The sequence below is a fragment of the Schistocerca cancellata genome, chromosome 3 (assembly GCF_023864275.1).
Source record: "Schistocerca cancellata isolate TAMUIC-IGC-003103 chromosome 3, iqSchCanc2.1, whole genome shotgun sequence".
In the NCBI taxonomy this organism is placed as follows: Eukaryota; Metazoa; Arthropoda; class Insecta; order Orthoptera; family Acrididae; genus Schistocerca; species Schistocerca cancellata.
The window spans coordinates 697,617,491-698,194,206 of NC_064628.1; the positions used below are offsets into that span (position 1 = coordinate 697,617,491).

The following is a 576,716-nucleotide window of genomic DNA, read 5'->3' on the forward strand; positions in this document are numbered from 1 at the left end:
CTGTTCGAGCTAACCACGTATCGTATGATGATATATTTTTTAAGTTGTCAATGGGATAAACTTTCGAACTCCTCTGGTAAACCTACCTCTTGCATATACTATTTGCAAGACAGCTTGTGCAAAAAGACGAGCTGTGCTTCACGCGAGTGAGTTTTTCCTGAACCCATGCTGATTCTCTAAGAGAAACTGTTCTCCTGGGGAACGTCATAATGTTCGAGCTTAGAACATACTCTATGAATTCCCCGCCTAAGAGACAGATTATTTTCCTCTTTTATAAAACAGGAGTGACTTACGTTCTTTTCCAATTACGCGGGACTATTCACTGCGTAAGATGTTCTCGTTAGAAACGAGCTGTGGAAGGAGTCGATTCAGCGGAATATTCAACAAAAAATCGATACAACCTGACAAAAATAAAGCACAAAGAAGATTGGGCGGATGCCAATGTAATTTCGTACACGTGCGCGCCATCGGTGGGTATGTAAATGACAAGGAGTTGAAATTCTCTGTGGTTGGTTGGTTGGTTTGTAGGGTAAAGGGACTAAACTGCATCGTCATCAGTCCCTCATGTGACAGGTAGAACGGTCACCAAAGAGCATTAGTGTTGTTCATGTTCAGTGTCATTACCAGGCATGGTAGGGTGCATAAGGAACGTGTAGAGCGTCGGACGTTGAGTGATGACACGAAACTCCGTGCGCCCGCGAGGGGAATGCATTATCAGCACCAGAGAGATTCCGAAAGGGTCCGCATTATGGCTTTCCATTTGGCCAGCTGGACAAATTATGCCACACCCAGTTTTGTAGGGCATTCGGATGAGAGAGTGACCCGTTGTTGGAGTGCGGGAGATTGTGAGGACTGGGACATTCGTCGCCAAGAGTCCGACCGACCACATCTGGTCACCGCAAGGGAAGATCGCCGTATTGTGCACCAAGCACATCGTAAGCCTTTAACATCTGCGCTGCCTTTAACACCACAACACAAACGGCTGACTTTGTTTTGGTACTGAGACGTGGAAGGTGTCGCATTGTGTACAGCAATGCTGTGAATGACTATCGTTGACGAATATGGCGGCAACCTGGTGACAGGTCCGGTCCTCCCAGTGTTTTGGAGAGGTGTGTTGCTATTAATTCTGGCGTCTGGTGCGGGGAACCATCTAGTATAACGTAAGGTCGCGGCTGGTAGTGATTGAGGGAACATCAAAGTGTTACCTCTGATGCGGAAGTACGGTTGTGCCATTTTTCAACAGGACAATGCTCCTTCACACATGGTGCGTGTCTCTATCAACCGTCTGCTTCTGAAGAGGTATTCCCGTGGTCAGAAAGGCACCTAGATCTGTCCCCGATAAAACATGTGTGGGACCATCTCGGGAAACTCCGCCCCAGTGTCTGTATCCAGGATGTTGTTGACCAGCGTTTTTTTTTTTAAATCTTTATTAACACAATACATAAACAACTATATGAAAATACATAACTAACCCACCACCTCAATAATTAGTGGGTCTATGTACTATACTACTACAAAATAAAGCAAGTTCTACAATTCATTATTTTAACTGGCTTAATTGTTGACCAGCTTGCCTCAGGAGAGAATACAACGGCTTTATGACATCCTTGCCGGCCAGAGTGGCCGAGCGGTTCTAGACGCTACAGTCTGGAGCCGCGCGACCGTTACGGTCGCACATGGATGTGTGTGATGTCCTTAGGTTAGTTAGGTTTAAGTAGTTCTAAGTTCTAGGGGACTGGTGACCTCAGCAGTTAAGTCCCATAGTGCTCAGAGCCATTTGAACCATTTTTGACATCCTTCCCAATAAAATCATTGCTTGCAACTAGGGCAGAGGGGCTTCCCGTCGTACTGATTGTTGTGGCATCAATTTTAACCCCTAGAGCAGGTACTGCTCATGAGTGAAGAACGTCTGATGCTCTTGTTAATACTCGTACTTCTGTCGGTATTAGAAGAATTGTTCGGTTATCCACATCCTATCAACTTATTTATATATTTGACTCGATTTTGTAATCACCGCAATAGCATCAGACACCCTCTAAACCTGCAAAGTGTTTTTCCTTCTTCTCTGATGGATGCTCACTTTCTTTTGTCAGCCGGTATAATACGAATTCCATAGGTGTGTCTTCGATTCCACTAGTGTTCTTTATTTCTTAATACTGGTGGCACTTACTTCAAAAAAGGTTCAAATGGCTCTGAGCACTATGGGACTTAACATCTATGGTCATCAGTGCCCTAGAACTTAGAACTACTTAAACCTAACTAACGTAAGGACATCACACAACAACCAGTCATCACGAGGCAGAGAAAATCCCTGACCCCGCCGGGAATCGAACCCGGGAACCCGGGCGTGGGAAGCGAGAACGCGCACTTACTTCAGTATGCCTCATTCGTGTAGGCGGTATTCAGACATTGCTTCGTCGTATCTTTATGCTTGCATACCCTTTTTAATAAGAAATCTGACAATCCGGGTGCTGCCCTCAGTTTCAATACCAGAGTGATCTACGAGAACTTGGATAGAACGTTTGCATCCCTTCATAGACTTTGCATATGACAACAAATTCCCGAGAATTTCTACTAGTTATCGAAGGTAACCTTCGGATGAGGCAGTGTTCACGTGGAAGGTGGCATTTGTTTAGCTAGACGCAGTGGTTCAAAATGGTTCAAATGGCTCTGAGCACTATGGGACTTAACTTCTAAGGTCATCAGTCCCCTAGAACTTAGAACTACTTAAACCTAACTAACCTAAGGACATCAAACACATCCATGCCAGAGGCAGGATTCGAACCTGCGACCGTAGCGGTCGCGCGGTTCCAGACTGTAATGCCTAGAACCGCTCGGCCACTGTGGCCGGCAGACGCAGTGGTCACAATTTGTTTACACGTGGATCTCTGACTGCTCAGGTCAGTGGGGTTGACATCGTTGACTTACTTACAGCCTTATACCACCACAACAGATGAATATTTCATCCTGCAAGATGACAATATAGCATATCTGATAGAATAACATCTTAAACAACAAACAATTCATTGCATTGTTGTGAGAGCTGAGTATCCTAAGTTGAATCATACTCGGAGTACTGGGCATGCTCTCTTGATCGATTTTACTGCTCGCAATTCTCACTGCCGCAAACGAAGTCTGTTCCAAAACTTTCGGAACATTCGTCATTTCGCACCAATGGTGTGTTGGCGCGAAGTGCGGCTGGCATTCCTGCGCGCGCCTGTGTTTAATGTGTAACTGCCGGAAGTTTCATTGTTGTAACCCTGCTAGTTACTGTTCAGTGCCGTATGTAGTAGAACGATGTGTCGTAGAGTTTGCCAATTTTCTTGATGGCAGAGTTAGAGGAGTAATGCGTTTGCATTAAATTTTGCTTGAAACTCAAGAACACCTTTGCAGAGAAACACCAAATGATGCAGGACGCTTACGGTGATGAGTGCTTCAGCCGTACTCGGTGTTACGAACGGTTCACACGGTTTAAAAAGTGGCCGGACGGAAGTTAAAAGATGACCCCCGTTCTGGACGCCCTTCGACGTCTACCGACGACGCTCGTGTCAGCAACGTCAACGAAATTGTGCCACAGGGACAAACTGATAGTCGACGGAGCTGTCGTGACGTGTTGCGACGCCTGCGATTAAAAAAAGAAGAGGAAAGTACCTGAAACGTGGCGAGACAATTCACGGTACTTGCATCACCATAACGCACCCGCAGTCATCCCTGTTGGTTTCCTGCACAGAAAAACACTGTGCTACCCCAACCTCCGTAGTCTGCAGACCCGGCCCCTGCGGTTCTTTCTAATGCCCACAGTTGAAAACCCCGTTGAAAGACGAAGATTTGCAACGATAGGCGGTATAAAAGAAAATTCGCAGATGGTGCTCCACGTGATCGAGCAAGAGGCGTACCAAGACTGCTTCCGGGAGTGGAATCGGCGTTGACGGCGGTGTATCAATTGTGCAGGAAAGTATTTCGTAGGAGACCAAGCACAATAACTGAAAGGTAAGAGCAGAAAAATTTTGTGGACAAAGTTCCGGAATTTTTTGAACAGACCTTGTACTTATCACATGTTTTTAAGAGGACGAGCAATCACTTGCTGTAGGACTGAAAGACATCGTCACTGTACATCCTGAAATCTGCTTTCGCAGGACAGAGCAGATCAGTTTGTGGGAAGGAGCCAAGATCAGTCACTGTTATCAACACAAGAACACACAACCTTATTCCTCGAAAACCAATGCACAGTTTACTCTTTAAAACAATGAGGATCAATTCAGGGCTGAGGGTCCAAGTAACTTCTCAATAATAAAGTGTAAATAATTCCTTTTAAAACACAATGATTTAGAGAAACGGCTGGAGGCATTACTTAAGTAAAATTAAAATATCCTTAAATAATTCCTTTTAAGGCACAATAATTTAGACAAACGGCTGAAGGCCTTGCTTAAAAAATTAATATATCTCCTCGGCTAAATGCCCAAATCATATTTCAGATCAGCAAAGGAAATTCTTAAAAGGCAAGCATTTACAAATTTCGGCTAAAAGCCATATTAAGAAAAATTTACATTAATTCCTCGGCTGAAAACCCAATAATATTTCAACATAATAAAAGGGAACCTTTAAAGACAAGCATTTACACAGTACAACAGACAACCATCTTAAGAAAACTTGAAATATCTTGACGGCTGAAGGCCCAAACAATTATTCAAAATAATTAAAGACAGACCTCAAGATAAGCTTTTACACAGTAGGGCTGAAGGCCATTTTAAGATTTCAAGATAACTAAAGAGAAACCTTACAGCCAGAAATTTATACATTACGGGCTGAAAGCCACAGATTTTAAAACAAACGCGGCTGAAGACCTAAATACAGAGCAAACAAGAATTTTAAATAAAACACGGCTGAGGGCCTAATCTTAAAATACTTCACGTAAGGCTCGGCTGAAGGCCATATACTGAACATAGAACAGGCAAAATTAATACACGGCTGAAGGCCTGGCACATTACTTGCGACAAAAGAAGATCACAATCACAAACAGCACAACAGTAGTGCTCAGAAGTGTTCCAAGGGTCGACCTGGGGAGGAAACTTTAACAACAGTTAGGTGAGACAGGCAGCCAAGCGTAGCACTAAATAATCGGGTGGTAGCACGACCTAAGGACGGCTGAAGAACCAACCAACAACCCAATCAATTCCCTTCCACCCGACCAACGGGACGGCAACCAAAAATATCAGCGACACACAGTTCCACGTAAACACTTGCATCAAGAACTCCGACAATCCTAAAACCATGGAGATAAGAATAGAGGGAGACGCCGTGACGTCACAGCTGTGAAGCTATGTGAAGCCGAGGGTAGCCATCTCAATCCGACCAAAACATTGCTGCTGTAAGCTTGTGTGCATAGGTTTGTCGCTCGCTTTTGGAAGGATTTTGCGCTATTATGGTGACTTGTGTGGTGTTCGGATGTACGAATCGTTCTGACTATGATGCGAAATCGAAGGGAATAACATTTCATGTGTTTTCGTTGTCTCGTTAAGTATGATTCTACAACTTCATTATGAATGAACGTGTGCTACATCGACACTTGTACTATATCGTGTTTTTCTCCTGTATGATTTTAGATTTCCTAAAAATGAAAGTCGGAAAGCTCTGTGGGAGAATGCCGTGAGGAGGAAGAATTGGCGTGCGTCTAAATGGAGCACTATATGTTCTCAGCATTTCCGAGATGAGGACATAGACCGAACTTCCCTTTCAACAGTAAGTCTCCGAGAAAATGCTGTACCATCAGTTTTCCCTACACACCCAAAACATTTGCAAAAGGTATGTTAATTCAAAGAATTAAATTCTTAGTTTTCAAGTTCACGGTTTCAGTATAATACGTACGTATCGTCGATAATCGAAGTGTTGAGTAACTCGCTTTGTCTTCATCATGTACCAAATTAAAAGGTAACACTACATTAACTGGCGTAAAGTATAGGCCTAAACAGGACACTGTGTAGATTTGCCATTCTGTGTACCGTATTTCAGTAAATATTGGTGGTAATGAACAGTGTTTCCCAGTAGTGTAACGTAACTGAAATGTCCCAGTACGTATTACAAACAAGATGTATTTATGGGGCTTTGGAGGGAGGGTATAGCTAACTTAGTTTTCAGTTTCTATTATTCAGTTTGTGATACACGTTTATTACTGAATTAACAAAATTGTATCGTTTACATTGAAGGCTAGCTATTCGTAATATTACATTAAAAACTATTTTTAATCAGAAGAAACGCGGAATTTCGCCTTTACGAGATTTTATTTTAAACAAAAAATTTGAAACAACCAATCTGATGACGTTACATGCGTATATGGTGCAATTAGCGACTGTAATACACGCGGCGCTATAGCACACTGGCAATGTTTTGGTCAGAGTGTCATGGCAGCGAGCCACGCCCCCATGGCTTCAAAACGTAGTACGGCTGGGATACGTAGCGCCATCTCCGCTTATTCTTACCTCCATGCCTAAAACCGATCACCGTGGAACAACAACGAGAAATGACAAGACACATACACACAGAGTTTCCGTAAGAGGACAGCAGCCAAATACCCATCGTCCGATGAGACGACCGACCGAACGACCAACCGAGGTCGTCCCCACTCAAGTTACTGTGTCGGCAACGGTTGGGCGAGTCTCGGCTGTCCGGAGCTCACTGAAGCTCCAACCCGACTCAACCCGATGTCCGTTCGGAACTCGGAGACACGGCGACCCGGGCACACTGGCTCGGACCCACCCATACAGAGGTAACTCTTGCCCATTGGCGACGACATCTCTGCACGAGGAAAGAACCGAGCCACGTCCGTGCAGATGACCAACTGACGAGGCCCAGAAACGGTCAATAGACCAAATACACGTCGCCCGATGAAACGACCAACCGAACGACCAACCGGTGGTCGTTCCCGCTCCAATCTCCTTCCGTCGGACAGTTCATGTGTGTTGCCAGCGGTCGGCAAGTACTGGCTGTCCGTGCCTCACTGGCGCATGGAGGTAAGAATAAGGGGAGATGGCGCTACGTATCCCAGCCGTACTACGTTTTGAAGCCATGGGGGCGTGGCTCGCTGCCATGACACTCTGACCAAAACATTGCCAGTGTGCTATAGCGCTGCGTGTATTACAGTCGCTAATTGCACCATATACGCATGTAACGTCATCAGATTGGTTGTTTCAAAGTTTTTGTTTAAAATAAAATCTCGTGAAGGCGACATTCCGCGTTTCTTCTGATTAAAAATAGTTTTTAATGTAATATTACGAATAGCTAGCCTTCAATGTAAACGATACAATTTTGATAATTCAGTAATAAACGTGTATCACAATTTAAATAATAGAAACTGAAAACTAAGTTAGCTATACCCTCCCTCCAAAGCCCCATAAATACATCTTGTTTGCAATACGTACTGGGACATTTCAGTTACGTTACACTACTGGGAAACACTGTTCATTACCACCAATATTTACTGAAATACGGTACATAGAATGACAAATCTACACAGTGTCCTGTTTAGGCCTATACTTTACGCCAGTTCTACCTCTACATCTACATCCATACTCCGCAAGCCACCTGACGGTGTGTGGCGGAGGGTACCTTGAGTACCTCTATCGGTTCTCCCTTCTATTCCAGTCTCGTATTGTTCGTGGAAAGAAGGATTGTCGGTACGCCTCTGTGTGGGCTCTAATCTCTCTGATTTTATCCTCATGGTCTCTTCGCGAGATATACGTAGGAGGGAGCAATATACTGCTTGACTCTTCGGTGAAGGTATGTTCTCGAAACTTTGACAAAAGCCCGTACCGAACTACTGAGCGTCTCTCCTGCAGAGTCTTCCACTGGAGTTTATCTATCATCTCCGTAACGCTTTCGCGATTACTAAATGATCCTGTAACGAAGCGCGCTGCTCTCCGTTGGATCTTCTCTATCTCTTCTTACACCCTATCTGGTAACGGATCCCACACTGGTGAGCAATATTCAAGCAGTGGGCGAACAAGTGTACTATAACCTACTTCCTTTGTTTTCGGATTGCATTTCCTTAGGATTCTTCCAATGAATCTCAGTCTGGCATCTGCTTTACCGACTATCAACTTTATATGATCATTCCATTTTAAATCATTCCTAATGCCTAATTTATGGAATTAACTGCTTCCAGTTGCTGACCTGCTATATCGTAGCTAAAGGATAAAGGATCTTTCTTTCTATGTATTCGCAGCACATTAAACTTGTCTACATTGACATTCAATTGCCATTCCCTGCACCATGCGTCAATTCGTTGCAGATCCTCCTGTATTTCAGGACAATTTTCCATTGTTACAACATTACATTCTTGTCAGTTTCTACGAAGATGATGGACGCCATACCAAAGACGTAGTGTCAGACCGGTTTCCAAAGAGATGTCGGTGAATATCGATAGGTGATGCCCAGCAAACGACTTTCCATAGATGTTCAAACATGGGGCTGGAAGACGCCGATCTCGGCTGCTTTCCATTGAAGAAGCCATAAACATCGATAAATGAAATAGCTAACGTTCCATAGCTGTAGTCCCAGGACATAAATAAGCAGTATCCGTTGAAGTACGTATCGATATGTAGCAATAGCTGTAGCGCGTAATATACTAGCAAATAGTAACAATGTGGTGCGAGAGTCTAGGAATATTAAAGGAAAAAACGTGCCTGCATTTCTAAAATAAACTGGTGAAACTGAGTAATGTCGAACAGAAATAAATTAAAATGATTTCATGAAAAACAGATATAAATTAAAAATGCGGTGCTATGAGAGATCTAACATGCCAGTTATTTGTAAATGTAATAACGTTGTACAGAGATGTAAGAAAATAATTTGAAATGAAAGGAAAAAAAGTCGTGAGCCGTTATATGTAAGTAAAATAACAAAGAACCACAATAATATGGGTCATAAAAAAAACTGTGAAGAAGGATGTAACATAGACTTGCACAGCTCTAAAATCAGGAAACCAAAGTAAGCATTCTAAAACAGATCGTCAAAAAGTACAAAGAAATGGTTGTCTTTGAAGTCTACCTGCTAGTTTATAACAGATGAGCGTTTGTTTTTGAATAAATATTCCTTGCGATCTAGATTGTTATAGTCATTTTCAAAGGATGTGATTGAAATACAGCTAGACACCACATGTTTCCATTTATAAGGACGGATCAAACCAAAAAATATTTTTTATTTAATTGTATTGGTACCTAATGCACATATCATACAACATATACTATTTACATCAGAAATACATCTGATGGTTTACAGTGAATTTACAGAGGACATTGTAGTAGATAACCATATGAGAAGTTCACAATGAAGATATTATTTTGCAAATTTTTGCAGCTGCTCCTGCAAGTATAGTGGTATCACTAGCGGATTTGACGTAGCTGAATAATTTGCAGCAATTACTTTATGATAGCCGTGGAAGTTAAATTGCCTTCTGATGGTGAGTCGTACTCGTAACTTGCGAATTCTCTTACACTTATCTTGTACAACTGACGGTAAGAAGTTAATAGTGGTGTTACATATGTCCGTCCTATCTCCAATCCGTAAACTATGATATTTTGTGGAAGCAGGCAGCCAGTATGTTCTTCGCATTCTTCTTTCCATGGGTTGCACGCCTTCGTTTTAAATTCGTGGAGGTGGAACGATGTGTGTTTTTGAGTAGGACGTTCACGTACACGTTTTTTTATAGGCGTTAGTGCGATGGAATCAAGAGCAAGCTTAACCAAGGTCCATGCGGCTGCAGCCCACACACCTTCCGTGGTATGTTCCTAAGACGAATGTTCGTGTCGTTCCGTATTGTTGGGTTTTTGAGATTCGCAGTACACTTAAAATCAGATACGCTCAGGGACTTGTTCAGTCCTTGACGTTACTTTTTAATAGCTTACGGAAAAATCTGTATTGTACATTTCAAGCATGTCTGCATTGAAACACAAATTTTCTGTTGGAAACTGCAATTTCGTGTTTTATTTGCACCGTGTTGTGTTTGGTTAGTTTTCATCAGATAAAATATTTTTCGTAATTATAATTATTGTGTATTTTCCTTGTTTTATGGGAATCTGTTTCCGTACAACTTTGTTTTCCTTTCGATATCTCGGTTTACTGTACTTTCCTGCACTGACTGACATTTCTACAGTCCCTTGTAGAGTCTAAGCTGTTGAAAGTTCTGTGCGTGTTTGTATAACTTCTTACTAAGCAGCCAAGTCTGGCTGTCGGCTCATGTTTATAGTTGTTTCCTTAGATGTCTAGTAAAGGTGACTTGAGAGACTGAAAACAGTCCGTACATTTGAAACAATGCGACTAACTTTTTCTTAACTGTGAGCTAATAGAGATGTTCTTTATTTAGCTTATTACATGATGCGATGGTTTTTGGAGAGCATAATAAGGTGTTAAACATTCAGCCAGAAATATTTGGTGTGCAGTAAAACATCTCTGCCGATACCATAACACCTGAAATCCAGTACTCCTCTGAGAGGACAGTAAATTCTAGGCGAGGCTCCTCAGGCACACAACCGAGAAACGGTTGTGTAACAAATGTTCACCGGCACTCCTTCCTTGTATTCGACGTCCGTCTCTGAACCCTGAAATTATAAGAGCTGATTTACGGCCCCGTCAAACCAACGTCGGTGAAACATGCCCATGCACTGATGACGAAGTTGAACCAAAACGCACGGTAATGTGCGTTACGAGGGTTTCATTCATCCCAAATGTAGCTTACCGTTCGGTAAAATTGCGTAAGACAGGTAAGAACGTGAGTTGATTTTGCTTTCATTGTAATGTGGAAATGAACACTTTCACGATGGATCTTCCTGTATGAAACTTCATTCACTTAGTCCCTCTCTTCAAACACTGGATGGGGTAATTGGGATTGTGGAAGACTTTTTATATCGTACTTCAGTCGTTATGACGCTGAGATTCGTGTAGTTTGTATAACAGGTTGATTATTAAGTTCTATACCGTTGTCAGTTTTTAATCTGCGTTTGAAAATATCTCTTTTGCTGGTTTTACAAATCACTCACTGCATTCTGTACCTATGAAAACTGCGAGTAGGAGTTTCCTTTTTGTTCGCAACACCATTAATTCACTCTTTTGTGTTCTTGTAGTGTACCCGTATAAACTGCGTCTGACAGTTTCCCTTTTGCAGGCTTTACCATTCACCCGCTCTTTTCTTTTAATCTGAAACTGTAAGCCTCATTAAGTGGTCGGTAGCCCTTGTTTTCACTTAGCTGGATCTTCCAATCTAAGCTGTCGACTTCATATCTCGGCTCTGAGTTGTCGTAGATGAGGAAGAATTCGATTATACCATACAAACCTACTTTTATCTTGAGAGCTGGGAGTGTATTTTGTAACAGGCAGAATGAGCTCGAAATTGAACGTGGATTGATCATGGATTAATGGCTGAGAATAAAGTGACCATTTTCTCCTACGGAGAAATTAAGAGACGAAACAGCTGTGACTTTACGTGTAATATGTTACGGATTCCTCAATTTTCAGTCATGAAATGCAAGATTTTTTTAAAAAAATGTGACTCTGTGACTCCGTGGTATAACTGAACTATTAGAACTGTCAAACTGTCTTAGTGTTGCAATCCGCTCTGCATGGTTTCCTGTTTGGTTTTTTCTTTTTCTTTTTGTGTGTGTGTGTGTGAAAATTGATGACTCTACCTGTGTTAAGATCTACTTTGCAGTTCATATAGTTAGCCATGTTTGCGTATAACTTACCTGTAACAATTGCTAGTATGTACGACGATATTGCGTCATGCCTTCAGTTTCCAAGGTTAGATGTGATTCAGTATGAAAACTGCTCGAACAAATTGGCAACCTTACTCTGTAATGGTGGTTCAAAAATGAAGTCGTATAATACTATCAATACATGTTACTTATCAATTGTAGACGGATATTAGAGCTTTAAAGTTGTATTGCTCCTTCTTATTCAGTTCGTACTCCTTGTGTCAGAATAGAAATATATTTGATTTTTTCCCATTACTCATCCAGCAATCAATGTTTTCCTTGATAGGTACTACACGCCAGATCGGCCCTCAAACGATGTTGAATACTTATCCCCAGGAGTAAAATTTGTGTGTTTAGCTTGCTCTTTATATTGATTGTTGTCCAATCTGGGGAGAATTAAAGTTGTAGAACGGTGGGTTTTAGACACACAATCCATTTTGACCACAATCTTCGTCAAATCAAGTTTACTACTATTGTCAGCAAATAAACTTATCTCTTGCAATTTTGTCATATGACAACATCGTTGGAGACGGTGGCTGTTATTTGAAGACAAATGTTGGTGTTGGGACAGCAACAGTTTGTGGCTGGTTGCTGTCCCAACACCAAAATTTGTCATAAACTTATCTGTTTTTGTTTGCTATTTATACTGTTTTCTGACCAGCTTGGAAAACAATACAGGTGTAGAGCTGTATATTTTAGTCCACCTTGTCGCTCAAATGATGTTTAAAAATGTCACCAGCAAAGACATTGATCTATTTTGTTTGGTGTTTTTCACTGATAGATGATCACGTTGAAAACATTGTAGATATGGAGCTGTTGTGATAAAATGTCTCACTGTTGTTACTTGAGCAGAGTTACAAGATGTGAGAGAAACATTTCTGTGCTCTTGACTGGAATCATTTAGGAGATTTAGTGTGCCTGGCTGGTTAGTGATTGTGGATAAAGTCTTGTTATTTATATACCAGTATATTCTCCAAACCAGACACCTGTTCCAACAGGCAGATGGTTTCATACACATGTAAAATACTTTTTTAAAAATTTAGTTCTGTTGATATGGGTGTGATATACTGGAAAGGTAGAGGACTGTGAGGGAAGGTATTCAGTTGAAAAAGAGAAATGCGAGTTTTTATATTTCACCAGACAAAGTTTATTCTGACGACCTCAACAAACTCCCAAGCTTACAAAAGTACATACAAGCACACCACGTGAAGCAGTGCGGCGCACGTGCTGGGCTACGCCGGGGCGAAGCCCAGTCCGCGGTCCGCCTAAATGCAGGGCACCGAGTCGAAACGGCTAGCGGGTCGCCTCTGTACTTGAAACAAATCTGCTAACTACTTTAATGCAATAAATGGACCAGATCACACAACTACGCGACAGAATTTTTTTCCTTATTCGAAACGTCAGAAACATCTCTTCCCTGCTTTATATGTGGAGGATGCTCAGAACAACCAAGTCTTTTTCTTACTTACAGCAAGCAAAGGACACAGAAAAAAGATATGTAGGGAGCCACGGTCACCTGACTTTTCTCTCGAATACAAGTGCTTTTTCTCGAAAAATGTTAGTACAACGGACACAAGTTTACTATAAGACATCTCGTAAAAAGGTACGGGTACTTTGAAAAAACGGGTGGGCATCACATACTGGCCAACCTCCGACGACGCGTCCCCCAGAAAACGGGGGTATATAATAGTTTACGACGTACAGTACAAAAAACTCGGGGTGCAAACAGGCCCCTTTTACATACTACACTTACACGATATTAGTAACATTTATTTTTTTATAATTTTTTTTTGTCTCAGGTGCCGTGGGCTCCCCTCAGTCTCATATGCCTCAACTGGTGAGGTAATTGCTAAAAAACCTTAGTCCTCGCATGCAATAATGATAATAATACAGTGAAAATGACAGTCAAATGACGAAAAAAGTATAACTATACAAATGGATTGGGAAAAAATGTACACTTTACACAACTTTAGTTTTTTTAAAAAAAATGCACTGTCCTACGGAGGAATATATCACATACAATACAATAGGATAGGTGCACAAAAAATTCACTGACACATGAACGGTTGCGGGTCGCAAGGCGAGGCAGGCTCCCCCGCGGAGGAGTGTCTCTACTGCGGGAGCGTTCTCCGCGGAGGCGCCTGCGCTGCGCCCGCGGCCGCACCGACCACTCGGGTGGGCGTCTCGAGAGACTGGAGTGGCGGTTTGGAGGGGGAAATGTGACAGCTACGTACGACGCCGGCGCTACATTGTCCTCGGTAGCGCCGGCCCGCTTTAACATATTCTGTTCCTAGCGTAACAATATAGAGACTCGACACAAATAATAAAATTTCACAAAAAACAACACATAGAATTAATAAGTATTGTTTAAATAATAAATTATTTGGTTTGTAATACGGCAGGCTGCGCGCCCGGTTTGTACTGAGAGTCGGCGGAGCGCGCCCGGCGGTCAGGCCTCCAGCGTGACCACCATCTTGGTGGGCTGCGGGGGCGGCGGCGTCGGCGACTTCTTGGACAGGTTGAGCGGCTGCTGCGAGTCGGCGGCCACGTCCACCTGCAGCGCCAGCAGGTGCTGCGGGGGCGGCTGCGGCTGCTGCGGGGGCGGCGCGTGGTGGTGGTGGGGGTGGTGGTGGGGGTGGTGGGGGAGGTGGTGCGGCTGCTGCAGGGCGTGGTGCAGCGGCGACGGCGCCGGCGACGTCGAGGAGGAGGGCGCGGGCGACGCGGGGGAGGGCGCCAGCTGGTAGGCGGCCGCCGACGTGATGACGCCGGGCGTGTTGTGCTGCTGGTGCGGGGGCGGGTGCGGCCAGGCGTCGGCGCGCATGATGTAGCTGTGGATGATGTCGGTGCGCTGGCGCTGCTCGGCCGTCATGCGCGGGCCCTCCATCAGCGAGCGCGCCAGCGTCGAGTGCGTGCTCGACAGCAGCGACGCCGACGGCGCGGGGGCGGGCGAGGGCGACGGCGCCGACGCGGGCGCGGCGGCGGGCGCCGGCTCGGGCGACGACACGAGCGCCAGGTGCAGCTGCGGGTGCATCTGCTGCGTCGCCGTCAGCGGCTGCGCCTGCGTCTGGCTCGCCGCCTGCGGGGGCGGCTGCGCCGGCGGCTGCGTACGCAGCGCGCGGAACTTCTTGTGCGGCTTGTACGCCTCGTCCATCAGCGAGTTTGTGTCGTACAGCGGCGGCGCCTGCAGCACGCGCTTCAGCACCGGCATGTCCTCCACGATGCTGCTGCCCGACGTATGCTGCACACACAACAAAACACACTCGTCAGTCCGCTGTTACATAGTCACACGTGCCAACACTAAAAAAAAAAAAAAGGGTATTAACATCGATAGGGTTGCCAAGTGGTCGGAATCACGCGAGGCGAACCTTACAAGGTCTTCCGATTATTATGGAGTGTTTCTCCCGCATCGTTCGCGAATGGGGCGACGGAGAAATGAATATGCCTCGGTATGCCCCTTAATCTTTTTCCCGTATCCCCTTACATTACATAACAAAATATAATTGTTGCACTCATATATGTAACGTAACCATGCATCTGGACGATTTCCGACACTGCCTCTCCGAAATGTAAATCGCAAACATTCATAGGCGGTGTCTTACGTCCCTGTTTGTACAGTGAATCGCGGGTTATACATCCTTACTTGTGCAGTAAATGGGCCAAAATCCAATCTCTACATTTTCGGCTTTAAGACCACACCTACATGCTATTTCATTTGTGGAAGAATGTCGTAAATCCTGCTGCAGCTTACTATCGCTTTAGGCAGTATTAATAGGACTCGTGTCCATTTAAAACTGCCGAAATAGGCAGTAGACTGTAAGAGGACTGTCACTCGTCCACAAACCAAGCAAAGTGTCTGGCTATTGTGAACAGCCGGCCGGGGTGGCCGAGCGGTTCTAGGCGCTACAGAGTGGAACCGCGCGACCGCTATGGTCGTAGGTTCGAATCCTGTCTCGGGCACGGATGTGTGTCATGTCGTTAGGTTAGGTTTAAGAGGTTCTAAGTTCTAGGGGACTGATGACCTCAGAAGTTAAGTCGCATACTGCTCAGAGCCATTTGAACCATATTATGAACATGGTCTTGACGGGAAAATACGAAAACTTGTGTATGTAGATGAACAAAGCGGGACTAGAGAATGCAGAGAAAGGTCTTCCACTAATCTTTAACTAAAAGTTTGACCAGACGAACAGTCTATATGTAAGTGAAAACTGGACAGTGGGCTCTAGAAGATACTATAGACCTGAAGCAGCCCAGGCGAGATTTTGTACAACAATGCAGGGAGTTACAAGAAGAGATAGATAAGACTCCTGAAGGAAGGAGCATTGACACACTCAAGACAAGACGGATGGATCAAGAAGCCGCAACGGACCATCTGGTCTAATGCTTGTGGAAGAATAGAGAGGGACGCTGTGGCCGAGCGGTTCTAGGCGGTTCAGTCCGGAACCGCCCTGCTGCTACGGTCGCAGGTTCGAAACTTACTTCGGCCACGGATGTGTGTGACGTCCTTAGCTTAGTTAGGTTTAAGTAGTTCCAAGTCTAGGGGACTGGTGACCTGAGATGTGAAGTGCCATAGTGCTTAGAGCCAAAAGCATGGAGAAAAGGTGAAGTGTAGCGAAGATGTATTCGGAATAAATATATAAAGTGACCCAGGCGGTGTTTTCATTTCCCTAGTGCATTGAAACTGACCACGTATCTTAAGACGTCCCGTTTTCAACAGTGAAAGAGTGGCGTGCACTCTCGGGAACGTGGGACACGCCGGTAGCGTTCTCGCATAGGTGGCAGTTTTCTGAAGCGCGACGGTTCGCTCGCGTGCCGGCACCTGACAGCCCTTCGGGGAGGTGGCGAGGTGTTGTGTACTTACGTGGTCGTCGTCGAGCGTGGACCGGGGGCTGGAGCAGACGGAGGTGGGCGTGTTGTCGGCCTTCTCGGTGCCGGACTCGATGCCCGAGTCACTGGGGGAGTCGAGCTTGCGCACGAAGCGGCGGTGCGGGCAGGCGTCGGCCGCCTCGGCGCCGCACACCGACTCGCTGCTCGAGACGGAGCCCAGCGGCGACTTGACGGCCTCGTCGGCCCACTGCGGGGGCGTCGCCAGGGAGACGGGCGCGGGGGCGGGCGCGGGCGCCGCCACCTCCAGGTGCTGCTGCTCTTGCTGCTGCTGCTGCTGCTGCTGCTGCCACTGCTGCTGCTGCTCGGTCATCTTGAAGGCGAGCAGCTTCTCGGAGTGCAGCGTGTTGAGCGTGCGCAGGTCGGGCACCTTGCGCAGCAGCTCCTGCGCGAGGTGCGAGCCGGCCGCGACGCCGCCGTGGTTCTGCGCCAGCACGGCCTGCAGCGCGCCGCGCAGCTTGCACTGCATGCGCTCCACCAGCTCGCCGTTGCGCAGCCCGGGCCGGTCGGGCGCGATCACCACCACCGAGCAGAAGAGCCCCACCTCGGCGTCCGTCAGCTGCAGCGCGTTCAGGCGCTCCGCGAAGTCGAACATGGAGTCCATGAGGAAGCGCGCGTTCGACGAGCTGTGGATGGCCTCGCGCTTCAGCATCTGCCCGTCCAGGCAGATCATGCTGTTGGTGTGCGCGTCGAAGAGGCACGCGAGCCGCACCAGCAGCACCTCGAACACGCCCGCCTTGAGCAGCGTCACCTGGTCGTCCTGCGGCAGCAGCGCGAAGCCCGGGATGCGCTTCGCGAACTCCACCACGCCGCGGATGGCCGGCGAGAAGCGCTTCGAGAAGTCCTGCAGCAGCTCCTGCTGGCCCGTCAGCGGCTGCGGGCTCGGGTTCAGTGGGCACGCCTGCAACCACAGACAACACGCACCTGTCAGCCACTCGCCTTCTCGTCGTCACAGCGCACCCACAGCTGGGGAAGCGTGGCGGATACATCCTAACACACAGTGGTATGACATCCGAAAGGAAAAGGGCTAGTCAACATGGGCTTCAGACCTAGGAGTACTTGTTGATCTTCGCTACTGTGAAACATCTCTCCTACTGAACAATTCCTCATAGCTCTTAAGATATTTCTGAGCTCATGTTTCATTCTTCTTGCTACGACCTGTATCTGCAGGAGCATATGCAATACTTCTAATGGAATATTAACCGTAAGGGGCTATCAATGGGATAATGTAGTCCCGAAACATGTAAACAAACCACAAAATTTTCGACAAGTGCTGTGTAACAGTTTCTGTACTGGTTTCTGATACTGTCGGACAATGACGTCACAGCAGATAGTACGACATTTGACGTACGAAACAAATAGGCGCCCTGTTTCTATGAAGGCACACGTGATACGCGGCGATAATGTTTGTTTAACCGATTTTATTTATGAAATCTGCTACTGTGAACAGTATTGATATCTGCCTAATGCTGAAGCTGATAATTTAACACCGGCCGATTTCTGCCGATTCTACCGCTCCCCGCATAGCCTACACTGGGAGCCACGTTATATTGCGCGCATCGATATCCTTCAAGGTTACGACAAAAATGTTTGCGTTAAGTCGATAATATCGACATTCGTATCAACGGGAGTTGGCGCAGTCGATAGCACCCTGGTCTCGCATTCGTGAGGACGACGCGTCAAATCCCCGTACAACGATCATTATTTATGTTATGGTTTGAATACCTCAACAGTGTTTTTATTAGTTATGGTCCTGTGAGAAATGGTATGCAGCTGCCTTTATCCTCAGAGTTGACTTAAACACTCTGTTACATTGCGAGCTACAGTTAAACGTGAATCCCTAATCACGGTGCTTCTTTGCACTTCTCACGTTAATAAACGCTGGAAGAAGTGATAAGTGACAAAAATCTTACGACAGAGGGGATCGAACCCGGGACATTCAGATGGCACTTTACAGCTGGTCCACATGCTGCTTATTAATATTGAAATCGGCAAGAAATAAACGAGGGGAGCGGCGCGCCTATTCGAGGATTTGGAAGTTGGAATAGTGAGTGGCGCGAACGCAGACCGCTTCCTCGTATTTGCGTGCGGCGCGGCGCGGCTGAGTTGGCGTGACGTCAGCGGCGACCTCAGCACGGCCGCCAAGGTCGCGATCGATGGCAGCGGCGGGCCGGCTGCAGCGGCAACGCCGCAGGTCCCTGACCGCCGGGGGGCCGCGCTTCGACGCCCGCCGACCTCCCTCCTGCTGCACCCGTGTCTTCAATGGCGTCGACCTCAATACGGTATACCGACCAAAGGTCTCCTACACTTTGCTCCGCAACTGTCTGCTTGTCAGACGTTCACCAGAAGACGGTGAATGATGCAACAGATCGAAATGACCGCTACAGCTATACCTGATCCTTCCGATTAAGGCTATTTCTGTTCCAGCTACTTCTAGACGAGCTATTAATAAACGGGTTTCTGACCTACTAACTGGGACTTCAAAAACATCAAGGAATTAAAATTATAAACGGACCATAAACAGGGATCGGACAAGGATAAGGAATGATTTCGGCTGTATCCTGTTCAAAGGAACCGCCTCGACCCTTGCTGTGCGCGAGGTAAGGAAACTCCAGCAAAGTTCGATGGCCTGTGGTCTGCTGGACATTCGAACCTTGTTCCTTACGAATGCCATCTCACCGCATCGCTCGTCGGAAATAAAAACATTCCGACAATATCTTGACACTTCTCAGCGCCGATGTCGACATAACAAGTACCTGTGGAGACTTATTTTAGTTGTCTCCACAAAGCCACTGCGGCCGAATTGCGTTCGGCAACTCTGCGGAAGTTCGTTTCGAGAGCAGTGCGCCTGGAGCTGACCTCAGACATTGGGTTAATATTATCAGAATGTAAACTGTTATGCCTGCTAGCCATTATTCAGTAGGACATAGGTTCGGAGTTCCTTTACTGCAAATAATAAACGCCCCGATTTCGTTAATACTGAAGCCACCTTCACAGCTGCATACCATTTTTTATTCTTGCCTCTTTCGTAATTTGACGTCAAACCTTATCTCTTACGCCTGTTGGCCGTCTTTCTGTCATTACCAGATCCTGGCTTCATATCTCGACACTGGGAGAGGAATATTTAAGCGGTCTATGGCGCTGCAGTCATGGACTGTGCAACTGGTCCCGGCGGAGGTTCAAGTCCTCCCTCGGGCATGGGTGTGTGTGTGTTTGTTCTTAGGATAATTTAGGTTAAGTAGTGTGTAACCTAGGGACTGATGGCCTTAGCAGTCCCAATTGAACATTTTTTGAATATTTAAGGCGCCGTAAATAGCTGCGCACCATCTGCAGTTGCATGTTTAATACGTGAACTTTGAATGCTCCTATCACTATCACTCATTCCGCCGTTTTGTTAGGAAGGATGGCCTCGTAGAAATATGAAAGTTTTTCGTGTTGCTACTTGAACTTAGTTTTTTATTCGTGAGGAGAATTTTTGTTCGGCTATTTATGCTCTTATAGCTACTGCTCGTTCTTCTACTGTGTTTACGCAATCCCGCCTTTTACAGGGCGGATGCTGACTTTTGTACCACACTGAACGACACCATTACAGAATAATATAGAAGATTTTATTTTTCGCTCTAGTAGGCAGGAATCGAAAAAAATTACGTGTTTCGCTGGCAAATTACTGTCCTCAAATATGAGGATACGCCAGGAATAATCGCATAAATATGTAATTGTGTTGGGGCAAATGCATACCAGCGCGGTCGCGGTATTGCTCTTCTTGACCAGGCTACAAACGAGGAAAAAACTGCGCCTGCTGGCGCTTCTTTTTGCACTCGTCGTTGCGAAGCCACATTGGGCAAGAGCGTCAGAGGTGAAGACGTCACGAGTCCGGTAAGCAAACGCGCTGCCCGGCCGTGGATTACGGGGCGGGGCGGCCGACCTTGGCTCGTCTTCCCGGTAACGAGCCGAGCCAGAGACTTCCCGGCGCGATGCCCGCGCCACACCGCGGCCGCCCGCGGAACTAACGTGGCTCGCGCCGCAGACTAGAGTGTGTGCGCTCTCGCTGTCGGTCTCGGAAGGGGGGTGCGCGGGTGATTTTGAAGCGCGCCAAGCCGAGCTGTAGAGAAGAGGTGTGCGCGAGTACTCACCAGAGTGGCGGGGCAGCTGGTGTAGGTGGGGCGCGCGCGCGCGCTGGCCAGCAGCGGCGCCACCTTGTCGCGCGTGAAGTCGCACGTGTCGAGGTGTGCGCGCACGACGCGCGCCAGCAGCGCCGACTGGTCCTCCAGCTCGTGCGCCAGCGCCTTGTCGTGCGACCGCGAGCTCGAGCTCTGCTGCATCGCGGCCAGGATGCGCGCCTTCTCGCGCTTCGGCACGCGCCCGAACCGCACCGCTGCAAGCAGAAAGCGCGCGCGTTCCAGGCAGGCCGTTCCCACACACCATTCTTACAATCTACACAATACACTTCACAAAATGTCGCCTCGCACACCGCACCAAACGGGCTGCAAAAACAATGACACCATTAGACACTATCCCTCTGTCTGAATCACCAACTTGGATCCCCTAAATACATCATATATCACAAGACATCACCAATACCTACAGCTCTATACACGAGAATTATCCAACCTGGTCCCACCCTCCCACTAGTGAGCGTTCCAGCTCTCACGGTGGGAATTAAGCTGTAAGGCTCTTAAAAACATTTTACACTTTTATAAAATTTTGACGAAAAGTGTATGATAAGTAATTTTTGTTGCATACTTTAATTTGTTTTAACTATGTTTTATAAATTTTGTGAAGTACAGTTCCTTGCCTGCTTTATATATCAACGTTACTGAGGAACTGGTGGGCGGTTAGAAAATTTTACTACTAACGAAGATAAAAAATTGGACGTAGGGAGAGAAGGTTGACTAACCCTGCTATACACGGATTCATACGCAAAACCCGCCTAAACCGTGATATTAGACACATCTTCCCCCTCCCCCATCCCCGCCCTGAAAACTTGGTTGTGATGACTGACGTGTAGCCCGAGGTCTAAATCAGTTTGAAAGGTGATAATTTGATTCTGAACTGGCGAAGCCAACGAATGTGAACACAAAACTAGGGCTTTTGTAGCAGTCTGACTACAGTGTAGCCTGATGTTTACGTTCGCCCCAACACTTTGCCACATTTAAAGCATTTTTCATCATAAACTCTAGAACGGAAAGCAAATTCAGACCACGAACGTTACAGAAATGACAAGTCTGCGACGAGTATTTTGATGTATATTATGTACATATATCGTACATAAACTATGATGCAAAAGAGTGGTGGGGGGTGGGGGGATCTACCACGTAACTCGTACCCAAAATCGTCTAGCGTAACTGTAGAGAACCTATGTCGAAGAAAACTGCGATCATTACGCTGTCACTTTCGCATATCTCGCGCAGGTGTCATCGATTACGGCATTTACAGGGCCACATACACATTCATTTTTGCCTCACTCAATAAACAAGTCCAAAGGCGAAGAAAATCGATAATATTGGTACGATATACTCTCCGCTTCTGTACTGTGGCTTGCCGAGTACGTAAATAGATAGCTGACTGCGACATGATTTTAGTGTACTCGTGTCGTCCGTCCAGAATTCTTGCTTGTGCTGACAAATCTGAATTGTAGCAGCCAACTTTTCCTAGGATAAGTTGGACGCTCACAACTTGCTTGTGAGCTGGCGAAACCAAGGACATTGAATGTACGATAGAAGAGATGATAAGAGATGGATCGAAGTCTACACTCTCTCTATGCGTAGCTCTTACTAAATACAACATAGAATCCACAGCACTGCGTACCCAAAACTGTTCACTTACGCAAAGCATTTTTGAGGCAGGAATCACGTCAGATCTCACATAGTAAAAAGACAGTACCAGCCAAGAGTTGAAACAGGAATTTGTAATGTGATCTCTTCAAGCACGATGTACTTCAATAATATCAAGGAACGACCAGCTGTGTGCTATACCGAGTTCTAATCAGTGCAATACTTCCACGCAACGGTGGCTCATGAAATAAGCAACGAAAGATGCCGCATGAATTTGCTTTTATAAATTGTGACTGAGTACGATGTACAATATGCTGCTTTCGCTCAGTTATCTAACCGCCTCTCCAATGCATTCACCGCGTAACACTGAGGCTGTTGGTGTGTAACGAGAAGGCGACGGGCGGTTTTGAGCCGGACGCCGGCTGCATCCTCTTACGCAAGAGGGCGGCGCGTGCGGGATTTAAGGCGACGTGTGCTGCGTGGGTGCGGACGCAACCCTCTTGCGTCACGGCAGCCCAGAGTCACAAGCAAAGCAAACAGCTGCACCACCCACCGAGAAAACTCTCCACTGGATTCTACGCAGTGACACTTGGCTACGAAGCTACATGTCCATGTTAGCGAGGGGGAACAGAAATTAAAATTCTGGAGCAGCCACAAGTCGCACGTAAATTTTAACACGTCCAAGTAGTGTACAGAGAAGGCGATAAAGTAAAGCAAACAAGAACTGAGATTAAAATATTCCCTGCCTCCAGTATCAGTTCCAATGTGTCAAAGAAGTGGTGTATGCCCGACATTTCACAGACTGGAGAGAGGTTATTGTTATTCACACATAATGAAAATTTCTTATTGATGGCACTGGGCCTCGGCACACACAACGTACATGAGCTGTCTACATAGCTGCAATAATTAATGACGAAACAGCGATCATAATAAGGGACAGAATTTTCCACACAATAATCGTCCACTTCTGCCTCTACAGCCTCATATGAGGAGCAGTAACGATACAGGTGTATTACTCTTGCAGTACCTTCGGATTAACTGGCAATCTCTGCTCAGACGCCATAACGTCCTAGAATACGCCATTGATTAGCACAGAAAAAATATATGCACTGAAACTTTAAACACCAACCGAAGTAGAACTATAGATCGTTGCTCTTTAAGCAGTCAGTGTTACCATGGTCTTATGTACTGCTAAGAAGCTACAACGTAGTAGAATACGCCACGGATCAACTGAGCCAAAAAACCTTAAACACGGATCCAACAGTACTGTAGATCGCTCCTCTTTAAGCAGGCAACGGGACCACTGTGCCATCTACTGCTAACAAGTTAGAATGTTCTAGAGTACGGTATGGATGAACAGACGCAAAAATGCATGCAATGAAACTGTAAATATGAACGAAAATAGGTTTAGATCTTTGTACTAAAGACATGCAATGTGACCATTTTCCTATCTGCTGCTAACAGGTTAGAACATCCTGCCATGAATGAACAGAGCCACTACTTCGCGTCCACTTTGCAAAATTCAGAGATTTTAATTTTATTCTGGATAGTTTTTGAGGGCACTCTGATTGCGCCAAAGAAACATGAACTGTTAGTCATTCGAGAATTAGTAATGAAGTGCACGTTTCTAGAAATCACCTCACTACACATCCACGGCACCACTACGGTTTCGGAATGGAAATGTCGGCGGCAGCATGGCTAAATTGAAATAGAATTAAAAAATCGGGCACAGCGACACATATAGTCTTGGTAAGAATTTACGGGTTTCGGGCACGACTCGCCACCTTAAGAAGAAGCAGTAGTTCGCTCGCAGACAGTATTAAAACCAAACGGTGAAGCCGAATCAGCGTATCATTCCAAGTATCTGACAGCATAAACTAGCGCGTTACGAAGTCGCTACACAAACACTGACAATGAATGAAGAGCGGGCGGAGTTTGCACGGTTCCCGCCCAGGGACCGTTTCAGTCACGCCGAACACGCACGGAAAGCGGAGGATTGTGCTTGCATCAGGAGAAACAGGCACGAGCACGTATATTTCTGATAAGTGTCGAGGCAAGGCGCGATCGCCAGGTCAACAGGCAGCGGCCGACGGTGAGAAAGCCGAGCGCCCCCGGCCGGGTGCACTGCCCCCACGGGATGCTGCAGCGATCTGCCGCGCCGCTTCCGGGGTCGCTCAACCCCGCGCGGCTCGAGTCCCGGTCGAAATCTCGGCGCACTCGATAATACCGGATCGCGACACCGAAACACTACCATTATGGGTTTTGTGGCGTCTGGCAGAGTGAATACGAGCTGAGCCTTTAATGGTGCACGAGGTGCGAGGACTATGAGAGGTCCACAGCTACAGGCGCCGGGGGCAACAACCGTCGCGCCGGCAGAGGGCGCCGACCGCACGGGCGCCGCGGCGATCTCTCTCTAGCGCGCGCGCGCCCGGGGAAAGCGAAAACAAGACTCACTTTCACGCACGCAGCGTCGTAAGTAGGTCTGTAGAAAGCAACGCGTCCCGTTGGGGAGGGAAGCGAGCGCAGCGGCGTGTTCCACAAATTCGTCCACTACTACGCCACTCTGCAGAACTTCGGAAAAAAAAAAAAAAAAAAAAAAATGTCGCTAGCATCACTGGTCGGAACAAAATACAGAGAAAACTGACGCAGAATGGCTGGTGAGAATGCGTAAAAATTTTTAAAAATGGAACACGAGACACGAAAAAAAACACACACACACACACAGACACACGCAAGTAAAACACAGTAGCCGACAGGATACGTACGTGCATTATGATAGTTCACAACGCCGTTTAATATTCCCTTCAAAATGGGCAACTCGTCACCCATCTTGGAGACCACTTTGGGAGCAATGTTGGCGGCCACTGTAGCACTGGGCGGCGTGAGAAAAGCGTCCTCTTCGCCTACTGTGGAGCGCACTGGAGTCGAAGCGACCGTACGGCGGTCGCCGCCTGCGGTGAGACGCGCGGGCTGTGGCGGCGTGCGGAGCGGTCAGTGTCCCGTGTAGCGGTGGAGCTGCCGTCGCTCGGGCTGTTCAACTGTGTGCTCGCAGCGCACAAGTCCGCGCAGTTGCATTCCCAGCGACCGACTGGCGGAGCGGCGGCCCGCGCGCGGCCCCCTCCCCCGCGGCCTCGAGCCTTGCCTCCCCCCTCCCCCACACCCCCTCCCCCGGCCTGTGCCGCGACAGGACGGCCGCCCCCCACTCCGCCGCCCGGCCCAGCCCTTGAACTTGCTTTCAGCGGCGGCCGCAGCGGCGCGACCTACATACGGCGCTCAGCCCCCCCTCCCCTCTCCTCCCTTCCACCGCCAGGCAAACTGTGGAACATCGCGAGCGTAACCGCCCGATTCGCGCTGCGCAGTGCTGAAGTCTTACTACATTTGCAACGGGGCACTTCTGCACTCGTTTTCACCTACGTCTGTACTCTGCAGACCACAGTGAAATGCACGGCAGAGGATACTTCTAGCGTTCTAATTATCTCGCCTAGCTCCGCCCCCGTAGGCGAATGCTTGCTGTACGGTAGTTCAGCGCGTTCGCTTAGGGTGCTGACCACCCGCTGCAATAACAATAATAAAGAAACAGAGTACAGCTTTCGTCTTTGGACTTTGAGAGACATTATGAATACAGAAAAGCTCTCCCTGAAGAAGTAAGAGGACAAAGAAACGAAAAAGCCTAGCGCTGCTGCTTTCGGTGCCGAAGGACCCGCCTTCGATTACCGGTATCTTCTCTTAATTTTTTAAAAGCTAGGGAGGTCTGGGACGGGGTTCACCGACCCCTTGGTGAGATCAAACAAGCAGCTGCTTGAATAAAGAATCAGCAGCATCATCAGCATTCGTCTACTGGCAATAAAGGCTGGTGAGATGAGCGAAATGATGCTCACACGGCCCACGATTATATATCGCTCCTTGTACTGGTTTGTAAGCACCAGGCCTAATACGTAATTCGTGACTAGCGGTTACCTTTAGACTTCTGTATTTTTCATTGAAAATACTATATTTCAAATTTGTATGTCACACATACGGACTGCTATACCCTCTAGATGGGTCAATACATCGACATAAATAAACGAATGTATCACGTATTAGAATTTTTCCCCGTATCATTCGGCATATGGCGCACTGGAAGAATGAGTGCTTGAAAACCTCTCTACGCGCTTTAATCATTCTAATCTTGTCTTGTATGTAGCGGGGTTGCGGTGTACTATTAGATGCCTCATATAATACCAGTCACTAATATTTTTTAGGTACGATATTCTCGAAATTGTTGGCATCTATTTTCAATCGTCTGCCTCATAACGTTTTCAGGGAGCTCCCTGACACTCTTCCATAGGTCAAACAAACCTGTGTGTGTTATATTATAAAATACGGTCTGTTCCAAAACGTTACCGACAAACACACAGAGTGTAAACGGGAGCAGTGCGAGTTAAGACCTTACCCAAACTATCACAGTAGAGCCATTACCCTGATATTTTTACCCTGCACTCTATATGCTTTAACCAAACAGAACCTAAAGGCATCCCGACGTCAGTGCACGTTCGAATGTTCCATACATGTTTGTTCACAGCTATGAACTTCCACTTTATAAGCAGAAATGGCGCCTTGTCCTTCAGTTTCTTTTAGCTATCTGCAGTAAGAATTTACCTGCATTTCCTTAAAATCTCAGTTCTCGTCTGAAATGGAGAGTAGAACAAATTGCGATTGGAACTTGCGGCGTCGAACGAATATCTGGAGACCTCGTTCGAACACCCACGACGTCGAGAAAGCAAGTCATACATTACAAGTGTTTCCGCATGCTGCTTTTCTGGACGTTCACTAAAGATATGATCACCACAGACGGAAATAATTAAAATGATTCTCTCACACGGAATATGGTGATCCATTTAAACAACTTTCTCGAACCAGAACACGTAACCGTAAACCGCACAGCGTGAAAGTATTTTATTTGTGAGGCAAACCTCTGCAGCCAGTCTTTTGTACGCACGCATGCTTTGCCGAACATCGATTCCTTTTAGAACATCGCTCTCTTTTGCCCAACGTTTATGCCTATAAATTTTGAGTAAGCTTTTGAAACGCCCATTATTTCAGTTGTCACCAATACAACTGCAACTCGTTCGTTCCTATCGTGCTCATTAATTACGTTAGAGTGACATTAGCTAATGAAATTTCTAGTTAGACATAGTCTTTGAAGAGCTCTGGAAATTTATGGCCTACATGTATAGTTACGGAGGAACTGTCAGTGTTTTGATTTACGACGCTTTTGTCTTCCGCACTAGAACCTACCTTAAGGATATTCAGTATTAGAACCTACGGTATTCATAGGAAAAGCACTCTCGGCTGATGTAACACTGTTTCCAGTTGTTCCTTCAGATATTAGCTCGTTTGCTTCTCGTGTCACAAGAGGCGGTCGGAAATTTTATTTTTTCTCTTTCGGTATAAGCACACAATAACGCTTTTTGTTACGAACAATAGTATTACCTTAACAATACGAGAATATCAGAGGATTTAAAGAGCAATATTTTTATGATATTGTTTAGAAATAAATTTTTACAATGAAATGAAAGAGGGACGTTTACATTTCATAGAAAATTACTGAAATCGAGTGGTGTACAGGTAAAAACACGTTGATCTACAAAACGTAACGTTCGATTTCAAATTTATGTCCTTATTATAACAGCCTCACAGCTACAAGCAGACAATGGATGAAAACACGCGGTTATAAAACCCGTCGAGTGACATTGGCCAAGGAGAACGCGATCCGCGAAAATAAAATGGCCGGCAAGGTCAGCGGCGGCGCTGCTCCGTCGCGCAGCCGCTCGGGGGTCACCTTTCGAAAATAACACGATGACACACGAGCACGACGCGCAAGCGCCGCACACACCAAATTTTCCGTGACGCAACGCGCTGTGTATATCAGTTTACCGTGCACGACAGCTGCGCGTTATTGTTTCGCGAGCCATTTCCGCGAAATGCAACTGTCGGATGTCTACCGAATTCGCTGCGTCAAGGATGATAAAAAAAAAGAAAAAACAATTTTGACGTCAGCGCAGTCTGGTGTCGATTAGAGGAAATTACCTACTATGTTCAAGTCAAGAATCTATTTGCATTCGGGAAGGGGGGAGGCAAGATTTAGATTCAATGGTGAATGACAGTGGCAGGCTTGTGAAAAATATTTCGCCATATACTGTGCAGGAATACTGCGCCGTCACCTCGCGCCGTCGCGAAAACACCTGAGCCATGCTGCAGAGGCAAGGACACCGGTGGCGGTCGCGCCGAGTACGTAGTTCCGCCGACCTCCGCCAGGCGGCGGTAGCGCGCTTGCTCCCGCCGCAGCAGCAGCGCCGCGTCGCGGCCGCGCGCTGAACCACCAGAGTTCAAGTAGCGGTACCTACGTCACAGGGGGGCTGGCCTCTGGAGCGGGAGTTCAACCGGCGCCGTCTCACAGCTGCGGTCGGAAGTGGCCGCCTACGAGGAAGTCGGTGGAAATTGGGTCTGCGGAGGACAGAGAACTCGTCGCGGCTGTAGGCGTGCGCAGATGCGTGTTGTACATAAAATGTACTGCGGCGCTACACAGAATGGACTCGTCATCAGTATTACCAAGAAAGAAGTGATTTAAGTACAACGTCATGAGAACTATACGAGAGGCGTTTTGCTAAAATTACAGATCAAAGTCATTTTGACGGGCCACGATTTAGCTCTTCTTGGAAAAAGGGAGTATTTATGACGAAGTTAGTGTGAAGAGAAAGAGGAACCACTACTCGGGGCCCGCAGATACGGGATGGCAAAATGCTTGTTGACAGTCGTAACGGAGCGGCAAGCTGTGGTGTGAATCACCGCACGCTTTGTTAGCTTAGGCAGCGCCCAGATGTTTAAGCGCCCCAGTTTACGAGTCGGAGGGGGCAACGACCGATAGCAGCGTGAGCAAAGGGGGTCTCCCTTGACGTCATTCCGTCCAAAAAGAAACCGGGTTAGAGAGGTGAATGCACTTTGGGTACACGCACGCCGTGCTTCTCATTCCTCAAAGTAACTATCGAATAAGCTTCAGTCAAAGTGTTGAGCATCGTCGAAATTGAGACAAATGAGGCAGTGATGTTACATAGGCGCCATACAAGATACAGACGTCATATAACGGAAACTAATTAAAAATCCTTGAGGGTAATAATTGCTCTGGTGAAAGGTGAAGAACGGACGCTTAATTCGAGTCCCATAGGAGATATAAACAAGACATCCATAGAAATGACAGTGTGCAAGACTGGGATTCGAACGCAGTATGTAGCCTTTTGCAGGAATGCTATTACCAGCTATTTTATCCGACTCACGACCTAGCCTCGCAGATTTACTTGTGCCAATACACCCATTACAAGCATTGTCTACAAGGTAGCTGGTCCAATTCCTAGCACGGCGATCAGTTTCAGTTTGCCAGGAAGCTTCATAACAGCCCATACCCTGCTGCAGAGCCAAAAATTCCTTCTGGAATACATTCATTGATATTTGTTCTAATAATGATTTCAGTGACTGAAAGACCTGCTGCACGTCTTTCAGTCGGACGCCACTATGTTGACTTGCATTTCCCAAACTTACCCCAGTAATTCTGCCGGGGAAAGAGGACGTACAGCTTAACGTGGAATCCGAACCACGTGCAGCACCTGGCAAATCTTTACATCAGTAACAGGTGAAACCTAGGTTAAAGAGAAGCTGAAATATTTCGTGTCCGACAGGGATTCGATCTCTGTACTTTTTCGTTTCCAGGCATTCGCTTCACCGCTGGATTACCAGACTTGACAGATTTGTATCACCTGCCATTGCCACGTTCTATATCTTCCCTGGTTCTAAAGCCACAGGCAACGAGCTTCGCGAGAAAGTAATTCCTAACATGGAATGGGCAGGAACCGTTTCTGCGGGGAAAAAAAAAAAAACTTGCCGGAGAAAGAGTTGATTTTAAGAAGAATATAGTATATTGAAATTTTGCGAAGCTGAGTGGAAGACCCATGTGGATTTCAACCTTAACAAGCTGTGCACTTTTTAATCTGCTTTGCTGGGAATTTTAGCACTCCCGCAGGCTCAGGCAACAATGGTGTGCTGGATCGAAGCCGAAAAGAGACCGGCACGGTTTGCGGACGAGTTTCACAGTCAACAGCAGCGTGCGTTCCGTTTCCATTAAGAGGGAATAAGCTGCAACAGATCGCTGTTGGAGGCGGCTGGCTGTCCCGGGGGCGTGAACCCGCCTGGTTCTGTCGCAAGGCGCCGTGTCGTGTCGCAACGCAACGCTGCCGCGCTCCGCCGCACTCTTGCTCAAGTCGCACACTTTCCAATCCGATGTGACCCGCGGGGGCAACGAACTCGGGACTTTCGCGACGTAGTCCGCGCCGACGTCACTGCTGCAGCGTGACTCGGCCGCCGACTCACGCACGTTGCCCCTCCCCCCCCTTCCCCCTCCACCTGCCCACTCACCCATGTGCCCCATCCCCTCCACTAACCCCCACCCCCGCCCCATCCCCACAATACACAGAATCCACGTTACGCAGCAATCGGCACAATAGTGTGTCTCATATGATCAATGCTACTTCTTCAATACACCCGCGCATTTTCTCGACGAAAAAACTGTACTCACTTTTTACAATATTTATCAATGGGACGTGTCCTGAAGAATTTTTTTCCCTGTGCCGTTTTACACGCGACTTGGGCACAAATCAGCTAATAAGTAAGAGTCGTCTATATTGTAGCCCTTCGCAGGTTTTGCGTTAGAGTTGTGATCACTGTGGAGCAGTGGTACGCTGTCAGGTACGACGCGCACTAAATCCATTGTTGTGTCTTCTGCCACTCCCGTAGCTGCAGTGTATTCACTTTTTGCATACAGCGGAGGAGAACACCCCTCTCCCTTAGCCTGGTTTACTTCTAAAGAGAGAATCTCACGCCTTATATGCTACAGCGGACGGCGAAGCATGCCGTTTTTTTATTTTTGCCCTTTTAGCAATTGCTAATAAGAGCCACACCATTCGACGTTCGTTATATACTACAATTAGTATTTCTGTCACTGTATGGGATTTTTTCGCCTGGTGCTATACTTCGTATGCATGTAAACATAATGGTTGTGACTCCACGTTAAACAATAGGTTCTTCTATGACCGGGTGAAATAGTTCTCAGCTCGCAGAAACCCCTTGACAGAATACCTGCAGTAGCATTATGGTTACTGAGGCACTGTCGCGTTCTATTCTGCTGGTAACTGTCGTGCAATTTTCTTCTTAAAGTGAAACCTGACGCATTTATCATATGATTATATACATGAACAATGGAAGCAACAGATGACACTCTAACGGACAGTCAAAATAACCAAAAACTACAGGATATACGGAAGAGAATGCAATATTTTTGTGACGACAGTAACAAAGGGAATAACAACAGAGTATTTTATACAAGAAAATAAGGAGAGTACAAGATTCACTTATCGCCGTGAGTGTAAAAAAACTGTAAGTTTCAAGAAGGCACTAAAAAAAAGTAAAATTAGGAGGAATGTGATGTCTCGTGTGTAGTCAGAACAGAACAGTTATTAGTAGTTTTGAGAACCAATGTGCATCCTCATAAGCTAAAACAAAGTTCCCTGCAATAGCTGTGGAAGAATGCAAAAATGAAATTCTAGTCGTAGTATTAGAAAATATTGTTTCTATGTGCTGCATCATTACACTTGAAGTAACTGACAGATTAAAATTATATTCGTAATTACGAAACGTTTAGTAAGCTCTAGGCAACATCAGGTGACGAATTACGTTCTAACTTCAACAGCACTGCTCTCGAGAATTTGACAACTGTTCGTTGATTCTGCAACTGCAGAAACAAAGATTCTGAGTATGGGGGAAAGTGATTGACGTTTTATACACGTATTTTTACTTTGGAGACAATCACAGGACGCGTTATCAAAGCATTGCCAATTTCGGTGACAGATTGCCCGTACACAGAATCCGTACATCATAAGGGGCGTACGGCGAAAAAACTGTCCACGATGTATGTTGTCATTCTACAAATACATCTTCACTCCGGAAGTCACCTTATGGTGTGTAGCGGAGCGTAGGTTTGATAGTAGTATCAGTTCCTCCCTGGCGTGTTGCATTCACGAATGACTGCTGAGCGGGAAGAGCGACACGTGATAAACCTCCGTAAGAACTCATTTCACAGTTTCGCTGCCAAGTGTGTAAAGCAGTCATCAATCCAGAGATTGTTTTCCCCGCCACGATGCTTTACAAGCCGTTGTCCTGTTGGAGGCGGTATGCCGAAACTGGTCCTGATGATAATTATATTCTGTGGCTGTGTCCGAAACAAAAAGGTGGGATGTAGTGACTGCAGCACTGTTATGTTGATATGATTTTTTCCTGTCCCGATACGTCAGTATTTTTATTGCTTATGATATTGCAGTTCACACTGAGGAGCTATTCGTAACCAAGCATTTTATACCTGTTGATGTGTTGAAACCGGTGATAAGTCAATAAATACACTTTGCGATCGAAAAAGAATTTTTTTTTCATTAATTGCGTGGTTAGCTTGTACCAGTATTGTTGTGTTCTCGAGAGCTCGGCATCCCGGTAGTGTTTACAAAGAGTGTGTTTGAAGTGGAGGCACTCACCATCTCTGCTCATGCCCACGGCGATGCACTTCTTGAGCCGGCAGTACTGGCAGCGGTTGCGGTTGACCCTGAGGATGGAGCACTGCTGGTTCTTGGTGCAGGGCCGGTACTGAATCTTCTGCTGGATGGACCTCCGGAAGAAGCCCTGCAAGGGAGCGCGCGGTGAGACACATCGCGAGCTGCAGCCCATGGCGTCCGGCGGCAGACTGGCTGGCTGGCTGGCCGTGCGGCTGCGGCCGCGCCGCTGGCTGACCCGCTTCGCGGCCGTTCACCCCGCTCGCCGTTGACACACTCTCGCGCCGGCGCCCAGCCCGGGCAGCGCCGCGCGGGGCGAAAGCGATAGTGTTTCGTCACGAGGCGAGCAGCGCCGCGGCACGGCGAAAGTCCCGCTTTCCCAATATCGGCCCACATCGCCGCGGGTTACCACACAGCCGCAGCCGGAGCTGGAGCCCAGCACCGTTACCAAAATGTTGCCGCAGCCAGCCAGTCGGCCGCCGTGTGTTTACCATCTTGCAAAAGCGCACAAGTTAACCAGCGCAGAGGGGGTCGAAAGGGAACGAGCAGGAGAGACGGTAAGGGCTAAATAGTATGCGGTACGAGTCAGAGTTGCAAGGGAAAATTTGGGAACGAAGAGTAATTGAATGGGAAAATTTGGGAACGAAGAGTAATTGAAAGAGAAAATTTGGGAACGAAGAGTAATTGGAAGGGAAAATTTGGGAAGAAAGAGAAATTGAAAGGGAAAATTTGAGAATGAAGAGTAACTGAAAGGGAAAATTTGGGAACAAAGAGTACTTGAAAGGGAAAATTTGGGAATCAAGAGTAATAGAAAGGGAAAATTTGGGAACTAAGAGTAATTGGAAGGGAAATTTGGGAACGAAGAGCAACTGAAACAGAACATTTGGGAACGAAGAGTAATTTGAAGGCGAATCGTTGATGAGTACAGCTTGATAATTGCTTCAGCTGTAGTGGCAAGCTACCTGTAGGTAGCTACGAACGAATTCGTAAGTGGTTGATTTGTAGAGAATGTAAGGACTGATTTGAATCCAGCACGAAATGAAACAGCCAGAAGCGGAGCTAGGGAAAATAAAGGAGTTACAGAGTTGTAAACGAAAATGACTGGAAGACAAGTCGTTGATGACGGGTACAGGTTAACAATTGCATTAATTGTAGTGGAAAACTAGGTAGCTAAGAACGAACTCTTAAGTGGTTCGTTGCTATATAATATGGGCTAAGGATAGATTTGAATCTGGCGCCAAAAAGTAGCAGTAAAAATGGACGGAAGGGAAAATAAAAGAGAGTTGTAAACGAAAATTTGACGCTGAAGAATGAACGAAAGGTAAGTCTTTGACGAAGAGTACTGCATTAATTGTAGGGGAAAACCAGGTAGAGAAGAACGTACTTGTGAATGGAAATAAAGTCACTGATCAAGAGTATACGATAGCAGTTGCATCAACTGCTGTCGGAAACTAGGTAGCTAAGAACATAATAGTCAGTGGTTCTTTCGTAAAGAGTAACGTAAGAGGCTAAGGACAGAGTTGAATGAGGTAGAAAAAAATAGCGAAAAGGGGGACGCGGGGTGGTATAGGAAAGTCAGAATGTTGTAAGAAAAAAATTGGCTCAGCGGCACAATTTCAATCTAATCAACTGAAGACTAAATGGAGGGCAAGTCGTTGATGAAGAGTATAGGTTAACAATTACATTAACTGTACTGGAACAACAGGTAGCTAAGAACGTAATCGTTTGGTTCGTTGGTAAACAACGTGACCTAAGGATATATTTGAATCCGGCAGAAAAAGTAGCGAAGAGTGGCGAGGGATTGGAGGAGTAAAGACTAATATTTTAGCATAACGACTCAAAAAGTTGTTCATGAAATTTTGGGACTGAAGAATGTATGGAAGACTCATCGTTGATGCATAGTATCGGATAACAATTGTACTGTGGTGGAAAATTGGACAACTAAGAATGTACAAGTTGGTGGTACCTTGGTATCAATTTGATTGCAGCAGGAAAAAGGGAAGCGAAAATTGTAATGATTCTGAGCTGACTGATTTGGCTTCTCACTCCAATTACGGTAGAAAACCAGAAAATGTTGGTTGTGAAGATGAGTGATTTATGGCTGAGTCATATTGGCTCAGACTGAGTTTAATTGGGACGGGACAAAATGGAGCGAAAAATGAAATGAGATGAGTTTATCGATGGTGAATATCAGTAATCTGACTCTGGTAGAAAACTTGGTGGCGAAGAATATAGCAGTAATAAGACTGTTATTAAGAAATGTCGACGAAGAAGTAGTTTTATTGTTCAGCACAGACTGTAAAGATGAATGAATCATTGGTGCAGAATATGAGCCCAGAATCGATTTGGTTGTGGTAGAGAAAATGTTGTGATGGGGAACATGGACGAAGAGCTCCTTTTGTTGTGACAGAATTTTACGTATTGAAGAATGCAGTAATGGCAATTTCTGTTTTATTTGTCAGGCAGTACGGTCTACTAAGAACATATCTGACTATACGTGACGATTGGGAAGTGAAGAAAGCAGAGGCGACAGGTGTTCTGGTAAGTAATAAGACGGAGAAATAAGAAGCAAAGTCCACAGGGATGAAGTGCTGCTGGTGAAAATTATAACTAAGAATCTGTTTGAGTGCGATGTAAAACAACGTAACACAAAAACAAAAGCAGCCCGCCAGAATGGATGTGATATTTCAGCATTCACCATTGTAGTACACATTCTTACCGGCGTACATAATTTCTGGAAACGCATAACAAGCACACCGCTGCCGCATAGAAAGTGAGGGTAGACCAGAGGCTAGAACTAGTTGTGGGAGGAAAGTGGATTCTGAGGAAAACTTTAGTAGCGAAAGAGTAGATAAGTTACGTATATGGTTTAAATGGTAGACAGAGTGCGAATAAAAATTATTGCCTCTTCCGTCGACTCATTTACCGAAAGAAATGATAAAATGCATCCATTTAAAAATCTAAAAAGGGTTCTGTGACAAATGTTTTGATATCCAGAACAGCTACAGTTTTCGTTTGTTTCGGCGCCTTACTTCATCTGTAGTCCTCTAATTTTGTTTCAAAATACTCGATTAGCTACAACACGGTCAAAAATTTTTATTATCTCTTTTAAGATTTGCCTACATCACTCAAATACCTCTTCGCACAAGGGCTAATCATTAAACTAGTAATGCAAACGGCCTAAATGGTACGACATATTGTCGTGACCACCGAAAACGCAAAAGTAAAGTAAGATTAGAAGAAGAGAAATGTATTTAAAACTAAGAAAGTATGTCTTCTATGATCCCCCACAGTGTGTCGAAGAATTCACCCCATCGTGTAATGACAGCGCAGACAATATCATAATGTAAACGCTTCAAATGCAAGATAAGTTATCCTTGTGTACATCTCGTAGAATTGGTAGAGCAACTAAGCACTCTCAGAAATTAGTATCATATCAACAAAATGCTGCCACAAAAATATAAATACGCAACCACATCGTTTCTACGTCAGTACCGTAGAAGAAAAGCCACCGACTCAAACACAATGACGCTACGGTAAAAATGTTCAGATTTCCGTACAAAGCCTCACGAAGTCAACAAATTACAAATCACATTTAGTGTGTGGTCATCATCTCAGACGATACGATGAAGGGTCACGGAGGCAGATATAAGAAATGGGGAAAAGGGAAGGACGAAGTTAGTATGCTCGCCCCTCGGCGTCCCGGCGTGCAGTACCGTTATGCGCGAGATGCAGAAGTCCAAATACTGCACGCAGGGTTCATCGACCCGTGCCGGAAGCAGGGCTAGTCCCGAGTTATCTAATCGGGCGTCGACCCCGCGCTGGCCTACCACAACACGGCACGCGCATGCGCGCTAGCCACCCGGGCCGCTCACTGGGTCACGCATGCGCCGTGCGTCTAGCGGAAAAAAAAACGACAGGCGTGCAGTGCCGGGCACTGCACCCAGCTAGGCCACTGGCAGCTCACGTGGGTCGTGCACGGTGCATTGTATTAAACAAGGCGGAGAGAAACTGCTTCCTGCAACGCATTTTCAGGGGAAATGTTAACTGTAACAGTACCACAACTTCCGTTTCAATAAATTACTAACATTCTTACTTAACACCCTCCATTTTCGTTGATTAATTTCATTTTTCTTTGTATCTCATCATTTTTACTTTGATTTTTTAACACTGTAAAATATTCGACTTGTTTTTTTAAAATATTACGCAATGTCTCTAAATGCGAAATAAACGATATGAAATCCGAACTGAGAGTTCACTTAAGCGTGCCATCCTCGTGACACGTTATGAAATGTAACAACTTTCCAGCTAAAACGTGGTTAGTGCTTGGGAAGAGCAGCTACACAGCACACGCTGTTAATATGACGTCATCTGAAGGTAAATCTGAAAGATCAGTTAGTTTAAACAAATAATGATTTGAAATTACACTACACAGCTAAAAATGATCCAAACAAAAATAAAAAAAACATTTGCCGTAAGGAAAATTCATGAAGCTTCCGTTGCGTGGGCTCAGAGACCTCTTCGTGACTTGGTAAAAAGGAAAACAAGAATGAGGAATTAAGTACTGCTTTCTGAGTACAGGCAACTTGTTCTGTATAGAAAGAAAACCAGGACGAATTTTGTCGGGGAGAAAAAGCATTAGCCTCATTCACAATTCCTTATATAACTACATGCCGCCTCCACTATTGGATTTTAGTTCTTTATGCATTTTTGCACAACTTCGGCATTAGGCCAGTTTCAGGTACCATTAGATTTGGGTGTAAAACAGCTCAAAAATGGTTCAAATGGCTGTGAGCACTATGGGACTTAACTTCTGAGGTCATCAGTCCCCTAGAACTTAGAACCACTTAAACCTAACTAACCTAAGAACATCACACACATCCATGCCCGAGGCAGGATTCGAACCTGCGACCGTAGCGGTCGCGCGGCTCCAGACTGTAGCGCCTAGAACCGCTCGGCCGGCTGTACAATAGGGCATAAGTAAATCCAATAGTAGCAGGCTGCGTGGCATCCTTTAAGGAATTCGTGGCAGTTGTGAACGCGACTTCAAAGAAAATTATACCTCAGAATTACTGTCAATGGTACTTCATAACTTTCTGTTAGGGTAGGCGACTAACACGCAAACATCTTGTACTCAGTAGAATATCCTCTCTCAACAAGGGGTCTACGGTATGCACACAAATGTCTCCTTAAAGGCTTATTTTGTAGATAAACGTCATATTGTGAGTTTGGATAATTTTACTACGGGCAGTACCAACCAAGGAAGCAGATCGGTATGTCGTGCGATTTTAGTGTTTATATTGGTAATGTCAAAGTATCACTTGCAGTTCTCAGTTCACCTGCTCTCTTTTAAATGAGTTCATCTCCTGCCATCTACTCCCTTTTAAAGAGTTCGCCAATGATTTGTTCACCAATCATTTATCGACTCGTACGAGTGTACAGTTTGTGTTTGTGTGTGTGATAGATAACTATTCTCCCTGTTGATGAAACATTTAATAGGGGTGAAATCATCACTGCGGAAACGGCTTCGATTTCGACCACACGAGGCTGGCGGTTTCTCCCAAGCACGGCCGCGCCGCCGCGGAAGGAGATATCCTTTCTCTGGCGAAAAATTCGGCGAGCGAGAGCAGCGAACAGCGAGTAGCGCTCGCGGCGGGCAGGTGAACGACCGCGGCGCCGCGAGAAGGTCACTCGCGGACGTCGACCCCGGCGCCGCGCTCGGCGGCGCTCGGCCCGCTCCGGCCGCGTTCGGCTCCGCTCGGCGCACTTTTGTTTTCGCCCCGCCCCTCCCGCTGGCCTCATTCGCTAACAAGGACACAGTTACGTCAGCACGGCACGGCACTCGTTCCCATTCGGCAGCCAGGAGTCACTGACACTTTGGGGAGAGCCCTCCACCCCGATACACCCACTCCGGCTGCGATTTCCAAACGGGGCGCCGTCTAACGGGCACCAGAATACTCTCCGCAAACACAGACAGACAGAGGCTGCCTCTTCTGTTTCGCTCGTTCCGCGGAGACCTCATCTGCGCTCTCCTGTGTTCTGCAATGTCGCTCGAGAAAAAGTACAATGAACTCGGGCAACCGCAGGAATCGTATCGCCCTTCCCTTTCATTAGCTAATGGCAGAAACACTTACTTTGCTGCGAACTTTTTTTTCGATTTGCAGACTCGTGTATGGGACAGATATTCTTTTCGCGTGACTACACAAAGTGTATCATAAATAACAGTGTAAACGCATACAGTTGCAAGTACACCGCACTAGGAGCAAAAATGCCTCAACAAACAGGGACTCTAAAACGCATACCTTAAAAGCTGGGCGCTTCCTCATCTTCGGTACTGTCAAACAAAACTCTTCTACTACAAGCTCTCTGCTTTACATATTTTGAGAGGTGGTAGTATCTACCAAAACGAGAAAGTAATGTCCAGTAGACATAGGATCTAAAGTGTATACTTTAGGAGCTTTGAGCAATTCTTTATCTCCGCTACTGTGAAACACATCTCTTCTACTGAACAAGTACTCGCAACTCTTAAGATATGTACCTTAGAGTCCTTGTTTGCTCGACGCTTTTTTCTTGTTTTGGTCCAGTTTACCTGCTTCGGATGGTTAGAATGGCTGTGAGCACTATGGGACTTAACATCTGAGGTCATCAGTCCCCTAGAACTTACAACTAGTTAAACCTAACTAACCTAAGGACATCACACACATCCATGCCCGAGGCGGGATTCGAACCTGCGACCGTAGTGGTCGCGCGGTTCCAGACTGAAGCGCCTAGAACCGCTCGGCCACACCGGCCAAAATATAGAAAGCAAAGAGCCTGCAGTAGAAGAGATTTGTTTAGCAGTATCGAAGCTGAAGAAGTGCCTTTAGCTCGTAAGGTAAGCGTTTCAGAGGGCGTGTTTACTGAGACTTTTTTTGCTTCTAGTGCCGTATACTTTAAACTGTAAGCGTTTACACCACTAATTATGATAGATACAGTATACAACATCCAACTGTTGAAGTAAGCAACGTAAGTGACTTTTAATCGATCTCACACATTCCGCGGATATTCTACCCTTGTTAATGGTGGTTGAGCTCTATGGCTGTGTATTAAATTACTTCGGAATATAGCAACCAGTCGCTTTATATAACTTTATTTATGCCAAGACGACTTTTGGGGCTTCATCTTGTATTGCCGTTTTTCACTTAAACACAATGCCGAGAATATGTTGTTTTGGCGAAGACACAAAAATAATACGCCTACCGAAGATGAGTGAAGTTCCGAAACGAGGCATGACGTGCATAGAGCTGTATGAGTAAAGCCTGGTTGCTGCATTTTTCAGGTAAGATACGTTTATATTCTTAACTTCGATGAACACAGAAAAGAAAAAAAATCTATCAATTTCGACATGTTATAAGCAGATACGTTCACCAGTCGAAGTTACCTTTTGTGATACTGCATTTGACTCGCTGGATGTGAATAATAATAGAGTAGAAAGATAGCGACGTTGTGGTTGAAACACGGTTTCGTCCCGCGCCTGAAATTACGGCCCCCTGCCGCCATTGCAGCAGCAGAAACGGGAGAGCGGGGGCCAGCAGGATGAGGGAATTGCGATTTAAAGAGGCGGCTGCGAGAGTAGCGGGTGCATTGCCCCGTGGCCCGGCCTTACAACACCGGGGCTGTTACGACACAGCACGGCCGCGGGCCGGGGGAAACTGAACTGACACACATTTCGCCGCTTTCTTTTTGCTGCACTTTCGCGCCAGCCGCCGTGTAATTTTTATGGCGCCAGCGTAACAGTCCGCTGCTCATTGACCGCCTGCTCTGCGCAGCCACAGCCGAGCCTAATCGGCTATTCGCTCCCCTTGTTCTTTCAGGTGCGCCCTCGTTTGTCTCGACTTGCTATGTTACACGAAAACAGCCATGGATAGCACTACTTCTGAGCAAGACTTACGACACGATTTTTTTTTTGCTACATCAGTACTCGGTTCATGTTTATCAGAGACTTATTTAGCCGAAACACGAACTGTACAAGATTTTTTGCCTTGCTGCATTCTCTGTAGGGGCCACAAAGAACGTAAGTAGGTAGCACTAAAATTCTGATCATGTACATGAAACAGCAAAAACAGGTAAGCATTCAAAAACGAAGATACGTTTAAGCTCAAATCGTTCAGACAGTGGTCACTACAGTATTAATAATAAGAGTTTCGTGGTAACATTCTTCTGTTGCTATAATGTGATTCGTTCCCTTTTTTTAAAAAAAACCTTTCTAAGTATTACCATATTCACTTGATACTTTTTGGTAATGTTTAATGTAGCAAGAAAAGATGGTAAAATAGAGGAAGGGGGAAATAATGAAAAAATGGCTGCTTTCAGTATAGTCTTGTCGATAACTCTGTAAAGTTGTTAAATAACTGTAAACAGAAAGGGATGCCGAAATTCACAGTCAGGGTGGATGTGAAGTCTCTAGGAACACACAAATAATATATCAGATCGAAAATATCTGCAGTCAGCAGTGAAGCTTTCGAAGACAAAACTGCCTTACACTCCCCCCCCCCCCTCCCCCCGAGAGGGATGGGGCTTTCGGTCCAAAAGCTAAAAGCTGCATACTGCATCCTTGATAATCATTTCGTGTGTTCGCCCGCTCATCGTCTTCTGTAAGGATCAATATACAGATTTTACCGGAAATATTGAGAAAATTAATATCTATTGCTGTGTTAGAGAAAACATAAAGAGCGAAATGTGTTGTACCTGGATAAGGCACTAATAACTATGGGTACAAGTGGATCGAACGAGTGGATGATGTCAAAATACTAAAGACCCTGCTGAAATAAACAGAAAACATAGGTAAGGAAGCATGGACAATAACAACTGTGGATAGAACCAACCTCATGATTGTGACAAAAAGAAAAGCCGAAATTCTACCTAATAATGTAAAATCGCTTCATTTGCAACGTAAACAACGACAATTTTTCTTACCCAGGCTCATTACCCTCCCTATCTTTCGTGTGTGAGTGTGAAGTGGGTTCAAGAGACGTGCGAAATTCGTGCCGTGGGCTGTAACAAAGTAAGTACGCCTATCTCGGAACAGTTTGTAGTGAGTACTCGTTATTACGTTCCTACACTCCTCGTATCGGTGATAGTCAAGATAAACTTGGCGACTGACATGCCTTTAATTGTGTAATTCGCTGGCCACGATTGCGTGTTTTGACGAGTGCTTCGGCTCTAACTCAAGTAAGTTATGTGAATTTTGATTCAGGGCAAGCACTTAAACTGAATGGCTTAACGATGATGGCATCATCTAAGGTAAAACAGTTCCCCATTCGGGTCTCCGGACGGAGGCTACTCAGAGCGAAGTCATCACTGTGGAGATCTGCATTCACGCAGAGTCTGCACGGAAGACCACAACAACAATATCGTACAACCACAGAGGAGAACTGTGCTTAAACGAAAGGAAACTGAAGATATGATTTAATCCAGCCAGGCCGGCCGGGGTGGCCGAGCGGTTATAGGCGCTACAGTCTGGAACCACGCGACAGCTACGGTCGCAGGTTCGAATCCTGCCTCGGGCATGGATGTGTGTGATGTCCTTAGGTTAGGTAGGGTTTAAGTAGTTCTAAGTTCTAGGGGACTGATGACCTCAGAAGTTAAGTCACATAGTGCTCAGAGCCATTTGAACCAATCCAGCCAGTTTGTCAGTGTACGGTCATGCAGAAATTGAGTAAGCATGGGGAGTAGTGTGTGGGATGATGGGGAAGCCAGGGCGGTGAGGGAGAGTCGCCGTGTTGTGGGCCCGCGGCCGGCAGGCAGTCGTCCCGCAAGACGACGCGAGGCCACGGAATGCTAAGCTGCCAGCGCCGCCGCCGGGGCAATGACCCGCCCGCAAGTAGGCCAGCGGCGCGGCGCGGCGAGCTCGCGCGAATGATTGCCGGCGTTGGCGCGCGCTATATATACCGTGATAACGGGCGCGCGCGCGTGCGCGGGTCCACCTCATCTCACCTCAACCTCAACCTCAACCTCAACCTCATCCTCATCCTCTGCCCTCCCCGCCGACACTTCCTTTCGGCGGCCGTTCACACCAACGAGAGCGTGCTCCAAATCGATACGCCCGTCGCGGACAAAAGCGAAATGGGGCCGAAGATTAACCGCGAACTGACTGCTGACTCACGACCGGGCTTAGCGGCAATGGCTCACACGCGCGATAAGTGGTGCGGCGCGAACTTCCGCCTCCTAAACACTCCACAGGTACGCAACAGCCACTACGAGGCATATCAGTAAACGGTTTTTTTTTCCGTGATGAGGAAAGAAACAAAAGAGGGCGATATACAACGGCAAATTAATCTATCTGAGATACGAAACCCTCAACCCAAAACGACTGCTTCCAAAGCTACGATGCCAAACATGTGTTACGGAACAATACAGCTTTACTTATTTCCTTCTATTTGGCCAAATAGACGCCGCGTGCCTCCTTTATCCTCCTATATTTTTTCATCTTTTCATTATATCTGTTTTGTCCATTGTCATATCACTCCACACTTGTTACTCTAAACTTGTTATTCTAAATTTAACACCCTCTTTCTCAAAAGACCTTTTTCTGCTGCCACTTGTGCTTTTATGTTGTGTATTTTTAAATATTTTTAACATCTCGGGTCCAGCTTTTCGTTAATTTCTTTTCCCAAATACACTTGTGTATCTGTTTTGTTAGCTTTTTGTCATTCATCTCGTATAAATATCAAGAAAATATTACTCATATTTTAGTCATTATTTTTGTTCTTTTTGACTGTATTTCGCCATTGTCTCTCCACTTCCATGCTTCTGATATTGTTAATGGATCCAAATTTTTTTCATCGTTTTTCTCTGTAATATTTCTAGTTTGTCTACGTTATAATTCAGTGCCAAACATTCATTTGCGTTGAGAAGTTCTGATTTCAGTTTTATTTATTTATACACTTTTTTGGACAGCATGCATCATTTAATGTCGTGAAAACTAATCCACTCCGCATATCGCGTATTTTAGATATGAATATGGTCTACTTCTGGTGAACCCGGCTATATAAATAAAATAGGAGATCTAGACTGTTTTGGATAGAAAATGATGATAATACACACTGTTTTCCTAGAGCGCGGTAGTGTTTTCTTTAAAATCATTTATTATTGTGTAAATTGATTTTTAGCTGGACTCTGGGATATACACATCCGGTGAACTTTTAGGCAAACATCACAAGAGGTGAAGGCAGGAAACTCGAAACATACTCTGCAGATAGCGTGACGTATATACTGACGTCGTCAATCCTGGTGTAGAGGACTACGGCCCCTTTCCACAAATTGAAATGCGATTTCGATTATCCTTAGTGAAGTGGCATTTTTCTTGGGACACTCTACTCCATGCACGGATATGCAAGAGGATATTTTTGAAAAGCTGAATACCCATATAATAGGCACACGATGCACAATATGTGTCCGAGAATGTACCGACATTTAAGTGAAATAAGAACAGTGGTATTACAACATAATGAACGAGGAGGTCAACGAACAATGCGGACTCCCGAAATGCTCGGGTAATGAAGATCCCATATCAACACTGGAGCAATGTCGCGTGATGTGGCGTACAGCGCTGTATGGGATGCAACACAAAAGCAGCAGCTACGCTACTACCATTCATAGAAAACACAAGCTTCTGCTCTTGTCGGCTTCTCACCTAGGCATCACGTTTAGCCAACGCTGAGGGTCGATTCTCAATTTTTTCGGCCGATACGGAATGGCTCGTAGTTACAGTGGTCGTTAGGGGCCTCCATTGTAATTGAAAAGTCGATCTGCATGCTGGACTCAAATTTATTTCCTTACTTTTCGAAGAGTGTGTGGCATAGAAGATGTTGAGAGGCAGAGCGAGCGAAGAAAGTACGAAGCGGCATTCGGTAATCTCGCCTGAGTAGCGCGCAACCCGCGTAACGCTACTGCTTCGCCAGGTTGCATCACTCCGAGGAGGTGACGCGGTAATTGGCTGAGGATCAAAATTCCCTAAACTTAGAGCTATGAATGAGAAGCGAGGAATGTGTGTGCTGTAATTACAGCGATGTGTTGATATATTTACGTTTCTAAATTATTCATTCGTCACTGTCTAAAAACACCGTTATAATAACTGTCTAACTATTCTTCTGATTTTTTCAGTTTTGAAATTTCTTGCTTACACCCCTGTGTACGTTGACGACACTGTTAGCATGACAGTGAAGGCCAGATTTTCTTTTGATTGAGACCTTCTGTTGTTAAATTCTGTAGATTATAACACACTGAATTTTTACTAATTCGTTACGTAATCGAAATTTATGGTTTAAGCAAACATGCATTCAGTACGTTGTTGCCTCGACCATCCTTACAGTAGCAATGACAAATTACATCTAAGAATTCTGTTTTCTTGCCAGACACGTAGAGCGTTCTTTGACTTAAGTAAACTACATAGTTTTGAGCTCTACTTTCCCGAAAACCGACTTGCTTCACCAAGTGTGTCCTGTATTCTGAATCCTTCCCTATGCTGTTGGCTGAAAATCTCTAGCTAATATTTAAACTCTAACTACTGTCGTTAACCAAAGCAAGAACATTGTTTTGGTTATGTTTTCTTCCAATTCTGAATCAAGCAAGTGTTCACAGCGAGGTTACTGAAATTTTTATTACTTGTACTTGTTTTCATGTAAGGCATACTGAAAATCTAGCAGTAAATTAGTAGCAATGTAGACATTTTAGCAAGTAACTGGCACTGACAGCAAATCATTCACTAGCCTTAGTTCTCAGTTAATTTAACTGCAAATATTTCTCTAAATTAAAGAGTGATGTGATCGTGTACACTACCTATACACCGCGTTTAAAGTGAGCAATTATTTTCATATCTTTACATGCAATGATTTCATTCGATTTATGGCATCTTTCTTTCGGAAGAATTTGTCTTCAAAATAACACTGCAAGATACAGTGTGGAAATAATGTTACATTGGAAAGCACGATGACGAAAATACCCCCTAGGAAGGGCTTAGCGTCTATCTAAAAGGCTAAAAGAATCGGGAGAGTGAATGGCACGATGGAAATGTTTACCTTCAGCATTCATACGCAAGGTGGAGATAACAACGCTACTAATGTGTTGGAACCGCCTTTGCGCGTGTTGTATAAAGAATTTACCTCTGAAACCACGTCGACGCAAGCTACCCTGTTCTGCTCAGGGAAGTCACGTTCTGGACACGCAGCTGGCTTTATATTCGAGTAGAGAAACTGTCAACAGAAATTTGCTTTTTAGTGTTCGCTTCGTGTAGTTTGGCTGTAATGTTCAAAGTGGGTTCTCCCCTTCCGTACCATCTCTACAGAGTCATCACAAGGCAAGAGTGAGTATCAACATGGTGCGTCGAGATGAGTGCATCTCTCGGTCAACTATGAGGATGAGCTGAATATTTTACGACCGGACGTGAGGCTGCTGTGAGCGTCCGCGTGGGGACGTCATCTGGTATCTCGTACCGGAGCGGAGGTGGGAGGCGGTGTGAACAACCGTACGTCACCGCAGCGCATTCCGCGCTGAGCAGCAGCCGTGTGGGTGGGTCAGTGACCCCGGCAGATACCGGGCTGTGGGTCACCTTGCCTCTGGGCCGACGTCTGATAGGCGCGCGGGCAGATGGACGGGGGCAGGAGAGGGGAGGGGAGGGGGCTGAGCGCCGGGCGGAGGGGGGCGCCGAGGCGCGGGGTGCATGACCGGCGCAAGGCCGCGGGAGCATCGGCCCGGAAGCCTACCTCCCCCCACCCCCCTCCTCCTCTGGCCCTAGCGCTCTGCGCATGCTCACCACATGAGTAAACACCGCGGAGCCCGCCTACTTGCACGGGACAGCCTGAAGTGGGTTCGCGAGCACGATTCTGCGCTCTTCACAACCCAAAGACGTGCAACAAGTGCAAATGGCTTATCACCTGTTCGCTTTCTGCCTCCCAGCGCTGAAGTATGCCAAAAGATTTACTGCGGATCGTTCAGACAGTTCAAACTCGCTGAGACGGACCTCGGCCGAAAAATCCTTTCGAAGTTCACTATCCTAGCAAAAAGTTTGTTCTAGTTCGATATTTTCATAGTGTATGTGGGGACATAGGGACAAGTAGTTAGTAGAGATGGAGCTGTGCGTGGAACTAAGACAAATGATTGAACTGAGTGGCACATGATTGAAAAATTATAGTTCTCTGATCACCTAAACTCAATTGGTGCGTGGTCATCCAGATTAGGAATTTTGATTCAAGTTTCCATCCACCGCGACATTCAATGAAACTTCCCCGTTCGATTTAGCTGTTAGCTGGGGTACCATTGGGAGGCATTATAAAGAAAAAGAAACCTTCGTTGTCGTCTTAGACTTCATTATCCAGCTAAGCAGAGAAAAAATAGCCGAACACATGGCGCCACTGTACAGAAATACGAACTTATTCATACTGTTTACATACCCAGATTTCATGTGAATTATTAATGGCATCATGTGTTTGTGACGACTACAATTTAATGAACGTCATAAACTTAAATAGTGGGATATTGTCGCTGGCGTATGGAAGTTTTTCAAAAGTTACCAGAATCATCTAGCTTTTCCATGTTCACAAACGATTCGTTCGGATTTCTTTCCTTTTTTTCTGTCAGTCACCCGTAACGGAAGATACTGCTTCTGGCGTCTTTGCTGCAGCTTGAAAACTACGACGGGACTTCAAAAAGTGGCGGCAGGCACAGTTATTTTTATTGAATGCTGTACTGGTAATGGAAAATTTCAGCCACTTGCTCAACTCCTAAAAGACATTAATCTGTTCCTTGGACACGGACGCGTTCGAGAACAGCTGTGTGAACGTCCTCGTGATTGGAAATTCTCTTTCCCCTCAGATCTTCTTTCGGCTTGCCGAAAGGATGGAACTGTACGGCAGAGGCTTCGAAACCTCTCATCGAAAGTAATGAAGCAAACCTCGTGTGGAGTGTTTCATTTTTGCGCAGAAGAACACTGCCTTTGGTTAGTATTCCACGCCTCTTGTTCTTTACGGCGTCGGTGTTTCACGGTACGAACTGGCATTAATTGTGCTATTTGCCACAAACTGTGTCTACACAACTCCCTCACAGCCGAAGAAAAAGTGGTCACTACCTTCCCTGCAGATGGCGTAACTTTGCATTCCTTTTGCGGAGGTGAGAAGGTGTGTCTCCATTCCACAGACGATCTCTTTGTTGCAGGTATGAAATGAAAGAGCCGTGTGTCATCGGACGTAATGAAGCGGCTTAGGAAACAATTGTCTTCCGCGGAGAGGCTGTAAACTTTGCGCCTTTTGTGTGTAGGTGACAATGATCGCAGAATGCAGCGAGAGAATAATTTCCGATACAGCAGACGATCTGGGACGATGCAATGAGCACTATCTGCTGAGATGTGCATCTGCTTTGTAGGGAGTGGCTAAATTTAGAGAACAGAATTCCGAGTAAGACAGTCTGAGAAGTATCCTGTCACTATTGTACACGTAGCGTGTCTTGCTACAGACGAACATGGGCCTGAGAGCATTGTACACACTAATAGCTCTATAGGGCACGCATCCTTACTGAACATGCGATTGGGGCAGGGCAGAAAGCCGCTAATATTGTTACGAAATGCCTTCCGCAGGGTTTATATGTAGGATTCAGAGCCAAGACGATCGGTCAAGTGGCGCAGGCACCCACGACGCGCCATTCTGCGTGTACGTGCGCAACTGCAGCTGCGGACAGAGGGGTGAATCGCGAATGCCAGGGCGGGGGAGGCGCGCAGCCAGTGTTGCGTGGGGCTGGGGGCAGCGCCGCGGCAGGGGTCCGGCCGGTCCACGGACTGATACAAGGTCGCTGTGCCAAGGTCACTCACCCACCGGGGGCCGAGGGCCGCACAAAGACGCCTGCCCGACTCGCCGACTGGCCGCGCCACAAATAGCCGCACTGTATCCGCCGCTGCCAGCCGCCCACTCCTGCACCAACCGACCACTCGCGCCCCTCTCGCTCCGTCAGTTTCTCTCTGGCGAGGAATACGAGCTCTCTGAAGACTCGCAAGACACCTCGCCAGTTGCAGAGCGAGTGGTCAAAATATTCGTCACTCCCAGAGTCTAGTTTCTTAGGATGAGATGTAGTTCTTATCGAACCCACGATCCCCCTGGTACGTAATACAAGGCTAAACACGTTAGGGAGCAGGCTTCTCCAGAATATTACAGCCTTTGGCGACACCTTCACTATGGTCCTCAGTGGACACAAATGCGAGTTCACTTTCGACAGTAGAACTCCGTAACTACCTTGCGCGATTGCTCGCCGGTGATGTATACCAGTTTACTTAACATTGGAGATACGTATTTGTTTTTGACATACATACAGTGTTATTGTAATTAGTGAAGAATTTACGCTTGAAATTTGAGTAACGGTAACGTGCACGGTCTTAGGAAGACTCGAATATTGCCTGTGCAGGTAACAGCCGGAGGCTGCTGAGAAGATTTGATGCGGTGTAGTCACTCACGTAAGGACAGACGACAAGAAACAGCAATACTTGAAATTTTTCCTAGTCAGTCATGATACGTTTAATGTGTTTAGGATAGAAATAACACTGTAGTGCGCAGTTTCTTATAGTTTCCTTCGCTGTATCGCACTTCGCCTATCGTATGAATGCACTGACGCCCACGTTCGTCTGTAGCATGACACGTCATAAACTTCCTGGCAGATTAAAACTCTGTGCCGGACCGAGACTTGACCTCGGGACTTTTGCCTTTCGCGGGCAAGTGCTCTACCAAGCCCGACTCACGCCCTGTCCTCACAGCTTCCATTCCGCCGGTACCTCGTCTCCTACCTTCCAAGCTGTGATGACGGGGCGTGAGTCGTGCTTGAGTAGCTCTGTTGGTAGAGCACTTGCCCGCGAAAGGCAAAGGTGCCGAGTTCGAGTCTCAGTCCGGCACACAGTTTTAATCTGCCAGGAAGTTTCATATCAGCGCACACTCCACTGTAGAGTGAAAATTTCATTCTATGACACGTCATTTCTCTAACATATAAATGGAGAGACTGTGTCGCTACTTTTAGTGACACGGAAAGAAATCACGGTGTCGTATTCTGTGCAGGTAAAGTACTGTTCGTCCGCACCTGCTACTAATTACTTGTGTCCCTGAAATGACTGTAATTATTGATCATTTTCCTGTACTGGCGTATTTCAGCTACGATGTCGCTGTCAAGCGATAGGTAACGTTTGTGAGCAGACACCAAACCTGCTCAGCGTATGGCGGGTAGTGGTATTAAAATGGTTCAAATAGCTCTGAGCACTATGGGACTTAACATCTGAGGTCATCAGTCCCCTAGAACTTAGAACTACTTAAACCTAACTAACCTAAGGACACTTCCATGCCCGAGGCAGGATTCGAACCTGCAACCGTAGCAGTCGCTCGGTTCCAGACTGAAGCGCCTAGAACCGCTCGGCCACACCGGCCGGCTGTTGTGGCATTATAAATTTTGCACGACTGTGGTACCTGCGATGTAAAGTAATTATTTCTATTTACTGCACATACTAAAGTATTGCTACTCCGTCGGATACTAAATCTGTAAGTAGAATACGATGAGGTCAGCACAAACGTAGCACAGGCCTGCATTAGTGAAGGTTGGGGAAGCAAATCAAAGACACCATACGAGGTATTTGCCTATATAGAGTAACCACGGGAGATTTGAAACCTGGCGGATTGGGGATCTGACTTCAATCTGTTGACCACTGCAAAATCTCTCTCTGTTCGAACGTGTATTGTTTCTAAATAACGTGTAGCAGGTTTTACAAAGCTGATGCACGACAGGTTCATTCGAATTGGCGTATGTAGTATAAAAATGCAGTTTGAAAGGTGGTTTTGCTAGGAATAATTTATTATTTAGTACGTATCTGAATAGATGTGAAGTGTCCCGCAATTTTCGTGAAGGAATTTCGTAACAAAGCCGAGGCCGACGGCGGTTTTGCGCTCGCGGCGGCGGTCCGTCCTTTCTCAGGGCCGCTACAAGGCAAACGACCGCCCAAAGCCGCTCGCGTTGTCTTCCGGGTCCGCGACAGCTTGGCAGCTCATACGCTGTATTATAACCCTGAAACTATCTGCTCCAGAAGCGCAAAATGTGAAGGCGCACCCAAAACTGCTCTGCTGATACACATAAGGAAAGCTGTCCTCACCTCGAAGGTTGGTTTGAACCTGACGGACGTGGTATGACCGCTTACAAGTGGACCTATACATTAACGAGTATCAAATTTGAAATTTTTCAAGTTGTAGAAGTAACAAGTCAGAAAAAATTCTACGACCGTCCGGAGACTACGCATTTGTAATCCGCTACTTACCCACTAGAATACCGAGCTCGTACAGTTACGTTAAGGATGCCGAGAGCAAGTCCAATCTTCCTCTGTAGCTACTTTGCAAATAGCCTAAACAGATTTGGGGGAGACACGGAAATATGCCGGTGTGATAGCGAACAAGCTTCGAATAGCCAGGGATACTTTACTTGACACAGTTTCGACCGAAGCGCAGCGAGCGGGAAGGAAGGAAGAAATGTTGGTGGCTGTGGCGAGCGTGACGTAACGACTTTCTCCGGCCGGCAGGCCGTTGGCTCTGCTTTCTCCAGTGACGCAACAGGTGTGCCGCCCGCTCAACGTGAATCTCCGTGAGACCTGCGCTCGTCGCACGGCATGTGGCGTACGTAGGTGGTTAGCTCGTATTATTCGCGCAGTTCAAAAAGCAGCTTCTGAGTGAGGTCAGAGAAGCAACGAATAGTCCACGAAGAGGCGTCCTGCGATGGAACAGAAACAGTATTTTAAAAAATACTGTTGAAACTACTGCAGTAGAATCACCTTATAAGTCGAAATTATGTTATGAAGCTCGAGAAAACGTACATTGTTATAGAAAGGAACAAACTAGTTTCGCCTGCTGGTTGAAACCGAAGTAGACCAGGAGACTTACTTTACGCAATAGTTGCAAGGCTAGTAGTATCGCTTAGGAACTATATGTCCTTCGACGTTGAACCGTGTCTTTACGCTGCGGAAAGTTCCATTAGTATCAGAGCAGCGGCAATGGACAGGCAGTTTACTTTAAGCAAGTTACTATCACTCTGCCCAGCCTCACGGAAGGCACGATGCTGGTACATAATACGGCAATATAAAGTCATAAAATTTTCTCGAGCTTTCGGGTGCTTACAGTGGTTAAATATCCCCGAGATTCCTGGCGGGTGCTCCTCAATCGTTGTCAAGTGCTGTCCTTTACAACACCGAGAAAGTTTTAATCCTGCAGAAGTGTACTACACAGTGGAAGCAACTAATATAGACTTACATGGACACAAATGGGTCTACTCTGAAGGTTACCACTACCAACTGAATTTATCTGACAAGCGCGCAGATTTGCAGCAGCATTCCCGTGTCAGTGATCGTGCGCTACTTATTTCTGGCGGAGTGCAGCAATGTGTCAATGAGTATTTGCTCGTTCAGTGCCGATGATATTCTCGAATTTTACAAACCTTCTCTCGGGGTAAGGTCACAGTACACGGTCGAAAGTGGGAATTTGTTTTTCTTTTGTAGCAGGGAAGCCGGCCGGAGTGGCCGAGCGGTTCTAGGCGCTACAGTCTGGAACCGCGCGACCGCTACGGTCGCAGGTTCGAATCCTGCCTCGGGCATGGATGTGTGTGATGTCCTTAGGTTACTTAGGCTTAAGTAGTTCTAAGTTCTAGGGGACTGATGACCTCAGAAGTTACGTCCCATAGTGCCAGAGCCATTTGAACCATTTTGTAGCAGATAAGGATGTCCAGAAATGATACTTGTTTATCCCAGTACAGTGTATTAGTAGCACACTCACACCCGGACGGTAATGCATACAGTGGCTTCAGCGAATCGCCTGTCGGGTGATAAAATATGAAAGGTACCAATGATCAAGAGAGATATTTGTTCGCTACTGGCTCCGAACGTTAGTAATAGAGCAGCGCGTTGTGTTGCCAGCACTGCAAATTCGTCCCTGGACAGTGAGAGTAGTATGCTGGAGCTCAATCACACGAAAATGATTTTCCTAACGTCCACAGAGTTAAACACAGAGAGCAGTGTTTCGAGACCACAATTAGAAGTACTGAGTTGTCGCGTGTTCCGTCTGCAGTCAAACAGACGCTAGGCGGGGGTGACCGTGGCCACGGCGGGAGATGGTGCTAGGGCGGCGCGCGCTCGGGGTGGGATGACCTCTGCAAGGACGCGTCCGGGCCGACGACCGCAGCTCATCTCCCGCCGGCCAGTCGCCGCCTGCGCAGACACTCTACACGAACTCGCCCTCTGCCCGAAACCACACCGAAACGCGAAATCCAGCCATCACAGTCCGTCCCACACAGCTTTATCTGCTAGCAGTCAGCATTTGAAGCCCAAATGAGACTAATCACACGAATTATATAGTCATCTCGAGGTGGGAAACGATATCTGGGGCTTAGTGACTCTGCTGAATGAGGAGAGGACATATACGAACGGGAAGCGAGAGGCATTTATTTCCATTGTCCGTCGCACCGTATCGGGTTTCTTCGAAATTCTGCCGTTGTCAAACGATTGTCAGTACGGGCTTTGGGGACCGTCCTGATTCCAAACACTTTTTCATATCTAAGCTACTTTCAAGTGGGGGATTTCTCCGACAGCAAGGTGTTTTCATTTTTATTCTTTGTAAATTACGGAAATTCAATTCCGCCTATTATGCAAGCAAGTATTCATTTTTATGTCCAAACATGTTTTCAGCACATTTTTGCCATCATCACTAACTTCTTTCATTCAAGTCTTATAGTTTAGAATATTAGATTCTTTCCGACATTCTGAAGACGGCAAAAAACGTACTGAAGCATTTGGCATGAAAATGAATAAACACTGACATAATAGATGAACATGAATTCCCATTACTCGGTTCACACTTTACGAGTGCGCTACCAGTGAACCGATGTCTGACTCCTGCTACGGTACGGCTGAGCCTATGTGATTGCTCCACTTTATATTCCCAAAAATTGTCACAGCCAGACGCTTTGACCTCAGTTGTGACACATTGATATTGTTTCTGTAATTCAAGTGTGGTGGAATGGGACTACGGCTACTCGATGACTTTAAGAAAATAGATACCAACAGCCGTAATTTTATTTAACAATTTCGTCAAGCTACAAGTTTAGGTACATGATTGGCACCATCTTCAGGCTTCCACAGACGAAACTAGTTAAGTAGTCTAGTCTTGTGTGTTGGTATAGCTACCGCTATCTCCAAATGGTTTCCGTAGGCTTCTTCTCGACAGACGAGGATCCTTCACACCTCTCTTCGGCTGACAGTTGCTGTTAGAGGTGTGAAGCGTCCACGTCTGTTGAGAAGAAGTCTATGGAAACCATTTGGAGATAGTGGTCGCTACAATAACACAGACGACTAGATGACTTATCTAGTTTTGTCTGTGGAAGCCTGAAGATGGTGCCAGTGAGGCACCGAAACTGGTAGCTAAATAAAATTATGACTGTTTGGCGTCTATTTTCTTCAAGTCACTGATATTGTACTCAAAGGACAGTACTGTTTTTCGTTTTCTGAAGTACACAATTATACATTTGTCAACATCTAAAGCAAGTTGCTAATCTTTACATCAGTCTGAAATCTTATCATTTCTACTGGAATGTATGTGCAGCTTTCTTCAGACAGTGCTTTATTATGTAGAGATGAGTTGTAGTGATGAGTGGTCTGCTGAAAGTGTGACGTTACTGTTAATATTGTCAACTAGATTATTAATATACAAAACGGACGGCAGCAGTCTCAACACAATTGAATGTAGTTACTGGTACTCTTGCGTCTGTCAGTGAATCTCCACCCAAGATAATATGCTGGTAAATGTGGCTAATAATTTATTGCAGAAATCTAAGATAGTGAGAAATGAACGGGAAGATTGAAGAGGGAGAATTTTAGCGATTGGAAGAATAAAGGAGGAGTCAGTGAATCTCCACCCAAGATAATATGCTGCTAATAACTTACTGCAGAAATCGAAGATTGTGAGAAATGAAAGGGAAGATTGAAGAGGGAGAATTTTAGCGATTGAAAGAATAAAGGAGGAGTCAGTGAATCTCCACCCAAGATAATATGCTGCTAATAACTTACTGCAGAAATCGAAGATTGTGAGAAATGAAAGGGAAGATTGAAGAGGGAGAATTTTAGTGATTGAGAGAATAAAGGAGGAGTTGAGGAAGGAATGCTACGGGTGCCGGGGTGCGGCGCGGCGCGGCGCGGCGCGGCGGCCGTGGCGGCGCGACAGGCGAGGTGAGCAGGAACGGACAGCCCTGAAGGCCGGCGGTGAAGGCCAGCCGCGCGGACACTCACCTTGCAGCCTTCGCAGGAGTGCACACCATAGTGGAAGCCGGACGCCTTGTCGCCGCACACACGGCACAGCACCGTCGTCCCGTCGAACTCTGCAACAGCCCAGAACACGCCGGCGTCACGCACTTGCGATGCTATCACCTCTTGTCACATACACACACACACTCAAAATGTCAGTTCGAGGGCGACCGCACTCGAACAAAGGAGAGCGGCCAACTTGAACACAGCGAGGTGAGTACAATACCTATAACGTGATACAGTATGCAGAGACTTCTCCCCTCCCAGTTTTTCTGACCTTTAGAATGAGAAGTAACTTCATAAACTCTCCATCGATCACATTTGGCTACAATGGTAATGCTGCCATTACACCGAAGGTTGAAATCCATCACCACAATGCCTTAATAAGGTGGTCCTAACTGGTATGCCGTTGGCTTCTTCCGAGATGTCAACTTAATTAACTAGCTAATTATAAGGAGACTTCCAGTTTAAAGTATTTTTCACGTTAGTAAAAACTTTCAGAGGCGAAAGAAGTGATAAGTTCAAATGGTTCAAATGGCTCTGAACACTATGGGACTTAATATCTGAGGTCATCAGTCCCCTAAAACTTAGAACTACTTAAACCTAACCAACCTAAGGACATCATACACATCCATGCCTGAAGCAGGACTCGAACCTGCGACCGTGGCGGTCGCGCGGTTCCAGACTGAAGCGCCTAGAACCGCTCGGCCACACCGGCCGGCTAAGTGATAAGTGTTCAGTCTCAGGACTGACTGAGTATCGAACCCGTGGCTGTTTTACAGCCCTACAGCTTACGGCCATACACTGCTCAAAAGTCCTTCTCGTGTTATAAAGGGCTCAAGAAGCTGAAGCATTGTCACTGCAGTGAGCTAGCCTCCTCCTCCGCCCAAGCCGACACAGTCCTTCATCACAGATCAGTTTTGATCTACAATAATTAATGTTAAGGTTTCCCCAAATCACTTGAAACAAATCGAATAACATTTCTTTGGATATATGTCTGCTTCATAGAACAAAGAACCGCGTGACCGCTACGGTCGCAGGTTCGAATCCTGCCTCGGGCATGGATGTGTGTGGTGTCCTCAGGTTAGTTAGGTTTAAGTAGTTCTAACTTCTAGGGGACTGATGACCTCAGATGTTAAGTCCCATAGTGCTCGGAGCCATTTGAACCATAGAACAAAATACTCCAACGTTTCGTAAGCTACTGACGGTGGCCTTCGTCAGGTCGTCAGGTTGGAAGTACTACAGTACTAATCGTCACCTTGGCGAAGACCTCGGCAGGCTTCGAAACGCTGTACTTTGGACAACTTGACGCAACCACGTAGAAGAAGCTGACCTAACTAACAGCCTCAGATGAAGATACGATTCGATCAGTCCCTTATTTTGGACCTCCGCATGCCATAACCTCGCAGCCAAAAATGTTTCATAGACCATCATCTTAATAGGCTTCATACCATGTGGCTATTCCTCCAAGACTTTCATCATATAATTTGATAGGTCTCTCTGCAAGCAAATACCCTCCATAACGCCCACAGAATAGTGCGTCTCCAGCAAAAAATTACGATTTCTGCTAAATGTCTTTTTTTTAACAAAGACGAAACAAAATCGCAGCATGCTTATTGTAGTGATTACATAGCCCGATTAGATAAAGTGTAGGAGAAAGTAACGCGTGAGTCAGTGCGAGTCCCAGCATTCACTCTTTGCGTCACAGCGTTCTCATACCTGATAACAATGAAAGGGTTGCTTGCTCATGCGGTCGTTGAACTCTCCAGGCCTGGGACAATGGCACGGCAGCGTCGCAATTTCTCGCAGCCTCCTCTGACACAGAAAGCGAGCAAAGTGCTTATCTAATCTCTGACCCGGATAAGTTCGTTCGAACCGTCACGAGGGAACAAAGACTGAAGCGCCGTCGCAGTTTTTCAAGGACTTCTCGAATGCGGGTCTCTTCGCTGTCAACGACCACTTGCCAAGGTCACCGACTTGTCGGGCATTACGGCGCGGGCGCAGTCACCTCGTGAGGACAGGGAGGACGTTATTTCGCGCAAAACAAAGAAATGTAGTAACTTGTAGTGTATCTTCCCGTCGTGTTTGATGTTGCTGTTGGGCTAGTACGTAACAATAGTAATGTCAACCCAACTGGACACAGAGAAGTCTACAGTTTAGAGTTTCTTTCATTGTCGGATGCTGTCCTTCAAAGAGCCCTAAACATTGTTATATCATTATGGATATTTCCAGTTTTATACTGATGTCAAGAATTTAAATGTTACTTACTTTCTGGTACTTGTAAAAAGTCATATTCCAAAACCGCCGAGGGCTGTCGCTCTTCTACTACCGGCTTGATCATCTGATCATATTGAGGTATCTTAAAATTACTTACAGCAGCCTACACGGCAACGTAAAGAACTTTATCATACCTCAAGATGATCAGGTGAACGAAATAGGTAGTTAAAAATCAGAAGTTATTAGTGGATTTGAAAAAATACGATTCTTTTCTTAAATAGTAAGGACGATGAGGGACATCACCTGCACAGAATATTTCTTTTTACTGCTTCGTTAATCCTATTAGGCAATAACGGGAAAGTTCCTATTATAGCGAAGGTCTCTCTAAGTGTAGAGATAATGGAAGTCCCAACCAGTCTAGACGATGATAGCTCAAATGGCTCTGAGCACTATGGGACTTAACATCTATGGTCATTAGTCCCCTAGAACTTAGAACTACTTAAACCTAACTAACCTAAGGACAGCACACAACACCCAGTCATCACGAGGCAGAGAAAATCCCTGAGACGATGATAGCGTTGTAACATCTGGAGCCATATACTATCAGGAGGGCTTTAAACTAATTATTTGCGGTAAAAAAGGATTATCAAACCCGAAGGTTGGTTTGAACATCACAGTGCTTTACTAGACATTGTCCTGTTAGAAGTTGCTCGCCGTTGGTTTCATCCGATACTTTGAGCTGACTTACGAAGCCAGTGACATACAGTTTAACACGGACACCGAATGCGGTACAGCTAAGACAGGCTTCAGAGGTATGCCGTGTTGTCGCAGAACGCTATGTTAGCGCCCTCGAACGAAGATTACTGCACTTGCAACAGTTACAAACATCGACAGGTGTGGAGCGGTGTAAGAATCGCTTGGAGAGAGGGAGAGAGTCGCCTGGAAGAAAAGTGAGAGGCCGGTGAAAGGTTGAGGCGGCGGCGGCAGGTGGAAAGTGAGAGAGCGGGCGGGCGCGCTTTACCTATGTGCAGCTCCGGCTCTCGCCGGCCGACCGCGGCCGCGTCCATGTCGACTAGCATAGCGGAGGCGGGCGACGCAGAAGACACCGGTGCGTCGTAGGCGGCGCCCGGCGGGCAGCCGACGCTGCCGTCGGACAGAATCATCGCACCCGCTCCGCTCGGCACGGTCCCGCGCACACGACTGCTGAGGGCAAGGCGAGCCACTGGCACTTCACACACGCGGACACACTGTTCGGGAACGACCGCACCGCACGACTGCCACGCGGAGAGTGAAAGTCGCAGCAGCGCCGCGCACGCACCACACCTGAAGGGCGACGGCAGCCTTGTTGGTAAACGGCCAGTGCCGCCCGCGGTAGTGGGGGAGGGGAAGGGACCTCGCAGAAAACCTGCGCGCCCACCGCGCCCGCTTATTCCTTTTTTCGGCAGCTCGCCGGCGCGGAGGTCATTGACAAACAATAGCGCGGCGGCCAATGGCGCGCGCCGCGGCGCCGGGCGCGGCCCGCGATTGGCTGGCGGCGGCCCCCCACCACCGGCGCGCTCTGCCCCCCACCCCGCGGGCCGCGCGCGCCACCCCTCCGCGGGAGACGCAGGGGGCTTCGGCCGGCCACACACCGGGGTAGTTCAACGCCCCCGAACCTTGACTGAATTACCCAGACTGGAAGCGGCCAAGGCCACCCGCCGGAGCGGCGAACGCCCCGGCCGGCCGGACCGAGAGCGCTCTGCGCATGCGCAGCGAGGCTCACTACGCCGCTCCTTTCACTGGCGCGCTCTCCCAGAACTATTTACATCACTTATCGCCTCACCGTTATCAGCAGGCCGCTGCGCGGGTCATCGAACCCCACCTGCCACCGCGACGGAAGTCGAAATCTGCTCTCCTTCTCATTTGACTTCCATGCACCAGCCCTTCTATTAAAGACATCGACTGTACTCAATCGTTACGTAACGATCGCTGTTTAAAAAAGAAAGTGCTATTAACCTCTGACCGATTTGGCTATTCGCCCAACCTCCTCCCACCTTAAGCCTATTCAGCGAGTTCGGCGTAATGTGAAGGCATTTCCGCAGCCGCGAAATGGCTCAGAAAATGTGTTGTATAAACGTTGAATTTTTTCCCGGAGTAAACCTAAGAGAATCCATGTGTGATGAGGTCCTTCGGGCGAGTGGCGTATCTCATTACATTGAGGACGATGAACTCTTGTTGCCGTGGTTACACAAAGCCGCGCAGCCACCGGTGTGCAGCCCTTCAGGTAGCACATAAATCTACAGCAACGTAAGATTCTCACTCTGAATAAAGGCTGGGAACAAGGCAGGTGACTAACCTCTCTCGTTAGCCCGAGAGGTCACTAGGATGCTTTCGTTCTTTCAGCAGCAAACTATGAGAGTTAGATATTCTCTCAGGAAGTTACCACTGCAATAAGTGACAGCACTGAATGTACCCTTACTGTTTTCTTTGACACAATCGTAGAAAACGTTTTGTATCGTTAACCGGCTGGCCGTCGTCAGAACAACTGTAAGTGACATTAGATGGTCACAATGTAATGCTTTCTCAGACAATGGCTAATGGACTGATACCTGTTAACCACACTCGTACAAAACATTTCCTGTAGCTGAGTCTACTTCTACGTGTACATGATTACTCATCAGTTCACAATTAAGCAACTAGCAGAGGGTTCATTGAACCACCTTCTTGCTACTTCTGTACTGTTCCACTCTCGAACAGAGCGTCGGAAAAACGAAAACTTAAATCTTTTCTTCCGATCTCTGATTTCTCCATTTTTATTACGGTGATCGTTCCTCGCTGTGTAGATGAGCGTCAACAAAATATTTTCGCACTATGATGAGAAAGGTGGTGATTGAAATTGCTCGAGAAGGTTGTGCTGTAGCGAAAAAACGCCTTTGTTTTAATGAATGTCACCCCGATTCGTGTATCATATCCGTGACATTCTCTTCCCTATTTCGCGATAGTACGAAACGAGCTCCTCTTCTCTGAATTCTTCCGTCATCCCTATCCGATGCGGATATCACCCGAAACAGCAATACTCCAGAAGAGGGCGGACGAGTGTTCTGTAAGCTGTTTCCTTATTAGTCCTCTTACGTTTTCTAAGTGTTCTGCCAATAAATCGCAGTCTTCGGTTTGCTTTCCCCACATCTTTATCTATGTGATCGTTCCAGTTTAAGTTACAGGTAATTGTATTCCCTAAGTATTTAGTATGTGATTTAACGTGTACCCGAAATTTATCGGATTCCTTTTAAGCATGGAAAATGTGAAGTGCATCATCGACAAAAGACAATAACTACCTCCACAACGAAGTCTCACTTTTTTCCCAAAAGATACCGTATCATGGATACTTTAGACGAGGAAGAGAGTACATAGCAGTACTTTTTTATACCCAGTTTATACCCAGGAGGTCACTAGAAGTTTAGAAGCATGTAGAGGTTAACAACTCATGGAGAACTCTGAAAATACTGCGTCTTATAAGTCCAGAAAATGCAAAGATCTTTTGGAAGTGGGAAAAACCAAAAGCAAGAAAGAAAGTTGTCGAGAAATAGAAAGAATTAATTGGAGAAAAAGACGGATTTTTTTTAACTCTTGAAGAGTGCGATTAACTTCTGCTGTCTGTGAAGTAGACTTCATAAAGACGGTCAATGCAAAAAAGACATGATAGCAAACATTGAGCAACGAAAAGGACGTTAACATCCTGCAGTATAATTCTTGGAGCCAGAAGAAGATTCATGGAATCGAGGTTAGTAAGGTCCGCATGGTAGAGAGCTAGGCAGAATAGAAACAATTAGAAGCTTCTGAAATATGTTGTTACTCGAAACATTTGCAGACCAGGCGGATTGATCGAATAGGAAATGAAGACACGCTGCAACGTCTCAACGAGATAAAAATACCTGATGAATTAATCGCAGAGTTAGAATGGTGGGGCACGTATTACGACGTAAGTCGCTGCTTTAAACTGTATTTGAAGGGACCGTAGAAGACAGGCATAGGTATGAGCATATAAAGAGAATGATGTAGGACACAGCAGTCGTGCTGAAATGAAGCGGATAGCGACAGAAAGAGATACGTGTATCAAACCAGCTCAAGACTTGATGACAGAAATAATAAGTATTCTGGCCGATTTTCGTTCCTTGTCCATGTTTTTTCTTTCTTTTTTCCCCCTGCATGTCTAATATAGCAGACTTTCTGAAAAATTTGTACTCAAACTTTAGTCTGTCTTTTCTCCCAAGAGTGAAGTATTTGTGGATGCTATGATACACATCTTTTTGAACGGTTCCATCTCCTGGTAAATTATGTCCATATACGTATATTCTGTCCTATCGATTCTTGCACGTCTCTCCTCCGCACTTCACTAAAATCGATGGAGGTTGCACAGTGGTTACTATACTGGACTCGCATTCAGGAGGACTACAATTCTGCGACCGGCCATGCAGATTTACCTTTTCTGCTACTTCCCTAAGTCGTTTACGGCAAATACCGGGATGGTTCCTTTGAAAGGGTACGACTCTATTTTTTCCTCTTCCTTCAAACATTGCGAGTGTTTGCTTGTTCTCTAATGACCTCTACATCGACGGGACGTTAAATCCTAATCTGCCTTCGTTCACGTGCGCGAAGTATTGCGCACCATCTTGGCGTTTATCAGTCGCGGTTTACAAAGCGACAGACGGCTGGGCGCCTTTTGTCTGCTCTCCACGGCGCTTCGTGTGTCGCGAGGACGCTCACTCATTCCTTGAAACGAGTTCGTTGACCGCGGCGGCGGTGATCGCCTTGTCGCCGGTAACCAAGAGTGTGGTGGGCCCGTCACCGTAGTTGACGTCTGGCGCCGTTATCCCTTGTGCCAGAATGAGGGCAAACGCGTGATAAAGCTCTCACGTCGACTTATCTGTTCATATCGATTACAAAGAGTTGTTTTTCTCGATCTGCACTATTACGTTAGTCACCAGCTTTTGTCTTACATACCAGCAATACGCTGCGTTAGCCCACACTGTTCTCTTTCTTTCTTTTTGTTTGTGTAGGGACGATTTTCGAGATTACGTGAAGCGTAAGTAACCAAACAATAACGTCATCTTTCACTGATATGTGTAATACGATTGAATCTATATTAGTCCCGTATTTTCAATAGCGCCATCTTCCCAGCGACTAGTTACGAGAGCGCGATGGAAAGCAATGTCTCCGAATTTTTTATGCGGAAACTCCTACCTTTTTTTTGGTAAATAAAACAAACATTATTAATATATTAAAAAACTAAAAACCCACCTCGACTGCGAAAAAAAACCTAGTGTTAAGTGTTAACCCAGGTTTCGGCGTAGATAACTACACCTTCTTCAGAACAACAATAAAACCCACAAGTGCCTAAGAAGACCATTGTTAATGATTAAAAGAACACCATAGCTATACATTTATAAAGGAAAAAGAAAATGTATAGCTATGGTGTTCTTTTAATCATTGACGAAGGTCTTCTTAGGTACTTGTGGGTTTTATTGTTGTTCTGAAGAAGGTGTAGTTATCTACGCCGAAACCTGGGTAACACTTAACACTAGGTGTTTTTTTCGCTTTCGAGGCGTGTTTTTAGTTTTTTAATATATTAACCAACGATTGCTGACGCGCTTCGATGTTGAAGGTTCTTAAACATTATTAAGATTCTACATTTTTATTGTTCTTCTGCCGGTAGTGGGCTCCGAACTGTAGGGTGTAACATGGCGGTGTGTAACGTGAGAAACAGTGTGCTGTAATCGAGTTTCCAGTTCGACGAATTCGTCCACACACGGGGAAACTCTCCTGCTGCATGACAATGTCAGCGGGCCGAGGTGGCCGTGCGGTTCTAGGAGCTACAGTCTGGAACCGCGCGCCCGCTACGGTCGCAGGTTCGAATCCTGCCTCGGGCATGGATGTGTGTGATGTCCTTAGGTTACTTAGGTTTACGTAGTTCTAAGTTCTAGGGGACTGATGACCTCAGTAGTTAAGTCCCATAGTGCTCAGAGCCAGAGCATTGGCGTCGGATATTGTCTTTCAGCATCCCTAGAGTTGTCGGTCGATCACGATACACTTGTGATTTCAGGTAACCCCAAAGACAATAATCGCACGGACTGAGGTCTGGGGACCTGGGAGGCCAAGCATGACTAAAGTGGCGGCTGAGCACACGATCATCATCAAATGACGCGCGCAAGAGATCTTTAAGTGTCTAGCAATACTATTTTTTTTGTTCTAATAAAATCCCATGTCATTCCAAGCATGTGTGTCAATTTTTACCTCTCTATCTACATTATTTCGTGGTTTATTAAGTTTTCAAATTTATACTGACTTTTTGATCACCCGGTACATTGCATTCAGGAAGACATTTCGTACCAGTATTAGCTAGTTTGTCTTATTACATTCGCCTTTTGAGAGAGGTAAGAAAAACTGTTTAGTTTATTCTCAAGTTCTTTACGCAAGATATATTGTGGTGGCTGCACAAGCGTCCAATCCTAACTCAAGGGCTTTGCTAGTGCAGTAATTTCGTGTCCCACTACAGTTGGCGAAAGGCGTCTCTGTCTTTATTTGATTCTACCACTGGCGGTATGACCCCTGCAGAGAAGGGTTGTAAGGCAGATGGAGGAGCTTGACACGGGATACGAAAACGAAATCGGTGCGGCAGATGCGGCTGGGCTATTGTTCGTTTTCCGCGGGCTGTAGGTATATTCCTGCAAGGGTTCGTGACGCGTTTCCCGAGGGGTGGACACCGTAGCGACGGAAACGTCTCAACGGGGGTGTCGGCCTTGGAGCGCTCCACAAAGGCGGGGGAAATCGTGGGCCGGGGTGAACGTCCCAGAGGGCGTCCACCCCTTTCTGGCAGGGTCGCACAAAGGCGAGCGAGCAGGCAGCCCTCAGGCATCCTCCCTGTCGCTTTCACGGCAGAAATTTCCAGGGTCACGGCTCCCCTTCGTGGCGCGTGAAATTTGTGCAGTTGTCTTCCCTGGTGTCACGTAGTTGTAGGACTGAGTGTTTGCTGGCCAGCAGTTGTAGGAAGTGGATGTCATTGCCACCTTAATACAGGTGACATTTAAAAGAACAGGGAAATTGGGCCTAGGGACCACGAAAGTGAAATTCATACGAAATCAGGAGTGTAGGAGATATAGAAAGCAATACCAGTCGAATGGTAAGACGTTTCATGGAAGCGAAAATTGCGACTGAAAATTGCGGGGCAAATATCATAATGGAAGACAGCCACACGCTCATAAAAAAAGAACTACTACCTCCACACAACAAAGATCAGAGGGCTAAGTAAACATGTGCTGTGGCTCGTCATTTCTTTTCTGTCGAGTTTAACCCAGACGATGGAGACAGTCATAATGTATTCACAATAAAATTTCTCACAACATCTCAATATATAATATTAAAGCTATCTAACTCTTAGCCACACTTAGTGAAAGGATTAATCAAGCAAATTAGGTTCCGTTATACATTTTCCTCCTCTGTTTCCTTCCGTACGCCTCCACAGGAATAAAGCACTAAACAACCTAAAAGACACTCCTGCTGTTTCTTCCCAATGACAGAAACGAGGCGGCAAGATTTCACTCTCTGCGTTACTGTATTATGAGAAGACAAGACAGAATACGTTCCTTTCTAAAATATATTTTAATTCCGGTTCCCTAATTTTTAACATTTTTATGCAGCGACAGCAGCTGATATTGTTTATATAAGAACATACAGCCTACAGTTGCAGGTTAACTTTATCGTTTACCTAGGTTTCAGCGTTAGTAACAACGTCTTCTTCAGAACATCAAATATTATTTAAATGTTTGCCTAAAACAAGTCATGTCCTAAGTCAACTTTATATAACTTGATGCATAACCGTAAGGTTTTGTCACTTCTATTAAACAAGCTGTAGCAAATTCACTTTAAGCCCGTTGTATGGCTTGTTTTAGGCAAACATTTAAATAATATTTTATGTTCTGAAAAGGACGTTATTACTAACGTTGAAACGATAAAGTTAACCTGCAACTGTCGGCTGTATATTCTAATATAATTCCGATTCCGTTGTTACCATTAGACATCGCATGAGCCTATAACAAATAAACTAGTATATTCTACATCTATCTACACCTACATATATATTCTGCAAGCAAATGCATGGTGCATGGCGGAGGGCTGCGATAGAGATGCGAAGAAAAACATGTACCCTTCTCGAGAGATCCCAGCTAATACGTGTTTGACTTTAAAAAATTTAAGCAGATGACTCACGAATGCTGTTCGCCATGCAAGGTAAATTGGGTGCATTCATTTTTACATCTGAATGCCTTTAGCATGTGATCACGTAGTGCGTGGCCCTGACCAACAACGGCGCGATAACAAAAGAAAAACATGAGAGACGCAACCTTATGTAAGACCTGCCACCTGAGATTATTCTGTAGTATCAAAAATCCTTCGCTCAAACATTGTGTGAAAACGCCAAGGAGGGGAGAATGGAAAGGGTGGTGGGAGACACCATAAAGAGAAAGACTGGACGGCAAGGGATGGATAAAGAACACTCAACAAACCATGTATCTTCGCCTTCGAACCGTAATTCAGGTAAGCTGGTATACAGGAAATTTGACATTCATGTTCTTGTTTCGTTCATTCACCACGATTACAGCTCAGCTTTTTGGGTAACATATACAACAAATGCTTTGCTTATTATGGCATTCCATGTTATAAAATCTAATACAGGTCTGCGACATATTATCATGTTTAACGCTTTTCTGCGGTATGGGGAAGTACCAACGCCTTAAGGTTATTTCTGGAGGTGAAGCTCCTATACTTGTGAAATCTGGCGTACTTATGTTGAACTGATAAGGGTGACACCGCGTTAAGGCAATGTGGATGATCAACTGCGTAGCCTGTAGAATTCACAGAATGATTTCTGAGGCCTTCAGTCGACAAGTATCGGAATTTTCGGGGATATCTCAGTTTACGTCATGGATTTTCATACCTAAAATACGAACATTTTAGGTTAGTTATAATGGTGAGCGTTACAGATATCGTTAAAAATTCACAAATACGTACAAAAGCATTTTTAATTCACAATTTCGCGATGGATTTCAGAGTATTTTGGACTTTCAATTCACAATTTCGTGATGCATTTCGGAATATTTTGCCTCCATCATGAGGTAGACTTTATTAATGTGAGTAGATCACGAATTTTGCTTTGTACACGACTTTGTGAGTACAGTGTTGCACCTATTCACATAATATTACAGGCAGTCCAAAAAATACGAACAGGAAGATATATGAATACTTTCACAGTATGTATGATATAATTGAGCGATCTGAAACTGTAAAATAAGGAACGCTACAGTGCTTAGTGACTTTTCTTCAGTTTCAACTACTTTTACTGTTGCTTTCTTTTCCACAAAGTAACTGTACACACTTTGTGAAATATGGTGTGGACAGAAGCAAGATAAGCAAAATTTAACTGACGATACATGTAGTAAAGAGCTAGAGAATTTGTGAGAGGTCAGAGCGAAGCAGGCAGAGTTGGTACACTGTTTGGCAAGCGGCGAACAGTGTGTAGCCCGTCCGAAGATCTGCCGCTTGGTGCAAAGTGGATCAGAAGTGCATCTGGTGGCTGGCTTCACTTTTACGTGCGGTCCGACTTGCGGCCTGCGAGGTGAGGCGAAGCGAAGCCGAGCGTGGACGAGGTTGCTGACCGTGTCGGCTAGCGTCGGCCGCCTTCGGCCGCCTTCGGCTCGGGGTCACCGAGAGTCACTTACCCCCGTGGTACACAAACCGGACGCAAAACCTGCCGGCTGAATGCACCCGCTCCGTCGCATCTGCACACGCGGCAGCTATTGTCATTTATGGAGGATTAGGCTTTTTATTCTGACAAAAGTATCTTCCAGTCCTAGTAGAACCAATCTGAGGTGCTATACTCGACGTTATACTGATGACACACCTTCCAGATGCACAATCATAATAACGATGATTCGTCTTGTACGTGTATTGTACCTGAAACTATTACAGATTTTTTTTTTAATTTCGAATACAATACCTGAATATCCATCACAGACCCATTTACGAGAGCGAGTTGTCACACAAATTTGACTGGGTGGACAGCTGCATTTTTCTACTTTGGCACCAATTCTCCCGTAGTCCCTGGCTTAACGTTTGCATCGCAATCATGTCATGAAGTTTTCGGTTACAGCATCACCAGCGATTTAACACTTCGTTCATATACAAGAATTTAGAAAGAATAGCTTCAGATTTTTCCGAAATGAGAAGGTTTCAATTTGGTCCAGAAGGATTAGTTTATTTACAGTTCAGGATTGACTTGTGTTCCCGTCACTGCTGCACAGTCACGATTGTAAATACATGCACTGAAAAAAACTAACCCACTGTAGGGTTGAAGGAAGGATTTTCGATTTTAAAAACATGTACAAACTTATTCAGATGAGTTCCAGAAATGTAGGAAGCCTCATTTTACTACCAAACGTGGCCCTACATACCTTTTCATAGGAAATTCACATGAGGCCAATGTATAAACTATTTTCAGTGGGGCGGACATGCTGCCAAAACGTTTTCTAGATAAGTCCCTTCACGAGAGATATTTATTTTCTGTGGTTGAATGTAAACTCCTGATGTATTATCTAGTGCTGGTTGGAAAAAGCCAACAGGCTAGGTAACAAATCATTAATCTAATCCTTTCTTCTTAAATTTAATGTCATAAATTTTCCTCCTTTACATCACAATGTATAGGATGTTCGGAAGCTTCTAGGACTCGTAGAGGGGAGTGAGTACATAATATTTTTAATAGGAACCCAAGTTCCGAAACGTACCGTTTCCATTCTACGACGGTTTCAGTTCAGCGTGCACGTCTGCTGAGGGAAAGATGGGTAGCCCGAGCTGCCCAACCGCGTGGCCACCGTGGTCGCCGCATTTAACTCTTATGGACTACTTTTTGTGGTGTCGTACGCAGTTTAATTTACGAATTTACGAGACTCCTTTACAGATAAAGGAAGATCTGCTAGCACGAGTTCTGGCCGCTGTACTAGAAATTGAAGTGACACCGAGTGGGATGGAGAGTGTGTACCAGGACATGCTTTGTACATGTGTAATGCGTCAGTACTGTTCCGTACGTACTGTAGCTGGGTTCCTTTCTGTTTTGGAATAAATGTAAATACGCAATATTTAAGTGTTAATACAGAAAAATATGCTTAAGTGGTAAATGGATGTTTCGTTAAATTTCCTTTCGTACTGTTACCTAATAACTTGACTGCGTCACGCCTAATTCAATTTCTGTAGCAGAAGTAGATCAGTCATACATCTGAACTGATACCGTAGTAGAACGGAAACGGCACGTGTCCAGACGTAAGTCCCCGTACAAAATATTATGTACTCACTCCCCTCTACAAGTCCTAGAAGTTTGTAATGGGAATTTCCGAACACCTTGTATGTTGCCACAGACTTATTCTAAGGTTCTGTGGACAGCACTGCCCAAGTCAACACATTTTAAAATAAAATGTATAAAAGCCACACACGGGACTTTACACACGATATGTAGCGAAAACACAACCCGGTGATTATGTACGTCATCAAACTAAACTTTTATAAGCCCCTATCTACTTAAAACTGTTTTTACTCTCAGTCCTACATTGATAAAATTGATAATGATATTTTTTTCCCTATTTTCTTGTTGGGAATAGTTCTTTTTACGAAGATTTCCAGAGTTCCAACACAAAGAGTTTGCGTTTGTGATTTGTAGTGTAACAACCATTTACCGAGTGGCGAAAAACGTACTTGACCATTGCTTAGAACGAACAGTCTCGGTTAGGCTCTTTATTCCACGTGCAGTGTCCTCTAGTGCTGACTTGAATGGACTGCTAGCAAGTAGTCGGTATTCCTTTATAAATTAACCACTTTTTTTCATCCGATTGCTTATGCCGCTGCTGCGCGGCGCATTTGCGACCTGCATAATTCATGGGCCTTTGTATGCACCCTGTGCGAAAACCTATTTGTAATCAGCGGAAGTTACGCTTCATTCACTGCTCAGAGCAGTACAGTTTACTGCCTGCGAAACAGTCCGCGGTGCAAGTAATCGTGTAGGCATCATTCTCCAGAATACTGAGCTGCATACACAACTCGCTTCCTACTCCATCCCCGTCATGTACGAACCGTTTCCGAACGATAGGATGGCTTCGACCATCTCTAAATGGCCTTAAATGAGAGCAAACACGAAATCAGTCACAGTGGCGCTTCGGCAAGCACTTTACTTTCCTGTGTAGTAAGTAGTGATCCGCTTTCTGGGACACTTCGAATTTAATCATTACATCTCATTTAATACAAAAATAACATGAGCCTTTAGATGTCAAAGAAATGCAGAGACTTTTCCTAGTCATTTTTCCTCATTTCGAGCAGTATTCTGTTCTAATGTACGAATTTTTTTGTAGGATGCCGAGAGACACTGACAAGCCTCTAATCTGATAATACCGTACCATAAAATGAAGTGCGATGTAAACAATCTTAAGCGTTTACTTGTGTGGGTAGCGACACTTTGTAGTCTATATTCAGTGTCACCAGAGGAAAAGTCCTCGGTATTACTTAAAATATATCAAGATATTATTTAAAAAGTTTTTGAAATCTGGTGCTACAGTAGAAAGCTGAAGATCGGGTGGGTAAATCAAGTAGAGGTACAGAATCAAATATGGGAGAACTGAGCTTCGTGGCACGCATTGACCAAAAGAAGAGACTGTTTGATAGCACGCATGTTAAGGCACCAGTGGATAGTAAGTAGGAAGAGTTTAGGGTAAAAAGTGTAGAGTGTGAGCAAAGCTTAAATATGGCAACGAGGTTTAAGTGTTGCAATTGCAGTTGTTATGCTGAGAAGAGACTTGCACAGAACGGACTAGCGTGAAAGGTGGCAACAAACCAGTCTTGAGAATGATGAATACAATACCTTGCTCAGAAACGTCTGTGATGTAATTAAATCAAACAGTACTTGTAGTCTTTTTTACCTTCTAGCATCTAACATAATCTAGGAGCGATTAAAGAATTTGCTGTGGTGTAGTGTACGAGCCAAGTATTGTTAGAGATAGTGTCTTTCACTTGTCTTATAACGCTAAAGTAACACAGAAATATCGCAAGCTCAACAGCAACTATTCTTAATATTTCTGTTGTATATTTTTTCAGTTTATAAGCTTTCGGGGCATGTTCATTCAGCTGTCTCAATAGTAATGTCAATTATGACGATACGAGAGTAAGGACAACATAACATCCAGTCCTCGAACGGAGGAAATCTCCGATCCGGCCGGGAATCGAACCCGGGCCGCTTCGCTTAGCAATCCGCCGCGCTGACAACGCAGCTACCGAGGCGGACCATTTTTGTTGTACTGACGTTCGAAACCCACGATTATGTTTTCAGTGGGAAGAGTTTTAGTTACTTTTAATATAGAATCTGACTCCCAACTTGTGCTCTTGTAATACTACAACTAGTATTCGGGACACACCCACAACCGTTTCGTTGTTCCCATCTCACCCGTAGTTTGATTGCTTAAGAATGTGGCTACAAATCGTCGTGGCGATGCACCAATGGAATTCTGTCTACTTCACTACAACCTTGTATAATATTTGGCTGAAAATTCCATGAATATTCAGAGGGCTATTACTCCCAAAGTCAGCTCTACTTAAAGGGTAAGGAATGAAAAGTAATTCCAAACTGTAATAATGCAAGGTCTCGCGGTGGCAACATTGAACAAAAAGCTCTCGGGTTTGCAGCCGCGTGAAGTGATTAAAATTATACGAGCTTTCGGCCAAGAACTCTCTGGCCTTTATCAAGTAGTATGACTGCCAGCGGGCTGCTGTGATATGTCCCTTATATACACTAGCTGCCGGCTGTGACGTCACTGGTGATCGTGGCATCGCCGTTTACGGTCATACGTTGATTCGGCATTCGATGTGCCCGCTTCAACCGCGCGATCACTGGATACCCACGCCGTGCTGAGCTGCACGCCACCGTCTGCGATTCACTGAGACCAGTTAAAGTCGCATCAGGTCTCAGAACACCTGGGGGCCTACAAGAAACATTGCGACTGTGGCCGGTCTTAAACAGTGCGCACTGTGGAACAACGCAGGAAGGAGTAAGAGAGGTTTCATAGCCTGTGCTACCCCGTGAAATCTGCTTTAGCTGAGCATGCTTTAGAAAACGAAACGTCCGCCGTGGCTCGACTTACGGCTTCTGGAATTGTGTAATTAAAGAAGCGATTGAAACAAAAATCGCTGATGGCACCTTAAATAGAGACTGTGGCCTGCAGTCAGCATGCGTGGGGTCCAGGGATCGTTCGGCTGAATCGGGCACATCGAAGGCCGAGTCAACGCATGCCCATATATGGCGATGCTGCGAACACCAGTGACATCACAGGCGGCAAGCAGTGTATATAAGGGGGAATCAGTAACCCATTGCCAGGCATACCACTTGATAATGCCAAGGAGTGTTTGGCCGAAAGCTCGTGTAATTTTAATCACTTGAAGCGGTTGGAAATCTAAAAACTTTATTATTCAATAAGCCAACTTTTTTGTGCTCACTTGAACTCTATGAAACATGCTTTATTTTATATTATAATCGGATTGATTAGAGGAGAATTTATTTTTAGGCGTGTCCGCCTCCGTAGCTGCGTGGTCAACGCGGCTGACTGCCACGCGGGGGAGGCGTATTCAATTCCCGGTACTGTCAGGTACTTTTCCTTGGAGGAAGGACCGGTAAAGGGGGCATTCAGCGTCGTGGGGCAAACTGAAGAGCTACTCGACAGAGGGGTAGCGGTTACACGGTCAATGAACCTGATAACGACCGAGAGACTGGTGTGCCGGACAGATGCCTCTCCATACCGTATCAGATGACACCACTGGCCGAAGATGACACGGCGGTCGGTCGGGTGTAGAGCCAGAACCCGAAACTTTTTATTTTTAGGTGTCTCGCACGACTGAAAATTCAACTTCTCTGTTTTCATTTTTAGATGTCTCTCACGACTGGAGATTCAACTTCTCGGTATCATATTATTATGGGTCGTCTGAGATATATATATATCTGATGGGACTTCATTGATATATATACGAAGTTCCATGCTTCTTGACAGAGCTTAGGGGAACCGCCGTACTAGGCAAGGTCCTAATGGAGGATGTTTGCCGTTGCCTTCTCCGGCGGTAATGGGAATGAATGATCATGACGACGCCAGAACAACACCCTGTCATCTCGGGCCAGGTGAAAATCCCTGACCCCGCCAGGAATCGAACCCGTGACCCCGTGCTCGGGAAGCGAGAACGCTACCGCGAGACCATGAGTTGCGGATATATTTTCAACAGTAAAACGATAAGTTCAATCTGGCCTACTGCACCGTAGGATAATATGTTTTCAGACTGATTAGCCTGAATTAAAGTTGAGTGGTTTGGATTTTAAATCTTGTGTTGCAGGCATCTTGGCCGTTATACACCTACATTTGTACTCCGCAAGCCACCCAACCGTGTGTGGCGAAGGGCACTTTACGTGCCACTGTCATTACCTCCATTTCCTGTTGCAGTCGCGTATGGTTCGCGGGAAGAACACTGCCGAAAAGCCTCCGTGAGCGCTCGAATCTCTCTAATTTTACATTTGTGATCTCCTCGGGAGGTATAAGGAGGGGGAAGTAATATATTCGATACCTCATCCAGAAACGCACCCTCTCGAAACCTGGACAGCAAGCTACACCGCGATGCAGAGCGCCTCTCTTGCAGAGTCTGCCACTTGAGTTTGCTAAATATCTCCGTAACGCTATCACGCTTACCAGATAACACTGTGACGAAACGTGCCGCTCTTCTTTGGACCTTCTCTATCTCCTCTGTCAACCCGACCTGGTACGGATCCCACACTGATGAGCAATACTCAAGTATCGGTCGAACGAGTGTTTTGTAAGCCACCCCCTTCGTTGATGGACTACATTTTCTAAGGACTCTCCCAATGAATCTCAGCCTCGCACCCGCTTTACCAACAATTAATTTTATATGATCATTCCACTTCAAATCGTTCCGTACGCATACTCCCAGATATTTTACAGAAGTAACTGCTACCAGTGTTTGTTCCGCTATCATATAATCATACAATAAAGGATCCTTCTTTCTATGTATTCGCAATACATTACATTTGTCTATGTTAAGGGTCAGTTGCCACTCCCTGCACCAAGTGTCTATCCGCTGCAGATCTTCCTGCATTTCGCTGCAATTTTCTAATGCTGTATTTATAAAGAAAGTCCTGGTAGAATTATTGCATTAAGTCTTCAGAAGGTGGTGTCCAAAGCTCGTAAATAGTTGAAGAACGTCATGATTATAGGCAAGAGCCGCTAGTAAAATTTCTTTATTGAAATTATTATTACACCTTTCGAACCATGTACTCACTTTGTTTAAATACAAGTGCTGTCTGCTCTAATTAACACTGTTACTGCTTCCCAAATTCTTCTGGTTTCCAATACTTTCTTTCTCTTTGTCTCTCTCCTTCTCTCTCTCTCTCTCTCTCTCTCTCTTTATCCACTGTTCAGCCCCCGTGCGACTGAAGATATAAGAGAAAGGTTTTCGCGAATTTTGACCATATCTTCTTACTACCGCCCTGCTGGGTCACTGCAGTCGATTTTGCCGTCCGCTCGGTGTACGTGCAGAACGGCCGGAGCTGGAGCACCGCTAGCGATTTGGCAGTGACAGAGGCCCCGAAGGCGGTCGGCGCCGGGTTCATCGGCCCCTCTTGTAAACAGTGCTCGCAGTTACGCGCGCGTGACGTCAGCACGGCGGTCGCGTGGCATGAGGCGGCGCTTCCGGAACGCTATACGGCGGCCGGCTCTGCTAGGCGGTACATCACTCACTCCAGGAAAACCGCGTCAGGAGAGTCCAGGAAACCGCCGAGCGCACGAGCAGAATGTAGGTCGACAGGGGGGCCAGCTTTTATTAGTTCCGCATAAAGAGCTAAAGAAAGGACTCCCCAGAATTTATTAGGACAGCCCACGTAGTAGATACCGCTGCTTCCTTGAGCAAAAAAACATGACCGCGAAAATCCCCTACTCTATCTGAAGCTTATGAGGAAAACACTACGCGCCATGCGTCTCAAGTGGGGAGTAACAATTACAGTACCTAGGATACATAGCTCGAAATTTTTTGCAATATATAACGCACAAATACATAAGTTCCCAATATAAGACACAAAAATATATCGTCTTATCTAGCAGCAGGAGAGAAGTCTAAATGGCTAAATGGGCTGGGGGGAGGGAGGGGGGGGCGGAATAGTACAGTTCGCTATAGAGTATAGAGAAAGCCATAAGAGGAAAGCCATAATTTTATATATATATATATATATATATATATATATATATATATATATATATATATATATATATATATATATATGGCAAGAATGGTATATGGTATGTGAAGTGTAAAGTACATACGTTATCAGTTACTAATGCTTGAAGGAAACAAGAATAAAATTTAAAGTGTCGTCGACGATCAGGTCGTTAGAGACGGAGCTCAAGCTTGGAATGGGGAAAGAAAGCAGCAGAACCGTATCAAACGAATCGTTCCGGAATTTATCTGAATCGTTCAGTGAAGTCACTGACAACCTAAAGGCTTGCCAGACGGCTATATGAACCTATCTCCTCCCGAACACTTGTCTAGCGTTGTACCACGGCGCAACTTTGCTCGGTAGTATTGTGTTGAGCTAAGGTGCTTTCTTGAAGAAAATTTACGATCTAACATATTGTCGACGTCGGAGGAGGAGAATGGCAGAAGGAAGCAGAGCTGTTCATCCTCCTTGACAGGGCCACAAATTGGTCCTGGTCACACCTAATCCTCAGAAGCTGGATTTCGAACAATGGTATTAGAGATCGTTACTGCTGCTTCCTGAATCTGGAAGGCTGCGTAATAATTCGCCAAATGATGGTTCAGCAAAGAAAGCCCGGGTAGAATTATTGCATTAAGCCTTCAGAAGGTGGCGTCCAAAGCTCGTAAATACTTGAAGAACGTCATGATTATAGGCAAGAGCCGCTGATAAAATTTCTTTATTGAAAGCCAGTATCGGTCCACAGACCATTATCAGGTTCCTAAAACCATTTACAACACCATATTTGGCGATATAAAATCACTGGCGTCAGATGATAAAATCCATGAATTAGTTACTGTTGTCACATAGTAATATAAATTATACAGTCAGTCATAAACCGTGCTAGACAGTGCACCCTGGCACAGTTTATGATTGACAATGTAATTTATATTAATATATGACAAAAGCGACCAATTCACGGATTTTATGATCTGAGTCCAATGATTTTATATCGCAAAATATGATGCTGTAAATGGTTTTATGAACCTGAAGACGGTCTGTGGACCGAAACTGGTTTGTCAAGGAAGAAATTTTATTAGAACCACTTGCCGTTCTTCAGGGGATTAAAGTCCATCTCTACCGCGTCCGATCGGAGAGTTGGTTGTAGCAAGAAAGTCTACACAATGCAAAAGTGATATACGCTATGGTGAAGGGGGAAACCTTGATAGGAAGGGGAAGAAACATGTAGGTAAATACGAAGGACGTTCGGTAAATAATGCAACGCATTTCCTTTCTCGGCCAATTTTGGGTCAAAAAATGCAGAATTGTTTATGGAACATAGTGGAATATTCCCGCTTCAGCCCGTATAGTACCATGAAGTTCCGATTAGTGGCGGTGCTATACGTAACCTTCAAAATGGCATTCCAAGCAGAGAGCTGTCATTGAGTTTCGTCTGGCTATAAACCAGTACATCGTAGATATTCGTAGGTGCTTGCAGAATGTCTACGTAGATCTGGCAGTGAACATAAGCACGCCGAGTCGTTGGGCGAGCCCTCTGTCATCGTCGCAACGTCTCCTTCTCCATGACAATGCAAGGTTTCAGGCAGTTCTCTTATATCGGATAAGTATTAAGACCCCCAGTGGTTTAGGCCGGATACAGCTGTGGCATCTCACCGAAATAGGTAACTGGGCGATATTATGGAGGAAGGGTAGTCAAATTTTGCTGCTGTCACCCGGACGTACAGTTTCAATGGTTTCCCCAAAATTGCACATTTATTTAACCCATCTCTGTCCTCTCCGAAGTCTGTCAATGTTGACCAGATTTTGTCACATGTCATTGGAAGTATTTTAAGAGGTGTGGTGTGGGATTTACGTCAAGAGTTCTTATGGTGTTGTTGCGCCGAAGTTTGAGTGACCAAGCAGAGGTGTCTGGTGGCTGGTGGCTGGGTGTCGTCTACCTGCACGCAGCGAACGCCGGAGAACGGGTCACGCGGGGGCGTGTGCGCGGGCAACGACCCGCGGCCGGCCTGTGCTCGGGCTTGGGCATCGATTGGGCGTTCTGGTCTTAACCCTGCAGGCGCGCGCCGTTTGTTTACGGGCGGGGCCCGCTTCCTGGGACTATTCCCGGAGGCGGCGGTGGAGGCGCGGGCGGAGGCACGGCACAGCACTAACCCTGGCAATCGTGGCGGGCACGCGGAAGTTCTGCCGGACGCCTTACATGGCGTCCGCCGCCACATCACGGCAACAGGTGCCACTGGCGGCCTGCCCGCCACAGTGGCATACTCAAACCTCTCGCCTTCTACTCATTCTCCTCCTCTTCTTTCCGATTCTCGTTCAAGTGGTTCATATGGCTCTGAGCACTATGGGACTTAACATCTGAGGCCATCAGTCCTCTAGAACTTAGAACTACTTAAACCTAACTAACCTAAGGACATCACACACATCCATGCCCGAGTCAGGATTCGAACCTGCGACCGTAGCGGTCACACGGTTCCAGACTGAAGCGCCTAAAACCGCACGGCCACACCGGCCTGCCTACTGTCGCAGGTTCGAATCCTGCCTCGGACATGGATGTGTGTGATGTCCTTAGGTTAGTTTAAGTAGTTCTAAGTTCTTGGGGACTGATGACCTCCGATGTTAAGTCGCATAGTGCTCAGAGCCATATGAACCACTTGAACCCACTCGTGTACCCTTGGTGACTGCACGACACAAAGCTTTACTCCTCGCCCGGGCCCGTGAACACTGACATTGGACTGTTGATGACTGCAAACATGTTGCCTGGTTGGACGAGTCTCGTTTAAAATTGTATCGAGCGGATGGACGTATACTGGTATGGAGACAATCTTACGAATCCATGGACCCTGCATGTAAGCAGGCGACTGTTCACGCTGGTGCAGGCTCTGTAATGGTGTGTGGCGAGTGCAGTTGGATTGATGTGGGATCCTTGATACTTCTAGATACGACTCTGACAGGTGACACGTACGTAAGGATCCTCTCTGATCACTTACATCCATTCATATCCATTGCGAATTCTGACGAACTTGGGCAATTCCAGCAGGACAATGCGACACACCATTCGTGCACATTTGCTACAGAGTGACTCCAGGAACACTCTACTGAGTTTAAGTACTTCCGCTGGCTACCAAACTCCCCAGACATGAAATTTATGAGTATATGTGAAATGCCTTGCAAGGTGCTGTTGAGAAGAGATCTCCACCCCATCGTATTCTTACTGATTTACGGATAGCTCTGCAGCATTCATGGTGTCAGTTCCCACCACCACTTATTCAGACATTAGCAGAGTCCTTGCCAGCTCGTGTTGAGGCACTTCTGCATGCTCGCGGGGCCCTACACTACATTAGGTAGGTGCACCGGTTTCTTTGGATCTTCAGTACAGTTCATCTATCGGTTTTAATGAGTGAGTTTGCGAGGCGCAAAATATGTGATTTATCTGGCAGCATCTTTTGTCTGCGTTGCTTTGAAGGCACATTGTTTGCAGTGCCAAGGGACCGTAGGCCTTAATGATTGGCAGTAGGCACACGCCGGACAGCTGCCTCTGACGAGGAGTGCTCCTCAAATTGAGCTATCGCCGCTGGCCTGAGGGACGGAACGAAAACCCGAACGGTGAGCCGGCTGCTCCGCATTCCTCTCGCTGCCGGTGGACCAGGAGGTGTCGGCCGCCCTCTTACGCACCCGCGTAGCACGCAGGGCAGTCATCGGAGGCGGCGGCGGCGGCGGCGGCGACGGCGGTCGCGGGTCGACGACCGCGCGCGGCGCGGGCGCTGCGTGTCGGTGCCGTTAGCGCTCCACTCACACACACGGCCGGCACCCCCTCCCCGCCCAACTTTCACTGCTCTCGGCCGCAATCTGGGGGTCGTCGACTCGCCGCCCATACACAGTGTGTGTGTGTGTGTGTGTGTGCGCGCTCGCGCCGGCTGACCCCGCTGACCCTAGCCGCAGGTGAGGGCACGCGCTGGTCATTGTACTCTGCCGGCTTATCGCCACCCCGGCTCCCTTTAAAAGCCTCGGAGTAGTATAACAGGAGCGAGCGTCGCCCGCTGTACATTTGTAACACGAGTGGCTCTCTCTCTCTCTCTCTCTCGCCAGTCTTTCCCGTTCCTTGTGCGCTAGATTACGTTTCCTTTACACAAATAAACTACCGTTAAGTGTCCTAAATATTGAAGTTGTCATGATTACCGCCAAGAGCTGATGGTAAAATGTCTTCCTTTAACAGTCAGTTTCCGTCCACAGATCTTCGTCAGGTTCATAAACACATTTACAACGTCATATTCTACGTCTACATCTACATTTATACTCCGCAAGCCACCCAACGGTGTGTGGCGGAGGGCACTATGTGCCACTGTCATTCCCTCCCTTTCCTGTTCCAGTCGCGTATGGTTCGCGGGAAGAACGACTGCCGGAAAGCCTCTGTGCGCACTCTGATCTCTCTAATTTTACATTCTTGATCTCCTCGGTAGGTATAAGTAGAGGGAAGCAATATATTCGATACCTCATCCAGAAACGCACCCTCTCGAAAACTGGACAGCAAGCTACACCGCGATGCAGAGCGCCTCTCTTGCAGAGTCTGCCACTTGAGTTTGCTAAACATCTCCGTAACGTTATCACGCTTACCAAATAACCCTGTGACGAAATGCGCTGCTCTTCTTTGGATCTTCTCTATCTCCTCTGTCAACCCGACCTGGTACGGATCCCACACTGATGAGCAATACTTAAGTATAGGTCGAACGAGTGTTTTGTAAGCCACCTCTTTTGTTGATGGACTACATTTTCTAAGGACTCTCCCAATGAATCTCAACCTGGCATCCGCCTTACCGACAATTAATTTTGCTATATAAAGTCATTTTGCGTCAAAAAATAAATTCCAGGAATTCTTCGCTGTTGCCACATAGTAATACTGTATAAATTACATCGCCAATCATAAACTGTGCCCAAGTGCACTGTCTGACACAGTTTATGACCGACGATGTAATTTATACTGCTATGCGACTAGAATGATGTATTCATAAATTTTATTATCTGACGGCAATGATTATATCGCCAAATGTGACGGTGTAATTTTTCTTATGAAATAGCCTGTGAACCGAAATAGCTTGTTACGACAGGCGTTCAATAACTAATGCAATTATTTTCGTCCTGTTTCGATTTAAAAAAAGGCAGAATTTGTTGTGGGAGATCGTGGGATATTCTCGCTTCAGCCCCGAAGTTCATGAAGTTCCGCTAAATGACGGCGCTATACGTAGAGCCTTCAATTGCCGTCTGTAAGGATCTGTGTTCCAGAGAGCTTTCTTTTGGAGGAAAATCAGAGAATTCCACATAGGCACTAGCGGAATGTCTACGGATATCTGGCCGTGAAGTAAAGCGTGCTGAGGCGTTGCTTGAGGTGTCTACCATCAACCCTGCAGGGTCGCGCAAACCCGTCCGATATACCGCGTGCCGGCCGACCGCACACAGCTGTGACTCCTGCTGTGTCGGAACGTGCGGACACTCTCATTCGACTTGATGGACGAAATCAGTCAAACACTTGACTGTATTACTGGACGTCTCTGTTGGTAGTACTGACACACTCGACTAGCAGCTGGGTGCAATTCATTGCTCATTACGAGGCTCGTCGTGGCAAGAAAGATCTCAGTATAATGGATTTGAGGGTCACGAAATAAAATTTATTGCTTCCAGTCACGATTTTTATTAACTTGTGTTTTTTCCTTATCAGATGGAATTACGTTTTCAGAGTGCGTTTCGTAGAGTATTATGACAGTTTCAGGGGTGACGTTTGGGATGGCCGAGATGCTGCGTTATTCTCTTGTATGTACTAAAATACGAACAAGAGTAGAACAGATTTCTTCTTGTTTCCATTTCCACATTTCAATGGCGAGCGGTCTACATGCATTCGTGTGTAATGTTGATGATAATAACATGTACGTTACGCTTCTTAGAGGTATTTCTTCCTTTTGCATCGTGTATTATCCACATACTTTACTAATCCAGATAATGTTACGTCATTCTGGCTCTTGTTTTGTTGTCTGTTTTAAGAAGAAAGCTTTCGTGTGATTAAGTAGTGTAACGAAGGCGCAACTCTACGTTCTGATTTCACGAAGCCCTTCTTTTCTTCAGTACCCCCTTCCCCCCTACCCCTTTCCCACTACCGGGTAGCTTTCACAGCGTCAATTACGTAACACCATCCTCCTGCAATGCCTTTGTGCAAGGAGTCCTAAATCTGCTGAGTTTGACTAGTAATATCTGACAAGGAGAGCGCATTATGTAGTAAACTTCAGGAAATAAGGCCAAACGCGAAGTGCAAACATCATCAGCTACTGGCGGAACAATTTCTAACAAGTGAAAAGAAATGTAGAAAATGAAACTGAAAAAGTGCGTAAGTAAATACTCGTTGATCATCAGAACAGGTGGAAACTGACACGAGAAAGAAGGTAGGAAGAGAGTAACTTGAAAGTCTATTTTTTGACCCAGTACAAAGTGGGGGAACGACAGGAGTGGCTGTTGACTGTGAGGCAATCCGGAAATGCTGCCAGAGAAAGGCGCAGCGCGTGATTTAAGAGGATGACTCGTGAGCGCTCACTCTCCCGGACACGTGCCGCGTTGGTCTGCTTCCGTATGCCGGCGCATTAACATTTCAGGCCATCCTTTCCACCAAATGCTAAATATCAGCGGCACACACGTGTTGCACGTGTTGCAACTTTGGGAAGCTGCACCAGCCGCCGTCTCCGCTCATCACTATGCAACTGTCACATCGCTGTATTAACTTCCTGTGGCGCGGAGAAGCGGCGTAGTCTGCCAACCCGTGACAGCTGCACGACCTGGCCCTTAAGAAGCAAAGCGAGCAGCCCTAAGGGTTCGCACACTGGACTCAAATCCCTGTCAGGCCAACCAAATATAGCACTGTCGTGGTTTCCCTAAATCTGCTAAGTTGAATGATGGGAGCAATCTCGTAGAAAGTGACACGACCAATTTCTCGCATCACCCTCCCCCGATTCAAGATCGTTTTCCAATCCTTCTGTCGTCAACGAGGCATTAGACTAATACCCTTTCTTCCTTTCCTATATAAACACTCACTGTTCTGCTAGACCAATAATTCTACGTAGAACATGTATCAAAACAATCCAGTCGAAAAGCAAGGTATGATGCAGAAAGCAAAAAAGTGGCTCTGAGCACTATGGGACTTCAGAGGTCATCAGTTCCCTAGAACTTAGAACTACTTAAACCTAACTAACCTAAGGACATCACACACATCCATGCCCGAGGCAGGATTCGAACCTGAGACCGTAGCGGTCGTGCGGTTCCAGACTGTAGTGCCAAGAACCTCACGGCCACTCTGGCCCGCGCAGAAAGCAACAGATGTCAAAAGATGGTTCGAAGCTCAAGCTACTAATTAAAGCGGTTACCGGCACTATAATTATAATTTCTTACATAAACAAGGATGTCCCATTTCATTCACTCTTTTTAATGTAATGATTACGAACAGCCAGGAAAAAAATGTTCAAATGTGTGTGAAATCTTATGGGACTTAACTGCTAAGGTCATCAGTCCCTAAGCTTACACACTACTTAACCTAAAGTAGCCTTAGGACAAACACACACACGCATGCCCGAGGGAGGACTCGAACCTCCGCCGGGACCAGCTGCACAGTTTATGACTGCAGCGCCCTATACCGCACGGCAGCCAGGAAAGCTCGTAAGGTTCTTGCAGGGGACGTTGTCGGGCGATATAGGTCGCCATTCGCTCGGATTGTCCAGAACGTTCTTCAAAAGAATCGCGAATAATTGTGACCCGGCGACATGGCGCCTCATTGTTTGGGAACTTGAAGCCCATGAACGGCTGCAAAACTGGTCTGTAACAGTCAATTATCGGTTCAGTTGGACTGGAGGACCCAGTCCATTTCATGTGCACACAGCACACAGGTTATGGGGCACGGTGAGGTTGAGGTGCCTTGTTGACATCTCGTATCCATTGCTTCTTGGTGTCTGCGCCACATTCGAACCCTAACGTCAGCTCCTACTAACTGATTTCTGGACTCACCTGACCAGGCCACTGTTTACCAGTCGTCTAGGGACCGGCTGTTATGGTCAGGAGCCCAGAAGAGGCGCTGCAAGCGAAGCCATGCTGTTAGCAAAGGCACTCACGTCGATCGTCTGCTATCATAGCCCATTAACTCCAAATTTCGCCACACTGTCCTAACTAATAAGATCATCGTACGTTTCTGTGGTTATTTCATGCAGTGTTGCTTGTCTGTTAGCACTGACAATTCTATAGAAACGCCGCTGCTCTCGGTCGTTAAGTGAAGGCCGTCGGCCACTGCGTTGTCCGTGGTGAGAGGTAATGCCTGAAATTTGTTATTCTCGGCACCCTCTTGACACTGTGGATCTCGGAATACTGAATTCCGTAACGATTTTCGAAATGGAATGCCCAATGCGTCTAGCTCCAACCACCATTTTGCGTTCGACGTCTGTTAACTCCCGCCATGCTGCTTAATCACGACGGAAATCTTTTCACTTTAATCATCTGAGCACAAATGACAGCTTCGCCAACGCACTGCACTTTTACGCCTTGTGTACGCGATAATACCGGCATCTGTACACGTGCATATCGCTGTCCGATGACTCGTCACCTCCGTGTGTAATTGCCACAAGTGTTCAGTAGCGACTAATTTCACAAAATGTCTAACGATTCGATTAGATCGCGTTGTTCTTTACGTCACTCTCTCACGTTAACTCGATCCTTACATGGTCTATCAGCCTGATCAACACTGTTCTGTAACATCATATGCCTCGGGCACCTATAGTTTTTAATGTTAATAGCAGTTTCTTTTTCGGAAAGCCGCTTTGCATTATGCAGTAGTTGCGGCTACGTCTTTCTTCTACCTTCGGTATTCATTTATTCAACACTCATCCACCTCTTTAACAGTCCCATGACCGAGTTAAATTACCCAGAATGTACACCTGGCACTCCTCATCATTAGATCTGTAGAATACATTTTCGAAGTCCAAAACTGGTCATGACGTTTCAGTACATCAATATTTCAAGGTGATTTGGAATCTGTAGCTGATTTTTAATTTAACACATACATAAGAAAATCTGAAATCGTTGAAAGTTAAGTTTTAGGTAAGGAACCATGTATCTCATTTATAGAAAAGAGGGGCTCGGTGAGTTGTTTAACCACGCAACGATGTTAATTTGCTCCTCCACAGTCATTAGAAAAACCGAATTCGTGAATCCAAGATCAGAGGTGCTCGGCATAACTGTGTGTTGGGTGTCGTTTCAATTCGTTGCCTGCACTTTGTAATGGTTCTTTATTTACGTGACCATTACGGCACTCCAACCACAGTTCTCGGTACCAGTAACACCGTACTACTTTTCTGCGAAGTAACAGACATATTTTTGTGACAATATTCACATTTGGTCTTATTAATGTATAGGTTCTCCGATGTATCGATATATTACAGTGATATGGTTCGTGTGTATTCATTTCTGTAAGACTGTCATCTTTGACTTACTTGTAACCGTTTTGGCGCGAATGTGCACAGAGCAGTCTTTGTTTCACTTTGCTGAAGTTAAGTTGTTATTTCACTTTGTAAAAGAACAGTCAAGTCTTGTGTTTGGTTAAAGTGGAAATTAAATATATGAAGTTTGATACAAAACTGTTTTCTTGATGATGTGACAATTAAAAAGAAGTATATGTGAATTTACAAGAAGTTTAATAAAAATGTGGATCGTGAACACCAAGTCAAAAATTATTTCTACCATACCATTGTTCTGATCTGGGATTGTTTGGCCATTAAGAATTTCCTGAAGGAGGAGGAGATTAGTGTTTAACGTCCCGTCGACAACGAGGTCATTAGAGACGGAGCGCAAACTCGGGTGAGGGAAGGAAATCGGCCGTGCCCTTTCAAAGGAACCATCCCGGCATTTGCCTGAAGTGATTTAGGGAAATCACGGAAAACCTAAATCAGGATGGCCGGAGACGGGATTGAACCGTCGTCCTCCCGAATGCGAGTCCAGTGTGCTAACCACTGCGCCACCTCGCTCGGTAAGAATTTCCTGAAAAACGCATTAGTTAGGTCTTCAAATATTGCTAAAATACAGATCTGGACCTTCTAGCAGTCAAAGTGGAATCACCCTTGAATCAACAAGATGAGCCATAACAACTTCGACGAAATCCACGTGGGAATCCATTCAAGATAAATGCCAAAATTAATGACTTTTTTACAGTAACTTCATTATTTCCATTCAGACGATACCATACACAGTCAATAACTTTGTTATTTCCCGATAAAGCGAACATATGCTGCGTGAGCAACATTATTAATTTGATTTCAAACCTACTTTGCAAGTGGTGGTATTGTTAGAACTTGACAAGACGAATAACGACAGATTTCTTGCCTCACCCTCTCGAATCCGCGCTCCGTACTCCGTACCATTACAATAGCGATTTTTCTAAATATTTTAGGGAGTGAGAATGAGAATAGCCTCTGCTGTTTGCGAGAACGCTGTTCGTACAGTGACACGACTGCACCCGGTTGCTAATCCTCGCGTGAGGAAAACATGTTATTCGCGAGTGACGAAATACTTTTTTTTCGTGCGTTTCTTTTCTGGAAGGCTGTACGGAGGGTAAGAGTGGAGGGTGGCCACCCCCTGGGGGTTGCCGGCAGCCGCCCCCACAGCTGCAGAGGCGACTGTGGCTGTGTGAATGGAGCGTTGACCCGGTGGCGCGCGGAAGTGGCCAGGTCAAAGGACTTCCTTGAACCGCGCGCCACGGCCGCGGCAGAGCAGCAGCGCGCTCGGCCACCTTCGGCAGCACTCGGCAGCGTTCGTGGGCCGCCAGGACGATGCTCCCGGGAGTCAACGGCCCTTCACAACACAGGAGCATCGGCGCAACCCCTCGGCGCTGCCCATCTCCCTTTGAAACCCCGCAGACGCCTCACCGCGGCTCATCCCACCTTATTGTTGTGTTCCTGAGGTCAGCAAGCTTCCGTCACCTGCTCGATACTGCGTCATCCGTAACACTATACTCAACCGGCCAAACTGAAATACAACCGTCATCCTTTGGCGTACGAGACACTCTTACAACGTCCGCACTTTCAGACCAAAATATGGGCGCTAAATTCTGTATGTAAGTGCAAATGACAAAATCTACTTACGTTACTTTTCTTGCCCAAACGTGTTTCGTAACATTCGTACCATCATCGTTGGAGTCTAATTTACTGAAGTCTTAATTACTATTCGTTGAATGCTGAAATCATAGTTTCATTGAGGCGGTAAAGCTTTATGTCAAAAGTAACAATTTATTACGTTCCACTACAACACAAATTGCCTGTTGGCTTCTGTCTCGCGTTTTTCGGTCGACGTTTGTTTGATGATTTTTCTAACGTTTCTCCAGCACGAATGGCTGGCTTTGTCAAAGCTTCACCGTCCAATGTCGCAGCAGAATGTATGTATGTACCTGGCGCGAGAGCTCGACTCCAATACACCACCAGCAACGGAAGCTGAAGCTTTGGCAATACCAGACACTTGTGTTGGCGAAAAATCAGAAAAATCATGAAACGAACGTCTGCAGAAGAACCCGAGGCAGAAGCCAACAGGCAGTTTGTTAACATGTGTCCACGAAAGACTTAACAATTTTGTTCCACTACAAGTCTGGGTCATTATTTAGTGGAACTACATTTCTGCGATAAACACGTTTACATTTTCGCTTATACATGAATAAACAGATGCTTTTAACAAACGTAGATTCGTGAATATTTGTATCAATAAGTAATGTCTACACCGATAGTGTGTAATATTGTCAACCACTTATGTTACACATGGATTAATAAATGAACAACATAAGACCTAATTCATTTGCCAATTTTTCTGTAATATATTTCTTTGACAAGGCACAGAATCATTGGCCACGAGTTACTGCCATTCTGTCTATCTTCAGTATATGGCGCATACAGAAAAAATGTGTTTTCAATTATGTTTAGTTAGAGAAAGGGGCATGAAACACAGTCAAAAATCTTCTGGAAACAGGCTCTATCTAATCTTTCATTAGGTTACAGGGCTAGTCAACCTTTTTTACCTGGCGCCCATTTTGGCATCTCTGTAAGCGGTAAACTTTTGTAAGCGGCCAATGCTTTCTCAGTAATGGTGACTTATAAAGCAGGGAAGTAACTTTACCTTACGGAGTTTATGAAGCAGTTTAAGGTGTATAGCGATGATAATTAGCAAATATTTTATGTCAAAATTTTATAACAACACAGCAGAAATGTTTTTAAAACACCTAGTGCCTAGCCGCGCGGGATAAGCCGAGCGGTCTAGGGCGCTGCAGTCATGGACTGTGCGGCTGGTCCCGGCAGAGGTTCGAGTCCTCCCTCGGGCATGGGTGTGTGTGTTTGTCCTTAGGATAATTTAGGTTAAGTAGTGTGTAAGCTTAGGGACTGATGACTGATTTCACACACATACACACACCTAGTGCCTATCGTCCACCATGAAAGCTGGAAAGTCCACTAATTGGGGATAGGGACCAGATTGGGTAACACTAGTTTAGAGCATTGAACATTCTGTCTCCACCGATGCTAAGTGTCATCGCAAAACGTTTCATTCTTGGCACTGATAGGACCATGGTTAACGACATCACATATCGGGTCGTTCTTTCCTGCTGAAAAACTTTACCTTTAATATCAATTAATTAGCTACGACAGTACAGCTTAGGAATACTATAACATCCTGCAATCAAATCATTTGCAATTTTAATGGGTTTAAGTTATACAATATCAAGCAGCCTCGTGAGGAATATCAATATCTCATTCACAAAAAAAAGATTGATACAACAGATTTCGTATACCGAACATTTAAAAAATGCAGAATAACAAAGCAGGTTCATACTATAAGCAAGGCTAGTGTCTCGGTGTTTTGTGGCACGGTATACCAACTGAACTAGCATTAGCCGTTTATCTTACCGTTCTCTGCTTGCTTGGGAATTTCCATGAAATACGACATTAAGCGACGTCTCGAAAGTTCGTATGTAACACTTTACTGAGTGCGGAAACCAGTTAAGCGGCCTCGCGGCCGGAGGGAAATGTCAGTGTCAGTGCGGCGCGTGAGTGGGCGTTTGTAGGCTACGCTGAGGTAAACCGAGAGAGAAATCTCCGGGCCGCCAGCACGCGGCGCCGTCTCACAATTACACTGTGGGCCAAGCTCCACTCACTATGGCTGTTCTATTAGCCCTGTGCTCCAGAAAGATGCTTAAGGTAGTGGCTGCTACCCAAACTGTTCTCCCAGTTCCATCACAAATGCGCACCATCATGCCCTTACGCCGCTTACCTAGCTGGAGGTTCAAATGGCTCTGAGCACTATGTGACTTAACATCTGAGGTCATCAGTCCCCCAGAACTTAGGACTACTTAAACCTAACTAAGGATATCACACACATCCATGCCCGAGGCAGGATTCGAACCTGCGACCGTAGCAGCAGCGCGGTTACGGACAGAACCGCCTGGCTGGAGGAAGTCAGCCCATGGGCATAAAGATCGCTTATCTTTCTCCTGGGAGAACTAGTATCTTCAATGTTCACTGCAGCCGGTAGATTATCGCATGAAATCGCCAACCACATAGGCAAACTGAACATCTCGTGCAAGTCACAAAATTTATTGAGTTATACACATAAACAAATATACTTAGACATACATTGTATCTTAATCTCTTCGTCTGGGGTTTACTGTACCAGATCTAAATTAAAAATAGTTGCAGTACTTCGGTTCTGACAGAGAAATTGTAATTCCGTGAACATACGTGTAGAAAAGAAACGGGCAACATGTTATTTCTTCCCACATATGAATCGCAGAGCAAAGACTCGAAAAAAGACACAAAAACAAAAAAACAGAGACATTAGAGCCAATGCGAAAGTTTATGTTCCTCCCACGAGCTTTTCGCCAATATAACAGGGAAAGTGGAAAACTTCAAGCGTTCTCTGGCAGCGTGCCACTCACCTCTCTCTTTAATCACGTGTGACCGGCGTTAGCAAAGTGGTAATTTTTTTGTCACGGTCGAACATCTTTTCTACAGGCAAGTCATTACAAATGGAGCACAACATGAGGAAGACGATTTTTAGGGGAGATTTTGGGTATTGTGTTCGCCTTGTCTTAGTTTATTGACAAGTGAACCTAGTCAACGGATACTCTTTGATCTTGATCAGCTTTGAATATGTTGTAGTGTAGAGCAAAACAAGAGACAAGTATTTTATATATATGCCCATACTGCAGTGAAAGGGGTGAAACATCCCGCTGAACAAACTAATATTTCTGCAATTACAATGAAATGAATACCCTAGCTGCATATAGCAGGCGTTGATATAAGTCAACGGGGACAGTTGAAAACGTGTGCTTCGACCGGGACTCGAACCTGGGATCTCCTGCTTACATGGCTGACGCTCTATCCATCTGAGCCACCAAGGGACACAGAGGATAGTGCGACTGTTTTAAGATTGTAAGTGAAGGGAGTTACGGTCACTTATGTCGCATGTTTTGAAACACGAAGAGACGCGCGGCGTCTAGCCCAGCTAAGTTGGTTTGCGTTGACGTAGAGCCATGAGACGCGGAAAGAAACTAGGTTGTCACCGTAGAACGAAGGGACAGTAACGGAAAGTGTTTAATTTTTAACTACATAAGCCGAAAAAACAACTTTTCTATGAGTTCCTTTAATCCTTTTTTCGGTTTTTATTTCCGTCTTTGAGTGCGTTTTTCCCTGGGAAAGTAAGGGCGTATCAAATTGAAATTAATATGACGTACTAAGGTCGGTGGTCGCCTCCCGTGAGACCCACATTCGCAACTTATTGTCCCGCACTATATTCATAGTGTCCCTGCCCATTATACTCATTACTCGCGGCTTTACTGCCGATTTCCGTAAGAGTTCGAAGATTTCGGGCACCGTTTGTGCATCCGCACAGAAGAAGATGGTCAAATTCGGACATACAATAAGGAGAAAGAATTGTTCGGGTCAAAAAATGCTCAAAGCACTTTGATACAGAGATATTTCTAGCTCATTTTTGAGTAATCCTTCTCTGGAATCATATGATTGAATTTCGTATAGCGATGCTGCCTACACGTTATGCTATTAGTAGATGTCAAAATAAGAAACAAAATATTGGGGAAGATGGGATTTCGAAAAAAAAATGGATTTTTTGACAAATCTGGATGCACCTTTGTAACGTACATTAAAATCATAGAACTTTTGTTTGAAATTTTTGTTGTATCTTTTACGGTTTCGATGGTACTCATTCACTTTTTTCAAGGCGTTGTTTCACCCCCTTAACGGCAGTATGGGCACGTATAGTAAACTATGTCTCTTGTTTTCCTCTACACTGCAATATATTCAAAGCCGATCAAATTGGAAGTGCATCCCTCGGGTAGTTTTACTTGTGAGAAGCGTGCGTCAAACCTGACGTAACGAGGAGCTAAGTGGCGCGTTATCAGAGAACTCCAGCCTGGCATTACGCCGGCAGTGAGGGTCACCGCTGTTTGCCCGTTAACAGCGAGTACGGCGGCAGAGTGCGGGCGACTCGGTAAGTGGCCGGCTGGCGCGGCAGCGGCCCGTCACCGCGTGACGCAGCGTTCTTCCCCCACTGCGGAAGTTGGCGCGGTGGCCCTGATCCGCGGACAAACGTGAATCACATCAGAATAAGGGCAGCGTGCAGTTGGGCGCCGACGCCGACGCCGACCCCGGCACACAAGGTGAACGGCCGGTCGCCAGGACCCTCAATCGTACTCCAGGCTGCTGTGTGTTACCGGTGTTCCGAGGTGCTACGGTCTGTGTTGGGCAACCCTCGTACGCATAATGCCCGCTCTTATAACAAGCCATGCTTGGAAGACTCTGCTGTATCACAGGGAAACCGCTCAAGGCTCGGTAGCCAATTACCCTTTGGACTTACTCTTAAAATCTACTAGCAAAGTGTTCGATTTGAGGATAATTTACTTCGACTAATGTGTAGACTGTGTAAATATTCTCGAATACGAAGTTGATGTGTGAAGAAATTTAACTATAAGTAAAGAAATAAGGGCCAACGGCCTTGGCTATTGCTGCTCTCAGCCCTTGTGAGGCCAATTGGGTCGCTACTTGACTAAGAAGTAGCGGCTCCGGTCACAAAAACTGACAACGACCAGGAGAGTGGCACCTGTTGGCTGAGGATGACATGGCTGTCGGTCGGTACCGTTGGGCCTTCCGAGGACTGGTCGGACGGAGTTAACGGATTATCTCAAGTATATACACGTGCTTCCATTTTACTTGTGAGACTGAAAACAGTCTCACTCTTAACACCTTTCATGTACACAATACATATAAATCATTGAGTCCGGGTGGTCTACCGATGACGGCGCGGTAGCTCCGTCAGGGCGCTAGCAAACCCCTGTAATAAAAATATTAACCGATTATTTTTAACGATTAAACATCAAGTCACATCCTTAGAGATCCACTGACAAGAAACCGACGACGAAACAGTTCGAAACAAAGAAGTGCCTGGAAACCGAGAAATCGCTTGTTAGAATCCCGGTCGGACCATGGATTTTTCGCTCTGCGCTGTACCTAGTATTCAGCTCTCAACAATGTGAGGAGTGGCCAGAATCGACATGTAGTTCGGATCACTCGCAAGGCTATAGGGTCCCTTTTCCTGTTTGGATAAGGGGGGAGATTAGGGTAACGCAAGCTGGCTGGATGGTGTCCAGTGAAAAGACCTATACCAGACCGTTGAGTCACTGTAAATTATCATAATTATTGGTTCAAATGGTTCAAATGGCTCTGAGCACTATGGGACTTAACATCTATGGTCATCAGTCCCCTAGAACTTAGAACTACTTAAACCTAACTAACCTAAGGACAGCACACAACACCCAGCCATCACGAGGCAGAGAAAATCCCTGACCCCGTCATAATTATTGTAATAATGATAATGATTATTATTAACTTCGTAAGCTCCATCAAGAGCATTTTCGCCGATGATGTTGTTGTGTAGAAAGATGGCTCTGAGCACTATGGGACTCAACTGCTCCCCTAGAACTTACAACTACTTAAACTAACCTAAGGACATCACACACATCCATGCCCGAGGCAGGATTCGAACCTGCGACCGCAGCGGTCGCGCGGTTCCAGACTGTAGCGCCTAGAATCTCTGGGCCACTTCGTCCGGCGAGTTTTGTAGAAAGAAGTAGCGAAATGTAGGAAGACCCGCAAAGGATCGACGCTTCGCGCAAGGTGAAAAAAAAGTAAGCTATTACGCATAAATAAGCAGAAAGACCCACTACTGCATGATTGCACGCTTGCAGAACAATCATTGGAAGCACTCATACCCCTTACATACCATGCAGTATGCATATAGACCGATTTAAAGTGTAACGACAACATAAAACTAAACGCAGGTAAGAGAAGCGCTAGAGATTCATTGGAAGAATCTTCAGGAAGTGTTGTCCAGCCACCAAGGAGGTAGCTTACAAAACCCTACTTCGACCAGTGTTTGAATATTAATCGTCTGGATTCAGTATCAGATAGGCCTGATAGAGAAAAACAATGAAGATACAAAGAAAAGAAGCTCATTTCGTCACACTTTGATTTAGCTAACGTGAAAGCATCGCAGAGAAGCACATCCAACTCCAACGGCAGATGCTACAAGACTTATCCATCGCCGTGTGGTTTAATGTCATCTTCCTGCTACGTACATCTCGCGAAAAGACAACGAAGGTAAAACCAGACAGATTCCTGTTCACACGAACGATTACCAACAGTCGTTTTTCCCGCGCCTCATTCGCGAGTGGTGCAAGTAAAGTGCAGGTAAAGTACCCTCCACCACATACCATAAGATGGTTTGTGAAATATGTGTACATGTAGAAGACTCAAGGCAACGGCCTTGCCGCAGTGTATACACCGGTTCCCGTGAGATCACCGAAGTTAAGCGCTGTCGGGCGTGGTCGGCGCTTCGATGGGTGACCATCCAGGCCGCCATGCACTGTTGCCATTTTTCGAGGTGCACTCAGCCTCGTGATGCCAATTGAGAAGCTACTCGACCGAATAGTAGCGGCTTCGGTCAAGAATACCATCATAACGACCGGGAGAGCGGCGTGATGACCACACGCCCCTCCTATCCGCATCCTCCACTGAGGATGACACAGCCATCGGATGGTCCCGGTAGGCCACTCGTGGCCTGAAGACGGAGCGCTAGAAGACTCAGTACCCCGCTTTGTCATCCACTTCCTGTAAACATCTTATTCAGCGATCCCTCTTAACAGTTTTTCTTCTGAAGATGGAAGGCATTTTTCCAGATTTATGTTAGTGGGGTGGATACAAGTCAGAGCAGTTCCATCTGGACTGTATTCTCCAGAGTCGATGCCTGGCGTGGCCATTCCTTCTGCCTGCCAAGGCGCTGGTTCTAGGCTGCCCGGCGGACCGGAACGGGCGACTTCTGGAGAGCTGGTCGCGATACCGACTCACTGTGTGCAGAGCACTCGCTCTGCCGTGCGACCGCAAGCTGCCCGCCGTGACTCAATAATCCGCCCCGACATTGCCGAAACGCCGCAGCGAGTAACACCTGGTCGCCTGGAATGTGCCTCGCTAATGTAGTGTAATGGATGGGTGGACCGCTACATATGCATGGCTCATTTCTGGAGCAGGCCACATCCCTATGCAGAGCGCTGGGCTCCGCGCATTATTTCCGTAACACCAGGCTCCGAGGATCGGCAAGTGGCAGGCTAGCAGTACAACAGCTGCTACGAGAAACGTATTCACGCTCCGTCTTCAGGCAACGAGTGGCCTACCGGGACCATCCGACCGCCGTGTCATCCTCAGTGGAGGATGCGGATAGGAGAAGCGTGGGGTCAGCACACTGCTCTCCTGGTCGTTATGATGGTATTCTTGACCGAAGCCGCTACTAATCGGTCGAGGAGCTCCTCAATTGGCATCACGAGGCTGGGTGCACCCCGAAAAATGGCAACAGCGCATGGCGGCCTGGATGGTCACCCATCCAAGTGCCGACCACGCCCGACAGCGCTTAACTTTGGTGATCTCACGGGAACCGGTGTAACCACTGCGGCAAGGCCGTTGCCTGCGAAAACGTATTCGGAGAAAGAAATAAGTTACATAGTACACCCTCGACATATTCCTAAAATCATTTAAGTTATTATTTTTTATCAGTATGATGAAGCCAGATGCGAAAATCGATATTTCACGTCCCGTCGATGATATTCTCGTGAGGATGGGGAAGGAAATCTGCTGTGTGTTTTTCCAACGAACCAAGCCGGCATGTGCCTTTAAGTGATCTGAATGGTTGGAAGAGCATCTCAATAGGTGTCTTCCAAAATGTGTAACTCTTTCTACTGCGACAACTCGTCCGTTGTCTGTTCCCGAGGCGAACAGTCGAACATAACGTTACGAGTTCATGGATTCGTGAGGTTGTCTCCATATGCGTACACGTCCATCCACCCGATGCAATTTGAAACGAGACTCGTCCGACCAGGCAACAAATTTCCTGTCATCAAAAGTCCAATGTCGGTGTTGCTGGGCCCAGGCGAGGCGTAAATCTTTGTGTCATACAGTTCAAATGGCTCTGAGCACTATGTGACTTAACTTCTGAGGTCATCAGTCGCCTAGAGCTTAGAACTAATTAAACCTAACTAACCTAAGGACATCACACACATCCATTCCCGGGGCAGGATTCGAACCTGCGACCGTAGTGGTCGCTCGGTTGCAGACGGTAGCGCCTAGAACCGCACGGCCACTCCGGCCGGCGTGTCATGCAGTCATCACACGAGTGGGCCTTCGGCTCCGAAACTCCATATTTATGATGTTTCGTTGAATGATTCCCACGTTGACACTTGTTGATGGCGCAGCACTGAAACCTGCAGCAATTTGCGAAAGGGTTGGACTATTATCACGTTGAACGTTCTCTTCAGTCGTCTTAGGTCCCGCCCTTGCGGGATCTTTTTCCGTCCGCAGCGATGTGAGAGATTTGATGTTTTATCAGATTCCTGATAATCACGGTACACTCGTGAAATGGTCGTACGGGAAAATCCCCACTTCATCGGTACCTCGGAGATGCTGTGTTCCATCACTCGTGCGCCGACTACAACACTACGTTCAAATTCACTTAAATCCTGGTAACCTGCCATTGTAGCAGCAGTAACCGATCTAACAACTGCGCCAGACTCTTGCTGTCTTATATAGAAGGCCGACCGGGGTGGCGGAGCGGTTCTAGGCGCTGCAGTCTGGAACCGCGCGACCGCTACGGTCGCAGGTTCGAATCATGCCTCGGGCATGGATGTGTGTGGTGTCCTTAGGTTAGTTAGGTTTAAGTAGTTCTAAGTTCTAGGGGACTGATGACCTGAGAAGTTAAGTTCCATAGTGCACAGAGCCATTTGAACCATTGTTATATAGACGTTGCCGACCGCAGCGCCGTATTCTGCCTGTTTACATATCTCTGTATTTGAATGCGCATGCCTATACCAGCTTCTACGGCGTTTCAGTACATTAATGTTAATGGGATCGCGGTGTTAGCAGGCAGCGACACCAGTCAATAGACTACCGGCCCTAACGATGGGAACCCAGTATCAGTGAGCTAGGGCAAAGGTTAATTGTGTGTAGGTTCTTAAGTCTTATACAGGTGTGATGTTGCAGGTTCTGCAGTGCCTTTTGTAGCAAACTACAGTCAAGCGTCGGGTGACCGTGAGGCTAGAAGACTGACGCTGTCGTAGGAGTATTAGCGGCGGGAAACAGCGCTGCCCGGCGGCCTGGCTTCTAATATTAAATGGGAAGTGTCGGGGAGGCGCCGTAACCCAGTTCCTGGGCGCACGTCAGCGCCGGCGCCGCGGCGAGTGCGTTGACTCTGGGGGAACTCCTCGTGAGTAATGTTTACCGCCCCCCCCCCCTCTGCCGCCGCGGGGGAGGACGAACTCGGCCGGGCCGGCGGGTCGTCGACCTGCGCCAGCCGTGACTTCCACGTCCCGCGCAACGCGGCGCACGCCAGCGCGGCGGAAGTGAAGCCGTGCCGTGTAGCGTGGCACGCCGCGCGCCACACACCACACGCGGGCAGAGCCACGTGAGAGTGGATCCCACAGAACCGGAGTCGCCGCGGCTTTCGCCTTTACAGCGCCTCGCCTCACCTCGCGCTCCCATCTGATCAATTTCGCTGCTCACGAGCGTCTGCTCAACTGTGCTACGTATCTCGTGGCACGGTGACTTCCAAACCCGTGAATGGACGAACGGTACGAGCGCCAAACGCTTGCACCACAACTATCGTGCGCCATGTATTCCTGGCCCGGCGGGGTTAGGGATTTTCTCTGCCTCGTGATGTCCTTAGGTTAGTTGTTCTTAGGTTAGTTAGGTTTAAGTAGTTCTACGTTCTAGGGGACTGATGACCATAGATGTTAAGTCCCATAGTGCTCAGAGCCATTTGAACCATTTTATTCCTTGTTTGCACGACTGGCAGTTAAGGAGATACGTGATCCGTAACAATTCGCTATATGTATTTATTTGCTTTGATTGCAATATAAAGAAACATTTAGTCATCTGATTTCAAGTGAGTAATGGAAATGTCAAACGTTCTAAGTGCTGAATCTCATATCTGCCAGGAGAATAAAAAAACACATTGTATCTCTTTTTGTATGTAACTTATTTCTATACAAAAAATTGGGAACGTAGCATGAAACCGAGGAATTATGCTGCTCATCTCACCGCTGCAAACAAATAATGAGACACGTTAGAAAATAAATAATATATTACGAACGTTCTAGGTGCCATATCAGAAAAAAACTGACTGGTTCTAAGTCCCAGTAGGAAAGATTTGTTTCTGGTGCCTTTAATACTGACGAACTACTTTTCATTTGTGATAATACAAGTACATAAACGCACCAGTAATGTTTTAACTAGTATAACTATAGTCAACAAATACCATTTCCCATATCTTATCATATTTTTAAAAGAGAATAACAAAATGAAGTTCATGGAAAAAATCTCTCAGTATTGATTTCTGTTTCTTACACAGGTCCATTCTTGGGAGCGAAAGTTGTAGAGTTTACTGTAAAACTCCCACTGCTTTTGAGGAAGAAATGGTTTGTCTGCTCACCTCCTCACCTCTCGAGCGTTTTTTTTTTTTACTATTTTCGAAGCGCAATTTATCTCCACTACGAAGATGCTTTATTGATACGAGGAAATGCTAACACGCACTCTGATGATCACACAAATTGCGCATCGCACTTGGAACTCGGGAGGGAAGACCTACTTCGCACTGAGACCGAGCGCCATCTTGTAATGAATTTTGTATACATTTTGTCAATGGTTTAGCACTTGCAACAAAATACGGAGCACACACCCTAACTAAAAATGCGTTTTGTCAATAAATGGTACTGAGAAAGTTTGACATTTCTACACTTCAGTTGCTGAACAACCACCTTCTGATCTACGAAAACTGGAAGGAAACCATTATCAGCACGAGAAATCATACTGATGAAAATTCAGGATGTGACAATTTGATTTTTTAAGCAAGAAAGGATTGACGAGAAAAGAAGTCCACAAAGAAATACTTCTAACCAGAAAGAACAATTTAACGAAGCTTGTGCTAATGCATCTAGGAACACTTAAAGCGACCTTCGAGTAAGAAGAGCAGGGAAGAACGATGAGGGTTAAATGTCCCGTCGACGCCAGCGTCATTAGAGATGGAGCACAAGCTCTTACTGGGGAAGGATGGCGAAACTAATAATCTGTATCGTTTTCAAAGCGACTGTTTCCTTACTAAAGTCAAGCAGTTTCGGGAAAACACATAGTGGGAGAAACGTTGTTGGGAGAGGCAAAAATTATGAGTAAACAAAAATTTCGGCTCCAGAAGGTATGCAAAATAATTATCTGGCTGAATTTTGGGCGCTCTTATTGTTCTTTAATAGTTTTTGAAAAATAGAACTGCTATTATAATTACTAATGCAAAATGCACTTTTTTATTTGGTTTTGTTTCTCTGCATCTTTGTTCTATGTGTATCACTTAAAAAACATGATAAGCCGTTGACTGGTTCTCTACTTTATTGTTTTAGCCACGGAAATATAGAATGTACGCCCATGTTGCGGTAAGCTATTTATAGACTTGAATTTAAAACTATGCAACGTTTTGGTACATTTCACTGAATGATAGTAAAGTAGCGAGAAATAGTCGCCTTTATTGTTAAATAATAGAAGTCAACGAGGAAAAAAACTCTTTTAATGGATGTAGCCTATGCTTGGTATCTTACAAAACATGCGGGATCTTTCTGAGCACCAAAGACAGCGGTTCCAATCATACGAAAGCAGAAAGAAGGATTAGATTGGTTGGTTGGTTTCGGGGAGTGGGCATTTGCAAGAAGTAATTTAGGAAAATCATGGTAAACCTAAATCAGGATGAAACTTCCTGGCAGATTAAAACTGTGTTCCGGACCGAGACTCTAACTCGGGACCTTTGCCTTTCGCGGGCAAGTGCTCTACCGACTGAGCTACCCAAGCACGACTCACGCCCCGTCCTCACAGCTTTAATTTCGCTAGTACCACGTCCCCTACCTTCCAAACTTCACAGAAGCTCTCCTGAGAACCTTGCAGAACTGGCACTCCTGAAAGAAAGGATATTGCGGAGACATGGCTTAGCCACAGCCTGGGGGATGTTTCTAGAATGAATTTTTTTCACTCTACAGTGGAGTGTGCGTTGATATGAAACTTCGTGGGAGATTAAAACTGTGTGCCGGACCGAGACTCTAACTCGGTGTTCGAGTCTCGGTCCGAAACACAGTTTTAATCTGCCACGAAGTTTCATATCAGCGCACACTCCACTGTAGAGTGAAAATTTCATTCTAGACGTAAATCAGGATGGGCGAACGCGGATTTGAACCGTCGTCCTCCCGAATGCGAGTCCAGTGTGCTAACCATTGCGCCACCTCGTTCGATAAAGAAGGATTGGAGTTTATTTTCTTGTGCAGCATATCTACCATGGTGAAGGACGTTTCACAACTGTAGTACTGATTAGCACCAATTTCACTGTCATTTTAAATACGAAGAATGGTTACGGCACTCAAGGCGATTATTGAGTGGTTATAACGTGAAAACGTTTCTTAGGACATCTCTCAAATAGCACTGGATAACGCGGGCCTAGTATTTAAAATAAAAATAAAAGTGCAGTGCTGTCATTTTATTCCAAATTAGGATTTGGTCTACGTTGATAACGAGGTAATTGGAACCGAACTCCAATAGGGTAACGACTAGCGAGGGTTTCGGCCTTGTCTTTTTCAGACGAAGCGTTCCAACATTCGTCTAAGTCTCTTTAGCGGGACTACGAAAATTCTCAATCTGGATGACCGAGCCGGTATTCAAACCCTGCTCTTATCGTACTAGAGTCCATGGACTTGGCCACTACACCAACTCGCTCGTTACACAAACCACGCAACATAGACAGAAGAACGATCGGGACGATTTTCTCCTTATAGAGTTTACCAATTGAGATCGGCGTCCAGCTCCGAATCCGGCGTGGAGCGCCTCCCACGCGGAAAGCGAAGCGCTCGCTGCAAGGGCGGGTGAGTGACCCGCGTTGCGGCGATGGCACAGCAGGCGCCAGCCGCGCCGGGTACAGTTAGCGCGCCGGCCGCCATTAGGGTTTCCTCGCAGCTGCCGCACACGCCGAGGCCCGCCTCCAATTAGACGCGAAATCACATTAACCGCCGCCCTGCCGGGCATTAGCATACGGAATGACACTCCGTCCGCGCGTCAGCGGCGCCCCGGATACCACACGGTGAGAACTTGTTGGAAAAAGAAAAGGGCGAACGACAGCTTCGTGCGCCGGTCGGGGTGGCCAAGCGGTTCTAGGCGCTACAGTCTGGGACTGCTCGACCGCTACGGTCGCACGTTCGAATCCTGCCTCGGGCATGGATGTGTGTCACGTCCTTAGGTTAGTTAGGTTTAAGTAGTTCTAAGTTCTAGGGGACTGAGGACCTCAGATGGTAAGTCCCATAGTGCTCAGAGCCATTTGAATTTTTGCAAGGGATATTCTGCTAGTAAATGACAGTTGTAAATTATCTATCACTCTTGTAGCAAGAAGTGTGACAAAATTAATTAAATCTTTTATTATTTATATAATAAAGTGAACTAATATTTCATGTGTTCTAGTTTGATGAACCTCCTCCCGAAGCAATCAAAGAACCCACCGTTATGGCCAGACGAAGGTAATTTCGTGGCAACACTGTCTTTTTCAGAGACCCTACATTACTGATTGTGGCATGTTTTACAAGCTTTGACACCCAAATATCATCGTCATACCATCCATTTAATCATCCGTGGAACACAAGACAACTACAAATTACCGATCCAAGGAAAGAGACTTGACTTCTGTCATTGTCTTGCAACTGCTCTAAATGATTTTTCTGGGTAGTGTTCTTTCACGGTACCCATAATCTGTAACTCTTTCTCTTACGACTTGGGTGGCAGTCGAATAGATGTCGCAGGACATCACACACTGCTTTTACGAGAGTAATTCCAATCTAGCACCATCTTCGCTCTATCATGACGATTTACATTGGTCTAGTAAGCGAGTTTCCCTACAGAATTTTGGCGATCTTACATGATCACGGGAACACGGACTTTTCTTGGCAACAGTCGTTCGTTTCCTCCACAGTTCTTTGGCTACATTCCACTTTTGCAGCCGTAAAGAAATAGTGATTGATCGTTACTCTGGAACATCCTGAAAAAATGTTCAAATGTGTGTGAAATCTTATGGGACTTAACTGCTAAGGTCATCAGCCCCTAAGCTTACACACTACTTAACCTAAATTACCCTAAGTACAAACACACACACCCATGTCCGAGGGAGGACTCGAACCTCCGCCGGGACTAGCCGCCCAGTCCATGACTGCAGTCCCCTAGACCGCTCGGCTAATCCCGCGCGGCCGAACACATGCTTAATGCGTCTTGAGTACTACTGTAGGCAATCAGTAGGAAAGATTAAACAAGACTAACTAATAAGGTCGAAACGGGTTATAGTGTTGGTAACTGTATGATGCGCGTGGAATAGTAAATAAACTCTGTCACATGCTTGGCACTCTCTGCTTCCTCACAACAGACATTACGTCTAGAACCGTAAAATATTTGAGCTTTGTCTCCGTGTTACCTATGTGGCGTGCTGCCTGTAGTCACACGCAGAGCGACAGTATGTATTATATATCCTATCGCTCTCTGTGGGTCGACTAACTCGTTTTCTTTTTACCTTGGTCGCCAGTTGAGTTCCTAACTTACAGAAAGAAATAATTAAAGTTTTTTCCAACTTCGATGCTAAATAGCCTTCCAAGACTGGCGTCAACGGTTTGAAGGTGTGTAGTACATTTCTTAACGCTGCACAGTTATCAACGCAGCTACCAGTCTTTTCTCTCGGGAACTGCTACGAGATGTTGCTCAGAAGTGCGAGTAAGAATTCCTATCGTTCCAGCGGCCAAAGCGGCCTTCTGCCGACACTCGAGTCCCGGCGACCGGCAACCTGGAACGGCACGGGTACGGAAAAGCATTCGCTGTCGCGATCTGCTTCCTGGAACTGAATTTTTCCTGGAAGAGAGCGCATAGCGCGCTGCATTCCAGAAACTGGCTTGCTGGAGTGGTAGTTAGGACAGTCGCCACGGTCCACCCGCAGCGCTAGCGGCGGAAACGCTCTGATACGGAAAGGTTCCAGGGAACGCATTAGCTGAAATTCCGAAGAGAACGCTTCGAATTCTTAATCCGGCAGGATTCTCTCAGGTAGCCACGTGGACGAGATAGGGTTACTATAGCATTTCGAGTGAAGAGAAGCGTCTAAGTGACGCGTAATTCGAGAAAGAACTGTTTGCTTAACGTCTTGTCAACATCGTGATTAGTAGAGGCTGGAGCGGCGGATCAGATGGGTAAGGATGCAGAAGGAAATAGACAAACGTGCAGTTACTGATGGAATATTTCCGGCAGTCGTGTGTGGTGATTAAAAAAATGATTCAGAATGTCCGTATGTGGATTTGAATCATATACGTGAACACATAAACATAGCAACCATTGCACTGCTTCGCCGACACAGGAGATGCATCACTAGTTACGTTAGATAAAGACAATTGTAGGGATCGGCCTTTGTTTAAGTAGCGTAAAGTGAGACGTACAGTAGTTAGACACTGGGCTCGCATTCGGGAAGGACGGAACTCAACTCTCCGTCCGGTTAACCAGATTTATATTTTCCGAGGATTTGTCCCTATTAATCTAGTCGTCGACAAGACACCAAAGCCCTAGTCTTCCTTCTGTTTTCAGTAGAGATAAGGAAAGAGAAACAACGAGAAACGTCCATCCATTCTTTTACCTAATGCATTAAGCATTCGGCCACAAGATACTACTTCGTAACTTCTACCTAGAGGCTGTCGGTCTTGTACTGTTCAATAGGATGCTTTATTCGGTTCTTCTGTGCCAGGATTTTTTTATTTAACTTTACTTCTCAGCATGCTCATCCTCGTCTTAGAGACGTTTGTCGGATCTAGCATCTTACTTTACCATGCTTTGTGCTTCAAGTGGTTCAAGTCACACAAGCAGGGAAAATGAAATCCACAGTAGGCTGTTGAAGGGAACCTTTCTTGCACTATCCGGGATTGATTTGAGGAGAAAAATCTGTATTTGCACGTCCAAAAGGGAATTTCAACCCTTTTATTCCCGAAGAATACGAACTTGTGTGGTACAAAATTGTGCCTCAGGTATCCCAACCAAACATGGCCTCCCTTCTCTGTATCTCATAGTTGGACAGCCATTTTCATGAATTCTCACTCTGCTGCAAAGTACGCTCTGATCTGAAACTCCCTGGTAGATTAAAACTGTATGCCGGACCAGGACTCGAAGTTGCGATCTTTGCCTTTCGTGGACAGTGCTTTCAGCAACCCTTTTTTTTCATTTCCTTATCTCTCACCAAAAATGATGCCCTCTATGGCTAGGTTCTCACGCTATATCCCTCCTCTGTGTTTTGTAAGGCACTGACGTGTAATACTCCTTTTCGAGGTAATATAACAGCTATGATTCCTCTTCGAAACAACTTTATATTTTATCCGTCTCCGTAGCTGCGAGGTCAACACGGCAGATTGCTAACCGAAGAGACCCGGGTTCGATTCCCAGACGGGTTGGGGACTTTCTCCACTCGTGGACTGGGTGTTGTGGTTTTCTTAACTTCGTATCATCAAGACTGACACCTTAAAACACACTTTTGTATCGTCTTTCCACTACTGAGCTGGCATTATTGGTTCGAAGCAGAAGCCAACAAATAAAAAAAAAAAGCTTTATATTTTAACATCTCTCGCGGACTGAGCTATCCAAGCATGTTCATGATCCACTCTCGCCGCTTTACTTCCTCCAGTTCCTCTTCTCCTACCCGCAACTGCCCGCGAATGGCTCCGCCCAGTTCGGTCCAATACAGTTTTAATATATGCTCGACATTATCAAGTTAGTAGGTGATCTAATTAATGTAGAAACAGAAGGTGAACTTCAAACAGCCAATATCGCTATCGCACAGCATTGATTGTGATGACCTGTTTCAGCAAACTACGATGCCATCATCAGATCTTGTCCAGTACAGTTTGGTGAAACTTGATCAAATGTATATTATATCGTCTCGTATCACAGAAGGATACTTCATGAACACGAGAACAATAGTATATCAGCAAGTCAAATATAACTGTTACATAAAACAACGTTCATATTGCATTGGTTATACAATCTCATTTTCGTACGTTGGCAGAATGAGTCTTCATTCATATTGCACTGATTACACAATGTCATGTTCGTACATTAGCAGAAGGAGTCTTCATCTGTTAATGTAAAAACATGATTAGTGCAATATGTACGTTGTTTTATCTAATAGTTATTTTATGATTCACTTGCTGATATACTATTGTTCTCATGGAAAAAATGGAGGCCGGCCGGTGTGGTCGAGCGGTTCTAGGCGCTTCAGTCTGGAACCGTGGGACTGCTGCGGTGGCAGGTTCGAATCCTGCCTCGGGCATGGATGTGTGTGATGTCCTTAGGTTAGGTTTAAGTAATTCTAAGTTCTAGGGGACTGATGACATCAGATGTTTAGTCCCATAGTGCTCAGAAGCATTTGAAACAGTTTGAAAAAATGAAAATTTGTAGTAAGTTCCTATGAGACCAAACTGCTGAGGTCATCGGTCCCTAGGCTTACTCACTACTTAATCTAACTTAAACTAACGCTAAGGACAACTGACACACATCCATGGCCAAGGGAGGACTCGAATCTGCCTGCCGAAATGGCCGAGCGGCTCTAGGCGCTACAGTCTGGAACCGCGTGACCGCTACCGTCGCAGGTTCGAATCCTGCCTCGGGCATGGATGTGTGTGATGTCCTTAGGTTAGTTAGGTTTAAGTAGTTCTAAGTTCTAGGGGAGTGATGACCTCAGCTGTTTAGTCCCATAGTACTCAGAGCCATTTGAACCATTTTGTTGACTCGAATCTCCGACGGGGGAGCCGCGCGAACTGTGACAAGGCGCCCCTGACAGCGCGGCTTGATCTCATGTCCATGAAGTACCGTTCTATGGTAGGACACGCTATTATATCCACTTTGACGACGTTCAGTGAAATGTTCTGCAGATCTGATAATGGAAATGTATCTTGCTGAAACCGGGCACTACAATAAATACTGTGCAATACAGATTTTGACCGAGCGAGGTGGCGCAGTGGTTAGACACTGGACTCGCATTCGGGAGGACGACGGTTCAATCCCGCGTCCGGCCATCCTGCTTTAGGTTTCCGTGATTTCCCTAAATCACTCCAGGCAAATGCCGGGATGGTTCCTCTGAAAGGGCACGGCCGACTTCCTTCCCCGTCCTTCCCTAATCCGATGATACCGATGACCTCGCTGTCTGGTCTCCTTCCCCATACAACCCAATCCCAACCCAATACAGATGGCTGTTGGAAGTTGTACTCCAGTTTCTATTTAGTTTTGGTCTGCCAGAAAGTTCCAATCTACTTTTTCCTTAAATTTTGATGTGGAACTGATTGGAGACGACCTCATACACCGGCAGGTAAATTTATTCCTGTCTGTTTCCGTAATGAATGGAGCTGTAAAGAACCGAATTGTGTTAGGTCATACGGTTGATCGTGATATGTGTCGGGTTCATGGCATCGTTTTCGTGTCCATTTTCCTTAATAAAACCGTTTTGAAATGAGTCACGTGACCTTTCTTCCTGTTAGCGGCGTCGATTCTAGCGGGCGGTCGTGGAACACGCCGAAGAGGACGTCACTGGCCTGCACGCTGCTGGCTGACGTCATCGTGTTTCCCCCTCGCTGACACTTCCGGGGACTGGCCGTGACACTGGCGCCGCAGAATCTGGGCGCGCGATGACTCCGGGAGTCATCCGCCGGGTTCCGAGGAGCGCAGGGGGAAACGGCCGGCCGCCCTTCCCCTTCCAGGACGGGGTCAAGGGCAGCAGTGGCGGAGGGGCGGGGTGCGCCGCGGCCGCTGCCACTGCTGCATTCCGCATGCGGCGCGGGTCCGCCGCCTCGCCGCTGCAGCGCTGCAACGGGAAACCGGCGCACCTGCCGGCGGCAGCCGGCGCACGACACCCACGCCGCTGCGCCGCGGTCGTTCACTGCCGCCGCGCTCGCCGTATATAGCCCGAGCACGCGGCCGAGCTTGTGTGACGGAAAAACACTGCATCGTAGCGGACACTAGCTCAGTCCCCTTCGTCAGGATTAAAAGTTTAAAGGAGAAAAATTCACACTTTTCTTCTTCTTCTTTCGCTTACGCCATAGTCCCGCAGCGATCGCAGGGTCGACGTGGTTACAACGGATTTGGCAGTGTTAGTGTGAGGGATGGCCGGATGCCCTTCCTGCCACCACCCCGTACCCCCCAGGGCGGAATCAGTGTACCCCAACTGTCTGCGTCTAGTGTAAATCGTGAAATAATGCGGACGTGTTGCAAAAGTCTGCGACGCGTGTAACTGAGGCGGAACGTGGGGACCAGCCCAGTATTCACCTGGCGGGATGTGGAAAACCGCCTAAAACCCACATCCAGGCTGGCCACGTCGTTAATCCGCCGGGCGGCTGCTCCCGGCGGAGGTTCGAGTCCTCCCTCGGGCATGGATGTGTGTGTTTGTCCTTAGGATAATTTAGGTTAAGTAGAGTGTTAGCTTAGGGACTGATGGCTTTAGCAGTTAAGTCCCGTAAGAAAAAAAAAAAAAAAAAAGAATTCGCCGGGCGGCTTCGATCCGGGGCTGGCGCGCCTACCCGAGTTCAGGAAGCAGCGAGTTAGCGCGCTCGGCTACCCTGGCGGGTTGAGAAAAATTCAGACTGAGGTGACGAAAGTCATGGGATACCGATATGCCCATATACAGATAGAGCTAGTATCACGTTCACAAGGTATAAAAGGACAGCGCACTGTCATTTGTACTCAGCTCATACGCGTGAAATGGTCTCCGAAGTGCTTACGACAGCAAGACGGTAATTAACAGGCTTTGAACGCGGAATTGGACACTCCATTTCGGAACGCGTTGGGGAATATTCCGAGATCCAGAGTATCAAGAATGTTCCAAGAATACCAAATTTCAGGCGTTACCTCTCACCACGGACAACGCAGTCGCCGACGGCCTTTACTTAACGACCGAGAGCAGCGGCGATTGCGAAGAGTTGTCAGTCCTTACAGACAAGCAACATAGCGTGAAATAACTGCAGAAAGCAATCTTAGACGTACGGCGAACTTATCCATTAAGACAGAGCAGCCAAATTTGGCGTTAATGGGCTATGGCAGAAGACTATCAACGCGACTGTCTTGATAACAGCACGGCATCGCACGCAGTGCCTCTCCTGGGATCATAACAATATTCGTTGGAACCTGGACGACAAGAAAACCGTGGCTTGGTCAGGCGAGTACCGATTTCAGTTGGTAAGAGCTGATATTATGATTCGAGTGTGGCGCAGACCCCACGAAGCCACGAACCCAAGCTGTCAACAAGGCACAATGCGAGCTGGTGGCGGCTCCATAACGACGTGGGCCATATTTAAATGGAATGGACTAGGTCTTCTGGTGCAACTGTACAGATCATTGACTGGACTCGTCATGTTCGGCTGCTTGGGGACCATTTGGAGCCATTCACGTCCGTCATATTCCCAAACAATGCAGGGAACTTCCCACGACTTGTTGAGTCGATGCCTCGTCGAGTTGCTTCACTACGCGGGGCAAAACGATGTCCGACAGTGTTTTGAGGCATCCCACGTCTTTTGCCACCTCACAGCAGTCACCCCCTAAGAAGTGCTTACTGGTCGCTTTGGAGGGTATAACTGCTACTACCAAGCTGTCATGCCACACACACACACACACACACACACACACACACACACACACACTTGTGTATGAAGGACGAAATGATCATACAACCGTGTGTAGCCGGCCGGTGTGTCCAAGCGGTTCTAGGCGCTCTTCAGTCTGGAACCGCGCTACCGCTACGGTCGCTGGTTCGAATCCTGTCTCGGGCATGGATGTGTGATGTCATTAGGTTAGTTAGGTTTAAGTAGTTCTAAGTTCTAGGGGACTGATGACCTCAGATGCTAAGTCCCATAGTGCTCAGAGCCATTTGAACCTAACGTGTGTAAATGTCAAAAAGCCCGTCTTTGCCGTTTTTCAACTCTCGCTTCACACTGTCTTGCATGTCAGTTATGTCGTCAAAGCGTGGACCATTCATTAAAATTTCTGCATTTAATTTTTATTTATTTTTTCATTTTTGGCAGAACTAGATCTAACGCTGGTCACTTTGATGCCCCATTTACCCATTTTCCACTCTTCGTTTGGCAATGAAAAATGGGACAATAATTCAGTCTGTAATTTTCAGCCAAACAGTTAATTAAGTTTCTGGGAATTATTCTGATTAGTTTCAAGCAATTCAGTATTTTATTTTTTTATACAAAATTAGGAATTGCGCTGGTCAGTTTGGTACCCCGTTCCTCACTCTTCGTTTCGCTGTGAAGTTTAGTCAAAATATTTCCCTCAAGTCTCTAATGAAGTTTTAATTTTTTAGCTAACGTTGGTACTTTAAAGCAATTACATCCTTCTTCGCAAAGCTAGTCCTCACGCTGATCAGTTTGACGCCTCGGTTGTAAATTTCCCACTCTTCGTTTTTTTTTCTTTTTTGCGCCCCTCATTCTTTAGACCAAAAGAAAGAAGAAAGAGGATCTGTCACTGAAGACACATAACGTGTGTGCCGCTTATAGCGAGCGAGAGTGCGCGGCGGAGGCTGGATGCGCCGCAGCGGGGCATGCAGATGGGCTGACCTGGAACGACGGCGAGTGTGAGGCGCTACCCACTGGCTGGCGGGCGGCGCGAGTCCGACCCCGCAGCCCAGTTTACGCGGGCCTCGCCACACCAGACACCAGCGTCAGCCACTTTCGGTTACCGCCTCCTCAGCAGGCCGACCCCCGCTGACAGCGCAACGTTTACCCCGTCGTTTGTAAACAGTAACCCAGCTGTCTCTGTGACATTGACATGTTTGTGGGCAGACCCAGCTGACTCTTGTGTTACTACGGTTTATAGTCCCTTGTAGGTCACTGTGTTAGCAGCAAAACGAATCGTAGTGCTTGAGTACAAATACGTGATCTGAAAGTTACGTCACGTTTTTAAGAATAACAAGAAGTGGATCCACTTCCTACTCCCTTATGCCTCTAATAATACAACCTTCGTTAGACAGTTAATCATTAATCTTCCTTCCTTTCTTTTCTTCCTACTTCTTTGCAACATTTGTACATGAGTTAAGGACTCCCAGCTGTTGCAGTAAAATGAAATTTCGACTTACGTGTGAAATCGATAAAAAAGTTCTTTTTTTTTTTTTTTTTTTTTTTTTTTTTTTTTCAATGCGCTGCTTCTGATGTGAAAAAGGAATTCTAAAGAGCTACGAAGCAGAGGAAAATTAAATTAAAAACTAGACGTCAGTTAAAAATCTTATCAAACGAATATGCACAATGTGTTGTGGTTTTTACAAACAGTGCCGTTCTCAAATTAAAATTTTCGACAGAGTAATGAATCAGATTGACTCATTTCTAGAAAAGCAATGACTACTTCATGCGACCTATACGAATTCCTTTTTCTGAAAAATTAAGCCCAGTAGGATAAAATGAAAGTGTCAATCTTGCATATCGATTACAAATGTATGACCCGCTACTGTGTAACTTTTCATAACGATGGGGACATGGGAACTGAAAATAGGACTACATATCGCTTGCCCTATTTCTAAAAATGTATTGATGTAGGAACGATCAGTTTCCCTTCTGCCCCACCCACCCCCCACGTCCACCTATCAATGGAAAATGAGATTTTCACACGATCTTGGAGTTCCATTCGAAATCTCCCGGAATATCTCCATCAAGTACTCTTGCAAGTGGGTCTTCCACCGCAGAGTATGCCAGTAAACCCAATATCGCTTAAGCAGGATTTTATATAGGGCAGAACCGATTTCATGGAAGGAAGGAAGGAAGGAAGATTAGAATGTAACGTCCCGTCGCCTTCGAGGTCATTAGAGAACAACTACATGCTCGGGTTATATCAAGGAGCGGGAATGAGATCCGCCATGTCCTTTCCGAGTAAACCACTTCGGCGTTTACGTGGAATGATTTTGGGAAACATGGAGAACGTAAATCTGGATGACCGGACGCGGATCTGAACCCTCGTCCTCGCAAATGCAAGTCCGGTATGCTAACCATTGCGCCACCTGGCTCGGTAATCTCTGGCTGGAAAGACGGTTATCCTCCGATCGACGATACTCGGTGGTGGTTGGAACTGAAAATTAGAAATTAAAATAAAATAAAACCTTTGAACTCTTCCAAGCGACTGTGTTAGCGATAGATTCGTAGGTCAACCTTCCTACCTATTATGGATGACCGAGCGGAATGAAAGATGAAAAAAATAAACTTTGATGTCATTTTCCACTTGTGCCAGTCCTTTCGTCTGTGCACCTCTACAAGATCAAAATATTCAATATGTATTCCAAGGATGTTTTCCTCTGCAGTTTCCTTAATAGATCGTCCTGAGCCGTTCATAGAAACTAAAGACAGCTCGTCGTCTCGTCGTAGCGTTCTCTCTTCCCGAGCACGGGGTCCCGGGTTCGATTCCCGGCGAGGTCAGGGATTTTCCCCTGCCTCGAGATGACTGGATGTCGTTGTGTCGTCTTCATCATCATCATTCATTCCCATTACGGTCGGAGGAAGGCAACGGCAAACCACCTCCACTAGGACCTTGCCTTGTACGGCAGTGCGGGTCTCCCACATCGTCCCCTACGCTCTGTTACGGGGTATGGGACTTCATCATCATCACTATCAAAGACCTCGTGTTGGAAAGTGTCCTTTCCCAGCAGAGAATCAATCAGTAAAGCTGCACACTGCTCACCACCTCCAACTATCCTGAGAAAAATTACTCCACTATGGGGATGGCGCGCGAAAGGAGAAGAAACAAGTCAGCAGCTACAAAAACCGCCAAACAGTGCCCTAGAAGACCAACGAAAGGGCCACCTAAGCACATACAAGTAACTATAGATGCCACATCCGACATGGACAGACCTACTTACTTTTCTCGACTAAAGTTTCAGTCGATTCCAGTGGTAGCCAGGTGTCTCTCTAGGCACTTGGCGAGAATTCTTATGCAGCAGCTCTACGGCCGATCTCTGGTGCCAGTGTTCGGCCGTCACCCTAACGCAAGCGATTGGACAAACCAGACGTAGCTCCATCCAGCGGACGTCATACTACCTGCTCTGTAAATGGGTTGCGCCGACAGTTTCCCTAGCAAAACAGTGTCCAACTGCCGCCGCCATACATTCCCTACGACGACAGAGCTACAGCCTACGACGTAACCACGCTGTTGGGCATCACACCAGACGATGGTCTATGCCGGATTGTCAGTACGTGAGCTTCCGAGCCTCGCGATGGTCCGTAGGTTTCCGCAGTAGACGCGCCAACCTCGCGATTCCCAGAGCGGTGGAGCGAGCTGTTGTGGTGCTGTGCAGACCCTCACAAACAACGACGTTTGCAAAGTGGATCAAGAAAAGTGACTGCGACGGGAGCGGGAAGCGGCTGGCCGCGGCGCGCCGCCCCGGCAGGGCTGACCGCGTTCACCGGCCTCGCCGCTGCTGCTTCTCCTCCTCTCCTCTCCTCTGGTCTGGTCTGCGATAACGGGACGCTGCCGGCAGGTCGTTGACTCGGCCACGGCCGGGGCTCTCGCTGCAGACGCAGCGCCACGCCGTGGGAAGTGCCCGCCCCGGCACGACACGCCGTGACTGGCATTTCCGCACCCGCCGTCCGCGGTTCGACTCCCGTGCGGCGCACTCGCGTGCTCCTCCCCTCAGCCGCCATGTGTGTAGTACAAACATCCCTCCTCGTACTTGACCCTTCTCGTACAAACTTTACCATCGGACGCAAACACCGCTGCGACCATTTCTCAAACAATAGCTCAGTTACAATTCCCTTTTCACGTGAAAACTGTAAGTAGGCTGTATAGGTGTTTATGTTGGTAACGTCACGTAGCGCTCTGTATGAAAATCACTGACTGTGCTGTGTGCAGTCTGTGGCTAGTTTGCGTTGTTGCAATATTCTAGTGTTGGGCAGTTGGATGTGAACAGCGCGTAGCGTTGCGCAGTTGGAGGTGAGCCGCCAGCAGTGGTGGATGTGGGGCGAGAGATGGCGCAGTTTTGAGAGCGGATGATCTGGACGTGTGTCCATCAGAGACAGCAAATTTGTAAGACTGGATGTCATGAACTTATATATATATATATATATAACTTTTGAACACTATTAAGGTAAATACATTGTTTGTTCTTCATCAAAAATCTTTCATTTGCTAACTATGCCTATCAGTAGTTAGTCACTTCAGCAGTTAGAATCTTTTATTTAGCTGGCAGTATTGGCGCTCGCTGTATTGCAGTAGTTGGAGTAACGAAGATTTTTGCGAGGTAAGTGATTCATGAAAGGTATAGGTTATTGTTAGTCAGGGCCATTCTTTTGTAGGGATTATTGAAAGTCAGATTGCGTTGCGCTAAAAATATTGTGTGTCAGTTTAGCGATGATCAGAATAAGTAAAGAGAGAAATGTCTGAGTACGTTCAGTTTTGCTCAGCTGTATGAAAATCAAATAACGTAAGGGGTTTATCAGCGCAGTAATTCACTGATTTTTCTAAGGGGACGTTACAATACGTCTATCCGCTCGTCGGCCGAATTTTATTGTGTGACTGAATACCGTCAGATTTTAAACGCTAATATCTACGACACTAACAATGTGCAAACAGTGATTGAGCTCGCTAGGCACTCCACACTACAGATGCGGACTCGACAAACAAATTTCACATATGACGTTAACAACAAATCCGTAAGAGACCCAGACAAATGGGAATACCTGAACACAGCCACTGATAATACGTCATGTGCACTCTGTGCCGAATACACAGAAAGAAGACAGGCAGACGTACCAGACAGGCAGTTACCCGAGATGAACCCGACCCGTGGCAACTATTTTATAAATAATATGGGGAGACATCGGGATCGTGTGGAGGATGTGTAAGGGCTTCCCAGCGAAACTTCTGCAGCGTTGTCGAAACAGTCTTAGCAACACGTGGGCCCTGCCGCGTCCTCCATACAGTTCTGATCCCTCCCCTTGCGATACCCGTATTTTTGGAGCCCTGAAGAAGACATTCGTTGCCATTGGTCTGCTTCGGACGAAGAGGTACACGCCTGCGTTCAATGACTGTTCCGTAGACACCCGCAAACATTTTTCCATGAAGGCATTGACCGCCTTGTCTCACAGTGGGATAAATGTATTGACAGTTACGGCAATTAGTTTTGAAATAATAGACAGTCTACTTACTTTTTAGGGTTTTGTACCTCAATCGGTAAAAAGAAACCCTTATAGGGTCACTTTCTTGTTCGTCTGTCAGTCTGTCTGTCTGTCTTACGATTGTTAAGAACCCTTCCTTAAGAAGTGCTAGACGTATCAGGTTGACATTCATGTCACTTACTAAGGTCTTATTTCCGAAGGCCATGTTAAAAAAGAAAAAGAAAAGAAAAGCTTCTACGTTAATGCAGTCAAAAGATACGACCATTTATGTCACATATTTTTATACTCGCAAATTTACTGATCAAAACTGTAGGGTCTTCCCGTTGACACAGAATCACAAAATTTGGCAGGAAGCAGGTTTCCACTGTAAGAGTAAAATCCGATTATAGTCCATTTGTAATTATAACACATGAAACAATTTTTTGTCATTTTTTATCCGACTGTCTGTCTGTCCCGTATTAACACCTCTTTTACTCAGGAACGGACGGACCTATGAAGTTGAAATTTAGCTGGCCGTTGTGGCCGAACGGTTCAAGACGCTTCAGTCCGAAACCGCGCTGCTGCTACGGTCGGAGGTTCGAATCCTGCCTCGGGCAAGGGTGTGTGTGATGTCCTTAGGTTAGGTTAGGTTTAAGTAGTTCTAAGTCTAGGGGACTGATGACATCAGATGTTAAGTCCCATAGTGCTTAGAGCCATTTGAACCATTTGAAGTTGAAATTTATGTCACACACTTAGGTCTATGGTCCCCCCGCAGTATAGCAAATTTAAGCTTCCAACTCAATGCAAAATAAGGATACGTCATATATTGCTATACTCGCGATCTCACCCATCAGTACCTGTAGGGTACTTCCTGCCGACATATAACTTTGAAATTTGGTAGGGAGCAAGGTTCCACTGTACACGTAAAGTAAAATATCCGACAATTATTAATTTGTAATTATGTCAGACGAAAAAAAATATTTTATGGTTATGTTATCCAACTGTCTGTCTCTTCGTCTGTTAAGAACCCATTTTGTTAGGAACGGGTAGAGTTATCAAGCTCAAATTTACGTCACATGCTAAAGTCTACCGTTCCTTGGGCGGTGTAAAAAATTTAAGCTTCTACGTCAGTCCAAGCAAAAGATACGGACATTCGTGTCACATACTTTGGTATTTTTTCGGTATCGATATCTATAAGAGGCAAAAGTCGTCATAATTCTCGATTCCCGGGATGGATGAACCCTCTAAACAATTAAGTTCGTACGGAAACCTCGGTGCGCGAGTTCTACTCCCAGTTTTCCGGATTTTTTTTCTCCTCATCTGTCACGTTTTCGCAAAAGGCCTTGCCGCAGTGGTAACACCAGCTCCGGTCAGATCACCGAAGTGCTGTCGGGCTTGGTTAGCACATGGGTGGGTGACAGTCCGGTCTGCCGAGAGCTGTTGGCAAGCGGGGTGCAGTCAGCCCTTGAGAGACCAATTGAAGAGCTATTTGATTGGGAAGTAGTGGCACCAGTCACGAAAACTGACAACGGCCGTGAGAGCGGTGTGCTGACCACATGCCGCTCCATGTCAGCATCCGGTGACGCCTGTGGACTGAGGATGACACGGCGGTCGGTCGGTGCTGTTGGGTCTTCAAGGCCTGTTCGGACAGAGTGTTTAGTTTTTCCGTCAAGTTTTTATTTTACTGCCCCTTATACTTCAACGAACTGATTAGACCGATTGCACACCTGGGAATCGGCTAAATACGAGAAACAATTGCGCCCAAGAGAGTGCGGAAGACTCGTGTGGAGGAGGCATCTTCCGGGTGTGAGCGTCCCCGGAGATTCCATTAGGCAGGGCAACTGGAACGATGGCTGGGCTGGTGCTGACACGGCCCGTTAGCGCACCACCGCCGCTATCAGCTTTCAGCCTCGGCCCAGCTCGGCCGATCCATCACCGGCGCCCGGCCGGCTTTTGTCTCGTGTCTAGCGACCCGGCGCCGAATTAACCCCCCCCCCCCCCCACCCGCACTCACGTGTGTCTGAACACCCGGAATGCTCCTGCTGCGTACATTGACCTCTCACTAACTACTGGCACACGTCTCCAAAACAAAACCCACGTTGACTGATGGTACTGCAGTGGTGTGTCGTCGACGAGACGTTACAATCTAATGTTCTTTTTTTCGCTTGTACGATTTGGTTTGGACTGAGGTCTGTTACTTCACGATATCCGTCAGAGCACTGATGTTAAACGCTGTCCGACTTGGCCAGCATGTGGATGGGTGACCGGCTGGGTCTACCCAGCGCTGTTGGCAAGCGGGATGCATTCAGCTCTTGTGAGGCCAATTGAGGAACTATTTGATTGCGAAGTAGCGGCTCCGGCCACGAAAACTGACAACGGCTGGGAGATCGGTGTATAGGCCTCATGCCCGTCCATACTCGCGTCCAGGACGCCTGTCGGGTGAGGGTGAAATTGCAGTCGGTGGGTACCGTTGGGCCTTCCGAAGCCTGTTCGGACGTAGTTTGGTTTTAGTTAATTCACGATCAGTTTGGATTCAGGAAAGATAAAGACACAGGAGAGGTAGCACTGACGTAACGCCTGATAACAGAAGCAAGTTTTAAGAAAAATTAAGAAACTTTCGAATAATTTATCGAGTCTGAAACAGCATTCGACAATGTAAAATGATGCACGATATTCGACATTCTGTGGAAAGTAGGTCTACGCTATAGGGTAAGACGGCTTATTTTAGAATAAATACGAGGGTACCAACAACAAAGTGCTCAGATTAGAAAAAGTGTAAGACAAGGATGCAGTCTTTCGCACCTACTGTTCAATCTATACATCGAAGCAGTGACAGAAACAAAACAAAAGTTCAAGAGTGGGATTAAAATTTCAGGCGAAAGGATGTCGATGATAAGATTCAAAAATGGCTCTGAGCACTATAGAACTTAGAAACTACTTAAATCTAACTAACCTAAGGACATCACACAAATCCATGCCCGAGGCAGGATTCGATCCTGCGACCGTGGCGGTCGCGCGGTTCCGGACTGAAGCTCCTAGAACCGTTCGGCCACCAGCGGCCGGCTGATAAGATTCGCTGATGACATTACTATCCTCAGCGAATGCGGGGAAGAATTAAAGGACATACTGAATGGAATGATCAATCTAATGAGTACACACTATGAGGTGACAGTAAACCGAAGAAAGACGAAAGTAGTGAGGAGTAGCTGAAATAGGAATAGCGTGAAACTTATCAAATTTGGAGCCCACTAAGTAGACGAATTTGATAAATTCTGCTTCCTTGGACAGTCGGATAACATGACGAAGGAAGGAAGACATAAAAAGCAGACCAGCACCGGCAAAGAGTGCATTCCTGGCTAAGTGAAGTCTGCTTGTATCAAACCTAGGTCTTAATTTGAGGAGGAAATATCTGTGTGTCTGTAGCGCAGCGTTGTATGGTAGTGAATCATGGACTCTGCGAAAACCTTAAAAGAAGACGTTTGAGATGTGGTGCTATAGAAGGATGCTAAAAATAAAGCGGACTGATAAGGAAAGGGATGAGGAGGTTTTCTGCACAATTAGTGAAGAAAGTAACATGTCCGAAATGCTGACAAAAATAAGGGACAGGATGACGAAAGGTACAGTAGTTAGCTGGTATTTGCCATGAGAGGGGATGGGGGGAAGGTGGTGGCCAAGGCAGGTTACCTCTATCTACGACGCCACACCCCGACAAATTTCACCGTCGCTGACTGACACATACGGGGGCATAAATTTGGAGCAACGCGGCCGTGCTCAGAGGAGCACAAAATTTCTTCGCGGAACGGGCGGCAGAGATGGGCAGCTACGTCAGAGCACGTGAATCAGTCGGCAGCATCTCTCGTAATTGTCCCTTCCTGGCAACCGCCCTGCATGTGGGTCACCGCGATTACGTGGCGGCCTGACTCACTCACTACTCACTACTACAGCATCTCGGCGAGGTCGCTCACCCCGCTGTGGCTATATACCAGCAACAAAAATGTTAGATAGCTATACAGGTTTTTAAATGATCATTTTAAAATTCAAAACACTCTGAATACGGAATAGATGTATAGCTTCAGCAACTGTTAACACTTAGAGCGGTACTTACGTTGCCGATGAGCCGACAGTCGATGGAAATGTAAAATATTTATTACTTACCAACTGAAGCGTGGCGATGTTGGAAGACGATGTTCAATCCGCATACAGTATGCAACCCTCAATGTTGTAGCTGGCCTTCATAAAACGTGCGCGAGATTTTCATATCCTCTAGCTCGATACACGCAATCTATTAGTCCTACAGAAAAAAATGAACAGGACCTTTTCGTAGGAAGTTTAATGTAGTTGAATTTTGTACTTGGATATGTTTTCGCAGGAGGTTGTAGTTTTCGAATTATTCAAGAAAATCGTACGAAAGTGACCTTCAAACGCATCTCCCAGTCCCACACACAGCCCCCTTCGCTCAGGATTTCTAGTACGTTGTGCGTAGGCACTCCCTGCTGACACTATACAAATATTTCCGACTGCACGAATTATTTCTCACATTCGGCCGTTTTTGGTCTTCATTGGCTGCACTTACAAAACGTAAAATTGACGTTTGTGTACATTTTACCTAACAATTTTGTGAATTTTAACAGCATAAAATAAACACTTGTATCGTTGTATTCGTCAGGCCTTCTGACTACGAAACCACTGTGATTGTAGGGATTAAGTTAGGTCAGAATTGTCAACGTAATTAGTTTTGGCGTAACGTTTACAAAAGTCATTTTTCGTTCATTACCCTCATGGGCACGTTTAAATTAATAATGTTAACGAAGTAGCTGACTGTGCTGGTGCCGTAATAGCCCAATATATAGAGAGCAAAAAAATGTCTAATCTCTACCATAAACTATAAAATTAATTATGGTAACATCTGAGATATCATTATAATATCGTATCACGTATGAACGCATTTTGTTTACGAGATACTCCGTGAGCGACAGCGCTTGAGTATGTGAGGATTTTAATTCCGACGGCTCGCTTCAATAGGTAAGAGAACATTTCCTATCTCCCGAGAATTTATTCGCAGTCCTTACTGACCATTCGTCATTGCACCCAAATACGCTATTCAGTAGTAACTGTACTTACTTTCGGGGCTATATTTCCGTTGAAGTCAAGCAGAATATATTTTTTGTCTGCGGTTTTACGACACCCAATTTTTATCGAAGTGCACTACGAGAGTACCGTCCTCAGCACGCAGTAAGTACATTTTACACAAAAGTTCGTTCTTGCTGCTGCAATGTCTTCGCATTCAATTAAATATTTTTGTCCATCAGTATACTTACCGAATCAAAAACAAAGTGGGCAGCGAAGACAAAGAACGGAGGTCTCTGACCAGAGTAATTCAATTTTTCACGGAGATCTCACTGCATTCCTATAGCCGTCGCATACTCTCCTCTGTCATGGTATCGAAGTACAGTTCTACACACTAAATTTTTGACAAAAAATGGCTCTAAGCACTATGGGACTTAACAATGGAGGTCATCAGTCGCCTAGACTTAGAACTACTTAAACCTAACTAACCTAAGAACAGAACACACATACATGCCCGGGACAGGATTCGAACCTGCGACCGTAGCAGCAGCGCGGTTCCGGACCGAAGTGGCTAGAAGCGCTCGGCCATAGCGGCCGGCTTTTGACAAAATCGTCAGATTTCGTAATTTACATTCTCATTTGTATCCGTTTCTTCGAGAATCCAAGCATGTGCTCACATCTAGAGAGTCTGCCAGCAATGTGGATTGCAGTTAATTCGGAAACACTAGGTTTTGTTGTCATTTTATGAACCTGCGAGAAATTTATATTATCCCTTGCTTCTTCACTGTTGGACAGACCAGTAAACAAAAAAAGTCTTCAGTACATTCGATACGACAATTGTAGATCCCTTTACGCACACCGGCCGGCGTACCTCTACACCTCGACCCTTGCTCCTCTATGTCGCTCGCTAGTAAACACACGTCAGTGCACCGTTCCATAGAAGATTAAACCATCCGTGAACACACTCTATCGCACGGAAACACACAACATGCACCTAGCGCTGACGTAATTCACTGTTAACAATGTGCATGCAGCAACAGGAGGTATGAGGCGGGCGAATCACTGCAGGAAGCGGGTGTGACTTGAAGTGCCTGATTTCGTGACTGCCACATTTTTAAGTGACATACACATCCGATAGCAGCGCTAGCTGTGCGAGAATATTTCATAAATAGTGTCGGTTAGCGGTGTCTTTATGAGTTCGGTTTTACGTTGCTCAGTCTGTAGGAGAGTGCGGTCAGTGGTACAGCCGTTGGGTGCAGAGAGTGTACCATGTACTCGTGGTGTGCTGTGCTGTGGTGCTGCAGACGTCAAAGGGTTGTCGGGTGCTGCCGCAACGCCAGCGCCGCTAGGCTATCTGTTCCCGCGCCACCTGCCATTAGGCGGTCGCTAATGGCAGGGTAACAGCCTTCCAGAAAGCTCGCCGACCCACAACCCGCCCGAATCTGCTTCACAATGCCTCGCACCGCTAACGAAAGCCAGAGCTTTCCGCGACAAGCCCGGCGCAGCCTCTTCAATATTTATACAACGGCCGCGTTACCACGGGCGCCAAGACTCAATTCGGCACAGTTTTAAATGAGCTGGCGGGAGGAAAAGCCGACTTAGTACAGGAAGCAGAGGTACTATTTCATCACAGTATCGGGAAATGAATTTTCTTGTCTGCTGCTTCCCGTTAAATTCTTCTTAACGTGTCGCAATGAAACGTTAAACGTGCATTGCTTATTCAAAACTAACCTTACTAACATAGTACGTGATACAGGTAGGCTGTATTCTTTACTTTATCCAAGCGATTGACCAATTTCAATCTTTGATCGTTTTCAAGCACATATCTTAAGCTTGCAGCTTCATTTTACATTTTAACATACCGCGGGTAAATGTGACCACGAATACATCTTACTACTGTGCGTTTGTGGCCTAACTGGAACACGTTTTCATTCTCTGCGTTAACTGTCACTTTAATAGCCATTTTACATGTATAGCTATGTATATTGTTACTTCAATTTAGATTCTGAACAGATAAAATTCTAGAGTCCTTATTTTTTCGTTTACCTGATGACTTGCAGTGCCCTGGAAAATAGATACACGGCATATCCATCAGCTTTGTTTAATATACACGTTAAATTTCCTTTACTTTAATCTACGGTCACAAATTTTTTGTCATCGCACTACCGGTTTCGGTCTATAATGACCATCTTCAGATCTGCAGCAAAATATGGGAAAAACACAAATACACTAGCTGATTGTCTACAGCTTAAAACAATAAAATAGACCATAATGAAAAGTATTACTGACATACAAGAGCATTTGTGCGCTTTAAATATGAAGAGGTATACCCGTTTTATAAAAACATATCCTAGTATATAGGAACCGTAGTGGCATCGTCAAATGCTAGACCCAAAATAGCGCCAGCATCGTCAAATGTACATAAATAATAGTATGTGCAAGAATCATCTTGTCAGCAGCACTACTGTTCAAAACAAACTGCCGTACAGTAGCCGCAAAGTGTTTGTGTTGCAAGTACGTCAGATGTCGCTATTGTAGGCGTACACACATTCTTCAGTGATTAATTATACGACATGAAATAAAGGGGGATACAATCAGTCAAGTCTGTTACGGGCTTATAAGATGTAAGAGGCGATACAGTAATAAAAAGCAATGAAATAAAACACGGAAAAAGTTAGCTTGTATCCCTTTTTATTTTACATCGTACAATTAATCATTGAACAATATGTGTACGCTTGCAGTAGCCCCATCTATCGAATTAGTAATACTAACATTTTGTGGCTAATGAAGGGCAGTCTTTTTTTAACAATAGTGCTGCTGACAAGATGACTCTTGTACATACTACTACTTATGTATATTTGACGATGCTGGCGCTGATCTTTGGTTTACCGTTAGACCATGCCACTATGGCTCGGGTATATTATGATAAGGTTTTATAAAACAGGTATGCCTCTTCATATTTAAAGCGCATAAATGCTCATGTATATCAGTAATACTTTTCATTATGGTATGTTTTATTGTTTTAAGCTGCCAGTGTATTTGTGGTTTTCCGATACTTTGCTGCAGATCTGAAGATGGTCGTTATAGACCTAAAGCGCTAGCCTGACGTCTAAAAATTTGTGACCATAGGCGTGAAGTAAAGGAAATTTATTCGGGTCACTGTTCAATTCGCGACCATGCTGAAGCTTGCGAAACATATACGTGTATCTTTATTTACATTTGTGCCTCTACAGCAATTTTTTTCGTTAATGTTGTTAGACTTGTATCCCTGTTATGTCATTAATTTATGGTTTGTACTGAAACTTTTAGATGGCTAAATGGCAGCTGTCTGCCGGTGGCCAATTAAACAAATACGTAAATTAAATATAAAACATACAGCACTCTACGTGCTGAAGATGTCAATGCTATCGAAACGAGTGGTGAAGGAATAAAAAAAAGGGTGTTGAGCTAACGCATTATCGGCGAGATATGTATAAAATTTATGGGGAGATTTTTTTCGGGAAACGGCAGGGTAAGCGTGGAGTGCTGGGGACGGGGCTCGGAGCGAGCATCGGCGAGCGACCTATTATCGAGCAGCGAGTGCGGTGTGGCGATGTGTGCCGGTGGCGCGCTGCCCCAAATACGAGCTACGGTACAGTTGCAGCGGTGGCGTGGCGCAGCGCAGTCCGGCCTTTCTGGGACGGCGGCCAGCGGCCTTGCTGCCATCCGCCGTCTGGAGCCTCGCTCCAGGACACTACGCCCTGGAACTGCCAAGTTCGCGTTATCGTCCACCTCAAAGAGCAATTTATTTCCGAGACAGGCAGCTCCAGAGGCAGAGGTGGCAAGAGAAGCGCTGCACATTGCGGCGCGGTTTACTGCTGTTATTCCCGGGAGCATACTTTTCTAGAAGAGTCAACCGGTATATTGCGTCCTCCCTCGTAGGTTACATATCGCCAAGAGACCATGAAGGTAAAATCAGACAGAATCGAACGCGGAGGCTTCCAGCGCACAATTCGCCACTGGAACACGGAAGGGGGAAAGGGACAGTGTTACACCAAATAACCCGCCCCCCCCCCCTTCATCCTCCTAAAGAGTTCAGATATACACTTGACTCTTCCTGATGCAAAACTTATGTAGATTTCTGGTCGCCGAGTTCTCTCAAAGGTTGTTTTCCATCCTTTGTCTTAGTCTTATCTGCATCCAACATATGCACAAACGAAAAATGTCGACATGGCTTTGGCGTTCTAGTAAGTCGCCTTGTTTTGTTTTAAGGCACTGACAACCAAAGCACCAGATGTCAGACACTCAGATTCAGTTCGTGTTACGTACTGTCGTCCAGTAGAATATGCGTAAACGGCAAATAAAAATAACACCAGAACTACAGAGGAGCGGAAAAGGGTATCTGAGAGTATTTGTTTTGTAGATATGGGGGCGCGTGAGTCGGTAGAGTGTGAGGTCGTCTTGCGTAAGGTCCCGTGTTCAAAATCCAACGAAGACAATTTTTTTTAACTGCTTACGCGTGAAACAGTTAAATGGGAGAACGTTTCCCTGACATGTAAAAGAATTTTTTGGAGTTTGTCTCACATGTCCGATAGGACACTACATCTATTCATACAAATGTACTCTATAGATTTGCTACTTTGAACCAACTAAGCTTATTTGCTTCTTCTCTCCTTTCCTTGGAACCCCTGAAAGTTAATTTTGTTCTGAGTTATTCTTTGTTTTCAATATCTCCATTGGAAATAGTCATCTGTCGTAAGTCCTTACAGACTTACACGGACCAAGGATTTATCTGTTGTTCAAGTATTACGCCGAACAAATTCTGCAAATCAGTTCATAAAAAAGAAGCTTTTCCAGGCCAAGTCACCTTTGCTCATTGACCTTGGCAGGTCTATTGTCACAAATTAGTTGACGACTGACATGAGGACTGCCAAGTTGAGTAGGCGAGAGCTGGAGAAACTCCTTATTGTCTAGAGTTTCCTATCTCTCTTCTGTACTCTGCTAAAAGTTCTTTTGTTGGAAGCTTACACCCTCTACCATGCATAAAAGTTAAATGCCAGTTCTCTAAATTGACTCAGTAGGTTTTCGAGGACACGTTAGGTTTTTTTTTCCATAGGATCCCATTTAAGTTCCTGGAGCTTGTACGTTGTATGTTTATAGAGGCTGTATTGGGCCGTTCCATCTCAGCAGAGTATCTCTATATCGTTCGGTGTCTCCTGTCGCTTCAAAGTTGGTCGCGCTAGCGTCTTGTAATTTTGTTTGTCACGGTTCACATCCTTTTGCAGCATTGTCCCTACATAGATGCCAAAAGGTAACCACTTATCTTGTAATCGAACACTATCGGGTAAAGGATCGTCAAAGATTTGCGATATTTCCTCAGAATTGTTTGTAGCTAGTGTTGCCAAACATATTCCTTTCCAGAATTTCATGAGCTACATATTCTTTTCTCCATGCGTTGTATTCCTCTACGACATTTTATTTTGTTTTTTTTTTTTTCCTATATTAGGCACAATGTATTGTAATGAGGTACAAAATTAGTGCGTAATTGCTATAAGCATAATATTCTTATGAGTAGATACTCACGGTCTTTTTTATGTGCCCTAGGACAGGACTAAGCGAAGAAAACTAAAAATGTGAATTATTCATACGGATCAACCTCTATTACAGCGCCACTATACTGAATAATATCTCATTTTATTTCGAGCCCGTAAATTGCTGACATTTAGCATGTAAAGAACTAGATTATCATTGAAGTTAAAATCTTCTAAGTTGAAAGGCCGCGTTATGTTTCTTCAGAAAATCGACGTGTCAACTGCTCTGCTGGGATCTTCTTCAGGATCTTGTGGTGACAACCGTAGTTTTCCTGATCTATAGTGGACATCACAAGATCCTGAAGGAGATTCCAGAAGAGGGGTCAAAACGTCGATTGTTTGAAAAAGTATGATGCAGCCTAACAATTTCTTATTTTAACTTCAGTGAAACCGGCCACGAAAGCCTGCAGACTTACATAAAATAGCTTAATATTCTTTCCTTTTTTGTCTTACCTGGCGGAAAGGACAACGTCAACGGGGGAAACTATCGTTGTGCTGTCACTAAAGACTACGTATATATTTAGTTGAAGCGATACAAGTTGTGTATAAGAATCCTTGTCGTACTTAGGCAGAATAAGAACTAAACATTGTGCGCAGCACCGTAACTGGCCCTTGCGTGTTTACAGGTGTACACGCAGACAGAACTCTAATGAACTCTAGAAATATCCTAGAATTAGCTTATACTCTTCGATAGCAGTTTTCCAAAACTGGAGTCAGGTGCAATAAAAATGCCTGAAAGTCTACCGCACGTAGCATAAAGTTTCAGTAAGGCAGCTGTTTTTCATCTTCAGGTGCTACCGAGGTCAGTTTCCTTGACGTAAAGCCCCAGAACCTTTCACGTAGCGACTACGTCGGGAAAGCCTCAAAAAGAGCAATAAAAATCCCTGGAGCGCCATAACCGTGTAGAGTGTCTGGACGTTCACGTCATGAAGGTGAAACTGTTCACGCACGCAAATATTTCATTCGTCCAGATGATGTGGAAAAGATGAGAAAAAATCGCAGTTAATTTAGCCGGTGGGTGAGATTTGGCACGCTTCGCAACCGCGTACGGAAACGTGCGGGAAATTCCGGCCATAATTACACGCGGCTTGAAGCAAACAGTGTCGATTCCACTTTGGGGCGAACTTCTAGGAAGCCATCAGTGTAGCTGTTAACAAATTCCGACACGGAATGAATGGGGTCAGGTGTTATGTGGTCCATCTATTTCCTATACGGTTCCCGACAAATTTCTCGGCCAACTTTCAAAACGGGGCATGAAGATGGCGTCATGCTCGGCCAGCTTTCTCCGGCAGTCCGCTACTTTTCTCCGAAAACTGCGTGGGGTGAGTGACCCCTAACGGTCACCTCCCCCATCGTGGCATCAATACCTGAGATGCCGACAGCGCACCCCCTGCCGCGGTATTAATACCCGGCGACGAACGGACTGGCCGGCCTACATGGCTCTCCCTGTTCTCGGGCCACGTGCTCGAAATGTCTCTCTCTCCGCCAGAAAATTTTCCTAACGTTAACGGAGCCCGCAGAAGAACCCATTTTGTTTGCATTCATTAAATTCTTACATTTTCTGGAAAGCGCTGGACGGTGCAGCACACTATGAACTCGTAACGAAAGTGTGAGGGGCGCTTCATAAGTGCTGCAACACATTGCTTTTCTCGGCCAATTTCGGTTGAAGAAAATGAAGAATTTTCTGTGGGACATCGCCGCTTCAGCCCCTATAGTTCCGATAGGTGGTGGCTCTATATGTAGCCTTCGATATGACTTCTGTAACGGAGGTGCCTTCTAAGCAGAGAGCTGCCATTGGGTTTATTTTGGTAGAAAACCAGAGCATCACAGGTATTCATAGGAGCTTGCGGAATGCCTGCGGGGAACTGGCAGTGAACAAAAGCACGGTGAGTAGTTGGGCGAGGCGTCCAGCATTATCGCAACGAGATCGCACAAACCTATCCGATCTTCTGCTGCGACTCAAGCAACGTGGGAACATGGGGACATTCTCATTCGATGTGATAGATGGTTCATATTGAGACACCTCGCTGCACAAGAAGACGCGTCTGATGGTAGTGCTGCATACTCGTCCACTATTTGGGGCACTCAAAATTGTGTCCCCGCTGGGTTCTTCGCCGCTTAACAGGAGACCATAAGGAGCAACGAAGGACCATATGTGCCGAATGATGCACTCCACGGATGAAGGGGAGGTTACTGGTGCAGCAAGTCACTGACTACGAGGTCGAGCAGTGGAGTGGTGCCATGCGGACATACAGACCCTCCCAGTAAGGTGGCGTAAGGTTGTCGCATTGATTAACCCGTGTTGAAAAACGGGGTTTTGAAGCCAAAAGAGTGGAGGATAATACGGTGTGCTGGAATCTCGAATAAAACCACCTTGCTTTCCGAAAGAAAGTGTTCCATTACTTATTGTATGGCACTCGCACTATTTACGGAAAAGACTGTCAAAATACAGGGTGAACCAGAACGCCACTGACGAAGTTTGATAGGTGGTAGTACAGACGAAAAAAAAAGAAATGGAAATGAGTGTTTGGCGTTATTGGCCGCGAGGCCCTTTACGGGGCAGGTCCGGCCGCCTCGGCGCTGGTCTTTTTACATTCGACGCCACATTGGGCGACCTGCGCGCCGGATGAGGATGAAATGATTATGATGATGACAACACAACATCTAGTCCCTGAGCGGAGAAAATCCACGACCCAGCAGGGAATACAACCAGGGCCCCTTAGGACCGCAGTCCGCCACGCTGACCATTCAACTATCGGGGCGGACGAAAGAGAAGAAAAAATTATAGTAAACATGGGCTCTGAAATGAATACCTTAAGAGCTGTGAGCGCTTGCTCTGTAGAAGAGATGTGTTTTATAGTAACGAAGATGAACAAGTGCTCGTATCTCTTAAAGTATGCATTTTAGAGCCCATATTTACAGGACATTTTTCTTATGTTGGTCGATACCACCACCTCTGAAAGTTTGGAATTCTGACTCACCTTGTGCCGGGCCGTTACTGTCTGTCACGTAAGTTTACTATCCAGTGCAGCGATAGTCAACCTGTTTCCTAGCACACACTAGCGGCCGTTACAGACTTTATGTTGGACCGTAGGTGACTGGAGGTTAAAGGAAATTGCATTAGGTTTCCATATAATGTTGACGTAAAGCATTCGGAACGTTAATTATTATTATATGCTTTAACTTCCTGCAACTCTGCTTTGTAAGTTTCGTAACATAGTTACTTTCTTAGTTCACAATTCACCTACACTGTAGGACTGGTACGCCTTTAGGAAATTTTGCTATATATATATATATATATATATATATATATATATATATATATATATATATATATATATATATAATATTTTGCTATATATATATATATATATATATATATATATATATATATATATAAGTGGGTGGTAGTTAAAAATGATACTAGTGACTACTACTGATGGACAACTTCGGAAAGTCTACGAAGCTTGCGATGCCCTAAGGTCGTAGCGAATTGCAGGAAGGCTTGTGGAGGATAAGTGGTTGGCGCAGGGACTGTGAACGAAAATAAATGTAGCACATTGCGTATGAATAACCGTAGAGACTCATTACTGTTTGAATACACTACTGGCGAGAAATCACAAGAAACAGTAACAACCGCAAGATACCCAGGAATAACGTTCCGGAGCAAAAGGACGACGTACAACCAATGGCAGTAAAATCAGATGGCAGGTCGAGACTAATTCGAAGAATCTTAAGGAAATACACTTCGTCCATGAAAGAAGTAACTTCTAAACCACTGGTAAGATCGATTCTTGAGTATTGTTCCTGAGAGTGGAACTTTTATCAGGCTGGATTAAGAAAAGAGGTAGAGAAGATCCAACGAAGAGTGGCGTGTTTCGTCAAGGGATCGTTTAGCAAATGGTTCAAATGGTTCTGAGCACTATGGGACTTAACATCTGTGGTCATCAGTCCCCTAGAACTTAGAACTACTTAAACCTAACTAACCTAAGGACATCACACACATCCATGCCCGAGGCAGGATTCGAACCTGCGACCGTAGCAGTCGCGCGGTTCCGGACTGAGCGCCTGAACCGCTAGACCACCGCGGCCGGCTCGTTTAGCAAGCTCCAGAACGTCACGGAGAAGTTCATGGAACTCCACTGGTAAGTTAACTGCTGAAATACCGACAGTTTACGTTCGACGAAAAGTCAGGCAACTTATTAACTCCTCGCACATGTATCTCTCGAAATGACTACGGCGAAAAAAGGAGACAAATCAGAGCTCACACACAGATTTATTGGCAGTCGTTCTTCACGAGCACCATTCGCGAATGGAACAGGCTACAAGGGAAATGATGGTCCCATCAGAAGCACCCTCAAGCACACACCGAAAGGTGGTTTACAAAGTATGATTTTAGATATTGCTACGTGATCGTCTGGAATCTATTTTTTAGTAATGGGACCTGGACGACGAGGCAAAGGGAAGGTTATGCGATACCCAGCGAAGTTTAATAGGACAGTTACAGTTCTCTCTGTTTGTAAAGAATCAAGAAGTTAGTGCGGGGAAGCATTCTAAGACTGTTTGCTGATAAAACTGTTGTGCACAGGAAAAGTGTCGTCGTTAATAACTGGACAAAACATTAAAGGCTCATACACGACGTCTTCGAAGGAAAGACGAGGAAGAAGAAGAAGAAGAAGGAGAAGAATTCAACATCTGAATGACATGAAAGATGGATGGAGATACAGCAAACGTAAGTAAGCAGCTGAAGACAGGGAACACTGGCGATAGAAATTCTCCGTACGAAGACATGGAGCTGCCACTAGGCAGAATACTAAATAATAATAATAATAATAATAATATAACAAAACTGTATCATACGGAAAGTACATACTCGTATCGTACTCACGTGAGCTGTGAGAATTACATGTCGTGTTCACGTACTATTATTTTATAGACACCTCTTCAGGGATTTAGGCATACGATATGCAGATTATCTCCAGATAAAAGGAGATACAGAGTATTACGCAGAGCAGCTGCGAAGAAAGTGTGTGTGTGTGTGAGAGAGAGAGAGAGAGAGAGAGTGGAGGAAAGTAGTCGTAGCTCTCCTCCGGGGCCCGAGCCGCAGCTACAGCTGGAGAAAGCAGAGCAACCGCGGTAGGTGAGGTCCCTCACCAGGACAGTGATATTGTGCGTATTCGTTTATGAAATAGCGTACCTTAAGAAAAGAATAGGCAAAGTTGAACACGGAAAAAAATATCACGCGAAAGATACAACTTACGCCGTCTAGGAGTACCGTATCAAACGTAGGTCTAAATAAGCGTGGCATAACGGTGGAAAGCCAGTTTCTAACATAAAGAGAGGAACCGTTGAAGAACTAGTTTGGTACTGCTTTTTTTCGTAATAATGCTGTTTATATGTAGATAACTACTGAAACAGGATTTTACAGGAATTATCTATGTTATCCAGAAAAAATATAGATATGTTTGTGATAATACACTCTTCCGAAGGATGTGTTTGATTTAAAAAAGAGGAGGTCCGAAATATGGTTTCTCACTTTTTATTTAATATCACGGAAGGCTTTCAGTACCTACTGTCGATTGGAAATAGCTCCAACATGAAAAGAAAACAGGTTTATTTTCCGTGGTGTTCGAGAAACGACGGATTTTAACCGTAACTTTTGGACAATACCTAGTTGATCCGTATGATTGTCACGTCGAATACGCTATAATTACATCAACTATTTTCCAATAGCAAACTTTATTAACACTACCTTTTTCAGGACATATCATTCCATCTTGCGACATATACCGGCTATTGCGTTAGACCTTCTTCTAAAAGAATTTAAAAATCTGTAGCTTTTGGTAACCGTTTAGCGCAGAAGTGCGTGTGGAATGCAAATATACCGAAACGGACTGCGTTGATATAAAGTATTCAGCCGCACGAGAGGCTGTATGTTGACAAAATATTCAGAGTGAGAATGTGTTGCTGCATGAAGACCTAATGTATATTGTCGATAAAGCTCTAAAATTTGCAAAAAAGGTTCCCGCAACATCTAAGACATTCCGGCCGTGATTAATAGAAGACACATTTAGGAGCATCCAGAGGGGTTATTGATCACATTTGTCACAGAAACTCTCGGGATCGCATATTTTTATCCGGCAAAATATATTGATGACTTAGCTTTCCTAGGACACAGCAGAGACAGATATATCTACATCTATGCAACGGAAGCCACCTTACGTAGTGTGGCGGAGAGTAATTTTCTAGGCCACCCCCTTCAGCCTCCACCAGTCGCGAAAGGTGTGTGGAAACGGCACCTGTCGGTAAGCCTTCAGCCTCCGTGTGACTTCAAATGTTTAGCTATACTTTTCATGGTCCTTTCACGAGGTACATGTAGGAGGAAGCTCATTCGATGATGCGTCTGGAATTTGTTACCCGTTGCGACGCAAAATCATTCTGAAGTTGCTGACGTCTAGCGACAGCGGCATAACTACATAACAGTCTTGTAGGTGGCTCAAGGCTTTCAAAAGCAGAGTCTCTTCCTGAAGAATGAGTAGGTGTACCGGCGGCTTCCTGGGCGGGAGACGTCCTCTGGAGCAGCCGCAGCCAGCGGGCACCTGCGGCTACTGGCCGCTCGGAGGTCGATCACCCGCGCCACGGCGCGAACCTTCCAGAAGTCCGCCGCCAGAGCGCGGCGCGTCGCGTCGCTGCACAGCGCTCCCAGGCCGTCTTCCCGCGGACAAGTCTGGGCTGTGCAGGACAAGTGCGTTGAACCTTCACTGTCACTCCTGCTAAACCGCATCCACTTTCGTAAAATATGGTTGTGTTACAAAATTAATACTGCCATCTTTAACGTACCCGAAACTAAACGCTACAAGGAAGGAGCTTGACATCTGGACTCCAGGAAACTGGAATAGCTCAAATATGGTGCTAGATACGTAAGTAAACGATAGTGGCAAAGACGGCAGGAGTGTGCATCTAATAAACGAGAGACCCCCTTACAATGCACAAGACTGACCATCATTTAGCGTGGCCATTATAAATGAATGATCTTGGTGCCAGCCGGTTTCTCTAATAATATCTTTCTACAACAGGCCATTACTCATGTAGGTAATGTACGAGTACCCATGCATATTCGTCATAAAAAACTAATTCCTCGAACAAGTTTTCGTCTTTTGGCGCCACTTTGATCACTTAATATACACTTTTCTGGTAAGCTAAACAGCACACATTTTCGTAAGAGGGCGGCTTCATATACCAAGCTTGAGTCCAGCTGTTAAATATGATGCAGTGAACACATGGTGTGTCGTGGGCGATCGCTCTGTTTTTAAAATAATTGAAATGCCATGATCGCTTCAATATCGTTTACTAGATGACCGGTTTCAGCACTCTGAAGGTTTCAGATCCGATGATGGCACCTTCAGAGTGCTTAAACCGGTCATCTAGTAAACGATGTTGAAGCGATCGTGGCTTTGCAATTATGTTAAATATGAAACGAGAAAGTCTATATTACTAACGAAAATGTGCTATTCTGCCAACAAAGGATGCTGTTGACAATATAAAATTATAAAGAAGTGAATATTTGATATTTTGTGTTGACACATATTACAGATAGGGACCGAACACCTACTTCGTAGAACAATTTCAAGACTGACCACAATTTAGCGAGCTATGTAAGAGGGGCTTTCAATAAGCTATGCAGCACTTTTCAGTTGAAAAAAATGCAGAATTTGTTGTGGGATATCGTGGAATATTCGCGCTTCAGCATCTACAGTTTCATGAACTTCCGACAGGTAGCGGCACTATATGCAACCGTCAAAATGGCCTCTGTAGCGGAGGTGCGTTGGAAAAGAGAGCAGTCATCGAGTTTCTTTTGACAGAAAACCAAAGCATCGGAGGTATTCATAGATGCTTGCAGAATGTCTACGGAGACAGGGCAGTGATCAAAAGCACGGTGAGTCGTTGGACGAGGCATATTTCATCATTGCTACAAGGTTGCGCAGACCTATCCTACCTCCCTCGTTCCGTCCGGCTGCATACAGATGTGACTCCTGCGGTGTTGGAACGTGCAGACACTCTCATTCGAGCGACGGTTCTCACTCAAACACGTCGTTTCAAAACTGGACATTTCTCTTGGTAGTGCTGACACAGTCGTCCACCACCGGGCAATGTGGCCGAGCGGTTCTAGGCGCTTCAGTCTGGAACCGCGCGACCGCTACGATCGCAGGTTCGAATCCTGCCACGGGCATGGATGTGTGTGATGTCCTTACGTTAGTTAGGTTTAAGTAGTTCTGAGTTCTAGGGGACTAATGACCTCAGCTGTTAAGTCCCATAGTGCTCAGAGCCATTTGAACCATTTGAACACTCGTCCACCAGTTGGTGTATTCAAAGGTGTGTGCCGGCTGAGTACCTGGCCGCTCTGACAGAAGACCATAAAGAGCAAAAAAGGACCATCTGTGCAGGAAAGGGTGCACTCCGCGGGAAGCAGTACGCGGGTGATGTGTCAGACTGTCAGATCTTAGATGATACGTGTAGTGAAGAGACTGCCAGGTTTCGCGAGCTCCTAGAAACTGTTGAATCGTTTGAGCAAAGAGGCCTTCCAGTGTCCAGCACAAAGATGCACAATGATTTGGCTTTAGATTCAAACATGCTTACTGTCTTCGTTCTAGCATTTCTCTGCTAGATGCTGCCGCTCACGAGAACTTCGAGTGTCATCGTTCCCCAGTAACTTGTAGGGAAATCAGAACACTGCGCACAGATATGGAAATACATCAACTGCAATGGCGTCCAAAGCCAAAAAAAATTTTTTCTGAATTTACAATATTTGTGTTAAAATATCCTTTTATTTTGTATTCTTCACTTCACCTCAAATTAAGCTTTGTGGCCATTTTCAAGTGTCTCTGTAATACACACCATGTGTAGCGTACTTAAAACACAATTATAAAACAGCCATTGCGTTCCTCGCCAAAGGAATGGAAAATTGAAATGACAAGATGATTTACTCACCAAAAGAACGTTTCTGAGTAAGAGTCAAAGCGATTATGTAGTCAAACATTATTAAAATGAAGTGAGTTGGTCCAGTAAACAATAAAACCAAATAGTGTTAGAATTGAAAAATGAAAGGCATAAACTACAGAAAAATATGATACAGAAAGAATTACATTATTCGACTATAAAATAGTATTATAGTCGAAATTTTGCAGCAGTAGAGAATCCAAAATAGAAGCTTATTTCAATCCAAGTGTGGTAGATTCCTGTCTTTCAGAAAAGACACAAGTCTTCTACAAATAGTGCAAGACGCAGTTCTCGTATCTGTGACAGCTCTTACTCCCCACGGCGTCGTAATCTATCGGTCCGCACGCAAATGAATGTAAAATCGCTGCGCTAATTAAAATCCAAATGAGGTATCACCTTTTTCAAACATTCATTCCTACACGGTCACGGGTGCGATATACAGTAACATCAGCGTCGTGGTAACACGGTTAGTGGTTGCGTGAGGGTGCAATGTAATCGTGACCATCACGTAATGCGGATGGACCACGGTGAAGAGTAATCTAGACGCCTGCAGATCGGCAACCAGCAACGCACCGCAGTTGGGCAGGCAGCGGCGCGCCAGGCGCAGCCGCCCACGCGGGCGCAGTGGCGGCAGCGGACGGCGACGAAAGTGTCGTTAGGTGACCCAGTTGCAGGCCGTTGCTCGCCACCAGCCGATATTTTGGACGCGCGGTCGTTACACCGCGCTGTGGCCGACATTCGTCGAACCGGGCCGTACAAAGGCCGCCAGATAGTGGTTACGTTACGTCGATCGCGAGCCGCACAAAGGAGCATTGTTCGGCGAAAGCACACACCTTGACCGCGCCGCCGCGGGCATTGACACCCGAACAAGGTGGGAAGACATCTTTCTGGACTGACATATTGGCGACGATTCCCATTAAGCGAGACAAACAGTCTCAGAAAGCCTGAACATCTGATAAGATGAAACGTCTGTGTCTTCTTCATGTTACATATCTTGTACTGAATTGGAGTAATTTATCTTCAAGTGTGTCTCATTACGTCGAAGAAAATGAAATGGAGAAGGGACTGACACAGGGACTGTAGCCTTTCCCTGGTTTTATTCAGTTTGTATTGAGAAAGCTGTGAAGAAAATCAGGGAGAAATTTGGGAATGGGATTAAACTTCAGGGAGAAGAAATAACGACTCTGAGCTTTGCTGATGACATTGTATTTGTATAGGAGACGGTTAAGGATTTCGAAGAGACATTGAGCAAAATGACTAGTGCCTTGAAAAGAGGTTATGAGATGAATATTAATAAAAATAAAACAAGGGTAATGGAACGTTGTCAAATTATGATGATTACAAAATTAGATTAGGAAATGAGACACTGAAACTAGTAGCTGAGTTTTGCTAATGGGGCATCAAAATAGCTGATGATGGCCGAAGCAGAAAAGATCTAAAATCTAAACTGGCACCAGAAAGAATTCATATCTGAAAAAGAGGAAATTACTAAAATCTAATGTAAATTTAAGTGTCAGGAAGCCTTTTCTGCAGATATATTTTTGAAGTATGGCCTTGTGTGGAAGTGAAACTAGAAATGAAATTTGAAAGATAGGCACTTCAAACAAGAAGAGAACAGATGCTTTTGAAATGTGGTGCTATAGAAGAATGCTAAAGATTAGATGAGTAAATAACAGTCGAGGAATTAGCGAATCGAAAGCCGGAAAAAAGAAATTTGTGGCACTACTTGACTAAAAGAAGGGATTGGCATAAAGGATATTTTCTGAGGTAACTGTCTGATAATGGAGAAAAGTGTGTGTGTGTGTAGAGGGAGACAAAATTTGAATAAAAGGATGCAGGTTGAGGTACTTATGCAGAAATGAAGAGGCTTGCACAGAATATACTAGCGAGGTCTGCATCAAAAAAGTCTCCGGATTGGAGGCTACAGCTAAAGTGTGTCACTACATGGGATGAGAGATTCTGACAAAAGTCGTCGAAGATTCTTCGCACTTACACGTCATAAAACCTTACCTGCCTACGGCGTATGACGGTGACAAACATTTGTATCACGTGATTCTGACGATTACATTCCTTCCCTGCGTTACTAGTAACCGAATTACTTGGACTACGACCGCAGTATAGTGTTAGAGCGGTACATACATGGTGATGCGCCGGCAAACTTTCAATTTGGTTGTCTGCGAGCACTTTGAACGAATCTTCGACAAGTATATCGGTCTTTATGTTGTAGCTCGCCAATACCCTGGCATCCTAGGTTCGCCGACTTCAGCCCGTTGGATTTTTTTCTTTTTTAGCCCTGTTGATAGTGTCGATGAACTCCGGGAACGTAATGTGTTTATCCTCAAGTGCATATCTGTATTTTGGATTCTAGAGGGCTCTGTTACAACTGTTACAAAGTGTTCACGTAGCTCGCCAATACCTAGGTTCGCGGACTTGAGCTCGTTGGATTTTTTTTTTTTTTAGGCCTGTTGATAATGTCAATGAACTGAGGGAACGTAATGTGTTTATCCTCAGGCACATATCTGCAGTTTCAATCCTCAGGACTTTGTTACAAGGTGTTCACGTACTGAGTCATAATACGTCATAGGGGAGAGTTATTGGTTCCCATGCCTATAATTATTAAAATTATATGCTTATTTCTTTGTCCTTTACCTGCAAGATGTGTCTGAAAGTTCAGTGAATGGTTTCAGAAAATACGGGAAACAAGAGTTACAGAAAAAATAGCCTTTAAAGTAATCACTATTAGCTACAGTACACTTCTGACGTCGGCTGTAAAGCTGTTGGAAACTGCCAACGAACGCTTTTTGTGGAATCACTCGAAGCAGCAGGGCCTTGCGTTCCTGTATAACCGTAATGTCTTGCGTGTTCAGCTTTCGCGCTCAACTCAAGGTGACTGTTCTTCAACACGCTCCTTATTCTCGAGATTTGGCGCCGGCAGGCTTCTTCTCGTTTCCCCGCCTTAAATTAGTCCTGAAAGGCTTTCGCTTCGCGGACGTTGTCCGCGACCACAGTGCTTCGAGCGATTCCACAACAAGCTGACAGATTCCAACAGAAGTTTGTTGTAGCTAATGGAGATTACTTTGAAGTTGTAAAGGCATTTTGAAGTAACTCTTCTTTCCTTTATTTACTAACACCATTCAGCGTATTTTTCAGACGCACCTTGGATAATAGCCGAACACCCCTTATGCGAGCAGCACGCCGAGGCTGCCCCAGCTCGTATCACTGTCCGCTTACACGAGGGACGACTTGGCGATAGGCGGAAGCGAGGAGCGTGAAGAGTGCTTGGGATAGCGAGTGGGCGTCCGTGGCGTACAGGTGTGAGGTAACGGTGTGTGACGCTAGGCCTTCCCGCTAGGCGCGGCCACGTCACCGCGGTGACGACACGGCGTGCGCGGGCGGCGCGGCGCGGCGCGGGGTCGCGGCCCCGTTGGCGGTCGTCGGCCTAGTCGGCGACTTTCGCTAATTGAGCCGCCCGCCGGGGTCGACGACCCCGCGCCACGCTGCCGCTCTGTTGCAATGCCCGGCAGGTGCAGCCCGCGGACGACGACCCACGCAGCTCTTCCTGCAACACCCAGTTTGTTCGCAAATACGCGCCCTACACATTCCGTTAGTCGAGGGCATCGTCATCCGTCCACATACACCCGCGTGGACGCTTACCGCAAACCGTTCACCAACTCAGCAGCTCCACTGCAAGACCGATGCCAAACAGGTCCGTATTCAATATACAACCACAATATCTCCAATTATGGATATCAACATAGCTATATTTTACACAGCTTTTACCTTACAAAGTCGAAACTCGTTCGGCATGGGCACTGGTTCGATCACGCTTAGAAAACAACTGAATTTTGGAAGGAATTCGTAGTATCGAATCCATCACGAACTAAATAATACATAGTACCCGTGACATATATGTAGTCCAGTGACAACTGAAGCAAAAAATCCGTAAGGAAAACAACAAAAGAAGAAATTTCCTGGGAGATTAAAACTGTGTGCCAGACCGAGACTCGAACTCGGGACCTTTGCCTTTCGCGGGCAAGTGCTCTACCGACTGAGCTACCCAAGCACGACTCACGTCCCGTCCTCACAGCTTTAATTCCGCCAGTACCTCGTCTTCTACCTTCCAAGCTTCACATAAGCTCTCCTGTGAACCTTGCAGAACTAGCACTCCTGGAAGAAAGGAGGTAGGAGACGAGGTACTGGCAGAATTAAAGCTGTGAGGACGGGGCGTGAGTCGTTCTTGGGTAGCTCAGTCGGTAGAGCACTTTCCCGCGAAAGGCAGTTTTAATCTCCCAGGAAGTTTCATATCAGCGCACACTCCGCTGTAGAGTGAAAATTTCATTCTTGAAACAAAAGAAGAACGTTGTCGTTCGGGTGGTTGATCTGTACACGACACACCTCTCAGAAACTGATGACGAAGAGGAAACAAAACGATAAAAACAACAAACTCTGGAACTGGATAACATAACAAGTTGCCGACTGTCGTGTTTGGAACGTAAACCAAATACGATCCTTAAAACATGTATTTTGAGTGATATAATTCATTGAACCGATTTAATCTACCCAAGGAGAAAAAGCAACGGTGGCGTTAGCTCCCTGTTGCCTTGATCGAAACTAAATTTCTTGTGAAGGTTCTCTCTCTGTCACTCTGGCGAAGCCAAGCACTACCACTACCTTTACTACGTCTTTGTTAGCCATAATTTCTTAGGCCTTCTTTGGCCTTCAGTGCACTGGACGGTTAAATGTAATGCTGTCTACTCTCCCGTACCATATACGGGCTTCTTTCGCTACTCTCTTCGCGTACAATTGTTTGTTGAAGTTCCCGCGGCCAGTTATTCAACTTATCACGAGTTTAAACTGCCTCCTGTCCAAGCAGGCAATCACAGATCTTCTCTTCGAACATGGCTTCGGCATCATTAGGCTGCCATGTTTTTGTTTTTGGGATTTACTCCTGTGTTCTATGTGCTGCATATCGATACTGCAACTTAGTTCACATTCTACCCTTCCCTTAGTGATAGTTAGGATACCGTGCGATCCAACAAACTGAGTCGTTTCCCCCGCCCTGGTTAGCCTATCAGCTTTTCCGTTGCGACGAATACCTGAGTGACCAGAACCGACAGCAGGTTTACCTTGTTGCTTGCCCCTAGGCTCACAAAGGTTTCATGGCGTTCTGGAAACATATTTGATCTAGTTGCATGGGCTGATAGAAATATTGGCACTGCTCGGTTGTCTGAATGAATGTTAATGCTGTGATTCTCTTAACAACTATTTAGATTCTCATCCGTGCACACTCTGAGGGCGATATGAGAGAGTGGAAATTAATAGCCCTGCTTCCTGTGGAGATCTCATCAAAATAGAGCTAGTGACGTCCAGAAATGTCAGACATAAGCGGTGTCGACAGGCAAAACGCATTACCACACACAGGACGAGAAACATAAAAGACAGTATTCGAAACAGTTGCAGTGATTATGGAGTTAATGTAGATGAAGTTTTATGCTACATGCTTAAATTGCAGGAGTTTCTTGTACACGACGCGCAACAATGTTCACCCTCCTTTCTGCAAAAGCGTGGAACTGTTAGCTTACGTAATTTCCTGATTTGTTACTCTCGTATTCACTACAGTTAGTAGTGAAGCTTCGGACCAAGAAATAGCTGCTGAACAAATGTCCCTAGAAACGCTATAGAATGACTTTTGCCCATGATCTACTGTCACTCGTTACTTATAGCTCTGCTTCGTTCACTTCCCGTTCATTTAGATGTGTTCGTGATACATGTTACGAGTAACTCACGTCGTTTACAAACTGCAACGTCTTGCACAAATACGACGTAAAAATTGAGACAGAGCAGTTTATCAGCGATCTTACGTATTAGCTGCGTTACAACTAAGTGGGTCATAATTGTGATATATGTATATCCAAGCGGGAGTACTTCGGTCAGTCTATGCCTTTTACACGAGAAATTCTTAGTGTATCAAATTGAGTCGATGGAGTGTTAGAATGACCGAGTCTGGATTTGGACGTTCGAGCAATGTCACACGGTTAAAACTCTACTTGTTGGTCTACGTTAGCGTCTCTGTTGCCCGAGTGGACGGTGGCGCCGACACGCGTCCGCGCCAGGAACTACTAGCGCCGCGCTGCAGTCTCTGCTTGTGAATGGATGCAGCGGCAGCTGGCGTAGGCTGCAGGCCAGTGTTACGTCAGCGACTCAGCAACAGCGTGCGTAATACGCGCGCCGACGCCTCACCCACATTCTTTCTACCCGTTTGATTGTGTAACTTCCCTGTTCATGGGACACGCCATAAACTTCCATGTGGTGGACGTAATAGAAAATTGACTGGAATTCTGGAAATCAGTTTTCGTTCAACGTAGAATTCTTTTTATGTCAGAGTGACTATTTCGAAATTGTTACTGTTTGATTTTTCTATTTTTAGTTACCACGGTCAAGAAGAACTGTTTAAATGTTACATTTTCGCCATTTCTCTGATATATCATTTTTCTGGTGGACATTTCTGGAGTTTCGGCTCTGCAGCCATTTTCAGGTAATTCATATTTTTCTTTTCGGAATTACTTCGAGTGTATACCTTTCTTGATATGTGCTATGGAATGCGATGTAACTTATTTCAAAAGGATACTAATGAATTACTTAAAAATGGCTGCAGAATCGAAACTGCAAAAGTGTCCATCTGAAAAGTAAATAACAATCCAGTGGTGAGGGCATTATCATTTAAACTCATAATGTATGGTTCAGACCTTAAGCATACAGTATCTCATCAGAATTACACGACGAGCAGGGTACTAATACACCAGCAATCAGTTAATCAATATTTTCTCCAATCTAAGTAACCTTAGTAAGGTGCTAATGTTTACTGTGTAAATACATTAATTTTATATGGACGCATTTCGAACATGATGTACGAAAACTGTTATGGGAACAATCTCTCAGCTGTGTGTGCAACGTAATTGAAGGTGTGACAGTTATAAATCACTCAGTAGGTCCTCCTCTGTTACCGACATATTTCAAAGTTAAAACGGTAGTAGTCAAGAAGAAAGATATGACTCTGTATTTCTTGGATATATTATGGTAGAAAACGTGTTAGAGGAACTATACCTGCAATGAATCTATTATCCACGGTCATCTGTACGACCAGAGCTGGGTAATTAAGCCTTAACCTAATCTAACCTATCCTAACCTAACCACGTAAGAGTTGCTCTATATTTAGGAATTAAATTCCGAGAGAGTGTATATTTACTATTGAGCTTCAAGCAGAACTTCTACACTGTAAATTGGTGAGTTGCAAGCGGTTTTTTTCTATTGCACGCACTGTAAGTGATATCAACATATTTATTCAAAAATGTAAAATATTTCTTGTAACTTGCTTATGACCAGACACCATGTGATAGCAACCTCATAGATGTCGTAGTAAGACGCGGAATATAGAGAATTAAAAAGCTGACCCTCGCTGATTATAGAGGGCGCAAGTTTCCTGTGGTTCCCCAACTGATGCAATTCAGGCCGTTATGCAGAAAGCAATGTTGAAACTGGAGGTAGCAAACTTCCCCGAGAGCGGGCAAGACCTTGAAATCGACTGCAGCGCCATCTGTCGGCAGTGGCCTGAACTCCGGCTGCCAGCAGCTTCGCGCTTTCGACGCCAGGTGCTGCTGCGCGCAGTCGATGCTCAGTTGCGCGACACGCAAGCCGGCGCGGAAGATTCAAAGCTGTCACGTGGCACGCGGTTGCTTCCATCCACGTGTTACGCAATTTCTCCGGTTGCCTGAACTCATGAATACGAAAAGGAATGTGAAGTTCATTAATGGTAGCTGATGGACCACCTGTTTGTTATTAAAGGTAAAACTTACCTTCTAAAGCGAATAGCAGTTAATTGGAATCCACTACCGCAGTTCTAAGGAACTCTGTACAGCTGGTCCCGGCGGAGGTTCGAGTCCTTCCTCGGGCATGGGTGTGTGTGTTTGTCCTTAGGATAATTTAGGTTAAGTAGTTTGTAAGCTTAGGGACTGATGACCTTAGCAGTTAAGTCCCATAAGATTTCACACACATTTTTTTCTAAGGAACTAGAAGACGTAATACAAAGGCGCAAAGAAAGGAAAAGTAAACGAATTTGAGTAGGACAAAGTGGTCTTCGCCTTGAGTCTACGTTACACAGGCAGTGAAGGGAGTTTTCACAGTGTCCTTGTCAAAACAATAAGAAGCTACAAATTTGGGGAAAGCACATCAAACAATCTATGTAGATTCCAAAAGTGCATTTAGGTTGCAAAGGGTGGGGAGAGATGTACCGCGATGGGGCAACTGTACCAATGAATAAATTAGCGTCTAATAGTGAGTAGGTTATAAATTTTTCGAAATAACTGTACAATAGGCTTTGTCATTTTTGGAAGGCCTATGTGACCATTACTATTAAAAAACTGAGTGTTAAGGAGTAGAAGCAGCCCCTGATCGATGGTGCAGGAATGGATGGACGTTGCAAGATAGGCAACGCCGCGATACAAGCTGTCTAACGGTGTAGCAAACCTACAAGGCGCTACCATCTGGCGCCCTGTATATGATACCGAAACCTACCTCAAAATTTTAAAGCGTTTATTGTAGGAGTTTCAGTTGCGAACAGCCTTACTTGATAACTACTTTCGACTACATTTAATGATTATCTTCAAATACGTTTAATGACGAGTTGTGAAAAGTCAAAATTCTTTATTATTTTTACGCAACTTGTGATTAATCAGATCTCAAGAAGCTTATTAAATGCGACAGAAATCAGTTATCAAGCGTGACTAGTTGCAGCTAAGACTGGTACAATAAATATTTTAAAAATATTTAAACAGTTGCAGTGCCCCTCGTAACAATACATCATTGTAAGACTTGTAAATTAATAGACGCCTTGGCAATCAGTATTAGCAGGCGCGTGTCATAGACAAAATAGCCATCTCATGAATTACGTGCCAAAATTTCTAAAAGAAACGATGAAGAAAACGCTATGTTTTGTACGTTTATGTAGGATGAGTGACAAAAGGCTGCCAAAAACTTATCTTCAGGTATCTCTGGGAAAAGAAGTTTAGAATAAACAGGAAACGAAGAATTAAAAATATATATATGAAAAGAATGTTTGTGCGCAGTTCGGGTCCATGCACAAGTTTCTCGTAAAAACGTCGGGATAAAATCATAGTGTTTCGCACTAATATGTAGTCTAAATATTAATCTCTTTAATACAATGATTACAGAGAGTAGTACAATGGTTAAAAAGAGATAAAGCACAAGTTTAGAAAGTCGTTGGCCACTTTGTGGCCGAAGTACCAGCTATATAGTAGCTTTGCGCCGTTTTTTCATTCCCGTTTTGACGCTGCTCGTATTCGCTCGGCACTGGACTTCTTCAGCATTTTGGATTCCTTTCGACGCGAGCTTTCCTCTGACATGCGTTTTTTTATCATCTAGAGCATATTTAAGAGTTGTATGAGACAGTATATTTCATTATTTTGTAATTTTCAATTTAATACCAATTTTTACTAGTGAATATTTTTATTTTCTCGCTTTTGGTCCTAGCAGTGTTTCGAACGCTCTCCACAATGGAGCACGAATCAGTGTCCCAGCTAAAGGCGTTTCACGTACACCAGTTTATAACTTTACACATAGCTAATTCCTAGCACTCACGCGCATGCGCGTATGGTGGTAGGATGACGTCAGAGGCAAAACAAATACTGCGCGATAAACACGTGCAGACATTATCCTTTGTGAGTCAACCATTGTTTATGCATTGTTAGCCTCGTAGTTATTAGCAATTCAAATCTGACAGTATTTTGTCATATAAAAAATACGAGCGGTGAGCGAAGAGAAGTTTTCACTTCGATAAACAGCGCAAGAGCAGGAGAAGCTTCAAAAAAGAGTGATTTTCAGGAAGTGTTGAATTTAGAAGGCAGATGCAGTAACAGAACAGAAGTGAAGTGATCTAAGGAAAGAAAAAACAACCGAACAAGTGCGAGTTGAACTATGAAGGTCTCGTAAAGATTTAATTGTATATATAGATGTAGACAGATAGCTCTTGTACAGGTGTTGATGAGTGAGTTTGTATCAAAATATGTGACATAAATGGCCGTATCTTTTGACTGCAGTGATATAGAAATTGAATTTTTTTACGCAGCCAAAGAAACGTAGACCTTAGTATTGGACATAAATCAACTTGATGCCTCTACTCGTTCCATAAAAAGAGATCTCAACAGAGGCGCAAAGAAGTTATAGGGGTTCCGTTTTTACAGACTAAAGTGCGGGACCATAAAAGGAGGTATGGTGGATAGATGGAAGACACAAAGAAGTTAAAGATACTGACTCCCAGTGGGTGTTGATATATATCAATGGCGCAAGCTGAAAATTTGTGCCGGACCGGTATTCCAACTCAGATCTCCTGCTTACTAGGCTGATGTGCTGACCACTAATCCATCTGACACAGTGATCACCACTACCGCTCTGACTACTCTAGTACGCCTCACGTCACACCCAAATTCTCACTTTATACCACACGCTTCTGATGTAGCGCCCTTGTTCATTAGCCTCATTACTACATCTAAATCTACATCTACATACATATTGCGCAATCTACCTTATGGTGCGTGGTGTAGGGTACCTCGTACCACAACTAGCAACTCCCAAACAGAACGAGGGACAAATGACTGCCTATAAGCCTCTGTATGAGCCCTAATCTCTCTTATCTTATCTTTGTGGTCTTTCCGCGAAATAAAAGTTGGTGGCAGTAAAATTGTACTGCAGTCAGCCTCAAATGCTAGTTCTCTAAATTTCCTCAGTAGCGATTCACGAAAAGAACGCCTCCTTTCCTCCAGAGACTCCCACCCGGGTTCCTGAAGCATTTCCGTAACGCTCGCGTGATGATCAAACCTACCAGTAACAACTCTAGCAGCCCACCTCTGAATTGCTTCTATGTCCTCCCTCAATCCGACCTGATAGGGATCCCAAACGCTCGAGCAGTACTCAAGAATAGGTCGTATTAGTGTTTTATAAGCGGTCTCTACAGATGAACCACATCTTCCCAAAATTCTACCAACTAACCGAAGACGACTATCCGCCTTCCCCACAACTGCCATTACATGCTTGTCCCACTCCATATCGCTCTGCAATGTTACGCCCAGATATTTAATCGACGTGACTGTGTTTAGCGCTACAGTGCTAATGGAGTATTCAAACATGACGGGATTCTTTTTCCTATTCATCTGCATTAATTTACATTTATCTATATTTAGACTTAGCTGCCATTCTTTACACCAATCACAAATCCTGTCGAAGTCATCTTGTATCCTCCCACAGTCACTCAACGACGACACCTTCCCGTACACCACAGCATCATCAGCAAACAGCCGCACATTGCTATCCACCCTATCCAAAAGATCATTTATGTAGATATAAAACAACAGCGGACCTACCACACTTCCTTGGGGCACTCCAGATGATACCCTCACCTCCGATGAACACTCACCATCGAGGACAACGTACTGGGTTCTATTACTTAAGAAGTAATATCGCCGATTTCCGTAAGAGATCAAGAGATAATCGGCCGTCATCGCGTTAGTTCTTTCGCACATCTCCGAGAGAAAAGACACTACATATGTACTACAGGAAAAAGTATGAAGGAACTGAAATTGTCACATCGTCCATGTTTGGTTAAAACGGGAAAAGGATGTACATAAGTGAACAGTACTCGATCAGGTACCGACCTAGACATAAGAGTTCTCGCATAAAGTAAACGAGAAGATAGCAACGTTGTATGGAGTAGGTGTAATGGTTTGATAGGTACGAGGAGGATGTAAGCTGCAACTAGAGGAAGTGAGTGTGCAGTACTGGACCTGAGTAGGCTGCAGCGGCGGCCCGAGGCAGCAGTCGGCCCCTGGAGAGGTTGCAGCTGACGACGGCGGCGTGGCTCATGTCGTGGCGCGGACTGAACCCCAGCGGCGCCGGCGGCCGCGGCGAGACACGTGCGCACGTGCGGCCGGCACGAGACCCCGCTGCTGACGTCTGCCCGCGCAAATCTGGCCCCGGCTGTCAGCGCCATGCCGCCCTGCCAGCCGAAGCCGTACCCGATACCGCGCCCTCGCTCCACCCACCCGTCTCGTGCAGCTACCCCACACCACCACCAGTCACTTGCCGAGCTCGCTACATCTGCATCTACAGGGCGGTTATAATTAGACTCCCACTACTTGAGACGGCCACCATGAAAAACGAGTGGTCGCAGAACAGTGAAACTTTTGGAAACTTTTGTAAGAACGTCCGGGAGAGAAATAACAAACTATTAAAGGAAATACACTACTGGCCATTACAATTGCTACACCACGAAGATGACGTGCTACAGACGCGAAATTTAATCGACAGGAAGAAGATGCTGTGATATGCAAATGATTAGCTTTTCAGAGCATTCACGCAAGGTTAGCGCCGCGGGCGACACCTACAACGTGATGACATGAAGAAAGTTTCCAACTGATTTTTCATACACAAACAGCAGTTGACCGGCGTTGCTGGTGAAGCGTTGTTGTGATGCCTCGTGTAAGGAGGAGAAATGCGTACCATCACGTTTCCGACTTTGATAAAGGTCGGATAGTACCCTATCACGATTGCGGTTTATCGTATCGCGACATTACCGCTGGCGTTGCTCAAGATCCAATGACTGTTAGCAGAATATGGAATCGGTTGGTTCACGAGGGTAATACGGAACACCTTGCTGGACCCCAACGGTCTCGTATCACTAGCAGTCGAGATGACAGGCATCTTATCCACATGGCTGTAACGGATCGTGCAGCCACGTCTCGGTCCCTTTGTCAACAGATGGGGACGTTTTCAAGGCAACAACCATCTGCACGAACAGTTCGACGACGTTTGCATCAGTATGGACTGTCAGCTCGGAGACTGTGGCTGCGGTTACCCTTGACGCTGCATCACCGACAGGAGCGCCTGCGATGGTGTACTCAACGACGAACCTGGGTGCAGGAATGGCAAAACGTCATTTTTTCGGATGAATCCAGGTTCTGTATACAGCATCATGATGGTCGCATCCGTGTTTGGAGACATCGCGGTGAACGCACATTTTAAGCGTGTATTCGTCATCGCCATACTGGCGTATCACCCGGCGTGATGGTGTGGGGTGCCATTGGTTACACGTCTCGATCACCTCTTGTTCGCATTGACGGCACTCTGAACAGTGGACGTTACATTTCAGATGTGTTACGACCCGTGCCTCTACCCTTCATTCGATCCCTGCGAAACCCTACATTTCGGCACGATAATGGACGACCGCATGTTGCAGGTCATGTACGGGCCTTTCTGGATACAAAAAATGTTCGATTGCTGCCCTGGCCAGCACATTCTCCAGATCTCTCACCAATTGAAAATGTCTGGTCGATGGTGGCCGAGCAACTGGCTCGTCACAATACGCCAGTCACTACTCTTGATGAACTGTGGTATCGTGTTGAAGCCGCATGGACAGCTGTACCTGTACACGGCATCCAAGCTCTGTTTGACTCAAAGCCCATGTGTATCAAGGCCGTTATAACGGCCAGAGGTGGTTGTTCTGGGTACTGATTTCTCAGGATCTATACACCCAAATTGCGTGAAAATGTAATCACATGTCAGTTCTAGTATAATATATTTGTCCAATGAATACCCGTTTATCATCTACATTTCTTCTTGGTGTAGCAATTTTAATGGCCAGTAGTGTACATTTCAATTTCGCCATGAGGGAGCAACATTTGTTAATTGCGTACAGTGTTTACGTTCCAATTTACATAAGTTGCTCAGTGTGACGACCATCTGCGTCCACGACAGCCTGTAACAGCACTGTAAACACCACTTCCATGCTGTTCGCAGCACTTTTCGAACGCTGGACCAAGCAATGTTCAGCTGTCGTGATACAGGTCGTGCACTGCTTGAACATCGCACATTGCAACCAGCATTGTCAGCCACGGCAACAGTAACTTCTTCAGTGACTTGCGGCGCAATTGCTTCTCGCAGGAGCCATTCGAAAATCGATACTTAATTTGAACTCTCAAATCATGTTCTTCAACGCCTGTGCGAATTCCTTTAATGTGTCGATACTGGCGAACAGCAGCAGTACTCTTGGTGGCTGTTTTGATAAAACAGCTATGCGACTGAAGCGTTGTTCACCTTGTCCAGACCCTTCTTGATACTCTCCAGCTGCAATGCACACTCATGCTCGTGCTTCAACTTTACGTCCCCGTATCAGAACCGGCGCCAAACTGCAATTCTTGATACTGTAGCGCACAATCTGAACATCTATCCTATAAAGGTGGGTAACCATACGGTAAATACTTTTCCGCCTACACTGGCTCCAGAAGCGAAACTTTAATTATAACATCCCTGCGTATTTATAGCCGCAAAGTCTCTTTCTGATCTGTGCCAGCAAGTGCTTTGTATCGGCCCACCGCGGGCATTTCCCCCTTTTCCTGATTGAGACACCTGTGGTGCGCGGCGAGAATAATTGTTGGTAAGCTTCTGTATGGACTCGAATCTCACTAAAATGTTAACCAAATTTTTTGGATTTTAATGCTCTTCTTTATTTCTGTGCATCCTGACAAATATTTGAGAGGTATCCCGCCTCATGCAAGACACTGTTTGTAAACATGTTTCACCACATTTTCTCAGATGTTTGCTGGTTTTTTTTTTTTTTTGTTTTTTTTTTTTTTTTGCTGTCATGATGCTAACGAGTTACTTTTACGCTGATAGCATTACAACGGCCATACATTTTTATAGCCTAACTTGATTTTTGATCCTGTAGCCTTCTTTCCCGGTATTCTCAACGTGTTAACATACTCATTTTCTTTTTTATCGGAAGTTTTGATGGAGATACACTCAGTTTTATTTATTTTTGCGACAAAAACAGAATCTTTCAGTCGTCATAGAGCGTAAAGCCTGTGAAAATATATGGTATTTGTAAAGCTGCTAGCATAAAAACGTGTTACAGTCATTTAAGACTTAAAAATAAAAATAAACCACTGAACATAGCACAGAATGTGCTGAAACATGTTTAGATAGTGAAAAACAAACAAATTGCATATTACATAAAGCGGGATATCTTCCCACTACATCTCTCTAATTTCTCGAGATCTAAATACGAGCCGGCCGCTGTGGCCGAGTGATTCTAGGCGCTTGAGTTCGGAACCGCGCTGCTGCTACGGTGGCAGGTTCGAATCCTGCCTCGGGCATGGATGTGAGTGATTTCCTTAGGTTAGCTTGGTTTGAGTAGTTCTAAGTTCAAGGGATTGGTGACCTCAGAAGTTAAGTCCCATGGTGCTCAGAGCCATTTGAACCAATTTGAACAGTAAACACCATTATGCCCAACGCCTCTCTTTTTGTGTCTGCCACTACAGTTGACTGAGGGAGCAGATCAATCACTGTGACAGATGTTTGCCCCTGTGGATATGTCATAAACTCAGTCACAGTCGAAGAATTCCAGTCTGCTTTCCTATCAGTCCAAAAGGTTACGTTGGCTACTCACCCACAGCACCGTCTATGGCTCCAGTTTGTAAATGTAAACTTGCTTCTGACGCTAGAAAGCGTGGCCGGTACTTACCACTCAGCGATAACGGCTTTTAGCTAAGCTGGATGAACGAGGAAAGAGCACAGCAGTGTCTGTCATCTTACCTGAAACAACAGAAAAACTACTTAGTGTTGTGAAGACAATAATGTCATAGTGAAAGACGCAACAAAAATTACCAAAATGCAGTAAACATAGGCAGTGGATGATGTACAGAGTACAACAGCGTTTAAGCGCATGGAGCGTTGCAGATGGGTGTTTTGTTAATAACGCTAGTACGAGACTAGTCTACCGAGATTAACTCCACGAAGGAAATTATGATGTAGTACAAGATCCATCAGTGCAAAACTCTACGGGAAATTAGGTAACATTGACTAATGCTATATCAGAGTGGTAGAATAGAGTCCATCTCAGATATGATGCCAACGGTTTCATTGGAAAAAAAAATTCTGAGTGAGTATACGTAAAAAAAAAACTTTCTGATTAAGCATACGTCAAGACAAGTCCACAAATAATATTTTAATTCTGGGTCATCTGACAGGTTACAGCTAGTGTCCAGTTTTGTTGTTAACTGTAAATTTTATTTTAATGCAGTTTCATCTTTCCAAAGGGGAAATTTCTCTGTTACTTGTTTCGGTCTTCTCTAACGCCCGTGTTACTCAGATATCTTTGACAAATATTTTATGTAAGTCTCAACGACGCTCCACCTTTATAAAAGGTAACTGAAAAATGCCCAAGTACATCGTCAAAGGCTTTTTAAATCGCTTCTGTGAAGGCTACTGGACATCTTTTATAGTGGCAATACACCCTACGTCATATGTCTGGACGCGTACGAGTAGGTGTGGTTCTTACACACTTTCATTTAGATATGTAAATACTTGTCTGGATGCCTCTCAGAAGGACCTACGCAATCTAGTGTTTGTGCTGTTTCAGTAGAATATGTAAATGACAGGAGGATAGACAATAGAACTTGGAAGTGCTTTAAACCCATTTCTCTCTAAAGTGAGAAAGGGTTCCGCCGATCATAACGTCTGCAACGAGAGCGTCATCATCATCATCATCATCATCATCATCATTGTCAGCCGGCCTCGGTGGCCGAGGGGTTCTAGGCGCTACAGTCTGGAACAGCGCGACCGCTACGGTCGCAGGTTCGAATCATGCCTCGGGCATGGATGTGTGTGATGTCCTTAGGTTAGTTAGGTTTAAGTAGTTCTAAGTTCTAGGGGACTGATGACCTCAGAAGTTGTCCCATAGTGCTCAGAGCCATTTGAACCAATCATCATTGTCACATACTCTCGCTAAACTGGGCCCTAGCAGAAGTCCGAAATTTTAAAACTGGGCAGAGTCGCCACGAAACTCCATTCTAGAACTTCCCCCTTCCTTAGCTAGTGTTGATGAGTATTACATCTGCAGTCAGAATTCGATCGGACCACTCTAGTATAGAAATCCTCTATAGTGTGTTAGCAACACTTCCAGTTAGTCGGTTTCCGATGCTTTAGGGATCTATTTTTTAACTCACTTTGCAGCGATTATTAACCGTTATTTCTGGAATGACGAAATCGGATTGGTCCTCCTTCTAAACGGCTATTGAGGAAGCATCCTTTTGTTTACGATATCTGTAGATTACCGGCGGTTTTGGAGGCAATGCAAACGAACCAGAGCGACAACAAAAGCCGGTGATGGTGGTATACGGTCATCATTATCACAGCCGGGGCCCTCCCAGTGCCTGTGGATTATTATTAGGCTATGTCAGCAGGAGGCACACGGTATGGTGGCGTTGCGTGTCCGCCATGCACACCCAGAGCCAGGACCTGCGCAATACAGCCGCTCCTGTCCCCCGCTTCACGTGGCGCCGGCACGCGACTGCCGAGTGCTGACGTCACCACCCAGGCCCCACCCCACGGCCGCTGCGCGCGCAACACAGGCGCGTCCCGCAAGTTCCTAAATACGGCACGTCTCCCTGACAGCACACGCGCGGTAGCATTCAAGACCAGGCGGCCACGACCCTACTAATACTGGAAGAAGTCTGCCGTACAATACTCAACATCGTATCACATGCTCCACTACACTGAATACACCGGGTGATCAAAAAGTCAGTATAAATTTGAAAACTGAATAAATCACGGAATAATGTAGACAGAGAGGTATAAAATGACACACATGCTTGGAATGACATGGGGTTTTATTAGAACCAAAAAAATACAAACGTTCAAAACATGTCCGACAGATGGCGCTTCATCTGATCAGAATAGCAATAATTAGCAAAACAAAGTAAGACAAAGCAAAGGTTCTTTACAGGAAATGCTCAATATGTCCATCATCATTCCTCAACAATAGCTGTAGTCGAGGAATAATGTTGTGAACAGCACTGTAAAGCATGTCCGGAGTTATGGTGAGGCATTGCCGACGGATGTTTTATCTCAGCATCTCTAGAGATGTCGGTCGATCACGATACACTTGCGACTTCAGGTAACCCCAAATTCAATAATCGCACGGACTCAGGTCTGGGGCTCTGGGAGGCCAAGCATGACGAAAGTGGCGGCTGAGCACACGATCATCACCAAACGACGCGCGCAAGAGATCTTTCACGCGTCTAGCAAAATGGTTTTTTTTTTTTTTTTTTTTTTTTTGCTCTAATAAAACCCCATGTCATTCCAAGCATGTGTGTTAATTTTTACCTTTCTATCTACATTATTCCATGGTTATTACGTTTTCAAATTAATACTGACTTTTTGATCACCCAGTACACTCACATACAAAAATCGGTACGTTGTCGTGCGTCACTAATTATTATTATTTAGCGCATGGCAACTTTTTTTCTGTCTTGGAATATACACTTTCCACATGAATTTTGCCTATTTGTTAAGGGCATCTTCTGTTGTTTTTTTACTTGCTGGTGTGTCAACCCCTAATTCTGGTCTCCTCTCATTAGATAATAGCTCAGGAGGCGCACTACTACTTCCATTAACCAGATTATGCACAAATTCGCGTTGAGATCTTTAGATTTTCTCGTTTTCACTCTTTCTTTTCCATTAACTAAGCGATGTGAACATTTCATCCTGATAGGGTGACAACTTCAGATTTATAGTAGGAAAAGTGTGGCGATTTTGGTAGTAAGAACATTTTTTTTATGTGATGTGTTTTGTGGTATAGAAAAGGAAAAAGACGTTAAAATGATTCTGTTCTGCTAGTCAAAGGGGTCGTTCCCCATGATGCAAAATCCTTTATTGCTGTATTACCTCCGTAGCATCGTAGAACTCTAAAATTTTAATTTATCGTATTCTTCAAAATCGTTTGAACTATGTAACAGTGTTCGATTCTCTAATTATTTACTTACTAAACCGAATTTAAGAGCCCCCAAAATTTTAAGGTTTCTATCGAGACTATCCCTTACTACAATTTCTGTCACGACTATATTGTAGTTACTGTATTTCTATCCCGGTACTTCGTCAGTACTTCCGAGCGAACTTAATTTCTGCAGTTTCACTTGCATTGGCTGCGTTCGCTTCCTCCCTCATCACTAAGGAATTTGCACTGTAAATAGTTCCAGACCGCAACTATTACTTACAATAACGTATAGAATCATAATTCCTATTTTATTGTTATCGAACTATTTCCCTTCTTTTCCCGAGCCTCGATCTCAGCAGAATATTGCGCATGTCATGTAGGAACAGTTGCCTATGTATCTTAATTATTGACTGTTTGCGATATGGCTGGTATTACTTGCTTGGCGTTTGAGAGAAGTGGTAACGACATAGGAACTTCTGTGAACCTTCTTGAAACTGAAGAAATGCTATTTGTGAAGAGGGAAGAACGGTTTTCGATTGCGGTTGTTGTCTGCTGTTGCCAGTGGCGCCTTATAGTCAGCACGGATGCAACCCGCCGAGCGCAATCGTGTTCCCGGACACATCTCGGTTACTGTGCAGGCGCCTACCAAAAGCGGGCACATCATTCTGTTTCAAAATAAATTGCTAAAATAACCTTTCTTTTAAATTCCTGTATGTACTTTGAGTGCTAATGGACCATTATTGATGTGTGATGTCACGAAAATTTGCATCAAAATTACACGACTGTGTTTTCTTCATAGCTTATATTTCACAAGCCTTGCGCGTCGTACAATTCACGTGTTGGTGCTGTAGGAAAATGGTATGGACTAGCAATTGTGATCGTCTCTTACCTTCAATCACATAGCAAGATCTTACGGAACAGGAAAAATCTGTTTCAGCTACCTCTGTTGGAAATAACCCTAAATTAAATCGTGCAAGAAATCACACCACTTAGTCCTTAAAATGTCTTGCCTGGGCGTTCGATATCCTGTGCTAAGCAGGCATACTGCTCTTACGTGTTTGCTGAGGTCATCTATCTATTATTTATCAAGTTGTTTGCTCAGTCTTATCTTATTTCTAGAAATCAAACCAAGGACATTCTTGGTCAATGTGCCTACCATCTCCCTGATTGAACGAACTGTTAACCAACATTTCATTTTCAGCTAACTCACGATCGCGTCGTGTGTGTATGTGTATGTGTGTGTGTGTGTGTGTGTGTGTGTGTGTGTGTGTGTGTGAAAGTAATCCCTAACGTTCGTCTAGCCATTTATCGCTGAGTGATTATCAGTTTTCGAGTTTTTTTCATTGAAAGTGTATCTGCATATAGTTTGTAAAGAACTATTTAGTTTACCCAAATCTCTCTTGACCATTTTAATCTAAATGACATTGCTTGATTTCTTAGGTACTGTTAGCAATGTTACTGTATCCGTAACAAAAGCATTGGAAAAAATCTTTTTATAATTACGTATACCGACGTCTGCAAGTGGTCTCATCTGCTGTATCCACTTGTGAAACGAGACTCTTCGTTTGTTTGGTTAAAACGGAATTTGGTTTTTTATATACTATTGGAAACAGTGTCGGTGAATATTTTACAAATAACACAATTATTAATAAAGCCGTTATTTAAATAATATTAGTATTGCTTCTGCTTCTACTACTGTCGGTGTAAGGACTTTATAAGGCAGAACATACAATTAGGAAATCAAAAAATATTTACACAGTTAGTGGTACGACATCAGATATCTTCACGTAATTTCTGAGTGATTGGTGAATGTTGTAAATAGTTGTATCCTTAAAATATAAGTGACGCACAGTAAAATCAAACCATAATTGTTCCATCCCGTAAGTCAGAGTAACGAAAAGGCAATCAAAATACACTTATTTATTGTCATATTAGGGGACAGGGAACTGTATACCTGTAGGGCAACCTCATCCGTGCTCCTAGCATTAGAGGCGCGTGTCTTCTGTAGCTCGTGTACCTTGCAATGAAAATATTACGAAAATTTGTATAAAAAATTACACATGACTATGTTTTCTTCATAGATTATATTTGAAAAGCCTTGCATGTATCGTCTTTTTAATTCAGAAATAATTGATAATAAATTTTTTATGGGAATGGTTGTCATTTACTTTGATTTTTCTTTGAGTCAAAACTTTATTGGTTTCAAGTCTTTAGGACTGTAAACTTTCCTCCTTTCAACGTCTGTAGATTCTGAACATGGTGAGTGCACAGTCGGTAGTGACTGTTGTTCTTTTCTGCAATAATGTCTACTGGAGATAAAAATAAGGATATAAAACAACAGTCACTTTCTTTGTGACAGTCGTTCTGGAACATTTCGTTTATTGCAAGAAGGTGAAGGATCTATATAGGGTGTAACGGATATGTGCAGTTATTTTTTCTCTGTGGACAATGTAGCCTTTTTGCGACATTTCGTTTATTGCAGGAAGGTGATAGGTCTGTAAAGGGTGTAAAGGGTATAAGTGCAGATATTTTTGTATGTGGTACCTTGACATATTCACTCATCATTGTGTTGATTGCTTTTCCCACAAACACGCCACGAACTTTGCGACCTGATGTTCTCTGCGTGGCCGTAATGCACCACTAAGTGGATGGCGCCTGTCGGAAAGGACTAACCGTTTTGTGACAACGCGTGCACACTTCAACACTGACAAGATGCCCAGGGGTAAACAAGCATCAATTGCTTGCTCTTCGCTCATGATCTTGCAGTAGCTATCTAAACTAAAAACGTACTATTTGTAATAGCTACAATTACTAGTTTAGAAATGACGTCAATACTGATATAATATCGTTCAGTACACCGTCCTCAGTTACCACTAGAAATATCTGCACTTCCAGCCGTTATAAGTTCCAGTCGTTACACACTGTATATAATAATAATGCACTGTCAGTCTCTTGTCTCATGAACGAGAACAATACGGAGATGCGCTACGGTAAAGAGGTGAAGAGGGAAAGGGATCACGTTGTGTGAGTTCAGTGACACCGCCGTCACAAGGACGGCGAGTGCTGAGCGGCAGGAGCAGCCACCCGGGAAAGCGAGAGTGCAGAAGAAAGTGCCTGTTGCGCGGAGCGGGGGGAGAGAGAGAGAGTTGCGGAGCGAACCCGCCCGGTGACGCGAGCCGACGCGCACGCCTCGGCGGCCTGAGCGAGAGTGAGCCACAGCCGCGCCAGCGCCAGACGGTGGCGCCGCGGCGGCCGGCGCGCGAACCAGCGGTCAGCGACCGCGCGGGGAAAAGTAGGCCGGCGCAGCCGGAGGCCTTGAGCGCTGCCCCGCCGTGCCTCTAACTCGGCAAACAAAGCCCGGCCCGCCACAGCACAGCTGCACGCCACAGGCGAGCAGGCAGCCGGGCTACTCCGCCAGCCCCGCGCAGCGAGCGATTGCGTCGCCGCTCGAACGACACGGCGGTCCGCAACCAGACCGGAACATTTTGAAGCCTTGCTCGCTACAGAGCCCCGGGTGAAAGTGTTTGCTACGGGGCAGCCGGCACGCGCCCGCTGCGAAGCGCTCGTCGTATTCAGCCCTGCAAGTACACTGAAATAGTGCCATTCTACGTCCGAAACTCTGATACTACACAGCCCATCATACCAAATTATGATTGCCTTCGCTTCACAAAGGACGTTATTACTTCCTCAATTGCAGGCCACAAGGGAGTACTTACAACAACTTTCTATTCGCTACCAAAAGTGCACATCTGTCCTATGGCTCTTCAAGTGCCAAATCCTAGTCTGGACATGTGGGTAACGTACCATTGTCAAAGTTTCAGTAGCTTCATTAGATTTCCAAAGCTACTTTTCTGCGTCACTTTTCCGACTCAAAACCTTCAATCCCAGACACGATCACCCTCAACGGTCTGTAATAATCATTTGTGAGTTGCAATGAACTTTATTTTATTTATTTATTTTTTTTACAATGGCCACGTTTCCTTAAACTTGTATTCAGTGTATCACCAGGCCCAGGATCTTGGGACCCCATAATCCAATACGTACAAAAACGTATGATGCTTTGGCATACTTACTTTGTGTTTCTGACGCCATGAAACCGGTCATGTGTTAAACAAAACTTTTAACAAGCGTGCCAGATGGAAAAAATTTTCCGCGTTTTCCATACTGGTCTTGCTGCGAACACGAACTTATGTTATTGGGACGAAGAAAATACTGCAGAGGACTGAAAACTCTTGCAGCTTCCGTCTCCGTATAAAATGAGCTTCCCCGGCGCTTTTACATAGTGACATATTTTCATACAAGGATGTGGCATTTCTTTTCACAGCGTCCAGAATTCCTGAGCAAGGTATCGGTTCTACGATTAAAGGGACGAATGTTGGAAAAATCGCACCTGTATGCAAGATTGTTATTTAGAAACATAAAAATCCAAAATCCTGACTCTGGCTGTATCTAACGATAAATCACTTAAAAAAATTATGGGTACTGCAAAAATGTCGAATTACAATTAACTTCTTTGTGGGCTCGTAATTTCACATCGCTACAGAATCTTTTACTTCTTAATCGTCGCCGCGCGGGATAGCCGCGCGGTCTAGGGGGAGGTGGTATAGACCAAACCGAGAAAAATCTGTCTAGCAAACATGGGGTCTAAAATGCACACCTTAACAGCTATGGACAATTGTTCAGTAGAACAGATGTGTTTCCCTGCACTTTAGAGCCATGTTTACCGGTTTTTTTTCTTGTTTTGGTCCGTCACATCTACTCCCAAAATATGGAGAACAAAGAGCTTTAAATAGAAGATGTCTATTGTGAGAGGTATCAGGACGGTTCTCGCTTATAAATTTCAACTCACTCGTTTCCTTAACTGAAATTGATAACTTTATCCTTCTCCATCATCTCTGAAAGTTTGTAACATCGTCACGGAATTACCCTATATAGCCCGGATCATCGTCAATGTCCAATGCTCGAGTCCTTGAAGCTGTCATAATATAAGGCGTAAGTCGTGAGAATAAACCTTTTCACGGTTAAAGCTAAAATATATACGAAAAATAATAAAAAAACTAAAAGAAGGATAATAAACACGAGTGTGGTATAGGGGTGTGTCTGAGAAAGTGCTTCATAAATAAACAAGCGCGTGAATAACGAACAAAGCCAACAGCTTATAGGGCTGAAGTTCAATATCCACCAAATTTCTGCGAGTCCTGTCTCATCTTCAGCAATAGAGTGGTGCTAGAAAAATTGATAGAAATAAACGCAGACGAAGTGAAATTGTTTGGAAAGAATCGTAGCACTGTCGCACTGTGGCAATATAATGGCAAGTCAGCTTGGAAAAAATTTAAAAAAAAATATAATAAGTGAAATTGTTTGGAAAGAATCGTAGCACTGTCGCACTGTGACAATATAATGGCAAGTCAGCTTGGAAAAAATTTTAAAAAAAATATAATAAGACTAAGGAGACAACAGGAATGTGCGATAGTATTCAAATGGAATCCGAAAAATTCGATCAATGTAAAGCAGTATATGTGTCAGTATCAAGGTTACAAGAACACCATATGCAAACCATGTACGCTTTTGAACGCAGTGTCAAGCGGACGCTCTGTCTTGTAATGGGGCCAGTATGGGCAATGTTAGGATGGCCTAGCGACATTCTACAGCAAACAAGCAAGTGCTGAAATAGACGGTGCCAGCGTTGAACTACAACCATGCAGACAGTGTGAAAGGCCAGAGGGGAGGTTTACCTGAGCGCGTAGAGTCAGGCAGCGCGACCATGACGCAGCGGCATCTACGGTGGCGCAGCCGGGTCGCGACTGGAACCACGCACCCCGGGGCGCGGGCCGCCATCCGCGCATGCGCTCTGGCTGTGCGGTCAACGACCCCGCAAACACTGACCTAGTGAACAGCACCGCCCCCGATCTCGCACCGTGCTCCCAGCCGTCCGAAACAGACCCGTCACCTCGCGACCTGACACGTATGCGGAGGGCGTATCAGTTCGTTCCCACTGACAACGATTTTGTGTCGGACAGATGTTCTTCGTCTACTGGCCGGGGTGGTTAGGATAGCGTAGAAAAGGTGAGAGGCTCGATTTCTTGTTAGTTCTACGACATATTCTGACATTTAATATGCGTCGTAGTGTACAAATGATCCTCCGAATAATTACTTTTACGTTTTACACTGTTTTCTTTCTTTTTTTCCTTGTCAAAACAGGGAATGAAAAATTTAGGATCCAATTTTCTGTTGGTCTTACAATTTTTTATCGCGCCTTGCATCATATACCGCCGCTGGCTCCAATGTTTATCCTCCACTTTAATCGTCTATATATATTATAAATTAAAGTCTCCAACCCTGTTTTTATGTGTATATCAGAAGCCTACTCGTAGGTATTGCTGTAGGTATTTTGATACCGTTTCCACTGATCGATAAACTGATTCAAAAGGGAATTATTTATTAGCGCTACGTCAGACACATGCGGAGGTGTCGAGGGACCGTAATGTGATATATTTTCCAACCTACTCTTAAATTTTATGCTTTTTTGATATACCGTTGTGCTAACTCTGACTGATCTGAAGACGAGCTTTACTGAGCATTACTGATCGAAATTAGCTACGAGTTAAAACACATAAATCTCTTGCTATCAAAAATAGTACACTCTGAAGCATTTGGGTCGCTGTTACACTTCGTCTTTCACTTCTGGCATTGGCTTTTGTATGAAAAACGCCAAGTTGCACCATTTTCGGAGTCTGCGTTAATCTGTAGGCACTTTATAACTGTCCAGGTAAGTCAGTTCATAGGAGTAAGGCGAGGACTTACCACCGAGAATGGGATTGTGCCTAGCAAACTTCGATGCTCAAACGAACTGTCTGGTTAAGGAAAGCTTTACCGAACCTTACCAGGTTGGACTTTTCGGTGATAAGATTGTCATTAAAATGTGTCTAATGTGTCTACTGTACAGATACTGATAAAGGCGGAGGAGAACAGGGGATGAATAGCCGACGGCAAAATCTAAAAATGTAAATATGGATGGCAGAATACTAATGTATTGTCTTAGCATACGCTGACTAGTTTCGTTCGTACCCTGCTGTGGCGGAATACTCACAGAACTGAAGACCCGTAAGAACTGGGTCGGGATTCAGAGAAATCGTGGATAAACTGCAATGAGTTTATTTGCCTTGCTAATTAAGTATGTATGGTGTTCTGGGCCGTACTTCTTCCATCGGTGATTCAAACTGCAATAGTTAGACTCAATTACCCCTAAGGCACGCGACAAACATTTACCAGCGGATTTAAGGCGACGAAAAAGTGCATACAACGTGCGTGGTGCCGTCTGCTACAGCGAAGCGCGCTAAGTCGGCCGTCGGTTATATAAACCAGCCACTGGCCGTAGCGGAAGTGAAATCGGCGAGAAGGCGCGAGGCGCCTTAGCGAATGCTGCTAGCCTACCGCGTGTGAGGTAATGGTCCCACCGTGGCGTGGCGCTGACAGACACGTAAAGAAAGCTGCATACCGCGCCCGCAGAGGCCGGATAACGGGAGCGTAACACACTCACTTTCTGAGGGATGGTGGACACCGTGTAGCATGTTGTAATCATATAAGTTGGCGGCCTGATCTTTGTGCGATATATGGGGCTCTTTAAAGGTATCAGAAGCAGGGAAAAGTGCATACGACTTAAGTATAGACTTTTCTGTTAAAATCTCTTGCCGAGAATATATTTCTTTCTCAAATTAGACAGTACAAATGGTTCAAATGGCTCTGAGCACTATGTGACTTAACATCTGCGGTCATTAGTCCCCTAGAACTTAGAACTACTTAAACCTAACTAACCTAAGGACATCACACACATCCATGCCCGAGGCAGGATTAGAACGTGCGACCGTAGCGGTCGCACGGTTCCAGACTGAAGCGCCTAGAACGGCTCGGCCAGGTCGGCCGGCTAGACAGTACAGGAAGTGAGATATTATGAAGGTGATAGCTGGTAAGTTGTTTTAGATGGATGGGGGAGGAACAGTTAGAATTTATTAGAGAAAAAGGAACAAGAGATGCTACTGGCATGTTAAGAATCGTAGGGGAAAGATATACTGAGAAAGGTAAATAAATTTATGCTATTTTTATTGATTTGGAAATAGCTTTCGATAGGGTGCAGTGGAACAAGCTTATTGATATTTTGAAGAGGAAAGGAGTAAACTAGAGGAGAGGTGATTGATAAAAGAATCTATATTTACAATAGAAAATAAGAATAAGGATTGGAAATGGCATGTCTGAAGGAAACAGCATTGGAGGGAGCATTAGACAAGGTTATTGCCTCTCTCCTCTATTGATCAGCTTATACATGGAAGAGATTATCGGCGGCCGGGATGCCCGAGCGGTTCTACGCACTACAGCCTGGAGTCGTGTGACCGCTACGGTCGCAGGTTCGAATCCCGCCTCGGGCATGGATGTGTGTAATGTCGTTAGGTTAGTTAGGTTTAAGTAGTTCTAAGTTCTAGGGGACTGATGACCTCAGAAGTTAAGTCCCATAGTGCTCAGAGCCATTTGAACCATTTGATTTTGAAGAGATTATCGCAAAAGGCTTAGATGGAAAAAGAGGAGTGTGTATTGGTGGAAAGAGAATACAGTGCATACAATTTGCTGATGATATGGTATTAGGGGCAGAAACTGAATGAACTGTAAATAAAATGCTAAAGGATCCGAATGATGCTTGCGTGGAATATGGGATGAGAATCAATACAGCAAAAACAAAGAGTATGGTGATCGGCAAAGGAAGGTGGCTGGCACATATTAAGATGTTATTAGCCAAGTCAGAGCATATCTTGGAAGTACAATTACTGGAGTCTTGAGTGGCATCAGGAGAAGAAAACTCGCATTACTACAACGAAGGAGGCATCCAATAGAGAGAGGAGGTTATTACGTGGCAAACTAGGAGATCAATCTCCTAACTGACAGTGCCAAAGCCGCGCAGGAGTAGCCGAACGGTCTAAGGCGCTGCAGTCGTGGACTGTGCGTTTGGTCCCGGCTTAGGTTCGAGTCCTCCCTCGGGCATGGGTGGGTGTGTTTGTCCTTAGGATAATTTAGATTAAGTAGTGTGTAAGATTAGGGACTGATGACCTTAGCAGTTAAGTCCCATAAGATTTCATACACATTTGAACATTTTTTGACAGTGCCAAAGAATAACGTGAAAAACTGGCTTTTCTTAAAACGGAGCTTTGATACACAGAAGATTCTTTAAGAATCTGCAGGCACAATGCGTGATGACGCTATAACTGTACATGCCTAGAAGAACAATGGCCGCTGGAGCGCATGCTTGCAGGCAACGGTGAGGCGAGTGTTACGAGGAAACGGGCAGCAGTACGAGTGTGGGGACAAAGCGGCGCGGGTGGCGGCTGTGCGGGGGCAGGCGAGGCGGGCAGTGAGAGTTGCGAGCGGAGCAGAGGTGAACGACCGCCATGTGGGCCGGGCCGGCCTCGAAGCCGCAAGTGGGGCAGTGAGCTCCGGCGCTAGCGCTGCCGCGGAGGTGGCGCTCATCTTGCGACACGCTGCACCGGCACCCCACAGCCCCGCCGAGGGTCTGGCACGTACATTGGCTCATCGGAAGGATCCGGACACTTCTACGTAACCACTAGGTGGCACGAGACGCGGACCCGTCAGTACAAAAGGAGGCGGTCAGTACTGTTTTGTCAGTAGAGAAGCAGGACCCAAATGGCTCTGAGCACTATGGGACTTAACATCTGAGGTCATCAGTCCCCTAGACATAGAACTAAAACCTAACTAAGCTAAGGACATCACACACATCGATGCCCGAGGCAGGATTCGAACCTGCGACCGTATCGGTCGCGCGGTTCCAGACTGTAGCGCCTAGAACCGCTCGGCCACCCCGATCGGCAACATGGACTCGTCGTCGGATGTCACCTGAGTAACAAATCCATCAGGGAGACTTCCAAAGCACTGCGTCTTCTAAAAGCACTCCGTCTTGAGGCCACGAGTGGCCTACCGGGACCATCCGACCGCCGTCACCCTTAGAGGAGGATGCGAATAGGAGGGGCGTGGGGTCAGCACACCGCTCTCCCGGTCGTTATGATGGTATTCTTGACCGAAGCCGCTACTATTCGGTCGAGTAGCTCCTCAATTGGCATCACGAGGCTGAGTGCACCCCGAAAAATGGCAACAACGCATGGCGGCCGGGATGGTCACTCATCCAAGTGCCGACCACGACCGACAGCGCTTATCTTCGTTGATCTCAGGGGAACCGGTGTATCCACTGCGGCAAGGCCGTTGCTCAGGGAGACTTCTACCCTTCTAAAGCTGCCCAAGTCGACTGTTGGCAGTATGACTGCAAAAGAGTAACCGCAACTAAACCAAGACCAGAAAGATCTGAACTATTAACGGACAGGCACCATCGAGCATTGCGGAGAGTTGTTTTAAAAAAATCGCATGCAATCAGCGAAGGAAATCAGTCGTGAGTTCCAAAGTGTTAAGCAGTCCTGTTTACACAATGGCCCTGCTTAGGGAATTAAAAAGAATTGGGTACAGTGGCCAAACAACTCCTCATAACCCACACGTCTCTCTATTCAATGCTAAGAGACGCTTCAATCGATGTAAACAGCGACGTCACTCGATAGTGGATCATTATTCACTAAGTGAACGGATATTACTTCCATGTCCGCCCCCTGTAGCTCAGTGGTCAGCGCTACAGAATGTCAATTCTAATGGCCCGTGTTCGATTCCCGGCTGGATCGGAGATTTTCTCCGCTCAGGGACTGGGTGTTGTGATGTCCTAATCTTCATCATTTCAGCCCCATCGACGCGCAAGTCGCCGAAGTGGCGTCACATCGAAAGACTTGCACCCGGCGAATGGTCTACCCGACGGGAGGCGCTAGTCACACGACATTTACATTTATTACTTCCAAACAGCTAATAACATATTCCCGACGACTGTCCAAACGCAGTGCCGAGACACGGTTAAAATACTGTTGGGCCGAAAATTGCTAATGTGAGCAACGTCTTGTATTGTCCCGTGAAAAACTGGATAAACAGGATATTCTTTAAGAATCTGCCAGAATGGCAGATGCTATGCTTGATGACGCTATTACTGTACCTGCCTACAAGAACAATGGCCGCTGGAGCGTCCCACACAGCGGAAGAGACACACTTCCGCCCTCAGAATATTGCAGCGTTCACCGCGCAAGTACTAGCCTTGAGCAAACCCTCAGTTTTGTTCAAATGTGTGTGAATTCCTGAGGGATCAAACTGCTTAGGTCATCGATCCCTAGACTTACACACTACTTAAACAAAATTATGCTAAGAACAACACACACACCCATGCCCGAGGGAGGACTCGAACCTCCGGCAGGTGGGGCGCGCTATCCGTGACATGGCGCCTCAAACCTCACGGCCCCTCAGTTTTCAGGTTGGAGTAAACGGTAGATAATTAATTGTTGAATTCGTACAGTATAACAGGCATTTACATGAGGGGTGTTTAAACTATTGAAATATAAAATTAGAGTCCAAAAGTCCGCTGTAGCCGCAGAGTAAAAGAAATCATGATCATATATGACTCAACTATACTCACGTCTCTCAGTACCACAGCAGTATGGAGAGACCACGGCGTTCATATTACGAAAACTAATCATTGGACTGGACTATCGTGTGTGCTAATTTGGTGAACGTCCGCTGTTTACCAGAACACCAAGGAATTCAGCACGTGCACCTTTCTTGGAAGCAGCTCAACGTACAACAGGCTGTTACGCATTCCCTACTGCAATACATCTGACCATAATTTTTAACTTAAAAAGCTCAAGCTCCGTCTTCTGGCACTGTCGGACCATTCAGTACCGTTCGACCGCCGTACCATCCTCTTCCAACGGCTTCAATCGGATGCGGCAATGAGGGTGTGGGGTCTGCACAGCGCTTATCCGGTCGCTGTCAGCTTCCCAGACTTCTCATTCAAGTAGCTCCTCAGCTGGCATGACGATGCTGAGCATATCCCGTTATCAACAAGTGGTGGCGTCAGGCGCATGAAAAACAGAGAGGGAACTAACACGCTAGAACAGTGACCGCCATAAAAGAAAAAAACCTGTTGTCCTCGGCAAGATCGAAGTATACGTATCGGACACACGTCACATCACAAGGATTCGCTTCCACCCCGAAAACTTTCGCAATCTCTTCCAAATGACAGGCGTAAGAGACTGTCAAACTACTTTGTGCGCCTCGACACTAGTGACTTAAATCATCCACTTTTTCAGTATGAGCGGCGTACCGACCAACAGGTCTCCTTGTGCAAGAGACACAGGTGTCCCATAATGTCATTAAATAAGCAGATAAGTGGTCATGCTTCTGCTGATGGCCTGGAACTCTTACCAGCTGTATAAGAACGTCCAGTTGGTAATGTAACGAGCGATCCAGTACTTATACGCTCATTCTCTCAAAATCTTGGTGGTTACACACAAACGTGCCCCTATTAGCTTGAAAATGGAGTGAGTACTTTGTGAAAGAGGTACAGAACATCGGGGGTTTCCATTTGCGGCAGAGGTTGTTCTTTGACGCCCGTAAACATCTCTAGAGAGTGCTGCTGCAAATACGTATTTTTCGTCTCTCGTCCAGCACAGTGGCCCTGGTCAGAACGCTGTGTCAGAGAGAGCAGACATCGGGAAGAGTGAGAGCAGCCAGCCAGCAGCAGTAAGAGTGGTTCCGCTCTCCCTTTCTCAGCAGCACTGCGGGGGCGGCAGCCGACAAAGTGCTCTCCCTCTCTGTCTCTTTGTCTGGACGCACTCGTTCACTCGCGCCGCCCTGGAAACTTTTATCGCATTAAGCGAGAACGGACAGCCTAATTGGAGGAGCGGACAATGAGGAGACCTCTATTGTTTACACAGTGAGTCAGCGGTCCTAATAGGTCACGAGGCTCGACGAACAAAGGCAAGAATTCCCATGTAGTGCCGTCATTTCGTAGTCCGACTTGAGACTATAGTCACTGGCTAAGAGGCCATAAATTGAGCCAAGCATTGTTGTCTTTCATCTACCTGACCACATAAAAAGACAATAAGTCTAACCAAATGGAGGAAACAGATCTCTCCACGGCTTATCCCTCCTTCAGTAATCTCTTCCACTCAATTTACTCTTTGCCCTCCCCGCTTTCCCTCCGTCTCCGCCGCTAATACCCCTTCAATAAATAATGCGTCAGTACATGCCCCATCATTCGTCCCTTCCTGCACTTCATTCCAGATGTGCTCGGAATTCAAGCCCTCCTATTCCTCAACTTCTTCCCCAACCTCCTACACTGCCCATTACTGTCTCTGATTACACAACAACGAGACACTCTAAATGTATTCTCCTGCAGTGACTGCGATGGCATGCTGATTTTATTGTTTGGAACAGCTTTCCATTAAGCCTCACAAGGCCGAGTGGGTATCGATTTGTTTTGCCAGAGAAAATTCTAAGATTTTATTATTTAATCGAATGGCGAGGGTTCCCCGTCGGGCAGACCGTTCACCGGGTGCCGGCCTTTCAATTTGACACCACTTCGGCGATCTGCAGTCGATGAGGATGATAGGATGATGATGAGGACAGCAAAACACCCAGTCCCTGGGAGGAGAAAAATCCCCGACCCAGCCGGGAATTGAACCCGAGCCCAGAGGATTGACAATCCGTCATGCTAACCATTTTCTCTTTCATTTATTTATTTATTGTCAATAAAGATCACTCTGTGAAAAGGAACATGTAGATCATTTCAGGGTATAGTATGTGGATTACATATTTAGTGGTGAGAGAAGCGTGAGGTTCACTATCAGCTGTCAAATGTGCACACCGACTGCACCCGGCACATATCCATTCAGCCACCGGGGGCGGACAAATTCTAACATGCTACCCTGGAATGAACTCTGTTTACTGGATACAACAACCAGCAATGCTAACTGCTATGGCAGTTTTTTTCGTTCATCCATCCTTAACCCCTGATGGAAAGTAGGACTAGGCCTGGTCAGTATACGAGAATTCATGGCTCCTCAACCTGAGGAACGTACTAGAGCTACTCTGAGAGTAAGGAACGATCGCCAGCGAAATGGAAACGACAGTGAAAATCCGATGACGCTTTGCACAGATGTGTTGGGCAGCGTCTCTGGTATACCCGTAGGCAGCATCACATCACTGTTCTCAGTTCCGAGCACATAGTGGGCGCGTAAAGATGCCTAGAAAATAGTGTCTCCCGCCATGTATGGGTGCCTGGCGAGAGATTTTGCCTGATATCGTGCAAATCCACATAACTTGACTGTCATGTATTTGCTTCTTCATGACCATTCTCGGCCGCTTACTGCAGAGGCTATGAGGATGCTCCTGCAGAGTTTTAGACTCGAGCCGGTCGGTGTGGCCGAGCGGTTCTAGGCGCTTCAGTCTGGAACCGCGCGACCGCTACCGTTGCAGTTTCGAATCATGCCTCGGGCATGGATGTGTGTGATGTCCTTAGGTTAGTTAGGTTTAAGTAGTTCTAAGTTCTAGGGGACTGATGACCTCAGATGTTAAGTCCCATAGTGCTAAGCGCCATTTGAACCATTTTTAGATTGGAAGTTTTTGATCACCCACCATACAGTCCAGACTTGACTCCCTCTGATTTTCATCTCTGGTCAAATGAACTGCTGTCTATGAAGACAACATTTTTGCACAGACAACGAACTGCAGTCCAGCAAAGAAAATTGTCCGAAAGCACAGGAAGCTGCCTTCTATGACGATGGAATTGGAAAGTCAGAGCGGTGATCATATAGAGAAGTAGCTGCAATGTGTAACAAATAAACCAGTTTTGATTTTCACTGTGCTCTCCATTTCACGATCGATCGTTCCTTACTTTCAGAATAGCCCCCTAACTCCTACTAGTGTTCGGTTGATGGGTATAGCGGGCACTTCACGCATGAGCAGGGCAGCTGACGTCGAATTTGATTTTTATTTCCTATCATGGGGATATGGAAAGTTAGTTATAAGGCAATATTTGCGAATAGAGGTTCCTGATGGCGCAGTGTATCGCAGAAGTCGCCTGAATAAAGAGGTTCAGACACACAAATGAAAATGTTGCCACTAATTCTCGCTACATAGCTGGCTCTCGCTGAGACTTTGTTGCAGGAGAAATCGAGCGTTAGGTACCGCCACTGTGATCTCAGTGCTGTGGTATCCCCTGACCGTAGTGACACGGCGAGCGCAGGCGCGATGCCAGGGTGCGCTCCTTGCGCCACGCTGGCGACCCACTTGTTGCGTCTTAGCGCCCGCGTCCTTGCGCGCCGTTCCCACCCCTATGCTTCCGGTCGCTGGGGCTCGGCCTCTCACCCACTGGTCTCTCACGACTAGTAGCTGCTGCCCATTTCTCAGACACTCCGTCCCTTTCACTGGACTCGCATTCGGGAGGACGACGGTTCAAACCCGTCATCTTTATTTAGGTTTTGCGTGATTTCTCTCAATCGCTTCAGGCAAATGCCAGGATGGCTCCTTTGCAAGGGCACGGCCGACTTCCTTCCCCATCCTTTCCTAATCAGATGGGATAGATGATCTTGCTGTTTGGTCCCCTCCCACAAACCAACGAATCAGCGAACACTTTTATTGCCGCTCGGAGACTTGTTGTCATCATCATCATTTCATCATCGTCCTCGCGCACTTGCACGAGACGGCCGAACAGACTGGGGTCTCCCGGACAATAATGCCACAAGATCATTTCATTTCATTGCACTACGTACTGGGTGTAACTGACGCCACATTACTCACCATAATCAACAAGGAGTCCAGGTGGGGAAACGGAAACGACAAGCACCGTGATGACAGCTGAGAATCAGACGTGACAGCTCCAGTTTTGGAAGCTGACATTGACGGCTCGTGGGCAGACTGTTGATCACATGTCCGTCCATTGAGACCGCAGGCAGCGGTAGGCAGCCAAACCATTGATTGGTTGGCTGGTTTGGGGGAGGGGACGAAACAGCGAGGTCTTCGGCCCCGTCGGATTAAGGAAGGACGGAGAAGGAAGTCAGCCGTGCCCTCTCAAAAGAAACCATCCTGGCATCTGCCTGAAGCGATGTAGAGAAATCACGGAATACCTAAACTGGGATGGCCGAACGCGGGTTTGAACCGCCTTCCTCCCGAGTGCAATTCCAGTGTGCTAACCACTGCGCCACCTCGCTCGATGCCAGGCCATTGACTTGAAGGTGCAACTGCCAGTGATTTCACCTTAGAATAAACCTCGCCAGCCCACAGTGTATGTAGTAAGTCAATGCAGTAATCTTACTTCGTACAGAAGATACTGAGATACGTGTATCTGTCGTTGCAGAGAAGAACACTCGTAACATTGGTGCTAAGCCCCTTGGTAGCTTTGGTACAATACAAAATGGTTCAAATAGTTCTGAGCACTATGGGACTTAACATCTATGGTCATCAGTCCCCTATAACTTAGAACTACTTAAACCTAACTAACCTAAGGACATCACACAGCACCCAGTCATCACAAGGCAGAGAAAATCCCTGACCCCGCCGGGAATCGAACCCAGGAACCCGGGTACAATACAAAACATTAGCGATCAATGATATGGACGTACTGGGATATGGATTGGTCGTGAAAATAATTTTGAATATCTGCCTGTAACAACTGGAAAAAAGTACATCGTGCTGTTCACAGTTCACAATATCGGCATTAGTGACATAGCAAAAAAAAATTTTGTATATATATATATATATATATATATATATATATATATATATATATATCACCAGATAATTGAAATATATAAGTCCAATACACGTGATACAACTGTAGAATAAAAGTGACTCGTTACCGACGTCAATGTCTTTCCATCGATGCTGCTAGTTGCGACAGTACTGTGAAGACAAACCTATATTGTCCTAATCAAGTAATTGGGATATAAACTAAGCCCATGGCGATGTATGAGACCACATAGTCTCTTAACTCCTCTTTCTGTACTGAACCGAGAGCAGCCGGTGGCAATTAGAAAGTGACTGTATTTTCTTCACGATTAATGTCTAACACGCATAATTTTCTTGTCTTGATTTGATATAATCTTGTTCATTTAGAAGGACATGCATGTTGTTAAGGGAAGTCTTTCCGAAATAATGACCCCAGCATCTTCTTGAAGGTAACAATGGAAACAAAGTTTGTGAGCAACGAGAGGAAATTTCGTAAAATTTCTGAATTCTAAGTAATTGGGGGAGGGGGAGGGAGGGGTGGAGCTTATTATCACCCGGAATAAATTGCTTGTTACAGGTCATACTCGGGTGGATTTGAAATGGGGCCGTTCTTATAGTTCCAAGAATTCTGAGAAATAGAAATCCGAGAGGGGTCGAAAACAGTGAAAGTGCTCTCGCGTTTGATACTAAAAGAACGAATAGATCCGAAATAATACGGGGTTGTAGTGCACTGTCGCCTGCTTGGTAGAGGTTGTTTAGCAGAGTTCAAATGAGGTCGTTGTTACAGCGCCGAGAATCGCTGACGAAAGCGGATCGAATGGAGGTGAAGAACAGCGAAAGTGCTGGCTTCGCTCAGCAGCACGTCCCTGGCAGCTAGAATGACTTTCGCTGACGTCGTCAGCAGATGACGAGTGTTTTGCTGTCGTGTGTGACCTAATGAGGATGCCACTTCTCGACCTTTCGGACGTAACCACTTGCAAACGAGGAGAGAACGCGTTCGCTTACACGCTCCGTACGGGGCCCGCGGCTGGTTGGCGGACAGAGTTGGGCAGGGTGGGGGGGAGGAGGAGGAGGGGGGAGGGTCAGCGGTGGGGGCAGAGTAGGCCGCGCCGGGCGACGACCGCGCCGGTGGCCGCGTTCGCGCGCGGGGGCAACGACCTGGCGCGACCCACATCGGCCGCAGCGGAGAAACCGACGCAGCCCTGCACACTCTCTCTCTCTCTCCCAGCGTTCACTCTCGGTAGCACGATTCACTCTTCCTTTCTGCCAACCACTTTGTCTAATTCCCAGTTTGTTGTCACCTTCCTAGTAACTAATCAATTTTAAGGAGGAAAAACGTCATTCCACTGGGCTTTATATATCAGTCGTATTTTGATCAGCACTACTACTTTCGAACATGACCCACTTTCAAGTGCGTCCATAACAGATGTGAATACATCGTCCTCGTCTCCTCGTGCAACGATGAAAACTATGTATCCACATCTGCTGTAGATGCACTTGACAGTGGGCCATGCTCGAAACTAGTGCCGCTGTTCTAGAATACAGCCGCGTGGAATGAAATTTTTTCTCAGATTTATCGAGGCTGTAGTGCCCCACCCAGACGAAAATGAACTTTACATTCTGTATATTTACGACGCATTCCATAGGCTTTGTTCCATCATCAAGTACAGTGTTTAGCTGCCGGACTTTCCACGTGATGAACATACTGTCCGGAACACACGTCATAAACAAGAAAAACTTAAAGTTTAGTGACTGTTTACAGCACGTTTTTATTTGCATTTAAAACAGACGCGGAAACAGCCTACAGAACATGTCCAAGCGTAAAGCAAAATTATCTGCTCTAGCCACAGCTACTTACAGCAATCTATAAATGAACCATGCACCATTCTTATACCATTATGAAACTTAAAGTATTGGTTAAATACCACTGTCACACATTTTAAGCAATTTCCTACGTCTGCCTGCAAACGGTATTAGCTTTACGCTTTCACACCAATACAGGAACGTCCGATTAGTTCTCGTTGATACGCCAAAACAATTCAACTCGTTAACAATTCAACTCCTTGCAAAAATAATCAATTTTTATTATTTAACAATAGGTTATAGAAGAAAACACTAGCAGTTCGAAGAATAGCAGGCAAGACAAAGAAAATGACGATAACGGTAGTGATTACCAAAACAAGTTACAACTGTAGCAAAAAAAAAAAAAAAAAAAAAAGAAAAGAAAAGAAAATTGCAATGCCCTCCGCGGAGCAACAGAGAGCGTGTGGCAGGGAAACAAACAGCGTCAAACCCTGTGCAGATGCCGACAAATGTGAACGACGTGACAAAGGCTCCAAATGAATTGGTATCGATACGTCGAAACCGCGTGCTTTTTGACGAAAGCGGAAACAAAAATACGAGCTAGAAGAAGCGAAACTGGCAGAATAAATATGCGTTTTGAAGCTACTTTAATTGGTAACGGGTATTAAAACAAGTTTTCGAAGCCCGTTAGCCAACAGTTGGGCATTTAAAATGTCTTACACGAAGGAGAACTGTGTTATAGGACACTAATTAATAGCAGTTTCAATGTTACCAACAGCAATCGAAAGCAGACTGCAAGATACTAGCATAGCTACAAATCATTTACGTATAAACTTCCGAAATGCAACAAGGTCAAAACAGCTATGTACATAAAAAAATACGTGTTGGATAAAATGCACTTTTATAATTATATTTCCGATTTGGTTAGAATCACGAACTTTTGATGTCTTCCACAGTCACGAAAGGTAAGTAGTGTGGGATGTTGAACCTGACTGATGAGATTTTCCAACAGAAAAAACTATGTCTGCACAAAGTCTATGTTACAGACGTCTTGTCACTCTAGTGCGATGGTAACAAGCAGTTCGCACTTGTATGCATGTGCAGGTATGTGCATCGGAGTGAGGGGGGAGGGCTTAAGAGACACAGAGGAGGGAAACAGAGGTACAATCAACAGCTGCCGAATTGCTTCTGCCGTTTAAAATCTGAAAACAGCTGCTTGCTAAGAGGTTAATTAGCCGAGAAAGGATCAAAAGAGGCAGCGGTGGAAAGAGTTTTTGTGCAAACTGGTCTATGATTTGAAGGACAAAAAAATGTTCAAATGTGTTTGAAATCTTATGGGACTTAACTGCTAAGGTCATCAGTCCCTAAGCGTACACACTACTTAACCTAAATTATCCTAAGGACAAACACACACACCCATGCCCGAGGGAGGACTCAACCTCCGCCGGGACCAGCCGCACAGTCCATGACCGCAGCGCCTTAGACTTTTAGGGACAGTTGAGTTTGCAGCGTCTCTGCTACTGCAGAGGACAAAGGTAACAATTGTCCCACCGAACTCGGGACTAGCTAAATGCAGTGGTAGCAGACGAATTGTGAAGGTAGACGTGGAGGCGAAAAAAAATTTAATGACAATTCTTTTCAGTGGAAACCATTGATCTAACTGACCGAATAATGGATCGACGAATAATATTGATGTCTAGTGCAGTACAGCTGAAGGAGTGGCTGCTTTGTTCACCTGTTACACTTGAAAATGGCGTGAGGTCCGAAATCGGACGAGGGGAGAATACTGCAGCTGTAAAAATATCCACACATACGAATATTCTCTGTACAGAGAAAAATGTTGGATAAAATAAAGACAGTGGTAGGTTTCAGTGCGAGGGATGTTGCGAGGGGTGGGGAGGGGGTCAAGAGGTCAAGGTCAAGGCTACACAGAGGGCAGCATGGGAAGAATCGAGCGCGCACTGCGCGTGCGTCGTGACGTCGGCAGAAGGCGTCGTTGTAGGCCACGCTTACCTTCGAGCACCCTGCCTATGAGGTTGTCACTGTCCACGGAGAACGCCGGCACGGTGGCCGCCGCCGGCGCCGCCGTCACAGGAGACGCACACGCGCTTGCCGCCTTACTTGGGTCCTTCACAGTCATCGCGAAACGTCCTTAGCCGAGTGTGTCGCGCGGCACCACCGACCCGCCGGCGGGAACAATGTCGACTGTCGGCGACGTCAGTAGCCGCTGACGACAACAGCAGCAGCAACAACAACAACAACAAAAGCTACGACGGACGTGTCGGTTTGCAGCTACAGCGAGTCCTTGCGCAAAGGCGGTCCGCACGTATCTGAGGAGCCGGAACCCGCCGCTGCCGCCTCCGCCGCCGCGGGAGAGGTGGTGGGGGGCGCCGGAGCGGGCCCGCGCATGCGCAAGGCGCTCGGAGCGCGCTCGCCACAGGCGAAAGTGACCCAGTGACTCAGTTGCAGGCTCCGCGGGGTCAACACACTCTCGCTGTCGGTTCTCGGCCGCGCTGCAGCTTTCACCGCGCCTGGCGCCGGCCTGTCAGCAGTTTCGCCTTCAGCTTCGACTCTGACTCTCTTCCCTAATTATCTCCAAAAGTCTACTTTCGTGCGTGTTTTGCCTGCAAAAGTGTCAGCTCCGCTTTCAGAACAGAATCCGACCGTAGTGGTCGACGGCGACACGACTACATCTATATCTACATCTACATGATTACTCTGCAATTCACATTTAAGTGCTTGGCAGAGGGTTCGTCGAACCACAATCATACTATCTCTCTACCACTCCCGAACAGCGCGCGGGAAAAACGAACACCTAAACCTTTCTGTTCGAGCTCTGATTTCTCTTATTTTATTTTGATGATCATTCCTACCTATGTAGGTTGGGCTCAACAAAATATTTTGGCATTCGGAAGAGAAAGTTGGTGACAGAAATTTCGTAAATAGATCTCGCCGCGACGAAAAAGTCTTTGCTTTAATGACTTCCATCCCAACTCGCGTATCGTATCTGCCACTCTCTCCCCTATTACGTGATAATACAAAACGAGCTGCCCTTTTTTGCACCCTTTCGATGTCCTCCGTCAATCCCACCTGGTAAGGATCCCACACCGCGCAGCAATATTCTAACAGAGGACGAACGAGTGTAGTGTAGCTGTCTCTTTAGTGGCCTTGTTGCATCTTCTAAGTGCCCTGCCGATGAAACGCAACCTTTGGCTCGCCTTCCCCACAATATTATCTATGTGGTCTTTCCAACTGAAGTTGTTCGTAATTTTAACACCCAGGTACTTAGTTGAATTGACAGCCTGGGCAACACCTGATATCACTTCAGTTTTACTCGATGATTTGCCGTCTATTACTACGAGCTGCGACTTTCCTGACAGGAAATCACGAATCCAGTCGCACAACTGAGACGATACCCCACAGGCCCGCAGCTTGATTAGAAGTCGCTTGTGAGGAACGGTGTCAAAAGCTTTCCGGAAATCTAGAAATACGGAATCAACTTGAGATCCCCTGTCGATAGTGGCCATTACTTCGTGCGAATAAAGAGCTAGCTGCGTTGCACAAGAACGATGTTTTCTGAAACCATGCTGATTACGTATCAACGTTCCCTTCGAGGTGATTCATAATGTTTGAATACAGGAGGAAATTAAGGAACAGACTAGAGGAGACTAGAAATCTACTCTGTAGAAATCGGCATGGGTTTCGAAAGAGACGACCGTGAGGAACCCAGCTCGCGCTATTCGTCCACGAGACTCAGAGGGCCATAGACACGGGTCCACAGGTAGATGCCGTGTTTCTTGACTTCCGCAAGGCGTTCGATACAGTTCCCCACAGTCGTTTAATGAACAAAGCAAGAGCATGTGGACTATCAGACCAATTGTGTGATTGGATTGAAGAGTTCCTAGATAACAGAACGCAGCATGTCATTCTCAATGGAGAGAAGTCTTCCGAAGTAAGAGTGATTTCAGGTGTGCCGCAGCGGAGTGTCGTAGGACCGTTGCTATTCACAATATACATAAATGACCTTGTGGATGACATCGGAAGTTCACTGAGGCTTTTTGCAGATGATGCTGTGGTATATCGAGAGGTTGTAACAATGGAAAATTGTACGGAAATGCAGGAGGATCTGCAGCGGATTGACGCATGGTGCAGGGAATGGCAATTGAATCTCAATGTAGACAAGTGTAATGTGCTGCGAATTCATAGAAAGAAAGATCCCTTATCATTTAGCTACAATATAGCAGGTCAGCAACTGGAAGCAGTTAATTCCATAAATTATCTGGAAGTACGCATTAGGAGTGATTTAAAATGGAATGATCATATAAAGTTGATCGTCGATAAAGCAGATGCCAGATTGAGATTCACTGGCAGAATCCTAAGGAAATGCAATCCTAAAACAAAGGAAGTAGGTTACAGTACACTTGTTCGCCCACTGCTTGAATAATGCTCACCAGTGTGGGATCCGTACCAGATAGTGTCGATAGAAGAGATAGAGACGATCCAACGGAGAGCTGCACGCTTCGTTGCAGGATCATTTAGTAAGCGCGAAAGCGTTACGGAGATGATGGATAAACTCCAGTGGAAGACTAGGGGAGAGACGCTCAGTAGCTCGGTACGGGCTTTTGTTGAAGTTTCGAGAACATACCTTCACCGAGGAGTCAAGCAGTATATTGCTCCCTCCTATGTATATCTTGCGAAGAGACTATGAGGATAAAATCAGAGAGATTAGAGCCCACACAGAGGCATACCGACAATCTTTCTTTCCACGAACAATACGAGACTGGAATAGAAGGGAGAACCTATAGAGGTACTCAAAGTACCCTTCGCCACACACCGTCAGGTGGCTTCCGGAATATGGATATAGATGAAGATGTAGTTCTTTATTCCACTCTTTGTTCGCAGATTAATCTACGATTTCGGTTAGACGTCATTAGAGGAATAACACGTGGATGCGGCAGAAATTTGGCACTGTCTTTGTGAAAGACATCAGCATTCGCCTGCATATATTGATAGAAACTACAGAAAACGTAAACCTTGAAGGCGTGTCATGTAACGATGCTGATGCTGAATGCAATTTTCTCAGACAAGCGCGATGACTGCCGAACTTCGTTGATCAATGTTCGGGCGAGGCACAACAAAACTGGGAATCTACAACAAAGCGACGAATGTAGGGATATTAAACACAATTAGAGATGGAACACAAGCTCAGATGGAGAAACACTGGAGAAGGAGGTCTACAGTAGCCTGCAAGCGACTTAGAGAAACTTTGGAAAAGTTGGGCAGGAAGATGAATCGGCTGGAGGACAGTACAAACACCGTGTGGTAGCTGGGCACGGAAGAAAAGAAAACAAAGTGATAGAGTGTGGACAATACGAAATTGCTAAATACAGAGCTTAAACATGGGCAAAACAGAAAAGGATAATGGCTTTATTTACCGATGTTTGTCTATGAATCTGGAGACAGTGAAAACCTGTATTTACTGGGTGATCTGAAATTTCGGGATCATAATTTTACGAATGGGGGATATCTTAAAATGAGTATCTTGAGATAAGGAACCAATAGTCGGAAATGAATATTTCAGGGAGTCCGAGGTCTCGAACGATCAGTGCTTACAGGATCAGGCGATTCGACATTATTTGCTGCATCCTCATTGATTGATGCACGTTCACCGATATTTATTGAAGACGTGCTGTCACATTGGATGGATACAGCGGTTCTTGAGTCCACGAGAGGACGTATGACACCACCCCACTTTGATATTTATGTACGTGACCACGTGAACAACAGATATTCTCTTTGCTGGATAGGAACGGGAGATTCTGTCCCATTGGCGAGCATGATTATATGAGCTCGTTAGTGTACAAAACTCAGTACAAACTAAAGAAGAACTTTTTGAATAGAATTGCCATCATTTAGTTATAATTATTTATTATTCATTTATTTCGCACTACGGTGATTTCGGGTTTATTGTCAACTGTAATGGTGAAAATGACTTCGAATATCCGACATTTCTCACTGACATCTCGTCAACGAAATTACAACAGTATTACAACACTTATGTGGTCATATACACCAGCCGTCGCATTATAAGACATGGGTGCGAACGAAAAATAGGTATTACGGCAGGCCCATTTTTAATATATCTTACAATATGACGTCTGGTGTATGTAGAACAAAAACCAAACAACAGTCGTATTTCAATCCCTTCTTATTTATTACCCTTTAAGGTACCTATTTCGCCCCTTCACTAGTACAATCCTCAAGTATCTATGCACACTGTGAAGAGATATACCACAAAGCTTGGTGCAGTACAATAGAAGCCATCAAATAAATCTGGATTGCCTGAATATTTATGTGAAGTGAATACCCCAGCGATTAGACAACAACTGTGTACTCACTCCAGAAAAACATTTACGGAATACAGATTTGTTTGATGGATCCTGTTGTACTTTACCAATCTTTGTGTTATATCCGTTCACAGTGTGCATAGATGCTTGAGGATGGCAGCAGTGAAGTGCCGAAACTCGTAGCTTAAAGAAAAATATACAAGAACTGGCTGAAATGCGGCTGTTGTTTGGTTTTTGTTATACATACTGTTTGATCAGCCGCTGTCCCGAGTCTAGGATGGAGCCAAGAAGACTGGTTGCAATATTCTGACAACATGTCATTCTGACATGCCGGATGTTTAATGTTTCACCTTTGCACTTGATAATGTTTATAAAGCCGTAATCGCGGTAGTCTGAAATAAATGAGTAATACAAACCTTAAACTGGAATAGCGGCAATTTCGTTCAAGAGGAATATTATGAATGTGGTCCCTAACGAAGAAAAAGTCACGGAGAAGAACTGGTGAGTAGGATTCGCATTACTTGTCACACTGTACAACACAAAAAGATTTTTTTATTTTTGTTTAAGAATACCGTGAAAATTTATCCGTTGTTGTAATGAATGTATTGATACTGGTGGTCGTCACTTTGAAGGGTTGATACTAGCTTAATCTGTTACCAAGTCAATAAAAAAATAAATATCTATTCCTGAACATTAGATTATTACGTTAAATAACTCACTTTTGGTTCCTCTGCTATCTTTGGCCCTTGCAGTTACCATGTCCTAGTGACATTGGTTAAATGCAGTTGAAGTAAGCACCAAATCAATAGGGTTGAAACACGGGGCCATGAGGGACTCGGGTTCTGTCAACAGACCAGTGGTATCAACAGTGGAAAGTTCCTATGGAACCAAACAGTTGAGGTCATCGGTACCCAGGCTTACACACTACTTAATCTAACTTAAGGGGGGTAGGACGTCAAACGGGCCGACTTGGAGCAGGAGAGGTATCACAGGACATTTTAATTTCCAGTGTCTATACTTTTACAAATAAAGTCATAAAAATTTGTTTGCATCACCAGGAAGGATGCTGGATTCATTTCAGTGGAAGTTCGAAAACATAACAAAATAATTTTTTTACATGTGAAATTTCATCATTTTTTTCACTTACTTATGGCTGCATTTGTTGCTGTAGGTACACTTTTCTTCATAAGTTAGAGAGATTCTTCGATGAATTTTGCACAGCACACATACGAAACTTAGAAGTGTATGAAACTCTAGAATTTATTTAATTTATGTAAAAACGAATGAGCTGTTATATTTTGAACTTCATGTTTAGAAAAAAACACAAATTTTATAGTTAATTACCTCAATTTTTACCACAGTTTTTAATAGATGTGGAAAATTCTAGAGTTTCATACACTTTTAAGTATGGTTTGTATGCTGTGCAAAATTCATCGAAGAATCTCTCTTACTTATGAAGAAAAGTGTACCTATAGCAACAAATGCTGCCATTAGTAAGTGAAAAAAAGATGATGAAATTTCACATGTAAAGAAAATTATTTTGTTATGTTTTCGAACTTCCACAGCTATGAGTGTGAATTCTGAATCCTTCCTAGTCATGCTGACAAAGTTTTATGAATTTATTTGTAAAAGTATAAACAGTGGAAATTAAAATGTCCTGTGGTGCCTCTCCTGCGCCAAGTCGTCCCGTTTGACGTCCTACCCCCCTTAAATTAACGTACGCTAAGGACAACACACACACCAATGCCCGAGGGAGGGTTCGAACCTCCGACGGGGGCAGCCGAACCGTGGCAAGGCGCCCTAGAACACGCGGCTACACTGCGGCGCACGATCAAGACGCAAATTGGAACACACGAGCAGTTGTGAGAGAAGCCGAGTCTCTAAAAAAGGTGGTATGTGGATTGATTGAGAAAAAGAGGATAACAGAGAAAAATTTAGGAATACTGGGCGCCAACGTTACAGCATACGAAAGAAGGAAGAAAGCTGACTGATGGTCCAATTAAAGAAAGAATGTGAAACACTAGGAGCTGTAATGGCGATTGTGACAACGCTAATAGCTCTTGAGTGATGTGTTCTTTAGTGGGAAATCTGGTAAGACAGTGTCAGCAACTGGGCTGGAACAATGTTCGTCTTAATAGTGTCTACTCCCTGTGGAGCACTGTAGGGGTGGTGGGGGTGGGGGGAATGTACGGTAATTGTGGTCGGCTTTCCTCTCGGTTGTATGATTAGCGGTGCCGGAGACGGCGCCGCCCCGGGACGAGAAAGCAGCGGCTTGCGGTCGCCACGGCACGGCGCTGCAGGTTTCCCGCTCTGCTGCCGCCGGCGGCCACTCGTGGATTCACTTTCCCTGGCACGGGCAGCCCTCGGTTTTGTTTACAAGCAGACAGGTCGCACCACCACCTGTTGCCTACAGCATTCTGACCGAGCAGTTGCTTCCTGTCGACTGCTAATATTGCCAAGTAGAAACCAACTAACAACAGCCTTCGAAAGGATGCGTGGCAGGTTAGCATTGCGTGACACGGAACACGAATGTTTTGTTTTTCCAAGGCTGGACTTCACGAATTTATTGTAAATAATAGAAAACTGAAACGCAATTTTGGTTCAAATGGTTCAAATGGCTCTGAGCACTATGCGACTTAACTTCTGAGGTCATCAGTCGCCTAGAACTTAGAACTAATTAAACCGAACTAACCTAAGGACACCACACACATCCATGTCCGAGGCAGGATTCGAACCTGCGACCGTAGCGGGCGCTCGGTTCCAGACTGTAGCGCCTAGAACCGCACGGCCACGCCGGCCGGCGAAACGCAATTTTGATTTAGTTTTGTTTGATTTCTTTTATAGCGTTGGTGTCAATTTTGAGACTCGAAACTAATAAACATCTTTATCCTGATCTCATACATCTTTATTTAACTTCCATTTGTTTTACGATAAGCGTCCCATTTATGGCACGCTATATTTGTTTTTGAGTTGTTGACGCACTTGCCTGAGTGAGTGCAGTAGATGTACTGACTTGTCATCGGTGACATTTGAATTTATAAAATAACAAATAATAAAAATGGCACGTTAGATTAAACACAATGAAATGTTTGAGCAAGTACCTCAAATACCACACGAAATACAACAATGACGCAAGAGCAGTTACAGTACAGTACATAAAAGACCCTGATACTAAAAAAAAAATAAAATAAAAATAAAATAAAAAATAGATTAATTTAAGAAGGGAAACACGAGCGTCTTACGTTGTTAGCAATCGAAAAACAAGAGTACAAACCAAACCACGAAATATAAATTGCTTCAAAATTAAGTTTCATATATCCATTCTCCATTTTAATTCAGCCAACGTATGACACACCACTAAGAACGCTCAGAAATCAACTTCTACCAAACGAGTTTCATAAATTTTAAAGGAATTTTTTTGCATCCTCCAATTCAGAACATAAATTTACTATTCCCATCAGTTAATGCCCATAACATCAGTCATTGCTGTGCAGTAAAATCACGCAACGCTGTACAAATAATTTGCTTGGTCGCTATTAGATTTAACGACGTAAAGCAAATGAAGGAATGCAGTTGCATTAAGTATAAACTTACGCCAAGATGAAAAGCATATATTTCGACATCCGCGTATGTAAATTTCTACCGACGTTTGTTTAGAAATCCTTATGGAGGCACTTTAGAGACGCTACTTGTAATTCTTCGCCGATATCTGCCTATATTCCCATCTAGCATGTTAATTACAGTAAGAAAATTAAGAGTCCAAACATGGTCATATTGACGATACTATTTCCAAGTTCGCTGCGCGAATAAATTGAGTAACATGAAAAACGAGGCTCGACATGGTTGGTGGAAACATTAACACATCTTCACTTACTTCTGGTTGCTTCTCGCAAGAAAACATCTTCTCATTAGTGCAGCGTAATTTCGTATATGTCTGTCAGTAACATCTACCCTTCAAACATTTTGTGTGAACCCACAACTAGCCTTTTGTATTTGACTTTTCTATCCAAATTCTTCCAATCCATATGTGGCATACAGCAAACCAGTGCTTAACAGTTGGGGTTGTTGTTGTTGTTGTTGTTGTCTTCAGTCCAGAGATTGGTTTGATGCAGCTTTCCATGCTACTCTATAGTGTGCAAGCTTCTTCATCTCCCAGTACCTACTGCAACCTACATGCTTCTGAATCTGTTTAATGTATTCATCTCTTCGTCTCCCTCTACGATTTTTACCCTCCGCGCTGCCCTCCAATATTAAATTGGTGATACATTGATGCCTCAGAATAGGCATCAAGGGATCACCAATTTAGTATTGGAGGGCAGCGCGGAGGGTAACAGTATTGGTTAAAAACAGTCTTGGTTGCAATTTGGCATTATGCTTACAACCTGAGCTCCATCTTATTCTGTTACTCGCTCCTGTGAACGGGGACGCGTTATGCAGGTCTTGGTGTCACTCGCGTCCAGCTAGAAAAGATTTTACTGAGTTTAACGAAGGCGATGTGGGCCTGATATATTCGACGATGCCCTTTGGCTACACTGACTAAAGGATCCTTCTAAGAAATGCCAAATTAAGATAACCCGAAGATGCCTAAATAAAGCGAAACGCGTAGTTGAAAAATAAAAAACTGAAATTGCAACCTAGACTGTTTTTAACCAAGACTTTTCTATCGTTCCTTTGGTGCCAGTTTCAGATCGTTGTTGATGAATCTAAATTTAAATTGGATCACGTATTTCCTCATTTGGCAGGACCCGGTTTACTCAGAACACTGAGGGTCTTCAAAGCACAAGTGCTGCTATGAGGCAGTGTGTGGATCGGCGCCAGCAGTCTGCAGGCAGATGCGGCCTACGCTCGCTGCAGCTCATAGCGACACACTTGCACTTTCTTCCCTTGCGACTTTCTCCACAAGGTTGCAGCCCCGACGCCGTCACGCAGCGCCAAGGAAAGTGTGCCCGCCTGTTGTTCGCGATCACCTGCCAGTGACGGGCGGGATGCAAGAGGTTTTCGCGACGCATTAAGCATCGGCCTTCGACGGTCTGGCATCACAGATTTAGCAGTAGTTTTCTGACTCACGCGAGGCAGTCTCGCCGTCGATCATTCACGCTACTCTTCTTTGTATACTCCCAATATCCCCTGCTGATCCAGCTTGGCACAGGTCTTCCCGCTCTCGCCTCCTCCTCCGCCACCATAGAGCATTCATCTGCTACAGACAGGACAAGTGTTACATAGGTAATTACTTTCGTTTACAAACGGCAATTCCCCAGTACCCTAATAATAAAGCGAAGTCTGGTATTAGCTCTGCCTGCCACTAACAAGTGTGATTGCTCCATTTCATTTCTCCGTATAACATTGTTTCTAGATATTCTTTTATTTTCTGCGCTTTATTTTGATGGAATGTGAGGTTATGTTTCCAACATGGCGACCACTTCAGTAGCCGCCATCTTGGATGCAACTTCAAAAGGAAAGGGGCACTTACAAATACAAAATTTAGGAAACTTGCGACAGGATTAAATTAGTTATGCTCTATATACAATGCATGAAACAGGCAACAAGATAAATATACGTTAAAATTACCAGTTATATAATCTTACAAAACTAAGCGGAGTTAGAAATTATCGGGAATTTTAGAAATTTCATATACTGTTTTGCTCGTCGGATCTTAAGGATCCGCTTTTTTTTTAAAAAGATATAGCTCTCCTATTTGGCATGCTTCGCTAAAAAACATCCTAAGTGACACATTGGTTGCATTGGTTAAGATACTGGACTCTTCCATCTATCCATATTCAGATTTCCTATGTTTTCCCTAAATCACTTAAAGCGAATTCTGGAACTGTTCCCTTAATGAGGTAAAGTCTAATTTCCCTCCACACACTTTCCTTTTCGAAGCCCGCGATCCACCTCTAAACTAAAATCTGGAAAATTACTTTTAGTCATGGATTATAAGACAAGAATTTCAGTCCTAACACGCTTGTTTTCCAATTCACTCTTTTCATTGCTTTTACAGTAGTATTTTCCCTCTGGTTAGCTCCATTCTCGGATATTACACCCTAAATAAATTTTAGATGGAAGATCGTGTAGGACAGTTACTATTTCTTATCATTCACACGTGATTGTTAATCTTACAATTTGAGATACTTAAACATGAAAACAACAGTCCTTCATACCTACTTATTGGCGTATTTTCTTCTGAATTCTGTAGTTAATATTCTTCACCTCATCCCATTTCCAATGCTTCTCCACCGTCCACTTTATTAACTTTAAACATTCAGTAATATGCAACATCATTCAGTTCCTCAAAATCAAGCCCCTAACGCGACTCAGTGACTTTGCGACTCGCCTGACTACGGGGTGGTCCGTTCTAAAATAAAAACCGATGGATAAGCACAAATTTAAAGTAGTATGAGATGCGAGGGACGGAACACCTGTGAGGTTATGTTTCCAACATGGGAACCATTTTGGTAGACGCCATCTTGGATGCAACTCCAAAAGGAAAGGGCTTCAAGCGACGTATCAAACAGATACAGAATTATTTGATAAGAGCAACTCTCCCTTTCATTCGACTATAGCGTTACTCATTCTCGAATTGTGACTGATGTTTCTTCCTTATACGGAGAATACTGATGGAGTTAACCCAAGCCGGATGCACTGACATCGTCACCATATCAGGAGAGAGCAACAGCTATGTTTTTGCTGAGAATTTCAACCAGTGTCATCCAGGCATATCATTCACTGCGTACAGTACGATGTTGGATATGGGGTTCTCGAAATGTTGTGCGTTTCGTCATATGGGGTACACTAACAGCAAACTGTTTCTGCAGTTGTCAGATGAAGATGTACTACCGTCGTTGCGGTCTGAAGACACAACATTTGCAACTGTCTTTCAGTATGATGGTGTCCCACCTCATTACGCACTAGCTGCCCTGGCATAACTGGATATCCCTTTTCCCAAGAGACTGACAGATCATTGATGTCCGGTGGAGTGGTCGCCACATTGCCCAGATTTAAGTCTGTTACCCTTCTATCTATGGGGAAATGTGAAGTGTACTGTGTGCACGATGAAGAACAGAAAGCTTGCACACATCAGGGAACGGACTGCTGATTTTCCGATACGTGTATGCATTAAAGTCCTTGACGAATATGTTGAAACGTCCCCTTAGAAAAATTAATGAATTACTGTGCTGATTACGTTATTTGATTTTCAAACAGCTGAGTAAAACTGAACGTACTCAGACATTTATCTCTTTACTTATTCTGATCATCACTAAACTGACACACAATATTATTAGCGCAACGCAATCTTGACTTTCAATAATCCCTACAAAAGAATGGCCCTGACTAACAATAACCTATAACTTTCATGAATCACTTACCTCACAAAAATCTTCGATACTCCAACTATTGCAATACAGCAAGCGCCAATACTGCCAACTAAATAGAAGATTCTAACTACTGAAGTCACTAATTACTGATAGGCATAGTTAGCAAATGAAAGATTTTGATAGAGAACAAACAATGTATTTACCTTAATAATGTTCAAAAGTCATCATATATATATATATATAAGTTCATGATATCCAATATTACAAATTTACTCTTTCTGCTGGACACACGTCCAGATCGTCCGCTCTCAAAACTCCGCCAACTCTCCCCCCACATCCACCACTGCTGGCGGCTCGCCTGCATTGCGCAACGCTACACGCTGCTCACATCCGACTGCCCAACACTTCAATAGCGAATATTCCAACAATGCCAACCTGCCACAGACTGCACACAGCACAGCCAGTGATTTTCATACAGAGCGCTACGTTACGTTACCAACATAAAAACCTAAACAGCCTACTTACAGGGTGAAGCGGATGATAACATTTAAACATGGAGAACGAAACGTCGAGCGCATGGTGTAGCCTTTACGTGCTATCACCTGCATTTGCCTGTTCATTACAAAATGGAGCACAACTCGACAATGCATAAAGCTCTGCTAAAATGAAAGACAGCTTTCTTTTTTGTGAAATTCTCTCACTGCTTTACATGTCACATGACCCCCTTTTTATTAGAAAATTGCGTGTTGCATCCAAGTTGGCGGCTTCCAAAAGGACTGCCAAGTTAGTAACACAGCCTCACAGGCTTTTCCCATACTTTAGAGTTCTGTTTATCCACTTGTTTTTGTTTTACAAGGGTGGTTCACCCTTGTACTTGAAAGTTCAGGTGCGCTCAAATCTAAAGACTACAATGTAGACAAGTGTAATGTGCTGCAAACACATAGAAATAAAGATCCCTTATCATTTAGCTACAATATAGCAGGTCAGCAACTGGAAGCAGTTAATTCCATATATTATCTGGGAGTACGCATTAGGAGTGATTTAAAATGGAATGATCATATGAAGTTGATCGTCGGTAAAGCAGATGCCAGATTGAGATTCAATGGAAGAGTCCTAAGGAAATGCAATCCGAAAACAAAGGAAGTAGGTTACAGTACGCTTGTTCGCCCACTGCTTGAATACTGCTCAGCAGTGTGGGATCCGTACCAGATAGGGTTGATAGAAGAGATAGAGAAGATCCAACGGAGAGCAGCGCGCTTCGTTACAGAATCATTTAGTAATCGCGAAAGCCTTACGGAGATGATAGATAAACTCCAGTGGAAGACTCTCCAGGAGAGACGCTCAGTAGCTCGGTACGGGCTTTTGTTGAAGTTTCGAGAACATACCTTCACCGAGGAGTCAAGCAGTATATTGCTCCCTCCTACGTATATCTCGCGAAGAGACCATGAGGATAAAATCAGAGAGATTAGAGCCCACACAGAGGCATACCGCCAATCCTTCTTTCCACGAACAATACGAGACTGGAGTAGAAGGGAGAACCGATAGAGGTACTCAAGGTACCCTCCTCCACACACCGTCAGGTGGTTTGCGTAGTATGGACGTAGATGTAGATGTAGATGTCCAACGACTGTCCATGTCCCAACAACTTGGCTCCAGGTACAAGTGATACCCTTACAGTAATACCGACCCTTGACGAAAGTTACTGCGCTGGTTGAGCATACCCACTTGCAAGCTTCTGCAGCGTTTGTTAGCGCCTGCACTTTAATTTCAACGACTTGTAGGTTACTCTCGGTGGCGGTTGCGACGCCTCAGAGGAAAGTAGCGCGAGCGCGAGAAATGGAAAGTGAGCGCCGGGTCTCGGGTTCCTCGGCCGAGAGCACAGGGCGAGTGACGCTCGCGGGGGAGGGAGGGGGAAGACGTAGCGAAAGCCGGAGAAAACGCCAGCCCCTACCAGGTTCTCAAGGGGGCGAGGCTGCTCTCGTTTTCCAGTTACCGCGTCAACACGCAGCCTTGCAACTAGGGATGGCGGCTATCGCTGAATCAACCGGATTTCGGTTGTGTCGTTTCGCATACGCCAGTGTAGCCGGACTGTTAAAACCACTCAAGATAACCGGTTTCTGAAATAACCGAATTTATGTTTTTTTATTCCTATTATTTTATTTCCTGTAATAAACGTGGAAATAGAACAAAGATAAAGCACTAGCATTCTGCTATTGATTCTAATTATCCGAAACTCTGCTCCAAATCATGTTGTAATCGGGGGTCATACCAGTTTCAGGGCATTACAAACAGTCGTCAGTGCTAAAAACTGAGGTTGAAGAACTCTATTAACTTTTCCGCATTCAAGGGTTACAAACAGATAAATGCATTGGGTTAGATAGAGCAGCAATCAGTCGCAGAATTAAGTTGCTTAGAATATGACATTTATAGTCACGGCGCAGATCAGATTTCGACCTGTGTCAGGTCATTATCAATACAGTGCTGAACTGTAGCAGTTGTTCGTGCTCAAGTGAATGCTTACACAGTTCAACCATTGATGGTTGTTGTATACTGTGAATAAACTGTTGTTAAGTTTTTAATTTATTACTGTTACCGTAATTTCCTTTCTCTTTCATTATTTCATAGAAATGGAAGACAAATCTTCCACGTTTAAAAGCAAATGAACGATTGCACTTCATTGCTACATTTCCAGACTAAGGTTGGTGCCATTCCACAGTACAACTGATGTCTGGCGACTACTGCGAGAAACTGTGGGCGGGGGGGGGGGGGGGGGGGGGCAAGTCTTGCACAGTCTACGTGCACGCGTACCTTAGCTACGAAAAAATGGCTCTGACCACTATGGGACTTAACATCTTAGGTCATCAGTCCCCGAGAACTTAGAACTACTTAAACCTGACTATCCTAAGGACATCACACACATCCATGCCCGAGGCAGGATTCGAACCTGCGAGCGTAGAAGCAGTGCAATTACGGACTGAAGCACCTAGAACCGCTCGGTCACAACGGCACGCCGGCGACACACGGCGACAGGGACATTATTTTCTCAGCAATGCTGTGCCAGTTCTTATGCTATATGTTTGTTGCTCGTTTCTGTCGGCATTTTTATTAAAATAGCGACGTACTCCTGACACAAATGTGTGCGACACAGCCAGAGTCACAGTCAGCTAGACGTCATTATCTTGGGCAATCCTACAATCACTACACTACATGTAGCCTCCAATCTTTGTAAAACTTCTTGTTACATTCTGTACCTATATTAAAAGGCAAAGATTCTAGGTAACTTCTGAACACAGCACGTTTTGACCAAAGTGACTGTTACGGCAAGTACCAGGGGAAGCATAACAAACAAACATCCTCCGAACAGATCTTGAAGGTGCAACGGTACCGATCGGCCGCCGCGTCTTCCTCAGTCCTTAGGCGTCACCGGCTGCGGATACTGAGGGGCATGTCAGCACACCGCTCTCCTGGTCGTTGTCAGTTTTGTGACCAGTGCCGCTACTTCTCAGACAAATAACTCCTCAATTGGCCTCACAAGGGCTGAGTGCAGCCCGCTTGGCAAAAGCACTCGGCAGACCCGGACAGATCCATCCAAGTGCTAGCCAAGCCCGACAGCGATTAATTTTGGTGATCCGACGGAAACCGGCGTTACCACTGCGGCGAGGCTGTTGGCACCAGGGGGAGCAAGAAAGTCTTCATTATCACCCTGAAAAAAAAAAACTTTTTTTTTTTTTTTTTTTTTGTTCGCATGTGCATGTCTGTACTCCTCGTAAATAGTACCGTAGCACTCGCCGAGGGGAACAATCTGCAACCACCTGCGTTGATTTCGTGAGAGTGTAGGGCAACAATAGACCGTCATATGGCAATGTCATTAGGAAGCATTTACAGTGTGGTCAGTCCACAATAACAAAGTGGCAGAACATATTTGTGAAGAACCGGGAATCGCAAGAGGAGGTTCTGGTGCTCGAAGACCGAAGTATCACAATCGAAGCGAAAGTGGAAAAAGTGAATATATCTCATGGAGCAGTTTCCATCATCTAGAACTGTGGTGTCACCGCCAGACACCACACTTGCTAGGTGGTAGCTTTAAATCGGCCGCGGTCCATTAGTACATGTCGGACCCGCGTGTCGCCACTGTCAGTAATTGCAGACCGAGCGCCACCACACGGCAGGTCTTGAGAGACGTACTAGCACTCGTCCCAGTTGTACAGCCGACGTTGCTAGCCATGGTTCACTGAGAATTACGCTCTCATTTGCCGAGACGATAGTTAGCATAGCCTTCAGCTACAATTGCTACGACCTAGCAAGGCGCCATTACCAGTATAGACATTGAGATTCTATTAATGTTTAATGTATCATCAAGAGCGATGTTCTACAAATGTGGATTAAAGTTAAGTATTCCAGAAGCTACGTACTTTTCTTTATAGCATTCATTACGTATCCTGTTTCAGACCTCACGCCAGCCTGCGTGAGCTTATAGCGTGCATTTCGGTCTCCTCAAACAAAAGTGTTGGCACTTCTGCCGACACTTTAAGAACGATGCTGTTAACATGAGAAATGTCGTCCGTCGCAGGGTTCCGCGACTGCCCAGACCCATTCATAAAGTTCGCCGAGGGGAAATGTTGCAGCTGCGTCACGCCTACGGGGGTGACTTCCTTAGCCGTGCACGAGTGCTGGGTACGTCAGCAGGATACCGAGCAGAGGAACAAAGCAAGCAATGGAGACACGTGGGTTCACCGCCGCTGAAAAGAGCGAAGACTTACCCATCATCGGGCAGAGTAATGTTGCTTTTTGGAACTAACGTTGTTTGATGCTAACAGATTATGGTCATAACAGGTATACCTATCTCTACGTCTAACTAGATACTCCGGAAGCCACCGTACAGTGCGTGGCAGAGGGTACCTTCTACCATTATTTCCTGCTCCACTCGCAAATAGAGCGACGGAAAAACGACTATCTATATGCCTCAGTATGAGCACTAATTTCTTGTATCTTATCTTCGTGGTCCTTACATACAGTGTATCATAGTGGTACTGGTTTGGAGAGTGCAATATAATTTCTTTAACTGAGTAATTTATGATGCAATGTTTTCATATTATTTCATTTTAAATATTGTATTTTATGGAAAACCAATAGTGACATATTGATCTTCAACCCATGTATATATGCTGTATAACTTGTATAAATGTAACTTGACTTCGTCAATTTCTGTAATAGCTAGCCGGCCGGTGTGGCCGAGCGGTTCTAGGCGCTTCAGTCTGGAACCGCGCGACCACGGTCGCATGTTCGAATCCTGCCTCGGGCATGGACGTGTGTGATGTCCTTAGGTTAGTTAGGTTTAAGTAGTAGTTCTAAGTTCTAGGGGACTGATGACCTCAGATGTTAAGTCCCATAGTTCTCAGCGCCATTTGAACCATTTGTAATAGCTAAACAACAATAAAATTTCATTCAATTCAATTCAGTGTATGTTGACGGCTGTAGAATCATTCGGCGGTCAGCTTCAAATACCGGCTGTATAATTTTTCTCTATAGTGTTCCTTGAAAAGAACTTCGCCTTCCCTCCAGGGATCCCCATTTGAGTTCCCGAAGCATCTCCATAACACTTACGTGTTGTTCGAACCTACTAGTAACAAATCTAGCAGCTCGCCTCTGAATTGTTTCGTTGTCTTCCTTTAATCCGACCTGGTGCATACCCGAAACGGTCTAACAGCACTCAGCATGGGTCGAACTAGTGTCCCATATGCGGTATCCTTTACAGATGAACCACACTTTTCTAAAAATCCTCCCAATGAACCGAAGTCGACCAATCCCCTTCCCTACCACAGTTCTCACATGCTCGTTCCATTTCACATCGCTTTGCAGCGTTACACCGAGAAGTTTAAACGACGCGACTGTGTCAAGCAGGACACTGCTAATGCTGTATCCGATCGGTACGGTTTTTTTCCCTACACATCCGCATTAACTTACATTTTCCCACATTTAAAGCTAGCTGCCATTCGTCTCACCAACTACAAATTTTGTCTAAGTATTTTGTATCCTCCTACAGTTACTCAACTTCCACATCTTACCGTATACAGCAGCATCACCAGCAAACAACCACAGAATGCAGCCCGTTCTGCTCGCAAAATCATTTATGTATATTGAGAAGAACAGCGGTACTGCCACACTTCCCTGCAACACTTCTGACGATACCCTTGTCTCTGATTAACACTCGCCGTCGCGGACAACATACTGGGTTCTGTTGCTTAAGAAGCCTTCGAGCCACTCACATATCTGTGAACTATTCCACATTCTCGTACCTTCTTTAACAGCCTGCAATGGGGCACTGTGTCAAATACTTTCCGGAAATCTAGAAATATGGAGACTCCCTGTTGCCCTTCATCCACAACTCGCAGTATATCATGTGACCAAAGGGCAGGCTGACTTTCGTACGGGCAATGCTTTCTAAAACCGTACTGATTCGGGGACATAAGTTTCTCGGCCTCAAGGAAATTTATTATATTCCAGGATTCTGCAACAAACTGAAGCTAGGGATATTGGTTCAAATGGCTCTAACTACTATGGAACTTAACTTCTGAGGTCATCAGTCCTATAGACTCAGAATTACTTAAACCTAACTAACCTAAGGACAGCACACACATCCATGTCCGAGGCAGGACTCGAACCTGCGAACGTAGCAGCAGCGCGGTTCCGGACTGAAGCGCCTAGAACCTCTCGGCCACAACGGCCGGCTGGTATATTGGTCCGTAATTTAATTACACAAAGTAGCCTCCGCCCCACAGCGTAAGGTGGCTCGCGGAGTATATAAGAAGATGTAGATCTATACGTACTCGCTGACGCAGAAGCCAAAGTCACACACGCTTCGATTTTGGGCTATCAAATTTTGCCTCACCCTCCGTGTTCTCCTGAATTGCCAGTTAGCAACATTTTCCTCTTTTGTCGAGTGAATAACCATTGTGTGACAAGTATTCCTAGAATAACGACGAAGTGATTTTCGAGATGGGACGATCCCTGAACAGCTAAGAATAAAGACTTCAGCAACTGTGGTCTCCGCCAAGTCATGTAACGTTAGGAAAAATGAGTCGTATTAGAGACTGAAAATGTAGAGAAGGAGTGACACCGGAGCTGCTTGGTCGCAGTTTGCTGTTCTTAAAGATATGATTAAATCTTTATGACTACTCCTCGAACTTATATTGAAAAGCTGAGTTTCCAGGACATTTCTGAAAAGCGCGTGTAAAGCGAGCAGACTCATACGGTATTTAGCTGGGCGTGTTGAACGAGCAACCTGTTGCTTCATATTGAACGGTGCAGATACCCTTACAGCAGATGGAATATACCGTGCGACACTAATCAGACGAGCCAAACGAGCAGGATAAAGGTGTCATTCACGTCTCGATTGCAGGTGAACATCAGTTTCTGCCATTAGATGGATCCTGTGAGCAGCAGTTCGCCCGTCACACAAGGGTGAACACGGGTACCAGGCGATGCTTAAAGCTTTGTGCCGTGCAGTCATCAAGGGTACACGAGTGGGCCCTCGGCTCCGAAAGCCTACATCGATGGTGTTTCGTTGAATGGTTCGCACCCTGACACTTGTTGATTGGCTAGAATTGAAATCTACAGCAATTTGCGGAAGGGTTGCACTTCTGCCATGTTGAACGATTCGCTTCAGTCGTCGTTTGTCCCGTTCTTGCACTAACTTTCTCCGACCGCAGCTATGTAGGAGATTTGATGTTTTACCGGATTCCTGATATTCACGATATACTCGTGAAATGATCGTACCAGAAAATCTTCACTTCGCCGCTGCCTCAGAGAAGCTGTCCCATCGCTCGTGCGCAGACTATAACACCACGTTCAAACTCACTTAGATCTTGATAAAGCCATTGTAGCAGCAGCAACCGAACTAACAACTGCGCCAGACACTTGTTGTCTTATATAGGCGTTGCCGACCTCAGCGACGTATTCTGCCTGTTTACATATCTCTGTATTTGAATATGCATTTCTATACCAGTTTCTTTGGTGCTTCAGTACATTACTCAGTAGTAATGCTCTCGAAGTCTTTGAGCGAACCGAGCCGACCAGCGATGAGCTTCTGTTTAAATCAGCGTTGAGAGAGGGCGCTGAACTCTGTCTTCCTGGAGGTGTTAGGATTGCACAAAAACAATGACAGTTCTGTGTGTAGCGTGATGGGGCTTCAAAGGCCACATGTTGAGGATGACTGAACTGCGTTGCACCATCACGAAGGTGATCGGCGTAACTTGTTCTGAAAAGACGTTCTGGTATTCGAGATATGTCATTACGTTCAGCTGGAGAATTATGATTACGGTTCTCTTCCGGCAAGTGATAAATGTGCTGCATTTCCGGAGTGACGCGTGCCCCGCTATCGAGTTCCGACAGTGTGTGAGCTAGCTGTGCGACCCCCTGTCCTTGTCCTGGATCCCGCAATCTTATCTGCAATTTCACTGCGCTCTCACCGAGCGACGTAAAACTATTATGCACCGGTCATTAAACGAGCACAAAGAAGTCGCGGCTTTTACGAGTGCACAAACGTGTCGTCGAAACTGGGACGCCTGGCTGCGACACCAGAATTTTCCTCACTGCCTGCTACTGTGACGCCACGAAGACGTCTTCCGAGAATGTTACGGCGCAGAACGGTTTATGAGGGTCGTAAGTTTACACGCAAAACAATTGGGAAAAACTGCACTGCCTGACAAAAAACTGAAACACCCAGAAGTGGAGGAGGACACAAAACTTCACGGATTGTGATGTTATTTCAGTGATTATAAAATCGAGTCCAATTTACAAAGAACTTGACAGTATAAGCGTACAAATCAATGTAACATTGCACCTCCTATGGTCTGGACACATTCACTGATTCGGTTAGAAATGGTGTAACAAAGTCGGTGTATGCTCTCCTGAGGCAAGATGGCTCATAGCTGTTGCAACTGGTAAATGATATCACGGATACTGACAATGGGACGGAGTTAACGTACGTGTTGACCCTACGCATGTTGTGTCGCAGACAGATCTGAGGGTATTTCTGACGGTAGGAGAGCGCCAACATCAAGCAAAAAGCTCATAAGAGATATGCCATTGTAAGGTATCCCTTATTTATAGACAAGAGAGCATGTTACTTTATTTACAACGTTGTAACTGCGCTGCAGTACGCACGGAGTAAGGAGTGAGCGGTAGGTTCCCACGCTGGCTAGCAGAGGCGGCTGGCCATCTGGCGCTTTCAGAGCGATTGGGTGAGGTGTCGATGCAGAAATGGCTCGTGACGTCAGCAAAGAGATACGTAGGAAAGTACATTTATTCTGGCGCGAATCAAATAATAGTTATCAATAAATAGACTGAAGCGCCAAGGAAACTTGTCTGAGTTGGTTTTCCATCCGACATACCATTTATAACTGCAAGTTTAATGTAATAAATATTATAAAGCGTTAAAACCCCGATATTCATTTATAAACACCCTGTACAGTTATCATGTCTGAAGTTCGACATAGTGTTTTCTCGTATAGGTTGTATTATTTTGGTAATCTTGCAAAGACACAGTGAAGCGCTTAATTTTTCACCTAAAATAATTTTTTTTCTCTCTTTAATGTTATTTATAAACTCTTTTCTCTGCGACGAGTGGTGACCAAGAGGTTCATGAAACAAAGACGAACGTATTTTCCTAACTTCCTCAATCACCGAGATGCAGACGTCAATTTTTTTGTGGCAGAACAGAAGATCTGAATGAGATAGATTCAGTGAGACATCTTTTTGTAGGTCTAGCAAGAAATTACAGAGTAAAATTACATAGAATATAGGGATTTATGTGCTGTTAAATGATGCACCATTTGTAAGTCTACTCCACTACAGACTCTTCGTCGAGACAGGCGTAATCATCACGTATCACTTGCCTCGGTGGCACCAGTGGCGTAAACTTAAGGTTACGGCCCGATCCACGAACGACGACGGTTCGCGCATGTCGTGAAACAGACGTGGTTCCAATACTGACAACTCCAAACGACTGTTGCGGTACGGGCATGCGCGTGCTTTCCGCTTGAAGAAAGCGTATATCCTGCAAATTATGTCCCTCGAATGCTTGTGCAGAATTTATTAGTTACCATCACTATGAGCAATGACAACTCGCAACAAATGGAATAGAAATTTCCTAAACAACTCGCTAGGATCACGTTTAATGCTCACATTAGCTACGGCATTAACAGAAGAGCGCTCACAATGCTACTGAATGTTCATTGGCTTTCGGAGAACGCGCGACGTAGGATCGCAGAACAAGCCTAAACTCGACAGCCATCGTTCGTGACTGCAACTACAGTGTGCCATTCATATCCCCATGGTTAATACATTTTTCGTTCGTAATTTCTTCTCAGGCTTACAAAAGAATTACATCATTCCATTTGTCCCATGTACATCGGATAACCTTGGGCGAAACATTTGCCATAGTTCTATTTAAAAAAAAACTTAATTAGATCAGAAATATTCGTCTAGGTGAGTAAAAACTACCAATATCTTCAACGAGCCAAAATTTATATGAGGTAAAGAAGTTAGTCACCACACCGTATATAGCAACAATACTTTACACAGCAGTTATCCCAGCACCATAAATGCTGAGTACAGCAGCAAAAAGGGGAAAAAAAGAAATTGTCTTGAATTATATCATCATTACAGTTATTCATTTAAACAGAAATGCAGAGAAAGATACGCCAAAAAGTAGACAGGAAGAGAAGAATGAAGGTAACAAAGAAATCAGAAATCAGAAAAACCAAGCAACAGGAATAAATCAGAAAAGTTACCATCGCCCGGAGGACGGCAAAGTGGGATGCAGCGCTGAGTTATTAGCCGGAAGGGAAGTGTTCGTAGCTGGAGCCATAAAATCGGAGTGACGTAGAGCGTTCCGTCGTGTTGCTAACGAAAGCGAGTCTTGGCAGGCAACCCCACCGACTGTTTGTTACCCATGTCAGCCGTTGCGGCTGCTGCTCCAAGCGTGAAACTATGTGCCGCCAGCAACAGGTGATGGATAGCCCATGCTGCAAACACTCCGCGAGCATATGTCGGAATGGCGAACCGCGAACGCCTTTACAAAACACAGCAAGTCTACTTTACTCGTACAGAGGCGTCGGTAGGGTAACCAGTTTTCTGTAGGAATAACGTATCAGGCATCAACATTACGATGCGCACTGGTAAATTTTTAATCTCTGTTTTGAACATTTTATTATTCTGAATAATATTTTAAATTAATAAAAGTCAGTCTGAAGAGTGGCATTATGCTGCTGACATTATGAAGTTCAGAGTAAAAGAATAAAAAGAAAAAAAAAGAATATACGCCGAACCGCACACTAGACAGCTTCGTAGATTTCAAGGAAGTATACGACTCGATTCATCGCACCAGTCTGTTCAATACACTTCGTGAATATGGTGTAGATAACAAAACTACTTCATTAAATGAGCAGACTTTAACAGAGACAACCTCAAAAGTAAAATTCATGGAAGAAGTTTCTAAACCTTTTCAAATTAGGATAGGAGTGAGAAAGGGTGATGGGTTGTCTCCATTCCTGTTTAACCTGGTACTGGACAAGATTATCAAAACGTGGGAGAAAGAAATACTTGGAGTAAATATGGGAACAAAGGACAAACGATTCAACATAAAGTGCCTTGCTTTTGCTGATGACCTAGCAATAATTACGCGGACTCCCCAGGAAGTCAAACACGCCATCGAGAAACTAGTATTACGTTTTTACATTGCAAATTTCTTTTGTTATAAAGAAAGTAATGTAATAAATATATGTTTTATTACGAATGGCACACAAAACGAAAAATGAGCAAAGAAAATCTCTGCCTCCACAAAACTCTTTGGAGACAACAACAGCCGCACTCTTTAGTTTGTTCATATTTTGTAAAGTATGTGGGAGTCGCCATCGGTGGAAAAGTGCTCGTTTCACTTGATGTTTAACAATACTGGAAAACATAAATTATGTTTTTCAGAGTAGTGCTTGCAACAAGAATAAAAACAGTGAGTAATACCATCAAATTAATCTTACAATCTTAATATTCTTCCCACATACGGTACTCACCATTTCGTCTCTATATTTGCCATAGATGCACGATCTCCACAATACTCCAAACTAAATTGTATCATCTGATGATGAATCGCCAGGCGATTCGAAACCGGCCATGAATAAATAAAAATTGAAGAAAAAACGGCAATTGGTTGTAGTAATTCCTGAAACCTATTTTAAAAGATGTTCAAAGGGAAATTACTTGTTTTAGAAAATAATTAAAATATATGCAATACTCGGAAAACTGTATATAAAAAACCTAAAAATTACGAAAACAGCTATTGCCGAATGTAGTCCCTGTGCTACATCAAAAACAATATGCGGGTATATTGTTGTGATGAAATAAACAATCGCAAATTCGATATCGTAGGACATATTAGCATATTAAGGCATGGTCTAAACACATTCTAGTCCAAAATTACTAAAAACAAACAGAAATTACCAATAATTTTCGAAGGCCTGCTTACACTATGATAAACAGCTTTTCTAAGCAGATGCTGCAAGCTACAGGGAACATGAAGAGAGAACTGATGCGTTGAAAGCACATGGCTTACAGTATATGTTACAGCTAGGCGCAGCCAATTTGCTGTGTTCCTTGAGCTAGAAACAAAAAATTGAATGCAACATATATGCTACACAGGGACTGTGGAGGTTAACATTTGCAGGCTTCTATTAGGTTCCACATATGGTTTATCCGTGTAAGACCCGTCAGGTTAGACGAGATGACTTACAGTATATGTTACAGCTAGGCACAGCCAATTTGCTGTGTTCCTTGAGCTAGAAACAAAAAATTGAATGCAACATATATGCTACACAGGGACTGTGGAGGTTAACATTTGCAGGCTTCTATTAGGTTCCACATATGTTTTATCCGTGTAAGACCCGTCAGGTTAGACGAGATGACTTACAGTATATGTTACAGCTAGGCACAGCCAATTTGCTGTGTTCCTTGAGCTAGAAACAAAAAATTGAATGCAACATATATGCTACACAGGGACTGTGGAGGTTAACATTTGCAGGCTTCTATTAGGTTCCACATATGTTTTATCCGTGTAAGACCCGTCAGGTTAGACGAGATGACTTACAGTATATGTTACAGCTAGGCACAGCCAATTTGCTGTGTTCCTTGAGCTAGAAACAAAAAATTGAATGCAACATATATGCTACACAGGGACTGTGGAGGTTAACATTTGCAGGCTTCTATTAGGTTCCACATATGTTTTATCCGTGTAAGACCCGTCAGGTTAGACGACATGGCTTACAGTATATGTTACAGCTAGGCACAGCCAATTTGCTGTGTTCCTTGAGCTAGAAACAAAAAATTGAATGCAACATATATGCTACACAGGGACTGTGGAGGTTAACATTTGCAGGCTTCTATTAGGTTCCACATATGTTTTATCCGTGTAAGACCCGTCAGGTTAGACGAGATGACTTACAGTATATGTTACAGCTAGGCACAGCCAATTTGCTGTGTTCCTTGAGCTAGAAACAAAAAATTGAATGCAACATATATGCTACACAGGGACTGTGGAGGTTAACATTTGCAGGCTTCTATTAGGTTCCACATATGTTTTATCCGTGTAAGACCCGTCAGGTTAGACGACATGGCTTACAGTATATGTTACAGCTAGGCACAGCCAATTTGCTGTGTTCCTTGAGCTAGATGCTTCCTGGACTCGGGTAGGTGCGCCGGCCGCGGATAAAATCCGTTCGGCGGATTAACGACGAGGGCCAGGTCGTTTTTAGGCTGTTTTCCGCATCCCACTAGGTGGATACCGGGCTGGTCCCGCCTCAGATACACGACTCGCAGACATCTGAATACGTTCACACTATTACATGGATTGCACTAGACGCAGACAGCTGGGATGCACTAATTACGTCCCGGGGGTACGGGGTGGCGGCAGGAAGGGCATACGGCCACCCCTTAAACATTAACATGCGAAATCCGATGCTAACCTTGCCGGCCCTGTGAAACTGTGGGATTAAGGCATCTGCGAAAGAAGAAGAAGAATATGATTTATCCGTGCAAATGTCTAAAGCTGACATATCGCTGTAAACTGTCATGAAACAGTGATGCCGTGAAACTGTTACAATTTGGTGTCACAGTGGATATCATAAAAGAGACATGATAATGATGTAAGTTTCTTTATAGAGGAGTATCTACTACACTACTGGCTATTAAAATTGCTACACCAAGAAGAAATGCAGACGATAAACGGGTATTCATTGGACAAATATATTATTCTAGAAGTGATATGTGATTACATTTTCACGGAATTTGGGTGTATAGATCCTGAGAAATCAGTACCCAGCACAACCACCTCTGGCCGTAATAACGGCCTTGATACGCCTGGGCATTGAGTCAAACAGAGCTTGGATGGCGTGTACAGGTACAGCTGCCCATGCACCTTCAAGACGATACCACAGTTCATCAAGAGTAGTGACTGGCGTATTATGACGAGCCAGTTGCTCGGCCACCATTGACCAGACGTTTTCAATTGGTGAGAGATGTGGAGAATGTGCTGGCCAGGGCAACAGTCGAACATTTTCTGTATCCAGAAAGGCCCGTACAGGACCTGCAACATGCGGTCGTGCATTATCCTGCTGAAATGTAGTGTTTCACAGGGATCGAATGAAGGGTAGCGCCACGGGTCTTAACACATCTGACAGTCTGGAACCGCGCGACTGCTACGTTCGCAGGTTCGAATCCAGCCTCGGGCATGGATGTGTGTGATGTCCTTAGGTTAGTTAGGTTTAAGTAGTTCTAAGTTCTAGGGGACTGATGACCACAGATGTTAAATCCCATAGTGCTCAGAGCCATTTGAACCATTCGTAACACATCTGAAATGTAACGTCCACTGTTCAAAGTGCCGTCAGTGCGAACAAGAGGTGACCGAGATGTGTAACCAATGGCACCCCATACCATCAAGCCGAGTGATACGCCAGTATGGCGATGACGAATACACGCTTCCAATGTGCGTTCACCGCGATGTCGCAAAACACGGATGCGACCACCATGATGCTGTGCTGTAAACAGAACCTGGATTCATCCGAAAAAACGACGTTTTGCCATTCGTGGAACCAGGTCCGTCGTTGAGTACACCATCGCAGGCGCTCCTGTCTGTGATGCAGCGTCAAGGGTAACCGCAGCCACGGTCTCCGAGCTGACAGTCCATGCTGCTGCAAATGTCGTCGAACTGTTCGTGCAGATGGTTGTTGTGTTGCAAACGTCCCCATCTGTTGACGCAGGGATCGAGACGTGGCTGCACGATCCGTTACAGCCATGCCGATAAGATGCCTGTCATCTCGACTGCTAGTGATACGAGGCCGTTGGGATCCAGCACGGCGTTCCGTATTACCCTCCTGAACCCACCGATTCCATATTCTGCTAACAGTCGTTAGATCTCGACCAACGCGAGCAGCAATGTCGCGGTACGATAAACCGCAATCGCGAAAGGCTACAATCCGACCTTTATCAAAGTCGGAAACGTGATGGTACGCATTTCTCCTCCTTACACGAGGCATCACAACAACGTTTCACCAGGCAACGCCGGTCAACTGCAGATTGTGTATGAGAAATCGGTTGGAAACTTTCGTCATGTCAGCACGTTGCAGGTGTTCAAATGGTTCAAATGGCTCTGAGCACTATGGGACTTAACAGCTGCGGTCATCAGTCCCCTAGAAGTTAGAACTACTTAAACCTTACTAACCCAAGGACATCACACGCATCAATGCCCGAGGTAGGATTCGAACCTGCGACCGTAGCAGTCGCGCGGTTCCGGACTGAGCGCCTAGAACAGCGAGACTACCGCTGCCGGCTGTTGTAGGTGTCGCCAGCGGCGCCAACCTTGTGTGAATGCTCTGAAAAGCTAATCATTTGCATATCACAGCATCTTCTTCCTGTCGGTTAAATTTCGCGTCTGTAGCACGTCATCTTCGTGGTGTAGCAATTGTCATGGCCAGTAGTGTAGTAAAGTACTTCACGGCAAACACTCGAATCCTCGAGTGAAAAAGGTTGCAAAGACGCGTTTGAAATGTCTTGAAACGACTCTGCAGCTACAGCTGGTAGGTGCGCAGTGGCGCCTAATGACCTGCTGCGAGGTGATAATCCACCGGCAGTGAGATTGTCCGCAACGCGGGGAATGTCGGCCTGCGCTCGTGGCGTTACTCGCTGGAACGGCTTCTACGAGGCGAGGCGAGGCGAGGCGGCTATCGGATTTTCCCTTTTTCGTGCGGCGACGGGCGGTCCGTAGCCGCGAGTGAGCCGGCGGCGGCGAGGGAACCTTGTCCCGGTTGCGGCGGGTCGCGGGTTGACTGCCCTAGCAAGGACTCGCGCGGCCGCCGCTCCACTTAGCATCCGCAGGTCCTCTAGCCGCGCCGGCTCGCCTGCACCCCTATCGCAGAAAATCCGCACGGCGCTCGCACAAGCGACCGGGGCAGTGGTAAGCGTCGCATCTTCGTAAAGCACAGAAACCGCGAGGAACGGACGATATGCTTAAATAATGTCTGGAACCCAACGCCATGTCGCGCTGATTGAGCATGTGGAGTCGTGTACAGAAAAACCTTGATTCAAACCAGCGGCCCCTATCTATGTCCGCAGCGGTTTCCATAAACTGATTCAAGCGAATGCCGGCACGGTTCCTGCCAAACACTGCTGATACACCACTCACACACATAATCCTCAAGGGAATCTACAGTGACGACTGTCGGCAAGACTCAACGGACGAGCAACGCCTCTGAAGTTGTCCAGCGCAGTTCTGGACGAAACGTTAGGAATAGAAGAGTTGCTAGGACCACGACCTTATACACCGAAAGCTTTACCAGCAACAAACCCCTTGTCCTATTCCATTCGCGTATTGAATGAGGGAAGAACCACAGTCTGTATGCTTCACTATGTTCCGAAATCTCTGGTTGCTTCTATGGAACTGGATAATGGGTACATCAACTGCAATATATTTTTTGCAGCGCACAGTAGTTTGTATACTAATTTTCCACTCAGTTGCGTCTGGTGTATATTACCAATTGGTTTCGAAGTCTTTTTCATGACTTGATCCTCTTAGAAAGCCAGCCGGAGTGGCCGAGCGGTTCTCGGCGCTACAGTCTGGAACCGCGCAACCGCTACGGTCGCAGATTCGAATCCTGACTCGGGCATGGATGTGTGTGATGTCCTTAGGCTACTTAGGTTTTAGTAGTTCTAAGTTCTAGGGTACTGATGACCTCAGAAATTAAGTCCCATAGTGCTCAGAGCCATTTGAACCATTTTGAACCAAAATGAAATACATCCGCAAGTACTCGTATATCTTTCTGCTGTGACATAACATCCTCTTGGTTCCGTTGCTGTTTTTCTGTAACCCCTTGTCGCCAGTTTTGTAAATGCCTCGTCGCTACTGCTGTGGACGCCGAGTTTGTGAGTTCGTGGAACGGCTTCTGGTGCAGTACACCGCTAAGACGATTTCTCGCTGCCACTGTTACACAGTATGAAACGTCCCCTTAGAACAAATTATACGAGACTGTGCTTAAACTGACACACAATATTTTTAGCGCAACGCAATCTGACCTTCAAAAATCCCTACAAAGGAATGGCCCTGACTAACATTAACCTATACCTTTCACAAATCACTTACCTCACAAAAATCTTCATTACTCGAACTACTGCAATACAGCGAGCGCCACTACTGCCAGCTAAATAAAAGATTCAAACTACGGAAGGCACTAACTACTGATAGGCATAGTTAGCAAATGAAAGATTTTAATAGAGAACAAACAATGTATTTACCTTAATAGTCATAATATATATAGCAGTTCATAATATCCAGTATAACAAATTTCAAAGCTCCGCCATCTCTCTCCCCACATTCACCACTGCTGGCGGCTCACCTCCAACTGCGCAACGCTACGCGCTGTTCACATCCAGCTGCCGCTGCCAAACACTACAATGGCAGACAACAATGCAAACTAGCCACAGACTGCACACAGCACAGCCAGTGATTTTCATATAGAGCGCTACGTAACGTTGCCAATAAGAAAACAGCCTACTTACATAAAGAAAACATAAACAGCCTACTTACATAAAGAAAACATAAAGAGCCTACTTACAAGCTATGCCCCGGGATTAGGTAACAGGATAGGAGGAAGAAGGTTCTAGGATAGTGCAACAAATTAGCAACAAAGTCACACAAATGAGTTAAACAGGTTTATTTATTTTTGTAACTTGTTGAACGATTAAGTCTGCAACACTGCTTGTGATATAACACAAAAAATGCCCTCAATGGCAAAGTGCAAATAATCGTAGGCAAGCTACACAGTACATAGCAAATGCAATTTACAACTGTCTGTTCACGTCTGACAGTTCACTAAATGACGTTCCCTGTCTAAGTCAGTCCTGGACGAGATCTATAACCAAGTGCGCGAGGGCTGCTCTTCTGTCTTCCGAGTAGGCTTTTGTCCGTTGTCGTCCGGTCACTGGCGGATTGCACTCAGCCGGCAATTGGCCGAGGCGAAGTCGGTATCTTCATCCACAGCTCTCCCCGTGGCGCTGGTGGAACTCGCGCAAGTGACGAGTCTCTACGGCACTGGCACCAGCTGGCATCTTTGTGTCTGTGGTGCTTTTGCTCTGGCTGTGTCTTGTTCGGATGACACAGCAGTTGTGGTCTTCAGTCCGAAGACTACTTTGATGCAGCCCTCCACGCTGCTCTATCCTGCGTTAGCTTTTCATCTCCAGTAACTACTGCAACATACATTCATCTGAATCTGCTTACTCCATTCGTCTCTAGGTCTTCCTCTGCAGTTTTTACTTTCCTTTCAGTATTAAACTGACGATTCCTTGATCTCTCAGTAAGCGTCCTAACAACCGATACCTTCTTTTAGCCAAGTTCTCCCCTATTTCATTCAATACCTCCTCATTAGTCACGCTATCTATCCAACAAATCTTCACCATTCTTCCCTAGCACCACATTTCAATAGCTTCTGTTCTTTTCTTGTCTGAACTGTCCACCGTCCATGTTTCACTTCCGTGCAAGGCAACACTTCAGAGCTTTCTCTTACGTAGTAAATACATAGGGTGTTACATAATTCTAATTACAGGCGTCTAGGGGCTGTACAGGGGTTTAGTAGAAAAATTTTTAATAAGAAACTAATTCCGGAAATGTACCGTTTCGATGTAAGATAAGCATCAACATGTGGTCACTTTCAAGGTACGTACATAGGGAACAATGATCCATGGCATGGGCAATGTTTCGAGTATTCGTTCCCGGGCTCTCTTCTACGTGAAGGAGGACGTCCCACTTCAAAGTCGAGAGGCCTGCACGTCCGTGGAGTAGCACAACCAAACCTAGTAGCGAACCTAATGATTTCTCGCAGCCGTTGTTGTAGTCGTACACAATGGTACGTGATCTCATCATTTTCAGTTTGTGTGCCGGAGATCTGAAAGTGATCCAATCCTCAAGATTATGTAACATCCAAATGGTACTCTGATTCGTTATCAAAACTTTATCTACTATGTCCCCTGTTTTCAGTTTGTGTGCTGGAGATTTGCGCCGCGCGGGATTCGCCGAGCGGTCTAGGGCAATGCAGTCATGGGCAGTGCGACTGGTCCCGACGGAGGTTCGAGTCCTCCCTCGGGCATGGGTGTGTGTGTTTGTCCTTAGGATAATTTAGGTTAAGTAGTGTGTAAGCTTAGGGACTGATGACCTTAGCAGCTAAGTCCCATAAGATTTCAGACACATTTTTTTGGAGATTTGCAAGTAATCCGATCAGCAAACTTATTTTACATCCAAATGGTACATGGGTTCCTTATCCAAACTTGATCTAATATGTCCCCCGTTTTGAGTTTGTGTGCTGGAGACGTGAAAGTGATCCAGTCCTCAAACTTATTTTACATCCAGCTGGTGCATGGTTTTGTTAGCAAAACACTATTAGTAGATAATTTGTTTTCAGTTTGTGTGCTGGAGATCTGAAAGTGATCGAGTCCTCAAACTTATTTTACAACGAAATGGTACATGGGTTCGTTATGAAATCTTTCTCTACTATGTCACCTGTTCTCAGGTCGTGCGCTGGTTATTTATTTAGCTTATGCATGACACACTACATTGAAAACATCATAAAAGAGAATATACATTGTTAAAATATAGGATACGAAGAAATAATGTAAAATGAACATTGGCACATAACAATAAATGTATAACCATATTACAAAACAATAAGATTGGCCGGCCGCTGTGGCCGAGCGGTTCTAGGCGCTTCAGTCCGGAACCACGCTGCTGCTACGGTCTCAGGGTTAGAATCCTGCCTCGGGAATGGATGTGTATGAAGGTAGGAGACGAGATACTGGCAGAAGTAAAGCTGTGAGGACGGGGCGTGAGTCGTGCTTGAGAAGCTCAGTTGGTAGAGCACTTGCCCGCGAAAGGCAATGGTCCCGAGTTCAAGTCTCGGTCCGGCACACAGTTTTAATCTGCCAGGAAGCTTCATATCAGCGCACACTCCTCTGCAGAGTGAAAGTCTCATTCTGGAAACATCCCCCAGGCTGTGGCTAAGCCATGTCTCCGCAATATCCTTTCTTTCAGGAGTGCTAGTTCTGCAAGGTTCACAAGAGAGCTTCTGTTAAGTTTGGAAGGTAGGAGACGAGGTACTGGCACAAGTAAAGCTGTGAGGACGGGGAGTGAGTCGTGCCTGGGTAGCTCAGTTGAAAGAGCACTTGCCCGCGAAAGGCAAAGGTCCCGAGTTCGAGTCTCGGTCCGGCACACAGTTTTAATCTGCCAGGAAGTTTCACATCAGCGCACACTCCGCTGCAGAGTGAAAATCTCATTCTAGGTTTAAGTAGTTCTAAGTTCTAGGGGACTGATGACGTCAGATTTTAAGTCCCGTAGTGCTTAGAGCCATTTTAACCAAAAAGATTGCATAAAGTTCAGATTCCAGTATTTTCAGCAATCACAATTCCACATTTAGATCCTGTAGCCACTCCACACCTTGTGGTGTTGCCCTGAGGAAGTCGTCATCAGTGCCGGTGAACGCCCTCAGTGGACACTCGCTGACGATGTGGTGGATGGTTTGTTCTTTGGCTCCACAGTCGCACCCAGGGTCAGGCCTCAAGTACCATCTGTACATCGAGGATTCACATCGACCACGACCTGTCCGTATTCTGTTCAGAGTTATCCAGATTTTCCTTGGGAGGTGAAAGCCCGCTGGACGGCTGGGAGTCTCAAATAACGTATGCCGTCTTGGATTGGCTCTGTTTCTCCAGGCCGTTCGCCAGATTTCAACGCCATTGTAGTTTTGGTTCAGAAGTTGCTGTGCAGTCTTCACAGGAGGATTTATGGATTTGAGTCTTCTTTTACAGTAAGGTCCTGGTGGATTGGCAGGGCTGTATTACTGTAGATCTTTTTAAACACTCTTATGAATGTATGTCGCATCGTCGTATATAAGGCGGTTCGATGTTACTCAGGACTGGTAGCCAGTAGAGTGGAGTGGTTTTAATGGCTCCAGCAATTATTCGCATCGTCTGATTTAGCACCACATCTACTTTTCTCATGTGCGGGCTGTTTAGCCACTCCGAGGCGCAGTATTCAGCTGTCGAGTAGGCCAAGCTTAGAGCGGTGGTACGGAGTGTCTCTGCACCAGCTCCCCAGGTCTGCTCAGGTCTTCCCAGGTGTGCTGGTGATATGAATGTGATCCAATCCTCAGACTTATTTATGTCCAAATGGTAAATGGGTTCGTTATCAAAATTTTATCTACTATGTCCCTCTATAACCTTACAAGTCTGCAATAGGAACTCTGAAACACCCTGTGTTTATGTCCTATTATACATGTTCCTCACCTTTCATAACGCTTATTATTATTACGCCCTCGTTAATGATGTGAGGTGTTCCGGATTTGGGTCCTAACCTCGCAGTTCGATTCTGGCGGTGCAGCGTACTTTGCGGCGATATACGGAAAGTGGGTGAGGGCTTAGCGTGGCAGGGCGCCCCGCGGGCCGTGGCGGAGTCGCCGACCCCTCGGCTGGTGCAACTTTCAGATTAAGACAAGCCGAAGCGCGGCTCCGTTTCTACGCCTCACCGCACCCGCCGCTTGCGTAAACACGAAATGTCAGCCCGTGTTTTAGCCGCTATTCTTGTGTGTGCCCGCCGCGCCAGCAGCTAACGGCGCTCCGATAAGCGCTTACGTGCTCTAAACTTCAGCTCCCTGCCATCCGTTTCTTTAATCAGCTTAACACTCAACTGCGTACTTACGTATAAAATTCCGAAGTGAAACGACGTTAATGAGCAGCCAGCACCCACTGGAATAGCACCCGTCTCCGCGTGTTGTCGGTAGACCACTATTCTGTTGACACAAGATTCCTTATAAACTTTGTCGAAAAAGATTCGGATGTTGTTCAGTGATATTTTCTGAGCGTTATGTTACAAGTGACCTGTGGTTTTCTTTGATTTTATTACAAGTGATCCGCTTTTCGTTTTATTTACACAGCGGCGTGCATAGGTTTGTGGGTGACGAAAGGGCTGATACGCACCTTCTGTGTGGATTCACTGAATCAGATGCACAACGGTGCTATGCACAGGTGCTCCCACAGTGACGGCAATCACGGCACTGTACATATGCATCTGAGCAGTGTTGTATCACTCTGCATTTTGTGTTGTACGTTCTCATAATACCATACTACAAGTTTTTCCACTGCTGTAATACTTTTGTATTTTTTTTAACAAAGAAACGCATTCTTCCAACTACCTTGATTTCAAGTTGTTGCCAATTATCTAGCGTTACCTAAATGGTTCTGTTGTCTGTCATTTATTATATTTTCCAGAATTATAGTGTGAGTAAATTTAGTCATACTCATGTAACACTTTGCGGGCAGGGGCGGCCGAGCGGTTCTAGGCTCTACAGTCTCGAACCGCGCGACCGCTACGGTCGCAGATTCAAATCCTGCCTCGGGCATGGATGTGTGTGATGTCCTTAGGTTAGTTAGATTAAAGTAGTTCTAAGTTCTAGGGGAATGATGACCTCAGAAGTTAAGTCCCATAGTGCTCAGAGCCATTTTTTTTTTCATGTAACATTTTATCGTATGATGATTCGAAACTCATTCTTTCGCAAGGTAAATTTTATTTTATTTTGTGATCTATATCGCTTTTTTTGGTTGGTTAGTTGACTGATTGATTTGCGGGGAGGGGACCAAACAGCGAGGTCATCGATCCAATCGGATTAGGGAAGGATGGGGACGGATGTGGGCCGTGCCCTTTCAAAGGAACCATCCCGTCATTTGCCTGAAGCGATTTAGATAAATAGCGGGAAACCTAAATCAGGATGGCCGGACGCTGGTTTGAACAGTCGTCCTCCCGAATGCGAGTCCAGTGTGCTAACCACTGCACCACCTCGTTCTGTCGGTTTTTGTTTACATTATAATACACCAGTTCATGGTTACAAATACATCTTCCCTTTTCATTTTTATGGCGTTGGCCCACCCTTAACCTTGATGACAGCTTCCACTCTTGCAGGCATACTTTCAGTCAGGTGCTGGAAGCTTTCTTGGGGAATGGCAGCCCAATCCTCATGGAGTGCTACACTGAGGAGAGGTGTCGATGCCGGTCGGTGAGGCCTGGCACGAAGTCGGCGTTCCAAAACATCTCAAAGCTGTCCTACAGGATTCAGGTCAGAACTCTGTGCAAAAAAATGGCTCTGAGCACTATGGGAATTAACATCTATGGTCGTCAGTCCCCTAGAACTTAGAACTACTTAAACCTAACTAACCTAAGGACATCACACAACACCCAGTCATCACGAGGCAGAAACTCTGTGCAGGCTAGTCCATTACAGGGATGTTATTGTTGTGTAACCACTCCGCCACAGTGTGTGCGTTAAGGTGTTCAATCATGTTGAAAGATGCAATCGCCATCCCCGAATTCCTCTTCAACAGTGGGAAGGAAGAAGGTGCTTAAAACATCAATGTAGGCTTGCGCTGTGATAGTGCCACGCAAGACAACAAGGGATGCAAGCCCCTTCCATGAAAAACACGACCACACCATAACACCACCGCCTCCGGATTTTACTGTTGGCACTACACACGCTGGCAGATGATGTTCACCGGGCATTCGCCATACCCACACCCTACCGTCGGATCGCCACAATGTGTGGCGTGATACGTCACACGACGTTTCTCCACTGTTCAATCGCCCAATGTTTACGCTCCTTGCACCAAGCGAGGCGTCGTTTGGCGTTTACCGGCTTGTGTGGCTTATGAGCAGCCGCTCGACCGTGAAATCCAAGTTTTGTCACCTCCCGCCTAACTGTCATAGTACTTGCAGTGGATCCTGATGCAGTTTGGAATTCCTGTGTGATGGTCTGGATAGCTGGCTGCCTATTACACATTACGACCCTCTTCAACTGTAGGCGATCTCTGTCAGTTAACAGACGAGGTCGACCTGTAGGCTTTTGTGCTGTACGTGTCCCTTCACGTTTCCACTTCACTATCACATCTGAAACAGTGGACCTAGGGATGTTTAGAAATGTGGAAATCTCGCGTACAGACGTATGACACAACTGACACCCAATCACCTGACCACGTTCGAAGTCCGTTGAGTTCCGCGGAGCGCCCCATTCTGCTCTCTCACGATGTCTAATGACTACGGAGGTCGCTAATATGGAGTACCTGGCAGTAGGTGGCAGCACAACGCACCTAATATGAAAAACGTATGTTTTTGGGGGTGTCCGATACTTTTGATCACATAATGTATTTGCAATTTTTTTTTTGCAACCTGCAGTTGGAGTCAGTTCAAACAAATACTGCTTATCTCGTCTTTCGCGCGACGCCCAGTCTTGAGGAAAAGCGTCGGTTTGTTTCCCATTACAAACAAAATAATTTTTAACGTGGAACTTGCGCATTCGATTGTGCTGCCGCAGATTAGTCTAGTGCAGTACTTTCCCTACCGATATGTGTTAACAGGCACAGTATAACACGGAGAATAGCCAACACTCTAGCAGCGGTAGCACCGCCCCTGCCCGCGCTGACTGATACTGAGAGGCAGCAGCGCTAGTCGCTCGTGGCTGGAGTACTGCGAATTCTTCACGTTTTACTGACACATTTTAATACATAGCGATGAACCAAATACCGTACTAGACAAAAGTCGGACAGCTATTTGATGTAGGGTCGTAAAGTTTCGCTTTAAAAATAATTTTATTTGTGACGAAATAAATCTCGGGTGAACAGCCTGGTAGTGTGCATAGGACACAATATTTCGGCAATCGACCACGTTGACATCATCAGTTGCGCTGTGAAATATTGTGTCCTATGCACACTCATATCAGGCTGTTCACCCAAGCTTTATTTCGTCATAAAATACTCCTGGAGAAATTGGAATCACAATTTTTTTGTAACTGGAAACAAGTTCACGTTTTCCCTTGACGCTGGGCATCGCCTGAAAGACGTGATGAACAGTATTTGTTTGGGATAACTGCAGCGACACGTTGTAAAAATGAAATTGCAGGTATCTTCCGAAAACGTCACAGAAAATACGCTCGACGTCTCTTAGGAGGGACAGCACATACAATATTTTACAAAAATAAATGGGATCCACTGAGCACGACGCAAGGGTGTCGAAACGTGTTACGATAAAGAACAGAAGCAAACACATTGCGTATTGCAGAAATCACAGTTTTTAAAACATCCAAATTTAATTCTTAAACACGGAAATGCGGATGATATTAAAGAAAATTGATTACATTGCAAGATTCTAGGGATCGCTCATGTATACAGGGTGGTCCATTGATCGTGACCGGGCCAAATATCTCACGAAATAAGCGTCAAACGAAAAAACTACAAAGAACGAAACTTGTCTAGCTTGAAGGGGGAAACCAGATGCCGCTCTGGTTGGCCCGCTAGATAGGTCAAATGTGCATCAACTGCGTTTTTTAAAATAGGAACCCCCATATTTATTACATATGTACTACCCATCTAGTGGCCCAACCATAGCGCCATCTGGTTTCCCCCTTCAAACTAGACGAGTTTCGTTCTTTGTAGTTTTTTCGTTTGATGCTCATTTCGTGAGATATTTGGCCCGGTCACGATCAACGGACTACCCTGTATATATCCCGTAAACAAAACGTAATTGTGTGGAACAGTGGTTTTAGACAGGCAGAGCTGTTTACGTTCGCCGCTAAAGACGCGTGAGTGCGAGTGGTGCCCCGAGTGCGTGGTCGCGGCATTGGCAGTGAGGAGCGGTGTTTTGTTCGCCACCTCGCCCTTGCGCGCTCAGCGCGGCGTCAGCAGCTGTCTCCGCAGCCGCCGCCCCCGTGGCCCGTGACGTGTGACGTGTGGCGGGAAGGGGGTCGTCGCCCTATCGCGGCTGCCATCTGCTCTCACCGCGGCACTTTCTCTGCCGCCGCACGTGCTGTGAAAACCGCCGCCTCTCGCCTGCTTTCCCGGGGCTTCACAACAGACACCATCAAGACGCGCCCACTCAAATTACTGCTCCGCAAACATGTCTACACCGTGTTGAGAAGAAGTGACGTAAGACGGGGTGAATAGAAATAGTGGTGTGAAAAAAAAGATAGAGAGAGAGAGCACAGAAAAAAAAAAGAATCCTTCTACCCTATCCTGTCGGAAGACAAATGGGAATACATGAAGGTGCCCAAAACCGAACCTCTGTCATTCAAAGATTTGTTTGTCTAGGTTTGTAATCAACCAATCTAACAGAGAAATTATGAGCTTCAATGTTGGCAACACAGTCACATGCTGTGTTCACTCAGTGACAAAGATGAGATGTACATTCTTATTTTTATTGTCGTAACTGAAAGACGCTTTTTGCATATAAAAAAAGGTTGGAAGAGAAAAACAATTTACAATAAAAATATAAAAAAACAAAAAAACAAAAAAAGAGAAAAAAAGATTTGGAGGTACCGTGTTCGAGTCCTCGAGTCCTGCTCGTGTGTTTTTTTTTCTTCAAAATCGAACAATTTTTTCAATTTTTTTGTAGGAATATCAACAAACACTGTAAGGTGTGCAAAATTATGAAGATATATTCAAAAATGAAAAAAAAAATGGTTGGTTCATATACTTATGGTCTGGGTTCTATTCCAGCTTCTGATGATGATTTTTGATAGGGAGAGAAAATCTTAAAAAAAAAAAAACTGAGTGGTCAGTACGTCTGACTACCACGCAGCGAGCCCGGGTTCGATTCCCGGCCGGCACAGAGATTGTCCGCAGCTCGTGGTCGTGCGGTAGCGTTCTCGCTTCCCACGCCCGGGTTCCCGGGTTCGATTCCCGGCGGGGTCAGGGATTTTCTCTGCCTCGTGGTGACTGGGTGTTGTGTGCTGTCCTTAGGTTAGTTAGGTTTAAGTAGTTCTAAGTTCTAGGGGACTGATGACCATAGATGTTAAGTTCCATAGTGCTCAGAGCCATTTGAACCATTTTTTTTTTTTGGCACAAAGATTATCCCATCTCGGTGGACTGAGTGTTGTGTTGTGTCGTCTTTATCATCATTCATCCAGGACACTCAAGTCGCCCAATGTGGCGTCAACTGAGAAGATTTGCAACACGGCCGACCTTCCCCTGGTAGGAACGCCCGAGCATCATCAATGATGGTAAAACAAATTTTTAATCAAACTTCAAAAATCAAATGGTTCAAATGGCTCTGAGCACTATGGGACTTAACAGCTGCTGTCATCAGTCCCCTAGAACTTAGAACTACTTAAACCTAACTAACCTAAGGACAACACACTCATCCATGCCCGAGGCAGGATTCTAACCTGCGACCGTAGCGCTCGCGCGGTTCCAGACTGAAGCGCCTAGAACCACTCGGTCACTCCGGCCGGCAATCGAACTTCTGTTTCAGCTAATTCAAAATGTAGGATTGCGGTTTCAGAATTTGTGGCTTTGAAACCCTTATCTATTTTGTACCAGCTGTAAATAAATAGTTGCCACTATTGAAGTTCCAACCCTCGTAATTGTAGAGGAGAACAGCTTATGGCTAATTTTCTGAACTGTACACCATAATTAAACAGTTATGGCAAGATACAATGAAGCACCAAAGAAACTGGTACAGGCCTGCGTATTCAACTACAGATATATGTAAACAGGCAGAATACGGCGCTACGGTCGGCAAAGCCTATATAAGTCGACAAGTGTCTGGCGCAGTTTTTAGATCGGTTACTGCTGCTACAATGGCAGGTTTTGAAGATTTAAGTGACTTTGAACGTGATGCTACAGTCGACGCACGAACGATGGGACACAGCATCTCAGAGGTAGCGATGAAACGGAGATTTTCCCGTACGACCATTTCACTAGTGTATCGCGAATATCAGGAATCCGGTAAAACAGCACATCTCCGACATCGTTGCGGCCAGAGAAAGATCCTGCAAGAAAGGGACTGAAGAGAATTGTTCAACACCGACATTAGACTGTTGATATCTGGAAACATGTTCCCTGGACGGACGAGTCTTGTTTCAAATTGTATCGAGTGGATGGACGTGTACGGGTATGGAGAAAACTTCATGTATACATGGACCATGCATGTCAGCAGGGGACTCTTCAAATTGATGTAGGCTCTGTAATGGTGTGGCCGGCCGCAGTGACCGAGCGGTTCTAGGCGCTTTAGTCTGGAACAGCGCGACCGCTACGGTCGCAGGTTCGAATCCTGCCTCGGGCATGGATGTGTGTCATGTCCTTAGGTTAGTTAGGTGTAAGTAGTTCTAAGTTCCAGGGGACTGATGACCTCAGATGTTAAGTCCCACAGTGCTCAGAGCCATTTGAACCATTTTTTTTGTAATGGTATGGGGCGTGTGCAATTGGAGTGGTATGGGACCACTGATACGTGTAGCTACGATTCTGACAGTCGGCACGTACGTAAGCATCCTGTCTGATCACCTGCATCCATTCATGTCCGTTGTGCATTCCGACGGACGTGGGAAATTGCAGCAGGACAATGCGACACCCACATGTCCAGAATTGCTACAGAGTGGCTCCAGGGACACTCTTCTGAGCTTAAACACTATCGCTGGCCACCAAACTCCCCCCATGAACATTACTGAGAATATCTGGGATGCCTCGCAACGTGCTGTTCAGAAGAGATCTCCACCCCACCCTCCGTACTCGTACGGATTTATGGACAGCCCTGCAGGATTCATAGTGTCAGTTCCCTCCAGCAGTACTTCAGACATTAGTCAAGTCCATGCCACGTCGTGTTGAGACACTTGTACGTGCTCGCTGCGGCCCTATGCGATATTAGGCAGGTGTACCAGTTTGTTTGGCTCTTCAGTGTATTACTTAATGTATGTATTACTATTTTTAATCTGTTTTCACTGTCCCTAGAGTATCTCAGTGTATTACTTCACCTACATTCACCTTGTTTGTGTGTAACCTACATTATACAGAAGAGACAACTGTGACCCACTTCCTCTTCCTCCAGCACCATGTGCATTGAGAGAATAAATCTTCTCTCACCTCCTCCGAAGCGCGAGCGACTGGCCGGCGCTGCTGGAGAATGGTGACTACTACGTAGTGGGAGATGAGCCTCCTGCTTGCTGGGAGACTAAGTCCTGGAGAAAAGTGAAATCCAGGCGCCGCCGCAGCGCTCACTTTCCTGGAGGATAGGAAAGTGTTGCCCCAGAAGGGCGCACGTGCGCCTGCGCCACTAACACTCTGCCTGTGAAAGTCCGCTACCCGTTGTACGCAGCCCCTCGCGTGAATACGATATGGCTGACACTGTATATTAAACCCACTCTCCTTAATCTTCGTATACGCTTTCATTTACATTTCTCCATCTATGTCTACACTAACGGATCAAAATTATCGGGACTGTCCTATGTGATGCGGAATTGATTACTACATGTCATGAGAGTCAAACCCATCACTATCAAAGAATACTGTGTTTACAGTTCAGACGTGGTAACAGCAGATTTGGTTGCTGAGGAGAGCTCAGTCACTCTGAAAACGGACTGCTCATTGGATGTCACATCAGTGAAAACCCCATTTAAACATTTTTAATGCTGTCCAAGAATGATGCCACTGGAAAATGGATGACAGAAAAACTAGTGATTTGGAGTGATGAATACCCTGAGGAAATCCGACGAAATGGTTTGGATTTGGCGAATGCCGCGAGAAGGTTACCTGCTATCACCTACAGTGTTGGGTTGGATTGTTTTGGGGGAGGAGATCAGACAGCGAGGTCATCGGTCTCATCGGATTATCGAAGGACGGGGAAAGAAGTCGGCCGTGGCCTTTCAAAGGAACCATCCCCGCATTTGCCTGGAGCGATTTAGAGAAATCACGGAAAACCTAAATCAGGATAGCCAGACGCGGGATTGAACCGTCGTCCTCCCGAATGCGAGTCCAGTGTGCTAGCCACTGCACCACCTCGCTCGGACCTACAGTGTCAATAGTGAAATACAGAGGAGGTGATGTTACACTATGGGGATGGTTTCCGTGGTTAGGGTGTGGACCCCTCACTGCACTTGAGAAACGCTAAGTGCAGAAAGATATGAAAAAATTTTACAACATTGTGTACTGCTTATAGTAGAGGAACAGTTCGGAGGGGGTGGTTGGTGTCAACATCAAAATGCACCCTATCATAAAGCAGCTTCCACGAGGCAATGGTTCGTGGAAAATAACATTCCTGAAATGGTCTGGCGGGCGCAGAGTTTCAGCCTGAACCCAACGGAACATCTTTGGAATGAAATACAACGTCGACTTCATACCCCAGCGTCCAACATCACTAGCTTCCCAGGTTTCGGCTCTTGAGGAAGAATGGGCTGCCATTCTTCAACGGACTTTCAGACTCTACACTGAAAGTGCCCCAGCAGAGTTCAAGTCGTCGTAAATGTGAAGGGTGGACACACCACTTATTGATGTCCACAAACAGTCACTTTCGATCAGATAGTATGTATCCATGTCCACTTGACAATGACTCCAAACAATGGAAAAATACAACTGGTCGCACAAGTGTCTCGTGTGCGATTTGTTCGCTGGTGTGTTTTAAGCATTTGCCTATAGGTTTTCTGAAACAATAATCGAGACCGCTCAGCATTTACCTTGATGGTTTCGGGTTACGCATAAAGATCATCACACTGAGGATGGAGAGTTCACTTGAGAATCGGTCAGTAACCCAGCACGAGGTTCAACTCTTGTCTGCTAGGGGTGCACCTCATATCCCGTCTCTAAAGACGTGGTAGATGTTAGGGTATATGAATGGGCCAGTATTCACCTTGATTGCTTTCGAGTGTGAAACATAATCATCATTTGAGGTCGACACCTGTCAAATACGAGTTTAAGTTCCCAAGAATGCTACGTATCGGCTGGTTAAACTCTCCTTTCTCTTACGTGGTGGAATGTCCCCCGACAACTTCCAGCTTCTCCAGCTGCTCCAGCCTAAACTTACATTCTGTTGCTCTGCTCTATACTAGACTTGCTAGAACTATTTTTAAGTAAGAATGTATCCTCCCACAAAACAGTTGCGAAAGAATTTGTGTACTGCCGCAAGAGTTAACTGGGATCGAGAGTGAAAAAATAAGTCCAAAAGAATTAATCTTAACAGATAAACCGGTTTCACGTAATATGTATAGGACAAAGTCTATTACATGGAAGATGAGAAACTACAGTAAACGGAATATCTCTCTGAGTCAGTGTCTGCACTCTTCTGGAAGAACTATTTCGATCCCAGCAGCAATTTGTAATCGTCCTACACATTCGCGCACACATGTACATCTAGCTATATTCTGCGAATCAATATGAAGTGAATTACGAGGATAGCTTCTGTTTTACTAAATATCAATATTTTTTCCGTCCCTTTAGCGGATGGAGCGCGTAATGAATGATTGCTTACACAAACCCTCTGCGAATTGTTATAACTTTAATTTTAGTTTCACGTCGTCTGCGGTGTTCATTAGCTATGAAGGAATTAAATAAATACAGAACATTAGTAGATTTCGCCCCGAAAAGCTGTGCTTAGAGTTTCGTTAGTAGGATTACACGAGATGGTAAGAACCTCCTTGGAGTGGCGGTCAGATGCTATTTTCTAAGGATTATCATAATACCTTCTCGTGAGTGGCTGCTGTATGAAAAAGTCAAAATTCACACCTATGAGTGAAAATCATTTCTCCTCGACAACTCCTTCTGTTCCACGGATGAATTTGTGTTTAACAACTTGTAGCCTCTTTTTTTTTATTTTTGGTGTGGTTGCATGAGTAGGACTAAAAGATAATGTCTTCAAATGGCTCTGAGCACTATGGGACTTAACTGCTGAGGTCATCAGTCCCCTGCAACTTAGAACTAGTTAAACCTAACTAACTTAAGGACAACACACACATTCATGCCCGAGGCAGGATTCGAACCTGCAACCGTAGCGGTCGCGCGGCTCCAGACTCGCCTAGAACCGCTCGGGCACTCCGGCCGGCGATAATGTGTTCATTAATACTAATATTAAAAATTTGTACATATCCTGTAAACTGACTCTTCCCACATCATTTCGGGAAAAAATGGTTCAAATGATCTATGGGACAGGTCTATGGAATATGTAATTAACTAACCAACTAACTGAAATCCTGCCATTTTCCCGTACAACTGAGAGAACGTCACTTACTGGGTAATCGACCACTGCTCGTGTATCGCACTGCGCTGCAGTTAAATGTCTTTCGAATGAACTGTACATAGCTGTGTCATTTAAAGGGACACGCAGGCTGAGACTTCGTCAGCAGCGAAAGTGGCGGTACCAGCGGTCGCCGAGTGCAAGAAGAAGAGGAACCCTGACGATGGTGGTAGTGAATTGAAACTACTTTTGTCGAGAAGGGTATCGGCGGTGCCGCAGAGAATAGACAGAGCCACTCTCGGCAGATCCTCGCAGTAGCAGCAGCGGCGGCGGCAGCAGGCAGTGTGTCAGTACGGCTGCGCCTTGCGACACGACAGTCCGCGCAGCCCGGGGTGAACGGCCCGCAACTGGGCCTCCGTACAGTGCCGCGCAAGCCAGATGCAACACCAACGCGACTATCGCGGAGGAAGCGCCAGCGTGCGCTCGGCTGGCTTGCTGGCGAGTCTCGTGCCCGCGACACAGCAAGTGTTCCCAGGCAGCACCGCATTCTGCTGGCCCTAGCAGAGTGCTTCGCTCCCTCGTGAATGGCAGGAGGCAATGACTCACACCCGTGTGGCCTGCGTTACGCGCTTGTGACGTCACGTGGCAACGCCACCACCATCGCTGTATTTCGTTACGAACTCCAGGGGTCACCGGTAAGACAAATGAGAAACTCATTTCCAAAAGGTATCAAATCCATAAAATCTAATTTAACATGATAGATAATAGACGTTTTACGTCCACAGCAACATTAGAATAAGTTTTGTAGCTTTATTGTTTTATTAAGACAATGTTGAGAGACATTATGCCAAGTATCTCTGCTACATGTATATTTAATTGTTATTGCATAAATAAGTAACATTACAATAAGTTTTGTAGCTTTATTGTTTTATTAAGACAATGTTGAGAGACATTATGCCAAGTATCTCTGCTACATGTATATTTAATTGTTATTGCATAAATAAAAATGTGTTTGATACCTTTTGGTAGAAAACTGAGTTAAGTTTGGTAACTGTTGTTCTGAAGTTTTTGTTGGTGATTCATAGTATTCACTTTACATGTCAGACTACAAAATTAATTAAAAACTCAAAATCAGTATAAAAAAACGCTAGACACAACATACAACGTCATGTAAATTAATGTCGGCCATGTTGTGTATGACGTCATTACCAAGACCAGCCACGATTCCCTGTCGGGATCTAGTGCTTCTTGGAAACGATATAAGACTGGATTTGGTATTCCTCATCGTGAACAGAAAGTCTTCGGGGAAAATACGTGGAGGACATAGTACGTTTTGATATACATAACAGTTCTTATTACATAGGTAATTGATATAAGTAGTGCTGCCACCTGTTATATAATATGCCAATTTTTCGTGTTTGGTACCTTTTGCAAATGAGCTACTCATATAACAGTAACGTGATGCTATTCAGTATACAGGCTATTCAACCAATCATATTTAAATATCGCTGAATGCTGATCATTTACGTAAGAGTTTAACAGTAGTATTTTAACTCGTTTACATTTTATCGCAGTTACTTAGCAGTCATGTACAACTCCTCGATCGTCGAAAGATTCGTACGTAAATACTGGAAAATTGCAAAAGTCTAACTGACTAATAAAACTGAAAACTCATTTTTCTTTTTTTCTGGCGCTACAGTCTGGAACCGCGTGACCGCTACGGTCGCAGGTTCGAATCCTGCCTCGGGCATGGATGTGTGTGATGTCCTTAGGTTAGTTAGGTTTAAGTAGTTCTAAGTTCTAGGGGACTGATGACCGCAGATGTTAAGTCCCATAGTGTTCAGAGCCAGCCAGTTGTAATAATGATAACTAGACGAAGTTGGAATTCCATCGTGCTACATCTTTAATTTATAAATTTTTATCAAGAAAATTTTCTTACGTGTGAAATAATAATGAGATATAACATTGTAATATTTCATAATGTACGTTACTAAAAGTCTTTCATAAAATAGGTCTACTCCAATCCAAAGTTCCTTGTGATTTCGGCTTGTGGAATTTGAGTAAGATCACTGACAATATTTGAGCGTGCCATCTATCAGGAAAATCATTGAACTTCTTTAACGTAATGTCGAGAATTGCAGATTCCTTTTTCAGCCGTAAAGTATGGTTAAATGCAGGTGAAGCCGACTCAGAATTCTCCCACCGAAACATCGTCTTTAACATATGCTACTTGTCTTATAATATTTTTGAAATTATGCAGTGACTGAGAGTCCATAAATAATACGTACGACTTTGAATAATATTTGTTTCCAAATTATATTTTCAACATATATTAATTCAGTAGTGAACAGTTGTCAGAATCACAACCAAATCAACAAAGAAATGCGATGCGAATTCGAATGAGAATGCTAATGCCGGAGTCTGCATTGTTTCGATATTAATATATCAGCTGAGAAAAACATTCTCGTCGCGGTATGACGTGGTTTGTATAATGTATCTACGACTTCTTTTCTCCTTGCTCTTACACTGTTTGAGCCATTATGCTTGGACATTAACTGTAGTCACTTACACATAACTAATAAACCATAAAAACTACGTAAAAACTCTTAAACTTAAGAAATGAGGCGCTCTACAGGTCACACGAATACCCAAAAAAGGCATTTGGAGTAATCCGATGGATTATAGACCCATATCACTAACGTCGATTTGCGGTAGGATTTTTGAACATATACCGTGTTCGAACATTATGAATTTCCTCGAAGAAAACAATTTATTGACAAACAGTCAACACGGATTCAGAAAATATCGTCCTTGTGAAACGCAACTAGCTCCTCATTCTCACGGAGTAATGAGTGCTATCGACGGGTGATGTAAATAGATTCCATATTTTTAGGTTCTCAGATGGCCTTGGACACCGTTCCTCACAAGGGCCTTCCAATCAAATTGCGCACCAATGGAGTATCGCCTCAGTTGTGGATTGGATTCGCGACTTCCTGTCAGAGTTCGTAGTAACTGACGTAAAATCATAGTGGATGACAGATGTAATATCTGGCCATACCCAGGCAAGTGGTTTAGGCTCTCTGCTGTTCCTGATCTACATAACGATTTAGGAGACATTCTGAGCGGCCCTCTTAGATTGTCTGCAGATGCTGCTGCGATTTAGTGTCTTGTAAAGTCATAAGATGATCGAAAACAACTGCAAAATGATTTGGACAAGATATCTGCATCGTGCGAGAAGTGGCAACATCAGTACTAAAGGAAATCTGCTAAATTTCGCTCACACGATAACCGCACAAATCTAAAGGCTGTAAATTCTATTAAATACCTACGAATAACGATAACGAATAACTTAATCTGGAACGATCACATAGACAATATTGTCCGGAAAGCAAATCAAAGGCTGACAGTTGTTGGATGTATGCTTAGAAAATGCTACAGATCTGCTGATGAGACTGCTTACGCCGCGCTTGTCCGCCCTCGAAGGAGCTTTGCTGTGCGGTGTGGGTTCCGCATAAGATGGGACTGACGGAGGACATGGAAAAATTTCAAAGAAGGGCAACTCGTTTTGTATTATCGCGACATAGGGGAGAGAGTACTACGGACATGATACATTATTGAGGTGACAATCATTGAAACCACGGTGTTTGTCGTTGCGGCAGAACCACCTTGCGAAATTTCAATCACCAGCTTTCTCCTACGAATACGAAAATAGTTTGTTGGCGTCTACCTACGTAAGAAGAAATGCTCATCATAATAAAATAAGAGAAATCAGAGCTCGCATGGGAATACTTTAGCGTTCGTTTTTCCCGCGCACTGTGCGAGAGTGTCACTATAAGGATCCCACTGCCATTTCCTTATTGAGATAACTGGAACTTTGCCGTCTTTCCCATATCAGGATCAAATTATCCGCTAACAGTGTCTCCGCGGAAAATATCATATTAAATCTTGTATCCCAAATAATGTCTCCACATTTGGAACGATAGCTGCGCAATCGTGTTTAATGGGATCTAAGGCGCTGGCCTCACCAGTGTGACTGTGGACGTCGGTGGGAGGGCGATAGATCTTCCCGAAAGTTTGATGAAGTTAGCCAAGCCCTATGACGATGATGGTATTTAGCAAGTTGGGGCAGTGAGAGCGATAGAAATGGAATCGTGTTAGGAGAATGGAGGAGCAGCGACCGCTGACAGGATTGCGGCAGCAGCGGCAGCGGCGGGCTGGCTTTCACTGGAGGCATTTATCCAGGTGATGCAAACGCTGGAATCAACGCGCCGCGCCGTTTCAACACGGGCCTTTGTCGTACGCGGCTGACCGGGGGCTCGTGCACAAAGGAAACAACCCATCCACTTACATTTACATTACCTCAAACCACAGTGTAGGGCATGGTGAAGTCTCTGTTTGTTCTGTTCCATTCGAGTATCTGGGGACGTAAAAATAGTCATCTATATGAATCGATGAACCATGGACCTTACCTTCGGTGGTGTGGCTTGCGTGCCTCAGCGATACAGATAGCCGTACAATAGGTACAACCACAACGGAGGGGTATCTGTTGAGGGGCCAGACAAACATACAGTTAATGAAGAGAGACTGCAAATTTTCAGTAGTTGCAGGGGCAACGATCTGGATGTGTGACTGATCTGGCCTTGTAACATCAACCGAAACGGCCTTGCTGTGCTGGTACTGCGAACGGCTGAAAGCAAAGGGAAACTAGAACAGTAATTTTGCATGAGGACGTGCTGCTCTACTGTGTGGTTAAATGATGATGGGGTCCTCTCGGATACTCTCGGATAAAATATTCTGGAGGTAAAATAATCCCCCATTCGGATCTCTTGGCGTGGACGACTCAGGAATATGTTGTCATCAGGAGAAGCAAAACCGGCCTTCTCCGGATCGGAGTGTGGAATGCTAGATCCCTTAATCGGGCAGGTAAGTTAGAAAATTTAAAAAGAAAAATGGACAGTTTGAAGTAGTGGGAATTAGTGAAGTTCGGTGGCAGGAGGAACAAGACTTCTTAGCAGGTCAGTACAGGGTTACAAATACAAAGTTAAATGGGTGTAATGCAGGAGTAGGATTAGTAATGAACAAGAAAAATGGAATGCGGGTAAGTTACTGTGAACAGCATAGTGAACGCATTAGCGTAGCGGAGATAGTCACGAAGCGAACTTCTGCCACAGCAATACAAGTTTACATCCCAACTAGCTCCGCAGATGATGAAGAGATTGAAGAAATGTATGATGTAATGATTATTAAGAATCCGCCTCGATTGCAAATAGAAACCGGATGTTGACCTAGGTTTGGGCGCGAATAACCACGCCTTCTTCGCAACACACTAAAACTACAAACTGCCTAAAGAGGCACGGTCCTATTTAGGTAGTTTGTAGTTTTAGTGTGTTCCGAAGAAGGCGTGGTTATTCGCGCCGAAACCTAGGTCAACACCCAGTTTCTATTAGCAATCGAGGCGGATTCTTTGTAATCATTAAATTATTCACGATTGCTGACGCACTGCAATGTTAAAAGTTCTCAAATGTATGATGCTACAAAAGAAATTATTCTTTCAGGTAAGGGACACGAAAATTTAATAGTCATGGGGGACTGGAATTCGATAGTAGGAAAAGGAAGAGAAGGAAAATTATTAGGTGAATATGGACTGAGGAAAAGGAATGAAACAGAAAGCCACCTAGTATAATTTTGCACCGAGCGTAATTTAAACATGCCAAACACTTGTTTTAAGAATCATAAAAGAAGATTGTTTACCTGGAAGAGACCTGCAGACACCGGAATGTTTCAGATTCATTACATAATGGTTACAAAGAGATACAGGCACCAGATTTTAAATTGCAAGACAATTACATGGGCAGATGTGGAATCTGACCACAATTTATTGGCTATGAACTGTAGATTAAAACTGAAGAAACTGCAAAAAGGTTGGGAATTAAGGACCTGGGACCTGGACAAGTTGAAAGAACCAGAGGTTGTTGAAAGTTCCATTAAGCAGATCATTAAGCAACGGTTGACTAGAACAGGTGAAAGGAGCACAGTAGAAGACAAATGGGTAGCTTTAAGAGATGAAATAATGAAGGCAGCAGAGGATCAAACAAGCAAAAAGACAAAGCCTTGTAGAAATCCCTGGATAGCATAAGAGATATTGAGTTTAACTGATGACTGGAGCAAATTTAAAAATGCAGCAAACGACGCAGGCGAAAGGGAATACGAACGTTTAAAAAATGCGAAGCAGGAATGCCTAGAGGACAAATGTAAGGATACTTCTCTAGGTGAAAGAAGGATACCGCCTACAGGAAAGTTAAAAAAGCCTTTGCTGAAAAGAGAAGCGGCTGTATGAATGTCAAAAGCTCATATGGTAAACAGGTTCAAAACAAAGAAGGGAAAGGTGAAAGGTGGAAGGAGTATACAGAGGGACTGTACAAGAGAAATGAACCTGAAAGCAATGTTACAGAAATAGGAGTGAACTTCGACGAAAATGAGGCGGGGGATATGATACTGCGAGAAAACATGATAAAGCCCTGAAAGATCTAACTGGAAACAAGTGCTCAAGGATGGACGATATTCCGTCAGAACTGCTGTTAGCCTTGTGGGAGACAGCCAATAACTCTTCCATCTGGTTCTTTAGAGAAGAACGCAAAAATTGGTAGAAGCCGACCTCGGGGAACATCAGTCTGGATTCCGCAGAAATGGAAGACGCAGGGCAATATTGACTTAACTTAGAACATAGATCAAGGAAAGGCAAAGCTACATTTATAGCATTTGTAGATTTAGAAAAAACTTTTGGCAATGTTGACAGAAATACTCTCTTTGAAATTCTCAAGGTAGCAGGGATAAAATACATGGAGTGAAAGGCTATTTACAACTTGTACAGAATTCAGACGGCGTTTTTAGGAGTCTAGGGACATGAAAGGAGGCAGTGGTTGAGAAGGGAGTGAGACAGGGCTGAAGCCTATCCCTCACGTTAATCAACAAGCAGTAAACGAAACCAATGGAAAATTTGGAGTAGGAATTAAAGTTTAGGGAGAAGAAACAACAGCTTTGAAGTTTGACGATGACATTGTAATTCTGTGATAAACAGCAAAGAACTTGGAAGAGCAGTTGAACGGAATGGACGGTGTCTCGAACGGAGGATATAAGATGAACATCAACAAAAGAAAAACGAGGATAATGGAATGAAGTGGAAGTAAATCAGATGATGCTAAGGAAATCAGATTAGGAAACGAGATACTTAAAGTGGTAGATGTGTTTTGTTGTTTGGGCAGCGAAATAACTGATGATGGGCGAAGTAGAGAGGGTATAAAATATACACTGGCAATGGCAAGAAAAGTATTTCTGAAGAAGAGGAATTTGTCAACATCGAACATAGGAAGTCATTTATGATGGTATTTTTCCGGAGTGTAGCCATATATAGAAGTGAAACACGGACGATAAACAGTTTAGATAAAAAGAGAAAAGAAGCTTCGAAATGTGAAGCTACAGAAGAATGCTGAAGATCAGATGAGTGGGTCGCGTAACTAACGACGAGGCACTGAATAGAACTGGGGAGACAAGGAATTTGTGGCATAACTTGACCAAAAAAGGGATCACCAGTTTATTATTGGAGGGATGAAGGCGTGAATTGTTTCACAGGCAGTCTAGTTTTTTTTTTAATTTTTTATTTATTTTTTTTAGTCATCAGTCTTCTGGCAGGTCCTCCTACAGTTTTCACCCTCTAACTACCCTCTAGCACCACGGAGATTATGCCCTGATGTTTCACCATGTGTCCTATCATCCTGTCCCTTCTTGTCTGTGTCTTCCACACGTTCCTTTCTTCGCCGATTCTGCGGGTAAACTCCTCATTTCTTATCTTATCACTCCACCTGATTTTCAAAATTCTTCTGCAGCAACACATCTTAAGCAATTTTGTTCCGATTTTCTCACCGTCCATTACTCACTACCATGCAATGTTTTGCTCTAAACGTACATTCTCAGAAATTTCTATCTCAAATTCTGGCCTATGTTCCATACCAGTAGACTTCTCTTGGCCAAGAATGCCCTTTTAGCCAGCGCTAGTCTGCTTTTGATGTCCACCTCGCTTCATCCGCCATGGATCATTTTGCATGCAAGATAGCAGAATTCCTTCACTTCCTCTATTTCCTAACCACTAATTTTAGTATTAAGTTTCACGCTATTCTCATTTCCGCTGCTTCTCATTACTTTTGTCTTTTTCGGTTTACTCGGTTTATTCTCTGTACTAATTAGACTGTTCATTCCATTCAGTAGATTTTGAAATTCTTCTTCACTTTCACTGAGGGTAGCGAATCTTATCACTGATTCCTCTCAGCCTGTATTTTAATCCCACTCACAAACCTCTCTTTTATTTCCGTCATTGCTTCTTCGCTGTATGGACTGAAAAGCAGTGTCGGAAGACTGCAGCCCTGACTTACACCTTTTTAATCCGAGCACTTTGTTCTTGGTCTTCCGTTCCTATTGTTCCGTCTTTGTTCTTATAGATATTGCAAATCATTCGTCTTTCCCTGTAATTTATCAATATTTCGAACACCTTCCAATTTTTCTAGGTCGACAAATCGTATGAGGGTGTGTTGATTTTTCTTCAGTCTTGCTTCCATTATCAAGCCCAACGCCACGATTGTCTCGCTGGTGCATTTATCTTTTCTAAAGTCAAAGAGATTTCTTTTCCGTTCTTCTGTGTATTATTCTTGTCGGCAGCTTGGATGCATGAGCTGTTGAAACAATTGCGCTATACTTCTCGGTATCATATTTTCTTGTTATCTTCGGAACTGTGTGGATGAATTTTTCCGAAATTCTGACGGTAGGTCGCCAATCTCATAGATCCCACACAGTAACATTCGGTTGCCACTTCCCCCAATTACTTTAGAAATTTCGATGGCGTGTTATCTGTCCCTCGCTCCTTATTTGATCTCAAGTCTTCCACAGCTCTTTTAAATTCTGACTGATGCTGGATCCCCTACTTCTTCCTTATCGTCTCAAATTTCTTCTTTCGTCACCGGACAAGCCCCCCCGCCCCCCCCCCCCTCCCTCGTAGAGGCGTTCTATGTACTCTATGCACCTGTCCGCTATTTCCTCTGCGTTTAAGAGTAGAATTCTCATTGAATCTTTAGTGTTAGAACTCTTGCTTTTAAATTCACCGAAGGTTGATTTGACTTCTCAATATCTTCTTCTTCTTTCTTGGCTCTACAGTTCATGGTGCGCCTTGGCCTCTTCTACAATTTCCTTCCATTTCTCTTGATCCTTTGCCAATACTCTCTAGTTTCTATAGCCCAACTTCCAAAGTTCTTCGATTACTCCATCTTCCCATCTGGCTCTTGGTCGACACGTTCTCTCTGACCTCCTGGCTTTCCTTGTAATTTTCTTTTTGGTACTTCTGTATCATTCGTGCGAGCCACATGTCCCGCCCACCTCAGTCTGGATGATTTCACTATCCTTCTGATATCCTTCACTATCCTTATAATATACAACTGCCCGCATCTCGTGGTCGTGCGGTAGCGTTCTCGCTTCCCACGCCCGGGTTCCCGGGTTCGATTCCCGGCGGGGTCAGGGATTTTCTCTGCCTCGTGATGGCTGGGTGTTGTGTGCTGTCCTTAGGTTAGTTAGGTTTAAGTAGTTCTAGGGGACTGATGACCATAGATGTTAAGTCCCATAGTGCTCAGAGCCATTTGAACCATTTTTGTTATACAAATCATGGTTGTATCTTCTCCTCCATCTTCCTCTTTCACAGATTGGGCCGATAATTCGCCTAAGTACCTTTCTTTCAAATGCATCCAGTGTTTCAATATATTTAGTTATTGATATCCAGGCTTCAGAGGCATATGTAAGCACTGGTCGTATAAGTAATTTATAGATAGTTAATCTCGTGGTACGAGTAAGGAGCCTTGAGGATAGAAGTCTTTTTAGGGCAAAATAGTCTCTATTGGCTGATATTAATCTCTACTTAATTTCATAGGAGGTATCATTTAGATGCGTAACTGTCGAGCCCAGGTACTTGAAATGTTCAAATCTCTCAATCGTATAATTGCTCATTGTTATTGCATTTGGCATATTTTCTCTATGTGCTTTTCCAGCTGCCATATATTTTGTTTTTCGTTCATTAATAATTAACCGCTTGTTCATACTAGCCTGTTCAAGAGCTGCAACTGTCTCTTCCATTGCTTTTTGGGTTCTTGCTGTTATATCTATGTCATCTGCGTAGGCCAGTATCTGCACTGGTTTATAGAAGATCGTTCCCCTGTTGCGCTTCTCATCACCTTCTCCAGGGCGGCAATATGCTGAGTCATTTCCTTTCGACAATCATTTCATTTTCGATTTCTTCACATTTTTCCTGTAGCCATTTTGTCTTAGCTGCCCTGCACCTCCTGTTTATTTCATTCGTAAGTGATTTATATTGCTTTGCTCCTGTCTTCTCTGATAAGTTTTGTACTTCCTCCTTTCGTCGAACAATTGAATTGTTTCTTCTGTTACCCAAGGTTTCTTCGGAGTTGCCTTCGTCTACCTATGTCTGTCTGTCTAACATCTGTTTAGAGACACCCATTGCTCTGTGGTATTCCTTATCGCAGTATGTATATTCTTAGCGAACTACAAACGGGTCTCATCATTCTTTAGTACTTCAGTATCCCATTTCCTTCCACGTTGTTCTACGGGTGGGGCGGGAGCAGCGAAGTGACCCAGAGCGATGCACCACACAGAGGCAGATGCTGGCGGGAAGCTGCGACCGGGCTCCGCGGGCAGCGGCAGCGCCCAGCTTTCTCTGTTACTTAAGCGTGGCACGTACGCAAGCCGGCCTGCATCTGATTTCTATTTTGAGCAACACCGTGAACGGCATCAGGGCTCTCGTAATTCCATCTCGAACATAACTCACCGCATTACCGCTTTATACTGCGTGACTCGGCAAATTCCGGGACGGTGACGACAAAGGCACGCTGTGGATACCAGACAATGGACGTAGGATAACCATTTTTTTAACTTTCTGTCATTAAACTTTCTCCTACGTGCCATTTAATGAACATCTGCACCTCCGTTTATGTACGGGATTCGCTTGTCGCGAGTAATTAGCGATTAGTACCAATATACAGCGGAAAAACGTTAAAGTACGGGATAAATCGAAACTCCACCGACAACTTTTCGGAGAGATGGAGATGTAGATGTGAGGTAGATAAATGTCAATAAAAAGAGAGAAATACTAAACTGCAAAACTGCGTCTATGGAATAAAACTAATGGAGAACATTTCATCACAGTGGTAAGACCGGAATATTTCTGTGCCTGTGAATGCTTGACAAGAAACTACGAATCTTGACACAACAGAGATACCTGAAAGAAGGATTATTAGAAAAATAAAGACTACAATACAAGCATTAGAGGATTTTGAAAGTTATGGGTAGATCTTCTAAGACATAAAGAAAATAACAGAGGTAATGGCAATGAAAAGTTAATCTCCTTTGGACACATCTACCGAATGAATGTGGGCAGGCTAACGAAAGAAATATTGCCGTATTTCTGGAAAAAGAAGTCAACAACAGCTTGGTTTACAGAAATAAGAAGTGAATAGGAAAGAACGAATATCAAAGAAATGTAAATAACAAAAAGAAACTATTGTAAGAATAAAATAGTAAATTTAGCGGTTCTTCAGGGGAGAAAAATATGAAGTTAGGGACAACATGCACGGAAGAAATAAAAAGATGACATGTGCAGATGACAGATGAGTAATGGAAACATTTGAAGCACCAAAGAAAGAAGAGGAACTGAAGTTGTTACGTAATCACAGACGCAATAAGAAGACGAGGAAGAAATGCTGAACAATACACACAAAGGTAACCGTTTACACCTTTTGTTCTTGCAAGCTTGCAGCAGAAGTACAGACACACCTTGAATTAATAGTATGTCACGGAAACAATTGCTCAGAAGACAACAGAGCGCGATGTCCCGATTCCCAACAGTTGCATTCACCAGCTAATGCGGTCGCGACTGCATATTTATGCCTTTTCACCTCGAGTGAGCCAAAGAACAACCCCACTTGCACCTGCTAGAATCTAGACGTGTGAATCTACAGCCAAGTAATCGTTCAGCTACGATATCTTAAGGTGGTTACCATAGTTGTGATAGATGCACTCGCCTGGAGTGCGATCAGAACCGATGGCGAATATCTGAACCCCCTTCAAGTTCGTTGTCGATATCGGATGTGTAAGACACAAACTTGTGGCACAAACAATTGTCATCGAAGACCTGAAAATTATCGCTGCAGCATCTGCTTTGGAGGTGAACATTGAAAAAGCTCCTAGTTTTATTCCTGACATCCAACCAGTTCGAAATAATAATGTAAATAATGAAGTGATTTCCAATGTATCTACCTGTTGAACAGAAGTATCGCACACATTCAGTTTCAGGTTCAGTAGAACGTCCTTGTTGAGTGGTAGGAATTGAAGATTTTTGAATGCCGTCTAACTCAGCTCTATTCTTCTTGGAGTTTTGGTTTGGTTTTCCTTGCTTGACCCTATGTCCAAGGTAGATGCCTTCAAAAGTTACGTTATCGTTAGCTTGACGTCTACAAAAAAAAAGGCCTTTGTCACAGGCGAGAGCACAAGAATTGTTGTGAACTGTCAGATGCTAGGAGTCAGCATAGAGACAATATAACAACAGAGTCAATCAGAAGAAAGAGAGGGGTAACGGACATCCTCACGAGAGTGTTGGCAGACTAACAACAGAGACGCCCGCATGGCGAGGAACATACTGTGGTGTCACCGCCAGACACCACACTTGCTAGGTGGTAGCCTTTAAATCGGCCGCGGTCCGTTAGTATACGTCGGACCCGCGTGTCGCCACTATCAGTGATTGCAGACCGAGCGCCGCCACACGGCAGGTCTAGAGAGACTTCCTAGCACTCGCCCCAGTTGTACAACCGACTTTGCTAGCGATGGTTCACTGACAAAATACGCTCTCATTTGCCGAGACGATAGTTAGCATAACCTTCAGTTACGTCATTTGCTACGACCTAGCAAGGCGCCATTACCAGTTACTATTGATACTGAATCATGTACCGTCAAGAGCGACGTTCACCATTAATGGATTAAACTTAAGTATTCCACCAGCTACGTCCGTTTTTTCTAAATTCTAATTTCCTTGTCCTGTTCCAGATCTCACGCCAGCCTGCGTGAGCTAAAACGCGTGCCTTTCGGCTTCCTCTAGTAACACGGTGTTGGCTCTCCTGCCAACCACAACACGTACTTAAGAAACAAGTCGTAGAACACTGAAGATTTTGGAGCCACAAAAGTGGAATTCGTAAACTCTAGAACAGATTCCTTGATGTCATTAATACTACTGCAGAAATACTGTGATGACGAATGCCACAGAAACAACTGGAATTGGAGTATATGGAAGAGGTCTATCTCCACCAGTAGATAAAAATGGAAGAAAGAGAAGTCGTTCTACCACAACTGAACGCCCGATCACCGAAATGGTATGCGTATCGATGGCTTACGCCATTGTGTGATACCAATTTTGCCCCGTTATATACAGTGATATAGTGGAGTCTACAAGAAATCCCTACAGGAACGATTTTCGCTACTGTACGCTAGAGTTACAGCTTTTGAATCTCTTGTCGCTTCTAATTTCAATAAAATCTCGAGATTCTGGCTGTTGCTTGCACTGTTAGAAGACCGCACATGTGGGAAAGTAATTTTCGACTAGAACCAGGTAATATGTGAAGGAACACCCTTTTATGCAATTTTAACACAGAGGGCTTGCGCTGGACTTCTTACATGGATCATATAACTAAAGAATAAATAGAAAGCGTGTAGTGAAACTCAGTTTTGTACATCTACATCTACATCTACATCTATACTCCGCGAGCCACCTTACGGTGTGTGGCGGAGGGTACTTATTGTACCACTATCTGATCCCCCCCTTCCCTGTTCCATTCACGAATTGTGCGTGGGAAGAACGACTGCTTGTAAGTCTCCGTATTTGCTCTAATTTCTCGGATCTTTTCGTTGTGATCATTACGCGAGATATATGTGGGCGGTAGTAATATGTTGCCCATCTCTTCCCGGAATGTGCTCTCTCGTAATTTCGATAATAAACCTCTCCGTATTGCGTAACGCCTTTCTTGAAGTGTCCGCCACTGGAGCTTGTTCAGCATCTCCGTAACGCTCTCGCGCTGACTAAATGTCCCCATGACGAATCGCGCTGCTTTTCGCTGGATCATGTCTATCTCTTCTATTAATCCAACCTGGTAAGGGTCCCATACTGATGAGCAATACTCAAGAATCGGACGAACAAGCGTTTTGTAAGCTACTTCTTTCGTCGATGAGTCACATTTTCTTAGAATTCTTCCTATGAATCTCAACCTGGCGCCTGCTTTTCCCACTATTTGTTTTATGTGATCATTCCACTTCAGATCGCTCCGGATAGTAACTCCTAAGTATTTTACGGTCGTTACCGCTTCCAATGATTTACCACCTATGGCATAATCGTACTGGAATGGATTTCTGCCCCTATGTATGCGCATTATATTACATTTATCTACGTTTAGGGAAAGCTGCCAGCTGTCGCACCATGCATTAATCCTCTGCAGGTCTTCCTGGAGTACGTACGAGTCTTCTGATGTTGCTACTTTCTTGTAGACAACCGTGTCATCTGCAAATAGCCTCACGGAGCTACCGATGTTGTCAACTAAGTCATTTATGTATATTGTAAACAATAAAGGTCCTATCACGCTTCCTTGCGGTACTCCCGAAATTACCTCTACATCTGCAGATTTTGAACCGTTAAGAATGACATGTTGTGTTCTTTCTTCTAGGAAATCCTGAATCCAATCACAAACCTGGTCCGATATTCCGTAAGCTCGTATTTTTTTCACTAAACGTAAGTGCGGAACCGTATCAAATGCCTTCCTGAAGTCCAGGAATACGGCATCAATCTGCTCGCCAGTGTCTACGGCACTGTGAATTTCTTGGGCAAATAGGGCGAGCTGAGTTTCACATGATCTCTGTTTGCGGAATCCATGTTGGTTATGATGAAGGAGATTTGTATTATCTAAGAACGTCATAATACGAGAACACAAAACATGTTCCATTATTCTACAACAGATTGACGTAAGCGAAATAGGCCTATAATTATTCGCATCTGATTTATGACCCTTCTTGAAAATGGGAACGACCTGCGCTTTCTTCCAGTCGCTAGGTACTTTACGTTCTTCCAGCGATCTACGATAAATTGCTGATAGAAAGGGGGCAAGTTCTTTAGCATAATCACTGTAGAATCTTAAGGGTATCTCGTCTGGTCCGGATGCTTTTCCGCTACTAAGTGATAGCAGTTGTTTTTCAATTCCGATATCGTTTATTTCAATATTTTCCATTTTGGCGTCCGTGCGACGGCTGAAGTCAGGGACCGTGTTACGATTTTCCGCAGTGAAACAGTTTCGGAACACTGAATTCAGTATTTCTGCCTTTCTTCGGTCGTCTTCTGTTTCGGTGCCATCGTGGTCAACGAGTGACTGAATAGGGGATTTAGATCCGCTTACCGATTTTACATATGACCAAAACTTTTTAGGGTTCTTGTTTAGATTGTTTGCCAATGTTTTATGTTCGAATTCGTTGAATGCTTCTCTCATTGCTCTCTTTACGCTCTTTTTCGCTTCGTTCAGCTTTTCCTTATCAGCTATGATTCGACTACTCTTAAACCTATGATGAAGCTTTCTTTGTTTCCGTAGTACCTTTCGTACATGATTGTTATACCACGGTGGATCTTTCCCCTCGCTTTGGACCTTAGTCGGTACGAACTTATCTAAGGCGTACTGGACGATGTTTCTGAATTTTTTCCATTTTTGTTCCACATCCTCTTCCTCAGAAATGAACGTTTGATGGTGGTCACTCAGATATTCTGCGATTTGTGCCCTATCACTCTTGTTAAGCAAATATATTTTCCTTCCTTTCTTGGCATTTCTTATTACACTTGTAGTCATTGATGCAACCACTGACTTATGATCACTGATACCCTCTTCTACATTCACGGAGTCGAAAAGTTCCGGTCTATTTGTTGCTATGAGGTCTAAAACGTTAGCTTCACGAGTTGGTTCTCTAACTATCTGCTCGAAGTAATTCTCGGACAAGGCAGTCAGGATAATGTCACAAGAGTCTCTGTCCCTGGCTCCAGTTCTGATTGTGTGACTATCCCATTCTATACCTGGTAGATTGAAGTCTCCCCCTATTACAATAGTATGATCACGAAACTTCTTCACGACGTTCTGCAGGTTCTCTCTGAGGCGCTCAACTACTACGGTTGCTGATGCAGGTGGTCTATAGAAGCATCCGACTATCATATCTGACCCACCTTTGATACTTAGCTTAACCCAGATTATTTCACATTCGCATTCGCTAATAACTTCACTGGATATTATTGAATTCTTTACTGCTATAAATACTCCTCCACCATTGGCGTTTATCCTATCCTTGCGGTATATATTCCATTCTGTGTCTAGGATTTCGTTACTGTTCACTTCCGGTTTTAACCAACTTTCCGTTCCTAATACTATATGCGCACTATTTCCTTCAATAAGAGATACTAATTCAGGAACCTTGCCCTGGATACTCCTGCAGTTTACCAATATTACGTTAACTTTTCCTGTTTTTGGTCTCTGAGGACGGACGTTCTTTATCAATGATGATAATGTCCTCTCTGGTAAGCCGTCAGGTATTTTATCGTTTCGCCCAAGGGGGGGTCCCTCTAACCTAAAAAACCCCCGTGTGCACGCCACACGTACTCTGCTACCCTAGTAGCTGCTTCCGGTGTGTAGTGCACGCCTGACCTGTCTAGGGGGGCCCTACAGTTCTCCACCCAATAACGGAGGTCGATGAATTTGCAACCATTATAGTCGCAGAGTCGTCTGAGCCTCTGGTTTAGACCCTCCACACGGCTCCAAACCAGAGGACCGCGATCGACTCTGGGCACTATGCTGCAGATATTAAGCTCAGCTTGCACTCCGCGTGCGATGCTGGTTGTCTTCACCAAATCAGCCAGCCGCCGGAAGGAACCAAGGATGGCCTCAGAACCCAAGCGGCAGGCGTCATTCGTTCCGACATGTGCTACTATCTGCAGCCGGTCACACCCAGTGCGTTCAATAGCTGCCGGAAGGGCCTCCTCCACATTACGGACGAGACCCCCCGGCAAGCACACCGAGTGCACACTGGCATTCTTCCCCGACCTACCCGCTATTTTCCTGAGGGGCTCCATCACCCGCCTAACGTTGGAGCTCCCTATAACTAATAGGCCCGCCCTCTGTGACTGTCGGGACCTTGCCGGAGAATCGGCCACTGGCCCAACAGGCGAGGCATCCTGTGGTGGTTCGGAAACGATGTCATCACCACTAGGAAGCACCCCGTACCTGTTGGAAAGGGGTAAGGCAGCTGCCACGCGGCCAGATCCCACCTTCGCCTTTCGGCCAGGCACGCGCGAGCCCACCACTGTCCGCCATTCACCCTGGAGTGATGGCTGACCGGTAAGATGCTCACTGCCGGAAGACGCAGCGACATCAGGGGTTCCATGTGATTCCAAGGCCACCGAAGTAGGCATAGGTCTCACCACAGTTGCCCCAACGCCACTACGAGCCGACGCCTGCGCCTCGAGCTCGATGAGCCTAACAGACAAAGCCTCCACCTGCCCCCGAAGAGTGGCCAATTCTCCTTGCGTCCGCTCACAACAACCACAGTCCCTACACATGACTATGTTTACCCTACCCTATACGGTGACAAATTCCCAAGATAATCTTTGTAGAAGAAGTTAATTAAGCGACAGATAATATTATTGTATTAAGTTTGTTACAATGTATATACGATGTTCCAGATCGGGTGATGTTCCCTCTAACTTACAAAATAGGAATATTTATTTAGACAGGTAGACGTAAGAAACGTTACTATTTTTTCTTATGAAGATACTTGGCAGTCACATTCAGAGACAAGTCAGAATTTTTTTTAAATAGACGATTATCTTTTTCCTAGGAGATGGTTCAAATGGCTCTGAGCACTATGGGACTTAACATCTATGCTCATCAGTCCCCTAGAACTTAGAACAACTTAAACCTAACTAACCTAAGGACAGCACACAACACCCAGCCATCACGAGGCAGAGAAAATCCCTGACCCCGCCGGGACCTAGGAGATGTGCTGTGTTTCAACCAACTATGTACAAATGAAAGGGGACTGTTCTATTTGCCATGTCCATTTTCAAGAAGTTTTGGCCATAAATCTAAAGGAAGCTGTGAATTTGATGAATGAGCTCAACACTGTGGTATCGCTATGATCGTATTATTCGTAAGTATGTTCCTGAACCCGCAGATGTTACTAAGAGAGGTTACTTCCTTTGAAGATAGTAACAAGCAGTGTGTGTTAGACTGTCTAGAAAGGTGCTTGGTTTGAAAATGATGATGGAATCTGTCCTGCCGTCTAGTGGAGGCAGCATTATTTGAAAATGGTTTTGTAGATTTTGTAATACGCTTTGAGGAATATTGAAGACACTGAGCAAATATTAATGGAAGAATTACAAACTCGAATGTTAATGTAGTCCAGTTTTTTCATGTTTGTAACTCTGTAGTTCCTTATTGTTAGGACACTGCGTATGGCTGAAGCTTGCAGTAGAAATTTTATAATGCAACATATGGTTTTGTCTTATAAGTGAAACAAATGTCAGGAAAATTACTAAGAAATGTTTTGCCGCCTTTGGTAGTTCTGGGAACTTTTTGAAAGGGTTTATTGTTGTTATGGACTAATGAAACGTAACTATATTTGGAGTCTTTGTTCTCATCTATCAGTCGTTAAGTTCTTCATTTTTCATTCTTTACCTTTTTGAATGTGTTTGTATACTCGCACTGCAGATCGCGAGTTGTGTGCTACAGAAACATTTTTGTGAAAATTGGTGAGATACCGTCTTGCATTGTACATCGCAAGTACGCTAAATAAAATTTGGTTTTTGACATTGTTATCATTGCCTTAACAGTAACAGGTTGCAGGCCAGAACAGCGTTCCGTTCGCACAGCTAGGACAACTAATTAAATTATAATCGAAGTTCATGTCCACTGCCAAGGTATGGCGATTGTCAGAATGTATTTTAGAAAATATATATCAGTTCAGAGGCTTAATACCGGTAGAAGATCTCATTAAAGTGCTATCCTGTAAATTTTCAGGCGGTTTTATCACAAAATCAGATGTGTTACATTTTATGTTCGTTTGCTGTGTAATTACATCAACTATTCTGGCACAGTGATTGCTTACAGAACTAAGGTAAAAATTAACAGTATTCAGGGTCAATATTTTAATTTGAGTCATTTGCTTGGCAGTCAAACAGTATACGTAAATTTCATTGAAAATGGATTGCTTTCTTGCAGACAAATTGTTTTGATGTACTGGCATTTCGCATCGTGTAGCGCGATTTTCACATACTTCGATTCGAAATTTATTTTTAACACAGTTCTGTAGCCCTGCACTGAAATTTACGCATTTCAGTATCAAAGTAAGTTTTATACATTTATCAGACACCAACTAGACACTTACGAACACGAGGTTAAGAAGACTTACACATTACTTTCGCAAATAAATTAAAATCAAATATCGATCAATTTCAGTTAGGGAGCTAAATAACACGTGAAGTTTTAGGCATGTATAGAACATGCTTCATGATTGACTGCGATCAGATGGATATTATTATGGCAGAATGTTCACTTAGGTGAGGTTTTCCAATGAGTTACCATTTTCCGCAATGTACAACGAGCTGTGAACAAGACGTAGCGTTGAAGACACCGCGTAGCGACAAGCCGCCTCGATGCACTGAAGACACGTTCGGTAATGTTGTAGAATGTATCCTTAAACTGCCGTATACAAAACACGTTGGAGTGCTCAAACAAACAAGATAAATACTGATGTCGAATAAACATCACATACACACCCAACGAATACGTTGACGTGTAGCTGATGTTCGGCGAATGCCAACATGATGACAATAAAGCAGGCAAGGGTTAAGCCGTGAGATATCCTGGTCTAAGAGCTGTGTCACTCATTACGTTCTTACGTCCTGAACAACGACTCCGCAAAACAAGTATTTTGAGAAGACACATCGGTAATAGACGGAAACTGACTGTGAAAAGCGAGATGTATTGAGCTTTTATCGTCGACAATTTGGATGCTCCTTTAAAATGTTGGTTTACACTTCAGAGGCCATATGCGGGTGCAGCACGATGGCTACAGCCCATTGTGTACATACTGTTGTCCAAGAAGTGAATAACAGATTTCCTGGAAGATGATACGGACGCCGTGGTCCTTAGGAAGTCCGCACCGTCGCTCCGTTTAACACCTGTAGATTTCTTTCCTTCGGGAACCTACAGATGGTTCAGAACAGGGCATCGGGGAAGCTTGTCGCTGAGTAGCACTAGCAACTTTACGTCACGTCCACAGATCGTTTAGAATGTGCACTGAGTTGTATATTTAGGAAAATGGACACTCATTTGAACACCCTACTTAAACGGAAACTCATCTGAATACCTCACTCAAATGAACATTCTGCCACCAGAACATCCGCCTGGATACTGCCAATTAAGTACAGCATGTTGCATCCAGACTTACAACTTTGAAAGCTATTACCTCTCTTACTGAATTTGACAGAAATTTCATTTAAATTGGTATGTACACAGTTGGCTTGAATATATAATAGGGCAAAATAATGTTCTGTTTAAAAAATTGTTAACCCTTTGCTGAAACTCGATACAGAATAACTAGCTAAGCTTTGCTCACAAGAATGAGTAACACTTCTTGCCTTTAATTATCTAAATAAATGCTCTTTTCCCTTACTATTTTGTAAGTTACAGAGAAACACCTTGTATGGTCTCGAGTTAGTCGTCGAAGTACAGCGTGACAATTACCGAATAATATGAAAAAACGTAAATTAGTTACAAACTAAGGCGTGCACGCACTTCATTCAACATTAAAACGTCGCTGACGGTATTCGGACTTAGGTTACATATTCGATATGCCTGTCATCCTTGGCGATCATGTGGCGCAGACGAATAGCGAAATTCCGCATGACCCGCTGAAGTGTCGGAACTTCGATGCTGTCGATGGCTTCCTGAATGGCTATTTTCAGCTCAACAATGGTTTTGGGGTTATTGCTGTACAATTTGTCTTTAATATAGCCTCATAGAAAGAAGTTGCATTGTTCAGATCCGGAGAATATGGCGCCCAATCGAGGTCAATTCCAGTGGCCTCGGGTATCCCAGAGCCAGAATGCGGTCCCCAAAGTGCTCACCCACGACATCAAACACTCTCCTGCTTCGATGGGTTCGAGCTCCGTCTTGCATGAACCACATCTTGCAGAAATCAGGGTCACTTTGGATAATGGGGATGAAATCATCTTCCAAAACCTTCACGTACCGCTCGGTAGTCACTGTGCCTTCAAGGAATATCGCGACGATTATTCCGTGACTAGACATCGCACACCACACATTCTCCTGTTAAGGATGGAGAAACTTTTCGACCGATAAATGCGGATTCTCAGTCCTCCAAATGCGCCAATTTTCGTTATTGATGAAGCTATTTCGTCACTAAACCAAACCAGACATGCCCATACTATTTCCCATCATTCCCCGCGGCCAACCGTGCAGTTTGAACGCCATAACGCAAACTGTTCAAGAGTTATGACGATTTTATTTCATATAGTTCTATAATTATTACCCTGTAGAGACACAATACAAGTACGAAATGTGGCAGATTATTACGAAATATTGTATCGCGACTGCAGTATCTCACATTCATTTTCTTTCAAGATAGCATCGGATAGAAAAAACTACTTGTGGACTGAATTGAAAGCATTGAAATGAAATGAATGGATCTACGAGGACGAAAGCACTGAACACACAATGACATGAAATAATACCAGAGAAAAACGGTGAGATGTTCTGAACCAGCAGTGTCACGAATATCTCGTGGCAATTGGTTATGGCGACTGCTCGCGAAAAGCAGGAAATTTGGATTCGAGATCCGGGCTGGCCAATTATTCAATTATTGGGACTTATCCACAAAGTACGTAGCTGGGAATGAAATGCTGAATTATGAAAATACAGTGAAAGCGACAATGAGTCTGCTGGAAACCGGTGACGGAAACATGGATCTTCGTTCCGGCCGAAAAATAAGCTCTGCAAAAATGGAAGTACTTTTACTCAATGATGGAAGCTGTACCATATCTAGCTTAAATATCTGTATAAGGAAAAAATAAGTACAATACCTGTATCAGAAACGCTGCGAACCGAATGGCTTTTTGTGACATGTGCAAGTACTGTTTCTGCACAGTAATTCAGTGATTTTATTAACGCATTCCTTACCATGACACAAAAACACAATGAGGAGAACAAGTCTTGTGAACTGCCATATCTAGCTCAAATATCTGTAGAGAGTAAAAAAATAATAAAAAAATAGTACAATAGCCGTATCAGGAACGTTGCGAACCGAATGGCTTTTTGTGACCTGTGCAAGTACTGTTTCTGCGCGATAATTCAGTGATTTTAATAAAGCATTCCATTCCATGACACAAAAACACAATGAGGCGAACAGTCTTGTGAACTACTTCGCAATATCGAAAGCCGCGTTTGTATCTATCAGAAGTTTCTCTTCCTGCATTTTGTTATCAGGTCATTTCATAATCGATTACTTCTTAAGGGCAGCAGTTGCCTCACGTCCTCTGACGTAGGGCAGCTGCAGCGACAAAAGGAAAAGAAAAAAAATCGGTGCGTTTCTATTAGTGTGTGAAATGTGACAGTTGGAGACAATGAACGCCACTGCTATGTCAGGACACAGGTGCCAATCCAAAGCGGCGCTGTTTCCATAAATTAATTAGGTGGCTGTAATACGTGTATATTTTGGTGATGAACGCGAACTCAGTCATAAACTGCATTTCGGACGAATAGAAGTATGATGACTTCCACCGTTTGCATAAAACTCATTAATTCATTCCAGGAGAAAAACGAAGAATATTTTACGCGGCTCAGAAACACTTTGTTTTACACATACTAATTCATAAGAATTAGGAAAAGTAAATACGATATTAATTGTTAAGGAAACAGCCGTCTGTGTGTCTAGTACTACCTACGTCGATGAGATGTGAAGCCTGGCAATAAGGAAGAAGATGAAGACGACAAAAAGTCACGAACTGATTTGTCGTGCTGGCTGGAAGGACATTTACTGTAACTAGAGGAAAAAAAGACCTAGCCGTCAAAAGTATTGAATAACTGTTTACCGCAGGGATCCGTTCTTGATCCTCTCTTTTTTTGTATACCCAGTCCAGAAAGTTTCGCTATGCGGATGATTAGACAGTACCTACACAACACAAGACTTTCGAAACAACCGAAGAAATCCAAACTCCTGATCTAGACATCATAAACCAACAACTCCATACATGGAGATTACGCCTGAAATGAAATAAAATAGAAGATAGATGCATGATACCTACTTCGAGGGAGACAAACTTTGTCGTTAACATGAGCTCAAAATACCCTGGGATCACCTTAAGGTACTTTCTTTTAAGCAGCACTTGACGCGAACATCCGCTAAGCTCAAAAGCAGAGATAATGTTTTTCGTAAGCTCCGTGACGCTAACTAGGGATCGTCTGCAGACACTCTTCGAATATCGGCTCTCGAATTGATGTATTCAACAGCAGAGTACTGTGCACCTCTCTGACGCTTAATAGCCGTTCTGTGAAAAAGACAGATGTACTACTTACCAAATCCATACGCTTAATTAGGGGACAGTCTGATCTACTCCCACATTCTGGTTATCTGCCTTAGGCGACACTCCGCCTCCTGATATAAGACGGAAGAGAGCGCTGCTACATGAATATCTTAAGATCGTTGAACTTCTAATACTCAATGACGTATTCTCCGTCTAGCGAAAAAGACTGACGTCAAGATATTCACGCTTATCTTGCTGAAGACAAATCCAACGCCATCAATGAATGCAAACGCTGATGACAGCAAAATTATCCTCCACAATGGCTGAAACTTCCCTGCATCGAAGAGAAACCCTCTTGATTTGACCCGCCTCGGGCAACTTGGATAACTGTGAATCGCATTCGAACGGGCCATGCAGTACTCCCCACAGGTGGGCGAAATATCCATCACCATCTTGTGACTGTGGTTCTGATCGACAATTTCTCGCGTTGTATGAATGTGTCCTACATGGTCCTGTAGATTTACTGACAGCGACAAGTAGAGTGATAAACTATATAAAATCCCTTGATATTCTTCTATAACTGTTGTCATTTGTATTATATTATGTTGGAGTGTTGTGTGGAAGACTTAATACGTAGTTTTTTAGTAATCGTTGTACCTGTATTCCTGTTATTCAAAACTTCTTAATGCATGCAATACGACAAATAATAATAATAATAATAATAATAACGGTGAAGGAACCCAACTCACTCCAATAACAATCGGTAACAATGCGACAATAAGAATAAAGACCTCAGAAAAAAAGGAAGTTCATTTTACTGGGTTATTCTCGGATGCAGATATATCGCCCCAAAATGCATGAATAAGAGAACTTTATATTATTAGTAACCCTCCCTCCCTCCCTCTCTCTCTCTCTCTCTCTCTGATGTTTTACGCAGGTAGGGTTGAGGGAAGAAATGATTTCCTACAGGCATGCTGTTTTTATTTTGTTCATTTGATTCCTAAACGTAATATACGAGGATATAATGGAACTGTTTACATTCCGAACTACAGGTTTCATAAATTTTACGCAACGTTTCGTGGGAGTTGGCTCTTTTCCATCGATTCCCATTCAAGTTTTCTGAGAAATTTTGCAATACATTCCTATGTGATGAACTGGCAGGCGACAGCGCTACAAGTTCGTTTCTAAATTCGTTTATCCACTTCCTTCTAGTCTACTAAATTAACGTGGCACCCACTGTAGTTGTACAGAAGAACTGATTGCAGGTCTCGCCCTATCCGGAGTTTTGTGAAGTGTATTCTGATTGATCGCATATGACAAGTTAATAGTGTTTCCGGAGCGACACTAGAAACTAGCTGAAGACACTCTGAAGCCTAGAACTGGTGTCTAGGATGCGCTCGGGTGGGTCAGGATAGCAAAATGTCAGGGTTCGAGTCACTGTCTTTGCTCACTGTTTTAATTTGTCACGTGTGATCAAATGTCGTTGTGTTCTCCCTACAACGTTATTCTTCTTATTTATTCTTAAGAGTAATTTTAGAAACAGAGAAGGCTTGGTGTGAGCCGTCCTTTCGTGTTGCCTCCAGCACAGCAAGACGGGAAGATAGTTACAGAAATGTGCCTCGGAACACAGCCTAATGTTCATAAAACAAAAATCACCAAGATCCCATTTCCCTTTGTTATGACTTAGAAAAACGGTTTCATAGAGGAGATAAGTATTTGCAAGGAAGCAGCATTCAGCCGCTATGAATTTTGTAATTGTTCTGGTACTTATGGCTCACGTGAGACTGTGTTTACGAGGCTATCGACGTAATGATTTCACGGAATCAGCCTAAATGTCATTTACCTAAGTATCATTTCTCCTCACAATATGAGGAGTACTCTTGAAGATTTAACTACCGTAAGAGATAACAAAGTTAGGTAACTAATTTTTTGTATCTTTGCAGTAAGAGACCTCCAGTTCTGGCACACAATGAAGTTGGCGCCACAGTTCAGTAGCATTCAGCTGGAGGACCTATAATGAAATGTGTAGCCCAGGGGTGTCCAACCTTTTTGCTTACATGGAGTACACTGGAAGAAGTCGAGTATTTTTCAGCCTCACATAATATACTTAATTCTAACAATAACGGCTAAGAAATGGGCAATCGAAGGTATATAGCTAACACATCGAAGTTCAAATGGTTCAAATGGATCTAGTTTCAGGTTCTAGGCGCTTCAGTCTGGAACCGCGCGACCGCTACGGTCACAGGTTCGAATCCTGCCTCGGGCATGGATGTGTGTGATGTCCTTAGGTTAGTTAGGTTTAAGTAGTTCCAAGTTCTAGGGGACTGATGACCTCAGAAGTTAAGTCCCATAGTGCTCAGAGCCATTTGAACTCTAGTTTCGCAGTTGCAACTGAAGTTGCGGAATCAAGTAGTTATACAGCACGGGCGTCAATGTTAAGAACTGGATGGACCAGTGAGAGACTAGCATTTTTTTTCCAATAGTGTGATAGATGGTCACTCCTTGGCCCCTTTGATACTTGAATTGGGCCGCATGCGGCCCGCGGGCTGGACAACCCTGGTGTAACCCATTCGTGAATTGGAGGACTATACCTTTTTGTTTTCAGTCCTTTAGCGGTGTGCTGAGGAACTGTGAGGCGTAGATTTCAGTTTGTGTCAAGACTGGAGATATGTTATTGCAAAGAAACGAAGAATTAATAACATAACTCCATTTCTTCCAGGTGACAATTGTTGCTTTAAACCTCTGGAAGTACGTGTTAAAAATGTGTGTGAGATATTATGGGAATTAACTGTTAAGTTTATCAGTCCCTAAGCTTACACACTACCTAACCTAAATTATCCTAAGGACAAACACACACACCCATGGCCGAGGGAGGACTCGAACCTCCGCCGGGACCAGCCGCAAAGTCCATGACTGCAGCGCCTAGACCGCTCGGCTAATCCCGCGCGGATTGGAAGTGCGCTCCATATCTTTGTTATAACATAACAAAATAAAAAAATAAAAATTGCATTTGGATAAACAAAACAGTAGCCAAAATTTAGCAGAAAATAAGTTGTTTAGGGATGAGAAAGAAAAGTAAAGAAATGTGTGGCAGTAAAGTTTAGTCAGTAGGTAGACTACGGCGGCAAAAAGTGACAGAAGATACACTGGTGAGAGGAAAAAGACAATGATCGAACATACAGTTTTCAGCTGAAACAGAGATGGGGCAAGGGTATGCATAACATGGAATCAGCTACCGTAAAGTGGAGTGACTGCAGAGATGTGGTACGGCATACTGAAATGAAGAGAATAATGAGGAAAAAAAGACTGCTTCGCTGATGAGTGGGGACAAGAGACCGAAACTGTATGGAGGAAAGTGAAGTGATGATTGAAGCAAGCTGTTCACTTTTTCCTTTTTCGCAGATTGGTAATATATCTCACGTAGACTCTAGGGACTTTCATCCCAGGGGCAGATGGTGCGGAATGAAGGAAAATTGTTAAATACAATTCCGACATGCGAACTAATTACCCACTGCTGATTGGAATTTCGAATTCGCTAAATTTCTGCCACTCCCCCTACCCACCTCTCTCTACTATCCAAGTTCTCAATAAGTAACGGCGAAGGGGCTGCTCCAGAAGCGCTACGGGCCGGTCAGGAACTGGCGCCAGTAGCGAGTTCGCTGCGCCCGTAGGCCAGACGCGATGAGCCGCGACCGCGCTCAGCTGTTGCTTCAGCTGTTGCGGCGCGCTTGGCGGCGGCTGTACCTCCTAGATGTGCGGCGGGCGCGCACTATCTGCGTGAGGCGGAGAGCAGGGAGCGAGCAGAGCGCCGCGCCGCGTTTTAAAATTACACAAGCGGGCTGGCGCGCCAGCGAGGTGGGCGCAGCAGCAGTAGCAGCCGCGGCCGACAACTGCCGAGCGCGGCCGAGCGCTGCCGAACGTCGCCGAGCGCGCGGCCTCGGCCTGGAAAGCGGCGGGTGAACGACCGGGCAACTGGGGCAGTTGGCGCTACGTCACGGGCAGCGCTCGCTGCTCCTGGCGGCCGCTACGCCGGTTTCACTTTCGGACACTTTCTCAAAGCGGGCTCTGCGCGCGCAGGCGCTGCGTCCAGGAAGACAAGACGCGCTGCGGGTCGTCTCTGCGCTCCCGCCACCAGCTCGAAGGCCACCATCCTCACAGTTCGTGACAAATCGGTACGCGTGCGACTGCATGCGTACGTAATATGTTCCAAAACGTCGCGCGTAAAGATGAGACTTTCCCTTGCTCATACCTTGGGTTCTATTGGTGGTAAAAAGGTAGGGCAAGCGTTTTGGATAACCCTTGTGCTAGGGACCATTCGTATACCCAACAAAAGTATCGTCTTAAAGTCACTATCCTACAGTGCAGGGGTAAAGTATTAACATTACAACTTCCTTCGATTAGGCAACTGTAGCAAATCGCTTGAGTCTTTCTGCATTTGATGTGGTCTATGGTGGGCTTGATGGGACTTATAGAGGCACCATTAATTCATGGACAGTTTCTTGGAACGCCCCACAAAAGGAGATTTTTTTTACTACATTTTCGCCGTCGCCAGCGAACCAAAACCCACCTGAGCAAGTCGGCTATACGTAGCAAATGGCTCAGATTGTTACTGTATATTCCTAAAATATCCAACAACCCTGCAAATTTTCTTGATATCTTTGTCCATTTCCAAGATACGGACGTTCAAAGTTACCCTACTTCCACACGCAAAATCTTGTATGAGGGGGTATCTAAGTAGTAAATGATCGCAGCATATCCCTTAAATTTTAACGGTATATTCTCTAGACATTAATCTAGAACAGACATCTCGCCGTTTTGAAGAATCTTTATCCGTTATCAAGAAACACCCCCAAAATTTGTTTATTGGATACCAAAACCTAGCCGCGGATTGCGAGACGGCTATGCACAGAAAATGGCTGTGAATTTTACGGTGAATTCCTACGATCCCGATCTCGAACGACCTTAAACATTTTCTTCATATCTTTATCCATTTCCTAGGTACAGAGCTGGTTCAAAATTATCCTTCTTGTACACATAAAATCAGGTGTGATGCGGTAACGTAGTTTATAAAGCGACGTAGAAAGAAGAAATATGCTGCAAAGTGTCTCCATCTGGGAACCCCTTGTTGTAGTTTTAGAGCAAACGCATTTTTTTTAATTTTTTTTTTTTTTTTGCACGTAAAATCCGGTCTGATGCGTAAAATTAGTTTTGCGTTATTTCAATTTCACACAAATCAACTATCTAAATTTTACTGACCATTATATTTCTTTTCACATTTCTGCAGCAGGAAAAAGAAGGGAACCAACCGACAAATGCTCCTATCGGAGCACAAAAACATGTGAATACGTTTCTGTTGATTTTGAAGTCTCTCTTGAAAAGTGGGGTACCATCTGCTACGTTCTATCTTCCGCAGCATCATTAAAAATTTCCCCAAAAATTTTGGCATGCGAACGTGTTCGCGCTTTTTCATGCTGAGAGAGAAGAATGCAGTGGTAGTGGTAAAGAGACAGAAAAGTACTGGAAAATAGTATACAGTGGTTATGTTAGGGGAAGAGCAAAGGAGACTGGGGCAGCCTGTGTGAGAGAGATACAGTGGCAGTGGAACATAGTTAAGAGTGACGGAATAATGTTGGGAAAATAGTGAAGTAAACAGTGCCAGGCGGGAGGAATACATAGTAACAGACAGGGGAAGTGGGTGTGAGCCAGTGATAATAAGAGACAGAGTATATGACAATGACAATGAGGGAGAGAGAGGTGGTGACTCTGAGAAGAGACAACAGCAGTAGGAAGGAAGGAATGAGATACTAACAGGAAGTGCGAGCAAGTGAGAGACAGTAAAAGTGAGAGGAGACTGTAGTAGTAGGACAGAACGAAGGGAATTGTGGCTGTGACACAGGAGACAGTGACAGAGCGGTACAAAGAGATAAATAACAATAAGTTGGGCTGAGTAAGTGAAGGGCAACTGGGAGTGGATGCGTACGGGCGACTTACGGCGATGGACTAATGGGTGTGAGAAAGGGAGTTTGAGATCAATTGCACGTTTAAAAAAGCTCGAATATGTTCGCATGGCAAAATTTTTGGGAAAGTTTTAAAGGTGCAGGGGAAGGTAGAATGAGGCAGCTGGTACTCCACTTCCTAGTCAATGTCTTTTAAAAAACAGAGACACAATCGCATTTTTTGTGTTCCGTAAAGAGCATTTTTTCCGCTCGTGTGATACTTAATGCCAGCAGGGCTACGTTATATATTTTCATCAACACATTTACTCTGCTTTACATTGGATGGCAGGGGGTGCTTGGTAACAATGAGGAGATTTTTTTCGTCTCCAGGCGTATTGGGCGAGAGAGGGATGACTGCCCATGTGTCCCAGTGTGAGTTTTATCTCTCTTACTCTCATGACCACTACCTAGACTTGCCTAGTCTTCCTCAAATACTTGTTCTATAAGTTTACCTAACAAGATTTCTCAAGATCAAAGTTGCCTTTCTTCCGAAGTTCCCTGACTGTCTCTCTTACACCTATGTATATGCTATACTGCTCTGGTACGATCCTAAGAAGCAGTGCGCCTCTGAGTTCACGCCATGGTGGTATTAAGCAAAGTACAGTGTCACCACTTTTTGCGAATATTAAAATTAGTAAAGGGAGTCTAAAATATACTCACAATGTTAAAAAAATCATAGGCATACCGATCGCTCCTAGTAAAAATTTACTATTCAGAGAATATTGTCAATACTACGGCGAGCGAAAGGTAAAGAAGAAATGCCTCATTCTTTAAAATTTGCCTGTATCTGAAAAGAAAATATTTTATAGGAAGCGGATGATATTTTCTTTCGCGTAGTGGTCATGAGAGTAAGAGAGATAAAACTCACACTGGGACACATGGACAGTATTCCTCTCTTGCCCAATACGCCTGGAGGCGAGAGAAATCTCCTCATTGTTTTAAAAAAGAGGCCGGACTGGCGATAAAGAATTGTCACTGCCAACATGATTAGCCGCGGCTCACGCAAATTACAATGTGGAAAGAATCAGGTGGCAGTGTCATCAGCATGACAGCAGGGCAGCTCAGTTCAGGGCAAGGCAAAAGCGGCAAGCACGAACTCCAAAGAGAGACTAGCTGGCTGGCTGACCGGAAGCTATCCAAGTGGGCAGTGTGACGTCATATACTTATCACTAGGAGCGCTGTGTCGCTACCTTCACAAGCTAGAATAGTACAGAATGTTATTACATAGTAGCACTAATCATACGGTCAATCAAAATTAGCCATAACGTTATGGTGCTATAATTCCAACTGGTTATTCAAAGTGAACCGAGCGTTTTCTTTTTTATGTCCAAAAATTTCCACTTTCTCTAATATATTCAAAATATTGCATTTTTCTTTTTTGTGCAGTATTTTTAAATTTTCTGAAGGGCTTGTGATGCTGTGTCCCTCTTCGCGTAAGTGCGCCGCGGTGGTCTAGCGCCTCTAGGCGCTCAGTCCGGAACCGCGCGACTGATACGGTCGCAGGTTCAAATCCTGCCTCGGGCATGGATGTGTGTGATGTCCTTAGGTTAGTTAGGTTTAAGTAGCTCTGTTCTAGGGGACTGATGACCACAGATGTTAAGTCCCATAGTGCTCAGAGCCATTTGAACATTAATGCGGAGCGGGGATTATTTAAGTTAAGGTTTTCCTGAAATCTTGTTCGAAATGACCTACCGCTTTGTCCTATATATTTCTTAGGGCAATCATTGCATCTAATGCAGTAGACATCCCTTCTTTATATTTATTCACCACAGCTTTTTCCTTGTGCCACAGTTTTCGGCCTCGATCTGAAAATTTAAAATACTCTGTAATAGTTTTAGAATAAACTGTGTTTCACTAATCTGGAAGCCGACCACTTAACGGATAAGATATTGGCAGAAATAACGAATGTCTTTCATCAGCAATAAACAAGCCTGTGAGAGACTCTGTGGATTACTAAAGTACTTATTCATTGAGCTTGAATGTATCTGTCAAATCCGTATCCAAGTATAAACGAGAATAGTTTTAATCCTTAGATTAACAGTTCGTAAATGAGCGACGTTGGATGACGTGGTTGATTACCGAACTACCTACCAAAATCATAAAATGGTGTAGTGGGTATGTATTATCGAAGAATCGAATTCAGTCACCAAGCCAGATACTTGGTCCACGATGTCTCGAACATTCTGGCTACCGGCGGATAATACATCAATAGAAAAGAAATTAAGAAATCGTATGCAATTTTTTGTATCTACGCCCACGCTGCTGAACATCAGGGGTAAAGTCATTCCACAGACTACGTCCGGCAACCTGCGTGAGAGGCGTGTTAAAAATTCATAAACTGACAGGCGGTTATAAAACAATGGAACTTACAAGTTACGCGATTCAGCAAGGCTGGTTAGCAAATTAGTCGTCCAGTTACATCAGTGCTAGTATAAGGTGGGCCAGAAATCACGATCAGACATGTTTAATTGTTTTCATATTGAATCAAGAAGCAACATGAATGGCATACAGAAACATGAAACGACTCCCTAGCTCTGGCAGAAGTTGTATTTAACAGAAAAAATTATGTGCAAGAATCGAATAACACAGAAACGAATGTTCTTACACGCTTCTTACATACGCCAAACTCTATCTGTATGCTGACCATCATTCTCGGGGCAGAGTTGGATTATTCGCTGCCATGTGCGTCTGTTTGCCCGGCGCGGCATATCTGGAGTGACCATTCTCTGGGTTGTCTTTCGCCCAGATATAAAAATTTCTAGACCGGGAGCTAAGGCACACAACACATTTATCTGCCATCATGACGTTATGGAAAGCCACTAATGTGGTAGGAGCTGCAGCTAACTGTCCGCACGAATCACGTCGCGTATTCATATCATGATCACTTAATTCATTGATGCTGCCTAGTCGGAAAGAACGGTAACCTCCTGTCTTCATCCAATGAAACATGGAGGGTCTGGGAATATTATCGCCGCCGACCGCTTCTTTGGCGATTTTGCTGGTGAACGAAGCAATGACGCATTTAAGCTGTCAATAACTTCTTCTTATTGTCAGTTTTCTTGGGTCTTCCACTGCATGATGCATCTGCCACAGACCCAGTTGCAAAGCCCGTTATTCCCAGTTTTCGAAGATCAGCCTACGTTAGATCTTCTTTCTTGAAGCGATGAAAAAAGTTTTCCTTAATTTCCTTTTATGTCTCATCCGTTCCTTATCTTTAACACTATCATACGTTATGAAGACGTTCTTCAATTGTGAATCTGCGTGTACCCGCCATTACAACACATATGTGGTAGCAAAACAGAGCACGATCTCATGCCGTAGCATTCGTCAGAACCATAAACAAAACAACACATGTAGCATTTTCACGGAGTGACGCATGCATTGTTGTCATTTGAGCGTCCTCCACCAGAAGACAGACATACTACGGCAGGGAACGTTATTTTCAACCTAGAATACATTTCCAGATCCACGTAACCGCGAAGCTATACTTCAAGTGACTTGAGTACTTTCTGGTCGTGACGTCCGGCCCACCCTGTACATAAGGTAAAATAAACAGTGTGATTCGTAAGACCAAATACAAGACGTGACAAAATGAGCTTTTATTTGGCTCTACATGGAGAGGTATGAGATAATTCATTTTTCTGACTAGTCTCACGTATTTGAATATAAAATAATACGAAATGAACGAACATTTTGTGTAAGTGGTGGCTATTGCAAATATATCTCATAGTGGCCTGTTATTAATATGCGTACTACACCAAAGTACATCATTATTTTCTATATAATGACAGCTAAAGGTAAACCCTGCTGGGTCACGTTTCCGTATAGGCCAAATACAGGTGAACAGCTAGAGGTCGTCGGACGAAATTTTCCACTGCACATTGGACGACAAATTGCATCATTGCCGTCATTCCCAGGCTAATGTGAAAGGTGAACGTCGACGCGTCACAGTTTCAAACGGGCTCAGGAGCATGAGGAATTATCGAGTAACATTTCAATGAATGGAAATGACCACAGCGTCGCCGAGAAATGTGTACAACGGGGACGTTTATTTGCATTTATTTCAAATACTGAAGAGCGAACTATTTATAAGGGTGCCGCATGGAAATGAGATACGACAGGAGTTGTTGTTACCGTGTTCGGCGTTTCTACTGAGACAGCCGGTGAGTCACAAGAGACTGGGAAGTGTCTCTCGGTAGAAAAAGTATAAATAGTGCTCCGGGGGCAAAGTACCCTAGGTTGTGAGAGCACCCAGTTTTCTCTAAAATCTCTTCTGATTTTAAGCTGTCAGAAAATGCAGTATGAATCCTCGTTGTTCAAGAAGAAATGTCTTCTCTCTACGGATAAGGAAATTCTAAAAGAGAAAGAAAGAGAGAACTAAGGCACCAGCCCGTAGGAAGCGTATAAGACTGTGAAGAACATTCATATGTCTTATCGTAGCCGTCGCTACAAGTAATAGCAAAGGTAATCAGACTTTTCCTTGAGTTAATTGCAACCACATGGAACGCACGATGGCTGTGCGAACAATTAAAAAATAATCACATGATCTCTTCAATATCGAAACGAAATGGAAGTGGCCGCTCAGAATTAAACGTTTGCTGCTCACAGAAGCAGAAAGAAACAGAAAATTTATAACAGCAGTGGAGAAATTGTAGGTATCATATTGGAGGACCAATATTCACTTGTTCTATGGAATAAACCAGGAGCGAGGATATACAAGAAAATGACAGGAGTAGAGAGGAAGGGGGAGAGAGAGAGAGAGAGAGAGAAATGTACTCAGTTTATGGGAAACACAGAGTAGGAGAAGAGCTATCTAAAGCAAGCAGTAAAGATTATATTCGTACCTTAAACGGACGTTGAAACGCTAAGGTGACAGAGTATCCGACGAGAAGCCGATAAACTGATAGGCGCTCCTCAGGGTGATAGGGTGATTACGATATCGCAAGAATTGCAGTCTGTTGATGAGACACCTGAAATCCGTACTGACTGTTACTGACCGAAGTTATCAACTAAGTCAATGGCCAACAACGTGACTAAATTTAAGGAAACATGAGAGGTATAGAGAAGTACAGCCAGGAGCAATGAAAAAAGAAGTAAGACATAAACAACTGAAAATACTCTAACCACAGGAAACCTTTTGTTCAATACAACGGTAAGTCTCTGGGGACATAAATAAATAATAATATAAAATTTTATGTCCGTCTCAGTCGCAAAGCTTGGCAATGGGTAGCAGTGCAGTTCACACCGACGTGCTGTTCGTAGTCAAGTACACGGTGTTTCAAAAATAATATACGTATTACAAAGTATTATTTTGTCCAAACTATCGATCACTGCGCCTCGGCTCGGCTATTGGAGAAACGAATACATAGTCTAGTTTATATTAATAGCCGCTAGATGTCAGTTGTCTTCTGCTTTGCTTGGTAACCGTCATAAGTTTAAAATGGCTACTCCGCAGCAGAAATCACTATGTGCTCTCAAGTTTGCGAAGTGCAATTCCGTGATTACAGTGCGAAGACGTTTCAGGTTGAGGTACAAAATTGATCCTCCGTGTGGGTGGAACATTCGCAGATTGTATCAACAGTTTCTAGGTGCAGGATGTGTATGTTAAGAAAATAGTCCTGGTAGCCCTCGTGTTCCTGAAGAACATGTGCCTTTACAAGTACGACACAACATGTGGTTCATGCACGATGGAGCTCCTGCACATTTCAGTCGAAGTGTTCGTACGCTTCTCAACAACAGATTCGGTGACCGATGGATTGGTAGAGGCGGACCAATTCCAAGGCCTCCACGCTCTCCTGACATCAACCCTCTTGACTTTCATTTATGGGGGCATTTGAAAGCTCTTGTCTACGCAACCCCGGTACCAAATGTAGAGACTCTTCGTGCTCGTATTGTGGACGGCTGTGATACAATACGCCATTCTCCTGCGCTGCATCAGCTCATCAGGGATTCCATGCGACGGAGGGTGGAGGCATGTATTCTCGCTAACGGAGGACATTTTGAACATTTCCTGTAACAAAGTGTTTGAAGTCACGCTGGTACGTTCTGTTGCTGTGTGTTTCCATTCCATGATTAATGTGATTTGAAGAGAAGTAATAAAATGAGCTCTAACATGGAAAGTAAGCGTTTCTGGACACATGTCCACATAACATATTTTCTTTCTTTGTGTGTGAGGAATGTTTCCTGAAAGTTTGACCGTACCTTTTTGTAACATCCTGTAGATGTGATATCGTTCGTGTCGCTGATGGACATATTCAACATTTGTAATCTGAACTCGAGAGGTTCGTAAATATGTGTGTAAAGTTTCATATTCGTATGTCTTAAAGTGTAATAAATATATGCATTCGAAATACGTATATTCTGTATTTTATACCTGATAGTGGAGCATAAGATATTGAAAATGTTTTAATAAAATTACGTTGCGATCGAGACGAAAATAAAATTCTGTATTACTGACAGTATTGCGACCGTTAGTTTTAAGTTACGATACGAAATGAATAATATATCGATGATTCTGCCTGCAAAACACCATGAACGAATCGCGTTAATGGTGCTATGGAACAAGAAATGGAGAGACGTAGCCTAATTTTGTAGCAAGTACGTGAGGTATCATGAAAAATCTTTAGCTGGCAGACAGCAAATACATTCCCTTACTATCTGCAGCTGAAAATGTAAATGTGTGCAACTGTGCACTGGATTAAAAAAGAAATTAAAACTACTCATATTCCTGCCTATTCTCAATGTTTTATTCAGACAAACCGTGTTACGCTTTTCGAGGGCAAATTTACATCTTTAAGTGTTTTAGCTTAACATAAATTATGTCAACAAGCAAGATGTTACTCGTTCGCCAACCTAGCGTGGTTGCCGTAAGAACGGGAAATGTGATCGCTAAGCATCCTTATGAATAACAAGCATATGGAACAGGACATTCGGTGCTGGCACGATTGACTCGCAATATCATGTCAGTGACGTAATTCCTGTAAAAGTAAGACACTTAATGGTACTGGCATCCTTTGGTCGTGAATCATAAAGTGCTTATCTAGGAAAAAAAACAAACATCGTGATTGAAATGGAGCCCTCACTGTGGTTTTTAAATACTTTTTTTTAAAGGAAAGCTACATTTCAGCCCTTATGCACAATATTTACTGGAAATAAATATTCATTTCAAAGCGTGCAAGGTACTGGTTAGCAACGAATAGAAATGTACGTGGGACAGTTGAATTTCGCAAGTGATTAAAAGCATAAAATATGTACTTCAAGGAAAATCACCAAGAGGTTAAATAGCAGATTTTCGTGAAAGAACGGTAGTGCATTGCAAGAAATTGCTAGAAGTACGTTAAACTCTGGTAACAAAAGAGTGATTAAAAATGTCTGACGCTACAACAACGAAACACACAGTAAATTTACAAAGACATGTGTGAAGAATCTATTTTCACGCTGACAATTATTTAAAATTATTTCTGTCTGACATTGGTATTCTGAAAACATGAATTACGTAAAACAAACTAATTAATACCTACACAGTGGGAACAATAATTGGGTGACCCAGTTCTTGATACACAACTGGGAAATTACTACAGCTTTGTTTATTGGTGGCAAAGAAACTTCTCAGAACAGCAAAAAAAATTGTCTACAATAGACGATGTTAAAGGCCATAAATTAACATTTGCTTGTACTGCTTGAAAAATTACTTTTGTATTATGTCGGCTTGCATTAGCATGTGCTCATTCTCACGGTAGCTTGTCGTTTCTAAAGCTAGCTTGGCATCCAAACATTCTGAAAACTGAATTTTGATTCTCGCAGTCCTCTATTTACGGGGTGTTTCTCACTTCAAAAAAATGATTCAAATGGCTCTGAGCACTATGGGACTTAACTGATGAGGTCATCAGTCCCCTAAAACTTAGAACTATTTAAACCTAACTAACCTAAGGACATCACACACAGCCATGCCCGAGGCAGGATTCGAACCTGCAACCGTAGCGGTCGCGCGGTTCCAGATTGAAGCGCCTAGAACCGCTCGGCCACCCCGGCCGGCTTCTCACTTCACTCTTTACAAGCTGTTCAACGTCTCAGCAATTAATCCTCTGTTCCTAGGTAGTTAGTTGATCGTAACGGGCAGCTAAGATATGACGCCTGCTTCCTGGATTTATTTATGATTTCTGATGGCGCAATGTACACAGGCTATAATCCGAAAAGCGCTCCACGCTTACTAACTTCATTTGTAGCTGCTATACACTATGTGATCAAAAGTGTCCGGACACCCCCCAAAACATACGTTTTTTATATTAGGTGCATTCTGCTGCCACCTAGTGCCAGGTACTCCATATCAGTGACCTCAGTAGTCATTAAACATCGTGAGAAAGCAGAATGGGGCGCTCCACGGAACTCAAAAGACTTAGAACGTGGGCAGGTGATTGGGTGTTACTTGGGTCATTCTTCCGTAAGCGAGATTTCTACACTCCCAAACATCCCTAAGTCCACTGTTTCTGATGTGATAGTGAAGTGGAAAAGTGAAAGGACACGTACAGCACAAAAGCGACAGAAACCGCGGACAGTTGAAGAGGGTCGTAATGTGTAATGGCAGACGTCTATCCACACCATTACCCAGGAATTCCAAACTGCACCAGGATCCACTGCAAGTACTATGTCAGTTAGGCGGGAGGTGAGAGAACTTGGATTTCATGGCCGAGCGGCAACTCATAAGCTACACGTCATGCCGGTAAATGCCAAACGACGCCTCGCTTGTTGTAAGGAGCGTAAACATTGGACGATTGAACGGTGGAGAAACGTCGTGTGAAGTGACGAATCACGGTACACAATGTGGCGATCCGATGGCAGGATGTGGGTGTGGCGAATTCCCGGTGAACGTCATCTGCCAGCGTGTGTAGTGTCAACAGTAAAATTCGAAGGCTGCGGTGTTATGGTGTGGTCGTGTTTTTCGTGGAGGAGGCTTGCACAACTTATTGTTTTGCGTGACACTATCGCAGCACAGGCCTACATTGATGGCCGGCCGCAGTGGCCGAGCGGTTCTAGGCGCTTCAGTCCGGAACCGCGCGACTGCTACGGTCGCAGGTTTGAATCCTGCCTCGGGCATGGATGTGTATGATGTCCTAAGGTTAGTTTTGTTTAAGTAATACTAAGTTCTAGGGGACTGATGACCTCAGATGTTAAGTCCCATAGTGCTCAGAGCCATTTTGAACCTACATTGATGTTTTAAGCACCTTCTTGCTTCACACTGTTGAAGAGGAAGGAATTATTATTTGACATAAAAGTTTTCTGGGTTTGGTACCGCGTCATAATGTAAAAAACTACTGCTGCTATAGAAAAGCCAACGTTTCGGCCACGATTGCAGCGGCCTTCTTCTGGGTCTAATGGACCATTAGAACCAGAAGAAGGCCGCTGCAATCGTGGCCGAAACGTTGGCTTTTCTATAGCAGCAGTAGTTTTTTTACATTATGACGCGGTACCAAACCCAGAAAACTTTTATGTCGACTGACTCTGGCCGCGGAAGCCTACGCAATTATTATTTATTTCTGTTACATTTTTGAGCAAACTCGTACTCTGCCTTATTTAACACGTAAACCACCCCACATGATAGACTTAGATTTTGATCGGCTTTGAACATGTTGTAGTGTGGAGCAAAATAAGAGATCCATATTCTTTTATACGTGCTCATACGGCCGTTAAGGGGCTGAAACGCCGCCTTGAAAAAATGTGTTCAGAATTTTTTCTACACGAACAATTCTTCGCTTCCTCATTATTGTGTAGATTTATAATAATGCTACAATAATAAAGTACAAACAATTTCAAATATGAAGTGATCAAATCTGTGAATATCACAACTCGAGCACAAAAAAAAAAGCGAGAGAGAGAGAGAATGCATTTAGAATATTTTTTTTTGGGGAAGACGTATTGAACAACCCAGCATGACAACTGGCATATCAGGCGTGCATACAGCGATGTAGATGCATTTCTAGCTTATTTCTGACAAATGCATCTTCATCATATATGACTGATTTTGGTATTAAGTATGCTACACGTTTTGCTATTAGTGGAATGTCGAAATGAAAAACAAAATATTTTATCAGAAGTTTTGTGTATATCTGTTACCGTTTCAACGGTATTGACTCAGAAATATTAAACATTTTTTTTTCTTGAAGGCGATGTTTCATCGCATAACGTCCTTATGGCAACGTGTAAAAATATTTAAGTATCTTATTTTGTTCTACACTACAATGTATTCAAAGTCGATCAAAACTGACGTGTATCCCTCGGGTAGGTTTACTTGTAAGTAATCCTTTACTTTAACAGCTACATGTTAACTGCCATTTAAATAATTTTGTTTTGGTGATCTCTTTAATCTACTTGGGCAGTTCATTGTGTAGTTTTATTCCTTGGTCGAAAATACAGGGTTCTCTGGCTAGTGACAGATCTTCGGAGAAATGTGTAGCTTTGAATAAACAGATATAGACTGATGCCGAGTTTCACATTTATTCAAGGTGATAACTGAAACTGTATGGCTAGGTGTTGCAGGATTCCTCTTCCTCGTCCTGCTACCAGCTGGAGCGTCGGTGTTTGTGGAGCCGGGCGGCAGCGGGGGGACTTGACAATGTGTACCGGCCCACTTGTGGCCGGCCGACTTCCTCCTCTCGTCCCGCGATAAGCGAGATAGCGACCGGCGGGTTCAACGTCCCCCAGAGAGCCACCCGGCCGCTTGCGACATCCCGGCCGGGTCGCTGACCGCCTCCCGGTAGCCACATCCTCCTACCGCCGACACTCCACAATGGAAGCCCCTCCCAGTCCTACCGAACCGTCCGTCCTTATTCTGACTGCAAACAGAGCATTGGAAAAAAACATTTCGGTATCTGCTAGATTACGTAATCTCAGCTCAGAATATGAATCGAGAGTCAAAGGGAAAGAATGTATCGAGCAGTAGAACAAATAATATTAGTGACAGTAGCGTAAATGAGATTAGCGACAAATCTAGCATCAGAATTAGTAGAAAACGTCAATTCATTCTGCTGCCCTGGACACGACGGACGAAGAACGGAGGACATAAGAAGCAGACTGACCACAGGTAAGAAAACATAAGTCGTGAAAAAAAATCTATTACTGTCAAATAAAGTCTTCAATTTGAGAAAGAAATATGTGAGAATATGCGTCTGACGCAAAGTATCATACGAATATGAACCAAGGACAGTGAGAAAACCAGAAAAAACGAGAGAATCGAATACATGAGTTGCGACATAGTCACAGCGAAGTTCACATGATCCAAATAAGCGTTTACGTACCTATTCAAGTTACACATCACAATCTTATACAAAAGGTAGTTGATTTTGGTCTATGATGACCATCTTCAAGCCGGGTGTTCAACCACATCCAGCCAACATGTACACGGTGGGTTCTAGGCGCTACAGTCTGGAGCCGAGCGACCGTTACGGTCGCAGGTTCGAATCCTGCCTCGGGCATGGATGTGTGTGATGTCCTTAGGTTAGTTGGGTTTAATTAGTTCTAAGTTCTAGGCGACTGATGACCTCAGAAGTCGCATAGTGCTCAGAGCCATTTTTTTTTTTGTACACGGTGACTCAAAGTCTTTTCGTCAAACGTCTAAAAAAATGGCTCTGAGCTCTATAGGACTTAACATCTGAGGTCATCAGCCCCCTAGAACTTAGAACTACTTAAACCTAACTAACCTAAGGACATCACACACATCCATGCCCGAGGCAGGATTCGAACCTGCGACCGTAGCGGTCGCGCGGTTCCAGACTGTAGCGCCTAGAACCGCTCGGCCACTCCGGCCGGCGTCAAACGTCTAGGGGTGATAGATGACGCCATGGGGAACCAACTCTTGTTAGAGGGAAAATGTTCGCTGACGCTTCCCAGCGACGCTAGAAGGGTTTTTACTGAATTCGTCGACCCTGCGACGACGCGGTTTCACCGAACTAGCAGCATCTACTGACAAGGTGTGCTGCATGTGTATACTACTCTCCTCCCGAACAGGCCATGAAGGCCCAAAGGTACCGACCGGCTGTCGTGTCATCCTCAGACCACAGGCGTCACTGGATGAGGATATGCAGGGGTATGTGGTCAGCACACCGCTCTCCTGGCCGTATCTGTATACTACCCACCTCAGTAGACTGACAAAGTGATTTTCGACAGGAAGACATTAAGAATAAGTACCTCTAAGCGAATCAGGAACTTTAGTTTTGCTGGTCAATCCTCCCCCCCCCCCTTTCACGCAGAACAGATGACTAGATTATAGGCAACACACGAGGCATCCTACACTACCACCTACGTAATTGCCGGTACGTCCACCTTTGGCACGGTTAACAGCAGCGGCGCGCCGTGGCATGGAAGCAGTGAGGGCTTGGTAGGTCGCTGGAGGGAGCTGCTACCACATCTGCACACACAAGTCACCAGATTCCCGCAAATTCAGGAGAGGAGGCCAATGAGCTCTGACGCCACGTTCAATCACTGTCAGATCGGGTTCGGACCTGGCGAGTTGGGGGCCAGCACAGCTATCTGAACTCGCCACTGTGTTCCTCGCATCATTAGATTACACTCCTGGCCCTCTGGTATGGAGCATTATCTTGCTGAAAGATGCCATTGCTGTTGGGAAACGTGATCGGCATGAACGGGTGTACGTGGTATGCAACCAGTGCACGATACTCCTTGACCATCATGGTGCCTTGCACGAAGACCCATCGATGCCCGTCTGAATGTTCCACAGAGCTTAACGGGGCCGCCGCCAGCTTGTCTCCGTCTTGCAGTAGAGGTGTCAAGGAGCTACGAGGTGCATTCAAGTTCTAAGGCCTCCGATTTTTTTTTCTCCGGACTGGAAAGAGACAGAAACATGCGCATTATTTTAAAATGAGGCCGCGTTCATTGTCAATACGTCCCAGAGATGGCAGCACCGTACGGCAGATGGAATTTTACCGCCAGCGGCGAGAATGAGAACTGTTTTAAATACTTAAAATGGCGACGTTTTCCTTACTTGAACAGCGTGCAATCATTCGTTTTCTGAGTTTGCGTGGTGTGAAACCAATTGAAATTCATCGACAGTTGAAGGAGACATGTGGTGATGGAATTATGGATGTGTCGAAAGTGCGTTCGTGGGTGCGACAGTTTAATGAAGGCAGAACATCGTGTGACAACAAACCGAAACAACCTCGGGCTCGCACAAGCCGGTCTGACGACATGATCGAGAAAGTGGAGAGAATTGTTTTGGGGGATCGCCGAATGACTGTTGAACAGATCGCCTCCAGAGTTGGCATTTCTGTGGGTTCTGTGCACACAATCCTGCATGACGACCTGAAAATGCGAAAAGTGTCATCCAGGTGGGTGCCACGAATGCTGACGAACGACCACACGGCTGCCCGTGTGGCACGTTGCCAAGCAATGTTGACGCGCAACGACAGCATGAATGGGACTTTCTTTTCGTCGGTTGTGACAATGGATGAGACGTGAATGCCATTTTTCAATCCAGAAACAAAGCGCCAGTCAGCTCAATGGAAGCACACAGATTCACCGCCACCAAAAAAATATCGGGTAGCCGCCAGTGCTGAAAAAATGATGGTGTCCATGTTCTGGGTCAGCGAGGGCGTAATCCTTACCCATTGCGTTCCAAAGGGCACTACGGTAACAGGTGCATCCTACGAAAATGTTTTGAAGAACAAATTCCTTCCTGCACTGCAACAAAAACGTCCGGGAAAGGCTGCGCGTGTGCTGTTTCACCAAAACAACGCACCCGCACATCGAGCTAACGTTACACAACAGTTTCTTCGTGATAACAACTTTGAAGTGATTCCTCATGCTCCCTACTCACCTGACCTGGCTCCTAGTGGCTTTTGGCTTTTTCCAACAATGAAAGACACTCTCCGTGGCCGCACATTCACCAGCCGTGCTGCTATTGCCTCAGCGATTTTCCAGTGGTCAAAACAGACTCCTAAAGAAGCCTTCGCCGCTGCCATGGAATCATGGCGTCAGCGTTGTGAAAAATGTGTACGTCTGCAGGGTGATTACGTCGAGAAGTTACGCCAGTTTCATCGATTTCGGGTGAGTAGTTAGAAAAAAAATCGGAGGCCTTAGAACTTGAATGCACCTCGTATTCCCTGGAACGACAGATTCGCGACCTCCCATCGGCATGATGAAGATGGTATCCGGATTCATCAGACCACGCAGCGCTCTGCCACTGCGCCAAAGTCCAGTGCCGATGGTCATGCGCCAGTTTCAGTCGTAGTTGTCGATATCGTGCTGTTAGCTTGGCATGGGTCGTCAGCTGTGGAGCACCATCGTTAGGAGTGTTCAGTGGGCTGTGTGTTCAGACACCACAGTCCAGCATTAAAGTATGAGGTTAGATCCACCATATTTCCCCGCTTGTCCTGTTTCGCCAGTCTGCCCAGTTTACCACGTCCTACATCTGTAATGAGGGGTACTCGTCCAACCCCACGGCTTCTAGACGTGGTTTCATTTTGGTTCCGCCACGAGTTGAAGACGCTCACCACAGCTCTCCTCGAACACAAGTCGTGCAGTTTCCGAAATGCCCTTGCCGAGCCTGTGGGCCATAACAATCCGCCCTCGGTCAAACTCAGACAGATAGCTTGCCTTCCCCATTCTAGACACGGACAGCGCGCTGACAGAAAACTATATGCACCGTGCGTGTGTCTGACTAGCAGCCATTCCTCGCCAGGTAATTCCGCTACCGCCTGGACGGGTTTATATCGATTGTAGGTCGGTGGTCATAATGTTCCGGCTGATCATTGTATCTGGTTAGAATAATTAGCTCAAAGGTCGGGGGAAGGCAAAAACATTCCACCTCCACTAGGACCGTGCCTTGAAGCCACTGCCGTGTTCAAACCAACGATCGGGTTGATGGCAGCTTCACTTTCAATCACTGAAACTGATGCATTCACGTTACTTTTCATATATAATCAAAACTGACGAAAAAAATCGTTCTGCTTGAACAGTAACAAATGTCTTGCGAATACGAAAATAAAAGGAGCGCGGAGACGAAACTAGGCTGCCGTTGTGGGTCGTTAGGCATTCCGTCACCAGGAAATTACGACAGAAGCGCTTTTCCGGTCAAGAATCGGCAACTCTGCCGTCCTGCGTCTGGAACTTTCCATCACAAGGCAACATAGTAGAATTTAACATTCATTGGAAAATAACCGCAGTAATGAATAATTATACGGTCACAATTCGAAATAGCGCTTTTGTGAAGCGTCGCAGATAAAAGAAGCGGAACGCCTATGGAAATAACCAAACTGTTTTCAATTAGTTCCATGGACGTAACATACACCCACGAATTTTAAAGCCACTAAGGAACGCCTGCAAACAGAAAAAATCACGATCTCCGAATATATTTGTAGTAATCGGCCAAGGGCAGCTGATTATTATTTTGTTCTGAATTACGTCAAGCTTACACTGCAGTGATTCATAACAATGATATTCGTAAGTTCAATGTTTTTTTCGGAAATAATTTAGCAGCATGAAGCCAGATGCCAACGACTTCCGGCGATTAACGGTCCCTTTCAGGATGTAGCTACTCTGCAGACTGGAGGTAGCTGTCGCATGAAATACAATTTACGAATAGTCGCTCCAGGTGGTAATATATTCCTTATTTCAGTCCAGGGCCGGTTTTGGTTTTTGTATTTGAGCCATTTTCTAGCGAATCTGAATATTATTCTGTGTTGAAGAAACGTGATTTTGACTTTGCTTCAACATACTGCCAATCAGTTGCATAGACGGAACATACCTCCACGAATATTCAGAGAACATGCAGGCAAAGAGATGCAACACAAACCTATATGTGATATTATTACTTAGAAGAAAAACACAAAAAAACATACAGCTATGAAGCTATATATTGTGAGATTACGACGGAATAATTGGGTGGTACGAAGTAAACTTTTTATTAAGGCGAATAAATTGTTTGTATTACTTTTAATTAGAGTTTTAATGTCAAATCAGCTGCATTTATTGGTTTTCACTAATGGCGATCGATACGAAAGTATCAGATGCGTCATCCTCAGTTGCGTTGCGCGGTAATCAATGTATTGCATGTCCACAAGCGTATCAGGTAACCATGATACAGCACATATTCATCACTGGGTGTCGCTACTCCGAAACCCAAGCTGTGCCATGCATCCATTACCATGCGGTTTGCCGGAGTATAACGCTCCTTGTACTGTGAAATATATTGCAATTAGTGAAAAGAAATGTAGGTGGCTGGGCACAAAAGAAAAATCAAATCAAATAAATAGTTGTTTTGTAAATTTCTGTAGTAAGAAATTTAACGTTCCCTAAGGGTCGGTGCTGGGGCCAGTGCTGTTTCTTATTTATAAAAATGATATGCCTTCTAGTATTACAGGTGATTCAAAAATATTTCTGTTTGCTGATGACACCAGCTTGGTAGTGAAGGATCTTATGTGTAATATTGAAACATTATCAAATAATGTAGTTCATGAAATAAGTTCGTGGCTTGTGGAAAATAATTTGATGCTAAATCACAGTAAGACTTAGTTTTTACAGTTTCTAACTCACAATTCAACAAGAACCGATATTCTGATCAGACAGAATGGGCATATTATAAGCGAGACGGAACAGTTCAAGTTCCTAGGCGTTAGGATATATAGTAAGCTGTTGTGGAAAGCCCATGTTCAGGATCTTGTTCAGAAACTAAATGCTACTTTATTTACCATTAGAACAGTATCTGAAATAAGTGACAGTTCAACACGAAAAGTAGTCTACTTCGCATATTTTCATACACTTATGTCTTATGATACTATTTTTGGGGTAATTCTTCTTATTCAAAAAGGGTATTTTTGGCTCAAAAACGGGCTGTTCGAGCTATATGTGGTGTAAGTTCGAGAACCTCTTGTCGACCACTGTTCAATAGTCTGGGAATTCTGAAATTGCCCTCACAGTATATATTTTCTTTAATGTCGTTTGTTGTTAGCAATATTAGCTTATTCCCAAGAGTTAGCAGCTTTCACTCAGTTAATACTAGGCAGAAATCAAATCTGCATGTGGAATGCACTTCCTTGACTCTTGTGCAGAAAGGAGTGCACTATTCTGCTGCATCCATTTTCGATAAGCTACCACAAGAATTAAAAAATCTTAGCAGTATCCCAAACGCTTTTAAGTCTAACCTGAAGAGTTTCCTCATGGCTCACTCCTTCTATTCTGTCGAGGAGCTCCTGGAAGAGCTGAAAAATTAAGCAAATTCCAGTGTTACATTGTTCATTTTCTTTATTTAAACTTACGAATTGTCGCCTGATAACGTTTCTTATATTTCATATTATCTGTTTCTAATATCGTGTTATAATTTCATGTATTGATTCGTTCCATGACCATGGAGACTCCTCCTTAATTTGGTCCCACGGAACAATAAATAAATAAATAAATAAATAAAATAAAGCAGCTGACTTCCCCATCCGTTTAAGCGCTACGTAAGCCACATTTGCAGGAAAGAAAGGGTGTAGAAGGCAGTTGACGTTAGCGGAAAGTAAGCTGATGATGAAGATGAAGAATCAGCTTCGACGCCGATAAAGACAACGTGTTAAGGCGTCTATTGCGGGCGTGCGAGCGCGACGCGTGATGAGACGTGACCACAGCCGAACATAGGATGACGTGGCTGGCGGGCCCTCGACAGAAATAGAGCCCGGAACGCTGCCAAGGCATATAAGTTGCTCGCTCCTGCGTCACGGCTCTGTTCCGCCCAAGGATGTACCTGTAGGGTGAAAGAAGCCTAATGCTTCATCCCACAGTAGCGTCGTTACCAAACAAGGGCGCACTGAGGAAGGGGAAGCTGCCTCCACCCCTTCCCAATATAAAAGGTAATGATATCCTTAATCCGACCTCACATCCTACTCCGCTACAAAGGCATACGTATCAATTCGGCGTCAGTTTGAAGACATTCGAACATGAAACGGATATTGAATTTTCTCATTTTGAGAGTACTGAAGGTGCGATCTGTTTTGCCTACTAAAAGCATTCAAACAGCCTAGATCGCATAAAATATTTCTTTACTTAGGACAACCGGATTCGACAATCTTTGCTGCCATCTTCAGGTCTTAAAAATCTTTTTGTTGTAAAACGTGTTCATTTTACGTCGTAACCTCAAGCCAAGTTGTGAAATGGATAAAAATCACACATTACAAAAGGCTTGTCATGACTAAAACATTTAAAAAGCATCTAGTGCAAAAGGCCATGTACGTATGTGCTACTGTGTACTTTTCTGTGATCTAATAAGCATCTGTGAGTGATATACATATGGGCATAGCCATCTGCACAAGGTGCTTTATGTTTTTAAATGCGTTATTTACGACAAACCTTGTATAATGTGCTGATTTTTGTCCACTTGGACAACTTGGCGTGAAGTTGCGATGGAAGATGAACAAGTTTTACAACAAAAAGACTTTTAATACCTGAAGATGACAGGAAAGTCTATCGAAACCGATTACCTTAAACAAAAAAGTATTTTATGCGATTCAGGGCTGTTGAAGTCTTTATAGTAAATGAATCGGATATTGATTTGTAGCAACAAGATTACCCAGAGGCATTTGCGGTTCTCTTTGTAACTGAAAGCAGTACACGAATTCGCGATTTTACGAGTTCCAAGAGCGTTTTACCTCCAATTCGTCACTTTTTTTCACGTGTTTCAAGAAAATCTCAGTCCTAGCACACACTCTAATACCGTGTGATACATTAATACTAACCTCAGTTAGGAGCTGATGAGTCCAAAAGTTTATTCAGGTATGCTGAAACTACTCCCGTATAGTTGTCAAATTGTGAGCATACTGACTGCTACGTTTCGGTTCCTTCTACAGACATTTCCAGACATTTTATGCGATCAATATCAGGTAATTTAGGGGCCAATTGACGTAAGATAGGGTGCCTCAGTGTCTGTCAAACAGCCTGTGGCACGACCGTTGCCATCTTGGAAGATGGCAGTGTCCACAGCATACTCATCGACAACATTTAGTAGAAAGGGCAACAGCTGGTCGCCGGCAATGTTGATATAAACATGGTGGCTCATGTTCATGCTAACGTGAATCAGTGTTCACAAATCTTTGTAAGAAAAACACGCCAATCATCACAGAACTATATCCGTTCTGAACCACACCTCCGGATTAAACACCTCATTCAGCTGTGCTGTCGGTACAGATGACGACTCGCGCCGTTTGACAAGGAGCGAAATAGTGGCTCGCCTCACCACATTACGTGCTTCCAGCCAGTTGCTGTCCAGCTTCTGTGTTGCCTGGCGCATTGGAGAAGTACTGCTTTACGTACCACTATTAGCAATGCCCTTTTTGCGATGTGCTCGACCGCAAATCCACTTCGCAATGCTGGTGCGGAAACTGGTTGAGAGTGACCCGCATTCACTGACAGCAGCAATTCGTATCGAGTCTGGAACCCATTGTCGATGATAGTGCATGCGGATCGCCACGATTCCTGTCTGTTAGGATCTTTTTACCACCGTTGTTCTTAAGCCGATTTACAAGGCAGCGAGTGGTACCCTGTTTCTTGAAGATATGCTGGACAGTTCGCGTTGATAAGCCTACAAATCGAATAATTTCATCTAAGGCGTGGTTTCGGACACTATACAGTTATTTTTATTGTATGTTATGGTTTTATAGACAAGATTAGCATGTATTCTTGGTTTTCAAATGGTGTATCGAAATGTTCATTGACACTAAACTCGCCTTGTGCGTATGTTTTATCGTGTGGTAATACGTTGGTAAAGAGCTGTGCCAGGTTTCTTGTTGTGTGCTCTTGAGTCCGTTGAAAGTCGCCGTGTTTATTTGCAGGTTTGTTGGCCAATCTGCCCAGCAGCTCTCCAACTCTACGTTGACGTAATATAGCTGTAGTAATTAGAATGACTAGAAAGAATAATATTTACGTTCGAGTGTCACTTAATTACATAATTATTTATCAGAGATGGGCACTCGTTTATTTGCTTCTTGAATACAACTTTTACTCTTAATAACGAGTTGTAATATGTAATAATCACAATTGTAAGCACCCTTCGCCTTTATCAGAGTAAGAACAAAGTCGGAGTCATTAACGTTCCATTCAACAACAGAGGCTATAAAATTTAGAGATAATTTAATGACAATGTTTGATTTTCTTGAGTAACGTCTTTGGTTCCCGCACGTAGCACATTATCTGACACAGTCGTTTCCGCAATAAAATGTGATATTACAACACGTCCAAACACGATAGCTCCTTCCTGCCATTCCGTCCCGTCTCCATCTTATTCCATATAACTAACCGGCACGCTCACGCCCCTTCGATACCCGGTGTTACATCAGCGGTGCATGACCACGTGACCACGTGGTGTCAGTCACCCTTTCCTTTCCTCCGTGTCTCGGAGGTACCGTGACGTCGAGCGAATTTACACACGAGGGCGCGGATAGAATGCAGGTATACTTGGCTACGTGCGAGACACATAATGCCACGCACTGCTTCACATATTTAATTGTAAATTGTAAGCTGCTTATTGGCGGACCCGGATTATTTATTTGCTCTGCTACTTTACCGATGATTCTGAAGAAGGGTCGCCAGCCTCGCTTTGACCCGCGAGACGCGGTTAATCATCTCACAACTCTACAATCAATAACTAAGAGCCGCGCAACAACAGTGCAACTATTTTCATAACGTCTCCGACATTCGACAGCTGGACTGAAATATGTTCACCGCTATCAGCTCGTTACACCGCCCCCATCTGCCCCCTTAACAACTCTGGTCGGTAATCTATTGGCATCAGTCAACCCCACCCAGATCTGTCAGTTTCATCCGGAACCACCTGCAGCTAGCTAATGGCTCCAGGCTCTGTTCTGAAGCTTCTTTTTAACGAACAGTCTACCCTCAGTAATCTGCAACTGTCACCGAGAAAAACCGCTAAATGCCTAAGCAGAATCCGACGGTCACGCATCGGAATAGTAACCTCGTTGGTTACGAGCGATCAGTAAGTCCAGACTCCGGAAAGGATAATCAAAACTGTAACTCCGTCACAGAGTACCGACGAATATCCACTTCAACCACACAAGGGCTGCTAGACAACTTCCCTGTTTTGTGCGCTCCAAAACTGCTCAGTGACATTAACATATACAGAGATGGTAAAAAGTATGCATACAGCATTGTTCATGTAGAATAACCTTATTTATTAGAACTAAAGATCACAACAAGAGATGTTATTTGGTAAACAAACAGTATGAGGTTTCCTTCTTAAACTATACGTACAAAAGTATTAACTAAATTAAACTTCTGTAGAAAGTAAATAAAAATTCTGTACCAGTTGGCTTTACCTACTGGGAAAACTAGTATTCTTCTAGTACTAGGAATGGGAGTTTTATAAACGCCTAAGGAACCGTTTGCCTTCAGCGGCAAGCTGCACCTCGCAGATGTTGGTTCCCATGTACGGTAAATGCCATGAAATTGCTAAATAGGGCGTAAGGGAGAGGAAACAACTGCAGAGGAAAGGGAAATAGTTATCCTCCTGCATGAAAGGGGAACATCATTTTCAGAAATAGCTGATATTATTGGAAGAAGCCGGGAAACTATGCAGTACATAACATCACGACTTGGAAACACTGTCATTTAGAGCGAAAGGAGAGAGGTCGACCACAGACGCTAATGCAAAAAGAATGAAATATGTTAATAAGAACGGTCTAAAAAGATCATAAATTGACAGTTTATGCATTGTCTGCGCTTATTAAAGGTCAGTGCAGGAGAAAATCACACCAAGGACTGTTCGCTATATTTTAAGTAGTGCTTCTTACGGAGCTGTGATGCTTAGAAGGAAATCATACATCAGTAAGAATGGCGAGAAATTAAGACTTGAATTTCCACGAGAGCGTATAAGCAAGAACACAAGTTTCTGGGACTGGGTAGTGTTCGCAGATGAAACAAGTAGTAAATGACGGCAGACTAAACACTGAGCCGCACGCTAAACACATCCAACTCACAATAAAGCACGGTGGAAGGGGAATTATGGCATGTGGATGTATGGGTACATCTGATGGTGCGCAAATTGTTTTTGTTGAAGGTAACATGTATAGATTTCAGTATCTAAGTATCTTAAAGGAATATACGCAAAAAAGCTTGGGTCAAGGCACAGTTTGCTACTTGTAACAAGACAATGACCCTAAACACACAGCGGAAATTGTTCGACTGTGGTTGTTGTACCACATTCTTCCAGCACAGAGCGCAGACCGTTATCCAACTGAACATCTTTTGAATACGCTTGAAAAAATGATCAGATAACATGAAATAGGAAGTAAGACTTTCCTGAAACAATGTCTACAACAAGAAAAGCAAAATACTATTTAGAGACTGGAAAAAAAAAAAAAAAAAAAAAACTGTCCGTTTCTTGCCTAAGAGATTAACAAAATTGACACATAGAAGAGGAATGCCAACGAAGAATTAACATTGTCATTACATTTATGTATACTTTTCCCCCACTGTATGAAGTCAATTGGTAAAAAAATTTTTTTGCTTTTCACAGAAGACTAATTGAGTTAATCCTTTTATATGTACAGATTAGGAAGGAGATCGCATACAGTTTATCAAATAACGTCTCTGGTTGTGATCTTTTGTTCTAATAAATAAAGTTATTCTACATAAACAACGGTGCATGAGTACTTTTCTCAGTGACTGTAAGTCTTTCAACCAAACAGTCGTGAGCATAACATAGGAAATCCACTTGGCGATTTTCTGCTTCTGCTCACATCTATAAGGTGCTTTCTTCTGAAAGGATTTTAAGAACATTTTCTGCAATATACGTTGAAAAACGACGGCTGTCATGGGCAATCTACTCACCCTTAAAGCGAGCCTAGTAGGTTCCTACGAGCAGTCACTTAGAAGGATAAGGGCAAGTCCAATCCATCTTCTTCACGCCGAACAAGAAACCCTTCTCTGCTGCAGCCGGAGTGGGGCGACTAGGAAATGATACGTTACACCAGTTATACGCCACGTTCAGCGCTCCAGAACGAGCCACGTGGTCTTTAATGCGTGCAGAATCCACTGCAGCTCCTTCCCCCGCTTGCGGCGAGCCGCTCGCAGCTACACGGGAGACGGCACCTCCCGCCAGCTCGTCACCGGGCGAGCTCGCTCTTCCATCGCTCACTGTCTCCGATGGGGGGCGCAATGCATACAGACCACGAGAGGATGCTAAATTCACGTGACGCACTGCTTACGGCTCTCATTGGCCGGCGCGTCTTTTTAACCAGCCGCACTCAGACCCTCACCCCCGAAGATTCAATGAACTCAAGACTCATCAACATTAGTAGTAGTGACGACAATACGTCGGCATACCAGATGCTACTAAATTTTACTACGTTTCAGTGTTTTATTAGAGTGAATGAGCTTCAGAACTTCATTTATGTATAACTCAGCACTTGATCCGATTTGGCACGTCTATATTTCTGAAACTAGTAGATATATATAACGAATTTAGTTATTTCATGCACGGGAAACTAAAAAAAAATTTTTAATACTTTTCCACAGGTGTTCACTATGGTCCCCTTGAGATGCACGACATTTGTCAATCCTGTATTCAAACTGTTCTCACACTGCAGCGAACATGTCTCGAGTTACAGCTTCCACAGCTCCTGTCATGCGGTGTCTCAGTTCATTCATTGTTGTTGCTAACGGAGGCACATAAACAGAGTCTTTTATAAACCCCCACAAGAAATAATCACATACAGTCAGGTCTGGTGACCTTGGAGGCCAGTAATGTAAGGCTGAGGCATTTGGTCCAGTGCGACCAATCCATCATTTAGTAATCCTTTGATTTAAAAATTCCCACACATCCGGATGCCATTGTGGAGGTGCCCCATACTGTTGGTAAATGAAGTCGTTCGAATCAGTCTCCAACTGTACAGTCTCCTGTAACAGTTTTCTCGGCAAAGAGAAATGGAGCATAATCTTTTCTCTTAAAACTGCACAAGACACATAAAATTTTGTAGAGTCCCTCTCATGTTGTACAGCTTCATGTGATTCTTCCGTATCTCATATTCTGACATTATGACGGTTCACCTTTCTGTTTAAATGGAATGTTGCCTCGTCACTAAACGCTAAGCGTGGAACAAAACTGTCACAGTCGATCTTGCCAAGAACGAAATTACAGAACTCCACACGTTGTTGTAGTCACCTTCACGAAGAGCTCGTAGTAGCTGAATTTTGTATGGTTTCATGTGTAAACGTCGAAGCAACACACGCCAGACGGATATCAGGGGCTTGTTAAGCTGTCAAGCTGCGCGGCGAACGGGATTTCTACGGACTCCTTTCGAAACTATGGTGCATGCGTTCGACGTCCGTGTCAGACACTCGGAGACGTCCCGGATATTTGCCTTTACACAAACAACCTGTTTCTCTGAATTGTTCATGCCATCGTCTAACGCTCTGTGCTGTAGGAGGATCCACACCATACATAGTACGAAAGTCACGCTGAACAGTTATTACTGACATACACTGCACAAAAAGTAGAATACAAAATCTTTGCTTCACTCTGGAACCGGGCGACTGCTACAGTCGCAGGTTCGAATCCTGCCTCGCGCATGGATGTGTGTGATGTCCTTAGGTTAGTTAGGTTTAAGTAGTTTCAAGTTCTAGGGGGCTGATAATCTCAGATGTTGTCCCACAGTGATCAGAGCCATTTGAACCATTTTGAACAAAACGCTTTCTGAAACTTCCTGGCAGATTAAAACTGTGTGCCTGGCCGAGACTCGAACTCGAGACCTTTGCCTTCCGCGGGCAAGTGCTCTACCACTGAGCTACCCAAGCACGACTGACACCCCGTCCTCACAGCTTTAATTCCGCCAGGACCTCGTTTTCATTCTGAAAACGCTTTCTGTTGTCCCGGCACCATTTTTAATAGAACTGAAGTGGGCGCACACTGCTGCTACCTAGCGCGAACCACGTAAAATTCGAGACTTTGCTCTTTCCAACAGTACGCTTGAAACATCCCCTTAGAAAAATTAATGAATTACTGTGGTGGTAAACCAATTACGTTATTTGATTTTCAAACAGCTGAGCAGAACGGAACGTACTCAAACATTTCTCTCTTTACTTATTCTGATCAACACTAAACTGACACACAATATTTTTAGCGCAAAGTAATCTGACTTTCAATAATCCGTACAAAAGAATGGCCCTGACTAACAATAACCTATACCTTTCATGAATCACTTACCTCACAAAAATCATCGTTACTCGAACTACTGCAATACAGCGAGCGCCAATACTCCCAGCTAAATAAAAGATTCTAACTAATGAAGGCACTAACTACTGATAGGCACAGTTAACAAATGAAAGATTTTGATAGAGAACAAACAATGTATTTAGCTCAATAACGTTCAAAGTCATTATATATATATATATATATATATATATAATTTCATGATACCCAGTATTACAAATTTACTCTTTCTGATGCACGCACGTCTAGATCGTCCGCTCTTAAAATTCTGCCATCTCTCTCCGCACATCCACCGCTGCTGGCGGCTCACCTCCAACTGCGCAACGCTACGCGCTGTAACAGCAACTGCCCAACACTACAATAGCAAATATTCTAACAATGCAAACCAGCCACAGACTGCACACAGCACAGTCAGTGATTTTCATACAGAGCGCTACTTGACGTTACCAACATAAAAACCCAAACACATATCTCAAATAAGTTATGATTTGTTTAAATCGGATGACTGTTTTTGATACACTCTGTATTACGTGTACATATTGTAAATAAACTTATTAATGTTTCATCGTCTTGTAGATGTGAGGCTAGTCACTTGAACTACAGATGTAGGGCTAGGGCTTTATCTGGTGAACTTACACCATGGCTGCTGTAAGGAGGAGTCGCTTAGCTTACACAGGTACACTGATTACTGCCGTCGATAGCAACAGTGCTGGGGGCATTCCGGAGAGGTCCCCTCGCGCACCATATTGCCGTTTAAGGCGTCGCGTCGCGGCGTGGGCGCCAGGAAAGCGGCACGCGGTTGCTGGCTGCTGGCTCCGGTGCGGTGTGGGTTCTGCCTTGAACGGCGGCGCGCGTTGCAACACGGCCCTGAGAGGCCGTTGCCCGCGCCGATTATATGTGTCGCTGGCCGGCCCCTTGCCTCATTCCCAGCCGTTAGCCTTCGTTCGCTGCATTCCCCGGCTCCCGTCTCCGTGGCGACAGACGCGGTCCACGATCCGCCGACTCGCGTTCAACGGTAACGGACCAAGCGGTCATTAAACGTACTCCTGGCTTTAAGCGCGCCCATTCATCAGATAGCATTCATTACAACCGTCAAGGTGATTATCAACGTCAGAAACAATCAAGGCAATAGCATCTGTCAACAGAGTACCAGCACACTGGTGGCATCAGACCTGCATATGGGAACCCTGCCTTTCATGGACGCACACCAAGATCTATAAACAGGGTGAACTCGACTCCACCAACAAATTTCGGAGGTTCTTCAGGGAAATGTTCTATTTCGTTATAAGGAGCCTTCATCTCCACACCCATTCATTAAATAGCATTCATTACAACCGTCAAAGTGATTATCAACATCAGCAACAATGAAGGCAATAGCATCTGACAACAGAGTACCATCACACTGGTGGCATCAGATCTGCTTCTGGGAACCCTGCCTTTTGTGGACGCACGTCAAGATTTATTAACAGGATGAACTCCACCAACAAATTTCGGAGGTTCTTCAGGGAAATTTTCTGAACATTTCGGTATAAGGACACTTGATCTCCGGTGTGGTCAGATGACAATCCAGAGTTCTGCACATACACCCAGTTGGCACGTATGTCAGTGCAGTTGCGATTCTCTGCGACAGATAGAGGGCTTTAGTGTTGTTATCAGGCCTGGTAGGGTATACAAGGGACGCGAAAAGCGTCAGGTGTTGAGTAATCACTGTGGAGGAGAAGGAGATGCTGTCTGTTCGTGTGAGAAAGCATTAGCAGCGCCTAACAGTCTGAAACAGATCTTATTGTGCGTATCCATTTTGTCGGCTGGTCGAACTGAGTGGTATTCGTATTTGTGGTACATCTGGGTATCGTAGTGGCGCGATGTTGGACTGCATGGGATTGGGAGGGCAGGCACTTTCGTCCTCGTGGTCGAACACGTCTGATGAGGAACGCCGTATTGTGTACCAAGCACATCTCAACCACTTCACATCTGCGCCTGCCATCTACGAATAAGTAATGCGCTTTCTGCAACATTCAGTGTCATCCCACACCATTGGTCGAAGACTAGCAACAGCGAGACTAAGAAATTAGCGTCCCGTTCGTAGGCTGCCGTTACCAGCACAACATCGACTGTGTTTGGAGAGTTTCCATGCCCATGAAGCATAGACTGCTAACGAATGGTGTCGCATTGTGTTCAGCGGCGAATCGGGATTCTACACTATCCCAGATGACCATCACCGGCGAGAATGGCGGCGACTTGGGGAGACTTCCCATTCCTCTAATGGGAGAAGCACATCGCTGTTATGGACATCACGGTGTGAGAAGACGCCAGGTATGAATTGAGAACACGGCTCTTACTGACTTAGAGAACTGTGACGGCACAACGGTACGATACAGATCTCCAACGACCCCACGTGTTAGCTCTCTTGTGACAATGTCATGGTGCCATATTTCAGCGGTCAATGCTCATCCACATACGGCACATGTCTCGAGGAACTATCTGTGTGATTTTAAGGTACGTCCGTGCCCAGCGAGGTGCCTAGATCTGTCCCCGATAGAACACGCGTATGATCAGCTCTGACTCTATTCCGTCCCAGTATCCAGGATATCAAGGACCAGTTACAACGGTTGTGGACCAACTTACCCCTCAAGACGATACAGCGGTTTTCTGACACCCTTCACAACGGTATCACTGCATGCATTCAGACCAGAGGGGGTCCAACGTCGCCGCGCGGTTTGAGGCGGCATGTCACGGATTGCGCCGCCCCTCCCGCCGGAGGTTCGAGTCCTCCCTCGGGCATGGGCGTGTGTGTTGTTCTTAGCATAAGGTAGTTTAAGCAGTGTGTAAGTCTAGAGGCCGATGACCTCAGCAGTTTGGTCCCTTATGAACTCACACACATTTGAACATTTGGTGCAACGTCAGTCTGTATGTGGGATCCTAGTGCCAAGTTCTTCGAAAATTTGACTACGTATTCTAATCACAGAAGTAACGTCATCTGTCCACTCAGCCCATAAAGTTTCATTGCGTCTCCTCCTTCTCTTCCCCGTCTTTTTATCAGACAGTGTAATTACGATTTATTCTGTTTGTTTCCCCAGTCACCTTTCTTTCTCTGAAAGCAAGTATACAGTAGTGAAAAACCCTGTGACGTGGAATCGCCAAATCGTACGACACAATGTACAGAGGATGCCGCAACCCTCAGACAGGTGCAAGACTACTGTGATGTGGTTACCGACGCTGTGGAAATAGTTCAGCACTGCGTCGCTGAACTGCTCTTCCATTATGTTCAGTAGAGCCATACACGAATTGCATGACGGGCAAATTTTCATCAGTAAACCTATACGCACGCCTGTGTATCGATGTAAATGGGGGCAATTAATACTGCCATGAAGACAAACTCGAGATACAATCATGCAGTACTGAAAGCAAGTCTGAGAGCGAAGAGTAAAGTCAGCATTGCTGTTTCGGCAGCTATTAACGGTACTGAATGGAACAAGTTTCTTTCCCAAATGTGAAAGAAAGCGCATACCATCCACATTTGTACGACTGTGCAAATATTGCAGGTGCAATAAAGATGCAAAGATAAATGGTAATAAAAAATCAAATTAAAATTAGTTATTCTGTAACGAGCTGGTGGAGACCATATGTCTTTCTTTAATGAAAACAAAGCTGAGTTTTTCTATTTGTTCCTTTCCTTTACACTGAGGAGCTGTTCTTATTCCCTTTCGCCGTTTTCCACAATCGTCACGCGAAAAATCTGCTTTGGGTGGATATGGTCGTTTGTTAGCAGCTTCGTGTACCTCGTTCCTAGCGTTCTTCCTCCTGTGTTCTTCTCCGCTAACGTCTTCTTCTGTCTGGCACATTCTCATACAAAATCTGGTTTAAGTCTGTAGCACAGAAATAAGTACCGTAAATTTTCGGTGGCTTATCTGCCGTCGAACGAGCTGTGACTGTCTTTATAAAGTGTACCTAATCGATAACTTTCTATTATTGTTACTGTCATTAAGCCAATAAGGATAGTTTATAAAGTAATAAAAAGTATTACTGGTACTGGATGTCTTAATTTAAGTTAGTTTGTAAAACAGAACCTCTGCCTCTTTGTTCTACAAGAGCCGCGTGGTCTAACAGCTATAACAACTCCCAGGCTTACTCGACCACTGAATTTTCGTGGTAATGCGACTGCCCTTTCATTCTGAGAAAGGGTGAAACGAAATTAGGTTTGGTTCTCCATACAGCGTGATTGATCTCGTGCGGTGCCGGTTGCCTAAGCGCCAGTGAGTGTTTCGCGGTGGCTGTGCTACGTCATGAACTGGAGTCCGAGCCGGATGACTAATGCGTATTGGGGACGTACGCATCTAGGTCCACAAACAGGACTTGGGCTTTTGGTTCAGGGTGTGACTCAGCTCTTACGAGTTTCAAAACAAGTTCTTGAACTTACGTTCACGTCTTTTGCTTTATCCTTTTACCGAAAACCCTCATAAAATTAACCTTTCTGGTCATTGAAAGTACTAGCAGAAAGGCCGAATTAGAAACGAAACTAATCTAAGTTAGAATTTCACAAGAAAGTACGTAATTTTTGTCTCTTACAGATAGCAATACGTATAATTAAGAACATCGCAGCCAAAGGAAAATTTTGATTTTTCGAGTTTTAAAACTAAAATATCGTTGTAGACTAATAGTTTGTCTTCAACTTACCTAGAATCTCTAAAGCATGTGAACGATTCCTTCGAGACTGATTACTATATGCATTAAAACTTATGCATACATTTGCAGCTCGCTTTGCCGATGAGAAGTCAAATTTTGAAAACCACTTTTACGAAGTATTTAGCAACCATATTGTTACTAAGGAGTATACTTCTTCTGTTGGATAGTGCGTCTCTGGTCTTCTGGGAACATTTCATGGTAGCACATTTCAAAATGTGTCCAGAATCAAATTTTGAATTTCAAGTTACTTCAGATTACTTGAGATTGATCCAGACTAGTTATCTTGGAACCTGTAAACCATTCCAAAATCTACTGACAGAAAAGATTTACCATTCTTCCTCAGAATAGTTCAGAATAATAAAATGAGCACTGTTAAATCAAAGGAGCATACTGTTTAGTACTGGATTTGAGCTAAAGACAAACGAAATTTGAGATGACAAGGAAAAAAAGTAGCCCATACACCGCGGAGTAGAATAACGACTTGCCAACTTTTATTTTCATTTATTTAGTTGTAGACTGTGCGGAGAGACAGTGTAAAGAACTTGGTTGTAAGGAAGAAAGTTTTCTGTAATCGTATTGCCCGTTGGCTTCTACCTTGGCTTCTTCCGCTGACATTTGCTTAACGATTTTCCTATCGTTTCACCAGCAAGAGTGGCTAACGTTGTCCAAACTACATCGTCACTTGCTGGTGGCGAAATGGAAGAAGATTCTTTGACAACGCGAGCCATTCGTTTTGGCGAATCGTCAGGAAAATCGTTAAGCAAATTTTGTCTGAAGAAGTCGAGAGAGAAGCCATTAGGGAAAAGGTCAACAAATGACCACGAAATTCTCAGTTCTTTTGAATTTCTACAGACATTAAAAATGAGAAAGCAACGACGAGTAAACTGAAGTTTGTGACAAAAAGAATTCGACAGAAGGAAAATTAATTGATGTCAGACATTCCTTAACAACTAAAAAGAGGTTGATGAATATCCGTGTCCGAAGTGCAAGACGTGATGTGAAACTTGGTGAGGGGGAGGACGAGAAGAAACTAGAAACGTCGTATGAATTATGATGGCAAAAATTGTGTGCAAAACTAAGGAGACAACTGAGGTAAAATATGGATAAATGTTATATGGAATGAGGGGAAATAAATGCATAGTAAATGGATATCAGAACAAGGGTAACGTTAGTGATGTTTGCCCTTGGTACTTCTGAAAGTGGTGTATCTGGAAATAGCGACAGCAGTGGAGGAGAAAATTGTCGGCTCACAGACAGATGCAAATGTGAAACGTAGAAGTCCTCAAGCTTTAACTTTAATCCCTTATTACAACACATCCATGATAATTAAGGATGAACAGCTGTGACACAGGTAATACAGACCTTACGGTATATTTTAAGATCTCTTACTCCGGAACTTCTTTAAAATGTACACTTAATATATTTTTTATATCGGTAATCGGTATCGGCCAGCATTAGCCATCCTCAGAAAGATAAAACAGTTTCAGTTATCAGACTGCCTCTGAGACAGCATCGGATATGAACATACAGTTTAACGATATTTGCGGTGTTTGCAACAAAGAAAACAAGCGTCCTGTTTAAAAAACGTGTCACTAAAGCACGAAAGAACGTGATTTTTTCCAAAAAAATGCGAGAATTAGCAATAATACATCATCGCAGAGGATTCTCAATGAAAGGGGGTTGTGGCTCTGCGTCGGTAGTCGGTACGTGAGGTGAGCTCGGATGGCTCAATTCGAAGAACTCTGTTAGCGAAATGGGATTCGTTAAGAAAGAAACTTCATCTCAGTGCATCAAGTGTACTCGCATACGCAGAATTTGTGGTGTGTTTTGAAAAGAGAAAGCGGGTGTGTTTCGAGGGTAGCACTGGTACGGAGGAGCGACTAGGGAGAGGGCGGTGCAGACGAGCGATTTACGTAACGCAGTGTCGTCAGACTGGAGGTGACGTGAAAGCGGTGGCGGTTCCTCGGCGCGGCTCGCCGTGTCCCAGTTCCGACCCGGGTTCAACACACTCTGCCGAGGACGCGGCCGAGCGCGCCGCGCAGCGCAACAACCGCACAAGCGACAGCCGCTGCAGCCCGGCGCCTGCAAGGATGCAACACGCGGCGCACAGTGTTACCGCTGCCGTGGAGGGGGGTCTCTTCACTTTCAGGGCCCGCAAAAGTGAAGCGTTCCCCACCAGAGGACGCGCGCCTCGAAAGGGTTATGGATTCGATCTCTTAAGCGAACAAGATCTACCAAACAGTTACTATTTTCACTGTCAACGGGAATTTTTAACTTTTCCACCAATGAAGAATATTATACCAGAATGACTTTTTACATCAGTCAGTTTTCGCATTTTTATTCAGATTATTCTCCTGCCATTAAGTAACATCCCAAGTCAAGATCCGTACACTTTCTTCCATTACAAAGACGCCAATGTGTGTGTAGGCTGTAATTGAAAAGCGTCTGTTGAAAGAGCGAGCTGAATATTTTAACTGTCACAGTTTAATGAATTACCACTAATCTTTAAAGAATCGAGCTCCCATGTGTGAATGAAACATCGAAGTACTTTACGAAAAGAGGAAAAGTTTATAAAAGCTTTGAAATTGTGTCTAAAATTCGTTGGAAGTTGGTAAGTGCTCTCATTGTAAAATACTGCATAAATACGGTCTGGGTAACTTGCGCTCTCTTTTAAGAAAAGTTACTTTTTTCGATGCATTCCGTGTTGAAGACATTATATTTCCTGAAGTATATGTCGTACGATATAATTCTGGAGGTACGTTCGGTGGCATATATGGATACTGTCTGCATTGTGTGATGCGAATTATTAAATTAAAACGTAGTGCTCGATGCCAAAATTCTACTGCAGTAACAGCGAAAATTTACTAAGGGACAAAATTCTTTCCTATCATCATTTTTCGGGGATTATCAGCGAGAAGAAGTTTCGAAAAGGTTTGAAATTATGTGGAAAGTCCGTTGGAAGTCGCTGTGCTGTCATTCTCACATACTCTTTGAACATAGTGTGTGTAATATGTGCGCCATGAATGGCACTGCCTTAAGACTTTCAACGACAGATTAGACGTTTTAATTAATAGATTATCATAGTATCCTAAATTTTGGAATTCGGTGAATAATTGCATGAAATTGTGTTTTTTTTTTTTCTGCTGGAGCGGTTGGACGCGCAGCCTGCAAGTGGGACTAAATATCGTTTTAGCGGTTTGGTAATACAACGTGTCCGTCGAGGAATGGTCAGTATTCAGGGATAAAATAGGTAGAATCATCCGAAGTAAAAAGTCCAGTAAACACTATATCTAAAGTACACACGTTAGCAGCTATGAGCACTTGTTCGTCTTCGACACCGTGAAACAAATCTCCTCTACTGCAAGCTCTTTGCTAAACATATTTTGCTATGAGGTGGTATGGACCAAAATAAGAAAAATTGTCAAGTAAACGTGGGTTCTGAAGTGCATACCTTAAGAGCTTTGAGCACTTGTCCAGTAGAAGAGTTGTGTTTCACAGTAGCGAAAGTGAAAAAGTGCTCGTAATACCTAATGCATGCATTTTAGCGCACTTGGTTACTGTTTTTCGCTTCGAATGATCATTCCTGTGATGGCCGTGAATATTGACTGTATCTCCTGGAACATTCTGTTGGATAATAACGGGTGTCCAAGCGATTGGTGGATTTTGATACATGCCAAGGTAACCAACTAACTAAACTGATTAACGAGGAACCACATATATATGTCGATACAGATATTCTGAAGAAAATGCTAATGAGTGTTCCTGGGCAATAGTCGCAGTAACTTTGCTTGTGAGAACAGACATCACTGCACTCATTACGGTCGAGAATACCGCTGTTTTTGTAAATATTCAAAAAATGTTCAAATGTGTGTGAAATCTTATGAGACTTAACTGCTAAGGTCATCAGTCCCTAAGCTTACACGCTACTTAACCTAAATTATCCTAAGGACAAACACACACACCCACCGAGGGAGAACACGAACCTGCGCAGGCCCATCTTCAGACGGCAGCTAGGCTTTCTCGTACAAATTTCATATGTTTGTTTGGAGGAATTTTATAAGTTACATCACAAAGGTCTACCGCATCGATTTGTCACATGATGAACGGCTAAAGACAAGACTTCTGTAAAATATCTGGGAGTATGCGTACGGAACGATTTGAAGTGGAATGATCATATAAAATTAATTGTTAGTAAGGCGGGTGCCAGGTTGGGATTCATTGGGGGAGAGTCCTTAGAAAATGTAGTCCATCAACAAAGGAGGTGGCTTACAAACCACTCGTTCGGCCTATCCTTGACTATAGCTCATCAGTGTGGGATCCGTACCAGGTCGGGTTGACAGAAGAGATAGAGAAAATCCAAAGCGGCGCGTTTCGTCACAGGGTTATTTGGTAAGCGTGATAGCGTTACGGAGATGTTTAGCAAACTCAAGTGGCAGACTCTGCATTGCGGTGTGGCTTGCTGTCCAGGTTTCGAGAGGGTGCGTTTCTGGATGAGGTATCGAATATATTGCTTCCCCCTACTTATACCTCCCGAGGAGATCACGAATATAAAATTAGAGAGATTCGAGCGCGCACGGAGGCTTTCCGTCAGTCGTTCTTCCCGCGAATTATACGCGAGTGGAACAGGAAAGGGAGGTAATGACAGTGGCACGTAAAGTGCCCTCCGCCACACACCGCTGGGTGGCTTGCGGAGTATAAATGTAGATGTAGATGTAGATATCTTTCAAACTACGAGAAGAGTACTTTGATATCCAGTAAGGGTGTTGATGATCAAACTTCTGGGTGCCCTAAGTATGAAATCATCATCATCAGGAGCGGCAGTGGCACAGAAAGTGGTGCGAATTGGAAAGCACGTCCGGGTCGATGGGAGGAAGGTGAGGCGCAGTGGCAGTGGCCGCCACGTTCCGAGAACGGGCTCGCCTTCTGCGCGGCAACAGGTTTCACTTTCAGGCGTGTGGTGGTGCGGACACTGTGAATGAGGCCGCCACCCGGCCGCTTCCGGCCTTCTCGGCCCGAGTGCTCCTCGCGTTTCGCTTTCGTCGCTGCGTACCAGGTGTGAGCAGACACACACACGCGTATCACGCTAATGCAAACGCCTCGGAAGGCGGGACCCACCTGTAGCCTGCAGCACGGCTGCAGTCCTTTACGGCAACAGGGTGAAGGGCAGAGGTCAGCGCCCCGTCGGTTTCGAAGTCATTACGGACGGAGTACAGACTCACTTAGCGAAGGATGGGCGCAGCAAACGACCATTACCTCCTAAGGAATCATTCTGCTTTCGTCTATAGTTATAAGGTGAAATTGCACGAAACCTAAAACAGGCCTCAATAATTCCAAACTATAATTTCAAAAATATGAGCGGGATATCTGCCTTTTACGACTGCAACCCTCAGTAGCACGAATCTCTCAGTTTTCCTTTTTTTGGGGGGAGCAGGTCATCAGTCTTCTGACTGGTTTATGTGTCTTGCCACGAATTCCTCTCTTCTGTCAACTTCTTCATCTTGGTGTAGCAATCGAACCCAACTCTTCAGTTATTCCTTTGGTATGTTCCTGTCTCCGTTATCTCCTACAGTTTTAAATATCTGAAGCTCCCTCAAGCAACATGGAAGTTATTCCTTGATGTCGTTCCTCTTGCAGTGAACCTCTGCTTGCCGATTCTCCGGAAAATCTTCAAAAATGGTTCAAATCGCTCTGAGCCCTATGAAACTTAACTTCTAAGGTCATCAGTCCCCTAGAACTTAGAACTACTTAAACCAAACTAACCTAAGGACATCACACACATTCATGCCCAAGGCAGGATTGGAACCTGCGACCGTAGCGGTCACGCGGCTCCAGAGTGTAGCGCCTAGTAGCGCCCGGAAAATCTCCTCACTTCTTATCTTATCAGTCCACCTAATTTTCAACATCATTTTATAGCACCACCTCTCAGACACTTCGATTCTCCTGTGTTCCTGTTTTCCCACAGTCCCTTATTTCAAAGTTACATTTTCAGCTTGGACTAACCATTGGATGTCAGCTGAGTAACAGATCAATCAAGGGCATTTCAATGCTTCTAAAGCTACCCCAGCTGACAGCTGGTGCTGTGGTCGTGAAGTAGGAACGCGAAGGAGCAACGACAGCTATACCGAGACAAGGTAGGCCTAAAGTATTGACAATCACGGACCGTCGTACATACTGGAGGGTGCCTGTAAAAATCACATGGCACCAGCGAAAGGACTAACCGACGCCACTGGATTGTGGATGACTGAAAACGAGCTATACTCTACGGCAACATAATGAAAGGATTTTGCTTTGGCGAATGCCTGGAGACCGTTACCTGTGATCGTTTGCAACGCAACAGCGATGTATGGCGGAGGTGGTGTTGCGTTACAGGGCTGTTTTTCGTGGTTAGGGTATGGTCCCCTTGTTGCGTTTAAGGAAACGCTAAGTGCGGAAAGATACGAAAACATTTTACAGCATTGTGTATTTCGTATAATAGACGAATATTTCGGAGCGATGACAATGTACCCTGTCATAAAGCAGCATTGGTTCGTGGACAATTACATTCCTGAAATGGACTGGCCTGTCCACAGTGCCGTCCTGAATATTTTAGGATGAGTTAGAACGTCGACTTTTCTCCAGACCCCAGCGTCCAACTTCACTATCTTCTCTGGTTTCGGCTCTTGAGAAGAATGGTCACCTCACTGAATGCGTCATAAGCCGCCATAGAGGCAAAGGGTGAACATAGCTCACATTAATGTCCACTAGTTCGTGTCCAGATAATTTCCATTACATACTGTAACATGATCTTAAATTGCAAGTTTTTTTTTATTGAAAAATAGCCTTAAGTTAATGCCACTACTTATGCTTTGTACTTCAGTAAGAGTAATCTGCCCATTTGACCATTTCACCACAGAACATAGTGTTTCTTTGGTTTTATTATCAGTTTTTGGTATTGTTCTGTCGAATTTAAGATCATATCTGTATCTTCCTCAAGTTCCTCACGAGAGTGAAAATGTTACGGTCAACCGATTTAAAAAAAATTTCTACACGTATTTATCCTTTTCCAAAGGGCGGGGGACTCGTCTGTCCAAATATATGTAAGTGCTCTTCTACTTGAAGGGCAAATTGCGGAATCCGAGAACGGTAATTAATGGACCGTCCCTCGACTATTTCTGAACCGTGGAGTTCGTGTCCTCCCGAACCCACTGCGTACCTGTTGCCAAGGATAGCTATTCTCGCTATGAAACTCTGCCTACACACCTGTCTGTGTTCCTGACATCAGAACAGGAGCAGAGCAGAGTGTCGGAACTGGCCTCCAGGAACCCACAGCCCGCTCGCCCCCGCGCCGCCACGGCGCTCGTTATATTTAAAGCGCGGGAATTCAGCGCTCGCCCCGAGGCCGCGCCCGCCCAGGGCAAGAAGCGGCCAAGCGCCCGCGACCGCGGCCTCGCGGAACTTTTCACAGCGGTCGGCGGTGTCCGCTGCCACCGTACCTCACTTCTGCCCGTAGGTCACCTCCTAAAAAGCGAGCTGCTACAGTGGTGTCTCCATACTGAAGCTAGAACCAAGTGGTTCGTTTCCGATTCTTCACCGCATTTCTTCAGAAAGAATCTTCTTTATTGTGAATGAAGGGGTTAAAATAACTTAATACAGAACTTTATTTCTTAAAAAAGGCGGTGGCACATTCCTACAAGAGTAAATATTGCCGAAAATTAGAATAGACGTTCCTATATATCCGGAAACCAATACTTGTTGCCATATGGGCTATTTTACTTGAGACGAACAGTGTATAGTATTCGGTGGTGTAGGCACGATTCGCAAGACATAGCGCAGTAAATTACCACACTACGCACGTGTGGGTAGATGCATGTCCTCGAGGACTCATGGAGGCGGATAGTAGATGTCGTGTGACTAGGGCCTTCTGTCGGGTAGACCGTTCGCCGGGTGCAAGTCTTCCGATTTGACGCCACTTCGGCGACTTACACGTCGGTGGCGATGAAATGATGATTACGACAACACAACACCCAGTCCTTCAGCGGATGAAATCTCCGATCCATCCGGGAAGCGAACCCGGGTCCTTAGGATCGACATTCTGTCGCGCCGACCACTCAGCTACCGGGGGCGGACGTCATGGAGGTGAGGCATCAGGATCGCTGAAGTATCAGAGTAGGTGCAGGAATTATCGGTGACAGACTCAGTTGGCCATACAATTAACCCAAAAAACTAACATTCACTCTGTATTATTCAATTCTTTGCGACGAATTACCAGCGTTGTCGGAGAACGCTACTATTACAGGAAGACAACGGCTGCAGTTTATGTACGATAGGGCACCACCCCACTTTCAACGGATCGTGCGGCGGTATCTCATTGCAACGTTTCGTGGGCGATGGATTGGTCGATTAGGTCCGGTAGCATGAGCTTCCTGTAAAGCACACGTGATTCGGTTTGATTTCTGCCTATGGGGACATTCAAAAGCATTGGTGTACCACAGACAATGTGAAGACGTTACAGGAGCATGCGGCAAATGAATGTGACGCATTTCGAATAGAGCCAGGTCAGTTTGAAAGTGCATGATTCACTATGAAGAAGGCTAAGCGATGTGTCACTGTGAGTGGTAATTAGATGCGGCACTGCCTATATAGTGCCTACTTCTATGCAACGAATGAAAATGAGAGAACAGATTGGCCCATACGTCAACAGGTATTGGTTTCTGAACATATCGTTGTATGAATTTTTCCCGTTGTTTTGACCTACACAACGACGGTTCGACGCTGTCAGAGACATTTGGTTAAACAGGTGTCTTTACATTGTTTTTCGACACGAAAGCGTACATCAAAACCTGTTACTTTCTACAGATTTGATGAGTTTCAGCTTATTCGTGTCTCTCTCTCTTTATTTTTTTACGTGCTTTGCAGTTCTAATATATTTAAACCATGTCACCACAGAAGCTGCTTTTAGTGAACAGCGCTCCATGAATGATTGATTTCGTTAGGAAGTGCCACTTTCAAGTCGATGTAAAAATACACCATAAAAGGATAGGTTCTCGCATATAACATCATATCCAAGTTAACAGTTGGCTTCGCCAAGAAAATTTACGTCAAAACCTTTCTTACAGTTATCATATCTTCTCGAAATCACACACCAACACAAGTCCGCCACAGCTGTACGACGTGCATCAATAGGTCCAAAATTTGTAAAAATTAAAAAAAAGACGTTGTAATAAAAAGTATTTCAAATATATTAGATCTACGGAGCATGCTTTACAAAAGAAAAAATAATTGGACTTCGTCAAATAAGAGGCAATGTGAAACTGAAACTCATTTAATGTGCACAAAGCATCACGTTTTGATGTAAATTTTGTTGACAAAGGTTAGTGCCAAGTTGGATACGAAGTTTTACGTGTTAACCTATCCTACGAGCTAGTCTGAGCTGAGGCTCCGCTCAGGTATTCTTTTCTACTAAATGTGACACAAAGTCGGGTAACAAGTTCTGAGTTTTGATCTGATGAAGGCAGCAGGCGAAAAATCGTCATAAATAAACAGGTGGGTAAGCGATCGACCAGGCTTTGCTTACAAAAGCCTTCGATGATTGCAGACTCATCCTGGAAATGTACTACCTCTACTAATAAAACGAGCTTAGTTTGTAGCCTAGCGAGACGAACCGTCGAAGTTTCATTCAGTGATTGCCGACCCTGAAGTATATACGCTGAGTTTCTACCATTACCTGGTGACAACATCTTTGGTAAATCTCGCGTCACGCCTCATCCGGTTTTATTATTGTATCCCTTAATCGAAAGTGATAGTCTGGGAGGAGAATTAATGTTACGCAATCGTGGCGTTTCTCCGCTTCTCGGTCACGTAACCAGTCAGCTGTATCAGTCTGCTACGACAAATATATATGTTCAGTGAACTGTTAAACTACAACCAACTTGACGTCCTTATTCATTTTCTTTATGCGCTAGTACGACATATATTAATATGTGTTCTGTTTCAGTTTTTTCTTCATTAGACAGCATGTATTTTGAATTACGAAATGGTTTAATATATTCATAAGTTGTATAAAACTCATTGGTAGATTATTGGAAACGTTGTACATACAGTCTTCCTACTTATTACAATGTGCCCACATTTTTGATTACTTTAAGTACTTTAATACTTTAACTGTTAAGACGATACAGCAGTTACCTCATGTTAAGTGGTCGCCAATGATTTCGAACTTTTCGTTGGCACCAGCTATACGGTTTGTATTCACCACAAAGAACATCTTTGGAGGATATTCTACAATCTTTGACAGCTTTCCTCACAAAGCATGTGCTACGTCAGTCTGTCCACTAACTTACTACCTTATGTGCAAGTCGGGTGTTTTCCTGTTTCCCATGATTTGTTGGTCTAACAGTTACAAGTTGCAGTAATTTGACACATGTTCTCTAAATGAAGTCACTTTGTACATATACATTACTTGACGTATGTATTACAAATTTATGATTATTTGGTCTTTTTCATTGTATACTGGTGCCTGAGGATGATATATTGTTTAGGCGAAACTGGTTGCCTTTAGTAAAATAACATTCGACTATTGTACAAATCGCGAATTTCCAAAAGTATGTAGAAACTATATATCATTGGCTCCTTAAAATAATCTGAAGATGAACGCCGTTAAAATAAAGATTCCTTGAAGAGAAGCCTACTTTTCGAAAATGAGTGTAAACACTGGCCTTAAAAAGTTGGTAATGTTTAGGTAGGCCTTGTGAGGACTAGTGTTTCAGGCAATACTACAAAATTTAGCAAGTTAGCCTTTGCAGCACAAAAGGAGTTGTACTTAGTCCACGTCATATGTAAATAATCAAAGAAATTGTGTTTACAATAACGACGTTCATTTCGGATTCTATATCTCCCGACAGGAAATTCCATCATAAACTTACTCTTCCTGAAAGAGGTTAGAATTGATACCAAAAGTTCCCTTCTTTACGATGTGCGGGATGGTTCAGTATTAGTTGTTGGTTTTTACACAAAGAGCTCAAAGTTGGTTTCAGGAAGAACAGTGACATCATTCCAGACGGCGTCACCTAGAAGACACAGCAAAGTGCTTCTCAGGCAGATAGCGGCGGCGTGATTCACTGCTGTGATAACACGTTCAAGGCGATTGCGTCATTGCCACAAGCGTTGACGTCATCTTCCGGTAACACGTGCAATATACTTCTGTCACATAAGGAAAGCAAGTACCGTTGTACAAGTTTGTTCAACGAAAAAATGAATTTGAAAACGTTATAAAAGTCAGTCAGGAAATTCAGTGCTGCATAAAATCCTCCATCGGTCACAAAATGTTTTTGACAGCTGTTAATCATTTGTGTCTTGAATAAAGTGAAAAGCATGTAGGTATCTCATGTAATTGGTTTAAGAGTTCTTCTAAACCAATTAACATCAATTTCTAATACAGAGTAAAAAATTGCAAATCGTATCTACCCTATGTGGCCGCAGTAATAATTTACGTGCTGAAATAAAACTGTTGTATAAAATTTCTATTTCCTTCTAGTCATGATCGACTTCGGAAATCACCACACATCTTGGAGTACGTCATGTAGAAATTTGAAGATGAAAGTAGATCCTAAATGACCGATGACTTAAATAAAACAGAAAATTTATGAACATTTGTTTGTGCTTTATTTTATTATCATAATTTTCTTTTCTGATATCGCTGTTTGTAATGCTTTCAGTAAAAAGGACAGTAAAAGAAGCCCCACGACAAGGCCTTGAAGACCAGGCGATAGACGACCGACCGCCGTGTCATCCTCAATCATTCATCATTGGGTGCGGTATGGAGGAGCTAGGCGGCAGCACGACACATTGTCAGTAAACAGATTTAAATTCAAGCATTTCTTTTGTAGTAATATGGTACAAGAATATTTGCATGTACTACATTCTTCCATATGACACACACACACACACACACACACACACACACACACACACACGCTCACTCGCTCTCCCTCTCTCTCTCTCTCTCTCTCTCTCTCTCTCTCTCTCCCACACACACACATACACACATAAAGGCGCGCGCGCTATACGAATTTCAGCTAATTCATATTCAATGCTGTTCTGTGTGTAAGGTTTAGACCATAAAAGGCCTTATTTCAAGGATACAAGTTTGTTTCACACAAAGTAGCTGGCCGGCCAGAGTGGTCGAGCGGTTCTAGGAGCTACAGTTTGGAACCGCGCGACCGCTACGGTCGCAGGTTCGAATCCTGCCTTGGGCATGGATGTGTGTGATGTCCTTAGGTTAGTTAGGTTTAAGAAGCTCTAAGTTCTAGGGGACTGATGACCTTAGATGTTAAGTCCCATAGTGCTCAGAGCCATTTGAACAAAGTAGCTCTTCGTGATATTCATACGAAACATAATTACTAAAGACGAGCATATAATTCTTTTCCCATTAAGTACCTAACTATAGACATTGGTAAACGTTTTCTTTGAACGCGATGTCAGTCAAATTGTAAATTTTTCACATCCAATAACATTCCTGTTTTGGAAAACATATATTTCTCTTTAATTGATGCCTTAATCACCATCGTATTTTGCAGAAAGGACAACTGTATTCTTCTAATGACAGAACTTTTTGTTTAGGTATCAGAAGTACAGACAATAACACCCACTGCTAGAACGGTTCGGTTTCTAGGCGGACTATTGTGTGTTTCAAACTACAATACAGTTTGTTTCTAGATGTTACCACAGATACCCTCCCGCATATCCATTGCTGAAAGCCTGCAATTACCTCAGAAAGAGGAGAAACATAGCAAAATGACACGAAGGCAAAAGAATGAAAAATTAAATGCATTGGAAGTGTGACGAGTCGGCGAAAGGCAGATGTAGATCGTGACGTGGAACATGAGGTAAACAAATTCATCATTTCACTACGAAATAAAATGAAAATATTATCATAAGAGATATAGTACAAAGTGTTACAAGTGGTTTCAAAATATTAAAAAAGTACGTACTTTTTGTTATATGATTGTAGAAGTTTATGAATACATAATGACGGGGATGAATTCACGTCACGTCCTGCAAAACAGGTTTTCGAAACTGAGTCAATTTGAGTAGTTATTTACTATTATGCAATTGGGTTGACGATTCTGTTTTTCTGCACATAATCACATTAGTGCTGAGAGCAACGTTCTTGAACATAATCGCTGCCCACACTCCAAAAACAAGTACTTTTAGCTTTTGTGGCTTTGAAGTAAGCAAAATCCCCCACCTCCGAACTCCCATGTGTAACACATCCTTTTCACACATCGTAATGATTATGACGTCATATCTCCTGATTTATGTGTCGTAATATGGCATAATTTTTCAGGTGCATTCAGTAGCATGTATGGATACTGTATGCCAAAATATGTAGTTAATGGAGTTGGTAGTAAAGAAATAATAAATTAGAACATCGTGTCTGATGCCGAGCTTTACTTTTTGATCAACGAAAATGTAGTAACAGATAAACTTTTTTCCTGGGGGTGCCAGCGAGAAAAAGTGTCGGAAAGGTTTAAAATTATGTGTTTGTTGGAAGTCTCAAAATGCTCTCATTCTCAAATATTGAATGAATAAAGTCTGGATAATTTACAAACATGAGTGACACTTCCTCAACAGATACACATTCTTTCTAGCAATGATACTTGACTTACTGGTTAAGTCTTTAATGTAAGAATGTTCCTCTTAATGAGTAGATTATGACAGAATTTTAAATTGTTAAATTCCACCAATAATTTTGTAAAACGCTGAAAAAATCACTTTTTCCTTCCCCCTGGAAGCTGTTAGACAGACAACCAGCAAGCTTGTGACTAGACGACCGTTTAAGCTGTTTAGTGGTACAGGCTGTTTAAAGGACGTAATTTCACGCTGATGGCTTTGTGTGTGTACAAAGTATGTTGACTTACGTTGTACAGCCACAGGTGTATTTCAACCTACATGTGAACAGCACAAGTTTAGTCATTACGTTACTTGTCCCAGTGATCACAGCTGTTGTCTCCTTTGATACAATGATATTATTATCTCTAATTTACATTCTCGTAGTGACGTGGCATCAAATATTTCTGAACGTTGGCCATGGTGTAACACCAAAACTGTAACAGCAGAATAAAAAACATCTACAGTCATAAAGGATTATGACGTCTTTATGACCTATAACACGAGAAATAATAGTAAGTAATTGTCCTGAGAAGACCTGTTTCAGTCCAGCGGATGTTGTCTTTCACTTTCAGCAAAAGGTATGGGAAGAGGAGACTATTTCGTAAAGCGACTGGCCTCTTCCCCCCTCCCTCTCTCCCCCCCCCCCTCCCTCCAGCCACCGCCATGCTGTAAAATCTTCAAGCTTATTGAATTTCAGGAGATTTAATGATATCTTATTTGACGATAGCAGTACTCCCGCTATCCACGTTAATAATGGTGGTTTCCCCAGTGGATTACATAATGTGGGTGTCGTCAGATTTCCGCTCACTCGCAGAGCCAGCACTTATCAGCATCGAGTCCAGTGCCAATTGCGTCCCCAGACCACCGACCCCGATTTCCAACAAACAAACTGTGACGCGACCGCCATCAAAGAGTCCTGTCTGTCTGCCGCAATATCCACAAGTGTGAGAGTCTTTGTTCTTTGTCGGACTTGGATTATACACAAGGAAAAAGCATTATTTATGTCTACATCTACATGATTGTGATTGCTAGATGTAATCCGTTAAATTTCGTTTACACAATAAATCACACAAATTTAAACGCTGTTAGTTCAGTTAAATACCTATGGATTATAATTACGAACAACTTTTATTGGAATGATCGTGTAGAAAATGTTGTGGACAAGGCGAATCAAAGACTACGTTTCATTGGCATGATACTTAGAAGATGCAACAAATCTTCTGCAGAGTCAGCCCTCACTGCGCTTCTCAGTCCTTTTCTAGAGTGTTGCTGCTTGGTATGGGGTCCTTACGAGATAGGATTGACGGAGGACATCGAAAAACCTCAAGGAAGGACAGATCGTTTTGTAATATCGCGTAATAGGTGAGCGAGTGTCATGGACATGATAAACGAGTTCGAGTGGCAATCATTAAAACAAAAGCGTTTCTCGTTGCGATGAGAACTTTTCACACGTTTCGATTACCAACTTTCCTTCCCGAATGTCAATATTTTTGTTTACATACACGTACTTAAGGAGAAAGGAACGTCGTAATAAAAGAAGAGAAATCAGAGCCCGCAAGAAAAGATTTAAGTGTTCGATTTTTCCATGTGATATTCGAGAGTGGAACGGTAGAAAAATTGCCTGAAGTCGGTTGGATGAATCTACTGCCGGGCACTCAAGTGTGAACTCCGGAGTGGTCATGTAGATGTAGGCATTTTCTCCAAGCAACTGTACAATGAATTGTGGTTCTTCCAAACAATTGTAGCAATTTTTTGGCCTATTCCATTTGGATATTGAACAAAGAACGCAGACTGTCTTCGTAAGTCCACAAATCTCTCTTCTGTTATTCTCATGATGCCTATACCAGATGTAGGTGGTGGAACCACAACTGTCGGACGTCGTTCTTCGAGTACTCTAGCAGTACCCTGAATTCACGCATCGGAGCTTTTGAAAGAACTTCGTCGTACTTTTTCTCAAAGAATTCCATAAGAGCTCCTGTGTTACACATTGTTATGATTCTAGTAGCTCTCTGAACTCGTACTGTGTTCTTTGTCCTCCGTATTGGGTGTAATTGTTATGTACAAATTTTCACGACAAAAGATGCATGGGTAATAAGGTTGAAATAGTAAAAAGACTAATAAAAACTGAAATGTATTTTTCTTGTTATCATTACACCATGGACAGGTGTAAAACAAAGCATAGGGCTGCACATAGAGAGACGATGAATGAAACGCGCTTGGCTGTTAAGACAGCAAGGCGCGAAGCCTTCAGTGATTACCGTAGCAGAATATTGTCGAATGATCTTGCACAAAACAGAAAGAAATTCTGGTTGTGGATAAACGCTGTTAGTCCCACTAAATTTAGTGTCCAGTAATCACTGACGTGACAGGAATTGAAACTGAGTGTAGCAAAACAAAAGGAGAAATTTTTAACTCCATTTTCAAATGTTCCTTTACAAAGGAAAACTCAGGAGTGTAGCACTGGAAAGATGAGTGAAATAGATATTATTGTCAGTGGCGTTGGAAAGCAGCTGAAGTGGTTAAAACCACTCAAAGTTCCAGGTTCGGATGACATCCCTATCAGATTCTATACACTCCATTTGCGGCGAGTTAGTCCCTCTTTTAACTATAATCTTCGGTAGATGCCTCGAAAGAAAAATCGTACCCAGTATTTGGAAGAAAGCACATGTTCCACTCGTCTGCAACAAGTTTAGCAGAATTGACCCACAAAACTATGGTCCAATATCCTTGACATCCATTTGTTGTAGAATCTTAGAATATATTCTAAGCTCGAAAGTAATGAGTTATCTCGAACAAAATGACCTCCTCCACGCTATTCAGCAAAGTTTCCCGAAATATGGGTCATGTGAAACCGAACTCAGACTTTTCTTATGTGACATACTGAAAACCACACATCAAAGCAGACAGGCAGATGCAGCATTCTCCGACTTGCAAACGGCATTAGACTCGGTATCACATCTACGCTTATACCAAATTAAAATCACCAAATCTGTGAATGGATTGAGGATTTTGTAGTAAGAGGGACGCACCCAGTTATTTTGAATGAAGAATCTTAGACAGAGGTAGAAGTAACTTCAGTAGTGCCCCAGGGAGGTGTGTTAGCATCTATGCTGTTCATGTTGTATATTATTGAACTTGCGGACAATATTGATAGTACCATCAGATTTTTCGCAAAGGTGCAGTTATGTATAATGAAGTGGTGTCTGAAAGAAACTGTGCAAATATTCAGTCATGATAAGATCGCAATGTGGTGCAAATATTGGCTTTAAATGGTCAGAAATGTAAAATTGTGCACCTCATAAAATGAAAAAAACATAGTGTCCTATGACTGTAATATCAGTCATTCACATAAGGAATATCTCAAATCATGCAAATATCTGTGTGTAACAGTTTTTAGGGATATGAAAAGGAACGATGACAAAGGGTTAATCGTTGACGAAGCACGTGGCAGACTGCGATTCCATGGTAGCATACTAGGGCAAAGCGATCAGTTTACAAAGGAGTGTCTCTCGTATCTCTCGTGCGATCCAACCTAGAGTCTTGCTTAACTGTGTGGGATCCATGCCAAAGAGGACTGACAGCGGATATTGGACTTATATAGAGAAAGGCAGCACGAATGGTCACAGGTTTGTTTGACCTGCGGGAGAGTGTCACTGAGATGTTTAAAGAACTGAACTGGCTGAACTGGCAGATTCTTGAAGGCAGACGTAAACTACCCCGAGAAGGCCTACTTACAAAGTTTGAAGAACCGATTTTAAATGATGACTCAAGGAATGCATTACAACCGCCTACATATCGCTCCCATACGAGTCATGAACAGGAGATTGGATTAATTATAGCACGCCCAGAGGCATTTAAACAGTAATTCTTCCATCGCCCCGTAAGTGAATTGAGGAGAAGAGAGCCCTAATAACTGATACAATGCGATATACTCTCTGCAAGCACTTCACAGGGATTTTCAGAGTATGAATGTAGACGTAGAAACAAAATGTGAAAGGTAAGTTTCTTAACGGCTGCCAACTGTATCAGTAACGAAAAAAATTAGCTAATGTGAATTCTGCCCTTCAGCTAGTGACACATAACACAAAATAATTCATTTGGAAAGTTAATTCTCTTACTTAAATGGTCGTTTACTTCATTCGCCAAATTCTCCGTCTACAGAGTAGCGCCTGGGAAGCGGGCTGCCCGCTCAGTATGTTTCCCGAGCGGGTAGCAAACTAATGTTTCGTACAGGCGACAGGAAATGCCGGATTTTAAGTCATCTCTAGAGTCCAGACCCTGAGAAAGGTGACAGTCGTGTCAGATAGAGCTCGGCCCGCACTGAGACATACGTCACTATTGACTTCTCTCTCTTCCCGTGTTCCGAAACACTTTATAAATTTTGTAATTCCCTATGTTACACGAGTGAAAATATGAAGTACAGAACGGTGAGTTTTGTTGAAAAAGTAGCGTAGACTGTCGTTCTGTATACTACTGTGTACGATAAATTGAGTGGCAATAGCCAAGCAGACGTCACGAAGGTAAAACTAATAATTCAGAAAGCATTCCGAACGATGCCGGAAATAATATGGCTATGTGGAGCGTACAGTCTCTTTACCAGCTATATCCGATGACTGTGTAATAAATTCGTGCATTTAACTGATGCCGGAACTGGAAGCTAGTCGAAACTGACCTTTTTTAATTACGTAAGAAGTTGTCAACGGCCGTGCTGATGTGAAGGCACCGGTTGCCGTCAGATCACAAAGCTAAGCACCATCGGCCGTGGTTGACACTTGGATGGATGACCACCCTGGCCACCGTGTGTTGTTGACCTACCGGGGTGCACCCAGCTTCATAATGACAGCTGAGGAGCTACTTGATCGAATAGTAGCGGCTCCAGATTATCAAAACTGGTAACGACCGGTTGAGCGGTGCGCTGATCCCCAGCCCCTCCAAAACCGCATCCGGTGACGTCGTGTCTAGGATGACACGGCGGTCGGCCGGTAACGCTGAGCCTACCGGGGCCTCTTCGGACGGAGTTTTTTTTTTAGGTAAGAAATTACCACAACATACAAAGGAAGTACCAACACGAATTTGTGCCGCTTGGTAGCATCAGTGAAATAGACGGCAGAGGAGAGCCAGAAATTTCAATATTTAGATTCCTTTTTACTCGTATATTGAAATATCCTGACCCATAAAATTAGGTATGGATCCAGGATCCGGACCTTGACTTCTGCGTGCGACGCTCTTAACGAGTCTGCTATGCCGGTTCTGCAGATAGCTCTGCGCTATTTCCCAAACATGGGAGAAGAACCTCACTTGCTTATCATGCTGGACTAGTGCTCCTGAAAGTAAATTGTGGTGAATGTCACGAATCGTTCGTGGATAGCTCTGCCGTTAAGAGAACTGCCGGCAAAAAAGGCAACCGCTGGTCTCTGCCGTTGTGGCAGGAGTGCTCTGGAGAAAGCGGACTGCAGAACAGAGTGTAGCTCACGGCAGCCATTACGTCCACACTTAGCACTGTTCTTTTCTCACCAGAAAAAAAACATGCTCCAAGAGGCTGGTACAAATTAACGCTGTTACGAGAAAGGCATGCTACTCACCGGTGTCCTTCCTGGGTCAGCTAGGATACACGTCTTCTTGCTTTCTTTCAGCGTGTTCAGTTCGTAGTTGATGGTTACCTCTACGTCATGGGAAACTGCACAAAGCCATGTACATGTTATAAAATTTGGCTTCGTAAACTACAAAGTATTATTCATTTTTTTAATCATGAGTCTTCTGACTGGTTTGATGCGGCCCGCCACCAATTCGTCTCCTTTGCCAACCTCTTAATTTCATCTACACCTACGTCATATTCCGTGAGCCACTTAATGGTGTGTGATGGAGGGTACTTTTCGTACCACTGAGTCCTCCAGACCCACTCGCGAATAACGCGCGGGAAGAATAATTGTCAGTAAGCCTCTATATGGGCTAATTTCCCGAATTTTCTCCTCGTAGTCGTTATGGGAGATATATGTGGGGCGGGGGAGTGATATGTTATCTGATTCTTCCCGCAACGTGATCTCTAGAAATTTCAATCTCTCTTGTAACGCCTACCAATGGAGTTTGTTGAGCATTACCGTAATGCTCTCGCGCCCGCTAAACGATCCGTGGCGAAACGCGCAGCTCTTCGTTGGATCTTCTCTATCTCTTCTATCAGTCTGGTACGGATCCCAGATGGATGAAAAATACTCAAGAATCGCTCGAACGAGCGCCTTATGAGCCTCTTCCTTCATGGATGAGTTATACTTCCTTAACATCCAATCTGTGACTCTGAATCTGGCATCTGCTTTTCCCACTATTTATTTTATCTCGTCATTCCACTTAAGGTCACTCTGGGTAGTTACTCCGGCATTTTACGGTAAACGATGTTTTCAGCGGTTTGTCATCAGTAGTATAGCTGTGAGGCAGTGGCTTTCTTTTCCTGTGTATGCGCAATATGTTACATTTATTTTCGCTCAGTATCAACTGCCAGTGCCTGCACCATTCGTCAATTCTCTGGAGGTCATTCTGTCGATCCTTACTATCTTCTGGCGTTGCTACTTTTTTATAGAGAACCACATCATCTACGAACAGTCTTAAAAAGCTTCCTCAATTATTTGTTATATGTAACGCAATGTGTGTCTTCCAGTACAGTTCCAAGTACCTGGAAGTTATTCTCTGTAAGCTTAAGTCATGTCCTATCCTCTTGTCCGTTCTTCTTGTCAGTGTTTTCTGGAAGTTCGTTTCTTCCCTGAGTCTGCTGAGAAATCCCTCATTCCTTACTTTATCTCTTCATCCAAATTTCAACATTGTCTGATAGAGTCATATCCCAAACGTTTCAATTCCATTCCTTTTCGACGCTCTAAATGTACATTCTCAGAAATTTGTTCCTTAGATTAAGACCGACGTTTGATAGTAGGCCAGAAATGCCCTTCGATCTGCTTCTCATGTCCTCCTTGCTTCGTCCGTCGTATAGTAGTTAGCTCCCAAGGTAACAGAATTCCTAAAGTTCATCTACTTGGTGGTCCCCTATTTTGGTGTTTATTATACACCTAATCTCATTGCTACTACTCTCTCTTACTTTCGCCTTTTTTCGATTTACTCTCAGTTCATATTTTGTACTCATTGGACTGTTCATTCCATTCGGTACGTTCTCTAATTCTTCTTCACTTTCACTGACGGGAGCAATGTCATCGGCGAATCTTATCACTGATGCCCTTTCACCTTGTATTTTAATTCCACTCTTGAACCTTTCCTTCACTCCGTCATTGTTTCTTCGACATATAGGGGCGAAAGACTGCCTCTTTGTCTTACATCCTTTTTAATCCGAGCACTTCGTTCTTGTCCTCCATTCTTTTTGTTTCCTCTTGGCTGTTGTACATATTGTATACTACCCGTTTTTACCTATAACTTACTTCCACTTCTGTCATATTTCGAACACCTTGTACTATTTTACATTGTCAAACACTCTTTCCAGCTCGACAGTTCTTACCGTGTAGAAGAACATATCACAAAAAAATATTTATACATTGGCAGGAAGGCCACACTTTACCCCCTCTCCTACACCATTGCCACACAGACTAGCATGACGACCGAGTGAAGGTACGGGATAAGACAAAGAAAGGAAAGAAGACCCGTTGTAAAATAACCGTGACATTAGTAGAAAATACTGTTCAAGCAGTTACTGTTTTTGAAATGCCCTCTTTGATTAAGCATAATTATTTTCGTAAACGAGTGTGTGACGGTGGAGTGCATTCTGATCGCTCCTGTCACCGATAATATTTTAATCTGATTTTAACGCAGAGGACTTTGCCTAGCCACGCCAACTGTTAGTCTGCGACATTCTGTAATAGCTGTATGACTTAAGATTATATACATCAGAAGATGCAACTTAAAAGATGCGAAACCGGCTGTGTGAATCTCTAATCGACTTCAAGAAAAACAGTTATTGCGCACTATTCGACTTTTCATTTAGTTTTATATTTTAACAGTTTTAATACATGAAATTAAATACTTGTGTTAAATGTATGAATCCTCAGTCAGTTCTGTTAAGTTATTTCCGTGTCTGCGCTTACTGTGAGAGTCCTCCATAAGCCAACAACCTGAAAATGCCTTAACATTTGTCGCCATACATACCGTTTTACCATTTTTGTATCCTTGTAGCCTTACGGAACCACATCCAATTTGCCTTGGAACTGACAACAACTTTCTCTTGCAAAGAAAGCAGATACTTGCAGCTTCTTTCTCAATAAGGGAAATACCGCCTTGCAAATATTAAAAAATGATGCGTATCTTCTGAGAGATTTAAAGTGCACGGCTACAAAATTATGGCAACATCCACTCTATAAATATGTTGTTAACACGATTCCAAAAATAACGGGATAGGAACTAATGACTGACAATATTTGTGATGCATAATGTTACGGCGGCACTAAAGTGTGCTTTGACACTGCCAACTACGCTTAAGTGATTGGTTATCTTGTCTCTCATCCAGACGACATGTTCCGTGAATCTCACCAACAAGCAGAATAATTAGCTACGAAGAACGAGAACTGCCTCCCAGTAACAGCTTCCATAGACTTTATACCAATCCTGTGCTTAAAAACGATATACATTAAAATAAATCTTTTTTTAAATTTAGGTTTCACTGGCGATTATTTATTACAAATTATATTAATTTGCCATCTAGGCCTATTTATTATCAAATACTAATATATTTATCCATTCTCCACAGTGGCAGACCTCAGCCATTTTGAAGAGGCCATCTGTAAACAAAAAAGTCGTACACCACGTGTATATCTAGGAGTTTCTCTCCATGGCCTAACTACCTAAGTAAGTATATAACTTGAAGTTTTTTGCAATTCTTATTTTTTATCGTTATTTCATTCCTAAAGGGTAGGCTGAGAATGGGGTCTTGACCGCAGAATGTAACTGTTCTTCAACCCAACAGTTTAAATTCAGTATGTTTAAAAACAAACATTAAAAGATGAAAACCATTCAAATCATATTATTAAAACAGATTCTCTTGATGCGATGATTTGCAAAGTGAACGGTGCGGCGTTGATGTACTGGATTTCGATGTTAATGCATATATTTGGTTCAAATGGCTCTGAGCACTATGGGACTTAACTTCTGAGGTCATCAGTCCCCTAGAACTTAGAACTACTTAAACCTAACTGACCTAAGGACATCACACACATCCATACCCGAGGCAGGATTCGAACCTGCGACCGCAGCGGTCGCGCGGTTCCAGACTGTAGCGCCTAGAACCACTCGGCCACTCCGGCCGGCCATATGTTTGGTAATAGTCTTGTAATAGTCATACTCGCATAAACATTTATATCAGCATCAAATAAAAGCGAGGTATAGTGCTAGCCAGTACGTAAAATTTATAGGACCACGCGATGGATCCCAGTCATAAAATACTCTCACGTAAATCCACTCAGTACTTGTTCAAAAATCATGCTGATCTCTCACTGACCTATGAACCTGGCACCAAAATTAGAAAGAATCAGACGCGGGCCCGATGAAAATATGTACAAATAATTTAATAAAACGTGTAATCGCGTGAGGTTTTAGATAAACCCTTAATATTTAAATCAAAATCCGACTCACCCCTCCTCGCAACGAACTTAGGTGCAGCATTTTAGTCATTGCATCACTTCAATGACACTCGAGTTAAGGCTGTGAAATAATTTCGTTTTTATTTTTACTCTTTCCATTCAATAAACGAGGCCGAACATAAGAGAATAAGGGTTTTAGGACTACATTCAATAAACAGAATTAAAGTACTTACTGAACATCAAAAAAAGGGTCATTAGCTTTGGAAACACATACAGCATGTGTTCTTAAACTATATGCACAAATTACGTGCGATATCGGAGTAATGTTGAATAATTCCCACTCCAGATAAAATACTTTATCAGTATTACCATGTCTGCTGCATATGCGTTTGCCTCTGCTTCTTTCCATCAGCCTTCCTTAGAAATTAATTGGTTGCCCGAAACACGCTTGCTACTGAGTGGCGCTTGAAGGAAAAACTGCTTAAAGTGCACGCCGTAGGACAAACAAGTTTCCTTCACACTGAGAGCGCCCGAGAAGCGTTTCATTAACCTGTGTTTAGTCGCAGAGTGCTTTCGATTCAGCCGTCCGCCCTCACGTCGTTCGTGAGCCGCCACACAGATGGCAGCAGGCGGCGCCGCGACAAGCCCGCGCCCTGCGCCACGCGGCCGAACTACCTGGCGCAGCTTGTTGTCGCGCGTAATTACGGCCGATTTCAGCCGGGAGTAATGAGAGGAATTGTTTCCGTCAGCGACGGCGGCACGGTTCGTCTTGGAGCTCGAGGAGGATAAAAAGCAATTCTGCATTCCGCCATCGTGTTCTCTGCATTCACGGGACGATAAAATGTCTGTTTAGCAGGTTTTTTAAAAAAAGTCTGTTGTTACAGTCGGGCGGGGAAAACAATGCACATTCTCTGCCTGTTACTTTCTCTTTCAGCTAACATCCAGTAAGTGGGCTACTCTTCTGGAATCATAGCTGAAATTTTGATGGCAACAACAGTAGCTCTCTCTAGAACTAGAGGCAGTACAGATTGTACAATATAATTTCAACTACTTAAAAACACATGTTTTCTCGTCAATTTACAAGCATATTTCAGCATTATTATTGTCAGCAGAAAAAAGGAGCTGTTGTCAATATCCGAGATATATTTAAGTTATATGCTTCTGTCATTGTATATGCAGAAGGTGTGTGTGTGTGTGTGTGTGTGTGTGTGTGTGTTTGGAGCTTACGAGCGCTCAAGTCGAGGTTATCAGCACCCATCCACAAGGAGAACAGAATTTAAAGGTGAAAAGAAATAATGAAAATTAACGGAATCGAGACGTAATCTTCAATTAAAAGATGAAGCTATGACATAAACTTTGTCATGGACCCTTAATTTTTTGGAATCGCCAAACAAAAGGGGCATGACAATGCTGCTGTATGTTCATCTCTCGCTGAATTGTCTTTTCCGGTTTATGTTGGGCAACAAAATGCTATACACGTGTACGAGATTGTGTAAACATTCAATTAAACATAGTGCAGCAGCGAATGAGAAAATCTTAACCGACAGTCCACAGCTTAAATGTAAATACTATTTGTGTACTTCATGTAAGTACTGTTTGTTTTACGCTAGTTTACATTAATGTAAACTTTTATTAGATTAGACATTTAATCTGACAATTCATTTTAGGTAATTACCTTACCTTCTGATGAAGTCACCTTTAGAGGTGACGAAACCTGGGCAAGGTATATAGAAAACCTATGCAACCGGTTGGCAGATTTTTTACCTATTTTTCAAATTTGTGTATACGGTTGCTGCAAACGTCAGCCATGTTCAAAGTTGTATTCTGATAACTTATTTACACGATATCAGAATATAAATAAAACTACAAGTTGGTTGCCCGTACATAACGTTTAAGTAGTAATTTAGAGGCAGGATAAATTTCATTTAAACTGGAACGAGATTTCCACTCTGCAACGGAGTGTGCGCTAATATGAAACTTCCTGGCAGATTAAAACTGTGTGCTGGACCGAGACTCGAACTCGGGACCTTTGCCTTTCGCGGGCAAGTGCTCTACCAACTGAGCTACCCAAGCACGACTCACGCCCCGTCCTCACAGCTTTACTTCTGTCAGTACCTCGTCGCCTACCTTCCAAACTTAACAGAAGCTCTCCTGCGAACCTTGCAGAACTAGCACTCCTGATAGAAAGGATATTGCGGAGACATGGCTTAGCCACAGCCTGGGGGTCCCGAGTTCGAGTCTCGGTCCGGCACACAGTTTTAATCTTCCAGGAAGTTTCATTTGAACTCTTTATCCTGACTTTTATACAGTATGTGCAAAAACATACACAGGTGCTTAGGCAAGGCTGTTTCGCCTTACATCCCCCCTAAATAAAAGTATTTCTTTGCGTGGTTGTTATAGCTAAAATTTCGCTACTGTAGCCAGTTTAGATGGAAAACTGTTGACAGTATGGGTACCCAATTTCATAGGAATGGTGTTCAGACGGTGGGCTGCAGGATTTGCGTCTTAGTGTCATGACTTGCCGTTGGGCGCCGGTGCTGATACGGTGACGTAGGGTTCAAACACAAGCACCAGTGTGCATTACAGCTGCAGTAAACAAAATGAGCAGGGTTTTACCGATAGAGCTATTTTATCAAAACAAGAGCAACACCGCTGCTATTCGCAAGTATCAATGCATAAAGGAATACGGAGATGTGGTCTTCCTGCACCGGGGTTGATGAACATTATTCGGAAGTTCGAATTAACTGGAGATTTGGGAATTGCTCCTGGGAGAGACCGATGGCCAATTGCGCCACATATTGGAGAAGTTACGCTTGCTATGGATGAAAATGCTGTACGCAACGTGCGATCTTCAAGCACTGTGCTAGCTGTGTCACGACAGCTGAACATTTCACAGTCCTTAATTCGAAAAGAGTAGCGAACAATTCTCAAATGGTTCCAGGCTGTAGTGGATGCAAGTTGATCGTCACACTGAGTAATCTCTGTAACATGAAAAATGGGTGTCAAACGAGTAAACAGATCAATAATTCGAGGTTACCCGACGAGCGATGAAAATATGCATTTGGGGCACAATGAGAACAAGAGAGGCACAAGCAACGCTTGGGAAAAAAGTCAAAAGGATACGATAGTGACTGTTATAAAGAAAACTTGGAGATGGGTTGGGTATATAGAGAGACGAAATGATTAGAGATAGACGAAGGAGATCGGGCGTTGTATGCGTTAGAGGTAAAGGACGACGTAGTGGAAAATCGACAAACTACATAAAGAAATGAGCAGGACAACTTCGGAAGCGAAAACTGGAAAAGTATGTTGAAATTTGGAATGAGCCTGTATCGAACAATAGATGGTACTGTAACTGGCTGATGATACAAAAGGCCAAAATATTTAAAGTACCATCTCGAAAAAATAAACGTAGGCTTACATGATTAATTTTTTGTTTGTGTGCATGTAAATGTCTGATGCCCTGGTATACAATTAAACGGTACAGTAGTTTCCGCTCTATAAGCAGCAAGTTTCGCTGCTCGCTCGCACCGGGAAATACAAACAGAGGCGGCTCCCCCGCCAATTTTATTGCACGACGCGGCAGGACGCGGGTGCAACAGAACCCATGTGGACGGGTGGAAAGAAAGGTGTCAGGCTTCATAATACGTATTTATATGTCTCGTCTATTATGCATTTCTTAACGTGAATGTGAATCTGCATATGAACTTTCCTAATCCTCCTCACACCTTTCCGTAAAGCGTGGCCTAATCTTAGTTGGGAAGTAGCTCTGTAGTATAGTAGTGCCAACCTCACTCCTGGGTAGGGGGATCAGAGAGACAGCACAGGCAGTGGTTCGACCATCCCCTCCACCGGGGCCCAGGAAAACCTCTGGGTGCCCGCCATATTCTGGGTGTGTTACAGAAGACGGGTAAGTGAGCAGACGTGCCCTCAGTGCGTCTGTCTCAATGTTCACGCATGGAAGAGAGGTATTTGAATATTTGTACTAATTCTTTTATTTCCAGCTTCGGACTGTGTAAGGAAATGAATGTGCTCGTTTAATTTCGGAAATTTGACCCCCTGTGTTAATGCATCTGGTCCCCAGTTTGCCTGTTATCCTCCTCACATAGTGAATGTCCTATGTAAAATAGTGGGAGACTTTGGTGGTATGCATTTGGCCAACGCAATTCCGTCTTACCCGTAGAAATGTGCGTGCAGATTAGTATACAATATACCCGAGCTATAAGTTGTAAAATTGTAATATCTGTACACTGGAACAATTGCTGCAATCGCTGTAAAGTCGAGTGGTAATGTTTAAAATAAATAGGTAATCAATTGCGATCAATCTTTAACATACCTAAAAAATCAAAAAGAAGTCAAATTAAAGGAATTCATTTAAAATAAAAGATATAGAATGCAGGGAACCACACTTCAGCGTGTGAGCCCTCCAGCCCCTTGCTTAGTATCGTACAGAAAGGGCACGCTCTCTAGGTAGCGCTCTCAAGCTCCCCTCCCCAGTCAACCGTTGCGCAATTTTCATTCAGGGCTTGACGACATCAGCTTTCGTCTGGCGTTCCTAGGCAAGGAGGTTTGACGGTAATCTTTCAACTAAATAAACCGCAAGCCACAGCACGGCACCGTGGCGTTAGAAAAGCCCAAACAAAATGACGCGCACCATTGCTGTTTTATCAATAGGCACCGCCATTCTTTTGGCACCTCTAGCGTCGTGATGCGGTGCTGTGGCGTGGGGTTTACCATGTGCTCCAGAGCCTCAGTCATTTATCTGCATACAAACAAAACAATTGTTACGTAAGTGTATTTCCTCGTGGTGATGACTAAAACTCTATGACAACGCACAGCATCGTATGTGGGCTGCACGTCTGTTGCTGGAGAACTGGTGCCACTGTGACTGGGAGAAGACGGCAGCATCGCCCGTGGAGACGCGGCAGAGGCGTCGGTATTGACCTTGCAGCGGTGGCGGTGCGTAGCCACGCACGCGGCACGCACCACGCGGCATCGATCCGGCTCGTAGTACGCACGCCACGCCACGCCACGCTGCCTCCCCGCCGCACGCAACGAACGCAGCGCGCCGGCGTACGACTTCCCTTCCCCTGCGGCGGCGGCAGCGGCAACCCGCCACGCACTCCGCCATCCTCTGTCACCGCTCCTCGCTGCCCAATAGCGTACCAGAACGTGGCCAGTTGGAGTCCGCTCACCGTTACGATTGCGCAATACTCACTCTAGGCACCACCATGAACTTCCTACTACTTCCGCATTCACGTTCTCACTATAAAGCACCAATGACATTTCTGAATAAATGCTCCACGGAGTTCTTGCCGCGTCACATTTGCACTCAATCTCAAGCATTCGTCGTCAGGAGATTTCAGATAGCCGTTACGTACTTCGTTTCACTGGCCCAATTATGTCGCAAAATCAAGGATCATCCATATGCTACCAGAAATTATGTCGATGTTTGTGACAAAACAACGTTGGAGGCGATACTGATTTTTGGTAGAATAAGGAACTACAGTCTTCAGTCACAGTCGTGTTCTAATTTCCATGCACGATGCATTTCGAGCCCTGGCAGCTCATCTTCAGATGTTTTCACAGTTACATCAATTTTTTCTCCAGATTTACGTTAATTCTGGTCCCGGTAAGATTACAATGGTATATTACAAAGTGACATATTGTGAAGATAATTTCACGAAGCGAAGAAAAATCGAAAAGTTTCTTACTGTTTACAGTAGTGGATACATTGTTTTGATGTACATTATGAATACTGTATCCACTGTATGAATACTACATCCACAACTGGAAAAAGTTATTTTTCAATTTTAGTTTTATAAACTAACTTATATCCATTAATTTCAAGCACCCCCTTTGGCCAGCCAAATGTTGGAACTGTAGTGTGTAGGTGTCACTACGTAATATACCATTGTAATGTTACCAGGACCAGAATTAATCTAAATTTGAACTGAAAATGAAATCTGCATTGAAATTAAATCACGATTGTGACTGAAGGCAGTTGTTCTTTACTTTACGAAAGTAACGCAGTCACGTCAACTATGGATAAAATTAATTAAAGAATAATTGTCCGTTGTAGGCTGTATTGTGCTTTATTAAAATCTTGCTATTAGGTAATTTCGGCCGTGAGCCATTATGAAGCACATTTTCTACGTCGTGTATTACATATAGTGCTCATCACATTCTTTTATGTCACATACATAAAACTACAAGTCGTACTCAAAGGTAACATGCTCTAAGTGCTGCTGCCTGACAACTTGTCATAGCAAATGTGCTTGATAATGGCTCACGGCGAAAATTAGCTAATATCAAGATTTTAATAAAGCACAATACAGCCTACAACGGACAATGTATTCGTTTATGAAACACTTAAGAGGCTGTGGATCCCCACGGAAGCAAAATCTTCAAGGATAAAATTAAGACATTGATTTTGTTACATGGTGCTTTGTTTCTGTGTTGCCTTTCCAATCTGATGATGATGACGGAAGAACTAGTCGAAAGCTTAAGACTGAGTGTAAATCAGACGCCGCAAGAGCTCTGTGAAGTGTTTAACCGAGAATGTCGCAGCGAAAAATTACATTGTCAGTGACATTTTTGTTAATACAAGGGTCTTTTTGTGTCATACTGCCTGGAGGCGGGATTTTGCCAGTGCGTAAATGCGTAGGCTTCCTCATCCGGTGTAAATCTCATTAAAGTCCTTCTGGGTGTATTTCCGCGTCATTTGATAAAAAAGTACTCAACACGCTAAAAATACTAGAGTAACAGTCTTTTTAACGTTTTAAATATTGCATAAGATGACGCGGCAGCACACCCAGATGGTTTTTAATAACACCTGCGACTAATCGGTTTATTACATTCATCAAATACCTTTACTGTCTCACTAGCCAGCTTTCGAGCCACTGCAGGTTCTTCACCAGGTGGTGGGGATCTACGGGAATTTTATATTATGTATCAAGTGCAGCGAGTAGCTGATATTATGCTGACGTTACGTAACCGTGGAACTCGTAAACATTCCAGTTTAGAAACGTCCAACGAACTAAACGCAGCACATGTGGTAAAAAATTGTGGGGACAGGCTTGGTATCGGTTATTTGTGGTTTTCCTAAACCGATTAAAACGAATGTCGGGATGGTTGAATACATCACGCCCGATTTCCTGCCTCATTCTTGTCCATTCCGCGTCTCTCCGGCACCTGATAACCTCGTTGTCCACCACACGATAAACGCTATTCCGGTTTCCTTATTGGATTAATTCCGTAAATAGCTTTATTTGTATCTCTTCGTAGCTGACAGCCATCCTCTGATTTGATCGTGAAATCGCGTAAGTATTTGGTATTCAACGATAATAGGATTGATTAATGACATCATTGACACTGCTGAAGAGCACAATTGAATCTGGCCATTTTTAACCCCTCCAGGTAGTGCAGCGCTGTGTGAGAGCTCGACTCTGGTGCCATCGATCCGTCGCCACTCCACAAGCGTTTCCCGGTAATCTGTCACAGCATCGTAAACAAAGCCGCTCCCCGGTAAACCGAACAACAATCTCGCTCTCCATAGATAGTGATACAATCAGTGTTCCGCATTCGCGGCGCCGAGTCAGGTAAGAAAGCAGTGAACTCGGATTCGGAAAGAGCAGAATTCAAATCCTCAAGTTTTCCATAGTTACCATAACCCACGATCACTAAGAATGCCGGGATGATTCCTTGAGAAGAAGATTCTTAATTTCCATCTCATTCTACCTGAAACCGAGCTTGAACTGTAGTACTAATGACCTAGTCGTCGACGAGACCTTAAATTGCCATTTTATTCTTTGGAGTCATCATTAGTATTCTGGCTATTAACTTTTTGATTTATCTTACTGTAATTCACTGATGATATATTAAAACTCTGAATCTAAAAAACCTATTTTCTGGCATTGGTGATAATGGAGGCTAATGACTTTTTATATTTAATATCTGTGGGATGATGTGATACGTCTATCACTTCTAGTTTCGCCACGTTTGTAAATGTCTTTGTTTCCTGTAGTTCTTCAATTCAGCTGTTGCCATAGTACTAATTTCTCTTTCTGTTTTTTCTCTTCTTCTTAATTCATTCCCAATCCTGTCAGTTGATCTCTGTGACGACCGGAAGTAAAACCCCTTTCTTCTATACTTATAGAGAAACAATAACAAGAGAAACCTTCCGAGAAATCAACAAAGAAAACCTTTCCAGCAATGCACCCACCTGGGAGACTTGCATCATAATGGTTTTTTCTGTTTCGTCTGTAACGTCTGTGTGTCACGCTTACCGGTATAATTCTGCAAAGCACGGTGCTTTATTTCTCATTCATCCTCATACCAGTACGGCTCGGAACTTCTTCGCACCGGTGACGATGTCTACCATTTCCTCAATGTACAAGTCTCTCCATGTCTGAATTAAAGCTCGAGTTTTCGGAAATACGAATATGTATCATCTTCACTGTTGTAACAGTGAAAAACTCTGAGAAATTTTCAGTTGCCCCTAGCCGGAGGACGTAGCGTGCGATGATCGACAACACCAAAGAAAGGAGGTGGCGGACATCTACAGCGCGGGTGCTAGGCGGGACACGACTTGTACACTGTGAGTATTTTGTACACGCATACTGGTACTTCCGTGAGTAAACTACAGCCTATGGCTACGAACCTGGAGGCTTATAAACATGTTTTTATCCCACGCAACACAAGTTATTTCGGACTATGAGAGAAAAGATTGGGACACTACCAAAAGCGCGACCGTGCGCACTGGAGCTTGTAGCAGGGCAGCGTGGGTTAGTATTGTACAGTGTCGCTGGACTGCCGCGGGCCGCTCTGGACGCAGTTTGTTGTCGGAGAGGCGCGGCCGGCGCGCCTTCACTCCCTCGTAGGCGGTTTGGCAACACGGGCCGACGATCGATGCTCGGAGCCACGTTTCAACTTCTCTCCAGACGACGACAACTACAGGGCAGGACCCAGCCCGGCAGCACCTCATCATCTCACCTAATTGACGTCTCTCTCCCAACACAGATTTAATACGGAAACTATGAAATCTTTTCCGACGGAAGAAAGTTATTCTTGATACCAACTGTGTGATACTGCCATTGTCTGTACTGGAAATTATGGATCCGTGAAGGTTCAATATGGAATTCCTGACCATCTCACTGACATTTTCATATACCTGTATCTAAGAGTCGATTTTCTGTCAAAGAACAGTAGATGGGAATACCTCTTTCCTTAGCATTCCGCCAGGCATCGGACAAGTATGCATTTTGTCACCATTCCTTTTCATATTAGTCGCAGATTTCATAATGAGAAAAACTATGGACAACTCTAACATGGGCATACGTTGTAATGAACAATCTAGTTTTACGGATCTGGATTTTTCTGATGAAACCAAAAAGTTCATTGACTGCTAAGCTGGATGGAATAGCCAGTTGCGTAGGGCTAAAAATAAAGGATAGTAAGACAAGAACAATTTACATATAAAGTGGAAATGAATTTACTCAAATTAGATGGCAGTAGAATGTAGATACTGACCGATTTCCCCATGTCGGCAGCCTTATCTTGAATACCGGGACGTAGACGCAGACTTCAGTAACAGAACTGGGAAAGATGGAGCTTTAGTCCAATAAGTGCGATCCATATGTTAATTAGACTCTGTAAGTACGCCCAAAGCTTCGACTGTATTCTGTCATTCTGCCGATGGATATACATGCATGTGGGACCTGGGAAATGTCGGGAAAATCAGCACACAATCTCGACGTTTTTCTACAACGATGTTTGAGGGGAATTTTGGAGATCATTTATCAGGACCACGTTTCAAATGATGAAATACAGAGAAGAAGTTGTAACGCAGACTGCACAGAATCGTTCCTGGAAGATTACTGAAAGCATACTATAGGCATGAAAAGTTGAAGATTCCCCAAATCTGCACTGTCGTGGAAAGTAATGGACACATACAAAAGCAGAGGAAGATCTCGCGACAACTGAAAACAAACTTTTGCAAAGGATCTTCAGTGGATGGACATGGAATGGGAGGATCTGAAAATCTGGCAGCTAATAGAAAACTGTTGGCCGATATGTTACCTAGCAAAGAAGGAACTAAGTTTAAGTAAGTAAGTAAAAAAGCTGCGGCAGAATGGTTTTTTAATCTTCGTACAAAAAATATGGGCAGAATTTGGAAATGAGGCGCTAATAAAGCGAATTACATAGTTCTAGAAACTCTCACTTCGAAAGGTGTAGATGGCTTGTGAAGAGGACGGTAAATTTCTAGGTCATAAGTAAGGATTAGCAGAAGGTAATTTTAATTTCCTGGTCCCAATGGAATTTTCTCAGCTAACAGACAGAAACTACGGTATTAAGACGTTCTGCTTTGATGAGACACTTCAAATTTTTATATAGGTGCTGCCATGTTCTTTTGTTGAAGTTCTTCGAATATTCCACTTCTCTTATAATGAGTATTATTAACACATTTAAATTGATAATTATAAATGGATTTTTTGATGGTATTGTTGTAGATATTAAGTTCCTTTCCTGTACATATCCTTCTCTTCCTCCCCATTTAACATGATCAGTTATAATGGCATGTCACTCACATTTGTACTCCTTTGTAGATTTTATTATTTAATCCATGACTACGTGACATAAATGAGGGCAAAGAAGGGTCTTGAGAAAAAGTGAATGCGTAATATATCAGTTCGTAGAGGACACTTCTCCACAGCCAGGGCGGATCTTGATAGATGAAAATATCTCTGATGTAACATCAGTATCACATCAAAGTGCCTATCTCGTACAGTACGATGAACATTCCGTGATTTACTTCCTCCGCTAATGTTTCACCACTGACCACGTGGTTCACCTGGAGGCTCAGACAAAAATCGAATTCAAAATCACAGAGACCGAAGTAAGTATCTATGAGACACGGTCAGAAAAATGCTTCGGTCTGAAAAAACAGCAAGGAAGGAAGGTCGGAGGTTAACGTCCGCTCGACCATGTGACCAACTGGAGACAGTAAAGAGAGAAGAATGATATATCTGATCTTCACGTCTGTAGAAAGTCACAGAAGTTCGAGAAATGTTGGTGGAAGCTATTATGATATATTACGTAAGTATGGAACTAATTTCTTGTAGTGTTCTTGGACAAACGATGCACTCGGGAAGTGCCGAATAACATGCATGTATCAGGCAGTACGTATTGATAAGAGGGATTGAGAGATGAGAGTTAGGGAGGAGGGAGCGAACATGAGCAGAAATTTTATGAGACCTGGCCTTAAATTGTCTGAATATCAGTGACGTTACAACCGGTACCACGGCTATATAAGGACCAGGTCAGGAGCCACAGGGCAGTCATTTATAGCTTGACAATGACAGAGGAACCATCGGATCGTACAAGCATCTGAAAGCTCGATATTGAGTGGAAAATGGACTACTCTGGTTTCAAACCTCATTTCAACTCAGAATTGTTAAAAACGGCCTAGCAAATTTAACTGATGTAATGTATTCTTCTCCATTGCCATCTCAAGATTCAACAGAATATGACAACGGACTCAGCAAATTAGAGATATTTTAAGACGTTAAATGAAATTATTTTGTTAGCAATAGGTTCAAAATGATTCAAATGGCTCTGAGCACTATGGGACTTAACTTTTCAGGTCATCAGTCCCCTAGAACTTAGAACTACTTAAACCTAACTAACTTAAGGACATCACACACATCCATGCCCGAGGAAGGATTCGAACCTGCGACCGTAGCGGTAGCGCGGCTCCAGAGTGTAGCGCCTAGAACCGCTCTGAATGTCCGGCCGGCTGTTAGCAGTAGGAAATGATACACTTGTGTCATAGAGAAACTCTGCACATGGTCGTTTTGTTCTACAGTTTCATCACGGTTCGCTAAAACGATGGGCTTCTCAATATCCTGTGGTTCGTGTCCATTCACCTCTGAGTCAACGGAGATCGCACTTGGAGAAAGGACACCTCAAGTGAAAGTCGGCGAGTACTTTTACTTGAGCAAGATGTGGAATACGCCTGCAAGTTCTTCTGTATGCAACACGCAGAACTGCAGAGCTCTGCGGGTTGCCCCTGCGGTAGGGGACGCGACGCACAATCTCTCCTCGCGCGACGACGCACACGAGTACGCGACGACTCGCCTGCCCCTTTCATTTCATTTTTGCCCCACCGCGGAGCAAGCGCCGCCGTAAAGGGAGAGTGTGTGTAAGTAATTATACACGAGGACCTGTGCGTAGGAATGCGTCTGCTAATGCAGGCGGCGGCGGTGGCGTAGGAGAGCGGCGACCGCCCCTGTGCGGGGGCGGCTTTGGGGCAGGACGATGGTGCTCCGGACAAAAAGCGCACAAGTGCTCTCCCTGCACTAGGGCGTTGCCCCATCGCCGTGGCTGGTACGTCACAGGACCCGTCGCACAGCGGGGGGCGCCGGTTGCGTGTGTACTGATTCGTAATGCCGCGCGAATCGCTCAATTGTTCATCCGGTAGCTCCCGAGAGATACGGCCACCGAGCAACCGAATTGCCTAATTAGAAGCAAAGGGATCACGCACCTGCCTGAAAGCGAAGGGGCACTTAATAAACTATGTCGTGCAGCTGCCTCTGTTAATATCTAAAGAGAACCACGTCCCATTTAAAGCAAATTTATTGAGCCTAACACCCGTTCTGTCTCCACTCCCATTTTTCAAGACCGTGCGGTGGCATGCGTAACTCCAATTTGAAAGCACCTAACTTTGACAAATACTTCTTCCTTTGAACGAAACGGATAATTCCTGAAAGAATCACACATATACGCCGACGAAGTATACTGAGAGAATCACAGACTCAAATAAAGACTGTCATAAAGAAAATAAGTTTAAAATATCGCAGATTTTCTGATATGTTGACAATGGAACGAAGGTTCTTAACAACTAAAACCTTGATGATGGAGATGCGATTCCGAGATGTACGCTGGCATTGTAAAAACGCTGCCGTCCATGGTGGCCGAGCGGTTCTAGGCGCTAGAGTCCGGAACCGCGCGACCGCTACGGTCGCAGGTTCGAATCCTGCCTCGGGCATGGATGTGTGTGATGTCCTTAGGTTAGTTAGGTTTAAGTAGTTCTCAGTTCTAGGGGACTGGTGACCTGAGAAGTTAAGTCCCATAGTGCTCAGAGCCATTTTGTAAAAACGCTATTATCAAGTTTTCCAATAAAGACTGTCTTCAAGATTCATTTATCTGTCAGTTTAATTTTCCCCATCAGAGGCGGCTATGTAATACAGTATATGCGCAAGTGAATGATCATGTTTTTAGTGTGTCATTCATTACTTTACTTTTCCCCTATACGTAAATATAATAGATTCTTCTTGAATAATATGCTGTAGCACTCTTCTTTTTGTTGGATTTCAGGAGACAGTGCTACACGAAAGAGTGAATGGCAGTGTTCTTGAACCTGTTAAAAGAAGCGGCGTCAATGGATGTGTACTAGTCATGTAGTGCTAACTCTCATTCGTTTAACATACAGTACGGGTATAATTAAAAACAGGCTGAATGAATATTTTATTTCTTTATTCCGGTAGATACCTTAATCAAGGCCGGCCGGAGTGGCCGACCGGTTAAAGGCGCTACAGTCTGGAACCGCACGACCGCTACGGTCGCAGGTTCGAATCCTGCCTCGGGCATGGATGTGTGTGATGTCCTTAGGTTGGTTAGGTTTAAGTAGTTCTAAGTTCTAGGGGACTTATGACCACAGTAGTTGAGTCCCATAGTGCTCAGAGCCATTTGAACCATTTTTGAACCTTAATCAAGCTGTCGCCGAGCGACGCCTCGAATGTGGTCATCAAATAAAACACAATCAACCCAGTATTGTGGGGCAAAATGTCAAATTTCTGAGACAGCATTATTAACGAGTCTAAGAATTTGGAAAACCTAATAAAGTGAGTCGGAGGTTTAAATTTAGACAATGCTTGCGGTCCGGAACATAGTTTATTAAGATCTAGTCAGCTATCCAATCCACCAGAGCTGGAGAAACACAGAGTGGATGTTCGTTTCAGGGAACAAGACTGCGGGCTCCGAAAAACAAATGACCATCAAGAGGGTGCAACGCGCTCCGGCAGTCGAACTCGTCCATAAATAGTGGCGCGATATCAACGATAGTTCTCAGCCCGGTAAAGAGTGGAGGGAGCAAGTAAACGTAACAACACAGCTCAGAAAACCTTATAACATATAATTTCTCGAACGTATCTCAGCGTAGCTCAGTAGTCAGTGTACATCTACATCTATACATTTATACTCCGCAAGCCACCCAACGGTGTGTGGCGGAGGGCACTTTACGTGCCACTGTCATTACCTCCCTTTCCTGTTCCAGTCGCGTATGGTTCGCGGGAAGAACGACTGTCTGAAAGCCTCTGTGCGCGCTCTAATCTCTCTAATTTTACATTCGTGATCTCCTCGGGAGGTATAAGTAGGGGGAAGCAATATATTCGATACCTCATCCAGAAACGCACCCTCCCGAAACCTGGCGAGCAAGCTACACCGCGATGCAGAGCGCCTCTCTTGCAGAGTCCGCCACTTGAGTTTGTTAAACATCTCCGTAACGCTATCACGGTTACCAAATAACCCTGTGACGAAACGCGCCGCTCTTCTTTGAATCTTCTCTATCTCCTCCGTCAACCCGATCTGGTACGGATCCCACACTGAATGGCTTGCGGAGGAACCGGTTTTAACTCCCAATAACAGCCGGGATTTTTTCGTGACGCCAATTGAGGAGCTATTTGATCGAGTAGTAGCAGCTCCAGGCAACGAAAACAGAACGGGCGGGAGCGTGAAACGCTGATCCCATGCCCCTCCGTACCGCATCCAATGACGCCATTGGTGGAGGATGACACGGCGGTTAGGTCGGTTACGATGGGTCTCTCTCTCTCTCTCTCTCTCTCTCTCTCTCTCTCTCTCTCTCTCCCTCCCCCCATCCCCCAGAGCCTGTGAAATAAGTTTACATATACGTTTACCTCTGTTCTAGCCCAATTCCCTATCCTGGTCGTAAGGGACAGTTTTCGGTTGCAGGTTCAAATGGTTCTAAGCACTATGGGACTTAACATCTGAGGTCATCAGGACTTAGAACTACGTAAACCTAACTAACCTAAGGACATGACACACATCCATGCCCGAGGCAGGATTCGAACCTGTGACCGTAGCAGCCGCGCGGTTCCGGACTGAAGCGCCTAGAACCGCTCGGCCACCGCGGCCGGCTCGGTTGCAGGGGTGGGAGATTTTTGTTCTGTCCGAAGATGATAGGCCTCTGTTGCTCTAATCCTCCTAATCTGGTGGTGGACGAAGGCTGAAAATCGTTCAAATGTGTGTGAAATCTTATGGGACTTAACTGCTAAGGCTGTTGATATGCTTTCCGGGATGTGAGGTCGTGGTCCAAGAACTTTTCTGCTCCTTACGTTTCGTCCAGGACTGCGCTGGACTTCCTCAGAGGCGCTGCTCCGCTGAGTCTTGCCGACTGCTAAGGTCATCAGTCCCTAAGCTTACACACTACTTAACCTAAATTATCCTAAGGACAAACACACACACCCATGCCCGAGGGAGGACTCGAACCTCCACCGGGACCAGCGGCACAGGCCTTGACTGCAGCGCCTAGACCGCTCGGACGAAGGCGAGATAATTTCTCATGACGGCCCGTGTTTGGCAACGTTCTCTGCAGTTAAATTTCTAAGTTCTCACAGGAAGCACCACCTTACAGAAGCGCTGTAAGTGGGAGTAAGAAATGGCCAGTTCTTTTTCTGACTGTGATCACCTCGAAGGCGTACGAGTTCAATAATTTCGTATAGAGGTATGGAGCTCGAGAAACCGAAGCGCGGGCTGTCAGCACTCGTGTGATTTATTTGGCTGGTCATGGGCCCTCTGGATTTTTAAAGAGTGCTTCTGAAGTCAGTAAATGCTGGTCCTGAGTGACAAACCATGTTACTTTTCCACAGCGGAGAAGTCTTTTAGAGTCGAAAGTGCGTTCCCGGAAGCGTCAATGAAATCCTGAGTAGGTAATTTCTTGTTTTTCTCTCCGAATGTTACGGTTTAGAAATCGCAGGCCTGTTCGGTAAAAAGAGACAGAGCATAGCATGCAGCCAGTAGCAGATTGGACGTAGTTTTGTTATTCAGTCCAACGGTCGCTTCTCGGAATAGTTTTGCGAGTAATTAGATTGCTCGACGGCTTTAATTATTGACGCAGGAGTAGTGAGAAGTTTAATCCTGGTTCGCGGGTCAGAGAGAGATCGATGTCGCTTACTTAGACTGCTTTTACAAGAGTAGCAATGCAGATAGTTAATCCAGGTCTGTCAATAAACGTTTCCGAGTACATTTGCGGTGCAGTGAGTCGCGTAATTTGAGTCGCCCACCGCACCGCACATCGCCAACAGTACGAGGATTCTTGCCGCGGTCGCTAGTGCATCTTCGCTTGACAGCTCAGAGGCGGACTAAAGGAACATTTCAACGTGAAGAAGATTGTATCGAACGATGAAATATCGTGTAGAAAAATAGAATCGATGTATGAACAGTCGAACGCTATCGCAGTTCGTAATAGGATGAGTGATGAGGCGTTTTGTCGATGCGGCGTCTAGCGAGAATACAGCGACGTATCACGTTGGCGTCCAGCGCAAATGGTGATCAAGACTCGGGTCCCGGGGCAGTGTGACATGCCAACAGACGGCAGAGGAGAACGCACGCGTCGCTATTGAACGGAGAATTAGCGCGGGTGGCTGGGGCGGCGCTTAGGCGGTTGTTGCGCGGAGCGGCTCGGAGGCGCGATCCCCTCACGCAGTCTGACTGCGCTGGGGGAAACAAGGGTGTTGCTATGGTGACCGTGCATGGCATGGGGTTGCCTGCCGCCGGGGGTGAAAAAGCTTCCCCTTGCAGTCCGGGGACCCGGCCAGCGCCGCAATCAATAAGAGGGAAGCAGGGACGGCCGACTGAAGGCAGCCGGAGCTGGCATGGCGCATAGTTCACGCACCGGAGTAGCGTGGAAATAAGAGCGCAATGTACCAGTTAGCCTTGAGGCTGCTTCACTCTGGGCCAGTAACACAGTCTACTGGCGACGGATTCAGTGTCCCTGCTGAGAACGCAGCAAGTAGACGCCCGAGCTCTTACACACGACGCACTGGGTGGCCAAGTGGCAAACGTCTTGCAGTATAGCTTGTCCTGGAAGGAAACATGGAAGGAGAAATTAAAAATTGAAATACAAGAAAATGGGCTCGAAAGGGACTGGTCGAAGAGAATTTGTAGAGTACTCCACGGAGACCTCGGTGGTCCAAAGGAATTCTTTTCCACTCTGAAAATGGTGGAAAGCTAATTTTCTCATAGAAAAAATACGAAGGTAAAGCCTAGGTTAGCAATACTCATCTAAGTTAAGCCATACTTTGTGAAAGTACCAAGCTCATAATCGTACACGGATCCATTAAAATTCCAACAGCATTAAGTTGCCACGAAACAAACGTAAAATTAGCATGAAGTTGTGACACATGATTGTAGGAACTGTATGGAAATTAGCATTAGCGCAACAGTCCGAAGTAGGTATGAGTAACAACGAAATATTACGTAGCTGGTTTCTCATTCCTAAATCACATTTGGATGTTGTTGGTTTGTGAGGAGAAGAAAAATGTGCGTGCGGCATTGACTAGGATTCCGTTTCTGCAGAGTTCGGCCATGTGGTGTAAGTCGTTTTATCTGACGCCACTTCGGTGACTTGCGCGTCGACAATGATGAAATGATGATGGTAACAATTACACCCAGTCCTGAGCAGAGAAAATCCACGACCTGGCCGGGAATCGTACCCAGGGCCCCGTGATCGAAAGTCAACAATGCTAACCACAAGACCACTAGTTGCTGATGGTTTGTGCGAAGTTCGTGATACGCTTCGTGTACTATCGAAACTGTCGTGTCCCGTTGAGCATCCGTAAGATCCGAAACTGTAGTGTATCCGCGATATCGCGTTTCACGTTGCTCGGGATCTCACAACTGGGCGCTCAGGAGCACCATATTCCACCCCATGCAGCGTCTAAATGGCCCTACGCGACTAGCGCTGGAGAGAAAAGAAATATTGTTCGCTTCACCGCGCGCGGTCCTGTCGCAAAATTACCTACATCGAGTCAGGAAATGTGCTTTTCTGGAGCAAAGGAAGTATCCACACTAACAGTACGATGAAGATACACCACCATGAGATGACAACACGGAGACCATTGTTGTGATTTCTGTTGACGCGCCATCAGGGAGAGACGCACTGACAGCGGTGCGCCCAATAATGACACTGGACGTAAGACAGAGGCCATGTCATCATTTCACACGACCCTCAGCTGCACATGCAACACTACAGAGGACATACCCCTGCGTGGAGGCACCAAGGAGAAAGAACGTTGTCAGTCCGCATTCGCTATCATCATACTGCCGCAGACAAAAGCGTGATGGTACAGGTTGCCATTGGATATACGACGCGATCACCGCTGTTGGTATAGTTGATAACTTGGACAACAACCATTATATTTCTGACGTGTTGAGGTTGGTGGCTGTGCCCTTTATTCGAAGCCACCTCGACTTTGTATTTCGAGAAGATACACGAAAGACCACGCGTTGTGGAGATTCAATCGCTGAAGAAACTATCTGGTCACCAGTTACCGAGAGGTTGGCATGCCACTGCTCACCAGGCACTAAGAATCGTGAACTGTTGTGCAGAGTTGAAGCAGCTTGGAATGATATCTTCGTATCTGTGACCGAAGTTTGGTTCAACTCGATGCCCAACTGGGTTAAGGCCCAATGACAACAGTGGACGCATGAGTGGCACCAAGTTGTCTTTTTAGACGAGTCCCATTCCAGCGTTCATCACGACTGACGTATCTGGGTGTGGAGGCTCTCAGAATAAATAACATTGACAAATTGCATCCGTGATTTTCACAGCTGCTCAGTATCTAGCGCAATGGCATTAGATGCCTTGATCACCTCTGGTTCGCTTAGTTAGCAGTAATTTGGACAGCAGCCGTTACAATGCTGACCTATGAATGCCAGTGGGCGTGCCCCATCTTTCAGGGCTCCGTGATGGACAGAACTATGAATTCCATGCAACTGAGAACCCAAAGCAATCGAGGAGACACATCAGAGAATCTAGATTACGAATGTAGCCTACCGGTTAGGGGTATCATTTGCTTCAGAAGTGTAGCTGGCTGTGAAAGTTCTCGTTTCTCAGCTACGTATCGGGCCACTAGGTATGGGAAAGAGCCATATACCTTTTTTAAGAGAGGTTAAACAATCCTGAGAACTTTAGAATTAAAGAAAACATCAAAGGACTTATCTGTTTTGATCAGGAATGGTTTTCAAAACAGAGTCACTTTTTATGTTGTCATAATCATTGTAGAAAACTAACGGGGTAATTCTTAGGCAAATCCTATGAGATGTTATGTCAATTCAGATGTAATATATGCATCATCTAATGCCACAGTTACAGAGTGAAATGGATCTGGAAAAGAATGGAAACTTTTGAGAGAACAACTGGTCTCGAGTGTTGCCGACACGAACCGACCCGCAACATTTTCGGATGCAGCTTTTGAATACTCGACGCCATTTCTCGAGAACACGCCGGAGCGGAGATGTCCGTACTTTTCGGTTGTCGTGCCTGGATGGGAGTCAGTGACTCGAGCAAGTTGCGAGCGCGCCGTGGCGCAGCGGCGAACAGTGAGTGGTCGCCTTGACCTCGACCTTGGGAACGGAGGCAGCGACCGCGCGAGCCAGCGAACCGCCTGCGCAGCCGGCAGCGGCGAACCGGCGACTACGCGCGCGAACCGGCGGAAACGGGGATGGGCGAGAGTGCTGCGTGCGGCCGTAGGCGCCAACACACTCCGTACACGGAGTTCTCTGTAAGCGAGGAAACGTGCTCGGGTAAGCAGGCAGCGCAAGCGGAACACGGAAAGAGAGCGAGCAATAACAGCACGAAATACCTGCCGCTATGCATCAGAACACGATTTTCCGAGTATATAGTGTAAGTAGGCTGTTTAGGGTCTTATATTGGTAACGCCACGTAGCGCTCTGTATGAAAATCACTGGCTGTGCTGTGTGCAGTCTGTGGCTAGTTTGCATTGTTGTCTGCCATTGTAGTGTTGGGCACCTGGATGTTAACAGCGCGTAGCGTTGCGCAGTTGGAGGTGAGCCGCCAGCAGTGGTGGATGTGGTGAGAGAAATGGCGGAGTTTTGAAATTTGTAAGACTGGATGTCATGAACTCCTATATATATTATGACTTTTGAAGACTAGTAAGGTAAATACATTGTTTGTTCTCTATCAAAATCTTTCATTTGCTAACTATGCCTATCAGTAGTTAGTGCCTTCAGTAGTTTGAATCTTTTATTTAGCTGGCAGTAGAGGCGCTCGCTGTGTTGCAGTAGTTCGAGTAACGAAGATTTTTGGTGAGGTAAGTGATTTGTTAAAGGTATAGGTTAATGTTAGTCTGGGCCATTCTTTTGTTGGGAGTTTTGAAAGTCAGATTGCGTTGCGCTAGAAATATTGTGTGTCACTTGAGTGAATGTTTGAGTACGTTGTTTTGCTCAGCTGTTTGAAAAGCAAATAATGTAAGAGGTTTATCAGCACAGTAATTCACAAATTTTTCTAAGGGGACGTTACAATAGGTCGTCTCTAACATTTCATACTCTGCTCAATACATCAAATCAATTTTTGAATGACTCTATAATAACTGCGACTGTCAATTTTTATTTTCGTTTTACTGAACAATTTTGATACAGTGAAGCGCCAAATAAACTGGTATAGGAATGTGTATTTAAAAGAGATATGTAAACAGGCAAAATATGGCGCTGCGGTCGGCAACGCCTATATAAAACAACAAGTGTCTGGCTCAGTTGGTAGATCGGTTACTGCTGTTACAATGGCAGGTCATCAAGATTTAAGTGAGTTTTACATTTGGTGCACGAGCGATGGGACACAGTATCTCCGAGGTCGTATGACCATTTCACCGGTGTATCCACATCAAATCTTCGCCATCGCTGCGGCCGGAAAAAGATGCTGCAAGAACGGAACCAACGACGATTGAAGGCAATCGTTCAACGTGACAGAAGTGCAACCTCTCCGCAAATTGCTGCAGATTACAGTGCTGAACCATCAACAAGTGTCAGCGTGCGAACAACTCAACGAAACATCATCGATATGGGATTTCGAAGCCGAAGCCGCACTCGTGTACCGTTGATGACTGTACGACACACTGCTTTACGCCTCGCCTGGGCCAGTCAATACCAACATTGGACTGTTTATCACTGGAAATATGCTGTTTGGTCGGACGAGTCTCGTTTCCAATTGCATCGAGAAGATCGAGTGTACGGGTATGGAGTCAGCCTCATGAATCCATGGACCCTGCATGTCATCAGGGGACTGTTTAAGCTGGTGGTGACTCTATAATGGGGTGGGGGCACGTGCAGTTCGAGTGATATGGGATCCCTGATACGTCTAGATACGATTCTGACACGTGATACGTGCGTAAGCATCCTGTCTGATCGCCTGCATCCATTCGCGTCCATTGCGCACTCCAACGGACGTGGGCAATTCTAGCAGGACAATGCGACACCCCATACGTCCAGAATTGCTACAGAGAGGCTCCAGGAACACTCTTCTGAGGTTAAACACTTTGCTGGCTACCAAACTCCCCAGACATGAACTTTATTGAGCATATCTGTGATGCCTTGCAACGTGCTGTTCACGAGAGCGGATTTATGGACAGCCCTGCAAGATTCATGGTGTCAATTCCCTTCAGTACTACTTCAGACATTAGTAAAGTCCATGCCACGTCGTGTTGTGGTATTTCCATGTGCTAGCGGGAGCCCTACGCGATATTAAGCAGGTTAACAGTTTTTGGCTCTTCAGTGTATTTTGGTCTTACAAGGGGACCGTAAGAACTTCCCCTACCGATTTGATTCATACAAACAAGGAGTGTATGGCACGACTAGGACTCAACATATGTAAAACGAAAAACGCAGCACTTTTTAAAATTTCAGGCGTGCTTATATACTTCGTATTATCGTTATTACTCCGTGATTCTGCAGCCGAGCGAGAAGATGCTTGATTTCATGAGGGTAAGGTCTCTGGTCCAATCTCGCTACTGTTGCTATCTTTTGTTCCCAGATAATTCTCACAAATGGCTTATTATAACTGTACAGTTTATGAATATTCAATGACTCATTTCTTATCTTTACAGTCTCTGCCCTGAAAAAAGAGAAAAAAATTTAGATAGGGGAGTTGGAAATGAAGGAAGGATACACGAGGATTTTCAGTCAGGTTATCTGAGTCATTTTATTTACGAGTATATTACTTTATCTTCATTTGTGACAAGCATAAGGTGTAGCCTACGGAGCACTGCACGGACCAGAATGACACTTACCGTAGACACATCGGAAATAGTAATTATTGTGACATACAGTACACGTAATGAACGCTGAGTTTTTACAAGTGTATGTTTCTTTCAATGTTTCTATTGCAAAACAACGTTGGTTTACGTTCATAAACGGTCCTCATTGTAAAGGGAAACAATATATAAAATTTTAAAGGAAAATATTTGACAGGAAAAAGATCAGGAAGATATTGAATGATTCTTTAGATAATGATACTCTTTTTTTAGAATTATGTCGGGATGAAAAAAAAGTAACGGCAGTGAGATGCGATCCAGAGATGTGGCGCTTATGAGACAGAGCGTTGACTCGTTCGGCAGAGGAGTCCCTGAACACTGGCAGACAAACACAGTACATAATCAGGACTAAAATTTTCAAACTCAGTTTTCTCGAAATGATTAAGAGCTACGTCTTCCTGTCGAAGTCCTAGTCATTCCCTAGAAATAGGTGACTGGAAATTTGTACGATCCCCTTGTTAGACAGTTTTCAAGTACCATTAAAAAAAACCTCTAGATCTTGAATACATCAGTTACGATAAATGTAATAAGTTAGTAGACACATTTGTTAGCTGTTTGATCATGAAAATATCTGAGAGGACAAGTATTGGCGATTCAGCCGAAGGTGCCGTAACAGAGAACTCATGCCAACGATACACTGCATATTTATAAAGATGATACGTTTTCAGAACTATCTATCCATTAGTGTGCATATAAGGATAGGAGCAGTGGGTAATTTAAATGACGTTTCGATTATAAAAGTTACAATAAAATAATATACGGAACGATGTGGCGCAGTTGTCAGCAGAGTGGACTCACCATTCTAGAGAATGTCGGTTCAAATCCTCGTCCAGCCATCCAGATTTAGGTTTCCGTGATTTCACTAAATCACGCCACACAAATGCTGAGTTGGTTCCATTGAAAAGGCACACACTATTCACTTCCCTATCCTTGAAACGATTCGAGCTTGTGCTCCGTTTCTAATGACCTCGCTGTCGACGGGACGTTAAACCCTAATATTCCTGTCCTAAAATAAATTATGTTAATGTTTTACACCTAAAAATTAAAATGATCTACTAAACACTCAGCATTGTTTTTAAAAATACTTTCTCACAGGATACCCACTTGAAAGCGGACAAAGACCAAACCTGTGCTATAAAATGAGAATAACGGTTGTAAGTATCACGGAAACATTCGGAGAATAGGAACTGAGTAACCAGGTTCACAGAATTTAGAACTAAGGTAATGTACCGGAGATAATGTTTTGCTTTATCTTATACTCAAAACGTTTTTTCCTGACAATACATTCAACCCATTGTGTAACATTTACTAACAAATCCAACAAGAAATACATGTTATGTTTATTTTTATTTTTTTTATAAATAGATGAACATTTCCTGGATATGGTGCAACGTCATACTGTAAACAACTATTACTGAGGAAACCAACGTTGCGGTCACAGTCACAGTGGCCTTCTTCTTGCTGTAGTGGCTGCCCAGAAGAAATCCACTGTAATCGTGGCCGAAACGTTCGTTTCATCTGTGATAGTTATTTCCACTATGGCGCAGTACCATGGCCAGGAAACTTCCATATTAACTGATTCAGATCGCGGAAACGTACGCAAACACATTGTTTCCTAACTAGTACATGTGTCCGATTACAAGTACACGCCTTTTTTTTATTAACTTTGAGGCACCACAAATACTAAAACCTCTGCAGTTTCCAAAAGGTTACAACAAGAAAAACTGAAAAATGGAGTTCCCTGTTTCAAATGTGACATACTTGGTCGACGAATCAGGTGTCTCTAATGCGGACACGCCAACACAAAGAAATAACGCGTGGCACAGAATGGGAGACAAGAATGATGATGAGTAGCATTACGAAACAATGACGGTTTTAAATTGTACATTATTGTTCCGCCTTTTGTGCAGGGCGGAGATACATGTGTGGCGAACGTTTCTTTGTGTGAGAGAATAATTGCCTGAACAGCTCGTCAGCGCAGTGGACCGAACGACCGTGCGTAAGGCGCGTTTACGATCACTGTATTGTGCGTTCAGTGATGATATAATGAGTGCTGGAAGAATAAAGAAGATAACACTGAAACTGTCTTCTGTCTGCCTATCTTGCGTGAATGGTGCTACTTCCGCACACGACTAAAGATTACTTTCGTACTTACAAATTAAGACTTTAGAAAAATTCAAGAAAGAGGAGGCAGTCTCGGTTGCAAAATGGTGATTGCGGGAGTTTCTGTACACTTGCCTGTCTGATGATGATCTTATGAGAGTGAAAGGCGTCCTAAATTAAATAAACAAGAAAGAATTTTGCAATCGAGATGCCAATTCTTTCTTGAACTTCTCAAGAGATTGCTGAATCATTAGCCGAAAGATGGAGTGGTGTGTTTTTTAGTTTAGAGAAAGATATATATATAATTAAGAACGGACGATAACGCTGAACAGTATGAATTATGTATTATGAAGTATTTCTTCTGCTTGTAAAACATGAAAAAGCCAAATGTGTCGAACAGCAGGGGACATAACGCATGTAGCCTACATTATCGAACCGAACACACACACACACACACACACACACACACAGAGATAGAGAGGGATAGAGAGGGAGGGGGATACGTAAAATAATGCCCTAACGAATTTTCGCATGTGTATCACGTGGCGTGAGTAGAAGGCATTTTACACAAAAAGAGAGGTGCCTTGAACTCCTTTTTATCTACCTTACGGATGTTAAATGGTTTTTTCCATGGTACATGGAAACTTGCTCAGTGCTCGTCAAGAATGGTCGTAGACATTTGCCCGCATGCTGGAACGTAGGACAGGAGCGCCTAGTGAATTTTGAAACACACTTAGAACCCTGTATAGAAAAAATACTGCACAGGTAAGACACTCTTAGGAAGACTAAAAGTGGTGTTGTGTGTGAGAGTGGGGTGACATGGAAAGGTAAGTGTAATACTGTAAACCCGGAGAAATTTTTACCATAATTTACGTAGAGATACATTATTATCTAGGAAAAAATGCTGAGGCGTACGACGTATCTAGTACTCTCATGTGGTTGGGAAAGAGGTTACACGAAAGAAAAGTTCCATAATGGAGTCAGGTCCATAGACTTGGGGGCGATAGACTATTTTGTATCTGTCTCTATGACATTCCCGTAATATTTTTGGTGAATAGGACACTGTAAGGCTCTATGGGTATCTTTACGAACTAGATCTCACCAGAACCTTTTAGAAAAAACAGAATCACTCTCCCGTGTCTATGTTCTGAGAAATTATGGCGTGATCATGGTACACCATCAAACGCACTACTCCCATACTAAGGGACTGTTGTAGTTCAAACGTTGCGACTTGGAATAGCGGATGATGTAGAGACTACATTGTGATGCTGTTTTTCATTTTACGCTTAGAAAGATGGTTTCAGTTTATCGTGAAATGCACTGGTACGCAACAAAAGCAGAACGTTGAGATTGCGCAAGGTTGCAGGCCAACGGAACATCGGAAGACCCGTTGCTCCAGGTGATACCACAACGGTGCAATACTGTCAACCTGTCCAATTTTTACCCAAAATTGCGTAAGTTATTGCTAAACTTGGCAAACGACCATCGTACAAGTACGTACGTGAAATGGAAATTTCTGCAAGGGAAAAGGGGTGAAGTAATGCTTACATAAAAATGACACTCCAATTTTTAAAGCGGAAAGGAAATAGTACAATAGAAAAACATAAAATTTCGATATCAGTTATTTTGGATGAGATCATGAGAATCTTATATCTACATATATACTCCGCAAGTCACTGTACAGTGAGTGGTGGAGGGTATATCGTACCAGTGTTATCGGTTTTCCTTTCTATTCTAGGAGGACGTCCTGAAAAATATTGCCTTCGAATTTTTTATGTGAAAACTTAAAGCTTTTTAAATGAAACACATTACTGGCGTTCTAAATCTTCATTCTTCATGTCTACATATTTGCAGCCCTCTTCTGCCGCTAGAGGGCTCAGAATTGTGCCGTATAACGTAACGATGTCCGCGCGTGTACCCCTCTGTACGCGACCTATCCTCTCTTGTCTTATTCTCATGGCCCCTGCAGGGGATACAAGATGGTGGGAGCATCATACTCTCACAATACTCGTTGAATACAGACTATCTAAGTTTACCTAAAACGGTACCACAACAATTACGTTCTCATTCTTTCTTACACTTTTTTTAATGGCGATATCTTTCTTGTACAATTCTAGCAGCGTGTTCCTGAATTGGTTCGATGCCTGTTGCCGTGGCTACTTACGTTGTAACACGACGTAACATGACGGTATAACACAACAGCACAAGCGTAAGTACAACAGAGATACTAGGGGGAGTATAAATGGGGGAATATATGGAAGCACCTTTCGCCATGGTCTGCACAGTGGCTTGCGGATAGTACACTACCCTATCAAAAGTATCCTGACGTCCCCATGTGTGCGGTTTTGACCGCTGTATGCCACGAGCGGAGACACCGGCAATATAAGAGAAGGCGGGGACTACTGAGTTGTCCGCAGAGAAGCGGCAAAAGCAGAATGAGTCGGTTAGGAAAACTCAGTGACTTCGAACGAGGATTAGTCGTTGGAGCTCACATGAGAATCAGATGCATCTGAGGCAGTTCAGCTCTTATTAGGTTGGCCAGGTTTAGCCACAGCTAAACCGATAACGGTGAAACGTCCCCTTAGAACAATTATACATGACTGTGCTTAAACTGACACACAATATTTTTAGCGCAACGCAATCTGACTTTCAAAAATCCCTACAAAAGAGTGGCCCTGACTAACATTAACCTATACCTTTCACAAATCACTTACTTCACCAAAAATCTTCGTTACTCGAACTACTGCAGTACAGCGAGCGCCACTACTGCCAGCTAAATAAAAGATTCAAACTACTGAAGGCACTAACTACTAATAGGCATAGTTAGCAAATGAAAGATTTTGATAGAGAACAAACAATGTATTTACCTTACTAGTGTTCAAAAGTCATAATATATATAGAAGTTCATGACATCCAGTCTTACAAATTTCGAAACTCCGCCATCTCTCTCCCCACATCCACCACTGCTGGTGGCTCACCTCCAACTGCACAACGCTACGCGCTGTTCACATCCAGCTGCCGCTGCCCAACACTACAATGGCAGACAACAATGCAAACTAGCCACAGACTGCACACAGCACAGCCAGTGATTTTCATACAGAGCGCTACGTAACGTTGCCAATAAGAAAACATAAACAGCCTACTTACAACAGATAGGCCTCATTTACCGAAGGAAAAGGACCGCCCAGCATTGCGGAGGGGGATGTAAAAATATCGCATGAAATCAGAGGAACGAATTACTCGTGAACTGCAAAGTGTTACCATCAATCTAGGAAACACAATGACTGTCAGTTAAAAAGATGGGGTACAATGGTAGAGCACCTCCTCATAAGGCACACATTTCAAAGCTACGCATTTCTCTAGTCAGTTTTAAGAGGCGCTTGAGAAGGTGTAACGAATGGCTTCACTGGACAGTGTACGACTGGAAACGAGTGATCTGTAGTGACGAATCACTATACGCTGTGGGAATCCGTTGGAAGGGTTTGGGTGTAATGGTACGGGAGTGTTTTCCGTGATTAGGATGTGGTCTCCTTATTGTGCTTAAGAAAACGCCTAATGTGGAAGGGTATGAACACATTTTATAGCATCGGGTACTGCGTACATAGAGGATCATTTCGGAAACTTTGACTGTATCAGCATGACATTGCACCCTGCCATAAAGCAGTCTCAGTGAATCAACGGTTTGTGGACAGTAGCACTCCTGGAATGGACTGGCCTAACCAGAAACTCAACCTCAACCCACTGGGACGAATTAGAACGTCGACTTCGTTCCGTATCCCAGCGTCCAACATCACTACCATCTCGAGCAGAGATCAAGCCGTCATAAAGGCGAAGGGTGGACACACTGCATATGAATGTCTACTATGTCCGGAGACTTTTGATCACATGGCGTTGATGCAAATTAAGACACTCCAGAATTGACCGCACTAGCCTTTTGTACGCAATTTCTTTTACAGATGCCTTGAATTTTCCCAGAATCCTTCCAACAATTCTAAGACCTCTATTCATCTTTCCTGACACTGATTTGACGTGTTCACTTCTTACAACGACCCCTAAATATTTATAAAATGTGATATTCTCAAAATGTTAATCAGTAAATCTTGCAGTCAGACAGAATCAGGATTTTGAGATGTATAATAGTAATCATCGCCGATGAGGGACAGGAGAGGCTTAGAGTTGAACGCTCTGTCGAAATGCAGGTCCTCGGCGACGGGGTATTAGCCCTATTGGAGAACGTCCGGAGAAAGACGTGCAGAACCTTCTTAAAAGCAACAATTCTTAGCCGTCATCACCGGTTAGGTATCCACTGCTGAATAAAGGTCTCCTCAACATTTTTCTGTATGTTACAGTGTTCATCTCTAAGTATCCATGTTGACCCCGCATCCCTTCGATACTGTCCTGGCATCTACCTACATTTATTCAGGTAAAAGGCGGGATGCTTTGACGTTAATTTGAATCTTACTCTTTCCAGTAACACTACCACGTCGTCTCGTTCTATGACATTGGCAGCCGGGGGTTCCAACAGTACTGGATGTACCAAGTTGGATATCGCAAAAGGTGGTCCGCAACGTAAGAAATCTAACTTACCTGAAATGCCCGAACACCGCCCAGTACCGTATTCTTTGAGACAGATCCTGTAGCGAGCAGCAATGAGGATCGGCCTCCCTCTGACTTACCTGAAACAAAAGGGAAAAGTGGTAAAGGCGTCATTTCGGCAAAGCGTTTGTTATTACACTACTGGCCATTAAAATTGCTACGCCACGAAGATGACGAGCTACAGACGCGAAATTTAACCGACAGGATGAAGATGCTATGATATGCAAATGATTAGCTTTTCAGAGCATTCACACAAGGTTGGCGCCGATGGCGACACCTACAACGAGCTGACGTGAGGAAAGTTTAAAACGATTTCTCATACACAAACAGTAGTTGACCGGCTTTGCCTGGTGAAACCTTGCTGTGATGCCTCGTGTAAGAAGGAGAAATGCGTACCATCACGTTTCGGACTTTGATAAAGGTCGGATTGTAGCCTATCGCGATTGCGGTTTATCGTATCGCGGCATTGCTGCTCGCGTTGGTCGAGATCCAATAACTGTTAGCAGAATATGGAATCGGTGGGTTCAAGAGGGTAATACGGAACGCCGTGCTGGATCCCAACGGCCTCGTATCACTAGCAGTCGAGATGACTGGCATCTTGTCCGCATGGCTGTAACGGATCGTGCAGCCACGTCTCGATCCCTCAGTCAACAGATGGGGACGTTTGCAAGACAACAACCATCTGCACGAACAATTAGACGACGTTTGCAGCAGCATGGACTATCAGCTCGAAGACCATGGCTGCGGTTACCCTTGACGCTGCATCACAGACAGGAGCGCCTGCGATGGTGTTCTCAACGACGAACCTGGGTGTACCAATGGCAAAACGTCATTTTTTCGGATGAATCCAGGTTCTGTTTACAGCATCATGATGGTAGCATCCGTGTTTGGTGACATCGCGGTGAACGCACATTGGAAGCGTTTATTCGTGATCGCAATACTGGCGTATCACTCGGGGTGATGGTATGGGGTGTCATTGGTTACATGTCTCGGTCACCTCTTGTTCGCATTGACGGCACTTTGAACAGTGGACATTACATTTCAGATATGTTAGGACGCGTGGCTCTACCCTTCATTCGATCCCTGCGAAACCCTACATTTCGGTAGGATAATGTACGGCCGCATGTTGCAGGTCCTGTACGGGCCCTTCTGGATACAGAAAATGTTCACCTGCTGCCCTGGCCAGCACATTCTCCAGATCTCTCACCAATTGAAAACGTCTGGTGTATGGTGGCCGAGCAACTGGCTCGTCACAATACGCTAGTCACTACTCTTGATTAACTGTGGTATCGTGTTGAAGCTGCATGGGCAGCTGTACCAATACACGCCATCCAAGCTCTGTTGACTCAATGCCCAGGCGTATCAAGGCCGTTATTACTGCCAGAGGTGGTTGTTCTGGGTACTGATTTCTCAGAATCTATGCACCCAAATTGCGTGAAAATGTAATCACATGTCAGTTCTAGTATAATACATTTGTCCAATGAATACCCGTTCATAATCTGCATTTCTCCTTGGTGTAGCAATTGTAATGGCCAGTAGTGTAGTTACATGTTCGTGTAGAAAAATGTAGGGATGAAATTGCTAAATGCCGGACTAATAGAAGAACACTCATAATAATAGTTCTGGTGCCTTCGGTGACTTCCACGTAAAGCTATGATGTACACAGGGGAAGAAGTTCTACCGTGCTTGGATGATGGAATTAAAAGAAATAAGTTTGTACAAAAATAAAGAGTTGCATTCCTGTACTTCTTATTAAGCTTACGGTATTGACCTGAACACATAAGTAAGGAAATCTCTATGTCTGTAAAACGCGAACGTAGCTCACTGGTATATAAACACCGTGTGAGTGCCAGACATCGACTGGTGTCGAGAGGGGCCGTTCCGATACTGTGGCGCGGCCTCTGCTGGTGCAGTATCGCCTGAGAGAGTCTGAGATTCAGAATTTGACTTCGTCGTCGTATAAAATATCATTCCACCGCGTACTCCGGAGTAAGAGCCAAGGAGAGTGCGTGTAACGGCATTAGCGACTCCTTCTGGCTGCCCGGGCGGACTTAGGGGCAGCGGCAGAGGCCGCACGTGTTGACGACATCGATCGGCGACCTCCCCATCAGGGTGGGCAGCACTTTCCCTTCCCTCTCGCCTCTCGCTCTAACACACACTCCGGACAGCTCTCGCTGACCAAGCCGCTACAGGCCAGTCCGCCTACCAAGTCGTAGCTCTCTCTCTCTCTGCTATCCTGACGAAAATTATGGCTACCATTACTAAGAAAGCAAGTAGGACACCACATCCTAAAAAATCTGGAGCATCCTTCGATAAAGAACTAGCTAAAGGGGAAGTTTTTCCTCCCAGTCGTAATACTCTTCGTTTCATCTGGGCGCAAATGACAGACGGCATTGACACACTATTTAAACAGAGAAAAAGCAGTATTTTTACGTTCATCTCTCACCACAGCAGGAGCATACAAAATGCACATGCGGTCAAGTGTACGTAGGAACAACTAAAACAAGCATTAACTCCCCCCTTAAAGTGCACAAAAGCAATTATCATCTGGGGAAGACGGATAAATCAACAGCAACAAAACGTGCTCTGGGACCAGGGAATCACCAATTTCGCTTCTCCGATACTACGATTTTATCAAGGTCCAATTATTAACCTGCTGCTGAGCACAGAGCAGCGATAGAAATTCAGAAAGCACAAAAAGACCTTCGACAGAAAAGAAGGACGGAAACTAGACAAGTTGTGGGCTTTGAAAGCAAACGGCACCAACTCTTCTGCAGTGCAAGCTCCTTAACAAGCGACAGCCAGACCCCACAGCGTATGACTGCGGTCGGGTGATGTCTCGGTCCAATAGCCGCTCGTGTACTTGTTAAAGTTCTGCTTCCTGAGGTTGTTACATTTCGAAAAGCAACCAACGAAGTATTATATCCTTTGAAGACGTCTCCAGCGTTGGAAGACGAAACGTTAGACATAGGAAGATGCCACGGATCACGTCAATGCTCGCACAACTAAATCTAAAATCACGAAGAAAATGGAAATACACTCTCTCCGATATCTTCAGCTATTTGGAAGCGCCAAATACGTTATCAGTACAGAACCTGTGCTGAAAATAATATATCTTTGTTAACACAACTATTTTCAGCATATGCACTCTGCGTTTCACCTTTGTATACGATTGTAAATGATGTAAACACGTTGCAAATCTGGCTATGTTAATTAAGATATTTAAATTGCGATCGAAAGGATTCGATAACAGAAACAAAAACGTCGCAGTAAACACTGACCCCCAAACGAGATATTAGCGACAATTTTTAGTTTGTTCTACGAGCAGCCGCTGAAACCAGGGTGAAATATTATTCTATTTGGACAAAAATATAAAATATTCGATTAACTCCCCGTACAATTGGGCTCAGACTACAGAGTAGTGAGTGTAAAAAATTCACTCTCCAGATGATGTAGGAAAATTATAAATTCGAGAGTCGAATCATTGATTGTGGACGAAGAAGAAGAGAATGAGTTCCGTGCCGTGAGGTCATCATGATCTTTTCGTTGACGTTACGAAAGCCTATGACAGCATTCCCATCTATAAATTGCGGACTGCAATGTTAAAGAATGGAGTGAGTTGTTTAAAGTCAAGTTGCTAGAGCTTTTAGAATTAAAGAAAGTACGAGAATATTTGGAGAATGTCTAAATGGTTACGTCGAGGATGCGTGATAGCACCTACATTATTTAAAATATATTTAATTTCTATCTTACTTTTAGAGAAAGATTCTGTCGTAGTAAGGTGCGTCTATAAACGACGACATGCTGTTTACTTTTGTTCACAAGATGACATAGTCATGAAAAGTTTTCAGCAATCCAGGAAAATATTTGTTTCGTTATAGTTCCTGTCCTGAATCGAAATATTTATTTGTAATCAGATCATTAATTTCGGTTGGTAATGACCATCTTCAGCCTGAGCAGAAAAATGTTGCCTTATACATATTAGGCCATCACATGTGATGGTACGGTCAAAATCATTAGCCGTTTCGGTTTCGTCAAACAAATAAGATTGTGGTATGTAAAAAACACCATAGAATGTACATACTGCACATGAAGAGAGACTGTTATGATGGTCATTACCGACCGACCGATCAACCGAAATTAATTCACTGATTACAAATAAACATTGTGATCTGAGAATGGAATTATAACAAAGCAAATACTTTGGTTTTTGCTGCTGACAAAGTCATTTTTGTAGGTGAGGATGATGGACAACATGGTTCAAAAGTTGCACAGAGACTATTAGAAATGGGGTTGAACTATTAATTTGGAGAAATCGGAGTATTTGGTTACTGGAGGTGTGGGTCAAGACAGGAGTTAGATTGTGGGACAGTAAGGTCTGTGGACTTTTATGAATACTTGGGAGACATTGTTGACTGAGCTGGAGTTAATTAAAGTGAAATGAAGAACCACAATGGCCGAGCTAGTCTAGCAACCAAGCAATTAAATAGAATTTAATAGAAGACACCTATTGTATCATAAAGGAAGAGTAGTATACTTAAACTGCTGGAGAAAGTTTAGCAATGTACGAAGCAGAAACATGGGGAATAACTTAAGGATTTACAAAAAACTTCTGGTCAGTGGAGATCGGGTTTTGGAGGTGTTGCTGTAGACTAATACTAAGGGATGAAATTAAAAACGAAGACATACGTAAGAGAATGAACCTGGGCACCCCTTTAATGGACATAATTGAAGAAAAAGGGCTGAGGCGGTGTGGACGCGTATGCTATTCAGGCGAGGACATATGACCTAAGAAGGTGGAAAGATAGACTTTTGAAAGCTAGGGTGCGAGAACTAGAATATTATATTATATACTGAAGGTGGAGGTGGGAGGAAGAAAAGGAAAGAGAAGGAACTATAAATGTCAGCTGCACTGGGACTTTATGCGGAATGAGCAACGACAGCGTTCGTCCCGATGCAGCTGATATCAATAGTTACTTCCCTTTTCTCTCCTTTCTTCTTTCTCTATCTTCGATATACACTGTCTGTTCTTTCGGACATGTCCGAAAGAACAATAGCAACGCATTCATATGTAATGTTATAGCAAAACCCAATTAGGAAAACAATAATTGCGTTCTCATTGTCCACATGATCCACGGTTAGGGAATTCTGTACATGCATGAATAGGGACCGGCATATTTTCGTGTCGATGAATGAAAACTAATGCATCACTGTTGTCCATGATGGGTAGATCGAACAGGGGCTGTATCTCCGCCTTCTAAATCACCTGTGCACTAGATTACTCTGTCTGGGACCACCTCAGAAGATGCGTACATCGTTGAAGTTTGTGCATTTGAAGAAATGGAGCAACTAATTGTGTGATTTAAGAGAGGATGCAGAGGTGTTTCAATGAATCGGCAAAATTACTGAAGAGAAGAGCGCATCCAAATGCGAGGGTGATGCGTGGAGCAACTTCTTTAACAAATACTATTGTAGACTAAATTATAAATCATAACGCGCTGAAACATTATCGTAGTTCTTTCCCGTAAGCCAAAGGTCAAATATGAGTCCTATTATTAGGGCTACAAGTTTGCTTCCCCCGTTTTGCAGTAGATGGCACTAGTGTCAAGTGGTGGTGCAGGTGGTAGGTCGTGAATGTCATACAGTAAGCTTAAGCATTTCTAAACATAACGCCATCAAAACATTAGTCATTTGTGATTACATCATAAAGCTTTAATTTTCTTCTTTAACATGAAATAATCTGCAGCTAAGGCTCATAAAATGCTTTGTAAGACTTATGGTGAGACACCTGTTAGTGAAAGAACGTGGAGATAATGGTTTCAACACTTCAGGGACGGTGATCTGAACACTGAAGACCGGCATGGCGATGGAAGAGAGAAGATTTTCGAAGTAACTAAAACCAACGGAAACAATCACAGAAGATAGCTATCGAAAGCAACCGATGCGTTTAAGCTAACCACTGAAAGACAAACGGTCACAGTACGGCGATATACAAGAAAATTGACTTTTCAGCATGACAATGCTCGACCCCCATGTCGCAAAACCCGTCAAAACATACTTGGAAACGGTGAAATGGGAAATGCTACCCGACCCGCCGTATTCACCACACATTGCCCCACCTTTTCGATCGACGGCACAGGGCCTGGCTTACCAGCGGCTTCGGTCATATGGACAAGTGCAAAATTGGATCGATTCATGGGTTTCCTCAAAAGACGCCGTGTTCTTCCGCCACGGAATTCGTGTCCTGTCCCAAAGATGGAAGAAAGTAATGGTTAGCGATGGACAATATGCTGAATCGTAAATTTTTTGTAAAATATTCACAATAAAGCCTCGAACTTTGAGAAAAAATTACGGAAGCGAAGTTGTAGACCTAATCGACCCAAAATTTGCGTTTCAGATACATCTGTACAGCATAGAAGAAAATATTGAAGGCATTGGAAGTTCGTAACAAGACATTTGTATTTACTTTCAAATCACAATGAAATGAACACCCTTAGCTGCTTACAGGCGGTGACATACGTCAACGGGGACAGATGAAAATGTGTGCCCCGACCGGGACTCGAACCCGGGATCTCCTGCTTACATGGCAGACGCTCTATCCATCTGAGCCACCGAGGACACAGAGGATAGCGCGACTGCAGGGATTTATCTCTACCACGCCTCCCGCGAAACCCACATTCTCAACGTATTGTCCCGCACTACATTCGTAGTGCCCCCGCCCATTATACTCATTACTCGCGGCGCGTTGCCATTTCCCGTAAGAGTTCGGGCACTGTTTGTGCATTCGCACAAAAGAAGACGGTCAAGTGGCCGGGGAGCCTTAATTATATATATACTAAGATGGTATCTGTTCTTACGGACATGTTCGAAAGAACAGATACCATCTTAGTATACATGCATTCACTTTGCTAACTAGTTGTGCGCGGACTCACATCTACTGGAGCGTTTCTGTCTGTTTTACTTTGTACTTTCACCTGCGTTAGTTTCCGCTGTTGTGATTCGTACTGCGTATCTCGCCCGTCAACTCAACGTTTGTACGTTCTCTCGCTGCCTGTTGTGCACCACTTAATGGACTAGAATGGAGCGGCATCCACCTACACGCGGTGGGCGGCGGCCTACGAAGGTCGAGCCGTGTGGCGGTGAGTAGTGCGTACGCAGAGCAGTGCGTGCACCTGCGGGGGGGCGGGGCGGGGCGGCGGCAGTGAAAGCGGCGGTCAGGGCCGCCTGCCGGCTGCCGGCTGCGCACGTGCCGGCGCGATCGATGGCTCGACCCTGCAGCGGGGGCCGTGCCCTTCACACTGTCAACACGCCAGCACGTGGCGCGCCGGGACGCCTCCCACCGCCCGCAACATCGCCATTTTGCACCGTCATCTCCAACTGGTCTACCGGCTAGACCAAGTTCCGTCCCATACAGCTACCCGACATCCACTCGCACTTCTGTCGCATAGGGGAGAAAGACTTGTAATATATCTTTTCTAGGCCACTCACGTGTGCAGTTTTCGTTTTCAGGCGGAGGGTTTATTTTTATTTCGCCTAGAAACGGGGCGGACTGCTCTTTCCCTAGTCATCCTAAATGGGAGTTGGTCAGAGTCGACTAGGCTGATTTTAAGGGTGAGTATTTAAACTGATGGAAAAAAAAAATCGCAACACCCAACATAACGAAACTTGGTTGGCGTGTTTCAACATCTGAAGAATGATGTCTATTCAAATTTGAAACTTCCTGGCAGATTAAAACTGTGTGCCCAACCGAGACTCGAACTCGGGACCTTTGCCTTTCGTGCGCAAGTGCTCTACCATCTGAGCTACCGAAGCACGACTCACGCCCGGTACTCACTGCTTTACTTCTGCCAGTATCTCGTCTCCTACCTTCCAAACTTTACAGAAGCTCTCCTGCGAACCTTGCAGAACTAGCACTTCTGAAAGAAAGGATATTGCAGAGACATGGCTTACCCACAGCTTGGGGGATGTTTCCAGAATGAGATTTTCACTCTGCAGCGAAGTGTGCGCTGATATGAAACTTCCTGGCAGATTAATTTACCGAGCGAGGTGGCGCAGTGGTTAGCACACTGGACTCGCAATCGGGAGGATGACGGTTCTATCCCGCTTCCGGCCATCCTGAGTTAGGTTTACCGTGATTTCCCCAAATCGCTCCAGGCAAATGCTGGGATGGTTCCTTTAAAAGTGCGCTGCAGACTTCCTTTCCCGTCTTTCCCTAATCCAATGAGACCGATGACCTCGCATTCTGGTCTCTTCCCCCAAACAACTCAACGCATCCTCTATTCAAATTTCGCACCAGTCGCATAAGAGTGGCGCTAGTAGCGCCATTATGAGGATACAAATAAGGTTCGCTTTGAATACACGCTGTCACAGTCGTGGACATTGGTTCACGGATTCGAACCGTCGTTCCCCCGAATGAGAGTCCAATGTGCTAACCACTGCGCCACCTCGCTCGATCCAAATCTCTGTCGCCGGCCGGAGTATCCTTGCGGTTCTAGGCGCTACAGTCTGGAGCCGAGGGACCGCTACGGTCGCAGGTTAGAATCTTGCCTCGGTCATGGATGTGTGTGATATCCTTAGGTTAGTTAGGTTTAATTAGTTCTAAGTTCTAGGCGACTGATGACCTCAGAAGTGAAGTCGCATAGTGCTCGGAGCCATTTGAACCATTTTGAACCAATCTCTGTCTTTCTCTGCTGTTTATACCCTCTACTCTCTAGTACCGCGTAGTTATCATTAAACTGACGGTGTTCCAAGCGCTGAATATATCGCAGGACGCTGACATTTTGTAGGCATATTCATTAATCGTTGCGCTCGCGGAGTATGCCGAAAAAAAAAATAGTTTGCTTTCTGCCACTAGATGAAAAAATGGCGCTGTAAGCAGTCAGAACGTGGTGTGAGTGCAGTACAATTTTACTGCCACCAACTTACATTTCGCGGAAAGACCACAAGATAAGATAAGAGAGATTAGGGCTCGTACAGAGGCATATAGGCAGTCATTTTTCCCTCGTTCTGTTTGGGAGTGGAACAGGGCGAGAAGATGCTAGTTATGGTACGAGGTACCCTCCGCCACGCACCGTATGGTGGATTGCGGAATATGTATGTAGATGTAGATACCTTTGAGATGGGACGTGGTGAACTTACCTTAGTCAAGAATGCGATAGAGGTTGAAGTAGATCATGTAATAGGGCTACGAGAAGCTGACTGTTCCTCCTGCGATTTTGCAGGACGACTTGGCAGGAATGTCGCCACAGTGTGTGTTTGCTGGCGGCGGTGGTCACGAGAAAGTATTGTCGCAAGAACACCGAGCTTCAGACGCCAAGAAGGAAGACCTGTTGTGTTCGGCAAATGGCTCTGGCGCACCATACTGCATCTGCAGCAGCAATCTGAGCAGTAGCTAGCACCACAGTGACAAAACGGCTACTAAAAGGACAGCTCCGAGCCAGTAGCATACCTTCCACTAACCCAAAACCATATCCATTTACGACTGATGTCAAGCGAGAGCTCATTAAAAGGTGGAGAGGATGTATGTTGTGTTTTCTGGCGAAAGCTGGTTCTACGTCGGTGCCAGTGATGGCCATGTGTTGGTTAGGAGGAGGTCAGGTGACCTTCTGCGGTCAGCCTGTCTGCGGCGTAGACGCACTGGACGTACACGTGGAGTTACAGTCTGGGATGCGATTTCATATAACAGCAGGAACACTCTAGTGTTCATCCCACATACCTTGACTGCAAATTTGTACGTCAGTCTGGTGATTCGACAAGTTGTGCTGTCATTCATGAACAGCATTCCAGGGAGTGTTTCCAACAAGATAATGCTAGCCTACTTACCGCTGTTATAACCCAACATACTCTACAGAATATGAACTTGTTTCCTTGGCCTGTTCAATAGCCAGGTTTGTCTCCAATCGAGCACACATGGGACATCACGGACGAAGGTCCAGCGTCGTCCACAAACAGTATTAACCGTCCCTGTATTGGTCGACCAAGTGCAACAGGCATGGAACTCCGTCGCAGAAACAGACATCTGGCGCCTGTACAACACAATACATGCATGTGTGCATGCTTGCATTCGACATTCTAACGGTTACACCGCTCATTAATGTACCAACATTTCACATTTGCGGCAACTGCCATGCCGCATTGGATACACCGGTTCCCGTGACATCACCGAAGTTAAGCGCTGTTGGACGTGGCCGGCACTTGGATGGGTGACCATCCAGCCGCCATGCGCTGTTGCCATTTTACGGGGTGCACTCAGCCTCGTGATGCCAACTGAGGATCTCGCTCGGATGGTCCCGGTAGGCCACTTGTGGCCTGAAGACGGAGTGCATTTCACATTTGCAATGGCTTGTCTCGCGCATAAATTAACTTGTGATAATGCTATGTTATTCTCTTCCTAGACAAATGTATTACAGAAATGTCATAACCCTACATAAATTATTTTTTAGTGTTGCGATGTTTTTCCGTCAGTATATTTTCCCCTTGACGGCCATCTATGGCAAAGAAATTTCCAAGAGTCCTGAAAGGAAGGAGAATTTAAGGTCCACTGACTTCAAACATTCATCCTGTCTTCAAGCCACGGCAGGCTGAAATTTTGTTTCTCCTAATTTCAGCTTTTTCCGCCACCGAAACAATTTTCATGGTCTGTGGCTGGATTATGGGATAAAACAGCCCAGTAGTGACACTTGAGAAGCCGTTACAGTACAAGCACCGTAGATTACAGGCAAGGTGTCTGAGAGATGTGAATTCTGAAAGACTTGCTGCTGAATGAGAGGTGAAGCAATAATAAAAAAATTTTGATAAGTATTTCACAAACCTGCCAAACCATTCCAGTCGTCAAGATTTCGCTATTTATTCAAACGATGTGCTGTTACTATCAAAAACCTTACTGCGGAAATAGAGCAACGGGATAATGCAGTCTGCAAACAATCGCTGCTGCTCATTGCAAAATTGGACTATTGTCACCTGCTGAAGAAGCAAGAAATAACCTTTCACAGTCTCCAATATTTCTAAATACGTGGATTGGACGAAAATGTGGAAACCCCGCGAGAAATGGATGCTCTAATATAAATGCAGCGCTAGCCGACCCTACAGGTTGCGGTGTTGTATCTGACCTCCGGAGGCGTCTGTGCAGTGTCCTCAGTCAGCCGCAAGTGTCAGTAGTGGCCAGAACAGTGCTCTGTGTATATGTGAGGGCTTTATGACGGAGCTCAGTGCATTCGTACGAGGGTAGATTGTTGATGTTCGGATGGTACATGCCGCAGAAGCCAAGGTGGCTAAGTGTTAAGTGTTTCAAGAGGTACCGAGTGAAAGATTTATACTGCAGGGAATGCGGAAAAAAGCATCCGCTGAGTCACAACTCGGAAGAAACTGTATGTTGAGTGGTCGTGACGAGGATTTTGACGATAAATAAGAGGACGACAGCTGCACTGGTGTACTGAATGTCGCACTCGCGAACCCTGTCGGCACCAAAACAACACGAAAAGAGCTCTATAAGTTGGGAAAACACGGCACAGAAGCCATAAAACTTGCAATGCGGGACAATGGAAGAAAGTCATTTGGTCGTATGAGTCTTGTTTCACGCTGTTTCCAACTCATGGCCGAGTTTACGTCCAAGAATGAAAAATGGCGAGCGTTGGGTTGTGATTTGATCAGCCGCGTCGTGTTATTCCATGCCTCATGGTTACTACGCAAGGCCGCAATACTGTCAAGAAATATGAGACCATTTTAGCTGATGAGATACATTCCCTGGTACAATGTTTGATCCCGAACGGTGCCATTACTCAATGAATAATTTACGAGACACACATCTGGGAACTTTCCAGCGTTGTTGATGTCCACGAGTTTCGTTACTGATGTACCGGGTGATCAAAAAATCAGTATAAATTTGAAAACTTAATAAAGCTGCCTGGAATGACATAGCGTTTTACTAGAACAAAAAAAAAAAAAAAAAAGACCGAAGTTTTGCTAGACGCGTGAAAGATCTCTTGCGCGCGTCGTTTGGTGATGATCATCTGTTCAGACGCCAGTTTCGTCAGCTTGGCCTCCCAGGTCCCCAGACCTCAGTCCGTGCGATTATTGGATTTGGGGTTACCTGAAGTCCCAAGTGTATCGTGATCGACTGACATCTCTAGGGATGCTGAAAGACAACATCCGACGCCAATGCCTCACCATAACTCCGGCCATGCTTTACAGAGCTGTTCATAACATTATTCCTCGACTACAGCTATTGTTGAGGAATGATGGTGGACATATTGAGCATTTCCTGTAAAGAACATCATCTTTACTTTGTCTTACTTTGTTATGCTAATTATTGCTATTCTGATCAGATGAAGCGGCATCTGTCGGACATTTTTTGAACGTTTGTATTTCTTTGGTTCCAATAAAACCCCTTGTCATTCCAAGCATGTGTGTCAATTTGTACCTCTCTATCTATATTATTCGGTGATTTATTCAGTTTTCAAATTTGTACTGACTTTTTGATCACCCGGTATTACAACAAATTAGTATAAGAACTAGAGAGAGAGGGCGAGAGGGGGAGAGGGAGGGAGGGAGAGAGGGAGAGGGAGGGAGGGAGGGAGGGAGGGAGGGAGGGAGAGAGAGAGAGAGAGAGAGAGAGAGAGAGAGAGAGAGAGAGAGAGAGCCGGCCGCAGTGGACGAGAGAGAGAGGGAGGAGGGGGGGGAGGGTAGTGGGAGGCTGAAGGGCGGGAGGTCGATTACAACAGTGTTATTTCTTTAATAAAATAATTGCCTTTTTACTTCAGTACTACGACCTCGAACGTCGAGCATGGGAAGAAAGATTCAGAACTTCAGTATTTTCAGAGCGCATAAGTGAGGCCATGAAAAACGGCATCTCAGGTTTGCTGTAACAAGGAGAAAAAAAATGTGCGTCGGTGAGAGATTGTGCCAGGCGTCCCTGGATCTGGAATCTGGGGCAGGGCTGGTGGAAGTCGCAAACTCGAGAACGCCTGCCTGGCGGAGGCGGTGGGAGCGGCGGGGGCGGTAGTGCAGTCTGCAGGCGGAGGCGAAGCAGGAGGGGCGGACTTCTGAAACTGGGGCTGACGCTCGCCAAGCTCAGCGAGGACGAGGCAGCCTCTCGCTGTTCCCACAGTCACGTTCCTAACACCGCTGTCATGGAATAGCAAGCTGTGTGTACTCCAACACGTCATGTCTCTTTTAGCGACTGCGCCTCCGTAGCTGAACGGTCAGCGCTGCTGATGGCCACGCGAAGGAACTGCAAGGCATTTTTCTTTGGTCGGAGTACTGGAACGAGGTGTACTCAGCTTCGTGATGGCAGTTGAGCAGCTACTGCGGGTGGACGTACGTGAAAGCCACCAAAACGTCGAAAAAATTTTTACTGGCTCTTCATTTACTACAGGCAACGGTCTTGCCGCAGTGGATACATCGGTTCCCGTGAGATCACCGAAGTTAAGCACTGTCGGGCGTGGTCGGCACTTGGATGGGTGACCATCCAGGCCGCCATGCGCTGTTGCCATTTTTCGGGGTGCACTCGGACTCGTGATGCCAATTGAGGAGCTACTCGACCGAATAGTAGCGGCTTCGGTCAAGAATACAATCATAACGACCGGGAGAGCGGTGGGCTGACCATACGCCCCTCCTATCCGCATCCTCCCCTAAGGGTGACACGGCGGTCAGATGGTTCCGGTAGGCCACTCGTGGCCTCAAGACGGAGTGCTTCATGCTACTTAAATTTCAATTCCTGAATATTACGTTCCATTTCCACTCCCGATTGTGAGAAAAATAATAATTGGCAGAACATTGCACGGGCCACTTGCGATAATAGAGTTAAATTCAAATTGAAATGTCTAAATTTTTTTATTTATTTAAATGATATCGAATGCAAACCGACGCAGTAAAATTATCGACCTTATACTAACGGTTAGTGTTAAGAAACCTCTGTAACTATGTTAAGATGTAAAAGTGTAATTTCTGAGATAAATGTTAGTTGAAAGAAGGGAGTGATATGTGAAAACATTAATAATTTTATGGAAAATAAAATATGGAAACGAATGTAAGTTATAAATGTACTGACTGTGACATTCTATAGGTATTAGAGCATGTAAATCATTTAAACAAATTGAAAACATAAAGGTAGGAATTCACTACGAGTTTTCGACCACCACTCGTTATCTGGTCAGCACGAAATGACGACGATTAACAACCAACACGCCCACAACAATCGTTGTGGGTAATGTAGTTACGTTAGGAGTTTGGGGGAATAATAGCTAGATGTTTACTTACATGATAAACACGCTAGGGTCGCCGAGAGCGCTAACGCGCTGGTTCCTGGACTCGGGTAGGCGTGCCGGCCCCGGATCGAATCCGCCCAGCGGATTAACGACGAGAGCCGATGTGCCGGCCAGCCTGGATGTGGTTTTTAGGCGGTTTTCCACATCCCGCTAGGTGAGTACCTAGCTGGTCCCCACGTTCTGCCTCAGTTTCACGCGTCGCAGACATTTGAAACACGTTCGCACTATTTCACGATTTACACTAAATGCAGACAGCTGGGGTACACTGGTTCCATCCCTGGGGGGCACTGGGTGGCGGCAGGAAGGGCATCCAGCTACCCCTAAATCTAACCTTGCCAAATCCGTTCTAACCGCGCCGACCCTGCGATCGCTGCGGGACTATGGCGTAAGCGAAAGAAAGAAAGAAAGTTTACTTCCATGATAGCGGATAGCCGCAAAGACGGAAGGCTGTAGCCATCACCTCTATTCAAACCGTCATTCTCTGATATTTCAACTACTTCACGGACTTTCCTTCCATAATTATTACATTCTCTGGTTAGCACTCGTATGTTCAAGAAATTCATAACCTAGCCACATAGTTTTGATGCTCAGGTACCGCTAGTTCTATATTTTATCTTAGATGTGTGTGGTGTTCGTGTTCTTTGACACGTTCTTTTATTGCCCTTTCACTTTCGCCGACTTATACGATGCCACAACCACACGTCACTCCATTTACTCCCGCAGTGAGGAGGAGAACAGGCACGTCCGTCGTGGTTCGGGAGAAGTCTTTTAACTTGTGTTCTTTCGTAAGGTCAGCTAAGCTGTTGGTTACCGTGATATCAAACGATACCCTTCTAAATGTGCTGGAGGTTCCGCTTTCTTCTCGTTTCCATTATTTTTATTACCGCTCAGTTCGAAAGGTTGTGCTTAAGGAAAGGTCATCGTAACCTTTGGATATCAATGTTGCCTATCGAATTTCAGCTGTGATCGCCACCTCTTACTGTCACTGATGTGAAATTCATGCAAAAAGAGATTCTTCAGAGCGGCTTGCTTCAGGGGAGGATGAGGGTGAAAAATGGCGCCTAAAAGGTGCGGCAGTGAAACGGGCGATTTGCCAACCCGGGAAATAGGGCATTACGTTAGAAATCAGAAAACGGGAGTGGTGCCATCTGGACAGCAAACCATTGGCACTGACCCTGACATCGATGTTCAGTCGAGATGGTGGCGTGGACCAGTTAACAACGTGCCGTTGCTGTGACGGCGTTTTACAAAACCAACGACGGCTACGTACGTGGCCGCTCAGCGTGTATTTCATGCCCATTACATTCTCGCACGTCATGCTCCAGCCCCGTCTGCACATGGTATCAAACTGTGAGTACAAGAGCTTTGACGAAATGTGTAGTACGTTCCGAAGGAGGGGTGGAAGTGCAATAAGTGTGAGCACACCAGAGAATGTTGCAAGAGTGCCAGAAGCCTTCAGCCGAAGTCCCAGGCGTTTTGCATTCGACGCGCTGCAACTTGGCGTATCGGATAGCCGTGTAGGTGAATGTTGCACAAAGAACTGCAGTACCACCCTTAGAAAATTCAGATAGAACTGAATGCGTACGACTTTCCAAAGGAACTAAGTTTTGGCCAAGAATTGTTGGAATTCATCAACGACGACCCAGGCCTGTGCGACAACCTGATAATGAGCGATAAGGCTAATTTTTATGTGTTACGCTTCACTAACAAGCAAAATGTTAGATACTGATCGCATGAAAATCCTGAAATGCTTCATTAAACGCCAGTTCACAGTGAGAAAACTGATGTGTGGTGCGTCGTTTGGAACCATAGGGCCTTTGGATAGAGAACGTTATGTTGAACGAATTCCTAGTGTAACAGTTTGCTGATCTCCCTGTAACTACTGATACACTACTGGCCATTAAAATTGCTACACCACGAAGATGACGTGCTACTGACGCGAAATTTAACCGACATGAAGTAGATGCTGTGATATGCAAATGATCTGTTTACAGCATCATGATGGTCGCATCCGTGTTTGACGGCATCGCGGTGAACGCACATTGGAAGCGTGTATTCGTCGTCTCCATACTGACGTATCACTCGGCGTGATGGTATGGGGTGCCATTGGCTACACGTCTCGGTCACTTCCTGTTCGCACTGACGGTACTTTGAACAGTGGACGTTACATTTCAGTTGTGTTACGACCCGTGGCTCTACCCTTCTTTCAATCCCTGTGAAACCCTACATTTCAGCAGGATAATGCACGACCGCATGTTGCAGGTCCTGTACGGGCCTTTCTGGATACAGAAAATGTTCGACTGCTGCTCTGACCAGCACATTCTCCAGATCTCTCACCAATTGAAAACGTCTGGTCAATGGTGACCGAGCAACTGGCTCGTCACAATACGCCAGTCACTACTCTTGATGAACTGTGGTATCGTGTTGAAGCTGCATTTGCAGCTGTACCTGTACACGCTATCCAAGCTCTGTTTGACTTAATTCCCAGGCGTATCAAGGCCGTTATTACGGCCAGAGGTGGTTGTTCTGGGTACTGATTTCTCAGGATCTATGCACCCAAATTGCGTGAATCACACGTCAGTTCTAGTATAATATATTTGTCGAATGAATACCCGCTTATCATCTGCATTTCTTCTTGGTGTAGCAATTTTAATGGCCAGTAGTGTACATTCTTCCAACAAGACGGGGCCGCATGACATACCTCGCTGCCTGGCCTGGCCTCGAAGATCCTCTGACGTGTAATTTCTTCCTCTGGGGTCATTTGAAATCTCAGATCTTCCCAGAAACTGAAGGATCAAATTCTCGAGAAAGTTAACCCAATCCCAGCGCCAGTCCTGCAAGATGCATGCGAAACTTGCGTAAAAGACTTTAAGTACGTGTGAAGGAAACTGGCGACCACCTGAAAGGTGACATCTTTGAGTTGGGCAATTTGTTGTGAATGAATTTGTATCGCTGGTTGAGGTTTCAAAACCGCCAGTTTCACTGCCGCATCTGTGTGTTTGACTTCCTATAAACTCTAGGGTACAAAGCACTACCATTTCCTCTTTTATTTTAACCGAAGACACCTCTCGTATGGAGTATACAGTAACTGCTGCCGTCCTGTTACCCGAGTACCCAGTGATTCGTACTTCCTTCTGTTCCGATGTGCATGAGATGTGCTCATCCCTCGCCCGGAGAGAGTCCAGTTGGTGATGGCGCTCTGGGTTGAGAGGTTCACTGTAATTGGCGGGCACGGCGCCACGTGTGAGCACTCTGGCTAGTAATCCTCTCACGTCGGTCTCGCCGGGGCGACGCGAAGCCATTGGGGAGCACACTGGGGATTCGCGACACGTCGCCCGTCAACACACAACACCTCTGTTTATCCTCACAAAACACCGGGTCGTACGAGTTGGGCTCCTCAGACAATTAAGCTCAGCTACTCCTACACTTCGTACAATTACTAGTATTGGAAACAAGCGAATCAGTCTTCTAACACATGCAGCATTATTATGAGTATTATTATCATTACTTTCTATTAATGATGCAAATTATACTTTCTAAATATGTCATGTAATAACAAATCAACATAATTATCAATACCTCTATTACTTTATCATTATTATTAGTGCTGTTGTTATTATTATTGTCAATTATTATATTTATTAATAATGCAAATTATTATTATTGTGATTTTTATGTGATATTTTCTTATATGTGTTGCTCCTGATTAGATGGCTATAGTCCCTAATATGGTCAGGCTAAATAAGCTGTAAATACATAAATATGGTCTATTACTAAATGCTTTAAAGGGCCCCCAAGTCACTAGTTGCAGGATGTCTATCTAACTGCTTCAAGGGAAACTAAATTTGCTTTTCAGTATTCCTTACAATTACTGACAAAATTTAAAAATTAATATGCTTTCATAATCTACTCATTAAGAATTGTAGTCTTACGTTAAAGAATTACACAATCACACAAGTATTAGGTACTGCGAATCTATCTTGAGGCAGTGTAACTCACAGTGCACAAATTACCCAGAATTTATTCATCTAGTGTTTGAGAATGAGAACACTTAACGACGTCCAACAAACTTTACACATAATTTCACACCTTTTAGAAACCTTTTCTCGTGGACACCCCCACGAAACAATGACAAGAAAAAAGTTTATCGCTTGTGAAAGTTTCGCTGTTCATGCAATAAAACTTCAACATCACGCGTGACTTTTAAATTTGCTACTTCTTTACCACAAACTCTGTTCACAACACATTTTGCAGAAGGTATTCACATTTACCATGGAACGCACCTGCAAAATGCATATGTGTCCTCGGAATCTTTCGTGGTGGCTTGCTTCCAGAGCACCTTATCGGTTTCATACCACAGCATAGCTCAGGCGATCTTACATAAAAAACATTGATACGTGCAAAACTACTTTTTCTTAAAACAGAGCGAAAAGTACCCCTTCTGTAATCACCTAGGGCTTGATAATGGGAGCATTTTTTTTTCTGATTTACCAGTTTGGTTTTGACCTATTTATTAGGCAGTGAGTGAATAATCTGAAACTAATAAAACTTATATAATTAGGGTTTTGTGTCTTTAACAATATTTTACCTCCTTAGCGTCAAATATTTAGTACATCAACTCATTTGCAAACTAATCACACCTTTGGAGCTGTTTTATACAGCGCAGTTCGGCTCTTTAAAGAGTCTAGGGTACCGAGCGATAGCGAAGTTACAGCTATAGTTACAAAAAACTATCGATTACACAAAAGGGGGAGATAAAACTGATACGTGGTGTTCACCCACAGTCACAATGCAGGTACCTCTTCAAGGAGTTACGCATCTTAACTCCACTTTCAGTGTACAAGAAATTTGTGGGATGACGATATGCACTTTCACAGGTGGCGGTAGTATCGCGTACATAAGGTATAAAGGGGTAAGGCGTTGCCGAAGCTGTCATTTGTACTAAGGTGATTTGTGTGAAAAGGTTTCCGACGTGATTATGTCCTCAAAAATGGAATTAATAGATTTTGAAAGCGGAATGGTAGTTGGAGCTAGACGCAATTCCTTAGACAATTCAGTATTCCGCGATCCTCCATGTCATGAGTGTGCCGAGAATACCAAATTTCACCCATTAGGTCTCACCAAGGACAACGCAGCGGCCAACGGCCTTCACTTAACGACCGAGAACAGCACCTTTTGCTTAGAGTTGTCAGTGCTCGGAGACAAGCAACACTGCATGAAGTAACCGCAAATCAGTGTGTGACATACGACGAACGTATCAGTTAGGGCAGTGCGACGAAGTTCATGGGCTGTGACAGCAACGACCGATACAGGTGAGTTTGCTAACTGCACGACATTGCCTGCAGCGCCTCTTCTGGGCTCGTGACCATATCCGTTGGACCGCAGCCGATAAGAAAACCGTGGCGTAGTTAGATGACTCCGGATTTCAATTGGTAAGAGCTGATGGTACATTGCGAGTGAGGCGCAGACTCCACCAAATCAAGGACCAAAGTTGTCAACAAAGCATTGTGAAAGCTGGTGATGGGTCCATAACAGCATGGACTATGCTAACATGGAACGAACTGTGTCTTTGGCCATTTGGCTACTTGAAGACCATTTGCAGCCATTCATGGACGTCCTGTTCCCAAACAACCATGGAATGTTTATGAATGACAACGAACCATGTCAGTGGGCCACATTTGTTCGCGACTGGTTGTACTTGTATAGCACGAGCGTATGCTCTGGTCACCCAGATCGCCCGACATTAATCCCATCGAACATTTATCGAGAGGTCAATTCGTACACAAAATTCTGCACCGGCAACACTTCCCCAGTTATGGACGCCTATAGAGGCAGCGTGGCTCATTGTTTCTGCAGAGGATTTCCAAGGACTTGTTCAGTCCATGTCACGTCGAGTTGCTGCAATACTCTGGGCAAAAGGAGACCCGATAGAACATTAGGAGGTATCCCACGACTTTTTTCACTTCAGTGAATGTTTCCTACTAAAATGCCTTATAAATTCAAACGGTTCAAATGGCTCCAATCACTATGGGACTTAACATCTGAGGTCATCAGTCTCCTAGACTTAGAACTACTTAAACCTAACTAACCTAAGGACCAGAATGAGATTTTCACTCTGCAGCGGAGTGTGCGCTGATATGAAACTTCCTGGCAGATTAAAACTGTGTGCCCGACCGAGACTCGAACTCGGGACCTTTGCCTTTCGCGGGCAAGTGCTCTACCAACTGAGCTACCGAAGCACGACTCACGCCCGGTACTCACAGCTTTACTTCTGCCAGTATCTCGTCTCCTACCTTCCAAACTTTACAGAAGCTCTCCTGCAGAACTAGCACTCCTGAAAGAAAGGATATTGCGGAGACATGGCTTAGCCACAGCCTGGGGGATGTTTCCAGAATGAGATTTTCACTCTGCAGCGGAGTGTGCGCTGATATGAAACTTCCTGGCAGATTAAAACTGTGTGCCCGACCGAGACTCGAACTCGGGACCTTTGCCTTTCGCGGGCAAGTTTCATAACCTAAGGACATCACATACACCCATGCCCGAGGCAGGATTCGAACCTGCGACCGTAGCAGCCGCGTGGTTCCGGACTGAAGCGCCTAGAACCTCTAGGCCACAGCGGCCGGCCTCCTCATAAATAATCCGCCACACTTTCAAAAGCCTAGCGATGTCGATACCTAAAACACTAGAAGGAGAAAATGACATTTAGTACCCACTGTTAAAGCTGTAGTGGCTCCGAAAGTAGTTCATTATTCACCAACAAAAATATTTGATCACTTGTCCAATAACATAAAATGTTTGACAGGTAGCAGAGCAAGTTTTAAATGTAACTTGAAATTATTCCTTCTGAACTCCTATTCCACACAGCAATTTTTATTTAAAAACCGGTATCCTATAAAACAGAAAGAAAATAACAACCAATTTATTTACTAGGAGAAATTGCACGAGTAGGAATGAAAAATGATGAGCCCACTAATGTAATGCCTCTACCGACTGATTTCTCAACAGGCATCACATAGAGTGATGCTGTATGTCGTATGTCATGGTTCGACATTTCAGTCTTTCCTTTGACACATAGCGTCACTATTTGAAACACATCTACAGCGGCACTTCTTCCACTTGAAGTTAACCTATTTTTTTACACACAGGCACACGCACACACACACACACACACACACACACACACACACACACATACGCACTCACACACTCACAATGCGCATGTGTTCACCTGGGCGCCTTGGTGTCTTCTAACGCCCCTTTTAATAGAAATGATTGCTTCGCAGAAGTGCCCTGTGTTTCCAACTGGCCTGGCACCTGCACAGTTTCTGGGTCTCGGCCTCTGTAGCGGTGATTGGCACGCCTTCGCTCTAGGCTGACGTCAGAAACAGAATTGGACGCCTTGGGCAACCATCGTCTCCTACAGTAGCTGATCGCTTTGCGTCCCTGGCGGAAAATACACAAATTTGTTTGTCGTCATTTCAGTAAAATATGGTCCAGTCATATTACTCTGACCATCTAACAGCAGCCTGATGAACCACCTTTTGCAGAGCGGACGTGCAGTTAGAGAGTCTGAGAAGTTCTGGAAGGTACCTACAGTGATGTGTGGAGCCTTGACGACTCCAGCGCCGTGGCCAGCTGCGCTGTGTTTCTTGGCTGAGAATCCGTGGCGGGAACCATAGAGTAAATATCTCTGGAGTGAGCATTCACATGCGCAGAACAAATTTTGTGTTGTCAACATACATTGCTCTCGGGACGTCGTGTGTTTGTCCGCATAGCGCCCTATATATCTAGAATGTAGCTACATCCCTAGTACAGATGGATTCTTTTCGTACGTGTCGTGGATTGTTTATATATGTTGCACAGACGTTTCAACAGTATCCATTTGATACCGATAATAAACCAGCTACGTAACTTTTAAGCGCAAGTGATATTACATCCTGCTTCTTTGCGTTAGGTGTCACAGTTCAGATGCACTCGATTTTTGGTAGTTTTCGGTGTGATACGACACTTTATAGTATTACAGAGCCTGACGCACATTTTTGCAGTGATAGTCTTGCAAAACGACTTGACAGTACGCTAGTACTTTTGCAAGTGTCCGAAAAACACCGAATTTGCCACACATTAGCGATTATATCCCTGCTAATTTGTCCATTTTTCTGCTATTTCTGCGTATTTATTTTCTCGTTTTTGCGACCTAAAGCACAATTTTTCTTAGTGGTGACGCTTTGAAGTACTTATTTAAAGCATTTGGCGTACTTGCTCCTAGTTTCTTAAATAAATAGTAGACTGAGTAATCTATATAAATAATCGACAAGTCACTGATATATGCATGGAGGATAGTATTTGCTGAAACAACTAACCATTCCCTTTCCTGTTCCACTAGAAAATTTACGGGAGGAAGCGATTGTTTGTAAGCTTTTGTACGAGCCGTAATATCTATTATATAGTCATAAAATCGTAGAAAAAAGAAGTCTAAAGAATCAAGCCTTAATTATAAAGCGTCTCGAAATTTTTAAACATATACAGTGTCTCTTACTAATATGATAACTATAATTAGAGCTACATGGTATGTACCCATGAAAAGTTACTATCCCTCCTTTCACATATTTTTCTTTGCATCCGTAGCAACAACAGTAATTCACCATCGCTATTACACTATCAACAAACGGTGAAACACAACAAAAACTCTTGACATTATAAACTTCAAACGCTGCAGAAAGCACACACGCACAGCGAAGTCCCGAAAACACTTGACAATCCTGGTTGAATGTTGACAACATGCGCAGAACGAAATGCTCACTCCAGAGATATTTACTCTATGGTGGGAACAGCCCTGTCGAGGTGGTCGCAGAGATTCGCGATTGGTTTTCTGGCGAATTTGGTGGCGGGGGGAGTATGGTAAACTCATCCTTGTGCTCTTAGAACCACGCAAGTGTACACGTGTGAAACGTTGCATTGCCTTGCTAGTAGGTACCATCGTGCTGAAGAAAAACAAATTGCATGTAGGGGTGTACATGGTTCCGAAGGAGATAGTTTCACAGTTCTATTGATCCAGTGTGCCTTCCAGAACAGCGAAATCACCCAGGGAATGCCAAAGAAACATTCCCCAGATCACAGCGCCACCTCTTCCGACCTGGATCGTTCCAGTGACTGTTGCATGACCGCATAAATCAATGGCCATAAACGTTATTCATCTGCGAAGGCTACCAGTCGCCAATCAATGGACGTCCAGCCTTCACTGCCAATGAACAGCACTCAGAGTGGGAGCGTGAGCAGGGGCCTGCTGCAGAGGCCCATACGCAGCAGCGTTCACTGATCGATCGTTGAGGAGACACTGTTACCAGCTCCTTGGTCCGTCAGGGCGTTCAGTTGGTCAACTGTTGCACGTCTCTTCGCCCCTACACATCACCGCAGCCGTCGAACACTACTGTTATCTATGGCCTGCGGTGCATCACATTTAGCCGACCGCTGTCGCCGAGCGGTTGTAGGCCCTTCAGTCCGAAACCACGCGACTGCTACGGTCGCAGGTTAGAATCCAGCCTCGGGCATGGATGTGTGTGCTGTCCTCAGGTTAGTTAGCTTTAAGTAGTTATAAGTCTGGGGGACTGATGACCTCAGATGTGAAGTCCCATAGTGCTTAGAGCCATTTGAACCATTTGATTTTTTGGTGCACACATTTGCCTCGGTGCCGCTTTTGCATAGCTCTATTTTTCCATGCGAGGTATACTTTAAACGTGGTGGAACGCGAACAGCTTTCAAACTTAAGCGTTTTGGAAACGCTCCCACCCTTGACTTGAAAGCCAATGATCATCATGTCCGTTTGGACGTCAGCTAAATCGCTTCGTTCCCACATTACGATAACGAATGCACTGTTTCCGAGCCCCTCGACACGCTTCACATACTCTCCACGGCTACTGTTGCTACGTCCCGTCTGTGAGTGGTTGTTGAACGTTGTCATCGATCATAGGCGGTGGTCACATTGATATGACTGGACCGTGCATAAGTTTTCTTACTTAGGGGGTAGTTCATCCTGTTTCTGACTCCAGTTATCTTTGGGACTGTATTGTACGTGTAGATAATACGATATGTGCGTCGTTTTCTTGAGGAAAAACCCTCTTTTTAGGGATCGTGAAATTCCTCAAACTTGTGTTCGAAAGTTTTGTAAAGCCTCGTTGCCAGTTTTGTAAACGCCTCGTCGCTACCGCTGCAGAGGCCCAGTTCGTGCGATTGTGAAACGGCTTCTGGGGCAGTACAGACAATTCCCCCCTGCCACTCCTACACAGTGTCAGGTTACACGACAGGAGAACGAAGGACAACACTTCAACAAATTAATAACAAAGTCACACAAGTGAGTTAAAAAGGTTTACTTATCTTTGTGACTTGTTGAATGATTGAGGCTGCAACACTGAGTGTAATATAACACAAAAAAACAGTCAAAGGCTAAGTGCAAATGATCACATTACATAGCAAATGCAATTTACAGCAACTGTCTATTCCCTTCTGAGAGTTCACTGAACAACATTCCCTGTCTAAGTCAGCCCTGGACGATGATCTATAACCAACTGGGCGAGAGCTGCTCTTCTATCTTTCGAGTAGGCTTCTTTCCGTTGTTGTCCAGTCATTGGCGGATTGTACTCGGTCAGCAGCTGGCCGAGGCGAAGTCGATATGTTCATCCTCATCGCTGCCAATGGCCCTGGGAAACTCACGCACTCTCTATGCCACTCGCACCAGCTCACATCTTTGCGTCTGTGGTGCTTTTGCCCTGGCTGTGTCTTGTTCGGACGACACAACAGAAAGCTTGCTGGTTCTCATCAGAGAACACAGTTAAGGACTCTAAAAGCAGTACAGATTAGAAACGTTTGTCGACAGCAGGCTGTTGTGTGGCATAAGTCTATTAAAATCACTTTGACTACCATTTATGGGAGTCGAATTGTGGGGACTAGTTAGATTAGATTAGATTAGACTAGTACTTATTCCATAGATCATGAACACTTTGTAATGATGTGGAACGTGTCAGGTTAATAAAAGGTGTCTATACAAGATATTACTTTACACAAAATATTACATGATACTTAATATTTTTAATTTTTTTTGTGGGGGTTGGGGAAATCACATTCTTACTATATCGAAAAATTCATCTAATGAGTAGAAGGAGTTGCCATTCAGGAAATTCTTTTAATTTCCTTTTAAACGTTGTATGGCTATCTGTCAGACTTTTGATGCTATTAGGAAAGTGACCAAAGACTTTTGTGGCAGCATAATTTACCCCCTTCTGAGCCAAAGTTAGATTTAACCTAGAGTAGTGAAGATCATCCTTTCTGCTAGTGTTGTAGCCATGTACACTGCTATTACTTTTGAATTCGTTCGGATTGTTAATAACAAATTTCATAAGTGAATATATATATTGTGAAGCTACAGTGAAGATCTCTAGCTCTTTAAATAAGTGTCTGCAGGATGATCTTGGAAGAGCTCCAGCAATTATTCTGATTACACGCTTTTGTGCAAATTAACACTCTTTTTACTCAATGATGAGTTACCGCAGAATATGATGCCATACGAAAGCAGAGAATGAGAATAGGCGTGGTAAGCTAATTTACTGAGATGTACATCGCCAAAATTTGCAATGACCCTAATAGCAAAACTAGCTGAACTCAAACGTTTCAGCAGATCCTCAGTGTGTTTTTTCCAGTTCAACCCCTCATCAATGCATACACCTAGAAATTTTGAATATTATACCTTAGCTACCGATTTTTTTATCTACATCTATATTTATTAATGGTGTCATTCCATTTACTGTGTGGAACTATATATACTGTGTTTTGTCAAAGTTTAATGAGAGCCCATTTGCAGAGAACCACTTAATGATTTTCTGAAAAACATCGTTTACAATTTCACCAGTTAATTCTTGTCTGTTGGGTGTGATAGCTATTGTAAGTAGGATGTTTAGGTCTTTATATCGGCAACGCCACGTAGCGCTCTGTATGAAAATCACTGACTGTGCTGTGTGCAGTCTGTGGCTGGTGGGCATTGTTGAAATAGTCGCTATTGTAGTGTTGGGCAGTTGGATGTTAACAGCGCGTAGCGTTGCGCAGTTGGAGGTGAGCCGCCAACAGTGGTGGATGTGGGAGAGAAATGGCGGAGTTTTGAGAGCGGATGATCTGGACGTGTGTCAGTCAGAGAAACGAAATTTTTAAGACTGGATATCATGAACTGCTATATATATTATAACTTTTGAACACTATTAAGGTAAATACATTGTTTGTTCTGTATGAAAATCTTTCATTTGCTAACTATGCCTATCAGTAGTTAGTGCCTTCAGTAGTCTGAATCTTTTATTTAGCTGGCAGTAGTGGCGCTCGCTGTATTGCAGTAGTTCGAGTAACGAAGATTTTTGTGAGGTAAGTGATTCATGAAAGGTATAGGTTATTGTTAGTCAGGTCATTCTTTTGTAGGGATTTTTCAGTCAGATTGCGTTGCGCTAAAAATATTGTGTGTCAGTTTAGTGCTGATCAGAATAGGTAAAGAGCGAAATGTCTGAGTACGTTCAGTTCTGCACAGCTGTTTGAAAATCAAATAAGAGGTTTATCAGCACAGACATTCAATAATTTTTCTAAGGGGACGTTTCACTATACTTGAGTCGTCGGCAAAAAGTAGCAGCTTTGCATCTTCGTGCATATATAATGGCAAGTCATTAATATATATTAAGAAAAGCAGAGGACCCAAGACCGAACCTTGCGTTCAACAGCAGTGACGTCATTGCTTATCGAACATTTCAGATCACAGAGGTCTACAATAGATTGGTTCAAATGCCTCTGAGCACTATGGGACTTACATCTTAGGTCATCAGTCCCCTAGAACTTAGAACTACTTAAAGCTAACTAACCTAAGGACATCACACACATCCATGCCCGAGGCAGGATTCGAACCTGAGACCGTAGCAGTCCCGCGGTTCCGGACTGAAGCGCCTAGAACCGCACGGCCACCGCGGCCGGCTCTAGAATAGAGATATGTGTAAATCATATTATATGTCGTCAATGCCTTTCGTTCTCAGGACTAGGAATCATCTTAAAATAAATGAATCTGAGTCTGTGTCAGTGCGGGTTAAAGGTGTTGCCCGTTTTGAAGGTATATATAGAGCGTCGTCTCGGGAACGGCTCAGGTATTTGCCTGAAGTGATACTGGAAAACCACGGAAATCTTAAACAGGGATGGCCGGCCTGTATTTGAATCGCTGCCAGGTCAGATCTGTTTCGCCTGCAGGCGAGCGCGTGGCGACTCTGACGTTTGCCTTCGGCACAGAAGGCCGAAGCCAGCGCGACCGTCGGCTGTCGTGGCGGCGAAAAAGCGAGAAGAGAAACGAGGCAGAGGCGAGCGGCGCTCCAGAAGCGGGATTACGGCGCTGCGAAGGCTGCGGCCGGCGCTATAAATACGTGGCTACTGCCGCCCCTGCCACCGCCTGCCAGGGAGCGCAGACTCAATGGAGGCCAGGCCTATGGCCGCCGTGCGTGCCGGGAGGACCAACTCCCTCACATGTACGTCCTGTCTCCGGTAGCTGGCGAACGAGGAGAAACAGTAGAGGGCACAAATGGGACACTCGCTCCTTCGTTTTCTTCTTCTTCCGCTGCTACACGAGGCGCATTTAGGGCGAGGTCAATTCGACTGATGTAAAGAGAATGTCATCTACATCTACATTGATACTCCGTAAGCCACCCAACGGTGTGTGACGGAGGGCACTTTACGTGCCACTGTCATTACCTCCCTTTCCTTTTCCAGTCGCGTATGGTTCGCGGGAAGAACGACTGCCGGAAAGCCTCCGTGCGCGCTCGAATCTCTCTAATTCACATTCGTGATCTCCTTGGGAGGTATAAGTAGGCGGAAGCAATATAATCGCCGGCCGCGGTGACCGAGCGGTTCTGGCGCTGCAGTCCGGAACCGCGGGACTGCTACGGTCGCAGGTTCGAATCCTGCCTCGGGCATGGGTGTGTGTGATGTCCTTAGGTTAGTTAGGTTTAAGTAGTTCTAAGTTCCAGGGGACTTATGACCTAAGATGTTGAGTCCCATAGTGCTCAGAGCCATTTGAACCAATATAATCGATATCTCATCCAGAAACGCACCCTGTCGAAAACTGGGCAGCAAGCTACACCGCGATGCAGAGCGCCTCTCTTGCACAGTCTGCTACGTAACGCTATCGCGCTTACCAGATAACCCAGTATCGCCGATACAGTTTTAATAAGGTGTCGCGACAACACTCCGAGACAGACTTCCGAACAACGACACATACCACCTACTCGGACAAGAAGACACTTTTCACATTTTGAATGCATTGGCGGATGGTGTATCACGGAAAGTGTTAGCAGAATACCTGAGGGACCAAGAATAGGTATCAACTCATAGATCAAACCGATTGAGACCAGATCCCATTCCCATACCGCCTGTGCGTGGAACGGCCGACTTCCATCATAGTTGAAAACCGCCACATACGGTACAAGAGGGGGGGGGGGGGAGGGGGGGGTCAACACCACCGATTACGACAAAAGTACCGGATAGGACGTAGGTTAAGTTAGTTTTTTGTAGGACTTAGATTTAGGACATTAATTTAGGAAATTGTAGCGAATGCTAACCTTGGCCAGCCCAGAGCCAGGGGCATGCTCCTCGGGCTTAGCTCGTGGAGCCTGGCTATTCTAAGTGGGTTTGTACTTTACTGTGACGCTGCAGGTAATAGTCATTCTAGATTAGTTAATTAACAAGTAGGTTAGATCAAACTGCCCATTGTTGTAGAAAACTAACACACTGTAGTAGTTTAAACTGTAGGTCACTAACATAACTGTAATAGTAAAAGCTGCATTTTAATCCAATTTATGTATCACTTTATGACCTACTAATCATCTTAGGAGGTGGGTTAACATGTATAATTGCTATTGTTATTGAAATAAAGATTTTTTTTAAAGGTGAATCACCTAAAACTTGCACCGCAAATATTGCAGAAATGATGTTTGGTGTTCAAAGAATGGACTGGTAGTCATGGGCTCGTATTGTTAGCCAATACACAGATTGTAGTAATACTTAGGAGTGTATTTTTTGTGTAGACATACACTTTATAAATGGGACAGTGCCTACTGACATTAAAAACTTTAAGTAGGGTAAATGAGAACGTCAGTAGTGTTTGTTGCAGGATTCTAGTGCAAATCGTTTACGAGATACTGTATTTTGAAAAGTTCCCACACCGATAATTGCACAATACCTGTGGTAGCGCACACTAAGAAACGAAACGAGTGCATACACTACTAATGTCGATTCTAGTCAGTAGCGAGACAATCGACCAGCACAGGTTGTGTTCAAAATGACCACTGGCAGCGGGAATACAGGCTTTCAGTCTGGTATGGAACGACTGCTGCACACGTGCTAGCATTTCAGCGGAGATGTCTCAGCAGGCTACGTTAATACATCGCTGCTTATAGTCTGGTGTAGTTAGTATGTCCTTGTAGATAGCGTCTCTCAGCCTTCGCCACAGACAAATGTCTCCAGGCGTTAAATCGGGGGAACGGGCAGCCAAGGTATAGCTCCTCTGCGTCCAATCCAACGATTTGGAAACAATTTGTGAAAACTTACTGTGATACTTCGTACACTATGGGCTGGGCAGGCATCATTTTGGTACCACAGGTTACTCTGGTCTGCAGAGCAACGTGTCCCAGCATCCGGGGAAATTGGTCTGTTACGAGGCTGCGATACTTATGCGCGTTCATTGTTATGTCTACGAGAAACGGGTCTATGTGCTCATGATTCACTATCCCACACCACACATTTACACTCCACGGACACTGACATTTCACATGAGGAAATCAACGGGGATTTTCAAAACCCCAATTGTGCGTGTTTCGCCGGTTTACCTGGTCTGACTGGTAGGTCTGGCTTCATCACTAAACGAGATACATGATACATCTGGACAATCCTGTCTTGGTGCGGCTTGTATAGAAGTTAACACGACTCACACAATCGTTTCCATGCAGCTCTTATTGGGGAGAGATGTGATAGGGGTGGAACCTATATCGATGGAGAAAGTGTAGGACACGCTTGACTCATGCCACTCTCTCGTGCGATTGCGCGGGAGCTAACGTGCGGATCCGCTGCAACAGCAACAAGAACTTTAATTTCCCCCCTCTTCTGCCACCTGTTTCGTTCTGTTGCGATGTCTAGATGTTACATTACTACTTTTACGTATCTACTTGAAAAGTTTGATAAATAACTGCGGAGATAGTTGACTTTTATTGGGATATCTTGCAGCATACACCGCACAGGATCGAACTACATTCTTCCTACACTCTCCATACACCATGAACATGTCGGCTTTTTCTGCATTGGTAAATCCCATCCTTTCTTTCAGGAGTGCTAGTTCTGCAAGTTTCGCAGGAGAGCTTTTGTAAAGTTTGGAAGGTAGGAGACGAGGTACTGGCAGAAGTACAGCTGTGGGGACGGGACGTGAGTCGTGCTTGGGTAGCTCAGTTGGTAGAGCACTTGCCCGCGAAAGGCAAAGATCCCGAGTTCGAGTCTCGGTCCGGCAGACAGTTTTAATCTGCCAGGAAGTTTCAGTCTGGCTTTTATCTGACTGGTTCAGTACAACAGACAGAGAAGATCGAAGAGCACTGCAATTCGTGACGTGACTGTTTAGTAAGCTTGGAAGCGTTACGCAGATGCTCAACAAATCTGAGTGACAGACGCTAAAAGAAACGCGTTATGCTGTTGTTTAGAGTTGAAATTCCGAGAGCGCATATTCCAGGAACAATCGGGCAACACATTTCTTCCTCCAACATAGTCCTTGCGAAATGAGCACAAAGAGAAATTCACAGGAATTAGAGCTCTTACCATTCGCAGACGGAACCACCATGGTCGTACTGGTACACATGTAAGGTCACTAGCGGCTCCGTTGAAAAGAACATCATCGTGTTATGCTGTCAGCTGTCTTCATAACAAATTCTCACAGAGTCATACCAGTAGCACGTCTTGCGAAATCTAGTTTTGTTACGTAATGTTGAAGGAAAATTCTGGAGTATGACGATCATTTAAACACTCCGACGACCGCCCGGCCGAAGCATTTCGAGCAGTGAGCGCAGTCAACTTGGCACAGTGTGTGGAAAGTCTAGTCGTCTAGTGTATACAGCACGCCAAGTTGCATGCACTCACTGCTCCCCGTGCCTCTGCCAAGCGGTCGACAGAGCGTTTACATGATCGTCATGCTCCAGGATTTGCCTTCAACATTACGTAAGGAAACTAAATCCCTGAAGTCATGGTATTAGCACGACTAAGTGACGATTTGTTGTGAACATTGCTGGCAGTGTAGCTAGACGATGTTCTTTTGAACGAAACCGGTAGCGAAATAATACACGTCAGCTAATACTAGTCCTATTACTATTAACAAGGATCAGTGCGGAGATCAAAATGATCAAGATTTATCTAGAATAGTTGCAGGTGTAGATGTAAAGAAGCGAAGTCGAACATCACGTTAAACTATGATGTCGCTACACAGGACGGGGCAGTTAAGGGCATATTTAGAGATCATAAACGGATTGTTGGATATTTTAGATGATACGGGGTTTTGAAACAGAAAAGCGTGCGAGGCATGTGTTAGTAGAAACTTTACACACAAAAAAAAAAAACAAAAAAAACTGCAGAGTCGTTGTTGTTATGCAATCTTGGCTTCAGAAAGTTTTTTGCCAAGTAAAACGGATCACTCTTTCTTATTTCTCAGGGGGAGAAAATTCAAAGAAATTGTAAATTATAACGTCATAGTTGATACTGATTTTTACTGCTGGAACAGCGGAAATGTAGTAATCGATAAACATTTTTCCCTTTCCTTAATTTGTGGGCGGAGGGGAGGGGGGAGGGGGAGTGACAGCGGGAAAATGTTACATCTCATACAGTTTATCACCTTCATTTGTCAACGAAATAATCATTTTCTGTATGAAAGAAAAAGTTTCAAATTTAAGCTTAGGGTCTCGAATTATATGAACATGTTACTTTATTCGGATTGGAAGCAAAGATATTAACATACGCAGAAACTGAACATATTGTGGTCAAATGACATGCTGACCTTCTGAGAAAAGAGAAAAGTAGGAAGTGACCCTAGCCAATAAAAAGTTTGAGGCCCCCCCATATGAGTACTAAAAAAATCACACGATAAATCACACAAATTCGAATCGAATTACGAACAACAGATTGGAACAATCACATAAAAAATGAATAGAGGAAGGCGAATCAAAGATAATAATTCCCGGCAGAACATTAGGAGGCGCAAAAAATCTACTAAAGAAAAAGATTGCCTACACTACGCTTGTCCGGACGGGGTACTGCTGCGCGGTGTAGGATCCTTAACAAATACGATCCATGAAGAATGTAGAAAGTTCGAAGAAAGGCGGCTCGTTTCGTATTACGGTGAACTAAGACAGAGAGTATGAGAATCCAGGCTTTCTCGGCAAATCGCGACGATAAAATCTTCTCGGGTTGACGTGTCACGGATAAAAGACGAGAGTTGGGGTGGCAGTCATTGAAAAAAAAAGCGTTTCTCTTAGTGGCGAGATCTTTTCACGAAAGTTGCATTATCAACTTCCTCCATCCAAAATACTTGTTTGACTACCACCTATACAGAGAAAAAATGGTTCAAATGGCTCTGAGCACTATGGGACTCAACTTCTGAGGTCATCAGTCCCCTAGAACTTAGAACTACTTAAACCTAACTAACCTAAGGACATCACACACATCCATGCCCGAGGCAGGATTCGAACCTGCGACTGTAGCGGTCGCGCGGTTCCAGACTGTAGCGCCTAGAACCGCTCGGCCACTACGGCCGGCCTATACAGAGAAAAATGATCACTAAAGTAAAATCAGAGCTTATACGGAAAGCTTTAGGAGTTCATTTTTCCCGTGTGCTATTCGAGAGTGGAGGAAGGAAGCTAGACAGCGAGGTCATTAGAGATGGAACTCAAGCTTGTTTACAAAAGGAGGGCGAAGGAATGCGGCCACGCCCTTTCAAAGGAACCACCCGTGCATTTGCCTGGAGCGATTTAGGAAAATCACGGAAAACTTGTATCTGAATGGCTGGATGAAATTTGATCTATCGTCTGAAGCTGGTTGTATGAACACTCTGACAAGAATTAAAGCGTAAATTGCAGGGTAATCTCGTAAATGTATATGTAGACACAAAGAGGAAAATAAAATATTGCATTTCAATCGGTGTATCACTAATAAAAATATCCTTGTATAATTAGAGTCAACTATACATGTACGTCGCCAGTGGGCAGAGCGTGATGTATATTACTTGTTTCGAACTGCGGGCTGCACATCTAGGAGTTGCTATAGCAACGCCGCTGTGGAGCGTAGGTGGCGGTATCGGACGCGGCAGCAGCTGCGGCCCCCGCCCCGGTCCGTCATTAGGGTCGGACACGTGTCAGCGCTGCAGCTTGTTTCCCTGGAAGTTGCAGCTCTGCCACAGCAGGTACAGCGACTCCCTCCACCCCTGCCGCCCCCCTTTCCCTCAATTTTCATTTCGCTCGCGCAAGCAGCAGCAGCACGGGCTGAGCAATTTCTTCCTCGCTTTTCCCTGCCCGTCTTTCCTCTCGTTGCAAAGAACGCGCAAAGTATCCACCTGAAGCGCAAGCGCAGCGGCCGTCACATACAGTCTCCGTCCATTCTTCAAGATACGTCGCGTCATCTCTTTTCACGACTTCTTTTGTTCTTAAAGGAATTCCTCTACACCCTCAAAATCGCCGGTTTGACGAACAGATGTTACTGATGACACAGATTTATACCGCTACTACAGCAAGCGTACAAGTTGGGCAGATGAATGACATTATTTGCACGTGGCTGGCGAACAAAGTTCCAGGCATCTGTGGTCATTTGTTTGCAGATTGAATCAACTATCTAGTTATAACCCACACGACACACACTGCAGAGTCCCTTTATCAATGGTTATAAAACACGCACAGTAAGGAAGAAAAAACACATTTTTTTAGATGTACGACATTAATATTCTGAGGGTTAAAATACTTCAGCAAATCATAGCAAATGAATTCTTACCTTTAACTTGACACAGAAAAAAGACCGAGAAAGAATGCAAAAATTCAACTTCCATGAGAGAAAGTCAAAGTTCATCTTCGAAGACAATGTCCGATTCTGAAGTTCTCGATTGGGTGAAATCGTAGATAAAGATAATTACATACACTGGGTTCATATGCATACATTATTCGCACCTCATTGAATACGTGGTGCCGGTCGTTGTGGCCGAGAGGTTCTAGGCGCTTCAGTCCGGAACCGCGCTGCTGCTACGGTCGCAGGTTCGAATCCTGTCTCGGGCATGGATATGTGTAATGTTCTTAGGTTAGTTAGGTTTAAGTAGTTCTAGGTCTAGGGGACTGATGACCACAGAGGTTAAGTCCATAGTTCTTAGAGCCATTTGAACCATATGAACACGTGGACGACTGCGGTCTGCCTGAGTATATGTTTGTATTCGATCGATAAATAGAATATCTACGTAAATGCTGATGCCGATCATGTTTCTCGATATTATCACCAAAATAGTTGCCAGATCGCAGTGTTTAACGTTTCATAGATACCGAGCAAACGCCCGCATCTCGTGGTCGTGCGGTAGCGTTCTCGCTTCCCACGCCCGGGTTCCCGGGTTCGATTCCCGGCGGGGTCAGGGATTTTCTCTGCCTCGTGATGGCTGGGTGTTGTGTGCTGTCCTTAGGTTAGTTAGGTTTAAGTAGTTCTAAGTTCTAGGGGACTGATGACCATAGATGTTAAGTCCCATAGTGCTCAGAGCCACTTGAACCATACCGAGCAAACAGAAAAATCTGTCGCAACCGTTTAGAGGATAATCGGAAAATTGGCTTGAGAAGATTGAAACATGTAGCACCGATATAAAGGTGACCAGAAACGGCTTCTAACACAGGTCCTTGTAATTACGAGGTTCACGATATATTCCAAGACATCTCTCTTACTCCTGTGCGACTAGAGACAAGGTAAATTCGGTCAGCACAAAAGTATATCGTATACTGCTAGGTTGAAAACATTTCAAATTTTTTATAACTGGTACCCATTCACTCATCTCCTGGTACCTTGTATACTAACTGCCTCTACCCCCCTTTACCCCTCCATCCCCCCTCACACATCCACACTCCCCTCGCTCCCATCTCCCACACATCCCCAAAGTCTGCAGTAAGCTTTGTTACATAATTCAATGATTGCCTCCTCATACATTCTTTCCCTCCGTTATAACACTGCAAAGTTAATAGGTCGTGTGTATCGTAACTGTTTAACACATATTTCTTCCATCCTTCATTCTGCCTAACAATTCTTTGCTATGAATTTCTTGTCTTCCATAAAAAGACACTTTCTGACTTACACTGATTTATTACTACTCTACCACATCCCACTTTTCACTTCTAAATTTTGCTGCTTCAAATTTCGTAAACTCGTTCCTGTTTTTTATACCATATTTTAACACCGGGCTTTCTTCGGATTACTTCAGCCATCCATTTTAATTTGGCAGCACTGAAGTTCAGTTCTTAAGTTTTTTGTCACTTTCGTTTTTTACTTATATTTAAAAGCAATTCAGCTACGACATAAAGCCAATTGTTGAATATTTAAGACCACATTTTTTTTTCAGCTATCACACACGATCACCAGCAAACTTGAATATTTTCTCAACAGAGCTGCTGAATGTATCAAATGACGATAACCACAAAGTTCTCGGTGTAATTCTCTATAAAAAATTCGAACTTACAATAACATTCAGACTGCCTTCATCACGAACGCAACTGTAGGAGAAGTAACAGAATCGCGTGGACATTAGTGATGTGGTATGAGAGTGTTACCGGATCACTGACTTCTATATGATTTTGTTAGTACTTTGACAGATTGTCGTTGTCCTGGAGAAGACAATGATGGATATAATCGAATGCTCACATTTTTATAAAGAATTAACGAAAAATGCACCGAGCACATTTAATATATATCAGATAATGTGTTTCAAACTACAGAGACCTTAGCATTATGTACAACGAGTGCGTCGACTAGAGGCACCTTACCAGAAATAACAGAAAAAACGAAGTATAATGAGCAACTAGAAACACAAGAGAAGAGAGAACAGACATCATGTAGTTATGACGAATGAAGGGCAAAGTTCAGAGTCCACTATTTAAACCAGCCGCAAACTGTAATGCATAAAATGTGTTCGCTCTAAAACATACGTATAGAGCACGTTACAAACGAGCCCGGGTTGCCTTGTTCGGTCGGCAACATGAGTGCTCTCACGTTTTAAGTGAGACGAGCTAATTATCTCGGGAAGTGTGGCTGTTTACGCAGCGGTGCACATGTATGGCCATAGAAACCGCACAGAGAAAGTTCACAGATAGAAGCAGCGTCTGTCGAAGCAAGCCTCTGCTCAGAGGTTGCTGCGTTTTCTGTCTTGAACACTGGTAAATGTCGAATTCACTTTCAGTGGTGTAGAAGTAGGCTCAAAACATCTTAGTAAAACCAGTCTAGATTGCGATGGTACTTTATTAAAATGACCGTTACGGCCTGTACCTAGGCCATCTTCAGACAGCAACATCAGCTGAAATTGACGATGCGTGCAACAGTTAGTTGACTGCAGTTTCAGCGTCTGAGGCCAACTGGCTGTTGTACGCGTAGTCAACGTCAGCTGATTGTGCTGCCTAAGATGGTCTACGTATAGGCCGAAACCAGTCATTTTAATAAAGTACCAGCGCGAGGTAGACTGTTTTTTTCACTGATTTTTTTATAGATTACAAGATCACTGCTTTCCGAAAATGTTACCAAAAGTTTCAATAGTTCTTGCTGTAAATGAGTGTTAAATGCAGAAAACAATTCACATTCGCAGTCGGAGGTGGATGGGTGGGTTGACTATGTTTTCGTCTTGAAAAATTTGCAAATTAACTCTCATGCTGCGCGAGCGGCGTTTCATCGGAGACAAGAACTTGCCGGGAGTGTGTTGATCTTGCGTCAGTGACTGACTGAATACATTAATCTCTCGTTATTTTTGTCACTCCTTGCGACTAACCAAACCTATTTGCGACGTAATAGAAAGAGATGAAATCATTACTAATTATGGAAATAAGACATTCGTGTTTTAAGAAAGGTTTGCAAGACCCCTGCAATCGTCGCCAAGTATTCAGCCAATATAGCGGCACAGACGGTCTCAAAACCCAATACGTATCACACCATTTTTCAACTACCTGTATTGTTTATCCTCTTGTCTTATTCTAGGAACACCATTTGTAACAAATAGTAGCTTTCATACATAACAGAAAGCAAGCTTTGGTAGAGCAAATATTTAAAACCGGCGAAAAGCAGAGGGGATACGTGGAACAAAATTTTTGACGTGGCCAACGACCATGAAAAACTGAAGCGCCAAAGAAGAAGAATGCAACTACTCATTATGATGTAATCTACATCTGTCATCTTATTGTTTTAGCAATAGTTCAACTAATTCTGACAACATCAAGTGGAATTATATACAATTTTTCACGAAGTATGTTACTATAATTCTGTAGCGAAGTGGACAAGAAAGTATACTACTTCTCCCTGTTGCGAAAACCACCCAAGTGTCAAGACAATCGGTAACAGAGAATAGAGCAACGTCTGGTTATTCTGCCAGTGGCTTGATATCATGACACTCCTAGTTTGATAAGAGAAAAAATTCAACAGTAGAATGCACATGACACACTCGGTTTATTTAATAACTAGGAATGTTACATGTACTAAGCGCCATAGCAAGACTACCATGGTCATATTGTTACCCAATCCGCGAAGGTGCTTCGAAATGAAAGAGTCCAGAACATATCGGCTATATGTTGCTTTCAGAAGTAAAACCTACACTTTTGTTGCACTGATCTGCGACAATCGATGCATAATCATTTCTGTGGTAAGATGTTGCCTTCAGCGATACAGTTTTTACAGTGACATTTTTACTGCGGAGCATCGTCTACACTTTTTAACTGATTATCCGTCAGAGTGAGTGCTAAATTCAGAAACTTGGCTTTCGAATTCAGTATTATTACCGACTGAACTGTTCAGCACAATACGTGACTTCTCTCACAGGCTCGTCCGACAGTATTTCACACTTCCTGAATTCAACACGAGTTCTCTGCAAAGGGCGCACATTTATAATATATCAAGAAGTTTCTGAATGTTTGTGGACAAACTAGGGGGAAGAAGAGAAGCTTGTCGCTCAATGAACCGTCGACGTCGAGATCATTATAGACAGAGAACTAGCCCTTTATTGAATTCTTTATCGGTATGACCTGACTTAAATTATCTTTTAGCATCGAGCTACCCCGTAAAATAAGAGCCCGCCGTATTAATAGACATTGTAACCCAACAACACACAACGAGTTACGGACTTACCTACACACTGAGCTCTGCAGTTATTAACAATGCGGCAGTGAGATGATAGTTATCCGAAATCCTTCTCACTATTCATTGTTTTATCATAGCTACTAGAGACCCGATCATCGTTTCTCTTTGTTGCATCCAATGTAACGGAATAGTTGCGGAAGTCAGGTGCTAATGTTTTCACAGCGGAAAATAAATATTTTAATTCCGTTTTATTTATATATGAATATAAAATCACGGAAAACTTTTATCGACATGATTAAAAGTGGACCTTCGTGAGTGCGAAACCAGTTCTGACACATCACGATCTGTCCCGAACAGTGGCAGGTATCACTATCCTGCAGCTGCATATTTACTACATTACATATGATACACTTTTAATTATTGCCTACAAAGCTGTAATATTGTCAAAATAATAAATAATACGTGAAATTAAGCAGCAAAACATTTGCACATCATTATCAAAGCACTGTGTGTAATAATGTTCGCAAATGTAACAATGGTCGTTTAACAACAATCTATTTGCCACCGCGGTTGCACGTCATTTATAAAATGACCTGTTTCGACCTATATAATCATATTCAAACCTATGATAATTGCTGTGTATAAGACACCTTCGTAGAATTAAAGCACATTAAGGAACCAATTACCTAATATAAAAATAATTAATAATTTTCCATTTATCATACCTGTAGTCATCACACAAAGTGATGTGTTACAGTGGAATTAAACGTAGCACTAACTATCTGACACATATGTAGGCATGACTTCAAAGAAGACAGGAGCTGAGAGGGGGTTAGAGGACAGTAGGGGGTAGGGGTGGGGGAGAAAGGATTAATGCAGGGGTAACGGGCCGCGTAGAGGGAGAGGGGGGGGCGTGGAGGGGAAAGGGACGTATGTGCTATACTAGCACTCTTTTTTTCAACATATAAACATTACACAAGGTGTATCATAAACATTTAAAACCCCATCTCTACGTGATACAACTTAGTTAATACAGAAGTATACACTTCGCACTATTCGAGAGCGGGTTAAGCTAAAAGGGATTTTCAGTCTGTTGTCTTATAGAGAAAGAGATGCTTACTAAACGATTCCGAAATCCGGTAAGAATGGACATATGCCTACAGCCAAATCGGAAGGAACGATAGTATTTTATTTCAACAAACCTTAGTTGCTTATCACACTCCTGAGTGCCTTTCATCGCATATCAAATACCTAGCGTCTTTCCATAGCTGCAGTACAACGTCCAGCATCTTATCGGCAACTACGCGTAACTTACATCGTTTCCCATTTTATTCACATATCTGTGGCAAAAAACTGCCTACAAGATAAATGCGAGATAGGCCTGATTTGAGTTCCACGTATGTGTCAGTTTGATTAAACCCCTTTTAGGTGTCAATGCGCATCATTATGAAGCACTAAAATAACTAATAAATTGATGATAGTGTACAGCAAGCTGCCACAAATTGGGTTTAGGTTATTTTATTCAGAAGTACCGTTATCGGTTTCGAATTTTTCACAATTCGTCACCTGACGATTTTTTCATGCTCTCATCGAAATAAAATTATACGTTGGTTTCTGGGGTTGCATTAGGATAAACAATCATTGGCAATTACAAACTTGTAGCCAAATGGTTGTGCTATATATTTGTGCTGGAATGCATCTTACGCGAAATGTCCATCTGATGCAATTCTTTTGGTAGTTTTCTTGCAATGAAATGCATTTTCAAGGATGTTTATATTTTCATAGTTACAAAAGTTGCATTGCGTTGAAAGCCACTTTCGTTCAGTCACAAAACGAATTTTCAATACGCACCACACGTTTAGATTTACAGCATACGAAAACAAATACACAGTTTACAGAGTACGTGAGAGTCAAAGATACTGCAGTGCAATGATACAAAGACATTGCATTTATTTGGGGGGGGGGGGGGGGAGGAAGAGTAAATTAATGTTATGTTAGACTGAAAAAATGTTTTATATTGAATCTAGGACATTACATACAGAGAGAAACTTGATGGTTGTAGAGACGACATCACAGTTAGAGGTAGTCTCCGAAACCAGTTGTTGGCAACTGATGCATCGTATATATGGATGGTGCAACCCCTTCAGCATCAACTAAGGCCTGAAGATAGTGCATTGAAGGGCCGAATTTTCCGCATCTCTGTTTGTTTCTTCCTTTCCTCGACCTCTTCTGCTACGTTTACTGTATCATTTTTCATTATTCCCCAAATTAACAAATTCTTATCCAGAATTAATTAATGCAAGATTGCGGCTATGGCTTACTCTTACTATACGGCTGCTGTCAACTGACGACAGTCTTATGAGAAATGTATTTACTTCTTCCAAAAAGAGCTCGGTATGTCCAACGGTACCGACCGACCACCGTGTCGTCCTTATCTGCTAGACGTCGCTGGATGCGGATATGGCAGGGACATGTGGTCAGCACACGGCTCTTCCGACTGTCGTCAGTTTTCGTGGCCAGAGCCGCTACTTCTCAATCAAGCAGCTACTCAGTTGCTCTTACAATGGTTGAGTACACCTCGCTTGCTAACAGCGCTCGGCGGATCTGGCTCGTCACTCATCCAAGTGTTAGCCGAGCACGATAGCGCCTGAATTTGGTGATCTGACGGGAACCGATGTTACCACTGCACCGATGCCGTTGGCAGGAACGTATTTAACACTACTCTAATTAGACTAACGTAAGTGGAATACTTGTGGTCATTCCATTAACATTTTTGTGTGTGTCTCATCAGTCCTCTGGTTTGATGCGACCTGCACGATTTCCCTCAGAGTAGCACTTGGAACCTACGACCTCAGTGTTATGTGTTCACTTCCGTTTTTACCTTGTAGAGCTGTCTGTATTACTCTGAGAGTTTTTCCATGATGTCGTAACACGTTTACTATCATCCTGTCCCTTCTTCTTGTACGTGTTTTTCACAAACTTTTTTCCTCACCGAGTCTACAGAGAATCTCCTCATTTAGTCTCTTATCAGACTAACTAATTTTCAGCATTATTACATTTTTCTCACGCACATTGTAATGATACCGTTAAATAAGGAGTTCTAAGGAAGCTTGGTCGGATGTGAGACAGATTGTAAATGTTAATCTTGGGTGTAGGAATGTATATGCAATTGCGAATATGAACCACCATCAGCCGATTGGACTGACGACAACGAAAATTGTGCCGAACTGGGGCTCGAAACGGGATTATCCGCTTTACGCGAGCGGTCACCCTCTACATCTACATCTATACACCGCAAGCCACCTGACGGTGTGTGGCGGAGGGTACCTTGAGTACCTCTATCAGTTCTCCCTTCTATTCCAGTCTCGTATTGTTCGTGGAAAGAAGGATTGTCAGTATGCCTCTGTGTGGGTTCTAATCTCTCTGATTTTATTCTCATGGTCTCTTCGCGATATATACATAGGAGGGAGCAATATACTGCTTGACTCCTCGGTGAAGGTATGTTCTCTAAACTTCAACAAAAGCCCGTATCGAGCTACTGAGCGTCTCTCCTGCAGAGTCTTCCACTGGAGTTTATGTATCATCTCCGTAACGCTTTCGCGATTACTAAATGATCCTGTAACGAAGCGCGCTGCTCTCCGTTGGCTCTCCTCTATCTCTTATATCAACCCTATCTGCACGAATCCCACACTGCTGAGCAGTATTCAAACAGTGGGCGAACAAGTGTACTGTAACCTACTTCCTTTGTTTTCGGATTGCATTTCCTTCGGCTATCCGTGCACGAATCACTGCGAGTACCATGTATGTCCGAAGGAGTATTGCATCGTACTTCTTAGCAACGTACTAGTATTCTATATTCGTCTTAACGTTGCCAGATAAAATAACTGTACAAATATAGAAACAAAAGGTCAGCACGAAGACCAGTCCCGGTGTAATACCCAAATTCTCATTCGTCTTTCCTTGGAAGTGAAGGGCCTCTTCTCCACAATAAAACAAGTATGCGACAGTCGTGTTTATTCCTCCGTCAGGTACAATAAGGTGCAGACGTAGAGCGCGGGAGCGCGCGGACACGAAATTTAGCGGCAGTCAGTAGCGAGCCAGCAGGTGTGTTGGACCTTTCATCGAGCTACAGATACCCTTGAAGATGTCTCCGGCAGACGGGGACGAAACGTTGGGAATTGAGACAAAATTCATCAACCGACCATAGCATAACAGCCCGGATAATTACAATGGTCAAGACGTAGAGCTGCTCCCACTATTCCAGTAGCCAGACCGAGTGGACGACGTTGGACGTGGTACGTAGCCGTTCTGCACGCCAGTCCAACTCGGCTCGCCCCTTCGACCAACGACATTTCGCTGCAGAGTTGCAGCATCCAAACCTCCCGTTAACGGAAAGCAGCTGCTGAGGACAGCCATGCAAGATGTGGCTGGCGTCCACGTTACCGGCTACCGTGACGTCATCGTCATGTGTGAGTCCCCTGTGTCATCTTCCTCACCCCGCCCCCCTTTCCCGCCTCCCTAGAGTAGCAGACCTTGCTGCCATGTGAAATAATAACCACAAAAAACTGGGATTCGCAGCTGTCAGACGGGCAGAGGCCGCGCGGGTCATGGGAACTGACCAGCGGCCAGCGGTCAGCGGCCAGAGGACGAGAGGGTGACCGCGGCGGCTGCGGCGACACCGGTCACCCGCGTGACCCCTGACCCCGCGGCGGCAGCTGCGACGGGCCTCGCCGGCCGCCTCTGCAGGAGCCGCCGGTGTCGCCTCGTGTCGCCTGCGCCTGGTCCAGCCCAACGGACGTCGCAGCTCTCTGCAGCCGCCGTCGTTGTAAATGAGCTCACTGCAGCTTGCACCCCGAGTCTACTCCATCCTCCGTTAACCGTCATCAGCCTATGCCCCTCTGTCACGGCGGAATCGTACCTGGCTTCGCTGCACGCCTACATGAACGAGCCTAACGTTTTTCTGCAGACACAGGGGCAGATTACATGCATCATCTTCAAGGACAATGGGAGTTTTCCTTTTTTGTTTTCATCAGTCTTCTGATTCAATATGGAAGTAAATAGGAATATAAAAAAAGGGAGGAAGGTTTACCTGAATGAATGTGTGTGAAATCGTATGGGACTTAACTGCTAAGGTCATTAGTCCCTAAGCTTACATACTATTTAACCTAAATCATCCTAAGGACAAACACACACACCCATGTCCGAGGGAGAACTCGAACCTCCGCCGGGACAAGCTGCACGATCCATGACTGCAGCGCCCTCAGACCGCTCGGCTAATCCCGCGCGGCGAAGTTTTATCTGTTTAGCAAGAGTGATAGGAGGCAGATTTCAGACTACCTAACAGATCAAAACGAAAATTCTTGTTCGACACTGACAATGTCGAGTGTTCAAGGCAATCGTAAAATGCGTTTTAGACAGGTACGTGCCGAGTAAAACTGTGAGGGACGGGAAAAACCCACCGTGGTTCAACAACAAAGTTAGTAAACTACTGCGAAAACAAAGAGAGCTTCACTGCAAATTCAAACACAGCGAAAACCTCTCAGACAAACAGAAGCTAAACGATGTCAAAGTCAGCGTAAGGAGGACTATGCGTGAAGCGTTCAGTGAATTCGAAAGTAAAATTCTATGTACCGACTTGACAGAAAATCCTAGGAAGTTCTGGTTTAACGTTAATTCAGTAAGAGGGTCGAAGCAGCATATTCGGACAATCTGGGATGATAATGGAATTGAAACAGAGGATTAAACGCGTAAAGTTGAAATACTAAACACCTTTTTCCAAAGCTGTTCCACAGAGGAAGACCGCACTGTAGTTCCTTCTCTAAACCCTCGCACGAACGATAAAATGGCTGACATCGAAATAAGTGTCCAAGGAATAGAAAATCAACTGAAATCACTCAACAGAGGAAAGTCCACTGGACCTGACGGGATACCAATTCGATTCTACACAGAGTACGCGAACGAATTTGCCCCCCTTCTAGCAGACGTGTACCGCAAGTCTCTAGAGGAACGGAAGGTTCCAAATGATTGGAAAAGAGCACAGGTAGTTCCAGTTTTCGAGAAGGGTGGTCGACCAGATGCGCAAACCTATAGGCTTGTATCTCTGACATCGATCTGTTGTAGAATTTTAGAACATTTTTTCGCTCGCGCATCAAGTCATTTCTGGAAACCCAGAATCTACTCTGTAAGAACCAACGTGGATTCCGGAAACAGCGATCGTGTGTGACCCAACTCGCTTTATTTGTTCATGAGACCCAGAAAATATTAGATACAGGCTCCTAGGTAGATGCCATTTTCCTTAACTTCCGGAAGGCGTTCGATACAGTTCCGCGCTGTCGCCTGATAAACAAAGTAAGAGCCTACGGAATAGTAGACCAGCTGTGTGGCTGGATTGAAGAGTTTTTAGCAAACAGAACACTGTATGCAATGGAGAGACGATAACAGACGTTAAAGTAACCTCTGGCGTGCCACAGGGGAGTGTTGTGGACCATTGCTTTTCACAATATATATAAATGACCAAGCAGATAGTGTCGGAAGTTCCATGCGGCTTTTCGCGGATGATGCTGTAGTATACAGAAAAGTTGCAGCATTAGAAAATTGCAGCGAAATGCAGGAAGATCTGCAACGTACAGGCACTTGGTGCAGGGAGTGGCAACTGACACTTAACACAGAAAAATGTAATGTATTGCGAATACATAGAAAGAAGGATTCTTTATTGTATGAATATATGATAGCGGAACAAACACTGGTAGCAGTTACTTCCGTAAAATATCTGGGAGTAGGCGTACGGAACGATTTGAAGTGAAATGATCATATAAAATTAATTGTTGGTAGGGCGGGTGCCAGGTTGAGATTCATTGGGAGAGTCCTTAGAAAATGTAGTCCATCAGCAAAGGAGGTACCTCACAAAACACTCGTTCGACCTATACTTGAGTATTGCTCATCAGTGTGGGATCCGTACCAGGTCGGGTTGACAGAGGAGATAGAGAAGATCTAAAGAAGAACGGCGCTTTTCGTCATAGAGTTATTTGGTAAGCGTGATAGCGTTACGGAGATGTTTAGCAAACTCAAGTGGCAGACTCTGCAAGAGAGCCGGCTGCATCGCGGTGTAGCTTGCTGTCCAGGTTTCGAGAGGGTGCGTTTCTAGATGAGGTATAGAATATTTTTGCTTCCCCCTACTTATACCTCCCGAGGAGATCACGAATGTAAAATTAGAGAGATTCGAACGCGCACGGAGGCTTTCCGGCAGTCGTTCTTCCCGCGAACCATACGCGACTGGATCAGGAAAGGGAGGTAATGACAGTGGCACGTAAAGTGCCCTACGCCACACATCGTTGGGTGGCTTGAGGAGTATAAATGTAGATGTAGATTTAGATTGGTCTGATGCGGTCCGCCAAGCTCTCCTGTACCAACCTCTCCATCTCAGAGTAGCACTTGCAACCTAAGTCCTCAATTATTTCCTGGGTGTATTCCAATCCCTGTTTTCCACTACAGTTTTTATCCTCCGAACCTTCCTCTAGTACTATGGAAGTTATTACGTGATGTGTTAAAACATGTTCAACCATCCTGTCCCTTCTTCTTGTCAGTATTTTCCATATATTCCTTTCCTCGCCGACTCTCCGAAGAACCTTCCCATTCCTTACAAGTACACCAAATTTTCAATATTCTACTGTAGCAACTATGGGAGTGCCAGAACCCAAACATTGCTGACCTCTTTCGCACCCACACGGTAACACAGATGACGACATTAAGTTCTTGTCTGCGTAGGTGTGTGTTATCCGGTTTACGGAGTATCAGTGCAAAGTTCGGCTATATCTGAAATAACTAAAAAAACCAAGCCTGGAGTGTTGTGTAATAAGTAGAACCAAAATTTTCGTTTAGAAAAGACTGTTTTGCGTGTTACTCAAGTCCTATCACCGGAAAGCAAAGCGTGATCCCATCCCACCGTGGGACATCCCTGAAATATTTTTCCGTTATCCCGCATTTCATCTTCTGGTAAACGAGGGGACCATTTTTTATCGTTCCCGTCAAATTTCCTACATCCACAATATTAATTTGCACCCGATTTTGCGTCAACATATTTATAATTTTCCCGCGATTTACGCATTACGAAAAAGTGTTCGTGGAGGAAAAAAGTGACGCCGGCATGATGTTGGCCGTCCAGTAGTGTTTATAAATAGTACGCGGTTAAGTTTCTTTACACCAGAGCGCTATACTCTGCGGATTTGAACCGGTAAACGTGTAACAATTCGTGCCGTATCTCCCACTGCTGCCAAGCTGTACTTGGAATCGTGGCCGATGGGAGTAACTAGGTTCGTTCGAACAGATATATTACGACCAATCACAACAACCGTTTCCAAACTGTCTCTACTGCGCAAACGCATTTTCGTGATTGTTGTGATCATCGTGTCACCTTTGTCGAATCATATTTACCGTGTTTGACCACTTGTAGTGCTAGTCGACCCCGTCATTCACGTTTGCGTTGATCAAATGTTTTTACTTTTGTGTATAAACACAGCGCTGATTACGCATGTTTTTCTTCTGAGCAAAACGTGCTTCGAGAATTTATTATCGTTATCAAGTGCAGTATTTACATATGTATTTTTTTGCGACGTTACAGAAACAATGTGACTGATAGTTTGCGAGTGTGGTTTTCTACCTAACTGAGGAGGCACAGCACCTGATAACCTCAGAAAGACGACTATGGGCAAGACGCAGAACTACACATGCAAATGCAACACAAAATACTTGTCTACATATTTGCCCTTGACGACAAGAAAAAATTCTCGAAACGCAGCGTGCTAAGCATGAAAAAATAACTGGTGCATAATATTTAAATAACAGATGACAGCTGTGGCTTTAAACAACATCGATTATGAAGTATGAAACTGTGCCAAACGTTCCTACATCCCAGATAGTTATCAGTTCCAGTACCATCAACAGTTTTTATTAGATAATAAACCTTTACTACATAATAAACAAGCCCCTGACAAGTCCTTTGATACCTGTTATGTTCGTGTATCACACATAAAGTGCGAAAATGCAAGGGGGTATCCTATACATAACTTTTACAGCTTAAAACGTTATTTCCCACATTTTACATTTTCCCGCATTTTACAACATTTTTTTGAAGTCCCTTGAAAAGTGTAAAAGCGGGAGTTCGTAAACAGGATTTTTGCGAGGTGGGTCACATGTTTATTGATTTCTCTTTGTTCCATTGTTGTATGTAGGATATCTCAGCGAATTCTATCAAATTCTCTTTCATAACCCACGAATACTCTCGATTATCAGTCTCTAACCTCCGACTACCGGGACCTGCACTTCTTCTCTTGCGATTCCCGGTTCTTCACAGGAGGTTATTCGCCATTTCGTTCGTCGTCATTCAAACTTCTTTGACCAGAGTGGGACCCTCTGTACTATGTGACCACTGTGGGATGGTGCATTCGTGCCGTCCATTTCTATCAAATCAGTGTCGTACGTTGGAGCATTGGTCCCCTTCAGATGAAGGAAACGAATTAGAGGACGATACTCCACTTTTCAGTGAGTTAAATAATTTTATCTTCTCTGGCGGAATGGCTAAGACACCGTGGCGCGGGGACTTCATCGTGTACCACGACTGCAGACGTGTACTTGCAAAAACACAAAGATATAAGTAATATTATGCTTCAATGTGATGGTTAATGCTCTTACACACTGTGTGACATTTTATACCTGAAAAGGGCTGCCGGCATAAATTTGCAGTCCGTATTCTACATTTCCGCTCACTTGAAGGGTCAGCTAAAGGTAAAACAGAAATCGGGTGAAAAGAGAACTGTAAAACACATTAGGAGTTACGCGTCTATTCGCTGACGTTAATTCGCCTCCGAATTAGTCGGAGGGCGCTAGCTGCTACATCGCATCGAAAGTCTATTTCACTGGCTACACGTAGCCGTCTGGCTGGCTGGCTGGCTCGTGCACGTTTTCGGAGAATTAACTGGAACGACTTACGGCGCTCGTAGCACCGCTTTCGCAAATTGAGTTACTCCGGTCGCAAGAAAGCCTTTAGCGGAGCGTTCCCTACTCTAGCGTCCTTCACCCAAACAGTCGACGCGAGTTAGCTTCGTGCAAAGCTGGGCGCCCCAGGACCCCGAGTATCTACTTGCCACGGCACACTGTGGCAGTTACCTAAGCACTGCCTCAATTTGGAAATTGATTTGTATGGCGGAGGAAAACTTTCCAGGACATCTGTAAAGGAGAGAAAGGATCGAGACAAACTTCCTTTGGCACTGTCAGTGTCGATAACGTCTACTTGTATCTCTAACGAAGAGAGACATGGGTTTAGTGTCCCGTCGACGACCAGATCATTAGAGGCGGGACGCAAGTCGGCATTGGGTAAGAGTGGGAAAGAAACTGTACTTGTCCTGTCCAAATGAATCGTTCCAGCGTTTGGCTTAGACGATTTGGAGAACTCAGAGAGAACCAAAGTCTGACTGACCGGAAGGCGGTCTGAACTGCTGCCATACTCATTTCTGTAGGGGCTTTACGTCTCAGAATTCACAACTGTCAGCAATGACCAAACCTATATCTTAATTTTATCCATGTTTCGCAGCTTCAAACGTGACTGTAATCAATACATTGGAGGTATGAACTAAAAACGCCTCCAGTCACAATTTTTCGTGTTTCATTAAGTACACGACGCATTTCGGCCCCTGTGGGTCCATCATCAGGTTAGTTTCTCTGTTAATGGATGAGACTTATGTTCAGCCACAGATTCCCTTTAAGTGTGTTGAAATATATGGAAGCAGTGTTTTTGATACTGATACATGTGCCGAGACAGCTCAAGTATTTATGTTTCCCTGTGAATAGTGGCGGGGCATAGCCAGACCTGAGACATTTAGACTTCGTTCGGGAGGAGGGTGCGGGGGGGAGGGGGGGCATCTAAAAGAAGTCGTGTATGTGAAGCCCATCCTAGAGCGAAAATACTGGAATAACGCTTAGTATGTTTGTTTTACTGATGTTCACTTCCAAGACAGTCCTTGCAGAGCCAAGTTCCAGTTACTGGATCATACTCTTTAGTTCTTTCAAATCTTAATTTATGAGCGCCATATCATTGGCAAAGCGCAGGTGGTTCAGATACGAGCCACTTAATTTTTATAAATTTAAAATTTAAAAAAATCACCGTGTTTTAGGTCGGCTATATACGCTTTGCTAAAATCTTTCGTGCGAAGACTCGAGCGTGTGGCAAAACGAGTCAGCCGTGTGAATACGCGAGTACTCTGTCGGCGTCGCGAGTGCGCCGTGTCACCAGCGAAAGCCTAAAATTACGGCAGAGGGGCTGTCCGCCGGCTCGGCTTTATCTCGGCGGCGCCGGACGGAAATAGTGCGCGGCTCGGGGGTGGCGCGGGGTGGGCTATTCCTGCGTCCGGGCGACGCCCAAGGTCGCAGCTCTTTGGGCACGCCGAAAACTCGCGGCCGATGCTGCAAAAAATCTCCCCCCGTGAGGAAAAAAGGCAGGTGTGGCGTGCCGCCTGCCTCCACTTACAACCCCGTGCGCCGGATCGCTTTGTTCTGCCGTGGACGTCTTCCGTCCGCCAGTTGTCAGGAACGCGCAGTACCCTGGAGAAGTGCCGAAGTCCTCCTTAATCCCCTGCCCCCTGTCATCCTTCATATCACGGAACGTCCCAGCGAGACACCCGCTGACTCAACAAAGGTAATCCGGCCACTGTGGGGAAAGGATGCAGCCAGACACTTTCTCCACGTGGCCCCATTTGCGCTGACAGTCACCTGTCGACTTGGGCAGGACACATGTGCTATACTGGGTGAACGACAATAGTTCTATGACTAAAAATCTCATTTAGTATCATATTTCTATGATGTGGTTGTGATTTAAGTTCCTATGGGACCTCATTGCTGAAGTCATCGGTCACTAGGCTTACACACTACTTAATCTAACTTAAACTGACTTACCCTAAGGACAACACACCACACGTCCATGCCCGCGAGAGGACTCGAACCTCCGACGGGGGCAGCCGCGCGAACCGTGCCAAGCCGCTCTAGACCGTACAGCTACCTCGCGCGGCTATTTTTATAAATAAAGCCCTCTAGATAACTTCTTTCTCTATTTACAACGACATTATGACTACTGCCATCGTCAGTTCAAAAGAGAACCTATAAAACAAAGCTCAGTACATCGCAAGTCAAAAAACCTATTGCTAAGCGTTAACGTCCCTCTTGGGCACAGGGAGTTTCATTAAGGGGGGTAGGTCGTGAAAAGGGCAGACTTGGAGCAGGAGAGGCACCACAGGACATTTTAATTTACACTGTCTATAGTTTTACAAATAAATTGATAAAACTTTGTTAGCATGAGCAGGAAGGGTTCAGAATTCACACTAATAACAAAGGAAGTTCAAAAATAAAACAAAATGAAGTTTTTTTACATGTGAAATTTCATCATTTTTTCACTTGGTATTGGCTGCATTTGTTGCTGTAGGTACACTTTTCTTCATAAGTAAGAGAGATTCTTCGATGAATTTTGCACAGCATACAAACCATACTTACAGGTGTATGAAACTCTAGAATTTCCCAAATCTGTTAAAAACTGTGGTAAAAATTTAGATAATTAACTATAAAATTCGAGTTTTCTCTAAACACGAAGTTTAAAACGTAACAACCCATTCATTTTTCCATAGATTAAATAAATTCTAGAGTTTCATACACCTGTAAGTATGGTTTGTAAGCTGTGCAAAATTAATCGATGAATGTCTCGAAGAAAAGTGTACCTATAGCAACAAATGCAGGCAACAGTAAGTGAAAAAAATCATGAAATTTCACATTTAAAAAATATTATTTTTTCGTGTTTTTGAACTTCCACTGCTATGAGTGTGAATCCTGAATCCTTCCTGGTCATGCTGACTAAGTTTTATGAATTTTATGAATTTATTTCTAAATGGATAGACAGTGCAAATAAAAATGTCCTGTGGTGCCTCTCCTCCTCGAAGTCGGCCCGTTTGACGTCCTACCCCCCTTACGTGTGACACTTACAGCTGTTATACCATTTTTAAGTTTTGATTTGACGATGACAGCAGCCCAAATGCCGTTACAAATACAGAAACAGTTGTGTTATATGGAAACACGGCGACAAAGACACGCTTGAACACAAATACAGATTCTGACCGAGCGTGCAGGTTGCGCTGTTGTATTTGACTGCGAACAGGCCTGTGCAATACAGTCAATACGTTGCAGGTGTCATTCGTGATCATAACACTGTTCTGTATAGTTGTGAGTGCATTATGTTGGAGCTAAGTGATTTCGAATGTAAGCAATTTGTTGATGCTCATGTCGTGGGTGCTTACCTAACCAAGACAGGCGATGTGTTTATACCGCGTACAGGAAAAGCGGATAAATATCATTCGATAAGTCACAACTCGGACGAAAGCGTGCGTTGAGTGATCATGACCGACGCTCATTGGAGGGGTTGTGACGAAAAAGAATAGGACGACAGCTGCAAATGTCACAGCAGAACTTAATGTCGCGCTCGCGATCCTGTCAGCACCAAAACAACCCGAAGCAGCTTCATAAGCTGCGAATTGGAAGGCGAGCTGGAATTCCGAAACCACTCATCAGTGATACAAATGCCCGTAACAGAAAAACTTGGTGCCGAAGCTACAAAACCTAGACTGTGAAGCAATGGAAGAAAGTTATTTGGTCTGATTGGTTTTGTTACACACGGTTTCCAACTTATGGTCGCGTTTTCGTCACAAGAGTGAAACATGGCAGGTGTTTGGTGATGATTTGAGCAGGCATATCGTAGTATTCCGTAGGCCCCACTCTGCAAGATCACCTTTCTGGCAAGGATTATGTGACTATTTTGGCGAGTCAAAAATGGTTCAAACGGCTCTAAGCCCTATGGGACATCTGAGGTCATCAGTCCCCTAGAACTTAGAACTACTTAAACCTAACTAGCCTGAGGACATCACAGACATCCGTGCCCGATGCAGGAGTCGAACCTGCCCACGTAGCGGTCGCGCGGTTCCAGACTGAAGCGCCTAGAACCGCTCGGCCACAGCGGCCGGCTTGACCGAGTCCATCCCATGGTATAATGTTTCATCGCCAATGGTGATGCTGTATTCGGACAGGGGCCGTTTCCACACAGCTCGTATCGTCCACGACTGGTTTTGTGAGCCCAAGGATGGATTGTGGCATCTCGCTCGCCACCACAGTCACCAGATACCAATATTATTGAGCATTTGCAGTCTACTTTGAACAGAAGGGTGCGTGGTCGCTATCCACCTTATTCATCGCTATCTGATTTTGCCTCAATTTCGCAGGAAGTATGGCACAAGATTCCATTGAAAATCATGCAGCACCTGTTTCCGAGACGACTGGAAGCTGGTTTGAATGCCAACTGGTTTCTTACACCGTATTAAGTACGGAATGTGTTATAAAGTTTCTATATTACTGTCCACCCTCAATTGACAACTGGTGCCGCCGGGCGTGTGGAACAGCTCTGCTCGTCGTCTACGCGGGTCACCAATGACGTCAACAACTGGTCTGCAGATGGTCTATGAAGAGTGAAAACGGTCGACCACAAATAAAACATCATTTGCTGTCACAGCTAATTATTTCCATCAAAATAAGATAGAGATCGCTGCTGTTCCTAATATGGTTTCATAAACGGGCTCTGCCTGACGGCAAATAATAATAAAAAAAGTCATGCGACTAGGGCCTTCCGTCGGGGAGACCGTTCGCCGGGTGCAAGACTTTGCGTTTGACGCCACTTCGGCGACTTACGCGTCGATGGGGATGAAACGATGATGATTAGAACAACACAACACCCAGTCCCTGAGCGAAGAAAATCTCCCTGCTGGGAATCTAACCCGGTGGCCGATCGGTTCTAGGCGCTTCAGTCCGGAACCGCTTGACCGCTATGGTCGCAGGTTCGAATCCTGCCTCGGGCATGGATGTGTGTGATGTCCTTAGGTTAGTTAGGTTTAAGTAGTTCTAAGTTCTAGGGGACTGATGACCTCAGCTGTTAAGTCCCATAGTGCTCAGAGCCATGTTTTTGAACCCGGGCCTTAGGACTGACATTCTGTTGCACTGCCCACTTTTTTTTTTAATCTCATTTTGTTCTTTTCCGTTCGTTGTATCCGCTCGCGGCGTACGTCGTAAGACATCTGTTTCAGTTAGTCGTTGATCCATTAACTTAATTTTTTTTATTACAGAGAGCAGCTGACCCCTGATCGAACACGCTGAGTTACCGTGCCGGCGCTACCTGGGGGCGGACTGACACCAAATGAAGAACAACAATAAAAAAATAAGGATGTCTGTCACCTGCTTTACCTACGAATGACTTTATGTTATTGATCTTTGTACGTCTAATTTGTTATCCTAAGACATAATGTAAAATTAGGGAAGATCCAGCTAATAATACGCTTAACTTTTATCAGGAGGAATGACCTAATAAAGGCTACCTCCAACGAGAATCAAAACGTCATCGTTTCAACTACATTTTATATGCAAAAAAAAAAAAGGAAAAAAGGATTAGGTCGGTGCTACGACATCCTACGCTCTTAAATGTTGTCTATTTCCATTTGCGAACTTCTGTAAACTCAGTTGTACGGAAAATATAATTCTCAGGACTCAGTAAATATGAATTGTTAGGCAATACAGTCGTAGATGATTTGTGATATTTACTGAAAATTAAGGAATGACATTGTTGCTACGAGATACTATGTGTTTTTCACAGTGACTGGGGGGGGGGGGGGGGGAGTGTTCACAACCAGTGCCGGGCGGGCAGACTATACCTCTCGGTGAAGCTTAACATCAAATTAAAATGAAATGAACACCCTTAGCTGCTTACTGGTGTTGACATAGATCAACGGGGAAAGATGAAAATGTGTGCCCCGTCCGGGACTCGAACCCGGGATCTCCTGCTTACGTGGCAGACGCTCTATCCATCTGAGACACCGTGGACACAGAGGATAACGCGACTGCAGGGATTTATCTCTGGCACGCCTCCCGCGAAAGCCACATTCTCAACGTATTGTCCCGCACTATATTCGTAGTGCCCCCGCCCATTATACTCATTACTCGCGGCGCGTTGCCGATTTCCGTATGAGTTCGGGCACTGTTTGTGCATTCGCACAGAAGAAGAAGATGGTCAAGTGGCTGGTGAGCCTTAACTATATATATATACTAAGATGGTATCTGTTGTTTCGGACAAGTCCGAAAGAACAGATACCATCTTAGTATATATAGAGCTTAACATCGCCTTCTGCCCGACGGATCATAATCAACGATGCCATATTCCCTCGTCCCATGAGACTCTGTTTAACTCTTTCGGATAACGTGCGACACGTCTTCCACTCTTTCGGATAGCATACGAGTGGTGGTGGTGACAATTTGTTATCTGGCCACCGTACTGCCTATTAGCGTTCCGTCTCCAGAGACGGAACGCTGAACCTTGACATTTTAGAAATAGGCATCACAGAATAAAGAGAAAAGAACAGAGGAAGAACAAGAGCACCTTACTGAGCAGCAAAGTACGTAGCCTTCAGAGGCGCCATTAGGGAGAAACTGACGTGCGAAATCGGAGCCGGTGCAAAGGGAGCGCACGTTTCGCTCGCTCAGGCTGCAAGACGACACCCGCGACGAATTTCTGCCCCCGCTCAGTCAGCAGCGCCGAGGCACGCCGGAGCCAGCGCCGCAGAGCCTGCGGCCTACTTCCCTGCCCGCATCGGCGGGAGGCCACCAAACAGAGTCAACATTGACACCAGCCCAGGCGCACTTGTGCGCTTTCACAAGTACGGACTTCAATCACCCGCCTTGCGTGACACGGCGAAGCCCGCCGCGGGCGTCGAAGTGCTGGCCCGGTAACGAGACTGCGGCTTACGTCACAGGCGCACTGTGTAACGGGGCAGCCGCTGTCTCCAACTGCAATGTACCCATACAGTTTCACACAGACACGTACAAGGGGACCGCACCTATTCGTCACCACCGATTTCATCCTGACTTACTGTATATGTGCGGCTTGGCCAGTTATAAGACAAATGGGATCAACAGATGGACAAGAGTTTGTAAAAAAATACAGCTTTTGATGTGGGTTGGGCGAGACGTAGTGCAGTTTTGAGGGAGCGTTTGGCTCGACGGAAAAAGCACAGACCTTTAATCCGAGGGTCTTGAGGTCGAGTCCCTATGCGAAAACTATTTTTAATTTTCGTTGCAGTCAATTTCTACGTTACTCACACTGAAAGTAAACCGAAGTGATGGTCAGTATATTGTATCTATTAATATTTTCATAAAATACATGAAAAACAAAGGCAAAGGGAAACATGGAATAAATTTTCAAGACAGAGTTGTCCTCATAAACACGTAAGTTGACCTCAGTCGGAATACTAAAAATGGTTCAAATGGCTCTGAGCACTATGGGACTTAACTTCTAAGGTCATGAGCCCCCTAGAACTTAGAACTACTTAAACCTAACTAACCTAAGGACATCACACACATCCACGCCCGAGGCAGGATTCGAACCTGCGACCGTAGCGGTCAAGCGGTTGCAGACTGAAGCGCCTAGAACCGCTCGGCCACCCTGGCCGGCCAGTCGGAATACTCTTTTTAATGTCATGTACAACACACATTCGTATATTCTCTTTCCACGTTGCCAGTACCACTCGACTTATAGCCGAACCCTGGACCTGCGAGGGCAAAATTACGAGTAGTTGTCGTGAAACGACAGGGTATGAACGAAATAACGCACTCGTACACGACGTTGTATCCTTTAATCCTTTATGGAAAAATTATTGCCAACAGTGTCCAAATGTCTACAAAAGAGGACAAAAAAGTAATGGCTCTTAGGGCCCGAAAATTCAAAAAAATTTCTTACGTACATGATTGTTAATATTGCAGCGTAGACAAAACAGAGCAGCATGTAGGTCTACACTTCTTGAGAATTCTTCCAATGAATCTGTCAATTTTCTGTTTTTCCTGCGACTAGTTTCATGTGGTCATTTCATATTAATTCGCTCGGTATATTTAATGTATCTGACTGCTTCCACTGATTTTTCTGCAGTAGTTTAAGGAACAGTAAAATTAAAACGAGGCAAATGGAAAAAAGTAAGTAAACCGTTTATTATTTCAAAAATAATTGCTATAATTGTTAATACTTTTAAGCCACTATGAGACAGGACGATGAATACTTTCACGGGAAAATGTTTGCGGTTCCTACTCGATGATGTTTGTACGCAGACATCCACCTCTTCGTCTTTCTTCACGGCCGGTCCCAGCGGAGGTTCGAGTCCTCCCTCGCGCATGCCGGCCGCGGTGGCCGTGCGGTTCTGGCGCTGCAGTCCGGAACCGCGGGACTGCTACGGTCGCAGGTTCGAATCCTGCCTCGGGCATGGGTGTGTGTGATGTCCTTAGGTTAGTTAGGTTTAAGTAGTTCTAAGTTCTAGGGGACTTATGACCTAAGATGTTGAGTCCCATAGTGCTCACAGTCACATCCCTCGCGCATGGGTGTGTGCGTTTGTCCTTAGAATAATTTAGGTTAAGTAGTGTGTAAGCTTAGGGACTGATGACCTTAGCAGTTAAGTTCCATAATATTTCACACACATTTGAACATTTTTTTGTCTTTCTTGAATGTTTCACATGGAAGGAAATCGGATGGGGTGAGATCGGTACGGTATGCAGGATGTGTAAGGGCCTCCCAGCGAAATGGCTGCAGCGCAGTCAAAATAACCTTGGTAATATGTTGGCTAAAGAACATTGTGGCCGTCTACCTGCTTCGGATGAAGAGGTGCATGCCTGGGTACTCCGTTGGACCGCAAACATTTTTTCATAGAGGCGTTGACCATTTCGTCTCACAGTGGGATAAATGTATTAACAATTATGGCGATTACTTTTGAAATAATAAACAGTTTACTTACTTATTTTCCATCTGTCTCGTTTTCATTTGACTGCCCTATATACAATTGACTTAGGAGGAAAGGTAGTTACTTCGTCCGGTCATAGTATTAGTAAGTCTCAACAAAAAGCTTCATACGGACATATGCCGTATTCCTAATAGTTTCCGAGATAGACCACATTTAATCTAAATTGCCATTTATTTTCTGTATTATTCGAATATTGACGTTGTTTACTATGTGCCACAGTGGTATAAAGGAAGCTGAGACGAGCGAACTGATACAAGACACTTGTGGTCTATCAAGTCGGGAAACTAAATTTGGCCTACAAAAACTGCTTAAGCTGCAGCACATGCGCATCAGACGAGACTTTCAATATTTTCGCGCTCTCTTCACGCAGATCATTAGTCATAGAGAGAAAAAAAAAAGAATAGGCACCTTTTTGTAGGATGGCAACGGCCTTGCCGCAGTGGATACACCGGTTCCCGTGAGATCACAGAAGTTAAGCGCTGTCGGACGTGGTCGGCACTTGGATAGGTGACCATCCAGGCCACCAAGCGCTGTTGCCATTTTTCGGGGTGCACTCAGCCTCGTGATGCCAATTGAGGAGCTACTCGACCGAATCGTAGCGGCTTCCGTCAAGAATACCATCATGACGACCGGGAGAGCTGTGTGCTAACCACACGCCCCTCCTATCGGCATCCTCCACTGAGGATGACATAGCGGTCGGATGGCCCGGTAGGCCACTCGTGGCCTCAAGACGGTGTGCTTTTTACCATTTTGTATGAAATTTAATATAGTTTAATATTGTATTACAACACGTTTTCGCTGGAGAATGCGCGTTTCGAGTTATATTATATGCGTTATATCTCAGAAACCATTCGGCATATGTCCAAAGCAGTTTCTTTGTTCAGAAGCACTAATACTATCGGCCTTCAAAGCGTGCACCTTTCCTCCTGACTGACTGTGTGTGATCATACAGTAGTGGGATTTTCTTGGATTTTCGACTGAATGCACTTTTACTCCGTAACTTTTTGTCAAAGTCACTGAATTCATCTCACATAGAAATTCTACCCTATCACAAGAGAGGTAGTTCTGTTTGAGATAAGACAGAATTTAAAACAATTGAAAAGCCACGATCGCTTCAGTCGTTTATTAGATGACCGGTTTCAGCACTCTGAAGATGCCATCATCGGATCTGAAACGTTGATTTTGTCAGATGGTTTGCCTCATATGCCATTATGTCCATACGGTTTAATAAATGGTAATCGACGTTTCAGAGCTGATGATGGCACCTTCAGAATGCTGAAACCGGTCATCTAATAAACGACTGAAGCGATCGTGGCTTTTCAATTATTTTAAAAACAGAGTGATCGCCCCACGACACACCATGTGTTCACTGCAAAATAAGACAGAATTAATGCCGTATCTCTGTAATAAACGAAGCTGCGCAGTGTCTTTGGTCTCTGTTTCATGAGCCCCGACTCAGTATCAAGTATCTGTACAGAGCCAACAATTTTTTGGGAGAAAAGAGAGGCCTTTATATGTAAATGTAGCAGAAGATTGTAGGCCAACTATCCAGACAGAGGTAAGGCAGGTGCAGCTAGCTGCCGAGAACGAGAACGGAAGCAAGTGTAGCAAACCGGACGTAGACCGAGAAATACTTGACGGGATAAAGATTCTACCAGCGTGCAACTGCAACCGGTAGGCTGTCTATAGCGAGGAGAGCTCGGAAGCAGGCCACCCCGCAGGTGCGATTCAAGGTCGGCGGAAAGGGAAAAAAAGGATGAGTTTCGATTCGGAAGGGTAAAAAAGAAGGGAAGGGATGCGAAACCGGCCCGGCGAAGGTCGGCGGGGAGGAGCGGCGGTGAGTACAGGAAGGGCCAGGTGCGGCGCGAAGGGCCCTGCGCTGGGCCGCCGCCGAGCCTGACCGGCCGTCAACCCGCGGGTGAACGCACGCCCGCCACCGGGCGTCGATCCCGGGAGCCCGGCGCCGCGTACCGCCGGTCCCGTTAGCCGGGCTCTGTGTGCGCCAGATCACGCACCGGCACGCGCCTTTCCCAGAACGCCGGCGCGCCCGCCGACGTGCGCGCTATTCTATTCCGCACCGCTTCTTCCCTGCTGCGGCCGGCAAAAACTCGCCCTATTATGCACGGCGCGCGAAAGTATCGACAGTGAGGCGGCCACAATCTCGTTCGGCTTCCCGTCTTCGGTCTTTGTGAGCCACTCTCCGAGACTGTTTGAGAGTGCTGGTCGGCGTGTAATCGGACGGACACGGTCTCGCCAATTCAAAAAGGGTCGAGGGAAGGCCCGCTAATCGCTCTACCGGAATTCCGCATCTTGCCCTTCAGGCAGAAGAGCGCGTATTATGTTACGGCAGATGAGGTACTCTGCGTTTTGGAGAAAGACCAATGGGTTAGCGAGTTCTCATTCTCGTTTTAACTCTTTGTTTAAATCGGCTCACCCAAACACATATTTCTTTGAGTAGCTTGAGAAGAGTGCAAACAGACAAGCAATTAAGTAAATAGTGTCGGCTCTCGTTCTGTACGAAAACGGATAGCAAACAAAAGAAACAATATTGATACGGAACATAATTATATAGCAGATACAGGGTATCTTGGCCCGCGGTGACTGCTACGGCCATGCTGCAGCGCTGCTCAGTCGCTACTGGAGTACTACTTATTCTTTTCGTTTTACTTTCACTGTTAATACATTTCTATATACGAATGTCGCACTAAAGTAATTAAGGGCCGCTCAATCGAATGGCCAACTAAAATTCCGCCTTAAAATTGTTTTGCTTGTAATGGGAAACAAATCGCCGCTTTCCGTCGACACTGGGCATGATGACCAGTGTTTATATGGGCTTATTCAAAATACGCTTTGCAATGTGTCTTCGGGAGCACCGAATAAAATGGTGTGTGCGTGCGCGCACCTGTGTGTGTGTGTGTGTGTGTGTGTGTGTGTGCGTGTGTAATCTGTCTATAAAAAAAAATTCACTCAACAAAACTATAACGAAGAAAATTTGTCAGCTGGAGAATTTTCAGGGCACTGACGGTCCGCTGCGGCACAGATCTCATTTCAAGTGCTAGTGAACTTGGTTTAAGAAGTTCTATTGGGTCATTTTTTGACTTTTGTTAACTAGTAAAGTAATACAGTACTATTTATTGTCATGTTGCTTTTTATTTTATCTACGTCCTTGGCGATGGGAGTAATCGAAACATGTCAATGAAGTAATAAAAAATATACCAAACAACGTAGACAGTATTAATCGGGAAGGAAAACAGATCAGTTTGTCAGCGTAGTTTACATTCGTAACAATAATCATCATCATCTATCTCAGAGGCTGGACATTTTCGTCCGTTCGGTCTCCTTCTAAAATGGTCAAGCCATCTTTTCTTAAGACCTTTCGCCTCTTGGTTTACGGTGTTTTATTGTGTTAGTGATTTTTCCATGTGGTAGATGGTTTATACGTTCTTTCCATGTTATCTGATGCTATTTTATAGTGTCGATTATGCATATTCAGTTGAGCTCGATTTTATAATTTCTCTTTTTTCCATTAAAGTATCTCCAGTCAAGTATGTTAGGAAGACCATTCCACAAGTTTCTGTTTCTTGTTACCTCTCTTCTTAAGGATCCAATTTTCGCATGTGTAGAGCAACGGTTGTATAGCCATAACGTTGTAGAACGTCTATAGATTATGTGGACTTTCTTTCCCGACGCTCTGCGTGTAGTTCCACTAACACACTTAGACGGGTCTAACATATTTTATATTTCATTACTTGTGCCTTACGCGTGAAAAATATTGCCCTCTGACTATTTAAATGTAATAACTTGCTGTAAGACCAGCTTGTCAATTTCGATCTTGAGTTGCATGGGATGACGTTCTGAAAGTACTATCTATTTAGACTTCGTAATAGATTGTATTCTCCGGCTGTTTTCCTTAAATTAAAAACGGTTTCTTCTAGGTCATTTTCATTCTGACTAATAAAAATAAAAAGAAAGTCGTGTAACTAGGGCCTCCCGTCGGGTAGACCGTTCGCCGGGTGCAAGTCTATTTGACGCCACTTCGGCAACTCGCGCGTCGATGGGGATGAAATGATGATGATTAGGACAACACAACACCCAGTCCCTGAGCGCACAAAATCTCCAACCCAGCCGGGAATCGTACCCGGGCCCTTAGGATTGACATACTGTCGCGCTGACCACTTTTCCTTTTTTTAATCTGATTTTGTTCGTTTTCGTTTGTTGTATATGCTCGGGCCGGACGTAGCAAGACACCCGTTTCAGTTCGTCGTTGATCCATTACCTCAGTTTTTTTTTATTACAGAGGGTAGCTTATCCCCCTGACCAAACACCCTGAGTTACCGTGCCGGCACCACTCACCTACCGGAGGCGGATCTGACAGATAATTACTTGGTTGTCAGCTTTTAAAATTTTTTATTAGGTGTACCTAGCTGACATCTTAAGATCAAAATTGACAAGCAAATCTTAGAGCAAGTCATTATATTTAAATATTCAGAGAGCAATATTTTTCATAGCCAAGGTACAAATAAGTGTGTCTGTGGAACTACACGCAGAGCGTCGGGAAAGAAAGTCCACATAGTCTATTGACGTTCTACAACATTGTATCTATATATATGACCGTTTTGAACAAAGCTGTTATTCAGCAACCGTATATTAGTTTCAATATGAGATGAAACAGCCAATCGGTTGCACATAAATAACATCAGCTGGGTACACGTGGCAAAAGCTACAACGTTTTGTTTTACTTTTGACTTGAGCATAGCTGCTCAACATTCTGACTATTGCCTGTTAGCAACGAAATTTTACGATTTCGCAACTGTTCATTCTGACAAAGACAGCCTAGCAGCTGTCGAAACCTAGGTCAATGTGCCTAACGTTTACGTGCAACCGGTTGGCTGTTTAATCTTATATAGATATATATATCTATAAGAGTGGGTGAAAGGGGACTGCCTTGTCTGTTTCGTTTATTTCAGCCACGTTATGTCCGCCTAAAATTTCCAACAGTTTGTTTCCACTTACTTGGTCAAAATATTTATATATTTAGGAGGCTAATACCTCCATAGTTCTGACATTCATGTCTGTTTCTCATAAAACGGGCTCGTAAATCGAGTATTCATGTTTTTCCATATTTGGTGCATATTTTATCGGTTCCATTTTGATTTTATCACTTCCATCCTTTTCCTTCTGGACCTTATTGCTTCCTATACTTCGTCTATATCCCTATCTGCTTTATCAAGAACCATCTATGTATCTTGTGCATCCGTCCGGAGCGTTTTACGCTGTTGTAGCCATTTAGTCTCAGATATTCCGTTTGTTTCTAACAATAATGTAGAAGCAAAATAAATAATTTTGTGTCCCATGATTGTTTGGGCACGTATGACGTCACACGAAACATGTTCACGTCACACACCAACGCTGACGTCCGGTGTCGGTAGGATCAACCCAGACGCAGGTCCAATACGAGAAGCCGCGTTCCCGGAGAGGACGATTGCTCTTGTATAAAACGCGCTCCAACGTTCGACCCCTCGGGGAGGGGAGAGATAGATGCCTGCGTGGAAGAGTTGCCCGCCTACCTGCGTCGATTCGCCGGCCCACGGCGAATTTTTGTGCCTCGTCCCGGCTACCCACCTCATACCTGCGGCATCAAGGCCAGCGAAACCGCGACCCCGGCTCAAGGGCGCGGCGGCAGGGTACCCGCTCGGCTCTGTGTCATCGCCTTCTTTGTGCCCTGCCCTGCCCTGCTCACCGGCTGACCTCACAGCGCACACGATTCCCTCCTCGTCGAAAGCGAAATGAAAGGGCGAACGGCGACGCCCACTCGCCTTCATTCCCTCTCGTTTCAGCGCCGCCGTGAAAGGCTCTTTTGCGAGGAAATCGCACCGGAAGCCCGGTTATCTTACGAGAAAGTCTGCCACACGACACCCAGAAGGGTGGAAAAGCGCGAATCCTTTGTCTTTCTCACAAGACTACATGTAGGTCAGACAGGCTTTTTCGACTAGGGTAAACAATGAATAGTAGCACAATATGGCCAGGCTGCACGCATCTTGTATTTCAGATCCAATGTTGGCCTCTAGGGTGGGAGGGCGGGGGGGGGGGGGGGGGGGGGCGTGGGAAGGGGGGAGGCTGTGAAGGTTTGTTATACTGTCTCACCCACGGCGCGCCTCTAAACTGTAACTTGCCCTCACCCCAACTTTTAATGTGCCACAGATATCTAAGATTTTTGTAATAATGAAAGCATGGCTTCCAAGAAATTGCATTTAGAGACCTGCATCGTTAGAAAAGCATTTATCCAATATAATGACAAGTAGCTGTATCGTATTACTCTCAGAAAGTTAACTGAAAAACGTTAAATGTAAGCGATCCTAGTAGATTGTTGTATTATAATATCCATCACCTTCTCCCTTTTGATACGTGCATATTTCAGATGCATTCTCCTTAAACTTGATGGTCGCGGTAAAAAAGATTACCTTAGTTCGAATGCGATAAAATTTGTTTTTTATGTGGGCATATTTGAATTCGGGCATAATCGATTACTGACAACTTTTCAGCTATTTTTAGCACGTGACAATTTAGACCAATGGGTACACGCATAACGTGCACGTCAGTCTCTCTGCCCGTTAATGTTTGAATGAAACCAGCATCTAAGTCAGGTGATGGTGGGGCGGGGGAGCGAAAACTCGCATTATGCACCACGCGAAGTGGAACCGACAGCTTCAATTCTCATTTTAGGTTATCAAGCCCTGGTTTTAGTAGTTGAACGACTTCTTGTTTTACTTTTGCACATGCATAGTTAATCTAACATCTCGTACATTCCAGATGTTAATGCCACGGTTATGCGTTTACGTTTGGCCAAATGCAACTGTCACAAACAGTTTGAAACATCGTATTCACAGCACTTTCTTTTTACAAGTGCCAGACCTACAGCTGTTACATTGCGAGTCACTTTATTCACTGGCTCCACAGAAGAAGACGAAATATTAATTTGGGAGGAAGCATTCAGTTTTCCGACGAGCCCACAACAGTACGTGTCAAATGATTTATTATGTTTTTATTAAAAGTAACGTCCAATCATACCACAAAGTCTCGTTTTCAGGCAAAATAAGTGTTACTGATTGATGACTTTTACTTAATCCTATACAGATTCCGAAAGAATATCAAGATAAGAAGCATCATAGGTATTAGAAAATATTGATTATAGAAAAAATTCTTGCAGTGGATTTGATATTAACTTTCTGTAGTCTCAAAATCTTCATCATTCATTTTTAAAGCTGAAGTCCGTTTGCAGCTGCCTAGTAACGATATAACTTTTTAGCTTCAGCCCCTAGATTCACTGAATTTCTCTCGAAACGTGTGTTTGAAAATTTTTTGTGTTTTTCAAATAACTTTCCCTGAATTCCTTCCACATATATTTCGTTGCAACTAAACGCTCCACAGGATTTCACCACCGTAACAAAGACACCTTTACTGAAAATACTAAATTAGGATAAAAATACATTGGACAGTATCCAAGAAGTCACATGAAATGGATGAAGCCATTAGTCAGGTTTCTATCGTCTACGATCTAAGCTGGACCACCGTGTCTGACATTTACCAACCATAGAAAGACAGAAACGATGGTCTTGTATGTTGTAGAGATGTGTCTGAAGGCACGTAAATTATAAGCCACCCCACAGGGCATGGCGTAAGGGCACATTCAACTGTTTCTGTCCATCTTGAATACGTACCGAGGGAAAAATGATGAAATTCCTACACTGCGTTTCCCATCCTCGGGTCACGCGAACAGTATCAAAAAATGGCTCTGAGCACTATGGTACTTAACTTCTGAGGTCATCAGTCCCCTAGGACTTATAACTACTTAAACCTAACTAACCTAAGGAAATCACACACATCCATGCCCGAGGCAGGATTCGAACCTGCGACCGTAGCGGTCGCGCGGTTCCAGACTGCAGCGCCTAGAAACGCTCGGCCACTCCGGCCGGCCGAACAGTATCATGAGCGGTTTCAAATTATTTTCAAGTCATCATCACATACTCTGAGTCCATTACACAGAAACTCGTCAAGAGAGACACTCACAATTGAGACACTCACAATCGTCACAAGCGCCTTTGCTGTTCACGTTTTCGGAAGAACACTGCAAGACCATCACACAATAGCAAATTGCTCAGTTACAATTTCCATCCTATACGATCGGACACCTCTCAAAATTCCTTTTATTATAAGTTTGTCTCGTTATGCAGTAATTCTCATCTTCAACTGAACTTCGCCCAAACAGAACTACTTTCTACAAATAAAAAATCGCGATGCGTCGTTCTGAAGAGACGAGAAGCGAGGTACAGCAATGTGCTGTGTATTCTGATAGTGATTTTCTCATGTAGTGACGTCATCTGTACCGACCACGTGCTCGTGACAAGTACCTGTTTTATTGGCTGTTTGCAGCTTCCCACATTAACATGCATTCACCGCTATCCGTTGACTTCATCAGCAATTCCAATCGCCGGTACAGCTTTGTGACGGTTCTCCTGCATGAATACCATATAAAGATAAACTCACAATTACTCGTCATTGACTCTGGAGACGCACAAACTGGCCAGTTCTACTGCCGCAGTGTTTCTTAATTAAATATTGTTTCAGTTAGGATGTGAAAAATATATTACCCATAGTGCAATTGCGGATACTTTTTTCCGTGTTTATGTGATAATGGCGAAAGTGTGAAGGGCCATTTTTTTTTAAAGAGGTTTTCCGCTAAACCTTTTCTATTCAGTGTCATTAAAAGAAACACCCATTACTTCCGTATCTCAGTGAGATTTGAACTGTGTTACTAGCATCAATCAAACTGCACACCTCACCAGTCTGCATTGTAAAACGTGTGGTAACATTTTGCTCTATGTTTTGAACCGTTTGCTTCTATAACTACATTTACGTAAAGACTTCAGAAAGTAAGTTACACGTGTCATCCGGCGCTAAGACCTTTGCATAACAAGAGTAGCGCTTTGTCAGAACAAATTACATGTTCCGGGTCTTCTGCAGGCAGGTCTGCTGCAGTATAGGTAACAGGTGTTTCACGGTGTACGACTGAGATGGCACGGCAACTAGAAACGTACCTATACTCCAAAGTTGAAGTGAGCGGGACAGAACGGTTTCAGTGGGCAACACTTCTAAATTGCACACAGGTTCGCCGTTAAATCCAAGCGGTATATGGGCCAAATGCGATGCCGCGTCCAGTCGCCGTGAAATGGTGCCGACGATTTGAGGAAGGCTACCCATACGAGAATGATGCTGATATTGCACCATGCGGTCTCCACCTTTTGGACAAGACGAAAGAACATGTTTGAGGAAAGCTGAGCGGTTCTCTAATGTCACCGTAACCAAGAAGCGGATTTATGTAGGAGAGGAACTGAATTATGGGTTCGTTACAGAGTGTTGGTTATTATGTTGAAAAACAGTTTTTGTGTGTGTCATTACGTAATGTAGTGCAGCATTCAGTAAAAGTTACGTGAATCTACCGTGACTGTTCGAAATACATGAAGAAGTTTTTACAAATATCGCTAACAGTTACATAATTTGTTGACGTCTTCAATTATTTAATTAGCAACAAGTTTCGAGGTTAGACCTCATCATCAGGCTACAATGCCAGTGTATAAACATTTAACCCGACCACACACACTTATTAAAGTTTCTTCGTTTAGACTTGGTATGTGGTGTGGTCATCCTGTGGATAAAGAGAAGGATAGTCTAATAAGAGGCGATATCAGTTTGTTTGTCGGCCTGCTGTTCACATGAAAATTTTTTTAATAATCAGTCTCTTTCCTCTTGTGCCGTGGCAGTCTTCTTATGATGTGCTGAGATACCACCATTGCTATGGCTCTTTTGAACTTCTTAGCCATTGTTCACAAGCTTCTAAAGGTAAAGTGAAACACGGTATCACAATGAAATCAACAATGCAGGAAACAAGATGGTGGCAAAGCAAAACTTATTCAGATTTACCTACTGATATGTCGATTTTGGTGTTGCCAGTCACTTTCAGTGTCTTCTGCACATCTTGCTGTCGTATCACTGATTTTGGTCGATGAGACTGTGACAATTTTATAGTAAAAATGACCAGGGCTGTAGTTTTCTCAGTAGTGTTCTTGAAAGTTTGCAAGCAGGTTCTATCACCAACAGCGTGCTAGTTCAGGCTTCTGAGCGTTTCTGCGACGCCCTCTCGCGGGTCAAACAAACCTGCAAGCATTCGTGTTTTTCTTTTCTGAATCCGTCCAGCATCACCTGTTAGTCCTGTCTGGTATGCGTTCCATGTACTTGGCAAAATTCTAGGATGGATCAAAGGGCTGATATTTAAACGATCTCCTAAACAATCAGTGAAATGAAACGAATTGAATCATCATCAGTGAAAACCGTTCAGAAACGCTGAACTAGCACTATGTATTTCGTTCAGTTATCCCCAAAGTAAGTAAAGCTGTTCTCAATACAAAGGTTACGAAGGTTAGTTATCAGAGGTGGTATGTTTTCGTCTTAAAGGGACCACAGAACGCCCAAGCCCAACCAGTTGCAGAGGAGCTACAATTTAACTTACAACGATGTGGCTTGATTTTTTTTTCAAGTAGCAACGGAAATTACGTCCCTTTAACACATTCGTTCGTCTGGTGATGTTATTTCCTAAGGGAGATCCTACGTGTTGTTTGTTCGGATGAGTCTGAGAAAAACAAATGACAATGAATGATCGTGTTAGTTTTGGGAGCTAGCTCGGGTGGCTTAACTTCGTGCTAAGAAGTAGAATCAGTGCTAGCACAGACTTCCAACAGGCAGTACGTTGCTGTTGTTATTATTGTCTTCATTCCAATGTCTAATTTGATATAGCTCTCTAAGCTAGTCTGTCTTTTGAAAGTCTCTCCATCCTTGCATTACTGCAGCAACATACATCCGCTTGAACTTAGTTATTGTATTCTAGTTTATCCGACACATTTTCTTCTGTTATCAAACTGACAATTCCTTGATATCTCTGGATTTGTTCTATCAACCAATCGTTTCTTTTCGTCAAGGTATGGCACGAATTTCTTTTCGCCTTAAGCCCGTTCAGTATTTCATCATTAGTTATTCGGTCCAGCCATCTACCCTTCAGCATTCTTCTGTGGCGCCACATCTCAAAAGCTTCTGTTCTATTTTTATCTGACCTGTTTATTATCTACATGTCACGTACGTACAAGTCGACACTCCAAATACCATCGGAAGAGATTTCGTACCACTTAAATTTAAATTCGATGTTAACAAATTTTTCTTTTTCAAAATGCTTTTCTTGCTGTTGCCAGTCGACGATAAGTATCGTCTCTGATTCGGGCACCATAACTTAATTATCTTTAAAACTTGTAACACTGCTGATTAGGTCGCTAGTAAAATCGCATTATTTGGTGTTGATTAATTCATGTTTATTTAGGCGTTTCGAGATTAACTCATCATCAAAACATTCAAGAAGAAAGTTGGAATTCATCATACATAGCACGGTGACATGTCTACGCTAACTGATCCAGAGTCACACATGATATCGTAATGAGTATGAAAATTATACCTTTCTTCTTAATATTTTGATGATGAGTTAATCTTGAAACGCATCAATAAATGAGAATTACTCAATAACAAGCAATAAAATTTTTCTAGGACTTAATCCGCTGTGTTACAAGTAAAAAAAAAGTTAGATAATGTTTGCAATCCTCCATGTTCAAAAATGGTTCAAATGGCTCTGAGCACTATGGGACTTAACATCTCAGGTCATCATAGACTTATAACTACTTAAACCTAACTAACCTAAGGACATCACACGAAATGGTTCAAATGGCTCTGAGCACTATGGGACTTAACTTCTGAAGTCATCAGTCCCCTGGAACTTAGAACTACTTAAACCTAACTTTCCTAAGGACATCACACACATCCACGCCCGAGGTAGGATTCGAACCTGCGACCGTAGCGGTCGCGCGGTTCCAGACTGTAGCGCCTAGAACCGCTCGGCCACCCTGGCAGGCAACGTCGCACACATCCATGCCCGAGGCAGGATTCGAACCTGCGACCGTAGCAGCAACGCGGTTCCGAACTGAAGCGCCTAGAATCGCTCGGCCACAGCCGCCAGCTACTTCATGTCGTACCTAAAATCATCGTCACTTATTCTGGTGCCCAAATAGTACAAATCGTCTAATACTTTCATTGTCTCATTTCTCAGTCTGATAACCTCAGAATCGCTAATTTAATTTGACTACATTGGACATATTAGCCCATTAAAATACTGCGACAAGCATGTTTTCACCGGTGCGTGTTCGCCTGCGCTACAAGCCGGTATCTTTGTGGACAGGTCGACCAGGGGAGAGCGCGCGATCGGTTCCGCTAGACACACGAAGGAAGTCAACGTCCGATGCCACAGGCGCCGCCACTGAAAGGGAAACGACATTCCTTCGTGGAGCCCCTGTGTGCTGCGTGCACCGCGGACTCCCTACGGCGAACACGCCACCCACCTAGTCTACCGGCGCAACCCACACACGAGGAAATCTTCGGAAGGGGCCGACGAACGTACAGTAAATCACTTACCGGCCGTGTGAATGTCGACTTCACCAGCGTATACTACTGATGGAAAGCTACACGGTTACCAGCCAGGTGGCAGTGCTGAAAGACTGCTACTTCGTGAAGTAATACTCATCACATTCTCTTGTTCTGGCAATACACCGTGTGATCAAAAGTATCCGGATGCCTGGCTGAAAATGACTTACAAGTTCGTGGCGCCCTCCATCGGTAATGCTGGAATTTAATATGGTGTTGTCCCACTCTTAACCTTGATGGCAGCTTCCACTCTTTCAGGCATACTTTCAGTCAGTTGCTGGAAGGTTTCTTGGGGAATGGCAGCCCATTCTTCACGGAGTGCTGCACTGAGGAGAGGTATCGATGTTGGTCGGTGAGGCCTGGGTCGAAATCGGCATTCCAAAAATTCCCAAAGGTGTTCTATAGGGTTCAGGTCAGGACTCTGTGCAGGCCAGTCCATTACAGGGATCTTATTGTTGTGCAATCACTCCGCCACAGGCTGTGCGTTAAGGTGCAGGCAGTGCATTATGAACAGGTGCTCGATCGTATTTGAAGATGCAATCGCCATCCCCGAATTGCTCTTCAACAGTGGGAACCAAGAAGATGCTTAAAACATGTCGTGCTGCTGGCAAAGGCATTCGCATCGAGTGCCTGCTGCCATAGCCCATTAAGGCCTTGTTTCGCTGCACTGTCTAACGGATACGATTACCGTAGATCCCAGTTATTTCACGCACTGATAGCTCTAAGCAATCACCGTTGCTATCGGTCGTCAAGTGAAGGGCATCGGCTACTGCGTTGTTCGTGGTGAGAGGTAATGCCTGAAATTTGGTATTCTCGGCTTACTCTTGACACTGTGGGCCTCGGAACATTGAATTCCCTAACGATTTCCGAAATGGAATGTCCCAATGTCTAAAGTGTCTTGTGTCCCGTCGTGTGGACATAATCAAGTCGGATACTTTTTCAAATGATGATGATGATGTTTGGTTTGTGGGGCGCTCAACTGCGCTTTTATCAGCACCCGTACAAATTCCCAACCTTTGCTCAATCCAGACTCACCACTTTCATGAATGATGATGAAATGATGAGGACCACACAAATACCCAGTCATCTCTAGGCAGGTGAAAATCCCTGATCCCGCCGGGAATCGAACCCGGAATCCCGTGCTCGGGAAGCGAGAACGCGACCGCGGGACCACGAGCTGCGGACCTTTTTCACATGAATCACTTGAGTACGAACTACAGCTCCGCTAATGCACCGCCCTTTCACACCTTGTGTACGCGATACTACCACCACTGTATATGTGGATATCGCTACTCCATGACTTTTGTCACTTCACTGTATTACAATATCCTGTGTTGCAATTTCCACATTAGATCATTTTCAAGTTGTAAAAGGTGCTGAAAACAGAGCAGCACTCAACATTCATAAAAAGAATAAAAATGTGAACCTCTATGAATCGAGCCATTGTCCGTCACATACATCATCGTTAAGTAGCGGGTGTCATAGTAGTTCATCCAAAGGAAGGACTTTTCTGACAGTTTCAAATAGTTGCCTGGACGTCCTGTTAATTTTACTAGTTCAAAAATGGTTCAAATGCCTCTGAGCACTATGGGACTTAACTTCTAATGTCATCAGTCCCCTAGAACTTAGAACTACTTAAACCTAACTAACCTAAGGACATCACACACATCCATGCCCGAGGCAGGATTTGAACCTGCGACCGTAGCGGTCGCGCGATTCCAGACTGTAGCGCCTAGAACCGCTCGGCCACTCCGGCCGGCCAATTCTACTAGTAGGCGAGACTATGCAGAACACTTGATGCTGTAAAACCACTGTCTTAACTTTTCCCTATTTTTTTATTAATCCAGTTTCGTTGTGGAGAGATATTGTTTTGGAGTGGAAGGACCATTTTCGACAACTTCCGTCGGTGACTGTTTTCAAGGGTATCGCGGACAGGCATCACAGAGGAAGTTTATGTATGCAAGGTAATGATATAATTGTGCGATACGAACTAAACGAGGAAATGTAAAGCAAAGATAGTGTCATGACTGTCTGTGGCATGTGAAATTCCTTCAGAGTTGGTGAGCTCTTGTGTTTCCATTCCTTGGGCCCCTGCTTGGCCTTTTCGCGGCAGACAGCTCTGGATTAACGATCCTCGACAGTGACTTGCGAGGTACCCAGACGTCTGGTCCCCCTGCTTCTCTCAGCCAGACTCGGCTGCAGCTCCTCTTCCGGCGGGCACCCTCGCAGCTGCGCTATTTCTGGACACGCCCTTCCGCAGCCCAGATACACCAAAAGCATCGCTGGGACGCCAAACTTCTCTCTCCGTCCACTGGTGACGCCAAGGTTCTGCGACTCTTGACCTACATCATAGCGTCCCAACATGGAGGAAGCATTGTCTATGTCAGCAAAATCTACCGAGTACTTAGAAATCAATGCCTAAGATACATACAGTTACACGCTAAGTCTTTGTTACCCTCTGGAAATGCAGTAAATGGAAGTGCTAACGTTCAAGTAAGTGTCCTAAAAATTATTTATTTCTTTGAACACCGTTCCAAATATTTCAAGAGAGTTCGATTTCTTTTGTCATTTCGGGAACAACCGAGAAAAGCCACTGCAGGAATTGTCTGGGACCTATAACACGGCGCCCGCATCTCGTGGTCGTGCGGTAGCGTTCTCGCTTCCCACGCCCAGGTTCCCGGGTTCGATTCCCGGCGAGGTCAGGGATTTTCTCTGCCTCGTGATGGCTGGGTGTTGTGTGCTGTCCTTAGGTTAGTTAGGTTTCAGTAGTTCTAAGTTCTAGGGGACTGATGACCATAGATGTTAAGTCCCATTGTGCTCAGAGCCATTTGAACCTATAACACGGCCTTCTCTCTTAGAGAGCAATTCGACAACAAGCGATTTCAGGATGAATAGGTTTCCTAACAATGTTGAAACTTCAATAAATAGTAGAAATAATGACAGTGACAGAATCACCGATGGCAAGTAGCTTATTTACAATGTTTTTTACAGTTTTTGACGGCAAATATTACATTATTGAAACCGTATCCAGTTTCTACTGTGCATGACTTTCCTCTAGTCGCTTTGTTGAACGTAACTTGTTAAAGAAAGTTGCTTCAAGGTATTTTTTCGTCAATGTAAGTTCTTTAACGGCCGAGCAATGTGGTGAAGCGACATTCTGTGACGAGTTACACAGAGGAAATCTGAAGGCGGCGATCATTAGCTCAAACTGGCTGTGCCTATAAGTTGTTACTACACTCTAAATTGTTACACTGTACGTACTATTTTAATCTCGACGTGGATACATTGTTAAAAAGGATAGACAAAGAAAATGATCTGTCCTTTCCAAAAGAAACAATCCGGTATTTGCCTTAACCCTTTGACTACCAATTTTATTTCTTAGTCAATATTATTTTCTTAGTCAGAAGCAAAGATATAAAAAGAATATTTCGTGTTCCAAGGGGGCTGGAGAGGGTGGGGGCTAGTACACACAGGATTCTTCATAAGTATCTCCAGGATTTCAGAAGACGACTGCGCAAAGCCTACACGTCATACTGCAAACAGACACACGTCACTGGACAGAGCGTCTTTTCAACTTTATAACTCATACTACAGTTACTCAGTATGGGCTTCATCTGTGATGCGATGTCCGCCGCTTGTGGTCTCGCGGTTGCGTTCTCGCTTCCCGAGCACGGGGTCCCGGGTTCGATTCCCGGCGGGGTCAGGGATTTTCACCTGCCTCGAGATGACTGGGTGTTTGTGTTGTCCTCATCATTTCATCATCATCCAGGAACGTGGCGAAATTGGACTGTGCAAAGGTTGGGAAATTGTACGGGCGCTGATAACCGCGCTGTTGAGCGCCCCACAACCCAAAACATCATCATCTGTGATGCGACATGCGTCAATTCGCGGGTGCAGGTCGTAGACGCGATGTGCCCGGGCAAACGAGAAGGCGGCCCGCTTTGCGAATCTCGAAATGGGGTTGCCTATCTGCAGGTGCGAACTAATTCGATGTGACAATACGGTGACGAGGGTTAATAATGAAATTTGAGGACAGCACAACCTTCAGATCCAATCTGTAATTATAAGAATTCTGCAAACATTAGTAGGCTTTCCTTTACCAGTGGGACACTGATACATAACAATAACATGCAACAAAGTCCAATTAGTTCTCTAATAACTTGTCGTGGGACACATATGTCCCATTGGTAGGCCAAGGGTTTACCAAAGAAAACACAGAAAATTTACATCTGGATGGACGAACGGGGTTTTGAACGACCACCTTCTCAAATACGAGATATTTTTCTTCTTTCTTGCGCATGGCTGATGCTAAGCCGCTGTGTATGGCTTCACTTTTAGTGTATGTACCATCACAGTGAGAAGTCACCTCGGATGAGCTCTGTCAAAACCAAACAGTAGCTCTACCCGTTAACAACGCTGTCATATGTACTTTTCATTGTTAACTCATGAATACAAGAAGACCATTAGTACACTTGTTCCATGTGAATCACATATGAACATATTTACAGTAATGTTCCGTAAATCCCATGGCACAGAAAAATGTGTATTTTTCAGAAGAAGTGGTGATACTAGAATACTCAATGAGTTCTATAATCGAACGGCAAATAGCAGTAGGCCTACGGGATTGCTTATTTGCGACTGAATGTTATTCTTAGTGCAGTCGCCAGAACGGTTGCTTCGAAATAACGTAGTTTGTCTGTCACGGTAGCTGAGCGGTCGGCGCAGTGGATTGATAACCGAAGGGGTCCGAGTTTGATTCCCGGCCGGGTCGGAGATTTTCTCCGCTCGTTTATTGGGTGCTGTGTTGTCCTTACGTTCGTACCGTCGTAATTGCCACTCCGCTATGGAGATGGCTGTATGGGCGGGTCCCGAAAGCCAGTAAGTTTAAAAAAAAATTGACGGAATCCATCTGTTTCGGTTAAATGAGGTAAATGATTTTAAAAATGAGTAGTTATTTTACACAGCCAGTGCAGTGTCCTGGCAAAATTCTTGAAATGTAACAAGTTTAATTTTAGGCGAGGATTGTAATTGATTTTACGCTTTCTCTATGAGAGATTAGGAAATGAGGCACTTAAAGTAGTAAAGGAGTTTTGCTATTTGGGGAGCAAAATAACTGATGATGGTCGAAGTAGAGAAGATATAAAATGTAGACTAGCAATGGCAAGGAAAGCGTTTCTGAAGAAGAGAAATTTGTTAACATCGAGTATAGATTTAAGTGTCAGAAAGTCGTTTCTGAAAGTATTTGTATGGAGTGTAGCCATGTATGGAAGTGAAACATGGACGATAAATAGTTTGGACAAGAAGAGAATAGAAGCTTTGGAAATGTGGTGCTACAGAAGAAAGCTGAAGTTTAGATGGGTAGATCACATAACTAATGAGGAAGTATTGAATAGGATTGGGGAGAAGAGAAGTTTGTGGCACAACTTGACCAGAAGAAGGGATCGGTTGGTAGGACATGTTCTGAGGCATCAAGGGATCACTAATTTAGTATTGGAGGGCAGCGTGGAGGGTAAAAATCGTAGAGGGAGACCAAGAGATGAATACACTAAGCAGATTCAGAAGGATGTAGGGTGCAGTAGGTACTGGGAGATGAAGCAGCTTGCACCAGGATAGAGTAGCATGGAGAGTTGCGTCAAACCAGTCTCAGGACTGAAGACCACAACAACAACTATGAGTGCTGTTATGCACTGTGTAGGTGTATAACGGAACAATATTTTTTCCCATACAGATTCAAGTTGTAAAATCCGTCACGCTTGGTGGACAGACGATTTAGGTAAACTTTTGTTAGATTCTAACCGAAATTTCATGGGTTGAAGCACAGGTGATGTGATAACATCACACGCATTAGTGATGCCAGTTGTCGCTGAAACAACCGATTTTCTGATATATCGGTTTTATTCAACACCAGTTTAACCTGAGTTTTAAAATCTTTCAAAAAGTCCTTTTTCTGAAATAACCGATTTTCGATTTTTTTATTCCTGTTATTTCCTGTAATAAAGAAGTCGAACGAAATTGGAAAAAAAATTGTTTCTCTCATGTTAAAGTCGCATAGAATCAAAATACCAAATTAAATAATAAAATTAAACAAAAAAAAAACAGAACACAAAATACGTAGCCCGCCCACCGTTCGCTGCTTTTCTTGAAAAGTGATCGTGGTTGAATACTACAAATAATCACTGGTATTCTCCTACTGCTTCTAATTTTTTGAAACTATGCTCAAAAACACGTTGTAATCGAGTATCGTACCATTATTTTGGTATTACGAACAGTCAGAGACCAAAGGATGAAAAGTGAAGTTGAATAACTCAGTTTAGCGCCGGCCGAAGTGGCCGCGCGGTTCTGGCGCTGCAGTCTGGAACCGCGAGACCGCTACGGTCGCAGGTTCGAATCCTGCCTCGGGCATGGATGTTTGTGATGTCCTTAGGTTAGTTAGGTTTAACTAGTTCTAAGTTCTAGGGGACTAATGACCTCAGCAGTTGAGTCCCATAGTGCTCAGAGCCATTTGAACCATTTGAATAACTCAGTTTTTCATGTTAATTTATCTGTTTTCCAAAGCTCTTCAAAAGATACAAGCAGAGAAATGCATATTACGTAGACATAGGCAACAGATCAGCTAATACCCATTTTTATGGTAGACGGTGAATGAATTGTTAGGTTTTAAGTTTTCTCATCTTATGATGTCCAAGTTTGTTGTGGCTCCTCATGCTCTTAATCTTTTAAACCATATTCATCTATACGGCACTTCGTAAAATGCTTTCAGACTAGGGATGTTGCCATTCTGTGATTGAACTGATGTCCGGCGATGACAGCATGAAACTATCGTACAGACCAGATCGGGCAGGTCCGCACACTGCATGTAGAGAGACGCATGTCATCCCGTAGTCCGGGCCACATGGTAACACGTACATTATCGTCTCAGCAAAGCTGAACCAATTCTTATGCCATGTGTTTGCTGCTCGTTTTCGTCGGCATTGTTATAAAAATATCACTGACCGCTTTTCCCATTTTCTATAATAACGCAAGGATTTAAAGCAATGGAAATTTTACGAATAACAATTACTCTTTCTTCAAAAACGGTTTATTTAAAATCCAAAAATTGTAGCACTGTTGTTGTGTCTACTTGACATTTTGGTTTTTCTGCCCAGTTATTAATAAAAAAATAAGAAAAACCTACATAATCGAGAGCAAACAAATACCGAAAAATAATGGTTTTTTCATAATTAAAACGCCGGTATAGGTTTTAATCGGTCGGTTTTTCCCATCCCTAACACACTGGTCCCCTTTAAAATTAATTTTGTTGGCGACAGGTTCAAAACTATGGTGAATAAGTTAGGGAAACGGCGAAATCTCGTTTAAGCTGACTGACACACCCACGAGAAACGCTCATCTTATGACAACAGCCTTCTCTCTGTGTCTCTTTCTCTCTCTCTGTCCCTTCTTCCCCTGTCTTTGTTTGAACAACCGACGGAATATTTGCTCTTGAGTTATATGCCGGCATAATCGAGTGTGCTGTGAGGTCAAGGCCGGAGCGCAGAGTTCACCGGTAAAGGTCGCCTGCGGCGGGCGAAGACACCTGCACTGCTAAACTTAGAAGCGACTCGCGGCCTTTTTTGCATACACTGTTTGTGGGACGCATCTCCTAGCTCAAGAACGGACCAGTTATCGATGGACTTTTCGTGAGACATGTTGTGCAAAGACATGCAGCAAAAGTGCCCACAACAACGAGAATTACTGTCATTTTTCTGCCAGTGAACGGCTAAAACAGTCACAGTCACCCAGTCCCAGATGCACTTTTCGTATCTATCGGCTTCCCAAGGGGAAAAAAATCATATTCAGGATATCATATACACTGACGTGAAAAATCTGACTGGCGCAAAATTTGAATAGACATCCTCTCTCAGATGTAGGAACACGACTACTAACTTCCGTTTATTTCGCACATCAGTAGTTAGTGCCTTCCGTAGTTTGAATCTTTTATTTAGCTGGCAGTAGTGGCGCTCGCTGTATTGCAGTAGTTCGAGTAACGAAGATTTTTGGTGAGGTAAGCAATTTGTAAAACGTATAGGTTAATGTTAGTCAGGGCCATTCTTTTGTAGGGATTTTTGAAAGTCAGATTGCGTTGCGCTAAAAATATTGTGTCAGTTTAAGCACAGTCGTGTATAACTCTTTCTTCGTGTTGTGACTTTTTTCCGCCAGTGTACTTATTGATCGAATTTAAAAATTTAAAGTGCTGTGATAATCCAGTCGTTAAAAGGTATAATCTGATGTTAAAAGTTTAACACACTGAGTGAAGTTTTTGAAGTTAGAAATTATGTATACTTTTTGAAGCAGCGTGATTCACGGTGCAAAAATTACCCAGACTAAATTCATCCAGTATTCGAGACTGACAGCACTTAACAAATTCCAACAAACTTTATGCATAATTTCAAACCTTTTAGAAAAATTTTTCGACTCCACCCACAGACGGAAAAAGGAAAAAAAATTGCTTCATTTTTGCTATTCACGAAGTAAAACTTCAGCCTGAGGCATGACGTTTTAATTTATTACTTCTTTCTACTAACTGTATTCTAAACACGTTTTGTGGACAGTACCCACATATAAAACTGAATTTACTTACAAAATTATGTCATTGTACGACACATGGTTCAAAAGATACGACGTCATTAGCGTTGAAATGCGTGAAAGACTAGCTTTTGCTTAAAACAGAATGCGGACTGCATTCATCCAGTGTTTCAAGATGTTTTATTCATGAGGGTTCGACTCTTTAAAGAACTGGTGTGGGGAGGGAAGTTACTGGTCCAAGACGCAGGGCGGCATGTGAAAAATATTACGCTGTGCGTGAAGGTACATATCTAACGCAGCACTAGGGGCGTAAATTTTATTTAGACAACTGTGCTGAAATGATGGGCCCTGTATCTACATATGGATCTGTAAGCCAGTTTTTGCTGCTTGGAGGAATGTTTGTAGTGTGCGTGATCATTCACTCTAGCCCCAGCTTAATTACGCCTGTTTCATTCACGTACCGTGTGGGGAAGAATGATTGTAAGCTCTAATTTTGCGGTTGATTACTTTGTCGGATATCCATAGTAATTTAGCTGTCCCTGCTATTAGTCTTACGCAACCCACAGTGCCTTCAGAAACAATGTGTTAGGTTTTCGTATTTTGTCACTCTCTATGTACAAACTAATAGTTCTACAGAAAAAGTAAACTGGACCTTTTTGTACGAACTTTAATGTAGTTAAATTTTGTACTATGATAAGTTTTCGCAGGAGGTCACAGTTTCCGACTGAGTCAAGAAAACATGTTTCAATGTCACTTTTCGACGTTTTTCTTGAATAATTCGAAAACTATGGCCTCTATCGAGAATATATCTCAGTACAAAATCTAACTACGTTAAATTTCGTACAAAAACGATCTTGATCATTTTTTTTCTGTAGGACTAATAGTTTGTGCATAGGGAGAGAGAGGATATGAACATCTCGCACATGGTATTTGAAGGCGTTGCGGCTTGAAAAAACTCCTAGGTAGGAGCAGCTGAGTCCTCATGTATGTGGCATTAGCTCGAATCTGCCCAAAATGAGCGCTGTCAGAACACAGACAACAAACGTTTTCAAGATACAGAATGTGTTGTCTCTTGTGTTGTTTGCCGCCAGAGCCGGATGATCTGGTGCATACGAAACGAACCCATAGCGGTTCTTTCTGTCAATTTTCTCTGTATCAATCCTAGACCGTAGCTCATAGTCGATGGGACGTTAAAGCCCTATCTTCTGTGCTTCATCCTACTACTACCAAATATGCAGAGTTTCTTCGACTCACACCAGCTGATGCTGGTGACAGCTATCCCACCCTCGAGGGTGTTATGATCTTTTTTGGGTGAACAGCATTGGATTTTCGTCAGTTTGTGAATGGTGTTTGGTGATATTATTAAGTTCTACCAGTAATTGCGATCGTTACACCGCATCGTGTAAAATGGAATCTCTTGTATGCACCTGGCAATATATTTTTGCAACTTGCAAATTATAGACTTTGCGTAATGATATAACAATTTTAAGAACTTGATAATGAGATCATGTCTTCTCAAAACACGTTCTGTTTTTAAATTAAATAAATCACCATTTGGACGTCTAGTGAATGTCTGTACTGACATTTAACAGTATACTATTTGTGACAACAGCTTATAACACAGTTCATATTACTTCCGAGTATTGTGGAAACATTCTACAAAAAATATCAGTAAATCAGTTTCAGTAGCTACTACAGAAAACCAGAGCATAAGGAACTGTACTGTACTAAATCGTGATCATGATCAGCATCTTCATTCTTGTCCTATGTTGGGTAAATTACGAAGTCCGACTTCACCAGACGAAAATTCAGATCAGGAGCAGACCTATTGTCAGACTTCCAAGCCACCGAACGAGTTAAAGTGGTTCACAATATTTTAACTTCCGCTGGTGCAGAAAAAAGACTTGCGTATATGGGACTTGCGGATGCGGTGTGGATGTAGAGAGTATTTTTGTTACCCGTGAAAATCTTTATCTGTAACTTCATTCATACGTTTTGAAAACTGGAATGACATGCAACTTTTTCTAACCGCTTCGAACGCTTCATTATTCCAGAGGCCTTCTATACACTTATGCTAGAAGCGAAAGAAATAATCTCACGCCTCCAAATGACGTATTAAGGCAAAAGAGGGCGCCAGACACCGCGGTATTTTTGTACGGTCGATGTGAAAGTCGCCAGAGTAGGACTGGTTAGGAAGCGGTGAGATGAGCCCTAGTGATGGGAACAATCGAGTGAAAATAATCGATTTAGTCGACTGTTAGAAAAAAATCGACTCATTCTGTTGTACTTTGCGTATCAGCTGAATTACTCCTTTACTGTTTATGATGAAATCAATCTATGGGAAGAAGCGAATGAAAACAATCGTTCAGTCAGCTGTAGTATTACGTATCAGTTGTAGTACTGTTCATTCTTTCTTACAGTTCAAACTATACTCTGCAAGAATCTGAACGAAAAGAACTGGCGCAATCCGTTGTAGTTTCCCACATTGAATAAAAAGAAAAATAAAAGGAAAAGAAACGACGCACCACAATGGAATTATCCGAATGGGACGGAAATCGGTAGATGTGATGTACATAAGCAGAAAAACAAATGACTTAAATTTCAGAAAAACTGGATGACTTACTCAAGAGAAAGTGCTTCAAAAATTGAGCAAGTCAATAACGCGCTGGTCCACCTCTTGTCCTTATGTCTACGGCTGGAATCTCACTGACTGGAGTAGAATTGTCTTCAGTGATGAGTCTCGCTCCGAACTGATCCCGGAAGATAAGCGAAGGCGTGTCTGAAGACTCCTCGGAAAGCGATGGGGTACCAGCCCGAGCGTCGCGCGCCATACTGCCCAACAATAATGAATGAAGGCCTGGGGTTGATACACTAACAGCAAAACAGTGCGTCAACGTTTTTTTGCTCTTGATGGCAAGCGATCCTGAGCTTACATTTCAGCATAATAATGCCTGCCCGCACGTGATGAGAGTTTCTACTGCTTTTTGTCGTGCTTGCCAAAGCCTACCTCGGTCAGCAAGGTTGCCGGATCTCTCCCCAACAGATAACGTTTGGAGCATTGTGGACAGAGCCACCCCAACCATCTAGGGATCTTGACGATCTGACGCACCAAATGGACAAAATTTGGTGCTATATCCCTCAGGAGGACACTCAACAACTCTATGAATCAATGCCAAGCCGAATGACTGCTTACATAATTTCCAGTGGTGGACCAACGCGTTACTGACTTGCTCCATTTGTGAAGCTCGTTCTCTTGAATAAGCCATGCAATTTTTCTGAAATTGTAATCATCTATTTGTCTGTACACGTACAATCTACGGATTTCCGTCCCATTCGTGGATAATTTTTTCCTTGTGCACCGTGCATTTATTTTTCTTTTGTGTGTATGTCTGTACACGTACAATCTACGGATTTCCGTCCCATTCGTGGATAATTTTTTCCTTGTGCACCGTGCATTTATTTTTCTTTTGTGTGTATATTGTGTGCATGAGGTTGTTCTATATGCAATTAATGTGTAGCTAATTAAGGTGACTTGTCGTTAGAGGTGCAAAGTTGAAGAAGAAAGAAGAATGGAACACTGACAAATTGGAACAACAGTGTGGATTCATTTTTGCTAAAAAAGTTTTGACGATATATATAAATTAATAACTTGATTCAAGCCCTGAAACACTGTTCAGCCATTTAATTTTGCGGAAGAGAAATATTTTGTACAGAACATCACGTCACCAGCAGTCTACGTACAAATCACATGAATGCACAAATACTGCTTAAATTTCAAAACCTATGAAAAGTAGTAGGTATATTATTTCACAACTATGAAGAAGTACTGTTCACATTAACACATTGATACTTCAGTTTCACGAACAAGTCTGTTTCTGGCCACACCGTAAAACGTAAACAGGTCTGTGATCAAGGTTGAACCCTTGTGGAACACTAACAGTGACGAACGGACTTGCCTGACCCTTGGCGCTTTCAATTCTGATCGTAAACAGTCGATTATTTGGAAACAACCATTTTTGTTGAGTGTACTCTGTTATGACCTGTCGCCACTGTTTTTGTCTTTCCGATACTTATTCTTCAATTGGTGCCAAAATGCAGCTTTTAGTTCAGTTCCTCTGCCACGTTTATGAACAGTGCGATTATTTACAGTGAACTATGGGTCTGGATGAAAATGCTGAATCACTCAGTAGCGTCTGAATGGGAGAAATCATATGACTGGATAAAAAGTGATCTTCAAGGTAAATTCAATGAGCTATACAGTACCTCCAAGGATGATTTATTTTCTGAGAACGTATTAATTAAAGAAATTACAAATAAATTGACGAATGATGACAAATATTTTTTTGTGAAAAACACATACGACAGATAGGAGTATGTATGTATGTAAAAGTAGGCGATTAAGTCACCAAACAATTGAAAAACATTGTATCGTATATGGTCTCTGATCACATCACATTAGCATTTGCAGACAGAAAACTGTTGGCGGTAAGTCCAATCCAGCGGGAGAGAGACACAGAGCTTCAATAAATGCAAAGTGAAAAATAATTTGTTTATTTATTTAACCATAAAATATACAATTTAGCGCCAGTTACCAAACTTTTAAAATGAACCAAAGCTTGATATTTAATAAAAGAACACGAAAAATTCGCATTCACGTAAATAAGTACACAAATTTAGAAAAATTTTATTTGTTGAAATATACTTCTCTCTTTGAAATAAGATACGTTATTTGTCCTTAAAAAATCGGCTGTCGTAATAATGGTTCACTTATGAGCGAAAAGGTTGAACTAGTATGCAAGCGAAACCACTCAACCTCGGAGATTGAGAGAAAATATTCATATAACTGGCGTAAGCGTTGCAGACTTGTTGTCAACTGTTTGTCACACATTAAGTGAAACCACTCAAACAAGAAGAGTGAGAGAAAGACATTCGAACAGCTGACGTGGCAGCACAGACTAGTTTCACACGGTCGTTTCGTTCGTCTGAAAAAGTGACTCAGCGAAAAACATTGACTGGACTAGTCGGCCGTAAAAACGAGTCGCTCGTCCCATCATTAGTGAGTGCACGGGGTCAAGGCCGAACGCAGCACGCCGCGCGGCTAATGAAGGAGCGAGCAGTCTGTCTCCCAAGCTACGTGCTAGGATGACGTCAATGGCAGCCAAGTGGACAGCGGCAACAGGCGGAGTTATGCAGCTGCTGTTCACTTGTCAGTCCGGTCGTGATTAATTATCTGCGAAGACGGGGACGGTTCACAAATACCTAAAAGGCGCTAGTGGCCCGTCCCAATCATTTCACTGTCGTCTGGATACAAAATTTCAAAAAAAGTTGGATCAGTGCAGGAGACGAGACGAGAGAGGGGGTGGGGGGAGGATTCGAGAAGAAATGACTGCTGAACACATTCCCATAAAACGATGCCAGCAATAACGTTTTAATCACTAATATGCGTCATTGAGATTTCCGCAGCTAACAAGCTCTTGGTACAAAACGACGATTTGCAGTTAAAGGAAGGGTTTCCCAAAGAGACAAGTCTTGGAAATTATTAGGAGAGACAACAAAACAAGTGGACGAAGGAACAAAATCAAATGGAAAACGAAATTAGGCCTACGATTGTAACGTGATTGTAATGGATGTGGTCGAGATAAGCACCCAGTGAGTGAGTGATAGATGAAACAAGAAAGACTAGACGGAGGAGACGACCTAACAGGAGGTGAGAAGGTAACATTAGAAACAAGCAGCGACCACATGAATGCGTATGGCTGGAGCCCGCAGAAGGCCTTCATCTAGGAGATGATGTGAAATGCCAGCTGCAACTGCTCCTGCTGCCGATGATGATGATGATGAAGCTGATTATCACGGATAACCTACCGTATTCTTCTTCTTCTTCCTTTTTTTTTAAAAAAAAAACACTATTTCCTTTTTGTGGTGTTTATTTGATTTAATTTATTTACCCTAACCCGATTAGGGCCATCAGGTACTCTCTTGTATCGGACCAGGGTTTCACACTATCTATTACATCAAATTTACCTAAGAAATAACAATTTTAATATGACAACCAATTTTTAAGCGATCTGAGTGTCAGAAGTGGCCGTATGAGTAAATTATGCTCAGTATGAACTAACAAAGTTAATACTGGCATACTTGTACCACTGCAGTTGCTGCCACTAATAGTGATAATAGCCATAATATCAATACTAATAGTAACAATAATAATGACAATAGCTACAGTCGCAGGTTCGAATCCTGCCTCGGGTATGGATGTGTGTGATGTCCTTAGGTTAGTTAGGTTTAAGTAGTTCTAAGTTCTAGGGGACCGATGACCTCAGAAGTTAAGTCCCATAGTGCTCAGAGCCATTTGAACCATTTGATGCCCTTCCTGCCGCCACCCCGTACCCCCGGGACGGAATTAGCCATTTGAACCATTTCTTGAGAATAATTGTGACAACAACAATAATGATTGTGACAAATATAAGAAGAATAGTCATGGCGATGCATTAAAGCGTGTTCCATCTTCTTTTCATAGAGCCAGCTTTATGCTAAAGTGATGTAACCTCCAGAAACCATCTGAAGATGAACCATAAAAGGTTCGAAAACCGGTTCTTGGAATGAAACATAATTATTCAAAAAAGTGACGGATTGCTGTTTTATGTAACTAATTTACATACATAATAGATGTTTTCTGATGTAGTGATTTCTGGAAAAAGAAAATTTAAGGAGGCTATATATACTAACAATACTGAAAAATAAGGAACATCAGGTTGGGAAGAGGGCTGCACAAGGGTAACGAGTGCGTACAAGGATAACGGTAATCTTATTGTTGCTTTAGTAGATATGTCATTACCTATCTTCTGAAGCTGAAAATGTTATTTAGTTCTCTAATACAACGTGGGAGATTATTCCAAAGTCCGGTTCCTGATACTGAGACGGACTTGGAGAGGGCGGCCGAACGATGCAGTATGACGGAAAGGATTTTCATCTGATGGGAATGGGTGATTACGTCGGTGTTGTTCTGACAAGACCGTTGAGGTCGAGGAGAGATATGATGTTAGTACATAACGTACTAACATTTTTAGCTACAATCCACGACCAGAGAACGTACTTAGAATATTGTTTGTGTTGGTAAGTTCGTATGGGACCAAACTGCTGAGGTCATCGGTCCCTAGGGTTAAACACTACTTTATCTAACTTAAACTAACTTACGCTAAGGACAACATACACACCCATGCACGAGGGAGGACTCGAACATCCGACGAGGGGATCAGAATTTTGTATTCTCGATTGAGTCAAATCCCATCACGAACGGTCTTTGCTAAACTGCACTCAGTTTCTTCCCCGAATTAAATTCTGAGATTTCTACCCATTGCTTTAGGTGTGGCACTGTTAATATTGGTGAATAGGTTCGGAGATGGACTCTGATAGACGATCCGGAGCATGAGAGATGCGTGAACGATGAAAGAGCAGGTTCGGCGTGCAGTTTTCCTCCTTATGTCAATGCATCTGGTAAATCTTTTCAGTGTCTGAAGACTATCGACACTTTTACGTACCGTACTCACATGGTACAAATCGTGACAGAGGATAGGTCCTCTGACAAAAATGAGGGACCGACCACTGTCTTATAAACAGACACAGCAGTCATTAGGTATTGACATCACGTGCAATTTATATTCTGTCATTTGTACGACTATTCATCACATAGGTACAGATGACACATTGTATTTCCTGTTGCAAAAAATTGCTGGTAAAATCGAAAATCTTTCATGTGTTTATTTGAACAGTGCAGTTAAACCAACGCTGTTAAATTAGCTCAAAGCAAAGTTCATAAACAATTGCAAAATTCTTGAATGCGGCGATCTGAGAAAATGCAAATACAGTTCCTAAGCTCGCCAGCAACGTGTTCCCAGCAATTAACTGTGCACGTTAAGACAAAGAAGTACCCATGGAATGACAATCAATATTCGATGCAATAAGGCAATACAATAGCGACTCTAAGGGCACAGTAGACAGTAATCGATGGCACCGTCGACTGGCAATGCGAGGTTTGCAGTGATCTTTGCAGTATATTGCTGCTTTCTTCACCAAAATTGAATTGGTTCAAATGGCTCTGAGCACTACGGGACTTAACTTCTGAGGTCATCAGTCCCCTAGAACTTAGAACTACTTAAACCTAACTAACCTAAGGACATCACACACATCCATGCCCGAGGCAGGATTCGAACCTGCGACTGCAGCGGTCGCGCAGTTCCAGACTGTAGCGCCTACAACCGCTCGGCTAAATTGAATTGTTTGACTGTACACTGGCCACTTCTAAAAACTATTAGAGTAACGAAAAAAAACATTTGTTACATTTTGCAGTACCTGTTTCAGGTTGTGTATCATAATTACAGTGACTGTTTAAACGTAGTGGGCTTCAGAGTTCAGTAATGCCGTCAGTATTGTCTCGATCCTACTTTTTTAGGTCTTCCACAAGTTTCAGCAAGTCAAGAAAGGGGGGAAGTGTCGATATAATGTCCCATTGACCCCGAGGTCAGAAGAGCAGCACAAAACCAACAAGATAAGAGTACGAATCTATCAGGTAAGAAATGAGGAACTCCTTCGTAAAATCAGCGAGGAAATTAACATCTGCAAATATTGACAATAAGAAGAAATATGATGGTAGTACATATGTTAAGATGCCAGGAAACAACTTCCATGGTACAAGTGGAAACCATAGAGGTAAAAAGTTGCAACGGGTGACAGAGACTAGGATATATAGCAAAAACATTGACGTCATTGGGTTAAGTGCAACCCCGAGATGAAGAAATTGGCATAAGAGAGAAAATTGTTGCGGGCCGCATCAAACCAGTGCAAAGACTGATGAAAGAAATAAAAAAGATCGATCATTGTCCATAGATCCAAACCGACTTACGCTTGAAGTGGTTCAGGGAAAATTCAGGATGGATGGATGGATGACGTTTTGAAATTCGCTCATCCAAAATGATATTCCAATTTCGTAACCATGCACCTCCTGACTATATTCAGTGATACCGAAGAAGACAGAGATTTTCTATGGCTGAGGCCCTCCTACAGTCTAGACAAATCAGTAATGAGCAGAGTAGACGTTAAGGAATTTACGAGTACGAACCAAGTGGAACTAATTTGATGACGGAAGATAGAGCAACACGTGAATACGACTTCAGTTTGACACCATCGGCGTAACTAAGCACAGAGGATTATATAAGCAGACCAGCTGATGGACTGGACTTACCGAGCGGCTCGAACGTCCATACTGAAGTGAGGTCCGCATAATTTGGTTTTTAGTCCACAGTTGTATCGAACTATGTCGATAAAGGAGGAGTGTGAAATGGCAAGTTTCATTAAACTGTGTAAGTAGGCTGTTTAGGTTTTTATGTTGGTAACGCCACGTAGCGCTCTATAGGAAAATCACTAACTGTGCTGTGTGAAGTCTGTGGCTGGTTTGCATTGTTGGAATATTTGCTATTGTAGTGTTGGGCAGTTGGGTGTGAACAGCGTGTAGCGTTGTGCAGTTGGAGGTGAGCCGCCAGCAGTGGTGGATGTGGGGAGAGAGACGGCAGAATTTTGAGAGCGGACGATCTGGACGTGTGTCCATCAGAAAGAGTAAATTTGTAATATTGGATATCATGATCTGATTTATATATGATGACTTTTGAACATTATTAAGGTAAATTCATTGTTTGTTCTCTATCAAAATCTTTCATTTGCTAACTATGCCTATCAGTAGTTAGTGCCTTCAGTAATTGGAATCTTTTATTTAGCTGGCATTATTGGCGCTCGCTGTATAGCAGTAGTTCGAGTAACGAAGATTTTTGTGAGGCAAGTGATTCGTGAAAGGTATAGGTTATTGTTAGTCAGGGCCATTCTTTTGTAGGGAATATTGAAAGTCAGATTGCATTGCGCTAAAAAGTGTGTCAGTTTATTGATGATCAGAACAAGTAAAGAGAGAAATGTCTGAGCACGTTCAGTTCTGCTCAGCTGTTTGAAAATCAAATAACGTAAGGGGTTTATCAGCACAGTAGTTCATTAATTTCAATACTGATTCTCTTCCCGTAGCGACGGAGGCCTGATTAGAATGGCTACCTGTTGAAGTGTGGGTTGGTGCGATTTTAGAATATGGCAACCTGTAAGAAACCTTACGGAGTGCTGTGGAATGTGCGTTATTTTGTCGATATGGGTTACTTTCGCTCGTAATCTGCGGGAAGAAACATTCTCAGTATCGCTCGGTATTCGTCCAAACTACTCTAATCTTACCCTCGCTGACATTACACAAGGCATAATTTGGATTTCCTTGACTTGTAGTGGAACATGTGCGGTAGAAATAACGAGACAGCATTGCACATTATTTTGAAATAAAGCAAGGTTCAGGATCTTGAAATAGTACTTCAAGTATCAGTGCGAAGGAGCTCACGAAAAGGTTCACGAGGGATTGTTCTTCACACTTCACGAAACGAATCTTCACCTCTCGTCGTACTTACCTGCCTGCTTCACGTCGTCGCTGTAATTGCGCATCACCCTCCGCTGTGTACATGCCTCACTTTACCGGCATAAACCGTCTACTGACGGATTAGAAGTCTCGGTTAGCTCTGCGGCAGGATCTAGGCGGCGCAGGTGACGTCTCTTGCAAGTTTCACACGAAAAAATGCGGCGGGCGGGAGGAAGTGTTTTCGCGGAACGGCTGAGCTCGGCGCGGCTGGGCGCGCGGGTTCGATAGCGGCGGGCGGTCGCGCGCGGTGTCAAGGCCGGCGCGGCGCAGGGTTCACTGGCACGCGTGACGTCACCGCGGCTGCGCACTGCGCACTGCGCAGCAGCCGGCCGGCCGCCAGCGCAGTTAAAAGGACGCCAGCCGCCCACCTACCCAATTAAGCAGAGTCCGCCGCCGGACCGGCGCTTCGTCATCCCGGAATTTCCTCTGTCCTTCGGGATTTTATTCGAAATACACTGCAAGCGTCAGCCTTCCCAATTTTCGCCATCTTGTCAGGTTAAATAAATAGTCACTCTGCAGGTAAGAGTGAGTATTGTTCTCGAATAATCGGAGACACCGCCAGAAACAAAAGGAACGCCTTTAAAATTTCTGAATCCTGTGTTGGATAAACACTTGTAGACTCTTCTATGAACGACAACTGTAAGTACCACAGCCGTACATACACTGCTCCAAAATGTTATCTAATGCCGTCTTCTCACCTTTCTACACATCTATTTGGGTTTTTATATTCAGCCTTCTGTAACACACAATAATTTTCTTTTTTCAGTTGACTCAAACATGTTTCCACCCCTATGTATCGTCTTCTGTGGGTTTCGATTTATTTCCGTAATACTATTACACCTAGGTCATGTTTTTTTCTACATTAAGGCTAAAAACTATAAAATATACTTTTTAATATTTTTGGTTTATTACTCACTTGCAATTACGTTAATTGTGAAAGTGTATTTGTACAGATTGGCTTGCTTTTGAGTCTTCTTATGGCTTGATAGCATGCAATCTGCAAAGCAATAGGAAGAAGTGGTTAAAGACTTACTAATTTTGAAATACTTTTTTGCGAGAGTTTTAGCCCCGTGTGTCCTGTACTTGTTTTCCGTCCTGTTGTACATTTACAGCGTGTTTTGTTTTTGGTGGTATCGACACACTTTTTTCGAAAGCGGAGTTCAAGTATCCAGTTTTATTCGAAACCACGGGAGAAACGTCAACCTGATCTTTCAAATCGCAAAAAAATAATTATTTGTATATCGACAACCCACACGGTGTGTGGCGGGCGGTCCCTTCGGTAAAACTATCATTTCCCGGTTCTCTGTTCCATTCTCGAAAGATGTAGATAAAATTCCGTATGAGCTCTAATATTTCCGAACTTCTCGTTTTGGCTCTCTCACGAGAGGAAGTATGTGGAAGTAAGTAGTATATTGCTGACAGTTCTTCGAACCTACGTTCTCAGAATGTCAACCGAAATCCACTCCATGATACACCCCTCTCTTGTAGTGGCTGCCAACATCTCCGTTGGTTGGGTTGTTTGGGGGAAGAGACCAAACAGCGAGGTCATCGGTCTCATCGGATTAGAGAAGTCGGCCGTACCCTTTCAAAGGAACCATCCCGGCCTGGAGGGATTTAGGGAAATCACGGAAAACCTAAATCAGGATGGCCGGACGCGGAATTGAACCGTCGTCCTCCCTAATGCGAGTCCAGTGTGCTAACCACTGCACCACCTTGCTCGGTGAACCCTATTTAGTTATCCAAAATGCGGTAGGCTATAGTTACCCCCTGCGCATTATTTTTTTATCCTAGGAAATCGTTTGTGTTGTTTTCAAAGGAAATCTGGATGCGGATTTGAACCGCGATCCTCGTCAATGCGAATCCAGATTTTTATCATTGCACCATTTCCATCGATGACTTGCACTCAGAGGACAGGGCTCAAATCCTTAGTTGGCCACTCAAATTTCGGTTTTCCATGGTCATCATAAATCACTTTAGGCAAGTATGGAAGGTTTCTTTGAAAACAGCAACGGCAATGTCCTTCTCCATTCTTCCCCAGTTCGAGCATGTGCTGTGTCTCAATGACGGGACTTTAAACCTTGTTCTTCCTTCCTTACAATCCAGACTCGTCTCCCAAGAGTTGCAGTTTTTCACAATAACGTGGGCTGAAAGAGACTGTTAGAGTGAACGTACGATGGACAACAAGGTTATCAGAGACGCTGTATAGTTCGAACTGGCGAAGGATGGCCGGTGGAAGGAAGCAAGACTGGGGTTTCACGCAGCATCGACTACAAGATTATAAGAAGCGGAGAGCAAGCTCGAAGTCCGGAAGGACTGGGATGGAAATATACTGTGTCCTATTTAAAGGAACCGTACTGGTATTTCCCTTAAACAATTTAGCTAATCCACGGAAGAAAAACGTAGATCTGTATAGCTGGACGGGGACTTCAATAGACACCCTAACGAGAGCGGGTCTTACTAATGTGCTACCTCGATTGGTGTACGGACAGAATCACCCGTAATGCCACGTGAACCATCTTTGTAGTCGGCGTAGTGATTTGGGAAAACTACCAAAAATTTAATGTTTCTTCCCATGTAGGAATTTTAAATCAGTTCTCACAAATTAGAGTCCAGTACCTTCACGGCTGCAGTTCCTCGCTTGGTATGGAACCCGAACGAGATTCGACTGTGTCCTGGATGAATGTCTATCTGGGTAACAGACAGCCCGTTCAGAAATCTGACTACTTTCCATGTCTAGGAAGGCACCATTACACCAAGCTATTGGTGCTTTAAACCATTATCTTCCCTACCTTTTGCTATTTTGTGGAATACTTTTGAATAACTGTATGTGTTGATAGTTCTCAGCAGGAAACAGTCACAATTTCGTGTTAGTTTACATTAGTAAAAAGCACCGTTACCAGTTTCAGTTCTAGACATTCGTCCTCAAAGGACTTGCATGCTTTTATTAAAACACTTAGGCGTTGATATAATGAGTCATCGTGAAACAAACATCAGGAATATTTGTATTTGTTTTTATCGTGTTTATCGAATGACACTTACGTCGTTCTTCATGTTTACACATGTACCTGCTGAAGTCTTCTTTATTCTTCGAGTTTCCTGAGCAACAACATACAATATCTCAGTGCACCACTTGTATCGGATGAAAAACAAAACAAAAGCTTTTCTGTTATCATACAAAAGCCACAGTTCCCCAAAATTGTCGTCATTTGACAACGCAGTGAAATAAAAAAATAATGTCGTGTGACTAGGTTTTCCCGTAGGGTAGATCGTTCCCCGGGTGCAAGTCTTTCGATTTGACGCCACTTCGGCGACTTGCTCGTCGATGGGGATGAAATGATGATGATTAGGACAACACAACACCCAGTCCCTGAGCGGAGAAAATCTCCGACCGAGGCGGGAATCGAACCCGTGCCCTTTGGATTGACAATCTGTCGCGCTGACAATTTTTTTTTTATTTTGTTCGTTGTGTTTGGTCGTTTCGGACGTCACATGACATCCGTTCAAGTTCGTTGTTGATCGTTTCACTCAGTTTTTATTACAGAGGCCAACCAGCTTTCTGACCGGACACGCTGAGCTACCGTGCCGGCTATGTTCTAAATTGTTCGTTGACTTTGTTCGTGGCGGACGTCCGCTGACACTCGCTCATGTTGTTCGTTGATCCGTTCAGTCAGTTTTTTTATTACAGAGGGTAGCTAAACCCTCAGACCGGACACACTGAGATACTGTACCGGCTCATTTTGTTCGCTGCATCTGCTCGGGGCGGATGTCGTAAGACATCCGTTTAAGTTCCTCGTTGATCGATTAACTCAGATTCTTTTATTACAGAGGGCAGCTAACACTCTGACTGAACACGCTGAGCTACCGTAACGGCTACCACTCAGCTACCGGGGGCGGACAGCAGTGAAATGGAGGGCAGAGTTGTACCAGTATTGCCTTTTGTAGAGTGGTAGCTTCCTATATGTTGGCAGAAATCATCACCTTGGGTGGGTTATTGTGAAGGAATTGTATTCGTATTTGTCTTTGTAGTAAAGTAACCCAAAACCAAAGTGTGGCTGGTTGCTGCTGCGTACCATCGATCTGCTCTCTTTTTCTTTCAAGGTATCTAATGTCCGTGATTTATGAACTCCAAAAGCTGGAGTACTGCAAGAAAAGAGACCTCCAGATAGGGGCGACACTCGGGCTCGACGGGTGAGCAGTCGGGCAGCGGCGTGCAGTGAAATGCGAGCCCGGTGGTGATGCTGGGGACAAGGGGTGGCTGTTGGGCCAGCTGTGGCGCAATTGTTGCGGAGGCAGGCCGCAGCTGGGCGCCGCAGGCAGCTGGGACCGCCCTCAGGTGGCCGCCGGTTTGCACAACACGCGTGGGCGGCTGCGCCACCCGCGGTCAACCGCCGTCCGAGCCCAGTCTAGTCCAGCGAGTCCGGTGCTACAGCTACTGGCTGCATGACGTCAGCCTCAGGGCAACAAATTACTGCTCCCAAACCAAGGCTGACTACCGTCTACGAGGTGCATTCAAGTTCTAAGGCCTCCGATTTTTTTTCTAATTAACTACTCACCCGAAATCGATGAAACTGGCGTTACTTCTCGACGTAATCGCCCTGCAGACGTACACATTTTTCACAACGCTGACGCCATGATTCCATGGCAGCGGCGAAGGCTTCTTTAGGAGTCTGTTTTGACCACTGGAAAGTCGCTGAGGCAATAGCAGCACGGCTGGTGAATGTGCGGCGACGGAGTGTGTCTTTCATTGTTGGAAAAAGCCAAAAGTCACTAGGAGCCAGGTCAGGTGAGTAGGGAGCATGAGGAATCACTTCAAAGTTGTTATCACGAAGAAACTGTTGCGTAACGTTAGCTCGATGTGCAGATGCGTTGTCTTGGTGAAACAGCACTCGCGCAGCCCTTCCCGGACGTTTTTGTTGCAGTGCAGGAAGGAATTTGTTCTTCAAAACATTTTCGCAGGATGCACCTGTTACCGTAGTGCCCTTTGGAACGCAATGGGTAAGGATTACGCCCTCGCTGTCCCAGAACATGGACACCATCATTTTTTCAGCACTGGCGGTTACCCGAAATTTTTTTGGTGGCGGCGAATCCGTGTGATTCCATTGAGCTGACTGGCGCTTTGTTTCTAGATTGAAAAATGGCATCCACGTCTCATCCATTGTCACAACCGACGAAAAGAAAGTCCCATTCATGCTGTCGTTGTGCGTCAACATTGCTTGGCAACATGCCACACGGGCAGCCATGTGGTCGTCCGTCAGCATTCGTGGCATCCACCTGGATGACACTTTTCGCATTTTCACGTCGTCATGCAGGATTGTGTGCACAGAACCCACAGAAATGCCAACTCTGGAGGCGATCTGTTCAACAGTCATTCGGCGATCCCCCAAACCAATTCTCTCCACTTTCTCGATCATGTCGTCAGACCGGCTTGTGCGAGCCCGAGGTTGTTTCGGTTTGTTGTCACACGATGTTCTGCCTTCATTAAACTGTCGCACCCACGAACGCACTTTCGACACATCCATAACTCCATCACCACATGTCTCCTTCAACTGTCGATGAATTTCAATTGGTTTCACACCACGCAAATTCAGAAAACGAATGATTGCACGCTGTTCAAGTAAGGAAAACGTCGTCATTTTAAGTATTTAAAACAGTTCTCATTCTCGCCGCTGGCGGTAAAATTCCATCTGCCGTACGGTGCTGCCATCTCTGGGACGTATTGACAATGAACGCGGCCTCATTTTAAAACAATGCGCATGTTTCTATCTCTTTCCAGTCCGGAGAAAAAAAATCGGAGACCTTAGAACTTGAATGCACCTCGTACATCATCTGATAAAAAAGCGCCCAGATACTCCTATTTATTGTGTAAATTAGAAGTGGATGGTGTGTCAATTGAACTAGTGATGAACTCCACTTATCTACACTGTTATCTCCATATTTATGGCATGGAAGTACGCCCGCAAAATATTGTATGGAGAAACAAATTTGTGACAACTAAACGGCCGGCTGCTGTGGCCGAGCGGTTCTAGGGGCTTCAGTGCGGAACCGCGCTGCTGCTACGGTCGCAGGTTCGAATCATGCCTCGGGCATGGATGTGTGTGATGTCACATGGTTGCAAAATAGTAACACGAATTCCTTACAGAAGAATGGAAAAACTTATAGAAATCGACCTCGGGAAAGGATAGTTTGGATTCAAGAGAAATGTAGGAACATGCGAGGCAATACTGCATCTATAACTTATCTTAGAAGCTAGTTTAATTAAGCAAAACTACGTTCATAGCATTTGTAGACTTAGAGAAAGTTTTTGACAATGTTGACTGAAATACCCTCTTTGAAATTCTGAAGGTAACAGGGCCAAAATACAGGGAGCTAAAGGCTATTCACACCTTGTACAGAAACCAGACGCCAGTTATAAGAGTCTTAGGGCATGAAAGGGTGGTAGTGATCGAAAATGGAGTGAGACAGGGTTGTATCCTGCCCCCGACGTTACTGAGTGTGTACACTGAACAAGCAGTAGAGGAAAGCAAAGAAAAATCTGGAATAGGAATTAAAGTTCAGGGAGACGAAATGAATACTTTGAGGTTTGCCGATGACTTTGTAATTCTGTTAGAAACAGCAAAGGACTTGGAAGAGCGGTTTAACAGAATGGTCAGTGTCTTGAAAGGAATATGTAAGATGAACATTAATAAAAACAAAACAAGGATAATGTAATGTAGTCGACTTAAACCAGATGATACGAAGAGAATCACATTGGGAAACCAGGTGATACTAAGAGAATCACATTGGGAAACGAGACAGTAGTAGATGAGTTTTGCTGTTTGGGACCAGTGAAATAACTGATATTGGCCGAAGTAGACAGGATATATAATGCAGACTCACAATGGCAAGAAAAGCATTTCTGAAGAAGAGAAATTTGTTATCATCGAATATAGATTGTGTTAGGAGGTCTTTTCTGAAAATATTGGTATGGAGCTGTTTGGGCCCAGCGAAATAACTGATATTGGCCAAAGAAGACAGGATATATAATGCAGACTCACAATGGCAAGAAAAGCATTTCTGAAGAAGAGAAATTTGTTAACATCGAATATAGGTTGTGTTAGGAGGTCTTTTCTGACAATATTGGTATGGAGTGTAGTGATGTACGGAAGTGAGACATGGATGATAAATTGTTTGAATAAAAAGAGAATAGAAGTTTTCGGAATGTGGTGCTGCAGAAGAATGTTGGAGATTAGATGGATCGATCACGTAACTAATGAGAAAGTACTGAGAATTGTGGAGACTAGAAAATTATGGCACAACTTGACCAAAAGAAAGGATCGATTGATAGGATACATTCTGAAACGTCAAGGGATCACCAAATCATTATTGGGGGGAAGTGTGAAGAGTAAAAATCGTAAAGGGAGACCAAGAAACGAATACAGTAAGCAGTTTCAGAAGGATATAGGTTGTAGTAGTTATTCGGAGATGAAAGGCTCGGTCAGGATAGAATAGCATGGACAGCCACAAGGACGACAACAACAACAATAACAACACAAAGAAATATCCGTATGCGACCAGTAGTTCTTAATTTCGAAGTGTTCAGCTGCGTAGTTTTATCCTTTAAGATGAGACGACGTGCCGAAGGTGTGAAGGCAACTGAAGAAATGGAAGCTTGGAGGAAGAAGGAGCATGCCGTACAAGTGTTTCCAGGAGACAAAGAAAGCAGCGGTGAACACAGGGCCTGGACCACGTTGCTTCCCGGAAGCTCCTGGCAGGCGCTTATCGCCAGTGCGGGTCGTGTGGCCGCTGTAGCGTACCGCGCTCACGTCCTCGCCCCCCGGGTCGATGCTCTCTGCACCTGCTCCAGAGAAACTCGTAACAGATACACCTGCGGAATGTTGTTGCTCTTGTGCTCCAGTAAACAAGTCGCCTGAGTTTACCTACTACAAGTACTCCCACTTGTGACCAGCGGTATTGCGAACGTACGTGCTTGATCGCTGTCGTGCTTTATCCGCAATGGTATAACCCTTTCCGAGGGTGAAACAAGAGCAAACCTAAAGTGACAGAACACCAAGAGAGATCGAGGCATTTTATTTAGCGTTGCCTGGGCTGGTAATCCGCAATTTTTTATTCTTCTCATTCCTTGTTCAAATGCACAGTAGGAGAGCTTGGATCTTTTCAAACTTATCCAGCCAATTGGGATTGCGATTGTCGTTATGCCAATTGGGACTATTTGGTAGGGAATTTTCTGTTCCATTTGCCTTACAACCAATGAAAATTTCTTGAAAACCTTGGTTGGATCCAGGTATCTGGATCTGTTTTCCACATGTGTACGAGACAGAAACATGAACAATCAGTGAACATATGTTGACGAGACAAAACATTAGGACCACTCCCCACCATGAGACTGAATGACCAGCCGGCCGCGGTAGCCGAGCGGTTCAAGGCGCTTCAGTCCGGAACCACGCTGCTGCTACGGTCGCAGGTTCGAATGGATGTATGCGATGGATGTATGTGATGTCGTTAGGTTAGTTAGGTTTAAGTAGTTCTAAGTCTAGGGGATTGATCACCTCAGATGTTAAGTCCCATAGTGATCAGAGCCTTCTGAACCACTTTGAACTGAATGATCCTGGGGAAGTTGAAGGGCACATGAAGCGTTGAGGGAAGTATAGAATCGGAGAAGAGACGAATGGGGAATCATCCTAGTGACGATCCACTGACATAAGCCATTTTGTCAACGGGAAAATTCTTATGACCCTGCTCCAGGAAACAAGCATCTCGTGAACGGCGAGACAGGTCCGCTGTTCGCGTGCTGCTTTTTCAGCATCTAGGGAAGTGTTTTAAGAGCGTAGAAAGAACGAAAAGCCAACAGCTTCGATGCCGACGCGTCATCACAGGACGTAAATGTCAGAGACTTGTTCCTTCCGTGAAGCAGAACAAGCGTCCACCCGCAGCACACCAGAGTAGAGAATAGATACTGCTTCATGCACTAGTATGTAGGAGCACATTGTTCAGCACGTATTGTTCAGTGCAGCTCCACAGAAGAGACCAACTATTTGACCCATGTTGAACCAACGACATTTTCAATTACGACTGTAGTGGGTGGGATCATCGAGACTGGACCGTGGATCAATGGAAACATGAGGCCTGGTCACATAAATCACGTTCCTTGTTACACCAGGTCGATGGACGTGTCCAGATACGTCATCATCAAGGCTAGCGGCTGCGTGAAGTATGCGTTGCGCCACGGATGCATGGCGGTGGCGGCAGTGATCTGCTTTGTGGGCTATACATTTCGACTTGCACGGCACCTATGGTAGTATTCGAAGGTGGTGCGACAGTTGTGGACTATGTGAACATTGTTGCGGACCACCTGCATCCCATCATGCTTGACGCCTTCCCCGACGGCGACTGGTAACGCCCCGCCTCATATTGTCAGTATGGTGCTACAGTAGTGTTAGTAAACTCATTTTGATGTCTTGGTCACCAAATTTGCCTGATCGCAACCCGATGGAACACATCTGAAACACTATCCGACGTCAAGAAAAGAAAGGAAGATCAAAGTTTAACATCTGGTTGACAGCACGGTCATTAGAGACGGTATCAATTGACAGCTCCCTCCCCATAAACCACAGGCCCCTTTGTTTACGGAAATTGCTCGAACTATGCGTAGATATCTGGTACCGTGCACCTGCGGAAACACAGCACGTTCTGTTAGGTTGCTGCATAAGTTCGTAGCATTTTTGTTTTGCATGTTGGTATTCCTGATGCTATGCGTTTATTTATAGACTGTCATTTTTTTAGTTGTAGTTCACTGTTGCCATTTGACATTACATAGTATCATTTGTCATTTGGAGATAGTGAGTGGAACTGTGGACGCTACGAAATGGAGAGCCAGATGAAGAAATCTGAACATTTCCGACGTACTCTTTTGTTTGAGATCAGTAGACGGGTGACAGCAGTGGAGGTAGGTAGAAACATTTGCGCCGTGCATGGGGATAATGCAGTTGGACAGAACACGGCAAGCAGGCCGTGGTGGCCGTGCGGTTCTGGCGCTGCAGTCTGGAACCGCGGGACTGCTGCGGTCGCAGTTTCGAATCCTGCCTCGGGCATGGATGTGTGTGATGTCCTTAGGTTAGTTAGGTTCAAGTAGTTCTAAGTTGTAGGGGACTGTTGACCTAAGATGTTAAGTCCCATAGTGCTCAGAGCCATTTGAACCAGAACACGGCAAGAAAATGGTTCTCTCGTTTTAAGGAAGATATTTTTGACATTAGAGACTCTCCAGGTTCAGGAAGGTTTTCGGGGTTCGATGAAGATAATTTAAAGGCATTTATCCACAATGGCCTACGTCAGTGTTATCAAGAATTAAAAAAAGTGGTGAACTGCGATCATTCCACCATCGTACGACATTGGCATGCAATAGGGAAGGGTCAAAAATCGGGTGTATCTGTACAGCATGCTCTAAGCCAAAATCACAAACACCAACGGGTGGCCATATGTTCATCTCTACTTCCTCGTCATCAGTTGGCTCGTGAACAGCGCCGGCATTCCTATCCTTTATTGTTACCACTCACAAGATGCGGTGTCTTTATGCTAACGTAAGGACGTAAAGGAGCGGTTGAGTCCAAACAATGCAGTAGCTCTCCACAAGATAATTTTATGTATGGGGTGGAACAGTGACGGTGAGGTGTACTATGAATTGCTTCCCCGAGGTGGAACCAACTGAGACGTCCTCCAGACGTATTCCAAGAACAACGATCAGGACAACTGCATGAAGTGATGCTACTCGACAATTACACCTGCCCTCATTCTGCTAGACTGACAAAAAACACTGGGTTTGGTAGTCATTCCACACTCACGTTATTCAACTGATCTTGCGTCGTCTGGTCATGCGGTAGCGTTCTCGCTTCCCACGCCCGGGTTCCCGGGTTCGATTCCCGGCGGGGTCAGGGATTTTCTCTGCCTCGTGATGGCTGGGTTTGTGTGCTGTCCTTAGGTTAGTTAGGTTTAAGTAGTTCTAAGTTCTAGGGGACTGATGACCATAGATGTTAAGTCCCATAGTGCTCAGAGCCATTTGAACCATCTTGCGTCGTCAGATTATCAACTTTTCCGCTTTCCATCGAACAATCTTCAAGGCACTTCCTTGCCGGATGAAAATGCGCTCCGAACATGACTCGACGAGTTTTTCATTTCAAAGCACATGACTTCTACAGTCTCGGAATGGAAAAGTTAGCCCATTGTTTGCCAACCAAGGGCTGCTATAAATGGTGAAGGAGAATATATTATTGATGATTAAAATATCTGTTATGTATATCTTGTGTTTATGCTACGAACGCATGCACCAACCCAATATACTGCGTTCCAAAGGTGGACTATCACGCTGTTGAGCAGGTGCTAATAGTGTTCTGTTTGCCTGTGAGCTTTTCTAACAAAGTCTAAAATGTATAGCAATGTTCAAGCTTTATACTTTTTACCGATATCCTAAATTGTTCAGCTAAATACCAGGCAAGCTATAAGTTGGGCAGACGAGATGCTAATGGGGAATCACCCTTGGCCACACACTGTATGTTATGTACAGATGCACATATGTACCAAAGTTCAGCACAAGCATCGTCAATGCTTCCCGTCGTCAAGGGCTAAAAATCAGCACAGAGTAACGAACAATGCCGGTTCGCAGTCATCGTCTGCTCATGATGTTCAGGTACTACTTCCCAAGTTTATGTACTGTACCTATGTCAGCTTGTACAATATGTACTATAATTCCAGTTTTCTGCTGACTTTCATACATAAAACACTGATCGCATGTAAGATATCGATTAGTGATCGACTGATACGGAGTACATTGCCCTGGCTTAGAAGCTAAATTTACGTGGAATTTGGGTTGCAGTTCGATTTTACATAATACGCCTCTGCTGAAGAGTAAAGCGAAATGAAGGAGAGCTTGCTGATCGCTGGCCACCGGTGAGGCATCACAACCGCTCTCTCTCTCCTCTGGAAAGTGAAATGCCGCGAGAACGAGCTTGCCGCTGGCTGCCCGCAACGCACAAACTCACTTTTCGGCCAATGGCGCAATTTTCACTATCGGCTTATACAGGTTAGCTGCCCGCAAGGCGAAGTCACTAATGCACGTCTGTGTGGTGCTGTTCTACTCGGAAGTAGCCTGTTCGAGTACTGAAGGTGGAAGATATTTTCACCTACAGTATTTGGCCGGAAAGAAGACGGCAGCTGGTGTCGTGTCCATATCCACCAAGGTTTGCGCCGATATCCTGGATTATATTTCAAACCTCTCTGCTGTGCCACGTGACACTGCTATGGTGATCCGTCCATCTTATGAGGACGTTAGATCGGCGGCTCCCTCGGGAACATTCGTGAGGAGTAGGCTGTGTGCGGGGTCCGCGTTCCATTCTCTGTCGTTTCTAATCATCAATATTTAGTCCGCCCCGATAGCTGAGTGGTCAGCGCGACGGACTGTCATGCCGAGTGGTCCCTGTTCGATTCCCGGCTGGGTTGGAGATTTTCTTCGCTCAGGGACTGGGTGTTGTGTTGTCTCTATCATCATCATGTCATCCCCATCGACACGCAAGTTGTCGAAGTGGCGTCAAATTAAAAGACTTGCACCAGGCGACAGGTCTACCCGACGGGAGGCCCTAGCCACACGTCATTTCCATCAATATACACTCCTGGAAATTGAAATAAGAACACCGTGAATTCATTGTCCCAGGAAGGGGAAACTTTATTGACACATTCCTGGGGTCAGATACATCACATGATCACACTGACAGAACCACAGGCACATAGACACAGGCAACAGAGCATGCACAATGTCGGCACTAGTACAGTGTATATCCACCTTTCGCAGGAATGCAGGTTGCTATTCTCCCATGGAGACGATCGTAGAGATGCTGGATGTAGTCCTGTGGAACGGCTTGCCATGCCATTTCCACCTGGCGCCTCAGTTGGACCAGCGTTCGTGCTGGACGTGCAGACCGCGTGAGACGACGCTTCATCCAGTCCCAAACATGCTCAATGGGGGACAGATCCGGACATCTTGCTGGCCAAGGTAGTTGACTTACACCTTCTAGAGCACGTTGGGTGGCACGGGATACATGCGGACGTGCATTGTCCTGTTGGAACAGCAAGTTCCCTTGCCGGTCTAGGAATGGTAGAACGATGGGTTCGATGACGGTTTGGATGTACCGTGCACTATTCAGTGTCCCCTCGACGATCACCAGTGGTGTACGGCCAGTGTAGGAGATCGCTCCCCACACCATGATGCCGGGTGTTGGCCCTGTGTGTCTCGGTCGTATGCAGTCCTGATTGTGGCGCTCACCTGCACGGCGCCAAACACGCATACGACCATCATTGGCACCAAGGCAGAAGCGACTCTCATCGCTGAAGACGACACGTCTCCATTCGTCCCTCCATTCACGCCTGTCGCGACACCACTGGAGGCGGGCTGCACGATGTTGGGGCGTGAGCGGAAGACGGCCTAACGGTGTGCGGGACCGTAGCCCAGCTTCATGGAGACGGTTGCGAATGGTCCTCGCCGATACCCCAGGAGCAACAGTGTCCCTAATTTGCTGGGAAGTGGCGGTGCGGTCCCCTACGGCACTGCGTAGGATCCTACGGTCTTGGCGTGCATCCGTGCGTCGCTGCGGTCCGGTCCAGGTCGAGGAGCACGTGCACCTTCCGCCGATCACTGGCGACAACATCGATGTACTGTGGAGACCTCACGCCCCACGTGTTGAGCAATTCGGCGGTACGTCCACCCGGCCTCCCGCATGCCCACTATACGCCCTCGCTCAAAGTCCGTCAACTGCACATACGGTTCACGTCCACGCTGTCGCGGCATGCTACCAGTGTTAAAGACTGCGATGGAGCTCCGTATGCCACGGCAAACTGGCTGACACTGACGGCGGCGGTGCACAAATGCTGCGCAGCTAGCGCCATTCGACGGCCAACACCGCGGTTCCTGGTGTGTCCGCTGTGCCGTGCGTGTGATCATTGCTTGTACAGCCCTCTCGCAGTGTCCGGAGCAAGTATGGTGGGTCTGACACACCGGTGTCAATGTGTTCTTTTTTCCATTTCCAGGAGTGTATATATATTCGATCAGTCCAAAACACTTTCGAGACTGTATTAGTAAAAAACAGAGAAACGTTAAGATGGTGGTATTAATGATTCAGAAGTTTTATGCAGTCTTCTCCCACGAGAGCGCAATGCGCAGAACGTTCATTCAACGATGTGCAAGTGTCAACAATTTCCTTCTTTGGGATGTTGCTTACCTCGTGCATCACAATGGCCTGAGTGCCGATTAGGTCGTCGTTCATGTGAATTTTTTCACTTTGTCGTTCTGTCATAGGTTCGCAATAATAACAACGGTCTCGTCACCCGTGATGTTTATTTCCAGAGAACAATTGTCCGAGCTTTACATTTCACTCAAGTCGCAGGAGACGTCCAAGCGTCATGATTTTTGTCCGAGAGTGACGGCGTGCGGGAAATACAACACTTATCTCTTCTTCAGAGCCGGCCGTGGTTGTCTCGCGGTTCTAGGCGCTCAGTCCGGAACCGCGCGCCTGCTACGGTCGCAGGTTCGAATCCTGCCTCGGGCATGGATGTATGTGACGTCCTTAGGTTAGTTAGGTTTAAGTAGTTCTAAGTTCTGGGGGACTGATGACCACAGATGTTAAGTCCCATAGTGCTCAGAGCCATTTGAACCATTTTTTTCTTCTTGAGAGTCAGCCTATGAAAGACTTGCGGTTAGCGTTGCCGCCTCTCGTTCACGTGGTTTCGGGTTCGACTCTCATCCAGATCGGAGATTTTCTGCACTCGGGAGTGTGTGTGTGTGTGTGTGTGTGTGTGTGTTCTCCTCATCAACTTTTCACTTTTCATCCTCGTCGATTCGCAAGTCGCTGAAGTAGCGTCAAATAAAAAGACTTGCACCAGGCGGCCGAATATCCTAGATGGGACTCCCTGCCAACAATGCCATACACGCCTGTTGTTTCTTCTGCAAAACATTTTGGGGGATGTTCTGAAAACTTGGCTTAGAGATGTTGCTCCATTGCGATTTGTGTCACAATAACGTTGACACACTACTTAACACTGCCTGCTCACAACCGACTGGAATACACATTTGTTACTTCAGGCTGCCAAATGCGCTGACGTCGCTTATACGCCAGGATTAAAATCAGTGTCGGAGCTTTTTGACGGATGGTATACTCTACAGGCACGAAGTGTTAAAATAATTATTATAGTATCTGAACGTGTCCTAATCTACGTTATGTAAATAAGTTCAGTTAACAAATCAGTAACACATTCGTATGGAGCAAATAGTCTCTTCAGTCCCCCAAGCTTTTCCACCAGACTGTCTTAACCCTCTCACAGTCTTGGGCAGTGCTGCTACAGTTTCGTTTTCGAGTTCTCCGTGAACAGATCGAACTCCCCACTCTTCGTCCCAACAGCTGCTTCAAAGTGATTCCTCCACTCTACATGGCTACCTCGCAGTCCTGCACACTCCGGTCAGAGAAGAGGACATAACAGGGGGTAAACACGGGTCATTAGCAGCGGTTGATTCACTTCTGAATCACTTGATGCACCGCCATAAGCTACCAGACGAGGGCGGTTCCGCCCCGCAAACACGGTGGCTGCTGCTGAGTGGCGTAAGCCGGCCGATCCCCCGCCCACTGATTCATGCTGCAGCTTACGTTAACAGCACCCTCCGCCCTCCGCCGCCTGCCCCTCCGGGGAATGACGCATGTCTCCCCTCGGGTGTGCCGCCGGCCCCCCCCCCCCAGCCCCCTCCGCCCCCTTCCGACATCCTCCAACCATACTCGCCATACGTACAACGCATTCCCAACGGTTCCCCAGACAAACAACTCATTAGTGAGGCAGCGGACAGCTACAACAGCGCAAATAGGCACGCCCTCGGCAATTTCTTATAGTTCTGCCTGCACGACCCGTTACTTTACTAACGGGCACCAAATGACAAATGGATATCAAGAGAAAAGTAGTGCTGTCTTCTGCTTGACAATAGTAGTTTTCTGGAAAGCCAAATCACATGTCACAAGAGGAAAAAAAAAAACATATGCTCTCTATATAACGTTATTTTGGTCTAAAAAATTGTAAACCCATCTCCTTCCCAACTTTGAACTGACCTACCCAGGCAGTAGTAGGGCGATCTACAGTTTAATTTGGACTTAGACCCGCGGTGCAACTTGGAATATTTCACATTAACAAATAACTGCCAAATATTCAAAATGGAAATGTCAGATAAAAAGATAAAAGTTATTCGACGTGCTGGAAATCGAATCCAAGATTTCTAGATTTGAACTCACGGAGCAGCACTCAATACTTACAGTACCTACTTCGCAGGATCTGGAAGGAAGTCAGCCGCGCGGGATTAGCCGAGCGGTCCAATGGCGCTGCAGTCATGGACTGTGCGGCTAGTCCCGGCGGAGGTTCGAGTCCTCCCTCGGGCATGGGTGTGTGTGTTTGTCCTTAGGATAATTTAGGTTAAATAGTGTGTAAGCTTAGGGACTGATGACCTTAGCAGTTAAGTCCCATAAGATTTCACCCACATTTGAACATTTTTGAAGGAAGTCAACAGCAGTCCGCAGCTCGTGGTCGTGCGGTAGCGTTCTCGCTTCCGGCGCCCGGGTTCCCGGGTTCGATTCCCGGCGGGGTCAGGGATATTCTCTGCCTCGTGACTGGGTGTTGTGTGATGTCCTTAGGTTAGTTAGGTTTAAGTAGTTCTAAATTCTAGGGGACTGATGACCATACATGTTAAGTCCCATAGTGCTCAGAGCCATTTGAGCCATTTTTCGAAGTCAACAGCTCTATGTGCTACAAACTAAAATTCAGAGAGTCCTGAACACCCTACATTGATAGCCTCTAATTAAAGAAAGAGAGCATCAGTTTCAAGTGACAACCAAACAAGAAGCATCAGTTAAAACGTCTCATTCTTTTCCTTCTTATTGTGTCATAGTCTGTGTGATTCTTAGCCCGGTCAATAATGCATCTTCATTCTGCTCTGTTATACATCAGTCATTCTGCTCTAACCCGTAGCTACCTACAACAGTCATCTTTCACATCATCTATTCGTAGCTTTATGAGTTTTCACTTCTTTATTCTCCTACTTGGTTTCCATGGCAGAGCCATATTTATGCCTCTTCAGTTATCCACTCTAATGACGTATCCCAATGAATATATTCTAATGGCCTTATTAACCTTAGGATATCAGCCCTTTGTCTTATATGCTCCAAATCTCCGTGCGCCATTTTTCCGATTTCTGGCACATATTTTTCACGTAATTCATCTCTCAGAGAGACCTGTTATTCATTGGGACTGGTTAGTGCCCATAACTCCAAGTCCACGTCCATGACAGCAGCAATAACCAGAATCTTAAGTATTGTCCATTTAAGGTTCTGGTCTACTATTCTGGAAGTTACTATTTTTACCCAGAGGGTGACAGCATTTGGTGGCACTTAATACACTGTGACTTCATCTCAGAGTTGCCTAAATGATGTGTTCCAGTTACAGTTTAAATATTTTCACCCGCTAACAGTAAAGGTATGGCGTTCTTGGTAAGACATTGAAACAGTGTTCATGTTTACAATACCTTGAACTTAGTACAACTAATGTGTAGGAAACGAAAATCTTGTGTGCTTTCAGAAAGAGAAGAAAAAGAAACAATACAGAACAGAGTTAAAAAAAAAATATTCTGCGAAGGGAAGAGCTAAGAATTTATGAATAAATTTTGTATTACACCTTCTCAGGAAATAAGAAGACACTTACTAGCTCCTCTCTTTCTTTATCGCCGGCCGGAGTGGCCGTGCGGTTCTAGGCGCTGCAATCTGGAGCCGAGCCACCGCTACGGTCGCAGGTTCGAATCCTTCCTCGGGCATGGATGTGTGTGATGTCCTTAGGTTAGTTAGGTTTAAGTAGTTCTAAGTTCTAGGCGACTGATGACCTCAGAAGTTAAGTCGGATAGTGCTCAGACCCAATTGAACCATTTTCTTTCTATATCATCTCCATCAGCTCGTTATCTACTTCCACATATCACCTATAACTCACAAGAGAAGATATTTCCTGCTTCCAGACGCAAGCTGCCTGTACTACTTTTCGTCAGGTGCGAAAGACGGCAGCCTTCTCGGATAGCGTGCGAAGCTAACCCTGGGTCCGCAGGCAAGGTCACCCAGACATGCATCCAGCACACGAACCGGTCTGACACCCTGACGGGCCGCGACGTAGCTTTCATTCTGTTGTCTGCACCTGTCAGGCGCGCTCCCCGTTTACAGAGCCACGGTGTTGTTGTTTGTTGTTGTTGTCTTCAGTCCTGAGACTGGTTTGATGCAGCTCTCCATGCTACTCTATCCTGTGCAAGCTTCTTCATCTCCCAGTACCTACTGCAACCTACATCCTTCTGAATCTGCTTAGTGTATTCATCTCTTGGTCTCCCCCTACGATTTTTACCCTCCACACTGCCTTCCAATACTAAATTGGTGATCCCTTGATGCCTCAGAACATGTCCTACCAACCGATCCCTTCTTCTGGTCAAGTTGTGCCACAAACTTCTCTTCTCCCCAATCCTATTCAATACTTCCTCATTAGTTATGTGATCTACCCATCTAATCTTCAGCATTCTTCTGTAGCACCACATTTCAAAAGCTTCTATTCTCTTCTTGTCCCAACTATTTACCGTCCATGTTTCACTTCCATACATGGCTACACTCCATACAAATACTTTCAGAAATGACTTCCTGACACTTAAATCTATACTCGATGTTAACAAATTTCTCTTCTTCAGAAACGCTTTCCTTGCCATTGCCAATCTACATTTTATGTCCTCTCTACTTCGACCATCATCAGTTATTTTGCTCCCCAAATAGCAAAACTCCTTTACTACTTTAAGTGTCTCATTTCCTAATCTAATACCCTCAGCATCACCTGACTTAATTCGACTACATTCAATTATCCTCGTTTTGCTTTTGTTGATGTTCATCTTATATCCTCCCTTCAAGACACCATCCATTCCGTTCAACTGCTCTTCCAAGTCCTTTGCTGTCTCTGACAGAATTACAATGTCATCGGCGAACCTCAAAGTTTTTATTTCTTCTCCATGGATTTTAATACCTACTCCAAATTTTTCTTTTGTTTCCTTTACTGCTTGCTCAATATACAGATTGAATAACATTGGGGAGAGGTTGCAACCCTGTCTCACTCCCTTCCCAACCGCTGCTTCCCTCTCATGCCCCTCGACTCTTATAACTGCCATCTGGTTTCCGTACAAATTGTAAATAGCCTTTCGCTCCCTGTATTTTACCCCTGCCACCTTTAGAATTTGAAAGAGAGTATTCCAGTCAACATTGTCAAAAGCTTTCTCTAAGTCTACAAATGCTAGAAACGTAGATTTGCCTTTCCTTAATCTTTCTTCTAAGATAAGTCGTAAGGTCAGTATTGCCTCACGTGTTCCAGTATTTCTACGGAATCCAAACTGATCTTCCCCAAGGTTGGCTTCTACTAGTTTTTCCATTCGTCTGTAAAGAATTCGTGTTAGTATTTTGCAGTTGTGGCTTGTGGCTTATTAAACTGATTGTTCGGTAATTTTCACATCTGTCAACACCTGCTTTCTTTGGGATTGGAATGATTATATTCTTCTTGAAGTCTGAGGGTATTTCGCCTGTTTCATACATCTTGCTCACCAGATGGTAGAGTTTTGTCAGGACTGGCTCTCCCAAGGCCGTCAGTAGTTCTACTGGAATGTTGTCTACTCCGGGGGCCTTGTTTCGACTCAGGTCTTTCAGTGCTCTGTCAAACTCTTCATGCAGTATCATATCTCCCATTTCATCTTCATCTACATCCTCTTCCACTTCCATAATATTGTCCTCAAGTACATCGCCCTTGTATAGACCCTCTATATACTGCTTCCACCTTTCTGCTTTCCCTTCTTTGCTTAGAACTGGGTTTCCATCTGAGCTCTTGATGTTCATACAAGTGGTTATCTTATCTCCAAAGGTCTCTTTAATTTTCCTGTAGGCAGTATCTATCTTACCCCTAGTGAGATAAGCCTCTACATCCTTACATTTGTCCTCTAGCCATCCCTGCTTAGCCATTCTGCACTTCCTGCCAATCTCATTTTTGAGACGTTTGTATTCCTTTTTGCCTGCTTCATTTACTGCATTTTTATATTTTCTCCTTTCATCAATTAAATTCAATATTTCTTCTGTTACCCAAGGATTTCTACTAGCCCTCGTCTTTTTACCTACTTGATCCTCTGCTGCCTTCACTACTTCATCCCTCAAAGCTACCCATTCTTCTTCTACTGTATTCCTTTCCCCAATTCCTGTCAATTGTTCCTTTATGCTCTCCCTGAAACTCTCTACAACCTCTGGTTCTTTCAGTTTATCCAGGTCCCATCTCCTTAAATTCTCACCTTTTTGCAGTTTCTTCAGTTTTAATCTACTGGTCATAACCAATAGATTGTGGTCAGAGTCCACATCTGCCCCTGGAAATGTCTTACAATTTAAAACCTGGTTCCTAAATCTCTGTCTTACCATTATATAATCTATCTGATACCTTTTAGTATCTCCAGGATTCTTCCAGGTATACAACCTTCTTTTATGATTCTTGAACCAAGTGTTGGCTATGAGCAAACATTAAAAATACGTGATTAGGCCGGACAGGAATAACGCTGTTCAAGAGGAGGTACGTATGTGGGGCATTGCAGGTCAACGTTTTGAGCTTTGCATACGGCTGTGGAGCACTTTGGAACAGGTCCACTTACAAAAGCGGAATTGTGGCGAAAACGTTTGCTTAAAAGTCCACCAAGCACCCACCGTAACGTTATTACTTCCGGCTACGTATGAACCCGAACACCTGCCACAACGGGGCTATGTGATGGTTCCATTCACGAGTAATCACCGAACGCGTTAAGACATTTATCCCATCGGGACACGAGGCGATGGATTCCTGTTTCATAGAACGCAGTCAGCCGCTGACAGTTTCACAACCGCACCCACTCTTGATTCCTCGTCCGGCTGAAACCGACGCCCACATATGTCTCTATTCAGGCCATCAAACATGTGAAAATCAGATGGTGAAACATCCGAATTGTACAGAGAATGTTGCACTGTTTCCCAGCCAAATTGCTGAAGCGTAGCCTTCGTCCGATTGGCAGTATGGGAGCGGGCGTTATCGTCAAGAGGTGGTTCCGTACGACATTATTCCTGGGCGTTTTGACTTTATAAGGCTTCGAAGTTTCTACAAAGTGACTTCACAGCCCTGCACACTAGACTTGGCCACTGTTTCTATGTTTCGATACAGTGTATCGATACGTGGAACTGTTTCAGTGTTTCGGAACGGCTGTGGTTCACTGTTTCGAAACAGTGGTGTTTCATTCCGCCCCTGTCTCGGACAACCGGACCAGATTCGATCTCGAGCCAGACACAGAAACTGTATCGTTGTTTCAAAATAAGGCTGTTTCAGTCCACCTGTGCTTGGAACGGACTAATTGTATCGAAACAGTGGTGTTTCATTCCGCTCTGTGTCGGACGAGATTCGGGCTCGGCACAGGTACTGAAACACAACATACCACTTCGTGAAACACTTTCAAGGGTGTCGAAATCTTTTTGACAAGCAATAGCATGAAGCTTAAGATATCCGAAAAATAAAGCTTCGTTTCTAGCTGACTGGTTAGTGTTTATAAAGCAGATGTTACGCCATTTCGGAATAGGACAAACAATAAAACAAAGCATACTATTCACATTCAGAATAAGAAATATGTGAAAATCATTCAGTTAAATTACACTTTTTTTATAACATACGCTTCTCTGTTTATGTACAGTAATCATATTAAGAAACGCAAGTAAGCCTACAACTGTTTGAATAAAAAAATGCATAGAGTGACAGTTATTAGACATATACATAAATTTGATATAGGTATAATTGCAAGCAATCTGTTTGACGTATCACTGATAGCGTAATGGTGAACGGGGAGGGCTGGGAAGAATGGTGAATTTATAGTAACGGTTCGAAGCACCTTGAAAGACAGTTTTTTCTGTTATATTTTGTAATTTATTCGAATTATTTGACATTACTTGTGAGTCTATAGTCCAAAAAAAAAAATGGCTCTAAGCACTATGGGACTTAACATCTGAGGTCATCAGTCCCCTAGGCTTATAACTACTTAAACCTAAGGACATCACACACATCCATGCCCGAGGCAGGATTCGAACCTGCGACCCAGGACACCCGTTCAGGTTGTTCGTTGAGTAGTTCACTCAGTTTTTTTATTACAGAGGATAGCTAACCCTCTGACCGAACACGCTGAGCTACCGTGCCGGCATGAACCGCTCGGCCACAACGGCCGGCAGTCTATGTTCACTGTGCCTATTATCTACAATGATTCCCTTTGTGTGCAATCTCCCACCTCCAGTTCCGTTCGTGGTGGTTCTTCTGTCTTCAGCTATGGCTGTCCTCAGCCAATTGAAAAGTATGAAAGTCTCACGACACGAAAGCAGCGCATTTGCTGCATGAAATACGAAACTGCCAAGACGCCTAAGTGATAGTTTCATACTTTCTGCGATATGATTAGCGCTCTCGCACCTCATTTGTGTTTATATGGACATACTTATACAGTAGACATTCAAGATGATAAAATGTGTAGGTTTATTAGATTACAAAACACAAACTGTTTCACTGTTTTGAAACAGCGTATCGAAACATTACAATGTACTGTTTCATTTGTTTCGAAACAGTTACGTGTTTCAGTTTGCCCATCTCTACTGCACACTGAATTGGTTCCGCGCTCTAGGAACTCGACGGGCAGAAGGCCCCCGCAGTCGAAGAAGAAGGTCATCATGAACTTACCGGAGCTTGTGTGTGCACCTTTGGATATCTTCGATAGGGGACGTGTCGGATGTTTCCACTGTTGGGTTTGCCGTTTGGCTGGGGCTGTCGGATGGAGTCATTCCGTTGCACAGTAACGCCTGCCCCCACACTGCCAATCGGACGAAGGCTACACTTCAGCGGTTTGGATGGGAAACAGTGCAGTATACTCCGTACAGCCTGGACCTTTCACAGTGAGATTTTCCCATCTTTAACGACTCGCAAAAAGACGTGCATGGACGTCGGTTTCAGTCGGACGGAAGTGCAAGAGTGGGAGCGGTTGTGGATCCGTCAGCGGCCGACTGCGTTCTACGAAACAGGAAATGATCGTTTCGTCTCCCAGTGGCATTACCTCTATCACGAGTGCCGTGACCACTTTTGAATGAAACCATTCCATAGTCTTGTTGCGGCGGGTATACGGTTTTAAGTGCCACTCGTACACTACTGGCCATTAAAATTGCCACACAACGAAGATGACGTGCTACAGACGCGAAATTTAACCGACAGGAAGAAGATGCTGTGATATGCAAATGATTAACCTTCCCAAGTCTCGAACGTCTATGACGAATAATGCAGACTGCAAAAAATGTGTACCAAGGCCAGGGTTCGAACCCGGAATTCCTGCTCACTAGGCAGATGCGCTAACCACTACGAGATTCTGGCACAAAGCTTTGCACAGCTGTTCCGACTACGCTAACTGGCCTCCATCCTCAATCCAATTTCCCATTAATGCCTCAGACCAACTGGTATTCCCCCCAATGATTATACTGTTCGAGCATTACTTCAATATAATTAGTCAGTCTGGGATGCACACCAGATAGATTTGATAGAGGAAACAGAGAATATCCAAAGAACAGCCGCACATTTCATTAGTAGGCGCGAAATCATCACAGAGATGCTCAGTCAACTCCAATGACACGCTGCAAGAGAGGTGTTCTGCATCACGATATGGTTTACTGTTAAAATTCAGAGAGTGCTCGTTTCTAGGACGGTCAACAAATATATTCCTTGCTCCTACATATATCTCGCGAAAATACACGAAGATAAAAGTAGAGATTCGAAGCTATACGGAGACTTAAAAGGAATCGATCTTCACGTGAACCATACGCGCATTGAACGGGAAAAGGTGAAACTGACAGTGGTGAGCAAAATACCCTCCGCCACACTCAATAAGGTGTCTTACAGAACAGAGACGTAGATGTAGGTGTAGGAACGGTTAAAACAGTCATCCGGACTCATTTGCTGATTGATTATCTAACAGCTTACAGTGGTAGGAAAAAAATTATATTCAATATTTCATGTAATTAATGACCGAATTTAAATATTTAAGGTGCTGTCATAATCTCTTCATTAAGAGGTATAATCTTACGTCAGAGGTTTAACACTATAAGTCAAATATTACAAAGTCGGAAACGATATATGCACACATCAAAAGAAGTTTTGCATCACCCCGGTTCCCAGAACTCCTCAACATAAACGTTGATTGTTAGATGGAGGGTGTCCGACAGCCGATCAATTCCAGTCATTCCACCAGGAAGGAGGTACACGACTCGTGTTGTCTGTAGTTCAACTATGCCTAGATGGTCAACAACGAGGTTCGATGGCGTCCGCATTGTTACTTTGTGCCAGGAAGGGCTCCCAACAAGGGAAGCGTCCAGGCGTCTCGGAGTGAACCAAAGCGATGTTGTTCGGACATGGAGGAGATACAGAGAGACAGGAACTGTCGACGACGTGCCTCACTCAGGCAGCCCAAGGGCTACTACTGCAGTGGATGACCGCTGCCCACGGATTATGGCTCGGAGGAACACTGACAGCAACGCCACCATGTCGAATAATGCTTTTCGTGCAGCCACAGGACGTCGTGTTACGACTCAAGCTGTGCGCAGTAGGCTGAATGATGCGCAACTTCACTCCCGACATCCATGGCGAGGTCCATCTTTGCAGCCACGATACCATGCAGCGCGGTACAGATGGGCCCAACAACAAGCCGAATGGACCGCTCATGAATGGCATCATGTTCTCTTCACCGATGAGTGTCGCATATGACTTCAACCAGACAATCGTCGGAGACTGAACGCCTTAGGCTCACTGTCCAGCAAGTGCAGCAAGGGGGAGTTTCCCTGCTGTTTTGGGGTGGCATTAAGTGGGGCCGACGTACGCCGCTGCTGGTCAAGGAAGGCGCGGTAACGGCTGTATTATACGTGATTGCCATCCTCCGACCCATAGTGTAACCATATCGGCAGCATACTGACGAGGCATTCGTCTTCATGGATCACAATTCGCACCCCCGTCGTGGACATCTTGTGAATGACTTCCTTGAGGTTCGCTTGACTAGAGCGAAAAGGGCTGCTTATGGAGACGTGACCCACCACTCTGAGGGATCTATGCTGAATTGCCGTTGAGGAGTGGGACAATCTGGACCAACAGTGCCTTGATGAACTTGTGAATAGTATGTCACGACGAATACATCAATGCAAAATTACGTGCTACTGGGTATTAGAGGTACCGGTGTGTGGCCAGCGATCTGGGCCACCACCTGTGGAGGTATCTCTATATGGTGGTACAACATGCAACGTGTGGTTTACATGAGCAATAAAAAGGGCGGAAATGATGTTTATCTTGATCTCTATACCAGTTTTCTGTACAGGTTTCGGAACTCTGGGAGCCGAGATGATGCAAATACCCAGACGGTATTCATCCAGTATTTGAGAATGAGAGCACTTAATGGTTTCCAGCAGACTTTATACATAACTTCAATCCTTTTCGAAACTTCTTTTCACTCATGCTTCCCCACCCCCTCTCCACAAAATAATGAAAAGGAAAAACTTTATCGCTTGCTGCAATTTCGCTGTTCTTGCAGTATAACTTCAGCGTCAGATACGACGTTTTAGTTTATTACTACTAGATCTAACCGCAACGCACTTTCCGGACAGTCTCAACATAATACTACATGTTTAAGCAAAATTATATCATTGTAAGACACATAGTTCAGGAGACATGGTTCAAATGGCTCTGAGCACTGTGGGACTTAACTTCTGAGGTCATCAGTCCCAATGAACTTAGAACTACTTAAACCTAACTAACCTCAGGACATCACCCACATCCATGCCTGGGGCAGGATTCCAGCCTGCGATCGTAGCGGTGGCTTCATAAACACTGAGATGAGTGAAAAGCTAGCTTTTCCTAAAACACAGTTAGATTCCTTAAAGAATCGGGGTGGGGGCATTCTAATGATAGCCGTTATCGCTGAATCAACCGGTTTTTTGTTGAATTTTCCTTTTTTTTCTCTTTTAAAGTCAGTTAAACTTGAGTGTTAAAATCGCTTAAAATAACTGGTTTCCAAAATATCTCTGGCTCTGAGGTCTATGGGACTTAACATCTGAGGTCCTCAGTCCGCTAGAACCTAGAACTACTTAAACCTCACTAACCTAAGGACATCACACACATCCATGCCCGAAGCAGGATTCGAACCTGCGACAGGAGCAGTCGGACTGAAGCGCCTAGAACCGCTTGGCCACCGCGGCCGGCCAAAATATCTGATTCTCTATTTTTTATTCCTATTATTTCCTGTTATAAACGCATAGATCTGACAAAGATTGACTCCCTCCGTTTGAAAATACATAGCATTAAAATATTTAAGTAAGCAGTCTTACATTTATTACACAGCTAAGAAACAATCTGCCCCAGTGTGTGACATAAATTTCAACTTGACACGGATATCCTTTCCTTCACAAACGGACAAACGGACAGATAGGCAGTCGGACGAGAAGCAGCAAAATTATTTTTTTCGTCTGATTTAACTACACATTAACATTTTTCGAATTACTCTGCGAAACCTTGCTTCGTAGAAAATTTCAAGATTCTCAGTCAACGGGAAATGTGCTATAGATTTTGATGAGTGAGTTTGGAAGTATCAAAATGCGTTACATAAATGACCGTATGTTTTGACTATACTGACTCGGAAGGTTACATTTATTATATCGCCAAGGGAAAACAGACCTTAGTTTGTGACAAATTTCGACTTCATATGTCTTCCGATTCCTGAGAAAAAGAGTTTTTAACCGACAGACAGATATACAGATGGACAACAAAGTGATCCAATAATGGTTCTGTTTCTATCGGCTGCGGTTGTTGTTGTGGTCTTCAGTCCTGAGACTGGTTTGATGCAGCTCTCCATGCTACTCTGTCCTGTGCAAGCTGCTTCATCTCCCAGTACCTACTGCAGCCTACATCCTTCTGAATCTGCTTAGTGTATTCATCTCTTGGTCTCCCTCTACGATTTTTACCCTCCACGCTGCCCTCCAATACTAAATTGGTGATCCCGTGATGCCTCAGAACATGTCCTACCAACCGATCCCTTCTTCTAGTCAAGTTGTGCCACAAACTCCTCTTCTCCCCAATTCTATTCAATACCTCCTCATTAGTTACGTGATCTACCCATCTAATCTTCAGCATTCTTCTGTAGCATCAGATTTCGAAACCTTCTATTCTCTTCTTGTTCAAACTATTTGTCGTCATGTTTCACTTCCATACGTGGGTACACTCCTGGCACTTAAATCTATACTCGATGTTAATAAATTTCTCTTCTTCAGAAACACTTTCCTTGCCATTGCCAGTCTGCATTTTATATCCTCTCTACTTCGACCATTATTAGTTATTTTGATCCCCAAATAGGAAAACTCCTTTACTACTTTAAGTGTCTCATTTCCTAATCTAATTAGCATCACCCGATTTAATTCGACTACATTCCATTATCTTCGTTTTGCCTTGGTTGATGTTCATCTTATACCCTCCTTTCTAGACACTGTCCATTCCGTTCAACTGCTCTTCCAAGTCCTTTGCTGTCTCTGACAGAATTACAATGTCATCGGCGAACCTCAAAGTTTTTTTTTCTTCTCCATGGAGTTTAATACCTAATCCGAATTTTTCTTTTGTTTCTTTTACTGCTTGCTCAATATACAGATTGAATAACACTGGGTAGAGGTTACAATCCTGTCTCAGTCGCTTCCCAACCACTGCTTCCCTTTCGTGCCCCTCGACTCTTATAACTGCCATCTGGGTTCTGTACAAATTGTAAATAGCCTTTCGCTCCCTGTATATTACCCCTGCCACTTTCAGAATTTGAAAGAGAGTATTCCAGTCAACATTGTCAAAAGCTTTCTCTAAGTCTACAAATGCTAGAAAATTGTAAGACATTTCCTGGGGCAGATGTGGACTCTAACCACAATCTATTGGTTACGAACCGGCTGCGGTAGCGAACGCTAGAAAGAGATCTTACGTCCCGTAGTGGAAGCGCGTAAGAGCGGTGAGCTGGCAGAGAGGCGTGGCCCAGTATGAAATCGAAATGAGGGGAAAGTGAGCGGAGCAGTGAGAGAGGAGCTTAACGGTTGCGCGACCTCGGCGGGTTGAAGGTCGCGCGGCCGCTGCCCGCCGCCTGCCACCGCTGGCCGGATCGCAAACAGCGTCGCGCCGTTGCCATCTCTGCACGCTACGTGGCGTCGCCAGCCGGCGGAATGCGCCCACCCGTACCCACGTACTCTTCTGCCCCGCTCACTGCTTCTATTGCTTAACGCCGGGGAACTTCCATGACACGCAAGCGCACTGTGGACAGCACGCACGAATTCGTTCCGAAGATTTTCGCTTTCGCTGTTACTCGACCATTGATGACAATCGCCAATTTTGTTTCCCCTCATCCCCATCGTCTTTAATCCTTTAGACCTTCAACGGTAAGACACCCTCTCGACCTACTTTAACTAACTCACAGCTCTCCGACCCACATGTACTCTGCAACTTTTACTTGCTCAACATACAAAGTCCACAACTTGCCTAAAACTGCCGCTACTTTCTTTCGCTTGTGCCTTTGTCCCGCAGGTACGCAGGGTCAGCACGGTTAATGGGATTTGGCAATGATAGATTAAGGGGTGGCCAGATGCCATTCCTGCCGCCACCCCGTACCCCCCAGGACGGAATGAGTGTACCCCAACTGTCTGCGACTAGTGTAATCCATGGAATAACGCGACAGTGTTCAGATGTCTGCGAACCATGAGGCGGGACATGGGGACCAGCCCGGTATTCACCTAGGGGGATGTGGAAAACCACCTAAAAACCACTTCGAGGCTGGCCGGCACAGCGACCGTCGTCGTTAACCCGCCCGGCGGATTCGATCCGGGGCCGGAGCGCCTACCCGAGTCCACGAAGCAGCGCATTTGCGCTCTCGACTAACGTGGCGGCTCTAAAACTGCCGCTACCACCAGCAGATAAACTCCGAAACTAGCAACAGACCCGCTACGGTCTCAGGTTCGAATCCTGCCTCGGGCATGGATGTGTGTGATGTCCTTAGGCTAGTTATGTTTAAGTAGTTCTAAGTTCTAGGGGACTGATGACCTCAGATGTTAAGTCCCATAGTGCTCAGAGTCATTTGAATTTTTAGCAACAGACCGGAGATTTTCCTCTCGGCCACTCCCCGCAACACGTTAGTAACAGGTATATATGAAGCTGAATAGTACTGTTACAATTTTGTTGCAAAATTTGAAATTATTATCTTACATACAAGTACTATGATGGACGGAGGCGAAAAAGTTCTTCACGAAAAAAAAGTTTTAATCGTGAACTTCAGTTACAAGTACTATAACTGAGAAGATATTTTGAAGCTAACGATAACATTTTAGTTTCCAACGACAAACACACTAGTGAGTGCAATCCGCCCACTTCGCTGTTTTTACATTGTTCACTCTTTTTCTGGATGAGTAGTATCTGCGTTTCCCTTCCTTGTCAGCTTTTGGTATAGAACCAAACCCAATAACATTTAACTGAAAGTAATATATATATATATATATATATATATATATATATATATATATATAAATCGAGGATAGGACAGCGTGTCCGGAAACGTCATTCAGCTACGCTACAGAGCATCGTAGTTAATAGGCGCCAGCGCCTCCCCCCAGATCACACCTTCGGCAGCAAACGTGACTTTGTACGCTGACGGGCCATAGTCGGAACATCCCACAATGTTGTTTGCTTGCTTTTTATTCAATGATCGCGACCGACTGCCACTATCTCCAGTGGAGAAGAATGGTCTCGGTGCTACGTAGTCAGGCCTTCTCTCCTATGGGTGTGATGCTCTGTTGCCTTTGTGGATGACGGTTTCGGACAAGGGTTTCCGTCTACAGTTTATTTTTCTCTGAATACCGAAAAACAATGGAGATGTTCAAGGGCTTTTGCCTCGCGGGATTAGCCGAGCGGTCTAGGGCGCTGCAGTCATGGACTGTGCGGCTGATCCCGGCGGAGGTTCGAGTCCTCCCTCGGGCATGGATGTGTGTGTTTGTCTTTAGGATAATTTAGGTTAAGTAGTGTGTAAGCTTACGGACTGATGACCTCATAGTTAAGTACCATACGATTAAAAAAATAGAGTGAAAGTAAATAGATTTTAATTTAGTCACTACTGGCGATATTAATTTCAACAAACGAGAAAAAACTAACGATAAAAAACGAAACAAAATTTTAGAACAACCACGGTTTACTTAATATCAAGGCAATCAATATACGATACACGGAATAAAGAGTTAATACCTGTTGTGGAAAACTGGTCTGAATCGAGTTATTGAAATTTACATCACGACGACAACAATTAATCTTCCTGCCCGCATGTTAATAAAATGAAGAAAAGTGACCGGAAACACATCACAGAAAGCGGCGCAACTTCTTAACGTTACCAGGGTAAGTCTAACACCAAACCACATATCGTTAGTAAGTTAGCATTCCGATGTGCAGAGTGCAAGAACTCTACACCGTAATAATAAAAAGCAACAACAACATTAGTAGTAGTAGATGAGTGGTTTGGTGGCATAGTTGATCGTAAGAACACCTCTGCCAAAGATTTGGATAACAACAGAACGATCTTTGTGTAGGTTGTGCAACTGATACAGTGGATAACAAAAGTGAAAGACTCAGAGCATTTCTATACAATTCGATACACTGTCCAGTGTCCGATGTAGCACGATCCTTCACCTTTCGCATTAGGCATCGGAAGAGAGCAAGAGCGACATACGTGAAGACTTCTGTTCAGCTTCACCGCCTCTCACATTTCCACGAGTTTTAGTTGTCACCATAAGGAGAACAGTGAACCGCTGGATGCACTGCGCTGTGCGAATGACAGCTCAATTACGAGTCCCCCTCAGAGGCGTGCGTCAGCTGGTGCCGGAAGCAAAGGGCGCCTATCTCGCTACCGTCGAGGGTGCGCGTGAATATGACTTATCGCTCGTCGAGAAGAATGATTATTTGTTATCGCGACGTACATAAATATACGGCTATAAGTACAGGGGGTGCCGAAAACACAAACAGAAATTCTGAGGGCCGTCTGCTCACATTAAAACAAGAAAGATTGTCATGTAAAACGTAAGTCGAAGGACGCTTCGCTTTTCAAAGTGCCATTGTGCAACGGTAAATTATATGCCTGCAATTAACAGCACTCAGGAATTGTTCTCAGTCTGAACACCTGAAAGGAAATGTTCGAAATTTACTCCTCTTACTCCTTCACTGCCACGAATCCTTGGCTGAAGAACTGTCACAATATTTCATAGTCACCTAACGGTGTCTTCCATGACACGAAGACAACGCGTCACCACATTTGAAATAATTATTCTCGGTGCACCACAGACAAAAACCCAGAATACTGATTTCAGGTGAAGGTACATTACGTGGAGCTACCCCTCCCACTTGGCATCTCTCATGGTACATATACGACCTACATTCCTAAAAATGAGACGAAATGTGCTGAAGCTACATCATGCACAAATCTCAGGAAACGCCGTCTAAAGTATTACGAAACTTATTTGCAGACAGCGAATTCATTTGACGTCACCTGTAGTAGGTATGGTTCTGAGCACTATGGGACTTAACAGCTATGGTCATCAGTCCCCTAGAAGTAGGTATAGATACACAATTTAACAGTGACACACGAAAATTTGTGCAGGGCTGGGTTTAGTACATGGATTTCTCACTTATCGCGAGCGTTCGTCTTAAATTCAGCTTTTCGTGCACGCTTCCCGGATCGATCAAAACTTCCATATGTTATATGCCGCTAAATTGTGTAAGTGTATCCACTGTAGTAAGCTAGATAACACTGAAATGTCAAAGTGACCGCCTCAGTTTGTTTGTTTACCAACGGATGATGTGGCATTGTAAATACGTACGAAAACTATTTCGTGCTTCCCATTCCTGTGCGCCACATGAACATACTAAACCAGCTCAACGTTTGGAACGCTGCAATGGTTTTTCGTCTCATCACTGCCACAACGCTCACTTGGGGCTGTCACTAAGCGACTTACATCTGGACAACACATTTCCTTTCATTGCCAAATTAACTACACTACTGGCCATTGAAATTGCTACACGGAGAAGAAATTCAGATGGTAAACGGGTATTCATTGGACAAATATATTATTCTAGAACTGACATGTGATTACATTATCACGCAATTTGGGTGCATAGATAGTTCATCAAGAGTAGTGACTGGCGTATTGTGACGAGCCAGTTGCTCGACCACCATTTACCAGACGTTTTCAGTTGGTGATAGATCTGGAGAATGTGCTGGCCAGGGCAGCAGTCGAACATTTTCTGTATCCAGAAAGGCCCGTACAGGACCTGCAACATGCGGTTGTGCATTATTCTGCTGAAATGTAGGGTTTCGCAGGGATCGAATGAAGGGTAGAGCCACGGGTCGTAACACATCTGAAATGTAACGTCCACTGTTCAAAGTGCCGTCAATGCGAACAAGAGGTGACCCAGACGTGTAACCAATGGCACCCCATACCATCACGCCGGGTGATACGCCAGTATGGCGATGACGAATACACGCTTCCAATGTGCGTTCAGCGCGATGTCGCCAAACTCGGATGCGACCATCATGATGCTGTAAACAGAACCTGGATTCATCCGAAAAAATGACGTTTTGCCATTGGTGCACCCAGGTTCGTCGTTGAATACACCATCGCAGGCGCTCCTGTCTGTGATGCAGCGTCAAGGGTAACAGCAGCCACGGTCTCCGAGCTGATAGTCCATGCTGCTGCAAACGTCGTCGAACTGTTCGTGCAGATGGTTGTTGTCTCGCAAACGTCCTCATCTGTTGACTCAGGGATCGAGACGTGGCTGCACGATCCGTTACAGCCATGCGGATAAGATGCCTGTCATCTCGACTGCTAGTGATACGAGGCCGTTGGGATCCAGCACGGCGTTCCGTATTACCCTCCTGAACCCACCGATTCCATATTCTGCTGACAGTCATTGGATCTCGACCAACGCGAACAGTAATGTCGCGATACGATAAACCGCAATCGCGATAGGCTACAATCCGACCTTTATCGAAGTCGGAAACGTGATGGTACGCATTTCTCCTCCTTACACGAGGCATTACAACAACGTTTCACCCGGCAACGCCGGTCAACTGCTGTTTGTGTATAAGAAATCGGTTGGAAAGTTTCCTCATGTCATCACGATGTAGGTGTCGCCACCGGCGCCAAACTTGTGTGAATGCTCTGAAAACCTAATCATTTGCATTACACAGCATCTTCTTCCTGTCGGTTAAATTTCGCGTCTGTAGCACGTCATCTTCGTTGTGTAGCAATTTTAATGGCCAGTAGTGTATATACACTCCTGGTAATTGAAATAAGAACACCGTGAATTCTTTGTCCCAGGAAGGGGAAACTTTATTGACACATTCCTGGGGTCAGATACATCACATGATCACACTGACAGAACCACAGGCACATAGACACAGGCAACAGAGCATGCACAATGTCGGCACTAGTACAGTGTATATCCACCTTTCGCAGCAATGCAGGCTGCTATTCTCCCATGGAGACGATCGTAGAGATGCTGGATGTAGTCCTGTGGAACGGTTTGCCATGCCATTTCCACCTGGCGCCTCAGTTGGACCAGCGTTCGTGCTGGACGTGCAGACCGCGTGAGACGACGCTTCATCCAGTCCCAAACATGCTCAATGGGGGACAGATCCGGAGATCTTGCTGGCTAGGGTAGTTGACTTACACCTTCTAGAGCACGTTGGCTGGCACGGGATACATGCGGACGTGCATTGTCCTGTTGGAACAGCAAGTTCCCTTGCCGGTCTAGGAATGGTAGAACGATGGGTTCGATGACGGTTTGGATGTACCGTGCACTATTCAGTGTCCCCTCGACGATCACCAGTGGTGTACGGCCAGTGTAGGAGATCGCTCCCCACACCATGATGCCGGGTGTTGGCCCTGTGTGCCTCGGTCGTATGCAGTCCTGATTGTGGCGCTCACCTGCACGGCGCCAAACACGCATACGACCATCATGCACCAAGGCAGAAGCGACTCTCATCGCTGAAGACGACACGTCTCCATTCGTCCCTCCATTCACGCCTGTCGCGACACCACTGGAGGCGGGCTGCACGATGTTGGGGCGTGAGCGGAAGACGGCCTAACGGTGTGCGGGACCGTAGCCCAGCTTCATGGAGACGGTTGCGAATGGTCCTCGCCGATACCCCAGGAGCAACAGTGTCCCTAATTTGCTGGGAAGTGGCGGTGCGGTCCCCTACGGCACTGCGTAGGATCCTATGGTCTTGGCGTGCATCCGTGTGTCGCTGCGGTCCGGTCCCAGGTCGACGGGCACGTGCACCTTCCGCCGACCACTGGCGACAACATCGATGTACTGTGGAGACCTCACGCCCCACGTGTTGAGCAATTCGGCGGTACGTCCACCCGGCCTCCCGCATGCCCACTATACGCCCTCGCTCAAAGTCCGTCAACTGCACATACGGTTCACGTCCACGCTGTCGCGGCATGCTACCAGTGTTAAAGACTGCGATGGAGCTCCGTATGCCACGGCAAACTGGCTGACACTGACGGCGGCGGTGCACAAATGCTGCGCAGCTAGCGCCATTCGACGGCCAACACCGCGGTTCCTGGTGTGTCCGCTGTGCCGTGCGTGTGATCATTGCTTGTACAGCCCTCTCGCAGTGTCAGGAGCAAGTATGGTGGGTCTGGCACACCGGTGTCAATGTGTTCTTTTTTCCATTTCCAGGAGTGTACGACCGATTCACGTTATCACTGGTTGTAGTAGAAAAAAATAGGTGAGTGACGTTACTGGTTGTAATAAAATAGTTATTCTCCTATTCTTTGTTGATTAGGAGTCTTGTTGACAGCTATCTTCTCTTGCTGAATCCGTCAGAGCACTCTCTGAAACGTGGCACAGTTTCGTGTCTGGCGGTCTGTATGCCAGTAGCGCGTCTAGCGTGCTCACTAACCGAACCACTGATTTGCGTGCTGCGTACTAATGCTGATGAAAGGCGCACCACTGCCACCTCTTGGGCGGTGGCGCCGCTTCCGCCAACCAGACACCCCATGAATAATATTGCATACGCGATAGGTGCGCCGAGGAACGGCGCGGTTGGGGCTTTCGGAGGTGTATGCGCGGACTGGCGTGCGGGCCCCACAGCAGTGGGGAGGACTGGGTATCGTGTATCTCGGCACGTGTCGTCCCCAGCTGAATATCACGCCGGTGGGGTTGGCCCGGCGAACGGAAACGTCTCCGCCCGTGAAACAGTCAAATGCGGTCTCTGTTGCTCCATGTGCAAACACAACAGCAGGGCAGAATCCCTCACTTGTGGTAAGAAGTTTGTGCAGGTGGGTTTGTTGTTGGCCAAATAGGCGAGGTGCGAGGAGTCGGATGAGCATCTCGTGTTACTCTGGTGTTTCATATGCGAACTCATACAGAAATGTGCTTCTCTTCTTTGGTTCCCCCCCCCCCCCCTCTCTCTCTTTCCTCATCAGTTTAAAGACTGCTTTAGTGCGATCCTCCACGAATTCGTCTCCCGTCTCATTCATTAATTCTGGCTTGTGTGGGTCCTAGACAGAGGACGAACACTCAAGAAAAGTCGAACAAGGGTAATGTAAATTGCATTTTCTAAGGATTCATTCAATGAGTATTAGTTTGACATCTGCTTTTCATTACGATTTCGTGTTCAATCCACCACTGGAAGTGCATACCTCTAAATATTTCACGGTTGCAACTGTTTCCAGTGGTTGATACTCACCCGCATCCTCAAACAATAATGGCCTATCCACCTATTTACGTGCAGTACGTTACATTGTTTGTGCTGAGGTGCAACTGGTATTCCTTGCTTCAAGAGTAGATCCTCCATAACTATTCCCACATTTTGCTACGATTTACAACTGTTGCGACTTATCGATGCATAACAGCACAATCCTATCCACAGGAATATTTATGTGTATCGTGAAGAGTAATGGCCATCGAACACTTCCTCGGCTACGCCCCAAGTTACATCCACATCTGATGACTCCTATCTCGAAACGTGACGGGCGATTATAGTTTACAGCCATAATCGCTGTTACTCCAACGATACTGTTTATTAAAACGAGCTAAGTTTTTCGAGTATTTCAGCCATGTGAAATTGTTACGATAAGGTCATAAAAGGAAATATGTTGCAGGAACGAAATAATGTAAGCAAGATCGCCAAGTGTTGCGACTGGTAGCGGACTCTATAGAACCTCTAAAAAAGTAAATAAATAAAAATAAATAAGCAAATAAAAAATAAAAAAGGCCGCTGGTAATTTCCCCATTTCCCCTCCTCCAATAAATATGTTTAGACAATATTCTTACAAAATTATCTGGAATATTCATTATCATGTTGAGTCGAGATGTTCATACGGATCATTATCAGAATCTAGCTACATACGGAAACCGAAGAGAATTAGGTCACTAGGCGGAAGGTGGCATTTCCTGGCGCCTTGTAGCACTGCTTGTGCCACAAGCGGTCAGAGAAATCGCTGCTCAGCTGTATTTTCTGGAGCTGCTTTCCGGCGTCCCGCCAGGTAAGTTGTTTTGCAGCTCTAGAAAGTCCAAAGAGCGATTAGGGCGTATTTTCCGTCGTGGAAGGCCACCGCCAGGACCACAATTGTACCCGCGGTGCCTAGCGCGCCATAGCAGCACTCACAGGCTTCGAGACGCTCTCCAGTGACAGATTGTGTCCTAAAAACTGCATTATCCCACACGGTATTTACTGCGGTTGCTAGTGTGCCTTAATTTTTCTTTTTTATGTTTAGAGTTATTTGGGAAAAAGAGTCATTTTAAGAGAGTCTGCTCTACTACCTGCACTTTTCTCCAAAGGACACACCGAGAGGCCTAGTGTCGTGCATACGGCGCTCTTTGGAAAGAGTGGAAATCTAATTTCCGTCTGGCCATCCAAGTTCACATTTTCTGTGCTTCCCTAAACCTCGCCGGCCGGTGTGGTCGTGCGGTTCTAAGCGCTTCAGTTTGGAACCGCGTGACCGTTACGGTCGCAGTTTCGAATCCTGCCTCGGGCATGGATGTGTGTGATGTCCTTAGGTTGGTTAGGTTTAAGTAGTTCTAAGTTCTAGGGGACTGATGACCTCAGTAGTTAAGTCCCATAGTGCTCAGAGCCATTTGAACCATTTTTGAACCCTAAACCTCTTGGGTGACTATCTGGATTATTTACTGTTAAAAGAACATAATTGTCCTAATAGAGCTTCTACACCGGACGGTGCGTGTCGGGGGGTACTTCTAGTACTACAAACGTCTCCATCCTTGACTGTTCCAGTCACGAATGGTGCGCGGTAAGAACGAGTGTCGGTAACCTTTCGTATGAGCTCTGATTTCTATCTCTCTGATTTCGCGTTTATGATCATATGGCGAGAAATACACGGAAGAAAATAATATGTTGCTCACCACTTGCTGGGACGCTTGCTCTCGGAATTACACCAACAAATCTCTCCTCGGTACGTAAGGCCTCTCCTGTAGCGTCTGCCGCTGACGTCAGTTGAGCATCTTACAACCCTCTCGCAATTGTAAAAAAACTTTCTAAAGCCAAGATCGCATAAATACCCCTTTACTTACAACAACCGATTCCAACAGACTGTACTGTCGTCTTCAGGTCTTCAGAAAGTTTTGTTATAAAACAAGTTCATTATGAATTGGAACTTCACGCCAAGTTATCTTGTTAGCGGTAAAATGAGCACTTACCAAACGATCTCGTGACGAAACGCGCTTCTCTTCGTTGGGTGTTCCCTTCCTCCATCCCTTCTACTAATCCAAATTGGTGTAGGTCGCAGACAGATGAGCAGTCCTCTAGAATCGATGGAACGCTAGTCTTGTAAGCTACCACTATCGTGGATCAATTACATTTCCGCAACACTCTTGTAATGAATCTCAGCTTGGCAGCTGCTTTTCCTCCAATTATACGGTCATTCCATGTTAGATCACTTCAGATGGTCACTCTTGGGTACATTTCGGTTGCTATTGTCTGCGGCGAATCATTACCAGTAGCATAATCCAGTAGTAATTGATCTTTTCGCCTATTTGTTCGCAGTTCGTTACACTATTATGCTGCATGTCAAGCTCATTAGCCAGTCTACTGTGTGTAATAGCCTCGTTGTCTTCGGAAAGCTAAACCCTAAACTTTCTTTCTTTTTTCAATGCACTTGGCAACTCAGAATGTTTAACTTTGTCACATGGAGTTGGCTTTTCGTTATCTTTTATTAAATGAGAGCGAAATAGTCGAAACCAAACATTGTTTAATCGATACAAAATAAAATAACAGAATTGTTAAAGTCTTCCAACATTTGTGCCAAACGGTAACTTTCTATCCCTTGCTTCTAGTCAAATGCATAACTTCACATGTGAATTTACTCAACTATTCTGTATATGTGTGACAGAGAAATTCTCGAAAGATGCGTCTCTCAATATTTCCTACGTTTCCTACACCTTCCTTCTGTATTGCAAGATAAGCGCAGTATGACTTGGTGCAAAGGCTTTCCTTGCCTCTCCAAAAAAAGAATGAAGCAGTCAGTATTTTTTTGTCAAGCTGTGCAAATAGTTTTCTTTAATTATGAATGACAAGCATTTCTACATATGGTTTATAACAACATCGTCAATATCAGAAATTAACCTTACTAAATGGAGCATGTTAGCTACCAGGGACGGTTTATCAAATTCTCTGGAGAGTAAAGTAGTTGTAATTCCTGCGTGTCGCCAGCACAATCCACAACCCAGGCATTAATATTTTCTCGTATTTTGTAATTGGAGACTCTTCCCCGTCATTGCTGGAATACGCTGAGGAAATAATGGGAATGAACCATTAGGTCGCCCCTGCCACAAACAGTGGAAGGGAATTCCAGGCCGTTTATCTGTCTCCAGGAAACAGAATCTAAAATGCCGATCTACATAATAGCCGCCCTGAGGAACGATAGTAATCGATACTTGAGGAGGCATCGTCGTAACACTGTCCTGGTGCCCCTACTGTCTACATTTCATAATGCTATGGATGGGCTGATTCCGTACGTCTGAATGTAACTCTCTATAGTCAGTACGTGGTTTTTAGATTTCACGTAAGAAAACACTGATCGAACACTAATTTTCAGGGCTACAGTAATGTCTACTAAGAGGCATTCCCGTTTGTTCTAATACGAGATGAAGCGCTCTTAGCATATCCCCCAGCAGGCCATTACTCGATGGCGCGCGAGTTTTTTCAGCGAGGGGACCCAACGGAATGTGTCGACACCAGAGCGTAATGTATTTGCGAATTTTATTTCGTGTACTCAGTTGGACAGTAACTATGCCTCGCAGATAGGAGCATGATCGGTAAACGCAGATGATAGCACTTGAGAGAGGAGGTGTAGCTGGACTCAAAGAAGCCGGTTCGAGTAATCGGCAAATCGCTCGATATTTGTACAGAAGCGATGCCACTATTGGCAGGAGTGGGTGAGCGATGGTCGAACACATCGTCAAGAATCTCATTGACTGGAGTGGAATTGTCTTCATTGATGAGCCCTGCGTCGAACTGAGCTCCTTGACCAGCCAAGAGGTGTCTGAAGACGCCCCAGACAGCGGTGCAATACAAAGATAACTGTCGCCGACCACATGTCCTGACGATCAGGACTGAAGGTCTGGGGTGCCATTATATTCTACGTCCCGTTTCGTTGCCGTTTACAGCAAGCCTTCCTGGCCTTACATTTCAGCAAGATGATGCCCGTCCGCACACGGCGAGAGTTTTTATTGGTTGTCTTCGTGCTTGCCAAACACTATTTTGGCCGGGAAGGTCGCCGGATCTCTCTCCAACTGAAAACATTTGGAGCATTATGCTAGGCCCTCCAACCATCTCGAGATTTTGATAATCTAAAGCACCAACTGGACAGAATTTGTTCGATATCCCTCAGGATTTCACCATCACCTCTGTCAGTCATTGCCAAGCCAAATAACTGCTTGCATAAGGGCCAGGGCTGGACCAACATGTTACTGATCTGCTCAGTTTGCGCAACTGTTTCTCTTGAATAAATCATTCCATATTTCTCTCCCCAACTGAGAACGTTTGGACCATTATGGCTAGGGCCGTCCAACCATCTCGGGATTTCGACGATCTAGCGCGCCAACTGGACAGAATTTGGGACGGTATCCCTCAAGAGGTCACCACCATCTCTATCAATGATTGCAAAACCAAATAACTGCTTGCGTAAGGGCCAGTGATGGACCAACACGTTATTGATTTGCACAGTTTGTGAAACTGTTCCTTTTGAATAAATCATCCCATATTTCTCTCCCCAACTGAGAACGTTTGGACCATTATGGCTAGGGCCGTCCAACCATCTCGCGATTTTGATGACCTAACGCGCCAACTGGACAGAATTTGGGACGATATCCCTCAGGAGGTCACCATCACCTCTGTCAGTCATTGACAAGCCGAACAATTGCTTGCATAAGGGCCAGAGATGGACCAACATGTTACTGATCTGCTCAATTTGCGCAGCTGTTTCTCTTGAATAAATCATTCCATATTTCTCTCACCAACTGAGAACGTTTGGACCATTATGGCTAGGACAGTCCAACCATCTCCGGATTTTGACGATCTAACGCGCCAAGTGGGAAGAATTTGGGACGGTATCCCTGAAGAGGTCACCATCATCTCTATCAATCATTCCAAAGCCAAATAACTGTTTGCGTAAGGGCCAGAGATGGACCAACACATTATTGATTTGCACAGTTTGTGAAGCTGTTCCTCTTGAACAAATCATCCCATATTTCTGAAGTTGTAGTCATTTGTTTGTCCGTACACGTACATCACATCTACCGATTTCCGTCCCATTCGGATAATTCCTTCATGTTGCGCCGTTTTTTCTGTCTTATAAACAGGGAATGGGCCTAACAACGTACTACAGATGTAAGTAATGAGTATGTTTCAAATACAGCTAACAAACGAGGGGCTATATATAAATGACTCTCCCAGTGTTGACAAACCAATGTAACTGAAGCAGAGTGACTCGCACATTTTACCACTACAGTCGAGTGAATGAAAAGGCTTACGAACATACAGTAGCTTCAACAATTCCGACGGCGGCTAGAAGATGGTGCATTTCAGTAAATAAAGGTATTTCCTTTCTGTGTAGTGCTTTTTTATAATATTAGTCACCGGGATTTTTAGTCATATCAGGTCGTTCCACGCACAGTGTTTGGGGCTTCACCTTATGCTAATCACTGCGCATGTCTGGTTTGAAAGCGATTGGAGAATACTGCAGAGTGGAGTGTCTGCCTGCCATGGGTAATCCCTGCGTAGGCCCTACCTGTTACTCATCAGGAAACTAGGTCCTTACGTAAGGAAGACGGTGAGTGTACGTGAGGCAGAAGGCAGGCAGAGCAGCGGGGATTCCCCGATGACTCACCAGCCGCATCGGCAGGACAGCCACTTCGCCATCAGCTGTGTCTGCAGGCCGCCGGCCGCGCCGCACATTAGGCCGGGGCTCCGCAGTCGAGTGTGTTCCATGTTGCCACAGCTAAGTCGCTATGCTAACTCTACAACAACTACCGTTACTTCATTAAAGATTGTATTCTTACGCTACATCGAAGGCAGACACTGCTGTGGACACCTCTTTCTTTCTGTCTGCTGAGCATTCTTAAGATTCTTCAAAGTCAGAAGCACGTATAACTTCCTGTTTATTAACTTTTAAGTGGTTACCCGCAGTATTCAGGGTAGGCTTTTGTAGGGCACTACGTTCTTTGGACCAGATTCTACGGAGGAGAGTGTCCAGGTAGCGATTTCTAGTTCCAGCTACTGATGCGATACTCTCTAAATATTTGGAACTGGATAGTTTGGATCTGTTTTAATTGGATGTGTGTGTGTGTGTGTGTGTGTGTGGTTAGGAGAGCTACGAGTATCTATGTCCGTTCCGAAACTACAATGCTTCTACATCTACATCTACATTTATACTCCGCAAGCCACCCAACGGTGTGTGGCGGAGGGCACTTTACGTGCCACTGTCATTACCTCCCTTTCCTGTTCCAGTCGCGCATGGTTCGCGGGAAGAACGACTGCCGGAAAGCATCCGTGCGCGCTCGAATCTCTCTAATTTTACATTCGTGGTCTCCTCGGGTGGTATAAGTTGGCGGAAAGCAATATATTCGGTACCTCATCCAGAAACGCACCCTCTCGAAACCTGTCGAGCAAGCTACACCGCGATGCAGAGCGCCTCTCTTGCAGAGTCTGCCACTTGAGTTTGCTAAACATCTCCGTAACGCTATCACGCTTACCAAATAACCCTGTGACGAAACGCGCCGCTCTTCTTTGGATCTTCCCTATCTCCTCTGTCAACCCCACCTGGTACGGATCCTACACTGATGAACAATACTCAAGAATAGGTCGAACGAGTGCTTTGTAAGTAACCTCCTTTCTTGATGGACTACATTTTCTAAGGACTCTCCCAATGAATCTCAACCTGGCACCCGCCTTACCAACAATTCATCTTATATGATCATTCCACTTAAAATCGTTCCGTACGCATACTCCCAGATATTTTACAGAAGTAACTGCTACCAGTGTTTGTTCCGCTATCATATAATCATACAATAAAGGATCTTTCTTTCTATGTATTCGCAATACATTACATTTGTCTATGTTAAGGGTCAGTTGCCACTCCCTGCACCAAGTGCCTATCCGCTGCAGATCTTCCTGCATTTCGCTACAATTTTCTAATGCTGCAACTTCTCTGTGTACTACAGCATCATCCGCGAAAAGCCGCATGGAACTTCCGACACCATCTACTAGGTCATTTATATATATTGTGAAAAGCAATGGTCCCATGTTTGACAAGAAAAACGAAGTACTAAGAAGGAGCAGGGGAAGGGGGGGGGGGAGAAACGAAATGGAACTTAATGGGTAGAGAAGGTATCTGATATCATTTAAGTGACCCAGAAGCGAATTAAATTTACAGAGAACGTAGTAGTATGAGCCCACTTCTCAGTACGGCGTTGCGCTCTCTTTTGGGCTGGATCTATGCACTGATTCGGTTGGAAGTCTGTCATGGAGCCGGTATACCTTCTAGTGAGGAAACATGGCCCATAATGATTGTAACTATTCCTTGTTATTCTGGATACTAGCATTGGGGTGTGGTTGACGCTCAGGCTGGCCTCACACATGTTGTATCTGGTTAACTTGCCGGCCACGGTAGTATTCCGACATCATGCAGAGCGTTCATAGAGACACGTACCATATGTGGACGAGCAATGTTCTGTTGAAAAACAGATACTGTCGCATGAGAGGTAACACAAGGGCGTCAGTGATGTGCCGTTGTACCGTTGAAGTTCCCTCAGTCACCACCAGCTGTGATCTGAGGTCATATCATGACGCCGGGAGCAACACTGCTACGCATCTCAAAAACACTGGAAGAACGGGCTCTCATCCCAGGGCGCAGCTACACTCACCGACGATGATCATCCGAGCAGTACAGAACTGTGATTCATCGCTGAATACAACGCGATGCCATTCATCAGCGAACCATGCTTCCCGGTTCCCGGTCACGACACCACTTCAAACGCGGCCATTTGTGGTGTTAATGGCACCCTAGGCATGTGACATGATTCGCTAGGCCAGGTGCTGCTGGCAACCGACCCATGGTGCGGGACGACTCAAAACGTTTCAGGGAGTCCGTACCTTATTCTCAGATGATAGGCACGGATGTGAATGGGTTACGATTTTCTTGGTGCACAATACAGCGATCCTCCTTCGCAGTGGTCGGACATGGTTTACCGGTACCATGACGACAACTATGCCTGCCCTCGTGTCACTATGCAGTCCAACGTCGAGTAACCTTCACATCGGAATGTCCCACAAACCTGGGTATTGAATGATTCGACTACCTGTCTAAATGGAGACACAGAATGAACCATTTTTCCAACCAACCCTGTCAGATACTGAACCGCTGTCTGTCATGAGTATGCGGCATGTCCGTGTCCTTCATGTTGATTATGCAACATTTGAAGCTGTTCACGCCGCTTCACCCTACCAGGCCTGGTAACAACACTAATGAACTCTGGCGGTTGTTCTGTCGCAGAGAATTGCAGCTCTTATCATTTATGTACACGCCGATGGGGTGCATGTATAGGAAGTTACATTGACTCCGATCATGTCTTCTGTGTACTTCACTTTTTTTGTCAGGCTGGGTATTTCAATTTTATTTTCTCCTTTTCTTAATAAAAATCCCTAATCAAGTGTGAAGTGCGAGATTTACTAGAGACTTTGACTTCCGTGGCCAGCGGTTCATGTAAGAAGAGATGAACAACGGAGGGAACCAATTAAGGGCTGTATTGTGATTTATTAGATTAATAATTAGCTTTAATGGCTCATTCGACTTACCCTAAGGACTACCTCAATCCATTACGTAACAGTCTCTTTATTTTGTTTTCCTTTTTTCATCCAAATTCCAACAAAAAGAGATTGGAAACGGGGATTTACAACAGGGAATGCGGGGAATACGAGGGTTGTTCCGGAAGTAGGTCCGATCGGTCGCGAAATGAAAATCACAGTAAAAATTAAAAAAAAATATTCGCAACAGTTAGTCGCACCTTCCAGCTACCTCTCTAAATAGTCGGCGCTCTGACTTAGACATTTATCGTGGCGTTGTACAAACTTTCCAGTACCCTCGTCAGAGAAAGCAGCAGCTTGTGCTTTCCGCCAATTCTCTATGCTGGTCTGCCTTTCGTTGTTTGTGCCAAAGTGTTGTCTTCGTGGCCAGAGGTTCATGTAAGGAGAGATGAACAATGGAGGGAACCAATTAAGGGCTGTATTCTGGGTGATAAAATACTTCTCATCGTCAACGCTGCTGGAGCGTCTTTATTGACCCTGCAGAATGCGGCTGACAATGGTCGTGAAGAAAGAAACGCATGACATTTATGTTATGTGGGCTGCATAGCTTCAGGCGAAATCTCTCACTAAATACACATACCTGGCGGGAGACACTGTTGGTTTAGGCATTTATACGTGATAACTTTGCGCACTGAACTAAAAAGAGTGACGTCAAGCGATCGACAGGTAGACTAAAGATACTGCCCAACACATTTGTGCAAAGTTCTGTCGGATTTTCACAGTGGTTTCCATTTCGCGCCTAATCGGACCTTACTTTCCGAATACGCATCGTATCTGGGAGCGGATTTTCAACGCTGGCATTCATTTAGATATGGGACCATATGGTCCCAGTCAAAAATATTTGAGCCTAGTGGGTGTAGAGTGTATCTCTTAGTGTATGAGAAAGAATAAAGTCGATAACATAAGCAAGCACTGGCTTGTACCTATCTGACGTGTGGTAACATCATTGAAGTCGCCTTCTGTGAGTGGATACCGAAAAACGCGATGAAATGGCTGTGATTTGGAGCATTTCGTGCGTTATTAATGCCAGTCGAAAAACGGTTCCCTATCACGATAAGAAAAACATCTGATGGCTGTAAGAAGCAGTAATTTATTTTCGTGATCAATGACTGACAGTCTAAAGAAGGGTCTTCTGAGGTGCGGGCAGGATCATTAATTCAGAACTGCAGCATCAGAATTTTGCGTGTCTGAGTGAGTACTGTGCAAGATGATACATCAGGGACTACAATTACGTGTTGTCGTGCGAGTGGTCAAATATGTTTACGTAATACGCCATTACGTAAGAGCGATTGTGAAATCGCTTTAGAGTGATGTTGAAATTTCTTGAGGATTGAAACCATTCTTTGTTAATATCCTGATTCTAATGAAATATGCGGTACATTCGAACGTTCTGGAGTAGCTGCATTCCATTGTTACATTGTTTCTTTGACAGTATCTTTCATCGTAGCTATAAGAATCTCAAAAAATATTATTCTGTTATTTTGAATGACCTTAAGAGAAATGACGGCTGTAATTAGTTTGATTTACTTTTAAGTCGTTCACGTTTACTGATGATGTCGTTACTGTTTTTATGAGAGTTTGGTTGATTGTTTTACTTGATTTTAGAGTTTAAGCATTATAAACTCTTTGGTTGTAAAGTATGACAAGGAGAAAAGAAAGCTCTTTCATATCAAATACGAACACTTAGGACAAACTCATACACCGAAGACTTTACATACCTAGAGAAGCGCTCGTGACCGCGAAGTTGAGCGCCCCACCAAACAAACATCATCCCTGATTTTAGTTGAGGAAATCTCGATGGCCCTTTCCAAGGTGGAGATCCGAAGGTGGAGGAGAAAGGCAGAGAACACAAACACATGAAGGCAAATTGTTGAGAAGACCAAGACCCATCAAAGGTTGAATGGTTGAAGTGGCATCCGCCCCATCTAATTGGTAACGTAGAAAACGTTTTCAGTGAAACTTATCAATCTGTTCTCCATAAGAAAGTTTGGTTACACACGTCTGTTAGAAATATGTATTTGATGGAAAACGAAAACAGGCCCCGAATTAATCTGTGTGAAATTAGAGACATTCGAAACGTCACTCAGTCGTTTGGTATGAGTGTATGGTTTCCTCTGCGATGTGCAGCCGATGCTAGCAACAGTAGTCTTATGTTCCTTGTAGGCCAGAAATAACGTCTGTGAAAGCTTGCAGGACATGAACGCCGTGCGGGTAGGGAAGTTCCCGCCGCGACGGCAGGCGCCGCAGTTGAGTGCGGCGACCTCAGACGCCGCTAACCGCGCCTAATTTGAGCTCGCGGCGCCTCACAAGGACGGCCACGTCTCAGATGTTTGCTCCGGTACCTCCTGTAACCACGCCCGCAGCATCATAAAAAAAAATACCCGCCGAGCACAGTGTTCTCGATAACGCGCACTCTTCCACAAGAGCGTTCGGAATCTCACTTCTAACAAACGTTTCGTCGTTTCGTGTTAGGGTGCACGCACGCACGTACACTCATACACACACACACACACACACACACACACACACACACACACACACAGAGGTTGTTTAAAAATGTGCCATACATACCTACAGGAGGTAAGAACTTATTGTTCAGACTATAAGAAAAATAACTGAAGGGAAATTTGTATGACTTAGCTGCTCTGGTGTTGGAATAATTCGACAGGTACGCTTAAAAATATGTGGACGGGCCGTAGTGCGAAGCCGGATTCTCCGCTTCTCGCAGGCGGTTACCTTGACCGCTTCGGCCATCTGGACACGTTCCCCGTCCGACTCAAATTCCGATGTGCTGCTGAGCACTGATGTCATCCCGCCCAATACGAATTTCGCTTTAGGTATGAATATAAAGGCTGGTTAAGTCGATCTTTGGTGTCTGTTATTTCGGACATGTCTATTGTATAAGACAAGTTCCTATTATTGTACTCCGGAAACCAGTATCTATTGAGATATGGCGAATTTGTTGGTCCACTCCTATCTGTCTCTTACGTAGTTGTAGACACTACAGGCAGTGCTGCATGTGATTTCCATGCATCCTGACACGCCCTACAGCACTTGTTTGCAGTGAATTGTGGTAAAAAAAAAATGGTTCAAATAACTCTGAGCACTATGGGACTTAATATCTGAGGTCATCAGTCCCCTAGACCTTAGAACAACTTAAACCTAACTAACCTAAGGACATCACACACAGCCGGCCAGGGTGGCCGAGCGGTTCTAGTCTGGAACCGCGCGACCGCTACGGTCGCAGGTTCGAATCCTGCCTCGGGCATGGATGTGTGTGATGTCTTTAGGTTAGTTAGGTTTAAGTAGTTCTTAGTTCTAGGGGACTGATGACCTCAGATGTTAAGTCCCATAGTGCTCAGAGCCATTTGAACCATTTGACATCACACACATCCATGCCCGAGGCAGGATTCGAATTGTGGTAAGTTCCTATGGGACCAAACTGCTGAGATCATCGGTCCCTAGGCTTACACACTACCTAATCTAACTTAAACTAACGTACGCTACGGACAAAACACACACCCACGCCCGAGGGAGGATTCGAATCTGCGACAGGGAGCCGCGCTAACCGTTGCAAGGCGCCTTAAGACCGCGCAGCTAGTCGGCGCGGCCCATCTGCACATTGTCGATGGGTTAGATGGTTGGTTGGTTGGTTTGGGGAAGGAGACCAGACAGCGTGGTCATCGGTCTTATCGGATTAGGGAAGGATGGGGAAGGAAGTCGGCCGTGCCCTTTCAGAGGAACCATCCCCGCATTTGCCTGGAGTGATTTAGGGAAATCACGGAAAACCTAAATCAGGATGGCCGGACGCGGGATTGAACCGTCGTCCTTCCGAATGCGAGTCCAGTGTGACGGGTTAGACATGTACTAAATAGAGAAATCTGACAGCTTTCGGTCTGATGAATGGGGAGACCATGCTACAACACCTCCATCGCCCGTGGAACATTGAGGTGAGGTACTGCCGTACGATCACCTTCTATTTATTTTATTTTATTTTATTTTTGTTGTTGTTGTTGAATGATGCTGACGCCGCTTGACAGTAGTAATTTTTATTTTGTTACACGATCCACATATCACTGGTATGAAATGTAGTGTACAAACCACAGTCGTTGTCTTTCTTCACAGGTAACTTTCTCCCATAGCGCTGCTAATTCATCGCGCAGAACTCGCTGACGCATAGTACCTGTTAATCTGTTTGGCAGAGTGTATGGGCCTATGAGTCTGTCACTGACAGTTCCTGCTTGTGCATCGAAACTCAAGTAATCCTGGTGGCTCGCCTCTATGATTGCACGAGGATTTGCATCTGCCTGCAGGTGACTACTGTGCTAATTTACTATGCCAATTCTAGTGAATCCTGCCTACACCACTGAATACTACACATTACTCACCACAATTAAAACGGCCCACGTCTTAACAGGTACTGGTTTCCCTACGTAGAATTATAGGAACTTTTCTTCTAGTTGCTGAAGGAATGTGTGACATTTCTTTTTCTAGTTCCTGAAGGAATATGTGACATTTCCTTAAACCACTGTACATATCACAACAGAGCAGATATTGGGTGCTACACGCGTAATCCAACTTGACACACGGCGCGAGGGATGCTGGGAGCGCTGCATAAGGCGCAGTCGCTCCCATTACTTCCTGCGCGGAATGTCAAATTAGACTGCGCTTGTAGTGCAGTATACTAGATGACAATTCTGACGAGTGTCGTTGTGTTCAAAATTCATATGTGTCGGTATTGAGATAGACAGTTGGGAAGCAAGCAGATAACGCAATGTCTGATAGCGTCCAGCATGTGCTGTGTAACTGCAAATTCATTGTGATACACGTGGCAACTGGAATGAACCAAATGAGTTTATTAAGTCAAAAACTGCTGTTAAATGAGTGAGCTGAATCAACTCGGGAACAGAAAGAAAATGAAATATCACTATACCCGAAATATTCGTCGTGAATGAAATGTCACTTACATCGATGTTAGTTTTATATAAACATCTGTTCTTCTACTCAGTAGTCGAGTATGTAGCGTTTATGGATCGAATTTCCTTAACAAATGTATGAAGAATACTTTGAAATTAACAGATAGTCAGAGCACGCCATGTTATTTATCTGTCGTGCTTTCTTTCTGAAAGTCGATTTTATTGTCCAGTTCATATTCTAGGTGCTGAAAGCATGTAGTCAGAAAGCTACAGACTGATTAAAAGTGACAAGTGTGCATACAATGGTCTATATTCTTTTTGAATAGTATAACAGCAATATTTCTATGGGCAGAGCAAATTTCATTACTTCAAAACCGCCTATTGTTGGTTTAAAATGTACTTTTTTGTAGAAAGTTCCTTTCCTGTCAAACTTTTGTAGGGTTTATCATTGTCACTCATGGTTTACAAAGTTGCTACCAGAAGTGTAATGATTGGATTCTTTGGGTTCCATTATTCCGCGCCAGCCTCTAAAATGATCAGTATTTTAATTTTCTTATAATTTGGCAGAAGGAAGGAAGATTAGGATTAAATGGACAGTCAATGACAAAATCAATAGAGATAGTGGAGCACACACGCTCCTTTTCAAAGGAACCGTTATGGTACTTACCTTAAGCGATCTAGGGAAATCTTGACAATCCTAAATCTGGATGATTGGATATCGGTCATCCCAAATATGAGTCTAGATAATTTGTTAAAGTCTTAGGGAATGGCATTTTTTGTTTTCTGCAAGAGTTGGCCTCCCTTAGTAACACCTACACCCATCCATTAGTTCATAGATACATAAGTTTACTTTACTGCGCATAAATTATGTACAGCCGGCGTCGTTTGCTTACCTGCTTTCCTTTCGGTTAAGGGTCAAATAATGACTGCAAATGTAGGTCGTTTTTATAGTTGTTTTTCGTTTAATGAGCCCGGATCAGCAGTGTACTTTATTCTATAGCGTATAACATAACGTAATCAAAAAATTTCCCGTAATAGCTTACATGACCCCTCACAGTTCTCTATTAGAAAGGAACAGTTCAGGGACCAATAGGCAGATTCTCGGAACCACGGCATCTGCACTTTTACTGAGCTGAGAAATTTCAGGCGGTCAAGTTCACGAAGACACACTTAACCGCTTTGCCGTGTGGTAAGCGGTTTCATCCGGTTGCAACGGCTTCAAGTGTACCACTTACCCGCTGCCAAGCTTTAGATGACTTTTCTTCTGCAAGGAGTCGGCAACTCGGCATTGAGAAGTCTGTCGCGGTCAACGATATGCTGCAAGAAGACCGTTCTATCTGAAACTTGAACACGATCCTAGCGTTGTTTGAATGCCACTGCATGAAGGTACCACGTAGCCAATGTTACGTCACGGTGGGCAATATGGCTTTACCAAAGACCTTCAAATGTCTTTTTACAGAGATCAGAATGTGAAAAGAAATTTCCAGCATTGTGTAGAAATTCTGCTTTTCTCCCGCTTCCGAACAAATTCAGCTTACCCATTGGCCCCAAGGTTTTTGGCATCTAATTCAGTGCAGTACCAGTTTATTTTTAGTTATTCTGATTTCTCGTAAAGCAGCTGCTACGAAGTGAAGACAGTCAACTCATAAATGGAGAACGATGTGTAATCTGTCGTGGAATTGTGCAACATGTGTGGAGTCCTTCTTGTGGACTGTTTGTACAACATGTACTACATACGAGAGAGGCATCCAAACTGAATCAGTGCTCGTCTCAGAAGATGGAGGTGTATTGACTTCCTAACAATCAAGTAGCATCCTCTCAGTAGGAAATATTGTCCTATAGTCATTACAGGATATTAAATGGCGCGTTTAAAAAACAAGGCTTGCAAAACGAGAGCCCGACGTTTCTGCTTATGCTTTGTTACAGGTGGAAAGCAGACTCGTAGACTGGTTGCAAGGCTTGTCGTGTGTTCGTTTCAAGAGCGAGGCTGCGACACGCGAACACCAGAGTAGTTACTAGCTGGACTGCTGGGAGACTACCGACTTCCGTCTGCTGTTATCCTGCCGGGGAAGTACGGTGACCCAGAACCTATACAAATCCTGGAAACATTCTGCATCATCTAATGAAACGACATTCGTAAAGGAAATTCTTGGATACACACACAACAAAAAGGTTACTTTGTGATTCTCGTTTCATATGTCAGAGGAAAATAAAATAAAGATGATGAGGTAAGGAAGGGAAGGAGAAGGACATCGTTTTGTTCACGTCATAGTGATAAATTATTACCAATGTAGAAGAAACTGAAAAAAATTTTTTGGCTGTTATTAAGGGCATCGCTTCCTTCAACGTCGATACAGCCCCACCGCTCCTGTATCGCCATTCGGCATCTAGCGTAGGGGACCTGGTATTTATTTCACTTTTCTCTGTTCATTATCCTCTAGAGACACAGCGCATTCAGTAAACGATTTCATGTATGCCACCATATTGGTTATAACGATTCTCGTTTCGTCTTAGTGGTCCTTGTATCACATGTATGTAGAGACTGGTCCTGAGTTTCTAAATATAATTCTTAGAATGGAAGTTTGGCAAGGCGCACTTGTTCCTGTATGGACTTTCTGATGTCTCCAAGTATATTAAAGATATTTGAAAATTCGTTCTGCAGCCGAAACTATGACTCACGAATCAGGCTGATCTGCTTGTAAACTATTCGTCTCGAGTCTTTAGGGCTTCATTAGGCTGATAGACTGATTTGTAATATCCTTCAGGTCCTCAGTGGAAAATTTATGAACAACATCTCTCGCAGATAAATAGTCAGCTTTCCAGAATCTTCTGAAATAGATGTTGAAGCTTCGGAGCTACGCGTTTCCTGCATTTTCTTGAAGTGAAGACCCATAGATAGTTTTTATGGAAATATTTTGTTTTGTATTCAAATAATAACGGCTGTCTCCGAGTTTTTGTGTTCCTCGTGTTGGGTTTATCATGTTCAACAGAAAGGAAGTTAGGGTTTAACTCACCATCGAGAAAAAGTTCAGTATGGACGGAACACAAGGTCGGATGTAGGATGGGGCGAGAAAGCAACTGTGACATTTTCAAAAGAACTGTGTTATTTGGGAAAATCACGGAAAACTTACATCTGAATAGCCACATGTACAGTTGAACTTCATTGTTTCCAGATGTTTCACCTCTTTCTGGTGTTGTACTGAGGGTTACCTGCCACCCGCGTTCTTGGATTTCACAAGAATTTTGTTGCGGCTCTACCTCTCTAAGAACGACGCCGCCTGTACATAATAGCGAAGAGCTACCGAAAAAGTCATTTATGAATATTGTGACTCTACACGGGACCAGAACAGTTAGCTGATGTACGGCTGACCTAACAATTCCCCCCCTCCCCTTACCCCCCACCCCCAAGTAGATTTCTCTTTCAGATCTACGTAGCAGGTTTTGCCACTCTAGAAATCCTCGCACCAATGACAGACGGTCTGAATTAAACGAAATTTGATTGGAACTGAGCAGTTACAATTTCGGAGCATGCGAACTTACTTCAAACGCAACGTCTTTACAATTTTCTCAGAGCATAACGTTCGATTTTGTATTCCCCACAATATATCACTGGATCAGAATCAAGTGACACCGAAATCGCAGTTAAATGTGTTTTGCGTCTGTATTTTAGGGTTCTACAGTCACCCACACAATTTTAACGTGCATATCTCTTTTATGCGTAATATTCTCGGTGCATTCGCGGAACGAACGGTACTCAAGCGTGGGCTTGGCAGATGCTACTTTTTTTTCTTTTGTTACTGACACATCGTGGGACTGTGAAAATGAAATCGCAGAGTACCCTAGAGAACTTTATGAACTGTTACGGAAGAAGTTTCATGTGTTACTTCTTACCGTCCTTTACGGCCTGAAGATCGTGACTGAACCAGAACACAACTGGGTTACGGCTGCCTTCAACATGTTTAAAGGGCTGGCGCTCTTTCTTAGTGCGATATTGCTAAAATATACACAAATATTATTTTTGATAACGGATTAAGGAGAAAAGAAAAGGATATCTTTTACTTTCTACATTATTCCACTGAATTTCTCGGATCAGTTCAGAGATACACTTGGCAAACTGGAAACTCCTCTGAGATCACTGTTCAGTAAAAAGTGAACAGTCGTGTGAGGTTCAAATGGCTCTGAGCACTATGTGACTTAACATCTGAGGTCATCAGTGCCCTAGACTTAGAACTACTTAAACCTAACTAAAGGACATCACACACATCCGAGGCAGGAATCGAACCTGCGGCCGTAGCAGCAGCGCGGTTCCGGACTGAAGCGCCTAGAACCGTTCGGCCACAGCGGCCGGAGTCGTGTAAGGATGAACCCAGGAATGGCGCCACTTTTTCATAATAAATAACGTTATTAACAGTGGCTGAGTGTTGTAAGAATTAACCTGTAAAGCAAGACTACCCGATAGGATCTGAATCGTCAACTGATTGGCGTGATCAGGATGAGAATTCAGATGTCCAAGTTGGATTTTAAAAGATGGAGATGGTTTTGTGATTGCTTGTCGAGTAACTTACTGTGCAACAATGCATAAACTGTTGTGAATGGACTTGTGAGCTAGGCACAGCCTAATTTTAGTATAATTGTACAGGGTGGGGGAAATAAAACTGTCCATTAAATATTAATAATACTGGCGCAGAACGGACCCTTTTTGATGTACTGGTGGACTGGCCATAGCAGAAATTGATAGAAACCTTGATTTCGATGCACCGGTCTGCGCATCTCCCGCTCGCTCTGCCGAGAGTACTTCGCTGTGTCATTACGCTTGAGTGAATGAGAGGAGCAAATGTGCTTAGTGACAAGTTGAATGCAACAGAAAATTGTGCCAGCGAGAAAACAGCGTGTGTTCATCGTCGAATATCATGCGAAGCACAATTCGCGGAAAACGTGTGCAGAACGCCAGAGCTTGAGACTGGAATCCTTTTAAAAAAACCTCTAGCACAGTGTACAACCCAAAAGTTAGTGGTAAAATGGTGACCATTTCCAGTGTCTTCTTTTATGTTCATTAAAAAGAATCAACCGCGTCATTCTTATTGCAAATATTTTCCGGACCAATTAAATTTTGACCACCCTGTATATCTCACATACGGAAGGTGGGTCAAGATTAAGAGAGATCAGGGCGTGACCTGAAGCATGTAGACAGTAATTTTCTCCTCGTTTGGTAGTCGTTTGGAATAGACGAGAAACCCGTCAATATGACTCAACACCACCATGTACTGTTCAGTAACTTGCGGAGTATAAAACGTGATTCAGCTACCCCTACCGATGAGCGTTACGCAACCTGCAACACCTTCATATACCATGTGCAAGATTTTCATGTTCTCTCACTTGCTGCATACAAACTGTTATTCCTACAGAAAAATGACGGGACCTTTTTTTTTTTAGGAAATATAATGTAATTAAATTTCGTACTGGGATACGTTCTAAATAGGCTGTTTAGGTTTTTATGTTGGTAACATCACGTAGCGCTCTGTATGAAAATCACTGGCTGTGCTGTGTGCAGTCTGTGGCTGGTTGGCACTGTTGGAATATTCGCTATTGTAGTGTTGGGCAGCTGGATGTGAACAGCGCGTAGCGTTGCGCAGTTGGAGGTGAGCCGCCAGCTGTGGTGGATGTGGGGGAGAGATGACATAATTTTGAGAGCGGACGATCTGGACGTGTGTCTATCAGAAGGAGTAAATTTGTAATACTGGATATCATCATCATCATCATATATATATGATGACTTTTGAACATTATTAAGGTAACTAAGTGCCTAGAATCCTTTATTTAGCTGGCAGTATTGGCGCATGCTGTATTGCAGTAGTTCGAGTAACGAAGATTTTTGTAAGTGATTCATGAAAGGTATAGGTTAATGTTAGTCAGGGCCATTCTTTTGTAGGGATTATTGAAACTCAGACCGCATTGCGCTAAAAATATTGTGTGTCAGTTTAGTGATGATCAGAATAAGTAAAGAGAGAAATGTCTGAGTACGTTCGGTTTTGCTCAGCTGTTTGAAAATCAAATAACGTAAGGAGTTTACCAGCACAGTAATTCATAAATTTTTCTAAGGGGAGGTTTCAACTTTTCCGCTAGAGGCCTTAGTTTTGGAATTATTCTAGAAAGGCGTGCAAAAGTGACTTTAGAACGCGTTTGTCTTCAATAACTCGAAAGCCGTGGCCTCCAGCGAAAACGTATACCTGTACAAAATTTAACTACATTAAATTTCCTACAAAAAGCTCCTATTCATTTTTTCCTTAGAGCTAATAGTTTGCACGTAGCGAGCGAGGGAGTATGAAAATCTCGTGCTCGTTTTTGAAGGTGTTGGGGGTTGCATAAAACCCTCGGTAGAGGCAGCGGAATCACCTTATATATCTGGATGTAAATGAATCAGGAGGATGAGGTTGCTCTTTATCACCTTGTTCTCGTTTATTGCAATCCAACTTCATGAGGTTACATGTGCAGCGTAGCAGATAGGCTGGAAGACGACGGTGTGGTTGCACTTGTGGAACAGAGGCCTAGATGAGCTTCAGAATGACCCATAGGAACAGCAGTGGGTCGTTTGGCCAGCGACGCGCGGAAGGCGCGAGGCGACTCGGCCGTGAAATGTGAATGGCGAGCTGTGCGGTTACGTGAGCACTGTCGTTGCCAAGGGCGCCAGCTGCCGAAGGGCGCACTGCCCGGCGCCGAACCGACGTTCCAGTCGCCAGTTGGCGCAAGCCGGCCACCGCCAATATGCAAGGCAGCATGACTGCGGAGGAAACAGCCCTGGTACTCCTAGTGTGCCATAGCCAGGTGATTCGGCACATACCCCCTTCCTCCTCCCCAAACTGCCGATACTTCTGTTGTGTTGGCAGAAGAGCCAACACCGTGTTACTAGAGGAGGCCGAAATGCACGCGTTTTAGCTCACGCAGGCTGGCGTGAGGAGGGAAGAACTATACTGACGTGAGGTCTGGAACATGATAAGGAATTAGAATTCAGAAAGAGGACGTAACTAGTTTGATACTTAAGTTTAATCCATTAATGATGAACGTCGCTCTTGACGGTACATGATTCACAATATTATCTGTTCAGAATACATTCTGGAACTAACTGAATATGGCGCCTTGCTAGGTCGTAGCAAATGACGTAGCTGAAGGCTATACTAGACTGTCGTCTCGGCAAATGAGAGCGTATGTAGACAGTGAACCATCGCTAGCAAAGTAGGCTGTATAACTGGGGCGAGTGCTAGGGAGTATCTCTAGACTAGACATGCCGTGTGGCGGCGCTCGGTCTGGAATCACTGATAGTGACGACACGCGGGTCCGACGTATACTAACGGACCACGGCCGTTTTAAAGGCTATCACCTAGCAATTGTGACACCACAACTTCAACAGGTGCACGCCCTGTCATTCTCATGTGTTGGTCATGAGGAAGCTTGATGGTACGAGAGGCCATGCCTTTTATAGGAAACCAACCCACATTAAATTGTTATCTTCAGGTTGATACCTGTCACCGTCCAGCTCGGCGTGAAGGGATGGCTCTGAGCACTATGGGACTCAACATCTTAGGTCATAAGTCCCCTAGAACTTAGAACTACTTAAATCTAACTAACCTAAGGACATCACACACACCCATGCCCGAGGCAGGATTCGAACCTGCGACCGTAGCAGTCCCGCGGTTCCGGACTGCAGCGCCAGAACCGCTAGACCACCGCGGCCGGCGGCGTGAAGGGATACTTCATACGTTGGTTCATGGGGCCAACGCCGTTTCAGACCGTGGAAGTTTGCCAGCTGTGTTGACCCACCTCGAAGTCACCTTTCGTGGCAATGCTTATAGAGAAACACTAACAAGACGGGCGTAACGCTAACGACCAACTGTGAATTTGTTGAGTCACGAAAATAACGAGATGGCATCACATTCGCCAGCCGTTTTAATCCAAGCAGTTAGCGCTTCCAACAAAACCGATCGTATCTCAGGAAAATTTATCTCGATTTGTGTAAGTAGGGCGTCCGTCACATCCCTTATACCTGTGACATATCATACATTGGTCAGACCATCAAGACTGGGAAGACCAATGTACTGAACATAAGCGTCGCACACACTTACGACAGTCGAGCGGATGTCCTATTGCAGAATGTCGCCTTGGCACCAGTCGTCCTACGAAATATAACTAGCTGGCATACATTTCCAGCTATTGGGGTTGTGTGGATAAAGAAGCAGCTGAGACTGAATTAGCAAACAGATTGTTTGCTTAATTCTGCTTGCAGTCCTGCACTGTCTAGTCAAACAAAAAGGGACAAAAGTTAATGCTACTTCACCTGTTGGTAATTAATATTCACTATAACGTTGGTCATCTTTGGTTGTGTGGAGGAGCCTGTGCTTACGGTACGTGGATGTGCGTGTTGTCTTTCGACATACGCCCTCCATACCGAGGTTTTAAATTCTCTTGCATAACCCCATTTAGTAGCGCTTGTGCTTTCAAAATGACAGGGTCTCTACGTGTAGTAATGTTAACGGTTGCCGAAGATGTCACCTGGCTCAATTCCTGTAAGTTGTTTGAACATTTGAAAATTTCAAGTTTCACAGGATGTGAAGCCTCTTCAGCGCCCTTCCCCCCCCCCCCCCCCCTTTCCCGATGCCCAGGCAGTTTAATGGAAATAATAGACTGATGCCCTGCAGGAGTATCCATTTTAGTAAATTTCGCTCTATTCTGGTCAATAGGTCTCTATGGACGTCACTGTCATCAGGTAAACCGCCTACAACGCTCGGAGGAGGAAGCTCAGAGACCTGAAAGGGAAGAAAGGAAAATTACAGTTAAACGTTTGACGACTTCGAAGTAATTAGAAATGGGTTACCAATTCACTTGGAGAAGCTGAGGAAAAAACAGCCATGGCTTCTTAAATGAAATATCTGGCAGCTACAATGAATTGCAGTCTATGAAGTTTCGGGATTACAGCGGGATGATGTCGTCATCTTCCCACGATACTTCGGCTGACAACCATTGAGCTATCGTCAGGCTAGTGCTTCACACTGGTTGGAGGAGGAAATTGGTGTTTAACGTCCCGTCGACAACGAGGTCATTAGAGACGGAGCACAAGCTCGGATTAGGTAGGGATGGAGAAGGAAAGCGATCGTGTCCTTTCGGAGGAACCATCCAGGAGCTTGCCTTAAGTGATTTAGGGAAATCACGGAAAACCTAAATCAAGATGGCCGGATGCGGGTTTGAACCGTCGTCTTCCCGAATGCGAGTCCATTGTGCTAACTTCTGCGCGATCCCTCTCAGTTTCCACACTGGAGATTGCTAGTGCGCGTAGCATAGATTACCGCTTCATGAGGGGCTTTATCGTGTTCTTAGAGGGCACTAAACGTGACAGAGGACACCCATGCAGTGGTAACCTATGCGCATGCGACTCTGCGCCAGAATTTTTTTTATAAACTTGGCGAACCAGCAATCTCCAGTGTGAAACGCTCACCTGAAGATAGCTCAATGCTTGTCGGACAAAGTATGGTGGCAAGATGTTGGCGTCAACCAGCTGCAATCCCGAAAATTCATGGTACACTCGTTACGCCGGGTAAACTTCAGGAATCATACCATGAATTGTTTTATATACACCTGGAAATACTGCGTTGTGATGGCCAGACTGGGGTTTCAACAGGGCTTCTCCCAATAACGCATCCACTGCGCCAACATAATTTGATCCATCAGCCTTAGTCTAAAAAATTTCCAAATGTTTCATTTACGAAGTGGAATAAGTTGATTTAGGCTAAGAACAGAAATATCGAAAAAAACCTGAAACTTTAGCAAAGAAGCCGCCTTGGATCTGTTTAGGGCTATAGAGAGCTTTCCAAAACTTGATTTTGCTTACCTTCATAAACTAAATCCCAACTGACAGAAAACCAAGCATATCGACAGACTCTAGCGTTGTACAGGAAGGGAAACCAGCAACAAGTATAAAAATTCATGGTACCTACTGAGCATTGAGAACTCTGACATTGAGAAGGTTGTACATCGTTTCTCTGATGCAATTGATGAAATAATTTCGTATTATCAGGCAAGAAACTGAATCATCTTGAAGCAACGTTTCGGCACGTTTGCTGCTCATCATTTTCAACCAGAAGGTAGCGTGGAGGAAACTTATGAAAAAAATTCAGACGACACTGATAATCACCTGATAGCCCACCTATGAAATACCCCGTGAAACCCTGCATTCTAATGAAGGTAGGAGTTGCTACTCCTGAAGCACAGCTGCATGTGTGTATGATAGACTACCAACAACCTTGCTGGAGTGTGAAAAGTGTCACCTCACGATAGGAATTAAACAATCGACTTTCTCCTCGCGAATACGAGTCCACAGTCTTACCAACCTCTCTGTTACAATGTTAAGCACTGCGAAATTCAAACTATACTTAATACTCGTGAATATTTGGCACCATCCTTTTATACAGCATGTCGGTACTTGTGAAACTAGATTATCAATGCAAGAAATCAAGGGAGTGGTTAAAAAATGATACAGAACATGAAAAACGCAAAATTTTTCGAGGATTTCTTGCAGCGTATCTGGAACAACCAATAGCAACGAACACAATTCAGTCGCAGTCAGATATGTTATTAGAGTACTCTTTCTCGATATCGTACGATGTAAAGTAATCCATTCGGCAAGCTGACGTAGGTATGCATCAATTACAGACTCGCAGAAAGTGTTTGCAGAATGCGCAAACCGATAAAATTGAACTAATTTCCATTTTACATAGGCAGTTTCCTGTGAGCATAAGCTGTGAAGTACCAATATCCACAACCATTATGATAAGATTAATATAAGAATGGTCACGAAATGCTGCATCTGTAAGTTTATAAACAAAAGAAAAGACGGCAAAAGTGAAGCGCCTTCGATCACGTAACGCGTGCCCCAGACAGTGAAAGCTGGCCGAAATATTTTCGTTCGCGCTCGCTTATCAGTCAGTGCCAAGGAGATACGGCGCGACCTTAAATCTCCAAATAATCAAAAGAAAGTCACGCGAGACGGAAAAAACTGCCGCAGCTGTCTCCTATAGAATCGCAGCTGTTATTCGGCGTCTGCACCGGGTATCCAACTCATCATGCTCGCGCTAGTTCAATAACTACATCTGAACGCCATATGTTTTGCTGTAACGCTGTATGTAGCTCATTTCCTTCTAATTTTTACTTCAACTTCAGCATACTCAGAATATTGTTCTAGTGCGAAAGAACCACCTCTACGTTTTCGGTGTTTGTCGAACATTCGAGACGAAATACTTAAATCTAATAAACACTCGATTCACTGCGGCCCTGACAGATTTGAATACGTCATGAGAAACTGATTTGTTTCCCTAGAAGTCTACTCTTAGTTGTCACTGGCTACCAACCATAAAAAAATGGAAAGGAAGAAGAAACTTTGTAGTAAGCCAAACTGCTTGTTGCTTGAGACGACTTACTGACTTAGTGGCATTCCTTTCGGAAATACTTTGTAGACATGTATTTTAATATTACGGCAGGGAGAGCCGTGACGGATTAACACCCATATTGACAATTTAGATCACCCTGCGATAAATATAACAAGTGCGTTCTTTCCTCTATTTTTCACAACTTGGAAAAGTTCAGAGGAGCAGTATAATGATTATGTAAAACACAAACTGACATTATGGACAGTTTCGTTCTCTTGCACAAATCCGCAGTGCGACCTGTATATCTGTAATTAGTTCACACTTTCTCGTATATTTGAATTTTAACTGTTGTATTCCTGTTGTCAAGGAATATCTTCATAAGTTTACCTCTTCTCGTAACTACTATAATTGTTGTAATGTCACTACATATCTATGGAGCAGCGTATTTTCAATAATGTCACTACATAGCTATAGAGCAGCGTATTTTCAGGGCACTTTTATTTTGAAGAAAAGGTCGCGGTGGAAATCATGTAAAAATTAGACACATATAAAAAAAAACTAGTTAGATACACGACTGTGGGACCGAATATTTACGCCTTGCTGCGCGTAATTAGGAAAAATACACAGTAAATCTGGATTTAAGAATTCGGCAGCGAAATTTGTCGTTGTGTACGGCTTCGTTACGATATTTACAAAACCACAGACACTTTATGGTATAGTCAACTTTTTTTTTCAAAAATAATTTTGGTACGATTCGTTTTTTCCATTTTCGTGATGGGCGTATGTTATAAATCCAGTAATCTGTGCGAAATGTTGGGCTTCAAACGCTTGCGTATCATGCAGAGTAGATGTAATAATACACGGGCACTTGGGGTAGCATATGGGCACTTGAAAATGTTTGCATTTACGAAACACACGTCTTATCAGGTACTGATGACGTATGGGTACCTGAAGATGATACACGATGCCGATACCGCATTTTCATAGTAACTTAGCAAAGGAGAATCGTGTGTAGTTTTGCAAATATATACAGCGAAATAACATAACCACTTTTATAATGCTGCGAGCACGGAGTAACTATAAAACGAAATGGATTACGTCGATGTAGACATGCAGTAGCTAAATGCATCGCAAGTGAAAACATTCCGCGCAGTGCCAGATTTTTTTGACTAGCGGCACGGCACTGGGCAGGGGTGTTACGTGGCGCGTCACTTTTGCCGTCAGCGGCCGATGCGATGCGAGCGGAACGGGGTTAAGGCCACGGGCGCTGACAGGTGGCGACGGCGGCGAAAGTGCGTCGCGACTCACCTAGGTCCGGGATCGAGCTCGACGGCTCTTCGTGGCCGCCCTTATCGCGGTGCGACGCCTTGTGGTGGTGCGACGACGACGCCGGCACCGGGGGCGGCGGTGGAGGCGGAGGTGGCGGGCGCATCGCGGAGGCGGGCGTGATGACCACGGAGGCGGGCAACGGGGGCGGCGGGGGCTGGACGACGACGGGGGCGGCGGCGGGCGGGGAGCACGTGGACGACGACACGACGGGCGAGGCGCCGCGGAAGTCTGGCGGCGCTCCGGTAGCGGCACACAACATGCTGCTGCTGCTGTCGCATGCGACCTTCGCACGGATGTGAGGCGGGCGGCCGGCGCGGCGGGCAGGCGGCCACTGGCGTGACCCGGGCGCGCGCGCCGCCGCCGCTCGGCAACTTCCGGCGGCGCTCGGGCGCGCTCGGCGCGCCGCTGGCCTTGTCCTTGAACGCGGCTCCTGAACCCGCGGGCCGGCCTGACAGTGAGCCGAGTGTAGCGGGGGCGGCGGCGGCGGTGGGGGCGCCGCGATCGATGGCGGCGGCAGCGGCGGCCACACAAACAGCGCCGCCTCTGTTTACCAGCCTCGCACAACTGTACCGCCGCCGTTGCGTAAGCGCGCTGCAGCTAGGAAAGTGCTCACTGACTCACCGGCCGTTAGGGAAAGTGAGCCGCGTGCCCGGGTTCGCTCCCTCGGCTCGTATGTCGGTCACCACTGCTTTCGATGCGCGAGAGTTGTTCTTTCGAAGGCGCCAATAGAATAGGGGTGACTCGGAAATTTTTTATTTTCTTGTAGGGGGGTAGGACGTAAAACGGGCCGACTTGGAGCAGGGGAGGCACCACAGACATTTTAATTTCCACTGTCTATAATTTTACAAATAAATTCATAAAACTTTAACAGCACGACCAGGAAGGATTCAGGATTCATACTCATAGCAGTGGAAGCTCAAAAACGTAACAAAACACATTTTTTTACATGTGAAATTTCATCATTTTTTCACTTACTACTGACTGCATTTGTTGCTGTAGGTACTCTTTTCTTCCTAAGTAAGAGAGATTCTTCGATGACTTTTGCACAGCATACAAACCATAGTTACAGGTGTACGAAACTTTAGAAGTTATTTAATTAATGAAAAAATGAATGAACTGTTACATTTTAAACTAAATGTTTAACAAAAAATTCAAGTTTTATAGTTAATTATCTCAATTTTTTCCACAGTTTCTTAATAGATTTGGAAAATTCTAGAGTTTCATACACCTGTAACTACTGTTTGTATACTATGAAAAATTCATCGAAGAATCTCTCTTACTTAGGAAGAAAAGTGTACCTATAGCGACAAATGCAGCCAGTAAGAGGTGAAAAAAATGATGAAATTTCACATGTAAAAAAAAGGTATTTTGCTACATTTTTGAACTTCCACTGCGATGAGTGTGAGTCCTCAATCCTTCTTGGTCATGGTGACAAAGTTTTATGAATTTATTTGTAAAAGTATAGACAGTAGAAATTAAAATGTCCTGTGGTGACTCGCCTGCTCCAAGTCGGCCTGTTTGACACCCTACCCACCTTAAACGTCTCTGAAGCATCAGATTAGAAATTAGGAAAATGGAATTTGAAATGTTCTCTACTTATGACGAGAGTCTTCGTGTCACAAACACAAGATTACAAATTAGAAGAAACAAAAGGAAATACAGAAAATGGGAACACAAATGTTGTATACTTCGCGGAAATTACCGTGGAAGATTTTTTTGCTGAAGCAGATCTTCTCAAATGGGTATATCTAGTACTGTCCAACCAGTGCAGATATATAATCAGGTGAAAGCAACTCAACGTGTATTCCTGTTCTGACTGTCCGACTCGTGTCAGCAACTCCAAATGCAACTGAGGCTGCCATTTCTGGCCTAATTTAGTCTAACCAATACACATTCAAATCGAATAAAGGTTTGATGCATCTCTCCAAGCTGGCCTATCTTCTTTTACCTTCCACCCCCTGTGCCTCCCGCACGCACACATTTCTATCACCAAATTAAGCATTCCTTAATGCCTCAAAATGTTTTCCATCACCGACCCCTCCTTTTAGTCAAGCTGTGCCATAAATTTCTTTTATCCCAGATTCAATTTAAAACTTTATCATTTCTTACCCGAATACCCAACTAATCTTCAGCATTCTTAGCATCCTTCTGTAACACCACGTTTCAAAGGATCTGTTGTCTTCTAGTCTGTACTGTTTAATTCACATATCACTTCCGTAGAAGGCTACACGTCAGATAGATCAAATGGTTCAAATGGCTCTGAGCACTATGGGACTTAACATCTATGGTCATCAGTCCCCTAGAACTTAGAACTACTTAAACCTAACTAACCTGAGGACATCACACAACACCTAGTCATCACGAGGCAGAGAAAATCCCTGACCCCGCCGGGAATCGAACCCAGGAACCCGGGCGTGGGAAGCGAGAACGCTACCGCACGACCACGAGCTGCGGACCAGATAGATCAAAAAAAGAATTCGTAACACTTAAATTCTTATTAGATGTAAAAATACATATATTTCTCCGGACCATTTTTCTTGCTATTTTTTTTGCGTTTTATATTAGCTCTAATTTGGTTGTCATCAATTATTTTTCTGTCCGAATACCAAAAGGCAGTTTCCTCAGTGCCGACAGATTTAATTGTACTGCTCTCCATTATACTGGTTTTACTTTATAATTTATGATATGTAATTCGTTTTTTAAGTGTCATAAGCGTCGAACATTTCTGTTCTCTTAATTTGTGCTGCCTTTTACTATTTTTAATTTCTAATCTGATGTCTGACTCCACGGACGAAAAAAAAAAAAAAAAGAAGAGATGAAACTTCAGTGGAAACACGATTCCACTAGCGCCTTCGAAGGAGTACACTTTTGCCATAAGACCAGAACATTTCTGTTCCCAAGATTTCTACTTTGTTTTGCTTTTTCTTGTTTGTAGTATATGCTTCTGGCACGAAAAAATTTTTTTTTTAATTTTCCCGTACCAATACAATTGTCATGAATAAAAAAAATACTTAAAAAAAGTTACGAAGCATCACGATTGTACTGGAGGCTTCGTAAGAGTAGTCTCTCGCCGTAAGTGTAAAATGTTGCATTCACCGTTAAGAAAATATTCCAGGCTGTTATGCCGTGACCGAAGGGATTTCACTTCAAATGCGTTCTGAAATGAAATCCCTTAGACCACGGCATAATAGCCCGGAATATTTCATTAATTGTGACAGTTCCAGCCGTGCTAGTTTACATTTTACAAAATGTTGTATTCCCGTAACTTTTACTTCGTTCTCTAGAACTCTGAATTTTCGTGATAGCCTGGGACTCTTCTGATAGCTTCATCCAGTGATTGACTTTTGCAGCTGAGCACATCTCCTTTTTTAGGCCGAGTTTGGTGCTTGTTGTGGCCGCTTTCCCTGAGGACGCTATTTCTAGACTTCTCAGTCAGTAGGCAGTTGGGTTGCGTGCAATTATTGGTGGAACGATTCAGACCTAGTGGCAGATCCCATCTATGAGAACTGGATTCAGGCGGCCGGTGATCAGTCTTCACGTTTTTCCGAGTGCGACATCAACTCGCGTAGGCTCAACAGATTAGTATCAGACGTAAGAGGCATATTCGCCAGTCGAATAGAAAACTGCCATTGCTGTTGTTTTTAGTACTTGTTATTTAGCACCGCTCTTTGAGCCCTTAAATTTACGGGAGACATTGTTAATGCCATTGATTTATACTGTGGAAGTAAATAAGCTAGATTAAGGCTACGTCTACTATTGACAACGGGGTCATTTAAGAGAGAGCGCAAACCCACATGGACTAGGGTGCGGAAGAAAAAGCATGTTAGAATTTGATTAAGAGATTTAGGAATACTACATGCGACGTTTATACATCCCAGGTCGAACGCAAACTCTGTATGCATGATCATAGACGAATAAATCTAGTAAAAAGCAAAGGTACATAACACAAAATTTTTGTTTGAAACGGCACAATCTTCTGTTTGACCCAACGAGATTCCAAATTCGCGAAATGAAAACGTCTTTATAACTGTTCCAATACAAGTTAGAGACGTGAAAAATTATGCCTTCAAGCAGTGTGTCATGTGCTATGCGTATACTAATAATGGACTGTAAGTTGCTTCCTTCCACCCACATCTCGTGCTCTTACGCCATCTAGCAGAAGATAGATGAAGTAAGGTCGGATTGGAGTTTCAGTCAAACTGACGATTAGTCGTACTTTAGCACTGGAACCAGAGGTATGTGTAGTTGATATGCACTGTTTCTGAGCTTAGTAAACTCTTTTTATTAGAAATAAAGTTGTAGTTCAAAAGTTATAACTAACAAGAGATAGAAACGTAAAACTTAAAGGAAGAAAAATAGAGCAGCTAAGATACAGCACTTGAAAACCTGAACGTGGTTTCAACTCGGTAGTGTTATATATAGTCATGGTTCGGTTGGAGGTGGTATGCTGTTGTCTTCCTCCGACATTTGTGTTGACTTACTCAGCCAATTATAGACAGGTCATGGAAAGAATGTTATGGGGCCATTTATCGGAACAGACACCCACCGTATGCAGACTCACAATCCTCAAATTAGAGACCCACCCTCGACCTGAGTAACTAATTGATTTTGAATATATGAGTGATCATTACTTACAGTGGTACAGAATTGGATTTGCATGCTACTGGGATTTAGGAAAATGCTTTGGAACCAAACTGGACGACACACTCAGTGACTCGAATGCTGGGACATCAAGAAGCCGCGTTGCAGTACTTCAGATAAGGGTTGACGATGGGTGGCTGCCACACAATGGTCTAGGGCCTACAGGACCACCTCTGGGGCCCTTTGGTGCCGCCAGGAGAGTATTTCATACACAAAGAAGTTCTTGGAGTGACCAATTGCGAAAACATTTTATGGAATGAAGTGATGAAGAAGTCTAGCGAAAGGCGCTATTGTCTGCTGACTGCTAAATATACATTTGACAGCACAAAAAGTGGGCCACCCCTGAATTACAATGTGTAGGTCACACATGACTGTATGCAACCAACATAGCATAGTTGTGTTGCAGGTCCTCTAAACCCCCTGCAGTATAATCGTTTGACTATACACGACAGGTATCACAAGATACTACTAGAGAACACTGTTCCTTGTGGCAGTCAGTCCAGATGTAAACCAATACCATCATACAACAAACATTAGAAAACACATTACCAGAGATGAGACATTCCTAACGCTTGTAAACTGGAGTTCATTACAATAAGGGACACTGCAGAAGTATTGTCACACTCATTAAATGATATGACGAATAGTTGTTCGTGACCCTAATTTGAACACACTGTTAACCAAACAAAGCTTGCGTGTATTATCGTGACCTGACTAGGCATAAAGAGACGTAAAATATCGAAGTATTCGCCAGTGTCAGTTTACAAAGCCGAATGTTCTTACCTGGAAATAAATGGCGATACATTTAGCACTGTATTGCGAACCCCATGAAGCTTATATTGCCCCTGAGGAGTAACCACGAAAGGTATGGAATGAAGTGCAATGCACAATTGTAGTTAAAGCCACCGACTGAAACTGAAGTGATGAGTGTGATTCCGCGAGTTGTGTAGACCTTCTGATCATTCTAACACATACAAACTGTTTAGCAGACAGTCAGAACATTTCTCTTAGATTTGTGGCAGGTAATGCTGACGCCTAGCAGACCACTCAGAAGAGCAAAGCGAAATGCAAAATGATGTTGAAAATATATCATCATCGTACAAAATGTTACAAGTGACCCTCAACAATAAAATGTGAAAGGTTCTCCACTTGATTACTAGGAAGGTTTCGTTGAGCTTCAAGAAATCGATAAGTAAAATAAATTCGAGGATTGTAGATCTAACGAAAGTCCCACGGGTTACAAATGTAAACAACGTAACTGGGAAACGTTACATGTTGTGGCAAAGCCGAAACGAAGGCTGAGTTAGTGACATAACCCTTAGAAGACCCAAGAAGTCTAATATGGAGACTGCCACTCTACTATGGAGACTGCTTGCTAATTCGAGACAGAAAAGTCGGCTGGAGATCATAGGCTTCATGCCTGATGCGTCGCGATTACTAGGCGGACGAGGTCTGTATCAAGTGGCAAGCGCCCGCTGGCTGATTCGCCGAAATTGTTCCTCAAGATTTTCTATTACCGGTTGGTTAGAAAATGAACGAAGCTGTCTCTGATTATCTGCCAGACTGATGCTCTCGGCAGACTAAGAGAATATGGCTTAAATAAGAAAGGAAAAGGATGGATTTGACATCACAGCTTTGCTTTCGACTTGCGTGATCTTGACTACAATACCACAAATAGGTTATTCACAACAGCAGCTCAAGTGCTGCGTACCCCGTTATGACGAAAACATGATGCAAACACATGTGAAATTCAATGGATAGTTGGACTGAGGCTACCTTGTGTGTTCGATTCCCACTGGGGGTACCAGCTTTTAACAGCCAAAAAAATACCCTCTTCACATCCAGTAACGCCAAGTAAAGAACGCAGGACTACTGCGGGTCCTAATCAACACTGAACAAGTCCATTTCTGCTGATTGGAACACCTGTCAGAGGCGGCAGTCGCTGATTGCAGAAACTCTGTATCTAATAAGCTTTCTTACAACAGTAATGTTATTTTAGTTCACAAACCAATCATAATGTAAGAACATAGGACCTTTATTTCTTATTTTAAGTGAGATGTTTAAAATATTACCTCACGATGCCTAACTCCTCCAGGTCTCTACGAATGACACAATCCTAACGACTAGTGAAGCTGTGAAAGAAAATTTGGAAATTTAGTAGCTGACATCTCTTTGTGTGGTTTTAACAACGACGATATGTACGGAGTTGGAGTCCCAGGCAGCACAGAGCTATTCGTTGCGTTACCTCTAGCCAAACGTGTGTGCATCTCCCTACTCGTGAACAAACAGTAAATATTTTATTTTTATTCATATCTAAAAGACAATATTGAAAGGTGCTAGGTTCGAGTTCCTGCTAGCAAAAAATCATTTGCATCTTTATAAAATCAGTGAAAAAAAAGTCTTGATCGCAATGATTATTTTAAAGACCATAAAATCAGCTGAAGTTGACGATGCGTAGAACAGCCAGTTAACCTCAGTCACTGAAAGTGCTGGTGGAGCAGTTTCAGCGACTGAAGTTGTAAGGTGGCAGAATAAATGAAGGTCAGATTCGCACCTTACATGAGAGCTTTATACATTGTAACGGAGAGGTGAATATGACACCTAACTTAATTCGGCAGTAATGAGCAAATTTGCCTAGCAGTATGTAATGCAAAAAGGGATGACACTCAGTCAATGGTAATTAACACATCGTTCATATATAATGTATGTGTGTGAGCAGAAGGTGCGACAAGCAGCGAGAGGAGTTTTAGTTTGGAATTTCAGAGGGGCGAGCAGAGGCAAGGCCATTCTTCACGGAAACCAATTAAAGGGGAGTCCCAGGCAGAAAGTCAACGATCGACCAAGTGACTCAGACAGGGAGAGCGAGTATAACGGCCCATCTGAGGAAGGACAGGAAAGAAAGCTTTTAAAAAAATGTGTTTCGGAATTCCAAAGTGATATGATCAAAACCAGTGACGCATTTTCGATCACGTGTCTAGCGAGTGCTACACATGTGAGAGAGTCAATGTACGCATTTCGGCGTCTGTAACGGCCACAAAACGTCCGATTGGTGAAAACGCGTTAGGAAGAAGAAAAGACCCAAAGTTTCGACGCAGTTCAATGGTAGGGACCTTGCGAATGGTAGAGAGAGTTTCCACTAAATAAGAGGAATGTTCCTATTGGCCGAAAAAATCCGTGACGTGAAGAACGAAAGAACCCAGGTGGGGAAACAGTTCGGCTATGAGTGAGACAGGACGGAGATTTTCGAGGGCTCTTCTCTGAACTGGTGTCAAGTGCAGAATGGAGCACGTAACGCTCTGTACGACGCGTTCACAGCGGCTGATATCCAGATAGAAATTAGCTGTAGCATCTTTCAGCTCCACCTGTTGACAAACGATCCAGCCAATTAGTTAATTGTTCTTGCGAGAACTGGGAGGGCATTATAATATGCACGCTGCTCTAACCACACGTGTGTATATCGCCACATTCTAAGACTAGGGATTTGTACATATTCTCTCACATAACGAGAAACATAGGGAAAGTTTCTGCTGGAAAATTCAGCAAAGGTGTAATTAGTTTTATAAGAATTTCAGCAGAAGACAGCTCATCGCAGCTTAAGGTAAATACCGCGTGCAGAGGCATAAACTTGTTGTTTCACCAGCTTGCGTCCACTGTAAACTCGAGCGACCTTGGGTAATTTTTTTCACAATTTGTCACATAATTAACCATCCACCGTAGACTTGATTGAAATTCTAAAAATAGTACCGAACTTTGAACCGGAATCGGACGAGTTTAGTAGTACAGACCAATATCATAAAGTAAGTGTATGAACAATTTTGTAAAAAAACTTCTACTTAAACTTTAATATTGTCCTGTTTAGAATAATTTAACCTTATGAGAGTTAGTATTTAATATTGTTGTGTTTGGGATTACTTCACTTCTTGATGTTGACGAGGTGTGTTATGTTGACAATTGTTTTTTGTTGTCACATTGAAAACTGTGTAAAAGCGTGTATTTTTGTGCTAATATTGCAACATTAAACATGTCATTTCAACTTACACAGTTGGCTTCAATCCTATAAGTAATAAGTAAAGAATAAGTAAACCACAAAAATATTGCGCCTTACAAAGTCAACTGGCTGTGCTACGCATCGTCAACTTCAGCCGATGCTGCTGTCTAGAAATGGCCTAAGCTTAGGCCGAAACCGGTCACTTTAATAAAATAACCATCGCGATCAAGACTGTACCTTTTGTAGTCATAAGATGCTCCTGTCTTTATTTTGTGAAGTGCAAAATTTTACATTTCTGAACAGTTAAGGCAAGTCGCTAACCTTAACTTTGACTTTTTTTTTCTTTTTTCTTTTTTCAGGCAGTACTTCATTGTACGCACGGTGTTCGGAAATTGCCGCTACAAACTTCTAGGACTTGTAGAGGGGAGTGAGTGCATAATACTAAGAATAAGAATCCATGTCCGGAAACTTCATCCAATAACCTACAGAGTGTCATAGGCGACGGTGACTGATTCCGTGATGATGGTACAAACTTTCAAACTTTGAGGTAAGAGTCCATGGTTCGGAAAGGAAGGAGTCGAAAGTTACAATCGAAAATTATTCCGATACCGCAGACAGTGCAATACATGTATCGATACTCTTGTTGCCAAGAATGTAGGCTTTGCTGCTTTCTGAGGTGGTAGTATGGATCAAAACAAGAAAAAATGTCGAGTAAACACGAGTTCTAAAACGTATACTGATCAGCATTTGTTCATCTTCGCTAGATGAAACACATCTCCTCTATCGAACGAGTGCTCATATCTCTTAAAGGAAAGCATTGGCGAGTCCATGTTTATGAGATAATGTTGCCTATCCTATAATCTTAGCAATAACAATACCGGTACATGTATTCCACTGCCACAGGTATCACGAAGGTTTTCGCTTATAACTTTCGACTCGTTCATTGCCAGTGCAGAGAGCCTTATCTCAGATTGATACATTTATCCCTCTCCATCATCCTAGAAAGTCTGCAACATCATCACGGAGCCACCCTGTGTGTAAATACATTTGCCGGCGCAGCCTACCATAACTTTGACGGTCTGTATCTTTGTTCGATCACGTTCCCGGACAAGGGTTTCTATTCAGAATATTATGTGCTCACTCCGTTCCATAAACTCTAGAATTTTGTAATGGTAATTTCCGAACAATCTGTATGACTGCATTATACGTGAAAAGTTTGACGGTTAATACACTGAAGCTCCAAAGAAACTGCTATAGGCATGCTTGTTCAAATACAAATATATGTAAACAGGCAGAATACGGCGCTGCGGTCGGCAACGTCTATATAAGACAGCAAAAGTCTCGCGCAGTTGTTAGTCGGTAACTCTACTACAATGGCAGGTTATCAAGATTAAAGGCAGTTTGAATGTGATGTTATAGTCAGCGCACGAGAGATGCCATCTCCGAGGTAGTGATGAAACGGTGATTTTCCCGTACGACTATTTCACGAGGGTACCGCGAATGTCAGGAATCCGGTAAAACATCAAATCTCCAACATCACTGCAGCCGGAAAAGATCCTGCTAGAACGGAACCAACAACGACTGAAGAGACTCGTTCAGCGTGACGGAAGTGCAACTTTTCCGCAGATTGCGTCAGATTTCAATGCTGGGCTATTCAAGAAGTGTCAGCGTGCGAGCCATTCAACGAAACATAATTGATCTGGGCTTTCGGAGCCGAAGGCCCACTCGTGTGCCTTTGATGACTACACGATACGAAGTTTTACGCCTCGCCTGGGCCCGTCAACACAGAACTTGGACTGTTGATGTCTGGAAACATGTTGCCTGGTCGGACGAGTCCCGTTTCAAATTGTATCGAGCGGATGGACGTGTACGGGTATGAAGTCAACCTCATGATTCCATGGACCCTGCATGTCAGCAGGGGACGGTTCAAGGTGGTGTAGGCTCTGTAATGGTATGGAGCGTGTGCAATTGGAGTGATACGTGAACCTAATACGTCTAGATACGCCTCTGACAGGTGACACGTACGTAAACATCCTGCCTAATTACCTGCATCCGTTCATGTCCATTTTGCATTCCGACGGGCCTTGGCTTTTCCAGCAGGACAATGCGACTTCCCAGACGTCCAGAACTGCTACACATTGGCTCCAGGTACACTCTTCTGATTTTAAACACTTCCGCTGGCCACCAAAGTCCCTAGACATGAACATTATTGAGCATATCTGGGATGTCTTGCAACGTGCTGTTCAGAAGAGATCTCCATCCCTTCGTGCTCTTACGGATTTATGGACAGCCCTGCAGGATTCTCCAGCACTCTATTCAGACATTATTCGAGTCCATGCCCCGTCATGTTGTGGCACTTCTGCGTGCTCGCAGTGGCCCTACACTATATTAGGCAGGTGTACCAGTTTCTTCAGTGTATTAATGCTGTCTACATTATCATTGCTATTGAATGTGAACCGTAAGGGCTCAAAACATTTCCCTGGGACGCACCTGAAGATTATCTAATCTTCTCGATGCCCTCCATCCAAAATAACATGCTGCGTCTACCTTACCAAGAATTCCTCAATCCAAATTTCGCTTCACATCCCATATGATTGAACTTTCGATAATAACTATAGATGTAGCACTGAATGAAAAGCTTTACGTAAGTCAAGATATAATTAATTTACCAGACTGCGTCGATCCATGGTTCGTAGGATGCCATTTATATGATCAGAGTTTATTATTTATTTGACACTCCAAATTTTATACAAAAATGCAAGTACTAGTCGAAACACAGAAGTCTGCAGTACTCAAAACATACCCCAATCTATCTGTTTACACTAAAGCTGTACTACCACTGACTGACTCGGTGACAAGATAAACTAACAATTACTCTTTTTACCTGTTTATGCATTGCACAAAGAAGCTCACTATTTCTTGTCGAAGAGCGAATCGTTTATGCGCCCATATTTGCCTTAGTATATGACTGATCAGTGTTCATACTTCGTTGCAGTGATACATCATCTACAGGTTTCTACGCGCACTGAATCCTAAAACGAGCATTATCGTAAACGCTAGCCCCTCGCTTCAAGTGTCCGGGTCCGTAAGCAATTAGAACGTCGTCTACATACATCCGCATAATATGCTCATCGCATTTCTCTCACAAACATTAATTTTCCTGTTCGTGTTATGTTACTGATACAAACACACTACTGCTCTAGTAACTTGATTTAATTACCCTGGATATCTGTTTCTCTATTTTGTGTTCTCTTTCACCTGTATCTGCAGTGTTGGCATCCAACTTCTGTGGCAATTAACACAGTGTATTGACAAAGATTGTTATAATAAATGTCCCATTTCTTCCATTGATTTACAGGAGAGCATCAATTACCCTAAAACCGATCAACCGAAACATCGGTTAGCCGGAAGAATCAGGCTGACAATTTCAAATTAGTGCGCGCGGCATGTAGAAGTTCCGCTGATGCTGAGATGGCCAGTTTGGTGGTACATCGCACCCTCTTGCCCCCCTCCCCCTCCCCTCTCCGCGCGCATATCAATCCGATCCGCTTCACCATACCTATTCTTTGCTGACGTCTGAACCTTAGCCTGTGACAGATTGTGTTGTGCTGCTCGCAATGGCGACTAAATGGAAACGCCATTTTCAAACGCAATTTTCTTAGTGTTTTCTTAAAATAACGGACGTGTTCATGAGAGGTGCTAGTGGATGACGCTTAGCTTTAGACTTTTGAAGTGTACATGCAACAACGTCCGATATTAACAAGGACATTAATGCCGTTAGGAAATCTGCGAGTATACTTCCCAGTGAAGTGGAAGCTTGCATAGAAAAACAGTGTAAACAACAGCAGTCAGCAACCCGCTTGGAGTAAGCTACTTCCTTCAGGCGAGTCTATTACGGCACCTGAAGAGCCTCCAGATAGGTAATTTGTATCTAAACTTGCTAGAGTGATTGAAGAATCTTCAGAATTTGAAGAATATGATTAGGATAATATTAAAGACTGGATGTTAATTACTTATGTACGAAGATAAAATTCCAGAGTGAATGATGAACAAGATCCTTGCGAAGTTTTGTGTTTCATTCAGAGATTTTTGTGTCATATTCCTATGAACGCCGGTACGATACGTTAACGTAAATCCAAAAAATCAGTTATCCGAACCTTGTCCATGTTTGTTCTGGTAATCGATACTCTGCAGTATTACAAAATGTCTCTCATTCATGATACATTGCTTACTTCACAAACGTCTACGTAAATGGAATCTTTAATTTTTACTCGTGCCAATTACGTCATCATCATCAACTGCAACTGTTTTCACCGTAAAATAACATACACTCTTCAGGCCATAGACCGAGGTACGCTTTTAATAGTCTTACCTATTAACGCTACCGTGATGGCCGGTCGCAGTGGCCAAGTGGTTCTAGGCGCTTCAGTCTGAAACCGCGCGACCGCTACGGTCGCAGGTTCGAATCCTGCCTCGGGCATGGATGTATGTGATGTCCTTAGGTTAGTTAGGTTTAAGTAGTTCTAAGTTATAGGGGACTGATGACCTCAGCTGTTAAGTCTCATAATGCTCAGAGCCATTTGAACCATTTTTCTACCGTGGTATATTCTGTGCCACCTAGGTGTTTTTCTCGCAAATTTGTGCTTATTCTTCGACCTGGCGATCTTCCCCTATGTCTTCGACCGGTTAGACTACAATATAGCACCAAATTAGTACACCTCTTATCATAGCTTCGCTCTTCCTATCTTCGGCAAAGAAGTAACAGGATGAACATTGAACCTAACTCTTTGGATTGTTCTGAAATTTCCCTTACAGAATTCATTCAAGCCCTAAGTCTATCACGCACAGTTCACCGATGGTAGATGAGACTGTTCGCAAACAAATTTACTTGTATGTATTGTAGTTTTAGAATTTTCCTGCAGTAAGTTTTATTCTTGGTGGTTCTTCCTAAAGTCTGTAGCATGTTTACTGACAGTAGAATAACTACTGCTTAAGGAAACATTTTAATATTCCCTGGATACGCATCGTCATGGTGTAGAATTACTTTGTAACGTTTCGAGTCTCCAATTGCTGTTATGTTTACCGCTGTAGAAGTGCTAATTACATTTATAAATTAGCAACTGCGGAAGACCACATATTAAGTGGATAGGACCCGGTTCCCTGCACTAATCACAACAACGTTCGATTTATGTGAAGTATAATACACGAAATAATACGGAAGTTCTTATTGAAGACGTCCCTTTGACACGAAAGATTTCAAAATGCGGCACAGGAGCGACTACGAATACGTCATAGGAATGCAGTGCAAGCGTGGAAATTATTATATTTTCGTTAATTCATCGATTTTACCCACAGTTTAACTGTACTAGGACACTCCATATGAAACCATTGTAAGAATAGATTTGTGGTTAATTTTATCTCCTTAGTAATTTGTACTATCCAAGATTATAAGATTATTCTGTTATCTTCCTTTGAATCAATGTTTTATATTTGTACAATTACGGCTATTGTCGGATAAATAGTCAACGTAGCCTAACTCAAAATTAATAAATAAATAAAAGATAGAGACATATATTACTCATCAATTGGTGAGGTTGTTTCTAAACAACCGTAAATAAGTGCAAAGATTGGTGTGAAATCTATGCCACCGAGAAATATTTCCTTTCGTGAACAAAAACAAATTTTTTTTGCTTTGGCTTTAATGGCTAAATGTAGGCACTGTCACGGTTTTGGTTTTGTTTTGTACTGATGCGAGTAATATAATTCACTGTAATTTAATTTAACACATTGCCACATGTTTTGAGTGTGTATTGTGCATTAACCGGTGTTTCTTGCTTCTTCTGCGTATGTGCGAAAACGAAGGGTACTAAAGTTACCTAATATTATGTGATGAACTTTCTTTGCTTTTGTGTACTGGCCTACATATTTTCAAGTGAGTTTCCATCGACGGTGACAGATTTGTACCCATTAGAATGACGCCTGTTGCAAGACAATTCTCTTTGCCTTTGCTCGGTTTTCAGAATACTGCAACTTATTGCACCATTGATTAATCGCATGTTTACAAGTTCTTGGAAAGAGTAACACGTCATCATCTACAAGCATTCATGAACTGCAAACAGAGGTAAACACTATAGACATGTGAAAGACGACTGTGTATTGCTTTTGAGGGTAGTGCCAACCGTGTCCATGCTCCAGGAGTTGTTTGTTATGAAACATACGCAACTTACGAACATGTGACTCGCAAGCATTACTCATTCAAGACCTCGCACATCGTGACACATTCATTTCCGACCATTAATTCCTTGCCTCAAACTACTCAATTTCATATCCTCTACTTTTTCATGACTATTCTTATATAAAGGTTCGGAAGAATCTGCATATGTTCCATACACACAACTGTTTTTTCTGTAATTGTTTCTATGACTAGCGGGGATAGAAATACAGTTGTGGCTTATTTAAAGGCCTAGTCAGGTCTTAAACCGGATCGACCCTGTAACTGTGCTCGACCCTGTACTCACTGGCAGTTACAAATACGAGTTGATATACCCTCTGTTTTTCGCAAATAAATTAAGAGTTGAAATGTGAAGCGTTCTAAGTGCCATTTTTTCACAAAACTCTTGCTAAGCGCTGTTGATTCTCGCTACTCAGTTGCATGTCCCTGGACATGTTACAAATAATGATGAAGATGTTTCCAACATTCAACACTACGTAGAAAACGTTCTTTGGGTCGAGCAGTGTTTCCCTCTGGAATTCCAAGCACCATACGTCGACGTCTGCTCCATATAGTCCGTAATAGTTTGAAGAGATAACACCTAGATATATTGTAATTGAGCGCAGTTTTTGAGCTGTGACAAATTTTTCAGTTATAGAGAAGCGGTGAGGGTAAGCAAGGCCTTTGCAACGCAAGATTTACACGAGGCTATTGAGTCAGCTAAAGCTGTGAACCCATTCCTTGTAATTCCAATGCATGCAACTGACTTCGTTCATTATGTAGATGCTGGGAAGCTGTTGTCAATGCAGGTGAGTAGGAATGCTATGGCCACTCTGGAACAATTATGCACACAGGCCAGCCCTTGGGCTGGGTCAGGTGGAGGATCAAACGAGTATAAAACATACTCTCCAGAAATACGTAGTTAAAAACTAATGTTCGTTTATGCAATGTAATTACTGAATTATAAATGCATAGTTGCCAGAGATATGTCTCACTTCAGCTACTACTTCACAGAATTTCAAAACGCGAATTAAAATCAACTCCTGTTTATTCTCCTGTTGCTTGTCATCGCCAACAGATGGCAGCACTTGTGAACGTTCATAGTTCAGTCTCTGAATATTGCTGGGACACACACACATACACACACACATGCCGCAATGCTATTTTTATGCAAACAAATGTGGATAGTAAATAACATGTTTAAGAGGCAATTAAACTTCACGTTTAGGTCCAATTGAGACAGTGTAGCAAAACTAAGTGACCAAGCTTGTAACTGCAGAAAACATGCTCGCTACAATATTATGGTATGCAGGCAAGCAAAAAGACAAACTGGCAGTGTGAATTCCGGCCAGCTAGTGGAAGAATGTAGTTAAGTTTGGTCTTCACTTGGAGTAAATGTTTAAACATTTAAATTTTTCTATAACGTCAAGAGTCAAGAGTGATATGACGTCAAAAATTCGTGAAAGAAGCTGGTTCATTTCTGGGTCTTGTCAATATGGGGCCTATTATTTGTAGTTCATAGAACGAACCGGAATCACCCATCATTTTTAATCGCTTTTCGGTATTTGAAGATAAAAATCTTGTAGGTTGTTAAACTGCATCATATATCTTCCACACGACCGAAGTCCTGACACCTGTTCTGCGATTTTCTTCAGAGTCTTGTGGTGTTTACGGTTAGCTGCCAGTAATATTTCACCTTACCAAGCACCATTTTAGGGCGGACTACATATTATTTTATAATGGTGGCTAAGAGGGTATTTTCGTGATAACGATTTTTCATCCCTGTCTTATTCCACCGTAATATTTGACTATGATTTATCTTTGCCTTTTACCACTACTATCGCCTTTAGTTGTGCTGCGTGTTTACACATCGTTTTCCAGGTATTATTAAGTTATATTTGCGTATCACGGAAATATGCAGTTTATGTGATACTTGCAGTAAAGATTTCGTTAAAACAACTCTTCGCTTTCTAAAATAATGTTGGTCAGTTGGTTTGCCTTTTGGTTCTGTTGTGTCTGAGAGTGTGTTTTTACATTGTGAATCTTGATTAGATTTTTGGAGTTATTTAATAGTTGTTTATTTGAAATACAGTTTTAGAAAGTCTTGGAATCTTGGAATCATAGATCTGGTTGGCGAATATTGGGACTTAGCTTGAAATTTCGTCTGTATATAACCTCCAGTAGGCATCCTCAAATGCAAATAAAAATCAGTATTAAGCTGTTAATGACATCGATTATATTTTCTAGTGTATAACAGGATACGTTATCTTCATCTCTCCTAAAATGGTGCTTCCAAAGATGAAATGTTATTGAAAAACGTATAAAAAGGACAGTTCACTCTACGAATCACCAATAATATAGCCCAGGACTGAAACGCCAGCACCTTTACGTACTTAATGCGGAGATGCCATTGTAATTTTAGACACGCATTAAAGAACAATTTAGATACGGAAATATTGAATTTGAGAATTTATTGTGTCTTGCAACCTGTGATGGCCTGAAAATGGAATTAATTACATTATGACAGTAATTCAGACCGCATATTCTTTTGCGTACTTGCCGGCTTCGCATAGTGTATTAGTCAACACATGTTTCTTGCAGTTATAAAACTGGTAAGGTTAGTTTTACTAGATCGCCTGAATCAGGCCCAAACCTGATGTTTCAATATCTGTTAAGCATTATATTTCTTAGCCACATGTGTTTAGGCATAAAAAATGGTGTTGAGCACCAAATGTGAGAGCACACAGTCATGTTCTGACGAATGCGTGTGTGTATGTTTCTGTGTGTGTGTGTGTGTGTAGAACAACATTGTGGCGTTTAACTAAACACTGCGTTAGTCTGCTGCTGTCATGTTGGTGTAGACATTTTAGATGTGGAAAGAACGTTGTGACACTTGACAAGCATTATTGAGCAATTTAGAAGTAAAAAGATACTAATTTGAGGGTCCTTGTGCCTCACATGAAGGAATGTTGTAGCATAAGGCAGCAGTTCACTTTTATTTCGCATTTCGAAGTTTTGCAGAATACTAGTGAAGTAAACTTCACCCTCGGCAGCTACGTATTTTTAATTTTTTACTACATTTTGTAAGTGTACAATGGTTTCAGCCACTTATAGAGAGTATGCCTGTGACTAGTTCTGATATTCCGTAGTGAATTAAATACAGTTTTCAATGAAATTTACAGATGTGAAATGAAAATTATTCGTGAGACAGCACAGTAATTGACATATGGAGTCTTTTCCGATGCATGAAAACGTAAAAGTTGGCAATATTTTTTTTAAAAGTAGCATTATTTGAACCAGTTCAGGTGAAGGGTGGGTACATTCATGAATATCATTGTGTTGTTGATATACTTTAGATATAAAAATTCTACAAGTTACAATACTTTTTAGAACAGCAAAAATGAATTCATATTATTCGTATATTTATCAGTACAGCGCAGATGGTTGGTCTGGATCCACATTGTGATTGGCTGTGTGAAGCTCTGGGTTGACTGAATGTTTCATTTAACTCCTGCTAAAACGCCAGGTTGTGGTTGGCTAGAGAGAAAAGGGGAGGGGAGGTGCAGGGGAGAGTGACGGGGCGACAGGAGTTGCAATATGTGGATGGTGATGACGTCGTAGAGACGGAGGGCCGTTGCTTATAGCCATCTTCGATTGGGGTGTCAGAGGAGTGTGGTCTCCACCTGCCAGCGTCCGAGACTCCAACCCGACACAACTGAAGTGTACATTTCTTCAAGAGCCACCATTACTACTCATGCTTGTAAGATTTCCAGGGGCAGTGTGGTATGTGTGTCGTGCTCATCCACCCAGCTCTTTTTAGGACATTGGTCTTCTAACAGGTTTGATGCAGCCCTCCATGAATTCCTCTCCTGAGCCAAACTTTTCATCTGAGAGTAGCACTTGCAATCTATTTCCTCACTTATTTGCTGGACGTATTCCAGTCTCCGTCTTCCTCTGCCGTTTTTACCCTCGACAGCTCCAACTAGTACCATAGAAAGTATTTATTCCCTAACGTCTTAACAGATGTCCCATCATCCTGTCCCTTCTTGTCGTCTGTGCTTTCCATATACTGCATTGCTCCCCAATTCTGCGGACAACCTCCTCATTCTCTTACATTATCAGTTCACCTAATTTTCAACAGTCTTCTGTGGCGCTACATCTCAAATATTTCGATTCGGTTCTGTTCCGGTTTCCCCACAATCCATGTTTCACTACCATACAATGCTGTGCTCCAAACTTACATTTTTAGAAATTTCTTCCTCAAATTAAGTCCTATATTCGATACTAGAAGACTTCTCTTGGCCAGGAATGCCGTTTTTGGCAGTGCTGGTCTGCTCTTGATGTCCTCCTTGTTCCGTTCGTCATTGGTTATTTTGCTACCTAGGTAGCAGAATTCCTTAACTTCATCTACTTCCTGACCATCAACCCTGATCTTAAGTTTGTCGCTGTTCTCATTTCTGCCACTTCTCGTTATTCTCTCCTTTCTTCGATTTACTCTCAATCCACATTCTGTTCGCAACTAGCTGTTCAATCCATCCAGCATATCCTGAGGATAATAATGTTACCAGTGAATCTTATTGGTATCTTTTCACCCTTAATTTTAATCCTTCTCTTGAACTTTTTGTTTCGGTAAATTGCTTCTTAGATCTATAGACTGAACATATGGGGCGAAACACTACATCCTTGTCTTACACCCATTTTAATCCGAGCACTTCGTCCTTGGTCTGCTAGTCTTAGTGTTCCTTCTTTGTTCCTGTACATATTGTACATTGCCCGCTTTTCCACATGGCTTACTGTTATTTTTCTCAGAATTTCAAACATCTTTCACCATTTTACATCGTCGAACGCCTTTTACATGTCGACAAATCCGATGAACGTCTCTTGATTTTTTTAGTCATTCTTCCATTATCAACCGCAACATCGGAACTGCTTCTTTCTGCCTTTACCTTACCTAAAGCCAAACTAATAGTAATCTATTATGTTTTCCATTCTTCTGCATATTATTCTGCTCAGCAACTTGGATACATGAGCTGTTAAGCTAACTGTACGATAATTATTGCACTTGTCGGGTCTTGCAGTCTTCGGAATTGTTGCTGATGTTGTTCCGAAAGTCTGATAGTACATGACCAGTCTCAGACATTCTACATTCCAACTTCAATAGTCGTTTTGTAGCCACTTCCCCCAATGGTTTTACAAATTCGGATGGAATGTTATTTGTCCCTTCTGCCTTACTTGTTCATAAGTCTTTTAAATTCTGATCCTAATCCTCTGTCTCTTCCCTATCGACTCCTGCTTCTTGTTTCATCACATCATCAAACAAGTCCTTCTCCACATAGAGGCATTCAATATACTGCTCCTACATATACGCTCTCTCCTCCGCAGTGGGATTCCCATTGCTTTCGTAATGTAATTGTCCTTGCTTTTACTTTCACCGAAGGTTGTTTTGATCTTTTACATGCTTTGTCATTCTTTCCGACAGTAAGTTCTTTTTCGATTTCTTCACAATTTTCAAGCATCTGTTTCGCTTTAGCTTCCCTGCACTTCCTATTTGTTTCATCACTAAATGACTTGTATTTCTGTATTCCTAAATTTCCCTGAACTTTCTTGTACTTGCTTCTTTCGACGATGAAGTATTTCATCTCTTACCCATGGTTTCCTCGCTTTTACCTTCCTTGTATCTATGTTTTTATTTCCAATTTCTGTTATTGCTCTTTTTAGTGATGCCCATTCCTCTTCAACTGAACAGTCTTCTGAGCTATTCGTTATTATGGTATCTATAGGCTCAGAGAACTCCACTCCTTTCTCTTCATTTCTTAATACACTCCTGGAAATTGAAATAAGAACACCGTGAATTCATTGTCCCAGGAAGGGGAAACTTTATTGACACATTCCTGGGGTCAGATACATCACATGATCACACTGACAGAACCACAGGCACATAGACACAGGCAACAGAGCAGGCACAATGTCGGCACTAGTACAGTGTATATCCACCTTTCGCAGCAATGCAGGCTGCTATTCTCCCATGGAGACGATCGTAGAGATGCTGGATGTAGTCCTGTGGAACGGCTTGCCATGCCATTTCCACCTGGCGCCTCAGTTGGACCAGCGTTCGTGCTGGACGTGCAGACCGCGTGAGACAACGCTTCATCCAGTCCCAAACATGCTCAATGGGGGACAGATCCGGAGATCTTGCTGGCCAGGGTAGTTGACTTACACCTTCTAGAGCACGTTGGGTGGCACGGGATACATGCGGACGTGCATTGTCCTGTTGGAACAGCAAGTTCCCTTGCCGGTCTAGGAATGGTAGAACGATGGGTTCGATGACGGTTTGGATGTACCGTGCACTATTCAGTGTCCCTTCGACGATCACCAGTGGTGTACGGCCAGTGTAGGAGATCGCTCCCCACACCATGATGCCGGGTGTTGGTCCTGTGTGCCTCGGTCGTATGCAGTCCTGATTGTGGCGCTCACCTGCACGGCGCCAAACACGCATACGACCATCATTGGCACCAAGGTAGAAGCGACTCTCATCGCTGAAGACGACACGTTTCCATTCGTCCCTCCATTCACGCCTGTCGCGACACCACTGGAGGCGGGCTGCACGATGTTGGGGCGTGAGCGGAAGACGGCCTAACGGTGTGCGGGACCGTAGCCCAGCTTCATGGAGACGGTTGCGAATGGTCCTCGCTGATACTCCAGGAGCAACAGTGTCCCTAATTTGCTGGGAAGTGGCGGTGCGGTCCCCTACGGTACTGCGTAGGATCATACGGTCTTGGCGTGCATCCGTGCGTCGCTGTGGTCCGGTCCCAGGTCGACGGGCACGTGAACCTTCCGCCGACCACTGGCGACAACATCGATGTACTGTGGAGACCTCACGCCCCACGTGTTGAGCAATTCGGCGGTACGTCCACCCGGCCTCCCGCATGCCCACTATACGCCCTCGCTCAAAGTCCGTCAACTGCACATACGGTTCACGTCCACGCTGTCGCGGCATGCTACCAGTGTTAAAGACTGCGATGGAGCTCCGTATGCCACGGCAAACTGGCTGACACTGACGGCGGCGGTGCACAAATGCTGCGCAGCTAGCGCCATTCGACGCCAACACCGCGGTTCCTGGTGTGTCCGCTGTGCCGTGCGTGTGATCATTGCTTGTACAGCCCTCTCGCAGTGTCCGGAGCAAGTATGGTGGGTCTGACACACCGGTGTCAATGTGTTCTTTTTTCCATTTCCAGGAGTGTATTTTCGTATCTCATTTCTTTGTGCATTGAGTCTTCCTGACAAGATTCTTAAATTACAGCCTACTATTCTTCATTACCAAATTGTGCTCTGAGTCTATATCTGCTCTTACGTATTCCTTACAATCTAGTATATGATTTGGAATCTCTGCCTGACCATGATGTAATCTAACTGAAATCTTACAGTATTTCCCGGCCTTTTCCAAATATACCTCCTCGTGTTGTGATTATTGAACTCAGTATTCGCTATTACTAGCTGAAAGTTATTGCAGAACTCAGTTACTCTAACTTCTCTTTCAATCCTAGTAGCACTAAGCTACTATTCTCCAGTAACCATTTTTTCCACTCCTTCCCCTACGACCGCATTCCAGTCCCCCATGACTGTTAGATTTTCATTTCCTTTTACGTACTGAAATATCCCTTCAGTATCATTGTACACTTTATCTCTCTCTTCATCTTCTGCTTGTGACGTCGTCATTTATACCTACTGTTATGGATGTTGGTTTGCTGTCAATTTTGATGATCATAACCCTATCACTGAACTGTTGACAGCAATTCACCCTCTGCCTTACCATTTTATTTATAACGAATCTTACTCCTGTTCTCCCATTTTCTGCTGCTGTTGATATAACCCTGTATTCGTCTGACCAGAAATGGTTGTCTTCTTCCCATTTCACCTCACTGACCTCTACTGTATCTAGAGTGAGCCTTAGCATTTCCCTTTTCAGATTTTCTAGCTTCCCTACTACGATCAACCTAGCGATATTTCACACTCCGATTCGAAAAACGTTATGCTTTCTGTGGTTCTTCGATCTTTTTCTCATGTACATCCAATGGCTATTACAAATTATTCCTTTGAAACAGGAGACTGGAAATATTTCAATATATTCAAACGAGAAAAGTCTGTACCATGTCATGCTTCACCAGAAAGACCAGCCATGTTTGTCAGTAGCAAAACATAAAGAACTCTAGATGAAATTGCCATTTCGTCCTCAATAGCACCGGAAGCTCTACAGCAGTCTCTGCAACATCTGATCGCAAGGTTGCAGTTGTGTAAGAAACGGATGTTAATACTAATTGTGAGAAATTTTCTCTCGAAATTAATTTTGTTATTCGCTAGTAAAAATTTTAAAAGATTTTATCTGATTTGATTCTTTAGAAGTGGTTTGTTAAAGCCTCCTGCTGTGAAAATAATGGGTTCGTTACTAAATCACTTTTCTGCTCCCAGTCACAGTTTACATTTATTTATTTTTTCCACGACGCTTTTCGGTAAATGATTTCCATTTTCAAGTGTATTTTTCTCTGTATATTAAGCCCTTTTTTGGTAACTTTTTTTTTATGCGGGAGCTGTTGAATTGTTCTGTTGCTTTAAAGTTTTTTCGTGTTCAATTTGTGCAGAGTCTCACACATGTTAAACGTCACATGTAATTTTCTGTGCACAAAATACATCGAGAATAACAAACTTACGAAAGCTTGTCCAAGTTTGTTATACTCGATGCATACTGTGAACAGAAAATTGTGTGTTACGTTTAACATGCGCAAGGCTCTGCACAAATGGACCACATTAAAACTTAAACGCAACAGAACTATGCAGAACCTCACACATCAAAAACATTACGATAAAATCACAGAGAACACAGAGAAGAACGTTATTTAAAGTGGGAATAATTTCCCGAAACGCTTCATTTAAAACAGAAATAAAAGGAAAAGATGGTTATTAGCAGAAAAGTGATTTGTAAACAAACCTAAAAAAGATGTTAGGAATGATTTTTGTTGTCTACAGTTCATCCAGTTAAAACATTGCTGTTGTGTTCCTATATGTGTATCATCACAAAGAAGAAGGAGTGCTTCAGTATTAACGGCATTTTAGCAGCTTAGAACAAGTCAATTGCCTGATATGGCATTTAGATCATTTTTAATACATTATTTATTTTCTAATTTGTGTCAATATTTCTTACAGTGATGAAGTGAGCAACATAATTCTGTAATATCAGTATACATTCTCAATTTTTTGGATGCAAGTTTTGTACAAAAAGATGTGTACTGTTTTTGATTCTCCTAACATATGTGAGATTGAGTACTTAGAACGTTTACATTTCCGCTCTTTAAACGTTTTTGACATGCAACGTTTATGTGATACACATTCATTTAACGAACAAGTATCAGAGTATGTGTAACGCATCGGAAAAAGTAAAGTTTTAACTGTATGAAAGTGTTTTATCCCGTAGGAGCTTTGGCGGCGGGAAAGAACTGCCGGGCTGTTCCCAGACTCAGTGCCCTGCAGCGAATAGCAAGTACTGTACTTAGAGTGATATCGCAGCAGCTGGTGGAAACTGATAAGTAGATCCCTACTGCGGCATATGCTCGAATATGCTACGACCACTGGATTGTTATCGCTTCCAGCTCGTGGCCAGAGGTTGAACACATCTGTCTCTTACTGGAGACCTGCAGGTGCCCTTAATATTACTGACTTAATGCAACTTAGTTGCTGGTAATATTACATTGCCGATTTCTAGGTTATACAGTACTGGCCATTAAAATTGCTACATCACGAAGATGACGTGCCACAGACGCGAAATTTAACCGACACGAGGAAGATGCTGTGATAGGCAAATGATTAGCTTTTCAAAGAATTCACACAAGGTTGGCGCCGATGGCGACACCTACAACGTGCTGACATGAGGAAAGTTTCCAAACGATTTCTCATACACAAAAAGCAGTTGACCGGCGTTGCCTGGTGAAACGTTGTTGTGATGCCTCGTGTAAGGAGGAGAAATGCGTACCATCACGTTTCCGACCTTGATGAAGGTCGGATTGTAGCCTATCGCTATTGCGGTTTATCGTATCATGACATCGCTGCTCGCGTTGGTCGAGATCCAATAACTGTTAGCACAATATGGAATCGGTGGGTTCAAGAGGGTAATACGGAACGCCGTGCTGGATCCCAACAGCCTCGTATCACTAGCAGTCGAGATGACAGGCATCTTATCCACATGGCTGTAACGGATCGTGCAGCCACGTCTCGATCCCTTTGTCAACAGATGGGGACGTTTGCAAGACAACAACCATCTGCACGAACAGTTCGACGACGTTTGTAGCAGCATGGACTATCAGCTCGAAGACCATGGCTGCGGTTACCCTTGACGCTGCATCACAGACAGGAGCGCCTGCGATGGTGTACTCAACGACGAACCTGGGTGCACGAATGGCAAAACGTCATTTTTAGGATGAATCCAGGTTCTGTTTACAGCATCATGATGGTTGCATCCGTGTTTGGCGACATCACGGTGAACGCACATTGGAAGCGTGTATTCGTCATCACAATACTGACGTATCACCCGGCGTAATGGTACGGGGTGCCATTGATTACAAGTCTCGGTCACCTCTTGTTCGCATTGACGGGACTTTGAACAGTGGACGTTACATTTCAGATGTGTTACGACCCGTGGCTCTACCCTTCATTCGATCCTTGCGAAACCTCACATTTCAGCAGGATAATGCACGACCGCATGTTGCAGGTCCTGTACGGGCCTTTCTGGATACAGAAAATGTTCGACTGCTGCCCTGGCCGTCACATTCTCCAGATCTCTCACCAATTGTAAACGTCTGGTTAATGATGGCTGAGCAACTGGCTCGTCACAATACGCCACTCACTACTCTTGATGAACTGTGGTATCGTGTTGAAGCTGCATGGGCAGCTGTATCTGTACACGCCATCCAAGCTCTGTTTGACTCAATGCCCTGTCGTATTAAGGCCGTTATTACGGCCAGAGGTGGTTGTTCTGGGTACTGATTTCTCAGGATCTATGCACCCAAACTGCGTGAATCACATGTCAGTTCTAGTGTAATGTATTTGTCGAATGAATACCCGCTTATCATCTGAATTTCTTCTTGATGTAGCAATTTTAATGGCCAGTAGTGTGTTATCTATACATGTAAATTAGTAAATGCAACTTACGTTTGTCCAAACGCATTTCGTCTTAATTTATCGAGTCATCGTCAATGGCACTACATTTTAGTGTTGTTCTACCTGTGTGCTTACAGTTCTCTTTGGCCTCCACCACAAAAAGCAGTTGTTTTCTGCACGGCACATACACCTTTCCAGCATGTTATTGGGTTTGATTATACACTGAAGAGGCAAAGAAATTGGTGCACCTGCCTAATGTAGTGCAGGGCCACCACGAGCGCGCAGAAGTGCCGCAGCACGACGTGGCATGGACTGGATTGATGTCTGAAGTAGTCCTGGAGGGAACTAACACCACGAATTCTGTAGTGCTGTCCATAAATTTGAAAGAGTACGAGGGGGTGGACATCTCTCCTGAACAGCACGTTGCAAGGCATCCCATATACGCTCAATAATGTTCATGTCTGGGGAGTTTGCTGGGCAGCAGATGTGTTTGAAGCCAGATGAATGTTCCTGGAGCCACTCTGTAGCAATTCTTGACGCGTGGCGTGTCGCATTGTCCTGCTGAAATTACCAAAGTTCGTTGGAATGCACAATGAACATGAATGGATGCAGGTGATCAGACAGGATGCTTACGTACGTCTCACCTGTCAGAGTCGTATGCAGATGTATCAGGGGTCCCATATCACGTCAACTGCACACGCCACACACCATTACTGAGACTCCACCAGCTTGAACAGTTCCCTGCTGACATCTAGGATTCGCGTAATCATTAAGTTTTCTCCATACCCGTACATGTTCATCCGCTCGAAACTATTTGAAACGAGACTCGTCCGACTAAGCAACATGTTTCTAGTCATCGATAGTCATGTGTTGGTGTTGACGGACCCAGGCGAGGCGTTAAGGTTTGTGTGGTGCAGTCATCAAGGGTACACGAGTGGACCTTCGGCTCCGAAAGCCCATATCAATGATGTTTCATTGAATGGTTCGCACGTTATTGATGGACCAGCACTGAAATATGCAGCAATTTGCGGAAGCGTTGCGCTTCTGTCACGTTGAACGGTTCTCCTCAGTCATCGTTGGTCTCGTTCTTGCAGGATCTTTTTCCGTCCGCAGCGATGTCGGATATTTGATGTTTTACCGGATTCCTAATATTCACTGTACATTTATGATATTGTAGTACGGGAAAATCCCCACTTCATCGCTACCTCACAGATACTGCGTCCCATTGCTCATGCACCGACTATAGCAGCATGTCCAAATTCACTTAAATATTGATAACCTGCCGCTGTAGCAGCAGTAACGGATCTAACAACTGCATCAGACCCTTGTTGTCTTATATAAGCGTTGCCGACCGCAGCGCCGTATTCTGCCTACAGACCGAACGAGGTGTCGCAGTGGTTAGCACACTGGGCTCGCTTTCAGGAGGACGACAGTTCAAATTCCCGTCCAGCCATCCAGATTTAGGTTTTCCGCGATTTCCCTAAATCGCTCCAAAAATGCGTGGATACTTCCTTCCCCGCCCTTCGTAATCCGAACTTACGCGCCGTTTCTAATGATTCCACTCTCGACAGGACGTCAAACTCTAACTTTCCTTCCTTTTTTCCTCGCTCACAGAAAATTGTCTTTTGGATTGGTTCTTCGCCTTCTTTCAGAAGAAGAAAAACGTGTATTACACGTGTCTGAGGTTGCTGGAGTTCTATAAGGAAAAAGAAGGATTTGTACGGTGTATTTATTGCGATTGGTGACAAAAATTTAAATCCAGTGCTACATTCCAGAATAAGACAAGAAAAGTGCAAACAGGAACATCAAAAATAATAGCTACATGCCCGTCGAGAACATTGAGGGTGGTTGTAATTAAAATTTCGCTACTTGAGACGGCCATCATGCAAAACGAGCGATCATAGGCAATGAAACTGCGAAAACACCGGTAAGGACACGCGGAAGAGAAATAACGAGTCAACCGTTGAAAGTAACAGATTTTAATTTCTACACGAGAGGGTAACATTTGTTAACTGTGAGCCATGTTTACGTTCCAGATTACAAACGTCGCTCAATATGACAACCATCTGCATCCACGACAGCCTCATACCGCACTAGAGATACCATTTCAGAGTTCCTCGTGGCACTTTTCGAGTGCTGGGCAATGGAACGTTCAGCTTTCGTGACACAGCTCGTGCACTTCTTGAAGATCACGCATTGTTTTCAGCATTCTCAACCATAGCAACACTGACTTCTTCGACAATTTGTGGCGCCATTGGTGCCAGTTAAGTCGAACTTCCGAATCATGTTTCTCAATTCCGACGCGTAAAGAGGAACGAAAAATTTGGAAATTTGTGATAAGGTCTTATGAAGCCAAACTGCTGACGTCATCGGTCCCTAAACTTACGCACTACTTAACCTAACTTTAACTTACGCTAAAGACAAGACACACACCCATGCCCGAGGGAGGACTCGAAACTCCGAGGGGGGAGCCACGCGGTCAGTGACAAGGTGCCTTAGACCGCGCGGCTACCACGTGCTTGCCGCACGCAGAGGACCTCTCCGTATTCTTTTAATGCGTCGATACTCTTAAAGAGCAGCTGCCTTACTGCTGTTGTTTTGATAAAACAACTTTACGAGTAAAGCCGCGGTCATCTTGTCCAGACCAAAATGTAATGCACACTGATGTCTACTTCACGGTACCAGTACCAGCGTCTAATGGCAAGTCGTGACGCTAACATTACTGACAACGCAAATCCTTAAGCGCGCAGTTTGATCATCATTCCTATAAATTTGGTTACCCATGCCATACATAGTTTTCCGTTTACACTGGCTTAAGTATCAGAAGTTTAATTATAATCACACTGTACTTCCTAATCTACTAACAATAATTTGGGAGTGCTACACAATAATCAAATGAAAGATGAGAGATTCAACGATGTTGCAGCACTTGGTAGGGATATGCTTCTGGCATATTCACGATCTTCTTAGAAAAGGATAAAAATGACTGCCCTATTCGAGGACAAGATGCACTTTAAAATTCATAAATTATGTAGAAAAGAGGTCAGTGTTTTATTGTATTACTCCTGATAATGGTGGTTGAGATGTGTGACTGTGGATTAAATTACTGAATAAGCCCAGATGCTTTCTTAACACTTTGTTGATGCCTACACGCGTTTAGAGCCTTAATCTACCTTCGACTGGAATGATATTACCTTTTCGGGACATCCACAATTGCTGCAAAAGTTTTTTATGTTGAATAAATCTGCTCGTAATACTTGATAAATCCTTTATTTGAATAAAATCGTATACATGACTCTGGTTTCAGGATACAAATCCCACCAAAATCAGCTAAGGGGTATTCTTTATAAAATTAATTAACATTAAACACTGAATGGGCCCAGACAAATGTGAGCATCAGGGTATAAATTTATTGTGTACGAGAAAGTCGTACCAGTCATGTAAAAAATCCGGCAAATTTATCAAGTAACATGCGAGATCCCGTGCGGGTGAGGCATCAAAAGGTACCCTGAGCCAACCAGTACCACACAGGGTAAACAGAGCCTAACCGAAAAACATGAATGTAACAGAAAATAAGCATACATTGCCAGCTTAATGTAACCAATGAAACAAATGCGAATGACTACACGTGTGGCATGGGCTAAGGAAATTAAAATGAAGGCATAAAAGTCGTAAAATGCCAATTTTTTAACCTCAAAAGTAGCTTACATATAAGTGACCAGCCGGCCGCATATCGTGATAGCCCATTTACTTGATGAATGTACTAGATTTTTTACCTGACTGGTACGACTTTCTAGATCACATTCAAGGTACAACTTGATATTCAAATTTGTATAGGTCTTTTTAATGATAATTAATTTTATGGGAAGTCCCTCTTAGTTTTCTTTGATTTTTGTAGCGCCTGAAGATGGTATTTACACCCTGAAACCAAGATCGTGTGTACGGTTTCAGTGAAATAAAGGCTTTTTCAAGCACAACTGGAACGGATTTAATCATTATGACAAATGTTATGAGCTACTGTTTTTGCTAAATTATAGCGAACAACTTGGTGAATTTTCTGAGATACACAACCAGTTTTTTTAACGTTTGCTTACTATGACACCGATTTTGTTTCTTTTTTAATGGGAGTATATTTTTTTCCGTGGCTTCGGTAAGAAAATTCGAAGAGAACTTCCGTGACGTAACATGTGAGGAAATTGGTCAAATAGTAATAAGATTAGTGATCTGCCACGGCTCCCCATGGAAAGCATTAAGTACCTACTGCTGGAGAGTTAATAAATTATGAACATAAATCTTCCTCGTGAATCGGCCTGTCTGTTAGTGAAAACTGAGTCAAAATCCTTACAGCATTTTCTGAGATTAGCCTTTACACGCAGACAGAAAAACGAGGTGGGGGACTCTAATTTATAATTTTATAAATGTATGGATATATATAAACTCTGGTCAAGTTCACTGCTCTCTAGAGTTGTGGCGGCTGTCACTTTAGTGGTTTTCCCACCATAAACTGCCACCTATGTAGATGACCATCTCGTAGTTCCCAGAATTACCACGAAACTACATTCCAATCCTCAATTAACCGTACAATTCCTACCCGTAGTTCCTGCGATTAGCCTTGATATATAGACAGTAAAACGTAGTAGTGGACTTTAATTTAGTAAGATGTATAGCTGTATGGATAACGACAGCTCCTGAAACCTCTATTCTAAGTACCTGTCTCACTGTTCAGGATACAACAAGGATATCTGAGAGAGGCCAGAAAAATTTTACCTGGCGTTGTAATGCACAGCTTCAGACAGGCGTTCAGCACTTGGATCAGTTGCTGTGAGCTCGAGTTGTGGCTGCAAAATGTAAATTGTTTGTATCAAGAAACAATAAATATATTTATTTCCCGTCACTGGTTCCTTATTCCAGAGTACTTAGTTTCTAATACTCTAGCACTTCTATAACTTCGAGCTAGTTGTCTTGAACACTCCATACTGAGTCAATACAATACTCAATTACATATTAGAAAAGATGGGTTATAAGCTGCATTTCTCTTAGTGTTTTAAGTTTTTTGCTAGCTTTAATATTTATTTTAATTTTTTATTGAGCCCTTTCAGCTTAAAGGTATTAGTATTGATTGAAGATACTCTTAACCCTGTGGTGTGTCAAATCTAGTGACACACAGTAAAACAGCGAGGTCATTAGTAGAGGATAAGAGGGACTTCTGCTGCACATAATGATCTTACCTCAAGATCTCTGTGCAACCTGGTACCTCGTGCACGCCTCTTGGGCAATTTTGTCTGCTAAATTCAAGGGCACGATTAACCCGACATCTGTCATGTGTCAAGATATGCCCTCCCTTCGAGGTCACTCATTCACTGTGAGAGTTCTGGTGCAGATAATGGTCTAAGACAAGGTCACCACCCCCATTAATGTAGGCCAATAGAATGACTTAAAATGGTGGAAAAATCAAGTTAACCTCCTCTTCCTTCTCCTCCTCCTCCTCCTCCCAATATTCATATTATTCCAACTGTGTCAGGTTCAACATTTAAGACCTGTACTTTTTAGTGGAAGGATCATCAGAGACATCAGCTGCAGAATTATCTTACATAAAAATGGCGGTAAATATTACCTTAATTTATGATCCAAAATTGCCTAAGACACTTCGGCACACAGCGTTCCACTGGAAATTTAGTAGGGACTTGGCTGAATTACTACAGTTTAGTTATATCATGACTAGACTGAGGACCTTTAAGTTAAAACCTATTCTTTTACTGGGTTCCTAGTTGCAAGTAAACTTGTATTTATGCGTTTCATGACTAATTGAACTCTAAACCGTTAATTTAATGGCACCTAAATCAATCTATTTCCACCTTAATGCCTATTTTGCCTACTGTTGCCTATTTTAACTTTAAAATCCTAAAAGATACCTATTTCTGTAATGCAATATAAAATCCCTGTATTTTTAAAAGATTAAAATAGCTTTCAAGAATAGAAAGTAGGAGGACTGAAGGACATATTTGAAAAAAAGAAGAAATATGCATGTAATAATTTTTTCATAATGTGGGGCCACAGTCATAATATATTTCTTTAAAGTCAGTATCGCCATTAGACTGTTTTTTATTTGCAGTATTACATTTACACGATCATGATTTCGGCTTCAAAGTGCCATTATCAAGTGTTTTAATGTTATACGGTGCCTAAGATGGCATACTGCTGTATTTAAAATACACTATTAGACACATTGTCTAAGGGTCAGTATTTGAGTCAAGATGGTATACTCAGTGATAAAACAAAGCAGTAGGCTTTTACCAGAAATATTGACCCTTAGGCAATGTGTCTAATAGTGTATTTTAAATACGACAGTATGCCACCTAAGGCACTGTATAACATTAAAAAACTTGATAATGGCACGTTGACGCCGAGATCATGATCGTGTAAATGTAACACTGCAAATAAAAAACAGTCTGATGGCGGTACTGACTTTAAAGAAATATGCATGTTTTGGAATTCTGGCCAACTGCCTGTTTCCACAAAGCAAGATAGAGGCCTTGAACTGAAATCAGATGAAAACAACGCACAGACAAGGGAAGAGTTAAAGCTGCCTAAACATTTAATAAAACAACCTTATCTCCCAACTTGGTTATATATGGTCGTTCACTGTAGGAAAGTGAGGCCATTGTCGAACTTTTGTTTTCCATCCACCATACTAAACGAGGATGTAGTGTACCAATGGATGTATAGAGAGTAACATGTTCATTGTTCAGAATCTCTTCTATTTTCAGTGAATGAGTAGTTTAACATGAAACAATACTGAAAACAGCAAGTTCAGAGTATAGATGTATAAGACTGTGGCTGCCAGAGTTTTCGCACTATATGACAGATAGGAAAAGTATATTCTGTCAAGCACGGAACAATGAGATTAGCTATGTTTGTATGCTCCACAGTTTTTCCTGCCATTTCAGAACTGTGAAATCCTTCTCACATTTCTCGATACCAGAGTATTTCTGAAGCAGGTTATTTTGTAAATATTGCTTAAAATTATACTAAGAGTTACTGGGACTCAATTACTGACAGTTACTCTAATTTTTAAGTTTTGAGCATAATTTTGATATAAAGGAAAAGTAAGTAATGTGAAAATATCATACATGTAAGACAAAGTACAAATGTTTTTAAAATGACGCTCCAAGTATTGAGTTCTTTTAAAAATTCGAGTTGCAACAGAATTTATTCAGTGACAGGATAATTGGAAAACTAAAATTGCTAAACTGTATTATATTTTTAATTTTATTGTGGTTTTGCGAAAGTTAAGTTCAAGTGTCCCTTGACAATACCAAACAGTTTTTATACTTACTTCTATATAGCATCTTCTTTCTTTCTTGTATTAAGTTTAGAGCGGCAGAAAGTTGCACTTCACTGAGCATGTAAATGTTGGACAAAAATCAAGATGGATGCAAGCGCTTTCAACAAAGGCCTCTGATGAATCCACCCGAAGAACCGATTCTGCAATGGGAAGCAAACGCTTTTAACAGAGATCTCTGATGACTCCACCAAGAAGAACCAGTTCTGCAGTGACTTGTGTCATGGTATTGTGACAACAAACATTCATTTCCTAAAACTAGACAGTTCTACTTTCAAAGGTTTTCTTGAGAAGTGTTGCCATTAATCTGTTCTTGGAGAGTCAACGTTGTGCAGAAATTATATGGATTCAGCTTTCACTGACACACTGCGCACAATCCGAGAAGATATTAGGGAGTCTTGCATATGGATTGCTGTTGATGAAGCTACTACAGTCTTTGCCTGTAAATTGAAAATTTGATAGTTGGTAAATTGTACCCACATACACCATTCATGGCTTATTTGATTTGTTCAAAACAACTCCCAAAGACTAACCTGCGAACAAATGTCCACTTTGTCAACAGTGGGCTGAAAGTGCTACATCCAAATGGAGTGGATGAAAACAAGATCCTTGTGACCTTCAGAATGGTCGCTGCATATATGCTTACAGCATTTCAATTGCTTCAAGTAGTCTACCCTTTGATGCTGCATGCAATTTGTGTAGTATGTTGTGTCAACTACATAGCATAACAAGGAAGAACAAAATTCCCAAAGATAAATGAATCTCTTTGATAAAGAACGTTTCCGCAACATCTAGATGTCGCCTTTCCAAATGAGCCTAGTGTAACCCGCTGGGGCACGTGGTTCGCAGCAACGGAGTACTGCACTAAGCATCTTCCAGCAGTCCAGAAGGTAGCTGAAAATCTTCTGGAGGATGCCGCCTCAGCATCTTCAACATAACACTTGCTCAAGATCCCTCAATCCACCGAGACTTGGTTTGTATTAGAGACAAGAATTATTTCTGTATTAGAAGGGTCACGGAGGCCTATTTACGAAAGGCAATTAATAAGAAAATTAAAAAAGCACCATGTGGGAGAAGAGGGAGAAAAATTACGGGCAAAAATGAAAAGGGTTTTGTGGTAGAACGCCAATCTGAAGGATTTGTGTACAGTAGCACATATACTTAATGGAAAATGCCTGTGGCCTGATTGCAGTATTCCTGTCCAACATGTGCCGAAAGTGAAGTACGCCTCTATCACATACGTTGACGCAGAATGTTCTTTTTCGGCATATAAATTAAAACTGCCCGACAAGCGCCATAGTTTTTTTCTCTGGTAAACGTAGAAAAGGTTATACTTAGTTACTGTGAAACCATTTTGTTAGGAACGTTTGAAACCACTGGTTTATCTGGCATTTATTAAATCACGTATTACATTTATCCAACATATGACTGTATATTTTATACTGTACTTTTATCTTGGAAAATTTAGAAAGGTTTTGGATCAGTTCGAACATTAAAAGTAGTACAATGTTGGCTGTGTCGTGCAGCAGCATATATTTTAAATTTCCTTGTTTGAATAATATGCTGATAACATGCTTAAATTATGTTTAGTTTTTCTGTGTAATGCTTTTTAGGGCCTATTCTAGGTTCTATGTAACCTAAATGAGGTACTGGAAGAGTCTATTTTGGATGGCTAAAATGCACTTTATATGACCTAAAAATCCCTGATCTAGTTATGACATTTTCTCTAAGCACTCCAACATATGACCACCTATTCGTATTTACAATTCCTGGATAACATGTTACGATTTTTTAATTTTATTCCACTTTTCAGGATCCTCAACCAAATACACACATAAATACGAGACTGGAAAATGGCCATAGTGTATTATTTTAACAAATACATCGATATCCTACGTTAAACAATTAGCACACTGCAATAAATACACTTTTGATAGGCACATGGACTACGATGAACTCATCCCTGCTATTAATGTGTGAAACCATAATTTGTTAAAAATAATGACATCACTATAAGACTGCCTTAGCGGAGTCTTACACTATAGGATTATAGTAGCCTTTTAATTAAAGGTGGAAAATCCGACAGTACACACACACACACACACACGCACGCAACACATCACCAAATTTACACAGCAACTATCCCCAACCCAGCTGTGTTGCTAACCACCACCACCATTATGAAAATGAATCCATAGTGGATTAAAAATAACGTCATCACTATAAGACTGCCATCAAAGAGTCTGACACTGTGGGATTATAGTAGACTTGTAAACAACTGCAGAAAATCCAGGTATGTACACATTCACCCACATCACTAAACATAGTTTGTAAACAATTACATCCAACCCATCTCTGCTGCTACCACCATCACCGGTAAAAAATTATGTCATTATGGATTAAAAAGGATGACTTAGAGGAGTCTGACAATAGAATAACGCTTAGAACAGTCTGACAGTGAAGTTGCAATAGACTTGTAAGTAAAGAAGGTAAATCCAAATATGTACACACACAATACGCCGCTAAATTTACGCTGTAAAGAATTAGGCTCACTGGCCTAGGATGGGAGCAGGATAAAGAAACACTTCATTTAAAAGAAACTAAAAAATGCGAGTATTAATCTCGCATATTACCATCTCCATGGACATGTACCAGAGTCTAGATGTCTAGATGTTCAGTGTTACTGCTGCCGTCCTGCATATAGTGTAAAAGCATCTAGTTGGGGAACTACTGCCATGGCAGCTTGCTGCGCCACATCCCAGTTGCCGCCCTGGCCAGAAGTTGCAATGGGCAGGGCTCTACTTGCAGTTCACAGACATCACATGCCAATCAGGAAACATCAGAGACCTCCACACATCTTATAGTTGAGAGCGAGTGAGGTGGAGAATAGTCTCTTGGGCGCCCTCTGTTCCACAGGGAACCAACTATCAAAAAATCGCCCACACATGATAGATAGCTCTACTGGAGAGCAAGCGAGTGAGTCTATCACACGGACCGGCAACAGCCGAGCATCCAACACAATTGAGGTATGGCTGACAGGATCCTAGTATTGTGCTATGGGCAGCAGAGGCCTCAGTAAGACCGAGAGGGTGCAGGCTGTATTATCTGCTGCAATACTTTTTTATCACGTCTCTCTAATTCCTGAGGAATCGTCCAGTTATGCACTATTCCTTCGTTATTTTGCTGCAGTGGTAAACTCATTCCACAATTACTAAATTGGTATGTTCCTATTATTTCTGCATGACAGTGAAGAACACATAACTACTCTGATGGAATCATTAAATTTGCTTTTGTTTAGATGCACAGTGTAAACTATGATTGCTGTATGTAATGAGCTGTCCAATGACACGTTTTTGTTCAAGACAACATATTGTCAAATCTTGTTATCTGGCACACACAAGAGAGTGCTGTTTGTTAGTTATACATATCCATTTCGTTAAAAATACCAGCATCTTGCATTATATACAAATACGTAAGTCAATTGTCCTGTATGCGAATATATATTTCTTGTATTTCCTCGAAATGGTTTCCAGTGGTCCTCGTCGATTTTTCCTGATATGTTTCTTGATACCACAATAATGCTCCAATGTATGAGAAATGACAGTGTTGCAGATATATGCCATCATTTCTTTCATATATTGTGGACATACTTTACAACTCCACAGCCTCTGCCATAAATTTCTGTTACTTTCTTAAAATGAAGAACAACCGCCTTCAGTCACAGCTGTGATTTTATTTCAATGCACGATGAGTTCCAAGCACTTTGACACTCTAAATCGATTATTTTTCTAGGTTTAGGCTAATTCTGGTCCTGGTAAGATTACAATGGTAACTAAGCTGTGGGTTACAACATGTCATGCCTCCTAGCTAACATATTCATCAATCTTCAAAGCGGTCTGCTATAAGCGACTTTCGCGTCAAATATTCATACACCAGTTATTAACCGATTGTATGACTCAGAGTCTCTATAGTCAAGATTTACGTCTGCTAAGAGCACCTTAATGTTTCGCTGGCTGTGCAGAGTCTGTCTCTACTGAGGAATTCGAACGGTTAAGTCGCACCGCACAGTCATATTGTTTGGCGTCAGGTCTGAATTCGCTAGGGTAACATGGATCGGCATACAAAGCACCCTTCTTTTCCCCCGGAACATGTGAACATCTTTCGCCTCTGCCGACTTTCAGAGTACAGACGTTTGTCTTGTAATATTCAAATAGTCGTTTGGAATCTACATCGTGCAGGGCTAGCTTGCGCTGCACTGAAGTAATTTTAGGTACGCGATTTATTAGGTTTATTTGCGGGGCGTGTTTTACAATTGTGTTCCCCGTGAGCAACGTTAGCTCTTTGTTCGATAAGCGTTTTTGTCAGAATACATCGGGATCAGTATTTGCTTTCATTGAGTCACCTGAGCATATCACTGGCTTATTACATTACTTTCCCACTCGTCAAATGATATTACGAGGTTTACGTTTCTATGTTTTGTAAATGTATGGTTCTGTAAACCCACATGGTCTTTTAGAGGACATTTGTGTTATTCATGAGCTTTTGTGTCTACTTTATGTATAATAACTGTGTTTAATTTCAATTGTCTCATGATTTATTTTCCTCATGATGTCGTTTCCCAATACTCCGGTCTTTGATGCTCAGTTGCACATGTGCTCATTCATGTTCATGAAAGCATCACGTTCACATAGAACGTATTTAAAACATTTCTTAAAATACCCTCAGCAGGGGCAACATTTGTTAAACTGCTTTTGGCAGCAACATAATTTTTCTGATTTTATATGCAATTTTCAGCTAACTAAGGTGAGGGTTTGCTTGATAGGTTCCCGGGAATTACGCTGAATAATATTGTAGAAACCGCACAATATTTCAGCGAGACAACTACCCGCCATCTTCAGGTGCTACCTGAAGATGGCGGGTAGTTGTCTCGCTGAAATATTGTGCAGTTTCTACAATATTATCAGGCGTAATTCCCGGGAACCTATCAAGCAGATGCAGCGCCGGGAAAGCCTCAAACAGCACATAGGGTGAGTGTTAGATGCAATTATCTTCAAGATACGAGCTGCAGCCTAGGACACTTAGAGACCTTGCTTCCAAAGGGGCGTTTTACATTTATAAAATACAGCGTACAGTTACACCTGAACAGCATATATCACTTCTATAACTAGTGATACATTAACACTGGTAGGCTGTAGCAGGACAGTCGAAGCTTTTGATTACAATTTGTCTTGCTTTAATCTATGTTAAATGAACCTTTATTATTCTGTTGCGCTTTGAACGTTTGCTCAGTGGCGTGTATTTCACTATAAGTAGTCAGACTGCGTTATTTTCATTCATATGCCAGATTTCATACAAAGGGAAATGTTTTCAGAGGATTAAAACTGGAGACATGATATCCTACGCACTCATAAATTAAAGCTATAAGGTTGTGACCGCTCTCAATCTTTTGCTCTGTTCTGATAACACTGTAATTGTTGTTGTGGTCTTCAGTCCTGAGACTGGTTTGATGCAGCTCTCCATGCTACTCTATCCTGTGCAAGCATCTTCGTCTCCCAGTACCTACTGCAACCTACATCCTTCTGAATCTGCTTAGTGTATTCATCTCTTGGTCTCCCTCTACGATTTTTACCCTCCACGCTGCCCTCCAATGCTAAATTGGTGATCCCTTGATGCCTCAGAACATGTCCTACCAATCGATAGTGATAACACTATTTTACGAAAAACCAAAGATGCGGCTTAAAGCATCATCCGCATACAGCGATTTAGTTACTAAGAAAATATGAGGTAAGAACTCTAAGTGTAAAAGAACGGAATGAAAGAGAATAGAAATCACTAATGGAGATGGTGGGTTACTTATATTACATTTGCGTCATGCACTCCTGAAAAACGTGTGACAGCTTAGCCATATATTTCGTCCCCATCCTGTAAATAACAGCTAACAGTATTGTTATCCTGGGAGAAGGGTTTTACAATGTAGCATTCATATTTCCACGAGCATCATGCCCTAGCCACAAACCGTAGCGTAAGTAAAATACGCTTTCATATCGCGTGCCAGAGCATTCACCTCTCCGGCAATTTCCGTTATTTTCAAAGCAAACATTTCTGCAGCCTTTTGCGTTATATTTCATCTCCACCGAATTCATAATTCTCGTTCCTATTCTGTGAAGTACACATTCCACGGAGTATTCCATCATTATAAATTTGCGGGACTGTTTACACTGTAGGAACTCTATCGCGAATCAGGTGAGGGTTGAAACTCCATTGAACACAGTTACTTTTCATTGCTTAAGCAGGCTTAATTAAATTGTCGATAGTTCCTCTACTGTTATGGACTTTTAGTAGCAAAGTTTTAATCCAAGCGAATAACAGAAGCGAAAGTGTACCGTCCGCCAGAGAACTCCTTTTACCTGAGGGTTATCGACGGCACATAGCTTACTGGTTCAGCGACTTTTGTTTGCTGTGGGAGCAACAAGCACTTAGGAACGTCAAGGCTAAAGTATGTATACATGAACAGATCGGAGGATGAAATTGTCAATTTCATCATACAGCCTCATGAACTCTTATTTTGATGGTTCTCGTTTTATGAGCTGCGCTGTTCCCCGATATTTCAATCATTACCGGCTACTGTACGTTTTATAACTGTAGGAATGACAATGCTTGTTCTTTGTTCTGCCTTCGGTATTTCCTTGCGAAACTGCTTGCTGCATTGCATCCAGTAGAAGTTCAAATTAATGTAAATCTTCAGCTGTTTAAACAAATTTTGAGTAAATTGTAAATAAGACGTATAATATAATTTGAGGAATGCTGATGAAGTTGACATCGAGCAGTTAGATGCCGGAGTTGACTTTTTTATGTTCAAGTCGCATTTCCATTCGTTGTAATTAGTCTAAGAAGTTTCTTTAGCACGCAGTTGATTTAAAAGACTCTTGAATATGGAACGTGTGAAGCAAACTACTTGTGTATTAAATAGTGGTTCAGATATCATTGTCTGAATATATAGACTCATGTAAAGTGTACAATATTTTATTCAACTTAAAATATAGTTAATATTTTATGTTTAATTTCGACCTAGGATAGAGAATTTGTAATTTTAGTTGATTATGTGGTTAAAAACTGAAACCAAAATAAATTTCAGAATACTGCACGAGTTCCGAAGACAGGCGTTTCTTGCGAGCGTCGTAACGTTAATGCTTGTTGCTTGGGTGTGTAAACAATGTAGGCGGCATATGAAAGTCGAGACGTAAGAGGCTGAAAACCCACAGTCTGCAGAGAGTAAATTATCGGTGAATCGCAACTGTCTTCTTCTTGGCTATCTGATGGAAAAATTCTGTGTAGCATCCTACGAAAGTATGCTTCAGTGATTTTTTCCATTCACGTTATCATTTTCAAGTTAAATTTGATGGATGTCTGTATAGTACTGCTTCGTAAATCTATTTTCCATTCAGATATAATATTGTGTCATATCTAAAAGTTTCATAAACCAACTCTAGAGATGAATCTAAAAAAAAAAAAATACTGTCTGGTGACATCACGTTTGAAACAACACATCAGTGATCAGGAAGTTACTATAAAAAATAGGAAAAAATTACATACTTAGGAGCGTATACTGATAAAAATGGACTAGACTGTGCGCAAATAAAAATAGGGACTCAACAAAGCAGAGGAACAATGTAATGTCTAAATTTCGATTGAAGAATAAGAACATCTGCAAAAGTAAATGCAGTAAAACGAAGTTCAATAATATAAAATTAGACATCGTGACTCTGGCAGTTGGTGAATTATCATAAAACACTTATACTGAGACACTCCATGCCGTTTTTTTATTTCATAAATTTTGTTTTAGAAGTAAAATAAAAAATAAATTGCCCTAGCAATTGAATCTGTTCTAAACTATGGATCAGAATTACAGATCTCAAAACAAAACTTCTACCTGCAGAAATAGATTATGGGTGAAGGAGTATGGGAATATTAAGAACAGACTGAATTAACAAGAAAATGAGACTAAGAATGAAGGTGGTTGAAACTGTGATTTACTTTGTTGTGTAAAAATCAATAAGCTAGTATCAGAATTTTTTGAAGCTACCAGACCGACATTAGCGAGAGAAAGTATTTGAATACGGATCACCTTCAACAAAGTGATGTGGTTTACAGCAACGTATTGTCTTGAGTAGAGGAACTGGGCAGACGATAACGGGACATTGGCAAGACGATGTTAACACTGAAAGGGTACAGTACCGCCCGACATTGAAAATAGGTACAACATACTTCATTATTTTTGTCAGAACAACACTTTTTTTTTGTAAAATAACTCAATTTCAATTAATGCAGCGAAGCCGGATACCAGTGTGAGAAAGAATGACAATTTATTTATTTAATTGATCACATGTGCACTACCACAAAATAAATCCCTACATCCAGTTTGGTGAGATCTGTGAAGTGAATGAATGTATGGTCGTCTGCTAACTGCAGATAGTGAATGTGAATATATGATCATCTTTGAGACGATCCTTTCGCCACCTTTGGTGGGACCAAAGAGATGAAATTTACCTGAGCTTTGAGCGCCTGAAATGTGGCTGACCAATACGGTAGCAAGGTGCTCCCCCACTTCGGCAGAGGTGCGAGAGGGCCTGAAGAACGGCCATGTTTCAGCACTCTGCCGCTGGATCTTGTGCTGTTAAGACCTGTCTCCGTAAAGACAAAAGAGTGGAGACATGGTATGCATGTGGAATATTTAAGAGTAGTTTGAAATAATAATTTCTCTATTTCAGGAACTTTTGTGGGGAGAATTAAAGGTGAGGCAGGTAATATTAATGGGATTGTAGTAATCTTCGGAAGTGACCAATGGTCACAATGAAACCACGTGTAGCAATAAGTTGAAATACTTCCGTGTGCTTAAGTTCAGCTGAGTTACTAGCGTGTGTACTATAAGTTGAAAGATTTAAGGAATGGTGTGTGCAGGACTTGAAATTAGAGACAAGTACTTCCACGTGGTGAGTACTGTGTGAGTCTCAATCTGTGTATGACACAAAGGATAAAGAGAAGTACTCGTCCATGGTATCAGTTGAGGACTCGTGTGTGTGATGAATATGCACTTAATATTACTTTGCATGTTATGTTTCCGGGTGACGCTTGATTTAAACTATAATACTCTGAGAGAGAAGCAAGGTGAGTCAGCCGTCTATCCAGCAACGCCACTTGGCTTGCATTGCACAGGAAGACGTGCATATATCTCCAGAGTTCATAGTAGGAAAGAAGAATTATGAAGTGGGGCAGTGTCGTGTGAAACTGGAATAAATACTAATTGAAGTGGGGAAAGCTGAAAGTGATAGTGTTGTGACTATTTATTGTGTTGTATTCCATGTTGTAGTGTGGTGTATGTCATGTAATTTGGGTATGTGTAGTTTGCATGGGAGAGTAGCTAGGTAGTTGCAGAGGTAGTGGTTTATGCATGTTCCTTTTGTACCGCTCGGTCTGGAGGAAAGTTTCGTGATGATGGTTGTGAGAGTCGAAGTCTGAGATATAGCAAAAAAGATCTACCATCCTATCCAGAAAGTGCACTGTAGCGTTTAATAATTACGAGACCATAAGATAAAGAATCACCAATGTAAAGCCATGCCCACTGGGCGGAATTTCTCATGTGTCATTGTTGCAGGTTATAGAATTTGTGTGTTTAAGTTATAGAATTTATCGGAATAAATAAAATAGTGAAAAGAAAAAGATTGGTGGCCTCTTCCTTCGAATTGTATGTTGTCATGATATCCAGAATTTATAATGTGTGCGCCACTCATATTCTGCGCGATGGCCACGTGTTGATAAAAGCCGTTAAATAAAAAAAAAGGAAAGAAAATGTGGTACTGCCAGTGCGTAGTGAACAGTCAGAGTTCTGTAAATTACTGATAGTCAGATGTGCGTTTCCGTTGCGTATTATTCATATAGGAGGATAATTTATAACTTAATTGTGAGTACGAGAGTTCATGTTACTCGATAAATAAGAATGAATCCACTCGCTTGGAAGACCACTCATCTTGCAGGCCTGACTGCTTGATGCCACAGTATGAGCAAGGCATGTGGGTGCCTCTCAACACTGATCACTGAGCAATGGAAAATCCAGGGTGGAATGTGACAACATTATGAAAAGGAAAGTTGCTACTGACCATATAGCGGAGATGCTGACTCGCAGATAGGCACAACAAAAAGACTGTCACAAATAAGGCTTTCAGCCGGTAAGGCCTTCGTCAAAAATAGACGACTCGTGTGTGTGAGTTGCGTTTGTTTGAGTATGTGTGTGTGTGTGTGTGTGTGTGTGTGTGTGTGTGTGTGTGTGTGTCGTATATTTTTGACTAAGGCCTCACTGGACGAAAGCTTATTTGTGACAGTCTTTTTGTTATGCCTATCAGCGACTCAGTATCTCCTCTATGTGGTGAGTAGCAACATTCCTTTTCATAATATTGTTAATACTGATCATAGTATCATTTAATGCTCTGTTTCTGAACCAATTTCAGTGGAAGATATGGGTGGCATAATAAGTTCACAGACAAGTTGCAAGATCGTTGGGGAGGAAGATTACGACCCCAAAACCTTTATGACCTTGTTTGCATGCCTGTCTTTTGCATAATCTGTTATAACAGTTATTACTGGTTCTTCTGTCTTTCGTTTACTGTAATTAGTGGGTATTTTGAAAACATCATATCACCCATGAATACAGCAGTAGAAATAGCTACAAATAATGGATACAGAGAATATTTAGTAATAAAGTTGAACAATAAAATCAAGAAACAGAAACAGCAAACACCCGCTGTGGCCAACCCAAGGACAGACTCACACAAACAACAAGAACAGACGCAACAGAGTGTGAGAAAGGTAAAGGAAACAAAACATGGAATGCAATGGTACATAAACAAAAATACACACACAAAATGTCTAATACTTTCAGAAAACAAGGCATGAAACTAGCTCACTAAACCAATAATTCAAATAAAAAACACTTCCCAGAAGCAACACAGAACCATTAGATACTGGAAACTGGATAAAAGAAATGATTACAGCAATACAGTACAGATCTATATCTGAAATGAGGAATGTACCAGCATAAATGTAATACATGTGACGGAATATAAAGATTGAACCAGGAGAATATATGACGCTGCACACAAAGAGTATGGAAGTACAGGAGAAATCATTCAACATCTATGTCAGCATTAACAACCCATTACCACCAAATACACTGACGTGAGTATCACAATTATAACCAAAAAAAATCTTCTCATCCTATAAGAAAATTTCCATACCCATAAAACTACCTGAAAAGAAACCAATCATAAATAATCAGAACATCCAGGTAAATCAGACACTTTGTAAATTAATAGATCACTTAAATATAGACATTTGAACACATCTCTACATGTTTAACACACTAAATACCACTTCCCCAACCACTCAATGCTCTCAGTTCGCAACCACTACCATTTCCTCCCAGTTGCTTACACTATAATCAGTGCCCCCTACCCCCCCACCCCTCCCACCCCACCACATAACTTGAACTACCACTCCCATTGCTACCCTGCCCACTCACATCCATGCAAAACACTCAAGGACTTTTTACTAATTTATACTCACATTCCCCCATCCCCACTTCTCCTGCCACTCTCTCTCTTTCTCTCTGTCTCTCTCTCTGGCAGTCTACACAGAAATCAAATGAATAAACAGACACTGTGCTGAGTGCGACACGGGTTAAAGCGAAAGTACTATTTCTCTTGACAAGTTTTATAAAAGTGATTTAAACTGAAAAAAGCGAGAATGATGCGTAAGAAAATGAGGCTTAAAAAAAGGAAAAAATGTCAAAAATGAATGTGCAACCAAGCTTCTTTCGGCCTCACCCTCCGCTAACAACGAAGGCCAAAGGAGTAGTTTGCTGAATTCGTAAAAAAGAGGCAAAACACTATGAGTCGCATGGGCTTATTAGGTACCCACATTTTCAGAATGACCACTTAAGACGCTTTATAGATAAAAGCGAAACACAACTGGTGAAAAATACTCTCTAATTACAGTGAGCTTAACACGAAAAACCAGACTAATTGCTCATAAAGTATGATCATATAGAACTTAAATAACGATGTAAAGTATACTGATTTAGGGAAACACAGTGGTCGACTTTTAAATTTTTATATTATAGGTTATAGTCGCAGGTCACCTAAGGATATGATATAAAGAAAAAAGTAAACAACTACAGCTATTGCTACTACCGATCACAATCTAAACTGGAAAATTCTCATGTTAGACTTCATGATGCGCATTAATTTCGTTACTTTTGCAGTAGACACGATTATACTATAAGTGACTTAAAATGATGAAGTCAGTTTATGTTGGGTAATTCCGTTTGCAAGTGAGTCCCTAAATCATTTTAATGTAAACTATTTGGAAAGCTAGAATTTTCAGAATACAGTAACTTAACTGTTCTTTCATTGCTTCGTGGTAAATCGACTTAATAATTATAAATAAGTAGCACAGTATATTATATGTTCTGCAGAATTATAGATGCCGTAGAACATACACAACAACCTAATTTTCTTTTATTATTTGTAATTTTTGGTATAGAAGTCGTATCTTATATTTTAAGGTTCTTTAAGTGAGTGAACATGGAAGTATATAATAAATAGAAATCTGTCTCCCCTTCCTATTTTACTTCTACTTTTTTGCAGATATTCAGGAAAAAATAACTGAAATGCTTAAATGCACAAACATCTTCCTTTTTTAGAGCAAAAACATATTTACTGCCGTATTCTTGTCATTCAAGATTGTTGGGGTGATACGAATAATTCATGTAACACGTCTGCTTTACCAGATTTACAACCTCAATGTATGACGGCTGCCTGAATTTTTTAAGTGCTCACCTCATCCTACGTCAGCTGAAGACTGACAGATGTGGCCGTAGGCGTATAGTTTATCCAACAACGTAAGAACCTAAGGGCTAAGCCGGATAACTATACTGAATGTTCATTAGCAGAGTTATGCTCTGGTTTCAGTAATTCTGTAGTGTCTACTATCACTATTGCTCTATTTTGCAATTTACATGTTGATAATTCTGCAAGATTTCGAGATGAAAAAGCAATTATCAAAATTTGCTTATCAGCTACTCAGTTTGATATAGAGAAGCAGGGCGGCAAACAAACTCCTGATGTTATGAACAGTGAGCTTGTTTCTATCTCTTGATGCCAAAAGCATAGTGTTCATTATTTCAAGATTAGTATTCCTTTCCCAATATGACAGCGAATCTCCGAAGCCGTAGAATGGGACAAGTAATACTGCAACAGCCGGAAGTAGCAATTATAAAGTGCTTCTGTATACTAAGTCAACCATCATTAGCGACAATATTGGGAGGCTGAAATTAATCAATGCCATTCACGTTCTCTACCTGAGAGGGCCTCCAATGAAAGCCCGTAATCACCCATGGGAAAAAAAACTGCACTACGAAAAATTCTACTGCTGTTTCATTTATGCAGTTAGCTGCTTTTACGTCCTGTTGATCTACTTCATTACGTTTCACGTTCATGCATACGGATAGGATTCATCGAAAAATATTTGTGTTCTGTAACAATGGAAGCTTCTAATGCTAAAAACATTAATCCTTTCTATACTAATAAGCGCTTGAGATTCCAGAATACAAATATTTGTGCACCTTGATGATAATGTCATGATTCCACGAACTTTCGAATTTTTCTCACGTATTTGTACGTCTTTTGTTATAGACGTTTTTGCTGCATTGCATAACTTCAATATGAATCATAGGGACAAAGACGAAAAGCAACTTTTCTTTATAGTTTTACGCAATTCAACAAGTTTCGCCTATTTTTATTAGTAATAAATTCAATCAAAGGCTTGTAGCTTCTTGTAGAGCTTCATACAGCATTGCTATCACCTAGTAAATCACTTAAACAACAAGACGGAAGCAATTATACAGAGACGCATCGATCATCAACGAACGTAAGGTAATGCCTAAAGCCACCGGAAGGAATCAGAACATAGATGTGTGTTAAAGAAGTGCTAAATCTACGGTTGACTAAATCCATTCGACACGATATTAATTGCGGTTTAACAGTGCCTATATTACGCTTTCTGTCTAGAGGAAATATCCTGTTTTAAAAAAAATTACAGCTCGCGACACCACAAACGCATTGAACTCGTTCCTTTTACGTCCCTTCGTTATCAAATATTAAAATATAATAATTATGGTATTATGAAGACTTACCCACCAAGAACAGCGAAATAACTTTTCAACGGCGTAAACCTCGATGACAAGCAATAATCTAATAACGGCAGCAGTGGTGAGAGAAATGTAGTACCAGTAGACATTCGTTTGTTACGAGACCAACAGAGATAGGGTTCTACTAACTCATGGTATGTAGAATCTCTGGTGGATGGTTGATATCACAGATCACCAAATTATAAGAAGTGCAAGGTATGAAGGTATAATCAGAGGAGATGGTGCTACAGATTTATGCTGTAAGTAGCTTAGAAGCCCATAGTGTTAGATGTCCCAAAACATTAATGGATCATAGTTTACGATGCTTTTTGTTCTTAATTTCCCTCGTGCCCACGCAGTAGCTGTTAAAAATATGAAATGTTACAGTGCTTTCGTGAATAACACAGCGTCAGGAGGGCGTTTTCAGACATTTTTCTGGCCTTAAATGTATTTTTGATCCAGCAATACGATGCATTTCACCCTGTTAATGTAATTTTTAAATACGTTTAGAATAACCAAGAACAGAAGTACGTGACGTAAAACTACTGCATCCAGCATTTTCCTTAACACGGACTGACGAAGCTGATGCTCGGTCAATGTTCTTTTCCGAAAATGCTGAAAACATATTTTTCTACATTTCGTCGGTTTCCAATCTTTTCTTCTCACACCGTTCATCCAGAGAACCTTTCGAGTTGGAATGACAGGAAATGTAAAATTAAATGTCAGAATTAAAACCACGACAATAAAAGTAAACAGCGCAACAACACTTCATGCATATAAAAGAGAATATCGCTTGAACGAGTCCACGTATGAATGAAATGTGATTCCTTTACACTTTTGACTGTAATCAGAATGATTAGTACACCTATAAATGACTCAGGCTGGCATTTTTGATTATTATGCTTTAACCAGAAACTAATATTTTTGGAAACTAACATGGCGGACGTCGGCTTCCAAGTTTGTGGAGTCTTGACGACTCCTATTATTGTACGTCCACGGTGCAAGGTCCAGCATAACATGATACAGAACGACAGTAGCGTTTCTAATGGCCTTGCACTGATCTTCGAAACAAAAACCGGGAACAAATCTGCGTTTTATCTTTGCAAAATATGAGTATTACATGATGATCTTTGTCAAGTTATAGTTTATCGTTGGTTCTGGTAGCTTGGTTGTAATTTTGGCACATGGAAACGCTTTTGTTACCTTCTAACATAATACGTTCGAGAAATCTCAATCAAAAACTATGATTAAATCTCGTAGCTGGAATTCATAGGAAATTCTGTGAATGATATCATGGTCGCCTGTGACTGTAAAATTACTTATTTATAAAAAACAGAGTTGGACTTTTGACCGTGTGTCCACTATCCTGTGATAATAGTTGCACTTTAGTACATGTCAAAACTTATGAAATCAACTGACATGATATGACACAGAAGCTGGTTTCATGGCATTGTATTCTTGATTACAACCTACTAGTGTGTACTGCACCTATCGAATTGAAACGTAAATATGTTGGTCGTATTATGCTTAATTTTTGTTCGCATCCGTAGTATTGGTGTGGTAAACGACTCCATATTTGTTTTTTTTCCTTATATATAAAACAGAGTAGATTAAAACTGAAGAAACTGCAAAAAGGTGGGAATTTAAGGAGATGGGACCTGGATAAACTGAAAGAACCAGAGGTTGTACAGAGTTTCAGGGAGAGCATAAGGGAACAATTGACAGGAACGGGGGAAAGAAATACAGTAGAAGAAGAATGGGTAGCTTTGAGGGATGAAGTAGTGAAGGCAGCAGAGGATCAGGTAGGTAAAAAGACGAGGGCTAGTAGAAATCCTTGGGTAACAGAAGAAATATTGAATTTAATTGATGAAAGGAGAAAATATAAAAATGCAGTAAATGAAGCAGGCAAAAAGGAATACAAACGTCTCAAAAATGAGATCGACAGGAAGTGCAAAATGGCTAAGCAAGGATGGCTAGAGGACAAATGTAAGGATGTATAGGCTTATCTCACTAGGGGTAAGATAGATACTGCCTACAGGAAAATTAAAGAGACCTTTGGAGATAAGAGAACCACTTGTATGAACATCAAGAGCTCAGACGGAAATCCAGTTCTAAGCAAAGAAGGGAAAGCAGAAAGGTGGAAGGAGTATATAGAGGGTCTATACAAGGGTGATGTACTTGAGGACAATATTATGGAAATGGAAGAGGATGTAGATGAAGATGAAATAGGAGATACGATACTGCGTGAAGAGTTTGACAGAGCACTGAAAGCCCTGAGTCGAAACAAGGCCCCCGGAGTAGACAACATTCCATTGGCACTACTGACGGCCTTGGGAGAGCCAGTCCTGACAAAACTCTACCGTCTGGTGAGCAAGATGTATGAAACAGGCGAAATACCCTCAGACTTCAAGAAGAATATAATAATTCCAATCCCCAAGAAAGCAGGTGTTGACAGATGTGAAAATTACCGAACAATCAGTTTAATAAGCCACGGCTGCAAAATACTAATACGAATTCTTTACAGACGAATGGAAAAAACTAGTAGAAGCCGATCTCGGGGAAGATCAGTTTGGATTCCGTAGAAATACTGGAACACGTGAGGCAATACTGACCTTACGACTTGGGAAGGGAGTAAGACAGGGGTGTAGCCTCTCCCCGATGTTATTCAATCTGTATATTGAGCAAGCAGTAAAGGAAACAAAAGAAAAATTCGGAATAGGTATTAAAATCCATGGAGAAGAAATAAAAACTTTGAGGTTCGCCGATGACATTGTAATTCTATCAGAGACAGCAAAGGACTTGGAAGAGCAGTTGAACGGAATGGATGGTGTCTTGAAGGGAGGATATAAGATGAACATCAACAAAAGCAAAACGAGGATAATGGAATGTAGTCGAGTTAAGTCGGGTGATGTTGAGGGTATTAGATTAGGAAATGAGACACTTAAAGTAGTAAAGGAGTTTTGCTATTTGGGGAGCAAAATAACTGATGATGGTCAAAGTAGAGAGGATATAAAATGTAGACTGGCAATGGCAAGGAAAGCGTTTCTGAGGAAGAGAAATTTGCTAACATCGAGTATAGATTTAAGTGTCAGGAAGTCGTTCCTGAAAGTATTTGTATGGAGTGTAGCCATGTATGGAAGTGAAACCTGGACGGTAAATAGTTTGGACAAGAAGAGTATAGAAGCTTTCGAAATGTGGTGCTACAGAAGAATGCTGAAGATTAGATGGGTAGACCACATAACTAATGAGGAAGTATTGAATAGGATTGGGGAGAAGAGAAGTTTCTGGCACAACTTGACCAGAAGAAGGGATCGGTTGGTAGGACATGTTCTGAGGCATCAAGGGATCACCAATTTAGTATTGGAAGGCAGCGTGGAGGGTAAAAATCGTAGGGGGAGACCAAGAGATGAATACACTAAGCAGATTCAGAAGGATGTAGGTTGCGGTAGGTACTGGGAGATGAAGAATCTTGCACAGGATAGAATAGCATGGAGAGCTGCATCAAACCAGTCTCAGGACTGAAGACCACAACAACAAAAACAACATATAAAACAGAAGCTGATTTCGTCGCAAGGCATTCTATGAACGCACGGCTATTCGTTGCTGATCATGAATACGTGCGAGAACTGCTCGATTTAAATGTACTGTAAGGGTATTGCTCGTATTCTACGTCAATTCTGTTTGCGTCCGTTTTTCGTACTTTCACGTATTTCATGAAGGCTTCCGAAATTATCATTGGAGAGGATGATTCTAATACATTGATATCTGCTGAAATATTTATAGTACCTGTTAATAATGTGTGAACACATTTGTGTAATTGTTGCATTTTTAGCATTTGCAAGGAAGAATGTTATAGTCACTAAGACTACAAAGCATACTCATCTACGTCCATACTCTGCAAACCACTGTGAAATGCATGAAACTCCGTGGCAAGTAGCAACAGCATTAAACGCAGAAGTACATACTCATTCCATGACAACATTCAACGAAGCTGAATACCAATTCCATTAAGAGCTACCAACGTGCAGTTCTCCATTAAATGCGGGAAGGTACGAGAAACGGACGCGAACAAAAATAACGTTGAATATGAGCAATATACTTACAATGCATTTAGATCGAGCAGTTCACATGCGGATTCGTAAACAGTAACAAATAGACCTGAGTCAACAGAACGCCACACGACGAAACCAGTTTATGTTTTATATGAAATTAGCTAAGCGCCCGCTGCTCCTCTAACGTAGACCGTATGGCCTGCAGAGACTTTATTTTATTTAATCGAATTTTTATGTTGTTCACAAATTGCAACACCTTCTAAGCTTTTCACGCTAATTAAAGCTACAGGATCATGGTCTTTTCCGGATCTACTCCTGATCAAAAAGCGATTCTGGTAGCTGGAGTCCAAAGATTTTTTAATCTTGCCTTTTCCGTTCTTGTAAAGATATTTCCATAGCAGCTTCCATCCCCAACAAATATTTATACTACCGAGGAGTGAAATACCAGGTCTCATAAACTGAGTATTAAAATGTTTTTTTAATGTATAGAAATATTTACTTAAAAATTTTCATCCCCTATTGCACTCTCTTAGGGGCTGAATATCCAGAAACACTGAAACACGTATTTTTCTATTTCTAACCGAGAAGTCAAATAACAATTGCCATAGATTTAGCCTTAAAAATGCTTTAGTAGTTCTTAGCAATTATTTATTTTCGAAAAAACCTTCACCCTCTTTTTGACCCCTTAGTGGCTGAATTTCCAAAAATGCTGAAACACGCATTTTTTTCTGACTGAGAAACCAAATATCAGTTTTCGTAGTTCCGGCTTCAAAATTGCCTTAATAATGACATATTTTCAAAAAGGATTTCATCCCCTATTTCACCCCCTTAGGGGTGGAATTCCGGACAATCCGTTCGTAAATGACGCCTGCAGTATAAGATCCACATCCTATATCCAAACATTAAGTTTCTCCCCTTATCGGTTTGGCTGGGCGATGATGGATCAGTGAATCAGTCTGACCCCTTTAGGTATTTCTTTATTTCTGTCTGAGAAACCAAATACCAATTTTTGTAGGCATAGTTTCAAAATTGCCTTAATAGCGACATTTCTTAAAAAAAATCTCTTCATCCCAAATTTCACTCCCTTAAGGTTGGAATTTGAAAAATTCGCTTCTTAAATGATGCCTACATTATGAGACCCACACGTTCTCAAAATTTGAAGCTTCTGTCCTTAGCGGTTTTGGCTAGCCAATGATGAATCAGTCAGTCATTGCCTTTTATATATAGAGATAGAAATAAATATAGAATTATTTACTCCACCCAATATTACGGATCCGAGCAGAAGTCAAGCAGCATACAAGCAATGCAATTCAAAGAGTGCAGTACTCGTACACACAAGAAGTGGTAATCAGAAACACAATGCGTTGAAGGCAGCTTCTGTGTTCTATGAAACAAAAGCATATTTGGAGGACTTCAGTAACACAAGGCGGACTTTAAATCACACAATAAGGAAACTAAATGATGAACTATTGATTAACTTGCAGAGCTCCAAGTGGCCTGGAACCGAATCGAGGTTGTGTTAACTGGAAGTCCCCATATGAGTATCAGCCCCGTGGTTGGTATACATCAGCTTTACATGCGACACAACACGTGGAAGACGAAAACCAGATTTCGGAACCCGTGTTTCTCCGCGGTGATTACGTGTTACGCCTAAATCAGTTTTGGTAGCCTGATGAGATATTAGTTTGTAAACCTATTGTCCAATTTCGAGTGCACATTGAAGCGAATTTATCTCTACTTTCGTAATATTTTTGATAAAGAGATTTATTGATGTCAGTAATTCGCTTGGAGAGGACGAGGAATAAATTGTGAAATATAAGATTCTTAGGAATGCCATTCACGCCAATACATGGGTTCGAGACTGCTTCATTGTGAAGAAAAGAGTGAAGTGGTCGCTGGTGGAAGATTACTCTACTACAACGGTTTGGAGACTCGACGTCGCTAGAAAACTTTCGATTGAGTAAAATCACATTCAAATTCCTGGGAATATAATTAGCGAAAATTATTTCACGACCAAATTATTGTCTTCAAGTGCCTGTGTCCTAAAATCGAGGGTGTGTATAGCATTTTACAAATTAGTCAACAATGGAGAAGGCAAGATTGTTGTCAAAGAGTTCGATTTCTCTAATACAGCTAATATAAAATCATTTACGTGCATCTTTCCACCTATTGGCATAAAATATGCTTCTCTTCAGTTAATTTACGGAAATTAATTGTTTTCTGCTCAGTCGAATACTGCTCTATTTTCTTCAGTTCAAATAAAATGTAGTGTCTACATTAACCAACATTTTTCTTGTGAAAAACAAACAAGGAACCTTACACCCCAAGCATGTTTCATAGATGGTTGAACGTTTGCATGCGAGTCAATATCGATTTTGGTAGAGGTAATACGGCAGCTAGAATCGTCGTTCTAGAATCGATATTACAATAATGTTTACATGATCATTCAGAAGCGGTATTGGGAAGCTAGTTTATGAAAGCCAGAATTGGGAGGCTTGCGTAAACGTAATAAAAAACAGTTAACGTACGTCATACAGTCTTTTTAAACTCTTTTTTAAACTACCGGTACTGTCATTTTCCACAATTCGTCTGCTGCTGCCTGCCTTTACTCGTTAAAAGACGACACATATGAGCCAGTTCAGGAGCTCTTACATTATTCCTGAATGTGAGGTGTGGTTAAGGTTTCGCTGTTAATACTGTTTATAGTGGCCGATTTTCGATCGCCTTTCTTTTCCTTTAGCGTTATCTTCAGTTCGTGTGTATGTGCACATGTTTCATTCTAAAACAACTTTGTTCTAATTAGGTTACAGACCAACGTATTAAGAACAAAACACCGAAGAGGTTGGAAGAAAACGTATTATCTGAGGCGGCTGCTTATACATCATCAAAGAACACTGGACGGGCTGATAGGAGGTAATTCGGAGGAAGTTTGTCAAGTGGCGTCATTCCGAAAACAAGATGCTTGACGAAAGAGAGGTATAATGTAGTACGAAATCAATTCACCTTACGAAAGAGGAGGAGAGTGGGATAAGACACTCCAGAGAAAATACTGTAAATTTGAAATTAACTTGAATGTATTGCTTGACTTCAGCAACTTATTCATTTTATCACTCTAAGAAGGGAAAGTTGGAGTTTGATGTCCTGTCGAAATATCATTACAGTCGATAAGCTTTCGTTTCGCTGAACGTGTATAGGGAAAAATCAGAGTCCCTTCAATTGAAGAATACTGCCTCACTGCAACTAGGCACGAAACGGCAAACTTAAATCAAGTGGCAGGGTAAGTATTTCATTCGCTCTCGTCCATAATATGAGTCCATTGTGCTACCAAAGATGCTGTATCGTTCGGATTGTTGAATAAACAAGTAGGAAATAAGGATTTCAAAGCGGCATGGACAATATGGTCGTTGAATATTGAGACGACGTAATAAAGCGTTGTTGGCCTTAACTGACACAGGAAAAACATGGAGAATATAAACTAAAAAAAGTCGAACAAGTGTTTTGAATTGCCTGCTAGGATGTCAGTAGACACTGGTGAACGCGTACCCCAACTTTATGAAACAATATACCACACATTTTAAAATATACTCACATTTTAGGTAATTTAACTCCCGTCCGTATAGTTAACTTTTGCCTTTACACATTATCTGTGTCTAATAAATATGTCACAACCAATTTCTACAGGTGACTAAACTTCCTTTCTTATTTGTGTCGTCTATTAATATGAAATTATTGTATCTGAAAACTTCAAAATATTCAGTTAACAAAAAGATAGTTATTGAGTTCAATTGAGACACGGCATACTGTTAGGGGGCAATTGATAAGAAACACCTTTTGAATAAATTCTTTCTAGGTCTTCCATTGTTATTGTTCCGTCTTGGTTCATGTGAGTGCCGTATGTTACTTCCCTTTCCCTCCAAACACCGCGCATAGAAAAACAGTGTTTTTCTGGGGCTCATACCTAGTGTTTTATTGGTGATAGAAAGGTAGGGTCAAGTGTTCTGGAAGGACAGTCTTAGCCTCACTATCCCACAGTACAGCTTCAAATTAAGAATATTACACACTTCTGCCGGCCGGTGTAGCCGAGTGGTTCTAGGCTCTTCAGTCCGGAACCGCGCTGCTGCTACGGTTGCAGGTTCGAATCCCACCTCGGGTATGGATCTCGGTGATGTCCTTAGGTTAGTTAGGTTTAAGTAGTTCTAAGTCTAGGGGATTGATGACTTCAGATGTTAAGTCCCGTAGTGCTCAGAGCCATTTGAACCACTTGAACACACTTTCTCCCGCTTAGGCAAATTGAGCAAACCGTTTGGTTGTTTTGCATTTGATGGGCCTTAAGGGGCTTATGGAGGCACCATTAGTTCAAGGGCAGTTTCTCAGGAAAAAAACCAATCAAGGGTTTTTTACCATTTTTTCGTACCAAAACCGAGCCGGGGTTACTAAGACGGCTATACACAGCGAATGGCTGTAATTTTCGGGACATGTTCTTAAGATACCGATCTCGAACAACTTCGAAAACCTTGATATCTCCATCCATTCTGAGATATAAGAGTTCAACATACCCCAACATGTACACGTAAAATATGCTCGTATAATCCAGTGTGAGGTGGAAACGAAGTGTATAAAGTGACAAAATACTTATAGCATACCATCAGAAAGATCTGTTGTAGCACTGAAGTACATGTAAAACTTTTGTCTACGTACAATCCAGTCTGAGGTGTATAATTAGTTTTGCGTTAGTTCAATTTTACGTAACCGAACTATCAAAGTTTTACTGACCTCCAAAGCTCTTTTCATATGAGTGACAAGCCCTGTTGTGGCAGGGAAATGGAGGGAACCGGTGGAAAAGCGTTCCTATCGGATGACAAAAAAGGCGAATATGCCCCTGTTTAAAGCACTCTGACTGAAAAGTAGAGTACCAGCTGCCTCATTCTACCTTTCTCAACATTTTAAAAAAAATTTCCCAAAATTTTCGGCATGTGTACACATTCGCTGTTTTTTAAGCTGAGAAAGACGAAGATAGTGGCAGTGGGAAAGAGACAGAAACGTTATAAATACTGGAAGATAGCAGACAGTCATTTGGTATAGAAAGAGCGAAGGAGACAATGGCAGTATGTGAGAAAGAGAGGCAGAAGAGTGCTTGGAAAAGAGTGAAGGAGACAGTGCCAGAGGAAGTGGAATAAAGAGAAGGAGAAAGTGAAAGTGGGTGGGAGACAGTGATAACGAGAGACAGAGTTTCTGACAATGACAATGAGGAAGAGAGAGATAATGACAGTGAGAAGAGACGGTGGGAGTGGGAAGGAATGAATGAGATAGTAGCAGTAAGAGAGAGACAATGAAGTGAGAGGATGCAGCAGTAGCAGGAGAGAACGAAAGAGGCAATGGCTGTGAGAAAGAAGACAGTGACAGAGAGACACAAAGAGGTAATGGCATTGAGTTGAATCGAACGAGTGAGCGAGAATGGGTGGTGGGAGTAGATGGGTATGAGCGACGTGTGTGAGCGAGTTACAATTAGGGTCTGGACGTTCTTAAATCTGGTTCCCATTATCAAGAATAACGTCTTCCGTTCCTTTACATTTTTAAAGCAGAACTGATCATCATCTAGTGAATCCTAAATTTTCTTTTCCATTCTTCTGCATATAATTCTTGTCAGGTACTTTGATTCATAAGTTGCTAACATCATGGTGTGGTGGTTTTCACATTTACTTGCCATGCTCTCTTCGGGGTTGTGTGGACGCTACCCTTCCTAAAGTCTCCAGTCTCACAGATCCTACACGCTAACTTGTATATTCTATTGGTTTCCATTTCCCACGACAGCTTCCGCAGGGATGTACCTGCCCTTGTGCCTTATTTGATCGCAAGTAAATACACTTAAGAGGTACGTTTCGGACGTAATTGTGTTTGAGGCGTATGACGTGTTGTTGACTGGAGAGTTACAAGTTTCGCTGTCCTGTCGGGAAACTTGAGCTGAGGAATGTGGGCTGGCGGCGGCGTCCTTCTGTGGACAGCAGCAGTCGGCACGCCGCCTCGTCAGGACCTTTCTCGCTGAGCGCCCGCTGGAATTCCACCACGCAGGCTGGCAGCACTTTCCACCGGATCCCAACTTTTAATTCTGCCTCTCCTGACAAACTGACGCAGAAGGAGGCCAGCGAAGTCAGCCAACATGAACTGCCGAGGCGACATTAGGAATCAAAGTCGAGTGGCTGCAGGGCTCGCTTCATTTTCGTCTCAAACAGAACGATGAGACTGATAACGATCAACAACGAAGTAAGGAGCTATCCACTGGATCGTAGCAAACCGTGTACAATTTAAGAAGAGAAAAATAAACAGAGTTTCACAAACTGAGCTAGTCATTAACGTATTAGTCCATCTCTGGTCCTTATGCAGGCAGTTATTTGGCTAGGCGTTGATTGATAGAGTTGTCGGAGGTCCTCTGAGGGATGTCGTGCCAAATTACGCCCGTTGGCGCACTGGATCGTCAAAATCCCGAGCTGCTTGGAGGGCCCTGCCTATAATGCTCCAAACGTTAACTGGAGAAAGATTCGGCGCCCTTGTTGGCCTAGGTAGAGTTTGAAAAGCACGAAGACAAGCAGTGGAAACTCTCACCGCGTGCGGGCGGGCATGATCTTGCTGAAATATAAGACCGGGATAGCTTGCCATGAAGGACAACAAAACAGGGCGTAGAATATCGTCGACGTACCGCTGTGCAGTAAGAGTGGCACAGATGATAACCAAAGAGGTCCTGCTATGAAAAGAAGTCGTTCACCAGACCATCGCTCCAGTTCGTCGGACATTATGGCAGGTAACAGTCAGGTTCGTGTCCGCAGCGTCTCCAGACACGTCTTTGCTGGTCACTGGGGCTCAGTTTGAGGTGGAACTCATCACTGAAGACAATTCTACAACGGTCAATGAGATTCCAGACCGAGTCTGCCCGACACCATTGCAAAAGAATTAGTTGGTGTAGAGAGGTCATTGTTAGTCGGGGCACCGTGAGCTGACCTCCAATTTTTTTTAATGTTTCTTGTGGCCACTGAAGTACCAGTTGCACGTCGGATCGATGATAATGATGAATCTGGGGATGTGAGTGCCTCTCTGACGACTGCTCGGTGCTCTCGTTCTGTCGTCTCTCTAGCTCGACTGCTTCCTTCTTGATGCTGTTTTCGGCCATGGTTCACCCATTCCTGCCAACATAGTCGAACTGTGGCATCGCTCCATTCAAATATCGAGCGATTCGCCGATTAATCCAACCGCCTACTTTGAGCCCAACTATACGTTCTCTCTCAAATGCTGACATCTGCATATATTGTTCACGCGCCTGTCTCCAAGGCATAATTACTGTTCAACTGAGCATAGGTAATGGAATTCGCAAAGACTTTACACCCCGGTATTAACATGTCCCATGTCTGCTTTCTTTTCCAGCTGCACGGCGAAACTGCGCTCCAGAGTCACACATTCATCCATGGGCTGGCAAAGTTTACAATTATGCATTTTCCATCGATACCTGTGTGTTTGTCAATTCGTGGCCAATTACCGCAACTCCTTCGTGGTGGATCGTCTTTTTTGTCTTAGAATGTATATTAGTAAACGGCGAACTTGGGGTACTTAAAAATGGTTCAAATGGCTCTAAGCACTACGGGACTTAACATCTGAGGTCATCAGTTCCCTAGACATAGAATTACTTAAACCTAACTAACCTAAGGACATCACACACATCCATGCCCGAGGCAGGATTCGAACATGCGACCGTAGCAGCCGCGTGGTTCCGTGCCTAGAATCGCTCGGTCACAGTGGCCGACTAACTTGGGATACTGTCCCAGTTGTAGGTCGCCTCTTTCGCGGTTTCCACATCCATCAGAAATTTGATTTTCGATATTTCACACAGACATTTGTTGAATTTAAAAATTTAAAATGCTTTCATAAACTTCTCTTTAAGAGCTGCAATATTACGTTTAATGGTTAACATACTAAGGCAAGTACTATAGTCACAAACTGTGTACGCTTCTGCAGGCCGTGTAACCCAGGGCGCGCAAATTACCCAGACTATATTCCTCCAGTTTTTGGGAATGAGAGGACTTAGCGACTTCCAACAAACTTAAAACGTAATTTGAAACCTTTACAAAACCTTTCTTGCAGTTATGACGTTTTAATATATTTCTTTACTTCTATCTCTATTGGCAACAAATTTTGGGGAAAGTATTCACATACACCACTGAACGTGGTGTCACAGTTCGGCAGTATGACGTTTTATACCTGGAAGTTTGGTTCTATAAGGAATCGCAGGAGGAGGGTTTACTGGTAAGACTCTAGGTATCGTATTTGGGAATATTGATGTTGTAGTCGTGAGTCTGTAGACACCTCGGATGGAGGTCTCTACGCTACTGTATCTTGTACAAGCCTTTTCAAATATATATACCTACTGCATCGTACAGCCCTTTGAACTAGCTTACTGTATTCCAAATTCTGTTAGTCTCCCTCTACAATTCTCCCTTACTTCACTTTCTTCCATTATCAGAATAAGTATTCCCTTACGCTTTAAGCTGTCTTACGTATATATTATTTTTAGTGAAATCCTGGCAAAAAATTCTCTTCTCCCCAGTTCAACAAAGTACCTTTTCATTAGTTATTCGATCTACTCATCTAATCAATTAGTACGTGCCTTTTATATCATCTGACACTTAGAACTACAATTTGGTTTGTGTACAATTCCTAGATAACCTTTCACTCCTTACATTTTATTCATGATAACTTCAGAACTACATATAATGTATTCACCAGGAATATACGGAATAGGGCTCATGTCCACGTATGGCCATTCACATTTATATTTTCCATAGGTTCCCCACTGTAATTCAGGCGAATTCTGAGATAGTTCTCTCAATCGAAACGCAACTAATTTCTTTTCGCCTTATTTTACTGTTCCAACTTAAATGCGTTAATCTCAATGGGACGGCAATCTCAAGACTCCATGTTTACAACAGGTCTCAACGCCTTTCAGATGCCATGCCCTATTGTCTCAGCTCGGCGACTTTGTGTACTGAACTACTCTTCAACGTCACGCATCCGCACTTTCTGACATAGCTGTACAGCTTACTTCCGTCTGAAGTAACTCTATAAGCTAATGACAGCAGGTAACTTCTTTGATTAAACAAGGCCATTTGATTATGTGGATCATAAGTTTGCATAAGTTGAAGCATTATGGAACCGGAAGTAGGATGCAGAATTTTTTATCCAGTGTCAACAAACACGGGGAAAATTTGAATCTAAGTGAAATAGTAAAAGCTGTGGGGTGATACAGGGCCCTGCTCCATGTTAATGGCCAGCGGAGGAGTCTCGCTGTAATGAGGTCCAGAGGAGCGACCGTGATGGACCGTCACAACAGCCAGTCTACATCACGTGTCACTTTGGATCTGATCAGAAAGATTTGTTTACGAAATCGTGCAGACAAAGTAAAGCCGGAAAACGCCAGCAAAAAAAAAAAAAAAAAAAAAAAAAAAAAAATGGAACAAAGATTTAATATTCTAATGTATCTTCCACGACAAAATCATTAAAGACGGAACGCAGATTACTTTTGTAGAAGGCAAAGGTGGAAGTCGACATCACCCTTTTCAGGAATCATTTTTAAAGGTTTTTTTTTATTTCCACATTTAGACTTATCGCATGATGTCAATATTACCTCAGGTGGTCAAAACACCGCCGAATGTACTGGTCTTTTGGACTCTGGGGCGGCCAGGTTTAATTGTAGTGTGGTTCAACAAAGGAAATCGAAGTCCTATGGCCAACGTAAAACCAGAATAGATACTTTTTTTGCAATACTTAACATATAAACACTTCTCCAACCAAGTAGACTTCATAAATTGGGGAATACATCAAAATAACAGGAGATTCAAATTTTGGCACTTCAAGAAACACGAATGACGGACAATAACCCCGTGGATTTCGACAATTATCGTCTTTTTAAAAGTTCAAATGTGTGTGAAGTCTTATGGGACTTAACTGCTAAGGTCATCAGTCCCTAAGCTTACACACCACTTAACCTAAATCATCCTATGGACAAACACACACACCCATGCCCGAGGGAAGACTCGAACCTCCGCCGGGACCAGCCGCACAGTGCATGACTGCAGCGCTTCAGACCACTCGGCTAATCCCGCGCGGCTTTTTAAAAGTAGAACTGATAAAATAATACTTAATAATACACCATGTCTGGGAGTTGATTTTATAGTCTCCAAAAACATTTTAAATTTAATAACGGAGGTAAGACCTATAAATAATAGACTAATGACAATTTTTCTTAAATGCACAAATAAAGCATTAACTTTAATTAATGCCCATATGCCAGTCAGTGAGGATAATCGTAAGAAACTTGAATAAGTTATTGAAGCTTGGGAAATTTTAGAAAGCATCATCTTGAAAATTCTCTCAATCCTGTTAAAATTTTAATGGGCAATTTTAATGCTCAATTAGGTAAAGAGAAAAATATTAGAAAACGGTGGGTGGACTCCCTGCACATAAATGGACAAAACAAAATGGCCACAGACTTGTTGAAACGAGCAAAAATTTTAACCTTAAAATCAGGTCAAAAATTTTAGAAAGAACTCTCTTAAACAAAAAGCTTGACAGGCACCCAATACGCTTATTGGGGAACTTCAAATCGATCATGTAGCAATTTCGGACCCTAACTAAAAAGAAATTTTATCTATCCAAGTTAGGAAAGGGGCTAATACAGATTCTGGTCATTATTTAACGCGAATAGAAGTAATACACCAACGTCAAAAACTCTTCAGAACAAAAAATGTTATCCCAAAATTTGACACTGCTAAAATAACCCCAATTCTGACAATCGAACTTCACAAAAAACAATCCAACAATTAGCAAAGCTTAAAAGATAAGTTCATCAGAACAGCACAAAATTTAATTCCACTTCGAAAGAAACAGAAACACCCTTTGAGGAACGCGGATTGTGAATGAAACAGCAGTTAAGTTTATTCATAAGGCATTCAAAAAGTGGAATAGTAAAAAAACTGAAGACGCGTACTACACTTTTCTAAGCGTAAGAAAAGAAACATCTAAATTATTCCGTCAGACTAAAAGAAACTACGAAAAGGCCCAACTTTTTGAAATTGAAAAAGGCTTCCAAAATTACAATACAAGAAACTTTTATAAAACAATCAAAACAAAACTAACCAGTTACCAATCTCAAAGTCTTTGCTTCAAAAATGAAAATGGCAGTTTAGCTGTTAACAACCACGAAAATTGTAAGGTACTTCCTAATTATTCCAGAATCAGCGAATAAATTCCAACCACAGCAAACTAATAGTACCAATCCTAACTGTAAAGAACCTGACGAAATTTAAATAACTAAACAAATTAAGAGTCTTAAAAACAATAAAGCACCCGGAGAACACAGTATAATTGCAGAACTACTAAAAATCACTTGGCCCTAACACTATAAAAGAGATCACTCAACTAATAGGACATATCTGGCAAACTGAAAAAAATACGTGAGGACTGGGAAACTGTTATAATTCATCAGTTGTATAAAAAAGGGGATGGACCGATGTTAATAATTACCGAGGAATCTCTCTTCTCACGGTCACATACAAACTTCTCTCGCAATGTTTGCTTGATCGAGTCCAAGAACAGCTAGAACCTAAAATTGGTGAATACGAAGATGACTTTAGACCAAACAGATCCTGTTCGGAACAAATACTTAATTTAAAACTCATCCTTGGGCACCAAAGGATATCTAGTGACAATGTCTTATGTGCATTTGTGGATTTTGAAAAGGGCTACGGCTCGGTTGATCGTGAATCTGTTTTCCAGGTTTTAAAGGAAGAAGTGCTAGATAATAAAACTGTAACACTAATTAAGGAAACGTTAATAGACCCTAGCTCTGAAGTTAAATTTATAGGAGAAATTTTGAACCATTTGATATAAAGACTGGTGTTATACAGGGAGATGGACCTTTCCCCATTACTGTTTAACAGTTTTTTGGAAAAGGTAATTACAGAATGGCCCAGAGCAAAAACCGAGTCAAAATATAGCTCAATCAATCAAGCTAGGTAGAAGTAATATTAGAGTAGATTGTCTCACCTTTGCAGATGACGTGGCAATTTTAACAAGGGGTATCACTACAGTTCGAAAAGAAATTGAAGTTCTGAAATAAGTTGCGGAAAATGTAGGACTACAAATATCATTCGAAAAAGCGGAACATATGACATGCAGCAAAAAATCACAAAAAGTTTTGAACACGAAATATGTAAAAGTAAAAAGGGTTTCTCAGTTTAAATACTTTGGGGAAATCATACAAGAAAGCGGTCTTGAAAAAGCTGCAAACGACGTTCATTGTCAAAAAATGGCAACTGCATTCAGATTTTAAGACAAAATATTTAGAATAAAAAAAACACTTCCTAAATTCAGAAAACTTAGACATTACAGCACTGTAATCAAACCTGCATGCCATTGTGAAGCAGAAAGTTTAATTCTAAATAGAAAGAGGGACACTGAAGAAGTTCGAAAGAAAGAAAGATTTTTAGGAAAGTATTAGGCCCCAAAATTACTAATGGAGAAACAGACTGAGAAGTAATAAGGAAATAGAAGAATACACAGACATACATGGTGACATGAGAAGATGAAGGCTTAAATTTTATGGGAAAATTAAAAGAATGGCACCCACTAGGGTGACAAAATTAATAGTGGAATTCTACGAAAACAGAAGTAAGGCCAAAACTGAGTCAATTAAATGGATCGTTGCGATTAAAGAGGACCTTAAAGTAGCCGGTATAATTCAGGTAGACGTCACAGATAGAAAAACATTAAGACAAAAGACATTTTATTGGAAAGTCGGTCAGAGTGAAATTAGAAAACGAACTGGAACACCGTGGTCTGGTGAAAGATGTGAGGATGAAACAAATTTGGACACAAATGAAGACCAACTATCAAAAGCGAAGTTGATTGATTGTACCTCGCGTGGTCCTGTTGGGCCCATAAGTGAATAATAAATAATAATAAATCGTGTTTATATGATGTTTAGTGTCTGTAAAACTAAAAAGAAGCGTGTGTGTCCTATTGTATCGGTAGACGAAGCGGCAACACACAATACTTACATGTTTTCCAGATAAATTTCGCAAACAAGAAATTTTGCTGTAACAGTATAGCCCAGAAATCAACGTCTTACTTCATTAAGACTGTAGGTAAATGAAAAACATCCTTGGAAATATCACATTCTGCGTATTGTGCAGATACCGACTGCTGCGTTCTTTTATACAAGAATAATTTCCCCTGTCATTGCCATTGAAACACGAAAACTTACATGCTTTGCTTATTTTCATCGTATTACATTCTATGGCATCATACTTTATCGTTGTTCAGTGCATCCATAAAAAAACTCTCAGATAATAAAATTACGATTATAACGAGAGGTCGCAGCAGTTCGTGAATTTCGTTCCATCTATTCATCCCCGTTACCTAAATTATAGCTCTATTTTCCTTTACGAGTATTCAGTCTCATGGGATTTGTTGTTGATAACATTTCCTTGTTGAACACTAGGCAGAAACGATTCCAAATTGGGTAACACTTCCTCAACCATTGCACATAACGGTGTGAACTATTCGGAAGGTTTCGGTTTAAACAAGTTTCCAGAAGAAATACATAATGTGAGTGTTAAACCCGAAATTTTCAGATCTAAGTCAAAAGATTTCCTTGTGATCGCTTTTTGAATTCTTCATACAAGTTTCTAGAAGTAGTATAACTGCTTTTGTTGTAATGCGTTATTCTACATCTTCGTCTATATACAGACTCCGCTAGACAATGTACAGCGCACACCGGAAGCTACCACGTACCATTACTATGAGGGCTCACTGATAAGTTCTCGGCAGTCCAAACTTTTAATGGCCACACTATTTTGCCATCGGTGCTGCAGGCCCGTTGTACCATCCTTGTAGAAGTAGTCGTTTCCTTTACAGTTCCGTTCATACCAGGAGAGAGGGCAAAAAAACGGTCTAATGCATCCGTATGAGCCCAAATTTTTCTCATCTCGTCTTCGCACTCATTACGTGAAAAATACGTTGACAGCAGTAGAATCGTTCTGCAGTGAGCTGCAAATACCTATTCTCAAAATTTTCTATTATATTTTAAGAAAGAGCTCTTGAAATCGTGCATTTTTTGTTTGTAATTATTTCACAAATTACGGAGTGACTTCCTCCACGACTGAGCAGCTTTGACTCACATGGTACAACGTAAGTTGAGAAATAATAAACAGATACCTATGTGCTTGTCTTCTGAATCAGCTGCTACACTTTTCATCCCATCATGTCCCCCACGTGCTCGATTGGAGTCAAGTAATGAGAAGTTGCCAGGGAAGTTGCTGCGCGTGTTACAGAGCACGTTGAGTTTCACGGGCAGTGTGTAGGCGGTTATTATCCTGTCGGAACAATATATCACCTTTCTATTGCAAGAACAACAAAGGAACGGGTCTGACAACGTTCTGCACATATGGCACCGCAGACCATTAGGCCAGTGTGTCTTGGATAAATGCACTCTACGAGTTAGCGCTCTTACGTCGTAAGCGCAAACGGCCATTACTTGTGTGCAGCCACAATATTCTTTCATCGCCGAAGACCACGGCGTGCCATTCTACACTCCTGGAAATTGAAATAAGAACACCGTGAATTCATTGTCCCAGGAAGGGGAAACTTTATTGACACATTCCTGGGGTCAGATACATCACATGATCACACTGACAGAACCACAGGCACATAGACACAGGCAACAGAGCATGCACAATGTCGGCACTAGTACAGTGTATATCCACCTTTCGCAGCAATGCAGGCTGCTATTCTCCCATGGAGACGATCGTAGAGATGCTGGATGTAGTCCTGTGGAACGGCTTGCCATGCCATTTCCACCTGGCGCCTCAGTTGGACCAGCGTTCGTGCTGGACGTGCAGACCGCGTGAGACGACGCTTCATCCAGTCCCAAACATGCTCAATGGGGGACAGATCCGGAGATCTTGCTGGCCAGGGTAGTTGACTTACACCTTCTAGAGCACGTTGGGTGGCACGGGATACATGCGGACGTGCATTGTCCTGTTGGAACAGCAAGTTCCCTTGCCGGTCTAGGAATGGTAGAACGATGGGTTCGATGACGGTTTGGATGTACCGTGCACTATTCAGTGTCCCCTCGACGATCACCAGTGGTGTACGGCCAGTGTAGGAGATCGCTCCCCACACCATGATGCCGGGTGTTGGCCCTGTGTGTCTCGGTCGTATGCAGTCCTGATTGTGGCGCTCACCTGCACGGCGCCAAACACGCATACGACCATCATTGGCACCAAGGCAGAAGCGACTCTCTTCACTGAAGACGACACGTCTCCATTCGTCCCTCCATTCACGCCTGTCGCGACACCACTGGAGGTGGGCTGCACGATGTTGGGGCGTGAGCGGAAGACGGCCTAACGGTGTGCGGGACCGTAGCCCAGCTTCATGGAGACGGTTGCGAATGGTCCTCGCCGATACCCCAGGAACGACAGTGTCCCTAATTTGCTGGGAAGTGGCGGTGCGGTCCCCTACGGCACTGCGTAGGATCCTACGGTCTTGACGTGCATCCGTGCGTCGCTGCGGTCCGGTCCCAGGTCGACGGGCACGTGCACCTTCCGCCGACCACTGGCGACAACATCGATGTACTGTGGAGACCTCACGCCCCACGTGTTGAGCAATTCGGCGGTACGTCCACCCGGCCTCCCGCATGCCCACTATACGCCCTCGCTCAAAGTCCGTGAATTGCACATGCGGTTCACGTCCACGCTGTCGCGGCATGCTACCAGTGTTAAAGACTGCGATGGAGCTCCGTATGCCACGGCAAACTGGCTGACACTGACGGCGGCGGTGCACAAATGCTGCGCAGCTAGCGCCATTCGACGGCCAACACCGCGGTTCCTGGTGTGTCCGCTGTGCCGTGCGTGTGATCATTGCTTGTACAGCCCTCTCGCAGTGTCCGGAGCAAGTATGGTGGGTCTGACACACCGGTCAATGTGTTCTTTTTTCCATTTCCAGGAGTGTATCTTCCAAGTGACCCTCTGAAGGCAGCAGTCGAGCCTTGCATGTCGATGATGTGACGTGAGCAGAGGACGGGCTAGAGGTGTGCGTGCCCGTAGTCCCATGCCTAATAACCGGTTCGCAACAGTTCGTGTTCACACGTGTGGGCTCACAAGGACTCTTATCTGCGCTGTGGTAGCCGTACGATCTGCCACTGCTGCCCTTACAATACGACGATCCTGGATGGCGTCTCTGCTGTGTGAACTTCCAGAACCTCGTGTACGGGTGTAAGAATGTTCACGTCACCACTGATACCGGAACTGTTGCGCAACTCACGCAGTACGGCTAACTTGTGTGGTAGTTCTCCGAAAGGACTATCCCGCCACTCGGAAGGCCACAATTTGACCCATTTCAGGCTCGATCAGTCGGTTGCAGGAAGCACGAGTGCCTGCTTGCTTCACACGTTTGCACCGCAAGGAGCCCTCTGGCTGTAATCATTCCCTATTACAAGGTAGACACATTTGGCTCTCTGGTAGTTATGGCAGTACGCTATCTGTTGGCGGACGATGTTGAAACCATTATCAGTACATGTACTATCCCCCAGGTCGTATATGCAGTCATCGGATCAAAATCAACGTCTTCTTTCCAGGTTTACCAATTTTTTCTGCAGTCTACTTAACGTAAATTAATTAACAAGAAGAAAATAAAAAAAACATGGTAGTTGGAGGAGACGGGAGAAAATGCCGTAAGAAAATACGGGGAGAGGAAATATAGCAAGTGAAAAACTTCAATTACTTGGGAAGTCTACTAATGGATAATATGTATTGCTCAATAGAAATTAGGAAAATAATTGCAATGGCAAAAGAATGATTCAAGAGGAAACGGAAATTACTTTGTGGACCACTAAGCAAAAATCTGAGGAAAAGAATTGCCAAATGTTACATCTGGAGCGTTGCACTATACGGTACGGAGACGTGGACATTGAGGAAGGAAGATGAAAGAAGATTGGAGGCACTAGTGATGTGGATATGGAAAAGAATCGAAAAAGTGAAATGGGAAGACCGAGTAAGGGATGAAGAAGTATTAAGAAGAGTTGGAGAAGATAGAAACATGCTGAAAGTTATCAGGAAGAACAAACGGAACTGGACTGGACATTGTCTTAGGAGGGACTGTTTAGTGAAGGAAGAAATAGAAAGAATGGTGGACGGAAAAAGCCGGCCGTGGTGGCCGAGTGGTTCTAGGCGCATCAGTCCGGAACCGCGCTTCTGCTACGGTCACGTTCGAATCCTGCCTCGGGCATGGATGTGTGTGATAGGTTAGTTAGGTTTAAGTAGTTCTAAGTTCAAGGGGACTGATGACCTCAGATGTTAAGTCCCATAGTGCACAGTTTTTTTTTTTTTTGTTTTGAGGAAAAAAAGGGAAGAGGAAAAAGAAGATATCAAATGCTGGACAATATAACACGAGACAAGTATTCAGAAATGAAAAGATTGGCTATAGACAGACAAAAGTGGAAGAGGCTTAACCCATGACAAGAACTGCCGTAAGGCACAATACCATTCTACTACTAATATCTTACGTTTTCGTAGACGTCCAGTTGCCGCCCGTGGAGGCGATACCACGTACGAAAATGGGTGTTTCACCATGGGTCGATACCTGGTAAATCAGAACCGCTTGTGTTATTGTATAGTAGATGTAATCATTTTCCGTTCTAGCCGCGCGGGGTAGCCGCACGGACTAGGTCGCTTTGTCACGGTCCGCGCGGCTGCCTCCGTCGGAGGTTCGAGTCCTCCCTCGGGCATGGGTGTGTGTGTCGTCCTTAGCGCAAGTTAGTTTAAGTTAGATTAAGTAGTGCGTAATCTTAGGGACCCATGACCTCAGCAGTTTGGTCTCGTAAGACCTTACCACAAATTTCCAAATTTCCCCGTTCTCTATATGCAGTGTTGTAACAATTAAATATTGAGTGAATTGTAAACCACTACGGCGTACATTCTTAATAACTGAGTTATAAATAATTTTGAATGCTATAAGTTTTCCTTTGGTATTGAGTGATATACAATTGATAATAATATTCTGGAAAGAATCAAACGGTCTTGTGTGTGTGAAATCTTATGGGACTTAACTGCTAAGGTCATCAGTCCCTAAGCTTATACACTATTTAATCCAAATTATCCTAAGGACAAACACACACACGCATGCCCGAGGGAGGACTCGAACCTCCGCCGGGACCAGCCGCACAGTCCATGACTGCAGTGCCTTAGACCACTCAGCTAATCCCGCGCGGCCAAACGGTCTTGAACGCTGATTCCCTCACATAAGACATTGAATGTTAGAAGTGCTTAGTAGCGTAGTTCTGCTTCAATGTAATGTACCTCATTGCTGTTTTCCACACTAACGGTCATAATGTACTTGATCTGCGAGTGGGCTATGAAATGCAGCAGCTTAGAAGGATGCGCCATCCAATCAGAGTCTCGAGCAATGATGTCACGCTCATTCCGCGTGCCCTGGTGGCGTGTATTCGCATGCGTGCCGCCGCCTGGCTGAGAACAGAGAGCGATGGATAGGGTGCTCGCTCCGGCGGTTCGGAAGTGCGAGAGGTGCGCTGCGTGCGTCCGACTTAGATCCCGTATGTGCGTTAGTTGCCAAAATACACTCCTGGAAATGGAAAAAAGAACACATTGACACCGGTGTGTCAGACCCACCATACTTGCTCCGGACACTGCGAGAGGGCTGTACAAGCAATGATCACACGCACGGCACAGCGGACACACCAGGAACCGCGGTGTTGGCCGTCGAATGGCGCTAGCTGCGCAGCATTTGTGCACCGCCGCCGTCAGTGTCAGCCAGTTTGCCGTGGCATACGGAGCTCCATCGCAGTCTTTAACACTGGTAGCATGCCGCGACAGCGTGGACGTGAACCGTATGTGCAGTTGACGGACTTTGAGCGAGGGCGTATAGTGGGCATGCGGGAGGCCGGGTGGACGTACCGCCGAATTGCTCAACACGTGGGGCGTGAGGTCTCCACAGTACATCGATGTTGTCGCCAGTGGTCGGCGGAAGGTGCACGTGCCCGTCGACCTGGGACTGGACCGCAGCGACGCACGGATGCACGCCAAGACCGTAGGATCCTACGCAGTGCCGTAGGGGACCGCACCGCCACTTCCTAGCAAATTAGGGACACTGTTGCTCCTGGGGTATCGGCGAGGACCATTCGCAACCGTCTCCATGAAGCTGGGCTACGGTCCCGCACACCGTTAGGCCGTCTTCCGCTCACGCCCCAACATCGTGCAGCCCGCCTCCAGTGGTGTCGCGACAGGCGTGAATGGAGGGACGAATGGAGACGTGTCGTCTTCAGCGATGAGAGTCGCTTCTGCCTTGGTGCCAATGATGGTCGTATGCGTGTTTGGCGCCGTGCAGGTGAGCGCCACAATCAGGACTGCATACGACCGAGGCACACAGGGCCAACACCCGGCATCATGGTGTGGGGAGCGATCTTCTAGACTGGCCGTACACTACTGGTGAACGTCGAGGGGACACTGAATAGTGCACGGTACATCCAAACCGTCATCGAACCCCTCGTTCTACCATTCCTAGACCGGCAAGGGAACTTGCTGTTCCAACAGGACAATGCACGTCCGCATGTATCCCGTGCCACCCAACGTGCTCTAGAAGGTGTAAGTCAACTACCCTGGCCAGCAAGATCTCCGGATCTGTCCCCCATTGAGCATGTTTGGGACTGGATGAAGCGTCGTCTCACGCGGTCTGCACGTTCAGCACGAATGCTGGTCCAACTGAGGCGCCAGGTGGAAATGGCATGGCAAGCCGTTCCACAGGACTACATCCAGCATCTCTACGATCGTCTCCATGGGAGAATAGCAGCCTGCATTGCTGCGAAAGGTGGATATACACTGTACTAGTGCCGACATTGTGCATGCTCTGTTGCCTGTGTCTATGTGCCTGTGGTTCTGTCAGTGTGATCATGTGATGTATCTGACCCCAGGAATGTGTCAATAAAGTTTCCCCTTCCTGGGACAATGAATTCACGGTGTTCTTATTTCAATTTCCAGGAGTGTACTACTAACACGTCAGTGGAAAGTGCTACACCATCAGTAGAAAGTGTTACACCATGAGTATCTTTAGCGAAAGCTGTTAAATAGGTACTCCAGTATTACAATGTCGTATAGATGTTGTTAGACCTTTGTAAATCCTGCTTCTTGATGGCGCGAGCTGTATCATGTTCACATCGTCATTTGCTACGACCAGCTCGCGCAGTCGGTGTTACTCACTCGTGTCCTATACCACTGTAGTGCTCTTACTGGCATACTTCTATATGGTTTGATAATTTTGACTATACCTGTTTTGTATTCAGGTGGAAAATGTTTTAGTTGTGGCTTTAGTGTTTTGACTACAGCGATGTCGCTCAAATTTCCTTTTAACCACAAGTAAGTATTTTTATGCAATTTAATTTGTGAAAATTGAGTATTTGTTCTAATGCCTGCCTGCTATTAATGTACCTTCCTGTGATATTGTTAGGTAAGGTAACAGTTTCTTCTGAAGAAGGCGCCCCTAGTTGGCGTTGAAAGCTAGTAAAGAATTTTAAATTCTATTTGCAACCTGTTGGCTGGAAATTTGTGACATTGTAATTAATTACGGTTGTTGATCACAGCCATGTTCAAAAAAGTACTCCAGTATTTCTTTGTCTGTGGGACACGTCGGTTGAAATTTAACTCTTACGCGGGCTTATCATCACTATTTCCCGCACAGAAAAAAGCCATTCCTACAGATGATGAATGGTGTGAGTAACAAGGTAGTTGGTTGGTGTGTCTGACGTTACTGGAACTTTCCAGGTGGAGATCACAGCAGAGGGTACCCAGATAAAATGTCTGCGCAACTTACCACCGCCTCTGTGACTTTTAGAAATGTCGAATCATTAGCGACAGCGGAGCACCGTATCGAGTGGTCTCACTGACAGTTAACTGTAATACAGTTGCTGCACAATGACGAGATGGGTTTAGGAAACAGTGCGACGAGGACAGTAGGTGTAAGTCCTTCCAGAAAAAGTGCACCAAGAGAAAAATCACACGGAAGAATGACAAAAGCTTATTCAGTGAAGAGGATAGAGGGAGAGTGTCACGTTGAACCGTATGGAACCGATTACTGAACGCTGGGTTGAGATATCAGAATGCCATGCGTCATTCACTGCTGACAGCGCAGCGGAGGCAACGGAGACTTGCGTGACTGAGACAATGAGTGGAATTCTGTAGCGTTCAGCGAGAATCGGGCTCCTCTTTGTGGTGTCTAGATCGGTGCCAGAGAGTTCGTATGACCCGGTGAAGGGTTGCAAGAAATACCGATTCTCAAAACCCGTAACTCTCCAACTCTTGGAATCATGGTATGGGGAGCTGCTGGGTATGAAACCAGGTCTGGTTTGGTAATTTTTGAAAGGAATCTGAATGATGTCCATTATGTAGCAAAAATGGGAAGCCCTATTGTCCTACCCTTCACGACCACGGTACCAAGTGGAATATTCCAGCAGGATGGTGCCGCATACTGTGGTTCACACCACAGGTGCATTCAGTGGCCTGCCTACCCGTAGAACACGTCTGTTACGTGATGGGAGAATGTATTCTTTCATCATCAACCGACATAGCATCTGTTTCAGAGATGGCAAACAATTCCTCAAGATGAAATTCGGAGGCTTCCATGCCACAAAGAACACAAGCGTGTGTTCATGTCCGTGGGAGTCATACCACATACTGATATCGATCGTGGGAATCAATTTCGAATAGGATGAACGTTTAATGTTTTAGTGCCTGCTATATGATAAACCTCTCCAGAAAGTTTAAAAAGTATCGGACTGGTGCTTTATGGTGTAAAAGTTTCCATTTCCGTCATTGTGTCAGGCCAAATAGCAATAATTGAAAGCAAATTACGAAATATGATGAAAAGACAGAATAAAAATCAGTAATTAAAAGAAATAGATGCTAAAGACATAAAATTTGGCTTTAAAATAGTGTTGCTTGATCGATGTATGTAATTATCTTTTCCTGTGTGTTCTTCACAGTCATGTAAAACATTTTTCAAACCATAATTACCACTTGCGATTCTTAAAATTATTTACTTGTATATGTAAAGTACATAATTGTAATTTAGGCCTTCAGCCACTATCAACTGGATCACAACGAAAAATTTCGTGTTTACCACACCTGAGTATTTTTAAAAAGTCAGACAATGTATATATGTGGATATCGCATGGTCCATCTCCAATGACTGTGTACATCACGTGTTGCCAACTTCTCTGCAAATAGCACCAAACTGCTTCACATCTTTACCGTGTGGTAGCAGCTCATTTACTCAAAGATGTAAGAACTTCGCACACACATGATGGAGATGAACCATGCGACGATGACATATACATTGTCTGGTAGTTTCGAGTTATGGCACGTGGTAAAGCTGAAATTTTCCGCATCGAAAATGGCCAAAGGCTAAATCAAAATCGTGAACATTATAAACAACTGATTTTATGTGGCGAAGGTGACAATGATCTCTTCTAAAAAATACACGTAATGTTTGTCAGTCAAGGTTAGGAAGAGATAAAAAGATAAAGAGAAAACAGTTGTGAACCGTGCATTTACTTTCAATTTTTTTTAAAGAATTTACTTTATTTATTGGCGATTCATCAAGAACATTGACACATTTAATCACACTAGGTGAGCGTGGAAGTAGTTGCCAGGAAGTAACAGATGGAAAATTACTTTTAATAAATGTGAATTTATTACTAAAAGCTTTTTCAAAACAGATTTAAAATTATATACAGAAAGGCACACTCGAAATATCAAGTCAAAAGTTAACAAATGTAATTTTATTTCTAAAAGCCTTTTCAAAACAGTTATAAAATTATAAGCAGAAAAGCACCCTCGAAATATCAAGTTACAGTTTTATTTAGAGGCAAAGAACAATATTAACAGTAGCAGCCTTCGGGCTGAGAAGCTTGCCTGCTCCCTTTCAACACGGCCGTACTCATGACTGCTCAAAACAACCTCTTAAAGAGTACACTGGTGAGAATCTGCAACACACCAGATTACTTTAAACAAAAATTTTTTAATAACTCACACAAACATGTAAACTTTGCACGCCGTAAGAGGAATCGAAAGGGTACAACCCTCAAATTATTTGCCACCGAAAGTGCATTTTTTTAAAGGGCTCTTACGGTGGAGGGGTGGCAAGCTTATAACTTACAATGAGTATTTAAATAAAACCCATAAAATGCAGACTTACATAAAATGTACAACATGCTGTACATTACCACCTCGCAAGATGATAAGCAAGATAGAAACATATTTAAAGAATTCGGCCTTTAAGCAATAAATGGGTCAACACCGAATCCGACAAACGTGACAGAGGCAGCTATTAACATATGTCAGATTGTCAGATTGACGGGGGGGGGGGGGGGGGAGTTTACTAAACAACCCGAACCGCAGGTTGCTCTAAACCTCCCCAATTCCACAAGGGAAAAACTGACCACCCAATTCACAATAACCACCTTCCCGCGGGTGGGCAAACGGAAAAGAATGGTGGGACGACCCCAAAACAAAGCGACTGGTGACCTCACCAAGAAAACAAGTAGAATTTAACAAGTAAATGAAACAACAAATCTCTTAACTTCTAATAAACTGCGATTTCTGGCGAAGACCTGGCACAGCACCCCCAACGCTCTCCCGAGCCGTCCGCTGCCAGTCGCTTCAACGGACGCAGGAAGGCGCGCCGATCTCCCGTCTCACGGCGTCGCAGCTCGCCCCGGCCAGCCCGATGTCATGGGTTGACTCCTGTTGCTCTCGTGTGAACCGCGAAGCCACTACCCCTTTCTATACGGTGCTGCCCACTGCATACACGTGGGGACCTCATATGCGCTGACGCTCAAGGCGGACAAGTCATCTCGTGTCTCAGTGCGCGATCAACCAACCGACCAGTCCAACCGCCAATGACGGTTGCCCGAGCAACTCGAACAGACTGGCGGCCTAACGCGCAGACTCAAATGCAGGAACTCAGCCCCGATCGGGCGACCACTAGCTGACTTCTGTTACTGGCGGAGTGGCTAGACTCTCATTTTCTGGCTTTAAAGTCTGATACAAACGACAGACATACTAGCACTCCAACGTCAGACAGCCACTAACTGCCGCACAAATGCAAACGATAGACAGACTAGCGACCGGTGACGCGAGACTGACCTAGCCTCACTCCGACTGACCCCGCTGACGAGCTACTAGCGTCCCTTAAATGCACGTTAACAGGCAACCTTTCCGCTTTCCCACCAGATGGAGACACCAAAGCTGCCATTACCACAACGGCGCCATCGCCAGAAACGGAGGGCGACTGCTTCACACAACGCGCTGCGGCGAGCTCTTCAAAATAGAGGTTTTTTACCACGGCTCAAGCTGTCTTTCTAGGTCTATATGCCGTGGGATGACATCAGAGCATTTTACAATCCCTCCTCAGTTCTTCCGCTCACCGTCCTCAGGGAACTAAAAAGGCTTAGGGGAACCTCTATGGCATTCCGCTTCAATTTCTACACATAGTGATGGTAAATTGTCTAACACTGTATGCATGTGGCGTAAATTGTGTTGAAGTGTTTCAGACGTCTCGGCGCTGGAAAAACAGTAACTGACTTTGAGGTCGATGCCTTTACCGCACTAGCGCCTTCGTTATACTGCATTTTGCATTCACGCCGACGGAGTGGTTTCGGTGGCTCTGGGAGATCCAGAAGTGCTGTCTAAGTCATCCTATATCATCTTACAGTCACTCAACTTCGACACCTTCCCGTCCACCACAGCATCATCAGCAAAAAACTGCATATTTCTGCGCATCCTGTCCTCCAGATCATTTATGCATACAGAAAATAATAGTGGTTCTAGCAAACTTCCCTGTGGCACACCGGATGTTACCCCTATCTCTGATGAACACTCGCTGTAGAGGACAACAAACTGGCTTCTATTACTTAAGAAATCTTCTAGCCACTCACATATCTGGGAATCTATTCCACATGCTCGTACCTTCATCAAAAGGCTGCAACGGGACACTGTTTCAAATGCTTCTCGGATATCTACAAATATAATCTGCCTGTTGTCGTTGGCCGGAGTGGCCGACCGGTTCTAGGTGCTACAGTTTGGAACCGCGAGACCGCTACGGTCGCAGGTTCGAATCCTGCCTCGGGCATGGATGTGTGTGATGCCCTTAGGTTAGTTAGGTTTAAGTAGTTCTAAGTTCTAGGGGACTGATGATCTCAGAAGTTAAGTCCCATAGTGTTCAGAGCCATTTGAATCTTTTCGTTTTTTGCCTGTTGTCCTCCACCAATAGTTAGCAGTATATCTGAAACGTGGTAACAAGGGAAAGCAGGAAAACGTGTGGACGGGGCCTAATCAGTTACCGCTGGTTGCACGGAAAATACAGACACTTTATTTTAAAAAAAACTCACAACAATCATTTTTTAAAGATATTACTACACTGGCGACTGAAAGCCTTATTAGAAGAATTGAAAGTTATTGTCGGCTAAAGGCCACAAGCAATGTTACACACAAGCATCGGCTTAAGGCCTGATTAAGAAGGTTGAAAATTATTCGTGGGCTGAAGGCCACAAGCAATTTCAGAATATACAAGGGCTGAAGGCATGAATTACAAATAAGGAAGGCAGTTGCATGTTAAGATACTAAAACCTTGTTAAACCAATCTTAACGAACTGTAACAGGCTCAAGTTGATTCCGTATTTCTAGATTTCCGGAAAGCTTTTGACACCGTTCCTTACAAGCGATTTCTAATGAAGCTGCGGGCCTACGGGATATCGTCTCAGTTGTGCGACTGGATTCGTGATTTCCTGTCAGGAAGGTCGCAGTTCGTAGTAATAGACGGCAAATCATCGAGTAAAACTGAAGTGATATCAGGTGTTCCCCAGGGGAGCGTCCTGGGACCTCTGCTGTTCCTGATCTATATAAATGACCTGAGTGACAACCTGAGCAGTTCTCTTAGGTTGTTCGCAGATGATGCTGTAATTTACCGTCTAGTAAGGTCATCAGAAGACCAGTATCAGTTGCAAAGCGATTTAGAAAAGATTGCTGTATGGTGTGGCAGGTGGCAGTTGACGCTAAATAACGAAAAGTGTGAGGTGATCCATATGAGTTCCAAAAGAAATCCGTTGGAATTCGATTACTCGATAAGTAGTACAATTCTCAAGGCTGTCAATTCAACTAAGTACCTGGGTGTTAAAATTACGAACAACTTCAGTTGGAAAGACCACATAGATAATATTGTGAGGAAGGCGAGCCAAAGGTTGCCTTTCATCGGCAGGACACTTAGAAGATGCAACAAGTCCACTAAAGAGACAGCTTACACTACACTCGTTCGTCCTCTGTTAGAATATTGCTGCGCGGTGTGGGATCCTTACCAGGTGGGCTTGACGGAGGACATCGAAAGGGTGCAAAAAAGGGCAGCTCGTTTTGTATTATCACGTAATAGGGGAGAGAGTGTGGCAGATATGATACGCTAGTTGGGATGGAAGCCATTAAAGCAAAGACTTTTTCGTCGCGGCGAGATCTATTTACGAACTTTCAGTCACCAACTTACTCTTCCGAATGCGAAAATATTTTGTTGAGCCCAACCTACATAGGTAGAAATGATCATCAAAATAAAACAAGAGAAATCAGAGCTCGAACAGAAAGGTTTAGGCGTTCGTTTTTCCCGTGCGCTATTCGGGAGTGGAATGGTAGAGAGATAGTATGGTTGTGGTTCGATGAACCCTCTGCCAAGCACTTAAATGTGAATTGCAGAGTAATCATCTAGATGTAGATGCAGATGTAGTGCCGACTGCAGGCCTTATTAAGAGAAAATTGAAAATAATTAGTCGGCTGAAAGCCACAAGCAGTGTTACAAACAATTAACGGTTGAAGGCCGGAATTACAAGTGGGAAAGGCAGTAACATGTTAAAACATTAGAGTAAGTTTTAAACTATTATGACAACTTGTCCAAATAAGACGGAGTGACCCACAGACAGTGCTCCCTGGATCGACCTGAGGAAGGTGACTACAGCTGTGTGAGCGGTGAGACAGGTAGCCCAAAGTTGTACTCACGTAACAGGATGGCAACTCAAACTAGGGGCAGCTTAAGCGCTGACCGACCGAATAACCAATCCGGTTGCCCTCGCGCTGCACGGACCTGCTCGCTGCTGCGCCCCAACCGAACCGATCTCCGTTCGCAACTCTCACCAAATCCAGTGCGCAGACAGCATTAAAATAACTGCTCATTCAAAACTACAGATACACACGGATTCGAGAAAACAATTCTACCAACAGCTCACAATACTAAAACCAGTCACTGTGAAACAAAACTGATGATTGTAAGTCGGCACAAACACAGAGAAGCCAGAAGCGGTCGTAAGACCAAATGCATGTCGCCCGCTGCGACGACCGACCGAACGACCAACCAACGGTCGTCCCCACTCAAGTCAGGCACATAAAGGATCGCAACATAAATCGTCGACTGACAACTTATTGCCATAAGGGCACTCCGACGGGCGGACACACACACACAGGTGAAAATTGCGCTACTCGAATATCACGCTCCATTCAACTAAAACTCGCTGAATCCGATCCTTGACGTGGTCGTGCACTCTTGCGATCAGATCCGACCGTCGGTCAGTGCATATGTATCGCCAGCTGTCGGGCGAGTACTGGATGTCCGGACCTCACTGCTGCTCCGTCTCAACTCAACTCCCAGGACACACGACGACCCGGAAGTATTAGAGGCCGCTCCAAAGACGGTACCACAGTACGCGCTATCGATAAGCGCTGCTGCTGCCACTCACGGACAGACAAGGCGAGCAAACGTGGTGGCACCAGTGAACACACTAACAAAACGAGACGCCACTATCGCTATTACAAGATGCCAAGCTATGAATGGCATCAACGCGAGCCGCACACGCCTCAATATCATGTAAGAAAAGGGCAAGCTAAGTTTCACACGAGCGATGCTTTCTAAAACCGTGTTGATTCATGAACATAACTTTTTGGTCTCTAGGAAATTTATTATATTCAAAATGTGGATAAGACGGGATACTATGATGTTAATGTGTCGATGAAACGAGTGCAGGCGAAACAACGACGCGTTTGACAGTGTAAACACTGCCTAGTAGGCCCGTCATGCCTGGCTCCGTCGTTGCAACAAGCCTTTCAACTGTTTACTTACTTCCACGATAGCTCTTCACCTCAATACGAATACGAATACACATTTGAAATAATTTTTATGAGTCCTTGATGATGCATTGGAATACAGTACGTAGTTCCATTAAGAATAATCGTAACTGATATTGTATCTCCATCGTATGAAGTAGCACCAAAAGGGAATGTGATTTAATTTAATAGTATAATCCCTATCATGTTACTTCATTTAACGAAGAAGCCTGGTACCTGAGCGCAACAGCCAAATGCGGTAACTTTGTCTTTCAACTAGAACACTTTTTCATTTATTATAGCATTTAGCACTTAAAAAGCACTCGTCTGAAAAACTGGAAAATACATGTGTCATACATTTAATCTAAGCGCTATAGTAGAAACAAACTTTCACAACTTTGACAAAAGCATAACTTACTCAAGTGTTCTAAAATTATCAGGATTTAAATAAACACTAAAATTATGAACGCAGGGTAGCGTCTAAAAGAGCGGAATGCTGTTTCTTTCAGTCGTTTCCGTTTACTTTCGGGATGTCAGCCTTCCTGATAATTATTTTCTTTCATGGAGAGTCTTATTCTTTCTGTCTTCCGTTAACGAATTACCTGTGGTTTGCCGGCTGTGCCTGTGAACTTATAAAGTGTGTTGAGTTTGTTGTGGTCAGTAGCTATGGCTATCTTTGGTATGTGCGCCTTTACTCGACCGAAATGTTTCTTGTCGGGCTCCTGCCCATCCATGTGGCCACAACCTTGTGCTAGCTGTTGCAAAGTACCCTGGGTTTAACTTTTAATCTCTAGAACTTCTTGCGATTTACGAGTGTATTACTTACAATGTTACTTTATCCTTCTAAAGTTGGCTCTGAAGCTTGGAAATTGATGTATGTAAAAATATTACAATACTCCTTCATCTTTTTAATTTTTTTTTTAAATTTGCGACTGTGGTTTCATTGCCCATATGATACTGTCCCATCCGTCTTGCATCCTCGCCTTAGTCGATAGACCAATAAAGTCCTCTGCTGGATTCCAAGAGACAACAGTGAGCCAGCGACGTCATGGAAAGTGACTGGATGACATCACAAATCATCTGTTAGCGTCTACTGGATGATCGTTATGCCTGGAAGAGTTGGGAGGCGTCGAAATAACTGACGGTGGGAATAAGAGTTGGGCGGAGCCGAAAAAGTTGATGATGAGAATTAGAGTAAGTATACGACAATGAAGAATGATAACACAACTTCTTAAATGGAATGAACTAAGGCAGTCGAGAAATATTGCTAGACCAAGTTACTGATGGTTAGCGTTACATGCGTAAACTACTAATGTGACATGCGTAAACCACACTGAAGTGCCAAAGAAACAGGTATAGGCACGCCTATTCAAATACAGAGATATGTAAACAGGCAGAATACGACGCTGTGGTCGGCAATGCCTATGTAAGACAACAAGTTTCTGGCGTAGTTGTTAGATCGCTTATTGTTGCTACAGTGTCACGTTATCAAGATTTAAGTTAGTTTGAAAGTGGTGATAGTCGCTCACAGCATATTCGAGGTAGCAATGAAATGGGGATTTTCCCGTATGACCATTTCACGAGTGTACCGTGAATATCAGGAATTCGGTAAAACATCAAATCTCCGACATCGCTGCGGCCGGGAAGAGATCCCGCAAGAACGGGACCAATGACGACTGAAGAGAATCGTTCAACGTGACCGAAGTGCAACCCTTCTGCAAATTGCTGCACATTTCAATGCTTGGCCGTCAGCAATTGTCAACTTGCGAACCACTCAACGAAACATCATCCATCTGGGTTTTCGGAGCAGAAAACCCTCTCGTGTACCCTTGATGGTTGCATGACACAAAGCTTTACGCCCCGCCTGTACCCCTCAACACCGACATTGGACTGTTGATAACTGGAAACATGTTGCCTGGTTGGACGATTATCGTTTCAAATTGTATCGAGCAGATGGACGTGTACAGGTATGGAGACAACTTCATGAATCCATAGACCCTACGTGTCAGCAAGAGACTGTGAGACTGTTCAAGCTGGTATCACAACCACAGGTGGAAGCACAAGCGGCCAAAGACACTGCTAGCTAGGGCATAGCCACCTATGGTAAACTAACGTACGCAAACAGCGACAAACGTCGGCAAGCCCCTGCATATCAGCAACACTGACTGGCAACTACCAGCTGCTATTAGAGCCGACCAACAGGCCACAGCAGGGACACCGACGAGCTCGCCCACAGACGCACAAACAATCTGCCAACATTCCCTCACACTGTGCTTCCGGTATATGACCTATCGGACACAAGATCGATAACAAACCTAACTGTTGCAGGTTGCTGACGCCGAACGAGGACTCTGTACCAGCACCCAGCGCCAGCCGCCGAGCAGCACAAACGCACAACGTCAAGGTATCGACATGCATGATACCCACTACTAACAAAGCCTATCCTTGCACAACCTATCGCAGGCAGCAAGACAACCGCTACTGCTCTTACTACCCGACCTAACTTTCGCAGAGGTTTTTTTCCCTTGGCTCTTGCCTTGGCACTTTTTTTCCTCTGCCCTTCAAACCGCTACCCTTCGTCAGATTTCGACCAATCTATCTCCAGATGAGCGCGTATTAATGGTTAATCCTAACCAGACGTACGCAAACATCGCAGTACCCACATCCTGCGACACCTCACTTTAGTGAATACTAAGCCTTACGCAGAGATGGCAGTAGACCTTTTGTGTTGGCCATCATGCCGGTGTGGGCGTGGAGGGGCTCCACCTCTATAAAAAAAAATGTTCAAGCTGGTGGAGGCTCTGTAACGGAGTGGGACGTGTGTAGTTAGAGTGATATGGGACCCCTGATACGTCTACATACGACTCTGACACGGGACACGTACGTTAAGCATCCTGTCTGATCACCTGTATCCATTCATGTCCATTTTGCATTCCGACGGCCATGGGAAATTCTAGCACGACGATGCGACACCCCACCCGTCCAGAATTGCTACAGAGTGGCTCCAGGAACACTCTTCTGAGTTTAAACATTTTCGCTGACCACCAAACTTCCCACACATGAGCATTATTGAGCATATCTGGGATAACTTGCATCGTGCTGTTCGGAAGGGATCTCCACCCCGTCGTATTCTTACGGATTTATGAATAGCCCTGCAGGGTTCGTGGTGTCAGTTACCTCTAGCACTATTTCAGGCATTACTCGAGTCCATGCAATGTGGTGTTGCGGCACTTCTGCGTGCTCGTGGGGGCCCTACACGATATTAGGCAGGTGTACCAGGTTTGTGGCTCTTCAGTGTAACCTGCAGTAGAGATGGTGATGATAGCGTTAATACTGTTCTGACGATTACAGACTTCTGAGGCAACATGAGCTGTTCTTAGAAGACCACTGAAAGCTCAACTTGACATTTAAGCTCCGTCGTCGCCTTCTTACACTCTCCACCCATTAGTATGTCATTTGTTTTGCATAATGGCATCGTTACCACCCTTTTCCCCGTAACACTGCCACAAGGACATCAAGAAAATGAATGTTAACTACATTCTTCAAAACGTATGTATTCCTCGTTGTCGGGAGGGTAGACGAACTCAGGGATAACATCGAGGAATAAGTCTGAGCGAATGGCTACAATTTTACTATAGTGTAAAAACACACAATATCCAGCATTGGAGGGCATATGAATTGTGGAATCCTGAAACTTGTCTCTTATTGGATGCCTAGGAAGCTATTTTCTTGGATAGATAGACAAAATACAAGAAAATCTTATTAATGCAGGATATTACAGTAACTAAACTGACAATACTTGACTTTGATTTACAATGTCGTGTCGCAAGCAATTGGCGACATGCAAATAATCAATGTCCTTCGCTATATACAATGTCGATGCAAGTTAATTCACACAGGTTCACATGGATCACAAGTCACGGCTCTCCTAGTGCTCACTTCCAGTCCGGGTCTGTTACTGTCCGGCCGAGGCTGGCAGCGGCGGCGTTTATATTCTCTCCGGATAGAGGTCGCTCCTGCCGTGGTGGCGTCCTAGTCAGAGTGTTATTGGCTGACGTCGTCTCACAGCCCTCTCTGCTGTATCGTTCTTGATCTTCGTGCCGGCGATTGTCGATACGATGGAACATGTCTTTTTTTCCAATGTTGAATAATACCTCAATTTTCAGGTCAATTAAAGTGTTAAGTTGTTGTCAAGTGCCTCTGTAGATGTTTTATTTATTTACTTATGTATTTTAAAGAAGATAAATGATGGAGATGGATTCTGAAGCATGTGAATTACAGAATGGACTCACATAAAGTGTAAATCTCTTGAGAACCGAGCTTAATTTCGGAAATTCTTTGTGATGCAAAAAAAAGAAAGCGAAAAAACTGTGAATCCTCCCTTTGTCTCCCCTCAGGTTCTAACTATCCAGAAAAAAATCTCTCACTCTGTAGCGTAGTGTGTACTGTTTTCAAATTTCTAGATAGTTTAAATCTGTGCAATATAAGGGGACTCGAACCAGAAACCTTGCCTTTCGCTGGCAACTCTCTTACCGACTGAGGCACCTAGCCACAATTCACAAAGCCCGCTCACACCTTTACTTCTACTGACAGGTATCTCTCCCCTACTTTTCTTGCAGGACTAACTCTCCTGAAAGAAATGAAATTGCGAAGAGATGGCTTATCTGTTACAGCGGCGAGCGTTCTAGATTCTATAGTCAACAACTATAATGAGATTCAAACAATTTTGCTAGTGTATGGTTCACTCTTAATTTTGAATCACACCTCGTTGTATTTGTTGATATTAGTAGTAAGAAATGGTGAAGCTATTACGTTTACGTTGGGCTGCATGACCCAGCATGCTGGGAGAACGTCTTGTGTGCCTGTGTCATCGGAGAACGCTGCAGATACAAGGTGCGGGTACCCACGTCGGTGACTTGTATTTCACGGAAGACTATAGCCTTCTACTACATTCCTGGGGAGGAATTCCAAAACTGACGACGTCTTCTTTGTGATACAAGATAACACACTTCTTTTCTCTCCTTGCATTTCAATAGCGACTTTCCTACAATAGAAATGCATTGTAATACAAGAGATCGTTGCGTAACTGCAGAATTCGCTGTCAGTTGCCTGTCGAAACGGGTTGCTGAAACGCGGTAGGTTATTCCTCATACCATGTCCAACCCGGTTTTAATTCGGATAGGTGAGATATAAAATGTTTTCCTTACGTGCAGAGTCGGTTTCATACACTTCTATCATGTCGCCAGTGATTCTGCTGTATTATTTGATAATTTCATGTGTTTCATAAGGTACCAATTCACGCTGCACCTTGCAAGCAGTTGTAGTGATTTTAGTGATACGAGAGGGTGAATTTGTAGGACTGGTGTCAACTACTGTTGACGTGAGACGCGAGCTAGGGCCAGAACACTCGTTAATAATTACTTCAATTGAACATGGTGTATGCTTACAGTTTAGCCACATATTCCCTACTTCTGCAAACCTGTACCAGAAACTTTGACTGCTGTGTTGTTAAAAATAGTGCTTGATGTGAGTCATGGTGAACTTATTTAGTCTCTTCATGTTAATGATTATGAGATTATGTCTACATGCAAACTGAATAAATGCAATTATGGTCTGTCAGACGCCTGTCGCCGCAATTTATGAAGACATCTTCAGTCGCCTGCAGTGGGTACACATTTTCATTTAAATGGCAGCACTTTGAATTTCCGTGTTTGTCATTCTTCTTACAGAGAATGAAGTTTCTGGCCCTGGAACTTCCTGCTCAATACCGTGTGTTTGGCAATTTATCATTGCTTGCTCTCTGCTGTGGATTTTTCTGTATCAGTTCTGTTGCATTGCAATGAGGTAAGTGTTTGTTCGCATTAGTCTACACTACCACCTCCTAAAATACACTCCTGGAAATGGAAAAAAGAACACATTGACACCGGTGTGTCAGACCCACCATACTTGCTCCGGACACTGCGAGAGGGCTGTACAAGCAATGATCACACGCACGGCACAGCGGACACACCAGGATCCGCGGTGTTGGCCGTCGAATGGCGCTAGCTGCGCAGCATTTGTGCACCGCCGCCGTCAGTGTCAGCCAGTTTGCCGTGGCATACGGAGCTCCATCGCAGTCTTTAACACTGGTAGCATGCCGCGACAGCGTGGACGTGAACCGTATGTGCAGTTGACGGACTTTGAGCGAGGGCGTATAGTGGGCATGCGGGAGGCCGGGTGGACGTACCGCCGAATTGCTCAACACGTGGGGCGTGAGGTCTCCACAGTACATCGATGTTGTCGCCAGTGGTCGGCGGAAGGTGCACGTGCCCGTCGACCTGGGACCGGACCGCAGCGACGCACGGATGCACGCCAAGACCGTAGGATCCTACGCAGTGCCGTAGGGGACCGCACCGCCACTTCCCAGCAAATTAGGGACACTGTTGCTCCTGGGGTATCGCGAGGACCATTCGCAACCGTCTCCATGAAGCTGGGCTACGGTCCCGCACACCGTTAGGCCGTCTTCCGCTCACGCCCCAACATCGTGCAGCCCGCCTCCAGTGGTGTCGCGACAGGCGTGAATGGAGGGACGAATGGAGACGTGTCGTCTTCAGCGATGAGAGTCGCTTCTGCCTTGGTGCCAATGATGGTCGTATGCGTGTTTGGCGCCGTGCAGGTGAGCGCCACAATCAGGACTGCATACGACCGAGGCACACAGGGCCAACACCCGGCATCATGGTGTGGGGAGCGATCTCCTACACTGGCCGTACACCACTGGTGATCGTCGAGGGGACACTGAATAGTGCACGGTACATCCAAACCGTCATCGAACCCATCCTTCTACCATTCCTAGACCGGCAAGGGAACTTGCTGTTCCAACAGGACAATGCACGTCCGCATGTATCCCGTGCCACCCAACGTGCTCTAGAAGGTGTAAGTCAACTACCCTGGCCAGCAAGATCTCCGGATCTGTCCCCCATTGAGCATGTTTGGGACTGGATGAAGTGTCGTCTCACGCGGTCTGCACGTCCAGCACGAACGCTGGTCCAACTGAGGCGCCAGGTGGAAATGGCATGGCAAGCCGTTCCACAGGACTACATCCAGCATCTCTACGATCGTCTCCATGGGAGAATAGCAGCCTGCATTGCTGCGAAAGGTGGATATACACTGTACTAGTGCCGACATTGTGCATGCTCTGTTGCCTGTGTCTATGTGCCTGTGGTTCTGTCAGTGTGATCATGTGATGTATCTGACCCCAGGAATGTGTCAATAAAGTTTCCCCTTCCTGGGACAATGAATTCACGGTGTTCTTATTTCAATTTCCAGGAGTGTATTTACTCCTCCTACTCAAACAACCTATAAAAACTATAAAAACTGCTTTACAAAAAATTGGAGCAAATAAAAGTTGAGGAGAAAATAAAATGAAATTTCACAGTTTGAGAGAGTAAGTGATGTTATTTTAGTGAGTACAGAATATAAGCAAATTTACGAAACCTCGACAGTATGAACCGCCTTATCAGTATGACGTAACAGCCACTGATTCAGCTGGTAAGCGTGTCACAAAGCCGTTGCATTCTCTCCTGAGATTAGATTAGATTAGATTCAGTTTCCGTTCCACAGACCCAAAAAATGAGATGGTTCTCGTGGGTGTGGAACATGTCGGAAAATATGACATAAAAACGTAAAACAGAATATAATACTTACTACCCTGATCATTTATCAGGAGATCGTTGAAATAGATGAGTACAAGGCCATAAACAGGAACAGCTAATACTTACAGAATTAACAAGCAGTCAGAATGAAACAGTGTCATGCATTGTTAATAAAGTTATCATACAAAAAATACCTAATCTTGACTGTTGTGACCAAGTTCTGTCAAAGCTGAAATCTAGCAGTCACTTTTACTTAAGCTGGCTTAACAGTCTCTGTTAATATCTTCGTCTATAGAGTAGAAGGACTTGCCTATCAAAAAATCTTTCAAACTCTGTTTAAACCGTGCTTTATCTGAAACCAAGTTTTTAATGGTTGCAGGCAGTTTATTGAAAATGTGTGTTCCTGAATATTGGAGCCCTTTTTAGACCAAGGTAAGTGATTTTAGGTCTTTATGGAGATTGTTCTTATTCCTAGTATTGATACTATGTATTGGGCTATTGGTTGGAAATAACGATATATTACTAGCAACAAATTTCATTAAGTAATAAATATACTGAGAAGCAGTGGTTAGAATACCAAGTTCCTTGAACAAGTTTTTACATGATGTTCTTGAATTTACATCACAAATGATTCTTATTACATGCTTTTGCATCCCACAAACTTTTGCTCGGTTTAATGAGTTCTCCCAGTATATGACCCTGTTAGACAAAACAGAATGAAAGTAAGCGCAGTATGCAAGTTTTTTTCTCATAATTATATCTCCTTCATCTGACATCATTCTCACTGCAAATACAGACTTGTTTAGGCGCTTAAGCAATTCTGTGGTATGCCCTTCCAAACTGAATTTATTATCGAGTTGTAATGCTAGAAACTTAACACTGTCAACCTCTTCGATCTGCATGTCTTCATATGTTATACACATGCTGGTAGGAAAATTCTTACAGGTTCTGAACTGCATAGAATGGGTCTTCTCAAAGTTTAATGACAATGAATTAGCTTTAAACTGTTTATTAATGTCAGTGAAAATTTGAGTAGCAGGTATTTGTAAATCTGTACTGTACTTGCTACTTATTGCAATGTTCGTATTATGTGCATACAAAACAAACTTAGCATCTGGCAATGTAACTGACGAGAGGTCATTAATGTACACAAGAAAAATCAATGGACCCAAGATGGAACCTTGAGGAACACCACACGTAATTAATTCCGAATCACGTGAAGACTGACTTCTTACTGCATAGGTATTTTGCAAAGGCACCCTTTGTTTCCTGTTAGATAGACAAAACTCAAACAATTTCGCAGCATTGCCAGTGACACCATAATATTCTAATTTACTCAAGGGAATGCTGCGATTCACACAATGAAAGGCTTTTGACAGTTCACAGAAAATTCCAGTAGCCTCTAACTTATTATCTAATGAATTAAGTACATTCTCACTGTAGATGTAAATAACTTTCTCTACGTCAGAACACTTAAGAAATCCAAACCTTGACTTGGGCAATACATTATTCGCAGTCAGATGCTTAAGGAGATTCTTGAACACAACGTTTTCTAATGTTTTTGAGAAAGCCAGCAAGAGTGAAACTGGTCGATAGTTGTGTGGTATCAGTTTATCCCCCTTCTTGTAAAGAGGCTTAACTTCAGCATATTTTAACCAGTCTGGAAATGTTCAGCTGATGAGAGATTGATTACACAAATAACTTTAAGACAGAACTCAATTCGCATGAGTACTCTTTGATTAACTTCGTTGATATGTTATCATACCCACCGGAATACTTAGATTTTAAGGATTTTATGATGGATGCTACTTCTTTGGGAGACGTGAGTGTCATTTACATTTTTCTGAAGTTATTTTTAAAGACTGGTATCAGATACTCCATTTCACTGTTCACTGAACCTGATAGCCCCAAGCTCTCAGTAACAGAAATTAAGCAATCTGGCCCACAATTGTTGTTACTGGTCTTTGGTATCCTGGGTACTGACTCTGGGATAGACTTCACGTCCAAGCAGATGCCACATATGTTCTATCAGGGACAGATTTGGGGATCTGCTGGTTACGGGAGTACCTCAGCACCAAGTGGACAGTTCATATAGACACATGCCATGTCAGCAGAAGCATTGTCCTGTTGAAAAATGTCACCACGATAGTGTCACATGAGGGCGCCAGATGTCGTGACCTATCCTTTGGCCGTCAGAGTTCCCTCTATCACTACCAGATGTCACCTGAAGTCATACTCTATGGATCCCCACACCATGACTCCTGGAATAATACAACTGGGTGCCTCCAAAGCACTCAACAGGCCGTCGTCATACTCTCTGACGGAGGTCATCCAGGGTAGCGCAGAACCATCATCCATTGCTCAAAACGTTCTCGTGCCGTCCATCAACAGTCTGTGCCTCCCGGTCACAGCATCACTCCAAGCGAAGCCGTTAGCTGTTTTGGTGTTAACGGCAGCCTACAGATAGGGTCGTTATTCCCTAGTGCTGCTGTGCTAGGTTCTGATCAACGGTGCGGGAGTCCATTACTTGTTCTCCGATGGCATTGAGCACATCTCCGAAACGGCATTTTCGTTATATTTAGAATAATGTATGGGAAGATTTGGGTTAATAGTAATGACTGGTCTTTGAGGAGCTCTGAGAATCGTGTTTGATAGGAACCTGTTTTGCCGACTTTGTCATAAACAGCTTGGAGGTCTTCAGTAAAGTCATTAGTTAATCGTGCTGTCTCTTACAGTGGGTCATCTGCATAAATATGATAATTACAGAGGGGGAGCACGGAAGACATGTCGATAAACTTAGAGAGCTTTACGAGGGACTTGCTACTGATTCTTCAAGGACACCTCACGTTACATCATTGCTTTGCGACCTTTGCATATTGATTATGCACTGTTTGCTGCTCTAGGATATGACTGAAATGATTTCTACACTGCCACGGAGACCACAGATCTCTCTTTTTTTGCTGTTAGTATCCCGAAACCGATAGAGTAGAAAACTACTGAAACTGTTAAGTGTCAATAAGTCGTTTTTATCAATAGATAGTCCGTCCTACATCGTCTCTAATCTTGATCATTGCACTTGGTACTTCCGGAAAACTGGTTTACGAGTGCCAAGCGATTCATTCGTGTCATAACCATTAACTTAAAATATCATGTGTCATGTATTTGTATGCTTCCTAAAACGCTGGAAGGACACGTATTATTATGTAATCCGAGAGACAGATGGGCACATTGGTGTGTGTTTGTAACAGTTTATTTAAAAGGCCTTGCTTCTAAGCAGGTGTCAATTTTCAGAAAGGAATTATTGAAAATATCCCTTACAGCATCATTTAAGATACCCGCATTCAAGCCAACTAGCAGTTCCATTTGCTCCCTTGTCTGTAGAAAAGAAAATTTTTTATCCAAGTATTCGGAAAAGGTCAGTGTTTTATTGTTGATATTTGTATGGGTTTTGTGAGACGCCAGTAGGTATAATTTTCATTTTTTTTCATTGTCGCCGGAAAACATTTCACTTTATATTTCATGTTACACCTGCAAGTATTTGTTGCTGCTGTAGTCGTTGTTGTGGTCTTCAGTCCAAAGACTGGTTTGATGCAGCTCTCCATGCTACTCTATGCTGTGCAAACCTCTTCATCTCGAGTAACTACTGCAACTTACATTCTTCTGAATCTGCTCAATGTATTCGTCTCGATCTCCCTCTACGATTTTAACCCTCCACGCTTAGCTCCAGTAACAAATTGGTGATGCCTCAGAACGTGCACTACCAAACCAATCTCTTCATCTAGTCAGGCAATGCCACAGATTCCTCTTTTCCCCAACTCTATTCAGTATCTTCTCATTAGTTACCCAATATACCCATCTATTCTTCAGCATTCTTCTGTAGAACTGTATTTCAAAAGCACCTATTATCTTGTTGTCTAAACTGTTTATCGTCCATGTTTCACTTCCATACACGGCTACGCTCCATACAAATACTTTAAGAAAGGACTTCCTGACACTTGAAACTATACTCGATGTTAACAGATTTCTTCAGAAACGGTTTTCTTGCCATTGCCAGTCGACATTTTATATCCTCCCTACTTCGACCATCATCAGTTATTTTGCTTCCCAAATAGCAAAACTCGTCTCCTACTTTAAATGTCTTATTTCCTAATCTAATTTCCTGATCATGACCTGATTTAATCCGACGACATTCTATTATCCTCGTTTTGCTTTTGTTGATGTTCATCTTATATACTCCTTTCAAGACACTGTCCATTCCGTTCAACTGCTCTTCCGAGTCCTTTCCTGTCTCTGGCAAAAGTGAAATGTCATCGGCAAACCTCAGAGTTTTTGTTTCTTCTCGTTGGACTTTAAGTCCTACTCCAAATTTTTGTTTTGTTTCCTTTACTGCTTGCTCAATATACAGATTGATTAACATTGGGGATAAGGTACAACACCGTCTCACTCCCTTCTCAACCTCTGCTTCCCTTTCGTGCCACGATAGCTGTCAAATGGTTTCTGTACAAATTGTAAATGGCCTTTCTTTCCCTGTATTTTACCCCTGTCACCTTAAGAATCTGAAAGAGAGTATTCCAGTCAACACTGTCGAAGGCTTTCTCTTAGTCTACAAATACTGTAAACGTATTTATTCCATACACAGGCGCACTCTCGGGGAAAATCGCCCGCATTCTGAAGAAACACCGGGTCGGAACTGTGTTTTGTCCTCCAAATAAAACTCGTGCACTGGTGGGGAGCGCCAAAGATGACCTCGGTTTGAGGAAGGCCGGCGTGTACCAGATTCCGTGTCAATGTGGCAAGTCGTATATTGGTCAGACGATGCGTACCGTCGAGGATCGATGCCGTGAACACCAGAGGCACACTCGACTGATGTATCCGAGCAAGTCGGCGGTCGCTGAACATTGTTTGTCGGAAAATCACGCCATGGAGTATGACCGCACGAGGATTCTGGTACAGACGTCGAGATACTGGGACAGCGTTGTTAGAGAGGCCATCGAAATTCGCACCAATGACGACCTCATAAACCGGGACTGTGGCTATAATCTTAGCAAGGCTTGGGAACCAGCGATCGGGTTAATCAAGAGTAAATCGAGCAGACGTATAGTTGTGACGACCACGGCGGACAGAGCCATCACACCGACGTCATCTCAGACGCCGTCGCAATCTGTTCCACCGCGCGACCGTGGCGCTGGGCGCGGACGGCGGAGGGAGCGCGCCGCGGGCGGAGGGTATTTAAATCGGCCGCCGCCGCGACCAAACCCAGTTCCCTCTGAGCAGCCATAGCGTACGGATCTCCGTGCCGGCACGTTCACAGGAGCTCAGTCCGTCAGTTCACCTGATGATGGCGACATGTTTGATCGCCGAAATATTGTGCCCGTTGGACACTATAGACCGGCAGCATACCCGTGGATATTTTGACTGTAAACGTATGTTTGCCTTTCCTTAATCTATCATCTGTGAGAAGCTGTAGGGTCAGTAATGCCTTGCGTGTTCCGACATTTCTCCGGAATCCAAACTGACCTTCCCCGAGGTCGGTTTCTACCAGTTTTTCCATTCTTCTGTAAAGGATTCGTGTTAGTATTTTGCAACCGTGACTTATTAAACTGATAGTTCTGTAATTTTCACAGCTGTCAGCACCTGCTTTCTTTAGAATTGGTGTCATTACATTCTTCTCGAAGCCTGAGAGTATTTCGCCTGTCTCATACAACTTGCTCACCAGATGGAAGAGTTTCGTCATGGATGGCTCTCCCAAGACTATCAGTAGCTCTAACGGAATGTTGTCTACTCCCGGGGCAATTTTTTGACTTAAGATTTGCAGTGTTTTGTTAATTTCTTAATTTCTTACGCAGTATCACATCCCCGTTTTCATCTACATCCTCTTCCATTTCCATAATATTGCCGTGAAGTACATCTCCATGGTATAGACCCTCTATATACTCATTCCACCTTTGCGCTTTCCCTTATTTGCTTGCGAGTGTTTTTCCATCTGAGCTCTTGGTATTTATACAGGTGGTTCTCTTTCCTCCAAGGGACTCTTTAATTTTCCTGTAGGTACCATCTATCTTATATCTAATGAAATATGCTTCTACACCTTTAAATTTGTTGTCTAGCCATTCCTGCTTAGCCATTTAGCACTTCCGGGAGTCAATTTCATTTTCCTAGAAATTTGTACTCCCTTTCGTCCACTTCATTTACTGCTATTTTCTATTTTCTCTTTTGACTGATTAAATTAAATTCAATACCTGTTGTGTTAACCAAGGATTTCTACTAGCCCTCATGTTTTTACCGACACCATCCTCTGCTGCCGGCCGTTATGGTCGAGCGGTTCTAGCCGCTTAAGTCCGGAACCGCACGACTGCTACTGTCGCAGGTTCGATTCCTGCCTCGGGCATGGATGTGTGTGATGTCCTTAGGTTAGTTAGGTTTAAGTAGTTCTAAGTTCTAGGGGACTGATGACCCCAGAAGTTAAGTCCCATAGTGCTCAGAGCCATTTGAACCATTTTTGAGTCTCTGCTGCCTTCACTATTTCATCTCTCAAAGCTACCCATTCTTCTTCTATTGTATTCCTTTCCCCTGCCCTTGTCAATCGTTCTCTAATGCTCCCTCTGAAACCCTCAACAACCTCTGGTTCTTTCAGTTTATCCAGGCCCCATCTCCTTGAATTCCTGTCTTTTTTTTCTGTTCATTCTGCGGTTCATAACCAATAAATTGTGGTCAGAGTCCACATTTGCTCCTGGAAATGTCTTACACTCTAAACCCCGGTTCCGAAATCTCTGCCTTACCGTTATATAACCAATCTGAAACCTTCCGGTGTCTCCAGGTGTCTTCCACGTATACAGTCTTCTTTCATGATTCTTAAACCAACTGTTAGCTATTATTAAGTTATGCTCTGTGCAAAATTCTACCAAGCAGCTTCCCGTTTCATTCCTTTCTGCCAGTCCACGTCCACCAAAAATTCGTATGAAGGAAGTACTGCGACGGTGGCTTAATGAAATATACCCTGATAGATCACGTGTAGTATTACAGTCATCTTCATACTGGTTGAGATTTTTCTCCTCTGGACGTTTTCTCGCCGTCACTTTGTCCCTAGACCTCTCCCACTTTCACTTGAGGCTGAGCACACTTTCACAATGAACTACTTGCAGAGAGGTGTCCCTTGCTCGTTTCTTCTTTCCAGGTCGACTAGCCTTCGATTTCACTGTCTCCCTGCGGCACAGTTATCTCCGAGCGTATTCAGTTTCACCCTGATCTCTTCTTTATAGTTGCAGAAGGAAGTAGCAGCGACGTCTCCTCTCACCTCGCTCTACGACTAAGTATTTCCTGTAAAATGATTCAAATGGCTCTGAGCACTATGGGACTTAACTTCTAAGATCATCAGTCCCCTAGAACTTAGAACTACTTAAACCTAACTAACCTAAGAACATCACAAACATCCATGCCCGAGGCAGGATTCGAACCTGCGACCGTAGCGGTCGCGCGGTTCCAGACTGTAGCGCCTAGAAACGCTCGACCACCCCGGCCGGCGTATTTCCTGTATTTCACATACAATGCAACAGCACCTCGTAGACAATGTGATGTAAATAACATAGGAGGTGCTAATGTGAGTTATAGTTTACATGGTCTTGAACGTTATGTTTCTGTTTGCGAACGTAGAAAGAATTTTGAAAGGAGATAGGTAATGTTGTCTCTTAGGTATTTATTGATACTTCGTACGTCACGATACAGTGTTTCATATCCAGGAACACCTGTTGAACTGGAAATGATCTAGAGAACAGCTTCAGTGCGAGACAATATACGAACACTATCGCTCCGAGGTGTCAGACATCAGAATAGAGAAGAATCGAAACGAAATAACTCTACTCACCTGTGCGTGCTGCCACCAGTTACCAAAAACGGCAGAAGACGAAGTTCACAAACACAGTGGAGTGCATGCATACAGCGATATTTGTTATAAATTTGCCGGCCGGTGTGGCCGTGCGGTTCTAAGCGCCTCAGTTTGGAACCGCGTGACTGCTACCGTCGCAGGTTCGAATCCTGTCTCGAGCATGGATGTGTGTGATGTCCTCAGGTTAGTTAGGTTTAAGTAGTTCTAAGTTCTAGGGGACTGATGACCTCAGAAGTTAAGTCCCATAGTGCTCAGAGCCATTTTTTGTTATAAATTTACGTATTTATATTATCTGTTTTCAAAATGATTGCAGTAGTATTGCTATTAGTATGTCTATAACACTGCACGTAGGTAACACACGAAACTACCTGATGTTATTATTGTTAAATATCGAATAAAGAAATAAAGGAAAAGATAGAACTCGTCCTATCAGATTCCAAAACACCTCCAACTTTGTCAGTTTCAACACACTAATTTCAAAATAAAAATCTTAGGTCCTACCACAACTCAGAAACGGTTGACCCATATCTTACAGGGCACGAGTAGTTCGTAATGAAGAGAACATAAAACTCATTAGACATATACAGTAGGAGGTGCCCCTTAACTATCGATTTTTGAACCACTTATTTTCCGCATGCGCGCGCGCTCACTCACACCCACCCACAGACATACACACACACACACACACACACACACACACACACACACAGACACACACACACACAGCGAGAAATAACTGAGAATCCAAGGGCAATGGAAGCCAACACGACCAGGACAAGACAGAACTTCAAAACCTAGCTTTCGCAAACGACCTGGCCATACTCTCGCATAAGGAAGCAACAACAATCAAACAAGTAGAAATACTAAAAGAATGCGCAGAAAAAAATTTACTCGCAAATATATTTCCAAAAGTCTGGATTAGACGCCAAGTATGGAAAGATAAACAGAGTTACACATTTCAGACGTCTGAGTGAAAACCTCGAACCTACAGGAGGAGAAAAGATACTACAGAAGACTCGATTACACACACATACACACACACACACACACACACACACACACACACACACACACACACACACACACACACACATAAAGAAAAAAAAGGGGCCGTGCGGGATAGCCGTGCGGTCTACGGCGCCTTGTCACGGTTCGAGCGGCGGCCTCCGTCGGAGGTTCGAGTACACCCTCGGGCATGGGTCTGTGTGTCGTCCTTAGCGTAAGTTAGTTAAAGCTAGATTAAGTAGTGTATAAGCTTAGGGACCGATGACCTCAGCAGTTTGGTCCCATAAGATCTTACCATGAATTTCCAAAATTTTTACAAAAAATAAACTTACGTTAAAACACAAGCTGTGCATAATGATAAATTCTTGTCCAGTCAAACAAAGATCAGACACTGAAGATAGCAATGAAGCCTAAATACCGAATGCAAGTGAGACTATAACACTTCATACGAAATACGACATAGAGCGCATACTGAAGGAAGAACGAAATTCTAGAGAAAAATTCTCGGACCATAGCTTACAGATTTGGGATACGGATTACACTCTAGAAAAACCACAGAAAAGATGACAAACCTAACAGCAGATGACAGGGAAAGGTTAAAGTTCTACGGGCACATCACCAACTACACTCACCAACAGACGTCTTACATACATATCGTGGACCACACAAATCAAGCTTGACCTAGAAAATGAACAAATCGATCCAATAGAAACTGAAGACAGAAAAGTCTACAGAGACAAGATACACAAGTGGAACGTTAGGTCAGAGAATGAAGTTCCAAAGAAACCAGGGACAAAGCGGAATGAAGACAGAAAGATACAATGGAGAAAAAATGTGAGAACCGTGGAAGATCAGAAAGAGTGTTCAAATGAGACATTTATGCTTTGCATGATCTTAGACGATCTAGACAGATACCCAGGTATGAAATTTTGCGGTATTTATAATAAAGTATTTGTGAACAGACACTGAAGAGAAATTGTTCTTATGTTTATGCAATATGTACAGCAATATCATGCCAGAAAAACGTAAAAAACTCTAATAAATAAAGAAAGAAATAGGAAAATGATAATTGTTCAATAATGTCGAGCATGGTCTTGGATAAGGAAAGAGAGAATGTTGAGCCCGTTTAAAACTTCCAGTAAGTGCTCCATGGTATAAAGTCATGAATGGCACAGATCCGTTCCCGTTACTGTATTACAAAAATTAATCAACAGTA

The 576,716-nt window shown here is 44.1% G+C and overlaps 1 protein-coding gene, 1 long non-coding RNA gene, 1 other non-coding gene and 2 pseudogenes across 6 annotated transcripts; 2 read left to right on the top strand and 3 right to left on the bottom strand.

Moving 5' to 3' along the window:
• Nucleotides 1–12,870: 12,870 nt before the first annotated feature.
• Nucleotides 12,871–479,250, bottom strand: LOC126175684 (ecdysone-inducible protein E75). 4 transcript variants are annotated; one of them, XM_049922616.1, is made up of 6 exons: nucleotides 479,103–479,250; nucleotides 55,334–55,422; nucleotides 33,007–33,151; nucleotides 20,756–20,997; nucleotides 16,600–17,523; nucleotides 12,871–14,979 (listed from the first exon to the last, which is right to left on the bottom strand). In XM_049922616.1, the coding sequence occupies exons 1-6, from the start codon at nucleotides 479,224–479,226 to the stop codon at nucleotides 14,191–14,193; spliced, it is 2,313 nt and encodes a 770-aa protein (XP_049778573.1). In that variant the 5' UTR covers nucleotides 479,227–479,250; the 3' UTR covers nucleotides 12,871–14,190. The 4 variants fall into 4 exon arrangements, with proteins under 4 accessions (XP_049778573.1, XP_049778572.1, XP_049778571.1 ...); XM_049922615.1 differs by lacking the exon at nucleotides 479,103–479,250 and adding an exon at nucleotides 171,622–171,921; XM_049922614.1 differs by lacking the exon at nucleotides 479,103–479,250 and adding an exon at nucleotides 58,587–58,849.
• On the bottom strand, nucleotides 93,840–93,957 carry LOC126177607 (5S ribosomal RNA; annotated as a pseudogene).
• Nucleotides 216,351–381,662, top strand: LOC126175685 (uncharacterized). The gene is made up of 3 exons (XR_007535601.1): nucleotides 216,351–216,520; nucleotides 287,115–287,246; nucleotides 381,570–381,662. It is a non-coding gene; the product is annotated as an uncharacterized LOC126175685 (long non-coding RNA).
• Nucleotides 334,284–334,357, bottom strand: Trnat-ugu (transfer RNA threonine (anticodon UGU)). Its single transcript has one exon. It is a non-coding gene; the product is annotated as a tRNA-Thr (tRNA).
• LOC126177509 (5S ribosomal RNA) lies at nucleotides 341,111–341,228 on the top strand (annotated as a pseudogene).
• Nucleotides 479,251–576,716: the final 97,466 nt, after the last annotated feature.

Coding starts and splice junctions, on each gene's coding strand:
- LOC126175684 (XM_049922614.1), bottom strand. CDS start 58,728: ATGATTCTGTCCGACGGCAGCGTCGGCTGCCCGCCGGGCGCCGCCTAC. Junction 20,998..33,006: donor CGTGGGCATGAGCAGAGATG/GTGAGTGCCTCC, acceptor TTCTGCTTGCAG/CGGTGCGGTTCGGGCGCGTG. Junction 17,524..20,755: donor CCAGCTGCCCCGCCACTCTG/GTGAGTACTCGC, acceptor CTGTGGTTGCAG/GCGTGCCCACTGAACCCGAG.